This window comes from Narcine bancroftii, chromosome 6 (genome assembly GCF_036971445.1).
Source record: "Narcine bancroftii isolate sNarBan1 chromosome 6, sNarBan1.hap1, whole genome shotgun sequence".
Taxonomy (NCBI): Eukaryota; Metazoa; Chordata; class Chondrichthyes; order Torpediniformes; family Narcinidae; genus Narcine; species Narcine bancroftii.
Window position 1 is genome coordinate 172,537,286 of NC_091474.1, and position 496,310 is coordinate 173,033,595.

General features: G+C 41.3%; 3 protein-coding genes and 2 long non-coding RNA genes across 10 annotated transcripts; 2 read left to right on the forward strand and 3 right to left on the reverse strand.

Annotated features, from left to right (window-relative positions):
* Positions 1–18,180: 18,180 nt before the first annotated feature.
* Positions 18,181–78,530, reverse strand: opn5 (opsin 5). Of its 4 annotated transcripts, XM_069886756.1 has the most exons (9): positions 78,323–78,530; positions 65,902–66,027; positions 65,666–65,728; positions 63,084–63,231; positions 46,814–46,933; positions 40,938–41,108; positions 40,509–40,843; positions 32,554–32,801; positions 18,181–18,434 (listed from the first exon to the last, which is right to left on the reverse strand). In XM_069886756.1, exons 4-9 carry the CDS (start codon positions 63,211–63,213, stop codon positions 18,371–18,373), a joined length of 1,068 nt encoding a protein of 355 aa, XP_069742857.1. In that variant the 5' UTR covers positions 63,214–63,231; positions 65,666–65,728; positions 65,902–66,027; positions 78,323–78,530; the 3' UTR covers positions 18,181–18,370. The 4 variants fall into 4 exon arrangements, with proteins under 4 accessions (XP_069742857.1, XP_069742855.1, XP_069742859.1 ...); XM_069886754.1 differs by lacking the exon at positions 65,666–65,728; XM_069886758.1 differs by lacking the exons at positions 32,554–32,801; positions 65,666–65,728.
* Positions 78,531–112,884: 34,354 nt separating this feature from the next.
* cd2ap (CD2-associated protein) lies at positions 112,885–300,557 on the reverse strand. 3 transcript variants are annotated; one of them, XM_069886760.1, is made up of 18 exons: positions 300,293–300,557; positions 254,994–255,154; positions 200,624–200,771; positions 176,723–176,826; positions 168,318–168,441; positions 164,434–164,639; positions 162,418–162,478; positions 156,353–156,444; positions 153,292–153,390; positions 149,128–149,164; positions 142,017–142,115; positions 125,493–125,631; positions 121,986–122,122; positions 118,891–119,006; positions 116,863–116,958; positions 115,963–116,114; positions 114,791–114,854; positions 112,885–113,232 (listed from the first exon to the last, which is right to left on the reverse strand). In XM_069886760.1, the coding sequence occupies exons 1-18, from the start codon at positions 300,294–300,296 to the stop codon at positions 113,191–113,193; spliced, it is 1,881 nt and encodes a 626-aa protein (XP_069742861.1). In that variant the 5' UTR covers positions 300,297–300,557; the 3' UTR covers positions 112,885–113,190. The 3 variants fall into 3 exon arrangements, with proteins under 3 accessions (XP_069742861.1, XP_069742860.1, XP_069742862.1); XM_069886759.1 differs by having other exon boundaries at positions 156,353–156,447; positions 300,293–300,556; XM_069886761.1 differs by lacking the exons at positions 254,994–255,154; positions 300,293–300,557 and adding an exon at positions 218,888–218,974 and having other exon boundaries at positions 156,353–156,447.
* LOC138736754 (uncharacterized) lies at positions 292,395–300,284 on the reverse strand. Its single transcript, XR_011340556.1, has 2 exons — positions 300,172–300,284; positions 292,395–292,945 (listed from the first exon to the last, which is right to left on the reverse strand). It is a non-coding gene; the product is annotated as an uncharacterized lncRNA (long non-coding RNA).
* LOC138736753 (uncharacterized) lies at positions 299,951–352,594 on the forward strand. Its single transcript, XR_011340555.1, has 3 exons — positions 299,951–300,182; positions 317,460–317,636; positions 348,007–352,594. It is a non-coding gene; the product is annotated as an uncharacterized lncRNA (long non-coding RNA).
* A 36,700-nt stretch (positions 352,595–389,294) lies between these two features.
* Positions 389,295–454,223, forward strand: tnfrsf21 (tumor necrosis factor receptor superfamily, member 21). Its single transcript, XM_069886762.1, has 6 exons — positions 389,295–389,755; positions 403,359–404,004; positions 406,429–406,848; positions 420,454–420,719; positions 451,632–451,839; positions 453,257–454,223. Exons 1-6 carry the CDS (start codon positions 389,672–389,674, stop codon positions 453,484–453,486), a joined length of 1,854 nt encoding a protein of 617 aa, XP_069742863.1. The 5' UTR covers positions 389,295–389,671; the 3' UTR covers positions 453,487–454,223.
* The last annotated feature ends 42,087 nt before the right edge of the window (positions 454,224–496,310 follow it).

Sequence of the window (496,310 nt, forward strand, 5' to 3'; positions counted from 1 at the left end):
GCTTCAACAATTATTTTGCCTCCATTGATAAATGATCTTTATCTGAAATGTTAATTCAAGGATTATCTTTTTCTCCCAAGGAATCCATATCTCTGGTATTACATCATCAACCCTTACAATAATCAATTGAGGTATTACAAGTAATAATGACAGCATTATAAATATAATAGATTATATTTTACTGCAGCAGAAGTTTTCCCAAGATTATGTAATTATATTGTTTGGGATATTGATAAAACAAAATTGTTTGCTGTCCAATTTATTAAAACATTTTAAAATTATTATTCAAATGAAATGAAAACTCTGACTTTTCATGATTTGACCCATATGAAGCCTTTCATGGAAATCCAATGTGGTCACAATTTGAATGATCGCTATCTATTCTTTCGTTGCATTTGCCAAAGGTTTTGTTTTAAAGTACCTTTACTATGGTCATTCCATTGAATAAAATTGTCTCTGAACTAAAGGATTTCAAAACCATTATTCCATTCTTGATTTGGATACAAATTAGGTAATTGTTCTGAAAGCTCTTCAATGGATTCTTATTACATGAAATCTGTTGGTGGAATTTTATTCTGCAAAATTCTTGAGTATTTTTTTCCTTCCCAGGATCACCTCAAACCTCTTGAAACTTCTTATTTGAATCCTTCCAATCCTTGCAGAAATACTCCTGACCAAAGTCGCAAATAGCATTTTCCATGATCATTTTCTTTCATTTATTCAGTGTTTGATACCATAGTATTCTCCTCCATTGCTTCTCAGTAGCCCTGCTATCCATTCATAATTAACCAGGAAGTGAAAACAATTCTTTGAAATTTGCATCATCACCTTGAGAGCATCCTAAGGATGTGGGAATCTATATTTTGTTCTCATTACTAATAGACTCACCATTATGTTATCATCCACGAAACATGGAATCAGTTTCTACATGTGCACCAGTCATCTTCCACAACTTTTCCAGAGTCTCTATGACATAAGGCTGCATGGCTGGTAGTGGTTATGGAGATGACCTGCAACGTCCTCCTGGTAAATGTCAACATTGCCACAAATTCTATAACCTTGCTGACTCTAGATATTTTTTTTAACCTTATCCTGCATTGTTCAGGAGTGCAAGACAATCGATTTTGGTGATATTTGTAACTTGCAGGGGGTAGTGGTGAGGCTGGCAGAGCTCTAAGCGTATAAGGTGAGGTGGAGAATATGAATGCTGGGGATCAACCCTGATTGATAGATTTTTTTTTAAAAGAAGTGATGAGGGTAGTGAGGCTGTGAAATTTGTTGCCACAGGCAGTTGTGGAGGCAAAGTCACTGGGTGCATTTAAGGCAAAGATTGGTTAGCCAAGGCATCAAAGGTTATGGGGAGAAAGCCATGCAGTGGGGCTGAGTGGAAAAAATGGATCAATTCATGATTGAATGGTGGAATAGACTTGATGGCCTGAACAGCCTATTTCTGCTCCTATGACTTATGAAAGGTGGGAAGTATTGAGCATTATTGTGGACCTGTAGAATGTGGATGTCTCTTTGCAGGTTGTAGATACATTAATTGACCTGGAGGCTGATTGAGATCACTCAACATCTTGAGGGATTCCACATTGGTTTTTGACCTCCAAACTGCTCACACCCCCTATTGAATATGCACCAGTGGGCCTTTTAGTTCTCCAATGCTACTTAGATATTCTATACCTGGACCACCAATGCAGCATCCAAAATTACTCATAGACGTTTCAAGAATATTCAGCTCTCTCTTCTGTTGTACTACTTTTCAATATTTTCCAGAATACAGTCACATCCTACACAACTACTAGCACCTGACCCAGCCTTGATCATTTTGAAAAAATTTAGGATAAATTCATGTTAGTGCAATACAACTTTAACTGGAATTAACCCTTCAAAATAAGCAGTTCTCACACTCTGTGAACTTTCCCACCAACAAATAGTGTGGTGAGAATTGCTTGGGTCCTTTTATGTCAATTGCATAAGTTAATTGTGGACCAGGAATGGAATGAATCTTGCTGCGTTCATTTTATCATCTTAACTTTTGTCTGTTTTCATTGCAGTTAAAAATATGATATCCATCTTTATTTTTTATTGCATTGTTTTTAACAATATTGAAGTACATGAATAATTTATTCATTGAATGACTGAAGATTTTTTTAACTCCAACACACAATAGTGATTACATGCAGAGGGATTGTTTGCTTAATACATTGTTAAATGTACTTCTGCATACCAACAGTATAGTTACAAACTCTGATGCATCTCTGACAGATAACCATATATAACCATATAACAATTACAGCACAGAAACAGGCCAATTTGGCCCTTCTAGTCCGCACTGATCCAAGTACCCTCCTCTAATCCCATTTACCAGCATCCTGCCCATATCCCTCCACCCCCCTCCCATTCATGTACTTATCCAACTCTTTCTTAAATGACAAAATTGACCCTGCCTCCACCACCTTTCCCAGAAGCCCATTCCACACAGTAACCACTCTGAGTAAAGAAGTTCCCCTTCATGTTACTCCTAAACCTTTGCCCGTCAACTCTCAACCCATTACCTCTTGTATCCATCTCTCCTACTCTCAATGGCAAAATGTGCCTCTTACCCTCCTCTATTTAAAAGGATATTCATGGCAGTAAATGGAAAAACTAAATAGAGGCTATGCATTTTTATCATCTTGTGAGAACACATTTTACTCCTTTTTTAAATATTCCTTCTGGTAAATTCATTATAATGTAAGCAGTATTTTGCAAATACTTTGTAAAGTCTAGTGTAAAATATAATAGAAGCCAAATGATAATGATTTATTTTGATTAGCTTCATCATACACCATAATAATCCACTTTTATAGTGTATTGAGTAGCTTTATGCCATGCCACATATTAAATGAAAACTATACCAAAAATAATTGTTGAATGAACGAACACTCCAATCACAGTTAATGTAGATTGATATTTAAATGAACAATTGGTTCCATAGTTTAGTGCACTATTACATTTACCAGGCGGTGACAGTCTTAACTGGCTTAAATATACATCTTATTTTAAAATATCACGAGAATAATAATGAATGTGTACAATGTACATAATTTGTGTTATGTAACCATTTCCCAGCTTTTTTAATTTTTAATTTGCTGTTCACATTTTTAATGTGATTTAATGATATGTTATTAGTGATATTTCACAGTTCTTCACTAGGTGTTCTGACCGCTGGCATAATAATTATACACTGAAACTTTGTCAAGTGCAGCATAATTTTGTTGCACAACAAGAGAGAACATTTTATTTGCTGTGCTGATAAACCAGTATAAATTGATTTGAAGATAATTGTTAATTTCATTCATGGAACAGCATACCCATCCAGAGGATCAGGACTCATTACAAGCAGTACAGCGGCAAAACAATTGGTGCTGTGACCTCGCTGCTCTAGAAACCTGCGTTTGATCCTGTCCTTCGATTCTATCTAAACAGAATTTCCCCATTCTCTTTGTCACCACATGTGTTTCCTCTGCATGCTCTCATATCTTCCTACATCCCAAAGATTTGATGCTATTAAATGGCTCTGTAACTTACCACACTGTGATAGTTAATCACAAAAAAGAATCAAAGATAGTGGCCATGTGTGAAAGAGGATAAGTTGCAGGGACACAGGAAAATAATGAGCAAGAATAGAATTGATGGAATTGTTCCCTGGGAACTGGGATAGATCCAGTGAGTCAAATGGCCTTCACTGGTGGGCAGCGAATTTCCATGGGATTCCTTCTAGATGTACGACACTGAAATTCATTGGAATCCAGCAGTCTGGAAAGCAGGTAGTTAGGATGCTTGAGAGTTGAGGAACAGTTAGGGATAGTGGGGGAGGGGCTTGTCAACATGTGACAGTAACTGCAACCTTCATTATTCTTCTGAAGCAAAAACCTTTGATCAGAGTCTGAAAAGGAAAACTCTTAAGGGATACTTTATTTGGGTAAGGACCGGAGGTCTCTTTATAAGTGTTTTATGGCCTTTTCCTTCATTTAGCCAGCTGGAAAGGTATATGTGCCAGCCAGTTTTCCCTCAATTTCATATTGTTGGGCCTGATTTGCATATAACAATGAGCTTCTCATTTTATTCACCCCTGCACCTGGACTACCCAATGCAAGGACTAATTATGTCTCCCAACAGAATAGTCATTTCAACTCACGCACTGCTGCTGGGTCAGCCAAGTTAACTTCTGTACTTTAAATTGCTTCTAATTTACAAGATTTAATTTAATCTGTCTTTCACTAAAATGAGATAAAAGCAATATCAATTTTGTTGCCGTTACCACCTCAAGAGATTTTTCTAAAGGTTCCTGAGAAACAAATTTCTACAAAGGACAAGAATCACAACTGATCTACTGTGCAGTATATTCTTTAAAGAATAATTTGAACTGGTGTGATCTCTACAATATAGGAGTAAAACCTATCACAACACTTCACAAGAATGCAGTATAACACAATTTGACAGAGAAAGGGATATTAGACCATGTGTTCTAATCCTTGATCAAATAAATATTTTTTTAAAGAACCTTAAATGAGAGAGGATGGGAAAGGATGTTTGAGACCTTGGCAGCTGAAAGCACAGCCATCAATATTAAAGAAAGTAATGCTAAAAGCTGAAATCAACAAATAATTACCATCTGTGATAAACAGAGGAATAATGTTTATTATAATACTACTCTTTGCAAAATGATTCTCTCAATTCATGGAGGCAGCAGCTGCAGTACATTAATTAAATAAAGCAGCAATATGGTATTTCCTTGGTACCAATTTTTAAGCAAAATTTGAAGGATAGACTGTTGGAAGTAAACAGTGAATACTACATGATACCATATGCCATGCTTCAGATTGACATATTTATTTCCTCTTTTGTTCCTGGAACAATCCAATTTGATTCAGATCAAAGGTGACTAAATAAACACTAATTGATATGTATTACCTTTACCAAAACAAAATCCTCATTTTGTCACGCAAGTATCTTCTGGGTACAGTAGGATGTACAGGTATATCAAGAAATCTTTGCTTTCTTTCATAAGCTGTAATTTTTGTTTTAATTACACGCTGTCTGATTCTCTTTCTTTTTTTCCTATACTGTACTTGTGCTCTAACTGACAACAGTATTATCTTTCACATATGCATGTGGGTATATTTTTAATGTTCTGTCAATCAACTAAATAGTACTTTTCTAAACTTTTATGAAACTCTCTTTTCTTATGTGAAGGAGTGGTCTGTCAATGTAAGTATTATTACATAGCAATACCAACCTGCAATATAAATATTGTCAATTTTAGCATGATGGGAAAATATCTATTGAAATAAGTCTATTATTCTTAATTAATGGGTTCTATAATCTGAATACTAACACCAGCAATTTAATTATTTAGTAATTTGATTATACTGGATACAGATTTGGCTCTGACGACATTAGCTGTTTGAAGTGATCGCAATCAATGACACTAATTATCAGCGATAGCTTTCTAAATATATAAAAAAAATGAATCCTCCATGTGCCATATTTGATCTGATTAGTTGCTTAGAAGTGGGAAGTAGATCATATGTTTCTCTGGGTTAAAGTTGAATGAAAAGTTGGAATGCAAGTGTGAAATTCCATCCTTAACTGTAAACAGAGGGAATGCTAATTATAAGTAGCTCTGAGAAATATTTTATTCTTTAACTGCTTGCACATTCAGTACCTTTCCGGTGAGTAATCCGACCATGTGTAGTGAAAGAATATTCCACTACAATTCTGCCAAAATGCATAATTCCTGTATTATTGGTATTATGCAGAATGGTGCAATCCAACCCAGTTTCCACATCAGACCGGGAATACTCTCTCTTATTCTCATGACTGTTACTAAAATAAATGATAGAATTGTCAGAGTGGCTGCAATGTCCAATCTCAGCAGTAGAAAACCTATTATTTTCAAAGGCAGGATCACAGAAGTAGAGGAGGATTCCCCAATAAAACAATAAAGAATCAAATTGGATAGAAAGGAAGGAGAACTCTGTTATGTTCATTGGTTGGTTCCCATACAATCTAATCACACCCCAAATAATTAATTAACATCTGTGCTAAACAGAGGAGTAATGTTTCTAATACTAATCTTTCGAAAATAATCCTCTCAATACATTGGAGGCAGCAGTTACAGTACATTAATTAATTGTACTATGCATTCATAAATTGAAATAGTTGACACCGAAAACATTTGGATCTTTTGGTCAACTTATGTTGAAATTACAGGTAGATTTTTTTTTCAACTTGCTACACAGGTGAATTACAAATGGTTCTGATCCTGAATGAATAGCAGTATCACTGTCAGGTAGACATCACAGTAGGCACTTCCAGGTGGCCAAAATGCCCCCGATGTAAAGCCACATATTATGCCCATATGCGGCTGTTGGGAGGCCACTTGAAAGCACAGGAGGCGCATGCGAGGAGAACTTTGCAAACCTCCTCCGGAGGGATATTCGCCAGAGCACTGAGGTCCCCCCCGGCACATGAAGGCAGCCGCCTGAAAGCAGCTGCTAAGGGGATGACAATCAGCTGGCAGCTCCTCGGCATGAGACGTCAGGGTAGGGGTAGCCGGCGCGGGCTGTCAGCGTTGGGGCAGCCAGCATGGGCCGTCCCCATACTGAACACACTGCCCCGCTCTCTCACCACAGCCCTATCAGTCCCCATACTGTGGGGCGGCCGGTGCAGGTTGTCAGCGCTGTCAATATGTGGGCAGAGGGATAATCATCCCCCTTGTGTTCACTGGTTTCCCCTCTCTGGAGTTCTGTATCACTCTGATCTGCCACTTTGGGCTGGCCCATGTTTCTAGTTCCTGCTGGGCCTTGTTTCTTCTCTGGTGGGTTTCTGCATCATCCAGTGTCTGGCTGGGTCTGCTGTGGGGTTTTACAGTTTGTGTGGGATTCCTGCTTGGGTTTTTTTGGGGGGGGTTAGGGTAAGGTTGGGTCTGAGTTAGGGTGTCCCTGTGATCCCTCTTGTGTGTGCTGGCTTGGGGAGTTTGCATTGCTGATCCCACTGCCCCGCTCTCTCTCCCCACAGCCCTATATCCCCACCAGCAATGCAGGCAGCCTGTGCCGGCCACCCCACAGTGTGGGGACTGATATAGGGCTGTGGGGAGAGAGTGGGGCAGGCAGCGGGGATGTCCTCGTGCTGGCAGCCCGCACCGGCTGTCCCAACTCTGAAAGCCAGCCATCCTAACCCTGACAGACTGAAGGGACAGGAGCCAGAGTACGCTCTGAGGCACCACCCATGAATAGATGGCCAGCGCTGCGCTTTCAGCGCTGCCACTTGAACCACCATTCCACAGGTCTGAATCTGCTTCTGCAGCCGCATTCTTAGCGGAGAATACACCTGAAGAGGCCTAGTGACAAGACAAATTAGCACATTGTGGTTTTTCATTTCTTTACTTTTAGTTTGAAGCCTATAATTACAATGTTTACTAGTATCATTTTGCTTGCATCACTTCCAAAGTTATTAACTTTCTAGTGCTGAGTCTGAACAATTGAGCTTTCTGATATAAAAACTCTGCAATCAAGGGAAGGAAACAAAAAAGTAGCCAACATTTATGAATTGGTTGTATTTCAAACTGTTCCGCTGCATTTGAGGCCCTCATTACAAGGACAGTTAAAGATGGCAATCATGTTATAATATGTGTAAATGTCATGGAATGAGCACATGTTAGATCCAACAAGCCTTTAGGTCTGATGGTTTTTTGTAATTCACCGCTGGTAAGATTCACTTTCACCAGTGATTTCCCAAACATTAAAAGATTATGAAATTTCTGTTTTCAAATCCCAGATTTTAACTTCAATTTGTTGAGTAACTGATTGACAACTTGGATTGCATTACGTCTGTGTGGTGACCGCTGCTGATACACAGCACATGGTTTCAGAATGCCACAGATGTAAGATACATTCAGTAATGGGAACATCAATGTAATCAGATATTTTTGCCATCACATTTCAGTGTGAAAATTTTGTTTCTAAGAATTTTTTTGTTGAAGTGTGAACATGACAATGACATTTTATGGTTCCCTATTGTTTGTTCCATTTTACTGTTCAACTTATTCCCTATGATGTTTTCCTCTCTATTCACGCTTCCAACCAATAAAATTATCACCCAATTACTCTCTGTCATCTGGAGTCTTTTTTTTGTAAATATAATGCACATTTCAAAGTGGACATGAAAAAATAAAGAATCCACAGTATCAAGTTTGAAAGGGTTAAAAACCAAATAATTTCTGTAAAGCTGGAATTAGGTCAGGCAGTTTTCCTGAAGGTTGTAGTAGGAAGTATGTCTAAAATTATAATTAAAAGGGGCCTTAGATCAGAGTCTATGGCCCCCTTAAAACTCTGCTCAAAGTTTATGAGCCTCCTTTCCTGTGAAGCAGCCATTGAATTAGCTTCATCCATGCTGCTCTCTTACCGACTAAATAAAAAATATACATAATGGTTTTAGTCCATGGCTACCCTTAAATGTGTTGTGGCCTGCAAGAGGGCTGTAGGGACCCCAATGAGAATGGCTGCCTTAGATAATCAGAGCATCATGGATCATTTTCACAGAGAAGCTCAATGGAGTGAAGCAAACAATGTGGGCCAGAACCATGGCTGGAGTCACTGAGATCTAAGGATCAATGGGCCAGTGTAGTAGTAGGCTCGGGTGTCCGCAGGGCTTTTGGGGCAAAGTTTGGCTTTTGGTAATCCGTGATATGGTGTACCTAACAGTTTGGAGTAGGGAGCAGGAGTCAGGTCAGCAATCTTTGATTGGGATGTGTTTCTTAGAGATCACAGTGATTGTTGATGCAACAGCAGGCTATTGGTTCTCAGATATTTTAGGAACATTGATCAGGAGATTGATGGGAGTACATTTGTGGAGAGAGGAAGGTGATCCATGTCGAGGCAGTGTGAAAAGCTAAAGGGTATTTGAAGGGTTCTCATTATGGAGGAGTAAGATTTTGGAGCCCAATGGGCAAATTAATCAACATTAATCAGGGTCCAATGGCTTGTTTGGGATCTGCTCAGGGAAGCCCTCTCTAACATGAACAGAAGCAAACTGTACAGGCTTGACAATTGGAACACTATAGAAAGTTGCAGGCACATTATTGTGCCATTATTAATGTTTTTTGTCTGTCTATCATTTATCGGATGTGGGGAAGAAATCTAAAGGAATATTACTGATTTTGGATTCCAGAAGGTAAGCCTCAATATTTATTAACATTCTATTTTTCAGAAAGAAAATGTTTCATAATGCTGAAATCATGATGTTATGTGACCCAATTTCATTGCATTATGAGAATGATGGGTTTGATTTTGTCATCCATGTGAAAAATGACTGAACAGGCAGCCTTAATGCTGCCTGAAATCTATCCTACTCATTGGAGTGGTGAGATAGATACTGCTTGTACCTTATCCATTTCAGGCAACTAAAATAATAGACCCAATTCATCTCATTCCACTGAGTGCTTTAGGGGGAGAAAAATGAGCAAAATTAAATAGGATTTTTAATTAATTTATGCCAAGGATTTTCTCAGGTTATCAGTGTCTCTGCAGGTTCCAACAGAGTTCTCAGGTTATCAGTCTCTTTGGCAGAAGCATGTCAGAGTTCCCAGCTGTATGGGTAGCTGGGGTTTCTGTCAGGAGGAACTCCGGGGAAACTCTATCCACTGATCTCATTATTAAATGAATAATTAAAACCTAAAACTTATTAGAGGATTTTTTTGACAATCACTTTTGCAGTTCAAACACAATGAAGTAGGCTTGTGGCTGAGTTTGTCATATTACCTCTAACACTGCTATTTTCATGAAGGCAGACAAAGGTCAATATTGCCACAAATGGTGTTGGAAATTAACGTGTAACTTTAGCTTTTTGTATTGCTATGAAATGAAATACCAATATGCAGATTTATTTTGAGAGATTGGCTTTCAAGTTCAATGTCAAACTGTGGTACAAACATGGAATGGCAGCTTATTTTGACACTAAAGCTGTTTCATAGGCTTCAGTGGTTCTTAGCCTTTTACTTTCCACTCACATGCCACTTTAAGTATTCCCTATGCCATCGGTGCTCTATGATAGGGATTGCTTAAGGTGGGATGTAGTGGAAAGAAAAAGGTTAAAAACCACTGTTTTAATCATACCTAATTGACTCGTTATGTGCACATTTTCAGAACTCCAAAGGAACTGGGCCAAAGACAATTTTTCTCAAGCAAAATATTTCAACAATTGGGTCTAGAGCAGTGATTCTCAACCTTCCCTTCCCACTCACATACCATCTTAAGCAATCCCTTACTGATCACAGGACACTGATGGCATCGGGATTACTTAAAGTGGTATGTGAGTGGAAAGAAAAAAGTTGAGAAACACTGGGCTAAAATATAAATACCATAATTTCCTGTTTTTAATCACTTTTCATTAGAGAGCAATTTTTATTCAGATCACATAAGAAAATTGGAACAGTTTTTTAAAAATATATGAATAAAACAATATGCAAATTTACAGAAAGATACAACCAGAGATTCAATTTATATTTGGAATTAGAGTATGGAACTTTGGGATGATTAGTCCATAACAAATTAGAATGGATGAAAAAAATCAATGAACTTTTTTCCTTTTTTTCTTGACACTGCAAAATTTGAAACTCAAATACAAAATATATACTGAGTGTTAAGATACTTTTCAGCCAATGAATGTTAAACTAGTGATCATCATAAGACACAAGAGTAAGCCACAAAATGCTGGAGAAGCTCAGCTGGTCAAACAATGTCCTTTATGTTGCAAAGGTAAAAGATACAAAACCAACAATTTGGGCTTGAGCTCATCATCAAAGTGTGAGAATATGCCAGCAGGCATCCGAACAAAAGAGTGGTTTGGAGGGGTGGGGTGGGGGGGAGGGAGGGAGGGTGGGTGGCAAAGGCAGAAGAGAAGAATTACCCCACTCTCTCTCCACTCCATCCAATTTGTTGTAGCAATTCAAGAAATGGGGCCAGATGTTAGATCTGTACTTGAATGTTTAATGGAGTGAAACACAGAAGTTAGGAAGGGAAGAGAGAGGACCTTCCATCAGCTACCCATTTCAATTCCCCACCCCACATCCTTACTGACATGCCTGTCCATGGTCTCGTGCAATGCCAGACTGAGACCACCCTCAAATTGGAGAATAACTCCTCATATTCCATCTGGACACCATCCCACTGGATAGTATTAACATCAACTTCTCTGGTTCCTATTGGCCACCCCATCTTTCCCTTTGTCTTCTTTCCTCTCGCTCTGTCTCACTCTTTCTTCGCTTTCCACTTTGTCTCCTTTCACAGAGCCAAAACAAAGCCCTCTCCTCCAAAAAATTTCACCCTTCCTCTTAATATATCCAATTAACACCTTTTGTCTGTTGGTCTGTTACACCCCCCCCCCCCCTCATTCTTCCCTTTTCACCAGTCTTAATACAGATGCCATGAGGAAGGGCTCAGGTCCAAAACATCAGTAATATATCTTTACTTCCTATGGATGCTGTGCGACCTGCAGAGTTCCTCCAGCATTCTGTGTTTTTACTTGAATGTTCAATGCCCACAATATTTGACAATTGGGAGAGTCAGAGAAACAATAGTGCCCTCTACAGGACATCCGACGGCATTCATTTACGGCATTCTCAATAGTCCAAAGACTGAAAAGAGAGGAAATTAGTGCAGGTAAATTTGATGGCAAATCGGGGACAAAAAGAAATAGAAGTTTAGAATTTATTCAAACTACAGCATTGTTTATTTGAACTGCAGCAAATAAGAATTTCAGTGCATAAGTACGTTGTACAATGTGCACGAGTGATTAATTAGCTCAATCCTCTTGAGTCTGCTCACCCAGTCAATAGAAAAATAGTAGATCTGATACTAAACTCACCTCTGCATCCCACCAACCCAAGTAACCTTTCAACCCCTCCGTTATCATAAATCAATCCACTTTACCTTAAAAATATTCAAAGATTCTGCTTCCACTACCATTTAAAGAAGTGGGTTCCAAAGACTGGCAAGCCTCCCTGAAAAAAAATGGTCACCTTAACTCTTGTAAATGGGGAAACCTTTATCTTTGAAAGATAAGTGAGAGAGAACAGATGAAAATAAGAGGTTTTAACATTTTTTTTAAAAAGTCACCAACCATCAATATCTGACTTTGCATTTGTAACTTTATTTTTCAGTGCAAGAAAAATTCACTGGCTTTATTACCTCACCTTGCTAAATTAAACATTTTAACTTTGAGTTTACTTCATATCTAACCTGCAAATGCAGAAACTTAATGCTGCTCAATTCAAACAGCAAGAAGTCATCTTCATGAAACTTACAGCAGAGAGGAGCACATCAGTCAGCAATATTTGGGCTTCCATATTTGGGCATTTATCCAGCCTTATCTGCACTTGCTCTATCTTGTCTGCACTTGTTTACGTACTTGCTGTACTGTTAATCTGAGAGCAATTAATAATGTAACATCTTATGATACGAGATAATGTATTGGTTCCAAATATTACCAAAGATCAAAATGTAAATATGACAGTGAAACAGACGTGGTATTAACAGTTGCTGGGTTTGCTTGCCATTATACACTGTACAAACTTTGCTCAGTTTTGACCCATTTTCTTTAGAAATGATGAACAGCACCAATATTAGGAATAACTATTGAACACCAGTGAAGGAGATATTTTAATTGAAGAAATGAAGTTAAACATAGAAAATCAACTATTAAAAAGTGTTTTCATATTTAAATTTATTCAAAATTTATTTTTCTTATGACATAACATTGTGGAGATAAATGGTAACAAAATTCATAACCATATTAGCATATTACTCAAAAGCAGAAAATAAGAATCTTGGTTACAATGCACTGTTGTTTTAGAAGTTCTACCACATAGAAAACATTATCTGCACATTATTGGAGTTAAATGATTTTTCAGACAATCCCAGATATTACAAAAAAAAAAGCATCTTTCAAATATCTTTAATGAATGATTGTTAATAATGATAATTTGGGCTGTTAATTAATCACTATTAACAAGCATGATTAATCAAAGGGAAGTTAATGGATTAACACATTACATGCACATGTGAATATAAAGAAAAGCACTTTTTTGAAATAAACATTTGTAGAAGAAGGTTGTCTGAGGCTCTGGCAGCATACAGAGTGTTGGCGGATAGAATTTAATCCCAGCAAGTGTGTGGTGATGCAGTTTGTTAACTCAAATGGGATAAGAGATAATATAGCAAAAGTTAAGGTGCTAGGAATGTTGATGAACAGAGGGACCCCGGTACCTATTGAAGGGTGGGAGGAATCCAGAGCACTCAGAGGAAACCCACTCAGACATAGGGAGAACATACAAACTCCTTACAGACAGTGACCGATTCCATTCCTGGTTGTTGGCGCTGTAACAGCATTGGACTAACCACTACTCTAATGGTGCCATCCCTATTAACATGAGCCATTCAAAGGGATTAGGACAAAGCCAATATGATTTTTAATTGTTCACAATTGAAACAAACTGTCAGACTTTCATAATTGCACTTCACATTGAAGCTTGTTTAAAAACCAGGTTGCTGCAGGATGGCGATTTTTTTTAAAAAAGAGAGAAAGAAGAGGTGGAAAGGGGAGAAAGATTGTGAAGGAGCAAGACAAAGAAGTGAGGTGCAGAGAGAAAAAGGGGAGATCGGAGCAGAGGAAGGGAAGAAAGTGATTCAAGATTCAATTTACTGTTGTAGTAATAAAACAGTGTGGTATTACATGAAATTTCTTTTTGGCTGCTGCAAAGCAGAGAGATTTGCCACTGACAGGAATTGCCTAAGTACCTCTTACAGTTCTTACCATCAGACTGAGAGAGAGAAGCACCCCCCACCCCAAGTCACAAAGTCTCTATAGATTCACCTCCAGTGTTTCTGCAGCCCATGAAGTCCAAACCATTGGCAACCTGACTCCAGATCCGAACATCCGACACGATCAGGAACCCTTCAGCACATCCTCGCATCCCAGTTCCGATACCTAGTACCTATCCAACCAGTTTTAGCGAGCCTTCTGACAGCAGTCTCCAGCAGCCCACAGCTTCCATGGGTTCCTCACCTCGAGTCGCCAGAAGCCCGCCACACGCACTGGTCCCTCAGCTGCAGAGCCCCTCACTGGTCTGTTGCTGTGGTCATCATCCCTGCGGGATGGCTCCTCCGCTTCTCCCTCTCAGATGGTTCATGATCTTCCTGTCCTCTGGTGCCCTGCTCCTGCCCTCTGCTTCCCCAGAGTCTGCAGCCCCTCGTGGCTGCTGCCATCTTGGGCACAGACCCCAAGGTCACGGGATTTCAAATAAAAACCACCCTCGACTCCCTCAACAGCCATTCAGGGCCAACGGCAGTTGACTGAGTGGTAGGAAACCCCAGGAGTGCTGCATCTTTGCTCCATCACTCCCTGCAGGTCCACACCAGTGGCAGCACCACCACTAAACGGCTGCGTCAGTACTGCCATCTTGAAGTGTGAAGGAGAACAAGAAAAAAGAAAGGGGAAAGGAGAGGAAGGAGTAGGAAAGACAGCTTGCAGTGAGCAGAAGAGGGAATGAAACATTTTGTTGGTTATAAAATTGTTATTCTATTGTTAATTTATAGTGGGATTAAAATCACTTCTGATTGAGCTCTTGAAAATATTGCTGTTCAACTGAGGCAGGGGCAGCTGGAACTAACAAGAGGGTTAAACCTACTTGATCTTATCCTGCAGATCTAACTTGCGCAATCACATCTGTTCACAACAGTATTGGTCAGAGGGAACACTGCACTGTCCTTGTACAGACAACATTCTGCCTTTGCGGTGAAAATATACTTCATTGTATCATGTACCACTACCATCATGCTCAATGAGGTAGTCTGCAAACAGAACGAGCAGCTCAGGACTGGCATCAATGAGGCAGTGCGGGCAGCAGTGTTGTGCCAACCACAGTCTGCAACCTCACAGCTTAGCATATCCTGTGCTCTACCATCATCACCAACCAATATATCTCCAACCACCACAAGTACCTTCTAAACTGAAAAAGGTTTTTCCTCAGTTTCTTACTGACTCAAGGTTAGCTCACAACATTTTGAGGCTACACTCAATCGAATGCTGCATTAATATCGAGCAGATTCACTTCTCAAATTCAGTTCAATGGCGTTGTAGGTTCAGTGTAATGTGCAGGAGCTCATGGCATGAGCTGCACCAGCCATTCCTCAGAATGAGGGATCAATCTGGTGAAGCTACAAGGCAGGACCAGATCCATGCCAAACATAAACAGCATTAATGGACACGGCTAAGCAATCCCACAACCAATGGATCAGATCTATGTTTTGCAGTTCTGTCACATTCCAGTCAGAAATGGCAGTAGACAGCTCACTGAATGGGAAAGCCCAACACATGAGAGCAAAAGAGACATCTGATGTATGTCTAAGAATTTTCAATGAGGATTCATCTTCGCCTCCTCCAGTAATTCTCCAGCATGACAGATGTCAGTCTTCACTAATTTGATTCACTGCATGTGATATCAAGAAATGGCAAACTGCATTGAATACTGCAAAGGCTATTGCCCTGTTAACATTCTGGAATAGCACTGAAGATTTATGCTCTAGAACTTGTCATACCCTTAGCTAAGCTGATCTACTAAAACTACAACATCAGCATTTACCAAGCAATGTGGAAATTTGCCAAGGTATGTCCTATTCCAAAAGCAGGACAAATCCAACCCGCCAATAAATCTTCTCTTCATCATCTGCAATGTTATGAAGTGATAATCAGTGGTCCTATCAAACAGCACTTGCTTAACAACATCCATAGAAACATAGAAGATAGGAGCAGGAGTAGGTCATTCGACCCTTCGAGCCTGCTCCGCCATTCAACGAGATCATGGCTGATCTTAAAGTTCAGTACCTCGTCCCCGCCTTCTCTCCATAACCTTTAATACCCTTATACTGAAGAAATATATCTAATTCCCTCTTAAATATATTTAATGAACCTGCCTCTACTGCCCTCTGTGGCAATGAATTCCACAGATTCACCACCCTCTGGGTAAAGAAATTCCTCCCCATCTCGGTCCTAAATGGTTTGCCTATTATCCTCAAACCATGACCAAGTGTGGCTTCAAGCATTCCTGACTAAGCTGGAGTCAATGAGGCTCAAGGGGAAAATCTTCAACTAATTGGAACCATAGGAAGATGGTGGAGGTGGTTGGAGATTAATCATCTCAGCCACAGGAGTTCCTCAGGGAAGTGTCCTTGGCCCAATCATCTTCAGCTGTTTCACCAATGACCTTCCTTCAATTGTCAAGTCAGAAATATGGATGTTCGTCGATGATTGCACATTGTTCTGCACCATTGTTGACTCCTCAAATAATGAAGCAAATGAATGCAGCAGGACAGACAATATCCAGGCTGAGTTGGGAGGTGGGAAGTTGCATTTGTGATACACAAATGTGGCCCTGGGTTCTGGATTTTCCCATCATTGGAAACATCCCATCTGCATCCATTCTGTCCAGTCCTGCCAGAATTTTATATGTCTCTATGAGATCCCCTCTCAATCTTCTAAACTCCAGCGAGTACAATCCCAATTTGCGCAATCTTTCCTCATAAGTCATTCCTGCCATTCCAGGTATCAGCCTGGTGAATCACCTCTGCACTCCCTCCATTGCAAGAACATCCTTCCTTAGATAAGGTGACCAAAACTGCACACAATACTCCAGGTGTGGTCTCACCAAGGCCCTGTACAGCTGCAGTAAGGTATCCTTGTTCCTATACTTAAACCCTCTTGATATGAAGGCCAATATACCATTTGCCTTTTTAACTGCCTCCTGTACCTGCATGCTCGCCTTCAGAGACTGGTGTACAAGTACCCCTAGGTCTCTCTGCACTTCCCCATCTCTTAATCTATTGCCATTCAAATAGTAATCTGCCCTCCGGTTTGTATTACCAAAGTGGATAACCTCACATTTATCCACATTGTAGTGCATTTGCCATGTATCTGCCCAGTCCCTCAATTTATCCAGCTCATAGAAGTTCATTTTGGGTTCCACCAAAGCCACTCAGCTCCCGACCTCATCCCAGCCTTGGTCCAAACATGGACAGAATGAAGCGAGAGAAACTGCCCTTGACCTCAATGCAGCATTTGACCAAGTGTGGCTTCAAGCATTCCTGACTAAGCTGGAGTCAACGAGGCTCAAGGGGAAAATCTTCCACTAATTGGAACCATAGGAAGATGGTGGAGGTGGTTGGAGATTAATCATCTCAGCCTTAGGAGTTCCTCAGGGAAGTGTCCTTGGCCCAATCATCTTCAGCTGTTTCACCAATGACCTTCCTTCAATTGTCAAGTCAGAATATGGATGTTTGTCGATGATTGAACATTGTTCTGCACCATTGTTGACTCCTCAGATAATGAAGCAACTGAATGCAGCAGGACAGACAATATCCAGGCTGAGTTGGGAGGTGGGAAGTTGCATTTGTGATACACAAGTGCCAGGCAATGACAATATCCAGCAAGAGAAAATCCAGGTATCACCCCCTGACAATCAATGGCATTACCATCATTGAATCGCCCACTATCAATATCCTGAGGGCTTACCATTGACCGAAAACTGAAATGGAGTAGCCATATACACAAGTGGCTCCAAGAACAGGTCAGAGGCCAGGAACCCTGCAGTGGGTATCTCATCTCCTGATTCCCAAAATTCTGTCTACTATCTATAAGGCTCAAATTAGCAGTGTGACCGAATACACTCTATTAGTCTGAATGAGTGCAGCTTCAATAATATTCAAGAATCTCAACACCATGCACATCATGGGCACCCTTATATGTTACTGTAAGGTGAGATCCAGCAACTCACCAACACTTCTTAGATCGCACCTTCCAAGTCCACTTCCTTCACCAGCAAAAAAGGACAAGGGTGGCAAAAGCATGGGAACCCCACCACTGGAGGTTTAACTCCAAGCCACACACCATCTTGACTTGGAAATACATCCCTGTTCTTTCATCAACTCTCCCTCCCTTGCAGCATTGTGGGTTATACGCATACCTCAAGGAATGCAGTGGTTCAAGGATGCAGTTCACCACCACTTTTCCAAAGCCAATTAGGAATGGGAAATTAAATGGAAGCCCACAACCCTTGAACATAAAAAAGAGAAGCACAGAAACAGCCCATCACATATGTTGATCTATATAGGCAACTGCAAGTTGCAATGATACCTACAAAGGCATATATGCTCAAAATATACACTTTTGGTCTTCATGTGCTGGAATTTGCTCAGAACAGCTGAAAATTAACTGACAAAGTGATAATCAGAAAAAAACTCTTAAAGAATAAGTTGAGCACAGTTCAGTGTTAGTTCTCCAATTTTGTCTCAATCACTTCTAAGTGACTGGCACCTCTGGTCTCTGATATGGCCCTGAAATAAAAGAAATTTAACAATGAAAAGAATGTAATGTTTGGATAAACAAGTGTTCTTATAACCTTGAATTAGTTGCATTTCCAAAGGTACAACAGAATATGTATTGAAACTTTCAGTCTACCTTCAGCATTTATCAATTAAAATCAAGCGTTTTATTCTTTTAACCTTGCATTGCAATACTTTGTGTTAATGTATCCACCACTTTGTTGCAATTTAACATTTAAAGGTATCCAGATTATTTTCAATGTACAATTCTGAATGGACAGAGGTTTTTTTTGTTGCACAGATCAGTTTATTTTGCTTTGTTAAGAGGGATCCTGTTACAAAGAATCTGCAATGTTGTAACTCTATGGATGTTTCTAAGCTCAAATACAAGCAATATATTGTAATGAAAAAAAAACTCCTATAAACCGGCATATTCGGGTTGATGATGATACCAAATTGGCAGATTTTTACAGAATGTTATTTCCATTAATTTCTTTAAAAATCTTGAATTCATTTTTCAAATGTAGAAACAAGAAACTGAAGCAGAAGTAGGCCACTCAGCCCCTCACTCCAGCGCCCCTATTCAATAATATATCACTTTAGACACATTCTCACCATTATGACATATTCCTCAATTCCCTTATTATGAAAAAAAAATATTGATTAGCTCTTGACTTATTCAGTAACTAGAGCCCTCTTGGAAAGTGATTCAAAGTTACACTACCCTTGGGTTGAGGAAAATGCCTTATTTTTTCTGAAGTAATTTGTCTTAATTTGAAATGGAAACCTTTGACTTTTGACAAGTCAATAACAGTATTTCTCTCCTGCATCTACCCTATCAAACTTCAATGGAAATTTGGATGTTTCAATGAACCACCTCAACCCAGTCAACTTAAATCCCTCCTCATAGAATAATACGGCTCCTTCACATACCATCCCAGGACTATGGTGAACATTCTTTGCACTTCTTCTATTACAACTATAGTATATCCTTCCCTAAATAAGGAAGGAACTGAGGATCTGTACAAAATATTCCAGGGGCCTGTCTAGAAACATATCTTTACTCCTGTTCTCCAATCCACTTGAATAAAGGACAACATACCATTTGCCCTCCTAATTGTTTGCTCTAACTTCACATTTTGTGATTCATGTACAAGGGTGTTGGTCCCTCAAACACCAACATGTTTCAGTCTCTTCCTGGCATGATCACCTTAATCCAGACATGCTAGAAATTGTCACAATACCTGCTTTCCACATCAAAATAATACCAGACTCTGGGCTCTACATTTGATCCTTCTGCTACAACCAACTTCTGGCAATTTTCTATAATATCTGTGTGATCCATTAAGAGCAGCACAACTAACTTACTGTAATATTATCAGATAATCCCACAACTTCAGTCATCAAGACAGACAAGATCCAAGTGACACAATAAACTGGGCCAATAATACATCATAAAACATCACCCATTACTACTAGGTCAAAGTATTATCAAGTTGCTCCATCAGCAAAGGGAGAAAAGGAAAGGTTCACCATCATTCTGCCACATGGTCTAATTTCAGCTGTAATCATGTTTCTTTTAATTATCTTGATCATAAGTGCACAGAGTACTTGATTTCTATTTGGACAATTTAGTAAAAATTGTGAGCTGCCTGCTCTAAACTATATTCATTGCAACGGAATTTGAAGAAATCAGAACCTCTCTCAGGTTTACATTTCTCAAAAATCTCTATCTCAGATGGCTTCCTCAGTGAAACATAAAATGTTATTAAAATGAAAAGAATGAGATCATGAGCACAGTGAATTTCTTTCCTGTAATGTTGGAACATCATCCAAGCAAGCTGTTGTTAAATAAATGAGGAACAATTTCCCTTCTCCTTCCTTCATTACAAATGCTAGTGATTTTAGTTTGAGGTTTCTACATTGGTTATGTGGCTGTCACAATTTCTAACCCGTTTCCAAATTGCTTCATAAATTTACAATCAGAAAATTCAGACGATCAAAAACACTGGACAACAATTTTTTTTCAAAAAGGTTTACTTCCCCTCCCCCCATTAACTTTTATTGAATTTAGCATGCTTAATCCCATAATGATGCTAACGCTTTGTGCGAGTTCAACTGACATAAAAATGTTTTGTGCTAATTTCTGTTTGTACTCAGCATCTGATGCCTCACGTGTCAGTGTCCAACAATAGTCGGCCAGCATTGATGGATTCCAGTTGCCTTGATACTGATTTTCCATGGTTCCAATGTCCTGGTGAAACATTTCACCATGTTCCTCATTGACGGCACCATGATCAGCAGGGAAGACGTCCAAGTGCAAATGCAGAAAATGAATTTTCAATAACATGCAGCACTTCATGGTTTTGTAGACTAAAATTGTGACAAGAAATCACAAAAAAAACAGGTTATATCTAAAAAATGATATGTGAAAGGTAATTTTAAGGTGATTTTTGTAATCCATAAAATACCCAAAAGTGTTCAAGAAGCAAATTCATCATTGTCCAGTGTAATCTAAACTATAATACAGTGGAACCTCGATTTAATGTGAATTTGGATATAATTTGATAAGTCATTGGATATATACAAGATGTGCGCCGCCGCTTAACATCCACGTTCTATTCTTTGAGATAGTACATTAAGCAAGCCCATTTTAAAGATGCAGTACCAGGGATGGCCACCCTGTGGCATAGCAGATGTTTAGAAATGGCACATCTAAATGATTAAGGTAAGTACAGCAATGTTTATCTTGGTGGGGAATTCATCGCATGGATGAATAGGGGTGTGCTGCCGTGAATGGAGGAGTATCGGGAGGGTGTGCTACCATGAATGGGGGGGGGGGTGTGCTGCCACGACCGATTTATGTATATACTTTGCACAGTGAAACTCCGATTTAGCACGTCCCTGCTTTTTTCGCAATGTGTTTTTTTTTGGACCCAAATTATTGTGCTGCAATGGAGTTTCACTGCATTTGCCAGCACTATGAGTGTTACAGTTTGCTCATTTATATTTCAACAAAGATTTTGATAAAGTATCACAAATGAGTTTGGATCAGCAGGCTGGAAGGTTTGACGTGAAAATGGAGGAAACTCCATAGGAATGCAGATTATTTTGTTGTATCTAGTCACAGATTTCACATGGCCTCAAACTTAGAAAGGGGAAGGTATAAGATTTAATTACATTAGATAAGGAAAGCAGATAAATCTTTTGTATGAATCAATTCAAAGAAGAATTGGACAAACAAATAGTGGAAATTTACTTGAGAATTAAGAGAAATTTCATAATGTATTCCCCTGTCAGAAAATTATCTTTCCTGGTTTAATTTTGTTCCATCATAATCTCATTTTATTACAAGAACGCTTCAGCCTTTAAACACAAGCCACTACCTTCCAATCTGGGTGACTGAAGGGATGAAAGCTTAAACAGAACACGAGGGTGGTGGGGGGGGGGGGGGGGGGGGGAGAGAATTGCACTGCCAGCATTCATTGAGTTCATATTAGAATTAAAAATACTGCAGTATTATGCTGCAGTGCTCAGATGTGTGCTCACAAGAGAGCAGATCCAAAGTAATTGCTGTGGTGATTGATGATGAAGACAGAAAAGTGCTATGGAACTTAGGATGTAATAGGCGAGTGAGCAGAACTAATCCTATTATTGTTTTAAAGGTCATCTTCCGTTCTTAAAAAAAAATACTTTGGTTGAATATGCTTCCACATTCCAGCTCTGAAAAGAAACTTGAGCAGGAATCAAACATACTGGAGATTCTGTGTCACATTCTCATCAATTCTGTCAACGGGCCACTTCAAAATTGTAATGGCCACTCATGCCAGCCTCAATATACCTTCCTCCTGCAGGGATTTGTCAACAGTGATTTCTACAGCTCTAATAAACCAAAAAAATCTCTTCAAACAGAGGATTCACCATGGACTTTTCTCTAGAAAATAGGAATTGGCCTTCAATTGATTAAATGCTATGGTCCAAATGTAAAGTGATGGGATTGAAAGTCAAAGCTTTTGCAAGTATTTATAAATTAAGCATGATTAACAATGTGCAGTGATTTCCTGCATTCCTCCAAAAGCAGTCCAACGAAGGTGCATTCCATCTTGATGTAGTCATTGTCTATTAACTAACAAATTGCGAGGATAGTGAAATAATTGTCATATACTGTTAGCAGTATATGGCAATTATTTTATAATAAGTGCTTAAGGAAATGGAGTATTTAATTTATAAGCATCCAGTGGTAAGAAACTGAAACTGTACTTTCAGGCTACAGAACAATTGCACAATAGTTCCCTTTTGTGGCCGGAGAGATTTGGCTGCCGAAATAACAACCATGGTTTCATGTCAAGTACAGTACATTCATTTTACAATACGTATAAGCATTGATGATCTGTAAGTCTTCAAATTGATGAATCTGATAGTGGTCAAATCACCTTCATGTTGGTGGAAAGCCACCTAGAGGTTTTAATAGAATGAGGACAAAGCATTGTATTCTATGGATCACCTCTCAAAGCCCTTCAAAGATTCCCCATCATTAACAAGACTTGGGTCAGAATAGGAGAAAATGCTCACTGTTTGCTGATGAAGCAGCAAAAACACTCTAGAAGTATCAATGCACTCCAATTGTGCCTCAAATAAACCATATATAGGGCAAATTTTTAATCAAGGTTACTTCAACAGGGCTTACCTCTCCCATAAAATGTATTGCCTCCTGAAATCTCCACAGACACTCCCTGGTTTCTGAGTGAAACAAGAAAAACTGCAGATACTGTGATTGTGCTCAATACAGAAAAGTGATCGAGAAACCTAAAAGAGCCCGCAGTGTACATAGAAGACAAAGATATATCACCATACATTTTGGTCATCCCTTGATGAAGGGCTCCGGCCCAAAACTTTGGTAATGTACTGTATCTACGCTGTGGGACCTGGTGAGTTTCTCTAGCACTTTTGTGCATTAATTGGCTTTCGGAATGTTTCCAGAAATTTTCATGAATGAAATGTTATTTTAAAAGCTGGTCACTGATGAAGGGCACAACTGAATTGGCCTTGGAGCTCAGGGGATAGGAGAAGGGAACCCAGGAAGAAGCTTGGTGTTGAGCATAATGCCCAATGAGGGTTATAATCAGAAGGTGAGGAGGGTGGTGCAGAATGACAGAAATAGCCAGACAAAGGGTTTGTGAATACAGTCAGACGACTGATTTTAAAAAATTTAAATGTAGAACTTGTTTCAAATGACTGCAGTAAGGCAAGAGTGTGGGGGAAAGAAGACTACTCCATGGTGCCACCAGGTGGTGGAAATGTTTAAAAAGACACCAAACATGCTTTGCACTGAGACATGAAACATGGATAGAGGCGAGACATGGATTAATTTTTTTGAAATTACACATTGGTCAACTGCCAAATATTATTCTTTTCTTCAATGAAACCATAAAGCATGACAGTCAATAGGTCATCAGCATGCAAGGATATTTTCTCTGATAATTTAATTATGTAATCCATATACAATGAATTAAGAAAATATAACATTGTAGAAATTGATTTGGTCCTCCAGAGCATGCTGGACCTGTGAAGCTCAACGAACTGCAGGTTTTGTACACAAGGAGACTTCCACAATGTGAAGATGGAGGAGGTGATTAGCCTGCAGATGTTAGTCATAACGTGCAGGAAAGAGGCTGCGGTAAATGGTGAATGATAGGATTCAGGAACAGATTCCAAACAAAATGAAATTATTTGCTGAAAACTGATAGTGAGGATGGATGAGATGAAACATGAGCATGCAATTATGAATTAGAGCTGTAATAAAAGGAGAATGTCGAGGGAAATAGCTAAATGAAATGTTAAATGGCAGGCAGGTGAGACTCACATTAATGATCTGTGAGAGGTCAGGAAGAAAGTTGAAAATAGTAAATGCATAAATAGGAATGAAAGAGCAAAATGGCAGCAGAAAGCCAAAGAATAGCAAAATCAGCCACATAGGTAAAAAAGATCTAACAATTTTTCCTTCAAAGAAGACTCTCATTCTTTTCTGAAATCATCGCCTCACTGTTGTTTCTGGGTCAGAATATTATGCCTTAATGGGCTGACTGCCAGGGTCACTGTCTGGTTCCCCTGCCTGACCACCCCTGATTGGATCAGATGTGGAGGGATGCTTTTACTGGCTCTCCACATCCTGGGTCCAGTGGGACTGGGCTTCAGGTGACATAGTACTTTGTCTCCCAGAGTATCCTGACCATGTTACCTTGGAGTGGAACCTTTTCTCTCCTGTCAAAACTGTGGGCTTCATTAATGATTTCAAGTGTCTTTGATGTTCAGAACTATTAAAATTTATGTTATCAATAATGCAAATTATTGAATATCTTAGAATATAGAACATTACAGCACAGTTTGGCCATGATGTTGTGCTGACCTATATTTTTAAACCTACTTACCTCCCCGCTACCTCACACCCATAATCCTCTATTTTTCTTGCATCATATCCCTGCCTAAAATTCAATTTTAGTAAAAATACCAAAAATTATTAAAACGTTGCATTAAATAATAAAGAAATAATTTGCTTTTCTCCTTCCAAAGCTGAGAATCTCCACTGAAATGGATGGAGTCTCAATCCGACACAGTTTCTTTGCAGGTACAGGATCAGAGAGCCTGTAATTCTCAGGTATCCCTACAAAGTTAAACTCTGCTGTTGGGCTCCATATATTATTCAGAAATGGGAGCACAGTGAAAGAGGCAATGCATCCATCAATTCATCAGTCAGAAAAACCAGGACTTACAGTAGGTCTACCCACATTGAAGGACTTATTTCTATCCTGACTCAGAGGGAGAGGAGGAGAGCAATGATGGTGATTGGGGGACTCGTGAGTTAGATAAGTGGCTAGGAGGTTCTGTGAACAAGATCGAGGCTCCCGGATGGTATGTTGCCTCCCAGATGCCAGGGTCAAGGATGTCTCTGATCAAACTCATAGCATTCTGGAGGGGGAGGTGGAGCAGCCAGGTGTCGTGGTCCTCGTGGGGACCAATGAAAATAGATAGGAGTAGGGATGAGATACTGAAGAGGGTATAAAGGGAGTTAGGAAAGGTTAAAAAAGCAGGATCTCAAGGGTGGTCATCTCAGGACTGCTGCCTGTGCCGTGCGCCAGAGAGGGTAGGAACAGGAAGTTGTGGCGGATGAATTCGTGGCTAAAGAGTTGGTGCAAGGGCAGGGGTTCAGATGTGTGGATCATTGGAATCTCTTCTGGAGAAGATCAGACCTGTACAAAAATGAGGGGCTGCATCTGAATTGGAGGGAGACCAATATCCTGGCAGGCAGGTTTGCTAGAGCTGTTAGGGAGGGATTAAACTAGTTTGGCAGGGGGGTGGGAATGAGAATGTGAGTGCAGAGATTGGGGCAGAAGGACAAAAGCATGATGATATGTGCTCTGAGTTGGTGAGGAAGGACAAGCAGGGAACAAAATATAAAGGTAGCCAGTTAGAAGGATTGAAATAAGTTGGTTTCAAAGTTAGGAATATTAGGAATAAAGGGGATGAACTTAGAACATGAATCAGTACATGGAACTATAATGTTGTGGCCATTACTGAAACTTGGCTGCAGGAAGGGGAAGATTGGCTGATGCAGGTATCAAGGTTTAGATGTTTAAAAAAATATATAGGATGAGAGGTAGAAAAGGGGGAGGAGTAGCATTACTGGTCAGGATAGCATCACGGCTATAGAAGAGAGGGAGTGTCCACTGAGTTGGGTGGGTGGACGTCAGAAATAGGAATGGAATAGTCTAAAGGCCCCCAAATAGCCCTTGGAGCAGATAAGCAGGCAGATTTTGGAATGGTGCAGGAAATTCAGGGTTGTAGTTATGGGTGATTTCAACTTCCCTAATATTGACTGGCGCCTCCTGACTGCAAAAGGGATAGATGGGGCTAAATTTGTCAGGTGTGTACAAGAAGGATTCCTAACACACTATATGGACCAGCCATCTAGAGGAGAGGTCACTCTGGATCTTGTTCTGGGGAATGAACCTGGTCAGGTGGCGGACCTCTCAGTGGGGGAGCATTTTAGTGACAGTGATCACAGCTCCCTTAGCTTCCTCAAAGCTATGGAAAAAGATAAAAAGAGTCAAACTGGGAAAGTGCTTAACTGGGAAAGGGCTAATTATGATGGGATGAAGTAGGAACTATGGAGAATAAATTGGAAACAGATGTTTAAGGGAGAAAACACAGAAGTAATGTGGAGGAAGTTTAAGGACCACTTGTGCAGGGTTCAAGATAGGTTTGTCCCACTGGAACAAGGAAAATATGGAAGGAAAAGGGAACTGTGGCTGATCAGGCAACCAGTCAAGAGGAAGAAGGAAGCATACATTAAATATAGGAAGCAGGAAACAGGAAAGGCTCATGAGAAGTATATGGTAGCCAAGAAAGAGCTTAACAAAGAACAGTAAAGCCCGAAGGGGGCATGAGAAGGCCTTGGCATATAGAGTTAAGGAGAATCCCCAAGGCGTTCTATGCAAATGTGAAGAACAGAAGGATGATGAGAATGAAGGTGGGGCCACTAAAAGATAAAGGAGGCAACATGTGCCTAGAGGTGGAGGAGGTTGTGGAGGTCCTAAATGAATACTTTGCATCAATATTCACAAGAGAAAATGACCTTGAGGTCAAAATTGAACAGGCCTGTGTGCTAGACAATGTGAAAATTAAGGAGATGAAAGTATTGGATCTTCTTAAAAACATCAAGATTGATAAGTCCCTGCGGTCAGACATGATATATGATATACCCCAGGCTGCTTTGGGAAGTGAGAAGAGATAGCTGAAGCAGTAGCTATGATCTTTGAATCCTCTTCTGTCTCAGGTGAGGTGCCGGAGGATTGGAGAATGACAAATGTTGTCCCCTTGTTTAAAAAAGGTAATGGGGAGAATCCTAGGAATTGTCGACTGGTAAGTCTTATGTCAGTAGTGTACAAGCATATGGAGAGGATTCTTAAAGATAGAATCTATGAGCATTTGGAGAAGTACAGTCTACTCAATGATAGTCAGCATGGCTTTGTGAAGGGAAGGTCTTGCCTCACTAGCCTAATTGAGTTTTTTGAGGAGATAACAAAAGAAATTGATGAGGCTAGGGTAGTAGATGTGTCTACATAGAGTTTTAGCAAGACATTTGACAAGGCACCCCATGAAAGACTTAATCAGAAAGTCATGAGGCATGGGATTAATGAAACCTTGGATGTGTGGATAAAAAATTAACTTCTAGGAAGAAAGCAGAGAGTATTAGTGGAAGGAAAGTATTCTGCCTGGAGTTGGTGACTAGAGGAGTGCTGGAAGGACCTGGTCTGGGACCCCTGCTCTTTATGATTTTTATAAATGACCTGGATGAAGAGGCAGAAGTATGAGTCAGTAAGTTTGTAGATGACATGAAATTGGAGGAGTTGTAGATGGAGCTGAAGGTTGTCAAAGGTTACAAGAGGATACTGACAAGATGCAGAGTTATGGAAGGATGTAGAAGCTATGGAAAAGGTGCAGAGGAGATTTACCAGGATGTTGCCAGGATTGGAAAACAAATCTTATGAGGCAAGGTTAGTAGACCTGGGACTTTTTCCTTTGGAGCGCAGAAGGATGAGAGGAGGCTTGATAGAGGTCTACAAGATTAGGAGAATAATAGATAGGGTGGATAGCCAGCATCTGTTTTCCAGGGCAGCATAAAGCAAACACCAGAGGACATACGTACAAAGTTAAGGTAGAGAAGTTTAGGGAAATTGTGTTTTTTTATGCAGAAAGTTGTGGGTATTGGAATGCCTTGCTGGGGATGGCGGTAGAGTCTGAAACCTTAGATGTATTTAAGAGACTCTTAGACAGACACGTGGATGAAAGAGAAATAGAGGGTTATAGGGAAGGGAGAGTTTGGTACTTTTTTTTAGGAATATATAGGTCGGCACAACATTGAGGGCCAAAGGGCCTGTACTGTGATGTATTGCTCTAGGTTCTAAATGGTTCAACCACTGCTGATCCTTTCCAAATTGTCAATCACATTGCAGCCTGGTTCTTTACCTTTCCATTCCTGCTGTTTTTTTTACCTTTATGCATTCTTAAACCCATCACTTTTAGACCTTTTCTACTTTACTCCCCGATTCCTGAATTTTTAGACCCTGCCATGTTTTTGTTGTTCTCCTTTCCAAGTCATTTTTCCTGCCACAGGCATAAAGTCATTAAAAGTCACTCCCAGATCCACTCTATTCACTTGGCAGGTGTTAAAAGGTAGCCACCAGTGATGGACTGATAAAAATGAACAGGTTAAACGCTCGCACAGACTGCATCTTTGAATGGGGCAGAGCAACTATGGGTAACATGGAGCAACAAGGCATTTGAACACAAGGATGAATTCCATCGGGGATTCAGTTGCCTTGTCATGGACAGGCACTATGGGCAGCAGAGTTTTGTATAAACTGAGATTTGATGATTTAATTTATTGTTTATTTAATTTAGAGATGTAGCACAGAATTAGGCCTTTCCAGCCCACGAACCTGTGCCTCCCAAATACACCAATTAACTACAAACTCTGTACATTTTTGAAGGGTGGGAGTAAACTGGAGAACCTGGGGGAAACCCATGTAGACTCATGGAAAGTGTAGAAACTCTTTAAAGACAGTGTCAAATTCAAACCTAGGTTACTAGTACTGTAATAGCATCAAGCTAACCATTTCACTAACCATGCCACACAATGGAAACATGGGAATAGCTAAGACTGAAGCAAGTATGAAATGGTTTAGAGAATCAAATAAGTGTGAAAGCAGTATTTGTGACTTCAATTAGAACTCATTCATTTTTCTGAGCAGACTAAACACAATTACAGAGAAACAAACAGCCCAGAACTGCATGGTTTCAGAAATGGGTTAATGTCCTTGAAGAGGATATTAAATACAGCCTCTAAATGGAATCAAGCTAAAGGCAAGCAAATGAGATCTGTGTTAAATTTAAAAGACAGCAGAACTTAATTTCACACCTTTTTACTGGATGTCCCAAGTGTCTTATTGCTAATCTAGTATTTTTCAGTACTTATTCCACATATTCAGCATTTGCAGTTTTTTTTTTTAAAGTTATTTTAAAATCCAGCCTCTGCTGTAATCGAGGCAACAACATCTAATTTGTAGCCAGGAATCATCCAATTTATTCATGGGAATATCTGACAAATAGCAAATGTATTAATATGAGCAGAATGTCTAATTTTAGTGAAGCTGATGAGGGGCAGGAGTAACATTGGAGTCTGAAGTTGGCTTGAGAGGGTAAGATCTCATTCAAAGGATAACACCTCGAACAGTACTGCACTGAAAGTCAGCTTTGATTTTTCTACTCAAGTTTCTGGCCTTCAATCCACAAGCATTTTATTCAAAGACGAGATTGCTAATAGTGGAGCTGCAGGTGACACTAATTAAAACACAAATCAAAAACTCCATGAACAGAAATCAAATAATTATGACCACGCAATGCCATCTGAAGAAGTCCTGTCTATTTTGGCTCCAAGAAGCTCAGGCAACTAAGGATATCCAGAATCTGGTGCTTGGTACATTTTGAATTTCTCACAAATGCTATCAAGGCTTCACAAGGTACTTGAAACCAGAAAGGGGTATCTGTAGAGAAGAACTACAGTATGACAAATAAAGATAAGCATAAATTTCAGTGCTGAAAACATACATCAATTGAGAATTATGGAGTGATGAGCGTTAAAGGAAAGCAAGTTGGAGGAAGGATTGATGCACTGAATCATGGTTTTAACAAACAGGGAAAGGTGAGTGCTTTCAAGTGCACTTTGGAATAAAGATAAGTCCGTTGCTGCATCAATAACACTGGACAACATTTTTTTTAATAAAGGTTTGCTTCCAGAAAAAAAATGGAGTTTATGATAGACAATTTCAACCTCAGCACAAAGATAATTTCAGATTTGCTGTATCACTTAGAAAGTTGGAGAAGCATTAAATTAACTTTTATTGAAATTTAGCATGTTTGATCGCATAATGATGCTGGCATATCGTGTTGGTTCAACTGACCTAAAAAGGTTTTGCCGCTGATTTTTGATTGTACTCAGTATCTGATGCCTCTCATGTCAGTATCCAACAATAGTCAGTTCTGCAGTGCCATGACACAGCCTTTCTATAGTTGCAATGTCCTGGTGAAACCTTTCACCCTGTTCTTCATTAACTGCACCAAGATCAGTAGGAAAGAAGTCCAAGTGCGAATGCAGAAAATTAATTTTCAATGCATGTTGCACTTTATGGCTTTGTCTCCTTGAAGCATCATTGAAAATATTAACAGGAAATCACAAAAATAGATTATTTCTAAATAACGGTACATAAACATTTTTGAGATCAGCAGCCCAAAATCTCACTCAAAGTGTTCAAGAATCAAAATCTTCATTGTCCAGTGTAATTGATGTAGCCACTGTAATGCCATACTCTTACCATTGACCTCACTGGCAACGTACAATGGCACCTTGCTTTCTCTCTCATACGTTTCTTCAGCCCAGTATCTCCCTGAAGGCCCTTCTACCCCTCCATCACATCCAGGTATGCATAAATAATATCTGTACTATATTTCTTCAATTCCTTTGGTTATGCTTCCAAATCCAAAATCCATTTAATAAGAGCATTCCCTAATTCCTGTGCATTTTTAAAGTAACCACCAAGGTCAATTGGTCAAGGGATTTTTGGTTATGCTGCCAAATCCAAAATCCATTTAATAAGAGCATTCCCTAATTCCTGTGCATTTTCAAAGTAACCACCAAGGTCAATTGGTCAAGGGATTTTTGGTTATGCTGCCAAATCCAAAATCCATTTAATAAGAGCATTCCCTAATTCCTGTGCATTTTCAAAGTAACCACCAAGGTCAGTTGGTCAAGGGATTATGGAAGTAATCTAAAGACATATAATGAACTGAACACCCATACGCCCACACAAAAGTCAGTAACAAAATAACCCATAAATCTGAAACATTATATGTAAATTAGAGTTAGCATAACGATGTGCACCTACACTCTTAGTTTTTCTCAGCCGCTCATAGGACCGCCCCCCCCCCACCACTTTGTATATCAAAGAGAGCCTAATTTAATGTTCCCCTTTGAAAATGTATCTCAAATCAAGTTTTGAGATTTTCTTTTGAATTAGTTGTTTTGAAATTTGGATCATTAATTTCAATTCAGAATTATATCCATTTTTGCTTGTTTGGAAGAGAAGGGGAGATTGCAGAGCATCATATGAAAGATGTGCAGAGTTCCTTAATGAAACAGCCTAGAAAATTGGCATTTTTCATGCAAGTTAGGCACACAAAAAGAGGCTTTCTACAGCACAAAGAGGGCTTATTTTTAATTTTTTCCCATTGAAAATTGATTACTTCAGATCTATTTTTGAGCTACCAAATAATTAGCTGGACCTGATCAAAGGACTTCTGGTCTTCTTGAATCGCAAAGAGAAACTGAAAACCTATGCACCAGGTTTCTGCCAGACACCACCTATGATTAAAATGAGTTTGATGATTCGAAGGGGATGAGAGGGAAAGAATCATATTTGACAAGATACTAAATAAATACTTTAGATGTTATTATGGAGGCTGGTTACAATAACCAAGGAATCAGATGCTTTTGGTGATATGGGATAAAGTTTAGCTAAAGTTTAAAGACAAAAAAAATATTACCTTGGGGATGACATGATCAAGCATTGTTTCAATTGGGGGAGGGGGTTGATGCTAAGTTTAATTATAATTCCATAATGATATTATTCATGAAATACATCTACAAATTAGATTTTTATTTCATTTACAAGGACTGCATGAAAATAATTGCAAACATCATAATTAGAATCAGAATAAACTGAACAATTCCCAGTGACAGCAGTTAATATGGTTTAAAAAATACAGCATTTGAGATACTCAGCAGGACAGATGGCATTTCTGACCTCCTGACCATTCCCAACATTTTCTGATTTAATTTCCGAGCTTCAGCAACAATATTTTGCTTTGGAAGTAGCGAGGCCGCATTAAAAAGCCAGTAGAAACACTTCACTTCCTTTAAAAATCCCTCACCATCCCCTCATCACTGATCCATGGATCAGTGATAAAACGTTCAGCCCAATAAGTCCACAGCTCTTTCCTTCACCATGATATTTACCGTGACTTCCTGTGTGATGCTTTTGGGGGCGAAAACCTGAAGCAGCCACAGATTCTTGCATAGGCACATCTACAGTCAATGAGTTGATATATGATGGGATTATACATTGATGCTGATTTTGCAAACAAGGTTGGTACTAAAGATACTTTTATTGGCACTGAATCTGAAGTACCAAAGGCTGACCAGATTGAAACAACTGCATATGGAATCCAAGCAATCAAGAATCCAGCGCATATTAACATTGCCACCTAGTGTGAAAATAAGACAAACATGTTCATCAAGTCAAAATTACATAGTATACAAACTAAATAAGATTTCAATATTTAATGGCAATTACATCAGAACACAGTGAATTTGGAAGTCAGAAACAGACATTTGATGAAAAGTCTTCATCATGAAATGTTTCTCTCTCCACAAATGATGCCTGACCTGCTGAGTATCTGCAGAGTTTTCTGATTTTATTTCATATTTCCAGCATCTGCGTTCTATTTTTGCTTTTAGTGCATAGTTTAATGTTTAGTGTCACATGTTTTCTTAATCACATTCCCATTAGAATTTCAAAGTCCAATTCAACATTCGCATTCCTCGGCCAGGAACCTGTGTTAAACTTAAGTTGCAAACCTTAGACTTTGGAGTGTGGCTTTTCAAGTATGCTTTCTGTGTGCAAGGTTGGTGTTTGGGGTCCTTATACATCAACAGGGTAAAGACCTGCCCTAGGTTGGTGAAGTGGCTTGAAAAATGTTGATTTTGAAATTTAGGGACTAGCATTTGAAATCTAGTTTACTAAAACAAGGATATAAATCTGAAAACCTTCCGTCACTTAATTACAAATATTGGAATTGATTTGCACTTTTAATTGATACTGAGTGACGACTGAAAAAAATTAGATTGCCATGATTCAGAGAAAAGGTTAAAGGAATTCATGCTTTGTTTATTAGAAGTTAGATTTATAAACATAGAGAGGGACTGATTTGAAATAGTCAACATGGCTTTGTGCATAGTAGGTTGTGTTTAACACTCTTAAGAGTTTTTCAAGAAGGTTACCAAGAAAGTTGATGAAGGAAAGGCCATGGATGTTGTCTACATGGACTTTAGCGAGGCCTTTGACAAGGATCCACACGGGTGGTTGGTCAAGAAGGTTCAATTGCTTGGTATTCAGGATGAGGTAGCAAATTAGATGAGACATTGGCTTTGTGGGAGAAGCCTTAGAGTGGTAGTAGATGAGTGCCCATCTAATTGGAGGCATGTAACTTGCGGCATGCTTCAGGAATCTGTGTTGGGTCAATTGTTGTTTGCCATCTATAGCAATGACTGGATGATAATATGGTAAATTGGACCAACAAGACTGTAGATGACACAAAGATTGGCAGTGTCGTGGACAACGAAAAAGGCTTTCAAAACTTGCAGCTGAAAAAAAATGAGCCTCAAAATAGCAGATGGAATTTAATATGGACAAATATGGGGTGTTCTACTTTGTGAGGATTAACCAAGGTAGGACATACAAGGTAAACAGTGCAGTTCAATAAGTCAGACAGAACTGACATCACATCTTGGCAGACCAGCTTTCCACCGACAAACCCTCCAACTCCCACAACTACCTTGACTACACATCGTTACACCACGTCTGCTGCAAGGATTCCGCCCCTTCTCTCAATTTCTCTGTCTCTGCGATATCTATCTCCAAGATAAGGTCTTCCAGTCCAGATCTTCCAAAATGTCTGCCTTCTTCCACAAATGAAGCTTCCCCTCAACTTCCATCAACTCAACCCTCACCCACATCTCCTCCATTTCCCACTCATGTGCCCTGGCCCCCTATTCCCCCAGACACAACAAACATAGAATACCCCTCATCCTCATCTACCACCCCGCCAGCCTCCACATCCAACAAATTATCTGCTGAAATTTCCTGCACTTACTATAGGATCCAACCACCAGACACATTTTTCCTTCTCCTTCCCTCTTGATCTCCCACAGGGACTGCTCCACCCATGATTCCCTTGAGCACTCATCCTTCCTTCCCCACTCATTGCACCACCGGCACTTTCCCCTGTGTCCACAACAGGTGCAACATTTGCGCCCATACCTCCTCCTTCACCACAGTCCGTGGCCCCAAACAGGCCTTTCAAGTGAAGCAACACTTCACTTGTACATCCATAGAACTTATTTACTGCATCCAGTGTTCTCTTTGTGGCTTTCTCTACATCCGAAGAGCGGTCACAGATTGGGAGATCACTTCACTCTGCACCTCTTCTCCGTTCCCAACAACAGCTACTTCCCAGTAGCCAACCATTTCAAAACCGCATCACACTCCCAGACTCACATGTCTGTCCATAGCCTTATGCACTATCCAAACCAGACAACCCACAAATTGGAGGAACAACACCTTACTTTCTGTCTGGTCACTCTATAACCAGATGGCATTAACATTGACTTTACTGCTTTCTATAAAACCTGCTCACCCTTTCTTCCCTTCCCCTTTCCTGTCTTTACAGTTCTTCCACCCACCCAGCCATCACTCCTCCCCCTCATTGATGCTGTCTCCCCCACTCCTTTCTCCACCTATCATCTCCTGCCTTTTCCACCCCCCCTTTCCCCCCTCCAACTCTTTTGTTTGGACACCTGCCAGCATTTTCTCATACTTTGTTGAAGGCTCAAACCCGAAATGTCGGTTATGTAACTTTATCTTTGCTAGATAAACTATGTTGTTTGACTTGCTAAGCTTCTCCAGCATTTTGTGTTTTTACTTCAACCACTGTGTGTATAAATGTTTGTGATTTGCTTCTGACATCACAGGCAGATGGGCTCGTAAAGAGAGTTTTTGGTATTGGCCTTCATGAATCAACATATTGTGTATAGAAATTGGGACGTTATGGTCAAGTTATGAGGCAAAATTTGAAGTTTTGGTCACCTAACGACAGGAAAGTTATCAGTAAGTCTAAACAGTGTAGAGAGGATTTACTAGGACGTTGCCAGAACTTGAGGAACTAAATTACAGAGAAAGGTTAAGCAGGGTAGGATTTTATTCCCTGTAGTGTAAAAGAATAGGGGGATGTTTGTTACAGGTATATAAAATTATGTGGGGTATTGACAGGGCAAATACAAGCAGACTTTTTTTCACGGCGGTTAGATGAGACAAGAAATAGTGGACATGGGTTAAGAGTGAAAAAGGGAAATGTTTAAAGGGAACATTCAGGCAAAATTCTTCACGCAGAGAGGGGTGAGAGCATGGAATAAGCTGCCTGCTGAAGTGGTGAATGCAGGCTCAATTTTGACATTTATGAAAAATGTGGAAAGGTCCATCGATGGGAGGGCTTCAGTCCGGTGCAGGTCAATGGAACTAAGCTGAATAATAGTTTTATACAGACCAGATGGGCCAAAGGGCCTGTTTCTGTGCTATAATGTTCTATGGTTCTCTGGTTTTAAATAACTAATCCACTAATACAGTATACAATGCAGTTTTGTATCTAGTGCTGCAGGCAGCGGGTATCAATATGCTTGTACTTAATATAAATTGCTGTTCCATCTCATTCTTAAAGCAATGTATCAGTAAATAATCAGCCATATTAAATTCCATCTTTTTTCCAGCTTGTCCAGATCCCTCTGCAAGCTTTGAAGACCTTCCTTGCTGTCCACTACATTCATAACATTAGTGTCATCTGCAAACCTGCTGTTTCAATTTACCACATTATGATCCAGATCATTGATATAGAATGGCAAACAATGGACCCAGCACTGATCCCCAAGGCACTCTATAAGTCATAGGCTTCCAATCAAAGAGACAAACCTCTGCCACCACTTCCATCGCAATGTCTGATCCATGTTACTACCTCGTTAAAACATTAAAATTTGTGCATTTATCTGTGACCCATGATGCTCCTATGATACAAAATGAGCGGGTCAAGAAGAGAGAAATAAACAGTTCACCCAGCCTCAGGCCATGAAAGCAACCTATGATCACTGCACCCCAGGCTAGAGGCATTCAAGACAGGATATCTGGCCTTATACAAGAAATCTGGCAAGGCCATCAGGGAAGGAAAGAGGTGGTACCACACGAGGCACAAATCCCATAAGATTATCACAGACGCTCGGAACTATGGCAAGCCATATATGCCATCATGGAGCACAGAGCAATGCTGGGCAGCACAAGCTGGAACAGTGCAACACACTCTGATGAGCCTCCTACATTCTATGCTCACTTCAAACAGGGAGCCAGTGAGGCAGCCACATTCATCTTAACTATTTCATGCACTTCTGTACCTCCAATCACTGCTGCTGAAGTCAGCTCAGCCATCCAGCGAGTGAACCAATGAAAGATGACTGGCCCAGGAAGGGTATTGGGGTTTGTCCTGAGACCCTGCAGAGATCCAGTGAGGCGAGTAATCACAAATATATTTAGTTGCTCCATATTCAAGGCGGCCACCATTTCTACCAGTAAAGCACAATGACAAACCTAAATAACTATCTACTTTCATGAAATACTATGAGACTGGTCATGGCTCACATCAACTCTAGCCTCCAAGCTAGCCTTGACCCACTTCAGGTTGCTTACCATTGAAGTAGGTCCATGTCATCCACCATCTCCCTAACCCTTCACTTGGGCCTGGAACATCTGGGGACCAAGGACATATCTGACTACTGTTCAGTGAATATAGCTTGGCCTTCAATACCATGTTCCCCTGCATATGCAGTCCCAAACTTCACAATCTATGCCTTGGCTCCTCCCCCTCTGCAAATGGGTCTTTAACTTCCTGCATAATGTCCACAATCAGTGATAGTTAGCAGCATCTCCTCCCTGATTACACCCAACACAAATGCCTACAAGGTTGTTTTATTCAGCTTCCCTCCTCCCTCTACATTCAAAACTGTACAGTCAAATACTGCTCCAACTCTAACGTTAAGTTCACTGACACCACTACAGTGTAGGCCAAATATCAAATAATGATGAGACGGAATGCAGGAAGAAGATTGAGAGTCTAGTGATCTGGTGCCAAAGTTACAACCCCTTTCTGAACATCATTAAGGAGCTGATCATAGACCTCAGGGGAGTGGGAGATGGAGAATGGTGAACCCCTTCCCGTATCCACAGCAGAAGTGGAGACAGTGGATAGCTTCAAGTTCTTGGGATTAAACATTTCCAGTGACCTGACTTGGTCCAACCACATGACAAGATGATCAAGAAAGAACACTAAAAGCTTGGCCATATCCCCCATGTCCATTAACAATTCTAGAGAAGCAGAAGCATCATCAAAAGCATACTAGCTAGATGGTACGGGAGCTATTCCAGCCCAGATCAGAAGAGGCTGCTGCAGGTGGCAAATGCAGCTCAGAACATCACACAAACCTTCCTCCTCTCTACCTACATCTCCTACTGCCAAGGAAAGGCAGCCAACATGTTGAAGGGCCCATCATTCTCCAGACACACTCTATTCTCCCTCCTCCCATTGGGAGAAGGTTCAAGAGTGTGAAAATTGTACATCAACAGAGGTAAAGACAGTTTCTTCCCCACAGCCATCAGGATCCTGAATGAACCTCACAACAGACGTCTCATGCTACCTTTACTATGTATTAATTGATCTGTGTGCTGTATCACCATACTCTGTAATTGTGCTCTTGCTCTTTCTTTTACAGTTGCATGGATGTTACAATTGATTTGTTAGATGGCTAGCAAAAGAACACTTCTCACTGTACCTGATAATAATGAGGAAAAAGATGAACTTGAACTTGCACTATCTATGGACAGCTAGCCTAGAAGCAGAAAGTACACATCCAGGCCACATCAGATTCTTTGCTCAATGACACATAGTCACAAAGCAGGTAAGGCCACAGACGGAAGGGATCATCAATCCTTAAGGATATTTTAAGATGAAATAATAAGAGATTTTCTGATTCAAGGAGAAAGCATACATTATGGAGATCTCTAACTGAGGTCAGCAGAAGTTTGCAGATGGAGATTCATCAAGGAAGCAGTCTCAAATTTTGGGTGCTTCACAATTTTATTCCATTTTATTTAATGACAGAAATGGGCATGGTAGTAATAGATGACCAGCATGTGAGGAAGTTAAACAATGGGGACCATACTCCAGGGATTACATTTGCTGTCAGTCTCATTCTTGAAACCCTCATACTGAGTATAATTTAAATCTAACTGGATGACAGAAAAATTTTCAGGAGAAAATGTGGCCCCATAGTTGGGTCAAATGTTGGTTTCTGAAAGTGAAACCAATCAGCAAGTAACTAATTGGTCATGAGAAACAAACAACTTTGATTTTAAAACATGATAATAATTAAATTTGGCCAGACATCAGTTGAATATGAGCAAGATACAGTTTTGATATTTCTATAATCACAATACCTATTCAATTTCATAATTAGTATTTTAACAGAAAGATTAAGATTCCACAAATAGGGACTGTAAGGGTTAAAATGTATTTCATGCTTGGAAGCAGCCAGTAGCAACATATTTTATGCTGCCTCTCAGCAATAGGTTATAGTTAGCTTTTTTTCTGTTTACTAAAGAGATAACAGATTTAGTTTAGTTCTTTTTGTTCTGCAAAATTGAAAAATTAGAAGAGTTCCGACAATTTCTATTGACAGCGTAAGAAAGTTTTAGTGCCGTCGAACAATGTTCAAAGGCTTGTAACAATGTATAGCAGCTGGTAATTACGTTAACAATGTTTAATATCATTCAATAAACTTTGGAAAACTCAATTTAACTTTAGTATGGATTTTTTTTAATGAGTCAGAGACAACAACAACATTTTCTGATCCTCCAAGTGACTTTAAAGGAAAGTAGTTGCTACAGGTACATATTACAGGAATTTCAGCAAGTGGTCATCAAACCTGAAACTGGGATTGTCTTCATTGTAAGGTAAAACATCATGAGATGGGAATGTGTAGGGAGTTACCCTGTACAGGGCAGTAACAAGAAGGGGAGGTGTCCTTGTACTCCTGTTAGGTAAAACATCATGAGATGGGACCGGAGAAGGAGTCACCCAGTACTAAGGAGTAACAGAATGCATCCTTGTACTTACAAGATAAGAGAGACATTGATGGATTGAGAGGCAGGAAGCTAGCAGGGAAAGGATAGCAACAGTTTTAGTCATTGGACAAGTAATGATATGATGATGTTCTAAGCATGTATCCAAGGGTATAAAAAATCACCATTTTGCTGATAACGGCAGAATGCATTCTCCGACTAACTTTGTTGGTCGCAAGTGTTACAATCCGGTAATAAAGAACAAAGAACCCTGATTTCGACTCAGCCTGGTGTTTGTCTCACTCATTCATGAACAAAGCAGACCTAACACCGTATGTTTCTCCTGCTATCTTTCCACCTTTGGGTTCATTTAGAATACTGAGTGGATATTACATTGGAACATTACCAAGTTCCTAACATGGCTGCATGTAGATAAATTGGCAAGAGCCTGTTGATTAGACCATCAGATCGCTTCTTCATGTTTTCTCATAAAATGTGATCTGCTGAAACAAATCTCCATTCCTTTATCGGGATTCACATCATCCCTTCATCTCACTCATTGTCCTAATCAGTATTAAATTAACATCAAAATATACAAAAAAACATAAAATCACTCTCTGAAAAAATCATTTTAATGAAAAGAATTATAAGAAATGTCCTATTTCCTTGGCAAGGCTCAATTTCCAGGGGAGAAATTAAGCAGGTAAGCACTCAGAATCTTCCTGGAACTCCTACATTTTTCAAAGTAAACTAATGTTGGACATTGAAAGACTGCCCACTGACAGGCAAGTGTATTAACCTCAATTAATCTATGCAAAGTCAGAAGTGCCCAACAATATTATTCATTTCTTCGATCTGATTCGTAGAAACACATTTAAGAGGACATAAAATATTCCCACTAAAGTCGCACCACCAGATGGGGGCATTTCATTTTTGCTCTTAAACACAGATGATCGATAATTTGTCAAAAACTGGTTACCTTTGTCAGTTTTATTTCCAGTAAATTGTGTTCTTGAATTCTTGTATCAAAGTGTGCAACCTCTTTGCCAGATAATTTTACTTTTCCTATAATCTTTACATAGGAAAATACTATTATAGCTGTAGGAAGGACAAGGCAAAAGAATAGTATGCTCAGAATGAAGACCTGTCCATTCACAGAGGCCTGTGCGAGCCACCAGTTTAGAGTGCATGACGTCCCAAAAGGCTCAGGAACATATTTTCCCCATCCAGACAGGGGGATCGTGGCCCAAAATGCAGCATAAAGCCAGGCAAAACTCAAGCACATGAAGGCATGACGCCTTTGAACCCGAAAGCCTGAAAAACAAATTTTAAAGTTTAACAATGGTTATTATTGAAACTGCAGCAGTAGTATGTGGTTGCACAAAATCTAAATTTGTATGTCACTTACCATATTGCAAATGGCAAATTTTTAGGTACCTGTCCAAACTTATAAAAGTTATTGTAATTAAACTGCCACATCCAAAGAAAAACCCCGACCAACCGTGCCAATGACAGCCAATCCATCCAAACACCCATCGATGAGCAAAACAAGAGACGATCAAGAATGGCTTTCCTCCAGCTGTAAAAACATACATGCATGATTAATCAATATTAAATAAAGATAAGATACATACAAAACATTAGCTTTTGTATTTGGACAGAGAAATAAGTAAAGCCCCTGTATTTAAATGTTCGTAGTTATAAAATTCTCTCTCCAAGTCTCGAAAAGATAGAGCGTAAAATTTGACTTGAAGGTAAATTCTGTTAAATTTCTTTCCAAATAAACACTCCTGCTGCAAGCATTGATCAGTTTCCTTGTTTATACAGATGGATCTCCCTTTAGGATTATTAATAATTTCAGTTATTCAAATGGATTTTGTACAGGAACATTTTTGGGGATCAGTGAGAGAAGGGTCAGCCATATAGCCCTGAATGGTAATCAGTCTTTTCTCTTTTTAGATGCTTACTACCTACTGAGCATTTCCAGGAACTTTTACATGCCATACAATTTTTTTTAAATTATATGCCCAATCCAAAATTGAGATGAGTATAGCAAACGATAATAAAACAGTTAGGGGAAAATGTGTTAAATTGCATCACACCAACGTAGCATTAAAAAAGCCCAAGCTATTTTATCAATGAATGATTCTAAGAAACCTAACAGGCATGGGAGAGTGCTGTGAAATTTCAATGTGATACTTATCAGGTCATTACAGAAAAATTGTACAAAGTATAAAATTTATAATACTTTTAATTTTTGATTTTGGTCAATGAGGTTGTTAAGATTGATAACTGTGGTCCTGTATAATCAATAAACCAAAGACACTGCCTTACTTTTCATCCACTATTACTTTTAGTTTTTACATAGTAATATTGTAAGATGGTTATAATATGAACCTTTGCACTGTGACGCTGCCACAAAACCCCAAATTTCACGACAATAAATTCTGATTCTAATATTTTGAGATAAGGTCATTTCTTTTATAAACTATCTGGTATAAAAATAAAAGAGTAAGCTTAAAGAAAAAGACAAAAACTGGTAAATGGACATTGAAAAAAAATGAAATGTATTATTGATCAGTTCATAGTTTCCCATTTTGACTCAGTTCTACACTAAATACCATTTGTTCTGTGAAAACCTTTAAGATAGTTAAATACTGAAAGCGAGATTTATTTGAGAATAATATTCTAAACACTTGACAAAATGCTTCTTCAAGATAAATTGAAGAGAAGTACATAATGTTTATTATGATTGAAATGGCATCATCGTGAATAGTATGGTTTTATGGAATTAGCCAACTAGACTGGTAGTCCAGTGGCAGCTTTAAAATTAAAATTCAATTAAAAATCTTAAATTGCTTTTGTTTTATTTAGTCAGTTGTAACAAATTTCATAAAACTACAGGATTGTAAAGTATTAACCAATGTACTTCAGGGTGTAAATCTAATATTCTCTGCAAACCCCTTCCCGCAACCATCCCCCCCCCCCCCAGCCCATATGTAATATTTAATTGGGTTAATTAGTCATCAAAGAGCATTTAAAGATAGTCAATAAATGCCAGTTTTCTAAGAGATACCCAGATGCTGAAAAAAAATTAAAATCAAGGGTAACTTCCTGTTGCATACATGATTTTGCCCTTTATCACAGAGCACACATGAGTAAACAGGTTAAATTTTAATTTGGTTTAACATTAGTGTTACTCATTGATGTGCAAATACCCAAGATGCCCATCATGAAATATAATTTCAACTACAGAACCCTTGTTGCAAAGGAATTCCCGTGGTCATCAATTTTACTGCTTTTGCTCTCAAGACTTGGGCTGGAGAAAACATTTCAAGATACTTTTTGTATAACACACAAAACCTATAGCTCCAGATATCACAACAATATTCCTAACTGGCCATAAACCTTGTACTTTCTGAATTTCACCAATAGGTAGCAGTATTCAATTGTAAAATAATGACCTGCTGCCTCAAATCTCTTTGAACTGCAGCAGAAAGTAGATTTTTTTCTACACTTCTGAAATGAGGACTATTCTGGGCTGCTCTTCTGGGCATATTCCAAATCAAACCAATGGTTCGATATAGGATATGTACCTTGGTTATGAAACTCTTGGCTAACACACAGGTTGAAGATTGAACTGTGGGATTCAACTATTTTAGAATGTTGGAATCACAGAGTTTTATATTGAACAAGAAGCCAAAGTAGCTTCATGAAAAGACTCCTTACCTCAGAGTCAAAGTATTGCAAATTCAAGTTCCGACTCAGTCAGCGTTGTCCTTTTTTTAAACTAACTATCCTCTGCCTCTTTTGGTTGATTGAAAATTAATGATATTCAGTGCTGTTTAATACCTTAGCTTTTCAGCCATGGATTTGATCAGGTTATGTATGGGTGCATTGTAATCATATTCAACTGCAGTACCTGGCAATTTAAAACTAGGGATCACAAGTTTACTCACCTGGGTTATGATTGGTATAATTACAACTTAACAGACTGAGCTCATTAATGCCCATTTTATTTTTGTGTATCATTATGTGCTGTGTGAGACACGTATTACATGTGTGCACCATAGACCAGAGAAACACTGTTTCGTCAGGTTGTATTTGTACAGTCAGATGATAATGAACTTGAACTCCTCTAATGTCCTGAATTACAGCAACATTTTAGATGGGAGATAAATAAATAAATGGAGGCATTTTGCTCAACACACTATCTGGTTCCCAGAAAACAGATAAATCTCATTCTCCACACAGATTTGTTGTAATGATGCTAGGTAATGAGATTTATTTTTGAAGATACATGTTGTTATCAATTTGACGACAATAGTTAAGCTGTGTAGATGCTATGGTGACAGGAAGTGAGGGGATAGTGGGAAGAAATGCGAGGATTTTCAAGTCTGGATAATATTTCCTCTCTGTTCAGACGATTATCCCTTGAGATGGTCAATGGATCAGTCCACCTCTGAAAACACAAATGAAGGTTGGGTGGGCAGGATGGTGTCATTCACCAGAATTCTTCAGCTTTCAAATACCTAATTTTGAGTGCAAACAGACAACAGCAACATATCAGTGTTTATCTGAATGAAAAACCATAACCCAGACTCACAGGAGCAGTCCCGGTCAGTCATTGTTTGAAATTCCTTCCAAAGGTTCATTTTATGCCTTTGTACAATTCAGCTGATTAACTGAAGGTCTTGATTTAAAATGAGACGCAGTTCTAATCTGACCCAACAGGATGTGTCATCAAGTAGTTGTCAAGCACTGAATTTAATTGCTAATTTCTCATCTAAATCAAAGGACCTGTTGTATCATCACTAGAATCCTTCTGAGTCAGAGTTTAAACCACCCATTACATGCCAGTTGACAATGTCTTTCAAATATTCTTTTAAGTTGGTTTGGCTGATGTCATAATTGGTGCTGCCATTGTTTATCCAATTTCCTTCCCCCCACCCCCGCTACCACTTTCCTCCATTTTTCCCTCCTCTCACCAAACCTCCCTATGTCCTCCCACTCTCACTTTTCTTCCATCTCCTTTCTTCTATTTTCCTCTTGCCCTCCCCTCCTTTCTTTTTGTTTTTCATACTTTTGACAACAAACCTGGTACTAGTAATGGCTTAATGGATTTGAAGTTGTCAAGCTTGGGGCTTGCTGTGGATCGGGCCTATTCTGCCTCACCAGCAAGGATTCCTGCCAATGGTTTCGAGAAGTCTGTCCAGGAAGGGTTTCTGCAAGTTAAGTTTAATGTGATCATTTTTTTTAATGTTATATCTACACAAATCTCAGGATGATGACTCATTTGGGAGACTCCAATCAAATATTAAATCAATCATTCAGCTTGAGACTGGCAAAGGATTTAATTGTGAGAATTATGGAGAAAATAGACATCCTGAAATCATTATGACAACTGAGTCAGTGTATAAAAACAGACCACCTCATCCAGTTGAGAACTGTTAGTAGCCCTAATCACAACTGGTATGGTAGCCTGGTGCCAGTGCAGGTATATGAATGCAGATTATATTCCAAAACTCTGCTATACATTCTTAGAGCAGTGTAAGATGCACCTATCTTATAAATTCTAAAGCAACACTGATTAAAACCAACACAAACTGGACAAATTTGGGATCCAAAGAAGCAAGGGATCCAAGAGGACATCGCCTTATGGATCTGGAACTGGCTTGCCCACAGAAGGCAAAGAATGGTTGTAGATGGATGGAGGTCGGTTACCAGTGATGTGCCTCAGAGATAGGTTCTGGGACCCTTACTCTTCATGAATTTTATAAATGACTTGGATGAGGAAGTGGAGGGATGGGTTAGCAAGTTTGCTGATTACACAAAGGTTAGGGGTGCTGTGGGTAGCGTGGAGGGCTGTCAGAGCTTACAGCAGGACATTGATAGGATGCAAAACTGGGCTGAGAAGTGGCAGATGGAGATCAACTCAGATAAGTGTGAAGTGGTTCATTTTGGTAGGTCAAATATGATGGCAAAATATAGTATTAATGGTAAGACTAATGGCAGTGTGGAGGATCAGAAGGATCTTGGGGTCCATAGGATGCTCAAAGCAGCTGCGCAGGTTGATACTGTAGTTAAGAAGGCATGCAGTGTATTGGCCTTCATTAACCATGGAAGTGAATTTAGGAGCTGTGAGGTAACGTTGTAGCTATATAGGACCCTGGTCAGATCCCATTTGGGAGTACTGTGCAGTCGTCTCACTACCGGAAGGATGTGGAAACCATAGAAAGGGTGCAGAGGAGATTTACAAGGATGTTACCTGGATTAGGGAGCATGCCTTATGAAAACAGATTTCTCCTTGGAGCGGCAGAGGATGAGAGGTGACTTAATAGAGGTGTTTAAGATGATGAGAGGCATTGATTATGTAGATATTCAGAGGCTTTTTCCCAGGGTTGAAATGGTTGCCACAAGAGGACACAAGTTTAAAGTGCTGGGGAGTAGGTACAGAGGAAATGTCAGGGTTTTCTTTTTATGTAGAGTGGTGGGTGCGTGGAATGGGCTGCCTGCCATAGTAGTGGAGACGGATATTTTAGGGTCCTTTAAGAGAATTGTGGATAGGTACATGGAGGTTAGAAAAATATAGGGCTATGGGAAAACATAGTAAGTTCTAAGGTAGGGACATGTTCAGCACAAATTTGTGGGCTGAAGGGCCTGTATTGTGCTGTAAGCTTTCTATGTTTTTGTTTAGCACTGTCCAGAGTGTCAAAGATTAACAATACTTCAAGATCAATTACTCTTGGTGGATATTTGTTAGTCAAATGCCAATGGTCTTGTATAGGGGGTGACCAATATGCTAGATGGTGGATCTTGGTCTGACTCTTCACCATCCCCCCATTGCCCCGCACCCCCACCCCCCATCCCCACAAATCATTGTGCATTGTCTGGAAATGTGTGTTCAGTAAAATCCCTGTGGTTTTATGGCATCTATGGGGATTGGTAGATGTACGATAAATCCATTTTCTGATTGCTTGTTGTATGATTAGCAAACTAACAGTGAGGCAAGGCATGCCTATTTTAAACTTCCTTATTTTTTAACCACAATTTTTGCTGTTTGCCTGAAGCTGCTTGTTGCTTTAATTCCACATATCTGGGGTTTTAATGTGTGTTTATGTATAATATTTATCTTCTTAGGTGATTGAATTTAAATTTCAATGCACATCCCTGCAATCATCAATTTTATTCCATTCCTATCCAATGCCACCAGACCCATTACTTTTTGTTTTTCAGCCTGTAATTAATTTCAATCCTTAAAAATAATTAATCAAACAAAATTACCTGCCATCCCAAAATCAAAAATTGCCAGGTTTACTGTCATCAGTTCACCAGGTTTCAGCTTATTCTTCTGTTTGATCGACTTATAAATCACATAACCATTTCCAAAAGTTGATATGAACCCTTTAAAGAAGACGAGTATAATTATAACAAAATCAACACTTCTATTCAATGCTAGAAATAAGTGATTTTCTACTGCACGACACCACTTTATAATATCGGTCATAAAGAGTGCAGTCCATGGGAGAGGGCAATAAAGTCAGATGCTTGCTGCAATCTGAGCCACAGCTGAATTCCATTCCAATGCAAGAATTTTTCAGAGTAGAACAGGAATATTGTGCCGAGGGTAAGATTTAAAGGAAAACATGTTAGTGGCTTTAAAATGACCTCCCAGCTTGTTCAAATATATCATTTCAGAAGCAAGAATTTGAAAAAATGTCCAAGTAATTACACAAGGCACACAAGTCATAACCATGATAATGTACGATTTCTAATCTATTTAATAATGAACACTACAGTATTTAGTCCAGCTTCCATTACTGTATGTAGGATCCTAGTATGCACAAATGGTTTGAAAAATTTCCTTCATTACAATAGTGATTATGTTTCAGAAGTATTCCATTGGCTTTAAAATGCCCACAGCTTTTGTTTTGTTTCTTTCACAATGCAAAGTGAAAATGACTTTGTAGTGGAGCAAAATGAAGATCGTTCGCAATGAAGTTGGGATAAAATTATATAGGGCACTGGTAAGTCAAAATGCTCAGTTCAGAAAAAAAGGATTAACAGCCACCAGAGAAAATGGACAGGTGAAGTGCCAGTTGATGAAGTAGACAAAGACGATGTGGTCAAACAATAATCATGGCTTTTATTAGCAGAAACTCATGGTACAATAATGAAAGGCAATAGGTGCATATACAGTTATATCCAAGGGGAGTGTCCTTAACAGTAGAGATAATGCACAGCCAATGTTAGTACAGCAAGGCTCGCCAGAGGGGAGGCAGGCAGCTTGGCAGACATTCGCCACAGTAGGGCCATAGTTTAAAATCTTATTTAAAAGACTGCACTTGATAATAAAGAAATAAAGAATTCTTATCAATACCAAAATCTTCCCTCATCTGATTAAAAGATAAAAACTTACCCTCTTTAAAACAATCTCCAAAATTTTTCACACCTTTAAATCTCTTTGATTACGAATTGAAAAAGAAATAAGTTGATTATTATACAACGGAGTCAAAGCCAATAATTTACCCCTAGAACCTATCATTTTATTTTTCTTTATCCATAACTTCATTAAATGTTGTAGTATAGGCACATTATATTGTTGTAATAAATTCATATTCCACCTAAACAAAAAATTGAAGTATTTCAAATTCAGAAATATTTGCCATCTCAATTTAGCCCAACTGGGAGGCTGTACTAAATCCATCAATGAACTAATAAATTTAAGTTGGGCTGCCTCATAATAATTTTGAAAATGTGGTAAACGTAATCCCCCTAACTCATATTTCCAAGTTAATTTATTCAAAGTTACTCTCGAAAATCTACCACTCCATAAAAACTCACTAATCATTTTATTTAAATCTCAAAAAAAAAATTATCAAGTAATTCGATCTTTGGTAAAATGTATGTTTGGTAGAGAGATAATTTTACCTAAAATGACTAAATTTGAGACTTTTCTTATGAAGGTACCAGAGAAGGGTTATATTTCATTTATGTATCAAATATTACAGGATGGTATGGATAAAAAGGGTTGGGATAGATCTAAAATTAAATGGGAAGCAGATATTGGTTTTTTTTTCTGAAGATGATTGGTTAGATATCTGTTATGATAGTGTAACTAGATTGATAAATGCAGTTATGCAATGATTAATTACAATTTTTTACATCAATTATATTTGACACCTGAAAAATTAAAAAAATATGGTTTTAATGAATCAAATCTGTGTTTTAGATGTGGTGATACGGTTGGAACTTTTTTTCATGCTGTTTGGTCATGTATACATATACAATCTTTTTGGAAGAAAATTCAATCATTTTTAGAATATCTGTATAAGATTAAAATAGTTTTAGATCCAACAGTATTTTTATTGGGTAGTTTGTAACCTCTGAAAGGTTTGGGATTAGATAAATTCCAGCTTGCTTTTGTACATTTAGCTTTATCCGTAGCCAAAAAATGTATTGCTAGTACGTGGAAAGATACAAATATGATTGATATTAATAGATGGCATAATGAGATGAAATATTGTTTAATAACGGAAAAAATTATGAATGTTTTGCATGTCAATTATAATTTTTTAATTAATAAGTGGCTGTTATACTCAGAATATTTACATTTCAATTTATATTGATTAGATTTTAATATGTATATTTAACTTTTTTTAATATCCTTTCTTTTTTCTTTTTTATGGCTCTCCTTAGGAGAGTTGACTGAAGGGGGGGGGATTTTTTTTCTTTCGTTTTCTTTTTTTATATATATAAAAAATGTTCATGTTCATGTTTAATTGCTGTATATGTCATATATTATTTGTTTTTTGAACGAATAAATAAAGTTTAAAAAAAAAGACTGCACTTCTACTGATACCACACTCCACTAAATTGTAGGTTTTGTTTGAACACAAATCTCCAAGGCAAAATTTTAAGTCATGATCCACGAACTCAGACACAAATGTGTTGTCATCTGTTCAATGGACAACATTTTTAAATACAACCAACCTAATGGCATTTTGGTTCTAACTGTTTTAGCAGACATCAACTGTATTTTGTAGTACCAAATGTCTAAATATATTTTATGTATGTGAAGAGTTGTAACCTCAAATCACAAAATAAATACTGAAAGTGGAATAAAGAAATGTTTAGATTTTGTCTCTTATATATTTGAGAAATCCCAATTAATGAATTAGGCTTGAAGTCCAACTACCATTGTCAAATTTAGCTAAGTGAGCTCACAGAATGAGCAGAAACGGCAACATTAACCAATATTTGATTCTGTGTTTGAGGGACAAACCTTGGTTGGAACATATGAAAAACTATTATTATTCTTTGAATTACATAGAAATACCTGGAAAATAGTTGTTAGGCTACAGCAACCCATGCCAACATTTCCTTTCCCCATGAGCCCAAAGCCAACTTGTTGAGTCTGTTTCCAAATTCTTCCATTTCTCTCATCATGAACTGATCTAGCCTATTCTTCCTTTTCTTTCCTCCTGGACTCATAACCAACAGTGCAGATAGGTTTAAATCTCACCTGAATAACAGCCACTCAGATAGTCATTTATTGTCTAAATAATTTAGTAAGGGCTTAAAGAGCAGCATTTCGATTCAGACATCAGTGTTTTCCATCAAAAATCGTCTGCACTGTCGCAACCCTCATTGAGAACCATGGCCTAGCATTTAAAATGTCAACCCCTGGCTAAAACATGGTTTGACAGGAAGACAATGAGATAGGAAAGGGAATTAATCTAATTAGCGCTGCAGATCTTAGAATGCCACTGGGAATATCAAGACAATTCAAAGAGCAGATTGCTGATGAAGGTTTCTGAAAAATTAAATAACTAGACATATTGAAGCAAATAAAGGAAACTTCCCTTTTAATTTTTAACATAACAACTCCACAAGAGAGTAAAGTTACAAACTTCAAATACCCCATTAAACATGGTCACCAATCTTCATGCAAAATGAATAAAATTAAATGGTCCATTTACTTCATTTTAAATAATATGAATTACTTTCATTCAATTACTTCATTTAAATGCGTGGTTTAAGTGAATGAATGTTTTTTTTAAACTATTAAATGATATTACAGTGTGGAATGGCAGATATGGAAAAGGATATGCATTTCTTTGGGGGTCTTGATGAAAGACATCTTTTGTCCATATGGTATGCAACGTGGCTTTTTAGTCAAACATACTGTACAACTGCTGGGAACAAATACTAACAGATAATTCCATAGACGGTTGGTCCAAGAAAATTGATACAGTACAAGATTAATATTTTGACACCAGTTTTCTGGGAAGGCAAGTTTGATTTAAACTGCCCATTATTCTTACCATTTGTTCAAACCCAAGATTGTGTTATATGGCGAGCTCTCCATTGGCCATCGAGACAGAGGTGCACCAAAGAAGAGGAACAAGGACTGCCTAAAGAAATCTCTTGACCACCACCAGTGGGCTGATATCGCCTCAAACCATGCATCTTGGCGCCTCACAATTCGGCGGGCAGCAACCTCCTTTGAAGAGACTGCAGAGCCCACCTCACTGACAAAAGACAAAGGAGGAAAAACCCAACACTCAACCCCAACCAACCAATTTTCCCTTGCAACCGCTGCAACCTTGTCTGCCTGTCCCGCATCGGACTTGTCAGCCACAAACGAGCCTGCAGCTGACGTGGACATTACCCCTACATAAATCTTCGTCCGCGAAGCCAAGCCAAAGAAAGAAAAGAATCCATGAGCAACCTTCAAATGGCAATCCCATCATTAACCAATTTAACAAAGCTGCGTCACACCTACAATTCATATTTCACATACTATTTGCAACCATTAATCATTAATAGGCATATCATGCAAACTCACTGACAAACTTGCCTCTTACCTACAAGGTGGTGGGTAACAGGAGGTAAGCGAGGATATAGAGAATAAATACATCAGTACACTGTATTTACTATCCCCCCCTAGTGGAGCATGTAGCAAGCATTTAATTCAAAATAAACCATCATTAAAGGGGTTTGCATGTGTGACACTAAACAAGAAAGTCTGCAGATGCTGGGGTCAAGAATACAGTTAAACAAGAAAGTCTGAAGATGCTGGGGTCAAGAATACAGTTAAACAAGAAAGTCTGCAGATGCTGGGGTCAAGAATACAGTTAAACAAGAAAGTCTACAGATGCTGGGGTCAAGAATACAGTTAAACAAGAAAGTCTGCAGATGCTGCGGTCAAGAATACAGTTAAACAAGCAAGTCTGCAATGCAACATGGTGTGTTTCATTAATCATGTGTGAATGGTTAGTGGAACAAACCCACAAAACTTTAGAGAGGCCAGAGGAGGGGTGTGTACCTCGTTAGATTCAGAATGAACATTTAATACAATTGAAGGATTATGAAATTTCACCTGATTAAATTAAAAAGGTTGATTAAGGTCAAGTTGTCAAACATGCATGAACTTCCCGGTAACTAATACAAGAAAGGAATAATGCTGAAATTCTCTTACAAGTCCAGACCATCAGACCCTAATTAGAAAAAAAACCTCTCCTACCTCCTGTTATCCATGTATTAATTATTTTGTCAGATGTCAAATAGAATAATTTTCTTAAGATAACAAAAGATTAATTAATTAAATTATCCAATTTATGCATGTAAAAAGAGACAGGATTAAAAGGGGGTTGGGGGAATAGATTCAAAATGAGTGGTCACCCACTGAAGCCAGTGGGAAGGAGGCATTTCTTCCCTCGCAGAGGATTTTTGGAATAATCCACCCAGAAATTTCAGTGAGTCACTGAATACATTCAAGGCAAAGACTGACATACTGCTGAAGTCAAGATCAAATTAGTCATGATCTACTTGAATGGCAGAGCAGCCTGGAGACGGAACAATGGAGCTGATTTCTTTAAGTGCCACAACCAAGGTTCAATCCTGACCTAAAGAGCGGTCAATGTGGAATTTGTATGTTCAGATTGCAACTTTTTCAGCTTCAGTTTGTCTTTTCATCTCAACAGAGTTGAGTGTAGACTTTAGGAAGGGAAAACCAGAGGAGTATGATCCAACGACCATTGGGGGAATTCGAGGCAGAGAGAGAATGAGCAAATTTAAATTCATGGGAGTCATTATTACAGAATACCATTCCTGGACTCATCATACTAATTTCAACATGAAGAAAGCACATCAACACCTCCGCTTCCTCAAGAGTTTGTGGAGATTCAGTATAACATTGGAAACTTTGCAAACTTTTACAGATGTGTGCTGACCGGCTGCATCATGGCCTAATATGGGGGCTCTTATACCTCTCAGCGGAAAGCCCTACAAAAAGTACTAGACACAGCCCGGTCCATCACAGGCAAAACTCCCCATCTTGGTGGCACAGTCAGCGTAGTGGTTAGCACAACAGCTTTACAGCATCAGGGATTGAACCCCACGCTATTTGTAGAGCGTTTGTACATTCTCCCTGCATCTGCGTGTGTTTTCCCCAGGAGCTCTGGTTTCCTCCCACCATTCAAAACATACTGGGGCTGTAGGTTAATTGGGTATAATTGGGCAGCACAGCCTCGTGGGCCGAAATGTCCTGTTACCGTGCAGTATGTCTAAATTATTAAATTTTGAGAAAATTTACATGGAACGCTGCCATTGGAGAGCAGCAACAATCATAAGGATCCCCATTACCCAGGACATACTCTGTTCTCGTTGCCATCAAGAAAGAGGGTTTGGTGCCACAAGGCTTGTACCACCAGGTTCAGGAACATTGGTTACCCCTCCACCATCAGAACATTAAATAACATACTCAGGGAGTCTTACTTATTATTGAATTTTTTTGTGCATGTAATGCACAGTTTGTTTACATTTCTATCTTTCATCTATCTATCTATTTCTTGAGTACAGTTTATTGGTAGAAATTCTGCCTTGCCCGCAGGAGAAAGAATCTCAGGCTTGTATGTCACATATGCACTCGGACAATAAATTTGAACTTTGAAGACCTGGGTTAGAAGGTCAATTGGCCTTGGTGTGTAGGTGAGTGACAGAATCTTAGATTTAACTGGAATCTCAGGAGAAACTGGTTGCAGGGAGAATTAGTGGAGTGGGACTGTTCAGTTACTTGGCTGAAATGGCCCCCATTCATGTTGCAAGAAAACGGACCAGCTCCTGTTGAAATGACTTAATTTTAGGGACAAATGTTGGCAAATTGCAAGGGGACTACAAGCAGATTTGATCACTTGAACATGTGGGAATAGACTCTGTTGAGCAATTATTCAGGCTCAGAGTTTGAAATTAGAGAATTTTTAAAAAGAATTGTGTATGTGAAAGGTTAAAAGGGGCAGGACATTAAAGTGGAGAGCATATTAATGTTTGAACAGTATTCATAATACAATAAAAGATGAAAGAACATTGTGCTGTGGTGCTAGTGAGCCACCACCATCAAACTGCACCTGAACAGGAGCAGGTCAAAATGAGGAACAATGCTCTCCCATTTCCACCTGTATACAGTCCCCTTCAGTGTAACAGTGGGGCCCAATGCAAGTTTGATGAACAAGACTTGTCTTCCATCTGGCCATGCTGTAATGTTCAATTCTCCAGTTCACGCTGATCCTAACAGCCATGTTAGATCACCTAATCTCACCATATCACAATTATTCCCTTGACTCCAACCATCCTTCACTCTGTACTATCTGAACTAACTAGTTTCCAGTCTTTCCAATTTCTGATGAAAGGTCCTAGACGTGAAATGTTAGGTCTTTCTGCACCTTTCCACATATGCTGCCTGACCTGTTGAGTGTTTTCAGAAATTTCTGCAGGATTTCAGATTTTTAGGAGCTGCATGGTTTTTTTTAAAATTTCATTAATTTATTCCTCAGTTTAATCCACAGACCTCTTTCAATTTAGATCAGTGTATTCACAGTTCAAACTTTGGCTCTACTGTATTGGCAAGACCAAACCTGCTTTGGTTGATATCTTTGCAGAGCACATACTCAGTTGCAAATATGACTCTAAAATACCACGTGTCTTTAATTCTTCATCCTGCTCCCTCTCTGACTTCTCTGTCCTCAGTCTCCCAGACTGTATCAACACAAGACTTTATTATGCCTTGCATCAGATTCAAGGAATATTTAATATGCCCATCTTCCACCAAGGTGCATTAGAATTTCCAATGCACTTATTTTTAGATATTATGAGATGATATCTAAAAGAAGTCAGTGCTGAGGTAGAAAATCAATTTTAATTTAAAAATTGTATTTGGGGCCAAATGATTTCTGTCTTTTTCTGTTTATGCGATTTACTGAACACATCAAGTACATTACCGTCCAATTGGTCAAGTGGACCCCAACAAAACAGCGATCCTCAGTGCAAAATCTTGCAAACACACATCCAGACAAAAGATACTTATATAAAAATAAATAAATATTGTTTAATATATATTGTAATATCTTGGTGAGATTGTACAAGCAGTTCATTCAGTCTTTCAGCAATCTCACTGCCCCTTCTCCACCTGGTGGTCTGGCTCAGATACTCCTGTATCTCTTTCCCAACAGGAGTAGCTGAAAGATGCTGGTAGAGGTCCTCAACAATTTTGAGAGCCTTCTTCAAACAATAATCCCAGTGTGGTGAACTCCTGTATTCCTGATCCTGATTACCTGGCTCTACTCCGTCCTGTGGCTGTACCTGTGGCCCCTCCCTCTTTTGACCTTGTATAAAGCCTCAAATACCCTGAGCCTTCCCCAGAAAGCCAAGGTTGCAGCGCAGAATGAGGTTCTTGTCCATTGTGAATAAAAGCCCATAGATCAGTGACTCAGTCTCAGCCTCTTGAGTTATTTACTGTGCATCACCTGGTAAGTCACATCGATGGGGCAGAGGGAGATCCAAGTGACCTACTCTGCTACTCTAATGGTCCTGTTGTCTGACCTCCAATCCAATGCTCTACAGAAGTGGGTTTCAAACTGCCCCCTAAACTCACAGCCCACTTTAAGTATTCCCTATGCCATAAATGCTCTCTGATTAAAAAGGGACTGCTTAAGGTGGGAGGTGAGGGGAAGGAAAAGGTTTGAAAACCACTGTTTTAATCGTACCTCATTGACTCATTATGTGCACCATTTTATAACTCCCAAGGAAATGGGCCAATGACAATTTTTCTCAAGCAAAATATTTCAGTAACAATTGGATCTAGAGCTGTGATTCTCAACCTTCCCTTCACATTCACACAGCACAAAAGCAATCCCAGAGCACTTATGGCATAGGGATTACTTAAGGTGGAATGCGAGTTTAGGAGGCAGTTTGAAAACCACTGCTCTACACCAACCATACCACATTGTGATGCAGTTGGTCAGGATGCTCTGAATAGAGCTCCTGTAGAAAGTTGACAGGATGGTGCCGATAGTCTTGCCCGCCTTAGTCTTCTCAGGAAGTGCAGTCGCTATTGCACCTTCAAGACAAGTGAGAAGACGTTATATGACCAGGATAGGTCACTTAAGTTAACTCTAATGAACTGGTGAACTCTACTCTCTCCACTACTGAGCTATTAATGTGTAGTGGAGGGCAGTTGTCCCTGGTCCTCTTCAAGTCCACAATCATCTTTTTCTTGTCCACATTGAGACTAGTGTTGTTATTCTCGCACGATGTCACAAGATTTTCCAAATCTTTTCTGTAGTGTGACTCATCATTTCTGATGATGAGGCCGACTACTGCAGTCCAATCATTTACATCATCCATTCATTTATGTATTCTTTTGATGCCTACCATGGTTGGTTTAGATTTATATAGTTTAAAAATAATTGACTACATTATTAAATGCAACCTGTGTGGAAAATTAATGTTTTCCCTCTCTGTCATGGTTAAATCATGTGGGAACTACACGTGATAGAAATTATTAGAAATTAAAATGAGACCAAGAAAATTCATGTATAAATGTTAACCCTTCATGTTAATACTTACTCCCTGTCCAAGCTGAGTTTCTTAGCTCCATTTAATTCACTACATTATATTTTTATGGTTTTGTGGCGGCCTGCCACCGCGTCAATTCGGCTGGCTCTCCGGGCAGTGAGCGCAACCAAAAGCCAGCAGACCGCACAGCAGCACTGACACCAGTAAGCGAACTGGTAGGCAAACAGCAAGGGCAGCTCAAGGGCCAGCGATCCCAACATGGCGCTGGCCCTGCTGCATAGCCAACAGATAGGGATAGCATGTGGGGTAGAAGGGATTGTTATGCAAGAATGTATCCGTGCGCAGGAAACCCACTTTTGTTATGCAGGCCGTTACTTCAGCAAAAGGGGAGAACGGCAGGAATGTGAACAGAATAAATGTCGGGCTTGAGCCCCTACTAAATGAGAGCTATACCTGACAATACTCGTGAGTGTGTGTGTGTGTGTGTGTGTGTGTGTGTGTGTGTGTGTGTGTGTGTGTGTGTGTGTGTGTGTGTGTGTGTGTGTGTGTGTGTGTGTGTGTGTGTGTCTTCCTTTGCATAGTGTGCAGCTACAAATTCACCTTAACTACACCTGGTGTTAAACTGGCTTGAAGCAATTGCTGCTACATTGTTAAGGAGCCTCGACCAGACCTATATTTTAAACAAGGCATGATTGTGGCATGTTGCAGTATGAACAAACAAGCACAAACAATGAGAAGACTGTACTACAGGCTTTAAACAGCTTAAATTTGCACATCAGATCTCTGGAGCCCCTGGGTCCATGTGCACAACTACTTCCAAAGGGGCCTGCTCGACTCTTCAGATGGGCCAGTGATTGACAGCCGGCAGGTGGGGCCAACCTCCCAGGTTTCCTACCTGCAGGTACAGTGGTTGTCCCCTGCAGTAGGGTGGTAGGAGTGCGGCCAGTGTATCACCACATTCACCCACTTCTTAAAAGAGTCCCTGGGCAGGGAGGGGGATGGGAAAGGGGTTGTATTCTCAGCACCAGGTAGTCTGAAGGCATATTTACAAGTTCAGGTGGTCTGGCAGTCGTCTTTTTCTCTGGGACCTTCACAAATCAGGCTCCTATTCAATGGTTAATGGGGGCAAGATGCCTGAAGGTCAACTGGGTCCAGGGTTGCCGACAGCATGGTGTCTGGCAGAGTGAGGGTGTCTACCAGTGCAGGGGTGTAGGTGCAGGGCCTGTGGCGTGGCGAAGAGAGGGTGTCGGCCCCAGGGGAATCTTGGCTGGGCCAGATCCCTGATCGAGACGGTGTTCTCACATCTATTAGGCTACCTGACATAGGCGTAATTTGGGTTCGCATGGAGGAGGTGCACTTGCTCCACAAGGGGTTCAGATTTGTGGGTCTTCACGTGTTTACAGAGGAGTACTTGTCTCGGAGACATCAGCCATGGTGGCAGGGAGATGCCATTCACCGATTTACTAGGAAAGGAGAAAAGGTGTTCATGAGGGGTCTGATTGTTAACTGTGCACAAGAGCGAATGTATGGCGTGGAGTGTCTTGGGGAGGGCCACTTGCTAATAGTTGATGGACCATACTTTTGACCTCAGGGCCAGGAGGACTGCCTTCCAAATCACCTCATTTTCATGTTCGATCTGCCTGTTGCCCCTGGGGTTGTAGCTAGTCGTATGATAGATGCGATGCCTCACACTGGCAGGTACTGGTGAAGCTCTTCACTCATGAAGCTGGACCCCCGGTCACTGTGGATGTACGCCGGGTATCCGAACATGGTGAAGATCTGCACCAGTGCCTTGATAACGGAAACGGTGGCGGTGTCAGAGCAAGGGATGGAGAAGGGAAAACGGGAGTATTCGTCTATGACCAAGAGGAAATAGATGTTCTTATTTGTGAAAGACGGTGGTCCCTTGAAGTCAATGCTGAGTCACTTGAAGGGCCGGGTGACCTTTATCACATGGGTCTGTGGCGGATGGAAGGAGCAAGGTTTGCTCTCTGCACAGACCCTGAAGGACTCAGTCATGGTCCGGATTTCTTGGACAGTAAAAGGTGGTTCTGGGACTTTATAAAGTGATACAGACATGTGATGCCCAGCTGGCAAAGGGTGTTGTGCAGCAGTTGTTTGGACTGCGCACTGGCGCAGGTTCAGGACAGGGCATTGGGGGATTCATTGAGCTTCCATACTATACTAGATACTATAGCTGAAAGTTTCCAGCTTGACTCTCCAGTGCAAGATCTTGTCGTTTTTGATCTTGCCTCTGTGGGTGGTGCGGAACCTCCTGCCTGCTAGGTAGTGGCGCCAATGACAGACTGTTTCCACAATGGCTTGGCCCTCCTTTTCGATGGTGGATTGCCCGAGCTCCAAGCTGTGGAAGGTCCTGGAGAAAAACCCACAGGTCTGCCCTCCTTGGTTGAGGGTAGCAGCGAGGGCAATGTCAGAGGCATCGCACTCTACCTGGAATGGGGTGGTCTCATCCACGGCATGCATCGTGGCATTGGTGATGTCTTGTCCAATGTGGGCAAAGGCCGCTTGTGCCTCTGCGAGGAAGGGAAAGGTGGTGGCTTGGGCAAGTGGGTGGACTTTGTCTGAGAAGCAGGGGACCCACTGGGAGTAGTAAGAGAAGAGCCCTAGGCACCTGCGGAGGGCCTTGGGCATATGGGGGAGGGGTAGTGGGTGTACCAGTTGATGATCTGACTATAGTTGATGACCATTCTTGGTTTACTGTCCCCTTTTACAACAAGGACCTGGGCTTTCCAAGGGCTGGTGCTGGGCTCTAATACTCCTTCCGTTAGAAGCAGATGCACCTCGACCTTGATAAAGGCCCTGTCAGCTGCACAGTAGCGCCTGCTCTTGGTCGCAATGGGCTTGCAGTCTGGCGTCAGGTACTTGAAGAGGCATGGAGGGGGTAACAACGATACAGGTAACAAGTTTGCCACTTGTGTTGGGAAGGACTCTCAGAAGCAGGTTGCACAAATGATTGCTGCTTAAATGACTTTATGTTTGTTAAAGGAGCCTCTTGATATTTTGGCAGCTACTGGTTGACCCATTAGCAATGATTATACCAGTTTCAATGTTGATATCAAAGGAGACCAACCATTTCATATTAATTGCAACAAGAGGGCCCTGAAGCACTCTGAATACTTTCTGGATACACTGTAAAAACCTCAACAATTAATCAATATTTATTCTGGAAATTCTCAATTAATTTTAAAGTAGGTTATATGCTTCACTGCCCTACCAGACTGAAATCACCCCACAAAACAAAATCAAGTGCTTGCTCACAGGCATTTTGCTGGAATCCTTTTGCTTTGGAGGAATTGGAGAAGATATTTTCACTTTTGGACAAAATAGCTTCCCTGGATTTAACAGGATTTGCAACAAATTAAATCTAACTCTATTTTAATCTCAGAGTTTCTCACTCTACACATGCCAGTTGACCTGCTGAATATTTTAAATATTCAGCCATATGACAAGAATATTGTAAATTAAAGTTGAAGAATTCTTGAGACACTAGAAATTTTTAAAATATTTATGTATAAAATATTTGTTTCTAATGGTAGGGAAGCATAGGCCAAAAGGCCAAAACTTAGGATGAAAGGGCATCAATTTAAAACAGATGCAAATAAATTTATTTTGCCAGAAGGGCATGAGTCTATGCCACAATCGGCTGTGGAAGCAAGGTTATTGGGTGTAATTAAGGCAGAGATTGGCAGGTACTTTAGTCAGTGTGGTGAATGTCTGCCAAGCTGCCCGTTTCCCCTCTGGTGAGCCTTGCTGTACTAACATTGGCTGTGCATTATCTTTACTGTTAAGGACACTCCCTTTGGATACAACTATATACACCTATTGCCTTTCATTATTGTACCATGAGTTTCTGCCAATAAAAGCTATGATTATTGTTTGATCACTTCATCTTTGTCCACTTCATCAACTGGCACTTCAATTTTATTAGTAGAAAAGGATGCAGCGCTCAAGCCAGAGCGGCTTGTTTCTAATGGTAGGGAAGCCAGACCAGTAAAAAATGCAAGAAAAAATATAAAGAGGGAAATCTGGAGGACTAAAAGAAGACACGAGGTTACTTTGGCAGACAAGGTGAAGGAAAATCCTAAGGGCTTTTACAGGAATATTAAAAGCACAAGGATAGTAAGGGACAAAATTGGTCCCTTTGAAGATCAAAGTGGTTGGTTATGTATGGAACCAGAAAAGATGGAGGTGGAGGATCTTAAATTGGGTTTTTTTCCATCTGCATTTACTCAGAAACTGGAACAGAGTCTAGGGAAGTGAGTCTTAAAGTGAATAAAGGTGGATAAATACTGAGAGTCCAATGTTTTCCCTCGGACCTTGACGGCCTGCAGAAATTGCATGGCAGATGTCCTTAGCAACAGGTGCAGTGCCAGAGGATTTGAGGATAGCTCATGTAGTTCTGTTTGAAAAGCTTCAAAAATAACCCAGGATATTATAGGCCAGTGAGCCTGACATCAGTCGAAGGTAAGTTATTGGAATGTGTTCTTAGAAATCAGATATACAAGCAGGGACTGATTGGTGATAGTCAACATGACGTTGTGCATAGCATATCTTAAACAGCTTTTTAAGGAGATTACTAGGAAAGTTGATGAAGGAATGGCTGTCGATGTTGTCCACATGGACTTCTGTAAGGCCTGTGGCAAAGTCCTACATGAGAGGTTCCATTGCTCAGTATTCACTGTGAGGTTGTAAACTGGATTGAACATTGATTTCATGTAATGAAGAGCACAAACTCTAACCTAAAACCACAAGCTGACTTCACTGAATCTTAAACATTGTACGTTCTTGAAAGCAAAGTCCATTATTTATATAAAACATCCCCAGGCACGTCATTGAAAAAGTCAGTTGACTTGCAATCATTAATGCAAACTTTGTCAAACTTTGAAACTGGGCTGCCAGTGTACATCAGTTTTTTTATAAAAAAAGGAGTCTTTACCATCTTAATAAACCTACACGTTCAAGCCCAAGTTTATTTATCATCCAATTACAACCTGACAAAACAGCATGGTGCAAAAAGACATAATACACATTCAGACAAATGAAACAAGCACAGACCTATATATGTCTTCTAATATATTTATGGAAAATAAACATTATCAATAAATAGTAGACATGGGAATTATTTTAGCAGTCTCTATAAACAACACTTTCTAGGTTCTAGAATTTCATAATTTCAAAACGTGCCATCTTCAAGGAAACATGGGGAAAATATTCCAAATTACTATTTTATTGATCCAATAAACCAAACTTTATAAATGTCACTTTAATTTGTTGATAAAACAAATTGCAGTGTGTGATAGCAACAAAATGGAAGTCTGCGACTCCTGAAAACTCTCTGTCCAGTACAAGGAGGAACCTTGACCTATAGCTCAGAATTTTTTTAAAAAATGGACAGATCCTGTTTGGATGCCTTGAAAGTAGAGTCCAACTCACACAAATATCCTCATTCCAAAATATATTTTCCTGTCCTGACTCTTTGGCTCAGCCATCACATTGGAGTTCCCTCCAGAATGTTAATATCAGTTTCCTCAGCACAAGTAGTGCAATAAGCTGTGAAGAAAAGGTCTCCTCGCCCTCAATGACCAATACAGATGAGCCTCACAGCACCCTCATGAGTGACAGTAATTTCTCCATTGCTTCACAATTTCACATTGCAACTGATTATCTCAATGCGCCCCCCCAAAAAAAAATGAAACTAAGAACTAAATTAATGAATATGCCCAAGATACTTATGTTTCCGTTCCTAATTTAGTCGAAAACCATGAAAAACTTATGACTATGAAAATTACTATGAAAAACATGAAATTAGGGGCATCATGGTTGGCAGAGTGGTTAGTGCAACACCTTTACAATGCCAGCAATCGCGACTAGGGTTCAAGTCCCACGCTGTCAGTAAGGGGTTTGTACATTCTCCCGGTGTCTGTTTTCCCCAGGGGTCTGGTTTTCTCCCACCATTCAAAAAGGTATAGGTTAATTGGGTGCAAATCGGGTGGCACGTATTTGTGGGCAGCACAGACTTGTAGGCCAAAATGGCCTGTTACCATGTTGCATGTCTAAATTTAAATTTAAATGTAAATTATTCTTGGATTAGTGATTAGTGTTAGTAAATTTATTTTAAATTTACTAGCCTTAATCGTTAACTAATCCAAGAATAGTTGACAGCAATGGTACATAATGACATCTTATTTCTTTCAGAAATCTTAGTTATATCTTTCAAACATAAGATAAATTGGAGTGGGAGAAGGTCAGTTATCCTCTCGAGTCAGCTCTGACACTAAATGAGATCATGGCTAATCTTCTTAAAGGTAGAAGGATATTAGCCATGATCCTGCCTGATTACATTATCCCCTGAGTTCTCTAACATTCAATACTCTATCAGCCTTCTTTTCTCTCTAGGGGAGAGAATTCCTGAAAATATTAGATGGCCAATACACCTGGAAATTACAGGAGCCACATTTACAAAGTTTATCAGGATGAGTAGACTGTGTATCTTAATACATGAGCAAAATTCAACAGTTCAATTATGCCAACAACAATATATGGACACATAGAACTTTATAATATTCCTGCAATATTTCATACAATAAATTAGTTTAGACAGATATTTGTTTAGTTAAATATGCATGTGCATTTTTTTAACAAATATGCAAAGGGTAAATAAGCATGCATGTCTTACCTATGATAATCAAGTAAATTGCTGCCACCACATCAGCTTCCCAGGGCAGTTTTGAAATGAATGGATCCTCATGCAGATGTGGAGGCATGTTACCAGGCTGAGTAACAGAGTCATTTTCACTGTGTGTCATTCTAAAACTATGCTTTACCTTAAACAAGAACAAAGTTGTTAATTTGTTTGGAAAACTACATTGCCATGTAGTGATAATCCTTTTGACTGCACACAGTTTAAATTTTGACCGAACCTGAGAAGCAACCATCACCCCTGAGCTTACTGGAATAGAAGCCAAGGTCGAGCAGTAACAAGTTTGAAATGTTAATCTTTCCATTTAGATTCCTCCATCACCTTGCCTCTATGTAGCCCTCCAATCTCCCTTCCCCTCACAACCTTCTGAACCCTCCATACTCTCCAATTCTGGCTTCATGTGCATCCTTAGTTTATATTGTTCCACCACTGATCTTGCACCATTGACATTCAGGTCCATTGCTGTAGCAACCTTTTTGCTTCTCTCCCTTTCTTTCCAAGGTCATGTCTAAAAACCTACCTTTTTAACCAAGCATTTTGTCATGTCCTTTATTTTGGTGGAAAATCAACAAAAATTGGAGAAATGTGAAACAAAAACAGAGGATGTTAGAAACAGTCAACATCTGCAGAAAGACATGCTCTCTTCATCGACTACACCTCAACCTACAATGCCATTATCCCCTCGGTGCTGGTCAAGAAGTTACAAACTCTGGGCCTCTGTACCCTACCCTTTCCCCCCATCCCCCCAACCCCCTGCAACTGTATCCTTGGCTTCCTCATTGGAAGCCCATAGTCAGTACAAATTGGAAACAACATATCCTCCTCACAGACGCACCTCACGGATGCATGCTTAACCCACTGCTCTACTCATTATACACTCATGACTGTGTGGCCAGGCACAATTCCAGTGCTATCTACAAATTTTCTGATGGCATCACGGTTGTCAGCCAAATCACAAACGTCAATGAGGAAGCAGACAGGAGGGAGATAGATCATCTCATTGAGTGGTGTCACTGTAACAACCTTGTGCTTAACCTTAGCAAAACCAAGGAGACGATTATGGACATCAGGAGGGAGTCAGGGGAAAACGACCCAGTCCTCATCAAGGGCTCAGTAGTGGCGAGAGTAAAGAACTTCAAATTCCTGGGTGTCAACATCGCCGAGGATCTGTCCTGGAGCCTCCATATTGATGCATTCATGAAGAAGGCTCACCAGTGGCTATACTTTGTGAGGTGTGTGAGGAGATTCGGTATGTCACAGCAAACTCTCATAAACTTCTACATGTATACCATGGAGAGCATTCTGGCTGGTTGCATCACTCTCTGGTATGGAGGTACCAACACTCAGGACAAGAAACAACTCTAGAGGGTTGTTAACTCGGCCTGCGATATCACAGGCACCAGACTTCATTCCATCAAGGATATCCGTGAGGTAGTGCCTTAAAAAAGCAGCCTCTATCTTGAAGGTCCTCCACCACCCAAGCCATGACCTCTTCACTCTGCTACCATTAGAGTAAAGGTACAGTAAAAAACAAAATCTCGAAGAAGCTCAGCAGGTCAAACAGTATCCTTTATGTAGCAAAGGTAAAGATACATAGCCAATGTTTCAGGCTTGAGCCTTTCGTCAAGGTATGATAAAATGCCAGTAGGCGTCTGAAACAAAGAGTGATGGGGGGAAGGGGATAGCAAAATAGGTGGAGAAAGGAGGGAGGGGACAGCAGCAGAGGGAGAGGAGGGATGATTGGGTGGATGGGAGGGGGGAAAAAGAAGGGAGGGAGAACTGGAAAAACAGGAAAAGGGCTGGTAGGGAAAGAAAAGACGAACAGGTTTAGTTGAAAGCAGAAAAGTTCATGTTAAGGCCATCTGGCTGGAGAGTGCCCAGATGGAAAATAAGTCATTGTTCCTCCAATTTGCTGGTCGTCTGGGTGGGATAGTATACAAGGCCATGGACAGACATGTGAGTGTGGGAGTGTGACTCAGAATTGACTTCTGGGAGGTCACTGTTGTTGTGGACAGAGAGGAGGTGCTCAGCGAAGCAATCTCTCAATCTGTGACTGGTCTCTCCTCTCTAGAGAATGCCACAAAGCGAGTACCGGATGCAGTAAATCAGTCCTGCAGATGTACAAGTGGTGTGTTGCTTGACTTGAAAGGACTGTTTGGTGTCCCAGAACATGGTGAGGGAGGAGATGTGGGTGCAAGTGTTGCACCTTCTGGGGCACAGGGGAAGGTGGCGGGGGAAAAGGTACAGGAGCCTAAAGACGAGCACTCAGCAGCTCAAGGACAGCTTCTTCCCTGCTGCCATCAGATTCCTGAATAATCAATGAACCAAAGACACGGCCTTACTTTTCGTGCACTGTTTTCTATATTCATTATTGTAAGGTGGTTTTTATTAATGTTTGCTCTATAACGCTGCTGCAAAACAACACATTTATGATTCTGAAGAGAAGCCCAGTTGGAAACTCTTCAGAATGGGGAAAGAGAGAAAACAAGTTGGTTTGAAGTTGCAGAGAGGGGGGTGAAAGGCACAGGTCACTGCACCATGTCACAGATCTGACTCACGTGCTGAATGTTTCCAGCATCCTCTGCTTTTCTTCTTTATACCTGTTTATCACTTGCAATATTCTAAGAAAGGAAGTCAAAAAGTTAAAATACAAGTTTTTAAGTTATGTGGACACTGAGTTCAGTTAGATGCATTTATGCATGAAATGTGAACAGTTTAAAATTTGCCGCATGCACAAGTGGAGGTTCATTAACTTTCCATTTATCTGACATTGGAGGAATGTTCCTTAACTCACTTGGAATAAACTGCCCAATGTCAATCCTGAATCTTGAAGTTTCTCTGGATTGCTCGAAGCCAGCAGTTTAATTGTTGGATCTGCAGTGAGGTACTTAGTTTCATATGGCTTCTTTACTCCAATAATCTGAAACAGAAAGGTAATCATCTAATGCAGTCAATCCCAAAACCAGTTGCAGAATTTCAACCACTTTTCAACGCCACAGAGTTAAGTGTCAGATGAGGATTCTTGGCATCTGGTACATGATGGGATAATGTTCAAAAGGACAGGCAATCAAGGCGGTGGTATTGTGTTGTATTGTCAGGATAGGATCCTTATTGCTCATTTAAATCAAGATGCCAATGCTGCTGAGGACCCACGGGGAAGAGTGAAGTTGTGGTCTTTCAGTGCTCCTCCACTGCTCAACCGTGTAGCGGTTAATTTAAAAAAAAATCAGAGCCATCCATCGCAGAGTTCGAGCACCCAGTCCTACTAATGGCGGATCTGGTCAGCTTTAAATAGCTTGTGAAAGGAACCGAATATGTTTTATTTTATAATGCTTCAACCACAGGGTCTGGGCCTAAAATGGCTGCACCTGTATTAACAAAAGCCTTGAAGGGTTGCAGGCTTTGGAAAATGGGAGAACGCCCGCTGCCACATTTGAGAAGGAGAAACAGTGGAGACAATCCTATGGGACAGTGACCATGGCGGCAGACAAGGGAGGAGCTCTGTGGCTGAAGAACACACAGCCGGCGGGCTGTTGACAACTAGTGGTCAAAGAATCACACCAGGCTGTGAACTGCTGGTATCGGAACTGGGATGCAGGAGGGTGGCCTTGGGCTGGAGGGGTTCCTGAGGGGCTTCAGGCACTGAAGGCTTCTTGATTGGATCAGAGATTTGGAACTGGACATCAGATTGCTGATGGTTTGGACTGAGGTTTTTGTGCCTGCAGAGGCTACAGGAGAGCTGGAAGTGAAACCATGGGCACAGTGACTCTGATGGGCTTCTCTTTTGCTTCTTTCTTTCACTGCAAGGGGTGCTGCCCACTGGGCAATTTCTGCTGATGGTGTATCTGTCTTCCTTATGAAGACTAAATACACTTTTATGTAACATTACATCTGTTTTATTACATGGCAATAAAAGAATCCTGAATTGCCTGTTGAACAGGATCAGTGGCAGCTGTTACAATGAAGATCTGAATAGCTGAGTAGTCCAGACTTCAAGGGTTTCATGTTCCAAGGAAGCAGAGGATCAGTGCAGGGCCAGAGTGGGAGAACATTACCATCCTTTGAGAGACCTCACAGATTAGGAAGCCATTGCAAGTGATTTTTTACAATTGTTATGGTAAAGATTTGTCGGATTAAAGAGATCTAAATTTGGGATATCGCAGTTCATGCTTTGGAAGATGATATTTTGAAATTAGGATATATTAGAATAAGGAAAGTGTTATCTATATTTTGCACAAGGGTCGGCAGCTAAAGGCCTCAGCAGTTAAAGGCCTCACACCGGGCCACAAGCTGCTGGCAAATAGCTGCTGGGAACCAGGTATCAGGTCCATGATCCAGGTCTGTGCTGATGGTGAGCAGGGCTCCCAAAAGGCCTTGGGCATGGAGAGCTTCTGAATGTTTTGGTTGTCAGATCCAGAGGTCAAGAGGATGGAACTTGGATTCACCACTGGGCCACAAGCTATGTGGCTCTAGAGGTTATAAAGGTGCAAGTGGTGGTGGCATCGGTGGAGGCGGCAGGATCCATGGACGCTTTGTCTCTGAAGGGATTCTCTCTTGTTTCTCCTTTTCATCTTGATGCTGAGCGAGTAGCACCTCTTTGTGTTCCTTTAGAGGAGGGCCAGCAAGAAAAGATTTTTGCGTCCTTTGTGTACATGACAGAAAACCAAACTTAAAATGATTATCAACCATATCCACGTGTCAGCTGCGTTCCAAAATAACGCTGGAGTTAAAGTAGATATCTGAGGACTCACAGATCACTCTCATCACATAGTAGCAGATTTCTGAATGATGATGCCCAATGTCTAATTATGCATTTGGCGTCAAACTTTACCTCATGATATCCTTATTTAGCACAAACATTTTATTTTGTTCACAACTCTATACCTGTTGCTGAAATCCTGCTGTTGAGATCTGAAGTGAAATCCTCAGATTTCAAGTTAAATTTCTAGCATTAGTAAGAGCATGGATTTCTAATTAAAGGGTTAGACTTTATTTTTTCCCAACAATCCCAAGTTATAAAATGTGGCTTTAGCTGTAGAAAGATCCTTGATGTGAATACCCTGCAGATTTCAACTGCATATCAAAAGTTGCCAACTCCACTGAAAGGGCAACGATTACCTTGAAGGGTTGAAATTTGCTGTGTGATAGAAATGTAAGAACTGAAGCATTCAGCCCCTCAAGCACTATTCATAAGTTCATCATCAATCTACATTTTGACACTATCCACTTGCCTAGGACTCGCATCTTTTTATATGATTATTTAGCAAAAATCTATTAATTTTAAAGTAACTCTCCTCAAAAGTTTTGCTTTTTGTTAAATACACAATTACACATAATGAAAGTCTTACTTGTTGCAACTTCCCAGGTACATAAAGCAGGCAACACATGACAATACAAGAGAAAAAAGTTATAACACCCGAACAGGAAGTGGAAAAAAATAAGTCATAATGAATAAATATTCACAGTCAGATGCAGAGCAAAAAGATTTTCTGAGTCAGGGCTGCAGAAGTCTGGTGGTATTGAGGTGGTGCTATAGTGAGTGTTATGCAGGAAGATTCAGGAGCTTGATAGCTATTCTTGAACCTAGAGATGTTACACTTCAGGACTTTAATGTTATTCAATGAGTGAAGAACCACCATTTTTATTTTGGAAGAAGTCTACACTCCCACTACTATTTATGATACTCTGATTTTAAGATTAATTTCTCTACCATTGGAAAAAAAAATCTCCATAACTTTAAAATATTTTGAAAATCCAAAAAACTTCAGTCAAATCACCATCGTTGCAAATTAAAGGCAAACATATGTCAACTGTCTTCATCATGGGTCAAACTAAATGGACCAACAGTGGACAGACATATTCAGCTCAGTACAGCTCAATTTGGCTCAGTATCTGGTCACCCAAATGCAGAAGTCTAAGACAAGCTGGATGTGTGGTACCCTTCACATCTAGCCTTCCAGTTTTGGGCTACAGCTGGCTACTGTACCAAGTCACCAGCACTTACATTTCCTGTTATCCAAAGTGCTTCAGGCTTAGTTATCATTGAAATAAAATAAAATTTAAATTTAAATTCATAATTTAAATGATTTTTTTTTGTTTTTAAAATTCAGATATGTTTTTGGCAATGTCCACCTCACAGAATACTTTTCACTCTGCCCTCTATATCTGGACCAAAGTTTGCATATGTAGGTACTATGGACAGTGAGTCTAGACTGGGTACATAATCCAGCCCATTACAATGCTGGTAACCCGTTCAAATCCTGGGAACAAACTGATGTAAATGTTGCACAGTGGAGCACAATGCTGCAGCTATAACTACACTGCCTCATAGCTCAAGCTGTCAGGTTCAATCATGACCCATGATGTTGTCTGTTGGCACATTTTCCCTGCAACCAGGGGTTCCAATTTATACTACATCCCCAAAACATGAAAGATTAAGTTATTTAGTTACTGTAAATAGCCCCAATTGTGGATGGGTGGCATGAATGTGGGGAGAATGAGGAATTGTTCTGTGCACTAGTTTAGGCTCAATAAGCCAATTGGCCCCTTCTGTAGTAATGAATTATGAACCCATAATATCTTCACTATGGCATAGTTCCCTGTTCTATGCCACTCCAGGGCATAGTTCAGCTATAAGAAAACTGACTCCCCTTAATATGGGAGTCTTTTAGCTCTAATAACGAACATTACAGTAGCCTTCCTTACATTAGTGTTATTTAGACTATGATAGCATTTACAAAGCAATACTGTGGGTAAGAATTTCTCCACCCTTTGCTAGAGCAGTGTGCAGTTTGGCATAGCATAGCTTTCTTAATAATCTAAAGAATCCTTTGACATACCAGTTATAGCACTGGTTTGCTTTGATTGAATAAAACTTGACAGATCCAAATCATTTCAACGACGTTTTTAAAAAAACTCACTGTCAACAAAGTTCTGACTCTTCAGGGAATAGAAAATTCTTTGGTGAGAGGTCGAGCCCTAGAGTTTCCTCCCAACCTCGGCACCGGGGTCAGAAGACCGCGCTTGGTGATCCACGTGACGCCCTGGTGATGTCGGGGCCCCCCAGTGTGGTTGTCAGCCAGGACCAGGCTGGGAGTATAAGACCAGCCAGGCAGCCTGCAATAAATCAGTTTTGCTCACTGAACTCAACCTGACTGGTTGTGCAAACCTTCAATTAGCAGTGTAGCCGCCGCTAAAATTGGTGACCCTAACAGGTTCAAACGTCTTTGAACCTGACATGAACAACCCTTCAATCAACACTTTAGCCATCAAGCTTCCTGACTTCTGGGTTCAGGAGCCGGAGACCTGGTTCAGCCACGCAGAGGCTCAGTTTCACCTCTGCCAGATTTCATCGGATTCGACCAAGTTTTACCATGTGGTCGCCACCTTGGACCAGGCCACCGCCAAATGAGTGCTGCATCTTGTTCAGTACCCACCCGTGGAGATAAGTATGGGACCATCAAGCAGGTGCTCACCGGCTCCCTCGGCCTCTCAATACGCCAGCGTGCTGCTCGGATGCTGTGCCTTGATGCCTTGGGGGACAGAACCCCAATTAAGTTGGTAGACGAAATGCTCATGCTCATGGGCGATCACATCAACTGCCTACTCTTCGAACGCATCTTTCTCGACCATCTGCCTGAAGACATCCAGCCGTTACTGTCCCAGGAGAGCTTCATCGACCCTAGGAATGTCGCTCAAAAGGCTCAGGAGCTATGGCTTGAACGATTCCCAGAGGGCTCAGCAGTCCAGCAGGTTATGAGTCATGGGCATGACCACGCCAAGCCTTCCTCTAGCACTGCAGGGCCTTCCTCTAGTCACTTCAGGCCTCTGCTTCTTCCACCAGCGCTGGGGAGCCAAGGCTCGGAAGTGTCGTCAGCCCTGCTTGTTCCAGGGAAACGAGCAGGTCAGCTGCTGCTAATGGCTGCGGCGGCTGGCCAACAACACAACTCTCTCTACCTGCGGGATTCAGTCAGCGGCCGATGCTTCCCCATCGATACTGGGGCCCAGATCAGCGTCATCCTGGCCACATCCATCCTCCCCTCCGTGCAGCCAATTCAACGGAGATTCGAGCGTATGGAGACAAGACCGTCCACTTCCAGATTGGCTAGCGGAAGTTCTCATGGAAGTTCACTGTTTCATCCCTCCCAACCGCCATCTTGGGTGTTGACTTCCTCCTCGCCCACGGACTCCTGGTCGACATTTGAGGTAGGCAACTGGTAGATGCCCGTACCTTCCAATCCGCTTGCCTCAACGCCTCCTGCGTAGAGCAACCACAGATAGTCATGGTCAGCATGCCCAAGGACGAGTTTCAGCGTATCCTGGACCAGTTCCCGTCCCTCCTCAAGCCATTCTCTGCCGCCTCACCACGCCATGGGGCGTTTCATTACATCCCCACCCAAGGCACGCTGGTCCATGCCAAGGCACACCAGCTCCCGCCTGTTAAGCTCCAGATAGCGAAGGAAGAGTTCTCAAAATGCAGGAGCTGAGGATCATTCGACACTTCTACAGTCCTTGGGCCTCACCACTCCACCTGGTCCCGAAAGCCTCCAGTGGCTGGCACCCCTGCGGAGATTATCGATGGCTTAATGATGTGACAGTACCTGACCATTATCTGATCCCTCACATCCAGGACTTTACGGCTAACCTTCATGTAGCGAGGGTATCATCCAAGGTCGACCTGGTACGCGGATATCACAAAATCCCAGTGCACCCTGAGGACATACCCAAAACAGCTATCATCACCCCCTTCGGCTTGTTCGAGTTCCTATGCATGCTGTTCTGGCTCAAGAATGCCACCCAGACCTTCAAGCTCCTCATGGACACAGTGGGCAGGGATTTGAACTTCGTATTCATTTACCAGGATGACATCCTTGTCGCCAGCAGAGACTGGGCACAACACAAATCTCACCTGCACACCCTCTTCTCCCGACTGGCCGACTTTGGCCTAAAGATCAATCTGGCCAAATGCCAGTTCAGGAAAGAGTCCATGCAGTTCCTGAGCCATACCATCACGGCCGAAGGAGCTACACCAGCCGCCTCAAAGGTCACTGTAGTCAGGGAGTTCCCACACCCGGACAACCTCAAGGGGCTACAGGAGTTCACAGATATGTTCAATTTCTATAACCGCTTCATTCCAGGCGCTGCACACATCATGCAGCCGCTCTTTGCCCTCATCATGGCTAAAGACAAGACACTCACCTGGACTCCAGAGGCCAGCAAGGCTTTTGAAACCATAAAAGATACCCTTGCGAAGGCTACCCTGCTTGTCCACTCATGCACCAACCTGCATATGGCGTTCTCTGAAATGCCTCTGCCAGAGCCGTCGGTGCTGTCCTGGAGCAGCAAGTGAATGGACAGTGGAAACCACTGGCAGTCTTTAGCCGACTCCTTCATCCGCCAGAGCGCAAGTATAGCGCTTTTGATCGTGAGTAGCTGGGCATGTATTTGGCGGTGCATCATTTCCGCTATTTCTTGGAGGGGAGGTCTTTCACCATTTTTACTGACCACAAACCCCTCACTCAGGTGCTGACTATGGCAAGAGATCCCTGGTCGGCCCGCCAACAGCGTCACCTCTTTTCGTGTCGGAATTCACCACTGACATTCGTCACAAGGCGGGGAAAGATAACGTCATCGCCAACGCACTCTCACGACGGGCCATTTGCGCGCTCACACCTGGCCTCGACTTCGACCTGCTTGCCCGGGACCAGAAGTCCGTCGAGGAGATGCGGGTCTTCAGGACTGCCATCATGGGCCTGCGGTACCAGAACCTCCCGACTCCTCATGATGAGGGCACCGTCCTGTGTGATGTCTCCATGGTCACCCCATGTCCAGTGATTCCCCAGCAGTGGTGCAGGCAAGTCTTCCACCATATCCATGACCTTTCCCACCTTCCATCAGGTCCACGGTCCGTGTGGTGACAGAACATTTCATCTGGCACGGGTTTCAGAAGCAGATTGTGGACTGGGCCAGAACCTGCACCCATTGCCAGATTTCAAAGGTACACAGGCACACCAGAGTGCCCATACAAGATTTCGAACATGTCCGGGAACACTTCAGTCACATACATGTGGACATCGTCGGTCCCTTACCCGTTTCTTGAGGTAACCGTTACCTGTTCGCAGTAGTAGACCACACCACTCATTGGCCCGAGGCGATCCCGATGCCAGATGCCTCCACGGACTCCTGCTCCCGAGCGCTTTTGAACGGTTGGGTTCCCCGGTTCGGCATCCCGATCCACCTCACCAGTGATCGGGGCACCCAGTTCACCTCTGCGCTCTGGGCACAGCTCACCAATAGGCTGGGGATCGAGCTGCATCACATCACGGCCTATCACCCACAGGCCAATGGACTAGTCGAGAGATTGCACTGCCACCTTAAGTCAGCACTGATGGCCCGCCTCACCGGCCCCGACTGGGTGGACAAGCTGTCTGGGTGCTCCTGGGCATCCCCTCGACACCCAAAGAAGACCTACAGGCATCATCAGCCGAGCTGGTCTGCAGTTCACTGCTAGCCCTACCCGGTGAGTTCGTCAACACACCTCACAACCCCCAGCAGTCACTGCATGGTCTACTTCCCCACCTCCGGGCCCGTTGGACTCCTTCACACCCCCACTGCTGCCCAGACATGGCACACGGGCCTCTTATGTCCCCAGTGAGCTGTATTCCGCAGAGTACATTTTTATCAGGCGGGGCCCATCCACAGCCCCTCTACAAAGACCATACGAAGGGCCGTACAAAGTCATCCAGTGTTCAGGATCCACTTTCACACTGGACATTGGTGGTAAGAGGGAACTGTTTACGGTGGACAGGTTAAAGCTACCCTACCTCGACCCCACCGAGCCAGTAGTTGTGGCCCAACCTAAGAAACAAGGCTGCCCGGCAAAAAAGGAATTGGTGCTGGTTCTGGGGGGGGTGTGTGGCAGTACGCCATTAGGCACGCGAACCAGTCCCGCTTGTCACACACGCGGTGGGACAGTCAGCCAAAATGGCACCATCGGGGGTTTCCTCCCAACCTCAGCACCGGGCTCAGAAGACCGCACTTGGCGACCCACGTCAGTGCAGTTCTCAACCAGGTCCGGGCTGGGAGTATAAGACCAGCCAGGCAGCCTGCAATAAATCAATTTTGCTCGCTGAACTCAACCCATCTGGTTGTGCAATCCTTCAGTTAGTAGTGCAGCCGCCGCTACAATGGTTTGTTTAAATACTTGGTGTATAGAGACACCAGATTCTAATCCTGCTTCATGTGCTCCTCAAAAGACCAAATGAAGCCCAGGATCTGTGGAATCAGCATCCAAAGCCAGAAACTGACATCTACATGGTCTCTTGACTTCTCTAATATGCTGTACATTTTGTCACTATTGTTTCCATCTAGGTGGCAATCTCTAGACTTATGAGTGAGCAGAATGCTGAAATGATGGGATAGCAAAGAAGCTGGGATATGGTTCCAACAAAGCTAAAACAAAAAAAATGACAGAAGTAGGAGATGTATCTGACTCCATAAAAGTTAGAATTGTGAATATTCCTGTCAGATACAAATGAAATCAGTTCAAAGTTTAGATTTATTGTCAGAGTAACTACATGACATCACACACGACCCCGAGATTATTCTTCCCGCTGGCGAGACAGAATTTCAACTTGGTGGTAAATGTCAATTGTACTCAAGTACAAGATATATATCTTTGGCTTGGCTTCGCGGACGAAGATTTATGGAGGGGGTAAATGTCCACGTCAGCTGCAGGCTCGTTTGTGGCTGACAAGTCCGATGCGGGACAGGCAGACATGGTTGCAGTGGTTGCAGGGAAAAATTGGTTGGTTGGGGTTGGGTGTTGGGTTTTTCCTCCTTTGCCTTTTGTCAGTGAGGTGGGCTCTGCGGTCTTCTTCAAAGGAGGTTGCTGCCCGCCGAACTGTGAGGCGCCAAGATGCACGGTTTGAGGCGAGATCAGCCCACTGGCAGTGGTTAATGTGGCAGGCACCAAGAGATTTCTTTAGGCAGTCCTTGTACCTTTTCTTTGGTGCACCTCTGTCACGGTGGCCAGTGGAGAGCTCGCCATATAACACGATCTTGGGAAGGCGATGGTCCTCCATTCTGGAGACGTGACCCACCCAGCGCAGCTGGATCTTCAGCAGCGTGGACAAAAGAGAGAAATGTATACAAAGAAATGGAAAGAAACTGACTGCCATTTATTCAGTAATAAATAATGTGCAAAGAGAGTCCTTAAATGAGCTTCTGAGGGTTGTTGAGGAGTCTGATGGTGGAGGAGTAGCAACTGTTCCTGAGTTCTGACACTTATACTTCTTTCCTGATGGCAGCATTGAGAAGAGAGCATGTCCTGGGTGATGTGGATCCTTGTTGACTGCTGCTGCTCTTTGTCGGCAGTGTTCCATATAGATTATCTCATGGTGGAGAGAGTTTTGCCTGTCATTTACTGGGCTTTCCTCTCAGAGGTATTTATGCCTCCATACCAGGCCGTGATGCAGCTGGTTAGCACATTCTCCGCTATGTATTTGTAGAAGTTTGCTAAGGTTTCTGATGTCTGAGGAAGTAGAGATGCTGAGATGATTTCTTCACAATGATATTAACATGTTGGGAACAGGAAAGGTCTTCTAAGATACTGACTCCTAGGAATTTAAATTTGCTCACTCTCTCCACCTCTGATGCTCTATTGGTCACTGGATCACACATCTCTGGTTTTCCCAGAGAATCGCCATTCATTCCTAAATGTGTCTGCTCAGGTAATTATTCTTTCTCCTGTTCATTGTTGGATATTTGTTTAATGTAATCTGGACGGTGACAGAGTATTTAGAGATGGCTTGGGAGGAATTGCGAGAGTAGCTTGCACACAGAATTTTTGCAAGACATTTGCAGAGTGCTTTTTGCAAAAGAGCAACAAAGTATCAACATACAGCTTGCCTGGGAGAGCATGTGATTTTTGCAGGCAGGACAGAATAGATTTGCTCTCAGAGAGGGAGGGTGTGAAACAGAGAGAAAGGGGACAAAAATCAGTTCCTGATGGACAAAGCTGGCAAATGTTTGGTAGACTGCCTGGTCAAAGGAGAAGACTGGCTGTCTGAAAGGTGACCTGAAAGAAAGAGGATCATCTGGAGAACCCTGAAGGGGGAAAGTTTCATCAGCAAGATGATTAAACAGGAATCAGGTGCGGATGTCCTGGAACAAAATAAATTTCTCTCTGAAAACCAGCAAGAACCCTCCTGAGTGGTACCCATTTGCCTGTTAAGCACCAAAGACTGGTGAACTTTGTTAATGCTCACTTCTGTGCACAGTACAAGAATTGCCTGCAACCAATGAAATTGAACTGTGATCGAAATAACTTTTCTGAGCTTATATACACATTGTACACACCTGTGCTTAATATTAGAGGAGATATTAAGTAGGTTAGGTAGGTTAATAAGTTAAAGTTTAATTCTGTTTTCTTGTTCAAATATAATTAAAAACTACTTTTGTTGAAGTAACCCTGTGTTGTGGTGCATATCCATGGCTGCTGGTTTTTGGGGTCCTCTGGACTCTGTGATAGGACCATGACCATACCACTCCCTATTAAATAAATTGAAATCTTCTCATCTACAGCTGCGAACATTTCTCAACTTTTGGAAGGTTGATCATTTTACAACTGAAAATTAGATAACTAAAATATTCAGATGAAAATTACATTTTTGGGACATTACATTTCATGAAAGGGTAGGTTTCTCCAGAAAAAATCATACACAAATATACCAATATAAATTAATTATTGAATATATTCCTTGCACCTTTGAGAAGGTAAAATCCCATTTTTTTCCTAGCTAAGGAAGCTTTTTGTTAAAAAAAATGGCAATAGTTACTGCAAAAGTTAATTAGAGATGCTGTTGAAACAATCATGTAAACAGTCAGAATTGTTTCTCATCATCAATGTGCCATTTCCTCTTTGAGGGTGTTTTTGTATTATCTGCAGAACATGAAGATTTGCTAAATTGAGACAATAACATTTACCCCTTAGTTTTAATGAAATTTATCTCCATTCTCGTTTCGGTCATCCAAGAGTATCATTCAATTTTATCTGTCTTTTTCTTGCTTAAATTTTATTAATATTCTAAAATGTAGAACTTCAATTTAGATAAACAACCGATAATTAAGTCATATTTCATCATTTTCATTTATTTTTAAAAATATTTCTGATTTTTTTTTTCTTTGCTTGAAGAGTTCTTAATTTCCTAATCTCCATTTCTCTGTAACTTTGCTCGTCTCTCTTTACACTTATACTTTTCATTCTAGATTGCTTTCTGGCCAATTCTGGTACCTTCTCTGTTACTCCTGTGAATTCCAAAACATTATTTTCTCTAGTTAATAAAATCTGCAATCTCTCCCAAATCTGAGTTCTGGGGGGGGGGGGGGTGGGGGGATTGCATTTTAGAATGGATATGCTGGAGAAAGGCAAACTATGTTTGACAAGATCCTCGAAATTCAGTAGATAACCCCTTTTTTGTCTAGCTCTGACATCTTGGAAGATGCGATTATTTGCATTTCCCCTCATTGATGAGAAAAAAAAAACCCCACAAATGAGTTAAAAATCATATCACCTGAACAACTGCACTAATTAATTAAATGTATAGTACTTTGCAACACTTCAGCAAAGAGAAGGCTCGTTCAGTCCAGCCTGTGCTTTCACTCCACAAATGTCCTCTTGCTCAGTTATCGTTTCCCACACTTTCTTCCTTGCCTGCTCCAGTCGCCTAACACACACCTGAACACATCCCTCAGACCTGGCTCCAGGCCATCCACTCATCACATGCCGAGTTCCTTGCTGTCGCTCCACACGTCCCCACACTTATCTAGCTCTAACCACGGACCGTCTGCATCCTGGTCCCTGCCGAAGCCAACCCTTATTTATGTGTGAAAGCGTGAGAGCGGCACGTACACCATGTTCCCACCTATGACATACGAATGCAGCGCAAAAAAAAAGCAGGCCTTTCGGCCCATCATGTCCCTTACCGGGATTCATTTCAAACCTGGGAAACTCGGTGGAAAGTTATTGCCCGCGAACGGATTTGACCAGCGTCCTCCTCTACTCCGAGGGGCCAAGAACAGCTTGAACATGTTGATCACAATCCACGTTAGTGCAGTTAAACAGTTAAAAAAAACAATGCTGATAGTTTAGATCTTGGAAACTCACTCTCTCTCACTCTCTCGACCATAACAGTTTTAACAATTAAATGATAAACCTGCTCTGCGCGGAATCTCAAAGCCCAAGAGCGGAGTCTGTGGTTTCCCGATGCCGGTCTCCTCGGAGGAGTGTGGTTCCACGCTCCGCGCCGTGTAACGCTGGCAGCTGATCACATCGCTCTCCTCCGTGCTGCTGTTGCCCGGAGTTCAAACGTTCCCTCTCCATGGCATCCTCGATCACATTCTCAAGAATAAAAGGAGCCGAACTGCACCTTTCATCAACGCCAAGATGACCGTTTGAAGTGAGACCGCCCAAGGTAGCAGGATGAGCGCGACGCTGCGGCAGCGCCGGGGAGCCAGGTTCGAGTCTGGGGCGGTCTGTCAGGTGTCTGGACGTTCTCCCGTGTCTCTCGAGAGTTTCCTCCCACCCTCCACGGGTTCTGTGAAGTTGGGCTGTACGGGCTAGAATCAACTTCTACCATGTTGTAAATACATTTTTTACAAAATATGTAGGCAACAAGAGGGTCATGGGAGCAATGTGGGGAGGTTGTGGGGTCGCCTCTGATTATACAGGTCACATGCAGTTTACTTCCCCCAACCTCAATGGAAAAGGGGATCCATCCAGCTGGGTGACCCCAGCTGTTTCTTCTTCAACAGGATAGAGCCAAACTTCTTTACTTTTTCATGAGTTGAAGGACCATTATTGGGCAGACCAACTGATGGAGGTTCATCCAGAGATTTTCAACACCTCATTGCAGCAGTCCTTGGTCCCTTCAGGTTTGAAGGCAACCACTTACCATTATCTCTTACCAAACAGACCTCAGTGACTACCAATTCAAGTGCCTGGCAATGGAATGCATCAAACTGCACCTCTAAGGGACCATGGACCCATTTCAATTTGCCTACCGATGGAACTGTTCCACTGACAATGCTATAGTATTACTTTAGCCTTGTCCCTCCACTCCAACTTGATCCACCTGGAGAACGACGCCTCATATGTTCATTGACTTCAGTTTTGCACTTGATACAATCATACTCTAGAGCACACATGCCAAACTCAGGCCCGCAGGCCAAATTTGGCCCGTGATATAATTATATTTGGCCCGCAAGATCATATCAAATATGTATTAGAGCTGGCCCGCTGGCTGCCGTGCCAGTAGAGCGCATGCACAGCTAATACTACAAATCCCAGAATGCTTTGCAAATACGTTGGCGCCGGCCCGTCAGCCCGCTAATCGCCCCCACCTCCTCTGTTTACTTCCATTAGCATCTGCGACCTGTTGCCTAACTCACATGTAATAAACCCCTTACAAAAAATGGCCAAACCAAAGACAGAAAACAGGACCTTTCAAGACAGGTGGGAGGCAGACTATAATTCATCATTTTAAAAGACAAACCTGTTTGTCATTGAAGCAAGTTGTTATTTTTTTGACTTGTTGGCTTGTGAAAAAAAAATACATTTAAAAGGAGCTTAAAGGCTATAGAGAAATATTATTTATTGAATATTTTATTTCTCATTTGTTAATGCTTCTTCTGGAAAGAGTTTTACCAAAACTATTATTAAACATTTATTTTAATAAGAAAAAGTTTAACATTACATATGTTGAAAGAAGAGAAAACATGCAGATGTTGTTGAAAATTTTCAATAAATATTTACTTTGGCCCTCGACTTAGTCCAAGTTTTTAATTTTGGCCCTCTGTGAATTTGAGTTTGACACCCCTGCTCTAGAGATTGATGGAATCCATCAATGGCATCTTCATTCATGCTGTCCTTGCCAGGATCCCTCTCTGTAACTGGATTCTGGGCTTCCTAACTGAAAGACCACAGTCTGTCTGGATTGGCAGCAAAACGTCAAGCACCATCACTTTGAGCACTGGCATCCTTCAGGGCCGTGTGTTTAATCTGCTCGTGTTCATGGTACTGACCCACGACTGCAGTGTCAAAGAGGAGGAAAATCTCGTAAAATGATGTGAGAATAAACCTGAATCTCAACATGAACAAGGCAAAGGAGATGGTTGTGGACTTCAAGAGGACGTGCGATAACCGTGCTCCACTACACATCGATAGCTCAGTAGTGGAGAGAGTAGAGAGCACCAAGTTATTCAGAGTCCACTTCACAAATGACCTATCTTAGACATGCAACATCTCACTTGTCAGGAAGGTGCAGCAGCGACTGCACTTTGTAAGACCATGGAGGTGGGCAAGGCTACTGCCCACCATCCTCTCAGCTTTCTAAAGGAGCTCTATCAAGAGCTTCCTGGCCAGCTGGATCACAATGTAATATGGTTGCTGTAGTGCATTGGATCGGAGGTCAATTCACAGAACCATAAAAGCAGCAGAGAGGATTACTGGGATCTCTCTTCCCCCACCCATCGATGTTATTCACTGGAATCATTGTTTAGAGGACCCCGACCACCCTGCACACATTTTCTAGCTACACCTATCAGGAGAAAGATACAATATATTAGAGTCAGAACTATCAGGCTGAGGAACAGTTTCTTCCCACTGTGACTGCTGAATGATTGCTAAAACATCTCTGTGACTCTACTATTTATTAATAATATTTATTTTCATATATGTACATATGTATTGTGTATCATTTGTCTGTATGTGTGTTATATCTGCACATCTGTTTGTACTATTCTGCACTCTGGACCGAAGGGACAATCAGATGATAAATGAACTTGAGCACCCTTCGATCTTCCTTCAGTGGAGCCAAATGAACATGGTAGGTTAAACAGCAATGGCTAATCCCAGTATGTATGGTTGAATCTGGGGGAATGGGGAATGATGAGAATGTGGAGAGAATTGTAAAATAAGATTCATATGGGATTAATGTCAATGGGAATTTTGCGGTCATCTGCATTTGGTTGGCAGAAACGCTTATTTTGATGCCATGATTATGATCTTAATGTTTTAAACTGATCTGGGTCCTGGCAGTTCAACTAAGGGCCTTACCTTTGACAATTCAGCACCCCATTAGTATTAAATCAGAACTTGTATATTGAAGTCATTAGAAGTTAAAAGTCTTGTTTGATTTTTAATTTAAATCAACTACCATTGAAAACTCTGTGACTAAAACTGTCATTTTGCATGAACAGGATCGTTTGTATTTTTCCCCTGAGCGTTTAGCAGACATTAACAATTTTGCTTTTAAAATGTTTGACAGAAAAGTGTAAGGGAGAGAATGCAATTTGACATTTCATCTTTCATGTATACAGTGTAATTCAGAATTAAACTAGCACTTTATAATTTAAAAAAAAATCAGGAATAGCTAACTTTAACAACATAACATTAACCATAAATAATTAGGCAAAAAAACAGAAATCGCTGGAGCTAAAAGAAATTTTGCCAGCAGTTGGGTTGATGCGTGTGGATAAACAGTGCCCACAACTCTTGTTCAGACTGCATGTGATCTGATTTTAACTCGGCAAAAATAATGGAACAATCATGCTCTGCATCGCCTCTCTGTTGTTCTTCAAACATAGAACATCACAGAACAGTACAGGCCCTTTGGCCCACAATATTGTGATGACCTATATGAACTTACTCAACAATCTAAACCTTCCCTACTTTACATCCATAACCCTCCATAGAACAGAGAGCAAGTTGGCTGCTGAGCCGATTTAGTTCTCCTGAGGCCCCGGGGAGTTTCCAATCCAATGCCAATTTGCGTTACTGCCCAGTCAGATCTCCTGGTCTTTCCCATTCAAGTCCTGGTTGAGCACTTCAGGATGCCTTCACTCTGCTGTCGAGCACTGTCCAAGGCATTCCAGACTCCCAAGTGGAGATTCATTGCATTTCTCATGCATTTTTAATTGTGAGTTGGATGGGATCTATTCCATTTCTTTTGCACAGCATATTACCAAGTACTTTGGAAAAATATCATGGGTCAAGTGGAGTGAAACAAGAAAGTCTGCAGATGCTATGATGCAGTTAATGCACAAAATTGCTGGAGAAACTCTACAGTTCTCGCGCTGTCCACAGGAAGCAAAGGGATATATCCAACATTTCAGGCTTGAGCCTTTCATCAAGATATGGGCAAAAAGCAGGCAGGCACCTGAATAAAAAAGGTGGGGGAAGTATGGAAGAAGGGGTAGGAAGAGGAGCACAGGCCAACAGCCAAGAGGCTGTAGATGAACATGGATAAGAGGGCAGGAGAGAAAAACAGAATTATCAGGGGTCAGGCTAGCTCATAAATGCAGAGCTGGTGCAAAGGAAAGAGAGGGATAGGGAAGGAGAGAGATGGGAGGGATGGAAGCCTTATGGAAACTGGAAAAATCAATGTTAATGCTATTCAGTTGAATGGTCCCCAGACAGAATGTGAGTGTCATTCCTCCAATTTGTGGGTGGTCTCAGTGTTGCAGTTTATGAGATCATGGGAATGGATCAGGGAATTGAAATGGGTTGTCACGAGGAGATCCTTGATATTACAGCTGATAGCACAAAGATGCTCAACAAAGCCATCTCCCAGTCTGTGATCCGTCTCTCTGACATAGAGAAGACCACAATGGGAGCACCAAATGTAGTAGATGACCCCAGAAGATTCACATGAAGTGTTGCTTCACTTGGAAGGACTATTTGTGGCCCTGAATAGTGGAGAGGGAGGTGGTGTGGGCACAAATTAGGATTTCCTGCGATCACAGGGGTACGTACCAAGGCGGCTATTGCTGGGCAGGGATAAGTGGACAAGGGAGTCACAGAGGATGGGTTTCTGCCAAAGGCAGAGAGAGGAGGAGAGGGGAAGATGTGGCTGGTGGTGGGATCACATTGTAGGTGGTAGAAATAGCAGACCGGTTATGTTGGAAACTGCACCCTAAAATGGTGTTGCTTTGGAGTCCAGAATCAGTTTATCATACATACCACTGGGTTAAAACAATTTTTATTTTATTTTCCTCTAAGCACATAAAGGTTAAGACTAATTTCAGGAAACCTACAAGTAATTGGTACAACAGAGCTGCTTTAAAGGGACAGCATCTAAAATGATATCATTCTTTCAGTCTGGGGAGCTCTCTTCGGAGAATATGATAAAATAGATACAGTATCAGGAACCTTGCAGTTGCAGACCACAGGTTAGGAAATACTAATTCAGTAAGTTTTATGTCTTTAGTGCTGTCATCACAGACAGAGAGCATGTTAGCAAATCCATTCTACCTGCTCCATGCATCATTCCTCCCTTACTCACCTAAAAGCAATCTCCAACAATCACCACTCCTAACATACATATATTCCAGCACCTCCTCACAGATATAAGATTATTCCAAACCCATATCAATTGATACACACCCTGTCAGCTATTGAACTATAAAAGCAGATTATTCAGGTACATTACAATGTATGAGCATTCTTCAAGCTGAAGGCAGCAATCAATCAAACTGTGGTCCCTATTATGTCCACAAATTACAATGTCTTCTCAGCAAGATGTTGATTATAACTAGGCCAGCCAGTGGGATATCAAATTTTCATATTTAATTGTCCTTCTCTCATCCTATTTTCATGCGACAATTTCTTCTACAATATTGGCTGAGTTAAACCTACAGAACATCTCTACTATATGCCTTTGCTCCTTGCCATGACGATGTGCTTGTGCCTTTCCCCTATCAGATCCCCAAGTTATCTCAGGAGGCTTCACAGCAACTAGCACTCGTGTTCAGTAGCTCAAGTTTAGATCTTTAGGAGCACAGCATTCTTGCCCTTTGGGCTCCTCTGGCAAGGCCTCTACCCCCAGGTTGCTGTGATGTGGAGAACAAGTTCGAAAGGTACAAGGAGCCTGAATATAGTTTAACCACAAACAAGGATCTTTATTTACAAGTGGGAGATGTCACAACAGGGATCACACTTGCACACAGACATAGAAACTATACACAATTCATGTGCATCAGAGACAGATGAACAACATATACTCACTACTCCCAAAAGATCACCACCACTTTCATTTCCCTCAGTTAAACGCAATGAAACAAACAGTACTTGCCACCTCCTGGTAACTATCAGGCACTATATCCCACTTAACTACAGAATCTAATCACACTGATAACAGAATAAGACACAAAAATCCTTTCTAGGTATGCACCACAATAGCCCCCAACCCTGCACTGGCACGCACCTGATCTTTGAATCTCCAGCGTCAGACACTGCTCACAACCTGCAGTGGAGCTAGGGTTATTTCCCTGGGGAAAAAGAGAAAGAGCTGCTCTACGTGGTTGGCTTTATACTGCAGCCGGCTAGATGGGCTGGCTCAGTTATGCCCAAGTAAGGCAAAGTGTTTAAAGAGAGCTGATCATAAGGTGTGCCCTCACCTGTGAGTGGGCTAACCTTGATTGACATGGGCAAATGACTTTCAACCTGCTTGGTCAGATGTTTCTCCAGGAGCAAGCAGATGTTCTTCCTTTTATCAGAGCAGTTTCCTGTCCAACCTGTTGGATGATCCTTGGGATAACAGTTGCTGTTTGTGCAGTAGAAATCCAGCTCCATGACCCTTAGTTAACAAAACATATCATAAACTTCACTAAGTGGGAAACAAATCTGTAACCATAGCAGCAGTAAAATCCAGTGAGTTATTGATTTTATGCCACTTCACTCTTGAATATCCATTTTAAAATGTTTTAACAAACATTTTATCCCCTAAAAATATACTTTATTCATTATAAATTATTTACAAAACAAGAAAACCATTCAAGACTTTTACATTCATGTCAGTCACAGCGATGCATTATCATCAACGCACATTTTACATATATTGTTACCACCACTGTGTCACTTTGTCATTTCTAGACATTGTCATTAGACATAGCTTTTCTAGAAAAAAAATTATATAGAAACATCATTTCTATACATTCCTATCAATGTACATTGTCACATTTGTTCTCTCCATACCCTGTTATCACCACTGTGGCATCTTGTTGTTTCTTCCCGTCTGTTGGTTAAGGGACTTCCCTTCAGTCTCAGCCCTTCAGTATGGGAGGACTCTAGACTGTGGTCCCTCCCCAGATTGTCCACACATTGGCTGCACCAAATCTTAGTGCGTCCTTACCACGTGCTCCTGCATCCTGGATTGTGCCAGTTGGCTGCATTCGTGGACCAACATCTTAGTATGCTGCAAGACCAACAGTGTCTTTCACTGAGTTGATGGTCTTCCAGCAGTTCTGGATGTCAGACTCAAGAGTGTGTATCCAGGAGCAATTAATAGATCAGAGATCTTCTGTTACATAATACCTGGGGATGAGTTGTGACAAAGCCCCCTGCATCCTTCTCCACGTTCTCTTTGTGAATCTACATTCAGCAAAGAGGTGGGCAACAGTCTCCACTCTACTGCAGCTGTCCCAAGGACGACATGACTGGAGGATGATGTTCTGGTTGTACAAGAAGGATCACACTGGGAAGGGTCCTCTCACCATCAGCCAGGCCAAGTCCTGGTGCTTGTTTGTGAGTCCTGACGATGAGGCATTCCACCAGATGACCAGGACAATTTGTTCAGGGAACCATCCCACTGGATCGATCAAGTCCTCATCTCTCAGTTTCTGACCACTGCCTCATGGTCAAAGGTGTTGTTCTGGAAAAACTAACTGGGACAATGCTGGCACTGGAGGTCAGGATCATCCACCACCTGGACAGGTAGAACCTCAGAACATAGCAGCACTTAGTGTCCTTGAACTTTGGTTCCATGAACAGCCTGCTTTAGCCACACATGAAGGTTGTCATCAGGATGAGCGCCATGTTGGTGACTTTTATATGTTGCTACTCCAAACCCAATCCATTTTGGAGCCCAATATAAATCGGAAAACTGCTCTGCTAACAGCCAGGGCAGAGGTGCAGGGTATGTGCCACATATAGCAGTACCGAGAACACTTCGGACCTGATGACCAGGTTCTTATCCATTATCAAGAGGGAGCACCTCACCCACAGTCTCATTTGTGGACCTTTACAATTCACTCTGACCAATTCTTGTTGCATGCCTCAGCCCCTCCAAACCAGTCCCCAACCCCTTCAGGAGGTCAGATCTAACTAGTCGGGCCCGTTACCGAAGAGCATTGCCTGGCTCTTCTTCTGATTTACCCTGGAACCTGATGCAGACACAAAATGCCTGCATATGCTGGTCAGTCTCCAGAATGATGACGTATCCAAACAGAATATGGCAACATCATCCATGTACAGGGAAACCTTGATCTGAGTGGCTCCACTGCCTGGCAACGTCATTCTCTTATGCCCTTGTACTTCCTGGATTCAGCAAAGGGCTCTATTCAGCACACAAATAAGACTTTTTGCCTAACTCCAGACTTGATGGGGAAGGTATCTGTTTTCCACCCATTGATTTGGGCTGCACTACAGATGTCTATGCAGAGCAGTTTAATCCAATTCCATATTCTCTCCCCAAAGCCCATTTTGGAGAGCACATCCATCATGCACATGTGATATCCAGTCAAAAGCCTAAGATGACCAGGCAGGTTTCCAATCCCTGTCCTACACATAGGTGATGATATCCCTGTACAGCACGAGTGGCCAGTGTGTTGCAGCATTCCAGTTTCACTGATGTCAGATATTCTGCATTCTATACAGTACTTTGTACTCCACATTTCAAATGCTGAAGATTCAGTGTTGAGAACCAACTGGAATTGAAAGCAGAATTGTGTACAATTCACTAAGATTAGAAAGCTTGCTCACATAAGAAAGCTGCACTATGGATAAAACATTTGAAGTCTCTGACCAGAAGACATTGGAGCAGGAGGTCATTTTGCCTGTCAAAACTATTCTGCCACTTGATAAGATCATGGTTGACCTACCTGCCTTTTAAAAGTTTACCAGGATGCTGCCTAGATTAGAGGGTATGAGCTATGGAGAGAGTTTGGACAAACTTTGGCTATTTTATTTGGAGAGTCAGAGGCTGAGGGGAGACCTGATAAAAAAATTAATAAAATTATGAAGAGGTAGACAATTAGAATTTTTTTCCAGGATTAAAATATTGCATAATACAAGATATGCATTTATGGTGAGGGGGAGGAGAGTAAAGGGAGATGTGTGTGGTAAGCTTCTTAAAAAAGAATGTTTGGTGTCTTGAACAAACTTCTATATTAATGATGAAAGCAGACAACAGTGGGGTTAAAGAGGCTTCTAGATAAACACATGAATGTGCAAGGATTAGAAAGGTACATGTCATGTGAGTTTTAGTTTAATTTGGGTATTATGTTCAGAGCTGCACTGTTCTACTTTCTATAGTCTCCATTTATTGCGCATGTCCTGGCCTGGTTTGAAGGAAGGTAAAACCCATTTACCAATGATCCTCTTCCTACAAATGGAACTGAACAAAGGCAAAGCTGGAATTGCTAAATTTTTCTGAAAAAATCCTTGGCAAATTTTATTTCAGAGTTACAGCACAGTAACAGGTCCTTCCAGCCCACAAGTCCACATGGCCCAAATACCCCCATGTGACCAATTAACCGACTAAACCCATACATCTTTGCAATGCTCTTGGCTCCACTGCACCAACTGTCAGTTTTCTACCATTAAGCAGACAAAGAATTGATCTTATCCTGCGACACATCAGCAAATGGGTTGGTGTTGTGCTGTACCTATGGATAGAAGATGGTTCTGAAAAACTATAATTTGTATTAAGAATGCTGAAAATAGCAAATTTAAAAAATGCCTTTAGTCTGATAAAGAAGGTTTATTTAGAGAAGAGTCCTTTCATAAGTATATTTATGGACATTACTTTTCACAAAAAACACACATCCCTCGTTTTCCTGTGCCATGAAATGAACCCAGTACGTTAAATGGTTTTCCCAAGATCAAAGATGAGCCTTGACTTGAGAACATATGAATCAAAGCCAGGAATACAATAATATAGTACAAAAACTGACTTTTGCTGGAGGATTACTGTGCTAAATCAGGGAACTCCACTTGTGAGTACTTGCAGTGATGCTGTCGGCCTCTGCCATCTCCAGTACTTCGATGTTGGTGATGAAGTCAATCCAATGAATGTTGAGGATGGAGCGGAGACAACGCTGGTGGAAGCATTCTAGGAGCCGTAGGTGATGCCAGTAGAGGACCCATGATTCAGACCCGAACAGGAGTGTGGGTATGACAACGGCTCTGTATACGCTAATCTTTGTGAGGTTTTTCCACGCTGCTGAAGATCCAACTGCACTGGATAGGTCACGTCTCCAGAATGGAGGACCATCGCCTTCCCAAGATCGTGTTATATGGCCACCGAGACAGAGGTGCACCAAAGAAGAGGTACAAGGACTGCCTAAAGAAATCTCTTGGTGCCTGCCACATTGACCACGCCAGTGGGCTGATATCGCCTCAAACCGTGCATCTTGGCGCCTCACAGTTCGGCGGGCAGCAACCTCCTTTGAAGAAGACTGCAGAGCCCACCTCACTGACAAAAGACAAAGGAGGAAAAACCCAACACCCAACCCCAACCAACCAATTTTCCCTTGCAACCGCTGCAACCGTGTCTGCCTGTCCCGCAAACGAGCCTGCAGCTGACGTGGACATTACCCCTCCATAAATCTTCGTCCGCGAAGCCAAGCCAAAGAGAAAGAGAAGACTTGCAGTGAATAGTAAAGAACCTATACTGCGTCAAGTGGTTGTTAGGCACTCCACCAGAGAGGAAACCTCCAGTGTATTTGAAAGGTTTTATGTTGAATTTGTATCGAGGTCGAGCTGGTGGGAATGGAGTAATGTGTATAATTTATGCAGCAATAGATTAAAGATTGAAGATTCAATTTATTGTCATAGTAATAAAACAGTGTCCTATTACATGAAGTACCTTTTTGCCTGCTGCAAGGCAGACAGATTCACCACTGGCAGAAATTGCCTAAGCGCCTCTTATAGTTCTTACAGTCAGACCTACAGACAGAGAGAGAGAAGCAAAAAGAAATCCTCCCAGAGTCACCGAGTCTTATTCACCTCCAGCACTTCCGCAGCCACCAAGAGTCCAGTCCAAACCAATGACGATCTGAGCTCCAGATCTGAACCTCTGACATGGTCAGGGACCCTTCGATACCCTCGGCACCCTCTTGCATCCCAGTTCCGGTACTTGGTACTTCTCCAGCCAGTTCGAGCCAGTCCACAGCCCAGCACGTCTCCTGACAGCAGTCTCCAGTAGCCCGCAGCTTCAGTGGATTCCTTGCCTTGAGTCGTCAGCAACCCACTGATTGCACCAGTCCCTAGCCACAGAGCCTCCTCACTGGTCCACCTCCGTGGTCACAGTCCTGTGGGTCATCTCTTCTGCTTCTCCCTCTCAGACGGTGCGTGATCTTCCCATCCTCTGGTGCCCAGTCCAGTACTCCATTTTTCTGAAGTCTGCAGCCCCTCGTAGCTGCTGCCAATTAATAGGCACTGCCATCTTGGGCGCAGACCAATAAAAACACCATTGGTTCCCTCAAATGGCTGTTCAAAGCCTATGTGGAGCCGACAGCAGTTGATTGGGTGGCTGAAGCCTGCAGGAGTGCTGCATCTCCACTCCCTCACTCCCTGCAGGTCTGTACCAGTGGTAGCACTGCCACTACTGCAGCTCCACAGCACAGCCGTCTTTTGGGCATATATATAAATTGATTAAATATGAACAACAATTATTCACTTCTAAGATAGCTAGGATCATGGTGCTCATCATTTGTCACGTTTTCTATTTTTGGTAGAACCATTTTGGTTGACATCACTCGAAACTGAGGATATGTTCACTCAGCAGGCATAAATTAAATAAACTTACCGGGGAAATTATTGGGCCTCCAACATTTTTGTATGTTAAGCTTTAACATCCTCATCATGGTGGTATGAGTAGAACAGTTACTTCATTCAGAAACATGTAATTTAATTGATATAATGTTCATGAACATGAATGTACAAAATTAAGAACACTATAAGCTGACTTCATCCAATTATTTCTCTGCATTTTTCCCCTATACACCAAATCATGAAATTAAATTTTACTTAGCAGATTAATCACAGTTTAAAACCTTTGTACATTTTGGTTAACATTAAAACATATCAAAAAGTGCAACCTTTCTCTAATGAGCAAATACCCAAACCATTCAGCAGTACTGTACACTGGAAGACAGTGTGAGCTGCACTCTCTCAGCCTGAGCTTTTGAAACACGATGAACACACAATCAAGAATAAAGTTTGGCCCTTGATTGTGTTCCTTGCCCTAAGTTGCAATGACCACATGTTGCTCAACTATGACCATTTGCTGAGATACCTGCTTCACAGTTTAACTAAGGTTTATTCACTCGTGTTCATCATAGATCCACAACTAAGAAATGATGCAACACAAAGTAATTCTGTTATCCAAAAATAAATTTTCTCTAAAGTTATAGTTTAACATTCCCAAAGGACTCTCTTCCTGTCAGTCTTAAACCCAAACCATTCTGAGTTCACCTTCTATCAAAGCATGTTTCACATTTTTGACAATGGGTTGGTAGGAGAAGAGCTGCTAAACTGCATCCATCCAGCCTGACCTTTACTCTGAGTAAAGTTCATTAAAAAAAGTGTGCCCATTGAGCATTGGCCATTCATCATCATTCCTTTCTTAGGGAACTTTAGATGCCATCTTCAGACACAATCAATCCAAATGCCAATCAATTATTATTAAATTCATGAACTCAACTCAAAACCTTTGCATGTCCATATTCTTATACAGTCTACCAGGATAGTGGGGTATGTTTTCATGTTTTAAAAAAACATTCAGTTAGCATTCCATCACCAAATTAAATGACAGAAAATGAAATGGTTTCACAAAACTGTTGTCAACAGTGAACGCATTGGCAAAAAAGAAGATTCCTTTGAAGCATCAAAAGATGAGTCTGAAATCTTAAAGTAACAGAAATTGTCAAAAAAATCAGAAATTAAAAACAGGACTGAAGTACGGGGAAAGGAATGTATCTTCAAAAGGATGGGTGGTAAGAAAATGATGTGGAGGACATCACTCCAAGGCCTTGTTCACCATTTGGCATTCCAGAGCAGAAATGGAAGCTTAACTGAGATTCCCTGCTAGCATCTTCCTCTTAGGTGTTTCAGAATACACTTGTAGTAAAGATCTAAAGCAGAGGAAGATCCAACCCCATCAAGGATCAGAGGAACTGGCCCCAGTTGGAGGAAGAGTTAGATCCGATAGGTGGAGGAAGAGATGGTCACAGCAGTTAAACAGCTGGTTCCATCAGAGAGAGGAAGTACCAACCCCAGCTGCTTGAGCAAGACTCAATCCCTTCAGATCAAGGAAGGGCTAACCCCAGCAGCAAGCACTGATTCTAGTTGGGGTAGACGAGTCTGACAGGCGGAGCAAGAGTAAGCTCCAGCAGGTGAGCAGCCAGCCAGTAGGTGGAAGAAGAACCATTTCAGTGGGTGGAGAAAGGCACAGTGGAGGAAGTCATGCTGTCCCCACCAGACAGTGTATTCCCAGTGGAGTTAGGAGAGCAGAGCATTGGCAAATGTGGTAAGGGCTGTAAAAGCTTTAAAAAGCCTTCCCCCAAGGAGAATTCCAAATGTGTTTTTCCCTTTCTCTCTTCCCCCTTGCAACAGCACCACCCCCACACCCTCTCCCCATTCTCCCATACCTCTTCATCGCACAAAGTCATGACCTTACAAAGCAGTGAAAAAAGTTTGGGAGATGACAAATTCTGGCCATAAAATAATCCATGATGCATTCAATAAAATTAGATTGTAGCAAGGGCAAAGCTAAGGTTCAGTAACTGTCACAGGAATAAAGTGCTGTGGAACATTAGTAGCAGTATTGACAATACAAAGACAAACTCTAAAGGTTATGTTTCAGAGAAAGGTTGAAGGCGAGAAGGAAATCAAACATTAAGTGAAAAGCTTTTTCTTGTTTGCAGGCTAGACATGTGAATGTGCTGTGAGAAGGGCCACATCTAACATGCGAAAACTGAAGTTTCTTTATTAATAGTTAAGAGTAGATGAAAAGAGATGTGTTGCAAAAGAATAGAAAATTCCATCTCATACATCCAGTGCGGTACTGAAAGAGGTGTAGAGTATCATAGGCTGGTATGGGGGCACTAATACCTCTGAGCAGAAAGCCCTGCAAAAGTTCATGGACACAGGGAAAAGTCTCCCCACCAGCGACAAATTTGTGCGGAACAATGCCAGAGAGCAGAAGCAATCATCAAGGACCAAAACCTCCCAGGACAAGCTCTGTTCTTGCTGGCGTCATCAGGAAATAGATTCCACAAGACTTGTATCACCAGGTTGAGGAACAGTTATAACCCCTCCACCATCAGACTCTTAACAAACTCAATCAGAGACCTATTTAAGGATTCTTACTTTGCATGTTACTTATTATTGAATATTATTTTCAGTATTGCAGTCAGTTTATTTGCACTTTGTTTGCATTTCTCTCATTTGTATACAGTACGTACCTTTCCTTGAGTACAGTTTTTTGCACTACCGCTAAGTAGAAATTCTGCCTGGCCCGCAGAAAAAAGAATCAGGATTGTATGCATTGTCATGGATGTACTGAGAATAAATCTGAACTTTGAACTTATGGCTACTTGTATGTCTTAAGAAAATAGGATAAATGAGAAATCTGCTTGTGAATTAGGGTTAGGACATAAATGAAGGGGAAAAAGCACCATCCCCCCCCCCCCAATAGCACAAAGAAGGGCACGGCTGAAACATTTTAGGCACAGGATGATCAGTTCGATACAGGATCATTATTTAAAGACTTTCTCTTCTCGGCCTTACATTATTTTCATGATTTTAATCTCAACTTTCTTTTATTTTCTCTTTATTCTACATACCTCTACTTCTAGTCACCCACTACATTCCCTGATTTTGTTTTGCCATGTGTACATTGAAACAATGAAAATATTGCAGACATTGAGTACACTTCTGAACAACATGAAAATGGAGTAAATAGAAAGCATCATAACTAAAAGCAGAACCCAAGGCTCACACTTGGCACTGAGCCAGAGATAACCGTGACGAAGCTGAGAAAACCAAAACTGGCATGATTTGCAGCAGTCTTCCAACCGAGCCACAGCATTCAGGCTTAAGGGCTAACATCTAAATAGTGCAAATACTGAACCCGCATTTTATAAACAGACTAATGAGAAGCTTTATGTAATCATTAGACCTTCTATGTATGCGAATGATGCCTCATGTCCAATGAATACAAGCAGCTTCTGTTCAAATGTTAGAATGAATATGTGGCTTGAACGGTGGTGCAGGAAGGAGGGTTTCAGTTTTTCTTGGGGCATTGGAACCGTTTCTAGGGCAGATGGGACCAGTACAAACTTGACAGTCTACATCTGGGCAAGGCTGGGATCAACATCCTGAGGAGATTGTTTTCCAGAGCTGTTGGAGAAGGTTTAAACTAATGGGGCAGGGGGATGGGAACCTACAATGAATGAATGAGGAAAGTGGTACAGAGACCAAAGCGAGAGTTAGGAAAGAGAAAAAAATAAAAATATAGGGCAGAAAAGTCAAAAACAAAAGATGCAGAGGTCACTAGATTCTAAAAGGACACTTTATCAGAATGCCCTTAGTATTAGAAACAAGGTTAATGAACTTGAGGCATAAATCAGTACCCAGGCATATGATTTAGTGGCCATCACAGAAACATGGATGCAAGATGGGCAATATTGGGAATTAAAAATTCAAGGGTATCAGGTAGTACGAAAAGATAGACAGGAAGGTAAAGGAGGTGGGGTGGTGCTCTTAATTAAGGATGAGATCAGGGCAATAGTGAGAGACGATAAAATCTAAGGAGCAGAAAGTTGAGTCCATTGGGGTAAAGATTAAGAATAGTAAAGGAAAAAAAAAAATCACTGGTGGGAGTTGTCTATCGCCTACTAAATAACAATGGCACAGGCAATTAACCGAGAGATCGCTGAGGCATATAAAAACGGAATGGCAGTTGTAGTGGGGGGACTTAACTTCCACGTAGATTGGGAAAATCACAAAAAATAATATACCAAAAGATCCAAAAAAATTTTCTGCTAAATAATATAAGAGACAAAAATTAGGACTAAAATTAGACAAAACCCAAATAAGATTTATTATGATAGCGCGAGCAGTAGCAAAATAAAATGTTTTATGACAACTTGGAAAATGGAAACAAGCCTTAAAATACAACAGTGGTACAGAAATGTACAAGTGTATTCCATTAGAAAAAATTACATACAATCTGAAAGACAAGTGTACATTATTTGAACAAATTTGGGAACCGTTTATAAAATATGTTGGAGAATGCCGACCACAAACCTCCATCTCTTAAAACGACATAATTATGAGCATAATAAGATTTAAATATGTGAAAGTGGGCGATCCAACTTTTTTTTATTTCTTTTTTTGATGTGTTTTATTATTTATTGATTTTTGAAGGGGATGGGGAAGGGGAGATGGATGAAAGGGGGAAAGTGGGGTGGGGGGAAAGAAGAAATGTCGCTATGTATATATTGATGATCATTTGTGGATGTTGTTATTGATATGACTCATGTCAGTGCAAGAAATAAAAAATTAAAAACAAGAGATAGTGATGAGCAAACTAATGGGACTGAAAGTGGACAAATCCCCTGGTCCTGGTGGGATGCATCCCAAGGAGACTAAGGGAAATGGTGGGTGTTATGGTTGATGCGTAGGTAGTCATTTACCAAAATTCTCTGGACTCAGGGCAGGACCCGGGAGATTGGAAGACAGCAAATGTCATGCCACTCTTTAAGAAGGGATGCAGGCAGAAGACAGGTAACTATCAGCCAGTTAGCCTAATGTCTGTAGTCGTGAAAATGCTTGAAGCTGTCATTAAGGATGAAATAGCGAGACATTTAGAATGAAGGGGTTCCATCAGGCAGATGCAGCATGGATTCAGAAAGGGCAGGTCTCGTTTGACAAACTTGCTGGAGTTCTTTGAGGATATAATGGGTGCGGTAGATAGAAGGAAACAAGTTGATGTTGTATATTTGGATTTCCAGAAGACGTTTGATAAGGTGCTGCATAAGAAGTATATTGGCATGAATTGAGGATTGGTTAGGGTTAATGGGTGTTTTCTGATTGGAAGACAGTGGTAAGTGGGGGGCTGCAGGGGTTGGTGCTGGGCCTGCAGCTGTTCACCATTTACAATGATGATTTGGAAGAGGGGACAGAGTGTAGTGCAGCCAAGTTTGCGGATGATACTAAATTGAGTGGAAAAGCAAATTGTACAGAAGATGTGGAGAGGCTGCAGAAGGATATAGATAAGTTAGGTGAGTGCGCAAAGGTCTGGCAGATGGAGTACAATGTTAGTAAATGTGAGATTATCCACTTTTGTAGGAAAAATAGAAGAGCAGATTATTATTTAAATGGTGAAAAACTGCAGCATGCTGTAGTGCAGAAGGACCTGGGAGTTCTTATGCATGAATTGCAAAAAGTTGGGTTGTAGGTACAACAGAAGGTAAATGGAATGTTGGCCTTCATCGCTAGAGGAATTGAATTGAAGAGCAGGCAAGTAATGCTGCAACTGTACAAGGTACTGTTGAGGCCGCACCTGGAGTACTGTGTACAGTTCTGGTCTCCATACTCGAGGATACTGGCAATCCAGGTTGATTCTGGAGATGAGGGGTTGATCACCTGGGATTATACTCACTCGAATTCAGTAGAATGAGAGATTTTATAGAAACATAAAATTATGAAAGGGATAGATAAGATAGAGGCAGGAAAATTGTTTTCACTGGAAGGTGAGACCAGAACTAGGGGACACAGCCTCAAGATTCAGGGGAGTAGATTTAATACGGAGATGAGGACAAACTGTTTTTCCCAGAGAGTAGTGAATCTGTGGAATTCTCTACCCAGGAAAGTGATTGAGGCTATTTCATTAAATGTATTTTTAAGATTCAGTTAGATAGATTTTTACATAAAAAAGGAATTAAGGAATATGGGGAAAAGGCAGGTAGGTGGAGTTGAGTCAATGATCAGATCGGCCATAATCTTATTGAATGGCGGAGCAGGCTCGATGGGTTCGATGGCCAACTCCAGCTCCTAGTTCTTATTTACTTGCTGCTGTAAAACAAGTTTTGAGACTAGTTCACGACACTAAACTCTGATTCTGATGTGTTAGTGATTCTGTCAAACACTGAGGCGCTTGGGGGGACGTGGAGTGATGCCTTAGGAGGAAGACATGGAAAACGCCTCTCCTGGCAGTATTAATTAATACATGATTTAAAAAAAAACTTTTTAAAATTTAATTGCTTTGAAACAAACTTCTTAGAGGTCTCAGAAGATGGCTACAAAGAAATCTAAACCTCAAACTACAAAAGAAAATCGACAACTGAAGTAATTCTGTTGGAAGAACCAGGGCCTACCTTGAAAACTCAGCCTCCGATTCTAGTTTCTCTCCAGCTACAATCTACGAAGACTTCCCGGGTGAGAATCCAGACTCCAGCGCTGCCCTCTCAGGGACTTGGGGAGGGTGGCGCTGGAGCACGGAGAAAAACTACGGAGACTACTACGAAGCCTGTGCTCACGCACGGAACTTTACCGAAACTGAGCCTGTAGACCCGACTCCCGACAACTATTGCAGGTCACCCAAGGGCTAAACAGTAAGCCCATTTGCAGTTTCAGCTTTTAACTACACCAAGAGAAGAGGAGGAACCTGAAGGAGAGGAAGAGAGTTTTGTACAACAGTCACAAGGAGAAGAAACTGAAGAAGAAGCAGATCAATATATTCAAGGTAAAGTGGGGACATATTATGCTACCCCAACACCTCTTGACCCACAGGATTTTGATAAAACTTTTGAAAAAATGGATTTAGTCAGTGAGAAAATTGATGCTAATTTTGCTGAATTTAAAGCTGATTTTACAAATCAATTGTTAGCCATTAAAGAAAAACTATATTGAAATCAGATGTGATAAGATGTAATAAATCTGTTGATCAAATTAAAGTTCAGAAATTTGAAGGTTTCCAGGATTGTCATATGGAAGTGGAACAATGTAAAGACACAGTTGACAAGATAAAAGATTCCTTTACACTGTGGGAAGTTGAGAAGAAAGGTCCAAGTTGATATGATGGAGAATCGGAGTAAAAGAGGCAATGTGAAAATAGTTGGTTCGCCTGAAGATTTTGAAGGAAACAACCCAGTGAATTTTTTTAAAAATTGGCTGCCTGAAATATTGGGCCCAGAGAATTCTCTGAATGGTTTGGAGCTCAATAGAGCTCTAAGGAAAAAAAACGTATCCGGTGCATACGCCACACTTTGTCTTGATTAAGTGCCGACATTATCAAGGTAGGGAAATGATTTTAAGAATGGCAGCTTAAAAAGCAAGGGAACAACAAGGTCCTTTGGTAATCCAGAATAGTAGAGTATTTTTTTATGCTGATTTGAGAAACAAAATTGTTAAAAGAAGAATTTAATCCAGCTAAGTCAGTTTTGTGGAACAAGGGATATAAATTTGCTTTTCATTATCCAGCAGTACATGAAAGTATTTTATGGACAATATCAATCTCAATTTTTTGCTAATGAATTTGAAGCTCTGGAATTCACTAATTCATTGCCTAACATTAAGCAGAATGGAAGGTATTCTGTATCTCAACATGAGATTGAAAAATTGAAAGGAGAGATTTAATCTGGGGGGGCAGCCGACTGAAGTTCAAGTCAAAATTGATGTTGATCAAGTTAACAGAGACTGTGAAGAAGCTTATCATACTTGACTGATTAAAGTTTACTTTTTAAATTCTGTCTGGGGGAAGTGGATTCTTTTTTATTTCCCCACTTGCCTCTTCCGAGGCCTTGTGCCACCAGTGGCGAGGGAGTTAGCGCTGACCTAATTGGCACTTTTGTTTTTTTTTCCTCTTAAAAAAAAAACATTGAAGCACTTCTTTCACCATTTCTGAACGAAATTCCCATTCATAGAAAATATTCCATGCCCCCCCAAAGACTATCATGCATGAGAATGTGTTTGTTTCCATTAAAAAAAAGTTGTCTTTGATGACAGTCATGAGGCTGAGTAAATACATTTGAACAGAAGCTATTTGTATTCATTGAACAGGAGGTATCATTCACATCATAAAAGGTCGAATGTTTACATTAAGCTTTTCATTAGGGCTGCTTATAAAATGGCCTCCATGAATACTAGCGCGGGTTCAGTATCTGTGCTATTTAGAAGTTAACCTGAATGCTGCTGCAAGTCATGCCAGAGTCGTGTGTTGGAAAAGCCAAAGTTGCCTCAAATAAAACGAATGAAACCAAACTATTTACCCTAATTCTATATCCGTAAGAATCAGTCCATGCCAAAAACCCCGACATTTGAAATAAATGCAAGAAGTAAAACATGAAAGTCTGCAGACACTGTGGTTGAAGTAAAATCAAAATGCTGTAGAAACTCAGCTTCTTCTCCGTGTACTTTATATAGCAAAAATTAAGATACATAACCTAAGTTTCAGGGTTGAGCCTTGCATCAAGGCATGGAAAAATGTAGGCAGGTGCCTGAACAGTGGGAGGTAGGGGGTGAAGCACGGTTCGAAGGTCAGGAAGTGATTAGTGGATAAGGGAGGGAGGGCACACCAGCAAGCGGGGGAGGGCAGATGGCTCTATGAATGGAGAGGGAAGGGGGTGGAGAGCTGGAGAAAAGAAGACAAGGGGGAAGGGAGAGTGGAGAATAGACTAGCAGAAACCAGAAAAGTCAAAGTAATGCCATCTGGTTGGAGAGTGCCCAGGCAGGAAAATCAAGCGTTGTTCCTCCAATTTACGGGTGATCTCTGTAGGAAAGTACATGAGGTCATGGATAGACATGTGAGCAACTCAGTCTTTCTAATCTATTTCTCTGAAATGTATCCTAGTATCTTGAACTTCCTGTGACCGGAATAATTTGTATTCTTAGACTTTTTTTTAACTCATGTCATGTATTACATTAAAATGAACCACTGTAGCGGCTGCTACCACTGGCGAGGTTACGCTCAAAGAGACACACATTACGGGAGTGAATTCAACACTGCTTTATTGTGCTGGGACCTCTGCTTTTAAGGGCTCACAAGCCCATCTCTGATGTCATCACGTCCCCCCGACTGGTGGCATTACAATCCGTTCCCTGGGATTTGTTATTTAGTGCTCTCCGGGGAGCGGCTAATCTGTAAGCCTCTCTCATCCCTGGGTGTGACTGCTTCCCCAGCTCCACTTGTTTGGCTGCCACCGGCCAGCCTATCAGAGTGGGGCGCTGCAACCACGTGTTGCTGAGTCATGTGCCGACTTCGAAGTGCATAGCCCATCTTGGCTGGCAGCATAGGCTGCGGGCTCCCGGTCACGTCGCTGCTCCAGGCATGGTGCGGTCGGCAGCCGCCTCATGACCCCCCTCCCCAGAATCGGTGCTAGGCAAGACCTTGTGCTTGGGAGGCCTCCCCCTTTGGTGTGGGATTGAGTCAGGGATCAGGGTCAAGGAATGCCAGCTTGAGCCAGTCCACCAATACCCAAAAGACATGTTGACTCGTTGTGTTGTATAACTTTGTATGGGCCTTCATGAGGTCTCTGTAGTGGGGGGTCTGTGTGCCCTGCATCTGACAAAAATATATTTACAAGTCTTGAGTTCTTCAGGTACGAATGGCGTCCATGAGCCATGCTGTTTTGGCTGTGTCAGGGTGAGTGTGCCTAGGCAGTCCTGCAGGTGGGACAAAACAGCCACAGGGAAATCATCCCCAGTGTCTCTGGCGGCCAGGAATTCCCCCGGAATCACTAATGGTGCGTCTTATACCATTTTGGTTGCAGAAACCTCTAGGTCCTCTTTGGGAGCAACCTGGATACCCACGGGAGCTTATCTACCCAGTTCGGACCATTGAGTCTGATCAGGAGAGCTGCTTTAAGGTGTTGATGGAATCGCTCCACCAAACCATTGACCTGAGGGTGGTAAGCCGTGCTATGGTGGAGCTGAGTACCCAGGGCATTAGTGAGATTAGACCAGAGGCTGGAGGTAAACTGGGAGTCCCTGTCTGAGGTTGTGTGCTCTGGAACCCTGAACCAAGCCACCCAGTTGTTCAGGAGGCCCCTGGTATATATTTCCAGAGAGGTCTCTGTCATCTGGTGCCCACTAGAGTCAGTAAGTAGCGTGTGCCTCTGGATATTGGTAGGAAGCCCACCAGATCCACATGGATATGGCTCTAATGACATTGTGGTGGTTGAAATGACTGTGTGGGGGGGGGGGGGGAGGAGGGCGGGCTTTATTATCGAGGCCTGGCATCATGTACAATTCCCAGCCCACTGGCTGACCTCTTTGTGGAGCCCATGCCAGACAAATTGACTTACCACAATTTTGATGGTCGTTTTGATAGCGGGGTCTGCCAGGTTGTGTATCGCCTCAAAAATGTGCCTCCTCCAGGTAGTGGGAATGATCGGACAAGGCTTACCTGTGGACGTATCACACAGGACGTTCTGCTCCCCGGGACTAAGCTGGCATTTTGCTGGATTGTCAGGCCAAACTCACACAACCTGTGGCACAACTCTCTGATGTGAGTGGTGTGTTCTGCACGATCACGGCTTGCAATCAGAATGTCATTGGGATAGATGAACACCAACTTCAAATCCCAGCTCACAGCCTTTGAAAGGTCTGTGCAAAGTTTTTTTTTAGGCTGAAGAGCATTCTGAGGTATTTGAACAGCCCAAATGGTGTAATAATGACAGTCTTTGTGATATCCTCAGGGTGGATGGGGATATGGTGATGGCCACAGATTGTCAATTTTGGAAAATATCCATGCCCCCTGCAGGTTAGCAGAAAAGTCCTGAATATGTGGGAGAGGGTACCTATCCGGCGTGGTGGCTTCATTTAGCCAGCAGTAGTCCCCCCGTGGTCTCCAACCCCTTGATGCCTTAGGGACCAAATGGAGCAGAAGGCCCAAGGGCCGTTGGAGCGGTGGAAGATGCCGAATTTCTCCATTAAAAAAAAACTCCTCCTTGGCGAGGTTGAGTATATCTGGCAGGAGGCAGAGTGCTCTGGCGTGAAGTGGGGGGCCCTTAGTGAGGATGTGATGCCTTACCCTGTGTTCAGACTCAGTGGAGTTAAAGTGAAGCATCGCGATGGAGGGGAACTTGGCTAGAATCTTGGTGAACTCATTGCATGGACTTGCCAAGTGTAGGTGGAGAGTCATCAGTTTGATGCCTTCCAGTGCAAGGGTCTGAAAGGTCTTTGCGTGCACTAGCCGAATGCCCTTGATATCGACTAGTAAGGAATTGGCTCTCAGGAATTCACCCCCAGGAGAGGCTAGTGGATGTCTGCTAAAACAAATCGCCAATAAAGTGGTGGTTGCTGAAATGGAGGGGGATAGTACGGGTACCTTAAGTCTGTATTGAAGAGTTATTGGCAGCCCGTAATCTGCACCCTGCCTTTTGATGGCATATTATGGAGGTGGGGGTAGACGCTGACTTCGGTCCCAGTGTCGACCAGGAAGCATTGGCCTGACACTGGATCCCAGATGTGGGGAAGCATGTTGTGTAGGTCAGTCATCACAGCCACTAACGACAGCCAGCGTTGGTGTTTCCTGGGAACTTGCAGGGTGATTGGCATCAGCAGGCCTCAGCACCCCATCACTGATGGTAGAAGCAACATAGCTTACTGGGGTTTGCAGGCTTGGAGGCAGACTGGTTGGTCTGTTGAGCGGCCTCCTAGGAGGCTGATGTTGATGAGAAGAGGCCATGGAGTCTAACAAAACACAGTCGTCCCTTTTTGAAGGCCAGAGCAGGTTGGCTCTGATGGCTACCTTTCTGGGTCTGCGAAGTCTTCTTCGGCTATAAGTACCCTGATATCCTTGGGTAACCTCTCCAGGAAAATCTGCTCAAATAGAGCACAAGGAATATGGCTATCACTCAAGGTGAGCATGTTGCTCATGAGGGTGGATGGGGCCCTGTACCACAAACTGTCCATGCAGCAAACGGGCAGTGCGCTTGCGCCGTGAAAGCCCGAAAGCTCAGTTTAGTAGCTCCTTGATGTCCTGATACTTCCCTTGTTCCGGAAGAAATGTGTGCTGCCATGTCATGCTCGAGGGCGGGTGTTGTCTGTGGTGATCTATATATGGCGAACTGCGCCTCGGCTTGCTGGAACCTCACCTGTGGCAGTGATGTCCAGAAGCTGGGCAGCTTCAATGAGACCATGTTGGTTACAGGTTGGTTGCTCATTCTTCAGGTCCACCATGCTGGTTTCCCAGGAAACGCCAATGCCGGCTGTTGTTAGTGGCTGCGATGGCTGACCTACACAACATGCTTCCCCACGTCTGGGATCCAGTGTCAAGCCAACGCATCCTGGTCGACACTGGGACCTAAGTCAGCATCTACCCCCACCTCCATAATATGCCATCAGAAGGCAGGGTGCAGATTACGGGCTGCCAATAACTCTTCAATACAGACTTAAGGTACCCGTACTATCCCCCTCCATTTCAGGAACCACCGCTTTATTGGCGATTTGTTTTAGCAGACATCCACTAGCCTCTCCTGGGAGTGAATTCCTGAGAGCCAACTCCTTACTAGTCAATATCAAGGGTATCCAGCTAGTAACGCAAAGACCTTTCAGACCCTTGCATTGGAAGGCATCAAACTGACGACTCTCCACCTACACTTGGCAAGTCCAGGCAATGAGTTCACCAAGATTCTAGCTGAGTTCCCCTCCATCGCGATGCTTCATTTTAACTCCACTGAGTCTGAGCTCAAAGAAGTGACACACTACAGGAGTGAATTCAGCACTACTTTATCATGCAGGCAGCTCTGCTTATAAAAGGCTCACAAGCCCATCTCTGACATCATCAAGCCCCACGTCTGGTGTCATTACAATCCGCTTCCTGGGATTGATTGTTTAGCGCCATCCAGGCAGCAGCAAATCAGTAAGCCCCTCTCATCCCCAGGTGTGGCTGCTTCCCTAGCTCCACCCAATTGGTTGCCACTGGCCAGCCCATCGGAATGGGACACTGCAGTCATCTGCTGCTGAGTCGAACACTGACTTCGAAGTGAGTAGCCCGTCTCGGCCAGCGGTGTAGGCTGCGGGCTCCTGGAGTCGGGTTGCCACTTCGAGCATGGCGTGGTCAGCAGCAGGTTACACTATCTTACATTTCATATTCTGGCTCTCAAATGGAGCTTGTCTGCTGTACAAACGGGCTTCTCTTGGATTTTGGTTTTCCAGTCCTGTAAAAAGTGAGCAGACATTCTTGAATCCAGACCTGCATCAAGAATGCATTTAACTAACAACAGTACATGCAATTTGGGCATGTGAGAAAGTGGAAAAGTTTTGTGAAGATCTAAATCAGGTATTAAATAAAATCACAAAAAGCAACATACCAAAAAATCCAGAGATCTTTCTTCTTAAGTAATATAAGGAGTAAAGAGCTAGGCCTCAATTTGGATGAAGCACAAAAGATTTATTATGATAGCCTTAGCTGTAGCAAAAAAAATGTATAATGTCAACCTGGAAATCAGAAGAGAGCCTGAGAGTACAGCAATTGTACATAGAAATGAAGAAATGTATTCCATTGGAAAAAATAACATAATTTAAAAAATAAAGTCACATTATTCGAACAAATTTGGGATCCGTACATGGAACACAACAGAGAGGGCCTACCACGGACCTCCACCCCCTAAAATGACAGAATGTGAAGAAGACTAAATGAACTGACCCAGTGTATAAAAGTAGATGACACAATTTTCTTGTTTATTCTCATTGTGTGATGACATTGTTTAATGGGTTTATTGTATTGTATATGTTGAACGTTTAGTGGGGTGGGAAGGGAGGGGGGGAAAAGAGGAGAAAATGACACTGTGTATATTTCAAGAGGGAAATGTTTTGTGTGTATTTTGGTTAATATGGTTCATAGTGTGAAAAATAATTTAAAAAAAAAAGATAAAGAATGTATTTAACTAAAAATAAACCAACATTAAAATGGTCTGGCAATAAGGGCAGTTTAATGGTGTTTACATCTAAAAATACTCACAATTAAGGGAGTAGCAAGGGTTTCAAAGAGACCCTCATAAGGAGATGTGGAAGGACACTTTGTATATGGAACCTATTGCTGCAATTCTTCTGTTAAAAGTAGTATCTGCCTTTTAGTTTGAATAAGACAGTTGCAGTTACATTACTCCAAGCATGCCAACTTGGAATATTAAAGCAGCTTTGGAGATAAAGTGTGATGGTACAGAAAGAGTAAACCTTTTTAAGATCATGGTGAAAACTATTCAGCAGAAGGAAGAACACGCATAAGGGTTTTCAAACATACTGTGTGCTCTTTACAATGAAACACAAGGAGGATAAAATTGGAATCAATTGGCAGCAATCAGTCTTCAACGGTTGAGAATATTTATAGCTCACATCGAAGCTGTTACAAATACAGATCAGGCAAAATTTGTATTGGGACAGCTAGGCATGGCAAGAGCAGAAAGGGTTGAGCAAGTTGGTCATGCTGTGAAGAGACAAACAGGAGGAGCCCCTACCAATGGTGCCGATAGGGGATCAAAGACATGGACGAATAGTCTGGGAAAATTCAACATGCTTTTGAATGATTACCAAGAAGCAATACACACCTCATGTACAAAAAGAAAATAAGAAAGGTGCAAAGTAAAGGTTAGACTGTTTTAATTGAGCTCAGGCTCCATACTGCACATGGGATCTTAGAGGAAACAGATGTAATAATTTGAGATTGGTTGATGTGGTTGAATTCATCTGTTTATATTAACTTAATTTATTTGTCTTCCCATGAAGGATGTGCTATTGTTCTATCCTGCTTCATTTACTTAAGACCAAGAGAGATTGAATTGGCAAGTCTGTGCTAGGAGAAAATAAATAAAGTAATCCTGAATGCTGTCTAAACAAATGATGTATGAGGAAATGTGATTAAGGGGAAGATTCTCTGATATTTAATGTGAAAGAAAGAAAACAAGCCTGGTCATTGTATTTTTTTCCTTGTTAAGGCATGCAGTTATTTGATTTTTTTAATTATTTTTTTTACCTGTTTCTTTTTTTTATAATCTCTTGTGTTTTCATTAATAGAATTTTATGATTTTTATTGGAAGAATAAAGGTTTGAATATCACAATAGCCAAATGTAATTCCACTTATTAATGAGAATTATGCGAGTCTCTAATTCTGAACTCCCACATACTGTATTAAACACTGGTAATTTTTTGAGACACTCAGTGGTAAATGAAATCTAACTGACCAAGAAATTATCAATTTCTCCAAAAGTTTAGGCTTAATATCAACTACAAATAGCTCCAAATAGTACTTATGAGTAGAACTTCTTTAGAGAATTCAGGCAGGAAAACATCCTCTCCCAGGGATTTATTACTTTGTAATGAGCTCAATGCTTCTCCCCACTTCCCTTGATGTGAAAGGGGCTTCCAACTCCCTTTGCTCTTGTAAAGTTAACACGGGTAACCTTGTCTGTGATTTTAAAAAATCAATTTTATTATCATCTCTCTTTATACAACTGAGAATAAAATTGTTTGAAAGCCTCATTAATTTTATGTAGTCACATTCAACACTATTTTAACTGAATTAATAGTTCTTGAAACTTGTTCTTTTTTCAGTTGCCTAGCAAGGACCTTATGAGCCCTTTCACCAAACTCATAATATCTCTGCTTAATTCTCATTATGGCTTTCTCCCTTCTAAATGTTTGTAATGTACTTAATGAAGTTTCTTATTTATAAGTCTCTGATGTTTTTCTTCAAAGACCCATCTTTGTAAATCCTTTTCTAAACATGTTATCCCTTTCTCCAGTTGGTCCAATTCTTTCATATACCCCTACATTTTAAAAGTATAACATAATTTGTCCCCTTAAGTAAGCCTTCATTGCATCCCATAAAATAAACTCATCATTAACTGAATTAGAATTCGTCTGAAAGAAAATCTGAATTTGCCTTCTAACAAAATCACAAAAATCTAATCTTTTTAATATCATCAAGTTTCCATCTATAAGTAGATTGTTCTTTATCTACCATCATAAACACCAACAGTAACAGAGAATGATCAGATAGAAGCCTTGCTTTATAATCAAAATTTGGTGTTATGGGAATTAGATTTCCATAAGCTCCAATTTTATTTTTTTATTAAGTAATATTGAGGGGATAAGACCGAAACCAAAACTATCAGCACATCAAAAACAATTTTTAAAAGATTGCTTTAGCAGTAGCAAGAAAATGTATAGCAGTGACATGGAAATCAGATACCCACTTGGGCATGGAATGCAGAAATGTATAGTTGTGTTCCTTTGGAGATCACATAATTTGAGAAATAAATATGATGTATTTTTGAAAATCTGGAGGCTGTACTTAAGAATTGAGAGAATTAATATATAGACCTTTTCCTAAGCTTTGAACTTCGTTAACCTCCTTGATAATATTAAGTGGTGGGGGCACGGCCATGCTAATGAGTTGAGCAGAAGTATTCTGAAATAGTTCTCCACAAAAAGTATTAAAAAGACAATTTAAAAGCTCAAAAAACAGAATTTTAATCACCAAAAATGGATAAAACTAGTGCTGAACGACCGAGGAAACCAAAAACAAAAACTGAAGTAACAGCTCAGCCAGGAACATCAAGTGGAAGCCTGATGAGGAGTGACTCAGGAGGGGCCTCGGGACAGGCTGAAGTCAACAGAGCTGGGGAGTCGGCCCAAGATATAGCCACCATCCTGAACATAATGGAAACTTTATGCAGTCGTTTTGTGAGTATGGAATCAGTGATGGAAATGGAAATTAAAGAAGCTGTGGAAAACTTAAACTTCAGAGACTGAGCTGGACAAAACAAAGATAGGCTGAAGGCACTGGAAGAAAAAGCAAAAATATGGGACACAGAAAAGAAAGGACTGATGGACAAGGTCGACCATATGGAAAATTTTCGCAAGATGTAACAATATAAGAATCATTGGATTGAGAGAATGAATAGAAGGAAAAGACGCGGTGAGTTTCTTTGAAACACAGATCCCACAAATGTGTTAAATGCAAAGCTGCAAATTGAAAGGCCTTAACAGACAGGAGAACAGGTGAACAGCAACCACGACCAGTCCTGGTAAGAGAGATACGATCTTGGGAGCAGCATATGAGTATTTAAAAAATAATAATGGCTGATCAGTGGTGGACAATGCAAAAGTAATATTTTTCCAGGACTTCAGCCCTGCCTTGGTCAAACAAGAAAGGAATTTGACGAGACAACTGCGATCTAAAAACTTTAAATATTCAATGATTTATTCAGCAGCGCCGAGTGTGGATATCTCAGACAGTAATCGACGAATTTTAAAGAATAAAGAAGTGGAAGAATTTTCAAGAAAGTTAAGAAAAGATTAAAGTCGCCAGCTGAAAGGACTGAAAAGACCATTTCAAAATGGGCCTAACTGAAAGGCACATCTTTTTATTTATACTAATCGTACTGAGCCGTCATGTTTTCACTGTTAAAAGAAAAAAAAACATTGGTTTATATGGAGAGCTCTGAAAGGACAGAGAGGTGGTAAGGAAAGCAACAAGGTGGGAATTCTGACTTTGTGGGGGGTGGGGAGATGGTGCTGAGAGAGAAGTGATTTTAAAAGATGGCGCCAAAGGGAGGGTTTCTTCTCCTTCGGAAGAACCCACAGGCTTTTTTCACAAGCTTCAGGGTACCATTGTCAATGTTACCATTAGAACTATGTATGTGTTGGAAATGTCTTTTAATAGGGAAATGTCTTTTAATAGGCAAATGTGACAACAGTATTTAGAAAATTGGGAAGATATGGTTATCCAATATTTGTGTGAAAATATTATTGATAAAGCACTAAAGTTTATTGGTTTTAATATTAACAGGATAAACGGATCGGTGAAGAGGACGAGGGTCTTAGCATAATGAAATAAATTAAAAGTAGATATAATCTTTTTGCAGGAAACACATCTTACCAAATTGCAACATGATAAATTAAAAATAGGATGGGTAGGACAAATAATATCATCTTCCTTTGGTTCAAAGGCTAGTGGGTGGCTAGTCTAATAGAAATACACCACTGTTAATAAAAGATACCTTGATTGATCAAGCCAGAAGGTATGTAATGGCACACTGTAAAATTTATGGAGAAGCATGGACATTTATGAATATTTATGCCCTGAATTATGACGATGAAGCCTTAATGAAGGACATCTTCTTAAAATCAGCAGAGGGAAGACAAAATATATTAGTTGGAGGAGACTTGAATTAATGCTTGGACCCAATACTAGATAAATCAGCAAGAACAATAACGAGGGCGAAAGCAGCAAAAACCACAATTTCATCTATGAAAAATCATATCGATTAAATCCCACAGAGACTACTGTAGCAACACTATGACGGCACTACAACTCCCAGAAGGCATCAAACCGGCTATGTGATACCAGTGTGCGATGAGGTAAATGCGTGTTGGGCATGTGATTCGGGCTTTTAAAAGGTTGCACACATTCTGAACAGTAAATCAGTTTGAATCAGTGAAGAAACACCTTGTGTGGTTATTTTATTGTGTCCACAGATTTTAGCGGCCACAATTGGTGACCCCAACATGATCCAAAAATTTATTTTTGGACATACATGGACTCTGCATTCGTTGCTGTGAAGCTGCCACCTTTCTAGACAGCTGAGCCTGAACTGTGGTTCCAACAGACTGAAACACAATTTCACCTTCACAAAGTCAAATTGGACCCCACTTGTTATTACCATCTCGTCAGTGCTCTGGACCAGGCCATCGCTAAGAGGGACCCATCATGTTCTAGCAAGTATGACGCTTTAAAAGCACTTTTATTGTAGGTATATGGTATGTCCCGTAGGAAAAGGGCAGCCAAACTACTACACCTCAGTGGGTTGGGAGACCACACCCTTAAGAACTAATGGATGAAATGCTGTTCCTGGCATTTGGTAAAAGTTCCAAGCTGTTATTCGAGCATCTTTTTTAGAACAAATACCAGATGATATTAAGTTCTTGTTATCCAAGTGTTCATTTGAAGAATCAAGAGCTGTAGCAGCAGAGGCAGACATTCTCTGGCTGGCTAAAAAAAGGACAGCAAGGAAAATTGACCCCTATACCACCATCTTCGCATGGAGAACACCCTTCCTTTGTGCCTGAAGACGTCAAAAACTGCGAATATGGCTTCGTCCATAAGGGAACAGTTGGTCAACCTTTCCAGATGCCTTACGAAGGACCTTATAAGATACTCAGACAAACTGGGTTGACCTGTATTTTGAACATTGGTGGGAAGCCACAGCCTTTCACTACTGACAGGCTTAAACTAGCTCATGTGGACAAGTCTTCCCCACTGCAGCAGCCAACAGTCCGTTACAGAGGTCCACAACCTAAAAGACAGACAAACCTTTCTTCTGATTCCTGGTGGGGGGGGGGGTGCCATGTAGCGGCGCTATGATGGCACGACAACTCTTAGAAGGCGGACAACCAGCTATGTGCACGATGATATCAGCACGTGTTGGGTGCGTGATTCAGACTTTTAAAGGTTGCACACGTTCTGAACAGTAAATCAGTTTGATTCATTGAAGAAATGCCTTGTGTGGTTATTTAATTGTGTCCACTGCAATTCCAGTGGCCACACTATTTTTACTCAAAGGTGCACGACTCACAAGGAATGACTTATTTTTTAATGTCTGCCCAATTAAAAAGTAGAGTGATAAAAATAGAATATCGAGCGAGGCTTCTATCAGTCCATTTTTCATTAATATTAACTATAGCAATAATGGAAAAGCAAGAGAATGTCTACAGATGTTGTTTCAATACTAGATTGCTTAAAAGAATAGACCTCTGTGAATTTATAAAGAGACAGATAGAAATATTTTGTGAAACAAATCTGCTATAACAGCTTTCTCGTATGGGACACGCTTAAAGCATATTTAAGGGGACAAATTATATCTTTTACGAAGAATCTTAAGAGGTAACATATGGCAGAAGTGAAAAGTTTAGAGAAGGATATGAAAGAATTAAAAAACAAAATCAAAGAACAGGACAAGAATACAGATTACTGGAGAATAAAAACCAAAGATATACAGGTACACAATCCTTTATTCAGAACCCTTGGGGGACAGTGTGTCCCGAATTTCGGATTTTTCCAGATTTCGGAAAGCCAGATTTAAACCCACCCAAATTGTGCTGCCGTATCCACCCCCTTCCAGTTGCGCTACCATCTCCCCCACCTGACTCACGCTGCCGGTCTCCCCCCACCATCCCTCGCCCACTCAACTCGCGCTGCCAGTCTCCCCCCCCAATCCCTCACCCACCTGATTCACACTGCCGGTCTCCCACCTGCCCAAGTTGCACTGTCGGTCTCCCCCCCTCGCCTGCCTGTCTCGCACTGCCTTCTCCCCCCTCGCCCGCCCGACTTGCGCTGCAGGTCTTCCACCCCTAGCCCGCCCGACGGGCTGCAGGTCTCCCCCCCCTTGCCCGACTCGTGCTGCCGGTCTCTCCCCCTTGCCCGTCCGACTCGTGCTGCTGATTTCCCACCCGCCTGACCCACACTGCCAGTCTCTCCCCTCGTCCGCCTGACTCGCGCTGCTCTCTCTCTCCCCACTTGCCGGATTTTGGAGCTTTCCGGATTTTAGATATCTGGATAAAGGCTTGTGTACCTGTACAAACATACAGAATAGAAAAACCTATATTAAAAACTATACGTTGGGTGAGCGGTGCACAAACCTTTAGCTTGGCAGATTAAAACATACAATTCAGAATTACTAGGAGATGAGAATGGAATGAAATGGAAGAATATTTGCTGAATGTCGAACTTCCAAGGCGAGAAAGAGAGAGAGAGGATAGAGTTAGAATCCCTTCACAAGAGAAGAAATTAAATTTAGGAACATTGGTTAATTTACAGCAATATTTATAACCATTCTGAAGATTTTCAGTAGATAAAGCCCTTGACACTTAATCACTTTTCTAATGTCACATTAATTTTTGGAATTCAGTTAGGCTTCAAAGCATACTTGTACTGTTTACTGGCTATGTGGAATAGACTGTAAATCCATGTGCACTGCTAAATTATTGGAAATATTTAAGCTCCAAAGTCATCATATCGACTTGCATCACTCACATATTGATTGAATGGCTTCTTTTCCTATTCTTCAAAATGGAACTGAGTGCAACAAAAAAAAACATTAAAACATCGAAGTCAGTGTAGGAAAAATGACTGCGGTAGATTACTGGACACAAATTTAGAATCAATGACAATAATCCACCCTGTCTCTCTTTCTAATGTTTCAAGAATTGCAGAGTACCAGATTCTGCTCTGATTATAACTCTACGGTAAGATCTGATAGCATTCCTACCTTGATAACCAAAGTTGCTAAAAACAGGATTTCCAAGCATTAGCTGTCTCACAATTAATATTGCACGTTGAACTTAAAAGACTTTTTCTTAGAAGATGTGTTGAGCACCAAGTGTTGACCCTGTTACCTGTTGGTTACTTAGGAGAAAGTGATGAGTCAAATCCAAAATATCAGGGTGGGAAAATAATTGATGGGGAGAACAAAAGATTATACCAAGAAATTGGAAGCAGACAACAAGTAGGATTTACTCTTGATGACTGCTCGATAAATGCTAATAAAAGGGAAAGATTACTTATGTTTGTTAGTAAACAAACATACTAACATTAAATATAAGTAGAAATTTGTTATCAATTACATTTACAGAATTTAATATCATTCCAGGTCAATTTGTAAGGAACTTGGTTTTATTCCTGACAAATCAATATTTTCATTTTAACACAGTTATATAACAGAAATTTAGAATAAAAATACATTATATAGCATCTGTAAATGTATTATTTAAAAAAAAACCACAATTATAAGTATTATAATAATTCTTTAATAAAAGACAACTCCTGAAAATAAAGCCAAGAAAAAATATAAGTTGAATGGGTTTATAAAGAACAGAACACCATGAATGCCAAATATAACAGAGGAACTTACTGTTGCATAATGAATTGCATAGTCTTTGCATTGCTGTGTAACAGACGAGAAAAACATCACAATATTGATTTTTTTTAAAAAAATGATTGTCATTCTTGGTCATTTGTTTTGAGGTTTATGGCAGCCAGAACTGTTGACAAGCAGTCCCCAAGAGCACTTGGTTTTGAACCATAAGAGGAGCAAATGTCTCTGAAAACAAAAATGTGTAAATGCAAACATTTATATTCCTCCCCCCCCCCCCCCCCCCCCACCCCCGAAAGATTAGATTATCTTCAAATCTTGGAACATTAACTGTAAAGAACGCAATGAACATGGATGAAACAGGGCATGAAAAAATAATTTGGAATAATTCATCAAAAAGAACACAGTGAATATGAGTGGTGTGAATGTTCATTTTCTCAGATCCATTAATGTCAAATTCTCCCTTTATGGAAAGTAATGTGTAAATAGTCATTACATTTGTAATATAACCTTTTATATGAAAATACATATTCTACTCTGCATAGGTAATTGGTCTGTTGACCACAATCCTTTGCCCCTCGAACACCAACTTTATATATTCATTTAATACTTTCATCTGCAGGCTTCAATCAGGCACAATAGTGTTTAACCGGTGTAGGATTGCTAAAATAAATTGTATGCAGTAAAATTAAATTTCCTTTCCCGTGGAGAGGACAAAAATCATCTAATATCTATTAAGCCCCTCCCCTTGAGAAGAAAATATTTGTGTAAATCGTATCATTTTGCATAACTACAATAGCAGATTCATAAAAAAATTAAACTACATCTTAATTAAAAATTTAACATCTTACCCCTTTATACAGATTCAGTAGTACAGTAGCAAACAAACATTCACCTTGAATGTGTGGTCTGCGAGTCCAGTAACAATACCAGATAAGGCCTCATTAATTCTCATTGGCAAGAAATTTACATCATATAATTCTACCCATCTTTATAAAGATCATAATTTCTGATATTTCAAAAGGAACCATGATCATAAGAAAAGGCAAAATCCATTATTTAGTCCTGGTCTTCCTAGTTACTTGCACCAGCGTCTATAGCATGGCAAGTTGTACCAAATATAGAATAAAATGTAGTTCATGTTGGCTGAACTGCTTTCTTCAGTTTGTCTATTTCCAGCTATAAATAAAAAAATAATATTATTAACTTCAATGTTTCAAAGAGATGGAGAAAATAATTGTATTTCATTAAATTGTAGGACACAACATTATTAAATTGTATTAAACAACAAGTATTAAATTGCCTGCCACATTGACCACCGCCAGTGGGCTGATAACGCCTCAAACCGTGCATCTTGGCGCCTCACAGTTTGGCGGGCAGCAGCCTCCTTTGAAGAAGACCGCAGAGCCTACCTCACTGACAAAAGGCAAAGGAGGAAAAACCCAACACCCAACCCCAACCAACCAATTTTCCCTTGCAACCGCTGCAATCGTGTCTGCCTGTCCCGCATCGGACTGGTCAGCCACAAACGAGCCTGCAGCTGACGTGGACTTTTTACCCCCTCCATAAATCTTCGTCCGCGAAGCCAAGCCAAAGAAAAAGAAGAGGACACAACAAATGACATTCTTCATGTGTGCTTTCAATAAAGAACATTGGTAGGATATTTATTTCACAGTGCAAGATATAGTGCAGTTGGAATGTGTTCCGTTCTGCACACTTACTTTAGAAAATATATTATGAACATTGGACTTTAATCATGACCAGGGCCCATTTAAAATAAGACACTTGTCCTTCAAATGTAGGCCCAAAAATGTGACAGGTATTTAGAATTATGCATACCATACATGCCAGCCTACAAGTCGACTCTTGTATAAGATGACCCACAGAATTTCCACTTACGATGTAGGTTTTGAACTATACTCGCTGTAATAGAATATCTCAAGTCTGGCACTGACCAGTGAGGTGATGCTGTCACAATATTTTAAAAAGCAAATTACCCAGTAAAGGTAAAAATTTAATTAGCTAATTTTAAAATAAACCACAGTCGGCTCCTTTAACAGAGCGTTTAAAGATAGTACAAAGCTGAAAGCAGATAGACCCCATGGTGGAGCGCTAAGACTTCGCTGTCAAGGTGTACACTTGCTGTGAGGCAGCACTGAGACTTCGCTGTCAAGGTGTATACTTGCTGTGGGGCAGCGCTGAGACTTCGCTGTCAAGGTTAGCACTGTACACTTGCCGTGGGGCAGTGCTGAGAATTTGCTGTCAAGGTTTGCACTGTACACTTGCAGTGGGGCAGTGCTGAGACTTCGCTGTCAAGGATCATATTCAATACTTGGCGTATAAGACGACCCTGGTTTGGGCTGACATTTTTAATCGTCGAGTCTTGTCTTATGTGCTGGCATATACGGTACTTTACTGAACATGGAAAAAAATCCACTAACCAATGAAAGCAAATATTCCATATAAATAATATGACTAGGAATGCAGACTTCTCTTCTGGAGAAACTGCTACAACGTGAAAAGCCAACAGAAACAGATTCTACAACTTTTAATTGGAATTGGAGAAATACTCGTACAAAAATCTAAAATGTCAGTGAGACCCAAGCATGAATTATTTTATAAAGCTGCAAAAGGCACAATGATGTGAATATTCTCCTTCAGTACAAGAAATAATTCATCTGTAAAATGCAAAGCTTGTTCTCCAAAGTAAATGGAATAACTATAAACCAACATTTACCTGCAAGGAAATACGATGTTTCTTTTCTTCTTCTAATTCATGCCTTAGTTCAGTTAATTCTTTTCTGTAGATAATAGAATAATTGGTTGTTACTTTGGAGAGTGACGTTACAATCATACAGCATGAGTGGTTTTTAATCCAGCATCATAAATTTTTAAGCAGGCTTACCGGTCACATTAACCTCATTGGGTCAATAATTTGAACAAATAGTAACAGCCCTTATGAGGGGGGACCAACTGAATTAAGGAAAAAGCCCTTTAGTATGGGTTCATAGATAACCCTGCATCAGGAAAGAGTTTAAAAAAAATGCAATCTGAAGAAGGCAGCATCAAATGGAGAACTAAAAAAAAATGCAGTTATCAAGTTACTCCATTGGGTTTAATTTCAGATTTGTTCATCCAATTTCCTGCAATTTGCATTTGTACATGATTACAATGCATTGTTACAAAAGTTTGGTTGACTCAGATCACTGAGGTTTCTATTAAGTATTAAGCCTTTCCTACTTTTTTCGGAATAAACATGAAACTATGAAAGTTTCCACTTCATTTTCCACCAATTTCTCTAGGGATAGTTTCATTGAAGTCAGACCGAAGTAACAAATTAGAAATGAATTGCTGGGACAGTGAAAAGGGCATTTTTTTGAAGCCTTGAGGAACCTTTTATACAGTAAAAATGAAATTAAATGACATAATCACAAAGCCAACTGATTTACAGTCCTTCCATAATTATTTGTCTATTTTAATACATCCACTTCAGTGTTTTGCAATTTAATGTCTTGAAAGAGGTAGAAAATTCCAGTTTTGAAAAGGAAATTTTCATGAAATCTTATGCTTTCTAAGCATATATTCCAAATGTTTCAGATTTTAAACTGATGTTCATAGTCACATTAAGTATCTACAGTCCCAATACATTGAACTGTGCAAATGTATGGTATTATTGAAGTTTATGCCATTCAATCTGGCTCTGCTAAGCACAGCAGCAAACAAAAAGATATAAACTTGTTCATTTCTTAGGGTGCCAAGAATTATTCTTGGAGACATCCTTAAATCCCCAAGAGCCCAGAAATAAATAAGTAGACCAATAAATAATAATAATGGTAGTTAACATAGATCAAGGTGTGAAATTATATTTCCCCTTGTTAAAAATGACTTAATTGGATGCAAAGATATTACTTGTACTGGATCTTCAGTTTCTCAACCAAAGTCATCAAGTCAGCTACTTGTGCCTTAATATCTTCTACAGTCATCTTCTGCCCGTTATTTATCTCAGTTGAATCCTTCACCTCAGCAGCATTTATTATCCCAATGCTTTGTTTGAATGATGGCTGAAACAGTGGAAGAACAATAAAAATGGATAATTCACCTTAAACAAGTGTAAAGATTCTAAACTAGCATGAGGAATTTTTTCTTTTAAATTAATGATAACATAATCTGCTGTTTTGAACTTTGAAAAAGGACTTCAAACACTTTTTTAAATATGCTACACAAAAAAGGTAATTAAAAAAAAAATTAGCCATACAGAATGGTAACATGCCCTCTGGCCCTCGAGGCAACGCTACCCACATTTACCTACTATCCCCAAACATTTTGAATGGTGGGAGGAAACTGGAGCACTGTAATAGCGTTGCCCTAACCGCTACGCTAACAGCGCTACCCTCCAAAATCTATAAATTTTATGGTGCTCTGCAACAACAGGAGAACTAAAAAAAAAATGCAGTTATCAAGTTTACATTGGATATAATTTCAGATTTGGTCATCCTGGTCAAATGCATGGCCATCTAGATACCTTGAAGTGAAAAATAAATTGAGCTCGCAGTGCAAGACCAGTTTTTCAGGGTACATTGAATGGGAGAGTAGTTCGAAAGTAAAATTGCTGGGTATCCAACTACAGAGAGCATTGTGAAACCCAGGTATAAATTGAGGAGCAATCATGTGAGAAAATCAAACATTTTAAATTACAAGTTGTTTCTCTGCAGAGAAATCAGTTTTTCTGACCTAAACCAAAGTAATTTGCATTCATAACATGCGATTTATTTGCAATTAACTGAACAATTGTATTTGTCACCACCATACCTTTTTGATTATTTCAGAAGGCTTTGGCTTGGCAATTTCATCTTCTTTCTCTTTGATTATTTCAGAATTTTTATCCAAGTTACTGTCAACCGAATTCTGTGGGTTTTTTTTAAAAGTTAAAACAAACAACTTGAAAAATATAATTTACTATGTGACAATCTACACGTCTTTGCAAAAAAACTACCTCCAACTAAACTGTTAGCTTTCAAAATTGGTTACTGGTTCTAACAAATATCATTCCAGATTATAGATCTCAAAAAACTACCTCCAACTAAACTGTTACCTTTCAAAATTGGTTACTGGTTCTAACAAATATCATTCCAGATTATAGATCTCAAAAAACTACCTCCAACTAAACTGTTACCTTTCAAAATTGGTTACTGGTTCTAACAAATATCATTCCACATTATAGATCTCAAAAAATATGCTTATGGAATGGGGTGAACACTTGAAAATGCATATTAGTAATCTTCTTTTGGTGAAATTATTAAACAGATTTTCACATCTGATACCCATGCTGCACATTTTGGCTCTATCTGTTGCAGTTAATTTTGGACAGTTTTAGAATGACTTTCAAGATGAATAATTTGCATCAATGTTTCGCAAAATTTGGTAAGCAAAATCTGGAGTATCATGAAGCTATCTATCATTTAATCAAGAATTTGAGAACGAAAACTTGTTTTTCATACATTTTCATTTTCTCAGGAACAATTCATTATTTTCAATTGTTTTGCTCATGGCATTTTAATATCAAATTTTTCCTAAGGATTACTCCAGTGAACTTTAAGACTAAACATATCAATCAGCTGCCTGATGGTCACGTTCACTTTTTACAGATGTTGACTGACCTATTTAAATGGCCTAACAAAAGATTCAACTACAGATGAGCTGATAGTTGACAGAGAATTCCATGCGTCGTCTACAACTTAGATAGCATCAAAGTAAAGACTCCTAAGGCTTACAAATGATCTGGGCAACATAATGCTTACACCAACCGGACGGAATCCCTGCACCAGAGGCATTAATTTTGTATGTCTCGCTAGGAAACCTTACACATTATAATTTTTAGAAAAAAATACAGTGAAATGATTCCCACATTGGAATATGTTTTTTTAAAATGTAGGGGTTGCTAAAATAAAGAGTTTAGAAGAATGACATCATGGCTGAAACATATCTACATTTTAGCATCATTTTGGAAATCAAGTAATAAATATTTTAAATCTATCACTGGAATGCAATTCTGGTTTAACGGCTTATTATCCAAGATTTTTTTAAATAATTATTTGCAATGCAGAATCACAACCTTCCATTTTATTATTGGTTCAGATATAAAGGCAGTAAAAAAAGATATCCTCTTCTACTCATTGAGATCCCCCTCAGTCTTTGAAGACAATTATGTAACTTCTGGCAGTTCAGTCTTGATATGCATTTTTTTTTCCAGACCCCCGCTACTTGATGCAGCTTATTTTCAGTGCGGCTTCGCTTTCTATCCCAGCCCTAATTTTCCAATCAGGGACAACCAAATACATGCCTCAGCTCTCAAATTCTCCCCTTTCTTTTGACTTCTCCTTACCCATGATGCTTGCATTCACTGTGGGAAACAAAGGTATACTAATATTGTTCTCCAGATTTGTCCCATGTTTTTTCTGATCTTGCTGACGTTTCCTGTCATGTAGAAGTCTACAGCCGACCACTGCCTCCAACAAACTGGCAAATAGTTGGACACAAAATATTTGACAGGACGGACATATTTCATTATTCCATGGTCTAACTCTTTTCAATGACAGCTCGTGAGCAAGAATGGACAAAAACAGTCGACTCTTCCTTTGTAGTATGGACATGAGTCATGCTAATACCCCTAGTGCAGGCTAGGAAGCAAATTTGGGGTTGTACTATTTGCATGGCTTAATCCACAACAAGGCAGCATATTCAGCCCAAGATGACTGGTACTTGCGCTGGTTACTTTGTGCAGGTAAAATTCAGCAAAATAACATTGCTCTGTGACAGCGTTGATCAAAGGGAACTCACAGGTTGACTAGAAATAAAAGTGCTGGGTGGCCTTCTCCCTGGCAATCTTGGCCTGCTGGCTGTTGGGTGAGTGAGTTTCTCACTACAAGATTCTACTGTGTCAAAGCTGATGAGATCTGAAACAGAAACAACATGTTATTTTAACAATGTCTTGGTGGAAGTCAGCAGGTTGGGCAGCATCAGTGGGAGAAAAGGAAATGCCTACGTTTCTGGCCAGAACCCTTCATCATTTGTTGCATTATCTGGTCAAGTCAAGTTCAAGTTTATTGTCATCAGATTGTACATATTAATAGAGTAAATTCTTATCGTAGGACCTGCAAAGTCAATTTTATAATATTTGATAATATAACAACAATAAAATATTTAGCAACTAAGCTGTAAAATTTGAGCAATGTGTCATTCGTTCATGTTACAAAACTGAACTGAAGGTTGACTGGAAAAGTTTTATGACAATTAAGCTCCACGCTTGATCAGATGGGGAAATGGCCCAATGAATGGAATATGGAATTCAACTCTGAGAAGTGCTAAGTGATGCAGTTTGGTAAATTAAACAGGGCAGGACTTACACAGTAAATGGCAGGGCTCTATAGATTGTTGGAGAACAGATACCTTGGGTACAACTACACAATTCCCTCAATGTGGTGATACAGGTAGACAGCATTTGGCACCCTTGCCTTCTCAGTCAGGGTTTTGAGCACAAGTGTTGGTACATACGATGACACCTGGAATACTGAGTGTAGCTCTAATCACTGAGCTTATAGGAAGATGTCATTAAGCTGGTAAACATGCAGAAATGTAGTAAAAACACTGATGCTAGAGGAACTCAGCTGGACTTACAGCGTCCATGGGAGGTAAAGATACATCACTGACAATTTTGGCCTGAGCCTTTCCTCAAGGTACAAGTAAGAGAAAGGCATCTGTATTGGGGGGAAAAGGGTAGAATGGGAGGAGGAGGACAATGGATCAACATACAAAACAGGTTTATTAGAAATGATAAAAGGGCAGGAGAGAGGAAAGGTGAGAAATGAATTTGGCTCTGTGAAAGGAGACAGAGCACGCGAGAGTGCAACACTAGAGGAAAGGAGACTTCGGGAAAGATGATAGGTTGGGGGGAGGGGGGGGGAAGAGGTCTAAAGGAAGCCAGTGATGTTTATGCTAATGTCATATAGTTGGTTACCCAGATGGAATACAAAGTGATGTTTCTCCAATTTACAGGTGGCCTCAGTCTGACAGGGCAGGAGACTATGGACAGATTTTTAAACTGATGCACAGAAGTAATCACGAAGGAGGTGGGAGAGACTGAGTGACCAGACTGGCAAAAACACATGAATCCTTGTCAAGTTTCTTGCAGAGAAATACCCTTTTGCACGAATGGTTGTCACAACTCCCCTTTTTCTTGTGTTGGGGAAATGAAATGGGTGACTTCCACGATGTTTCCAAAACCCAGGCATGGGTCAATCGAAATGACCATTACTTTGGTCACAATCCGATGCAGCAATACTACTTTTCCTGACGGTGAGAATCAGCCAAATTGTCCATTATCGTACAGAGTCATTCCTGCTCTGTGTTCGATGAGATGGCTACTGGTCATTAAGTGCTATTCCTTCAGTGTTCCACCCACAGGACTCTCTCACCACCTTTGTCCCTGGAAAATGCACCCAATGTTCTTACTCCTCTATAAAGTAGCGAATTTGGGTACAACCTGGTACTAGCTGTTGCCACCAAGTCTCTCCACATCTTTGAATGATGATACACTAATTGAAACAGGAGCTGGTAATAGGAGAGATTGAATTGGATGGAACTTTTTTCTCTGGTTAGTCAGTGGCTTTGGGCAGACTTTTCAAAGATTTATAAAAGTACAAGGTAGGGTAAATGGTCACAGTCTTTTGTCCAAGGTTGGGAAAATAACATAAAAATCTTAATCTTTTTCACATATTATAAACGGCCTAACCAAATTTTATATAGCACTCAACTAAACAAGACTGGTTTAACTGCACTTGGAATACTGTATGCAATTCTGGGTCACATCATTACAAAGGTTGAGGAGGTTTTGGAAAGAGTACAGAAAAGATTTAACAGGATATTGCCTGGTTTATAGGTAAATTTTAAGGGAGAGATCAGAAAAACTTGGCCTGTTTTCTCTGGAGCATAGAAGGCTATAATTCCAATGCCACAGGTGCTCTGTGATTAGTAAGGAATTGCATAAGGTGGTAAGTGGGTGGAAAGAAAAAGGTTGAAAACCACTGTTTTAATCGTACCAAATTGACTCGTTATGTGCACGGTTTTATAACTCCAAAGGAAATGGGCCAATGACAATTTTTCTCAGCAAAATATTTCAGTAACAATTGGGTCTAGAGCCGTGATTCTCAACTTCCCCTTCCCACTCACATACCACCTTAAGCAATTCCTTACTAATCACAGAGCACTGATGGCATAGGGATTACTTAAAATGGTATGTGAGTGGAAAGAAAAAGGTTGAGAACCACTGGTCAGTGTCCTTGGAAGAGAATCTAAGGGACCAGAGAGGAAGCACAGCCAATTCTGAGGACAGGAAGTCAATGAAAGAATAGCAGACACCAGTCAGTGTTGAATATTAAATATTGGATGAAAAATTGATAACTCTTTAGAACTAAATTCAGCAAAGAGGTTATGGAAAATGATAAGGAACCTGAAAAATGTCTTCTTAGGGTGAAAAAGGGAAAGTACAACCTCACAATTCGTATTTCAGCAAGAGTATGAGTCAAGAAAATAGAAATAACACAAAAATATTAATGGAACAAACAACATTGCAATAGGGAGGCATGATTCAAAAAGGTCAAAGCAATGTCTTGAAGCAAAATTAGACTTTTGAAGCTAAGTTAACCAAATTAAATTACAGCCGTAATCATGTTTCTAAAGATGACCAATCTCTGAACTTCTATTGATGGACACAAATAAGGTGAAGTGGAACTTCATATGGAGCAAAGCAAAGAAGTAAAACTGGCACAAAGATTCATATAGAAACAATAAGAAAACATTTTCCAAACTGTCCACTGTGCTAAAGAATAATTAACTAAGAAAATCAAAACTACAATAAATTTTATTCAGAGGTTTACCAATGTCAGGAGCTTTGTCAGGCACAAGTTCTGTGGACTTTGGTCGAATAATCGATGACACCAGGTCAGATTTTGGTCTAAGCACTGCTGAGTCAAGGTCTAGCTTTGGTCTAATGTAAGGCACCTCTCCATTAGTTCTGCGAAAGAGACAGAAATTGTTACATGATTATTCATATATTTCAGGTCATAATCATCTTTGACTGTACAGTCTATAATTTCAATTATGGGTAAAACACAGGATTCTGTTGACACCGTGGTTAAGTGAAAAAACACACAAATGGTGGAGAAACTCAGCAGGTCAAATAGTGCCTTTATGTAGCAAAGGTAAAGATACATCACCAACGTTTCAAAACGTTGTGAGTGAAGTTTATGAAATTGTAATCAATTGCATGTGCCTTTTCTAAAAATAAAAATAAATGGAAAAAAAAATTATTGTCCCATTTGTTACACAAATGTGCTGGTGAAAGTCAGCAGGTTCTGCAGCATCCATAGGAGGCAAAGATATATAACCAACATTTTGGGCCTGAGCCTTTGTATTGGTTGTATTGCCTCCCATTGGATACTACGGGACCTACTGTGTTTCTACAGCACTTGTGTGTATCGTCAGAAAATGAAGCATCTGCAGACTTTATGTCATTAGAAAAAAGTTATTGCTGTTGCCGTAATTAATTATTAGAAAAAGCTGTCACTATACCAGTTTCCTAAATATTGAAAATAAAGAAAAATGTAGACATTTGAAATTTAAGATGAAATGAAACAGTGGAATACGTTCTATAGGTCAGGTGGCCTGTATGGAGAGTAATACCATTAACCTTTTTAAGTTAGTTTCCCAGTTCATCTGAAAGCTTAAGTTAGAAAATGTGTATTATGGTGTCTCGGCTTGTAAATAATTTAGTTTGACCTTTTCTAACATTTTAATGATATACTTTTTCATCGGATGCAAGGATCGACAACGAGATAGACAACAGACTCGCCAAGGCAAATAGCGCCTTTGGAAGACTACACAAGAGTCTGGAAAAACAACCAACTGAAAAACCTCACAAAGATTAGCGTATACAGAGCCATTGTCATACCCACACTCCTGTTCGGCTCCGAATCATGGGTCCTCTACCGGCATCACCTACGGCTCCTAGAACGCTTCCACCAGCGTTGTCTCCGCTCCATCCTCAACATTCATTGGAGTGACTTCATCCTTAACATCGAAGTACTCGAGATGGCAGAGGCCGACAGCATCGAATCCACACTGCTGAAGATCCAACTGCGCTGGGTAGGTCACGTCTCCAGAATGGAGGACCATCGCCTTCCCAAGATCGTGTTATATGGCGAGCTCTCCACTGGCCACCGTGTCAGAGGTGCACCAAAGAAGAGGTACAAGGACTGCCTAAAGAAATCTCTTGGTGCCTGCCACATTGACCACGCCAGTGGGCTGATATCGCCTCAAACCGTGCATCTTGGCGCCCCACAGTTCGGCGGGCAGCAACCTCCTTTGAAGAAGACCGCAGAGCCCACCTCACTGACAAAAGACAAAGGAGGAAAAACCCAATACCCAACCCCAACCAACCAATTTTCCCCTGCAACCACTGCAACCATGTCTGCCTGTCCCGCATCGGACTTGTCAGCCACAAACAAGCCTGCAGCTGACGTGGACATTTACCCCTCCATAAATCTTCATCTGCGAAGCCAAGCCAAAGAAAAAAGAAAGAAAATGATATACTTCACCACAGTTCCAATTGCCAAGGAAAGATGAGAAGGTTGCAGTGGGAAGCAAAACAAGTTGTAGATTGTGCAAGATTGCAGAATGATAAAGACCAGCTGATTGCTCAGATCACTGATTATCGTAATTTAGCACAGGAAAAGTGAACCAGCTAACTTTGCAAATTACAGGGAAAGAAAATATCTATAAAAATGACAAGACTTTAAAAAAAAGTAACCTTAGCGTGCAATTGCAGACTCAATGTAAATTATATTATGAGAGATCCAACAATTCAAAAAAGAGAAGCAGAATTCTTGGTGTTGAATTTGATGAAGACCCGTTAGAATACTTGGATCTCCATTGAATGAAGAATGCAAAAAGATGGCGACAAGATTTTTCTCAATCTAGCAGGAACAAAATGCTTAATTGATTGATACACACAGTAAAGGGCATAATAACTGAAGTGAAAAAAAATGAAGACAAATCAAGTAATATATTTTTGGATGGCTCCCAATGGTGGTGTGAATTATAATACGACAGCAGATATTTACGAAAATAAAATTTAAGATGATTCAGAAATAAAGGTCTTTCTATTGAAGAAGCATTGAAAAGCATAGAGAGATAGACTGCAGCAGAGCAGGAATTCTGCCTTCAAGCTTGTGCTGGTTTATTTAAAGAATTCAGGATTTTTTTTCAACTACTCTGCTCTTTATTATCGGATTGTTCATGATGTACAACTTGATGAAGCAGTGTCTCTCCAGACCATGGTGCACAAACAAAAAACACAACACACTGTACATAATCAAAACAAATATATTGTGGTGGTGAAAGCAGTGGAAGAAACACAGCCACCACGTTGAGGGTCGTTAATGACGGTTTTTATTCCAATTCAACACGCCCCTTTAAGGGCAGCATGAGCTCAGTCACCTGGTGCATTGTGACATTATAATCGCTGCCCAGGGTCCACGCTGGAAGGGATGGTGGAGTCAGAGAGAAACCTCTGATGACACCATTTCTCCATGGCTGCCCCACCACGTGGCGACACAAGTGGGGCCGGTTCACCATGAGGATGTGCCCTGCCACAATATATTTATATGGGTCTTCTCTAATTCTCTGGGCCATATTTAGACAATGCTAATTTATTTAGACAATAAATGTCTATGGAGGAAAGGGAGACCTTGGTGATCCTCTCAGCTATTTGAATAGTCCACTGCATAGACTTCCAGTCTGATGCTTTGCAGCTACCATCTCACACAATGAAGCAGTCAGACAGGACACTTAGTCATGCACTGCTCCTCTTCAGTATCTGTCACTACTGAATTTGCTTCCAAGACCCTTACAGATTTTATATTCTGGACGGTCAGCCAGATTTAATGCTATTTGAAGTCACCACCTGCAGTTCCCAGCTGGAGATACTTGTCAGCTCTGGAAATAGATGGTTGATCTCATGGGTTTTCTGCATTCTTGAATCAATGGGTGAGGTCTCAGAAGCAACTGTGCCACAGTGGCATGTGAATATTCAAACAGGCTGTGACTGCAATGAGGGAGGAGCTTTGGCTCCTCTTGAATAACATGGGTTTGGCTGCAAAATACTGGGATTCTGTGAGGAAGGATCAACCAGTAATTTGTTTCATTCCCCTCCTTAAAACACAATGCCAAAAGTCTGTCCCAAATTTATGGAATTCTATTTCTGGAAGCATCTCAGTCAAAAACAAACACAAAATTGCTTTAATCCAACTTTCAGTAAAAATTTATGCATTTTGTTCCAGCACATTAGAAAATTTGCACCAAGAACCTAAGGAAAATCATCTTACTTGGATAAAGGAAGTGGCATCATGGGTTTCTCTGGTCGTTTGGGAGGAACAGCAGACTTGAAGGGATGACTCTTCATCGGGAGGTTGGGTTTTTTGGGTGGTACCATTGGGGCAGCGGGTTTAGCTGACTTTTGATCATCTGCACGAACACAAAGAAACAAATGACCTCAATATGATCCTTTACCTCCTGTCAAACTTGTCATCTGATTCAATGAAGCATTAAAGTATATTAAGAAACAAACAGGTGATGCTGGAAATTCTCAGTGAGTGGGACAGGCAGTACCTGTGGAGCGAGGAACAGGTTAATGACTTTTCATCAGAACAGAGATAAAGTTAAAAATTACACATTAAGTAGGAGAAAAGCAAGGGAGGAGAAAACAAAAGAGAATGTTTATGAAAGGGTGAAGATCCACAGCAAACAAGTGGTGGTAGTGCTAATTTAAAATGTTTAAAAAAAAATTTAAATGTAGACTTTTGGCCCACAATCCTGTGCCGCCCTACAATTAATCTACAACTCCCATACACTTTGAAAGGAAAATGGAGCGCCTGGAATAAACCCATGCAGACACAGGGAAAATATACAAACTCCTTTCAGACAATGCTGGGTTCGAACCATCATCGATTGTGCTGCAAGTATTGCGCAAACTGCCCCGCCAAGTCAAATAGGTCAGCTGTGATCAAGAAGCCTTCATAACTGGTGTGTGCCACTCAGTCTAGCAATCCTACACCCCACCAGAGACATGTTTTCTCTCTACCCCTTTTCCAGAGCTTGCATTGACTTCTAACCTCAGTTCCGGTGAAAGCTCATTGACTAAGAATCACTTCTCTAAAAGGGGACCCTGAACTGCTATTTTCAGAGTCCCCTATTTTAATTTTAGATTTCAAGAACAAGGATTTTTTTTTGCTTTTTTGAAAAAAAGACAATGTCTCTCATTTGTTCTTCATTTCTCATTAAATGATTCAAATAGGATCCAGCTGAATAGTTCTTTATTTAAATTGGTGACAACTACAATTTAATGCAGAAACTAATTGAAAGCCATAAAACTTTTTAAAGCTTTAAAGTGCATTCGTGTTCAAAAAGGAATCAAGTGAATTTCCTTCATTGAGGTAGAACATAAATATCTTTAGCAATCTCAGAACTTGGATTGCTTCAAAGTCAATCATATATGACACAGAGAGAACACAGGCGTTAGCCTTTAGTGAATCTGTGCATATATCTCCTGAAATATGGCAGGAGGTCGAAGCAATGGAAAAGGAAGCTTCAATACACTTTGAAGTACACACTACTCATATCAGGTACTACAGAAGGAGGGCAAGGAAAGAAAGAGTACAGAGATTGACAAAACAGCCAGTCATTTACAAAATAAATTAGATGACATCCATGACTGGGCAAATGAGCCACATATTTCTATATCTATGCACAGACATAGAAATATGTTAAAAATGAAGCAGTGTGACTAGTGAAGGATATGAAGGACAACATTTCTTGAAAGAATGGATTTCCCTCCTTTGCACCGGATTACCTCCCAAAATTGTGAATAATTTACAACTTGAATTTAGAGTATTTATGTCAAAACTGACCCAACACCTCTGCCAGAAAACAAGTCAATGATGGACAGAATATGTCCTTATAACAAATGCAAAAGGGGAATAAATGCAATTAGTTTGACTTGACTGGCTACTTCAAAAGTTGTTGTTGCAAGAATTATTTCATTTTGGCTAATATAATCCAAGGTATCATGAGAATAAATGCAATGCAAACAACTCAGAAATCCATCACAAATTGACTTGTTAGTTCTTAATGAAAGATCTTTAGCCTGAGACATTAACACCATTTCCATTTGTGCAGATACAGTCTGATTGGACACAAGAGTTGACATATGCATTCTTGATTTATTTTTCCAATAGTTACAGTACTTTAAAATAAAAACAGAAAATGCTGTAAACACTCAACTGATTAGGTCACATCTGTGAGAATGGTTCAGGTTAAATACCCTTCATCTGCCATGAAACGTTCCTCTTCCAACAGAGGAAATCTGACCTGTTCAGCTCTTGCAGTAGTTTCTGGGTTTTTTTTAATTTTAGACCCAGCAGATAAAGTTTTTTTCTCTCCCAATTTTCACAGAACTTTAATTGTGATACATTTCTTGATAGTTGTTCTGATAGTAAACCTTTAGCAACTAGATGTATTTGAAAGGGAAGGTTCTCGAAGTTCTTTTGTGACACTGAACTATGCTATAACGTTAAAATTCAGGGGCTTAGTCAACTAAAAACCATAATTTATAAACAGAGCACTAGTATGTCTTGCAGCTTGCCTGGAAAGGAAATCTGATGGGATGGGGTGGGTGAGATCCCTCCAAGTTTTTACACCAACCTATCATTGCACTGTGGATTAGTTCTCATAACATACCCAGCTTATCAAGGACACCAGTCCATCATGGACTGATCACCAGTCATCTCATTAGATCCCACTCACAAGGAAGAATGAGTTGCTCGGTCATTACACCTACACTGACTGGCACCTATTGGACTTGCATCAGTGTCCCTGTGAGGTCACCAAGATATCTGTGCCATGACTGCTGCCAATGACTGTTAGATGGCCCAACCTGTTCATGAGCTTAGCACCAAACATCAAACATCATAACAAGAAAAAATTAATTTTAAAATTCTCTATTCCCAAACATCAAGGGCTAAATGATCCACCAGGGCTTGTTCTTCCCTCAAGTCCATCATAATTAGCACGAGTGAGGAAAATAGACATCAATATCTCCATGAAAAAAAAATGGCCAAACCAGTTTGTTGAGGTCAAACGGCTATGAAAAACACAAGCTATTTTTGAACTGTAAACTTCACAGCAACTCAAAGCAGAATCAGTTCCACAGGTATCTGAATAGCAAGGCCCAACAGAAAACGTGAAAAGATGAAAAAAAACTTGAAGTTCCAACAACTTGCCGATCACTGATTTTTCTGACGATACAAAGCCATTTACAGCTCGAATACCCAATGGCTCACCACACGGAGACCCAAGAATGGAGGGGAGCTCATGAAAGGCAGAGACAATCGGCACCTACTGGAGAAGTTGGGTAAAATTCAATAGTATCTTGGTTCATGATGTGAGCACCTTCTCCTCCATTCAACAGAAACTATCTACTCCAGTCAGGCCAACCATCAAAAAAGCAGTACCCACAGAGAACACAAGCCTCTAGAGTAGAAAGTATCTCTACTGAAGTTCTCAAGCCTGGTGGTTTCAAAACTCATCTCTTACAGATGGGAAGAACAAAATATATCATGGAACTCTGATGCCAAAATCAAGGAGAAAATAATTATGATTTCTGTAACAATAGCAGAATCTCCGCCCTGTGCCAGAACAGGGAAAGTCATTGCTCTGGTCCTCTTCAAAAACTTCCTTTCAGTGGCAGAACTGATGTTCTCCAAATATCATTAGCTCTATCTTTATTATTCAGATGACCAATGTTTAGATATCGGGATATCAAAGCACGGTTGGGGTCGGGGGTGGTACAACGTCTTTACAGCACCAGCAATTAGAACCAGGGTTCGAATCCTGTGCTGTCTGTAAGGAGTTTGTACGTTTTCCCCGTGCCTGCGTGGGTTTTCCCCCTGGGTTCCAGTTTCCTCCCACCATTTGAAACCTACCAAGGGTATAGGTTAACTGGGTGTAAGTTGGGTGGCACAGACTCGTGGGATGAAATGGCCTGTTATTATACTGTATGTCTTAAAAAAAAACCTGGAACAAAACTCAGTTTATAGGGTGTGATATGAATTACCCACAGATCACATCAAAGTACTGCAGATATTCCACCCCAACAAAAACAAGTGAAGAAACAAGGATCACCCAATAGTCACAGCATTGAAGTCAATGATTACAGATGGTTAGATCCAATGGGCAGGGCACATTGTTGGCACGCCTGACATCAGACACTTGAAATCACCACTACTCTGAGCTCTATCAATAGCAAGAGATTTCCCGGGGGAAGAGAAGAAACAATTCAAGGATGTCCTCAAAGTGCCTATGTCAGTCTCAAAAACAAAATACTTGGGAAAGCAGTCAGAACTAGAAATCAATTAATCATGAGCACATAGAAACTCATCAGAAACAACACAAGGAATGTACTATTGCCCTCATTATCCACCTGCCAAACACTAATTATTCATTAGCAGAGAGTTTTCAGGTCACACATTGGCTTCATCCGCCACCTAAGAATCTACTTAACTGAAGTGAAACCATTTTTCTTCAATCCTAAGGCACTGCCCAAGAGGAAGAAATAAATTCCTCAGCGACTTGCCTGTGTCTTATTGTGAAAGGCACCATGAGGAATTTATTTCTTCCTCTTGGGAATGAGTCTTTTTGCCAAATAGCGACTATAATTCAGTGTTGAACGAATGAACATGAAACCAGTGCACAAAAGGAAGCAAGTTTGTTTTCTTCGATTCTGACTCTCCGAGATCGGCATCTTCAAAACTCAAGGGAATGGTTCAGACGTACTGGTCTGCAATGTAGAGCTTTGATAAGAAATTCAATTCAGGATTCCGTGATTTAATTCCTGAAATGGTTCCACTAAGAAAGTGAATACAAAGACAGTCAGTAATTAAACTAGACATGAGAATGGATTAAGGCATACCCTGCGAAGAGAGAGGATCGTGTGCATTTTCTACATCACAGAACCACTAAAAAAATATTGAGTTTAGCTGTAATTCTATTCATAATTTATAAATTTATAATTGGTCCCATCAGTCAGAAGTTATTTTTGATGGAATTCATAATAAAGAAAAATAATCACTGTCTGAATTAACTAGCTTGCATAAAAAAACATCAACAGGCAATCCCAATATTACAGCTGTAAAAATTCACCCCCCCAACAGAATTCACAAATGTCTATCCTAAAAGTTGATAATCAGAACATATTCCCTCTCACTACAATTGTGAGGTACAAAGTAAATAAACAAACACAAAATGCTTGTTCAATTTGTTTCTTTACACCTGTGATGACGGAAAATCACGACACAGCCCATTTTTAGCATCCCCTTCCCCCATAAGGTGGGGATCACCTGTGGTTCACAGGTTCTCACATCTCAATATCCAACAAAGTCTAAAACCACTCTAAGTGCAGTTCTTGGGGGGAGGGGGGGGGGAGGGAATTAACAATATCCTTGGTTCAGGTACAAGGCCATCCTGACCGATAATGAGACTGATCACAAAATCCACGTTAGGATGAAAGTGAAAAAATAAAAATAAAATAAAATCAAACTGAATTGCAACCATTAGGGTCATTGGAGAAGCACAAAAGCTGCAGATGCTGGAATCTTGTGTAAACAACGAGCAGTTAGATGGACTCAGCAGGTCAAGTGACATCTATGCGCAGAAATGATTAGTTAGCATTTCAGGTCAGGAAGCTTTATTGCACCACGTTGCTTGGTTACTCAGCGGGCCCTCTTTTCCTGCTCTTATTCTGGATCCACAATTGACACAGATGCTCCTCAAACTACAATGGGGTTACGTTCCAATAAACCCATCGTAAGTGGAAAAATCACAAGTCAAAAAATACAGTACCGCACCCATCGAACCTCATAGCCTAGCCAACCTTAAACGTGCTCAGAGCACTTACTATAGCCTACAGTTGGCACCTGAATGAAGTTTCTGGCTGCCATCAGGAGTGTGTGCTACTCCTACATCCCCTTACGTCTACTTCATCTTGACTATCACCCCTTGTCCTCCCAATCAGATTCCCAGCACCCTCAGGTGATTGGACCAGATGGTGAAAAGAGGATCTATTGCACTTGGACCAATCCTTGTGGACTTCAAAAACAGAAACAGAATCTGAGTGGAGTTAAACAGGAAAGTCTGCAGGTGCTGTAATTGTAGCACAATACACAAAAGTGCTAGAGAAACTCAGCAGGTCACGCAGGCAGTCAAGAGTAAACATGGTATGAGCAAAAAAAGCAGCCAGGCGCCTGAATAAAAAGATGGGGAGAAGAGAGGAGGGTGGATGAAGCAGGGGGATGAGCACAGGCTAACAAGCAAGAGGTGGATATAGGTGGGAAGGAAGAGAAAACATCTGAGAAGTGATAGGGAGAGGTTGTAGCCCTCTGAATTGAGGGAAGAGGGTGGGATCTGAAGCAAATGAGACAGAGGGATAGGGAAGGAGACTCAAGGTGGGGTTTCGCAGAAACTGGAGAACTCAATGTTAATGCTCTTTTCTCTTCAATCCTCCCACCCACAACCATGTGCTTTTTGCTCCTAGCTTGACAAAGGCTTCAGGTCCAAAATGTTGGATGGATAAACTCGGCAACTGGACTTCTGAATCACAGGAACAATCCCTGCAACTAGTTAAACCTGGAATGAAAAGTAAAATAAATGGCAAATGCTGGAAATCAGAAACAAGAGGAAAAATGCTGGATATATTTAGAAGATCACGTTTGTAGAAAGAAAAACCAACTATTTCCCTCTCCTGCATGAGTTAATGAATTGCTGAGTGTTTCGAACATTTTCTGAGATACTAAAAAGCAAAAATGTGTAATATTATCACAGATTTAACAGGAGAAAACATAATATGATACCAAAATGAGAGAGGGTATAGACCACTCAGAAAAAAAACAATAAACACAAGATGAGAGCTGGGAGGTTCAAAAGGGAATTGAACAAATGCTTGAAGATACCAGGAACGAGGGATGGGAAAGTTGTGTTACGCCACAGACCAGCAGCAATAGAAATTCACCAAGACATTGCTATTTATAAAACAATATATTTATTAATAATTACTAATAATAAAACACCTTACTTAAATCTACCCCATCTATGTGTGTGTGCGTGCATGTGGTTCTTGTACCTTTTTCCCATTAGAAGAGAGCATGGCCTAGGTGGTGGGGATCTTTAGGATAGAGGCTGCTTTTTAGGACTCCGCCTCAAGTAGATGCCCTAAATGGAGTGAAGTCTGGTGCCTGTGATATCGGAGGCCGAGTTAACAACCTTCTGGAGTTGTTTCTTGTTCTGAGCGTTGGCACCTCCATACCAGACAGTGATGCAACCAGCCAGAATGCTCTCCATCGTACACACGTAGAATTTTATGAGAGTCTGCGGTGATATACCAAATCTCCTTACACACCTTACAAAGTAAAGCCACTGGCGAGCCTTCTTCATGAATGCCTCAACATGGAGGCTCCAGGACAGATCCTTTGAGATGTTGACACCCAGAAATTTGAAGTTCTTGACCCTCTCCACGACTGAGCCCTTGACAAGAACTGGGTCGTGTTCCCCTGACTTCCTTCTGAAGTCCACAATCATCTCCTTGGTTTTGCTGACGATGAGCATAGGATTGTTGTCATTACACCACTCAACGAACTGATCTGTCTCCCTCCTGTACACCTCCTCATTTCCGTTTGTGATTCTGCCAACAACTGTGGTATCATCAACAGACTTGTTGATGGCATTGGAATTGTGCTTGGCCATACAGTCATGGGTGTATAATGAGTAGAGCAGTGGGCTAAGCACACATCTAAAGCTAAGCTAAACTAAGCATAATCAATGAGGAGAAGTCGTTGTTTCCAATTTGCATTGACTGTGGTCTTCTGATGAACAAGTCAAGAATCCAGTTACTGGGGTGGGTGGGGGGGGGGTGTGGAGGTGATACAGAAGCCTAGAGTTTGTAGCTTCTTGAGCACTGAGGGAATAATGGTATTGAAGTCTGAGCTGTAGTCGAGGAAGAGTAGTTGTATGTATTGTTGGAATCTAGGGGTTAAAACATTATGAAAGAAATGATTAATTAATAAGTTTATATTTACTGCATGGTTCAGGGGAAAAGAGGAATGTGATTAAGTGTCAATCACAGCATGGAGCAAAGTTGGCTGAGCAAAATGCTCCCAAATACAGGGAGAGGAAATGCATAAAACGATTTAGGAGGAATGCTCAAACTGAAGGAGGTGGTAGTAGCACAGGAGACACAGGCCAGACCAGAACAAAGAATGGCCTGCAAGAAACAAAGGGAATGGAAAACCAGTCTAGGAGGAAGATTAAGGCAGGAGGAGGTGTTAAAGAGAACAGCAGAAATTGGCCAGACAGGAACAGAATGACAGATGGTGATTAGAAATATCTGGGGATGAATTAATTTCTGATCAAAACAGCAGGATAGTCTGGCCTGGAGGATTAAGATGGGAGCGCTACACCCCAGATATCTGCAAAACAGGAGATGACTTGTGATAACCCTTATGCAAAAAGATCTAGCAAAGGAAGACAACTTTTGTTCTGTATGATAATGAAATCTAGCAAAGGAAGCCAACTTTTGTTCTGTATGATAAGGTTGATCTATATAAACTGAGCCAACTGGACAATAGGGGTCAGTCTTGGGGAATAGCTCACTGTGCAGGTGACCTATGAACTAACGACTGACCCAGAGCTCTGTTAAGTTTTATTCTTGTGCTGTGTAATAAATTGACTGTTGAACCGAATACCTTCTCCTATCACTTCATTCAAAGAACACGCTGGACTCAGACCACACATAGACTAAATTAAGAGTAAGGTAAAGCCAGAGTCCAACAGTATGAATTGCTGTTGTCGAGGTGATCCAGAGCTGAGTGGAGAGCCCATGATATTGCATTTGCTGTGGAACAATTGTGATGATAGGCAAATTGCAGTGGGTCCAGATCTTTGTTTAGGTACATGTTAATTCTGGCCACTCAAAGCATTTTATTACAGTAGAAATGAGTGCTACTGGGTGCTAGTCATTGAGGCCACTCACACTATTATTCTTGGGGACTGGGATGTTTGATGACTTTTTGATGCAGGTGGGAACCTCTGACTTCAGCCAACTCACTAAATAAAACAGGAACTTGTAATATATGGGAATATGATCTCAGGTAGATCCTGAGATTTGAGAGCTTGAGTGGATGTTTGCATTTCTGAATATATCAATGTCACCCAATGTAACCACTGAAAGTATTAAAAACAATTTTAGCACAACTGGATTTCTCAAGAGGTGTAAAGCTAATCATTTTAAACTTGCTAAAGTAAATGTTGAATAATGTATGCGGTGTAAACCCAAGATTCTAAGATGAAACAATTAACAGCTTACAGCTTGTTATACAAAGTGGTATTGACTGCAAAGGGCTTCACTCAGCTGAAAATTATAAGAACACATTTTGGCTCTGAGCAAGCAGAAGAACATTTTGTTTTATTCACAGTTCACTTATTTCTCCTTGAAGAAACCATGGAGAACACCAGAGATGCAAGGAATAACTGGAAATATCAGCAAGCTGCAAATTATGCCCGATCAAACAGAAAACCAAAGCAGAATTTTAAAAAGCTCTGACGAGAAGGGCTACAGGCAGTCCCTGGGTTTAAAAAGAGTTCTGTTACCTAGGTCTGTCTTTAACTCGAATTTGTATTTAAGTCAGAACATGTACCGTATTTTCACTCCTATAATGCGCGCACATACATAACATGCAGAAAATCATAAAATGTGTAAAAAATTTTCATATAGCATATTCAATATAGCATTCTACATTCAATTTACAAGAGCAATTTGCACTTACTTGGGACATAACAAAGCACATTCATGGTCCCACCGTCTTTCACAGTTAATTTCCTGCAATTAACACCCAATCCATTTCCCCCAAAGGTGTCAATCATCCATTACATTGAGATTATATCCTCCTGCAACATATTAACAAGCCTTGGAGAGGAATCAATTAAAAAGAGTTAAGCAGGATTTTAATTCTGTCATGATTTAAAAAGCCTTTCATTAAAGCCTATCTTGTTAAAATAGTGTGCAATTGAGAATTTTATGGTTTGATTTGATGTAGTGAGGATGATTAAAGTGATACCATAGGACAGAATCATCCTAATGTCTCAGATCAAAGGCACTTGATTATGTTAATCTCCTCCCTCAGGGGACAGGTTTGGGCAATTAAGGTGCTGTGCCCTCGATCAAAATTTCCCATGCTTGCTATAAATTGTGCGCGCTCTTTCAATGCCGCGAGTACCTTCCCACACTCACTAATGCGACTTTCCCATGCCCGCTAGAGATTGTGCGCATTCTTTTAATGCTGCTATTACATTCCTGCACTCACGATAACATTCCCACACTCGCTATAAATTGCCGATGCAATTTTTCCACACCTACTATAAATTGTGCGCATTCTTTCAACATGTAAAAATATTTTCTCGTATAGTGTGCACATGCATATAACATGCGGGGGTGGGGTACCTGGTTTGTTAAAAAAAAAACGCATAAAAAGTGCGTGTTCTATGTGCACAAATATGGTACATTGTTAGGGTGTAGCGCTGCCGGAACCCACTGGAGCACTGCTCCGGCGTGCTCTTTCTCTCTCTCCCCCTCCCTCCCTCCCTCCAAATAGCCTCTCATTCTCCATCTGCCCATCAGACCTAATCACTCCATTTGGAGCTTTTGGGGTGAGTGCCATTCACACCTGCTGTGAAAAGTTGATATCTTGCGATAACACCAATACCAGTGTTTAAGGTAGTGGTTCTCAACCTTTTTCTTTCCACTCACATACCACTTTAAGTATTCCCTATGCCATAGGTGCTCTGTGATTAGTAAGGGATTGCTGAAGGTGGTGTGTGGGTGGAAAGAAAAAGTTTGAAAACCACTGCTTTAATCGTACCTCATTGACTCATTAGGTGCAGTTTCATTTACTCCACATGGGCCAATGACAATTTCTCTCAAGTAAAATATTTCAGTAACAATTGGGTCTAGAGCAGTGATTCTCAACCTTCTCTTCCCATTCACATAAGCAATCCCAAACTAATCACAGAGCACCGATGGCATAGGGATTACTTAAAGTGGTATGTGTGTGAAAAGAAAAAGATTGAGAACCACTGATTTAAAGTATCCAACTAATGCAATAATCTGTGTTTGCTTAAGTCAGTCATTGATTAACTGACAGCACTGATATCTATGTGTTTCTATCTGATCACGTACACAGCCTAAGGAGTTGGTCAGAAATCAGCATCTCCGATATTCCAAATCGACCTCTTGATGGACCTCCTCATGGCCCTAGAAGTGGGTCTGCTGTCTCATTAAGGAACACCATTTCACTCACATGTCCAGGTCAGAAGCATATACATGAATAGAACTCCCCAGATTCAACGTGGGTTTCAGATTCTGGTGTTTGAACAGGAAGGTTTCATGGACAGTGCATTTCGAGACAGGGAGGGAGAGGGTGAGTGGCTCAATAATCAGACGTCTTTAAAGTGCAGTTGGGTACATTTTTTGAAATTCCAGGGGAGTGACAACTTTCTAAAAAGAGGAGTTAAATCCACTGTTGGTCCTCTATGATCAAATTGAGTGCCAGAGCATGTTTGTGTGGCCAATAGACTTCTTCCCTCACCCACATGCTTATAGTTCGGTGTTCTTCACCACTAAACAACTAATTTATAAAATAAGCTTAGAATAGGATAGGCTGCACTGGGTTCCAATTGCTCAGTTCTCTTTTGACTTTAATTACAAAGATTGCTTTGTAAAGGATCGAAGAGATTGAAATGGCTTGTACAAGGGTTTTCAGCCACTTTTGCGCAGAGCACGGGTGATTGGCAAGGTGTTCGCTCAGTCTGTTTTTTTGTATCTCTGATATGGAACATGTCCGATCACATGCACTGAATACAGCAGATTAGATTGGACAAGGGGCCAGAACATTTTTGCATCACATGAAAGGTCTGTTTGTGCCCCTGACTGGAAGCGTGAGGGTCTATTCAGAGACAAGTATTGCACTACTCGAGTTGCAGTGGGAAGTGCCTTAGGTTGTGGTTAAGAGGGTAGAAAAGGAAAACCAAAGCAGAGATTCATGAGGAGATAAGACAGTAAGTGAAGTAAAGGAGACAGTGGTCTTTCTAGGGTAAAATGCGTCATCACTGTTCAATGGCCTGATCTGAACTGAGGTCATGGACTGAGTGGATTTAGGAAGAGATCAAAGGGAAAGGTGAAGTATGATTCGGACCAAAGTTCTATCTTCATTGCCGTACAGGTGTGGCGGGTTTAATAATGCAAGTTAGACGTTTAATTCCTTTTGCCGCCTCCCGCTTGAATCTGCGCTGAGTCATTGCGCTGTGACATGTTGGCAGAGGAGCTGATGCGAATGAGTTAGACGACCACCTCATTTGCCATGGATAAGGGGCTTCTGAGGTCCATGCCAAAGAAACTAACTGCGCCTTGTGGGCAGATGTAATACAGGGGACTTTACGAAAGTAGGTGTTGGGGTGAGAGATGGAGAGAAGGGGTGGTGGCTGGCAGGGGAAAAACACAACTAACAACATTAGTGTAATTATCTCTATATTTCCGTGGAGCTCTGGAATTTATATATTTCTTTCATCTTGGTTTAGTGCTTGACATTGTAAGAAGCTCTATTCAGATATATGTTACACCCAAATTGTGTACCATTTCATTTCATGTCCTGGGCAACTTCCTTGCCCCATTCATGTAATGAGCAGGTATATAAATTGGGTGTGACATATATAGAGAAAGGATATAGGAAATGACAGGCATTTTGTCAGCTCCAGCACCTAAAAAATTAGCACTGCACCCTTGCAAACAGTCCTTATTTAGCATCAGTTAATCAAATGTTTATCTTAGTATATAGCATACACAATATATATTTTACTTTTCTAACCATGTAAAATGCTTAAAAAAAACTTCCAAATGCACTACATCTTAAATAAGTCAAGCTACCGGCAGGAGCAGGGGTGCCAGGCCCCCGGCAGGCGATGCTGTCTCAACCACACTCAAACCAGAAGTTGACGGCATTGTTGGTTCATAAGTACGAGTTGTTAGTAAATCAGTCTTTTTTTAACCCCAGGGACTGCCTATATTTTAAATGTTATCTTAATGATTTGTATTTAAAAAAAACACATTAAGAGGTGGGAGAAAAAGTAGCAAATTAGACTAGATGGATTTTGTTTGGGCAAAATCCTGCATTTTCAACGAATCCTTGGCAAGTTTCTACAGATATGTGGTGGAAAGTGTACTGACTGGCTGCATCATGGTCTGGTAAGAAGACAGCAATACCCTTGAGTGAAAAGCCCTGGAAAAGATAGTGGACATAGCCCAGGACATAACAGGCAAAACCCTTCCTACCATCAAGAACATCTACAGGGAGCACTGCCGTCAAAGAGCAGCAGCATCATCAAGTATCCACACCATCCAGCACACAATCTGTTCTCACTGCTACCATCAAGAAAGAGGTATAGGTGCCACAAGACTCGCACCACCAGGTTCTAGAACAGTTGCTACCCCTCCACCATCAATCAAACAACAACAAACTCAATCAGGGACTCGCTTAAGGATTCTTGCACTTCATTGATTTTTAAAAATTCTCTTTGTATTGCAAAGTTTGTTTATATTCATTTTCTGTTTACAGTTCTTTATTTGTTTACATGTATACATTGGGTACAGTTTTTTTTTGCATTACCAATAAGTGACAATTCTGCTTCGCCCGCAGAAAAAGAATCTCAGGGTTGTGTGACAATAAATCTTAAATCTGAGAGAACACATTCCTCTCTATCTCAAATGTATGAATTTTACCTCTCATTCTAAATACCCCATCTGGTGGAAACTTCCTCTCAGTATTTATCCTGCCAATCACCTTCAAACTTTTACACATTTTAATTGGATTGCATTTCCTCCCACGAAACTTTGAATGGTAATAACCGAACATGCTCAACCTCTTTTCATACGTCAACCCTGATATTGCAGTCACAATCTGTTGGAAGAACTTAGTAGGTCAAGTAGCATCAATGAGAAAAAGAGAACGGTCGCTATTTTGGGTCAGAACCCTTCATCAAGACTGCTGCAGACTACACCCTCTACAATCACTCTAGGAGAAATCTCTTCAGCCAAATGATATAGTGAATCTTTGGAATTTGCCAAAACGTTGTGCAGACCAATCATTCAGATCAGAAGAACAAGGTGATGCATGAAAGTGCCACTGAGGTAAAGATCAGTTGTCATGACACTGAAAGGCAAGCAGGCTTGAGGAGCAGAACTGACCACTCCTGCTCTTATTTCTCAACACAGTACAAAAGGAAATGGAGGCACAGCATTCAAAATACAGATTAGTGGTGAATGAAAGGATTTGATAGACCTCCCATTTGTAATTTATTAAATACTGGCTGTTCTGAGTCGTGAACTATCAATTATAATTATTGTGAAACCACCATTTTAATTTGATGGGACTCATTTAAAAACAAAATGTATACCTTTTAAATACTTTACTACCATACTCAATTGCTGTTGTAAGCATATTTTTCCAAGTATACAATGATGATACAAAAACCCCAAGAAAAATTGTGCTGCACTGAAAATAACCACTTCCTGACCAGACTCAAAGCCGAGTGCATAATCTCGACAGCAACATTGCTTCCTTGCCATCTTGGAAATTACCGTAAGCATTTTGAAACTGCATCCTATTCAGTCTCACAATGATGATCTTCAATGGCCCATTGAAGATTGGCCCATTATAAAATATAGCATGCAGAAAACCTCATTCCTCTTGGTTGCCTACAGCACCCTAGCAGTTGGTTAAACCTACATTTTCCAGCACCTAACATTTTTCAGCCACGCCATCAGTGGAACAAGGTTCACTTTTGTATAATTCATACATTTCCGCACTGGAGAGGAGGAAGGGAATTCATTTATTTGTTTGAAGTATCAATGATCTCATGATCTTAGTGAACAAGTAAATAGAATTTAGTTCATTCAAATCTGCAGTAATCTTTACAACCATTAGAAACTGTTTGAAGCATTGGGAGAGAAGATCATTGGTAAATTAGTGCATGACACCATAATTGGTGGTGTAGTGGACAGTGAGGAAGGATACCCAAGTTTATAACAGAATGTGAAGAGTTGGGATGGTGCATCAAGGAGTGGCAAATAGTGTTTGACACAGACAAGTCAGACTAGACAGGACTTGCCATGGTGAATAAAATTATTCTTGAACCTCCAGGTGCTGGTTTTCAGGCTTTTGTACCTTCTGCCAAAAGTAAAAGGGAAAAGAAGCTGTGAATGTTTCTAGAGAGTGTTTTAGAACAAAGAAACCTAGGGATACTGAGGGATAGTTCCGCAAAAGTAATAACTCAGGTAGATAAGGTGGTGAAGGAAGTATTTGTCACACTTGGGTGGGACACTGAATACAAATTTTAGGACTTCAGGATCCAGCTGTACATGGTGTGCTTGAGACCAAATGGAGCACCTTGTGCAGCCCTGGTGCCCAGCTAGAAGGGCACAGAGGAGATTCATCAGTACAGACAGCACCGTATTCAAAACTGGGTCACTGGCGTTGTAATATTATTGTGCTAACCTCGCAATCCGCATTAATGGTGGTGAAGACTAGTACTAGAGAGTGGAAAAACAAAATTTAAAGAAAGACCTGCTGACATTATTTCACAAGAGATGATAAACTAGCACTCGATGCTGTTGAAAACCAGCTTTCAGACTGTCAATTGCAGTTCACTAGTTATCACATTCAAACTCCGACAGTGGGGTCACAACAAGTGTGGGATCAAATCCTGTTTCAAAGATACAAGTATAAATACCTGTGCTGAAGGCCCAGGATAGCAAGGGGGATAGGTGAGTGTTACATTGTGAAGGAGTCATAGTTTCAGTTGAAGTGCTAAATTTGGTCCCTCAGATGAATGCATATATTAAAAAAATTGGCGGTATTTTAAGAGAGAGCAACTCAATTAAACCCAAGTAAATATTTAACCATCAACTGATGTGGCAAAAATAAAAATCTTTTCATAATTTGTTGTTGTGCATGAACCACCTATCACGTTTCCTGCTTTATAACAGTGCCAGCTCACAAATTATTTCAATGTCTGTCTAGTACCTTGTAAAGCTGCACAGTAATTTGATGACTGGACAAGAAATTCAGAAGCCTGAACGAAAGATATGGAGAGAAGCTGGAATCTTCCAAGGGCAATTAATTAAATCAATTGGCAATAAAAAGATCTTGTATGAAACTAACAATTGTTGTAATGTGGCCATTGCACGACCTTTAAGTGCCACCTTAAATCTATACCTTCAACAGTGCCCTATGTGCGATTCTTGACAAACTGTAATATGGTTGGTTCTTAGTTTCTTTCTGAAAGCAATTCTGCCTGAAAGCATTCAGATTTGAATAGTAAATATAACACTCAATAGCAACAATCTAATTCTTGAATGAAATTAATGCAACAATCTACAGGGGGTTTACAAATATGATCCTTTTATCTACTGTAGTTTGGTTGAATGCAATTTACTCTCAAATTCTTTTTCCAGATTTATTTAATTCTGCATAACAGACAAAGACAAATATGGTAAACTAAAAGAAAAAAGGAGAGCTTTCTGTCAAAATGAGCTTTGACTTCGATGAAACAAAAGTAGATTAAGAAACATTCATACCAAGGTGAACTATGCATAAAAAATATAGAACATGGATCAGTTGCTACAGGCCTTTTTCTATTTGGCAGCACTGTATCAGATTTTATATGTGCACAAATATTTAACCAAGATCAGGGCTTACCTTTCTCCTCAGCCCTTGAAGTAACTGCATCAGTTTTGTCTGGATGAACCTTCTTAAGTTCAATCTTCTTTTCAGCTGGAGGTGGTTCTGGTTTTGAAACTGGAAGAGGCAACATTTCATCAACAATGTGTCTCTGTGCAAATTATTCTACTCTCATTTTAAATTGACTTTCAATAATAACCTGGCAGGAACATTATTAAAACGGTGTGGTCTCTGTGCAATTAGCACCAATTTCCTGTTTATACAATTGACCAATAAGAATACAGGAGCAGGAACTTTTAAAAAGTGTGTCTTGGCCATGAAATGTACATTCCATTCCACAATCTATTTAAACAACAAATGATATGTATTTTATATATGCACCAAATTAATTCTTACCTATTGCGACAAAAAAAAACCCCTCTTCACTACTTACAAATGCAATGCACAAAAGTGCGAGTCACGCAGTATCTACAGGAAGCAAAGGGTAACCAAGGAGTCAGGCCTGAGCCCTTCATCAGGGTATAAGCAAAATGCACACAGGCACTTGAATAAAAAGGTAAGAGGAGGGAAGAAGAGGCAGAGGCCAACTGGTGGGAGGGCAGAAGAGAAAAAAAGCTGAGGCGATAAGGGAGGGAACAGCTTTCTGAATGGAGAGGGAAGGGGGTGGTATGACAGAATATAGATCTGTTTTTGGGAGATAAATTGTTTTTAGTGCAGGTCACATACAAACACTTTTAAACAAATCTTAGTTAAAATACTGGCGCTCTGCTAATGCTAGACATAGTGGCCCCAGAACATTTGCAGAACCTTTGGAGAGTGCCCAAGAGATTTCACTAATGGATTGTTGTTTACAAAAAAGGAAACAGATAAGAGAACTTGTCGCAGCCACATTCTGCCTGGAGTGGTTTTGCAAACAGAGAGAGTCAAACAGGCCTTTTCTCTCACAGAGAGAGAGAGAGAGAGAGAGAGAGAGAGAGAGAGAGAGATTAGTTCTACAATCAGCAGCAGCAACTGGGACTAGAAAAGGACAAGCTGGCAAGTTTATGGAAAACCCCATTCAGTCTGGTCAAAGCCCTTGTGGTTCATGCAAGAAGAGAGGACTGACTGTCTAATGTTTCACTTGGAATAAGAAAAACAGAAAAGAATTCTGTGGTGTCCTGAAAGAAAGAGGTTATCATCTGGAGAACCCTGAAGGGGCAAGTTTCTTTGGCAAGACAATAAAGTGGCTGATTAAAAAAGCAATCAGTTGTGGGTGTACAGCTTACCACAAATCTCTCTCTGAAAACTGACAAGAAACTTCCTGAGCAGTAACCATTTACCTTTCAAACACCAAAGCCTGGTGAACTTTATAAATGTTAAATTCTGTTCACAGTAGAAGAACTGCCTGCAACCAGTGAACCGGAGAAGTGAAATTGGATTGTGAATCAAAGAACTTTTCTGACTTAAACACACATTACACACATGTGTGCTTAGAATAAGAAGGGGGTTAAGTTAGGTTAGTTAAGTCAATAGTGATAAGTTAAAGTTTGATTCTGTTTTCATTTTTAAAGATAATTAAAAACAACTTTTGTTTAAGTAGCCATTTGTCTTGGTGAATATCTATTGCTGCTGGGTTTTGGGTCCCTCTGGGCTCGTAACAGGTAGAGAACTGGAGAAAAAAAGACAAAGGGATGGGGAGACCTAATGGAAATTGACAACATCTGGTTGAAGAGTGCCCCGATGGAATACAAGATGTTTTATTCTCCAATCTGTGGGTAACTCGGTTTGGTAGTGTATGAGGCCATGGATAGAAATGCCAGCATGTGAATGAGGTGTGGAATTAAAATTGACTGGCAACTTGGAAGTCCATGTTACAGAGCAGTGCTCAACAAATTGATCTCCCAGTCTGCTCCATTCCCTCAGATGCAGAGGAAACCACAATGAGTACAACGGATGCAGTATTCAAAAGTGAAGTTAATTCCACACCCAATTCCCTCCCCAACATATGGTCTCATGCACTGCTAATCTGAAGCTTCTCACAGATTGGAGGACCACCTAATATTCCATCCGGGCACTCTCCAACCCAATGGCATTAACATTGACTTCCAGTTTCTGTTAAACCTCTCCCCTTCTATTTCCCTATCCCTCTGCCTCCTTTCCTCCAACTCCCCACCCTCTTTTCTCTCTATTCAGAGCTACCCCCTCCACTCAGACCTAATTCTCAGGTCTTTTCTCTTCCTTTCCACCCATATCCACCTGTGACCTCTTGCTTGTTGGCCTGTACTCCTCCCACCATTTTATTGAGGTGCTTGCCTTCTTTTTGCTCACACCTCGATGAAGGGCTCAGACCAGAAATATTGGCTACCCTTTAATTTCTATAGATGCTGCAAGACCAGTGGAGTTTCTCCAGCACTTTTGTGTATTGCACAATAATCACAGTGAATGCAGACTTTCCTGTTTACACTATCAACAATCCTTGTTGCAATACATTTGACTTTGATCTCAAAATTACTCAGCACATCAATTTTGTGATGAATTCATATGCCTTTCTCAAATCAATATTTTCAATTTTGCTATTTACACTTTTGGTGAGAAGAGACTGTTATCTTGAAACAGGAACCAAGGATGCCGAATAAAAAGTTAAATTAACTTTGATTCATATTACTAAATATCTTGATGAGCTTCATTAACAATTGAAAAATTCTCTAACTGATTTTGTTTCAAAAATACAACTTAAATTATGTGACCCAATCATTCATCACTCCACGAATATTTTCCACGTTGAGGGGGGGAAATAACCCTAATCTGACCGTAAGAAACAGAATGATCTTGTCAAATCTCAAATAACAGAAGCAAATTGATCCAATGCAGGGTGCACAATTTACGCTGATCAACATTTTCAGATTGGGAATGAGAAAATCAAATTGCGCAACTCTTTGGCCATAGGTCATCTTGAAATCTTGTAAGTCAGCATTAACAATATGTTTCCTTTGATACAGTATACCAAAGTGCTGTGGCAACTCTGCAAGTCACTCAAACATCCAAATGAAGTACCACATAGACAATGTTTCAGGTCCAAGCACTTTATCAAGATTGTGGAAAATCTGGCAGATGCCCAAATAAAAAAGGTGGGGTGGGGGAGGGGAGAGAAAGACGAAGGTGGAGAGGAGGGGAAGGACAAATAGCACAGGCAAACAAGGAAGAGGAAACAACTGGATACAGGTGGGAGGGTAAAAGAGAAAGAAACTGAGGTGACAGTGGAAAAGGAAGAGGGCAAAGCTCTTTGATAGGAGGAGGGAAAGGGTTTGGGAGCTGGATGGAGGGAGAGGGGGGTGAGGGACAGACATCAGGGGAGGGTGTTAACAGAAATTGGAGAAATTGATATTGATGCTATCTGGTTGGGGACAGGCAACATAAGTTTTGTTCCTCCAATGTGCAGGTGACTCAATTTAGCATTACATGCAGCCACGGACAGACATGACAGAGTGGTAATGGTGTGTGGAATTGAAGTGGTTGGCCACTGCGAGGTCCTTAATTTAGCAGCAAACACAGCAAAGGTGCTCAATGAAATGATCTTCAGTCTGTATCCAGTCTTCCTAGATTAGAGGCGGCCATATCAGGAGCACCAGATGAAGTAAATGACTCCTGCAGCTTCACAGGTAAAGTGAAGGACTGTTTGAGACTCTGAATAGTGTTGAGGGAGGAGGTGCAAGTATAACTTCTTGCAGTCACAGGAGTAGGTACCAAGGGGGCGATTGGTGAGAAGGGATGAACATATGCGGCAGTCGTGGAGGGAGAACCCCGAAGGAAATTGAGAAGGGAGGTAAGATGCGTCTGCTGATGGGATCCCACTGTGCTGGCAGAAATTGAAGAGTATATGTTGAATATGGAGAATGGTAGGGTGGTAGGTGAGAATGAGGGGAAGCAGGTCCTTGCTGCATCTGTGGTTGGGGGAGAGAGGGAGAGTAAATATGTGAGAAATATGAGATACTGATAATCCTCATTGCAGTGCCTCGTTATCGATTACAATCATTCCCTTTAAATGCCAGATACCAAACATCGGAACCTGCTTAATGAACACCCCCCCTCCCCCCCACTAAACAATTACTGAAAAGCAGAGAACTGGAAAAAATTTTAAAACTTACTGAGAGAGACAAAGAAAGTCATTAGGAAAGAAAAGATGAATTATGAAAGGAAATTGGCAAATAACATACAAAAGGATACTAAGAGTTTCTTTAAATATATAAGTAAAAGAGAGACAAGGGTAGATATAGGCTGATTGAAAATGAAGCTGGGGAAATTATAATGGGTAACAAAGAGATGGCAGAGGAACTAAATGGATATTTTTGTGTCAGTCTTCACTGTGGAGGACATTAGCAATATACCTGATATTCAAAGGTCTCGGGATTACAAGAAAGATAGTGCTTAGTAAGCTGAATGGTTTAAAAGTAGATAAGTCTCCAGGACCAGATAAGGTGCACCCACGGGTTCTGAAGGAGGTGGCCTTCGAGAATGTAGAGGCATTGGAATAGATTTTCCAGAAATCAAGACAAGGGTATGGTTCCCGAGGATTGGAAGGTTGCAAATGTAGTTCCACTGTTTTAAAAAAGGAGGAAGGCAGAAAAAAGGAAATGATAGACCTATTAGTCTGACTTCAGTAGATTATGAAATCGATCCTCAAGGACAAGATTATGAAATCGATCCTCAAGGACGAGATTATGAAATCGATCCTCAAGGAGGAGATTATGGAATCGATCCTCAAGGACGAGATTATGGAATCGATCCTCAAGGACGAGATTATGGAATAGGTCCAAGCCAGCATGGTTTCATGAAAGGAAGATCCTGCCTGACCTACCTCATGGAATTTTTTGAGGAAATCTCAAGGGAGAGGCTGTGGATGTAGTGTATTTGGATTTTCAAAAAGCCTTTGATAAGGTGCCGCATAAGAGGCTGCTTAATAAGATGAGAGCAGATGGAATTACCAGAAAAATAATAGATTGAGTAGAGCATTGGCTGATAGGCAGGAAGCAAAGGGTGGGAATAAAGGGATCCTATTCTGGTTGGTTGCCTGTTTCTAGTGGTGTTCCGCAAGGGTCGGTGTTGGAGCCGTTTCTTTTTACAATGTATATTGATGATTTAGATTGTGGATTGAATAGTTTCATGGCAAAATTTGCAGATGACACCAAGATAGGTGGTCGTACGTAGTATAGAAGAAATCAAAAGCTCACAGAGACTTGGACAGCTTAGGAGAATGGGCGAAGAAATAGCAGATGAGATATAATGTTGAGAAATGTACGGTTGTGCATTTTGGTAGAGGAAATAAACAGTCAGATTAATATTTGGATGGGGAGAAAATTCAAACCTCAGAAATACAAAGGACCTTGGGGGTCCTCATGCAAGATAACCTGAAAGTTGACTGCCAGGTTGGATCAGCGGTAAAGAAGACGAATGCTGTTGTCAATCATTTCAAAGGGGATTGTGTAAAAGAATAAAGAAGTGTGTTGATAAGACTCTATTTGGCACTGGTGAGACCTTATTTGGAGTATTATGTGCAGTTTTGGGCCCCATATCTTAGAAAGGATATAGTAAGGTTGGAGAGGGTACAGATGAGGCTTACCAGAATGATTCCAGGAATGAGAAAGCTAACATATGAGGAACGCTTAGCGGCTCTTGGACCTTATTCATTAGAATATAGAAGAATGAGAGGGGATCTCATAGAAGCATTTCGAATAATGAATGGATTGGACAGAGTAGATGTAAATAAGATGTTTCTCCTGTTGGTGATTCAAGGACAAGAGGACACAGTCTTAGAATTAAAAAGTACCAATTTACAACAGAGATGAGGAGAAATTTCTTTAGCCAGAGGGTAGCAGATTTGTGGATTTTGTTGCCACATTCAGCTGTGGAGGAAGGATCATTAGGGGAATTTAAAGGGGAAATTGATAGGTATCTAATTAGCCAGGGGATCATGGGACATGGGGACAAGGATGGAACTTGGAACTAGATGCAGTTTAGCTCAGGGAGGTTTCACAGAGCAGACTCGATGGGCTAAATGGCCTGCTGCTGTTCCTTTTTCTTGTGATCTTGTGAATTAAATTTGGAGCCAAACACACCCTGCTGGAGGAACTCAAAGAGCATCAAAGGGATAAAAAGAATTGTCGCTATGGAGCCGAAGCTCTTCATCAGGACTGAAGAGTTTCAGCTCGAAATGTCGACCAAATTTTTTGCTCCCACTGATGCTACTGGACCTGCCAAGTTTCTCTCGCAGATTGTGCTTGGCCTCTGATTCCAGCATCTGAAATCTTCAATTAAATTGTAATATTTGGGAAAAAAAGGTAGACTCAGAGTTGTACAGTGCAGAAAAAGGCCCTTCAGCTCACCTCATCTATGCAGACCAGTGGGCTTATCTACACTCAAAGACATACAGCTCAGCAACATGCCCTTCCAGACCACAATACATGCCCACCCAAAATATCGCAGTTAACCTACAATCTCCATAAGTTTTTGAGGAGCAGTAGAAAACCAGAACACCCAGAGGAAACCCATGCAGTCAGAGGAAGAACATACAAACTCCTTACAGACAGCACTGGATTCAAACCTGGGTCACTGGCACTGTAATAACGTGCTATGCTATCCATGCCATGCATGTCATTCTCAAGCAGCTTGCTTTTTACATCTGCAATATACCCAATGCTGCAAGGCACAAATCTCAGTTTTGTTCTTTTGGCAAAATGGATATCACATGCTTTCTTTCTCGTCCCCAATCTTCTACTCTCTTTCATTAAAGCAAATTAAAAATTCACTGTTATGCACAACTTTAATCGATGCATTCTCAGCTAAATTGCATGATACTTTAACTCAGAATCTTAAGGTTAAGGGTTTGCTCACAAGTTTTGCAGGATATCCCATTGAATTTTAAACCCCACAGCAATGCCACCAAAAGCAGATTAATGTGGTTGTGCATTCTGATTTCTGTGGACTTATTATGGCTGTTGTGATCCCCTACATTATAAAAGTAACCAATTCATTAGTGGGCCAAAAAAAATAAGAACAAATTTTATACTGATTGCTTTCTCTTCTGAATGATTCCTTGTATTTGCTCTTTATGGCATGAATCCATTGTACATTTCAACATTTCAATCATACATACCTTGTACTTTTGTTGGTGGCAATGGCTTTTTTGGTTTCTATAAAGACACATGAAATCAGAAATTAAACAGTGACTACAGGACTTAACTGCTCCAGTACAAGTGCCTAAAAAATTCTTTTGTAACTTAACCCTTTCAATTTTTTGTTTCATGTATACAGTAATTTTGCTTTCATGATTCTGTCAGAAAGTTGAATGGCAGAACTTAAAATACAAAAATAGCATCAATAATCAAGCAAATGGAGGGCAGACTGCAAAAGTTAAAAACAATGATGTGGAGTTATTTTTGCTGCAGAATGAGACAAATTGAAAGTGAAGTTCAAGATGACAAAATGGGGAATAACCAAAATGCTGGAAGAAATTAGCTATTTAATGGGGAATAACCAAAATGCTTGGAGGAATGAGCTATTTAATGGGGAATAACCAAAATGGGGAATAACCAAAATGCTTGGAGGAATGAGCTATTTAATGGGGAATAAACAAAATGGGGAATAACCAAAATGCTTGGAGGAATGAGCTATTTAATGGGGAATAACCAAAATGGAGAATAACCAAAATGCTTGGAGGAATGAGCTATTTAATGGGGAATAAACAAACTGCTTGGAGGAATGAGCTATTTAATGGGGAATAACCAAACTGCTTAGAGGAATGAGCTATTTAATGGGGAATAACCAAAATGGGGAATAACCAACATGGGGAATAACCAAAATGCTTGGAGGAATGAGCTATTTAATGGGGAATAACCAACATGGGGAATAACCAAAATGCTTGGAGGAATGAGCTGTTTAATGGGGAATAACCAAAATGGGAATAACCAAAATGCTTAGAGGAATGAACTATTTAATGGGGAATAACCAAAATGGGGAATAACCAAAATGCTTAGAGGAATGTGCTATTTAATGGGGAATAACCAAAATGGGGAATAACCAAAATGCTTAGAGGAATGTGCTATTTAATGGGGAATAACCAAAATGGGGAATAACCAAAATGCTTGGAGGAATGAGCTATTTAATGGGGAATAACCAAAATGCTTTGAGGAAATGAGCTATTTATTTCCTGAAAGACAAGCAGCAAAATAAACGAAAGGGACAAAGGAAATCTAGAAATATGGAAAAGTCTATCATAATTTTCCCCTTTTTATTTAAATTGTCCAGCACTTTATTTCATTTCAGAAAAAATAAGCTGCAAATCAAGGGAACTTTGCTAAATAGAGCGTTCATTATGAATCCCCTTTCATATTATAGACGTAAGGGGAATATGCCTGTCTCCAATTAATACATGTTTCATCAAGCCACAAGTTATTTTATTCCAAAGTTAATTTCTTTCCATTGGATGTTGGACTTCAAGGGACCTTTGAAGGCATTCTTCATTAATAAATTATATAAATCAGGTTTTAAACTTATCAATTAAATAAACTTATTTTATTTTCTTGTTATTTACTGCACATTCAATGATAAATGACTATTCCGTGCACATTTCATCAGGGATGTCAAAGCACAGAACCACAGATGTCCAATTGTGCAATCCACAACGGAGTATGGGTGGACAAATTAACACAATCCTAGTCTTCGAAACACCAATCTAATAATCTTTCTGTTGACAGTTTATCTGATCATTCAATTATTTAATTTTTGTCACTCCCCCAAAAAAATGGATGCTGCATCTGCCCACAAAATACCAGCCAACTACAAGGAGCTTAAGATGCCCCAAGTGAAACATGAAAGTCTGCACGTGCTGTGATTGTTGTGAAAACACAGAAACCCTGAAAGAGCTCAGCAGGTCTCGCTGAATCCATAGGATCTTTACCTCCCACAGATGTTGCGAAACTTGCTTACTTCCTCCTCAATATTTGTGTTTTTAAGTCAACTTGAGGATCATTCATATTTCTACAGGAAGCTACTTTTAAAAATTGAAATATATTGATTGGCAACAGCTTCATTTCCTGATTAGTCACTGCAACAACTATCTGCAAAAATAAGCACTCTTGCTGCTAAGGATGCAATTTTCTTGTTTGCTAATGAGAGCAACAAAACCACCTGCTCCTTTGCAAAAACACACAAGCGATTATGAGCGCAAGAAATCAATGCTAAAACAGAGCTTCTGCAAGTACGATGAGGAAAAGTCCAGACATGGCACACATTCGTCTCATGGAGACAGCAACTGGGGAATAAGACAGAAATAAATACTTTCTCAGTATGCTGAAAATCCAACTGGGAGCATCCTTATTAGAGTAGAAAGTCCAGAATACATCATGAGAGAAAAAGGAGCAGGCAAATTTAATAGGACTGAAGGGTGGAATTTTCCCTGAACTTGGTGACATCCATCCTCAGGTCACTAAAGAAGTCGCTGCAGTGGATACATCGGTTGTAAAATGCTGAACTTAATTTCTGGAAAGATCCTAAATCTCCATTAAAAAGGAGTGACGCAGAATGCAAGGGATTGTAGGCAAACTAAACAACTTTTACTCTTCATGAGTAAACTGCGGGAATTTATTGAAGGATGATCAACAGGATGTTTGGAAAATCATAATTCAATAAATTGTGTGCAATGCATTGGAAGGGTAGATGAGTGTTTAACAGAAAACAGGATCAAAGATGGGTCATTTTTAGGTTAGCAAGCTTAAGCTCTGGCGTGTCACAGGATTAGATGCAATGTGCCAATTTTGCTGACAAAAGGTGTGGGAAAGCAAATTGTGAAGATGAGATTGAATTTTCAAAAGAATCAAGAGAGAGTACAACTCTGATTATCCAAAATTTCAGATAATTTTTTTTGGGTCATTTTTTAAAAATGCCCAGTAGCACCAGCAAATCACTTGTAACAGTGTTTAAACAACAATAAGAAGGGAAGGCTTTTTAAGCATTAAAATAATGTTTAATTCTCACCAGAAAATTGCTGACCTCCAGCACTGGGAGTCTGAGGTTCCCACGCCTGCCGCCGGGAGCCCGAGGTCTCCACTGCCATCAGCAGTCCGACGTATCTGCTCCTGCCGGACGGAGCCTGGTGTCCCTGCTCTAGCCGGCAGCCTGATACCCCCAGTCAGTTCACTTCCAGAAAAACATTTGGATAAATGAGCATTTCTGATTTGTTTTGGATATCCTCATTTATCCAAACTTTAAAGTAAATTTTTGGTTAATTTAGGATTTTGGATCATCAGAGTTGTAAGTATTTAAGTTTTGGCAAAAATCGGCCAAGTGCATTGTTTAGAATTTTGAGGTTATCCACTTATATACAAATAGAAAATATGAATTTTGTTCAAACACTACAGAATGCTGCAATATAGAGCAAAACAGAGGTACAGCATTTAGGAAAGTAATTTTGAGCATTATTACAGAGGGGAATTTTTGTTACATCTGTACAGTGGATTGGTGAGGCCCCATCAGTGGATTGCACAGTCCTCCCTCCATTCTTGGAGCGATACACCCATAATGGACTTGGTATTTTACAGATGGTGTCTGAATTCAATTCACTAGGTGAAACAATCATCTTATGAGAACAGCTGAGCCAATCAGAAGAATAAGAGATGAGCCTGTTGAAACATAAGATTCCAAAGGGACCTCACAGGGTAGATACTGAGAGGACATTTCCCTTTAATGGAAAATCTAGAATTAGGTGGCATAGTTTCAAAATAAAGGCTGTTCATTTCAGGAGATGAAGAGGTATCGTCTGTTATGAACCTCTAAATTTCTCTGGCCTTGATGACAGCTAGTGCTAAATAAATCATTGAATATACCCAAGGTCAAGACTGAGAAATCTGTTCAGTGGGAGAGTTAAGGGCTAAAAGAGTGAAATCAAGACAAAATCATGTTCATATTGAATGGCAGAACTTCTGGTATGACTGACAACTAACTTTATGTTCCCTCTTATTCCCACAATGGGTTCCAAGAATTTCCACATTTAATTAGCATACTTCTGCTAGTTCCTGTTACTACCTACCAGAAAGTCGGAAAAGACTTTTTGAAGCTGTCTTTGTTCTAAAGTCAAGGCTCAGCATATTGTTAATGACAGAAGTTCAACAAGTACATGTAGTTTTAAAATATACATGTATTTGATGTACATGAAGAAATGCCTTCATGAGAATTACACAATCCTACAAATTAAAAGTAATTTGACAATTGAAAAGAGTAGACAATTTTGCCTGAAATTCTCTTGTTCTTAACACTAATGTACCTCTCTTCCACTTTCTGAAACCATGACGACAAAGTTGTCTGGGAAAACCCCTTGCTTGCCATTTAGTTCTCCTTTCCACCATCCCTTGTCCCCGGTTTCCTACAAAAAATGAATGAAAATTAGAAGTGATACAGATTGGGTTACAGAAATGAAATCCGAAAATAATTTAAGATCTTCATGTCTCTATTCAATGGCCTGAAACATAACTTTTGCCAAATGGTCCTTTGGAGAACCAATGGAAATTTCTTTATGTGTGAGCTTGCCATGGTTAGGACCTGACAGTGAGCCCGTGGGCAGCAAAACTCCATTACTATGTGCCAGCTATGCATGATATTTATGCAAGTAGTTTCCACGGTACTGATGAAGTTGAATGGAAAAACATGTACAGGGAAAGATAACTATTTAACTAATTTCTCCCTTAAATGTGTAAAGAAATTTTTTTTATTATTTAAATCCTTTTGGACAGATTTTAAAAGCCATTACAAAGACCTTCAAAAACCCAACATAGCAGCAAAGGGGAGGGTCTAATTAAGGACTTTTTGCTGCTTGCAGATCTTCCATATCATGGGATGACAGTAAGCAAGGCCACCAGCTGATTGAATTCAAAATGAACTTTCAGGAAATACGATGGTATTGAGTAGCAGGAGTAAGTCTAAACTCCAACGCAGCAGCACACCAGGTTTTATAGATAATAATCTCAAAACTGCCATCCCCTGCTGAAGATGGGTGGATTGGCATAGGAGTACACAAGAAAGGATTCTCGGCAGGAGACAACATCCACTGATCTGTGGATGGCTCACACTGTGCTATTCAACTCCAGTTCCAAATCGCAAAGTATCCCATTCTCATTATTGATGAGTGTCCATTTAATCAAAAAGCAAAAGACCAGCCAGCACAAACAGTCCAAATCAAGTTTACAAATTAAATCATACAATAATAGCCTAATCCAGTAAAAAGTTAAGCAAGCACCCTTTTATACTCACCTGCTACCTGGCTGGCATCGACGGTAAGTGGCCATCCTTTTCCAAAAGCTCCTAGGAACTACAACATGACTAATAGAATGATATTTTCTTTCACGTGCACAGAGATTGAACAGCCCTGTACTTCGAATACCCTGATGTAAACAGCGATTCCCTTTAAAAATAGCTTGCTACCAAGTAATGTTAAAGGCCCTGGAGTGGTCACATGCAGGATACAATCATCATATTCACCCCAGGCAGATCCATGCTTCACTGAAGCCAGTCTAACTGAAGGCCTCACAGTAATTGTAGTAATCTGACCAGAAGTCGGATGGCTGCAGCACATGGCAGAGTCTTTTGCAAAACACAATGACAACAGTCGAAGCTTAAATTTCCATTTGAACACTCAGACACTGGGATGTTACTGGTTGTGCTATAATGACTGTTCCATGGATAATCATCAGGTGTTGCATCATGGTTGGATCCAATTCCTAAAGAGCTGGTAATTACTTGTTATTTGGAAAGAAAATAGGGTTCCAGGTACCTTGCTGTTGAACATAGGCTTTTGATCAGGTTTGTTGAATTGCCAAGTCTTTCAGAGGCCTGTTGACTTGTCTAAAAAAAATATTGCAGGTAAGTACAGCTGCTTCCTTCTATCAAGGTCAGCTGGAATTTAGATATGCAAGGGTATATTGTAAGGGTAAATTTAAAGGGCACAATTCATATAATTCCATCTGGTAATTTAATCATTGGAATCCCAGTATCATTTTGGTAGATCTCTTCCTAAAGCCAATAAATCCTTCCTAGATTGTTATGACTGAAATGCTCGAAGTACTACAGATTTCAGGTTTTGTCCATTTCACCACCTAAGAGAGGAAATCTGCCATTTTTACCCAGTCAGGGCAATATTTGACTCTGGACCTACAGCAATATGGTCAACTCTCAAATATCTTCTGAAGTGGTCAGAAAGCCCTCATGTGCAGTAGCAATTAGGGATGCAACAAATGGTGATAATTAAAAGGCTGTCGGTTGCTTCCTCCCAATTTGTGTGCCCACCAATATCCAAGCTCTTCCGATGGTCAGGCAATTTCTCACCCCATCATTAGTTCACACTCAACTTTAGATTGATGATTGCCAAGGATATGCTAAATTGTGTGGTACAAACTTTCTGCAGTATTACACCCAGACTGCAGAGTCTCAGATTGGAGCACTGCCTTTCCTGGTTTATTTGCTTTCACTGTTTTCTGATCATCTGTCCAAAAGGTATCCTGACCTCTTGCAGCTATTTTTCATCTTCTCCCGCAAAGCCTCAATACCATATTTGAATACCCTGAAGTCAGCTCATTCCTACATCGTGATACTGCCATGATTTGACTGACTTCCTGCACAACTTCTTTACTCAGAGAGTGGTTACTGTGTGGAATGGGCTTCCGAGAAAGGTGGTGGAGGCAGGGTCAATTTTGTCATTTAAGAAAGAGTTGGATAAGTATATGGATGGGAGGGGGATGGAAGGATATGGGCAGAATGCTGGTAAGTGGGATTAGAGGAGGGTACTTGGATCAGTGCGGAGTAGAAGGGCCAAATCGGCCTGTTTCCGTGCTGTAATTGTTATATGGTTATATTATTAATCATTAATACAGACAAGAAACTGAAATTATGAAGATTAGCAGACAGCCAGAAGTAGCCAAGCTGTGCAATTTGCCATCAACAGGTGTTGAGAAATCGGCCCTGGGGTTCCTTACAATTTCCTGGCTATAGAATTTAGTCCTCTTGATCTGTCTGATAATATTACAGATGGATAGCACTATGGTCCCCAGGATTACTTACCTGACTGCACACTGTTTAGTGGTCATACTGTGTCAGAAACAAATCATCCCAAGCATTATGTCAGAAGCAGTTTAGTTTTAACAGCCCTGGGAATTTGATCACTGTGTATGGCAAAGGGAGTCAGATAAATCAGTGATCCAAATTAAAGCATTGTGTAATACTTGATCTTAAGACCATCAACAGATACACTATCAACTCTCATATTGAGAGATTTTCCAACAAAGTATTACAATTTGTCAACTTGATTTTTTTAAAAAATCCAAGACAAATCTTACCTTACTGATTAGCAGAATTTGATCGCCCTCCTTAATGCCAAGTTCATCAGAATTTGTTGCTTCATATGCAAAAACTGCTTTGCAATACTCACCTACTAAAGCAAGTGTACAAGATAGGAACGTTAATGGAACTAATTATGCAAGCTTAAAGTTAATGAATTAGTTAAAATTAGTATCTTAATTTCTCAGATTTTCAAATTTTAAATTAAAGAATAACAAGTAAAGCATATGCTTCTAACAGGGTAGACAACAAACTTGATTAATGCTTGCATTGGGGGCAGTGCAGGAAGAGCTGTGGAAAGCAGACTGCACCTTTGTTACTTAAAACTAATGATTGCTCCATTGACACGTAAAATTCTGAAAGGTGAGTGGAAAAAATGCAGAGATGACGTTTCAGCTGGTGTGTAGAGATTTGGGATCACAGTGGAAACTGATCACGAGAAGAAAAGTTTCTTCACTCAGAGGACTGTGAATATTCAGAACTGTCTGCTCGAGAGGCTTGGGATTCTCAGTTCTGAGTACATACAAAAACCAACATTTCAAAATATTACACGCATCAAAAAGTGCCCTGCAAATTTTTTTTAAACTGGCACGAATGATGGAACAGGCTTCTATTATTTAAACATATTTGGTTCCACAATTACAAAGGGTTCAAATTATAAATTTATCTTTGGGAAAGAAAATTGCATCTCTTCAATCTATGGTCCAGAAAACATTTGCTATTGGACAAATTTTGCATAATTATAGGACAAATTAAACTTGTCATACTGCGATGCTGCTGACACCAAACTGAATCGATTTCATCATTCCTTTGGACCTATCATTAGCATGGAAAGGTGGGGGGGGTGTGGGGGGGTCCCAGTGCATAGACAACATAGACTTCCATTATCAATTCTGTCCTGGCTTGAGCCCTGGAGAGGCCACTCCAGCTTCGCTTTATAGTGGCGGACAAACATGAGTCAAACCAGTGGCTACCAGAGGCGCAGTACCCAAGGTCAACAACACCAATGGCGGCCACACACACACAAAATCCCTCTACATTATACAGATACCACACCAACTGTGTTGATTGATGGACCTCCTGTTGAGATAAACTAAACTACTTTGCCAATATGATCCAAAAGTCATTATTTGTTTTAATATTAGCATTTAAGTGATTGACCAGACCCACATCTACCTGCCTTTATCATAAGGCCACCAATCAAAAGGTGTAAATTATTCTTAACCATTTAACCTCCTTTAACATTATTTGTAATTCATTTGAAATGTAGGAAAATTACACAACACAAAAAGATTTAGGATGTAGATTTATCTTTCACTAGAATAATTAGGACATTTGTTGGAATGAATCCAAGCTGCACTTAAAAGTCATGGTATGATTACAATTTGTTGATAAAACACTAAAAAAAGCAAACTCCTAACAAAAGTTGCATAAAATATAACTTTTGCTATCTACACTATCACAAACAGGTGGCAAAACACTTACACGTGCTCAAAATCCTTTGTTCACAGAAATCAAAACTTCACCAAATAATAAACAAGATGGAAAATACAATCTTATAGAAGAAAGTTTAATTTAAAGAAAACAATTTTATTATAAAAAGAAACCGGAAGACCACACCAAACACTAATAATTCAATTTTATAAACCTAACAAGCGATTCTCTCAAAGGCTGCAAAGCTGCTAAACAACAAATTCAAAGAAACTCAGCAGCAAAAGATCAATTCACCAGTGCAAACACACAAGATTAAAATGGAAAAATTCACTTTCTATTTCAGGATTCTCCTTCCACAATAACACATTTGCTGTAATGCATCCAAACACACTCTGACAAAGGGCTCAGGCCCAAAATGTTGGTTATATCCATTGGCTTCAATAGATGCTGTGTGACCCTGGCGCGGTTCTGCAGCACGTTTATGTCTTACCCTCCCACTTTCAACAGGTAAGATTTCAATTTTTTCTCTTGACTAACATTGCTTCTAACTTTTCATCTGGATAGAACAACAGGGGCAGGTGATCAGAAAAACTGAAACACTCGAGCAGCATATTTTATTTTACCCACAACAGAGTGCATTCATAGAACACGACTGCACAGTACAAGCACTTCAGCCCTCAATATTGTGCTGACCTATATACAGGTACATAAACATTTATCCGAAATTCTGAAAACCGAAACCTCCGAAAACCAAACGTTTTTTCCATGGACGTTGTCTGCACACCAAAGCTCGCGTTTGGCACCAAACATGACCCAACGCAACTTACCCCCGTCTCAGTGCAGAAGAGAGCAGGCAGTGGTACCAATGCAGGGACCGAATGTGGGCCACAAGGAGAGAGCAGGCTGTGGTACTAGTATAGGGACTGACAGCAGGCCCCCGGGAGAGAGTGGGACAGCAGGACCAGCTCGGGGACCGACAGTAGGCCACTAGGAGAGAGCAGGCAGTGGTACTTGTATAGGGACTGACAGCGGGCTGCTGGGAGAGTGCGGGACAGCAAGACTAGTGCGGGGACCAACAATGGGCTGCCAAGAGAGTGCAAGCAGTTGTACTAGTATAGAGAGCAGGCGATGGTACTAATATAGGGACTGACAGCAGGCCCCCGGGAGAGAGCGGGACAGCAGGACCAGCTCGGGGACTGACAGTGGGCTGCCGAGAGAGTGCAAGCAGTTGTAATAGTAAAGGGAAAGACAGTGGGTAGCCGAGAGAGAGCAGGCAGTGGTACTAGTATAGGGACCGACAGCGGGCCTCTGGGAGAGAGCGGGACAGATGACCACCGGGAGGAAGTGGGACAGGAGGACCAGTGCGGGGACCAACAGTGGCAGTTTATTTTTATAAAATGTTTTTTGCTATAGCTAAGCTGCTTTTGTTTGTAAATTACAGCAGTATATCACCTTCCCCGCCCCCCCCCCCCCAATCCAGAGATCATTCTAGTTGAAGCGTGTCTCTGTTTTGCATGAATCGGAAATCAGTGCAATTACTTGATCAGAAAAATTCTAAATTCATAAAAGTATCTAGTCCCAAGGGTTTCGGATAAAAGATTATGTACCTATATTCCTACCAAAAAAAAATCTCTTTTTATTTCATTCATGTGCCTGTCTAAGAGTTTCTTAAATGGCCCTAATATTTCAGCCTCCACCACCATCCCTGGCAAGGAATTCCAGGTAGCCACAACTCTCTGCGTGAAGAAACCTATCTCTCCTGTCTCCCCAAAATTTTCCTCCCTTCACTACGTGCACATGTCCTCTGGTGTTTGCTGGGAACAAGGCACTGGTTGCCCAGCCTGTCTTTGCCTCTCAGAATCTTGCAGACCTCTAGAACCATAGAACCACAGGACAATAGGCCCCTCAGAAACAGGCCCCCCCCCAGCCCTTCAACTCCACGGTGAACTATTATTTCCCCAGTCCCTCTGACCTGCACCCCAACCATAGCCCTCCATACCTCTCAAATCCATGTACAGGTGCTCCACAACACATGTCGGGGCTATGTTGCGGCAAACACAACATGTCGAAAAAATGTAAGTCAAAAAAGTACTTTTTTGATACGTTGTTTACAGTGGACTCGCTCGCGTGGCCATTGCAGAGACTGCGAGCGTAGCTGAGTCAACATCACGAGAGTATGCTGTATGAAACTGCCATCGTCCAACATTGTGAGAGAGCAGTGTACCATATATTGCAAGCGCGGGAACAGATCCGAATTCAAAATTGAAAGTACAGATTCAAACAATCATAACTGAAAAATTGTAAGTCGGACCATCATAAGTAGGAGAGCACTTGTACCTGTCCAAATTCTTCTTAAAAATTAAAATTGAACCTACACGTCCACTTCAGCTGGCAGGTCATTCCATACTACTCTCTGTATGAAGTAGTTCCCTCTAATGTTCCCTCTAAACATTTTCCCTTTCACCTTTAACCCATGTCCTCTGGTTTGTATCTCACCTACCCTCAGAAAAAGCCTATCGACATTTACTGTATATACCTCATAATTTAAAAAACCTCTATCAAATCTCCCCTCATTCTTCTACACTCCAGGAAATAAAGTCGTAACCTGTTTAACCTTTCCCTGTAACTAAGTTCTTGAAGTCCAGACAAATCCTAGTAAATCTTCTCTGCACTCTTTCTATATATTGGAATCTTTCCTGTTGTAGGGTAACCAAAACTACATACAATGCTCCAAACCTGGCTTCACTAATATCTTATACAAATTTACCACAACATCCCAACACCTATACTTGATACTTCAATCTATAGAGGCCAAGATGCCAAAAGCTCCCTTCACAACTCTATCTATCCATGATACCACTTTCAGGGAATTATGTATCTGTATTCCCAGATCCCTCTGTTCTTTCATACTCCTCAGTGCCCTACCACTTTTCTGTGCATGTCCTTTCTTGGTTTTTCCTTCGAAAAAGCAATCCTTCACACTTTTAAATTTAATTTTTTAAAATTTATACATACATCTCAGGCCATTTTGGCCCATGAGTCTGTGCCCCCCTATTTACACCCAATTAACCTACATCCCTGGTACATTTCGAATAATGGGAGGAAACTGGAGCACCCAGAGAACGTACCAACTCTACAGACAGCATGGAATTCAAACCCCCGTCTTGATTGCTGTAAAGTTGTTGCATTAACTGCTACGCCAGCCATGCCACCACATTATCTGCATTAAATTCCAGCTGCCATTTATCAGCCCATTTGTCCAGCTGGTGCCAATCCCTTAGCAATCTTTGAAAACCTTCCTCGCTGTCCACAACACCTCCGATCTTTACATCATCTGCAAATTTGCTGATCCAATTTATCACATTATCATCTATAATCAATGATCTGGATGATAAACAATCCATCACCGATCCCTAGTGACAGGCCTCCAGTCTGAGAAGTAGTTATTCACCACCACTCTTTGGCTTTTCCTATGTAATCATTGTTAAATCCAGTTGAGCACTTCCTCATGAATACCTAACATCTGAACTTTCCTGACTAAACTTCTAAGTGGAACCTCGTCAAAGGCCTTACTAAAATCCATGTAAATAACCTCCTTGGAAAAACTCTACAAAATTGGTTTAACACCAGCTACCATACAGAAAGCTATATTGACTATCCCTATTCAGTCCCTGTTCCCTAAGAACATCTTCAATAACTGACATCAAGCTCACTGATCTATAATTTCAAAGCTTACTTTTGGAGACCTTTTAAACAACGGACTAACTTGAGCTATCCTCCAATCCTCGGGAACCACACCAGTGGCCAAAGACATTTTAAAAGTCTCTGCCGGAGGTCCTCTTGTGGATGTGGATTGTTAGGGAAGGCAACAGCATCCAATCCCTGACTGCTTCATCTGCAAGAGGTGCATCCAAATGCAGATCCTTACATAACCATTAGGGACCTGCAGCTGGATGAACTCCAGATCATTTGAGGGGGTGGGGGGCAGAGGAGATGAAAAGACGTCACATTATCTCACCTCGGAGGCAGGAGGAAGGTGGGTGAGTGACAGTCAGGAGAGGGAAAGGGAACTGACAGTCAGTGCAGGGCAGTCTTGTGGCCTTCCTACTTCTGACTTCCACCCACACTGACTCAGTAGACACTCCTCCCACAGTTCAAGATTACAATTCTGTTTTTTTTTTCAAAAAACGAGTTTGGAGAGATTTAACTATTTGGATCCAGTTAGCTGCATTTCATTTGGTGGTTGATATTACTTTTCCTTTCTACACTTAGATTTACCAGAGCTTTTATTCAACCACTGGATTTTATCTGGACAGGTGCTGCTAAACTGCTTATTTCCTCCAGAGGGCGGTAGAACCATGTTATTGTGTACAGCAGAACTAAATGTTTTAGCTAGCATCCAAAAAACTTTTAGTTAGCCAATGACAGGTCACTTGCACAACAATAATATCTGATTACAAATCATGCATTTTAGAATTATTTCCTTCCTTTCAGACATTGCAATTTTTCATTAGTGAATGACACTTTCAGTGAATTGTCAAATTGTTGCGTTCTGTACCATGCACACTGCCAAATTTAGAACACTGTGATCAAAATTGTTAGCAGCTCATATCGAAACTGTTCCTAATACCTTTGTGTCTGGTTTCTGGTTCATTTTTCACAGTCTCTGTATTGCTTGCTGGGCTGCATTGCTGCAAATAAAATTGTATGTAATTGATGAATAGGGATAGATCAAAGCAGTTAGAACGGCACTAAAGATAAAACAATCAAGAGTAGTCAACATTCAATACACTAGATTGTTCTTCAACAAAATTTGCTCACTGGGTACTTACTCCTAGAATAATTCAATTATATTGGTTTATTTGCTCAATCGCTTTGCCTGTTACAACTCAAAAATTAAAATACACCTATGTGCCACTTAACATCCACAATATTTTCCATGAAATTGGGCGTTATGCAATGTGGACTTTATGCGAACACCATATTATATACTTAGCAAAGCTATATGGGATACTGTAGTGTATCTGTAAACTTTTTATTTGCAATAGAAATTGGTGTGGGGACCAATACAGGGCTTTGGGGAGAGAGTGGGGCAGTGGGATCAGTGTGGGGACTGACACAAGTCTGTGGGGAGAGACCCAGGCAGTGGGATCAGTTTGGAGACTGACATGGGGCTGTGGGGAGAGAGCTGAGCATTGGTATCAGTGTGAAGACTGATACGGGGCTGTGAGGAGAGTGCGGTGCAGTGGGATTAGTGGGACTGATACAGAGCTGTGGGAGAGAGTGAGATCAGTGTGGGGACTGATACAGGGCTGTAGGGAGAGCAGGAAAGTGGGATCAGTGTGGGGACTGATACAGGGCTGTAGGGAGAGCAGGAAAGTGGGATTAGTGTGGGAACTGATACAGAGCTGAGGGGGGAGAGAGAGAGAGAGAGAGAGAGTGGAATTAATTGGGATTAATACAAGGCTGTGGGGAGAGAGTGGGGCAGTCGGATCAGTTTGGATATTCAGTGTATAATTTCCTACAGCTAGCTATCACTTTTTCTAAATTCCTGCGGACTTGCTTGGATTAACTGAATTATGGGATCACGGATGTATATGCAGTTGGACATTGCTCAAACGGACGTTAAGCGGTATATACCTATATACCAAATGATTTATGGACTGAGTACTTCCCAGCAATGGATTCAGCCTATTTAGAGTAGCAGAGAATCTCTACTCAAGATGAAGCCTATCAAACAGACTATAGGTGTTTAGCATACTGTAACAACATAGGTGCCAGTTGTTCTTAAGTACATCTTTACACATGTGTCAGAGATATAACAGACTGCACATGCTGGAATCTCAAGCAAAATTAAACTGCTGGAGCAACTCATTAAGTCAGCCATCATCTATGAGGAAAAATTGATAGTCAATGTTTTTGGATCAAACCCTGATTCAAGACATAGTCAGGGCTTCAAACTGGTATGCCGACGGTTGATCTTCACCTCAAGGATGTGGCCTGATCTGCTGACTTCTTCCAGGAGTTGGTTATAGAACATAGAACAATACAGCACAGTACAGGCCCTTCGGTCCTCAATGTTGTGCCAAACCCTCCCTACCCCATAACCTAATTTTCTTTCATCCATATGTCTAAGAGTCTCTTAACTACCCCCAATGTTTCAGCTTCCACCACCAATCCCCGCCAAGACATTCCAAGCACCCTCAACTCTCTGTAAAAAAAATATACCCCCGATGTCTTCCTCAAACCTCCCTCCCTTAACTTTTTACACGTTCTCTGGTGTTTGCTGATCCTGCCCTTGGGAAAAAGGGGCTGGCTGGTTATTTTGTTTTAGATGAGGGTCTCTTCGAGGGTTTACTGATAGCATCCAATGAAGCCTTTATGCTAAATTTTCATTACATAAATTTTCATTACACATCCCCCAACAACTTTGCATCCCTTGGCCAATATAAGAAACTTCAAAAAATTTAAACAATGGTAAATGAGTTAAAATAAATTGCCAAATGTACCAGAGATTTTTTGTTTTTAAAAACTCACCATTTCCCACAAAGTTCAATGATAGCATAGTTGAATGATTCATTCTAAACAAATAATATTTCATGTTGTGCAAATTGTTCCTGGCAAAGAACAGCAGAAATAAGCATACCTTTTCTGATTTTTTATCCTCCAATTCAGAATTAGATAATCGTGATTTTAATTTCACAGAGCCTTCCTTAAATATGTCTCCAAAACCCAAACCACGAATTTTCTTTGGTTGGGATGTTGTTCCTGATGGGCTCTCGTTTCCAGAAATATCTAAAGGTGATGTTGGTGATAAAGGTCCCACTCCAGTCACATCCTTGGTGGTCATGTCTGTTGTAATCAGAAAACAAAATACATTTCATGTGGCCACTATTAATGTAACAAATTGATCTTCAAATAAAGAATACATGCAAAATGATCCTTCTGCAAATCAATTCACAAGTTAACACGACATGATGCTTTTAATTCTAGGTCTTGAATTCTTAAAGTTGAAATGCTCTTTGTAAAGAGCATTAGACAAATTGCCCGCAATGCTGAAAAAAGCAAATATCCCTTTCAGCTCATGCTGTCTCTGTGATTTTTTTTCCCCCCCCTTCTCCCACAAAAAAATTGCACAGCAAGGTATTACAATTGTACTGCTCTCACTAGAACTATGATGCAAAGCTTTGCTGGGGATGGGTGTGGGGAAAAGCGTATGGGTTGATGGAATGGTGGTGATGTATTAGTATCTTGAGGAATACTCAGTTTAAAGAACAAAGACCATAAGACATAGGAGCAGAAATAGGCCATTCAGCCCATTGAGTCTGCCTTGCCATTCAATCATGAGTTGATCCATTTTCCCCACTCACTCCCACTGCCCATCCTTCTCCCCATAACGTTAGATGCCCTGGCTAATTAAGAACCCATCAATCTCTGCCTTAAATACACCCACTGACCTGGCCTCCACAACCACCTATGGCAACAAATTCCTCCTAATCTCTGATCTAAGCAGGCGTCCTTCAATCCTGAAGTTGTGCCCTCTAGTCCTCAATTCTCCCACCATGGGAAACAACTTTTCTACATACTCTACCATGTCTTTCAATATTTGAAATATTTCAATGAAATCCCCCTTTATTCTCCTAAATTACAATGAGTACAGGCCAAGAGCTGTAAATATGCCTCATATGATGAACCTTTCATACCTGGAATCATCCTGGAAAGCCTCTTCTGAACCCTCTCCAACTTCAGCATATTCTTTCTTAAACGAGGACCCCAAAACTGCGCATAAGACTTCAAGTGAGATCTCACAGCATCACGCCCCTGCTCTTGTATTCTATTCATCTTGAAATGAATGCCAGCATTGGATTCGTCTTCTTCACCACTGACTCATCCTGGAAGTTGACCTTCAGGCTAACTATCTTGCATGAGGACTCCAAGATCACTTTGCATCAGGGTATTTTCAATTTTCTGCCCTTTTAGAAAATAGTCTGCCCTTTTAAAGACAATTCTGTCAATTGGAAAACCTTCAGTGTTGAAAACTTCCTTAAAGGAGAATGACCACAGACTATACAAAATGAAAATTTTTATATATAATTGAAGGCTAATTGCATGACAACTATTAAGTCAACCTAATATCAGTGTTTTAATATGTTAGGATCACACCATGCTTCTCCCTCAAATATAATACTCCCAACAGACTTTACATATCAAGTCAAGTTTATTCTCATGTGATTGTACAAGTACAACCCAGCTAAATAGCTTTTTCTGGTCCTCGGTGCAAAACATTTGGACACACAATCAATAAATATGCAGCATAAATATTTCATCTATATAATTAAATAAATATTGTTTCATGAACATGAGAGTTTCAGATGGTTAGTGTAAGCAGTTTCTTTCGTCGTTCAGCATTCTCACTGCCCATTTGAAGACATTGTTCCTCAGCCTGTTGGTGCTGGCTCTGATACTCCTGTATCTCTTCCCCGATGGGAGCAGCTGAAAGATGCTGTGTGCAGGGTGGAAAGGGACCTCAATGATATTGTGCACCCTCTTTCAACGACAATCCTGGTACATCATGTTGATTGGGGGGGGGAGGGAGATTCCAGTGATCATCTCTGCCACTCTTATGGTCCTGTGGATTGGCCTTCGATCCATTTCTCTGCACCAACTGTACCACAATGATGGAGCCGGCCAAGATGCTCTCGATAGAAGTCCTATAGAAGGTTGACATAATGGTGGCCGGTAGCCTTGCCCACTTCAGTCTTCTCAGTAAGTGCAGTAACTATTGCACCTTCCTGACAAGTGAGGAGATGTTGAGCGTCCACGCTAGATCACTAGTTAAGTGAAGTCCAAGGATCTTGGTGTTCTCCATTCTCTCTACTACAGAGTTGTTGATGTGCAGTGGAGGGTGGTCGTTCCTGGTTCTCCTAAAGACCACAATCACCTTTTGTATGTTGAGACACAGGTTGTTACTCTCGCACCATTTCACGATTTTCCATCTCTTTGCTATAGGGCAACTCATTGTTGTTGCTGATGAGGCCAATTTCTGTTAGAACTGGACCTGGCGATGCAGTCATGGGTCAGTAGTATGAACCGGAGTGAGCTGAGCATACACTCTTGAGGTGCATTATGGGGCTCGACGTTCTGCTACCAACCCAGACAGACTGGTCCTCAAGTAAATAAGTTCTTATCTATATGGGAATATGTAGGAAGAAAACTTAAAAAAAATTACATTTTATGATTCAATATTTTAAACCCTCATTACTGTACAACAAGTACCAACTATACTGCCACTAAAAACATCCTTTGGTTTGCTCAGTTCTTTCTCGCTTCTGACCAATTGATTTGTTATCAGTTCAATATGTTTAGAGGTTGGCTACATGCGGTCCTGAAGTTGGCAGAATCATGGCATCATGACAGTTCTGAGGAAACAAATTTGCTGAACAAATTAAACTCCCGATTTTACAATTCCAACTACGGACCAAGGCTGACATAAACTTGACCTCTTGCCATTGAAATGACATCAGAAGGAATATATAAACATGCCTCAAATTTCCACCTCAGGTTAAAAGATCATAACATCAAGGATTCTTCAATTAACTCCTCAGAGCTGGCTAGTATCATGGCCAAAAATTCTCCATTCAGATAGCCAGTTTATAAGTTGTCATGAGAGAAAAAAAACCGACAGACACGTGGTAGGCAGCTGGGAAAAAATCCTTGGAAACATACCTATGCAGGTCTCTCAACCTTAAATTTATTTTGTTGCCTTATTCAACTAAATTTATTAAAATAATTAAGGATTCATTACAACTCTCAATGCAAGTTTTTTTTAGTCCTGGTATATCTAATTGTTGCTATTTGGCTAAACATAGGAGAGGGTTGAATACCTGGAACTGAACCAATACTTCTTCTTTCCTTTGAAATTAACAGGAGGAAAATCGATCATGTTCTGTGACCAAATGAAATGCTACACTTGTGCCCACTCCTTCCTCTTCATCACCATTCGGGACCCCAGAGTCCTTCCAAGTGAAACAACATTTCTCTTGTGAATCTGCAGGGGCCATCTACTGCATCCGTTGCACCCATTATGGCCTCCTCTGCATCAGAGGACTGGACACAGACTGGGAGAATCATACCTTGATGAATGGGGTCAGGCCCAAAATGTTGATTACCCTTTACTTCCAAAAGGTGCTGAATGACCCGCTGAATTTCTCCAGTATTTATTTGTATTGCACTACAGTCACATCAACTACTGGTTTTCCTGTTTAACGTCATGTTCTATAAGAAGTGTGCGATTTCATTGGAATGCCAAATTTTAAGATTTTTCTCTGGACATAAAAACACTTCAATGCCTTGGCATTTAAACAAACCTGAAATTATAACAGGAAATGCTAGTGATATTCAGGTCAGACAGCATCTATCGAGTGTGATATGACAATTGTTAAGAAACCATCCTAGGGACTCTTGCCACAGTAATTCTGCTCCATTTTTATTTTTGATTTCCAACACTTGTACTTTTTCAGAAACCTTTACCTGGGTCACTTAACACTTCATTTGTTTCTCTGTCTTCATTCGGATCAATCAATTCCTTAACAAAATTACATGGGAACAATCCAGTTTTCTCATTCAGGAGTCCTTTCCACCAGCCTTCTTCCACCTACAAGATGAAAGTTTGAGAACAACAATTAGCAGGTGACCTCCCAGGAACACAGATTTATGTGATTTATCTGGTGCTGTACATCAACAAAACTAACTGGCATTTCTAAAATTAATTAGCAAGACTATTTGTGCAACTGCAAGTATTATAGATTACAGGAAGTCAAAAAGTTGCAATTGGTCACATTCAGCTGAGCAGACAAGCCTCATTGAATAGTTCAGGCAACTTCCCTTACAGCTAAAGATTACAAATCAGTGATTACATAACCCAACTTCTCTTAAGCAACGACACTTCTCAGCCAATCGTTGCAGCAAATTTGCTCAAGTTCTTGCTAGAACATGTGGCCAATAGCAGAAAAGCGCCAATAAAAAACTTCTGTTCAAATTCAAGTTGCCTTCAGCAAGAAAAAAAGTCTCAACTCCAAAACAAATATTGTTAAACACAAATATGGAATCATGCCTACCAAAAAAGGTTATCATCATTTTTTAATCCTGTTTTTTGGTCTCATTTCACCTTCACCCCCAATTTCACACACTTTCAAAACTAAATGGAACATGATACAGTATTTCAGCTCAGTACATCCTAACAGTGAAGAATTTTTTTTTTCCCCAGCCACCACCTTACAGATTGGACCAAAATTGTGACTATTTTACATTGCAAACAACCTGACAAAGACGCCTAATTTTACTAAATAAAACTCAGAGAGGAATCCAAAGACAAACTAGTGTTTAACAGCACTGCAATTTCCACATACAAGCCAGTATCAAAGAGTGCTCCGAATTCCATTAGCCACAACTGAGGCCCAGGAGGGAGCCCTCATATTTGGTTACTTGAGGATCTCAATAGACTCTACTCAGACCTACAGCCTGATGAGAATACTACAATCTCACTGTAGAGCATAAACAGCATGGGAGAAAATACCTGCAAATAGGAGGCCAAAGTTACTGGCATTAAGAATGGAATCGAAACCAAAAGTTGCCCCCAAATGTGTGGTGGACTTGGATGGGGGAACCAGTGCACCATGGAAGAAAAACACAAAACTCTTTTTTTTCCCATATCTTGATGAAGGGCTCAAGCCAAAATGTTGGTGATGTATCTTTACCTTGGCTACATAAAGGACACTGCTCGACCTGCTGAGTTTCTTCAGCATTGTTTTTACTTCAACCACTGCACCCTCCAGTCTACAAAAGTCACCTTAAACCAGGCAGTTCCCAACAAGCAAGAGGCTAACCCCACACAGATCACCAGCTTCAATGATTCTTGGTACTTGGAGTTTCTGCTCAACAAGTGAAGAGAAATCATTTCACCATGCAAATAAGTACTGTATATTGCAAGGAGACACCATTCTCCTGAGAGGATCACTTTGGACCTAAATTTCCTGTAGAGGCAAGAGTTTAAAAGAGGCACATGATCAAAATGCTTGCTTCACTGACGAACTTGCTGCACTCAGGGAAAGAACCGATAAATATTTTTCAATCCAAAAGGGACCCAACTCCGGAACATGAATATTCCCCATACTGCTCTGGCAGAGATGAAGAATTAGTACCTCGTCAGCAAAATTCCCAAAATAAGAAATCTAATTACCAAGAGACATCAATTAAGTCAAACATCAGACTTCAAGGCAAACTAAAAGACAAAGACCACCCATCTAAGTGCATCATGAGTAGGAAAACAAATGAAACCAGAAACAATTGTTGATAGAGTAAAACCCCCGTTATCCAGAATTCAAACAACCAGCATCCTCAAGCAATTGGCAAAAAGAGGAAAATAAATAGGTCAAAATCATGTAAGTTTAAAATTGGCATACCATGACATTAGTTTGTCAATCCATGCTACTTCAAACAACTGGAAAATTTACTTAAGCAGCATCTGAAAATTCTTTTCGCTGCTGGAATCTAGGGGTTTTACTCTACATCTCTGCATAAACTCTAACCATGAAGCTCAGAACGAACTACTCTGTCTATAAGGACATCAGGACACTGGGTCCAGTAGAATCTGCCAGCATTTCCAACATGAAATTGGCAGAGATTCATTACAACCAGATCATTATTGAGATGTAATCAGGAAAACACCTCTGCTTTCAGCAGAAAGACCATTATTGAATCAACATCAGCCACATCATCTCCCTGGGTAAGGCTTCATGAGTTCCAATGAACACCACACTCTAGCTCGCCTACTATCTCCACGTCATCAAATTGGCATTAGTGGAACCAAACAAGATTATATTCAAAGTGATGCAGCTTTCCTTTGCAATTGTACTCCCAGAGCTCTAATCATTTCAGTTCACTCAACCCATGCCCTATGAGGATATGTGGAGTGAATTTGGACTTTTCTCCTTGGAGTGATGGAAGATGAGGGGTGACCTGGTAGAAGTATACAAGATGATGAGAGGAATTGATCATGTGGATGACCAGAGGCTTTTCCCCCCCCCCTCCCCCCCCACCCCCAGGGCTGAAGTGGCTAACATAAGAGGGCATAGTTTTAAAATGCTTGGGAACACAGGGGGACTTAAGAGTTACGTTTTTCTATAGAGAGTGGTGGGTGTATAGAATGTGCTGCCACTAATGGTGGTGGAGGCAGGTACAAAAGGATCTATTAAGTACATGAAACTGAAAAAATGGAGGATTATGGAGTAGGGAAATTCTAGGCAGTGGTTAAAATAGGTTATTTGGTCAGCTCCACACGGAGCATTTCTATGTTATTACAATTCAGTTAAGAACAGGGTATGCAAATTTAGGCATTAACAACATATAGCTATGGTGTTGCATTATTGTAGAAAAGTAATGCAAATGTTTTCCAAGTGGTGTTCATAATTGAGGATTCACCCTCTGAGGAAGAGCAGTCAATGCGATGAAGTTCACAGATTTTGTTTGATGTGATGCCTTGAGACTTATAGGAGAACACACTACTCATGGGTCAGCCTTGTCAGTGGCACATTTAGAGGGAAAGCAACAATACTAAGCTAGCCCAAGGATAATGGAGGAAAAAAAACATAATACAAGTTCCAATGCTAGTCACAAGAAATCATTATTGAAAAGCAGATGAAAGCCAAAAGTCCAAACAGCTACTTGATATGCCTTGTAAGAAAAAGTTTCCTGTTACAGTTTCAGGTGTGTGAAGAATTCTAACTGCATGAATAAGGAAGGTTTATATATTGGCTTTATGTGCTCTTGTTCTGGAGTGATTAGGCCAGAACAGTGAGGGGGTGGGGTGGGGGGAGGTGGCCCAGTTGGCATGGGCCTACAGCTTTGAGGGGGCCTATTCGGCCTTGGTAAAGAATATTATTGATATTGTAAAAAGTCAAGGGGGAATCCTTTAGCACAAAATATTAATCTTTTTAAAGAAGATTCATAAAAGATGAATGCAGATAAAATATAGATAAATAAATGCAGATTAGTGAAACCAACTTCTGTTCCCAATTTATTACATGCATCTCGTGGTGGCCACACACAAATAAAAATACATCTTTTCCCACTCTTCTCACGACTGCCACAACACTCGCCACGCACGCCTGATTGTTCTCACAAAGAACAGGTATCATTCATCATCAGACATGTGAAGAGGGAAGATGGCAGTTTTTCCAATAAGACGGGTGAAGAAATTACAGAGAAAATCTTAGACTTCTACTAAGTATCAATCTGAACTTTGGTCAAGCACATGTCAATGACTCTAATATGGCACAAAAGTACAGTGGTGTACAGGCTATCTCCAAGGAGAAGAAGGAGAACTGTATTTTCTCCAGATGTGCAAATCAAACTCTGAATCTCGTTGGTATGAATTGTGCTGAAGCCTGCAGTGAAGCTCTAACATTCTTTGGAATCAAACAGAAAATGTTCAGTTCGAGTCCCTAGCCATGGGAGATACTGAAAGAACACCTTCCTGTCTCACTGCAGAAAATCTCAAAGACAAGATGGTCAGCAAGAATTGGCATTTGGATAGTTTTAGAAATGCAGTGGCAGAGCCAAGTGGATTTACTCATTTGACAGCAGAGTGCAAGTCTGATCTTCAGGGAGTGATCATGAACCTAAAAAGCCTTTGATTCAGAAGAGAAAGGTAAGGCAACAAGATCTAGAAGTTCCTTTTCATCAGCATAACAAAATCTCAAAGATTTTTCTCCCAACTTTGCTCTTGTCCAATTATTACCAGATCTACATCATTAATGCAAAGAGATGGCCATTTTGAACCAGTGCCAGTCTTGAGTGCCCTCTTGGAGAAGAAACTGATGCTTTCCTCCAAAGCACGTTCAATTAATTTATAATGTTCAAAGGCTCAGTACAATGACCTTAATTGCAATTGCTTTGAAAACTGAAGGCAAACCAACATTTTTCGTGCAATCACATTTCAATTCACTCACAAAATAAAGCCAAGCTTTGATTCGGGGAAAAAGTGATTTGCTGGAGGAAGTGAAAAAAAAAAAATGATTTGATTTGAGCTACACTGATAAGCTAAATCTCCAACCATACCAGTAAGGCTGGACCTTCCATCAGAACCAACGAACTTTGAACTCAATAAGTTAGATGCAAATTTTTTACTCAAGAAGCCATTTTATATTGTTGCATCATTGTCCTAGCTAGACACAAACACAAACAAAATCTTTCCAATCTTTCATTTACTTAAGAGAACAACACTAAATGACTTTGCCAAATGAATTTGCAAATTCTGAAATGGAGATACAATGCTGGAAGCTCGAGCAAAAAACAAACTGGAGGAACTCAGTGGGTCAGGAGCATCTCTGTGCGTAAATGGACAGTCGTTGTTTTGGGCTGAGACCCTTTGTCCAGACTCAGAATTTATTGTCATGAATGTGTTACAAAGTTTGTTGTTTTGTGGCAGCGTTATTGTGCATTACAGGGGCAAAATTACATTTCCGTAAATTCTCAATTAAAAAAAATATATTAGTGAAAAAGTGAGATAGTGTCTTTGGTTCATTGTCCATTCAGAAATACAATGGTGGAGGGGAAGAAACTGTTTTTGTAGCGTTGGGTGTTCGACTTAAGGCTCCTGCACCTCCTTCCTGATGGCAGCAGTGAGAAGAGGGCATGGTCTGAGTGATGAGGGTCCTTGATGATAGAAGCTGCTTTCTTGAGACACTGCCTCTTATAGATGTCCTTAATGGAGTGAAGATTAATGCCCATGATGGTGCTGGCCAAGGTCACAACCTCTGTAGCCTTTTCCTGTCCTGTGCATTGGCACCTCCATACCAGACAGTGATGCAACAAGCCAGAATCCTCTCCACAGCACTCCTGTAGAAATTTGCAAGTCTTTGATAACATATCAAGTCTTCTCAAATTGCTAACGAAGTATAGTCGCTGATGAGCCTTCTTCATGATTACATCGACATGAAGGCCACAGGATAGATCTTCAGAGATGCTGACTTCCAGGAATTTGAATTTCTTTTCCTTTTCCATACTGACCCATCAATGAGGACTGTTTTTTGATCTCTGGGATTCCTCTTCCTGAAATCCACAATCAATTCCTTAGTTTGCTAACGTTGAATGCAAGGTTATTGTTGTGGCACCACTCAACTAGCTGATCTATCTCCCTTTCATATTCTTCCTCACTTTGTGATTCTGCCAATGGCAGTGGTGTCTTTGGCAAACATGACATTGGAATAGCGCCCAGCCACAAGGTCATGGGTGCAGGGAGACTAGAGGGGTGGGCGAAGCACATATCCCTGACATGCACCTGTGTTCATTGCCAGTAAGGAGGCGATTTTGTAACCAATTTGCACGGGCTGGGGTCTTCTGATGAGGAGGTCAAGGATCCAGTAGCAGAGGTCCAGATTTTTAAGCTTGTTGATGGGATGGATGGTGCTGAAACAGAGCGGTAAGCAATGAAAAGCAGGCTGATGTACGTGTTACTCTTGTCTAGCTGAACCAGAGAGCGGGCCAATGAGATTACAGCTGCTGTGACAGAAAGTGAATCGCAGTGGTCTCAGTCTTTACTTAGGCATGAGTTAATTCTGGCCTTGACCAACCCCTCAAAGCATTTCATCACAGTAGATGTTCATGCTACTGGCCAATAGTAATTGAAGCAGTTTGCTCGGCTGTTCTTGGGGACCAGTAAGATTGATACCCTTTTGAAGCAGGAGAATGATGTAATGAGAGATTGTGAACACTCCAGCGAGTTGGTTGGCACAGATTTTCAGTACTCTGCTATGTACGTCATTAGGGCCTGATACCTTGCGTGGGTTCACCCTCTTGAAAGATGTTCTGATGTTGGCCTCAGTGACACATCACAGGGTGCCAGCTTCCGTCGGGATTCTCATTGATACTGTTGAATTCTCCTTTTCATAATGAGCCTAAAAGATGTTCAGCTCACTGGTGAGTGAAGCCTCAAGAGCCATTTTTCAAGTTAGGCTTCGCCTTATAGGATGTAATAGCCAACAATCCCTGCTATAGCTGACAAGTATCTGATTCACTTTTTCAGAGTAGCAGGGAGATAGCAAGCAAAAAGAGGAGAGGGGGAGGGGTGAGGCAAGAGCTGACAAATGATAGATCTGATTGGCGATGAATAGGTGATTGAATCTGAGAAAAAATGAGAGCTGATGGGCAGAGAGAAATTATGGATGGGGGATAATGGGTTAAATGGGATTGTGCAAAGGGATCTAGCGAGATTAGGAGCGAGCTCATCAAGATCCGCACCCAGCACATCATTCTTCTACATTTCTTTCAGCTACAAGGTAAACCTTGTCCAATGTTCCTCGCCACTCCATTTTGCATTCACAAGACAAAGGAACAGAAGCAGGCCACTGGACCCATCGAGTCTGTTCTGTAAAACTACACTAAGCTACTCTACATTAGTTCCAATTTCCAGCCTTTTCCCCATATCCCTTGATGCCCTCACTAATGAGATACTTGTCTATTTCTTGTTTAAATACTCCCAGTGATCTGGCTTCCACTGCTCCTCAGTGACTTCTCGATCACTCATCCCTCCCCAGTCTCTTTCCGCTGCCACAAACCTTATCAATGCCTCTTCCTGTTGCCACACTGGCCTGCCTGCCTTCCAGGGTGAGGCCCATTACAGACTAAAACTACTGCCCTGCTATTTTGCCTGGGTCGTCTACAATCCAACAACATGAACATTGATTTTTCCTCCCCCTTCTGTTCCTTTCTTACTCCACATTCTGCTGCACACTCCTTTCTTTCCAAAATTCCCCTGCCCCACTTCCTCTCAAGCTCAACTATCCAATTTCTTTTCCCTCCCCAACCTCATCCATTTGCCCATCACCCATACACTCCACCTACTGGGTTTCCTATCATCTACCCCCCCCCCCCCCTACACCTCCCACCTGCCCCTTCCTTGCTTCCACTCTACACCTTCCTTTCTTTGTAGATTCCATAATCTGCCTGACCAACAATTTGTTTTGTGCTCCAGACAACCATGGATCTAAACAAGTTACCTTATCCTATAACTACGCAACTATAAAAGTCCTGAGTATTGTAATTATTATTTTAATGCCTAAAACTACCTTGGTCTCCTTTCTATTAAATCCAGATTTGGAAAATACCACTGTTCATCCCACAAGTTAAGATCATCAAAAAATAGTATTAGTAGAAATTCTGGAACTGGTTTGTCAGCATTCATCTTGCCCAATACCCAAAAATAATTCCAAACACACTTTAGAATTAAATCGAATAAATAAAATCCGTGCGTTTTTCTTTAGATCTCTATACGTGGGTGGTAGCCAGATAGAAATATACACTGCTGTTAAATCTTCATTCTCTTTTCACTCTACGTAGAGCTTAGATAATTTTAAATATTACAGGGAATGATGACCGTAAATATTTGTGTATAATGCAAAAAATTTTGTACTGAAATTTGAGTTCAAAGAGGGGGGGGTCACATTATACACAAGGTTATTATTTTAACAATTTTTTCTGCCAGGTTTAATGATAAGTAAGGTTATCAGCAGCTGCCTACATTGACTAGGTTGGGCGGGCGGGGGGGGTGGGGAGAGAGATGGCAGCGCAAATCGTGGGGTGGGAGAGGGGAGAGACTCCAGCACGACTCGGGGGGGGGGGGGGAAGATTCGCCAGCGCGTTTTGGGGGCGCGGGGAGAGACGCCAGCGCAAATCAGGTAGGCGAGGGGGGAGAGACGGCTGCATGAAGCAGGTGGGTGAGGAGGGAGATGGCAGCACGATTCAGGCAGGTGAGGGGGAGAGGTGGCATGTAGGTAAAACATTTTCTCCCTTTTTCCCCTCAAAAATGGGGGGGGGGGGGTAAATATACACAAATATTTACAGTAATTGACTTTCAATTAGCAAAAACAAAATCTTACCTCTTCAATTATTTCAATGACATCTCCAGTTTTTATTTCCAGTTCATCCTCATTTTGAGGTATGTAATCAAAAGTTGCTTCACAAAGCCGCTTTTTGGATATTCCTGTTAGGATTGACACATCAGAAATTTTTCAGCAAAACTTATAATGCCAGCAACCTGAAGCTAAAATTCATCTCAGAAAGCTGAAACTGAACAAGAACAATTTAGAATTTAAAACAGCAATGTATAACTAAATTACCATATAAAGCTGAAATATAAATGTGTCAACATATTTTTAAATTATATGATCTGCACATGCAAGATCAATTCAGATAACAGCTAAATTCTGCCACTGTTTAATATAAAAATTCAGCACTTTAAATACCAATATCTAGTGAATTTTGTAAATATTTAAACTCATTTTGAAAAAAGTTCTGAAATTGTTTATGTTGAAAAATGTTTCAAAGGGCAGCTTCACATCTTCATGAATTAATTTTACCTCAACTTGACAACCTCTCAAGCTGAAGAGGTATTTGTATCAACACAACTACTCAGGAACCAAGGGAAATTTGATGGAATCTTAACACCAGTAAAATGGTGATCTCCCTCACAATTAGAAGATCATTTTTATCCACACTGCTTGCCTGATGACTTTATTCCAAATTATTTTCAAGAAAACAGTGGAAGACACCCTGCCACAGAAGGAGCTAAACAATGCTCAATTTCAAGGGATATACGGAAGAATGAAGATGCTGGAACCTGCAGCAAAACTCATTTTGTTGGAGGAATCAGCTGGTTCTTCTTTCCCATTTAAGTTCCTTCCCACCTGTTCAGCTGGCTGAAATCACCATATGGAACAATTTATTCAGCTCCACTTACTTTCCTCATTTCAAATGTGCAGCAATGAGTACTCACATAGATCCAAGTATGCCAATCTTTTGGAGATACATGTGAAACAGACTACTTCAATTCCAATTGACCCATCCTCTTTATTCTATATCTAGTACATCAGTGACTGCTTTGGTGCTGCATTTGACACTCTGAGCTCAAAATGTTTTGTTTGCTGATCTCATCGCCATATGGTCAATTGCTGACTGCTTTCCAGATTTCTGAATCTGCATCTCAGTGGGTAGGCAAACCACAGTCATAAGCTAGAAGCCCTCAAACTCTTACAGCTGTTTTGATTAACTTCATCCAATCTGGTCTCCTGTCAGGACTCTGTTCCATTCTCCCAGTTCCTCCATCTCTGTTGTATTTACTCCAACTTTGCACACAGGTGCTCCTGCCTTCTATCCAAATCATGGATTTCAATCTCCTGAGAGCAAACCCTTGATGGCATCTCAACTATTTTCTACGCCTCTGCTGCAACCCCTTCTCCTGAACAGACCAAGTACAGAGCTCCTTTACTCCGCAGAAATAACATAAATTAAATTCTAATATGTTGGATATATGTTTGAGACACGATGAAGAAACAGGAGCCTTTTTACATTTCAACTGGCCATGCTCTAAAATGAAAACTTTTTGGGCAAATTTAAGAATTTTACTAGACCAGATTAAGGGAAACAATTGCCACAAAGTCCAGAATTGTTTCTCCTAGGAAATAGTGTGGACACGAGACCTAAAATGAGGCTGCCCAAGTACCAATCAGAATTTCTTAAAATTGCATTGGCAGTGGGCAGGAAACGCATTGTGGTTACTTGGAAGTATGATTCCCCTCAGGATAAAGCCCAATGGAATGTGGAAATCCAAGTTGTGTTCCCCTGGAGAAAATTACTTACAATCTAAGGAAGAAGTATAACATGATTTTGCAGGAATGCCACTATACTTGCTGAATCCAACATTGATTATTTAAGATACTTACTCTGTTCCTGAGTTCTACATCTTTGTCTTTCCCTTATTTGAGATCTTGGTAAGAAAAGAAATTAGATCCTCTGAAGTGGATCCCGGATCCTAACAGTTCCCTTTTCTGTTTCTTTCTCTCTTATCTATTTCTCTTTCTTTCAGTTCTTTTTTATCTTGGGGTTTTGTTTGGGGGGAGGGGGATGGGGCTGCTTGGAAATATGGACAACCTGTATCAATGATTCTTTTCATTTCAAATTATGTATTTAGGTAATGGTTAATTTTTGTTACGTTTGACCACAAAATTAAAATTAGGTATTCTAAAAAAAAGTACAGAGCTCCTCTGGCCTTTACAGTGCTGCCTGTAACAAGCTTGTATATTCTTCCCGTGTCTGTATGGGTATTCCCCAGATATTCCAGTTTCCTCCCAGCCTCTAAAACATACAGGGTTGCAGGATAATTTGGGTGTAATTATAGGCAGCACGAGTTCTATCATGTTGCAAATAAAAATTACAATTAAAAAACTTGCAGTCCACGCTTGCCCACATTCACAGATCATCTTTGCATTTTCTCCCAGTTTCAACAGCGCTCCACAGCTAGATACGTACCCCACCTCCCTTTAAACATTTCTAATGCACTGTTCCTTTTGACTCACAGGTTTACTCTTCTTTCCACATTGAACATTTTGCATCTATGGCACTTTCCTATGCAACACTCATCTTTTTACCTATTCCCCTACATAGGGGCCTCATCCTTCCAGGTGAAGCAGTAATTCACTTGCATTTATTCAACTCTAGTCCATTGGTTTCAATGTTCACAATGTGGTGTCATTCATATTGGAGGAACCAAACAGTTTGGTTGATCACTTTGCAGAACACGTATTCAGTCTGCTGGAGTGACCATGAGCTTCCTGCCCTTCTATCTGTCACTGCCCTTCTCTAACCCACGCCAACTCAGATCTACCTGTCGCCTCCTGCATTGATATACTGGCACAATGCATGTTTCAGGCACAATCCCTGATCTTTCATCTGGGCTAATTGAAGCATTCCAGACTCGATATGGAATTCTCCAACTTTAGATAATTTGGTGGCTCTGTCCACATTAGAAATTACTATTTTGGCTACAAGTTATCCATCTTTGATTTTAGCTGAGTTTTTTGTTCTCCACAAAGTATAGCCTGACCTGCCGGCTGCTTCCCATCGCCCACTGTGAAAGACCCATATATCACACAAAGCAGCTAACTGCCTATTTGTCCTTGTCCTACCCCCATTAGACATTTTCTCTGTCCCATAAATCCCAAATGACAACTTTGTTGTCTTAATTTCTCCCTCACCTCTTTTCCAATACTCATGAAAGGTCTCCAATGAAAATTGTGGACTCTTGGTTTGGTGCTGCATGTTGCTAGCAGTTTGTGATATTATTTAAGATTTCCAGCAGCTTTCTTATTCCCCCCCCCCCCCCACCACGTAAAAGTAAGCCCCATATTTCTGGATGCTACCTTCAAAAAACACTGTAAAAAGTGAGGCCATGGGCAAAACCTTGAGGTTCAAATTGTAGCCAAACATTTAGAGCAGGTTGGTGGAATTGGAAGCATTGGCCAGGATATTCAAATGTGAGTGGAGTGAATACCAGAAGAATTGAGAAATAGACAAATTAGAATTCAAGTTAGAACAAAAATGATGGTAGGATTTCATGTGTTCTTGATAACTAGAAAGTTTGATTCTCAGACTTCAACCATACTGCTTTGTGAATAATCCACCAGGAGTTAAGAGTGGAAGGATGATCGAAGACTTGAGAATGTACTTTGCATTCAATAATCCACATAGCCATTGCAAAATTTCACTGCAATCAAAGGAACCTGTCCAGACACTTCCTAATTGTATAAACATTATATAAAGCAGTCTTCACATGATCTATTTTTGTACAAGCACCAGTGATGCCTTTGCACACATTTGTTGGAAAATAGTCCAACAAAATATCTTGCAGCACCTTGAGAGAGAAACTGTGAAAGGACCAAATATCTAATAATTTACTGACAAGAGTAAGCAAGGAAAATGTCAGCAAGTGACAGATAATGAATTAATGCAACTCAAGTGAAATAAATAATTTTTTCTGAACTGTTAACTGTATTTACCTCTACCCAAAACATTAAATGACTGCAATACTAGTTCTGTATTTGGGGAAGGGGAATCTTAGAAATTTGAATGGCCTTTTTCCCAAGTTTTATTTTGGCCCTCGTGCAAATGATCAGGCTATTATTCAAACCAAGGGAAGTTGTTATGCTGGTAAAGGAACTTGGTTGGCCAGTGTGAGGGTTCTTGATCAGTGTTAGGAAATTTTTTCTGAATGCACGCGTTTGTACACAATTAGGCAAGAACAAGGACCAAGTCCATCGAGCAAATAGTCAAAAATTTGATTCTAAACAGTGGTTCTCAACCTTTTTCTTTCCACTCACATACCACTTTAAGTAATCCCTATGCCATCGATGCTTAAGGTGGTATGTGAGCGGGACGGGAAAATTGAGAATCACTGCTCTAGACCCAATTGCTACTGAAATATTTTGCTTGAAAAAAATTGTCAATGGCCTACTTCCTTTGGAGTTATGATACCATGCACACAATGATTATAATTGGTTTTCAAATTTTTCTTTCCATACACATACCACCTTACACAATACCTTACTAATCACAGAGCACCTATGGCATAGGGAATACTTAAAGTAGTATGTGAGCAGAAAGAAAAAGGCTGAGAACCATTGCTCTAAACTTTTAGTTATTCTTCCTTTTGGAAAAACAAGAGTATATGATCCCTATAAGTTGATTTACTGACTAAGCAAAGCACCCGTAAATCCAAGCTCTGAAAACCTGTTCCCAATGCACTAGTTCAGAAACATAATTGTAAAAGATCTCAATAAGGAACATACAAACTTTCAAAGAAAATATTGAAATCAGATTAGTCTAAAATATCAACATTTCCAATCTCTAAATTATTAGATTCAAATTATGGAAAAGATCACTGTTGCTTCTGAATACTAGCCAACATCAACAAAATATCCAGTTAAACCCTTGAGGTGTTGTTGATCTGAGACCTAACACTGTTAACCTGCTTTTAACCTCTTATTTTAATAATTTTGTTGACATTTAATGACTAACCTTAGATTTAGAAATAAAAAATTTGCCCATCAAATTTCGACTGCAACCAACGTGCAAAAACAAGTCCACCATGTTTTGCACAAGGAAATAAGTTTCCTAGCAATTTTCCTATTTAATAAAACATTTGACTCCAGCCTTGGATTTACCCACACCTACTGTATTTATTTATTCCACCAACTGAAATCTTGATCAAATAACCAACATTCTGCAAAATGCAACTGTGGTTCATGCAATTTCACTTTAATCTTCTGATTAAGGAACATTACAGATTCGAAAGGATTTGTATCTATTCTACAAGCATGAAATGGTTATCTACTCAATTGCTTAAAGCAGGTAGCTGCACAGAACTGAAGAGCCAATCGATCATTAAAATTTTATTCACAGGTACAGAAAGTGCACAGAAGAGTAACTGAATGTTTCCAATCATGTCGAGATTATGAGAATACAAGCAAATAGAAAGGGTACTAAATTTAAAGCATTGGAGCACCATGAGCATCACTGGGAACAAGAATGTGGTGTGTTCAAATCCACCCATCACTCCCACTAATCTCCATTTGTGACACCTACTCCGACCACCCTCAAAAGGGCCAACACTCTGGCCTTGCTGAAGTGTGGATTTCACCAGCTCAGATAACTTGCACCATGTTAATACTAGGCACTTTCAAGCAGGGAAAACACCCGTCTATAAAGGCAGAGGTTCTTTTCCCTTATGCTTAAAGACGTACCTCTCTGAATGTGCCATGGCTGGCTCTGAGGCAATGATTCCAACCCTTCTCGGGAAAGGATAATCGGCAGAGCACTGTGCTCCGCTGCCTGACCTGAATGTTCAGCCACTGCAAGAGGCTGTTTAGAAGCAGGCTGATGACGCTGTCAGCCTGCGATCCATCTCCCCACTCACCTTCCATGACCCCCTCAAGGCAGCGGGGGCCAGCGGGAGCCATCCCGCTGGCGGGAGCCTCGCCAGGCGCTTCGGCCTTCAGGGCCGCTCAAAATGCGGCAGAGTAATGGCTGTCTTCCCTACCCATAATCCTCCACGCAGCTGGAACTGTTCTGGCAAACAGAGTAGTTCCAGTTGCGAGGGGGATATGGGTAGGGAAGACACCCATTGCTCTCTGCATATTTATGACAGGTGGCGCTACGGAACCAGTCACCCTGCCTCCATCAGATCCAGAGGGGCGCCTCTTGATATGAATGCGACACAGGAGCAGCCTTTTAGGGCTGCTGTCTGAAAGGTAAGTTTTAATTTTTTGATCCACTCTTGGAGACCTGACATGAAATGGCCTACTCTTAATGAATGAGACACTGCCAACATAGTATTTAATTCTAGTGCCCCTTTCTCTCTTGAAAGTAAATATTTAAATGCAGAGGTTGGTTGGTTGACTTGCTAATCAGGATATGTTCAAAAGTATGAATGATTTAACTCTGGTGAAAGGCGTCAAAACACGTTTCTTGTCTCATCATTCCACTTCATTCCCGGTCCAGCTGCTATAGGAAGTCCAAATTAGATTCAGGCTCTGAATTATGTTTTTTTTAAAAGATAGAATTTGCGCGATTTTACCATTCTGAAGAATGTCCGACATCTCGGCATTGGTCGTTCACACACAACTAACCAAAACTTGAAATCTCCGTTTCCTTACGTGAGTTTAAACAGCATACCAGAAGTGCGGTAATTAAAGAGGCGGGACTTGCAACATCAATATGTGCTATTCATTAGTCCGTTGTTCACTGAATGTCTGTAGTTCAGTTTAGACTGCAGACATTCCATTAAATTTACTAGGGGTCTTGGTGGTAAAATATCGGAACAGGAATGGAACCCTCATTCCCATTCCGACCTTTTCACACAGGAAAAAGGCAATAATTTCCTGGGCCGTGCAAAATAACATAAAGCTTAATATCAATGAGCAATGTATGCTAACTCACCTAAGTAGCAAATCAGTAATAAATCCTACAGATTCAAATTGAAGAGAGATTTGGATTAGAATGTGCCAACAATTGGTCTGAAAGAAAAGGTCATTATCCAAAGACAAATTAAATAGCTCCTGCCCAAGTAAGATACCCACAGACCAGATTAACCCTCTGGCTTCAAATACTATGCAAATGCATATAAATAGAAACAACTGAGGAGCCAGAGTTTGTCTGGCACTTCCAAAGAGGACAATCTTCTGAGAGATGAAAGTAGTAATTCACCAGAGGGAACAAGAGCACCAAACAAGAATTTACAAAGAAATTTAACTTTCCCTTCAGCATACTTCGAATAGGGAGAACATCAGGTATGAAATAACATGTACAAATTCCGATGCCAACAAGTTTAGATGGGTGGCTTCAAGTTTCTGTCAGATAGCATCAATTCCAATAACATTCTAACAGACAATAATTTTAACTGTAAGGAAAAGTACATATCTGCCACTCTCTCAAATCTTCCTGTCTTAACACTGAATATTCCTTAGGATAGGACAGCAAGTTTATTGTCACAGATACAGGAAGAAGTGTACTTTTGCAGGCAGTCTCACAAGTCAACTCTAACAATGCATAGAGCTGTACAAAGTAGAAGAGAGTACAGTTAGAGTATAGAGTTACAGTGCAAGAATCAATTAGAACAGTGGTGGACAACATAGAAGCACCTGTTTGAAGGTTCACCCAGGAGCCTGATGATTGCAGAAAATAAACTATTCAGAAGCCTGCTGGTACACTATTACCCCCTCTTGAACCTTCTTAATGGGAGAAGAAATGCATTCAGGATGAGATGCATTCTTCAGTATGGTTGCTTCCTTTCTAAGGCAGCTGGTGTAGGTGGAGTCCACATTGGAGAGGGAGGCAGTGGCGGATTAATTACCACCCAGACTGAGGCTGAGCTTTAGTAAGCCCTCCTCCTCCTCCTGACCTTGCCATCTGCTAACCCTGAGTAATTTGAAAAGTCTGTTAGTTACAAAAAAATAAATAAAATAAATTCTAAAAAGTCTTGATACAAAATAGCAGAGGAGAAGGGAGAGTATTTTTTTTTAAAATGTAAACTTCAGCTCCACAGAAATAGAGTGATAGTTAAGACTCGTTACCTCCTGTGGACGCTGCAAGACCTGCTGAGTTTCTTCAGCGTTTCCATGTTTTTACTTTGCATAAGAAGGGCAGTCCCCCTCAGGGAGGCCAGCGTGCAGGTGCGAGGGAGCATGATTGACCATTTTCATTGCCGAATCCACTGGGGAGAATGGGACACGTGGTGGCAATTGGCTTGGGAGGCTGGTCCAAAAGAATGACAGGTTTCCGAATTCGAACATTGGTGGAAGATGGGGAGCGGGGATGAGTGGGCGGGTATTGTGTGTGATGATGTAATTACGGGAGATCACATGGTTTAGTTGCAGTTCGTGTATTTTTTTGGCGAGATGGAACAGTTTCTGCATTGTGGGTAAAAATGCTGACATCTCTCTTGCTGTGCCTCATGTTAAGAATTCTGCTCCAGCAGCACTGCACCAGCCTGTGACGATTGTGACAGGTCACCTTACCTTCAGGCCCCTAGGCTTCAGCCTACTCAGCCTAATGGTTAATCCGCCACTAGAGGGAGCTTTTTGTGAGGTTCTGAGCTACAAATATTTAAATATCACACACACTCCTGCACTTCGAAGGGGGCACAGATGTGAAACGTGGACTTGCATGAACCATGATGACAAGCCTGAATCACTATGTCTCTGCATAATGAGGGAGTCCCACTATTTTCTAATCAAAATGTTGTAGGTCTTGCAGCATCCATAGATGGAGGGAGAATCAAAAAAGGGAATGTGGATTATGAAAAAAAATTAGAATAAAATATATAATTATAAAAACTTTTCTGTCCATTTTCACAAAGTGGAAATGAGGAGGATGAGAATGGGAAATTGATAATGGGTAATGAGGCTTTGATTCATCATTTTCTGTCAGTCTTCATGGTGGATGATATGTCTACCTCGCCAAAGACAGATATTATGGATGTGATAAAAGGTGAGTCCTGAAGCATTAGCTATCACCAGAGGTAATACTGAGTAAATGTGACAGTCTAAAGGTAGACAAGTCCCCTGGTCCTTATGGAAAGCATCCAAGGATACTGAAAGAGATGGCAGAATTTATGGCAGAGGCTTTGATGATATTTTATCAAAAATTTCTGGGCTCTGCACAGGTCCTGGCAGACTGGAAGACAGCAAATTTCATGACAATATTTAAAAAAGGTAGTCAGCAAAAGGCAGGGCCATTGGTTTGACATCTGTAGTTGGGAAAATGCTTGAAGCTATTATTAAAGAAGAAATCGTGAAGCATTGGGAGCAAAATGGATCAATCAGGCAGATGCAGCAAAGGCAGGTCCTGTTTGACAACTAGAGTGCTGTAGAGGGGAGCAGATGGACCTTGTTTACTTAGATTTCCAGAAAACGTTTGACAAGGTGCTGCATAAAAGACGTACACAGCATAAAGAAGCATTGAGTTGGGGGGTGGTGATGTATTAGCATGGATAGAGGATTGGTTAACCAATTGAAAGCAGAGAGTTGTAGTACTGGGGTTTATCAGGTTGGCAATTAGTGATAAGCGAGGTGCCCCAGAGGCCAGTGCTGGGCCCGCAACAGTTCACGATAATCAACGATGATGTGAAAGAGGGGACAGTGTAGCGTATCCGAATTGGCTGATGACGCAAAATTGAGTGAAGAAGAAAACTGTGCAGAGGATATAGTGAGTCTGCAGAGAGAAAGAGATAGATTAAGTGAGTGGGAAAGGTTCTGGTAGATGGAGTATAACACTGGTATATGTGACATAATCCACTTTGGAAGAAAAAATAGATCATATTATTATTTAAATGGTAAGCAATTGCAGCATGCTGTCACGCAAAATGACTTTGGAGTGCTTGCGTGTGAATCGTAAAAGGTTGGTTGGCAGGTGCAGCAGGCTATCAAGAAGGTAATTGGAATGTTGGCCTTCATTGTTAGAGGGAATGAATTTGGGAGCAAGGAGGCTTTACTGCAAGGTACTGGTGAAGCTGCATCTGGAGTACTGCGTGCAGTTCTGGTCTCCTTACTTGAGGAAGGAGGTACTGGCTTTGGAGGTGGCGCAGAGGAGATTCCAGAGATGAGGGGTTTAGCCTATGAGGAGAGATTGACTCATCCGGGACTGTACTCGCTGGAATTTAGAAGATTATAAGGGATTTTATAGAGACATATACAATTATGAAAGGCAGATACAATTAAGATAAAAGTAGGTAAGTTGTTTCCATTGTTGGGGGAGACTAGAACAAGATTCAGAGTGGTAGATTTAGGACAGAGATGAGGAGGAACTGGTTTTACCGGATGGCAGTAGGCTACACTGCAACATGCAAACAACTAGTTACCCACATAAAAGATGTCAGATTACAGTTTGCCAAGAGGTATTTTAAAAAGCATGCAGAATTCTGAAAAAATGTCTTGGGCACAGATGAGACCAAGATTAACCTGAATCAGAGTGATGGCAAGAGCAAAGTGTGGAGATGTAAAGGAACTGCCCAAGATCCAAACTATACCACCTTTGCTATGGTTTACATCTTGCAGTGTAGCCTCTGTATTTATGTTCATGAAATATTCTGCAGACAGCAGTCATTAACACATCCACACCTGCTTCCTAAAGAGTGTTCCTGATCTGTCAAGCATACGTTTGGGGATTTTTCTTCATTGTGATGAGAATTTTCTGTCATCAGCAGTGGAGATCTTCCTTGGAATACCCGTCTGAGCTCACTCGTACGCCCTTTCTTCTTAATGATATCCAAACCGTTCATTTTGATAATTTTAAGGTTTCGGCAATGTCTATTATTGTTTTCTTATTGTTTTTCAGCTTCATAATTGCTTATTTGACTTTCAGTGGCACAACTCTGGTCCTCACAATGAAAAATGACAACTCCAGACTCCAAACTGATCGAAAGCTTAGAAGTAAACCTAGCTCTCTTATACCTGCACCAATGAAGCAATTAAACATACTGGAGTCCAGTGAAGCTAAATGTTCCAAACATTATGGTGCCCTGAAATGATGGGATTATGTATAAAAAGTGCTGTAATTTCTTCATGGTCAAACCAAAATGTATACAAATAATCTCAAATAAAATCTGCATTGTGCACTTTAATTACCTGTAAATTGCTTGATTACAAATTTAAAACCATGGAGCACAGGGCAAAAAAAGGAAAAAAAAAGTGTCTTTGGCCTAAACATTATGGAGGGCACAGTATGTTCTTATAAATGACATTTCAGGACTGACCCCTTCTTCAGATTATGAGCAAAAAGGCAGGCGTCTGATTAAAAAGGGAGGAAAGGGCCGAGGTGGAGAGCAGCACATGCCAAAAGACAAAAAAAGGCCATTATTGGATGCAGATAGGACAGGAGAGGAAAGGTCAGAATTGATTGTGAGTGGGGGTAGGCTCTTTAAATGAAGAGCTGGAAGAAAGGAGAATGAGAAAGGGAAAGAGATCTAGAAGAAAGGAGAAGTAAAGATAGGAGGAGGGCTGACAGAAATAGGAAGATGATGTTAATGCCTCCTGGTTGGAGATTCCTGACTGAAAACTAGGAGTTTTTCCTCCAATTTGCCAGTGGTCTCAGTCCGGCAGTTCATGAGACCAGGGACAGACATGTTGGTATTGAAATGGATTGCCACTGGGAGATCCCTGCTATTGAAGGTGCTAAACAAAGTGATCTCAAAGTCTGCATCCAGTCTCTCCGACATAGAAGAGACGACTGCAGGAGCACCAGATGCATTAGATGACCCCTGCAGATTTTCAAGTGAAGTGAGGCTCTGTCTGTTGCAATAGTGATATCTCCCAATGGAAACCCATTTCAATTTCCTGCCCTTTTCCCAGGCCAACATGCATGCCCATGGTCTCGTGCACTGCCAGAATGAGACCACCTGCAAATTGGAGAAACAACCTTGCATTCCATCTGAGCACCCTCCATCCTGATGGCATTAACGTCAACGTCTCCAGTTTCCATTGACCTCTCCAGCCCCCCACCACCCACAAATTGGAGAAACAACCTCGCATTCCATCTGAGCACCCTCCATCCTGATGGCATTAACGTCAACGTCTCCAGTTTCCATTGACCTCTCCAGCCCCCCACCACCCCTGCCTCTCCCCTTCCCCATCTCCATTTCCTCTAGTTCTGTCTCTCTCTTTCCATTTCACCTCTTCTCCGACTCTGCATTCACAGAGCCACACACGTCCCCCTCGCCCACCCCCCATCAATTCTCACCTGTCCTATCCATATCCAATTATCTTTCGCTGGCCTTTGCCTCCTCCCCCCACCCCCCCCTGTCCTTTCCTCCCTTCTTCCCCAGCTGTTTTGTTCAGGTGTTGTTTGTTTCTACTTTGAAGAAGGGCTCAGGCCCAAAACGACAGTTGTAAATTTTTACCTCCTATGGACCCTGATGAGTTCCTCCAGCATTTCTGTGTTTCTACTACAATCACACTGTCTGCAGACTTTCAATGTTTCAATCCACTGTTTTCTAGCTGACATTTGATTGAAAATGGAAACTTTTCATGGATGCATATCTGAATGGAAGCTCCGGCCAGATGGGAGGCATAACAGAATAGAACACTCACCTGCTTATTCCAAAATTACATAATTTAGCATCTCTATTAAGTAAAACATATGAACACTAATACTGAAAGGTGGCTGGATATTGATCGAAGCTTCTCAACAAAATTGTGGAATTCATGACGGAACATTTTATCTTTAACTTTTTGAGCAATGTTGACATTTCTCCTGGAAGTCCCTTGATGTTATCTGGAGAATGATGATGGGATTGTACCTACTCCTCTTGAACCCTACCTAAAACAAATGAGCCAGCTATCTGGTGCGTCCTATCTTTCTCAATAAGAAATGCTGCCTGGTACCCACTGAGGCTTGTTACAGCGGAGATGTTTCCTAGCCCATTCCAAAGAATTGGAGGAAAAACACCCAGTTTTCAGTCTGGAATCTCCAACCAGGAGGAGGACTTCAGCGATGATCTCAATGCAGCAGAAAAAAGGATGAGCAAGCACCACATATAGCTTTTCAATGCAGGTTCATTCATGTGACTTCCTCGGACCAATTGCATGTCAGCCTCACCAGTGGGCAGATCTGACAGCCCTCCTCCTATTTTTACTTCTCCTAGATCTCTTTCCCTTTCTCATTCTCCTTTCTTCCAGCTCTTCATTTAAAGAGCCTACCCCCACTCACAATCAATTCTTACCTTTCCTCTCCTGTCCTATCTGCATCCAATAATGGCCTTTTGTCTTTTGGCATGTGCTGCTCTCCACCTCGGTCAGCCCTTTCCCCCCTTTTTAAGCATCAACCACATTGTTGTGGGTTTTTTTAAAATCAAACATACACCCAGACTGACTGCAGATTTCCCTTTGCTAAAGAACATTTGTGAACTTGGTGGGATTTTACAAACCTTCAGTATTTTACGTCACCTTAATCCATTTTAGGTTTTTATTCCATGTTTATTTTACAATTTTAATTCCCCAGCAGCTTTGATGGCACTTGAATTTGCTGATGTAATGGATACCTGCTCACAATTATGTGACCACTGGCAACCATCTAGTCCTTGTGCATTTCTCTGCCTTGCTTTTCACTAATAGGCACTTGCTAATTCTTCATGCTCCAGACTACATTAGGAAGTGAACTATAAATGCTCAATATTCTGAATGGTATAAGACAGACATCATTTGTTCCACAGACTCTGACATTTTTTTGTTCATCTGGGTCATCAAGTTTAATACATTCCAAATGTCTAGATGAACTCTGTCCCCAGTTCTAACACCAAAAAAAAACTACTCTGGATACATTCTGCAATGAATGGATTCAAAATGCAATTAATTTCTTTTTGGTCTCCAAATTCATCATAGGAATTAACACGTTTCTTCAATCAAATTCTTTGCACACCCCCAGCAGAACTTTAACGTCACACTGAGGCTGTGCTGGGCTGCCTGAGGTGCCATTGGAGGCCATCTGTCATCTCAGTGAGACATACAAAATTCCATTGCTCAATGCAAAACAGAAAAAAAATGCCCAGTTTACATTCCTTTCTCAATCAAAACCACAAAAACATGATGTGGTCATTGATCCATTCTTCAATGAGACCTTGCTTGCTTAGACATGAATCAATGACTGCTCCATTTCCTTTACTGCAGAAATAACTAAGCATTAGTTGCTTGCTGAGTACCTCAAAACACATAATCCCTGGCCTATGAACTACTCACAATGAAGAAGACACATTCATTGTAGCACCAAGAATCTCATTCATTCAACTGAAGCATAAAGAAACCATAGTGAAAAGCATGAGGGCGCCATTAACTAAACCCTCTTGTGCAAGTGGTGTGGATTGTGACCTCTGGAACCTCGTTGGAATGTGGATTGGGATCATGTGACATCTCCAACAAGCCTGAGATCAGAAGTGACCTCACCTTCCCACCTGTGAGGCTAAAGTGTGATTGGCCCTTGCCTCTGACAACATGATTGGTCCTCTGGTGTCAAAAATCATTGTCAGATCTGCCCACTGGTGAGGCTGACACGCAATTGGTTTGAGGAAGTCACATGAATGAACCTGCATTGAAAAGCTATATGAGGTGCTTGCTCATCCTTTTTTCTGCTGCATCGAGATCATCGCTGAAGTCCAGGCTGCATGCCAAGGGCTGCACCATAGGGCCCACTGCGATTGGCACAGCCTAAATCCTGAGCCATGGCTGATGCTGGAAACCAGGTTCATTTGATATACTTGTTAGTTGGAATTAATTTACTGCTCATTAGTGCGCTGTGCCTATGGGTGGATTTGTGTTTAACCTTTGCATTCAGAATCGAGAAATGAGAATGTTTAGCAGTGATTTATTTGTACCCAATGTGTAGTTATTTGTGAAAAAAATCCTGGAGAACTCAGCAGGTCAAAAAGTGCCTTTATGTAGCAAAGGTCAAGATACATCACCAACATTTCAGGCTTGAGCCCTTCATTAAGGTGTTTTTTCACTTAACCACAGAGTCAACAGAATCTTATGCTTTACCTGTAGTTATTTTTGTATTGTTGCTGTGTATGTAAGTTTGTGAATGTGTTCCCTTTTGGTGAATTCCCTGTGTGTAAATAAAGACCACTGTTAGTTCATAACACATATCCAGCCTTAACTCTCTTTGAACCCTTTGAACTTATTCTTTAAAACAATACTCCATTATCATCTTGTCTATTTCACAATCTGTAGGTGTCACCTAAGCATCACCTCAGAACTCATAGAACTAAGTGAGAGCAAATCATTCTTGATCCCAAAGGTGCTGCCAAGAGTATCCACTGTTTAATGGAACACTAAGGTTGTGAAATGTGCTTTAATTGAGGCACAGAAATAAATTTTCTAGTTCTCATTGTTATAAGCCCAGAGGACCCCAAAACCCAGCAGCAATAAATATTCACCAAGACAAATGGTAACTTAAAAATGTTGCTTTTAATTATCTTTAAACATGAAAATAGAATTAAACTTTAACTCATCTCTATTAACTTATCTAACTTTACTTAATGCCCTTCTAATTCTAAGCACACGTGTGTGTAATATGTGTATAAGTTCAGAAAAGTTATTTGGTTCACAGTCCAATCTCACTTCTCATTCCTTCAAGTTCACTGATTGCAAGCAATTCTTATTCTGTGCACAGAATTTAACATTTATGAACTTAACCAGACTTTGGTGCTTGAAAGGTAAATGGTTACTGCTCAGGAAGGTTCTTGTCAGTTTTCAGAGAGAGATTTGTTGTTCGCTGTACACCCACAACTGATTCCTTCTGATCAGCCACTCCAGTGCCTTGCTGACAAAACTTTCCCCTTCAGCGTTCTCCAGATCATAACCTCTTTCTTTCAGGTCACCATAGGGTTCCTTTTTGTTTCTCTTATTCCAAGTGAAACATTAGACAGCCAGTCCTCTTCTCTTCCATGAACCACAAGGACTTTGACTAGGCCGTCTTACAAACGGGCTGTCCACAAGCTTGCCAGCTTATCTTGTTCCACTCCCAGATACTTCTGCTGGCTGTATCACTAGAAGTGATCTCTGTGTATGTCTCTCTCTGAGAAAGCCTGTTTGACTCTCTCTGCTTGCAAAACCACCTGACCCTCTAATAACAGCAAGCTCTTTTCCAGACTGCAGTGGCACCGACAAGCTCTTTCATCTGTTGCCTTTTGTAAACAACAATCCATTAGTGAAGTCTATTGAGCACTCTTCAGAGCTCTTGCAAAAACTTTGAGGTCCCGATATGTCTAGCATTTGCAGAGCTCCAGTATTTCAAATAAGATCTGTTTTAAAGTGTTTGTATGTGACCTACTCTAACAAATCTTTCCCAATTTATCTCCCAAAAACATATCTATATACTCTTGTCACACTATTCCTTGACCAAAACCTATTGATACACCTGAGGAGAACTAAGCCAGCACCCGAGTCATCCAATCAACACAAAAATAGTCATTTCATTAAGTATGATCATCAAGATGAACATACTCTCAAGTGGAATAATGAAATTAAAAGGTAAACTTGTTATGCGAACGTGCATGTCTGTATTACCTCATGTTATGTTTTATATCGCGTTTTGGTGGGTGCCATTTTGGAATAAACTAAGTGACTGCAATCCGTGTATGTTAAAGCTTTGTGACAGATTATATTTTATATTGTATATAGATATGTTTTAAATAAGATAAATTGTGGCAGTTTTTTGTTAGGTCACACACAAGCCGCTTTCAGGTGCATCCTTTGCCTTGAGGGTGGCTGCAGGACCAGATCCCAACCTGAAGACACACCTTTCAGGTGGCAGCCCTAAAAGGCTGCTACAGCGTTGCCCGGTCCACCTGAAAGGGGCTATTGATACCAAGAGGCGCCTTGTAGAGTCATCAGCCCGCCCAAAGCCAGCCGCTTACAGCAGCTGCACATTTAAAAGTCTGGCAATCCGTCAATTATCTCTTCTGGAGGAGGGTTGGTGTCGGCATCTCGGAGGTGCATTCGGCACATTCAGGTGGGTACCTCATCAGCCGCAAAGGGGTAGAATATGCGGATTTACATTGGGGTATTCTGGCCACCTGAAAGATCCTACAGATACTAACACTTCAAAACAGATCTCATTTAAAATGCTGGAGCTCTGCTCATGCCAGACAGTTCAGGCTCCAAGTGTCTTTGCAAAAAAATTGAAGAGTACCTTAAAGGACTTCACAAGTAGGTGTTAATTGGACATGCTGTGGAGTTATGGATTATTGTTTTGGAAAGCAACAGGTACTCTCGGAAGATTAGGTCCGCAGCAGCAGCCTGTCTGAGAGCAGTTGGCTGTTCTAAGAGAATCATGTGGTTTTCTCTGAAAAAGAGAGAGAGCAAGAGAGAGAGAAAATTCATTTCTACAGTACAGCAGCAGCAGCTGGGACTGGAATAGGACAAGTTGGCAAGCTTGTGGAAAAACCCCATTTTGAAGACGGGTTGTGAGTTCTTAGTTCACCTTGGTCAAAGTCCTTGAAGGCCATACAAGAGGAGAGGACTGGCTGTCTAATGTTTCACTTGAAATAAGGGAAACAAAAAGGAACTCAGTGGTGACCTGAAAGAAAGGGGTTATCATCTGGAAAACCCCGATGGGGCAAGTTTTTTCGGCAAGACACTGACATGGCTGATTACAAGGAATCAGTTGTGGGTGTCCTGGAACAACAAATCTTCTGAAAACCAACAAAAACCTTCCTGAGTCATAACCATTTACCTTTCAAGCACCAAAGTCTGGTGAAATTCCTAAATGTTAAATCTGTGCACAGTATAAGAACTGCCTGATACCTGCTTGGATGAGTGAGAAGTGAGATTGGATTGTGAATCAAATAATTTTTCTGAACTTATATACACATTACATACACATGCGCTTAGAATTAGAAGGGGGTGAAGTTAGGTTAAGTAAGTTAACAGTAATAAGTTAAAGTTTTATCCTGTTTTGATGTTTAAAGATAATTAAAAGCAACTTTTGTTTAGGTAACAATTTGCCTTGGTGAGGGGAGAAAACGACACTGTATATATTTAAGAAGGAAAATGTATGTATCTTGATCAATATGGTTTATAGTGTGAAAAATAAAAAAATTTTTAAAAAGAACTGAGATGAGGATTAAAATGGTCAAAACTACATTCTAGACAGAATCCACAGGGTTTCACATAGGGGATGTCGGAGGTAGGAATTTCTTTGTGAAAATGGTGGCTGGGACGTGGTGGAGCATGTGTTCGTCAGCATTGAAAATTCATGACAAAGACAATGAACAAGTAAAAGTGAATGTTCTTGGATATGGATTTACCTTGTGAAGGAAGATTAAGTAGTGAAAATGGCAGAAATAGGTTTAGGTGACTATAAAGAGACTGAGGATTGGTCTGATAATGTTGATAGGTTTGACACAGGCATTGCATTGCCCATGATACAAGAGATACTGACACTTGCAACAAGAAACAGGCACTCTTTTTGAGCGAGCTGGGGAGCACAACATGCGGTCTTATCAAGACTCTAATGGCAGCTGCAAAACCATATACCAAGACTTATAAAGAGTTATGTGACCTGATTGGAGACCGTCTGTTCCCGAAACCCCTTAGTAATAGTGGAAAGGTACAACTTCTATACTAGAAAGTAAAAGACTGGAGAAACCGTGAGCCAATATTTAATTAAATTGTGTTAAATTGTCAAAGACGTGTTTTTGGTAGTTTGTTGATGTTGCTTGTTGAACACAAAAAATGTGGACATTCCACCCACAAACAAGACAGCATTAGGCTTTGACGTCATACATAGTGAAGAAAATAGACCAACGAGAATGTTTCCGCTGTTGGAGAAGTAACCCCAGCCCTGGTGACTGTTATTACAGGAAGACTAAGTGTTATTCATGTGACAATGTGGAGCACATCAATCCCAAGTGTCCAAGACAGAACACAAGACAGAAGGGAAAAAGAACACAGGAGGAAGAAATGTCAGAAATTCAAGTATAAAAAAGCAATCTTCTAAAGTTAAAAACATTATCAAAAATTATGAAAGTTCTGGCAGCGAGTCAGACTAAGAAGGTGACTCCAAGAATGACAGTGCATCAGCATTAACGTACATCCATAGTGTTATGGATTGCAGGTTGGAAATTCTTGTTTGGATAAAAGTGTGTGTTTATGGTACCCTTAGTGACGCATTTGGGATTTAGGAGCCAGGGGATGCAGCTGGCATTGAAGCTGTTCACAGTGCACCCTGTCCATCAAATTGAGCTAAGTTGCAATCGTTATTAGGCTTGGTTAACCTTTACCACAAGCACATCCCCAACATGTTAACTCTATGCAACCCGCTCAACGAACTGTTGAGACAAGACCAGAAATGGTGTTGGAATATTGAGACTGACAAAGCTTTCCTCTAGTGACAATTTCTTGTTCACTATGACCCAGTCAAGGAAGTGACCCGGGCTGGTGATGCTTCACCTGTTGATTTAGATGCATTATTGTCACAAATCACAGAAAAGGGAGAACAACCAGTTGCATTTGCTTCCTGATCTTTGATGGCCTGTGAACAAAACTATGCACAACTGGGGAAGGAAGGACTGGCCATTATCTTTGGTCTAAAGCAATTTAATCAATACCTACATGATAGGAACTTCACCTTAATGACTGATAATAAATCATCGCGTTTGATCTTAGGTCCTAAGAAAGGGATTCCTGTGCTAGCGGTTGCAAGAATTCAATGATGGGCAATGGAGCTTGCCGCATAAGGAATTCCTGTGCTAGCGGTTGCAAGAATTCAATGATGGGCAATGGAGCTTGCCGCATATGGTTATGACTTAAAGCATCGTCCTTCAGACAAAAGCAGCCACACTGATGCATTATCACGCTTACCTCTGTCTTCAACAGAATAGTCAGGACAGCAGAAGCAACAGCTATCAACCAGGAACAAATTCACCGCTTGCCCATTACAGCAAAGGCGATCAACAAAGTAAGAAAAGAGGCCATACTATCAAAGATTTCAAACTTTATCTTGAATACTTGGCCCAAGGCAGCGATTTGAAAACTTTCTACACAGTGCACTTATTAGAATGAAATCTCGATTGAAGAAGGTTGTCTACATTGGGGGGCAAGAACTATAAGCCCCAAGAAATGGCATGAGGCCATTTTAAAGGACCTCCACACTAATCACCCAGGAATGGTCTGGATGAAGGCTTTGGCATGCATCCATGTCCGGGGGCCATCGATCAAGAGACATTTAACAGATGGTTCCGAGATGTCACATCTGTCAAGAAATGGAACCAAAAGCACTACAAGCTGTAGTCATGGAAATGGCCATCTCGACCATGGCACCAAATTTATATTGATTTTTCTGGTCCATTTATGGGTGAAAACTTTCTGATTATTGTCAATGCATGCTCCAAATGGCCTATTGTGTGGTCAATGCGATTACAATGGCCAATAAGACAATTGAGGGATTACGACGTGTGTTCACAGATCATGGATTATCCATGGAATTGGTTTCTGACAATGGACCTCAATTTGCATCAGACGCCTTTAAGCAACAATGTGCCACACATATTATCTGCACCCTACCGTCTGAGTACAAATGGGGAAGTGGAGCACTTCATTCAGACCTTTAAATGTATGATGAAAGCAAAAATTTCATCAAAAGCATCATGAAATCACAAAATTACAGAATTTTTGTTTTACAGAACACCACCACCCTCAACTACAAAACACACGCCTGCAGAACTGATGTTAGTGTGTAACCAGAGAACCCGACTCATTGCGGTGCAGCCAAACATCGGACTTTGTATTCAACTATCGACATCCCTGAGTAAGTAAACAAGATCTCTGGAGATCAGAGAACAAGTATTAGTGCGAGATTGCAGGGAGAGTAAAGAAACATGGTTAAGAAGCGTGCTTCTCAAGAAACTAAGTCCATGTTCATATTCTGTGTTAGTTGGTGACATGATATGGACATGACACATCAACCAGCTAAGAGCAATCGAGGACCCCATTTCAGTGCCAGTTTCTCCTTTGGCACAAACTGACCCTTTTTCCTCAGGGATAATCCCATTATATGTTGATGACACACCATCGTCGGTGTCCGCCCAGAGACAAGATTCTAGCTGAGCGCCAGATACACAGCCAGTAGGGTCAACAAGTGATAAGATGTTATCTGCTCAAGAAAAGTCACAAGTTTGTGCTCCTGTTCCATGTCCTTCATCCCCACGAAGATCCAAAAAAGAAAAACACCTCCAGCGTATCTCAAAGATTATGTGCAGTGATGTAAAGACTGTGTGTTTTTCCAGTTTTCAAGTTAGATTGAAGTGTGTCATATAAAGCCCTTTGTCAAAGTCATCAGGAAGTTCGAGGGCATAAGAGGAGTGGCGATGCCAGGCAGTGGAGGCACCCAGGTCAAGGCCTCCCTGTACATGGATAACATTGTGGTCTTCTGTTTGGTCTAGAGACTGATCAGCACATGCAGGCAATTTGAGTCCGTATCAGGCACCAGGGTCAACCAAAAGAGCAAGGCAATGCTCTTCAGTAACTAGCCCAACCAGTCCACCATCCCCTTCATAGTCACAACTGACTATTTGAATGTACTGGGGATCTGGTTTGGAGGGGTTGAAGTGTGCACTAAGAATTGGGTGGAGCGTATCGCTAAGGTCCACCAAAAATCGGGACTCTGGCACTCCCTCTTGATAACAGAGAAAAACTTGGTCATCAGGTGTGAGGTGATCTCAGTGCTGCTATACATGGCGCAGGGTTGGCCTATCCCCCACACCTACACCCTGGCAGTCACTAGAGCAGTGTTCCGATTTATTTGGGGATCCAAAATGGACAGTCAGAAGGAGAGCCATGTACAAGTCATCAGAAAATGGGGGCAAGGGTGTACCCAACATGGCACTCATCCTGATGACCAACTTCACATGTGGCTGTATCAAGTGCCACTACGTACCGAGGTTCTACCAGTCTTAGTTGTTGCGAAGGTTAGGCCTGGGCTCTCTGCCACGCAACATCCCAGCTAGCTGGACAGTGCAGCGCTACCTATCCTTCATGGAAAAGTTCTTCCAGGCAACACCTTCGACCACAAGGCCATAAGGCAGTGGTCAGCACGGAATGTCCTGCAGAAACTGAGAGAAGAGGACTCGATGGATCCAGTGGGACGGTTCCCGAATGCTTCCAACGAGGGTTCACTAACAAGCACCAGGACTTGGCCTGGCTGGTGGAGAGAGAGGCCCTTCCAGTGAGATCCTTCCTGTACAACTGGAGCATTACCCTCAACACATACTATCCATGGGACAGTGGAGTGGAGACCGTTGCCCTCCTCTTTGCGAAATGCAGATTCGCAAGGAGAACGTGGAGAGGGATGCAAGGGGCTCTGTCACGGTTCATCCCCAGCGACAGTGTGACAAACGACTCCCTGATTTACAGACTGTTCCCGGGGACCCACTCAGAGTCTGACACCCAGAACTACTAGAAGACCAGCAACTCAGTAAAAGATGCCCTTTGGTTGGCCCGAAACTGGGTGGATTTTCAGCATACTGACATGTTGGTCTGGGAATGCAGTCACCTGGCACATAACAGGCTGCAGGACAGCATGCTGAGGGATGGACTGAGGCTTGGTGCAGCCAATGCAAGGGCACTGTAGGGAAGGAGCACTGTTTAGAGCCCCCTGCACCACCCCCCCCCCCTTACCTGGCTATGAGGGGCTGACACTGAGGGAAAGCTCCTTAAAGCAAGGGAGAGGGGGGGGGAAGTAACAAGAAGGTGCCACAGTGTGGTTACTGAGTATTAAGGCTGACACAAAGTAAAGAGTTTCTGAACAGCTTTTCCTATACTGTAAATGAGAGGACTGACACTATGTAAAAGTTTGTAAATATCGTACCCAATTGGTTTGAAACTATGAATGTAAAGCCTGGAACAGTGTTTGGTCTTGTATTGTACATAATTTATTACAAATAAAGTTTATTTTTGGAAAACAAAACTGGTCTATGATTTTACAGATTCCTGCCTTCTATCATCCTTTTTTGAACAAGGGAGCCACAAAGGCTACTTTCTAATTCTGAACCACATTCGTGAAACTTAAGAGTTTCAAAAATGTTTAATCAATGGGTCCACTACTTCAGCCACTTCCTTTTAAAACACTCGTCTTCAGGTCATTGGGTCCTAGCCATTTATTTACCAATAAATTTCTCTAGTACTTTATCCTTTGTGATTGGGATTTTTACAAGTTCCTTCCTGTTATTTGAAACCAGCAATAAATGCAGTGTCCTCATTAGTGAAGACCGATGCAAATCACTGATTTACCCAATCTGACATTTCTTTGTTTCATGTTATTATTTCACCTGTAGGTAAAAAAAATGGACGTTTAAAATTAGCGCACCTCACCATTAGTTCGCCAATAACGTAACCTCAAGTAACCAAAAAATCCACTTATCACGCATCTACCAATTCCCAAAGGTGACAGATACCAGGGGTTTTGCTGTAAGTTTAAACTGAACTAATTCAATGATACTGTTTTGCGATAAGTTAAATCTTTTATTTCCACACCCTCCCCTTGAGTTGAGAATGAATTGCCTCTAACAGGGTTTTGGATTTTTTGAATTAACTAGACAGCTATGGAAATGAAGTCAACACTTTTGCCAGCTGGGTATCAATCTGAGATCAGCAAATCCAGAATAATTAATTCCATGGGTGCCACTCAAGCCAAGGCAAGCCCAATGTACTCACTGCTGTCAACAATTCTTGCTTATAATTGTTTGTGAATAGAATGCTGATAGTTTTATAAAGGATCCAAAACTACTGTCGGGACAATAACCAAATGAGATACATTTCTAGATTTCAGAAGCAATGAATTGCATACCAGCATGTAGATTTAATTAATTAACATAATATTGTGTGCCATATCTACTCTGAATAGCTCTGGTATAACTGAATCAGAATACAAAATCCAATCCATTCTATAAATTCCATACATACTTCTTCTGAGAGATCTGGGTTGAGCTGGGAATCCACCAATTGGAAATCCAAAGGTACTCATGCGCTGCACCAGATTTGCAACATTTCCTGATTTTTCTCTTTTGTTCACTGGGCTTTCTTCTTTTGCATCTCCATCTCTTTTTATTTCCTGTAATGAAAATGTCAGCAATAATACTGCAATTAAGACTTTGCAATGCAATAAAGTTGAAGACACCATTGTACAGTTATAACAAACATGAATTCAGTTAAATGTCATTCTTTCTACATTAATGCTGAAGGATTCAGAACCCTGCTATGTATAGTTATGAACCTCAGTGAAGTAACATTTATCTTACACCTGCAGAAGGTCTGAAGCACAAGATCAGTTTCTTGTCACTTGTAATGAAACAAGAAAGTTAGAGGATGCTATGATTGCAATTAATATACAGAAATGGTGGAAAAACTCAACAGGTCCTGCAGCATCTACAGGAATCAAAGATTATATTAGCAACATTTCAGGCCTGAGCCATTTGTCAAGGTAGTCATTAACCTTGATGAGGGGCTCAGTCCCAAAATGTTGGTTATAGATCTGTTTCCTGTCACTTATGCAATCTTAGAAAAATATTCAAATTACAAACATCCCGATTGCTTCATTTTCCAAAAATACATCTCAAACTTCAGTTTAGTATATAAAATGGAGCATTGTAGATAATGACAAGTGAAAGAACATGGCACTCTTAAAGATCACACCGGATCAAGGGCAAGAAAGATAAAGTTTTGAACTACAGAGGAGTCGGGGGTGAAAACAACAAGCAAAAAAGTGAAGCAAAATCCAAAACTGAATCTATCATGACCTTGCCAAATAGTGCAACAAATTATTTATGTTCTTATAATGGTTGTTGAAACCATTGTCCATACCTTTTACAGTTGCATACTCCACTCACCATTGATTGAAACCAGAGAAACACCCATTTATCCTAACTCTCTGCCATCCACACTGGTTAACCATTCTCTATTATTCCTAATATATTACCCCAACTCCATGCATTCTTATCTTAAGTAATCTATGCATCGCCTTATTGAACACATTTGGGAAATCCAAATACAGTATAACACCTGGTATCCAGTACCTACAGGGATTGGTAGATGTCGGATAAGTAAGTTATCTGGTTGCTTGAGACTCACTCTCACAATGGCTTACAATACACGTGCATTAAGGATAAACAGTTTAAAAGACAAAAGTACTATATTGAGCTGCCCGAAAGACTAACAATAACATTGCAGTTAGTTAACCCTTCTTCCCCCAAGTTTACAGATAAAGCCTTAAAAACAGGTAATTATAGGCTGGTGAGCCTGATGTCAGCAGTAGGAAAATTATTGGAATGAGTTCTGAGAGATAGGATATATAGGTATTCGGTCAGACACAGGCTGATTAACAACAGTCAGCAAGATTTTGGCATGGTAGGCCATGTTAACAAATCTTGTAGAGTTTTTCAAGGAAGTTACCAAAAAGGTAGATAAAGGAAAGGCTGTGGATGTTGTCTACATAGACTTTAGTAAGGCCTTCAACAAAGTCCCACATGGGTGGTTAGTTCAGGAGGTTAAGAAACTAGGTATACATAATTAGCTGTGTTGGAGAAAACAGAGAGTGGTGGTGGATGGTTGCTTCTCAGACTGGGGCCTGTGACTAGTGGTGTGCCTCAGGGATCTGTGTTGGGACCATTGTTGTTTGTTGTCTATATCAATGATCTGGGTGATAATGTGGTAAATTGAATCAGCAAGTTTGCTGATGACACAAAGATAGGAGGCGTTGTGGACCGTAAAGAAAATTTTCAAAGCTTGCAGAGGGATCTGAACCAACTGGGAGAATGGGCCAGTAAATGGATGATGATGCAAACAAGTGTGAGGTATTGAATTTTGGAAGAGCAAATGAAGGAAGGTCATACACTGTAAATGGTAGGACACTGAGGAGTGCGGAGAAGCAAAGTGACCTGGGGAAACATGTACATTGTTCCCTGAAGGTGTTGTCGCAGGTGGACAGGGGTGTAAAGAAAGCTTTTGGCATCTTGGCTTTTATAAATCAAAGTTGGGATGATATGTTGAAGTTATATAAGACATTGGTGAGGCCAAATATGGAATACTGTGCGCAGTTCTGGTTGCCTAGCTACAGGAAGGATATCAATAAGATTGAAAAAGTACAAAAAAGATTTACTAGGATGTTGCTGGGTCTTCAGGAGTTGAGTTTAAGGGAAAGCTTAAACAGGTTAAGACTTTAATCCTTAAAACGAAGAATGAGGGGAGATTTGACAGAGGTTTACAAAATTATGAGGGGTATAGACAGAGTAAATGCAAGTAGGCTCTTTCCACTGAGATTAGGAGATAAATACAAGAGGACATGGCTTTAGGGTGAAAGGGGAAAGTTTAGGGGGAACATTAGGTGGAACTTCTTCACTCAGAGAGTGGTGCAAGTGTGGAATGAGCTGCCATCTGATATGGTGGGTGCAGACCCTATCTTGAGTTTTAAGAATAAATTGGATAGATACATGGATGAGAGAGGTCTGGAGCATTATGCACTGCACTCACTATGCACTGAACTCATAACATCCTCAAAGAACTCCAGCCTGCAAGTTTGTCAAAAAAGACCTGTCCTTCCCAAATCCATGCTGCATCTGCTTGATGGAACAATATCTACCCAGATATCTCGCTATGTATTCCTTAATCATAGCTTCAAGCATTTTCCCAACACCAGACAACAACGGGTCAAAAAGTCATCTGCCTTTTCCATTTTTTTTTTGAAAAACAATGGTGCAACATTTGTTTTCTTCCAATCTGCCAGGACCAGACCAGAGAATTTTGGTAAATTATCACAAACACACCCACTACAATTTCTATAGCTTCTTTCGACACCTAGTGACGCATTTCATCAGGACCAGGATATTGTCCTCATTTAGCCCCATTAGTTTAATCAGCGCTACTTCTTTCATGATAGCAAATGTATCAAGGTCCTCACCTCTCATCACATCCAATAGCATCTGGCTTTGGCACATTAAAAGTGACCTCAACTGTGAAAACCCACACAAAACACTCAAGACACAGGAGCAGATGTTGGCCATTCAGCCCAATGAATCCACTCTGCCATTCCATCATGAGATGATCCATTCTCCTACCTAGTCAAATCTGAATACACCAAAAGCCTGGCCCCCACAGCTGCCCATAATAGCAAATTCCAGAGGGTTACCATTCTCTGTCAAAAGAAATTCTTCCAGATCTGTTTTAAATGGGTGCCCTTTGATCCAGATGTTGCGCCCTCTTGTCCTAGGCTCCCCTACCATGGGGAACAACTTTGCCACATCGACTCTGCCCAGGCCTTTCAACATTCCAAATGCTACTACGAGGTTCCCCTCATTCTTCTGAACTCCAAAGAGCTGTCAAACATTATTGTAAATCTCCTCTGAATCCTCTCCAATCCCATTACATCCTGTCTTAAATATGGAGCCCAAAATCGTACTCCAGGTGAGGCCTCACCAGTGCCTTATAAAGCCTCAACATCATATCCCTGTTCTTGTACATATTGCTCGAGAGATGAATACCAATGCTGCATTCACCTTCTTTAACTCCAACTCAACCTGAAGGTTAACCTTTAGGGCAGGGGCCCCAAACTTTTATAGACCATCGACCCCTTCATGGAATTGTCAACCCTGGGGGAGGAGTGGGGGGGGAGTGGGGGGGAAGGAAAGAGGGGTGGGTGATGGCCAGAAAGGGGGCCAGCACTGCCACCTCCAATATACAAAGAACACACACCTCTTTCTCTCTGCTCCATCCACTCTTTCTCATCCTCCTGTTTGCTCTCAACTTATTACAAGGCCAAAGCCAAATACAACATGGCAACCACCAAGCCCAGCTCTCACAAGATCTCCTTGTCACCATTTATGTAAAAGTATAGGTGCTGTTTTCAGTAAATTCAACCCTGATTATTATAACTATACCTGTATTATCATTGTTTCAATAAACAGAATACCAATAGACAATAAAAACTAATTGTATATAAAATCAGAAATGTGCATCAACAAGTTGTATTTTATTCATTTTTATTTCTGATACATATGTTTCGACCCCAAAAGTTCAATCGACCCCCCACCTGTTGACCCCAGGCATTTAATTATCCCTTGGATAGCCCCATTGACCCCCAGGATTCAAATTACCACTTTAGAGGCCCAAGTTCTCCCAAGTTCCTTTGCACCTCTGAATTTTGATTTATCCCCTCATCCAAATAATAATCTGCCCTTTTATTTCTTCCACCAAAGTGCATGACTGGACTCTTCCCAACTTAGTATTTAATTTCCCACTTCTTTGCCCATTCTCCTAATCTGTCTCTCTATAACTTCTCCAATTCCTCTTCCGCCACCTATTTTTGTACCTTCTGCAAAATTAGCCACAAAGCCATCAATTCTGCAACCAAAATCATTTACATACAATCCAAAAAGAAGTTGCCCCAACACTGACCCCAGTGGAACACCACTGGTAACTGGTAGGCAACCAGGATAGGATACCTTTATTCCCACTCTGTTTCCTCCCAATCAGACAATGCTCTACCCATCTTTCCAGTTGATCAACAACATGACCATCTTCACATTCCAATATCAACTCTCTCTTTTCATCTTTCAAGGGACCCATGTTCACTCTAGTCATGGTTTTTCTCTTTATACAATTGTAAAAATGTTAACTGTTTTATATTTAGGTACTAGTTTCCTTTCATAATCTAACTTCCCTTTCTTTCAGTACACAAAAGTAGAGGAGAAACTCAGCAGTCATGTGGCAGCCATAGGAAGCAGAAGCCAGTGGATATGTTGGTCTAGAGTTCTTCTTCAGGAGTATCAAAAATCAGGCGGCCACCCAAATATAAAGTTGTGGATAAAGGTGGGAGCATAGAAGAGAAAGAAGCTGAGAACTGATTGGAGAAAGAGGGCATTGGGCCATGAAAGGTAGCACTCATGCTAGAGGAAAGGGAAGGGGGTGGAATGTTTAAGGGAGGTGGAAGGATGAAGGAATAGGGAACACCAGGGGAGGGGGTTAACTAATGTCTTCGTTTTTAACTGGCTTGGAAGCATAGTAGTTACAAAACAAGTTAGACAGAGATCTTTATTAATGATCAGTGTCCCAGCTGCCTCACAGCTCCAGAAACTGGGTCCGATTCCAACTTTAAATGGTGTATGTGAAGTTTGCATTTCGCCTCCACTCACACATTCCATAATCTTCTATACCTTTATTAAGCCATCTCTTAGCCTCCACCAAATGTGGCAAAAGAATTAAAAAGAGAAGTTGCTAAGCACCTCCAGAGAGAACAGGCATAGGCTACGGGGAATGCTGTTCCCTTACCTTATGCACAAGATTGATCTACTGTGATCTGGCATAGAGATAATAAGCATGTCATCCAAAGCTTATAAAAGGGTTCAAGGATTGTTCGCCTCTCTGCAACTTTCTTGACTTCCTCATCTTCAGGCCACAATCAGCGTAGATTGCCATCACCTCCTCTTTGCTGACCATCAACATGGAAACGTCAGGGTTAGTCGATTAGACCCCTGCTCTTTTCCCTATATATTCATGATTGCATCATAGATTCAGTGCCAACGCCAGTCAGAAATTCACTGACAACACCACCATTGTGGACTGGGAAAGGAACACAGTGGATGACAGCAATCCAAAAATCGGGGGGGGGGGGGGGGGGGGGGTAAAATCACTATTTATGCATTGGGTTATAAACTAACCAATTGTTTGACATTAGTCTCTCACCATGGCAGTAGGAAAATAAGAACACAGATAGTGTGGAAAATACTGACCAAACAACTTCCAGCCCAATCTCAAAACAGACATTGCAGGTGTCTGCAGATACTCTGCAAAACAGCCATGTGGTCTGCAATTGGTCTCAGCAATGGGAGGAGGCCACATCACAAGCACTGAATGCAATAGATCAGATTGGAGGAGGTGGGCATGAGCTCTTGATGCAGTTAAGAAAGTGTTAGTTGCTTTTACTCATTTAAATGCATTGAAATAGATGAAAAAAATTCCCATCATTAAATAATGATTTTCAACAATGCAGACCCTCGCTGATTTATTTGATCTGGCCAATGTCCGACAACTTCGACTCAGTTGAAGTTAATATCCAAAGAATTACTGTATATGACAATATCTAAGAGGTGGTTAATTATTAATGAGTTTGGATAAGCTTGTGCTAGCCTGTGCTAGGCTAAAGTAGCTAGCTGTAGAATGTTTTAAAAGAAAATGATGTAACGAAATAGCTATCTGAAAATGGGAAAGATAACTCCTTTTAAGGGAAGTAACTAGAATCTGCCTTGTACACTTGATAAGGGCTGAATTCCCTAAATTCCTTATTAAGACATCTGCTGATAACACTACTTGAATAGAGTTCCATACCTGATGAAGAATGCTGACTCAGCAAATGAAATACAATTCCAAATATTGAACACTTTGATTCATCTGAATTGTATACAAGTCCATTTTGTATTACTCACAGGGAGTGAGCACTCAGAGCAAAGCAGTATCAGGAGAATACTGCTGAGATCTGCCACTCCTGTCCTGGATGAAAGTATTAAATGCTGTTCTGTTTAACTAACTTGTTAATTGTATTTTGTTATAAGGGAACGAACTTTAACACAGTTACAGGTTACTTTTTTTTATTAGTTCAACTCGCAGTACACATCATTTCAAGAAAATCACAGCAACTGCAATGAGAGAACAGTATAACCAGATGGTGAGTTAATCTGGTGAAAGAGGATGGAGATGGGGAAGGGGGAGAAAGAGACAAGTCCCATGAAAAGTCTCACCACAGTATCCTCAATCTTCCAGCAAGAGGACAGCAGATCTTGGTGTTCACCCATTCAATTTGACAGAAGCTCTGGACTTCCCAAGCATAGGCAAAGGTTCCATCTTTCTATTCTGGCCAACGATTACTCTCCAGGTACCTTTGACATGCTGTTGAATTTTTTCATGTGGGTTAACATAGGCCTACAATTCTGATGCTGGATTTGTCCCAGTTTAATCTGGTGGATTTCAAACATTCTCACTGATTGTATGGGAAGAGAGCAGCTTCTTTTTATTTAATTAAAATGATTTGATTTATTTTATTATTTTTAAGTATATTGTTTGAAATCCATGATTTTGATTTCCTGAAATAGTGTTTTAATAGGTGCTGACCTATTTTTGAACACCTGATTAGTGAATCTTTCAAAGGGAGAAGAAACTCTATACCAACTGGAGATCAGCACTGAACCCAGATTTACCTTTTGTGGGAAATCAAATGTCAATCACATACAAAACAATTTCATTAAAACTCTCACTTGTACTTGTTCCTGAAGGCTTTTAAACTGCTCATATCAAGTGACGTCCTTCAAATTGGACTTCTTTCTAGTCCTTTTTAAAATCTTATTGCCATCTCATCTTGCTGCATTCAGTTTATATCCCTCCAAACCTTTCCTCTCCATGTAACCATCTAAATGACCTTTAAACATTATATTTGTTCCTGCCACCTCCTCTGGCAGCTCATTCCATACACCCACCAAACTCTGAAAAAGGTGCCCCTCCAATCCCTTTTAAATCTTTCTCCTCTCCACATTGTTATTTTTTTGTGTTCCTGGGATATGCAGATCAGCAGGTCATGCCAGCACTCCTAATTTTTCCAAATTACCCCTGTACTGGAGAAGGGAATTGGTAAGCAACTTACATTGGTGGGTCAAGAATCACGTGTAAGCTAAATAAGGCAAGGATCACAGATTTCCTTCCCTGAAAAGCCAGAGTCAACCAGGATTGTCACAACTCCCAGAATGGAACTCCCAAGCTTTTGTGAAAACTCACCTTATCAAAGGCCAACGCTGTGAACAATATACAGGAAGCATGAATGAAGGGCACTGCATGAAGATGTCACTCCAACAAATTTGGAGGCAACACATCATGTGGTACAACTGATTATTTCAGCGAGCCACGCTCAATGCTGACTTGCACTACTCTGTGCGGGGTTTGCTCTTTCTTCCTGCAAGTGCATGAGTTTCCTCTCGCAGCAAAAGGACATGCAGGTTGGAGGGTTCTTTGGCAATTGTAAATTACCTCAAGATAGATGGAAGGGGAAGTCAGGAGAGTTAATAGGCATGAGTGAAAGAACAGATAATTGGGAAAATAATTGGGAATGCATTGAGAGTTGATGCAAGTTCAAAGCATCAAATAGTCTTCTGTTACATACCAACAACCCTTTTAATTATGTTTGGGACTGAAGGGCTTTTGTTACCACTAACACAGGAACAACAATGGAAGATTCACCAGACAATGGCAAATTCAAAATAATAGTTTTTATTAAACTACTAATAACATTTCTTACTTAACTCTAAATAACCCCACTATGCGCAAATGTAAGAGAGAGAGTGTGTGTGTGTGTGTGTGTGTGTGTGTGTGTGTGTGTGTGTGTGTGTGTGTGTGTGTGTGTGTGTGTGTGAATTCAATCTTAAAAAGGTCAGCATCACTTTAGTCTTGCTTGAAGGGCTTAAGTTCTCAGTTCAGAAATAATTATAAAGCACTTTTAAAACATACATCTTCAGGCCTCTTTTACTCACAAATGTTTTCCACAAGAAGAATCTCCCCTCTTCTTAAAGGCAGCGAACGTGACTATTTTCTTCCACAATGACGTCACAAATCCGGAGGAGGGTTAAGCAAATGTGGTCATCTTCCATGATGAAGTCACAAAATAATCAAAGGTAAAATGAAGTGGCCAAACACAAAATAGACCCAATAGAATTCGGTCCTCTTTTCCAAAGAGACAGCAAAGTGGTCTTCATTAATTCAATAGCCACTGATTCTGCGTTCCTCTTCTTCTAGGCATAACACATAACAAACAGCACCAATTCTGGTTACTGTAACTCAACCCTGTCTTTCACAGGGTTTAAACCCCAGTATGTCACAGGGTTTTGACTTCTGTGAACTCCAAGCTGAACTGTTCCAAAACTGAAAACAAAATGTCTGAATTCAGTAATATATTTCTCCAAATCATATGATCGTTACATCATCACCGAGGTGAGTCCCAATCCTTGGAAACCACATAACCATCAGTTTTATTTCTACCAAATTTCTGTTCCTTTTTCAAAACCACATCCATAACAACCTCTGACCTAATCTCTGTTCAAGAGGCTTCATTCATTGTGGCTTTGATTAAAAATATGTAGCTTCCTTAGCAGTTCTTGAATAATTAAGACCCACTTGAAATTCATTAGCTTTATCTGTCCAAGACAGGTAGACTCCAAGAATGAACACTCTTCTCAGAAAACAATGGTTCTCTATAAATGTGCTGTGACCTGTATGTGACCCTGTACCAATCCACAGCTAACTTACTAAGAATACTGATACAATATTTTAACTCTATAATTTACTTTATTAAGATTTTTATAAAACAAATATAGTTTAACATTAAAGATCAACATAAATCTGTTACACTTCTATATCACAAGGATATTCAATTGAGAAAAAGCTACAAATAGGTAGTTCATCAGTTTAGCAAGATGGTGAGCTAGCTCTGGAACTCTCTTGGAAAGATTTCAGTCTCCAACCTCTGCTTCACACATTCCCTGAAAAATGTCTTTTGTGTCAGAACAAGTGACACCTCTTGCTATAGTATCCACCTGCTGTAGTACAGTAATTAGTCTCTGATAATGTTTATACATTGCTACTTTTTAACCTGTGATGCAATACACAGATATCTGGTTCAGCAGGTAGATGCAAAGAATAAAGACATTGACTAAGAGTCAGAAGTAATTATACTTGCATTGTATATTCAATCCTTTGGTTCAATAGAAGGATTGAATCCAATCCTTCAATTTGATTCTGAAACCTACTCACATGAAGATATTCAGAATGAATCCAGAAGTGCATCTTTTTCAAAAATTTAACCAAGTATCTCAAAATCTAGATTGCCACTTCCAAAGGATTTTCTACATGTGTTATCATATCTCAAAATATTTTCAAAAAATCTAAGATTTGCAAGTATTTTTAGTCAAAGATGTGGTTATAAAGATTAGAAATCAAATTCACATAATAATAATAATAAATGTATTTTTATTTCTGTGTGGAAGATGAGGAAGAGTATCTTCCAAGGGTCCTAAACTTCAGAAGATACTTGGTTAAGTTTTGAAAAAGATGAATTTATGGATTCATTCTGAATAACTTGATGTGACTAGGTTTCAGAATCAAATTGCAGGATTGTGTTCAATCTCTAGAGAACTTTAGAGGTGGAATTATTTAATGGGTTCAAGGTAGAGATTGACAGACATTAGGCCCTCTCATGCAGTGAAAATGCCCGACTGTAAAGGCAGAGATTCTCCAACCTTACATCAGGAGACTTACCTCTATGAATGCGCCGTGGCCAGCTCCAAAGCACTGAAAGCAATATCTTGCTGCCTGGCATGAATTTACAGCCACTGCAAGTGGCTGGCTAGGGGCGGCCTGATGACGTCACGATGGCACCATCAGCCAGCGACCCATTTCCCCTCTCTCTCCCACCCATTCACTCCTCTCCCTCTATGATCGCCTCAGGGCACAGGCGGCTGGCAGGAGCTGTCAGGCTGGGGCGGCCGACAGGAGTCATCAGGTCAGGAGTGGTTGGCGGGAGCCATCAGGGCAGGGGCCAATGTGGGCTGTAACAGCCCCACCAGCTGCTCCAGCATCTCACGGGCCGCTCATCAGCAGCTCAAAAGATGGCAGAGCAATGGCAGTCTTCCTGACCCATAATCCCCCATGCAGCTGGAACTTTTGTGAAACACAGAGCTGTTCCAGTTGCGTGGGGGATTATAGGTTGGGAAGGTGGCCATTGCTCTGTCGCGTATTTATGACAGATGGCACTACGGCACCAGTTGCCCCACCTCCAGCTCAGCAGGAGGCAGTTCCATGAAAGTTTGTTTTCCATCCGCACTTAGAGCCGGCCTCCACAAAAAGACCGATGGAAACATGAGGCACATGGGGGAAAGGGCAGGAGTGGATCAATTGAAGAATGTCTGGAGAGTCACAGGGAAAATGTGCAGATTCCACATATACAACTTGCAAGGTCACAACACAACCAGGATTCCTGGACCTGCGAGGAGTAAGCATTAACAGTTGTGCCACAATGTCGCCTCACCACCCCCCTCCCCACCCCACCTCATTCAATTCCAATCACTCTGTCTGATCCAAGACCCAAGTTGCGCCCATTACTTTAGTGAAAATGTGGAACAAGTCCTGTTTCAGTCTTATTCATGTCTTTTTTTAAATATTTTTTATTAATTTTGATTTTAAAGCAGAAAAAAAAACCATAAAAGTACAAAACAAAATTCTGGAATGTTAAGTTTAAATAACAGATTCAATCATTTAAAAAGAAGATATAGAAATTCAGGTCTTCTAACTTGACTCTTTCTGCCACTTTGCCAAATGTACTGGAGATCCTCCTGAACACACAAAATTCAAAAATAATGTTGCCTTTGCTATGAATTTCCTTCCTGCTCTCATTTTCACATGATCTTTATCTGACACATTTCTTCCCTAACATTACTTTCTCAGATAAGAGACCAACATTTATTGTGCTCTTCCTGGAAGGACTCCATTTTATTCTACCCAATTATTTGTCTCCATTCTCTGATGACTTGATTTTCCAAATCAGTGTCCTTAAGCTGCCTTGCGTTTTCCATAACAATGTCTTCCCCACCGTCACAGTGGACAGGGTTCTCAATCACAGCCTCTTTCCTGAAATGGATGCTGTTGAGAACCCTATCAATTGTGATGAGCTCTGCTCTCGTTCTCTCTCCTCCCAACAGAACAAAGCTCCATTGTCATTTTTTTTCAATTTACTAGCTTCCACATTCAGTAGATGAGCCTTCAGAATTTTTGCCATCCTCAACAGGTTTCCACCATTAGACATATTTACCCCTCAATCCCCTTCTAGCATTCTGATGAGTGCTCTCTCATCACTAACCATTCCCCTGAACATGGTACTTACACATGCAACTGTGGGAGATGCAAAAACTTGCACTTTTACTTTGTGTTCTATCATCCAGGGACACAAATAACCCTTCTAGGTAAAGCAAAAATTAACTTGCACTTTTTTTTAACGTTTTAAAATATTTTTATTGATTTGGTAGCCATCAGGTCAGGAGTGGTCAGCAGGATTGATTTAGTATATTGTCTACATATTAATTACATAACTTTTATATAATGCAATACTGAATATGAATGATGAGTGATTTATACATTGTCTTGTGCACAATGCTCAAATAAAGTAGAAATTCCCTTATGAAAACTTCACCTCATATTACAACATATTCATTGTTGGTTATCTAATTGGACTAATCTCTTCTACTACCTATAAAGGAAAATAGAAAAAAAACATTCTAATCCTATCCCTCGCACTAAACATGCTCATCAATGAATAATATGTAAAGAAGAGTCTCGGCTCCTGGATATCCCACAGGAAACCCCCAGAGCATCCCCTCCTATGTATTCAAATTATGATAATAGTAAATAAATGCCCACCATATCTTGTCAAATTCAATCATAATCTAATGTTTAATCTATTTTTTTCCCAAACTCAAGCATGACATCATGTCCTGTATCCACTGTGTGAAATATAAAGTGTTCACAATCACTACTCTGGAGACAAAGTCTTGGAGAACAGGTTCAGCTTTATTTCGAGTCTGCAGAGTCAGGTGCCCCTGGTCTGGAGACACACCAGAGGTTCAGAATCATCACTCTTTTGTACGTCCCGCAACCAACATCACCCCACCTTCATTTACCTTCTTCCAATCAGAATCCCAATACATTACAACATTCTCCTTCTCCCTTCCATCAATCCAGGTATCACTCAGTTCCTCCCTCTTCATGCATTGCATGTTATGTTAATTAGTTCATTCCCTCCTTTGGGGTGTCTAAGTTAATATTCATGTCTCTATTAAGCAAGCGCAGTACTAGCTATAAACTACATTAGGTCACTGTACCAGCCTGAACCAGATCCTGATAAGAAGGGGCCCACTAGCCAGTACTGTCTACACTCAAGCTTTTATCTACATACTTTGCATTCCATTACTTTTCACAGAATGGTGCGAGTTTTATCACTTTCACCATTTTTCACAATTGCATAAGAGTTGGTGCTAATCTAGCTTTCCATTTCATCAAAATTACTTGTCTGGCTATCAATGAAGGAAAAGTTATTATTCTTTTTTGAATCATGTTCATGGAAATATTCTCCTCTTGAGAATAACCAAGCAAAGCAATAAAAGGGCACATTTCCAATTTAATCCTAAGTATCTTGGATAAAGTTTGGAAGTATTATTCCCAAAACATATGAATGAGAGAGGCCTCAAAGATTTTACATTTATCACATAGTGGATCAACATCAGAATAAAAACAAGATAGAATACATACGTCCAATGTTAAATTAGGTACCACTTTAAATTGTAATAAACAATGTCGTGCACAGAATGAAGCATTATTAATCAGATCAAGTATGGTATCCTAATCTTCATCTGGAATTTATATTGCTTGCTCTTCTTCCAACTTAATATACTTCATCCATGGCTCACAATGTGTTCTCCTCTGTGTTGGAAAATCTAAAGGCAAATTGGATAACAACTGCAGAACTCATCTGTTTCAACTGCAAAGGACAACCTAGAGCTTCCAGTCCCTGTTTAAATCTTTCTCCTCTCACCATGAACTGAGCATTGCTCTTATTTGTTCCTGGGATGTGTGGGCCCCTCCCATTCCCATGCCTCATCAGTAATGATAGTTTATAGAGAATGCCACTGAGGTAGATGACCTGACTCAAAGTACCTGCATCAGCAACAAATTTGAAAGCATCAGCAGGGAAGGTAGTGAAAACTCATCTACAACAAAGTCCCAAGTACAATAAATACATGCATATTTTCATGTGCAGAATGATACCACTGGCTTTGAATCTAAACAACATTGTTCAATTTTATAGTACCCTGCATGCCAAACCCTGTGGAGAGATACTTTGATTTGACATTAACCCAGCCCAATGATTGAATAATGGGGATAGACAAAGAGAGGTGGAAAAATGCAACAGAATTAATGGAAATAACATGAATTTACTCAAGTTAGGTAAAGAATGGATAAAAATCACTCATCAGAACCATAGAATTGTAGATGTGCCACCTTTCACAAGATGAAGCAACAATTAAAAAAAAACTTCCCTCAAAACTATTTTCTAAATTACAGAAACTGGGAACAGGCAATAGAATGGAAATTACAACCCATCAACCAGTCATCCAAAAATCCAAACTATTTCTAAAAAGCAGGAACCTGATTCATTAAAAATGAAGGAACAAAAATGAAACAGGATTGGAAAGAGTTTGTATTGATTCCTCACTAAAGCCATTTAAATTGGCCTTGAAACCTAATTATTGAAAATATATTTGAAATTGATCATTAAAAAATTGTATTTCCTGTGAAAAAAACAGCCCAGAAATTTATTTTGTACTCTTTAGAGACCTTGAAAGAATGCAGCATGCTGCGTTAATGCCATTTTCAAAAATGGTTTTCGAATTTTGATCTGTCAGTTTAATAGGTTAAAAACCAATAACTGCAAATGGTTGGAATCTGCAATTAAAATAGAAATGCTAAAAATATTTAGCAGGAAACAACACATTGCAATCTTTCAAATATATAATTCTCTAGCTTCACTTGACATTAAAACTTAAAAAACAATATGGCAGAACTATTGTAAATGCAGCGCTGCCATGGATCCAGGGAGAATGGTGAGCAGCTACACAGGATTCTAATGCCCAGCCCTACTGCCAATGGTTCCGTACAGGCTTTAAATGGCCTGTTAAAGGAGCTGACAGTGTTTTATTTTAAAATCCAGCAACAGCGGGGTCTTGGCCCAAGGTGGCAGCACCTGTACTGGCAGTGGCCTCAAGGGGTTGCAGACTCTGAGGACCCAGAGGTCTGGTGCAGGACCCAGAAAATGGGGAGAATACCCTTCATTTGAGAGGAGAAGCAGAGGAAGATATTTATTACTTTTAGTAGAATTAAGGAAAAGTTTAAGGTATTGAAAAATACTCCATTTTGTTATTATCAAATTAAGAGATTTTTGATGTGAAGGTTTTGGTCAAGATTTTGGGCAGAAACAGAGGTAGCGCTATGTTATGTATAGGAAATATGAAGACATTTATTTCAAGAATGTATAAATTATTACAAAAAAAACCTCAGAGTGAAATCAAACATAGATGGGAAGTAGATTTAAATAACAGATAGATGAATACAAATGGACTGAGATATGCAGAGAAAGTATGAAAAGTATAATAAATGCGAGATATAGGCTCGTTCAGCATAATTTTATTCATCAGTTATATATGATGAACCATACTTATTTGGATTTATGTTTTAGCTGTGGACGAGAAGTTGGTACATTTCTGCATTCAACTTTGCATTGTTTCATAGTTAAACCTTTTTAGCTTGAAATAGGTAATTTATTAGAACAAATAAAGGGGGTAAAATTCCCACAGGATCCAATGCTATTTTTACTGGGAGATATTAGAGGGGTTAAACCCAAATTAAAATTGAATATGTATCAAGTGAAATTTGGTCATATTGCTTTGGCAATAGCTATAACTTGGAAGTTAGATATTGATTTGGGAATGGATAGATGGCATATAGAAGTTAGGAGGTGTATTCCACTTGAGAAATTTACTTTTACCATACACTTTGTAAAATAAGGTGCCCATATATACAAAATGTTGGTATTAATATTTAAATGAATTTCAAAAATTCCCTTTTTCTTATAGTCTCCATAAAATATTGAAAAGTGCAATATTCCTGTTGTGGTTCTCTTGTCCTGTTCTTTTTTCTTTAATCTTTTCTTGCGTTTGTAAGAGCTAGAGGGAGCAGGATGGGAGGCGGGGGGAGGGGTAATAGGGGAGCTTCTATTTTTATTTTCTTTCTTATTATATATATATAAATAATGTAAAAAATATACAATACATATAATAAAAAATACATTATATATAATAAATAAATATAATATATAGATAATAATATATAATATATATATATGTATGAATACACACACACACACACACACACACACACACACGTATTGGGATTGAATTTGAAATATTGTGAATGTTTATTTTGTGGTTTTAAATTTAAATAAAGTATTTTTTTTTAATTAGAGAAGCAGAGGAAGCGATTATTAAGTGACAGTGACCTCAGCAGCGAACCAGTGAGGGGTCTGGAGGCTGAAGAGCACACGACTTGTGGCAAGGAACTCATGCAGGCTACAGGTGACTTACATCAGGCTGTGGACTGCTGGAGACTAGCTGAAGGGGTACCATGTACCCGAACTAGAATTTGAGAGGGTAAAGAGGGTTGGAAGTGCTCCCGAATGGCCTTAGGTGCTAAAGGCCTCCTGATCGTGTCAGAGGTTTGGATCTGGAGTTCAGGTTGCCAATCACTTGGGCTGAAGTCTGTGTGATTGCAGAGGTGACAGGAGTGCTGGAGGAGAATCTACAGACAGTGACTGTGAAGGTACTCTCTCTGACTTATGGCAGACAAAATGCAATTTCATGCAACATTACATCTGTTTTATTGCACGACAATAAAAGAATCTTGAAAAAAAATTGCTAATTTCTGTCTGTAACCATTTTGACTTGATTATTTCTTTCCTTACTCTAATTAACAGACTATGGCCTGTTGAACATGTCCTATAGTCTCACCTTTAATAATACATTACATAGAAGCAGTGTGTGCTAACAATTGCCCCCATTAACCCACTTGGATTCACATTATCACAGGTATTCCCTTCATTCTATCAATCCGACTCCCACCTTCTTTCTCATTTTTTCTCTTGAGCCACTCATGTTTCTCCCTTTCCCCAATTCAGATAAAACATCCTCGTCCTGAAATATTAACTATTTTTCATTCTACAAATCCTTGTTACAGCATTTTCTGTTTTGGTTTTTTAAAAAAAAAGGACATGTAAAACCAGTGAAATATAGGTCAGTACTCCTGTTTAAATGAAAATGCTGGAAATGCCTAGCAGATAAAGCAATGCCTGTTGACAAAGAGAAAGGGTGATTTAATGTTACAAAGAGGAAATCTTCCATGCCAAAGGATCAGCGAGATAAGTCTTGGTATATTGTCAGATGCCCTGTTAGGAAGCTGCCTGCCAAGGACACTTCTGCAGGGTGCATTTCTTTTTCCAGGAATGTTAAATCTACTTCCCATCTATGTCCTGATTTATAAACCCCATTCATTCCAAGCTTTCTTTTGTAATAATTTATATATTCTTGAAACAAATTTCTTTATATTTCCTATACATTACAATAACTCTACCTCTGTTTCTACCCAAATTCTTAACCAAAACTTTCACATAAAAAAACTCTTAATTTGATAATAACAAAATTGAGCATTTTCCAAAATAAAACAGCAAACAATGGAGTTTGAATGCAATTGTAAATAACACATTTCAGCAGAAGCTCTTGGGAAAAGAATCACTCTGAGCAAGCAACAACTCTCATTTTTCAGACTCAAGGGATTAATGATCATGCTGGAAGGGTAAAAATTAAGCTCACATTAGTAGATAGGTTTCAAGTTGGAACAGTGGTTCCAGAGCCACAAAAATCCCAATGGCAAGTCACAGGTCACATTTCTCACAAGGAAGTGCGTAACCTACATTTGCCCTCCAGCACTTTAGCGTAAACCCTTTTCCACTATATGACATTTCTTACCCACCATTTGCTAAGGAAAAATAGACAGGATAAATTAAGGAAACTCTTAGCAAATGACAGTTTATAATTTAGAGTAAGTATTTTCTCACCCTATTACCTTTTGTAACAATTACATTCAAAGTAAAAATGAGCAGACAACTGAAGTCGTGACATTCTTAACTTCTGTAAAATTCGTAATGAATATTGTCAGAGAGGTGAACAAGGAAATGGTCACAAATGCAAGACCCCATATGCAGAATATTTCCAGAGATTGCAAACAAGAAATAGGAAAATTTTTAAAAGATTTTTTTAAAATTATATTGCTTATATCACAATACAGATCCGTAAATTACCATGGAAAATAAAGCTATGACTACAGCCTTACAAGAAATACAACATATCACCAGCACTGCTTCATGTTATTGCACGAAGTATTGACGTCGCACTATCACAGAAATTCAGTACATGGATACATATTAAATTCATATTTATAAATGGATCAAAATTTAGTTTAAAAAGTTGAAAAGCTGCTTAAACCTACCAACGGTGAAGACATTTGCCACGAGCACACCCTGGCAATTATCAGAATGAAACACCATTACCGAACAAAGTTCAATAGGCGTCTTTAAAACAATTCCTGTGTTTTTTTTCAGCACGGGCTAGCAGCTGTGCAATTACATTCTTGTACAAGCTGAGGCAAAGTTGACTTCATTCTTTGCTTGCCTTGACAACTCACCTGTGGCACATCCAACAAGCCACATAGAAATGAGATCTGAGTGCAATCACTTTTAGAGAACACACAGTCGATGATCGCACAGAATACAAAGAATTTCTGTAGACAGAAGGCGATAAATACTGGCTCCCATTCCCAAGGTGTCATATCTAGTATATTAACTCGGTTTTTTTTCAACCCATAAATACCTGAATTCATAGCATGTTACCAGACAGTCACAGGCACACAGAACCACAAGTTGTAATTGTTTCCTTTGAAGTGAAACAATAATTTATCAAATGCAAAACTTGAATAATCGAACTGAAAGGGAACTGGCACAGATTTTTTTTTAAATGGAAGATCTTGTCCTATTTATTATTTGAAGAACAGTTCAGATTAACTGTGGAATGTCCTATTTTGTGGTTTCTCATTCCCTTTACTCTCAAGAGTTGTGTTAAAGTTCTGCACAAAAAGATGTGTAAATTTCAGAACAGTGGCGGTAGTTCTTGTGTGTATTAATATTATCGGATATGGGGGATTTAAAAATCACCAAGGTTTAAAATTGTATTAAAAATTATTCAGAAAGTGAAAGTTCAACAAACTTACAACTGTCATCAACCGGAATTGACTCGAAAGCAAAAAGCTTAAAAAAATGAATTAGACAAAATACATTAGAGCAAAACACAACAAATATTGCAAAGGATGGAAGGGGTAAAAAAAGGATTCCAAATATCATATTATAATCAAGAAAGAATATGAAAAGGACCATACAACCAAAATTAAAGCTTGATTTACCTGACAGTAAAGAAAGGAGCAGCTATTGCATTAGTTGTGTGTGCTGCAGTGAAGTGCGGAAATCTCACAGCCCCTGAAGTAGTTACTGAGTGGAGCAACGTTCTGCTCAGGAGTTAAACATATCAAACTGCATAAGGTGACAGTAAAAGAAAATTGCAAATGACTGTACAGTAGAGAAACTGGAAATATGGTCCAAGTACAAATTAAATGAAAAACTAAAATCAGCATTAAATTTAAGGGAAAAGTTTCTGACGTTATCAGAAAGAGCAAAGAGCGGCTGAGCGTCATTCCCAAGTTCTCTTGGGACTCAAAAGATGACAAAATAATTGATAAAAGAAGGAAAAATTGAATATAATGGGATCGTGCCAAGATAACCTCTCCCTCACCACAACATTGGAGATATCAGAGACTTCAGGAGAGAGGGGAGAGATTATACCCCTGTCAACATCAATCGCACTGAAGTGTAGAGATTCAAATGCAGCAAATTCTTGGGAGTAAATATTTCCAATGACCTGCTCAAACCACATTCATGCAACAGTCAAGAAAGTACACCAACAACTTTGCTCTCTTGAAAATTTGAAGAAGTTCAGAATGTCCCTCCTTATACAATGCCCCCTCCCACCTTTTCCCCTTACCATCCATCAGCAACTTCTACTGATTCACCATCTAAAACACACATGTCAAACTCAGGCCCGCGGGCCAAATTTGGCCCGTGATATAATTATATTTGGCCCGCAAGATCATATCAAATATGTATTAGAGCTGGCCCGCTGGCTGCCACGCCAGTATAGCACATGCACAGCTAATACTACAAATCCCAGAATGCTTTGCAAGTGTGTTGGCGCCGGCCCGTCAGCCCGCTAATCGCCCCTGCCTCCTCTCTTTACTTTCGTTAGCATCTGCGACCTGTCGCCCAACTCACATGTAATAAACCCCTTACGATAAATGGCCAAACGAAAGACAGAAAACAGGGCCTTTCAAGACAGGTGGGAGGCAAACTCTGACCCCAGAGTTTGATGAACTTGCATCTAAGAAGAGATGCCAAGTATCTGGTTTCGACCCAGGTGCATCAGAGTAAATCACAGTGTAGCAAGCTAAGCTTGGATTCATATTTTCTTTGGTTAACTTTGGACTGTTCATAGTTGAAAGATTGGATTTTCATTGAAGCAAGTTGTTATTTTTTTGACTTGTTGGCTTGTGAAAAAAACACATTTAAAAGGAGCTTAAAGGCTATAGAGAAATATTATTTATTGAATATTTTATTTCTCATTTGTTAATGCTTCTTCTGGAAAGAGTTTCACCAAAACTATTATTAAACATTTATTTTAATAAGAAAAAGTTTAACATTACATAAGTTGAAAGAAGAGAAAACATGCAGATGTTGTTGAAAATTTTCAATAAATATTTACTTTGGCCCACGACTTAGTCCAAGTTTTTAATTTTGGCCCTCTGTGAATTTGAGTTTGACACCCCTGATCTAAAACATACTTTCTGAATGCATCAGACTGTGGTATGGGAGTTGCTCTGCTCAACACTGGAAGAAGCTACAAAAGGTGATGAATATAGCTCAGAACATCACTCAACCTTTCCTTCTGCCCCTCGAACTCATTTCCTAAGAAAGCAGCAAGCACAATGAAGGACCGATCACACCCTAGACACACAATTCTCTCTCCTCCCATTGGGAAAAAGGCTCAAGTGTGGTATTATATACCAACAGGCTCCTAGACAGGTTTCTCTCCACAGACATGAAGTCCTGAATGCACCCCAGAATAATGTTCTCATGCAGTTATTGCTTTCATTTGCAGTCATTTTCTCTATTAAAACTTGGTAATTGTGCTCTTACCCTTCTTCTTTATATAGCTGTATGCATGTTGGGAATTGACTTGTGTGTAGACTGCTCATGGGAGAACCATTGTCACTCTACCACTAATAATGTGACAAATTAACTTGAAGCTTAAACTGAACTGGCAATATCAAAGAAGAACTTCCACAGCTGTAAAATGGGAAACATTAGTGAGGGCAAATGTTTATTCATCATGGATGGAAATAGAATTTATAGGGAATAACAGAGAAGCCAACACAAAACTTCTGAGATGCTGATTTGGAAGAGTAGGAGCCAAATGACATCAGTCATATGCAAAAGTGGTGGGGGGGGGGGGGGCGTGGGGAAGAAAGAGAGAGAGAAAGAAAGAAATTAGGGCACAGTTAGAAAAAATGTTAATGTACTAGAACTTCCAAAAGTTAATCATCCCATGCTAAAATGCAGAGAATCGTCCATGAGGTTATTACTAATGACTGCCCATGACCTACAAGTGTACAATGCTGCACAGGCTTGTGCAGCTTTACAAAGGTGATTGAATACATTATTAATTGAAGATTGAAGTATTAGCAATTTCTTCAAAACCTGCAGATTCCTAATTCAATGTAAATCCTAATGATTTGTCGCATTCATCCAATATTTAAGTGATGTTACCGTCTCCAAATTTACAAAATGACATTCCATTTTTCTCTCTCTGTACTATAACAGGTTCACATCATAAATAAGCCCACTATCAATTTTTAAATTGTCTATTCTTTGTTTGTTCTGTTAATTCTGGGAATCAAAGCAATTAATTGTCTGAAAGTTGGCTGCAAATGTTTTACTCAAGTTCCACAAAAGAGTAATTGCGAGACAGACCAATTTCAGCTATTTTTCCAATTAAAAAAGATTATGATTCCCAACCAGACATAATATACCAAATATACATTTCCATAAGAAAACTCAAAGTAAAATTACAAGGATTGAACATTTATAACCAAAACCTCTCTTTGTACATGTCCATGTCTTTATACATGTTCAAAATAACATGTCAAAGCAGAGAATTTAAACCATCAGTTATCACTGATAATAGGGTGGCTGAGAAGATCCAATTATTTAGTGAGTCTTCTTTGGCTTGGCTTCGCGGACGAAGATTTATGGAGGGGGTACCTCAAGCTTATTAACCAGTCAGACCAATAATCACCTATTTACTTAAACTGCCAAGAAATAGCTCAGTTTTGCAATAAATTATCTATACCTTTTGATTTCAGCTGGAGTATTTTGAAGCCCTCATTACGTTTAGGTATTTGGTTACGTGCATCAACAGATGTAGCCTGCAGGGCTACAGGCAACAGGCTGCGCAGTGGTTAGTTCTTTTCCAACCAAGCACAGACATGATGGGATAAACATCTTCCATTTCGGTTGTAAACTTTCTATCATTCCATGACAATTTGTTGGATTTAACATCGAGTCAACAAATATGCTGAATTCCTTTAAATTTCTTGTTATTTTGTATCAATTGAATAAGGGTCATAAATGACAATTATTTTACATTAGGATATAGGAAAAACGAATGAAGTGATTCTGTAATGCTCAACAACTCTATCGTTATAATATAATTATCACCTCAGTACACTACTCTATGCATGCAAAACAAACTACTGGTGGTAGGAGACTCAAGATTAGTAAAAGGTGGGCTTCCTCAAAAAAAAGGAACATCTTAACTTGTCTCTGCTTCAAATTCTCACTTTGTCATGGAATCTTAGACTACCCTCCACGTCCCTTGTAACCAAGTCGTAAGCCGTTAAAACATTTCAGTTTAAAGTGGCCAATTTAAGAATGCATCCAAAAAGAATTCTGATTTCATAAAGTAATCAATGACAAGAAACCATAATAACCCACAACAGTAAATCACAAAATTGTGTAGACACCGTGGTCGAAGCAAAAACACAAAATCTTGGATAAGCTCAGCGGTCAAACAATGTCCTATATGTAGCAAAGGTAAAGATATATAATTGACATTTCAGGCTAGATTTGAAGAAGGGCTCTAGCCCAAAACACCTGCAACTTGACCTTTGCTACATAAAGGTCATTTTTTGACCCACTGAGCTTCTCCAGCATTTTGTGTATTGCCCACAGCATGCAAACTATCCTCTTCAATCCAATAAACCTACTTTCTCAACAATAAAGATCTACCAAAGCCTCTTCTTAAAATTGCTGTCATGCTCCCATCAAATAGTAGCCACCATTTGACTACATGATAAATTTGTAGAACATGCCTTGGAACATCTTCCAAGATTCATGCACCTTGTATTTTACAGGCTTGATTCCTCATTGATCATGAATATTTTACATCCACATCATCTAATACTATGAAGAGCGTGCACAAATCATTCGTCAGAATTTCTCCTTGAAGTCACTAAACACGAGTCCTCGACAGGCTACTTTCTGGTAGAGGCTACTTTCTCCCTTCATTAGAGAATCTATTAAAATATAAAATCACCATTGAGTGCCAGAAAATGTTCTTCCCATTGATCCTTTGGTGCTGTTGAACAGAGATTGAACAGCATTAAATTCTGTCATGTGCAGAAACAAGGGATTTAATTGCATATATAGCCTTCATCAACATAAAAGACAACTACTCAACATCGAGTACTTCTGAAATCTAATCATTAGCAGGTTATTTTAGACAAGCTGCAAACATCAAACTTGTGGCAGATGATGTTTATGCTCATACACCATCATGTTGAAATATTAGGAATACTGAGACCACATCTGACGTTGTCAGCCAAAGAGTAGAAGCTTTTATTGATGCGCTGACAGGCTCTACTCTTCTCTGGCTGGTCTTGTTATTCCCAACACTTCAACATGTTAAAAAAATTGTCACGCAATCACATTGAGATGTTGGCTGAAGGGTTAAACATTGTCAAGGGCACAAGGAAGAAGCACAGTCAAAATAAAGTCAGAGATTATGGAGGAAACCCTGTCTCAGACATTGAGGGACAATTGCTTTTAGGATATATGACCCCATGACCCTCCATATACCGGGTCTGATGGGCAGTCAAGTGGCTGGTTCTTTTGATTGTCTCAGCCTTTGTTTGCAAATGAAGGTTTAAACTTGAAGAATTCTCCACATTGCCAGGCTGTTCTTAGACCACATAAACCATGACAGAAAGTCAGGCTGACTCAAGTTTAAGGTCTCATTTGAAAACCTACACTTTTGACAACAGGGTAAAGGAAGCGCCAGTGCACACCAGTGGAATAATACTTTTGCAGGAAAAGTCTAGAATGACAACCCAATATTCTCCTGTTGGTCACCATGAGAAACTTATCAGTATTTTACCACCCTTAACTAGATACTTGATATTTTCAGTCAGGCTTGTGTGACAAGTCCAAAGGATCCCAAAACCCAGCAGCAATAGACATTCACCAGGACAAGTGGCTTTCAAAACAAAAGTTAATTTTAATCAACTTCAAACATGAAAATAGAATCAAACGTTAACTTAACTCTATTCTTATACTATACTCTATACGAACCCAAATTACCCCCTTCTAATTCTAAGTGCACGTGTATGTAATGTGTGTGTAAATTCAAGAAAAGTTCTTTGGTTCACAGTTCAATCTCACTTCTCCTTCTTCAAAGTTCTCTGGTTGCAGGCAATCACCATACTGTGCACAGAATTTAACATATATAAAGTTCACCAGGCTTTGTGCTTGAAAGGTAAATGGTTACTGCTCAGGAAGGTTCTTGTAGGGTTTGCAGAGAGAGAGAGATTTGTTGTTCCAGGATTTCCACAACTGAGGTACCACCACTCGTCACTTCAAGGTCTCGTTGATGAAACTTGCCCCATCAGGGTCTTCTAGATGGTAACCTCTTTCTTCAAGCTACCAGAGTTCCATTCCTTTCTCTATTTCAAGAGAAACATCAGGCAGATAGCACTTCCAGCCATCTACTGCTCTGGAACTTGCTTTCATCAGTTTCAAACAGTTTTCCCTGGATTGCACTTTTCAGTAACTTGTCAGTCTCCCACACACTGACTGACTGAGAGAGCTTGTCCTCTATCTCTCTCTCCAACTGAAACTCCAAAGAGAGCATGTGACTCATGACTTGCAAAACCCCCACCTTCTCCAGCAAACAACAGGAGTTCTTTCTTCCACTCTATCTGTTGTTAACTTAGGTAAACAATCCAGAATTGACCTTTCTGTAAGCACTTTGCAGAAAGGGTACTGATAGACAACATGACTCCAGCAAGACAATGGTCAAGCATTATGACGTCAATTCAATTAACACCTACTTGTGAAAGATGCTTACAGTCTCCAGAGATCTTGCAATGTGAATTCTTCAGTTTTTCAAATAAGATGTTTTAAAATGTGTGTATGTATGTGACCTATTCTAAATCTTATAAATTCTCCCCAAATAATAATATTGGTACATTTGAAAAATACAAATGCCACACGTGAGAAGTTAGATTTTATTAAAAAATTAACAGCTTTACAAAAATCAAAATGTACTTATTAATATATCAATCTGCCATTATTCACCCCTTTATTTTGTTCCATTTGTCCTTCCTCACTTGCTAACTTCAATATCCTATGCTCATTTTAAGATATATTTGTGTACAAGTAGTCCTCAACTTACGACCTATGTGAGTTACGTCCACCCGCACATTCGACCAAAATACATATGCCGAGATTCTTCAAGAAAGGTTCATTTGTTAATATATTTTTTAAATTTCTATAATACCTCGTTAAGTCATGCCTGTATTCCTCTGGTTAGATCAATGGTTCTCAACCTTTTTCTTTCCACTCACATACCACTTTAAGTAATCCCTTTGCCATCGGTGTTGGTGGTTAGTAACATCTTTGATCACAAGTTCTCTAAAGCAGCACTATTTGCCACCTATTCCAGTTGTAAATAGTTATATGGTTATGTTCCATTTGCAACTCTTCTCACAATAGAGTAACCAAAAACTACTCACTGACCTGACAGCATCAAGAATTGGCTGAGGAGAGACAGATTCTAGCACAGTGGTTCTCAACATTTTTTTTTCCCTCCCACATACCACCCGAAGCAATCCCTTATTAATCACAGAGCACCTATGGCACAGGGAATACTTAAAGTAGTATCTGAGTGGAAAAAATAAGGTTGAAAACCACTGGGTTGGATGAATGACCTAATCATAAACTTGGTCTGCTCCTTGGATTCTGAAGTCTTGAGGCAGGCCATGTGCTGTGCACCACAAGTTCATGAGTTGGAGCCTCCTCCTAACTGGGTTATTCACAAGAAAACCCCATTTCCCCAAGTAATCAATATGGGAACATTAGCCCAACAAATTGTATGATCCTGCAGAGCAGCCTGTGTGGATGGGCCAAACAGCTGCAAACAGATGTAACTGATGTGGACAAGGTTGACTGACTCACTCCAAAGACGGAAGGTTGTGTTCCACATGCCTCGACTACGTGCTCTAAACTTAAAAGATGGCAAGGCAACTCGAGAGTAAGCACGAGTGCCTCGAAGCTCCAGGATTCATCTGTCCTTGGGTGCTGTCTCTGTGAAATTCATTCATGTAGATGGTGGCAATGAGAGGAAAAGGATGCAGCAGGTGAAGAGCCTGTTTCTGCACTGTACAACTCCATGAACATACACCCATATCTTTGACAATGGTGTGTTCTATTTCAGACCAAGAACATTTTGAAAGCTTGGGGGGGGAGAAAGAGGGAGAGCAGATAATCACAAAGCCAGAGTGGTGAAAACCAAAATTACTTACTTTCCCTCTCGATTATTGCCAAGCTTTCAACCAATCCCACAATTTATGGTTGGAAGTTGAAACATTTCAATGGCTGGAACACTTCAAAGAGTCACTAAATATTTGCAAACTCCACCACCACCCCTGGCAGAGCACCCTGCAATCTAACATTTTGATGCATTAAAAAAAGTCAGATCAATCTTGGTTCTTTTGCAAATCACCTTTATTCTATGCCCCTCAATTTTTGACCCCTCTGCCAATGGGAACAGCACCACCATCTCTTCTGTCACTTCATCATTTTAAATCTCCCTCAAACTCTTCTATTAAAGGAGAACAATCTCAGTTTCTTCAATCTGTCCATGTGACTAAAACTCTATCCCACCTGTGCTTTCCATGAAGCCTTCAAAGAATTGCTACAGTGTGGCTTCCAGAACTGGACACAATACACACTTTGTGGCCAAATGGTGTTTGGCATCATGCCTTACTTTATCCTATGTACAAAGCCCAAGACCAGATTTGTATTTTTTTTCTCATTTTCTCCACAAGTCCACTACATACAACATCACCCAACTACCATTAAAAATGATCTTGAAGTGGCTACTTTGGTAGAGCTACTAAAGCAATAAACACACACACACACCAAGTTAGTCAACATAATATGGTTTTATTTAGACTTTACGGGATTATTTTATATACCTCATGTCCCGGGCTCCACGAGATGGGGTGGGACATCATTATGAGTTTGCTGCCGATCCATGGGACTGGCAGGTTTAAATTAAGCCCTGTGAGCATCCTGCCCCTTTACTTGGCATGCAGCACCGCGCACGTGGTCCATTAAATGGATGAGTACCCAGCTGTCTTATGGCTCTGCACGACCGCCGAAGAACCGCACAGGCGACAGTTCACAATAGCGTATTGTGTGCCCGCTCGGCCCAGTACACGGTCGCTACAATCTTTCAATTTATGGACAGTTGATCTCAGCTCTCCCCACACATGGAAAAGACCCCTTACCTTGCTCAGATTCCCCAAGCTTCTGCATAATATTTTACTTCCCCTCTACCTCTCATTATAACCACCATGTAAGTGAATGGCTCTGACCCACGATAGAAAAAACAAAAGGCCAGGCTTTCCAGATTCAATGTGATTATTGTCACATGCAAGTACAATATACAAAATTCTTACTTGCTGCAGACAGATATGCAAGATGCACTATCTATAATAATAGTAGCTATATTTACTGAAAGTAACAGAAAATTATTATTATAAATATTGCATTTTTTTTTTTAAATTGTTTGAATGACATCAATTGCCCTGAGAAGAATTAGGACCAACTATGATGTTACCAGAATGCAGTGAAATGGAGATTCTAATTTGAAGGGGGACCACAAAGAAATTCACATCCTTTATGTATTCTTTACTTCAATCAGGTACTCCTAAACAGGAGTTATATAAATCAAAACAAAGATGGGAATCAGACTTGAATATTAGTATTGATGATAAGACCTGGTCAAATTTATGTATTGGTCAAACAATCATGATAATTAATGTAAGATATAGTGTAACAGATTGTTACATTTTATATTGTATTTAGGTAGGTTTTAAAATGAGATAAATTATGGCAGTTTTTTTTAGTGTAGGTCACATACAAACACTTCAAAACAGACCTCATTTAAAATGCCAGAGCTCTGCTCAAGCCAGACAGTCCAGGCTCCGGTCGTTGCCTTTGCAAAAACTTAGAAGGATGCCTATAAGGACTTCACAAGTAGGTGTTAATTAGACATGCTGTGGAGTAATGGGTTACTGTTTTGGAAAACATCGGATGAACAAATTCAGAAGATTGAATCTGGTGCCACAGTCTAAGTGCAGTTGGCTGTTCTAAAAGGGTCATGTGGTTTTCTCTGACACAGAGAGAAAGCGAGAGCAAATAAGAGTGAGAGAATGAGAGCGAGAGAGAATGAGAGAATTCAGTTCTACAGTTCAACAGCAGCAGCTGGGACTGGAAAGATGTTATCATCTGGAAAACCCTGATGGGGCAAGTTTCTTCTGCAAGACACTGACGTGGCTGATTGGAAGGAATCAGTGTGTGTCCAGCAAACAACAGATCTCTCTCTAAAAGCCAACAAGAACCTTCCTGAGCAGTAACCATTTACCTTTCTAACACCAAAGCCTGGTGAACTTCATAAATGTTAAATTCTGTGCACGGTATAAGAATTGCCTGCAACCAGTAAACTTGGAGGAATGAGAAATGAGATTGGACTGTCAATCAAAAAACTTTTCTGAACTTTCATACACAAAATACATGTGCACTAAGAATTAGAAGGGGGGGTTAAGTTAGGTTAGTTAAGTTAATAGTAATAAGTTAAAGTTTGATCCCGTTTTTATGTTTAAAGAAAATTTAAAATGTAACTTTTGTTTAAGTAACCATTGGTCTTGGTGAATTTCTATTGCTGCTGGGTTTTGGGGGTCCTCTGGGCTCATAACAATAGGCTGGTGAAATATAATTTTTTTGCATCAGCTATATCTTACCCTGCAAAAATTACATAAATCAAACTAATTTTTCTGATATATGTTTTAGATGTAGGAAAGAAACAGGTACTTTCTTGAATTCTACCTGGTCATGTTGCAAATTGAAATCCTTTGGGGAAAATTTAAGAGTTTTACTACATCAAATTATTGGGAGATAACTGTCTCCAAGTACAGAATTGTTTCTCTTAGAAAATATTGTGGACGTAAGATCTGAAATGAGGCTGTCTAACTACCAATTAGAGTTTCTTAAAATTGCAGTGGCAATGTATTGCAGTTACCAGGAAGTCTGATTCTCTTTTGGAAATAGCCCTTTGGAATACTGAAATGCACAGTTGTATTCCCCTGGAGAAAATCACTTATAATTTAAGGAATAAGTAAAATATGTTTTTGCTGGTAAGGGAGCCTTACCTATAAAGTGTAGGGTTGAATATTTAGTAATAAATAAGATATATATTCTATTTATTTTTCTTCCTTTTATTGAGATGTAGACAAAAATAACTGGGCCCTATTTTTGTTGAATTGGATTCCAGATCCCAACAGCTACTTTCTTTTTTCCTTTACTTTCTCTTTTTTTCTGTCCTTTTTTTCTTTCTTCTTAGAGTGGGGGTGGGGGATAGGGGCTATATTTGGGCATGTATTACTGATCAACTCACATTTAATTATTTATCTGTGATGGTAATTTTGGTACTCTTTGTTGATAAAATCAAAAATGTTTTAAAAAATGGTCATTAAAATTACTAAATTGCACCATGGGATAGAAAAAGAAACAATAGAATAGAGGATAGATAATAATCAACTGCAGGTAGTGTAAGAACAAAATGTGATGCTAGAGTTACAGTACTACAGGGAGATTCAAGAGCCTGATAGATTTAAAAACTGGTCTTGAACCCAGAGGCTGGGTTTCAAACATCCCTACACCTTCTGCTTGAACGGAGCTGTGAGAAGAGATCATGAATCTGAGTTATCAGAACTTCAAAATCAAGCACTGAACAGCTTTCATTTTCTCCCCTACCTTTATTAAATGTTCAGTATTAATTTCTATTAAGTACAGTAAAACCTAGTTGGGGTCCAAGATTTCATACCGCATTACAGCCGAGTCGTGGAACAGATGCATACATGTCATGATTCAGGAAGCAGGAAAACAGAATACCGTGACTCAAATCCTATAATAAGACCTTTAAACTCCACATAATAACATAGACATCTTGTAAATGAGTCATGAGTCCATTTTTGCATTTGTTGCTGTTAGCCACTGTTAGTCTGGCATCCTAAAATCAATGTTTGGGGTCCACAGACACCCGCGCTATAAGCGATTCCATGGATTAACAAATTGTGTTCTAATGAGGTTTCACTGTATTAACCTCGAAACCCAATGCGTGCAGAGAAATTGACTCCCAGCACTACCTGGCACTGAACAAAGGTCATGTTTTCACAGTAAAAAGGATAAGCAGAGTTTTTTTTTTCCCTTTGCTACCTAAACCACAAGTGAGAAGCTCCCACTTGACCCAGCATTCCAGCAGTCAGTCAGGCCAGCCAACAAGCGAAGCAGAGCGTAACTTGTGGTGGACAGCAGCACAAGAGAAATGAAAATCAGCAGTGTATGATGTTGATATTATGTTGATAATTGAACATATACAAGCTTGAGTTCTTTTGATCAACACCCTGAGAGACTTTAAAAGATTACAATCGAGTTGAAAATAGAAAAAGATTTTCCATAAACTTGTATGCTGGAAGTAGAATCACCATTGTAATGCAAGGAAAGTGGAAGCCATCTTACACAGAGGAAGTTCCCAATGCAAGCAAAATTCTAATCACCAGGTTTCCAGTCTTTGTACCTCTCTCAACCAGGGATAATACACTGCTATCTTACCAACTACAAGAACATATTGAATGATGAAGCATCAGCATTGCGTCAGTGTAGTCTATCTGAATTACTGCCAGCATTGACTCATTCAGTCTTCCAACAGTAAATTTGGTATATGTATTATTGAAGATCCTTTCAATAAGTCTCCCATTTGTTTAAATGTGGCTTATCTTGTATAACTCTATTTTGCACAGCACATGTTTTGATAGAACGTGGGTTATAATTTTAATATAGTAACAACCAAAAATTCTTAAATTTTATTAATATTGCATTCATTACCTACAGTGGCTCAATAATTTAACATGCCTTCTTCCCCGCCCCCCCCCCCCCACCCCCACCAACCCTTCATTCACCTCTGGTGGTGTTGGTGTAGGTGAAGATGCTGCCCGGCGTATGCACTCCTCTTCCCCATACTTCCGCCTCATAGCGAGCCCTGGCGCACTCCACAGCTCGGACACCTTCCCGCCATTCCCCCCTCACACCTTTCTCTCCCCGTCTCTGAGCCAGTGGACTGACTACGCAGCCGAGGCCAGAGGTGACAGTCTATACAGCGCTGTGCGATTTATCTCTCCCCACCCCACTCCAAATCCTGTCCAGAGAGCTGATCCCTTAATTGAGATGGAGGACCCCAGTCCCCTCTGCTCTTCCTCCCCATGCCTCTTTGGCATCAGTGGCCAGGATAAAACTATCTTTCAATGATGTTGAAAAAAGCAGGATGAAAGAAGACTAAAGTATAAACTACATGAGACAAATATTTTCTTAAACAATGCTCACTTATTGCCAATAAAGATCTTTGTCATTTTTCAGTTTTATATATCCCTTTTAAATATTTTATGCACATTTGCATAAGAGTTCTAGGTACTAGAATAAATAATTATTGGATTGGAACACATTACATTAAAGTACATTGTTATAATGCTTTGAACAGTGCTGTTTTCCACAACACTGAACTTGTTTGGAACATATTAATCATGTTATATAAGGTATCCCTGTGGTGAACTTGAGGTTGTGTCCTTCTTTTAAAAAAATGTTCATTTGTTGAAAGAATTCCAGCCAAAATATACAGGTGCTTAATCTTTTATCTGAAATTTCGAAAAACCAAAGATTTTTTTTCGATGGATGTCATTTGCTCACCAATGCTCAAGTTTGGTGCCAAACACAACTCAACATGACCCACACTCAAATTACGCTTGAATATCCCGTGTCGATCCAAGTCAGTAATTAGTGGAACACTAGGGAATCCTGACTTTATAAGTGCCAGCAGAAAAAAAAGTACACCTCCGATTTGCTGAAAATTGACGCCCGATTCATCAAGACGACTCGACATTATACAGCTCTGCAGCTCACAGACTTTGGAGGTAGTGAGAGGGTCCAAAAGTGCGAAGCAGAAAAGGAACCATCTGTCATTTTAGAAAGAACGGTAGAGTTATTGCAGAAGCTTGATCGTGGTGCATCTGTGCAGGGTCTATCTGAAGATTACCACCATATATGACTTAAAGAAGCATAAAGTTGTTGATGTTTTACAGTGACAGTGATGACCAGAGACCAATGAAAAATAGGAAAACATTGCTTAGCCCCAATTATACCCTATTCCAAATTACTATCTTATTACTCCAATAAACCAAACTTCATATTTTCAGTTGTAAATGGCTTTAATTTGTTGATGAACATTTTGCATAACTTCACATTGAGATTTTCATTACAATGGACAAACAAAGCATTGGGATGTATTTAAAGACATAACGGTATAAAATAATAAACAAATATTAAAAAAATAAACAAAATAAGATGATGAGGGAAATTTAATGAAAAATATTTTGATGCTTATGCCTCCTCCGTGGTTCGTTGAAGAATGAAAGCAAGTTCCCTCTACACCCAGATATTACGATATATGACACCATAGTAACAATGGTAACACTATAAATATCAATTTTTCATAAAGGGATAGCCACAAAATTAACAAAAATCAAAAACACAAGGTTTTAGCCTTTACATTCTGGGCCCTAATTATTATAATAGACATTAATGACTAATATGTAATAATTACTGTTACAGATACAAAAATAAATATGGTAAATATAACATTAGAAATCAAAACTTTCTGCTTCTTGTAAAAAAAAATTAGTAATAGGTTAATTTAAGTAACCAATCTTGGTTTTAATCCACACTTGCCGAACAAAACCTTTCACCGGAACTGTTTCCACGATTTGTCCCAGCAAACAAGAATTTCTTAGGGCAGAATCATCCTTGATAATTACAATGTCTTTGCACACAAAATTGCGTTAAGGTTTAGACCATTTTTGTCTTTCTTGTAATAATCAAAGATATTCTCTAACCTATCTTTTCCAAAATAAATCCACAATCAACCGCACATGTTTCCAATCTGCATCGTGCATAGATATCTTCTTTCTAAAATTATCCCAGAGCCATTAGGTTTAGATTTAAGATGATAGATATGATTTGGTGCAAGTGTCATTTGAATCGATAGAAGTTTTTGTTCTTGGATGACTCTTTAAAATAAATTCAATCTCACACAATACTGTCTGAAGATTAATCAAATACTCAATGATGGCATTCAAAATTGAATTAAGAATTTTCGTAATTGATCTAATCATTCTTTCCCACACACAGTGATATGATCCTGTGGGTGGGTTAAATATCCAATTAATTTCCTTTGAATTAATGCATCATGAATTTGATGTTGATTTCAATTCTGAATTGCTTTCTGTAACTTTAATTGAGCTCCTGTAAAGTTACATTCATTATCAGAATGTAATTCTTTTATTTGACCACATCTGGTGACAAACGTTGAAGACATTGTTAAACGAGTCTGTATCAAGCAATAACACTACTTCAATATGAATTACTCTTGTAATCAAATGACTAAAAATAGCTCCGTATTGTTTTTCAACATTTTTTCTGTGTTTTACTTGCAAAGGACCAAAATAATCAACTCCCACTTATGTAAATGGGGGTTCATCAGGTCAAACTCTGTTGGTGACAAACCTGCCATTTGTTGTTGTCCAGGTTTAGCATTTCCACATCGACAATTAACACATTTTGATCTAATTCTTTTGATCAATGTTGAAGCACTGAGTATCCAATATTTCTGATGCAATTCTGATAACGTGCTTACAACCACCATCACCAGTTTTCTCATGTATATGTCGAACAATCAATTCAGAAATATGAAATTCGTTAGCTAATATAACTGGAAGTTTCATTTCTTCTGACATTATTGCTTTTTCCAATCTTCCTCTTACTCTCAATACATCATTTACAAGAATAGGATTCAGCTTGTTAACACCACTTGCGTTTGTATCATTCAGATTCTTCTTAAATTTTGATATCTCATTATCAAACACCTTTCTCTGACAGAAATGAATTATCTCCAATTCAGCATTTGCCAACTCATCAATTGTTAGGTAACAGCTCTTTTGAGACTGGAGATCTTCTTTATTGATATGATGTAAAAAGTTTTTAATCTAAGAATCCATGCCATTGCCTTTTTAAAATGAAACCATGAAGAAAGATAACAAAATAATTGAATAATCAGATCATTCTCATTTGATATTTGAATAGTATTCACATTAGTGCTTTGGATTTCTTGATCTTCCATTGAAACTTCTTTCCTTGATTTTGAGGCCAATCTCCTTGAAATCGCGAAAAAAAAAATTGAGGACCGAACACCCAGGTGTTGGCTTATTTCAGAAACTATTCAACTTTTGATCCTCCTGAAGTCATGTCAGCTGGATTATCCACTGTTTTAACATATCTCCATTGATTAGCATGTGAAATTTTCTCGATCTCATTACTTCTGTTAGCCATAAAGGTATGAATCCACATGGTTTTGTTATTGATGTATTTAAGCACTGATGTACTATCAGGAAAAAAAAAAACAGAATCTGCTAACTCCATCTGTAATTCTTTTCTTAATACAGTGTCCATTTTGCTCGCCATTGTAGTGCAGTCAATTCCATTCGAGGTATGGTGACTGGCTTTAATGGAGCTACTCTGGTTTTTCCCATTATAAATCCACAATGTATTTGCTCTTGGTTATTTCGCAGTACTAAATAACTGACAGTACCATAACCACCTTTGTTTGCATCAGCAAAATGGTGTAACTGAGTAAATGTGGCAATTCCAAAGTCTGTAGGTTTAAAACATTTGTCGACTTCATAACTTTCTAACATTTTAAGACTCTCAATCCGATTCTGTGCAATGGAATATGGTATAGCTTCATTCCAACCAAATTTTCTTATGCACAATTCTTGCAGAACTTTCTTGGCTATTAATACTATTGGTGCCAATATTCCCAAAGGATCATATATTGAGCTTACGATTGAAAGAATACCTCTTCATGTCAAAGGTCATTCTTTCAAAAACAATTTTGAATTTGAACATATCAGATTGAACACAGCTTTGCAATTCTCGAATTCTTTCAATAGGTAGAACGTCACAATCCAAGTCAAGTTGTTTTCTCTCCTTTGATCTTTGTCTCAGGAATAACAGGCAACACATCTCAACTGTTGCTAATCCATTTCAGAAGGAAAAAACCTCTTTTATTGCAGATCTCTTAATGCATGATAAAGATCTGTTGCTTCTTTTTCTGAAACCACTGAAGTAAGACAATCGTCAACATAGAAATTATTTCTGATGATGTTTATAGTTTGAGAACTAAATTGCTCTTCATTATCTTCAGCACATTTCCTGAGAGCAAAATTTGCACAACTCGGTGATGGAAGTTGTTGCTTCAAATAAATGAACTGCCATTCTGTATTCAATCATAACTTTACTGTAATTGCCATTAGGCCACCATAATAACTGTAGAACATCATGATCTTCTGATGGTACTTTCACTTGAAACATTGCTTCAATATCGATAGCAATTACAATAGCCCCTTTACAAAATCTTGTCAGAACATCTATTATAAAGTACTGGTTAAGTCTCGATCTTGTAAAAGTTGAGAATTCAATGAAACTCCTTGAAATGATGCTCCACAATCAAATACTACACGTAGCTTCTCCTTTTGTGGATGTATAATTTCATGATGAGGTAAATACCATTTCTACCATCTTTATGTTCTAAGATAACTTCTGATACCTTTTCTAAATAACCCTTCCTTAGTTATCATATCCGACATGACATTGGTATATTCCAAATGTAAGGAAAAATTTATCTTGAATTTTCTTTTCAAATTCAGCATATGCTGTTCCGAAATTATTTTATTATCTGACAGACAAATTTCTCTTTACTTCCAAGGTAATGCTATACAGTAATGACCATCAACATGTTTCACAGAATTTGAAATCTAGAAACTATTTATCCTCCTTCGAAGGTTCTTGAATATCTTTGCGACATTCATGAAAATCAATTTTAAAATGTTGTTCCCACAGATCATTAAGTTTGACAACTGAAATTCTGTTAACTTTTAAATTCGATGATTCCTGATCATTATTCATCTTTTCTCCTAATGGTCCATTAATTGTCCATCCAAGCAACGTTCTCACGGCATAAGGTCCATCATTTTGACTTCTTATTACTTCTCGATGTTCAAGAGCCTTTGGTACATCTAATCCAATTAGCATCTCGATCTTAGCATCAGTTTTTTAAGATGATACCACTGTTCGATATCATACTGATATGGAAATATTCTCTATTCACAGGAATAGTTTTCTGAATATTTTCACTTGGAAGCTCGCAAAATTCATTGCTATTCAATCCAGCAATCTGGAAATTGAAACTATATTAGTTTCAATGTTCTTTTCATCATTCACTGTACACAAGATCTGTGATCTTTTAGCATGAAGATTAAATTTATTCATTAACTCAACAGTACAAAATGATGCGGTACTTCCTGGATCAAGAAATGCGCATAACTTCAGTATGAAGCTTCCTTTTTTTAGCTTTAACCTGAACAGGAACTATCAAGAAAGCTTTGTCACCAGCCCCAGTAAGACCGTTTGTCTGAACTGAAGTTGAAGCCTACTCTTTCACTGTGTCTTTAATCTTGAATTCAGATTGTTTGAATTCCTTCTCAACTTTACTTCGTTGAGTATACAAGAACTTGGGATATTTTAAACTGCATATATCACAACTGAATCGCTTATTACATGTTGTGTTGATGTGTCCTTTACACAATCAAAACATATTCCATTGTTCTTTAAGAAAGGTTTATTTCTCATCATACGACTTTTTCTTCAATCATGAACATTTTTCTAAAGCATGCTTATCTTTGCAATACAGCTTTCCTAAACAGTCTGATCTTTTTCCATTGTTTTCTTGTCCTTGTGCTTGTATCTGACACAGTTACAAAGGTACTTCCCTTTGGTTTCTGTTGAGATGGTGATTTAGACCTCTTCACATCCTTAGGAACTATTAAAGTATCCTTAATATTTCCAAATACTGGTATGGTGTTAACATGCACATGCCATTCCAAAAAATGTACCACATCTCAAAGGTAGCATCCCTTCAAGGAATCATTTTAAGCTCTGCAGCTTTGGTTCTCCATATGTCCTTCAACTTATAAGGAAACTTATTGACTATAATTGATAAATTGGCAAGCAAATTCAGTTCTTGCAAATGTACACCACTTCCCATTGCATTACTACATCCTCTCAGAAAGAGTGCATATGCTTGTAAAGCCTTTGGTCCTCTGATTTTATTGCTGGCCAAGAAATAATCCTGTCCACGTGGGGCCTTGCGATTTTATGTTCATCGCCATAATGGTGATGCAATAATATTTTTGCCCTTTTAAATCCTTGTTTTGGCAACTTTTGATTAGTTCCTTCACCTGTCCTTCAATATACTGGTCCAGGAAATACAGACGATCTTTAGCGTTTTTAGTATTGCTTTCAATGTGATGTTAAAAGGAATTTATGAACGTCAGTTATTGTCATGGATCTCCATTAAAAATTGGAATTTCCTTCTTAGTTAAACCATATGAACTTTATTGCTGCGCTATAGCAGAAATTTCATTTTGCTTTGGTATGCGACTGGTTGTCTTGTGGTGAGTGGAGCTGGCTGAACTTGAATTGGTGCCATAGGTTTTGGACCTTGAGTTGTAAGTGATGGCATTAATGGGGTTCCTTGTAAGTGATGGCAATGGTGGGGATCCTCGACTTGTCACTGGTTCTTCAGCAACACAAAGAGTCATTAATTGTTGAGTATGATTAACTCGCATGGTTGAACCTGGTTGAAATGCTCTTCCTTTGGGAAAATTCATAAATTGTGCACTCGGAAGGGATTAAATTTCACTCATACTTTCCACAGGTTTGGTCACTGACATTCGAGAACTAGCAGTGCCACTCGTGGCTCCTTGCAAGAATATAGTCTATTCTTGTGGATGCAGTATCCATTGACCTACTGGAATGTCAGGTGATACCCCCTTGGGTGTTTCACTTTGTCTATTCAATAATCTTTTTTGTTCTTCTTGATGGAGTTGTTTCTTGATTTCAGCTTCTTGCCTTATTTGCTGATTTTTTTCTTTTCAGCTTCTTTATCTCACAGAACGTCTTTTCTCCAACCACGCACCTTGTGCTTCGATAGTAGCCAAGTCTACTTGCACCTTACCATCCATAGCTAATATGCTTGAAGTACGTGAAGCTGTACTTGCTCTTGATGCCTTTGAAGATCTTCCTATGCTCATAACCTTGGAAACACTATCATCAGGATTCACATCTGAACTTTCAGATACCACTGATTGAGTCCTTAACTTCTGCATTTCACTCGATACAGCACCACTGGGGTTTTGCAACATACATTCATCTGTTCTAGTTCCACTAACCTTTAAGTCAGCACATGAGGTCTGCAGTGCCTTACCAGAGTCGTCTTTTTGCTTGGTAGTTGAAGCCGCTTCTTCTAGGGTGGTTGGCTCCAATCTCCTGCCAAGCATTCTCGGTCCGTTTTGCTGGCTCAACTCATAATCAAACCGTTCTTTGAGACGATCTGCTTGCTCTAGGTCTTTAGCCTGACAAGATGAATTCTTCTCCATCTTGGATTCTTCACACTGCAGCCTACCTTATTGCTGCTTCTTCTGTTTCCTAGGAACTAGAAACAAATTTGTATCTTGCGTGGTCCCTTTAAGAGGATTTCTCTCCCTGAAGTCTGTTCTGTTTAGAATCTTTTCTTTATCAGTTGTTTTCAAAACATTCCTGGGCTTCCTGCCAACCTCTGGCTTGTAGCTCTCTATGTGATCTCTCAAGGTCACAGGTATCTTTCAGTCAAACATTCTTGGTTTCAAACTGTGCAATCCAAACAGATATATCTGGTGGACATTTTATCTGCTTTTCAATTTTAAATCTGGTTGTAAATTCTCACATACAAATTTCTATAATTCTTTCTTCCAAAGTTCACAATTTTATCACTTTTCTTTGAATAATAATGTAGATGACACTTTCCAATCTCTCATATTTCTCAATTTCAAAACATGTCATCTTCACAGAAATGTGACAATATTTTGAATAACTATCTTATCTCTCCAATAAACCAAACTTGATATTTTTAGCTGTAAGTAGCTTTAATTCATTGATATAAACATTTTGCAGAACTTCACACTGAGATTTTCATTTCAATGGATAAACAAAGTATTCGGCTGATTTAAAGACAATGATATAAAATGATAAACAAACAAAATAAATAACAAAATAAGATGAAATTACGATGAAATATGATGATGAGATAAGACAAGTTTAAAGAAAAGTATTTTGATGCTTAAGCCTCCTCCATGGTTCTTCAAAGAATGAAAGCAAGCTCCCTGTAAGCCCGGATATTATGACATATGATGTCATAGGAATTATGATAATACTACACATAAACTTTCTGAAAGGGATAGTCACAAAATTAACAAAAATCAAAAACACAAGGTTTTAACTTTATATCCCCCCCCCCTTCCATCCAGAGACCCTTCGAGTTAGAGTGTTTTGCACAAATCGGACAGCTCAATTACTTAATCCACCACCATTACTATTCTATTGAAAGGGTGGTGAAGAATCTGTCAAAAAATCATGCAAGTGAAGACAGCAACACAAGAGAAAAACTACCAATGCTGATAGCGAGATGCATCGCCGGATATCCCTGAATGCACTCACCAACAAAGCTCTCTTGGGTAGTGTAAAAGATTTATGTTAACCTTTAATGTTATACTATATTTCTCATATATAAAAATGTCTTAGTAAAGTCAATTATAGAGTAAAATATTGTATCTGTATTCTTAGTAAGTTAGCTGTGGGTTTCAAATGGGTCTTTATTATTCAAGAACTGCTGAAGGAAGCCATCTGTTTTTAATCAAAGCCACTTAAGCCTCTTGAACAGAGAGGAGGTAAGAGGTTGTTATGGATATGGAATGGTTTCGAAAAAGGAACAGAATTTTGGTATTGATGACCATGTGGTTTCCAAGAATTGGGACTCACCTCAGTGATAACGGTCACATGATTTGGAGAACTATATTACCGAATTCAGACATTTTGATTTCAGTTTTGGAAGGGTTCACTTTGGAGTTGACAGAAGTCAAGTGACACAGGGGTTGAAGCCTTGTGAAAGTCAGGGTTGAGTTACAGTAACCAGAATTCGGGCTGTTGTGTGTTACTCCTAGGAAAAGGGAATCAGTGGCTTTTGAAAACAGGAAGACCGTTTAGCTGTCTCTTTGGAAAAGAGGACAGATTTCTACTGGGTCTATTGTCTGGGTTTGTAAATTCATCATGGAAGAAAATAGTCACATTGTGAGTAAGGAGACCTGAAGACATGATGTTTAAAAGCACTTTATAATTATTTCTCAACTGAGAATTTAAGACCTTCAAGCAAGACTAAAATGATGCTGAACTTTTAAAGATGGACTTTTCAGAGTGAGACTTTAATTACACACACACACACTTGCATTTGCGCATAGTGGGTTTAAGTTTGGAGCTAAGCAAGAAATGTTTAATTAAAAAAAAACATTTTGCATTTGTCATTATCTGGTGAATTTTCCATTCCCAAAAATAATTAAAGGGTTATTAGTTCCTAACAGTAGAGAATTACAAACTTTCACTACTGTCTGGATCAGGGGTCGATGAGACTATCCAAAGGGTCGTTAAATGTCAGGGGTCAATTGAACTTTTGCGGTGGAAAGCAGGGGTGGATCAACGGAAAATAGCACCCATGTCAATAGTGGCCAAACACTCGTGAGAGCGGGCCTTGGTGGCCGCCATGTTGTATTTGACTTCAGCCTTTGAATAGGTTGAGAGCAAATGGGAGGAGGACTGAGTAGAAGAAAAATGTACGTGTTCTTTGTACCTTTGTTAGCACCACTCCCCCGTCCAGCACCAGCACCTTCCAGTGCCCAGGGGTCAATGAAGGATCAAGTATTGCATAAAGGGTTCAATGGTCTACAAGGTTTGGGGACCCTTTGTCTGGATGGAAGAATATCTTAACTCTGCCTGTATTTTTTTTTAATTTAGAAACTGTACCCCCAGTTTTGGACACTTGGTGAGGAAAGAAACCTCATACAGGCTTCCAGTCAGTCAAGACCAACAAGAATTTTAGATACTTAAATGTGATCACATTTTACTCTTTTAAGTATGGGCTCATTCTTAACGTGTCCTACAAATAATGCTACCAATTTGGTGAACTTCCACTATACTGCCTCAATTCTAATACATCTTCCCAAAGATTCAGAGACCAGTACTATGCACAATATTTTATCTGTGGTCTCACCAAGGCTCCATATAATTAGAGGAAGACACTCATTCTTGTCCTCAAATCTTCTTGCATTAAAAAAAACCATACCATTTGTGTCCCTAATCTCTTGATGATGTGTTTCTTAAGGATTCCAGCATATGGACAGCTAGATCACTTGGAGCAGCAAAACACCTTTCTAACATTTAAATTATTCCATATTTCTACCTTTTCAACAATGGAAGACAACCTCACACTTTTCTTAATTATATGACAGCTGCCACATCCTTATTCCTTCACTCAGCTAGATAGACGTCCCTGCATTCTTATTGTAGCCTCTTCTGTTATCTAGTTTGGGAAGTTCATGATACTACACATGACTACCTTATGATGGTGAATGAAGCAGAGCAGCTGCCACTCCAGTATTGACTCTAATGCCACCCTGTCTCCCTACCATGAAATGACCCATATATTCCATCTCCCAAAGGCACCAACATGCCCTTCAACAAAATGTCATCGTGAAGCAAAAGAACAAAATATACTGTCCACACTCTCCTTGCCTTTCGGAGTCTTGATGGCACCTTACTAAAGGCTTTCTGATTGCTTGCCATTGTCTAGTTCGTTAACTAAATCCTTTAAAACAAAGGTTTGTCAAACAGGTCCACGTCCACTCTTTCAATCTTACTGCAATTTTGCATGTAAAATTGTCCTAATGCCAAACTCATCCAAATTAGATTTCAGCATTTTATCTTTTGCTAAATTCAAGCCACTGGTCAATAGCTCCTAGTTTTCACTCCTTCATTTCTTTCTGGTCCCCAAAAAAAGAGAAAAGCTTATTTTGTACGATCTCAAAGTCACCAAAATATTAAATATTTGAAATGGATAAAATTCAAAGACAGTTAGGAAAGTTCAGCATGTTCTCAGAAATAATTTGTATGGATCCAATGAAGCATCATCAATTTCTGTGGAGCAGATTCAACTAAAATAATACAAAATTAAATTTCAATGTTACTTATGACAACTTGGTGGTTTAGTCACTGGCACAAGTTATCCTTTCATTCACGAGTGGTGAATCACAATCAAGCTCATGCTGCTGCTTGCATTTCCAAATCAGTCCGAAAGGACCACATTTATCAGTACACAATGATCTCTGCCAAATTTTGAAATTTAAACACTTGCTACTTATTTGCATTATTTTCAGCTTCACAAGCAAAAGCCAACAGAACAGCTGCGCAGAATATTCACATAACATGGCCTACTGCATTTTCACCCACTTTCACAATTCAGTGGACATGGCAGCTATTTCTCTGCACAATTCTAACAATGACTGAATAAGACTGGATATCACCCAACTCTGGCCTTGTGCATTTCCCCAACTGTCAGCTCCCCTAAAACAAAAGCTAAATAACAATGGTGCAGGCCATTGTTAGAGAATTTTTTTTTACCTGAGTGCTTTGCCAACAGGATTATAAATATGAAACAAGAGAATGAAGTTTCAGGTGGAATAAAACACATTAACAGCAAATCCATAATTCAACCCATGAAAAATGTTGGAGTTTGCACTGCTATTGAGAATATATATATATATATATATATATATATATATATAAAAAAGACAGATATCTTTGATCTGAACAACAGGACAAAAAAGATTTTGATGAAAATAGACCAATGTTTGAAACTAAGCCAATGTTCTTCATTATGTTGTTCAACATGAATCAGAATTTATTGTCATGAACAAGTCACGAAATTCATTGTGCACAAGGATCAAATTCAATAACAATTAACTTTTTATTCAAGTTGTATTCTCATCAAACAAATCAATGGAATGTGTTGAACCCAGTGAAGTATTATTTTTTTTTAACTATTAACTCAAGCTTTCACTTATTGACTTATTGAACAGTGGTGATAAACGGCTTTCATTCTTAATCTCCCCCCCTCCAATACGCAGCATTCTGACAACTCTCTTTTTGAAAAAGGACGAATAAAACTTGTAAAGATCTGAAATTGATTTACGTTACAATCAGTCTTACAAAGATTCTTCACAAAGGCTCAAACAAATTAGAAATATGTCTTCAATCCCACTCTTCAGGTATTAACTGAAAATATTCCACCTAGCACCCATGTCATCGGACACACCTCAGAGCCTGGTAAAATCTGCAGCTCATTTAAGTCACAAGATTCAGACTCCCAAAAGAGATACCAAATCACATGGCCTTGCAACAAAATATTCAGAACTGATCTGTTAAGATTTTCCAACTGCTTTTCTTGCCAACATGTAAATCCAAAGAACAGCAAAGATAGTTTCCTTCAAGAATATTTACCCAATTCCAGATTTATGATCACATAAATCCATTAACATCCATTAAGTGCAAAACTCAAAATTAGAACTTGGAATGAAAACACTCCCACAAAACAGCAAATTGCAAAGCCTAACAGGGGAAAAAAATCAAGTCAACCAAATGTATACTGATGAAACAATCCAATTCTATTAAAAAGTAAAAACAGTTGAGAATTGGAAAAAAAACAATGAACCATTAAAGCTACATTTTGATTGGAAGCAAGAGAGCTTGCTGGCAAAGCATGGCAAAGACAGCTGTAAATTATCTAATATTCCGTCTGGGCACTCCCCAACCCGACAGTATTAACAAAGACTTGTTAAGTTTCTGCTAGACCACTCTCTATTCCTGTTTCCTTTCCTCCAGCTCTCCACCCCCTTCTCTCTCCATTCAGAGCTAACCCCCCTCCTCCCCCCCCTCCCTCGAAGTAACGTCACTACCACAGACTCTAAACAAATATCAGCCACACAATCCTGACAGAGAACTTCAGTCAGACCACTGGAGAGGGAACTAAACAGACTCAACAGAATTACACCAGGGCTTTAAGATTACATGATTTTCTGCAAACTTTGATCAGACAGTTGCAATATTTTGTAAATTCATTTGTTTAATACTATAAATAGATTCAATTCAGTACATTGAACCATTATCCACTGGAGGAATTCAGGGGCAGAAAAAGCACAAGCTTAAAATTAGAACAAGATCAATCAGGTATATAAAAAAAACAATGAAACAAGTTCCAATCCTGAATGAATGTCCTCAACATGCAAAATATTAAAACTGCAAAATCATAATATTGGGGAAAAAAATAACCTCCCATGAAGTAAGGATCTGGCCTAATATATCTGTGCCAGCCTTAGGGAAAAAAAACCATTCAGCCTATATTCTACTTCCCAGTACTTGACAAGGCCTGCAAATTCCAAACTAACATGTTCTTGTTCTCATTTTCCTCATTCTAACCTTGCCTTTCCTATACCACACAGTACCCAATCCTCTACTAGGTTTTCAGTCTCAATTAATGAGATGTATATTTGATCCTGCCCACTGACCAAGTTCTCAAAAGATCCATGTTATCAACTCTCTCCCATCAACCCTCACTCCCTTCCTTCCATCCACATTTTATGACAAAATTTCTTTTCTTCTTTGGCTTGGCTTCGCGGACGAAGATTTATGGAGGGGGTAAAAAGTCCACGTCAGCTGCAGGCTCGTTTGTGGCTGACCAGTCCGATGCGGGACAGGCAGACACGATTGCAGCGGTTGCAAGGGAAAATTGGTTGGTTGGGGTTGGGTGTTGGGTTTTTCCTCCTTTGCCTTTTGTCAGTGAGGTGGGCTCTGCGGTCTTCTTCAAAGGAGGCTGCTGCCCGCCAAACTGTGAGGCGCCAAGATGCACGGTTTGAGGCGTTATCAGCCCACTGGCGGTGGTCAATGTGGCAGGCACCAAGAGATTTCTTTAGGCAGTCCTTGTACCTTTTCTTTGGTGCACCTCTGTCACGGTGGCCAGTGGAGAGCTCGCCATATAATACGATCTTGGGAAGGCGATGGTCCTCCATTCTGGAGACGTGACCCATCCAGCGCAGCTGGATCTTCAGCAGCGTGGACTCGATGCTGTCGACCTCTGCCATCTCGAGTACCTCGACATTAGGGGTGTGAGCGCTCCAATGGATGTTGAGGATGGAGCGGAGACAACGCTGGTGGAAGCGTTCTAGGAGCCGTAGGTGGTGCCGGTAGAGGACCCATGATTCGGAGCCGAACAGGAGTGTGAGTATGACAACGGCTCTGTATACGCTTATCTTTGTGAGGTTTTTCAGTTGGTTGTTTTTCCAGACTCTTTTGTGTAGTCTTCCAAAGGCGCTATTTGCCTTGGCGAGTCTGTTGTCTATCTCATTGTCGATCCTTGCATCTGATGAAATGGTGCAGCCGAGATAGGTAAACTGGTTGACCGTTTTGAGTTTTGTGTGCCCGATGGAGATGTGGGGGGGCTGGTAGTCATGGTGGGGAGCTGGCTGATGGAGGACCTCAGTTTTCTTCAGGCTGACTTCCAGGCCAAACATTTTGGCAGTTTCCGCAAAGCAGGACGTCAAGCGCTGAAGAGCTGGCTCTGAATGGGCAACTAAAGCGGCATCATCTGCAAAGAGTAGTTCACGGACAAGTTTCTCTTGTGTCTTGGTGTGAGCTTGCAGGCGCCTCAGATTGAAGAGACTGCCATCCGTGCGGTACCGGATGTAAACAGCGTCTTCATTGTTGGTAAATACTGTATGGTAAATTAAGGAAACAGAACAATGAATTTCACAAAGAAATAACTGAATCACTGGGTGCAATATTACAAATTTTTTAAATTGTTAATAACCTTGCATTTTATATTTAGTTGATCCTGGGTGCCACCACTCCTCAGGTTACAATCTGACTCCAATCAGCTTCGATCTGCTGCCTCGCACCTTTCTTTCAAATTCTAACTGCTGCCATTTTAAAACTGTAACTGTACAATTAAGTGGAGTAAAGTTTGGAAAGCAGACACCAAGTTTTTAATTCTCACAATTTACTCTGCTTAATTAACAAGCATAGAGAAGGCGTGGAGACCCAAATACTTAAATATTGACGCCAGACAAGATACCGAACAAGTACACTATAAGGGTGTGTGGGTTGCAACAATTTTGAAGACACAGAAGGATGTGAAAATTTTGACTCAGCTATCTCATTCGACATTTTATACGCAAAGACTCCCTATTAGGTATTTGCCAGACATTTACTGGTGACCAGGCAGCAGAAGCCAGGAGAATCATTAGATAATTTCTTCGGGGAGTTAAGAAAAGTTAAAGAGAAACTGTAATTCGAGATCATAGTGCGGAGCAGCGAGGAAGCGAGGCAATGTGTGATGCGTTCAACACTGGCATTGCCTCACCTGCAGTACACCAGCAAACACTGGACTTAACAGACTGCTTATTTTCGATCATTCTCTGAGATGTATATATTTTAATGCAAGAAGCATAGTGAACAAGGTAGATGAGCTGAGAGCATGGATAGATACTTGGGGTCACGATATTGTGGCAATTAGTGAGATCTGGCTACAGGAGGGGCAGGACTGGCAACTTAATGTTCCGGGATACATTTGTTTTAGATGTGATAGATCAGGGGGTAAAAAAGGAGGAGTTGCTCTGCTTGTTAGGGAGGACATTACTGCCGTGAGGTGGCAGGATGGTGTGGAGGGATCGACCAGTGAGGCTGTTTGGGTGGAATTGAGGGGTGGAGGAGGCAAGAGGGTGTTAATAGGGGTGTATTACAGACCACCAAATGGGCCAAGGGAATTAGAGGAACAAATTTGTAGGGAGATAACGTATATGTGTGAAAATCATAGGGTAGTGATCGTGGGAGATTTTAACTTCCCACACATTGATTGGGATACCCAGACGGTGAGAGGGCTGGATGGGCTGGAGTTCGTTAAATATGTTCAGGATTGTTTTCTAAATCAGTTAGTAGAAGAACCGACTCGGGACAGTGTAATACTGGATCTCCTGTTAGGGAACGAGCTAGGTCAGGTAGCGGACATTAATGTTGGAGAACCAATTGGGTCTAGTGACCATAATTCTGTTAGTTTTAGGGTAGTTTTAAGGAAGAGCAAGGAGAGGCCTAAAGTTGAGGTTCTGGATTGGAAAAGAGCAAATTTCGTAGGAATAAGAAGGGATTTGGGGAGTATTGAGTGGCACAGGATATTTTCAGGTAAGGATGTTAATGAAAAATGGAGGATATTCAAAAAAGAAATTTTGAGGGTACAGAGTACTTATGTCCCAGTCTGGATCAAAGGAAAGGCTGGAAGTCATAGGGAGGCTTGGTTTTCGAGGAATATTGGAAATTTGGTTAGGAGAAAAAGGGAGGTGTACAAGAGGTATAAAGAGCAGGGAGCTGAGAAGTTGAAGGAGGACTACAAGGAGTGTAGAAGGAATCTTAAGAAAGAAATTAGAAAGGCCAAAAAAAGGCATGAAGAGGCTTTGGCTGACAGAGTAGAAATAAATCCAAAGGGTTTCTATATTAAAAGTAAAAGTTTAGCGAGAGATAAAATTGGACCCCTTGTAGATAGCGAGGGTAGGCTGAGTGAGAAGTCTGAGGAAATGGGGGAAATTTTGAATGATTTCTTTGCCTCAGTATTGACTAGGGAAAAAAAATGTTGAACCAGTTGAAGTAAAGAAAAATAGTGGGGAGGTCATGAAGCATATAAGGATAACCGAGGAGGTAGTGATGGCTGTGTTAGAAAAGATAAAGGTGGATAAATCTCCCGGACCGGACAAAATATTCCCTAGGACACTCAGGGAGGCTAGTGGACAGTTAGTGGGGCCATTAACAGAGATATTTAGGATGTCACTGGCCATGGGGGTGGTACCAAAGGATTGGAGGGTGGCGCATGTGGTTCCTCTGTTTAAGAAAGGGTCCAAATGCAAACCTGGGAATTATAGGCCTGTAAGTCTGACGTCTGTGGTGGGCAAGTTGATGGAAAGTGTTCTGAGGGATGCTATTTACAAATTTTTGGAGGTACAAGGATTGATAGGGAGTAATCAGCATGGTTTTGTCAGGGGTAGATCATGCTTGACAAACCTGATTGAGTTCTTCGAGGGGGTTACAAAAAAGGTTGATGAAGGGAAATCTGTGGATGTTGTCTATTTGGACTTTAGTAAAGCTTTTGACAAAGTTCCCCACAGGAGGTTAGGAAAAAAGGTGGAGGCATTAGGTATAAATAAGGAGGTAGTGAAATGGATTCAGCAGTGGTTGAATGGAAGGTGTCAGAGAGTAGTGGTAGAAAATTGTTTGTCCAATTGGAGGCCGGTGACTAGTGGAGTTCCTCAGGGTTCGGTCCTGGGTCCACTATTATTTGTTATATATATTAACGATCTGGATGTAGGGGTAGAGAATTGGATAAGCAAGTTTGCGGATGACACAAAGATTGGTGGTGTTGTGGCCAGTGAGGTAGATTACCGTAGATTAAAAGGTGATTTAGGAATGCTGGAGGTGTGGGCTGAGAAATGGCTGATGGAATTTAATACAGATAAATGTGCGGTGCTGCATTTTGGAAAGGCAAATTTAAATAGGTCATTTACATTGAATGGTAGACAATTGAGGAGTGCAGAGCAACAAAGGGATTTAGGAGTGATGGTAAATAGTACCCTCAAGGCTGATACTCAGGAAGATGGTGTGGGGAAGAAGGCATTTGGAATGTTGGCCTTCATAAATCGGAGTATTGAATTCAAGAGTAGGGAGGTTATGATGAAATTGTACAAGGCATTGGTGAGGCCAAATTTGGAGTACTGTGTACAGTTTTGGTCACCAAATTATAGGAAAGATATAAACAAAATAGAGAGAGTGCAGAGAAGGTTCACGAGAATGTTGACAGGATTTCAGGGTCTGAGTTACAGAGAAAGGTTGTGCAGACTGGGGCTTTTTTCTCTGGAGCGTAGAAGATTGAGAGGGGACTTGATAGAGGTGTTTAAGATTTTAAAAGGGACAGACAGAGTAAATGTGGATAGGCTTTTTCAATTAAGAAAGGGGGAGATTCAAACTAGAGGACATGGTTTAAGATTGAAGGGGGAAAATTATAAAGGGAACATGAGGGGAAATTTCTTTACGCAGAGGGTGGCGGGGATGTGGAAATGAGCTTCCGGCAGACGTGATCGAGGCGGGATCATTGGTTACATTTAAGGAAATTCTGGATCGTTACATGGATAGGAGGGGACTAGAGGGGTATGGACCGGGTGCTGGTCAGTGGGACTAGGAGGGTGGGGATTTGCTACGGCATGGACTAGTAGGGCCGAACTGGCCTGTTCTGTGCTGTAAGTGGTTATATGGTTATAATGATGCATATGCCCCATGCAGCTGCAGTAGAGAACCCTGAGTCATCGTAGGGACCACAGGCACGCGAGAAGGATTCTTTAGCAGGGCTAAAGTTGCTCTTGAGAAAATAGCTGTGGCTGCCATTTATAACACCAAACGAAAATGTTTCTTCTGTGGGTTCTCTTACCATTCATGGGATAACTCTCCAGCATGTGAGGTAACTTGTAATAAGTATGCCAAGAAGGGACATTATGCCCGGGTGTGCATATCCAAAGCATCACCAAACTCAGTGTCAATTGTGGCCAATTTTCAGGTACTGGCTACACTTACTAATGTGTCACATGGACTGGCTCAAGCCCCAACTTTTTTGACTGTGAATGGTTAAAAAGTTGGATTCATGCAGCACTGACTGTTACATTAGCGAGAAAGTCACACGGGAACTAAAACGAAAGGTTCACCCATCTAGTAAAGACATTACTACGGCTCAAAAAATTTTAAACACTAGTTCCCATGGATATGCTGCTGTTGATCTAAATCTTAGTCTTAATAGCCGGTCATATGCTGCCATACCATTTGGTGAATTGAAGGACCTATGTTCTGATTTAATACTTGGCCAGGATTTCCAGCGTCAGCATCTAAGTGTGGTATTTGAATAGAGAGGACCCTTCCAAACTGGGAATGGTGCTGATCATTACTGTGCACTGACCGCAGCAAAAATAGAAGAGCCACCCCTTTTTCCAAACTTATTGCCAAGCTGTAAACCAATTGCTGCCAAATCAAGACACTTTAGCAAAGATGATCAGTACTTCATTGCAAAGGAAATTCACCAAATAGTTTCAGAAGGCAAATCACCATGGTGAGCCCAAGTGGTAGTGGTGAAGGGTCCTACCCACTGGCGCAAGAAGCAAATGTGTGTGGATTATTCACAGACAATTAATCAATACACAGAATTGGATGCTTACCCCTTGCCAAAAATTTACAAAATGGCAAACTTGCAAAATATAGTGTGTTCTCTACCTTTGACCAGAAAAGTATCTCCCACCAAATGTCACTGAAAGAGTCAGATACGCTTATGGCTTTTGAAGCCAATTTTATACTAATTTTGTCAGATTCCATTTGGAGTCATAAATGGGGTGGCCGCCTTCCAGTGAGCTATGGAGAAAATAGTTAGAGAAGGAAAACTGCAAGGTGCCTTCCCTTGCCTGGATAATATCACTATTGCTGGATATACACAAGAGCGACATGATCAAAATGTAAAGAATTCCTAAAGACCACCAGTCAGAGCATTTAACACTTAACGATTCAAAGACTCTGGAGTCTGTGAATTCCATAATGTCCTTGGGTACTACGTGGGGAATGGCCTCATTAAGGCAGATCCTGAGAGACTTCACCCACTAAAGAGCTTTCTCCACCAGAAAATTTGAGATCCTTAGAAAGGGATCTTGGGTTCTTTGCTTATTAAGCCAAATGGATTCATGAGTTTTCTAACATGATTCAACCAATGGTAAATACAGAGAAGTTTCCATCGGAGGAAAAGACCCTGATCACATTTAACTGAGAGAGAGTTGGAGGAAACCACACTGCACTCGGCAGACGAAAACTTACCCTTTGAGGGAGAGTGTGACGCATCTGAGGTGGCTATTTCTGTTGTCCTTAACCAAGCAGGATGACCTGTTGCATTCATGTCAAAGTTGCTACAAGGAAGTGAATTGCACTACCACATTGCAGAGAAAGAAGTGACCACCATCACTGAGGCAGTGGTCAAATGGAGCCACTACCTGGCACGGCACCACTTTAGCTTGGTTACTGATCAGAGGTCAGTGGTCTTTATGCTTGACAGAAAGAAGTATACAAAGATAAACAATGCAAAGATTCAAGAATAGAGGCTGGAACTTGTAGCATTTAGTTACACAATAAAGTACTGCCCTGGGAAAGAGTGTGGTCCCTGACACATTTAGTCAGGTGTACACTTGTTCAGCTTTACTACCTCCACCCTCACTGACATTCACAAGGGACTTTGTCATCCAAGAATAAATCAGCTGCTGCATTTTGTTAGAGCAATAAATCTTCCCTTTTCCAAAGACCCGAGCTTCACACAGGGACTGTTTTGAACTAAAACCTCAGTTCTACCACCAACCCAAGAGGGACTCTTATCAAAGCAACAAAACCTATGGAATGGCTTAGTATTGGTTTCAAGGGACCTTTGCCTACAGCTACACATAACCCATATCTTCTTACAGTAGTTAATGAATACTCACATTTCTTCTTTGCCTTTCCATGTCCCAATATGCATATTACAGCAGTGATTAGATGCCTGGATCTGCTATTTAGCCCAAGTGGAATGTCAAATTATACACACTTTGATCGAGGTACTACCTTTGTGTCCAAGGATCTGAAAGATCATCTCTCCCAGAAGGTATTGCCACAAGTCATACTACCCCATACCACCCAACTGGGAATGGACAGGCAGAGAGGTTCAACAGCATCAAATGGAAAGCAGTCTGTTTGGCCCTTAGATCACCTAATCTGCCCGAGAAACATTGGGAACTGGTGCTTTTTGAGTTACTAAACACCCAAAGATCACTGTTGTCTACAGCAACAAATACTACACCTTATTAATGTTTTTTTGCATTCCAACGCTTTTCATCTCATGGAAATTCACTGCCCTTCTGACTAATGATCCCTGGACTCATACTACTAAGAAGGTTTGACAGGAGTAACAAGAACTTATTGTAGATCAATCACTTGTAGATCAAGTTGAACTCCTTGACAATAATCCAACATATGCAAATAACAGGTAGCCAGATGGACGAGAGCCTACTGTATCTGTTCATGACTTGGCACCTTGTCCATAAACCCAAGCAATCCCCACATCTCCTATTGTGGAACAAGATAAAATAAATCTGCTGGTACCAATAATGGAGGAGGAGGAAGATATGACATGTGGAGGATGATGAAACAGTAGCTCCACAAGAAGTAAGGAGATCTGATCATGTACCCAAGCCTCCCAATCAATATGGATGGGAGTAGTCCCGTAAAGTGCTGCTCGATACTGCTAATGTTTCTTTAAAGGAGGGAAGGATATAATATTACAAAGTTATATGAATTTTTAATGAGCTTGCATTTTATATTTAGTTGATTCTGGCTGCCACTGCTCTTCAGGTCACCTGACTTCTCTTGCTCCAATCAGCTTCTTCCTCCAATCAGGTTTGAGCTGCTGTCTCGTGCCTTTCTTTTAAAATCAAGCTGCTGCCATTTTCAGACTGTAAATGTACAATTGACTGAAGCTTGGAAAGCAGCCAGCAAGTTTTTAATCCTCACAACAATAGGTAAAAGCTTTCCACGAGATTTTTAAAAAGGCAATTGAAATTTTTAATTAAGTATTTGTTCACCACAAAACCAATGTTAGAAAATGTGTTTGAAACATCAAACAGATTAAATTAGCACAAATTAACTTAACTGCAGATATTCTTTTTACAACACGAAAACCTATCTTTCGAGGCTTATCCCAAATATTTTGTGGTACACAGGTGCTGTATTTCAGTCAGCTGACATATAGCCCACAGAATTAGGGACAATTTTTGATTTTATTGAGAACCTTAATGACAAAGACAAATGGGGAAGAAAGAAAAGCTATACAAGTATGGTCACTGATCATCTATGTAAGGTTTGCTGTGAACCAGGGATAAAATGCTGGAAGTTATTAAAATATTTGACTACTAGTCAGCGCATCACAAAGATTCACTGACATTTTCAGCATTTGTGCAGTTCTGTGCATCTTATCAAATGATGCTGTCTTATAGCAAAGCAATAAATCAGAGTACTTTAACATCTTTGGATGATAAATATTTGGATACTAAGAGGTCAAGTCTTTCGGTCACATTCCCCCTGTCCACGGTCAGCCTGCACTCAAACTTACCTATAATGAATGTAAAAGATCCATTCAATAGGCCTGAAGTATCTTATACCAGCAGTGGGGTTTCAGTGGGGTTACGATCATGACAGGTGACCCCCAAAATGTTCTGAACAGTATTCTCAAATATCGCCTGAAATTTCCCTGATCGGATATTTAAATTACATAAAGAAAGTTATAATAATATTCAACTCATTGAAATACCCCGACCCTCTAAAACTACCAAAAAATGACAAGATAATCCAAATGGACAATTATAATTAACCCAATTGTCATCTACCCTTCAATGCATAAGAATGAACATTTACATTGGATGCCAGTCTCTTGCAAGAAAGCAAGGGCAGGGTAGCAATGAGGAGAGGAGGGTGGAACAAGGAATAGAGGAACAACAGTTTTTTAGCAGTGGTTTGATTGAGACATATGGATTTCAACACACCAGCAGAGAAAAACCCAGTGATTTATAACAAAATTTTATCTTTACTCACTTTGACAAAATTGTCAGGAAACAAACCCTTCTTTCCATTTAACTCTCCTTCACACCATCCTTCTTCTTCAAGTTTTCTTACATTCTTAATGAGATCACCAACCCTCAGGTTAAGTTCATCTTCTTGTGCAGCTTCATAATCATATTCCACAATAACCTCCACTGCAAGAAAAAAGAATAGTCAAACTAAAACCAGTTATTCTTATTTAAAATGAGGTTGTTTAAAAAAAAATTAAATAGTTAATTAACAGAGAAACAAAGCACAATTCTGACCACTGGTGAACCAAGTTCTCAGATGGATCATGGCATTCTAAGTTTTGGTAAGGATACTCATGATAGGCTATATTGCTCTTCCCAAGATGATGTCATACCTGTGGTAAATTTCTCCAATCAATCTCCAGCTAAACCAACCGGCAGTCTCATGCACAAACCGCTGGCCGCATATTATTCATATAAAAAAGAGGAAGGGATTGAATAATTAAATCTCAACCAAGCAAATTATGAAACCACAAATGTCCTTTCTCTTCCTTGCCTTGAAACACCTTAGATAAAGAGCAGCCCAAAGTTTCCAGTTGAAGTATTAACCAGCAACTGAAGATTTATCCCCAATTCGCATTGCGAAATGGTGCAGGGAGATCAGAGCTGGGGAGGTGGGGGGGTTGCAGGTGGTCTCTAGAGAGAAGCATAGGAGATGAGAGGATCTGAGGGTTAGGGGTTGGGAAGAATGGGGGAGATGGTAGGGGAACAGGGAAGGGAAAGGGGTGTGGGGGAGGAATGAACAGCAAGGTCAGGGCCATGGTAGGCATCTATGTCGGGAACCACATAGTAAGAGTTCGAGGGTGGTAGGGGCCAAGGTGAGAGTCGCCTGTCAAAGTATCGGGTCCTCTTGTAGGTTGGCGGCCAGGGCCCACGCTGGAGTTGGCGGCAGAGGCATCGGGAGCTCTAGTAAGTGAGCGGTCAGGGCCAGAGTTGGCAGGTAATGCTTCGGGACCTATGGAAAGAAGGCGGCCAGGTCCCAGGCTGGGGTTGGTGACCGAAGTTGTGGCAGATCCAAAAGGAAGGTGGCTGGGGCACCAGCTGGTGTTGGCAGCGGAGGGAGCACAGGGATAGGGATCCACGTTGAGGATCACTGAAGCTGCAGTATCTAGGGAGGCAGGCGAGCCCTTCATCAATGTTGGTTATGTATCTTTATCTTTTCTATACAAAGTGCCTTGTCTGACTTGCTGAGTTTCTCCAGCTTTGTGTTTTTACTACAAAAATCAAATCAATTCTGCAATGAATTGCGTATAATTCTTAATGAGGATTAAATGTTGATTTCTATGTATAACCTTTTATTTCTGTTTCACTGAATGTTTATGGTATCTTCAGAAAAATTGACACAGTTGCACATAGATATTTGGAACTTGAACTTTGCTATGAAACTAGTTTCTTTCTCAGTTTAGCTCTTCAAATGAAATTATGATCGATCGGTTCCAGCTGCAAGGCAGGCTGTGATAAAACTGCTCGATGATTTCCCATCCTGAATCATTTCTAAAGTAATCCAGGGTGTTGCACATCAATGTATTCAACATGGAATTTCACATAGTTGGGGCAGATATGTTCTTTTGGTTACTCCAAATAACTAATTTGGAACATTTTATCACTGAACAATATCATGACGAAGATCAAGATTTTAAATGTAACCAAACATTTGAGGCTTCGTCCCCATTGCGACTAAAATAATTTGTCATAGACTCCAGTTTTCGAGATACTGTGTCATTTGATAATTATGATTATTCTGTTAAAATTAACCACAACATCTAGACTATTCAGTTCAATTCCCGGGGGGAAAAAAAATCTATATTACGTAGAAAAAGAACTGAATGCTGCAACATTAACACTGGGATCTGCCTGTTGAAAGGAATTAGATCAGACCTAAATGCAAAGTTCCAGGTATCAACGTGCAACCTTGACAATTTTTCTGAAGACACCATAAACATTCAGTGAAACAGAAATAAAAGGTTATACATAGAAATCAGCATTTAATCCTCATTACAAATTATAAGCAATGAAAAGTGGACAATATTTGCTGTGGTTCATTTAAATTTCAGTATTAGATTCCTAAATAAGATAACACCGCTATCAGAGCTAATAAGATTGATTGCATTAACGCTCATCACCCCAAAAGCAAATGTTTTCTCCCAATATGTTGTAGATTGGATGGGAACATGTTGGAGGGGATTCACAACTTGGTTTCATGAGAGCAATTCACCCAAAGTTGCCATGAACATATTTCTAATGCTTTATATTCCTGGTTTATTTTCATATTCAGTTTACCGCACTGCTGCTGTTAGAGACAAGTATAAAGGCTATGTTAGCAATGGGGCAAAAGGAGCTCTATGCTCACTCCCCCATCCTTCTACTAACCGGATACAAATCCATGGGTCCAATCATCACAGGTTTCCTGGCCTTCAACCCAAAGGCCAGATCCAACAAAAGGCTGCAATCACATCATTGATTTACTACCGAGCCTATTCCTGAAATTAACTTGGTCATTGCCAATATGTCTTTAATGGAGGATTTAGACCATACTTTTGCTTATCCAAGGCTGAGTATCAGTAACCTACATTGAGCATAATGTAGGAATCAGCAGGCATAAGCTAAATTCCACGATGGGGTCCAGAGATGCAGTTATCTGACAAAAAGACATCTGGTACCAAGAACGTTTAATCTTCCTGCTTGTTAGCCAGTTGCTGTTCGAGATTGATGGGATTGTTAGTCACAGACTGTCAGTCGAGACCTTGAAGCTAAGTAAATCATTGTATTCAAAGTGATAAGCTAGAAAGTTGTGGTATTTGATAGAAGCCTAGGCGTGCTCAGTTATTTGTTTTTTTTTGCTCAGGGAATAGGTGCTTGAGTAAGCAATTTTTGGGTAATATAAGCCATGGTTCCGTTGCTGAAGTTTCTGACTCTCTGAGGGGTGGAAACGTCTCTCAGCAAAAAGAACTTCTAGAGTCCAATCAACGTCCCAATCGGGGGAGGTGGAGAAGCTGCTTCCGGCGCCCCAACAACCTACGACAAGTGTGTGGTCGTTGCCTCGCCTCGGCAGTTGGGACCAGTCCAGGCGTTGATAAGTATAATTGGGAAGGGCTTGCATATTGTAGTTTGAAATCAGCTTTAGATTTAGTAATAAAGATTTGTATAAATTTAAGTGCTCTCGGCGTGTGTCTCTGTTTTCTTTCGGTAGCTCAAACACTGTGACCAATCTAAACCAAACAAAATGAGAGGTACAAGTTTACCCAGGACAATGTCAAAGACTTACCTCCTGATGAAGCTGCTGAGACTCACTAGAGTGTTTAAAGGCCTGTTTCTTTCTTTGGCTTGGCTTCGCGGATGAAGATTTATGGAGGGGTAATGTCCACGTCAGCTGCAGGCTCGTTTGTGGCTGACAAGTCCGATGCGGGACAGGCAGACACGGTTGCAGCGGTTGGAAGGGAAAATTGGTTGGTTGGGGTTGGGTTTTTCCTCCTTTGTCTTTTGTCAGTGAGGTGGGCTCTGCGGTCTTCTTCAAAGGAGGTTGCTGCCCGCCGAACTGTGAGGCGCCAAGATGCACGGTTTGAGGCGATATCAGCCCACTGGCGGTGGTCAATGTGGCAGGCACCAAGAGATTTCTTTAGGCAGTCCTTGTACCTCTTATTTGGTGCACCTCTGTCACGGTGGCCAGTGGAGAGCTCGCCATATAACACGATCTTGGGAAGGCGATGGTCCTCCATTCTGGAGACGTGACCTACCCAGCGCAGCTGGATCTTCAGCAGCGTGGATTCAATGCTGTCGGCCTCTACCATCTCGAGTACTTCGATGTTGGAGATGAAGTCGCTCCAATGAATGTTGAAGATGGAGTGGAGACAACGCTGGTGGAAGCGTTCTAGGATGCCGGTAGAGGACCCATGATTCGGAGCCGAACAGGAGTGTGGGTATGACAACGGCTCTGTATACGCTAATCTTTATGAGATTTTTCAGTTGGTTGTTTTTCCAGACTCTCTTGTGTAGTCTTCCAAAGGCGCTATTTGCCTTGGCGAGTCTGTTGTCTATCTCGTTGTCGATCCTTGCATCCGATGAAATGGTCTTGCTTTATTTTTTTTTAAAAGTTCATTTTCATTTAATAAAAAATAAACAGCTTTGTGTTCATATCTAGGTCATTAATCCCCAATTAGGTGTAATCTTATGCAAAATGCAGACCAACATCATGCTGAGGAATCATTGTACAAACCATTGGTGACTGCCTGAAGAATGGTCCGTAAAAATAAAGCAGAATTTTCTAACAAAAACAGCAGCATAATTTAACAAGCACAAATTGTTTAATGATTGAAATTATCAATTTAATTCAGGCATACAACATGGTAACAGCCCCTTCCAGCCCACAATGCCCAATTACACCCATGTGACTAACTCACCCATATATCTTTAGAACATAAGAAGAAAGTGAAGAACCCGGAGGAAACCTACACAGAAACAGGGAGATGGTACAAATTCTTTACAGACGGCAGCACATTCAAACTCGGGCCACTTGCACTGAAATAGCAGACCGCTGTTCAACCATGCTTCCCTAATGCAATTGAGGTAAAGAGGAAGAATGATAAAATAATGCTGTATTGTAATCGACTCATGACCTGCACTGAAATGCATTAGAGTAAATTCTTGGTCTTCCAGCATCCATAAGAATTGGGGTGTTGAACCCACGAGTGTGCTGGTTGCACGAGTAGTGGCCCCACCCCCCCAACAATTATTGTATATTGCACACAAATTTTCTCTATAAAAACTTCAATTGTCAAATTTTATACCAATGTTTTATACTACAATTACATTACAATACTTTAAAGCTAATCTACGTTAAATAGAGCAAAATTCAAATAAATACCTGCACTTGCCATCATGTGGTACAAAACCATCAAAGGATGTTGCTCCTAATGCATGAACACAAACTAAAAATCTTTCCATACTTATTTTGTAAAACAATGAAATTGCATAATATTCTTCTATGTGCTGCTTAACATCCATATGGACAACAGCAACTGGATGCATCTATCGTTCGGGGTCCCAAAAGGTTACAATTGAGTTCAGAAATTCCGATCGCAGACTGGATGTAGTAGACATAACCAGATGTACAGTACTTTCTATCTATCATGGCTCCCAAATGCAGCAAAACCAGTGCTAGTGATAGCAGCAGCAAGAGGCAAAAGAGAAGCATCGATTTAGATGTGTAACAAAAGGTTATTAAACAACACAAAGATCGAAAAACTGTGACTTGTTGCTCACGATTTAGGCATATCGTACTTGACAATCACGACGATCCTCAAAAACAAAGAGAAAATTCTCCAAGCTGTTAAATGTTCGGCTTCACTGAAAGCTACAAGGCCAATGTAAATACGAGAGGGACCTATATCAGAAATGGAGAAATTGCTAATGACGTGAATTGAGGAGCAAACACAAAAAAACAAGTTCCTCTCAGCACTTTGACGATCACTCCTAAGGCACGGTTTGTTCCAGATGCTTAAAGAAAAAGCAGGATATCGAGTTTAGAGCTAGCTCTGGGCGGTTCAGGTGCTTCAAACAACGTTTCGCTTGCACAACGTGAAAGTGAGTGGTGAGTCTGCAAGTGCTGATGTGAAGACAGCAGAAGAATTTGTTGAAACCTTAGATAAACTAATTGTAGAGGGAGGTTATTTGCCCCAGCAAATTTTTAATGTGGAGAAAACCTCCTTATTCTGGAAGTGAAAGCCTGAAAGGACTTTCATCCATAAGGAAGCCAAATCAATGCCAGGCTTTAAGGCTTTTAAAGTCAGAGTGGCAGTGTTGTTAGGAGGCAATGTTGCTGGCTACAAGTTAAAGCCATTTCTTATTTGGCATAGTGAAAACCCCAGGGCTTTCAAGAATATTAAGAAACACACCTTACTGGTTTATTAAAGGAGCAAGTGACAAAATCTGTTTCAGGATGGCCTTCGATTATGGACAACACTTTCCTTATTCTAATATATCCTAATTTCAAAGTATCAACTTCCAAAGCACGAGCTACAATATTCCAAATTTCGATCTCCTTAATCGAATAAATCCAACTCTGTGGCTGTTACTTTACATTGCTTTAATTTGTTGATAAAATGGATAAACATTTTCCATCGCTTTGCATTAAGACTTTCATAATGATGAATAACTAAGTATTTACTATATAATAGAGATAAGTATTTATAGATATAAAAAAGATTTTAAAGAAATACACAAACTTTAAAGAGATACATAACAATTCAAAGAAATTTTTTTGTGCTTATGTCTTTTTCACATCCTGTAGAATCATGAGTAAGCTGTTAGTCTGGGCAGATATTAGGACAGATTACATCATAGTCACTTATATTAACAATATTTCTCTTAAAGAGTCAGGCACAAAATTAACTAAGAATAAAATAACAACAAGTTTAACCTTTACATCGATTGCTAAGCCAGTGAAATGAAGAAGTATTGCTTAGAAGAAGGTATACCTTTTAAGATTTTGCTAATTATACAAAATGCTCCAGGATATCCCCCTTTCATTGGTGACCTCTACCCCAACATCAAAGTGGTGTTCCTCCCACCAAACACCTCTTTAATCCATCCAATGGACCAAGGGGTTATTGCAGCATTCAAGGCCAACTACCAGAGGAGGATCTTGGCTCAGGCTGATGCTGCAAGACACTGATGCAGTTCTGGAAGGAGTACCACATTTTCCACTGCTTAAGAACCTTGCTTGGGCCTGGGATGACATGATCAAAGAGTGCATGGGCAGCATCAGGGAAAAAAATACTGAAGTAGTATGTGCATGACTTTAAGGGATTTGAAAATGATGATGAGATTGGAAGGATTAATAGACCTGTGTCAACATGACAAATAGCCACCTGAACCTAGACAGAGATGATGAGGACATTGAAGAACTGCTAGAGGTAGTTCCTGAGGAACTAACAAATGAAGAGTTGCTGGAGCTAGATTAAGAGCAAATAGCTGAAGAAGAGGCAAGGAAAAAGGAAACCGTAGAAGGAGAAGAATAGGTGCAGGTGAGGTTCACTGTTAAGGGGTAAAGCAAATTCTTTGAAGACCTTAACAGCTTGCTGAAGAGATGGACCCAAACACTGAACACTTTTCACTGATAGAGAGGAATACTCCTGCAGTGTTTACTGCACATGAAGAAAAAGGAAACGAGGCAAACCACACTGAACATATTCCTGAAGAAGCCAACACCTCCCCAAGAAGTGCCTCAGCCAGATCCTTCAGGCATTGCAGAATAACAGTTCATCAGTGGAGGTTATTCGACCTGAAACTCTCCAGTGGAACACAGTGAGGAAGTTGAGAACAGTGACGTGGATGATCCTGATCCTCTTCGTTAAATCACAGAACACCCAATTTCACAGAACATATTGTAGACGTTAAGTGTGTGTACTTGACTCAAATGCCCAATTTCACAGAACGTATCGGAGACGTTAAGTGTGTGTACCTGAATCATTATACATTCATCTTTTTTCCTCCATGTTCATTATGTTAACACACACTTATTTCTTGGTATACTCCAACATACCCTTGTAGCTATGGCAATAATTTCAGTGTATCTATACATTGTACTTTTGTAGATGACAAATTCTCATTTCACCACCTAATCTAATATTCTTGGAATTTTTGCTGGTTGCAGAGAATTCTGGATGCATAAACAAGTTTGCAGTATGTTTTTGTAAACTGTTTTGTTACTGTAATGAATAAATGGAAACACTTTAAAAATCTTCATTAATGATGTGCACAAAATATTTCTTGAATATGGTGCATTCTTCCTTTTACTAATATATGACTTAAAGTTTAATTCTTCATAAAATGTCTCTGTTGCTCACAGGGATCGGTTGGTAGATAATTGAGATTATTTTTCAACAATTTATTCAAATCAAACCACAAAGCCTCAAATCCATATGCTCTGAAACTCTTAAGACAAAAGTTAAGTAGTTCAATCTAAAACATGGATCTAATCTTAAAACTACAAAGGTAGGAGGAGCAAATTGGTGTTTATAAAATGGGCAACATTGTTGAAAGTCATGACAATGGGTAGGAAATGGGCAACATTTAGAGAACAAAAGCAAAAAAAAACTACAGTAGTAGTGTAGCAGCTACACTACTACTGAAAGAACACACACAATCAGACGGGTTGAGCTCAGTGAACAGACTAGTTTATTGCAGGCTGCTGGGCTGCACTTATACTCCCAGCCCGGACCTGGCTGAGAACCACACTGGAGGGCGCTGACGTCTCCTGGGCGTCACGTGGTTCCCCCAGCCCCATGATGGAAGGAAAGGAAACCCCCGACAGTGCAATTTTGGCCGGCTGCCCTGCTGAGTGGCTCACGAGTGGGGCCGGTTCGCCTGCCTCGTGGTGACCTGCCACATAGCCCCCCACTCCCCCAGAACTGACGCCAATGTCCATTATTGGCGGGTGGCCTCTCTTCTTGGGTTGGGCAATGACCATGGGTTTGGTGGGATCGAAGTGCGCTGGCTTCAGCCAGTGTCCATGGTAAACAGATCCCGCCTGCTGTCAATGTCCAGCGTGAACGTAGAGCCGGAATAGTGGCTACAGAGGTACCGCGGTTGGGCCCTGCCAAACGAAAACGTACTCCACGGAAAGCAGTTCGCCGGGAACGTGAGACGGGCGGGTGCCATGCCTGTGCAGTGGTGGGGGTTCGAACGAGTCCAAGCATGACCTGAGATGAGGAAACAGTTCTTGCGGTGACCGCTGGGGACCGCGAGGTGTGTTGACGAACTCACCAGGTAGTACCAGTGGTCCACCGTAGACCAGCTCAGCTGATGATGCCTGCAGATCTTCCTTGGGAGTGGAGCGGATGCCCAGGAGCACCCAAGGCAGTTCGTCCACCTAGTCAGGACCGGTGAGGTGGGCCATGAGTACCGACTTAAGGAGGCAGTGCAGATGTTCGACCAGTCCATTTTCCTGTGGGTGGTAGGCCATGGTGTGGTGCAGCTGGATGCCCAACCTGTTGGCAAACTGTGCCCAGAGCGCAGATGTGAACTGATGCCCGATCGGATGCCTGATCATTGGCGAGGTGACCCAGAATGTCAAACCGGGTGACCCAACCATGCAAGAGTGCTCAGGAGCAGGAGTCAGTGGAGGCATCAGGCATCACCTTGGACCACCGAGTGGTGCGGTCCACCACCATAAACAGGTAACGGTTGCCCCGGGAAACAGGCAAGGACCCGATAATGTCCACGTGAATGTGGCTGAACCATTCCCGGATGTGCTCGAACTCCTGTACGGGCGCCCTGGTGTGCCTGTGCACCTTACATGTCTGGCAATGGGTGCATGTTCTGGCCAGCCTGCGATTTGCTTCCGCAGCCCATGCCATATGAACCATTCTGCCACCATCTGGACCGAGGACCTGATGGACAGATGTGAAAGGTCGTGGATGTGATGAAAGACCTGCCTGCGCCACTGCTGGGGAACCACTGGCCATGAGGTGCCCAAGGAGATATCGCACAGGATGGTGCGGAGTCGGGAGGTCTCGGAACCGCGGGCCTATGATGGCGGTCTTGAAGGCCCTAGTCTCCTCATCAGACTTCTGGTCCCGGGTGAGATGGTCGAAGTCGAGGTCAGGTGTCAGCGCGCAGATGGCTGGTCGCGAGAGTGCATCGGCAACCACTTTGTCCTTCACCACGTTGTGCCAAATGTCAGTGGTAAATTCCAACACGAAGGAGAGGTGACGCTGCTGGCGGACTAACCAGGGATCCTTTGCCATCGCAAGTGCCTGGGTGAGGTGTTTGTGATCGGTGAAAATGGTAAAAGTTCTCCCCTCCAAAAAATAGCAGAAATGCCGCACCGTCAGATACATGCCCAGTAACTCGAGGTCGAAGGCACTATACTTGTGTTCTGGCGGGCGGAGCAGGTGGCTGAAGAATGCCAGCGGCTTCCAATGCCTATTCACCTGCTGCTCCAGGACGGCACCTATGGCTGTGGCAGAGGCATTGACAGAGAGTGCCATATGCAGGTCGGTGTGTGGGTGAGCGAGCATGGTGGCCTCGAATGCGGTGCAGGCAAGCGTTTTGTGCTTGGCTGCAATGAGGGCAAATAGCGGCTGGATAATGGGCGCAGCTTCCGGGATGAAGCGGTTGTAAAAGTTGACCATACCCGCAAACTCCTGCAGTCCCTTGAGGCTGTCCGGGCGTGGGAACTCCCTGATAGTGGCGACCTTCGTAGTGGCAGGCGTGGCTCCTTCGGTTGTGATGGTATGGCCCAGGAACTGCATGGACTCTTTCCCGAACTGGCACTTGGCCGGGTTGATGGTAAGGCCGAAGTCGGCCAGCCGGGAAAAAAGGGCATGTAGGTGGGCCTTGTGTTGCACCCGGTCTTTGCTGGTGACGAGAATGCCGTCCAAATAAATAAAGACGAAATCCAAGTCCATGCCCACAGAGCCCATAAAGCGCTGGAAGGTCTGAGTGGCATTCTTGAACCCAAACTGCATGTGCAGGAATTCGAACAAACAAAAGGGTGTGATGATGGCCATCTTGGGTACGTCTTCAGGGTGCACCAGGATCTGATGATATCTGTGCACCAGGTGAACCTTGGAGAAAACCCTTGCACCGTGCAGGTTGGCCGTAAAGTCTTGGATGTGAGGGATGGGATAACGGTCAGGAACTGTTGCCATGTTGAGCCGTCGATAGTCTCCGCAGGGACTCCAGCCGCCAGAGGCTTTCGGGACCGGGTGGAGTGGCAAAGCCCACGGGCTGTCAGACTACCGAATGATCCTGAGCTCCAACAGGTGCGAAAACTCCTCCTTCACCACCTGGAGCTTGTCAGGCGGGAGCCGGCATGCCTTGGCGTGAACTGGTGGGCCCAGGGAGGGGATGTGGTGGAACACCCCGTGGCACGGCGAGGCAGTGGAGAACTGTGGCTTGAGGGGTGTCAGGAACTCATCCAGGATTCACTAGAACTCGTCTCTGGGCGTGCTGATCGTGGCCATCTGCGGTTGCTCCGAGCGGGAGGTGTCAAGGCGAACAGCCTGGAAGGTACGGGCATCCACCAGGCACCTACCTCGAATGTCCACCAGAACCTTGTGTGCGAGGAGGAAGTTTGCACACAGGATGGCAGTCGGGAGGGACGAGACAGTGAAACTCAACGTGAAATTCCGTTGGCCGATCTAGAAGGGGACCGTCCGGATTGCCGTTGCGTTGGCTGCACGGAGGGGAGGTCCACAAGGTCGGTTCCTGGACTCGACAGCCATGGCTGGGATGACACTGATCTGGGCTCCAGTGTCAACGAGGAACTGCCGGCCACTGACCGAGTCCGGCAGTAGAAGAGGCTGTGTCCTTGGCCAGCCAGCCTGCTCATTTCCCTGGAACGAGCAGGGCTGATGATACTTCCGAGCCTTGGCTCTCCAATGCTGGTGGTAGAAGCAGAGGCCTGGAGCAGATGCTGTGGCCTTGGTTATGCTCTTGGGGGCTCCTGCAGGGGCCAGATGCTCCACCGCAGCACTAAGGGCGGGTTTGGCGTGGTCGTGCCCGTGCCTCATGACTGGACCACTGAGCCCTCCGGGAACCGTGCAAGCCATAGCTCTTGGGCCTTCTGGGTGTCCTTCCTCAAGTCGGTGAAGCTCTCCTGGACCAGCAGCGGCTGGATGTCCCCGGGCATATGGTCGACGAAAATGTGCTCGAAGAGTGGGCAGTTGGTGTGCTCACCCATGAGCGCAAGCATCTCGTCCATCAGCTCCATCGGGGACCTGTCCCCCAGGGCATCGAGGTGCAACATCTGAGCAGCACGCTGGTGTTTGGATAGTCCGAGGGACCCGGTAAGCACTCACTTGATGGTCTCGTATTTGTCCTCGGTGGGTGGGTGCTGAACAAGGTGCAGCACGCGTCTGGTGGGTGGCCTGGCCCAGGGCAGCCACCACATGGTAGAATTTGGTCGTGTCAGACGAAATCTGGCGGAGATTAAACTGAGCCTCCGCGTGGCCGAACCAGGTCTCCGGCTCCTGAACCCAGAATTCAGGCAGTTTCACGGCTATAGCGCTGATCCCAGGCTCGCTCATGATGGGTTCAAAGACATTTGAACCAGTCGATGTCACCAAATGTAGCAGCAGCTCCACTGCTCCTGCAATAACACACACAACCAGATGGGTTGAGCTCAGTGAGCAGACTAGTTTATTGCAGGCTGCTGGGCTGCACTTATACTCCCAGCCTGGACCTGGTTGAGAACTGCGCTGGAGGGTGATGACGTCACCCGGGCGTCACGTGGTCCCCCACCGCAGGCTTCTGAGTCTCATGCTGGAAGGAATGGAAACCCCCGACGGTGCCATTTTGGCCGGCTGCCCCGCCGTGTGACTTACAAGTGGGGCCGGGTGAGCCGCCACAACGTATTCCTTTCTGGCAACCCCATTAGTTATCAATAGGAAAGCAACATCAATGAGGTCCAGAGAACAATCTGATTACATTGCCCACAAAGCAAAAGCCCAGGGTTGCCAGCAGTTCAGACTTCAGCACAAGATGCATCAAGAGATTAAAGCTTCTACCTGCACACAAACAGAAAAAGCTTTGTAAAGGTAAATGGAGATCCCTAAATCTCAGAAATAGGAGATAGATATTTAAACCAAGAAACTGAAGTCCAATTAATAAAATAACATAGTTCTGTTTACACTAAAAACAAATAACTTTCCAAAAATGTTCGAGAACAAAGAGTTTAATGAGGAGGAATTAAAAGAAATTATAGCAGTTGAAAAAGTACTGTAAAAATATAATGGAACAAAAACCAACGTCTCCAAAGCCTGATAACTTGCATCCCAATGTATTCAAGTTAAAACCCATAGAAATAGTGGTTGTATTACTGTCATCTACTGAATATGCAACAGTTCCTGTAATCCAATTATTTGAAAAAGGAGAATAGAGTGCACAATTGCTCTCTCAAGCCAACATTACTTGTACACAAAGTACCATAAAGGACGTGACATACAAAATAACAATAGGATTACTAGAAAACTTTTGATAAAGACCATCAAAGAGAGTGGTGTGGGAAATTAAAGCACATAGGATTGGCGCTAACATAAAATTGGGGTAACGTTGAAAATTGCTTGCCAGATAGTGAAAGAGAAAGCAAGAATATATGAGGCGTGTTGATGATCAGGAAAGTTTACCATCAGTTGTAGTGAATACCCTGATGAAGGGTTCAGGCCTGAAACATTGGTTAACCTTTACTTCCTATAGATGCTACATGACCTGCTGAGTTTCTGCATCACTTTTTTGTACTGTGGTAAATGAAACATTCTCAGAGTGGCAATAAGGATGTGTGAAGTGACACAGGGATCAGTTCTTAATAATCAGATATTCTCAAACTATTGCAGTGATCTGGATTCAGGAACCAAAGTAACTTTTCCCATTTTGTCCATGATAAAAAACAGGATTTGAAGTTGTGGTTGGAAGGTGTAAACAGGTTTCAGGGCAACACAAGATTCAAGTGAATGGAGAAATACATGAGAGGAAGGCAAAAAGGTAGAGTAATATTGATAAATTGGAAAACATTGATATTTAAAGGGATCTAGGAGTCTTTGTGCACCAGTCGCTGAAATATGAATGGGCCAGAAATTCAGCAAATGCTATGCTGGCCTTTATTTTAAGTGATTTTGAGAGCTTAAGAAAATGTCTTACCACAATGTAACTTAAATGGTGAGGTCATACATAGTGTCTCCTGAGCCAAAGATATATTTGAAAAAAATTCAAAGATAATTTATGGTTACCTTTGAATCATAGGAGATGTGCAGAACAGTTGCACAGGAGAGATCTAATCAACTAACTTGCCCTGCAAGTTGCTCACCCCTGATCTAGAGGGAGCCATTAGCAGAGCAAAGTAAACATGTGAAGCAAGAGAAAAAAAATTAAAGGATCAAGGATTCAGGAGACTCCATCCATACCAGCCCACCTCTATCCCTACACCTAATATTAATTTCCAATTTCATTACAGCCACGAGGTCATATGAGCAACAAAAACACCAAAGGCAACTAGAAGATACAATCAAAATTTTTCCAATGCATTACTAGATTTACATTCAAATGATGGAAAAGTTAACATGTAATGATTACAGTCGTCATGTGTCGCTTAACGTCCATGACATGTTCTGTGAAAAAGGATGTTGAGCAAACACCATATTATCTGGCTACATCCCGTTCTCCGATTGGAGAATGGGACATAGCGGACGTAACCAGATAATTGCTTCGATTCGATTAAGTCATTAACTCATACTGATATCAATTTGTAACATAAAAATATGCATGCCATAAATAGAGCATGGATAATCTATTACAGATATACCATGCTTTACAAATACTCACTTTTACGAAGAAATCCATGTTCGCTTTTACGAAAATAGCCTTCAATAGTAGTGAATGAGTCTTTGTTTTATGCCATTTTAGTTTATGAAAGCGAGGTATACCTGTACAACTATGGAACCATGGATGTACATGCAATTGGATGTTGCCCAAACAAACATTATGTGGCACATGACTGTAATTTATACAAGTCCTTACATCAGGCACAATACTAAGACACTCAACTATACAACAAGACTCCAACCGACATGAAGGTGTCAGTGCAGACGTGCTACAGAGCTGGGATGGTGTTTGGAAACAACACGTTAAATTAATTGAGCAAAGAAATGCTAGAGGAACTCAGCAGATCAGATAACATCCATAAGAGACATCAATCGATGTTTTGGGTGTGAACCCTTTATCAAAACTAAGTTGAAATAGATAAAATTACATTTGTAGTATAAAGGCAAATCAAGCTGGGTGAAGGGCTCAAAAATGATAAGAGTGTGGGACAAAGTTGTGGGAAGTAGAAATACAAGTAAAGGAAGAAACCGTGAGGGGGGTGGGGGTATAGAAAGAAAAGCTAGAGACAAATACAAACTATAAATAGGTAAAGAAAAGATGAGGAGAGTGGAATCAGAGGTGGAGGTTACTCAAAATTAGAAAAATCAATGTTTATGCCATTAGGTTTAAGGTTGCCCTGGAGGAATACGTGTTGTTCATCAGATTTACTTTGAGCCCCAATGGATGAGGCCAAAGGTGGGCATGTCACTGCAGGAATGGTTAGGGGAGTTGTATGGTTGGAATCTAAAATTTAGATCCACCCACATAATTTACATGTTCAGTGAAGCGATCATTCAAGCTACATTTGATCTTATCCATGTGGAGGGCCACACTGGATCCAGCACATCAGATTGGATGATAATGATGAGAAATTTATTTAGCCAGAGGGTTGTGGATTTATGGAAATCATTGCCCAATCATTGGTAGAGTTTAAGGAAGAGATTGATAGATATCTGATTAGTCAGAAACTAGATGTGAGAACAGTTTAGCTCAGGGTCGAGTTGAAGAGCAGTCTCAATGGGCCGAATGGCCTACTTCTGTTCCTTTAACTTGTGATGGTGTGCATGTAAAACTCTGCCACATCTGAAAAGTCTTTTTGTGGCCCTGGGTGCAGGGGAAGGATAAGATGTAGAGAGACAATATTGCACTCTCAGGTTACAGCATGAAGGGCCTAAGGAGTTGGATCGTTGGGTGGGGAGGGAAGAGTTTCAAAGACAAATTCACTGGGGCAGGAGCAGGCAGAAATAATGGGTCTACCAGGACAGTTGTGTTTGTGAATTCTAGGTCACTGCAGGTGATACAAGTGGGTAGTATGGGGTTGGAGAATTACCAGGTTGGAGTTAGTGCAGGGGAGATCCCCTGAAGCTGATGATGGTTGGTGAGGTCTTGGTCCAAGGGAAGATATGAAGAGGTATCTGAAAACTGGCATTTGGCCTCAGCAATGTAGAGGGCACCGCTTGTTTCCATATCCGCTGCAAAATTAACAAACAAAATGTCCCTAATATTTAAATTAATCTTCTGTTCAAGTTGCAGGTGATAACGAACATCTGTTCTGATTTTAGATTTATTCATTGATGTTGCAGCACCATCTTGGTTCACAAATTTCAAAAAGAACAATCCAACAACAAAAAAACAAGTCATGAAACATACTCCATTTCTAAACTCTCCTCATCTCAAACTTTACTCATTTCTTCTTGCTGAACTACTTTTGGTTTGATCACGGGGAAAGCTTTGTGTGACTTTCTCCAATGCAGAAACAATGCATACACAAGTCATTTTAACAGTTCATTAATTTCAGCTTTAGCTGCATGGTAATTAAACATTTTGTATCAATTGTTTCTGAACGTTGCTACAATATCCAATGTTCTCAGGGATGTGAACTCTAAGGGCTTTTGAAAACTAGTGCAAATAAAACTTGCCCTTCAGGTTCTTTTTAAATCTTTTCCCACTCACCTTAAACCTTTGGCCTCTAGTTTTATGCTCCTCTACCATGGGAAGAAGTTGGTGACTATCTACCTTATCTTTGCCTTATATATGCTACAAAATTACTCATCATCCTTTGCTCCAGACAAAAGAAACTCTTCTTTAAATCAAATCCCCCCCGGTCCCATCAATGATCTGAGAACCTTTTCTGATTCCTTTCTAGCTCAAAGAGAACCAAACACCTATCTCTGCAGCACACCAGCAGTCAACGTTAAAAACAACCTTCTACTATCACCCCCTCGCCCTTTTCACACTGGATAACCAGTAAATTGGCCATTCAGTGAACCAATTAAAGAAGCCATTTTTGCCTTTCACACTGGACCACTGTTAACCCATTCTATGTCCTTCCACATTCATCACAAGGCATCCTCAGGGATAAAGGATTCTATCCTCCACCAATGACATTAAGAGTGACACATCAACCGATGGTGGACCTGCCCTAAATCCTGATCAATGTATTATGATCTTGTATTTAAACAAAATTTAAGACAGTATGAGCCATTCAGCAACTGTTGTTGTGCCGACCTATATAAACCATTATAATTTTTTAAAAGACCATGGGAGAGTATAGCCACAATTTATAAAGACTGTGGGAAAGAGCGATAGCGTGCCTGCCCTCTCAGGATTCTGTGCGACAGGTAAAGGGCTATATCCATGGAAAACTCATGGAGGGGTTTCTTTGCCACATCGAATTCTGGGATGGCAGATCCACTATCGATCACTCCCCCCCTCTGTGACATTCCTATGGTCCTTTAGAAATTTATAAAGGTTTATATAGGTCGGGAAGCTTCACACATTTTTTTTTAATCCAGATCAGCGTACCAGGTTGAACCTTGCCCAAGTCCATGCCAAAATCCATGTAGAGGGAGAACTTTTTCATTTAGAGTATAATGAGAGTGTGGAAGGAGCTGCCAGCTGACATGGCGAATGCAGGCTTAATTTTGACATTTAAGAATAATTTGGATAGGTACATGGGTGAAAGGGGATGGAGGGATATAGTACAGGTGCAGATCAGTGAGACAAGGTGGAATAATAGTGTGGCAGATACCAGACGTGATGAAGTGCCGTTTTCTGTGCCGTGATGTTCTATGGCTCGAGACAACAACTACAACTCTGCTTTCCAATCCTCTTGGTCACCTCTTCAAAAAAATACTCAAATCAAATTTGTGAGACATAATTTCTCATGCACAAACCCATGTTGACTTTTCTTATCAGTCCTTAACTTTCCAAATGCAGATACATTTTATCTCTCGGAAGCCCCTCCAGTATCCTTGCTTCCATTTACATTAGGCTCACTGGTCCAAAGTTAATGCAGTTTGTCCTTGCAGCACTTCTTAAATAAAGGCTCAACATTAGCAAACCTCCTGTCTCCTCACCAATGGCCAAAGAAGGTACAAATATTTCTGCCACACACACACACACACACACACACACACACACACACACACACACACACACACACACACACACACACACACACACACACACACACACACACACACACACACACACACACACACACACACACACACAAGAATTCTAGATATACCCAATCAAGCCAGGAGGATGTATCCACCTTCATGCACCTCAAAACTAGTTACATCTTTTTCATAACATTGCTTCTTTCATTATTGTTCTCTTCCCCCAATTCTACAGCTTCCATGACCTTATTCACAGTACAAGCAGATGATAAATCTTAATTTAAGACCCAAAATTTCTCACATATTCAATATATATGGTAGATATCCACACTATTTCACAAGGGGGTATCTTTTCTCCCAGTTACCCTTCTGTGTTAACATGTCGAGTCTTTTGGCTTATCCTTCACCTCATCTGCCAAAGATATCTTGTCTCTTTTCATCCTTCTGATTCCTTAAGCGTTCTCCACATCCTTCATACTCTTCAAGGGATTTGTTAGATCCCAGCTGTACCTGGCATACATCTTTTCCCCCCGACCAGAATATCCTTTCTGAGTCAGGATTCCCTCATTCTGCCAGCCTTGCCCTTCACTTGACCAAGAACACATTTGTCCCAAGCACTCCCTATTTCTTTTTTAAAAGCCTCCCTGAGACAGTGCTGCAATATGGGAAGGCTACATTTGACCTCTCAGGTAAAAGAGAGTCTGTGGCACAATCCAAAGAAAAAAATCGTTCCCCTTTCCTGGGTTCTGAAATGCGCAGACTGATATCCAACGCAATACCAACAACTAACTTGATAAGGATATTCTGAGAGCAATACAGTTGCAATTGACAATTGCTGGGCCAGTTATATTGCTCTTCTATTGTCTTGGTGAACAAAAAATGTAATAGTTCCAACTAATTACAATCTCATTAAGACCCATGTCCAAGGACAATCAACAACAACAAAAAAAATGACATGATGATCCAGTGGTATTTGTAAAGAGCGCTGGACTAGAACGAGATCCTACCTGACTGCTTTGAGCCTCTAGACTGGTGGAGGGCTCAGAATCTAAACTAAACAAATACACCACCATCTCCGACTTCATCAGCAAGTGTGCGTAGGACCGCAGGCATAAAGTACCACAACTATGACTCCGAGGACAACTCTTTACTGAAGGCCAGGACTGAGACATTCAAGACTGACAACCCAGCCCCATACAAGAAGATGCCAAGAGGCAATACCAGAGCAAACTCCAGTCTCAGACAAATCTCACAGACACCAGGCACTTTAGGTTGGGCATGCATGCCCATCACTGGCGACATTTGTTGTATTTTTTCCTTACAATATTACCTGCTGAGCTGCTTGTGTACATAGTAAAATGTGTTCAGTAAAATGTGTTCAGTAAGCTCATTATCTCTTGTCTCATCGACCTCAAGAAAGGGTACCAGCACTTTTACTTCCTCAGAGGCCTGAGGGAATGTGTCATGTAATCTGCATCCCTCAACAACTTAAAGAGATGCACCCCATCAGAAATATCCTATCACGGTGCATGGCTGCAAGGTACCGGAACTGCCCTGTCCAAAATCACAAGAATTGTGAGCATAGCTGAGACCAACACACAAAGCCCTCTCCCTTCCTTGAATAGCATCTATACATCCCGCTCAAAAATGAGGGTGACATACGAAAACACTCATTCCACCCCAGCGTCACTGTTCACTACCTTTCCTCGAGAACAAGATTCATGGGTGTGTCACACCCATAGCTAAAAGATCTCTGAATGAATCTCACTAATAAAATTCTGTTGCACTTGCTCTGTACTAAATTATCTTTCTTTGTAACTCTGCCCTTCAGCAGTGTCAATTGCTATACATTGTATGGGAGGTCTCTCTTGACTGCTAACAGACATTCCCACTACACCTTGGTGCTTATGACAATAAACAAACTTAACACATCTACTTTTTCAGGTCATAGAGAAGATTTTAGGACACGTATTACGAGCTCAGGGTACCCCAAAACCCAGCAGCAACAGATATTCACCAAGACCAATGGTTACTTAAACAAAAGCTTCTTTTAATTATCTTTAAACATGAAAACAGAATCACACTTTAACTTATCACTATTGACTTAACTAACCTAACCCCCTTCTAATTCTAAACATGTGTGTGTAATGTGTGTGAGTTCAGAAAAGTTCTTTGATTCACAGTCCAATTTCACTTCCCATTCCTCCAAGTTCACTGGTTGCAGGCAATTCTTACACTCTGCACAGAGTTTAACATTAATGAAGTTCACCAGGCTTTGGTGCTTGAAAGGTAAATGGTTACTGCTCAGGAAGGCTCTTGTCAGTTTTCAGAGAGAGATCTGTTGTTCCTGGACACAAACTGATCCCTTTTAATCAACCACATCAATGTCTTGCTGAAGAAACTTGCTCCATCAGGGTTTTCCAGATAAGCTCGTTCTTTCAGGTCACCACAGAGTTCTTTTTTGTTTCTCTTATTTCAAGTGAAAAATTAGGTAGCCAGTCCTCTCCTCTTGTATGAACCACAAGGGCTTTGAACAAGCTGAACTAAGCACTCACAACCAGTCTTCAAAATGGGGTTTTCCCACAAGATTTCCAGCTTGCCCTGTTCCAGTACCAGCTGCTGCTGCTGAACTGTAAAACTGCAGAAGCACACACACACACACACACACACAGAGAGAAAAGCCTGTTTGACTGCTTGCATCACCACATGACCCTCTTAGAACAGCAAGCTGCACTCCCAGACAGCCTGCAGCTCAGAACTACCTCTCCAATCTCTTTCATCTGTTGCTTTTCAAAACAGCAATCTATTAGTTAAGTCTCTTGGGAACTTTCCAAAGTTTTTACAAAGGCCCCCAGGAGCCAGGAGCCACCCTGTCTGGCTTGAGCAGAGCTTCAGTCTTTTAAATGAGATGTGTTTTGAAATGTTTGTATGTGACATACACAATAAAACCTGCACCAATTTATCTCCAAAAAACATATCTATATACAATATAAACACAACATAATGTCACACTTTCCCCTCAAAGTAATTTTAACTCGAGTTAAAATTCAGTTATAATTAAACTGACTTTAAAAATCACTAAAGAGATATTACACAATATATAACACAATGCAACCCAATGTTGAGAGTATATATTTCTATACATGATCAATTTTAACATCTTGACAAACAATCTGCTTTTACATTATTTGTACCTCTGATATGATTAATTTGCAGATTACATTCTTGCAATATTAAATTCTAGTTTAACAATCTTCTGTTTTTATACTTCAATTCATTCAAAAAAAACACCAGAGGATTGTGGTCAGTAAATAGCACAATTGGTTCATGAGAGGTACCGAGATACACATCAAAATTCTGCAGAGCAAATATTATAGACAACAGTTCCTTCTCAATAGTGGAATAGTTCCTTTGATGAGCATCAATTTTTTTTGCCAAGGAGGCAACTGGATGGTCACTTTCATTATGTATTTGCAATAAAACTGCACCTGCTGCCCCTTCACTGGCACCCACTGCTAAAGAAAATGGTTTGTCAAAATCAGGAATTTTAAAACAGGGTAATGGAATAGCATCTCCCTTAAATTTTCCAAAATTATCTGACAAACTTTAGTCCACACAAATTTCTCCCTTTTCTTCAAAAAATTGGTTAAAGAATGAGCAACCTCAGCAAAATTTCCTATAACATTTTACTATTCCTAAAAACCTTCTCACTGCTTTCTTGCCATTGGGAATAGGAAACACAGAAATTGCATTCACCTTAGCTTGAATAGGTGCAACTTTGCCATAGCCAACTACATGACCCAAGTATGTTACAGTGGCATTTGCAAATTGACTTTTTGCTAAATTAGCAATTAAGTTTGCTTTGGATAATCCTGCAAACAATTTGTCTATTTCCCTTAGATGTTCTTCGCATGACTCATCTTTTGTGACCAAGTCATCAATATAAGCATCTGTATGTGTTAACCCTTGGATTACCAAGTTACTCATCCTTTGGAATGTTGCAGGGACATTTTTTATGCCAAAAAGTAACACATTATACTTATATAAACCAGATGGAGTTACAAAAGTCAAAATATTCTTTCCTCTCTCAGTTAGAGGCACACACCAGTAACCCTCCAACACATCCAACTGAGTAAGAAATTTAGCTTTCCCAATTTTATCAATACAGTCATCTATTCTCAGAATAGGATAAGCATCTATTTTAGTTACTGAATTAACCTTTCTGTAATCTGTACAGAACCAAACAGTTCCATCTGGTTGGGGCACCAAAGTACAAGGAGAACTTCAATCAAAGTTTGAAGGTCTAATAATATAATTTTTCAATATATATTCCACCTCCTGATCCACGATTTTACTCTTCTGAATGTTTATTCCATATGAGCATTGTTTTATGGGACTTGCCTCTCCCAGGTCCACATCATGATAATCAGTGATGTCCCTTTTGGCACATCAGGAAACAAATTAGTATGTTTCAAAATTCTTTCAACTGCATCTGTTCTTGTGACTTAAAATGGCCTAACTTTTCCTCAAAATTTTCCAAAATTGCTGAGTCAGACAGGCACACAGGAACCATGGTTTATTTAAGGTTACCCTCACAAGATTCTGTTTCCATAATCTTATGATCCATAACTTCCTCCACCCTGTCAACAACTAACACCACAGATACAGATTGTTCTCCACTACCCTTATCATTATACGGTTGCATTAACAATTCACTCTTCAAGTCACATCCACAAGCCATTTCTTTAATCTCCTGTTCTCTTACTGCTTTGTCCCTTAAGTCTATAAGATCTGTATCTGCCCACTGTTGCTGAATTAACTCTTTCCTTGACAAAGAGAAATCCTTACTCTCACAATTAATCTGCTCTTTCAAGACTATTTCAGAAGCACTGGGCAAGTCTCTATCAACTGGATCTTCCTCAGCTCTCATCATTTTCTTAGTCAAAGACCTTGTTACAGCACATGCAGGATACAACTCATAATCCTCCTTAACATCATCCTTACTAGGCTGATTTGTTCATCTCAAAACTGACCCAACTTTATCCTCTGCCAAATCATTCCCTAATAAAAATGAGACTCCCTGCATGGGTAAATTTGAAATTACTCCTACTGCAACAGGTTATTTAACTAATTCTGAATTCAGCACTATGTTGTGACGAGATATTGACTCTACCTCACCTCCAACACCTTTAATGAAAGTCATCTCCCTTGTGTCAGTCTTTTGATCAAGAGATAAAACATTTTCCAACAACAGTGACTGAGCACCCCCAGCATCTCTAAGAATTTTAACTGGAACCTATGATTCTCCCTCCTTTACTGAAACCAAGCCCTCTGACACAAAAGGTTTGAAAACATCCATGACACCCTTACCAGGTTTGGAACATCTGCTCTCCTTAAATTCAACTGTCTGAAACCCTCTTTTCTCATCTCTTTTTCTATACTAGACAATTCGCAATCACACGACCAGGTTTCTTACAAACATACAAATCCAGAAGTTCTGCCCTTTCCCACCTTACCTTCATCTTTTCTCTTAACATTCTCACCAGACTTAATTTCTGCTCCACATTAAGCCTCTGAACAGGCTTATTAATCTGTTCCACAGTAACTCTCTGAAAATGCTCACTATTCTGAAATTTATTTTTGTGAATCAAAGAAAATTCATCCACTAATCTTGCCGTTTGCTGCAATGTCCCCACGTCTCTCTCATCCAGGTAAAATTTAATCTGATTTGGAACACACCTTTTAATTTCTTCAATTCATATCAATTCTCTCAATCTGTCAAAATAATTATTTATTCCTTTTGAGGTGCACCAACGGACAAAACATACAGATTTTTCCAGAGCAAAATCCATATAAAGATTGGTTCCATGTTTTCACCAAACTCCTAAATTTTTGTCTATATGCTTCTGGAATCAACTCATACTGCTGGTTTAACAATACCATAATTTGCCACTTGCTCTGAGTCAAACTAGATGATGCAATTTGTGCATTTCCCTTCAATACACTTTGGAGCATTAGAGGCCATTTTTCTGTTGGCCATTTTAAGCTCTCAGCAACCTTTTCAAAAAGCTGAAAATATAAATCTATCTCTCCCTCATCAAAAGGAGGAACTAGATTTACCTCTCTACTAGCCAAAAACCTCTTCCCTGGAGTTACAACCTCAATTCTCTTACGTCCCTCAATTTTTAACTTCGCTAATTGAAATAGTCTGTCCCCTTCAATTTACTCCATTTTTCAGCTACCACTAACTCCTATTTCCTGTTTTTCAGTTTATTCTGCCTCATATATCCTGTTTTTCAGCCTCCAACACCCTCCGTTTCTTTCTTTCTTCTTCTACCCTCAGTTTCTCCAACTCCGAATGCAATTCAAAAGATCTATCCTCCAGAAAATTATCTAAGTCTTTCTCAACAAATTTTCCCTCACCTATATATTTCATTATAATCCTCTGTATTTGTATTTTCCTCATCTAATGCTTGACTTCAGTCAGCTTTATCGCTCTGCAAGTGATGGTTGTGACAAAAAATGTATCAACATCCATTGTTGTTGTTTTCCACACACAAGCTTTAAATTAACTTGGAAAAACCAATTAACTAATAAATGACAATAACTCCAAAAGTTTAAGATCCAAAAACTCTCATTTTCAATCTGAAAGGACGATGCCCCAAAAATGTTACAAGCCCAGAGGACCCCAAAACCCAGCATCGATAGACAAATGGTTACTTAAATGTTTGTATGTGACCTACACTAAAAAAACCTGCCCCAATTTATCTCTCAAAAACATATCTATATACAATATAAAACAACAATCTATTGCACATGAATGCTTGAAAATTTTTCAAAGTTGTCAGCTCTGTACCAGAATCACCTGTTTTTCTCAAACATTCTCCATTTGTCAGATGCAATTTTTTTATTAGCCATGAGGCACTAGATACCCTCAAGATTTGCAAATATCCCTACAAATTCAAGGAGTATGTAAGTGCTAGTTATTTTCTACTGAATAAGAACAAAAATGTCAAATTGAGGACAACTTTGACTACTTCTTCAGACTCCCTGTAAAGCCTCACCTCCTGAACTACAATGATGCCAACATTATTTTCTTGAAAATGTGTTGCACAACATAAGGACTCAATGCTTAAAATTCGTAATTCAATTCATGGGTTGATTAGAAACCCAGTGATTTAACGTCTGGTACACTCGTGTCTTCAAGTTCATGGAGGCTAGAGGAACCAAACCAACTCAGCAATCTACCATCATCTTGCCAATGAGCAAATTAATTTAGAAAATAATTTGACAACGATTTATCTGTTAAAGATCAGCTTATCCTATTGGGAAGCAGCCAACACTCCCACAGCAAGAGTACATCAGTACTATTTATTTTCAAGAAATAAAACAGAAAAGTAATATTACACAAAACTGCCTTTAGTCTGCCACTTAGGTAATTGCTGAAGGCTGACAAATTTCCTGAAGTTTTCTCTCACAATAAACCTCAGTTCCAAAAGAAAAATGCAACTTGCTACAGGGTATATTATATATAAATAGGTCTCTAAAAGCAATAGATTGTGGGGGTTTACAAACAGATACTTACAAAACACATCTCATTTAAAATGCCAAAGTTTTGCTCAAGCCAGATATCCAAAGGCAATTAAACTGCTTCAGAAGGAATTTTTAAAAAGCAGGTGGAAATGGACAGTCTGGGTTCAAGTGCTGATAAAGATCTTGGAAAGATTGAGTTTGGAGTCTTGGGAATGATTGTTTGGTTTTCACAAGCAGAGAGAGAAAAAACCAAACAGGATTCTAGAGACAGACAGACACAATGCATGATAAGCTGGCAGCTTGTTAAAACCCCATTTTGAGGACAGGCTGTGAGTTCGGAGTTCAGCCTGTTCAAAACCCTTGTAGTGCTTACAAGAGGAAATGGCTGGCTCGAGTGTTTCTCCTGAAATAAGTGAAACAAATGGAACTCTGTGGTGACCTGGAAGAGGTTATTATTTGGAAAAACCAACAATGAAGCAAGTTTCTTTGACAAGACGCTGAAGTGTCTTATTGTAGGAAATCAATTTGTGTGTGTTCAACGAGCAACAAATTTCTCTCTCTGAAACCAACAAGAATCATCCTGAGTAGTAATCATTTAAGTAAGCACCAGAACCTGGTGAAAATTCATAAAAGTTAAATTCTGTGCCTAGTACAAGAATTGACTGATACCAGTGAACTTGGGAGTGAGAAGTGAGATTGGACTGTGAATCATGGAACTTTCCTGAACATATATACAATACATACACATGCGCTTAAATTAGAAGGGGGTTGAGTTAGGTTAAGTTTAGTTAATAGTAACAAAGTTTGATTTTGTTTTTATGTTTAAAGAAAATTAAAAGCAACTTTTGTTCAAGTAACCAATTGTCTTGGTGAATTTATTTTGCTGCTGGATTTTGGAGTCCTCTGGGCTCGTAACAAATTGAAATTGAACTTCTGGAGAAAAGGTACCATCAAGAGAAATGTACCTTTCTTGTGAACAACAAAACTGAACCAACTGATAATCTCTCCAACGTTTAATTAATTCTTATTCTGCCAAAAAAATTCCTGGACAAATTCATGCAATAGGGCAAAGTTGTACCTACTAAACCAAAGCACTAAACCATATAGAAAGGCTGGTTCAATAACTGACAACTCTGGGGCTTGTGGATATATTAAAATATCAACACCGAAAAGCAAAATTCACTGGCATCTGCTTTCAACTTTGCAACTTCTATCCACCTGCAGAAGAAACAGCTGCAACCGACACAGTATAGAAAACACCAACATCAATCATTTAATCTGTGAAAGTTATCTGCTGTGGCTACCAACAATTTTATTTTAATCTTCACTTATATTGGTAGAAAACCCACATTTTTTTGTCCTCAGGAGATGACATGGAAATTGTTGATTCTATAAGGAAGGATGAAGTGGATGAAGATCACTGTACTCATTCCCATCTCAAAGGGTCTCGAACGACCGAGGTAAAGAAACCAACTTACAACAGCCATGATGATCAACACTGTAATTAACTAACCAAATATGTACATTAAAAACAAATATCCAGTCACAATTTCACTTTATTGCATCACAGAGCAAACCGTTATTAAGATATTCTGCAAAATAAAGGAACTCTGAATTTCATAGCTTAACAATTTCAATTATATTCCTCTTTTTACCTTGTGTTATGATATTCAGCTTTATGTTGAGCTGTTTCATTAAAATGCTTTTAAACCACAAGACCAATGCAACTCAAGTTAATATTCTATCAACAGGAATAGAGTGCAAACTTAAGTTGTCACGGTTGTGTGCTTACCTTCGTCGGGAGGAGGAGAGTATGAGGATCACCCATGAGCCAATGAGGTTTAGCTGGGTGGGGTTTAGAGAGTTAAAGAATGCAATGTTGTGTCTCGTGAATAATGAAGAAGAATGTTGACTTCATGGTGTGCTGAAAGAAACGAGTGAGCGAATTCCTTGTTTGTAAGCTGTGTTAAATTAGTGCTGCTACAAGTGGTGACCCCATGAGTTCACAGTACCTTCTAATTTAAAATGGATAGTGATAAGGACAAACCCTTTACAGGAGAGGTTGAGGAGGCCAAACTAAACATTTCCCCTGATTTCATTAATAATGCACCAGCGGTTTGTGAACCGCAAAGCGTGTTTTTCTGCCCTCAGTGTGACAAGTCAGGTCTAAGTACATTTACTCCTGTGAAGTGGAGAAGGTCTTAGTGGATCCAGAAGGTAATCACCCATACAACATGCTTAAGGAGGCTATTCTGTGGCATACTCTGCCATCTAGGGCAGTGGTTCTCAAACTTTTTCTTTCGACTCGCATACCACTTTAAGTAATCCTAATGCCATCAGTGCTCTATGATTAATAAGGGATTGCTTAAGATGGTAGGTGAGTGGGAAGGGAAGGTTGAGAATCACTGCTCTGCACCCAATTGTTGCTGAAATATTTTGCTTGAGAAAAATGGTCAATGGTCCATTTCCTTTGAAGTTATGAAACTGTGCACATAACAAGTCAATGAGGCACCAATGAGTGGTTTTCAAACATTCTTTTCATCTACATACCACCTTAAGCAATCCCTTACTAATCACAGAACACCTATGCCATAGTGAGTGGAAAGAACCACTGATCTTGGGAGACTTGTATTGCCCAATTACTAGCTGATGACAGCCAAGGCGATAGGCCACTGTCATAGATGTTGAGGAGGTGGCGCAGGCTAGCTGAAACAGACGCTGTTGAAGGGGATTTTTGAAAAAAGAGGTTCCTTAGATATTTACTGCGTCACTTTCAAGAGCATTTGGTGAGTGTCTTTCCAATGTCCACCCTTGATCAGTCAGCGGATCATGCCAAACTCGTTATGTCCATGATCTCTGCATTGAAGATAGGACGAGCTTCTTCCCCGAGTCAACAGGAGCAAATGGAACAGGACAACTGCTTATTGTACCTTGTGAAGCACAAGGACCTTATCAAAGGTAGCACCAGCACCACAGCAATAATTGAGTTCGAGCAGCAAATTGCAACACTGACTACAAAGATCGAGGATTTGGGCACACAATGGAATTCCATCCATTGACCAGGTTAGAATCGTGGTGATCGAGGATGCAGTAGAGGAAAAGGACGGGATATTAGTTAGAAGCCACTTTTTGACTTGTACAAATGGCAGCAGAGAAACGATCAGGGTTAGCAGTAGAGGCAAGTGCTGCCCATGGGCATGTTGTCCGCCATCTCTTCCTCAAAGACCGTTTCTAGGGTGTTCAATTTCTTGTCGATTCCGATAAAGAGATTTCTATGGTTCCTCCATAGAACACAGATACCCCAATGTCATGTGTTATTTTCAACCACAAATGATTTTCATATTCAAACATATGGCCAGAGGTCACTCACGTTGGATTTTGGACTCAAGAAACCTTTTTGGTGGGTTTTCACGGTTGCAAACATGGCAAATTCTATTTTGGGAGCAGGTTTTATGTCACAATTTTCTTCGTTGGTGGGAAAAAAAATCATTGTGTCATGGACCACAGCTCTTGCATGCAATTGAGTTGCCTCTGTCATCCCTCCAATGTAGTCAGCTGCCTGACGAGCCTTCATCCTGGCTCCTGCTCTTTCCGAAACTTGCTCAAGTGTTTCCCTCACCTAGTGACCCCATCATATTGCCACACAAACAAACAAACCCACCATATAGAGATTTGGGTTCCTCCAGTGGTAGCGCAGGCTTGTAGATTACTCCCAGACCATCTTAAAATTGTAATTTGCCCACATGCAAGAGTTGGGCATAATCTGTAGATCTGACAGGTGCTGGACTTCACTATTGCATATGGTTCCAAAAAAGTCTCCTGGGGATTGGTGACATTGTGGTATTATCGTGCCCTTGTAGCTAGCTGCTCTATGGAGCCTATAGCGCAGGAGAGGTTATAGCTGTATGCAGGTTAGCTTAGAAAGAATACGCTGTTCCCAGAAAGAATGACACAAACCCAGTTGGGTGGAGTTAACACTGAGCTTTATTGGGCTCACAGCCCTGCTTTTATTCTCAAGCTGAGGGGCGTGATCAAAACCCTCTCAGCAATGATTGGTGCGTTTGTGATCTGCTTTCCCTGAGAGATCAATTAAGCTCTTTTGGTTGTGGCCAATTGGAGGGCAGCGCTGCTGGCCTCGTGCAGCTTGCTGGATCGTCGCATTCGTCCTTCATTTTGTGAGGCCCCGTGGGGGAGCTGCGAAAGGCTGCCACATCCTGAACAATTCCAACATTCCTGACCGATACAACATCCCCAATTTATGTCTTTTCAGCAAACCTCTACGGCAAATATGCATTTGCAAAAAATGAATATATTACATGCTTTCTATCAGATTCTAGATGAGCCTCCTGATATCGCAAAGACAGCAGTAATTTGAGTTTCTGCAAATTCTATTCGGTCAAGAGAATGCAGCTTAGACATTCCAGCAATTTAGGGACCACATACTCACCAGCCTCAAATTTTGAGTTTATATCGACGATATTCTGGTCACAAATGTGGATGAAGAGGAGCACAAGTGCCACCTTATTTCATTGTTTCAGAGGCTTGATGAGTTTGGTATTGTGATTAATCCCAGTAAATGTGCTTCTGGCACTGCTGCTCTTAGATTTTTTGGATACGTTATACAACATGGCATCGTGCCCAATTTATCGAAAGTGCGAGATTTGCGAATTTCCTACAGCAGTTACATTTTTCCAATTGCAACTTTTTTTTTTAAATGACATGATGTATTTTTAAAATCGCCAATTCCTGCCAACTATTGCTGCAGCATCTCTATAACCACTCACTGAACTACTCCGTGCCCAAAAGACCATTAACTTTGGGAGACGATGCCATTTCAATGACGTGAAGACTGTGCTTGTGAATCCCATAATCCTTGTACATCAAAAGCCCAACACCTTGCTCTCTCTTACCATAGATACATCTGTCAGTGCTGTGGGAGCAGTGTTAGAACAATGAGTCCGTGGACATTTGAAACCTCTGGCTTTTTTTTCCCAACCTCTTTTTTAAAAAAATCACTGGCTCAGGCAAAGTATAGATCTTTTGGACGAGAACTCTTGGACATTCATCTAGCAATGAAACATTTCTGCTTTTTATTGGAAGGTCATCCTTTCACCAATTATAGAGACCACCAGCTTCTTACGCATACTGCGAATACAAGCACACATCTTTACTAGCTCAGAGAGATTCAGCACTTGGACTTCATCCTACAATTTTCATCAGACATACAGCACATCCGAGGAAAAGTGAATGTCGTGGCTGACGCCCTGCCCAGGTGCAACATTGACACCTTACATACAAGGCCATCGATTTCAACGCCATGGCTCGTTCACACCACACCAACCCTGATCTCATCAGATATCACCAGATCAACTGGTCTTTTGGTGATGAAGCAGGAAATTTTTGAGTCCCTTCACAATCTATCGCATCCTGGTAAAAGAGTCAAACAAGGTATGGAAATGTTTTATCTGGCCTCATGATAAACAGGATGGGCAAGGACCTGGCTGCCATGTTAATGCTCTAAAATCTCCAGATACATGAAATCCAAGCTGGGGAATTTTGTTGTTCCGGATTCCCCATTTCCAGCACATGCACCTAGACTTGGGTAGGCCTGCTCCCACCATCTCGGGGATATACTCATTTGCTCATGTGTGAATACTGGACTACCAGGTGGCAGAAGGTTATTCCTATCACTGACATCACTGCAAAGACAGTCACTAGGGCTTTCGTAGATCGTTGGATTCCATCTTTCGGTGCTCCGGTTACTATTACAACAGATCAAGGGCCTCAGTTCAAATCAGCGTTGTTCCAAGCTCTCAGTGATCTTCTGGGCACTACCCACATTTGCACTTCAGCTTTTCAACTGGAGGTCAATAGCCTCATTGAGTGTTCCATTGACAATTAAAGGCAGCATGAATGTGGAGTGATTGTTTGCCCATGTCTCTACTTGGAGTACAAACTGCCGTTAAGGTAGATCTTGGGATATTCAGCAGCAGAGCTAGTTTATAGACGTCAGGCAAGTTTGTAGACCCTTGTCCAAGCATAATGCTCTGTGATCTGGCCAGTTATGTTGATAGTCTTTGGGTAAATGTTAGATTACTCCAATCTACTCCTCCAAGGAAGGTGTCACCTGCAGTGTATGCGCCGAATGATTAACAATGCTGTACTCATGTATTCCTCTGGCACGATGCTGTTCGCAAACCACTTCATCCCATTTACAATGGCCCATTTCAAGTTTTATGACAGGGATGCAAAAAGCTGATATGGTTTCCATCGACAGGTTGAAGCCAGTGTATATCGATCATCCATGTACTGCGTCAAAACCAGAGTTAAGGACCAATCGCACCCTGGCCAGTTGGACCTTGCATTGTTTTGCACTATCGCACAATGTCCGGTTGAACTGTCAGCCCTCCGGACCATTACGTACCTTGGGTGGTGGTCTGTTGTGGTTGCGTACTGTTAGGTCTGCTTTGTTCATGAATGAGTGAGACAAACACCAGGCTGAGTCGAAATCAGGGTTCTTTGTTCTTTATTACCGGATTGTAACACTTGCGACTAACGATGTTAGCCGGAGAATGCATTCTGCCGTTATCAGCAAAATGGTGATTTTTTATACCCTTGGATACATGCTTAGAACATCATCATATCATTACTTGTCCAATGACTAAAACTGTTGCTATCCTTTCCCTGCTAGCTTCCTGCCTCTCAATCCATCAATGTCTCTCTTATCTTGTAAGTACAAGGATGCATTCTGTTACTCCTTAGTACTGGGTGACTCCTTCTCCGGTCCCATCTCATGATGTTTTACCTAACAGGAGTACAAGGACACCTCCCCTTCTTGTTACTGCCCTGTACAGGGTAACTCCCTACACATTCCCATCTCATGATGTTTTACCTTACAGTACTTACATTCGTTGGGAGGAGGAGAGTGAGCGTCAGGATCATCCCTGTGATAGTGAGAAGGTCAGAAGGGTTTGGCTGGATGATGAATGGGGAGTTGGAGAATGCAATGTTGTGTCTAGTAAATAATAAAAAGAAAGTCGACTTCATGGTGTGCTGAAAGAAACGAGTGAGTGTATTCTCTATTTGTTTGTAAGCTGTGGTAAATCAGTGCTGTGACAAACTATCATCAAATATTTAAGACATTTTAAAACTCACTTAAATAACTCACAAGACACCCAGATCAATTGTACTAAAAAATTAAAATGCCCTTGTAACGGTAGCTACACTGCTAACTGAAGGATCGCACAACCAGACGGGTTGAGTTGGGGGGCCCCAACATCACCTGGGTGTCACGTGAGTCGCCAACCGCGACCAGCCACTCCCCCCCCCCCCCCCCCCCAGAACCGATGCCAATGTTCTTTTTTTGCCGGGTGGCCTCCTTCTTGGGTTGGGCCACAACTACTGGCTCGGTGGGGTCAAGGTGGGCTAGCTTTAACCTGTCCACCATAAACAGTTCCCTCTTACCACCGATGTCCAGTGTGTAAGTGGACGATTTTGTACGACCCTTGTATGGTCTTTGCTGTGGACAGGCCCCATCTGACAAAAGCGTATTCTGCGGAATAGAGCTCGCTGGGGATGCAAGAGGCCCGTGTGTCGTGTCAGGGCGGCGGTAGGAGTGTGAAGGAGTCCAAATGGGCCCGGAGGTGGGGAAGTAGACAGTGCAGTGACGTAGACCGTGCGGTGACTGCTGGGGGTTGTGAGGTGCATTGACTAACTCACTGGGTAGGGCTAGCGGTACAACGTAGACCAGCGCGACCGATGACGCCTGTAGGTCTTCTTTGGGTGTCGAGCGGATGCCCAGGAGAACCTGGCAGCTCGTCCATCCAGTCGGGGCCAGTGAGGCGGGCCATCAGTGCCAACTTAAGGTGGTGGTGCAATCGCTCGACTAGCCCATTGGACTGTGGGTGAAAGGCCGTTGTGTGATGTAGCTCGATCCCCAGCCTGTTGGCGAGCTATGCCCAGAGCGCAGAGGTGAACTTGGTGCCCCGATCACTGGTGAGGTGGTTCAGGACGCCGAATCGGGCAACCCAATCATTCAAAAGCGCTTGGGAACAGGAGTCCGTGGAGGCATTTGGCATTGGGATCACCTCGGGCCAACGAGTGGTGCGGTCGACCACGGTGAAAAGGTAATGGTTACCTCGGGAAACGGGTAAGGGTCCGACGATGTCCACATGCATGTGACTGAAGTGTTCCCGGACATGTTCGAAATCTTGTATGGGCACTCTGGTGTGCCTGTGTACCTTTGAAATCTGGCAATGGGTGCAGGTTCTGGCCCAGTCCACAATCTACTTCTGAAACCCGTGCCAGATGAAATGTTCTGTCACCACACAGACCGTGGACCTGATGGAAGGTGGGAAAGGTCATGGACATGGTGGAAGACTTGCCGGCGCCATTGCTGGAGAACCACTGGATGTGGGGTGGCCATGGAGACATCACACAAAACGGTGCCCTCACCGTGACGAGTCAGGAGGTCCTGGAACCACAGGTCCGTGATGGCAGTCCTGAAGGCCCGCGTCTCCTCATCGGACTTCTGGTCCCAGGCAAGCTGGTCGAAGTCGAGGCCGGGTATCAGCACGCAAATGGCCGGTCGTGAGAGTGCGTTGGCGACCACGTTGTCTTACCCCGCCTTGTGCCAAATGTCGGTGGTGAACTCTGACACGAAGGAGAGGTGATGCTGTTGGAGGGCCGACCAGGGATCTCTTGCCATAACGAGCACCTGAGTGAGGGGTTTGTAGTCAGTAAAAATGGTGAAAGGCCTCACCTCCAAGAAATAGCGGAAATGACGCACCGCCAGATACTGCCCAGCAATTCACGATCGAAAGCGCTATACTTGTGCTCTGGCGGGCGAAGAAGTCGGCTAAAGAATGAGAGTGGTTTCCACTGTCCGTTCACCTGCTACTCCAGGATGGCGCCAACAGCTGTAGCAGAGGCATCAACGGAGAGCGCCATATGCAGGTCGGTGCATGTGTAGACGAGCAGGGTAGCAAGGGCATCTTTCGTGGCTTCGAATGCCCTGGCGGTCTCTGGAGTCCAGGCGAGTGTCTTGTCTTTGGCCGCGATGAGGGCAAAGAGCGGCTGCAAGATGCACGCTGCGCCTGGAATGAAGCGGTTATAGAAATTGACCATACCTGCGAACTCCTGTAGCCCCTTGAGGTTGTCCAGACGTGGGAACTCCCTGACTGCAGCGACGTTCGTAGCGGCAGGTGTAGCTCCTTCAACCGTGATGGTATAGCCCAGAAACTGCATGGACTCTTTCCCGAACTAGCATTTGGCCAAATTGATCATTAGGCGGAAGTCAGCCAATAGGGAGAAGAGGGTGCGCAGGTGAGCCTTGTGTTGTGGCTGGTCTCTGCAAGCGACAAGGATGTCATCCAGGTAAATGAATACGAAATTCAAATCCCTACCCACTGTGTCCATGAGGTGCTGGAAGGTCTGGGCGGCGTTCTTGAGCCCGAACAGCATGCATAGGAAATCGAACAAGCCGAAGGGGGTGATAATGGCCATTTTGGTGATACCCATGCACCAGGTTGACCTTGGAGAATACCCTCACGCCATGCAGGTTGGCCGTAAAATCCTGGATGTGAGGGATCGGGTAATGGTCAGGTACTGTCGCGTCGTTAAGCTGTCGATAATCTCCGCAGGGGTGCCTGCCGCTGGAGGTTTTCGGGACCAGGTGGAGTGGTGAGGACCAAGGACTGTCGGAGCGTCGAATGACCCCCAGCTCCTGCAAATGCGTGAACTCTTCCTTCGCAATTTGGAGCTTATTCATTAGGAGCCGGCGTGCCTTGGCATGGACCGGCGGGTCTTGGGTGGGGATGTAATGAAACATCCCGTGATCGTCCATGAGTGCAAGCATCTTGTCCATCAACTCGATTGGAGTTCTGTCCCCCCCAAGGTGTCGAGGTACAGCATCCGAGTGGCACGCTGGCACCTGGAGAGGCCGAGGGAGCCGGTGAGCACCCGCTTGATGGTCCCGTACTTATCTTCCACGGGTGGGTGCTGAACGAGGTGCAGTCCTCCTCTCCTTTGACCAGCGGTGGCCTGGTCCAGGGTGGCAACCACATGGTAAAACTTGATCGGATCCGATGAAATCTGGTGGAGGTGAAACTGAGCCTCTGCATGGCTGAACCAGGTCTCTGACTCCTGAACCCAGAAGTCAGAAAGCTTGATGGCTATAGCATTGATCGAAGGGTTGTTCAGGTCAGATTCAAAGACATTTGAACCTGTGGGGGTCACCAATTGTAGCGGCATCTACACTGCTAACTGAAGGATTGCACAACCAGACGGGCAAAACTGATTTATTGCAGGCTGCCTGGCTGATCTTATACTCCCAGCCCGGACCTGGCTGAGAACCGTGCTGGGGGGCCCCCGACGTCACCGGGAAGTCACGTGGGTCGCCAAGCGTGGGCTTCTGAGCCCAGTGTCGAGGTCAGGAGGAAACCTCCGACAGCACCATTTCGTCCGGCTGCCCCCCCGCGTGCATGACAAGCAGGGCCGGTTCATCTGCCTAATGGCGTACCGCCACACCCTGTCAAATACTTGATACATTACATGTTGCATCCAATGATTTGAAGTTCCAAAATAACTTGTAAACCATTTTTTTTTAAGACAAGGACAAAAACACAACTGTCTGGACAGGTAGAGGGAGAAATCATTAATTAGGAAGTAGGTGGGAAAGTAGTGAGAGAAAAAGTTAAAGACATAGAAACAGAAAAATCAGGTGGGGGGGGGGTTACCTAAAATTAGAAAAAAAAAATCAATATTCATGCTGTTAGGTTTAAGTATGTCAGAAGAAATATGATAAGATCCTCGTTTACATTTGGCCTCACCCCAAAAATGGATGACATCTCCACTATCTTCTGTCCCACACTCAATCACCCCCTCTGGTCCTCTCCCCTAGCTTTTTTTCCCCCCTTTGTTACAAGTCCAGAGGACCCCAAAACCCAGCAGCAATATGACAAAGGGTTACTTTGCTTTTAATTATCTTTGAACATGAAAATAGAATCAAACTTTAACTTATCTCGATTGACTCACTTAACCCCTTCCAATTCTAAGCGCATGTGTGTATAAGTTCAGCGAAGTTCTTTGATTCACAGTCCAATCTCACTGGTTGCAGGCAATGCTTATACTGTGCACAGAAGTTAACATTAATAAAGTTCACCAGGCTTTGGTGCTTAACAGGTAAATGGTCAGAAGGATTCTTGTTGGTTTTCAGAGAAAGTTTTCCTCATTCCAGGACATCCACAACTTATTCCTTTTTAATCAGCCATTCCAGTGTCTTTCTGATGAAACTTGCTCCCTTCTGATGAAACTTGCCCCCTTCAGGGTTCTCCAGATGATACCCTCTTTCTTTCAGGTCACCACAGAGTTCCTTTCTGCTTCTCCTATTCTAAGGGAAACACCAAACAGCCAGTCCTCCTCTCCTTTGCCCAGGCAACCTTTCTTAAGCTTGCCAGCTTGTCCCTCTGGGATCTCCCTTACAAAAGCTCCTGTAAAAGTTCTGTGTATTAAAGTGTTTGTGTGTGACCTGCTCTAACAAACCTTTCCCAATTTATCTCCCAAACCCCTCTATTTACTCTGTCACGCCTGAAGATATCCAATTTCAACTATTCTATTTTGGTCTTGATTAAAGCTCAAAACATTGACTGACTTTTTCTACTCATGGATACTGTCTGGCCAAATAAATTCCTCTAACAATTCATTGTCCACTCAAGATTCCAGCATCTGCAGTATGTGTGTTTCTCAACACACCTTCGTATTTTGGTTTAGGATTTACTCAACAATGAAGTAAAGGCACACTGCAAAGCCTTGATGAAACAAAGTTAGTTTAAAAATCAAACGGTGCAACATTCAGAGCAACTGTACTTTGCAACTCCAATGGCAGTAGTCAAAATAACAAATAAACCTGAGTGAGCATTAGGAGTCCTTTAAACAAAAGAGATTGAACAAAAGACCTCCTCAGTGGATGCAAAACATCCCATGCCGCTATTCTGAAGTGGGAGTAGGGGTGTGGAGATCATCAGAAATTCTCTGGCCAATTTTCTTCCCTGTTAAACATCTTAAAAACATTTTCAAGATTTAAGATTTTTTTTTAATCAAGTAATAAAACAGAAAACGTAATATTACACAAAATTTCCTTTGGTCCACCATCAGGCAGACAAAGATTTCCCATCAGCAGAAATCTCCCAGCACCCATTACATTCAGTCACACAGCCTTCAGTCCAAACCATCAGCAACCCGAGCTCCAGACCCAATCCTCTGACACGATCAGGAATCCTTCAGTATCCTTGGCCTCTCTTGCAGCTCGGATCCAATAACTGGTACCCCTTCAGCCAGTCTCCAGCAGTCCACAGCCTGGTGCGAATCCCTTGATCATAGTCGCTATCAGCCCACAGTCCACATTGGCTTCTCAAGTCATCAACAGCCTTCTACTTGCGAGTTCTCCAGCCTCAGAGCCTCTTTCTGGTTTGTCCCATGGGTTGTTTCATCTGCTTCTCCTTCTCAAACAGGGGGTGGTCTCCCTCTTTTCTAGTGCTCTGAACTAGTCCTCTGCTTCTCTGGAGTCACAACTCCTTGAGACCGCTGCCAAACATCAGCGCTGCGATCTTGGGCCCAGACCCTGTGGTGGCAATATTTTAAAATCATAAAATATAATCTTTTTGGGGAATGCTCATACAAAATGGAAGCCATATCTCAGCATTATAACATAAGGGTTTGGAAGGTCCCACTCAAGCCTATGAGTAACATGGAAAGATGCAAGCTTTCTTTTTATTAGGACTCTAATTTATTCCTTGTTGAAAGATTAAGTTGAATGTCTGTCAAATTTGTTTTTTTTAAATATTCACAGCCGTTGCATTCCAGGAAATTATTGCCTTTTCCCTGGAATGCACACGGTGTAAAAAAAAAGTCAAAACAGGAATGAGGGTGCCACTCCCATTCTACATTTTACCTCCTAGACCCCAAGTAAATTTCCCAGAATGCCTGCAGTCAAAAGTTAATTGCAGCCATTCTGTAAACAACTGGCTAATGAATGGCACGTATCAATGACGTGCATTTCAAGTTCTGCCTCTGTATTACCGCACTTACGGCATGCTGTCAAAGTCGTGCAAGAAAACGGAATTTTGAGTTTTGGTCGCTCGTATGTAATGACCAATGCCAAGATGTCGGACATTCTTCATTCCAGTAAAATCATGCAAATTCTATCTAAAAAAAAACATTAATAAAAGGTGTTGATGTCATCTAGACTGCTTTTCTTGTGCAAAATGATGTCGTGGGCAAACAGGGAACCAATGATTGAATGGATTACTAAGGACAAAATGTGAAATAGGCCAATACAAAGGAGCATCTGAAAAGCAAAAGTTATTAATTGTCTCGGTTCGACAATGCAGAGCAACACATCAGAGAAAGCCATAAGTTGCCAGACGGAGAAGTATTGGTGGAGGTTAAAAATAAAAGAAACAAAACTGGGAATCAACCATTTAGCACAGCATGCCAGTTTTGCTATTCAGATTATGACAAGACTTTTTTTTAAAATATCCACATCAGCGCCACATTATTGCCCAACCCTCATTTTTCTTGATTCCCTTCCCATACAACATGAAACATACAGCAAAGGAACAGGGCCTTCAGCCCATGTGTAGCATGGGACATCATACCCAAGCCAAACTAAATTTTACTGCTTGCACATGATAGACCACTACTCCTGGCATCCTGTTCCAGGCATCCACCACTGTGTAAAGAGTGCATCTTTAAACTTCCCCAGCTCATCTCCAATGCACATCCTCTTATATGTGACACCTTTTTTTTTAAAATCCTGGAGGAAAAGATTCTGACCTTATCATTTTAGAAACTAAAATTAGGTCTTCCCTCAGCCTTTGACATTCCAGAGAAAACAACCTAACTTTGCCCAATTTCTCTTGCATACTGTCTATCTCCTTTCATTTGTCCTCCCAAACTGCATCACCTCACACTTGCCCAGAATCAAATCCATCTGTTATTTCTCTACCCATACCTGTAACTGATCTGTATTGTAGTGCAGACTTTGACATCCCTCTACGTCGTCCACAAATCTACTAATCTTAGTGTCATCCACAAAGTAATCAACCCATCCACCTACTTTTTCATCCAAGTCATTTATCTATAACAACAGGGGTTCCAACACCAATCCTTGCAGACCACCACAAGTCACATGCCTCCAGCCTGAACAAATACCTTTCATCAGTACCCTTTGACTTTTTTGTGCAAGACAATTCAATATCCAAACTATCACTTCACTGTGGATCCTGTGCATTTGTTCCTTCTGGATCAGCCCACCATGGAGGACCTTGTCAAATGCCCAACAAAAGTTTCTGTAAACAACATCAACTCCCCTACCCTTATCAACCACCTCTGACTCCTCCACACAAAAAAACTCCATCAAATTTGTAAGTTCTAAACACCCCCCATACAAAGCCATGCTGACTAATCTGACCATGCATTAACAAATGTGTGCAAACCTTATCCTTAAATATCCCTCTCCAATAGTTTATCTATCTCTGATATGACATTTACTGGCCTACAATTTCCTGGATTATCCCCATTTCTTTTCTTGTACACAGGTACACCATTGACTACTCTCCAACACCTCATCCACGGCTAGTGAGAATACAATGACTGCCGTTAAAGCCTCAACTCTCTTGTCCCTTTCAATCACCTGTCAGGCTCTGGAGACAATGTTCTTCAAACCCCCAGCACCATTTCTTTCTTGATCTCAAGGTGTGCAACACATGAGCAATCCTACATTGTGCCTCTTATTATTGCCCTCCTCTTGGGATTCTCTTGAATTCTGCTCACTGAAGACACTTCATGACCCCTTTTGACAGAGCTGGAGCCCTTTCCTGAAATCCTTGTATTCCTCCAGGGCCCTGACTGATTCTAGCTTCCTAAATCGGACATAGGCCTTCTTTTTCTTTTTGATTAGATTCATGACATCTCTCATCATCCAAGTGCAGTACCTAAATGTGCTGACCAAAAGGCAGTCAATATTTCAGACCCAAGCTCTTCTTCATGCTCGTCAAAATTTGGCCAGCTGCCTGAATAAGGTCATCTAAGTTTGTCTTACCCTGTCCTTCCTCTTTACTGGAACATGCCAGTCCGGAACTCCCTTTAGCTAAAGGGATATCAGCTACTTCCAATAAACTCACTCCAACTCCTGACTAATGAGGTCATAATATTCCCTCACCCATTTAATATTTTCCCATGAGGTCCAGGCTTAATTTTATTCATAACTACCTTGAAAATTTATAGAATTGTGATCGCTCTTCCAATAAAACTGATCACCTGGTCAGGCTCATTTCTCAGCACAGGTTCCAGTGTAGCCCTTTCCCAGGTTGGTCTATCTACATGCTGCTTCAAGAAACCCTCCTGAATACACTGAATTTTACCCCATCTAATTTTTTGGCACTGAGGATGTCACAGTCAATACTTGGGAAATTAAAGTCTCCTACAACAAAGCTGCAATTATATCCTACTCCATTACAAAGCCTCCACATCCTTCTTGGGTAAAAAATTATTAAGTTTTACTATCATCTAAATGAAACAATTTATTTTCACCTCTCCTGAATTTCTTTTAGACTTGCTCCTGGTTTTTAGGCATTCCTGTCAGAAGATACATTATCCCTGCATCTATACTGTCAGACAACAGGAATTTAAGGAGTTTTCCTTTCATTTTTTTTTGAAAGTCTGATAAACTGCTTAAAGGACAAACCCACCAATCACTCCAGGAATCAGCCTGGTGAACCATCATTTCACTTCAAACAGATCCTTCCTGGGGATCGGACTATCACATTCCAGGGCTCTATATGTGCAAACAGGTAGGGCAAATGCATCTTTTAATTATGCAAAAGATTGAGAGTTAACACTTGACTAACCAAGTCACCCAGCACTTTGAAGTCTGAATGAAGAAATGCAATATCAATATGCAGCAGGTTAGAGATAAAAGCAGGTAGAGGCAAGTATGAACCTTTCTTGAGTACAATATGCTATATGAAGTAGAAGAATAAATCTGATTTGCACAGCAAATCAACCAAGGAGAAAATGGGTAAGGAAATGGGAGGAAATTGTTGAATCAAAAAACACAAATTAGTTTCAATTATGTCTGAACCATAAAAAGTGAAGAAAATCTAATCCTGAGTGAACTGTTTTGGTCTGATGACTGAGTAGAAGAATCAACGTCATAAGAATTATTTCACTGCAAGTCTTAGTTCAAATGTAAAAGAATTACTAAGCGTGAGAGTAGCATCTACTTGTGAGAACAGATGTGCAAAAATAAACTGATCAGCAAGAATAATAGTATCATGTACAATACATCTCTGGAGAGATGTACAGTATAAAGAATAAAGTTTATAAACAAATTTGAAATTGCAATCAAAAATCAGACCAATTTAAATTTCATTTGTCAAATATTTACATTTGATCTCATAAGCATAAAAGCTACATAAAAATAACATTTATCTGTAAAGTTCTACGAACAGAATGCAAAAACGATTGCCAGTAGGCTTCTCAGTATCCAATGGACAGAAGGACCTTGAATTATTGATTCTTCTGAAAGAATGCACCTACTCGTACTGTTCTCTGGTGAAGAATCTAACAATCACTATTACTCAAATCATCTAGAGCAAAGTTTGAAGCCACAACATAATAAATCAGAAGCATACATCCAATGTCCAACCTGGCCACACAAGTCAAAGCATCACACTATCATACACTTGAAAATCAAAATATATAATTAAAGCCAGTGGTGTTTCAATTAGGGCCTTAAAATTTCAGTATTCCATATTTCTACATACAACCATGTACTTCACAGTGCATTTCCTCACATTTATTGAAAAATACATGAAATGAAGTCATCTAGTAAGTGCTGTTCCAACAAGAGGGGAGGACTGAGACAATCAGACCAAGCCTAATACGGTTTCCACTCAACTTCCACAGAAAACATATTCTGCTTCTAATTTTGTTTATGAAAGGCAACTTTAAAACATCTATCCATTAATTTTGTATTTTTACTGTCAAAGTTGCAAAATACCAAAGGAACTACTGCACAAATTAAATCATCCACTTTTATTTTGCGTACCAGACTAACTTTTATTTTTAAATATATATAAAAATCTTGGTTAACTGTGTCAGGATACAGCACAAGTATAATACTTCTACAAAACAATCAGAAAGGAAAATTTAAAATATCAGTAAATTTCTTGAAAAAAGTTTCATCATAAACATTCCCATCCAAAATGCAATTTACAAGACACCATTTTATGAGTACACCAAATCCATCTATCATGTACACCAAGTCCATCTGCAATCTGCATGTGAAAAAGGAAGATAGCATACAAATCAATGTGTACTGTCAATCAACTTATTAATACTCTCAAGTAGATGGGATTCTACTGTCTGCTCACATACAAAACCAAGGACTGCACCACCACAGCAATCATTCAATTATTTGCATTGTAGGGTAAATAGGGATTGAGAGGAAAGGTCAGGTAACCAGAGTTGAATCCATGGCCAGATCAACAAGATCTTGTTGAATGGCAGATCAGGCTCAATGGGCCTGTTAGCCCAATTCTGTTCCCATTTCTTATTGGACCCAAGAACAGAAACCCAAAACAAAAATTACATTCCATCACACCTGTCAGAGCTCGTTTGGATTTATTACTTTTTTTCCCCAACGTTTGCGTTGACTTTAATTCCATCTTGTTCCAGCTTCCTGCAGAGAAATCCCAGCTATTGAGCTGCTCAGCAAAGGAAGTTATATGCCTGAAATTCTATTCTTCCAAATATTTTTTTTGTGGTTATCAGGAAACCAGTCATCCATGTCCTCAAGTCTCAGGATTCAGGTACTCTTTTTCCCCAAATTCCCATCATGCTGAGGCTGTCTCACCTGAGTGATCATCAGCTCATGTATATTCTGCATTCCTCAATCCTCATATCTCCTTTCTTCCTTCTATTTGGTTCCCATTCTCTACTCAAAGTCATGGGCTGCCCTTTGAACATCTGTCCACATACAAGGAAGAACCAAGCAGAAAACATCCAGTGACCAGAGTGGAACTAGAAATTAAGGACAAACCATCGTCATCATTTATCTTTGATTGATATTAGTTAGATATTCCTGAGAAATTTATGTCAGCAGAAACTCTCATAACTTTTAAGCAGAATTTAGGCAAGCACTTGAAACATCCTGGCTCCAGACTAAATGCTGGAAAATTGATTTAATGGAGTCAGAATGACATGGAGACAATCTGCTAAAGGACCTGCTTCCCTACAGTACAACTTGGATATTAAAAACATGTCAATCCAAATTTTACATATCCAACCACAACCACTTATTCTTTTGCTTGGGGCTTTTTGTTCACTGAAAATTAAAAGTTCCACAGATAAGAATTAAATTATTTGACTGGGACAGGAAATTATTTGGCACCCGTGCTCTTTGTAATTTTTATAAATGACCTGGATGAAGAGGCGATGGATGGGGCAGCAATTCTGCGGATGAGATTTCAATCCAGCTAAGTGGGAGGTGATGTATTTTGGAAGGACTAACCAGAAGGCTGAGTACAGGGTTAATGGTCAGTTACTCAAAAGTAAGGTTGAACAGAGGGGCCTTGAGGTGCAAATCCAAACATCCCTCAAGGATGTCGCAAAGGGATGCTAAGATTCATTGATAGGGAGGCATTTAATTCAGTAGGGAGGTCATGTTTCAACTCTACAAATTTCTGCTAAGATCGCACTTAATGTATTGTGTTCAGTTCTGTTCACCTCATTAGAGGAAGGATGTGGAAACTATGAAGAGAGTGCAGAGGAGATTTACCAGGATGTTGCCTGGATTGGGAAACAAGTCTTTTGAGGCAAGGTTAGCAGATCTGGGACTTTTCCCTTTGGAGCATAGAAGAATGAGAGAAGACGATAGAGGTCCTCAAGACTGTAATAGGGTGGACAGACAGCACCTGTTCCGAAAGCAGGATCAGCAAACACCAGAGGACATATGGAACTAGAGCACCCAGAGGAAACCAACGTAGTTGTGCGGAGAACAAGCAAACTCCACACGGACAACACTGGATTTGTGAGGGAGGAGTTCTACCAACTGCCTCACTATGCCAAAGGAGTGGTGTAAAGACTAACCATTTCGATTCCATGGATGGAGTACAAAGCTAAGGGAGGGAAGTTTAGGGGAGACATCAGGGGCAAGGTTTTTTTTTCAACAGAGAAAGTTGTGGATGCCTGGAATGCCACGGATGGTAGTGGGGGCAGTTAAGAGACTCTTAGACACATGGATTAAAGAAAAACAGACGGTTATGGTGTAGGGAGGTTTTATAAAAAAAAGGGGATTGACGGGTCGGCACAACCTCGAGGACCGAAGGGCCTGTATTGTCGATGTATTCTCTTCTACAATGACTCAACAGTGGGGCGCAGTCTACCACTGTAGATCATTAACAGGGAACTCCATTCTAACTCCAGCATTAAAAACATGAACTGAAGGTCAAATAAAAGTTAGATTCGATGCAGTTAATAAGTAAACTAAGTCAATTGCACCGGAAATCCGTCCACTTTACTCCCTGATTTGCCAAAGTCTTTTCCCTTCCCCCCCCCCAGCGAAACTCCGCCGCCCCGTTTTACTGTTTATCGAAATGTTGCCTCCTCCTCCAGCGCCACGAATTAAAAGAAAATGGTCCCGGTACAGAGTGGGGGGGGGGGGGAAGCATCAGGGAGCAAGCGAGGACAGGGGTTGATCCCGTTGGCTCCAGCTGCTGGGAGAGCGGAGGGCGCCTGTGAATAATTCAGTGGCGAACTGTGAGCTGGGACCGTTGCCATTACCTGGAGAGCAGGTCAGTCATCACCTTGCGGCTCCGCAGCCAGCGCGGTTCCACTTCTCCCTCCCCTCCGCAGTGACCCCACCCGGCCCAAGACCTCCTATCCCTGGGTGCCGTGTCCTCACCCATGGCTGCTGGCTCTCGTTCTCCTTCCTGGCTTGCTATCCGCAGGCGGCACCGTCCATTCGGTGGAGTGGGAGACCGATCCAGCTGCAAACCCTGGTCGCTGCGGGGTTCGGCCGATCAACGGAGCGTGTGGGGCCACGGCATCGAGCCCGCGCCGCCTGCGATTTGCTCCCCGGAGTCGGGGCTGGGAGGAGGGAAGGGACGAGCGCGGAGTTGGCAAAGGGAGTCGGAGCAGTTTTCTCGCTCCGCCTCTTTCTACCTCTCCGCCCGCCTGCTGACTGGCAATTGAGTGATTGACAGGAGCAGGCGCCAGCCACAGGCTGCAGTTTTCCGGCTTGTTTTGCAAAGGATTTGAGAAGTGGTGGTGAGGACAACAGGAAGGGAAGTTTGCCCAAGTTCGTCTCCAGTTGTTTCCCTGAGGCTCAAGTGAAGGGGGGGGTTGTGTCTGCAAGGACTTGCAGGCATCCAATGATCTGAGACAATAAGCTGCATTTAACTCGGCAAACGCACAATTCTGGATTTTAACGCGTCGATGTTTAAAGGGCAATATTTGAAAACTTTTCTGGGTGCCAACGACTCCCTCGGAATTTGCATAATTGTAATGAGCTTGCAGCGCCTGGGAGCAATTTAGTGACGCGAATTGAGACTTAAATGATGCCATCATGCGGTTTTGTTTGCAAATACAGAATAAAGATTTGCGAAACAATTTTCTGTAAACACAGTGGCGCTTTTAAAGACACCCGTGGACTTTTTAAAGAGCAGTCAGAAAAGCGTGAATAAAATAAATTGCAACGTACGAATCGCAGAGAACCAATGCTAAAAGTCATCATTCCTTTCTCCAAAAAAAATGTAGCTGGGCACCGATTGAGGGGTTTTTTTTACGCAATGAGCTGGCAACAGGTAGAAGACGCCACTAAATAATGAGCCTATATGACTCTCAAAACAAAATCAGAAGATGAACCAGGGGACCAAAATGTCAAGTAATTGGGAGGGAAGCCTCTTTCCGCGAGGAATTCGAAGTTTGGTGAATGCAGTTGCGTTTCAGATTTTCTACAGTGAAAAAGATTTCACTGGCTGAGGAAAGAGAAGAAGAATGGGACATCGGAGTTAAAATAGGCTCAATGCAAGGTCAGGAAACCAAAAATTCATCATATAATCAGCCAATTAAAGAAGAAAACTCAGGCACAGACACCACAAAGCAGAAGGCGCGACCAACCTGCCCCCGACTGTACTCCTCAACGATAAATTCCACGACTAGAAAATATTCATCTCTCTTCATACCTGCGGAAAGCACCTCTCAGGAAGAATGAAATCCACTCTGACCTTTAATGCAACAGCACACGACTTTTTGAAGATCAAGACTTCAGATTCATCACCAAACTCGTGATGTACAGCCACCACAGTTTTCTGCCATCCTATATACTTCTTCGATATAGTCAGTGGGTTGTAGGTATCTTAAATTACTGGAGGTGCACCATAATGTTATGTCCACAAAATCCTCCAAATCCACTATCAGGATTTTACTTCCCTGGAAGCCTGAGGAAATTTTGCATGTCATCATTAAAAGTGTCCTGTGTTAAGAACCCCAGCAGCAACAGAAATTCACCAAGACAAATGATTACTTAAACAAAAGTTACTTTTAATTATCTTTAAACATGAAAACAGGATCAAACTCTAACTTATTACTATTAACTGACTTAACCTAACTTAACCCCCTTCTAATTCTAAGCGCACGTGCATGTAAGTTCAGAAAAGTTCTTTGTTTTGCAGTCCAATCTCACTTCTCATTCCTCAAAGTTCACTGGATGGAGGCAATTCTTACACTGTGCACAGAATTGAACATTTATAAAGTTCACTTAGGCTTTGGTGCTTGAAAGGTAAATGGTTACCATTCAGGAAGGTTCTTGTTGGTTTTCAGAGAGAGATTTGTTGTTTGCTGGACACAAACTGATTTTTTCTAATCAGCCACGTCAGTATCTTGCCAAAGAAACTTGCCCCATCAGGGTTTTCCAGATGATAACCTCTTTCTTTCTTATTTCAAGTGAAACATTAGAAGCCAGTCCTCTCTTCTTGTTTGGACCAGAAGAGATTTGACCAGGCTGAACTAAGCACTCACAACCTGTCTTCAAAATGGGGTTTTTCCACAAGCTTTCCAGCTTGTCCTGTTCCAGTCTCAGCTGCTGCTGCTGAACTGAATTCTCTCTCTCTGTCTCACTCAGAGAAAAGCCTGTTTGAGCAAAACCACATGATCCCCTTAGAACCGCAAGCAGCACTCAGACAGCCTGCGGTTCCAAACCTAATCCTCCGAGTTCTTTCGTCTGTTGCTTTTCAAAAGAACAATCCATTAGTGAAGTCCCTTGGGCACTCTTCAAAGTTTTTGCAAAGGCTCTCAAAGCTGGCCTGTCTGGCTTGAGCAGAGCTCCAGTATTTTAAATGAGATCTGTTTCGAAATGTTTGTATGTGACCTACAGTAAACTATCCTGCCTCATTTTATCTCCTAAAAACATATCTATGCATAGAAAATGGAATTAATTGATTCTGATATAACGGAGTTTTAAATGAAAACACATCCTTCGATCCTATACCATACCCTCATCAAATGATCCAATATCGATGTAAAAGCAAAGGATTCCATTTATATATAAAATGATGCATTGATCTTTCCTGTATCTAGTCCATTTCCACTTTAGCCCACATTGGAGGTTGATCAATATCAAATAATCTATTAATAAACTTCAACTGTGCTGCTTGATAATAATTTTGAAAATGTGGCAGTTGGAGGCCTCCCAAATCATACTGCCACATCAGTTTTTGCATAGATAGTTGAGATAGCTTACCTTTCCACATAAACAAACAGACTACTTTATTTAATTCCTTTAAAAACTTCCCTGGTATAGCACTAGGAATAGATTGAAACAAATATTGAATACAAGGATATATATTCATTTTTATACAACTTACCCATCCAATCAATGTTAATGTTTAAATCAGACTTAATCTTATGTACAGTTCTATTTGAAGGACTGGGACTCAAAGGGATTGATATCAGTGGAAGACTGTTTTGAAGTAGGTTAATTTCTCTCGTTTAATAGACTTAGAGAGAAGTTTGGTATATTACAGAATATTTCATTTGCTTATTATCGAGTATGTGATTTGCTAATAAAATGTTTTGGCCTAGAATTAATATTACCAAGTCAATCGAAGTTTGAGAAATTAGTCATTGATAAGGGAAAGAAAGGGTTTGTCTCAGAAATGTATTTGTTGTTACAACAAAACATGAAGGAAGTAGATATATTTAGAATAAGAGATAAATGGGAGAAGGATTTATCTATTCCTATTTCTGTGGAAGAATGGTCTGATATGTGTTTGGATAGCATTACAAAATTAATTAATGTAGGTTATAGTTTAGTTAATTATAATTTTCTGCATCAGTTATTTTTAACTCCTGAAAAATTAAAAATATATGGTTTTAGTGAGTCAGATTTGTGTTTTCGGTGTGGGAATCAGGTAGGTACTTTTTTACATTCAATAAGGGAATGTATACAAGTTAAGCCTTTTTGGGAGAAAGTAATTACATTTTTGCAAGATTTGTTCCAAATAGAATTATATGTTGATCCATGGGTGTGTTTATTGGGATGTATGAATACAATTACAGCAGGTTTATGATTGGAAAAACCTCAAATTGCATTTATCCGATTGGGTTTGGCGGTGGCTAGAAAATGTATAGCTGTAACCTGGAAAAACTATGTTGAATTAAGTATACAAAAATGGCATAAAGAAATTCAATTATGTTTGTACTTAGAGAAGATAACATATAATTTACAAAATAATTATCCTTTTTTTATTAAAATGTGGACTTTGTATTTGGAATGTATGGATTTAGATGTTAAGTAAAAATTTTATTTGTGTTTAAAGATGTAAATGGTTGACATACTGAGCATACTGAACCTATTGTGACTTCATGTAATTTTTTTTTGTAAGCTCCAAGGGGGGGAAGGTTGTAAGGGGTGAGATAGTTGGTAGGAGGAGGGAGGCAGGTTACAGGGGGTAGATTTCATTTTATTTTGTGTTTTATTTTCTGTATTCTGTAAAACTTTAAATAAATTTTTCAAAAAAACACATATCAAATACAATATAAAACACAACATATTCTGTCACACCTACCTGATTGTAATTAACGCATCATTTCAAGGGATGCTCGCTGGGAGAAGCTGCTGAACTTACTTTACTTGCGCTGGTTTTGGAAGATTTTTGCAGATGGGGTTGCTGGTCGGTCCAATGTTTTGCACTGCCTATTTTGTATATCTGAACAAATGAATTGGGAGCTTGATTAGCAGATCATGACTCTGGTCCATATTCAAAAAGTTAATACAATTAGAAAAGTTAAAAGGAGTCTGAACAAGTACTTGGATAAGAAAGACATAGAGGGATTCTGAATTAGTATGGGGAACTGGGATTAGCATAGATAGGCATCATGGTCGGTTTGGACAAGATTGGCTGAAAGGGCTCATTTTTGTGTTGTACAGTTCTATGGCTCTATTCTTCATTGTTTTCCCATCAACAATTTTATATCAACCCATTTTTTGCTAGGCCTGCTGCAGAAATTTCTTCCTCATTCAACTTGTTTTACTACTTACATCTGGATTGCTGTTAGTTCATGATCTGATTGCCATGATTGTTTTCATGGCATGCAATACTCTGACCACTTCATAAATCGCATCCAGAATGGTGACCTTCTTCCAAAGACATTTCAAGTGGTCTCACTATGGCTAACCAGGTAACTAACCAAGTTGACAATTCCTGTGAACAGATGCATTTACTATCTGTTCTGATGGCTGGTTTGTAAAAGTCATACTAGGTAATAAAAATTTTGATCAAATATTTCTATCCTCTGACATGAGAACATTTTTGTGAGAATGAGAAGGGATGTTATCCACTAGCCCTGCAGTGTTTTCTTGCATGTGCAGTGATTGGAAATGTATTTTAAAAAATCACTGTTTAAAAATGGATAGGTCCTGATGAAGAGGTAGGTAAGAGGAGGTGTCCAAGAGCTGTCATCTGGCTTCAGCAGTGGTTAGTGTCTTTGGCTTGGCTTCGCGGACGAAGATTTATGGAGGGGTAATGTCCACGTCAGCTGCAGGCTCGTTTGTGGCTGACAAGTCCGATGCGGGACAGGCAGACACGGTTGCAGCGGTTGCAAGGGAAAAATGATTGGTTGGGGTACAGACAAACTGAAGGTTTCAGTTCCTTTAAATTCATGTTTTGCTAATCAAGATTTTGACTTTAAGTGAGCTAGTTTCATTTCTTCTCTTAACTACACTTTTAGACTGCGGTATATTTTATAGTCTTGAATGCTAAATTATTTGGCATCAAACATTTTAATGAAGTCTTGAACACAGGGCAATGGCAGAGCCTGTGCAGGCAGGAGACATAATGATGATGATTTCAGCGTTTCTGAGTGTTCAGAATGATACGGGAGATGCTTGGTAAGGCTATTTGTGCTGTTGAAGCTCTTCAATCGTCCTTGAGATCTGAAAATCGCATAGGTGCAATCAGGAGAAGGTTCCTGCAAAGGTTAAAGGCAAGAAGACAGCAGTTAGCAGTCGAAAGGCGCGTGGAGCGTAAGCGCTGAAGATGAAGGTGAATGCTGCTGGTCAGTCAATTAGCTATGGTGACACATCGAACTCTCTGATAGTTGAACCGACTGCAGGGTGCTGAGTTCTGGAGTAATGTCCTCACCAAATTTGATGATGCTGAGTGGAGGAGACACTTTTGTATGTCGTGTGGCACCTTTCACTTCATGCTGGAACTCATAGAACCTCACCTGAAGGCGCATTGACCGGACTTGCAGCAATCATTGGAGCCTGGACTTTGTGCCACCCCTTGTGAGTATTGATCCATCAGTACCATCTTTGGAACAGGCGTCAGCACTGTGTGCATGGTGGTGCAGGAGGTGACTGCCGCCTTGAGGAAGTTCCTCGGTAAATGTTTAATCTCCCTGCCAAGTGGAACATGTCTCCAGGAGACCATTGATGGCTTCGCCCAAAGGGGATACCCAATGTGTGCTGGTGCCATTGATGGGTCACACAGTTCCATTATTACACCCAGCGTGGATGCTGCAGTCTATTACAATCGCAAAGGATGGCATTCGGTGGTTCTGCAAGTGGTGGTTGACCAGATTCTGGTGAGTTAAGCCTCTATTGGTGTACATCACATCACATTTCCAATGACTATAACTTCACTGTGTGATTTCCACTGTGATTTCCATTCATGTTATAGCTTCTCAGATGTGTTTGTGGGGTGGCTGGGCTGCACGCATGATGCCCAAGTGCTTGCCAACTCTCCTCTGTATGGAAAAGCTGAGGACCAGGGCAGATATTCTTCCCATGTGACGTGAGTGTTCACCCTTCAAAGCTCCGTGTTTCAATATGTTATGCCTGCTTGCTGTGTCAATGTTCAGGTGCATGAATTAACTACATGTCTGCATCGTTGTGCCTGCAGGTGTCCAAGGATGTTGAGGGAGTGGAGGTTCCAGTACATCTTGTGGGTGATGCGGCTTACCCCCTACGAAGCTGGCTGAGGAAGGGGTTCACACAGCACCGAGTACTGGATCAGGATCAGTGAAGATTTAACAAGGCCCTTAATTCAGCAAAGATAGTGGTGGAACATGCATTTGGCCGTCTAAAAGGCCACTGGCAATGCCTGTTCAAGTGTCTAGATATCTCTACCACCTTAGTCCCAGATGTTGTGTTTGCCTGCTGAGTACTGCACAATATATGTGAGATTAACAAAGAAGACTTCCCTTCAGAGAGGACATTGGTTGAAGCAGATGGTCCTGCTCCCAATAGCGCAGATTATGCTGTTCAGCGGGGCCAAGGGCACCAGGCCATCAGGTCCATCCTGTAAGGGTATGTCCCTGCTACCCAGCTCCCCATTTTCCACGACTTGTACCCCCCTCCACCCTCCCCACCCAATGTGGTGACGTGAGCCTGCTGCCTGGCACGTTATGAATGGGTGCAAATAAGTGAAACTTGTGTGCTTGTCAAAAATTTAATAAAATTTTATAAAAGACGTTCTTTGAGAAATCAATATGCTTCATAAATATCTGAGGTAGATATCTCAACGTTAACATTTCACATCATTCTTAAACTTGAAGAAAACCATGGAATGGACAAATAACAGTGGAAATCCACTCCACACTTGAACACAGCAGATCAAAGATTAAAACAGTAAACACAACAAACACAACCACCCGGCACCACCGTAGCATCTCACTGCTGAATGTTTCCATCCTTAAAGTGTCGCACAGAACATTGCACTTATGAGGGGCTTCCTGAACAACAAAAGTGAACAGCGAGTTAGCAGCATTAAGGATGTTTAGTCCGACACAAACCTCATTCCAGCATTGAGAGGAACGAGTTGGAGGTGGGGGGGAATGATGAGGCACCGGTACCGGACCCCAGCATCTCAGTCATGCCAAAGCGTCCACAACTGTGATGACCTGGTGTGGAATGAAATGGCATACTGGATGGAGGGTCCAGGTACATGGGATGAGGCTGACCATATGCCTGTGGGAATGGGGATGGGGAGGCCTCCAATCGCGTGACAAATCTGTTGAAGATGACTGACTGCCTGTCCATTGCGGCACTCAGTCCCCGCAGGGAAGCCGCAAACTCAGACATCGACTGGGCAAGCTTCTCCACTTTGGAGTGGAGCGTTGCTTCCTCGTCCTCCCTCTGGTCGGCGAGCATGTCTCTCTCGTGATCCAGCACCTTCTCTGCACGCTGGTGGTCTCTCTCACTGTCCTCCCTGTCAAATGCCAACATCATTGCCTGCAGCTCCTTCATGAGAATCTACCCCTTCGTCAGTCGTTGGCACTTGCGTCTGGGACCAGGGGCTGTGGGTGGAAACAGGAAAAGTGCATCAGCATTGGACTTAAGTGCTTCTCCATAAACACAACCTCAATGCTACTGTACCTGTGTTCTCTGTTGAGAGTGCCGCCTCATCACTTCCAGGGACAGTGACCTCTGCGTTTCCTCTCTCGGAGGCATCCAAATCCGTGGCTGCTGGGTCCTCGGCGGTGGCCTCCTCCTCCTGGACTGGCATGTCTCCTCTATTGCTGCTGTGTGAACCCTGAAATCCCTCAGGGATGAGCTTTGGGGATTCAAGGGTCTCCAGAGCGCTGGCTACATTCAAGGAAGTAGCTGAGCAGCTAGCCCCCAGAGAGTGTGGCACTGGTCGAAGTACTGCCACTCCTTGCGCCCATTGCCACTCCTGTTGTTGTCCAGGACTGCATGGAATTTCATCCTCATGCTCTTGACCACCTGATTTTTACTGTGCTTGTGCCCTTGTGCTGCAAGCATGCCATACAGCCGCTCAAAAGTGGGACCATCCCTAACTGTCCCAGTGAGCTCCTTTTCCTGGGATTCCTGAGTCAGATGGTCTAGAAGCAGTCTTGCCTCTTCTTCAGATCAATGGCCTTTCTTGGAGCCATTGTTCAAATGCACTGTTTCCCTGCACTGCTAAACAAAACGACTGAATCTGCACTAGCCTGCCTGCACAATGTGCTTCAAGATTTGCGCCAGGCGTCTCAGGCTGATGACATCACTGCCACGTCAGCAGCCTGACCTTTTAACATTCGCTTTCAGCCAGCTGCATTCAGGTGGCTGGGGGAGCCACTGAACTGACTATCCCTCTCAGAGGAGGGTTACGTAGCTCACCTCAAAAGCACCTCCTGCACATTCAGGTGGCCTCAAAACAGCCGCATATTGCCTAAACATGCGGCTTTACATGCGGGGCAATTGGCCACCTGAAAGTGCCTTTAGAGAAACACAAAGGACTGCAGATGCTGAAATCTTCAGCAATCAATGAGATGCTGCAGGGACTAAGCAGGTCAGGTTGTATCCATGGAGAGAAATAGACAGTTGTTTTGGGTCAGGACTCTTTTTTGAAACTGAGATAGGAAGGAGAGATATAAGGCATAAAGGAAAATGTCTTCAAATATTTATTGATTAAACCTTTCCAGCATTGCTTCATTCAGATCTTCTTCATTAATTTTGTATTAGACTTGACACTAAAGAGTTTGATACGTAAGAAATAAGCTCCATTTTTTTTAAAAAAGTCACAAATGATTTGTCACAAATAGCATATTCGTTTTAGAGTTGATTTATATTGCTATAGTTTAAGATTTCTTAAGCACTCAATAAAAACATTATTTTCAATGGCAGTAACCTAATTTGCAAGATTCCATTTGCCGTGGTTCACAAATATATTTACAGTACAGAAGGATCCTCTAGGAAAAAAAGTGCTATTGGGTAATGAATGAGCTTCAATAAACTTGAAAGAGTCATTAACTTGCTGGACTCTTAACTGTAGTTACCACATTTTTTCCATGTTCCCTGGAGACGAATTAGGTTATTTTTAAACCTGGTGGTGGTAGGCACAACAAAAGAGAGAATCTGATTAACCAAAAAGTTGGAGAAGGCTTTTAGACTGAGGTTTACAAGATTAATTTGATGATAATGTCCCAAGGATTGAAGGCTATGCTATTCAAGGAATTTAAAGAGAAATGGAATTACTGGTGTCGAGTGCATAAAAAGATTGTAGAAATAATGAAGGCCCTGGCCATACTGAATTTTCTTAATCATGTACATCAAATGAGACTCATATTTATGGCAAAATGCTGAAAATATGCTATCAAAATTGCATTGGACGTCAATGAATCAGGTTATTTCTTGATGAACTGATAACCATACTGAAAGTGTGACAGTTAAGTGGTGGGTTGAAAAGCCATATAATTTATTTGCATCACAGAGTTTTCTGTGATAGAATGGTCCAGATTCCTGAGAAAAGTTACCAGTCATAAATCATGTAATGAAACTCAGTGCAAATTTCAAATACCAACATTATTTTCCCATTTTGTTTCCTATCATCACCTAATGACTGAGAGGCTTGATAATCTAAGCCAATTCTGCAGCATAATTAGATGCTAGGAAATTACATGAGAATAGCCCAATGTGACCTATAATTTCCTTTAGCTTCCTGTGGTGAAATATTTGGCTCTGGCTCAATGGAACAGCTGAAACCTGTAGATAACTGTTTGATCGTTGTAGGTATAAATATGCTCCAAGGGGAAAGTTTAAATTTTTGCTTAATATTTAATACTAAATAACATATTTTCATTTAGCAAAAACTAAATCTATAAGAAAAAATGTATTGGTGCAGAAGTTGAAATTTGTCTGAGGATGCCATTCTTTTTATAGACAATAAGATTTGGCTTGTTGTTTTTTTGGCACATGTATTACAACAGGTTGTCCAGGACATAGAACCATAGAGCATTGCAACGTAGAAACAGGCTCCTTTGGCCCTTCTATTTTTTTTGCACTCAGTCCATAGTCCTCCATACATCTACCATCCACGTCCCTGACCAAATCCTTCTTAATATGTAAAATTGAGCCCACATTCACTGCTTCAGCTGACAGCACATTCCACACTCCCACCACTCTCTGTGTGAAGTAGTTCTGCCTCATGTTCCCACTAAACTTTCCCCCTTTCACCCTTAACTGGTGTCCTCTGGTTTATATCTCATCTACCCTCAGTGGAAAAAGCCTCTCTACATTAACTCTGTCTATCCCCCTCATAATTTTAAATACCTTTATCAAACCTCCCTTCATTCTTCTACACTCCAAGGAAGAAAGTTCTAGCCTGTTTCAACTTCCCTGTAACTCCATTCCTGAAGTCTGGGAAACATCCTAGTAAATCTTCTCTGCACTCTTTCTATTTTATTGATATGTTTCCCCTAGTTAGGTGACCAAAACTGCACACAATACTCCAAACGTGGCCTCACCAATGTCTTATAGAACTTTACCATAACATCCCAACTCCTGTACTCAATACTTTGATTTATGAAGTCCAAAATGCCAAAAGCTCTTTTTACAACCCTGTGACACAACTTTCAGGGAATTATGTATTTGTATTCCCAGATCCCTTTGTTCCTCCACCCTCCTCAGTGCCTTATTATTTACAGTGTATGTCCTTTCTTGGTTTGTCCTTCCAAAATGCAACACTTCACACTTGTCTGCATTAAATTCCATCTGCCATTTTTCAGCCCATTTTTCCAGCTGGTCCAGATCCCTCTGTAAGCTTTGAAAACATTCTTCACTGTCCACAATACCTTCAATTTTAGTGTCATCTGTAAACTTGCTGATCCAATTTACCACATTATCATCCATCCCAGCACCAATCTCTGAAGCACACCATTTCTCAAGGGCCTCCAGTCTGAGAAGCAATCATCCACCACTACTACTCAATGGGTTCTTCCAACCAGCCATTGTTGAATCCACTTCACAATGAATATCTTGTGTCTGAGCCTTCACAGCACCCAGTACATCACAGGCAAAACTCTACCTAATATCAAGAAAAGCTATATGGAACACTGCTGTTGGAGAGCAGTAGCAATCATCAAGGATTCACACCACCCAGGATGTGCTCTTTTCTCACTGCTGCCAGCAGGAAAGGGGTATAGGTGCCTCAAGAATCATACCACCAGGTTCAAGAACAGCAGACACCCCTTCACCTTCGGACTCCTCAACAACAAACTCAGTGAGAGATTCATTTGCACATTATTTATTACTATTTTTTTCTGTATTGCACAGTTTGTTTGCATTTCTTTTTGTTTACTCTTTTCTTGAGGACAGTTTACAGCTACCAATAAGAAATTCTGCCTGGTCCACAGGAAAACTGTCTGGGTTGTATGTGATGTCATGTATGTACTCTGGCAATGAATTTGAACTTTGAAATAGTACAATTCTCTGTTTGTACATTTTATGCCATTCTCCCAATCAATAATTGAAGATTTGATGTTACAGGATATATTTGGAAACTCTGGAAGCAATTTATTGTGAATGTATTTTTTTTAATAACTCCATTTTGAAAGGGAGAGACTGAGAGTAAATCACTCTGAACTGCACTCACGTTTAATCCAATGTTACCAAAATGTCTCCTTTTTGAGTTAAATGTATTTGTTACATTGAAAGTGGGAGTAGCAGCACAGCAAATTAAAACAAACATAAAAGAAGTAGGTAATGAACCACTATTAAAAAAGTACAAACAAATGTCTTCATTGAGCTTGGATGTGGCAATCCTGTCCCACGGATGCTCCTGTCATCTGGAACATCAGTTGTTGAAGTGCTGACTCTTCTAGGAAATTTACCTCCTTCAGTCTACATCCATCCACAAGCAGATATTAGCACTAGAGGATCTACACCAGTGGTTCTCAACCTATCTCTTTCCACTCACATACCACTTTAAGTATACCCTATGCCATAGGTGCTCTGTGATTTGTAAGGGATTGCTTAAGGTTGTATATTGGTGGAAAGAAAAAGTTTGAAAACCACTGTACCTTATTGACTCGTTATGTGCACAGTTTCATAACTCCAAAGGAAATGGGCCAATGACAATTTTTCTCAAGCAAAATATTTCAGTAACAATTGGGTGCAGAGCAGTGATTCTCAACCTTCCCTTCCGACTCACATATCATCTTAAGCAATCCTTTACTAATCACAGAGCACCGATGGGATAGGGAATACTTAAAGTGGTATGTGAGTGGAAAGAAAAAGGTTGAGAACCACTGATCTACATGTCATGATCAATAAACATATATCACTAGTGATGCTAGGCTGCAGCTGGGCGGTTGGGGAAGGGGGAAAAGGCTGCAAGCAGGTGGGGGGGGATCATAATAACTCATTGGTGGGGGGGGGGGGGTTAATGTCTGCGATCGCCCCTACCTTGGCACTGACCCTGGTAAAGCTGATCGATTTTCCTCCTTAATGAGTTTTTATGATAATAAAACAGCTTCATGTAATTACAGATTTATTTAATTACCTGTATTTAGATTCCCGAGCTTCCATGATGGAATTTTAGCTCTTGCATCTGCCTCAGTGATCCTGGCTGTTGGTCCAAAAAGGCTCTGCACCTGGAGTATTTTTCCAGTTGATGACTGCAAAGCTATTCAATTGCAGAAATAAATGAGCTAGGACAGTGGCTTTTGGGACTGGGTGAGTAGAGTGGCAAGAAGGCTGAAGACAACTCTGCCTCTCAAAGTCAAGATAGCATCTGCTTGGAGTATTCAAGATGTAGGACACCACTAAGCTATGGATGGAACCCATCACTTGGTGCATGATTGAGAAAATGATCTCCATGAGATCCATAACAGGATCTATAAGGCATCCCCTTATGCTCATCCATACACTCTGCAACAGATTTAGTATATACTGTCCCCTGATGACTATGCACCTATGGTAAACTATCTCAGTGGTTTAGACCTGAAGAAACAACATGGGGACATACATCCTTGAGTCTAGCTTCCAAACTGAACATGCTGCCATTCTCTAAGCCTGTCTGCTAACTTTCCCTCGCCACAAAGATTGATTTTCTCCTTCTGAATTGATGTAGATATCCTCTCATCTTCAGCATTAAATTAAAAAAAAGTCAAGAATTAGTCTAGATGTGAAAGGAGAAATGAGAGAGAGAGTGCTGTACACAGATAAGTTGAAAGACGTTACAGAAAGAAGTAGTGTTGCAGAGAGAGGGAGGTGGATTATCACAGACACAGGTCTCTCACAGAAGAGTCTCACACAGAGGAGAAGGCTCTCACAGGCAGCGGAATAATGTCACTGTGAGAGAGGGGAGAACGTTACCGTGGGAGGGGGAGATCAACACCATGAGAGGGGGAGAATGACATGGTGAAAGGGGGAGAATGTTACAGAGGGCTGGGGAGCCTCATGCAGAAGACTAGCGGGAGTCTCGCACAGAGGGTGGGGGGGGGGGTTTATTCCTCAACAGAGGGGTCTGCATTGCACAGAGAATGTGAGGATCCAACACAGAAAGTGGGGGAGCTGCTCACAGTGAAGGAGCCATACATTGAGATGGAGCTCACACCGAGGTGGGGGAGGGGGTAGCTACACATCGAAGGTGGGAAACGCACATGGGGGGAGGAGCCATGCACAGGGTGGGGAGAGGGGGCAGCCATGCACTGGGCTTGATAAATTTGGATCACAGGCTGGATCTGGCTCGCAGGCCATAGGTTGCCCACCCCTGCTTTAAAACAGTTTTATCAAATGATCTCTTGGCATACTTCAGTAGATCCCCAGTATATTGATCAATATTTATCTTGATCAACAGTTCCATAACAGATTTCTTATTACTGTATTATTGTGTGAAAAATTTCCTCCATACAAATAGGTAGTCACATAATAAGAGAGATCACATTTATAAACTATGTAACTGGCCTTAAAGCACCAGATATAAATGCTCAATAATGCTTTGATTATAACATGCCCTAACCCTTGCACACCCTTCTTTACATGATTAAATCTGACCGATACCAGCAAGGGCGGGATATTGAGCTTAATTCATTGATTTTTGGCAATTAAATATACCAAAAACAGGCTTAAATAGGGAAGGCACTTTTCAATGTTGAGATAAACAAACCTCAATTCAATTGAATATTCCATGATTTCAAATCTTGACCACTTTGAGGGAAGTGATCTTTTGAATTATGAAACTGATTACAAGTATTTACACACTGCAAGTTTGGTTTTCTAGCTGCAAGCTTTACTCCCATGATCTGGCTCACATTCAGATGTCTGTGGCTTTCCCAAGTTTTCCCTATAGCCCTCATCAGAAAAGTTTTAAAGCCCTCTACTTCCATCTGCAACAAAGATCGAACTGGTTCCTCTCCACCAACATTCTTGTCTGCCCTTTCAGATCTCATTGTAATCTTGAATAACTTTGCTTTTGACTCTTCTCACTTCAGAAAAATCAAAGCTGAAGCCATGAGTACTTACATAGGTCCTAGCTCTCATTTCATGTGATACTCATTTTAGAAGCAAATTATATTTTGGATGGAAGATTGGTGACAGTATTAACCTTCAGAACCCATGGGTTTTTGTGCTGTCATAAATTTAAGATCTTGATAACAAATGTCAAAGCTTCTACTTCATTGAAATTTATTTGAATTAAACAATAAACAAGTTGCCAATGCACAGGGCAGGAAAAGACCACAAAACACGGCCAACGCCATCATGGCCATCAGTTTTCACTTCATTAAGGATATCTACAAGAAGACAGTTTCTCAAGAAAACAGCCTCTATCATCAAGAACTCTCATCACCCAGGCCACGCCCTCTTCTCACTGCTCCCATCTGGAGCCTGAAGACAAACACCCAACAGTATAAAAACAGCTTCTTCCCCTCTGCCACCAGACACTACCACATTTTTCTTCTGTACTTACTTTTCAAATGTAATTTATAGCAATTTTGCACCTGTAATTCAGCCACAAAACAAAAAAAATTTCATGACACATGTTCATGATAATAAATTCTGATTCTGATAACCATAAAAAAAATACAGAGGATCTCAGGGTATAATTGTAGTGATAGCTCTTTCACGATTAAACTCTTAGCTCACCGCTCATAGTATTGGCAAAATAAGATATCGGTTTTCTTTCAAAGAAGCAAAATCTGATGTGCCTCTGAGTGAGAATGTACTTATTTCACATCATTACTCCAATATTATAGGTATCTTGCAGAATATAAAAGAGCCTGCTTACTCAGCTACATTTTTCAGGGAACCAGGCCATGAATGGGCACTTCACTTAACTGATCAGAAGGCTGAAATCCCTGGTTTGATGGATGATACCATTGGAATTAATTGTCTTACTGGTGTTTTATCCTGTCAGGTATTAGCTGCTGGGAATTCCTTCATGACAAACAATATCAGACCATATTGAAGATTCTGAATTTTGCTCTGCCCAATTCAAAGTTGTGAATTGGGGGTCAGTCTTGAATTTGATATTTCTGCTCCCGTGGGCTGAGCAGTAAATACCCCTGAGGCAACTTCACTGGTTAGCTGCAGATTTATCATTTTGTCAGGCACTGCAATAAGAATTTGGAGTTTTGTCTTAAAAATTAGACTATTGTTAAAAGGAAGCATTTTGTGTTTTTAATCATTAATAAATGCTTTGTCAAAGTTTAGCAGTTTTAGAGTTCAGCATCAAAGCAGTGACAAGCTTCCAACTTGATTGGTTTTTCTCTGATTCCATTTCTGTTTGCCCCTTCTGCTACTCTGAGATCTTTAACAAGAGTTCTCCTGAATACGGACAGATATTCAGCTATGAGTTATACCTAAATTGGCATCATAATGTAATTTTTTTTTTAAACTGGAGACGATGAAAATCTAAAATAAAATAAAAAGGGACAAGGCTGGAAATACTCCCCAGGTTAGGCTGGACCTGTTGGAAGAAAAGCAGTTAAAGTTTCAGATTGCAAACCCTTCATGCCCACAGATGTGGTTCACCTGCTGAGTATTTCTAGCATTTTATGTTTTTACTTTGCTGCCAGTTTATTGATATCAATAGGCACTAGCTGTGTTAAATCCACTAAGTACATTCATAAGAATTTAAGAAACAGGAAAAAAAAAATACCCCAAGTCATTAAATAATGTTTAAGTTTATTGTCATCTGATTACACAAGTACAACCCAACAAAACAGCATTCTCTAGTCCTCAGTGCAAAACATGCTAACACACAACCACACAGACAAAAAATGCATTTGCAGAACAAATATTTCATTTATACAAATAAATAAATAATGTTTTGTACATATGAGAGTCTCAGATGGTTAGTGTGAGCAGTTCCTTTGGTCATTCAGCATCCTCACTGCCTGTGGGAAGAAGATATTCCTCAGCCTGGTGGTGCTGGCTCTGATACTCCTGTATAGGTGTAGCTGAAAGATGCTGTGAGCGGGGTGGAAGAGGTCCTCAATAGGCCTTTTTATAGTGGAAAAAAAGTGATTATAAAGGCAGATATTTTCCACCTTTACATCGCTTCACTTACTTTGTTGAAAGCTCTGAGGGCTGATTCAGGGATAGATTCAAAGGCGGAGCAACTCCCTGCATATTCTCCATGAAGGCAACGCCACTGAAAGTGGCTGCGAAGGAGCGGGCAGATGACATTGATAGTAAGTGCTTTGTTTTAAGCACTTATCGAAGTTTAGCAATTTTAGGGTTTTAAAGCCTTCAGTATGGTCAGATACTTAATTTAATGTATATTTTTGTAGATTTATTTTTACAAATTACCTGTTTGACTACAGTATTTTGTTCTTTTCAGTGGGAGAGAATGTCTATATTAATTTTTCACTTGTCGGCATGTATGGATGATGTCACGGTGACAGATGGCACTACTGCACCACTCGCCCCACCTCCCTCAGCTCCAGAAGAAGGCTTTTAACACTTCTCAGTAAGAAAGCAACACTGGATCAGCCTTATAGGCCTGGTCCACAAAAAGGTAAATTCAACTTTTTTTTTTGTTGAGTCGGCGGCATTGAACCATAAAAAGGCATAATGATTTTATGTGCCCTCTTCAGACAACGATCCCGGTAGATCACGTTGATGGGGGAGGGGGGGGAGGGAGTCTCCAGTGATCCTCTCTGCCACTCTTACGATCCTGTGGATTGATTTCTGATCCATTTCTCTGCAGCAACCGTACTGCATTCTGATGCAGCCGGCCAGGACGGTCTCAATAGAGTTCCAAAATAGTTTGACATTATGGTGGCTGATAGCCTTGCACGCTTCAGTCTTCTAAGGAAGGGCAGTCACTGTTATGCCTTCCTCACAACTGAGGAAATGTTGAGTGTCCACTGGTTAAGTGAACTCCAAGGAACTTGGTGCTCTCTCTACTACAGAGTTGTTGATGTGTAGTGAGGGTCATCATCCCTGGTCCTCCTGAAGTCCACGATCATCTCCTTTGACTTGTCCACATTGAGTCACAGGTTGTTACTCTCGCACCATTTCGTGAGATTTTCTACAGGGGTACAGTGCTGCTGGAGCTCATCGGATCACCGCTCTGCACATCTGTAAAAAATGACAAAATAAACAAGGAGGGAATGTTAACTAGTGGGGAACTTAACAGTGGCCGCATATTAAATACAGAGGATTTTACGGAAGTGCATGTTGGGGTGGGGAATAAAGAGAGGGGTGATGGCAGGGGAAAAATACCACTAATAACTAATCGGCACAAATGAATTCTACTTTGCTTTCCTGATAAATTTGTCCCAAAACCCTTCCTCGCTGGGCTTGGGCTCGGAAGTGAAACCCTTGATAGCTGAAGGCTTCGTCACATCAAGAGCTAAAGCCACCACAACAATCGGCATCACCATGATGAGTCATCCCCGCTGGGAGGAGGTGGTGGCTGAGGGGATAACTGGCTGCAGATTGGGTGCCCGTCAATCATATCAAGGCAGGGTTCACCTTATTCATGCTACTACAAGGTAACAGAGAGAGAGAAAAAAAACAAATTAGGAAGATTGTGTATTTTGTATAATAATATGAGTGGTATAAATCAGATTTGTGCTGGAATTATTCCCTGGTATCCTGGTAGGATCCACCCACGTTGGTCAGAGGTCAGATTTGAAATGGGAGTAGTGAGGGCCGTGGAAGGAGTGAGGCTGGCAGCATCCCTGTTTTTGGCTGTAAGATGTCTAGAGCAAAAGGTAAAACCAGGAGGAAGAAGTTCGACTACATGGCTGATTGGAAAAAGTTGAAGAAGAAGATGGTGAAGAAAGAGGCTCCCCGGATCCAGTGGTGAGTGCTGTGGGCTGAGCTGACACGTGAATCTCTTACACTGCTGGTAACTTATAAAACGTATTTCAAGGAGAAAATAATTCAAACGGCAAATAAAACACCTTGCTTTTAGTTTATGGAATTTGATTTGCAAATGAGGTGGGGCAGGTGGGACATAGATAATTCCTCTGATCATCATACCACTGGTATCCCCACCTCTGGGTTTGTCCTGCCTGAGTAATGGAACATACTCGAACATTACAAGACCCTACTACGTTTGACCGTCAGCCTTGGTTCTGTGAATGTGACTGTCAGTGTTTTGCTTGAGTAGGATTGTTCTGATTTGAACACCAATTTGCCCACGAGGAAGACTTTGTAAGGTTAATTTGGCTGGGAGGGGATTAGAATCTCTGAAATTTAGTTCGGTGGGAGCCAATGGGTACTTATCCTGCTTCTTCTAGTTAATTGAACCTATAATTAATTTTGAAAGGGGAGGTAGGGTTGTGCTTCAGAAGAGTCCCAAAGTAAATAAGTCCAACATTTTTTCAGGACCACTGTTATTATTAGAAGACCAGACAACATTGCATTATGGATTTTTTTTAAAAACATTCTTCATGTTTCCTTTGCCCTATCCATGCTTTGTTCTCTTTCTATCAGAGGTTGAGTGACTCCCAGAGCCTTCGTTGCCTCTTTGGAATGAATGCCCTTGTTATTTGGCATGAGCACCCTTCTAAACAAATTTAAGTGATACTAGCTGTGCCATCTGGAAAACATGTCAAAATTACCAAGATTAAACACAAGGAGTTGCAAGGAGGAGAATTGTGTGACCACCCCTATAGATAAAACTCAAAAGCTCTGTTGTCCAGACTTTACATCACTTCCCTAAGCATAACATCTACCATGACTTCAGAGATGCATAGAATCCACTGTGAATTGATAGTTTGTATTTGGAATTGTCTTGCTCAAAGAAGACAAAGGGTAGTGGTGGAAAGATGTTATTCTGATTGGAGGTCCATGACCAGAGATTAGTGTTGGGACACCTGATCTTTGTGATGGATTTATCAATGACTTGGATGAAAAGGTAAGTGAGTGGGTTAGTAAGTTTGCAGATGACACCAAAATTGATGGAGCTGTTGTACAGTGTAGAAGGTTATCCAAAAATATAACAAGATGTAGATCAGTTACAGATGGAGCAGCGCAATGACAGAGTACTCCTGTAGACATTTGAAAGAGTAGTCAACAACGTGCCACATCTCCTCAGACTTCTTAGAAAGTTGAGGCTTTGGTATGCCTGGATTGTTTGCAATTCTGATCACCCTCTTACAGGAAGAATGTGTAGGGTTTGGAAAGGGCACAGAAGAGATTAACCAACGTGCTGCATAGATAAAAGGATATGATCTATGTGAAGAGATCAGACAAATTTGAATTGCTTTCTCTGGAGCATCAGAAGCTGAGAGGAGACCTGACTGAGGCAAAGACAGAATAAACAGATATGAATTTAAAGTGAGGAAGTGAAAGTTTAAAGATATATAGGGAAAGGATTTTACAAAGAGATTGAAAGATGTCTGGACATGCTGACAAGGCTCATGGTGGAAACAGATACTACTAGCATTTAAGAGGTTTCTAGATAGCTGAATACGCAGGAAGTCAAAAGATATGAATCATGGGCAAGCAGCAGTGTTGGTTTAATTTGGCATCATATTTGGCACAGACATCTTCAGTCAAAGGGCCTGTTTTTGTGCTGCACTCTTCCACATTTTATGTTTAACATCACAATTTCTGGCACCTTGCTGTTTCCCATCAATCTTCTCCAGGGATTGGATGTTGCCAAATATTGATCCACCAATGGTGAGCAAAAGCCACATTCAATTGGAGTTAATCATGTCCTGACTGATAATGTTTAGATTATCCTGACGGATGAAATGCCCAGTTCCTCCACTGGAATGTTTTGTCGACTCATTATCTGTGAGATACACAGAATGTCAAACTGCCAAAATGTTTGGCCTGGAAGTCAGCCTGAAGAAAACTGAGGTCCTCCATCAGCCAGCTCCCCACCATGACTACCAGCCCCCCCACATCTCCATCGGGCACACATAACTCAAAACAGTCAACCAGTTTACCTATCTCGGCTGCACCATTTCATCGGATGCAAGGATAGACAACAGACTCGCCAAGGCAAATAGCGCCTTTGGAAGACTACACAAAAGAGTCTGGAAAAACAACCAACTGAAAAACCTCACAAAGATTAGCGTATACAGAGCTGTTGTCATACCCACACTCCTGTTCGCTCCGAATCATGGGTCCTCTACCGGCATCACCTACGGCTCCTAGAACGCTTCCACCAGCGTTGTTTCTGCTCCATCCTCAACATTCATTGGAGCGACTTCATCACCAACGTTGAAGTACTCGAGATGGCAGAGGCCGACAGCATCAAATCCACGCTGCTGAAGATCCAACTGCGCTGGGTAGGTCACGTCTCCAGAATGGAGGACCATCGCCTTCCCAAGATCGTGTTATATGGCGAGCTCTCCACTGGCCACCGAGACAGAGGTGCACCAAAGAAGAGGTACAAGGACTGCCTAAAGAAATCTCTTGGTGCCTGCCACATTGACCACCGCCAGTGGGCTGATATCGCCTCAAACCGTGTATCTTGGCGCCTCACAGTTCGGCGGGCAGCAACCTCCTTTGAAGAAGACCGCAGAGCCCACCTCACTGACAAAAGACAAAGGAGGAAAAGCCCAACACCCAACCCCAACCCACCAATTTTCCCTTGCAACCGCTGCAATCGTGTCTGCCTGTCTCGCATCGGACTTGTCAGCCACAAACGAGCCTGCAGCTGACGTGGACATTACCCCTCCATAAATCTTCGTCTGCGAAGCCAAGCCAAAGAAGAAAGAAACACAGACTGTGTGTTCATATCTTCTATTTAACTTTCATTTGCTCCTTATTTTAATTTTTACTGATACAATTTTCATCCAACCAAACAAATAACTAATCCAGAGCCTCAAAAGCATTAGGCTGAGAAAGAACATGCATTGCTTGGCTTCCAATTACAAATAGGATAACTTAATGACCACAATCACTAAGCTTTCAATTGATTCCACACAAGGTGCTCAGATGAAATCCTGTAAAGATAAAAAGGAGGCACAAGTGTTTGCCATGTTTATTGTTTGTGTGGGTGTGTGTATATGTGGGGGGGGGGGTGTATGTGTGGGGTGTGTATGTGTGGGGAGGTGGAGTGTGGGTGTGGGGGTGTATGTGTGGGGGGGTGTATGTGTGGGGTGTGTATGTGTGGGGAGGTGGAGTGTGGGTGTGAGTATGTGTGTGTATGTGTGGGGGGGTGTATGTGTGGGGTGTGTATGTGTGGGGAGGTGGAGTGTGGGAGTGTGGGTGTGGGGGTGTGTGTATGTGTGGGGAGGTGGAGTGTGGGTGTGGGGGTGTGAGTATGTGTGTGTATGTGTGGGGGGGTGTATGTGTGTGTATGTGTGGGGGGGTGTATGTGTGGGGTGTGTATGTGTGGGGAGGTGGAGTGTGGGAGTGTGTGATGAGAGAGAGAGAGAGAGAGAGAGGCATTAAACAAAGCTGCCACTGCTCTCTCCCTTGAAGCTTGATTATAAACTGGCAAGTGAGTATATTCAAAGAAAGTTATCAAAGCTGTTTTTCCCTTTTAAGAGATGGATTCTCCAGATAAATACATTTTCCATTTTAGGTGCAGCTTTTCATCCTTTCAAGATGGATTCTCCAGATAAATACATTTTCCATTTTAGGTCCAGCTTTTCATCCTTTCAAGATTTGATTAAAGATCCTGAATCAAAATCAGCTGCATGACAAACATAAGTTTGAACTGGTTTCACCATTGCCACTCACTTTGATTACACAATTAGGCCAAAGTAATATATAATAATATTTCTTATTTTTATGACTATTGTTGTTCTGAGCTGGATCAGAAATGCAACTAAGGTACTAGGTTCAGAAATAAAAATAGAAAAGGAAACAGTTGACATTTCAGTCTCAGAATCCTTCCTAAGAGAGAAACAAGTTTTTCTGGTTTGCAGAGAAGCTGGGGCAGGACAATGAGGAGAAAAAAAGGGAGTTTCTCTGATAGACTGAGCCAGATTACCTAAGGTGGCAATCAAAAGGAAGTTAGCCAAGAGATAGATCTGGACATGTTAACAAGGCTCAAGGTTCATTTATTGTTATGTAAATATGTAAAACAATTGTTTTGTCCATTGTTTGGCCTGTAAAGGCACACAAGATGCCACCAATAGTCCAGTACCATGAACAAGAAAAGAAAGAGAAACAGAGAATCCCTTCAGAGATGTTGAGTGTCCACGGATCCTGCCCCCTCTGCTGGGCCCTGTGCTCCTATAGCCTCTGTAATTCCTGCTTGGTCTCTAGTCCATACCAGCAGTAAACCCAAATCTAAGGTTTCCAAGTCACTCACCTCGGCAACTGGCTCCAAACCTCTGATGTGATTAAGAAGCTCTAAGAGCCCATGCTCTCTTGGAGCCCTGTTCTCCATCAGCATCCTCAAAAATCTCAGTCCCAGTACCTGGTTCTCCAAAGCCAGTCACCAGCTGTCTGTGGGCTCATGCAAAGCTCAGGAATGTGTTATTGAGCCCCTTGAATCTGTTCTGTTGGGGGTGTGCCATATGATGACGTGGGGTTAGACTGCAAATCCCTACTCTCTTCGAAAAAGTTGAAAAAAAAGTTGAAAAAGTGAAAGAAAAATAGAAGAAGTGTCGGAAGACTTGGAGAATAATTTAAAATGGCACCAAAGAAAGAAAAAAAAACCCAGCTGTAATAATACAAGACATTGTGCAAGAAAAAGAACAAGATAAAGAAGAAAGGCCTACCTTGAAGAAGGATCCAGGAGCTGTCCGGAAAGTACTGCCCAAGGGAGTCAGGCCAGGGGCTGGGAGACCTTGGACACTGCTGTGCAGGGTCTCCCCCGACAATGCCTGCCTGCTATGGGTGAAGAAGTGACTCTGCTCATGTGCAAAAGCAAAACTGAGGCAATTTAAAAAAAAAGACTTTAGAGGCTTCCAGTTCCAGTGGTCAAGAAGAAGAACAAGAAGAAAATTTTGAACAAGGAACTATGGCTAAAAAGGTGGGAAAGTGAAAGAGTCCTTTATATTTACAGCTGGGATGAAAAATTATATGGAGAATTTCCAGAAATCACTGATGTTATTAACAGAATAAGTAAAAAAGGTGGAGATAATATAGTTGAAAATTTTTAAAAATTACAAAAAGGGTGGAAAAAAATGATGCAGCAAATGGACAAAAAATTTGAAGTTGAGGAAGAAAAAAATTAAAGGGAACGAATTTGAGATTCAAGGCATTAAGGAACAGATGAAGAAAATGTAAGATGAAGTAGCTGCAAGAAAAGATCAATCAATGCATAAAACTGACATTTTAGAAAATTTTAGTAGAAGGAAATAACATAAAGATTGTTGGATTTAAAGAAGGCGATGAAGGTCAAGAAATAAAGAAGTTTTTACAGTGTTGGATTCCACAATCTGAACTTCAAGGAGATATCGAGATTGAGGGAGCCCATTGAGCGTTATGACCGAAGCCACAACCAGATCAGAGACCACGTCCAATATTGGTCAAATTTCTTCGTCACGAAGTAAGAGAGATCATGGGACTGGTGGCTAAACAAACAAAAGAACGACAGTCACCATTGATTTATATTGGAAATAGGATTTTCTTTTACCCGGATATAAGTTTTGATTTGTTGAAAAAGAGAAAAGAATTCAATGCATTTAAAAATATATTATGATATAAAGGTTATGCCTTTGTCTTAATATTTCTGACAGTTTTTTTTAATTCCACATGGGAAAAAACAAGCTTTTTATAGACCCTAATGAGACAAAGGTGTTTGTGGATTCATTGCCTGAAAGAGAGGGACAAGCAGTGGGTGACACTTGAATGAAATATATCACTGACTGGTTTCAGTTGTTGCTACAGTAAAAAAAAATTCAAGGGAGTTTAATAGGGAGGAGGGTTTTAACCTATAAATGATCTATTTACACATATATATATACATTATGTTAATACATAATGACTAATTGATGGATCTTTTAAGTATATATATATATATATATACTTAAAAGATCCATCAATTAGTCATTATGTATTAACATAATGCAACAGGAGACTGAACTGCATTTTGAGTGAGTTAGTCGGGAATGTGGAGCTAACTGTTGCAGAATCATGAGTGCTAGTGTGGTTTTGACCACAACTCGAATAGATCAGGGCTTTAAAGATGTTATACCAACATTGTGTGCATTTGTGAGGAGAGGGTCCTATCTTTATTCTGTTTTCTTTCTTTTCCTTTTTCTTTAAACACCTAGATTAATCAAGATCATTATGAAGTATGTTGTTAATATTATGAAAGTGGGAGGAGTGGGAGAAGAAGGATGGATGGTCAAAAGATTTAATAAAAGTAATTGATGGTGGGAATATTGAATTTCATTAGCATTAATATTAATGGAATACAGAAACCAATAAAATGGAAAAAATATCAATGTAAACGAAAAAAGCAAAAGTGGATATTGATATTTTACAAGAAACACATTTGACAAAAAGAGCATGAAACATTAATTGAATGATACTGGCATCTTCATTTAATTCAAAAGCTAGGGATGCAGCAATATTAATACATAAAAAAATTACCAGTAAAAATATTAGACACAACTATAGATGCAGTAGGAAATGCAGTAGGTATGTAATGGTCAGTTTTCAAATTTATTCAGAATATTTGACTCTAATGAATGTGTATGTGCCTAATGTAGATGATGGAAAATTTATATAAGATATATTTATGCAATTATCAAATGCTAAAGGGAAAATTTTATTCGGAGGAATAATTTCATCTTTGATTCAAACTTAGATATATCAGGTGATAAAATTATTTTAAAAAACTAAAATTTTCATGAATAGATATGTTCAAAGTCTCTGCTCAGCTTTAATCCAGAGTTCAAAAGACTGCATATCAAGCGTGAGTTCATTCTCATCATTCACCTCTAATTCTCTCAATTTCATTGAAGTAAGAACAAAATATAGGTTACAGATGGCAATTCAATACAATATTATTAAAGAGGAAAGACTTTTGAGATGTTATGAGACAGCAGATAAAACCTTTTTAGAAACTAATGGTAATTCAATAACAAATAAGTTTATAATATGGGACACGATTAAATCATATTTAAGAAGTCAAATAATAAGTTATACTTCTAAAATAAAGAAAAAAAATGAAAAAGTACACCAGTTGGAAAAATATTGAAATTAGAGAAAGAATTACATATGCAAGAAAAGATGAGAAAAAAAAAGATTATTGGAAGCAACGCAATTGAGATTAACATAATACAAACCTGCAGGGTAGAAAGGGATATAATGCGAACACGGCAGAAGTACTATGAATTCAGTGAAAGAGTTCATAAAATATTAGCATGGCAATTAAAAACTGAACAAGTTTCCAGAAAAATAATTGCAACAAAGAAAGAAACTGGTCAAGTCACTTACAAGATACAGTGAATAAATAATAATTTTAAGGATTTTTATGAAAAAAGAATCTCTGAAAGATGAAAAAAGAGGAATATTTACAACAAGTGAAATTTCCTATGTTAAATACAGATGAAAAATTAGAGTTATTGTGGCGGCACACCACTAGGCAGGAGAACCAGCCCCGCTTTAATCTACGTGGCGGGGCAGCCAGCCAAAATGGCACCATCGGGGGTTTTCCTTCTTCTCTGCACTAGGCTCAGAAGCCCACACTGGGGGACCACGTGACGCCTGGGTGACGTCAGTGCCCCCCAGCGCAGTTCTCAGCCAGGTCTGGGCTGGGAGTATAAGTGCAGCCCAGCAGCCTGCAATAAATCAGTTCTGCTCACTGAGCTCAACCCGTCTGGTTGTGTGTGTTCTTTCAGGAGTAGTGTAGCTGCTGCTACAATTGGTGACCCCAACTGGTTCAAATGTCTTTGAACCCACATGAGCGAACCTGGGATCAGTGCTATAGCCGTCAAGCTGCCTGAATTCTGGGTTCAGAAGCCGGAGACCTGGTTCGGCCATGCGGAGGCTCAATTTCACCTCTGCCAGATTTCATCTGACATGACCAAATTCTACCATGTGGTCGCCGCCCTGGACCAGGCCACCGCCAGACGCATGCTGAACCTCATTCCCGCCGAAGACAAATACGAGACCATCAAGCGAGTGTTCACTGGATCCCTCGGACAATACAGGTCCCAGCATGCCACTCGGATGCTGCACCTCGACGCCCTGGAGGACAGTTCCCCAATGGAGCTGATTGACGAGATGCTCACACTCATGGGTGATCACACCAACTACCCACTCTTCGAGCGCATTTTCCTCGAACATTTGCCTGAGGACATCTGGCCATTACTGGTCCAAGAGAGCTTTATCGACCCGAGGAAGATCGCTCAGAAGGCCCAAGAGCTAAGGCTCGAGCGATTCCCAGGGGGCTCAGTGGTCCAGCAGGTCACGAGGCACGGGCACGACCACGCCAAGCAGAGCATCCGGCCCCTGCAGGGGCCACCAAGAGCATAACCAGGAGCATGGCATCCGCTCCAGGCATCTGCTTCTTCCACCAGCACTGAGGAGCCAAGGTTCGAAAGTGTCATCAGCCCTGCTCGTTCCAGGGAAACGAGCAGGCCATCCGCTATTAATGTCTGTGGCGGCTGGCAAAAAACACAGCCTCCTCTACCTGCGGGACTCAGTCAGTGACCGGCGGTTCCTCATCGACACTGGGGCCCAGATCAGCGTCATCCTATCCATGGCCATCGAGTCCAGGAACCGACTTCGAGGACCTCCCCTCCTTGCGGCCAACGCAACAGATATCCAGACGTATGGAGACAAGACAGTCCACTTCCAGATTGGCCGACAAAAGTTCTCATGGAGGTTCACAGTCTCGTCCCGCCGACCACCATCCTGGGTGCCGACTTCCTCCTCGCCCATGGGCTTCTGGTGGACATTTGGGGAAAGCGCCTAGTGGACACCCGTACTTTCCAGGCAATTCACCTCGAAGCCTCCTCCACAGAGCAGCCACAGATGGCCACGATCCACATGCCAAGAGATGAGTTCCAGCGAATCCTGGACGAGTTTCCGACCCTCCTCAAGCCACAGTTCTCTGCTGCCTTGCTGCGCCACAGAGTGTTCCACCACATCCCCACCCAGGGCCCAACGGTTCATGCCAAGGCACGCCGGCTCCCACCTGACAAGCTCCAAATGGTGAAAGAGGAGTTTTCGCATCTGTTGGAGCTGGGGATCATTTGGCGGTCCAACAGCCTGTGGGCCTCTCCGCTCCACCTTGTCCCAAAAGCCTCCGGCGGCTGGCGTCCCTGTGGAGTCTATCTACAAGGCGACAGTTCCTGACCATTACTACATCCCTCACATACAGGACTTTAAGGCCAACCTGCATGTTGCAAGGGTTTTCTCCAAGGTTGACCTGGTGCGTGGGTATCACCAAATCCTGGTGCATCCTTAGGACATACCCAAGATGGCCATCATCACCCCCTTCGGCTTGTTCAAATTCCTTCGCATGCCATTCGGGCTCAAGAACGTCGCTCAGACCTTCCAGTGCCTCATGGACTCAATGGGCAGGGACCTGGATTTCGTCTTCATTTACTTAGATGACATCCTCGTTGCCAGCAGAGATCATCGGGCGCCACACAAAGCCCACCTGCGCACCCTCTTCTCCTGGCTGGCCGACTTCGGGCTCACCATCAACCCAGCCAAGTGCTAGTTTGTGAAAGAGTCCATGCAGTTCCTGGGCCATACCATCATGGCCGCTATGAAGGTCACCACTATCAAGGAGTTCCCACGTCCGGACAGTCTCAAGGGGCTGCAGGAGTTCGTGGGAATGGTTAACTTCTATAACCATTCATCCTGGGAGCTGCGCATATCATGCAGCCGCTATTCGCCCTCATCGCAGCCAAGCACAAATCGCTCACCTGGACACCAGAGGCCTGCAGTGCATTCGAGGCCACCAAGGACATCCTTGCAAAAGCTACCATGCTCACCCACCCACACATATGGTGCTCTCTGTCAATGCCTCTGCCACAGCCGTTGGTGCCATCCTGGAGCAGCAGATGAACGGACAATGGAAGCTGCTGGCATGCTTCAGCTGGCTTCACCACCCACCAGAGCGCAAGTATAGTGCTTTTGACTGTGAGTTACTGGACATGTACCTGGCAGTGCGGCATTTCCGCTATTTCTTGGAGGGGAGGACTTTTATCATCTTCACTGACCACAAACCCCTCACCCAGGCACTTGCGATGACAAAGGACCCCTGGTCAGCCTGCCAGCACTGTAACCTCTCCTTCATGTCGGAGTTTACTACCGACATTCGGCACAAGGCGGGGAAGGACAACATGGTTGTCGATGCACTCTTGCGACCGCCCATCTGCGCGCTGACGCCCGGCCTCAACTTCAACCAGCTCGCCTGGGACTAGAAGTCTGATGAGGAGATGCGAGCCTTCAGGACTGCCATCACGAACCTGTGGTTCCATGACCTCCCGACTTCGAGTGGCGGAAGCACCGTCCTGTGTGATGTCTCCATGGGCACCCCGAGGCCAGTGGTTCCCCAACAGTGGCGCAGGCAAGTCTTCCTTCACATCCATGACCTTTCGCACCCGTCCATCAGGTCCACGGTCCGGATGGTGGCAGAGTGGTTGGTCTGGCACGGGCTGCGGAAGCAGATCGTGGGCTGGGCCAGAACATGCACCCATTGCCAAATGTCCAAGGTACACAGGCACACCAGGGCGCTCATGCAAGAGTTCGAGCACGTCCGGGAACAGTTTAACCACATTCATGTGGATATAGTCGGGCCCTAACCCGTTTCCCGGGGTGACCGTTACCTGTTCACGGTGGTGGACCACACCACTCTGTGGCCTGAGGCGATCCCAATGCCAGATGCCTCCATGATCTCCTGCTCCCAAGCGCTGTTGCACGATTAGGTTGCCCGGTTCGGCGTTCCGAATCACCTCACCAGCGATCAGAGAGACCAGTTCACCTCTGCACTCTGTGCACAGCTCACCAACAGGTTGGGGATCGAGCTACACCGCACCATGGCCTATCACCTGCAAGCCAATGGACTGGTCAGCGTCTGACCACCACCTTAAGTCAGTACTTATGGCCCACCTCACCGGTCCCGACTGGGTGGACGAACTGCCTTGGGTGTTCCTGGGCATCTGCTCCACGCCCAAGCAGGATCTGCAGGCGTCATCAGCTGAACTGGTCTACTGCGCACCGCTGGTACTTCCTGGTGAGTTCATCAATGCACCTCACGAACCCCAGCGGTCGCCAGACGAGCTGCTTCCCCACCTCTGGGCCCGCTTGGACTCCTTCACACCCCCACCACCACTCAGACATGGCACACGGCCATCTCACGTCCCCAGCAAGCTGCTTTCCGCAGAATACGTTTTTATTCGGTGGGGCCCGCCCGCGGAACCACTGCAGAGATCTTAAGAGGGTCCAGCATTCAGGGTCTACGTTCAAGTTGGACATTGGCGGCAGGCGGAAACTGTTTACTGTGGACAGGCTGAAGCCAGCGCTCCTCGACCCCACCGAACCAGTGAATGTGGCCCAGCCCAAGAAGTGAGGCGCCCAGCTAAAAAGGACATTGGCGCCGGTTCTGGGGGTGGTGGGGCTGTGTGGCAGCACACCACTAGGCAGGCGAACCGACCCTGCTTTAATCCACGCGGTGGGGCAGCCTGCCAAAATGGTGCCATCGGGGGTTTCCCATTCTTCTCAACACAGAAGCCCACACTGGGGGACCATGTGATGCCTGGGTGATGTCAGTGCCCCCCAGTGTGGTTCTCAGCCAGGTCCACGCTGGGAGTATAAGTCCAGCCGAGCAGCATGCAATAAATCAGTTCTGCTCACTGAGCTCAACCTGTCTGATTGTGTGTTCTTTCAGTAGCAGTGTAGCTGCCGCTACATTATCTAATTTTTTTTCTGAGATAGAAGTTTATGAGATTTTGATGTCATTACAAAACAATAAAGCTCCAGGAGAAGATGGTTTCACCCCTAGAGTTTTATAAAGAATTTAAGGAATTAATTCCTGTATTAATGAGTGTATTAGATCAAATGAAAGATGTACATGACTTGCCAGAATCTTTTAAAACAGCATTAATATCAGCATTAAAAAAGGAAAAGATCTTTAACAACCTTCTTCTTATATCATTATTGAATATAGATAATAAAATTATATTTAAATTATTAGCTAATTGATTAAGTAAATATTTACCAAAATTAATAAATATGGAACAGACTTTTTATTAAAAATAGACAATCTGTAGACAATATAGTAAAATTTTTGAGTTTAATATGTGTAGCACAGAAAGAAAGAAGCAAGCAGTACCGATTGCATTAGATGCAGAAAAAGCATTTGATAGATTAGAAAGGGACTTTTTATTTAGAGCAGGGGGTCACAAATACAGTACCCACGAGCACCAGGTTACCCGCAGGGACCACGAGTCGCCCACGGGCCTGTTCTAAAAATAGCATTAGTCACCAATGAGCTCCATCTAAAATTTTATTTAATTGTGTTGCTATTCTTTTTGAATCACACTTGCATTGATGTAGATTTGAAAATGAAAATACAGGTACACAATCCTTTATCCGGACATCTAAAATCCAGAAAGCTCCAAAATCCAGCAAGTGGGGAGAGAGACGGCAGCGCGAGTCATGCCATCGAAGGGGAGAGACTGGCAGTGCGAGTTGGGCCATGAGAGGGGGGAGACCGGCAGCACGTCGGGCTGGTAAGGGGGTGGTGGGGGGAGCTGGCAGCACGACTGGAAGTGGGTGTGGTTGGATAGAGGATTGTGTACCTGTATTAAAAAAAACATTTTTAGAAATAAAAATATTTAATATACATGAACTCTGATCTAGTCTGGTTCAAGGATCAGTATTGTGCGCATGACAACCCTTAGTGTTTGCTGAATAAGCTAGCGGGAGCTGTGAAGATGACGAGCTATATGCTGTTTCTACTCTCAAAAACATGGCAGAAAAAAGAAAGAAAACTTATCATTTTCACAGTGAATGGGAGGAAGAGTTCTTTTTTACTACTGTGAAAGAAAACTGTGTGTGTCTCATTTGCGGGGTGACTGTGGCGATGGCAAAGCAGCACAATGTGGAGAGACTTCAGTATGTGTCACAAAAGCTACCATGCTAACTACCCACTGGGCAGCGCACTATGGGCAGAAAAAGCCCACAACTTAAAGGCAGCTTTGGGCAAATTGCAGTCTTTTTTCACAAGGCCGGTGAAAAACTCCCAAAAAAACAACTGAAGCCTCATTCAGAGCTCCATATTTTTTGATAAAGAAGAAGAAGGGATTTTCAGACGGGAAGGTTTTCAATGATGATAATTGCAAACACTGTGTTTAAAGATGAGAAGAATGGAGCTGATGTCATATCCACTCTCTCCGATGTTCAACTGGGGACAAGGATGATGATTGGAAGAGTTTCGGCTATGTCTGGAAACTTGGTATATGCACAGCAGCTATGAAGGTTGCCGGCCTGTTTCGTTCAACCTTTCTCCATGAACCAGCCTTTTTTAACATAAACTTCATCAAGAACAAACACAGAACACACCTCAGTGATGCACATCTGCAAGACTCACTCAAAGTTGCAATGTCAAGTTACACCCCAGATTACAGTACACTGATGAGCAGCATGCAATGCCAGGCTTCCCACTGACAAAAAAAAACATAACAGATGTTGTCAGTGGCAACATGGCAGTGCCATAGTAAAGTTAAATACTGTTGAAGTTGATAAGTTTTTATATGAAATTACCCATCTTTTAATGTTTATTTTTACTGACTCCAACAAATTCAAATATTGAAAAATTATGACAAATGTGTTCGTAAAGTGTGACAGATATGATGATTTTGTTAAAAATGCTGCAGATTTGGTGATTAGTACAAAATGTGATAAGATTTATTTAGAAATCTGAAAGAGTTGATTTTTGTTAAATCTTACATAATTGATAACTTGTACAAACATGGTACATAGTTTTTTAAAAAACTTTATTTATTCATTCAAAAAAACAAATAGTACATGACATATACAACAATTAACCATAAACATGAACATTATATTTTATATATAGAAAAAAAAGAAAAAAAGAAAAGAAAAGAACCCCCACCCCTTCAGCCAACTCTCCTAAGGAGAGCCATAAAAAAAGAAAAAAGAAAAAATATTAAAGAAAAATTAAATATACATATTAAGATCTATTCAATGTAAATTGAAATGTAAATATTCTGAATATAACAACCACTTATTAATTAAAAAACTATAATTATCATGCGAAACATGTAATTTTTTCCATTATTAAACAATATCTCATCTCATAAATATGGTACATAGTTCATGATTTGTTAAAAATTGTTAGAGTTAGTGGCTATTAAAAATGGGACATGGCGATTTCCTATGAAATGTTGCAAAAGTGATCATTTGAAAATGAAACAGTTGCAGAGATTAATAGAAATAAAGTGTTGCATGTTGAAACGTATCTGTTTCCTACCTTGTTAAATCATTAATAATTATTGTGAGGAATCATTAACATAATTAGTGTCTTCACATAGATAATATCATTAATAATAATATATAATTAAAGGTAAACCATGCAACTTTGTTATTTCAGAAGTGTGTACTAAACTGGTAGCCCTTTGTATTACTCAGTACCCTTAAATTAGCTCACAGTTTCAAAAAGGTTGGTGACCCCTGATTTAGAGTATTAAATACATTTGGAATTCTGAATACTTTTATACATTGGATAAGAGCATTATATAATCAACCTAAGCTGAAATAGTTACAAATAGACAAATATCAAAACCTTTTCTATTAGATATATTATCTAGACAAGGATAACAAGGTCCGTTAACACCATTTTTATTTGCATTAGCTATAGAACCTTTGGCAGAAACAATTAGAAGAGATAAAGAAATTAAAGGTTTTGAGATAGATAATAAAGAACATTAAATCTTTTTTTTTTGCAGATGATATTATAGTTTATTTAACAAAACCAGAAATATTGAATAAATTAAGTGTAAGATCAGCTGAATTTGGCTTAGTTATCTGGTTATACAGTTAACGTTGATAGAAGTGAAGTGATGCCTATGGTTGATATGGACTATACACAAAGTGATGAAGTTCAAATGGCAAAAAGAAACAATTAAATATTTTGGAATAAAAACTGATTTATTTTAATTACATTATTTACCACTTCCTAAAAAGGTATAGGATGATTTAAAAAGATGGAAAGATTTACCGCTAACTTAAATAGGGAATGTAAATTGTATTAAGATGAACATTTTTCCAAGAATACAATATTTGTTTCAATCATTACCCCTTTCAAAACCAGAAAAGTTTTTTTTCTGAAATTTAAATAAAAATATACAGGAATTTATTTGGAAAGGTAAAATGACAAGAATTGTTTTGGAAAAACTAACTTGGAAATTTGAAGGGAGGAGGATTACCAAATTTTAAAAATTACAATAAATCAGCTCAATTAAGATCCTTGTCCTCCTGTTATCAAATTGTTGAGAAAATAGCTTGGGTTCAGATTGGGATGAGTAAAATTGGAGAACCGATTCCTGAGCAATTTTTGTATGAGTGGAACAGTGAATTAATAAAAGGGAAAATAGAAGAGCCAATTTAAAAAAAAGATATTGAAGCTATGGAATGGGATACCCAAAATAATGTTAAGAAATAATCAACTTATTCCTTTTACTTTGAATAATTCTTTATTTGATAGTTGGTAGAGGAAAGGTTTAGAGGAGAAAAGATTGTTTTATCGGATCTTTTTTTCTGACTTTTGAACAATTGAAAGATAAATACGATATACAATATAACACAACTTTGGCATATTTTATCAACTTAAATCATACTTAAAAAGGAAATTAAGTACGAATCTAAGACTTCCGGAGCAAAGTCACTTTGAATATTTAATTACAGATACATTTATTGAGAAATTTATTATTAATATGTATATAAAATTGCAAGATACTATGGGGAAGAAGGATTTATATAAATCTAAACAAAGGTGGTAAAAACATTTAAATATACGAGGGGGAGGTGTGGCATTGCTTGTCAGGGAAGATATTACAGCAGAGCTGAGCCAAGATAGACTGGAGAACTCATCGCGGGTGGCTCTGTGGGTTGAACTAAAAAATAAGAAAGGTGAGGCTACAAATATAAGGGTATATTATAGGCTGCCAAAAGAGGATAGGGAACTGGAAGAGCAAATGTGCAGGGAAATAGCTGAGATGTGTAGTAGAAATAGGGATGTGATAGTTGGGGACTTCAATTTTCCTAACATTGATTGGGAAACACAATCAGTGAGAGGGCAGGATGGCTTAAACTTTGTACAATGTGTTCAGGATTGCTTTTTACAGCAGTAGGTTGAGGTGCCTACGAGAGGGGAGGCAGTGTTAGATCTATTGTTAGGGAACGGAATAGGGCAGGTGACAGAAGTGTGCGTTGGTGAGAACTTTGGATCCAGTGATCATGGTCCATTAGCTTCAACTTAAATATGGAAAGGGAAAGGTCAGGTCCGAGGTTGAAGGTCTTCGAGTAGGGGAAGGCCAGATTTGAAGAAATGAGAAGGGATTTGCAGAAAATTATATGGGCTGATCTTTTTTTCTGGAAAGGGTGTAGAGGAGATTTGGAGGGTATTTAAAGAAGAGATATTGAGAGTACAGGATCTTTACATGCCAGTCAGATCGAAAGGCAAGGTCAAATGTTCAATGAACCATGGTTTTCTGGAAAAATAAGGAAGTTGGTTCAGGATAAAAGTAAATTTAAGAAGCAAAAAATGGATAAGATATATGATTATTACATAGATTGCAGAAAAAAGAAGGAAATTAGAAAGGCAAAAAGAAGGTATGAGGTGTCAATAGCTGATAAGGTAAAAGTGAATCCTAAGGGTTTTTAGAGATATGCAAATAGTAAAAGGAGGGTTAAGGATAGAGTAGAACTGCTGGAAAATGGGAGCGATGAACTGTGCGAGGAGCCTTATCAGATGCGAGAGATATTAAACAATTTTTTTCTCATCTGTTTTCACGAAGGAAAAGGACATTTGACTATGTGAGATAAGAGAGGCAAATGGATTAGTTATGAAAAAGATAGGGATTAATAAAGAGAGGGTTTTGGAGCTTCTAGGGTCAGTAAAAGTGGATAAGTCTCCTGGACTTAATGGGATTTTCCCCAGGACATTAAGGGAGGTCAAGGAGCAAATAGCAGAAGCACTGTCAGTGATTTTTCAACGATCACTGGAGGAGGGTGTGATGCCGCTGGATTGGAGGGTTGCTAATCTAGTTCCGTTGTTTAAAAAAGGCACGAGGTGTCGGCCAAGTAATTATAGGCCTGTAGGTTTGACTTTGGTGTTATGGAGGGAATTCTTAGAGATGGTGTGTATAAATATCTGGATAGGTAGGGATTGATCGGGAGCACCCAGGATGGGTTTGTGAAGTGGAAGTCATGTTTGACAAACCTTGTTGAGTTTTTTGAAGTAACAAGAAAGGTGGATGAAGGTAGGACAGAAGATGTAGTCTATCTGGATTTTAGCAAAGCTTTTGATAAGGTTCCACATGAAAGGTTAGTGAGGAAGGTTCAGTATCTAGGGATTAATAGAGAAACAGTAAGATGGGTTCAGAGGTGGCTGGAGGAGAAACAGCAGAGGGTCATGGTGGACAACACTGTCAGGATGGAAACCTATGACGAGAGGCGTGCCTCAAGGATCGGTGCTAGGTCCCCTGTTGTTCATAATTTATATTAATGATTTGGATGATAGGGTGGTTAACTGGGTAAGTAAATACACAGATGATACGAAAATAGGGGGAGTGGTGAATAGCAAGGAAGGTTTTCAGGGATTACAGAAGGATTTGGTGTGTCTGGAAAATTGGGCTGAAAGATGGCAGATGGAATTTAATGTAGAGAAGTGTGAGCTGCTTCATTTCGGGAAAAAAAGAATCAAAATAGAACATATGTAATAAAGGGGAGGACATTGGGGAATGCTCAAGAACAAAGAGATCTTGGAGTTATGGTGCAGCATTCCTTGATGGTGGATTCCCATGATGTCAGGATGATTAAGAAGGCATTTATATGTTAGCCTTCATAAATCATAGCATAGTGTATAGGAGCTGGGAAGTGATGCTGTTTAAGGCGTTGGAGGCCAGCTTGTGAGTATTGTGTTTTGTTCTGGTCTCCAAATTATAGGAAGGATATAGATAAGGTGGAAAGGGTGCAGAGAAGATTTACAAGGATGTTGCCTGGCTTAAAAAACCTAGAGTACAGAGAAAGATTGAAGAGGTTAGGACTTTATTCATTGGAACATAGACAGTTGAGAGGGGATTTGATAGAGGTGTTTAAAATCATGAAGGGAATAGACAGACTAGATGCAAGTAGATTCTTCCCCCTGAGAGCAGGGGAGGTTGAAACAAGAGGATACAAGTTAAGGGTAAGGGGGCAAAATTTTAGAAGAAACATTAGATGATGCTTCTTCACTCAGAGAGTGGTGGCTGAAAGGAATAATCTTTCGGAGGAAATAACTGAGGCAGAGTCAATTCTTTCATTTAAGATGAGGGGCTGGATATATACGTGGATAGGGAGAGGGGGGTTGGAGGGTTATGAGCGGAGAATAGGCAGGGGGATCTAGCGGAATTGTTTGAGTGAACCGGCGTGGACTTGAAGGGGCGAGATGGCCTGTTTCCATGCCTTAAATTGTTATATGGTTATATGGTTAAATTCAAGAAAAATATGGTCAAGATTGTGTCAAGAGAGTGTTACAAGTACAATTAATGCTAGATATCAAATGGTTGAATACAATTTTCTACATCTATACTATACTCCATATAAATTAAATGGACTTAATTCCAATTTTTCTGATAAATGTTTTCGATGTAATAAGATAATAGGGATTTTTTTTACATTCGGACTTGTCCTGTGTAAAAATTGAAGAATTTTGGAAGGATTTGAGTATATTATTAGCACAAATTATGCAGATACAAATACAAAAAGATCCAAGAATATTTGTGCTTGATATATGAAGCAGATACAAAATTGAAGTTGGATAAATATTTTTTAAAAAAATTTATGTATAACAACAGCGACTGTGAAGAAATGTGTAGTAATAAGGTGGAAAATGGAGAATTTTGTAATAATAGATAGATGGAACATTGCAATGCAAAACTATATACCATTAGAAAAAAATCACTTATTGTTTAAGGATCTATAAGATCTGGGAACCGTATATAGATTTTGTGAATAAAAGTCCATCCACATCTTCCAAATCACCCTCTTCTCTCAGTCAACAGTTAATAATTAATGGCTAGAAAATAAAATAACTATGGTAATAATAGCAAATATATAGATTTAGGTGTTTTTCTCTTTTTCTCTCGTTTCTTTGGGATAGGATGGAAGGGTTGGGGAGAAAATAGATTTTAAAAAATTGTATCATTTTGTATTATGTTGTTATAAGATATTATCTTTATTGAGTTTATATTGATGCAAATGATAAATAAAATTTTCAAAAAGAAACCTGTCATTTAACAAGACTGAGGTATACCCAATATTTCTATCCTTTAAAATCTTGTTGATCAAAAATCTATTAACCTCAGATACAAAATTAACATTTCGACCTGAATCAATTGCTATTTGTGGAAAGTTCCAAATTTTGACCTTTACTCTATTTAAAACGTCTAAGATTTTTTTTGCCGAAAAGCCCTAAAGTCTGATTTGAAACTTTAGGCAGAGCATTCAGGTGCTGGACTCTCAACTAGCAGTAATCAGCCAAGAAAATGAAGACCAAAAATCCATTAGCAATAACCTTTTTGGGATAGATCACAAATATGGCACAGTTTGCAGTATATGATCTCACTTCCATCTGAATTTTATGTAAAACATTGATTTACAAAGAGTCCATTCAAAAGGATATAAGTAAACATACCACGAGCTTCACTTTAGCAACTAACACATAACACTACCCACCAAACCAAAACTGACCAGCTGTTAAATCAAGTATGTACCAAAAATAAAATTGGCTCTATTTCTAAAGAAACTATCACCACTTTGGCTTCTATTTAATTTAGGGCATTTTGCATTACTTCCTTTTGAACAGGGTGTACAAATTTAGATTCCCTTCCATAAACATTCTCAGAGTATAAACAGAGTATTTTTAGAACACATGAAACTGGAGCTATGTACAGTACTTGGAAAAAAATGATTTCAGTCAGAATTTTTTAAACTAAACTTAAAATTCCCAAAAAGAATTTGAGAGAAGGGTGAAAAGGGGCATGCGTGGGGGAGGGATGGGGGAGCAGGGGTAGAGGGAAATGTTCACTGCTAATTAAATCCACCAGGGGGAACTCTTTACATAATGAATCAAATTCATGGCTAATTATACCAATTATCACATTGTTCACTAATCTTTGAATCTGTGGTAGAAATACTAAGTCAATGCTGACAGGGTAAAAAAAAAAGGAAATTCAATAAATAAAGGTCCTGCCTGTACATGTAGTGCGATAATCTTTCTTTCCCCAATGAATATAAGTACCACACAATATTTTTTCACTGTGTGGAAAACTAATCTTCATCTTTAAGTATATTACAGGCAAATTTAAATTATGTGGCTTGACAATTAATCAATTGTGAGTTTCTGGGTCTATCTTGTGTACATCAGAGTAAAATAAATGTTGCACAAGGTACACCATGGATTTGTCCAGCTTATCTCCAATGCCATTGGTTGAAGCTAAATATTTCACCATGCAGCAAAGCCATAGAAATCCCCCTTTTGAGAATGGGCTGCAGTTTATTTTGAGATTTTTAATGCTGTTATTTCTTCCTGTTAATGGACTTCTGTATCTGATGCTGAACTCACAGTGCAGTACTAAATATTAGAATCATGGCTCTGATGCACTGGTGAGATGATAATTGATGAGTGCCAAAATAGGAACTCATATTCTCGTAAAAGCCTCGAAACTACAACTTCTGTAGCGCTATGTATAGAGGACGATATGAGTCAGCAAAAAATTATACAAGTGATCAATTTCTTGATTCACTTGTAATACTAGCAGGTCAACCTATTTAAGGAGCTTCCCACAATTCAGAATATTAGCTATTCTCTAGTCTTCTGGAACCTCAACTTTGTGACTAATTAAGATGCAAAAATATCATGTCAGGGCTCCAGCTATCCTACCTTGCTTCCCACTGCAAAACTTGATAAATCTCATCCCGTCCTGGGGATTTATCCTCCCTTTTACATCTGACAACATGTAACATTTCCTCCTCTTTTATACTGACCTACTCCAGGTTCCAGAACTAACCACTTCCAATCCTTCTCCTTGGTGAAAACTAATGAGGAGTTGTAGCGGTGCGCTTGGAGGGAGTGGGCAGAACTAGCGCTAACAGCTCCCGTCTTGTGACAGCAAGACACAACAGCCTCCTACCTACTGGCAACTAACCACTACAGCCATGAAGCATAATGACGCAGCAGCACCCATAGGTCTACTGAGAAGCCCAGGTCTACTCAACGTAGCTACGTCATGAGGACGTTAGCACTTCAGCTGTCATGACGCCAGGTCACATATTGTGTGTCTATATCAAGCCTGATAACACTGTGCAGTGCACTGGAATTCACTGGTAGTGTGTTGTGCTGATGGCTGGCTCCACCCCCATCTGCTCACATATAACCCTGGTTTCCTGCCTAAACACAGAACCCTTCTGAAGACCACTGTGGGACTCTATCCCCAGTTATAAGCTAATAAAAGCATTTGTTTTTCCCTCCAGTCATGAGAGCTTTTATTCACGCTACAATTTTATTAGCTTATTCCCTAAATGATACAAGCGCTACACAAGCCAGACATGCTGATGATGAACCCTCTGTCCCCCAACGTGACTAAGGAGTTCACGTACTAGCTAGACTGCTTCCAGGCCTACCAGATGGCAACCAGAGACATTTTCCACACCGATGAACTCAGGAGATCCGCACTTGTTTTGAGGGTAGGAACGAAAGGGTATGAAGTCATCAGGGACTGCACTACATATGATGCTGCCATTGAGCTGTTGAAGGCACATTACCTAAAGGCGCTAAATGACGTACTAGCAAGGAACTGACTTGCTCTACATCACCAACGACCAGGAGAGACCATCGATGATTACCTTCTGGATCTGTGGACGCTATTAAAAGCCACTAATTTCCCCCTCTCGGCTGAAGCCCAAACAGCTTTTAACTATCTCTGGAATCCAATTGCAAAAACTGCCATGCATGCGGTGGTCGAGAATGTACCTTCCCAAGTGGAAAGCGACACTTCAGACGTAGCCCTGGCCACTACCCTCAACTAGACAGGCAGGCTGTTTGCATTTTTTTCGCAGACATTACAAGGCCACGAGCTCTGGAACCCATTGGTGGAAAAGGAGGCTCAAGCCATTGTAGAAGCCTTGAGGCACTGGAGACACTACCTGGGTAGTAGGAAATTTACACTCCTCACTGACCAGTGCTCTGTCGCATTCATGTTTAATAATGTCAAGATAGGAAAAATCAAAAATGAAAAAATGACAAGGTGGAGGATCGAGTTCTCCATCTACAATTATGACATTGCCTATCAGCCAGGAGCCCTTAATGACCATCCAGATGCCTTATCCAGAGGAAGCTGTGCCTCTGCACACACTGGCCCACTGTGGTCTCTGCATAATGAGCTCTGCCATCCAGGGGTTACCCACATGGCTCATTTTGTCAAGGCGCGTAATCTGCCCTACTCCATGGAAGACGTCAGGGAAATGACCAGGTCTTGCCAGGTCTGTGCGAACTGCAAGCTGCACTTCTACCGCCCCACAAAGATGCATCTGATCAAGTCATCCAGGACTTCTCCCCTCCATGAACAAGAACACCTTCTTCCTCTCTATCATTGATGAGTACTCCCGCTTCCTGTTCGCCATTCCATGTCCAGACACATCCACTTCATCAGTCATAAAGGCCCTAGATTCCATTTACACCCTGTTCGGGTATCCCAGCTATATTCATAGCGACCAGAGCTATGTCAGTTCCTCATCCAGCATGACTACTAAGGAACAGGCAGTTTGAAAAGGAGAATGCCACAGTCTGGATGGCTGACAAACTGGCCCTGATGTCAAAAGGTCTTTCAGACTCATGCTGGCAGAAAGTCCTCCCTATGGCAGTCTATTCCATCTGGTCGCGGCTATGTACCGCGACCAATGCTACTCCTCACGAGCTTCTATTCAATTTTGAAAGAAGGCCGGTATCAGGAACTACACTCCCAACCTGGCTCACCACCCCTGGTCCAGTCCTCCTCAGGAAACACACGAGGAGAAGCAAGACCAACCCCCGGTGGAAATGGTGAAAATGATACATGCTAATCCCACATACGCCTATGTGGAGTACCCGGGTGGCAGGGAGGACACCGTCTCAATCACGGACCTGGCACCTGCCTCAAGTGCCTTGCGAAATATGGAGCTCATTCTTGCCACCCCCAGTCAGGACCTCAGGGGATCCGGTTCACGAGGAAAGTGCATCCCCTTCCACTTGAGCTGGAGACCCAGCCCACCTCTCCTACCTCACAAGGGGACCAGGAGTCCCAAGGAATCCAAGGTTTCTCGGTGCTAAGGTGCTCCACCAAGATCTCCAGACCCCTGGACCACTTAAATTTGTAAATTTGTAAATAAGTGTATATTTTTCAACCATTTTTTTCTGGACCCATGTTCTCTGTCTTCATTCACAGTCCCTAAATTCTACAGGAAGGGATGAATGCAGTGAACTGGGATTCACTGGTAGGGTGTTGTGCTGATGGCTGGCTCCGTCCCCATCTGCTTACATATAACCCTGGTTTCCCACCTAAACCCTGAGCCCTTCTGAAGACTACACTGAGACCCTACCCTCAGCTATAAGCTAATAAAAGCATTTGTTCTCCCTCCAGTTGTGAGAGTTTTTATTCACACTACACACTGTAATAAATGCTGCTCTCTTCGCTGGCTGGCAACTTCAAGTGTGGTCTCGTTATTTCAACATAATAGCATATGAGCACAATCATTATCTGCCACATTGGTGACCCCGACGGGTCTAGCCGGTAGCTAGACCCTACAACGAACAAGCTCAATGGCATCGTGCCAATGAGCCAGCCATAAATAATGGACACGCTCCATGGCCAAACTCAAATTAATTTGCTACAGCAACGCACCAATGAGCCACAACAAGCACCTTGCTTGCAGTAACGCTCCAATGAGCCAGGAACAAATGACGGACAGCCTGACCCAACTGAACCTACTTTGGGACTGCTCCAATTGACCGTAGCTACGAATGACTCCAAATCAATCAGTGTCACATCTCAGGACAGCAAATAAATTACCAGGAGGCTAGTTGCTCTTCCCTTCACGCTCAACTGAACGAACAGCAAGGGGCATCGTAGAAGGTTTGGAAGTTCAAAAGACTGTTTTACAACCTACTCACTCACTTTGGTGACTTGAGTAGGCCAAGCTCTTGTCTGGTGTGCCTCATGAACTGCACAACAAGTCTGGCCAACCAGTTGCAAGGTCAGGGGAAGGCTTATCAGCAACATTTTAAACTGTCTGCAGACATCAAAAGGCTGGGTGATTTTGCTCAACACAGCATAGCAGTAGCGCCTCAGTTTCTCCAGAATGTTACCACATCCAGCGCTCCATTGAGCTGAAGTGGTTGTTTATCAGCAAGTTGTCTGTAGCTGGAAGCACAGACATTTAAAATTTGCCTGTTTGAACTTTGGGAGGTTTGCATCTCAGCAGCTGTGACCGGAGGGAGCACCCGCCACCCCCCACCTCCCCACCATGTTTCACCATCCTCCCTCAGGAAGACCACTCAACCTGGGAACAACTAGCAACCCCTCCTTGAGAGAAGAAGCCTGCAATCCGGGAGACAACTACTTACTCCCCTGAGGCAAGATCACGTGACCCAGGGGGTAGCCAGCCACACCCCCCTCCCATGATGGAAGATTCTGTGACCCAGGTAGTAACCTGTGAACTAAAGCTGAAAAAAGCCACCTGTCGATGATGCCACTGAGACCTTTTCCTGCCAACAAGGCAGATTGTAATAGGTTTTCAGTCCCTCGCTCAGCACAACATTGCCTGTCGTTGATGCTGCTGTGACCTTTCCTGCAGACTAGGCAGATAGTACAGGTTTTTCAGTCCCAGCACACTACTGATCAGCATAGCACAGCTTACCGACCTGACGGCTAGCCAGTGGACTTCCAGCAGTAATGGACAGTCGCTCTACAGACCACCACCTACCAGCTCCTGTGTGTCATTGCAGACTTCGGCTGCTACCTGACTTTCTACAGTTAACTTTTTCCTACCAGACTTTGAGATTAGCACTATGGACTCTCATATTTACCAACAACCTCCTAACAGTATGGACTTTCACTTTTGGTAATGCATCTCAAATGTTTGATAATGTTTTGGATTTCTCATGTGTCTTAACTGTAATTATCTGTAATCAGATTTTTTGCAACTGCCTGTGGTTACCTTTTGCATACGTTAAGTGTCTCACATGATTCCTACTGTAATTTATTTGTGTTGTCAATAATTGGTTGTGGCTTTCTACTTGATTGAGCCCTGTTAGGATGTACAGTACATATCACTTCCTCCCCCAGCAACCTTCATACACGATGCTTCGGCACCGCACCACAAATGGCAAGTCTGCTCGGTTCTATGGTGGAATGTCCGCACTAATTCGGAACCGCTGAGTCAGTCGGTCGCTTACCGCTGGTTCTGTAGGGAGCTGTGTTGCGGTACACTTGGAGGGAGTGGGCAAAACCAGAGCTAACAGCTCCTGTCTTGTGACAGCTAGATATAACAGCCTCCTATCTAATGGAATCTAGCCACTACAGCCACGAGGAATAGTGACTCAGCAGCACCTGTACGTCTACTGAGAAGCCCTGGCCTACTCAACGTAGTTATGTCATGGGGTCGTTAGCACTTCAGATGTCATGACATGTTGTGTGTCTATATCAAGCCTGATAACACTGTAATAAATGCTTCTCCCTTCGTTAGCTGACAACTTCAGGTGTGATCTCATTATTTCAACATGATGGTGTACGACCTCAAACATCATCCACCACAAAGTATTAATTTAGGGCACATTTCCTGTCTCTGCATGTAGATTACCCCTTTGATCCCTGGTGTCTCTTGTTCCTAATTGTGGAACAGCCTGGGATTCCCTTTAAGCTTAATTCATGGACTCTTTTATGCTCCCTAACTTCACTGTTAACATCTAACCTGCACAAACTATATTCTTCAGGGGACTTGTGACTACATAAATTAAGTCGCTGGAGATATTGAAAGCTGATCGCTGCGAAGAGCCTTTATTCATCATAACAATCAGATAATCTCTTGGGAGATCTCAGTCGAATCTCTTTTAATTCAAACTTTAATATTTTGAGTATAGGCAGGCAACTTCAAACAATGAGATAAACAACAGACTCGCCAAGGCAAATAGCGCCTTTGGAAGACTACACAAAAGAGTCTGGAAAAACAACCAACTGAAAAACCTCACAAAGATAAGCGTATATAGAGCCGTTGTCATACCCACACTCCTGTTCGGCTCCGAATCATGGGTCCTCTACCGGCACCACCTACGGCTCCTAGAACGCTTCCACCAGCGTTGTCTCCGCTCCATCCTCAACATCCATTGGAGCGCTTACATCCCTAACGTCGAAGTACTCGAGATGGCAGAGGTCGACAGCATCGAGTCCACGCTGCTGAAGATCCAGCTGCGCTGGATGGGTCACGTCTCCAGAATGGAGGACCATCGCCTTCCCAAGATCGTGTTATATGGCGAGCTCTCCACTGGCCACCGTGACAGAGGTGCACCAAAGAAAAGGTACAAGGACTGCCTAAAGAAATCTCTTGGTGCCTGCCACATTGACCACCGCCAGTGGGCTGATATCGCCTCAAACCGTGCATCTTGGCGCCTCACAGTTTGGCGGGCAGCAACCTCCTTTGAAGAAGACCGCAGAGCCTACCTCACTGACAAAAGGCAAAGGAGGAAATACCCAACACCCAACCCCAACCAACCAATTTTCCCCTGCAACCGCTGCAATCGTGTCTGCCTGTCCCGCATCGGACTTGTCAGCCACAAACGAGCCTGCAGCTGACGTGGACTTTTTACCCCCTCCATAAATCTTCGTCCGCGAAGCCAAGCCAAAGAAGAAGAACTAGATGAACCACTTTTAATATTCAAATACCAATGGCTAATCCAAGAGTTCTGAGCACAAATCCTCAGACACCCAAAATATCTTATTTTTATTGCAGTGTTAAGGGATAGTTTTCTAGATATACAAAAAGTTTGAAATGATAAGTGACAAGACAGACGTCCTGAACTTTACATTAAGAAAGAGGCATTTGTGCTTGACAATGTTAATGCAAAGTCCCATATCCAATTATAAGATTTTTTATAGCCTTAAAATTCAGGAGATGAACATTTTATGGCTTTTCTGATCGTATCATGAGAAATTCATTAAGGGATGATTAACATTCAGTTATTCTTTCCATGCATTGTTCCAATGATACAGTCCCAGAATATCCCACATCCAGTCCCTCGTTTCTATGTTCTTGCAGTGGAACTTTATTCCCTCTGAAAATAGGTTCTCATTTGAATTAATGCCTGCTATATTCACCAGGTTCTATTACCAATAACTCCTGAAGAATCCCTGCAAGTCTTGGTCAATTACAAATGCCAATTCAGTACATTTCTGATGATCTGAAACGCTTGGGACCGGGCGTGCATTGGTTAACTGCATTTTCCGGATAAATGAGAAATGGCTTTAAGTAGCCCAGTAGAATACTTGTATTAGCTGTTGCCAATCCCCAACACTTCTCCACTGCTATCACCAATCCTGCCCGGGAGCCTGGGGTCCCCGCTTTGATCCCCGAAATCTCCTCACCACTGTTGCCGAACCTGCCTGGGAGCCCGTGGTCCTCACTCCAATCCCAGACACCTCCCCACCACCGCCTCCGAACCTGCCCGCGAGCCCAAGGTCCCAATTCGGATCCCAAGTTTAATTCTTACCTTGAGTATATAAGAGCTCTGTTGGATTCAAAATGGCGCTATCAGCTAGTCAAAGACCCACTTGAGCATGGCGGGTTAAAAAAAATGCAATTTCCGACATCATGCTGCCACCAAAGGTTTTTTCAGATAACTGAGAATTTCGGTAAAGTGGTTTTCAGATTATCATAAATGTACTGTACTTGCCATCTTTCCTTTTTATTCCATGATCAAACCTTCCTCATTCAACATTCCCTAATTTTGCCATCTTTGTCTTTCTTCTTTATGGGGACATGCTGGCCTTAAACTCTTATCAACTTTCTTTTAAAGAACTCTAACTTGTTTTCTTTCATTTTACTTGCAAGCATCTGCTCCCAATCTATTTTCACCAGATTCTCTCTTATACTATTGAAATTCACCTTTTCCCAATTCAAGAGCTTAACTTCAGGACTCACCTTATCCCTTTTTTCCTTGAAACTTACAGAATTATGGTAACTGTTCCCCCACTGAAATTACTGCCACTTGTCTAGTTTAATTTCCTAAGATAAGGTTGGGTATTGCCCTGTCTCTAATTGGATTCTGTATTGTCTCAAGAATTTTACTCCATCCAAGCCCCTTGCACAAAGGTAATCAAATCAATAGTGGGAAGTTAAAATTTCCCACAACTATAACCCCTTGCTTTTATATAATTTTTCCCTATTTACTTACAATCCACTCCTCTAATTCTGGGAGACCTATCATATAAAACAAGCCAAGTGATTGTCCCTTTCTTGTTAACTACCCCACTTGGTCTTGTAGGAAGAGACCAGATACTTACAGTGTCTGATTGCTCCATTCCTACTCCAACCTGGGTCAATAGGAGAAACTCAGCAGATCATGCAGTGTCCTATATATAGCAAAGGTAAACATACATAACTGACATTTTGGGCTTGAGCCCTTCATCAAGGTATGGAAAAATGTCGCCAGGCATCTGAACAAATTTTCTTTGTTACTGTGGGCATCAGATCCTTATTCCCTTTTACCTCTCTTAATAATTTGTAATTTTCAGATAACACTGCTGGACATCCTTGAGGAGACACGGGTGAAGAAGAAGAATTTTAAAATGTGAAGGACAATTTCTTTATTTACAGAGAATGGTAGATGCAGAAAGCAGATAAATAGTTTCATTTAAGAACTTCAAGACTGACAAATGAACATGCAGGTAATGAGTAATGAAATGAGTTTATTGTCATGCACATTATACAATGTACAGGTAAACAGGTATTTCAGAAAAAATGCCAACAGTGTACATTAGATTAAAATGAAGAGAGATAATAAATACAAAAGAAAGATAAATAAATATTCACAGATCACCATGTGCAACCCGTGAAGTTTTAGTTTAAATTGGATGTCATGTTCAGTAGAGACATGAGCCAAAGGGCCTGTTTCTGTGTTTTACTGTTCTATATTCTATCTATCTAACATGGAGGGGCACATCAGAGCCAAGTGTGCAAGAAAGAAAGAAAGTGTCAACAAGGGGAAAAAAAGAGAAAAAGGGATGATCCAGATACAGAAAACAGCCCTCTGGAGTAAAAACCGTGGCGGAAAAGGATGAAAGCCCTAGCAGTGAAACTAACGACTCAAAGGAAGACAAGGCACTGGAAGTAATGTATATTCATGGATTAAAGGTTAAGAAATTGGAAATCTATGTCCATGTGAAAATCAACAATGAACCTCTCCAAATGGAGTTGGACACGGGGATGGGGGCAGGCAGAGGTGCCGTTAATGCAAATAAAGTTAAAACCATGACTGTTACCTCACCTCACCATTAAACACCATGGTGTGAAAACTATCATGGGGAGAAAGTCAAGGTGTTAGGAAAATTCAAAGTAAACATGGAATATAAAGGACAGACACCAAAAAGATTACCCCTCTACATCGTTGACACCAAGGAATTGGCATTGTTTGGAAGAAACTGGTTATCACACATTCAACTAGATTGGATGGAAATTGGATCCATAATGAATGTATGACTGGAGGATGTGGCCAAGCCAAAAGTGGAGCAAGTGCTTAAGAAGTATAAGACGGTTTTTGAAAATGGCCTGGAGAAAATCCAAGGAATCCAGGTGAAGTTACACTTGTAATAAGGTGTTGAACCCAAGTTCTATATGCCCAAATTATTCCAGGCCCTGAATGGGGGAAAGAAATTCACGAAGCTGGAGTTATGCCAAGCACATCAGCAAATAGAATTGGATAAGGCCTCCAAGAAATACGTGGAAATAAATACTCATTGGGGTCATTCACCTATACCTGAATGCCAAGTGCCCCAGTAATATTTCAAGGGTTTATGCATGGCATAAATATAGGATGCTATCTTGGTGACATCATAATTACAATTAGAGACTATTCAGAGCACTGATCTAACCTAGAAAGGGTCCTAACACAATTGCAACAAGTGAACGTCCAGCTGCACCAGGACAAGCGTGTATTTATGGTGTCTTCCGTAACATATTTGGGCTTCACAATTAACAGTGAAGGAGTCCGTATGGATACCGCTGGTACTAAAGCTGTCTGCACAATATCCTACCCAACAAATTGAGCCAAATTGCAGTTGTTCCTGGGCTTGGTTAACCATTATTGGAAGCACATTCCAAATATGTCACTGCTGTGCAGCCCACTGAACCAATAGTTAAGAAAAGAACAGAAATAGTGCTGGAATGAAGAGATTAGTAATGCGGTCAATCATTTTAAAGAACTAATGTCAAGCAACAATATTCTTGTCCACTATGACCCAGAAAAGGAAGTGACCCTTGCAGTGGATGTTTTGCCAGAGGGCTGAGGAGTCGTGTTGTCACAGGTGATGGAAAAGGGGAACAACCAGTAGCTTCTGTTTTCAGGTCTTTGACGGCTTGTGAACAAATTTATGTACATCTGGAAAAATAAGGGCTATCCATAATATTGGTGTCAAACTATTTCACCAATACTTATATGGTAGAAAGTTTACTTTAGTAACAAACAACAAATCACTGAGTTGGATTCTAGGCCCTAAACAGGGATACCAGTGCTAGCTGCAACAAGAATTCAAAGGTCGGCTATGCAGCTCACCACATATGATTATGATTCGAAACATAAACCAGCAACACAAAACGCCCATGCTGATGCCCTATCTCACTTAGCTCTACCTGAAATGAACAGAAAGATGAGATAATTAAATGGACACTGGAGGCTACAGCTATTAATCAAGAACATTTTCATTCCTTACCAATTACAGCACAGAATGTCAGCAAAGAAGTACAGAAAGAAGCTACACTGTCAAAGGCCCTATATTTCACATTAAATGGGTGGCCCAAGGCCGAAGCCATTTCTCCTCAACTGAAACCTTATTATACATAACCAATGAAATATCAATTGAAGAAGGTTGTTTATTATGGGGGACCAGGACAATCATTCCTATGAAATGGCAAGCTGCCATGTTATTAGAGCTCCACAACAACCATCCAGGGGTGGTTTGGATGAAAGCTTTGGCACATTTGCTTGTCTGGTAGTCATCAATGGAGATCGATATTGAACAAACAGTGAGAAGATGTTGCATTGTCAGGAGATGCAACTCAAGCCGAAGCTAACTAATGGAAATAGCCATCGTGACAATGGCACAGGATTCACATAGATGTCGCTGGTCCTTTTATGGGAGAAAACATCTTATTATTGTCAATGCATACTCTAAATGGCCAGTAGTGTCAAACATGAAAACAACACCAAACTAGACTCTGAAGTATGTTCGCATCATATGGATTACCTATAGAACTAGTCTCTGAAATCAGCCTCAGTTTGTATCTGATGCTTTTAAGGTGTTCCTATGTAATAACAATATACAAGAAATTTTATCAGAGCCCTACCACCCAAGCATGAATGGGGAAGTGGAACATTTTGTGCAAACTTTTAAAAAGGCCATGAAAACTAACAAATCCCTAAACATATCATGGAATCACAAACTTGCAGATTTTCTAACAGAATATAGAAACACACTGCACTCTATTACCAAACAAACACCAGCAGAATTGATGTTTGGGTGGGACTTAAGGACAAGACTTTCCACGGTGCACATGGAACAATCTACATCTCCATGTAAACCTACCAGATCTCTTGAAGTAGGAGAACAAGAATATGGGACTATCAGGACAATAGGGAGTGTGGATTGAGGCGTGATTCTTAAAAAACTGAGTCCTTGTTCTTATTCCGTTCTGGTGGGAACTAAAATATGGAAATGCCACATCGACCAGTTAAGAGTGGGTGGATGATCCAGTGCCCAAACCCACTGCTCATGGCCCTGACGAATTTCCAGTGAGGGTTCCTAACGACAATGTTCCAGAAATATGTTTAGAAGATGATGCCCCCTTGACGTTGACTGCTCAGTACAGCTGTCCTACACTATGTCCTGCTCAGCAGTGCAGTCCAACACTACGTCTGGCTCAGCAGAGCAGTCCTACACAACATCCGAATGGGGCTAGCCAAGAAGATCAAAAAGGCAAAAACATCCTCATGAACACCTGAGGGACTATGTAGAGTGATTTGGCTGCTTAACATGTCATACTTATGTTGTAGTGTAATTGTAATTCACACAATTAGTCCATAGGCACCATGTAGTTATCGTATTTCAGTATAAATGGTGCCTATAAGTTATTTCACGAAGCATTTATTTTTGTGGGAGGGAGGAGGGGAGTGTGTCATGTATGCACCTGCATGCGTATGATGTCATCATGTATAAATATTGTGTGCTGCAGGGAACCATGTTTAGTTTAGTAATAAAAAATGAATGAAGCACCACGTCTCCATGTGCTAGTGTATTTCTATATCTAGAATACACAACTTTATCAATCTTTCCTATTGGCTCAAAGACAAATTATACCAGGAAGACACAACTCTACCACCAGAATCTTCAGCTGACATGACCATTCAAACATTCACTAGTTCACTGTACCATAAAGTCCACCAAGTGCATTAGCTCTCCCTTTGCTCTTCGGTCCTGAGATGAACCATGCTCCACTCCAAATCGTGAACTGTGGACAATGTTGGAGGAGTTAGGCCCTTCAGGTAGCATTGCAGCCACGCCCTCATTAGAAAAGGAACGGTGGGTAGCATTTTGAAATCCTTGGTTGTTGTAAGTCTGTACACAGTTGCTAATATCGGTAGTGTTAAATCCAATGTGACTGAGTTGTACTGTGTTTGTATGAGTGTAAGCAGTTGCTAGTATCAGTGTGACTAATTATACTGTGTTTTGAAATTGAGAGTATTTACGTGTGTTATCCCCAATGCAATCCCCATCTGTATTTTAATAAAGTTTCTTCCTTTGTTAGCCTATGTCCAGACTCATTGCTCTTTGGACCCACCAAACTTTTCCCTTCCAACAGAACAAGGTGCCACAGATATGAACCAGTACAGTTGCTACCCCTCCATCATAAGATTCGCAAACAACAATCTCAATCAAAGACTCATTTAAGGACTCTTATTTTAGACATTATTTATTTATTGAATATTTATTTTCTGTATTTACATTTCCCCCTTTTGTTTACATTTCTTTTCTTGAGTACAGTTTTTTGCATTACTAATAAGTAAAAATTCTGCCTGGCCTGCAGGAAAAAAAGAATCTCAGGGTTGTATGTGATGTCATGTATGATGATAATAAATCTGAACTTTGAATAGAGAATATCGTGTGTGTGGTGAACTGCTGTACACTTTATTCTGGTTTTGCCCCATCCTGTGGCTGGACCCATAGCTCCTCCCTCTTGACCCTGTATAAAGGCTCCAACACCGTAACCCCTCCCCAGAAACCCTGCATCACAGCACATGATGACCTTCCAAGTTTATTGTAAATTCTTTTGAGTTATTGATAGTGCATCGATTTTATTTACAATATTTTTTTTCAATGATGGAACAATTCTTGAAGCCTGATGAGCTGGAGATCGAACCACAATCGGCAGAAACCTGACTGGTTTAAACTCTGGCTATGCTGCTTTGTGGTCTTCCTACAAAACTTCACCAGAGTCGTGGCTATAGAGGCAAACAAACTGAACCTACCCATCTCCCGGGTCGGACATTGAGTGTTCCCGATGATCAGGGACACCTCAGCGCACATGGAGGAAATGAACATACTCAAGGACCAGTACAGGAAGGAAGTTAATGAGGTATAAACCAGGCACATGCTGGCTACCCACAGACAGCGACCATAAATCGAGCAACAAGTTCCTTTGTGCCCTGCATGGACTTGCATGAGTGTGCAACTTCTAGTCAGTGCTGGCTGCCCAGAACAAGGAGGACATGATCCAGGATGCCTATGCTGCAGGTGTCAGGTCAGACTAAGCGCGCCAGAGGCTACTCGAGCAGAGAAGTTAGACTTAAGAGGGGTGATCAACCTCATGAAATCGCTGGAGATCACACTCTGTAACATTGATGCATACTCGGCAAATGGCGTGTGGGCCACCATCTTGGGACTCAGGTCCACAGCCAGCAGCCCGCTACCACATTCAATAAAGCAAACATACCACAGCTGCAGTATCCCACAAGCACCTGAAGTGCTACTTCTGTGGCCAACCAAAGCATCCCAAAAGCACTGCTTGGTGAAAGATGCTATGTGTGCAGTGCAAGATAAAAGGGCACTACACGAAGGTATGTCAATTGCAGCTGCCTTCCAGCTCCAGCGCTGCCGCATGTGCAGCACGGGAGCTGTCATCTTAGCTGCCACCAACTTCATCTTGGATGCAACCAACTCTGGGGACAACTACACCACCGCATGGGCACCACCATTATCCTCCCAGACCATGAGTCAACACAGGCCAGACTGTGAACTGACACTAGCCTCTGATGTGCTGGAACAAAACAGTCCACATCAACCCTTCTGGTCTATGATGGACATCTCAATCTCAATCAACAATCAGGTGACAAGATGCCTTTTTGATAGCGGGAACACTGAGAATTTTATCCACCCCAACACGGTGCAGCATCAATCCCTTAAAGAAAAGCCAGTAAGCTATAAAGTTGCCTTGGCCTCAAAGTCCCACTCAGCCAAGATCCGCAGCTACATTACCATGACACTGACCATGCAGGGCATGACTTACAGGAACTCTAAACTCTTTATCATACCACAGCTCTGCGCACCAGTGCTGCTGGGGTTGGACTTTCAGTGCCATCTCAAGAGTGTCACAATGCAATACGATGGTCCCCTGACCCCCCAATAGTCAGCAACCTGTGGTTTATCAGCATGCCACCCCTTCCTCCGCTATCCCAACCGACACGCGGTTTATCTACTCTCTGTATCGACCTCCCCACCACTGTTCGCGAACCTCACCTCCAACTGTAAACCAGTCACTACAAAAAGCAGACGATACAGTGAAGGGGACAGGGCATTTATTAAAGCAAAAATCCGGTGACTACAGAATGAGGGGATCATCGAGCCCAGTACCAGCCTGTGGAGAGCCCAAATAGTGGTGGTCAAGGGTGGACACAGGATGCCGATTGATTATAGCCAGACTATTAACTGCTATATACAGCTGGATGCGTATACCCTCCCTCACATTGCGAACATGGTCAATTAAATTGCCCACTATCATGTCTTTTCCACGATGACCTGAAATCAGTCTACCACCAGCTTCCCACCCATCTGAGGAGAGCCCGTACACCACCTTTGAGGCAGATGGCCACCTCTACCATTTCCTAAAGGTCTCTGTTTTCCAGCGGAGGGTGGACCAAAATGACCTGCGTGCTGCCTTCCCCTACTTGGATAACGTCAAGATCTGTGGCCATCAAGCAATCCAATACCTAGGTATTAGACTACGAATCACCATTTAAATGGCAAACACAAGCAATCCGATACCTAGGTATTAGACTAGATAATAATCTAGGCCATCTATACAGATTAGATTATCAGCCATTAATAAAAAAAATTCCAAGATGACTTAGAACAATGGAAAGATTTACCACTAACACTGATAGGAAGGGTTAATTGCATTAAAATGAATATCTTCCCAAGGATACAATACCGATTTCAAGCGTTACCAATTCCCTTAACAGAGAAATTCTTCAATGAGCTAAAGAAAATAATAAGGAAATTCTTATGGAAAGGGTGGAAACCGAGGATAGCGCTAGATAAATTAACAGAATGGTACAAACAAGGGGGCTTACAGCTACCAAACTTAAATAATTATTATAAAGCAGCACAATTAAGATATCTATCAGATTTTTATCAAACAAGGGATAAACCAGATTGGACCAGGTTAGAGCTAGATAAAATAGGGGAGAAGGTACCTGAACATATGCTATATAAGTGGGATGAAAAACTGGTGCAACAGGGGAATTCACCAGTACTGCACCATCTGCTCAACATTTGGAAGAAGATTCACGTAGAAAGGAAAAAAAACAAATTACCAACTTCCAAAATTATTATTGATGCAAAATCAACTAATCCCTTTCACAATAGATAACCTTTCCTTTAGAGAATGGGAGAGAAAAGGGATCAAAAGAATAGAAAATTGTTTTTTGGGAAATAATTTATTATCTTTTGAACAAATAAAGTACAAATATGGAATAACTCACGGTACAATGTTTGCATACCACCAACTGAAAACCTACTTAAAGGACAAATTGGGAAGCGGGCTGAGGTTACCAGAAGGAAGCAGCTTTGAATATGTGATTACAGACACAATGATAATTAAAAGATTTATAACAAGCATGTACATCAAGTTGCAAGAGAAAGAGAATGATGAAATAAGCTGTAAACCCAAAGAAAAGTGGGAACAGATCTAAACATAAAGATAAAAAATGAAAAATGGGAAAAGCTATGCTCTGGAACTATAAGAAATACAATAAACATGAGGTTATGCATGATACAATATAATTGGTTACACAGGCTATATATCACGCCCCAAAAGTTAAATAAATGGGACACAACAGTATCAGATAGATGTTTTTGCTGTAAGAAGGAAACGGGAACAACAATACATGCAATTTGGGCATGTGAGAAAGTGGAAAAGTTTTGGGAAGAACTAAATCAGGTATTAAATAAAATTACAAAAAGCCACATACCAAAATATCCAGAGATCTTTCTTCTAAGTAATATTAGAAGTAAAGAATTAGGCCTCAAACTGGATGAAGCACAAAAAAGATTTATTATGATAACCTTAGCTGTAGAAAAAAAATGTATAATGTCAACCTGGAAATCAGAAGAGAGCCTGAGAGTACAGCAATGGTACATAGAAATGAATAAATGTATTCCATTGGAAAAAATAACATATAATTTAAAAAATAAACTCACATTATTCAAACAAATTTGGGAACCGTACATGGAACACAACAGAGAGGGCCTACCATGGACCTCCACCCCCTAAAATGACAGAATGAGAAGAAGACGAAATGAACTGACCCAGTGTGTAAAAGTAGATGACACAATTTTCTTGTTTATTTTCATTGTGTGATGACATTGTTTAATGTATCGTATATGTTGAACGTTTAGTGGGTAGGGAGGGGGTTGGGAAGGAGGGAGGGAAGGGAGGGGGGAAAAGGGGAGAAAATGACACTGTATATTCAAGAAGGAAATGTTTGTATTTTGGTTAATATGGTTCATAGTGTGAAAAATAAAAACATTTTTTAAAAATGGCCATGACCTGCAAGATCATGATGCCAACCTCCAGAAATTCCTCACAGCAGCTAAAGACCTAAACCTCACCTACAACATCGATAAATATGTTTTCCACACTACCCACCTGTCAATCCTTGGCTGTGTTGTGGAGAATGGGGTTATTGGCCCCGATCCCAACCCCATGTGCCCTCTGTTGGAGTTCCCCCTTCCCTACAGCCTCAAGGTACTGAAAAGTGCCAGGGGTTCTTTTCTATTATGCCCGGTGGGTGCCCAATTATGTGGACAAAGCCCACCCCCTTATCCAGTCCACATCCTTCCCCCTGACAAGAGAGGCCCAGGGAACCATTTGATGAATAAAAGAGGACTTTGCTAAATCTGCAATGTATGTGGTAGATGAATCTGCCCATTTCAGGTCAAGAGCAACGCAGTCAATTTCACCCTGGCCACCACCCTGAACCAGGTAAGTCGGCCAGTGGCCTTTTTCTCCTGTAACCTCCAAGGCCCTGAAATCCAACTCTCCTCCATCGAGAAGGAGGCTCAGGCAATAGTTGAGGCAGTATGGCACTGGAGGCATTACCTGGCCTGTAGATACTGTACCCTGTTCATGGACCAAAGGACCATGGCATTCATGTTTAACAATAAACAGCGGGGTAACTATAACTATGATATTCAGTATCGGCCAGGGAAGCTTAACAAGCCCCCAGACTCCCTATCCTGAGGATCATGTGCCAATGTCCAGATAGACTACCTCAAGATCTTCCACAATGACCTCTGCCACCCAGCTGACACGAGACTTTTCCACTCCATAAAATCTCGTAACCTGCCATACTCCATCAGGGAGGTCAGAGACATGTTGAGGGACTGCTGAGTCTGCGCGGAGTGCAAACTGCACTTCTATCAACCAGATAGGGCACACCTGGTAAAAGCCATATTGTCATTTGAATGCCTGAGTATAGATTTCAAAGGCCTCCCTCCCCTCAACCAACCACAAAATATATTTCCTCATGGTCATCGATGAGTATTCATGTTTCCCTTTTGCCATCCCTTGCCCAAACATGACCTCCACCACAGTCATCAACTTGTATACTCTATTTGGGTACCCATCATACATCCACAAGACTGGGGGTTCTTGTTCATGAGCTGCAAGCTGCACCAATACCAGCAGGGCCACTAGTTATAACCCCCGTGGGAATGGCCAGGTGGTGAGGGAGAATGCCCACCATATGGAAGGTCATCCTCCTTGTCAAGTTCAGGGGGCTGCCAGTCTCTCACTGGCAAGAGGTCCTTCCCAAGGTACTCCACGCAATCAGGTCACTGCTATGTACTGCCACCAATGCTACCCCGCACAAATGAATTTTCTCCTTCCCCAGGAAGTCACCATACCCCCAGCAAGTCGACACAGCGCGGGAGGTCCAGAAAGAATCAACGACTGCAGCTTACAGCAGAGCACCCGACTCTCTGTCGGTCTTAATGAAAGACCAGATCGTTGGACAGACTTAACCTCTAAGACTTTGTGCCCCACATCACTTCTCCCAGACAAAAAAAATGGTGAATATAGTGAACTACTGTACATTCTTTAATCTGGCTCCACCCCATCCTGTGGCTAGACCCGTGGCTCCTCTCTCTTGACCTGTATAAAAGCTCCAACACCACAACCCCTCCCCAGAAAGCCTGGTCACAGCATAGGACGACCTTAAAGTTTATTGTAAATAAAAGCCTATAGTTCTGTAACTCTAGTCTTTTGAGTTATTGATAGTGCATCAATGTGCAAGCAGCAAAGATTTAATTTAACTTGGGCATCATGTTTGGTACAATCCCATGGGGAAAATGGCCTGTTCCAGTACTGTACTGTTTTATGTTCTATGTAACATTCAGATCCACATCCACACCAACTGAATACGGCTTCAGTACCAGCTGTTATGTTAAATGTCAGTTGTGTAACTCAAGTCAACTTATCAAATTCTGATTAAGCACTCCTCCTGGTTTATGGATGAGATTACTTGCAGCTCACTATATTCAGCTTAGGTTACTTTTATTGTTGCCAGTTCTGCTTGTAGTTTGGTGTGCTCCAGCTTCACACAGCACTTCACTGTTAACTTCCTTTCCACCACTCTGCTTTGTTTCTTGTACTGAATTAATTTCAGGTCACGTGCCTGAACATAGCATAGTCATCTTTTTCTCTGCCTACTACAGCCATGACAGCAGTTGGCTCCTGTGATGTGGAGAAAAGTCTGAATGCAGTTTAACCACAAACAAGTATCTTTAAGCATGGGGGGAAGTCGCAACAGGGATAGGACTCACATATGCAAACGAGATCACACACAGTTTATATGATCAGAAGCAGCTGATTAATACTATTACAAGCCACAATTCCCACAGTTAATACGAAAAGATGGCATAAACAGTTCCCATTATCCCTTGCTAACTGACAGCCATGACATCCCTATTGGTGATAGAAATATTACAATGAATAAGTCACAATAGTCCTCTTAAACGTGTACCACTGTAGCCCGGGACACACCTTACAATGGTCTCTCCAGCATCACCCACGTCTCATCACCTGGAAAGGAACTAGGGCTCGTCTCCAGGGGAAAAGAGGAAGAGCTGTTACATGTGGTGGGCTTTATACCTCAGCTGGCTGGAGAGGCTGGCTCAGGTATGCTCAAAATAGGCAAGATGATTAAGAGAGCCAATCACAAAGTGTGTGCTCACCTATGGGTGAGTTTGGCCTTGATTGGCAGATGAGGTGATATCCGACTAAGCTCCTGCCGAAGGGCTCATGTGACCCTCCTTGTTACATCTTCTCATCAGATTCTATTTCTTCCTTCCTATCTCTCTTACCTGCCCAACCTCCTATGGCAGGTTTGGAGTTTCCTACTGGAATGAGTGTTGGTGAGACATCAGGAAAAATGCATTATTCCCATTAGGGATTAGGGAGCCTTGAAAATTCCTCAAATGCCCTGCATTTCTCTGCCATATTCTCAATCATACTTCTCCTATTTTCCGGGCAATTTTTCCAATTACTTTACCCTCTTTCACACTGGGCTACACTGTTTTCAGAAATGTTTGCCCACTGGCCCATTCCCACAACGTTCCGGCTATTTGCTGGGCATCTCAATGTATATCGATTTTTACCAATATTGTGAATCAATAACATGGATTTATAATTTCCTTCAAATTATTCCAAAATTTTGCATTTCTATATTCTCCCTATAATTTTGTTTAAAATCAATTGTGGGGTAGATGGTTTACAGACAGAGGTTGTCAGTAGCATCCAGAGTCCCTGCCGATCTCATCCTTCCCTTATCGTAAATGAGCACTTCCACCCATTCTGCAGCATCGACCTTTCTCAGCTATGCTGGTTCTGGGGCCCCTAAGTTTCCCTGATTTCCAGAGGTGTTTTCACTCTGATCTTCAGAATGATACCGGGTTAGTTGTCAACCTGTTTTTGTTGCTGCCACGTGCCATTTTTGAGCCCGAGCCCAGAAACCACTTTCGCACTTTGCCCTCTGGCTCCCCACCAATCTTTTTGCTGTTGTGGGAGAACTCACAGAAATGGCCTTCCAGCACTTACAATCGTTTTCACTGTTCTGGGGTCTTGACCCTGCGCACAACTCCCTTCACCTCAGAACAATCTTGTCATGCTTTCCTCGCTTTTCTCTTGACCATCTTCCAGAGTGAAATGATAGTGTCCAAGTCCTAGTGGCTGATCATATTTAATTACATGCAAAAGTAGTGAAATAAAAAAGTGGTGCCCTCAGTTACTATTGCTGACTATGCCAAGTGATTGTGCAACAGATTCAAGAGTGTGCTGGAAATAGGAAATTTATATCTAAAGCAAACAGAGGTACCATTTATGATCTAAAATCTATTAAAAAATTGCTTGAGGCTGATGACACACTGTCCATTTCCAGTCAATGTTGTATTTTACTAACATTCTTTTTCACACATATTAATGAGCACCCTGGGGATTCATGACAAAGATAAACTTAATTAATCTCTAAGGATGACAAACAATTTTAACAGAATGAACTTAAGTAACCTTTGTAACCATAGATTAAAGGAGTTATAAATCACAGAAATAGGCGCTTCACCCTAACTCGTCCATGCCATCAACTTGCCACCCTGAACTAATCTAATTTCCCTGCATTTAGATAAGATTTCTTTAAAACTATCCAATCTGTGTACTTTGTCTTTTGAACATTGTGATTGTATCCCCCATCTACCACTGCCTCTGTCAGGTGTTCCACATATCTTCCACCCTTTTTTTGAAAAAGTTGCCTCTCAGATCTGTTTTAAATTTTTCCTCTCTCACCTTAAATCTATGAATACTATATTTTCAGATACAGATTTCAGATTTATTGTCAGAATACATACATGACATCACGTACAACCCTGAGATTCTTCTTCCTGTGGGCGCAGCAGAATTACCACTAATTGGTAGTGCAAAAGAAACTGTACACAGCATATACACGTAAACAAATAAAGAACTGTAAACAGATAATGAATGTAAACAAAATGACTGCTCAATGCAGAGAGAATAAAAATAACAATGAAGTGCACAAGTATGAGTCCTTAAATGTGTTTCTGATTGAATTTGTCTTTGATGGTGGAGGGGTAGCAGCTGTTCCTGGTACGAGTATTGTGGCACCTATACCTCTTTCCTGATGGCAACAGTGAGAACAGAGCAAGAGCTAGATGGTGTGGGTCTTTGATGATTGCTGCTGCCCTCTGACGGCAGCATTCCCTGCAGATGTATCCAATAGTGGGGGGGGTTTTGCCTGTGATGTCCTGGGGTGTGTCCACTACCTTTTGGAGGGCTTTTCGCTCAGAGGTATACCAGACCACGATGCAGCTGGTCAGAACACATTCCGCCACTCCTCTCTAGAAACTCGCCAGGGTTTTTGGTGTTATACGAAACCTCTGCTAACTCCTGAGGGGGTAGAGGCACTGACGTGCTTTATTCATGATGCCATTGGTGTGTTGGGCACAGGAAAGAACCTCTGAGAAAATGACTCCCATGAACTTAAATTTGCTCACCCTCTCTACCTCTTATCCCCCAATGATCACTGGATTGTATAACTCTGGCTTTCCTTTCTTGAAGTCAACAATCAGCTCCTAAGTTGAGGTGACACTGAGTGCAAAGTTGTTGTTGGTGCACCATTCAGCCACGTTTCCCTCCTGTATGCAGACTCATCCCCTTCCTTTATACTAGCTTTTAGACTCCACGATTCTTGGATTAAACTAGGTCCTTTCACCTTATCTACACCCCTTGTTAATTCATCACTGGACTTAGGTTGTCAGTGGCATCCAGAGACCCTGCCGATCTCATCCTTCCCTTATTGTAAATGAGCACTTCCACCCATCCTGCAGCTTATTATCAAGCTATTGTTTAAGGCATAGATCAATGCAATAATGATGCATACGCCACCCCGGCGGCCCATACAGCTGCAGTAGAGAACCCTGAGCCATCACAGAGACCGCAGGTATATGAGAAGGATTCTTTAGCAGGGCTGCCTGATAACCTTCCAGTTGCTCGTGAGAAATGAGCTGTGGCTGGCACTTAGAACACAAAATGGAAATGTTTCTTCTGTGGATTCTCTTACCATTCATGGGAGAACTGTCCAGCATGCGAGGCTATTGTAATAAATGTGCCAAGAAGGGACATTGTACCTGGGTGCACAAACCCAAGTTCTAGTTGCTGCCTCGCACCTTTGTTTAAAATTCTAACGTCTACCGTTTTAAAACTGTAACTTTTTAACCATCTTCACTATCCACAGATGGAGCTAAACAATCAATTCGCACCACATATCCGATGGATAATATGAAAAGAAGGCATAATCAGTATCCACCACCCCTCGCTAATGGACAGGCACAGCACCCCGATTGGTTACAGATATGTTACAATAATTACAATGAATAAGTCACGATAGTTCTTCTTAATGTGCACCACCTTAGCCCAGCACACACCTTACACTGCTCTTTCCAGCATTGCCCACGATTCACCACCAAGGGTGGAGCTAGGGGTCGTTTTCAGGGGAAAAGAAGAAGAGCTATTCTATAGGTGGGCTTGAAACTGCAGCTGGCTGGGTCTTTGGTGTCATGGACAATTTTTCTAAGCATGTCAACTTCATTTTCTTTCAAATTGCTGATTTAGATGATGTACAGCAGCGATCCTGCATCAATCTCTATGACACCTACAGGTCACAGGCCGCCAATTTGAAAAACAAACCGCAACTATCATTCTTACTCCCACATTAAATTAATTTTGCATCCAAATGGATAGTTTTCGCTGGCTCCCATGTAATTCAGCCTTCTGGACTAGCCTACCTTATGGGATCTTGTCAAAGACCTTGCTAAAGGACTGACCTTATCAATTCTCTTAGTTACCTCTTCCAAAATTCATGAGACACAATTTCCCATACATAAAGCCATCCTGCCTATTCCTAATCAATCCTTGCCTTTCCAACAACTTTATCCTGACAAACAACTTTAACATAAATTTTAATGGCCGCCTAATTTCCCATATCTTTAAGTAACTATTAATATAGTATCAAGAAACTATGACATAGAGAATTATCTGCTCATTACCTGTAATATTTTATCAATGGCAGTTATTCATAGGATTACAATTTTATAACAGGACATGATAGTTAGTAATATTTTTAGACTTGAATCCTGTGGTTGTGTATATTTTAGTAAATATTTGTACAAATTACATCATCCAGTTTAAGTCAATTTTAAATGGAATGGAAATTCTGCTGCAAAAGTTAAAACAAGTTGGCTTCTGTTCTCTGCTCTGAACTCGGGTATAATTACTCATAACAGTTCAAGTGGACTAAAGAGTCCAAAGTAGAAGGAAATTGTCTACATCAAATTTATGAAAAAAACTATTTCACTATGACTCAATAGGATAAAAATGGCAACTGTTTCCGGATGCCTTGAAAATACTTCAACACATAGCCTGATCACAGGTAAAGTACAGCAAAACCAGCAGCCACACACAACTGGCAACAAAGAGGAAAATAAATAACAAAAATTAAAATAAATAAGAATAAAATAATAGGTAAAAATACATAAGTTTAACATTGTGAAAGTAAATGTTCTCTGAAGTAATACAAAAGCCTTTGGTGAAGATGGGAGGAAATATTCAGCCGGCCGAGTGCCTTGGTCATGCTTTGCTCATAGCAGCTGTTTAAATAAAGTTGTGTGAAACAGCAATTCCGCTCTAAGTTGTGTGATTCTCTTAAAGTGCATCCTTATTCCTGCTTAGTAAGAGTTGCCTCGGACAGAGGCTTTATCTGTAAACCTGGGGTGGGGGTGGGGTTAATCATCTATAATGTTATTGTTTGCCTTTCGGATGGCTCCATGAAGGGGGTGGAACCTGCAGATGCAGTGATGGTTAAATGTTTTCAAAGAATGTGACTGAAAATAAAGTAAAATGCTTTACGGTTTATATATTCTTGCAAGTAAAATTTGTTCACTGTAAGTACTGCATAATATTTTTGTCTTTTGTCTTTTAAACTGTTTATTCTTAATGCAGGTGAATTAGTTAGGCCTTGTAAGAGAACATCTAAAGCAACAGGAAAGTGCACTTTTCAGGCATCAACCAATCCCTGTAGGTGCCAGGTACCAGGAGTTTTATTGTAAAAGGCAATTCAGAAAATTGGAAGCCAAAATGCATGGAAAAGGAGGTGGAGTAGCCTTGTTGGTTAGGGAAGAGATGAATGCCATAGAAAGGAAGGACATCAGTGTTGAGGTTGTAGAATCCATGTGGGTAGAGCTGTGAAGCATGAAGGACATCAGTGTAGAGGATGTGGAATCCATATGGGTAGAGCTGCGAAGCACGAAGGGGCAGAAGATGCTAGTGGGAGTAGTGTACAGGCCGCCTAACAGTAGCAGTGAGGTTAAAATTGGTAATGCGTGCAACAAAGGGACGGCAGTTGTAATGGGTGACTTTAATCTACATGGAGATTGGGTGAATCAAATTGGTAAGGGTAAGGTTGAAGAGGATTTCTTAGAATGTATGTGGGATTGTATTCTAAATCAGCATGTTGAGGAACCGACGAGGGAACAAGCCATTCTTGACTGGGTATTGAGTAATGGAGAAAGGTTAATTAGCAATCTTGTTGTGAGGAACCCCTTGGGCAAGAGTGACCACTATATGGTGGAATTCTTCATTAGGATGGAATGTGACAGAGTTGATACGGATATAAAGGTTTTGAACTTGAAGAGGGGTAACTTTGATGGTATGAGATGTGAATTGGCTAAAATAGATTGGCAAATGGTACTTAAAGGACTAATGGTAGAAATGCAATGGCAATCGTTTAAGGATAGCTTGGAGCAAGTGCAGAAAATGTACATCCCAGTTTGTACGAAGAATAAATCGAGGAGGGTAGCGCATCTGTGGCTAACAAGGGAGATCACAATTTAGCCAAAAAGAATAATATCCCTGTTGAATGGGAGAAATTCAGAGTTCTGCAGAGGAGGACAAAAGGATTAATTAGGAAAGGTAAAAGGGATTATGAGAGGAAGCTGGCAGGGAACATAAAAAATGACTGTAAAAGCTTTTATAGATATGTTAAGAGAAAGAGGTTAGTTAAGACAAATGTGGGTCTGTTGTGGACAGAAACGGGTGAGTTGATCATGGGGAACAAGGGTATGGCAAACTGTTTGAATGACTATTTTAGTTCTCTCTTCACCAAGGAAGACATAACTAATCTACAGGAAATTATTGAGGATTGAGGATCTATTTTGTTGGAGGGACTAAAGGAAATAACTGTAAGTCGAGAAGTTGTATTAGTTAAATTTAGTTAAATTGCAGGGATTAAAGGCAGATAAATTCCCGGGGTCGGATTGTCTGCATCCAAGAGTGCTGAAGGAAATAGCCAGGGAAATAGTGGATGCTTTGGTGATAATGTTTCAAACCTCTTTGGATACTGGATTAGTTCCTGAGGATTGGAGGGTGGCCAACATAACCCCACTCTTTAAGAAGGGAGGGAGAGAGAAATCGGGAAACTACAGACCAGTTAGCCTGACATCAGTAGTAGGGAAGGTGCTAGAATCAGTTATTAAAGATGCAATTGCAGTACATTTGGAAAGTAGTGGTATCATCGCACAGAGTCAGCATGGTTTTTTGAAGGGGAAATCATGTCTGATAAATCTAATAGAGTTTTTTGAGGATGTAACCAGTAGAGTGGATAGGGGAGAACCAGTGGATGTGTTATATATGGACTTTAGTAAGGCATTTGATAAGGTTCCTCACAGAAGACTAGCGTATAAACTTAAAGAGTACGGGATAGGAGGTATGCTATTAAGGTGGATAGAGAATTGGCTGAGGGACAGGAAGCAAAGAATAGGAATAAATGGGTTCTTTTCAGAATGACAGCCAGTGACTAGTGGGGTAACGCAGGGCTCAGTGCTGGGGCCGCAGTTGTTTACGATATATATCAACGACTTAGATGTGAGGATATCAGTATCTCGAAATTGGCAGATGATACGAAGTTGGGTGGCAGGGTTAGCTGGGTGGAGGATGCTAGGAGAGTGCAGGGCGATTTGGACAAGTTAGGCGAATGGGCCAGGACATGGCAGATGCAGTATAATGTGGATAAATGCGAGGTTATCCACTTTGGAGGTAAGAACAGGAAAGAGGATTATTATTTAAATGGTATCTGTTTAGGAAAAGGGGAGATGCAGCGAGACTTGGGTGTTGCTGTGCATTAGTCATTGAAAGTGGGCGTGCAGGTGCAGCAGGCGGTGAGGAGGGCAAATGGTACGTTGGTGTTCATAGCAAGAGGATTTGAGTACAGGAGTAGGGAGATCCTGCTGCAGCTGTACAGGGCCTTGGTGAGACCACATCTGGAGTACTGCGTGCAGTTTTGGTCGTCTTATCTGAGGAATGACATCTTCGCCATGGAGGGGGTCCAGAGAAAGTTCACTAGGCTGACACCGGGGATGGAGGGGCTCGCATATGAAGAAAAGTTGGATAGACTAGGCTTGTATTCTCTGTAATTTAGAAGATTGAGGGGGGAATCTTATAAAATTCTTAAGGGTTTAGACAGACTAGACACAGGAAAGTTGTTTCCAATGCTGGGAAAAACCAGAACCAGGGGCCGTAGTTTAAGGATAAGGTGGAAGTTTTTTAGGACTGAGATGAGGAAAAATTTCTTCTCTCAAAGAGTGGTGAATGTGTGGAATTCTTTGCCACAGGAAGTAGTTGAGGCTGGTTCCCTGTCAATATTTAAGTGTAGGTTAGTTTGGCCCTTGTGGCCAAGGGGATTAGAGGGTATGGGGAGAAGGCAGGAACCGGGTACTGATCAGCCATGATCATAATGAATGGTGGTGTAGGCTTGAAGGGCCAAATGGCCTACTCCTACACCTATTTTCTATGTTTCTATGAAATAAAACATGTGTGGGATAATGTTTGTATGGATAGTAAAACAATGACCTTCTATATAATTACATTAAAATCACTAAAATAAAAAATTTTAAAAATGCAAATGCTGGAAATCTAAAATAAAAAAAACCAATCAGGTCAAGCAGATCTGAGGAATAAGGAACAGAGTTAACTTCACAAGGCAAAGACCATCAAGCCTCAAACATTTTCAGCCTAAAACATTATGCCCCTCTTTTAACATTTGCAATCTGACCTGCTGAATGTTTCTAGTATTTTCTGTCTTCTTTACTATTAAAGTCATGTTTATAGCAATGTCCCTACCTTCTGTGCCATTCCAATATATCAATATTATTAATTGCAAGGCCTGCAAGCTAGTGACAGCCATCTTCAACCCAATATGATTTGTGTGGAGGAACCAAGAGCCACACTATGATTAGAAGAACGGAAGGTGTGTGGTTGAAATGTGGCTAAGGGTGAGACGAAACACCACAGGGAACAGGTCCACATGCTCAAAATACAGTGGAGAACAGGGTGAGATATGCATCCAGAAGCAGAGCTGTGGTGGGTACAAAGGCAATTGTGCTCAGAGAGAGGGGGTGTAAGACTTATGGGACTGGGTTAGGGACAGGCAAGGAGTAGAAGCTCCAAGTTAAATTGATCAATGACACCACAGTCTGCTGATATATGTAAGAATTAGGTGGAGGGGGATGTCACGTAGGGCCAGGACGAGAAATCTGGCTTCTCCAAGAAAAAGTTTTAAAAAGTGAAAAAAAAAGTGGAGAAAAGCTTGAAATTCATCTGAATAAATTATAAACAACCAAGGAAAAAAACACAATGCTGCCAAAGGAAGACAAAGAAGCAGAAGAAATTATAGAGAAGATGGAAGAAAAACAACCAGTGGAAAAAGAAAGGCTACCTTAGAGAAGTTGGACCTGTAGTGAAGCCTGCTCACCCGTCGAAGAGGGCCTCCTGGCTCGCCTCCTAGCAAACTGCAGTGCCCCTGTAACAACAGGGATGCCCACACGAATCAGGGAGGGGAGTGACTTGACTGTACATGTGCGAGGAGTTGTGCATGAGCAGTCGACAGCAATGGGAGGCCTTGCCAGAATGGCTCACTAAGTCCTCTAGACATGCTCCTGTCTATTTCCTATTAAAGCTGAAAGAAAAGGGAGAGGAAGAAGAGAAGGAGGGAGAAGAAGAGGAAGAAGAAGAACAAAGCTCAGAGGAAATGTTGGAAGAAGAAGAAGAAGGGGTAAGAAAGAAAGTTAAAGCCATCCCGAAAGTTCAACATACACTGATTACGATTATGGAAGAGTTGAAGTTAATAAGATGAGATAATAAGATATCAGAGGCTAAAGTTAATAAAGTATGTGGAATTGTTAAAAAGATGCAGAAAAACATCAGAAAGTGGGAGTAAAAATTTGGAAAATCAATTTCTTCAAGAAAAAAATAGATAAAGCAAATGAAGGATTAGAGCAAGTGTTGGCGATGAATAAACAATTGTCTGAAAAAGTGGATTCATTAGAAAATTTTAGTTGAAGAAATAATATTAAGATTGTTGGTCTGAAAGGAGAGGAAGGAGAAGATGTTTTTCAATTTTTACAATGTTGGATCCCTCGGAATTTTGGACAAGAGCATTTTAAAGGAGATATTGAGATTGAGCGAGCCCTTACAGCCCTTAGACCTAAACCTCAGCTGGATCAAAAGTCGAGGCCTATTTTGGTCAAATTTCTTCATTATCAAGTGAGAGAGAAAAATCTTGGAATTATCAGCCAAACAGGCTGAAGAAAGAAAAGCACCATTCGAATTTGGAGGGAACAAAATCTTCTTTTATCCTGATAGGCAGTTCAGTATGTCATCAACAACCCTCATAAACTTCTACAGGTATACCGTGGAGAGCATTCTGGTTGGTTGCATCACGGCACCAACTCTCAGGACAAGAATAAACTTCAGAAGGTTGTTAACTCGGCCTGCGACTTCACTCCATCGAGAAAAGCTACATGAGGCGGTGTCTTAAAAAAAACAGCCTCTATCTTCACAGACTTCCCCACCACCCAGGACCCAGGACCCTAAAGATGAGCACTCAGCGGCACAAGGACAGCTTCCTCCCCACTGCCATCAGATTCCTGAATGATCAATGAACCAAGACTTTTCGTGCACTAGTATTATTATTATTATTTTATTTTATTTTTTATAGTTCTGTCATAAGAAGGTTACAATATGTATGTCTGCACTACGACGCTGCCACAAAACACAGAATTTCGTGACTTGTTCATGACAATAAATCCTGATCCTGATTCAATCTGGTGCCTATCTCACTGAACTCTCCTTGCAGGACCACCATACTCTTCCTACCTATGTTAATGGTCCCTACATGGACCACAACACCCTCCCTCCTGAGAATGGCATGAACTCAATCTGAGATATCTCAGACCTTGGCACCAGGGAAGCAACATACCATCCGGAATACTCAATCTGTTCCATAGAACCTCTTATCTGTCCCACTAACAATGGAATCCCGTATCACTACAGGGACAAGCCACGGTGATCAGGTCTCTGGCATGGAGTCTCACCCTTCTCTTCCCTTCCCTTCTTAGCCACAGGGCCAGAGACCCCCCCCCCCAAAGTGTATCCAAAATGGTGTACTTGTTATTGAGGGGAATGGCCACAGGGGTGCCCTGCACTAACTGTCTGTTTCCTTTCCCTCTTGTGACTGTCACCCATCAACCCTCCTCCTGTCTTCTAGGTGTGATAGTGTCCCTGTAATTTCTGTCATCAGCCCCTCTGCCTCCCGAATGATCCAGAGTTCATCCAACTCCAGCTCCATTTCCTTAACGGTGTTAAGTGCTGCAATGAAAACAAACGGGCACAAACAATGAAAGGTTGTACAACTTAAAGATTAAAACTTTTAGCTTAAAACTTGCACACCAGGTTCAGAATCCTTTCTAGCAATGTGCGCTCTGATCCAGCCCAGGGGGCAGCGTGAGGGTTTATGTGGGTTCAGTGATTGGCAGGGAGTAGGTAGAGCCAGTCTCCCACGTTACCTCCCTGCAGGTACAATAGGTTGCCCCCTGCAGTAGGCAGTGCAGGAGTATGGATAGGCGCAGCCAGTCAACAACAGTCCAGTGGTTGTATCACCACAAGAGGCCCATCAGGAGCTTCAGCTGGATGCACTTCTCGCAGATAAAGTCATCAGGGATACTGCTGGCTTCCCTGATGACCCACATTTTACAGGAGGAGAATTCCCCTGCCTTGGCTACCATTCCCACTGTATATGACTAGAGGAACAAAATATTTGATAATTAAACCTTCCTGCACTGATTCCTTTTTGTGCCTTGAAAAGGGTGTCCCTTTCTTACTTCAACTCCTACTATCCCTGTTCTTGCCGAAGCCTGTTGAGCCAATGCCTTACCACTTTGACTCAATCTGCTCCTTCAACGACCGCTCCAATACTCAGCTTCTTCCTCCAATCAGCTTCTAGTTGATGCCTTGGCCCTTTTTAAATTCTGTCACCGTTCCTCAGGTTACTTGACCTCTCTTGCCCCAATCAGCTTCTTCCTCCATGATGAAGTGACTCTGTTTCTCATTCCATATACATGGATTGATCTTCTGATTATTTCTAGCTTTTTGTGTTTTTAATTTAAATTTCTTTCTTTTCAAACTCATAGCAGCCAAACTGAGGCTACCCATAAGTTGGACGGCTAATATTCCGTCTGGGCATTCTTGAACTCAACAGCAGTAAGATCAACTCTCTGTACCTGCAGGAAGACCACCTAAGGGGCTGACTCCACCTGGCCTGCTGTCAATCAGCTGACCTGAATATCAACCTGAGCTGGCCCCTCCTGAGCCAGTCAAATGGGGAGCCACCAAGCCTTGGACTAGTGTTCAGAGTTTTACTGGAATAAAGCCTGTTGTACAGTCTTTAAGTTTTGTGCTTGCTTGCTGCTACCTCAGCACACCAGAATTTATTCCAGTAAAAATTTTTAAAGAGGGACCATGGAGACGATCTGGAGCCTGGAGATCGACCCCCAACACCCAGATGCCCAGGCATACTTTAAGATCTGGAAGCACGCGATCGAGGTGATCATCCTAACACAAGCTGAGGCGATCAACACCAACCAGAAACGGCACATGATGCTCCACAATAAGCTGGGCCCACGAGTTTTCCAGGCCATCAAGAACTGCTCGGACTACAGACCTGCGATGGCTGTACTAGAGAGCATGTACAAGCATCCAACAAATGTGATCTGTGCCCCGTACCTGCTCAGCACCCAGGTGAGACGGCAGATGCCTATTTGGGGGACCTGCGTGAGCTAGTCTGCCCGTGCCGAACCAAGACTGGAGTGACCCAAGGGGAAGTGGAGCAACTGATCTGGGATGCCTGCATGTGAGGGCTGCGCTTGAGGAGCGCCCGACAGCAGCTGCTGGAGGAAAGTATGGCCTCACTTACAAGGACAATGGAGGTAGTACGCTCCCTGGAGGCTGCAGCTGATCATCATGCCGAGGTCTTTAATGCCCAACTCCCCCAACCCCAGGCCTGGCAGATGGAAATGACCGCCGTCGCCAAAGGGTTCTACATGGAAGAGACGATCACAGCTGTCGGTGCAGCTTGCCCCTGCAAGTACTGTGGGTCCTGGAATGTGTCCAACAGGCGATCCCACAAATGCTGTCCAGCAAGGAACTTGCCTTGTTCCCAATGGAGGAAGAAAGGCCACATCACAAAGGTGTGCCTTTCCAGGCCCGTTGGAAGTGCAGCGACCCTCTGCAACCAACTGGGAGCTCTCCCAAACATTGCCACGTGTGAGGACTGGGTAACGCCATTATTCACCCCTCCACTTCCACCCTCACCACTGATGTCACTTCCAGCCCAGCCACTGACCCACACAGCTGAAGTGTGCTCACCCCAGGCACCACCATTTTCCTCCCGACAACTTCCACTGCATCGAAGACGTCACTTCCACTCGCTCGGATGACATCATCTCTAGCTTCATTGCTGGTCGGTCACCCAACTGCACCAATGCCATGTGCATCCACTGGGCACCGCCATCTTGAGCCAGCTAGCTCCTGACAGCCACAACACGCTCACATCGCCTATCCAACTCACCCCACACCCTGAAAGGAAGCCGCTGGACGCTACTCGCCACACATCCATCGGGCAGCAGTGACTCAGTCCCTGAGATGGTCCTAGCGTCCCCTTAAAAGGGGACATTCCCCATGGACTTGGGTGCTCAATGATGGGCATTGCTGTTAATGGGAAGGTAACAAAATGGCTGTTCAATAGCGGTAGTACTGAGAGCTTAATGAACTAGAATGTTGCCTGGACATTAAAAATCTATCCCACAAACTTTTCCATTGCTTTCGCAGCCCATGACCACTCCATCATGGCCCTCAGGCGCTGCTCAGTGGAATTGACAGTGGGGGGGAGGTCATACCAAGGGTTCATACTCTTGGTCATGCCCCAGCTCTGTGCCCCAGTCCTCTTAGGGCTGGACTTCCAGTGCAACCTCCAAAGTCACATCCTCACCTTTGGCTGCCTCCTTCCCCTACTCGCACTCCACAGCACACAGCCCTGTGACTGCCCCCAGTTCACCTGCGGCCTCTCCATACTACGGGTAACCCCTTCAGCCCTCTTCAACTGCCTTACATCGTACTACAAGCCCATAGCTGCCAAGAGCAAGCGCTAATGCGCGGCCAACATGGCCTTCATTAAGAAGAAGTGAGGCAGCTTCTGGCGGAAGGTATCATACAGCCCAGCACCAGTCCCTGGAGAGCCCAAGTCCTAGTGGTAAAAGGGAGTAGCAAACCAAGGATGGTCATCGATTATAGCCAGACCATAAACTGGTAACAGCCAACTGGACGCCTACCCCTACAGCTGACATGGTCTTCTCGACAATTGACTTAAAGCCGACCTGCAGGCCTATCCACGCCCAGGATAAACTTTGAGGCATATGGGTGCCTCTACCAGTTCTGCCAGGTCATGTTTGGGGTCACTAACGGGGTCTCTGTTTTCCAGCGGGAGATGGACTGCATGGCAGGCCAGCAAAACCTAATAGCAACCCTCCCTTACTTGGGCAATTCCACCATCTGCAGCCATGACCAGCAGGTCCACGATGACAACCTGGATTGATTTCTCTGGACGGCCAAGGAGCTGAACCTCACTTACAACAAAGAGAAGTGCATGTTCAGCACCACCCGCCTCTCCATTCTAGGGTACCTCGTGGAACATGGTATCATCGGTCCTGATCCAGAACGCATGCAGCCATTAATGAAACTGCCCCCCCCCCCTATATGATCAATGTCCTCTGCAGGTGCCTTGCGCTTTTCTCCTATTACTCCCAGTGGGTCCCCCGTTTTTTGGACAAGGTCCGCTCACTGGCCCAAGCCACCACCTTTCCCCTCCCCCCTGAGGTGCAAGCAGCTTTCATTCATATCACCGATGCCACAAAGCATGCAGTGGATGAGGACACACCATTCCAGGTGGAGTGCGATGCCTGTGATGTTGCTCTCATGGCCATCCTCAACCAAGGGGGCCGACCCATGGCCTTCTTCTCCAGGTCCCTCCACGGTTCTGAGCTCAGGCACTCCACCATTGAAAAGAAGGCCCAGGCGATCAGGAAAGCAGTCCACCACTGGCACCACTATCTGGCAGACAGGAGGTTCACCCTCCTCACCGACCAGCTCATCTTGGCATTCATGCACTGGAGAGACAAGCTGGCCACGTTCAGCTACGACATCCAATATAGAATGGGTAAGTTCAATGACTCCTCCGATGCCCTGGCCTGGACCTGTGCCACTGTGCAGTCCAACCAACTGCAGGCGCTGCATGACACTTTTTTAATCACCCGGGTGTCATGCGTCTCTACCATTTTATCAAGTCCCAGAACCTCCCCTTCACCGTCCAAAAGTCTGGACCATGACTGAGGGATGCAGGGTCTGTGCGGAGTGCAAGCTTTGCTTCTTCTGCCCGCCACAGGCCCATGTCGCCAAGGCCACTCGGCCCTTTGAATGGCTTAGGATTGACTTCAAGGGGCTCCTGCCTACCATGAGCAAGAACATCTACTTCCTCATGGTCGTAGACGAATACTCCCTTTTTCCCTTCACCATCCCTTGCCCTGACACCTCCACAGCCACCGTTATCAGGGTATTAACACAGATCTTTACCATGTTCGGATAACCGGCATTCATCCATAGTGATTGGGGGTCCGTTTTCATGAGTGAGGAGCTGCGCCAGTACCTGGCAGTGCGAGGAATTGCAGCTAGTCGCACGAGGGGCAACGGGCACAAAAACAGGGTGATCTGGAAGGCAGTCCTCCTGGTCCTGAGATCCAGAGTCTGGTCCGTTGACTACTGGCAAGAGGCCCTCCCTGAGGTTCTCCATGCCATTAAGTCACTCTTGTGCACAGCTACTAATCAAACCCCTCACGAGAGCCTTTTCTCGTTCCCAAGGAAATCGGTGACTGGGGTCTCCCTCCCAGCTTGGTTCACATCTCCAGGACAGGTACTCCTCCGCAAACACGTGCGAGCCCACAAGTACGACCCGCTGGACAAGCAGGTGCTCCTCCTCCACACCAATCAGAACTACACCTACGGCAGTTATCCCAGTGACCGTGAAAACACCATCTTGACCATGGATCTGGCACCAGAAGGGGCCCCACCCCCTCCCCCCCAGCATCACAACTATCTGGCCAAATCTCCACACCATGGGTACCCTTGGCCCATCCAGGATTTGAGGGCTGACCTCGTCCCTCCGCCCCTCCAGAGGGCCCCACTCCTAGTGGACCAGACCCACCTGGCCACCCCACCGCGGACAGACATATGGATAGACACTATGCTGCCCACACCAATGCCCGGGCTATGCTGGATCCAGTCAACCCTCAGGCAACCATGCCCTCGCCGACCATTGACCAGGAGCCAACCCTGTGACGGTCCCAGAGACTCCGACAGCTGCCAGGCCGCCTGAATCTATAAATACCACCCAGCACTGTTTTACACATTCCCCTCCCCCCCTACCCTGGACTTAATTTTAAGAAGGGGGTGAATGTGGTGATATGACCACCAGCCTACTGCAGGGGGCAATCTCTGTATCTGCAGGAAGACCACCTAAGGGGTTGACTCCACCTGGCCAGCTGTCAATCAGCTGACCTGAATATACACCTGAGCCGGCCCCTCCTGAGCCAGTCAAACGGGAAGCCACCAAGGCATGAACTGGTGTTTAGACCTTTACTGAAATATAGCCTGTTGAAAAGTCTTTTGAGTTTGTGCTTGCTTACTGCTGCCTCAGCGCACCACACCCTTTACTTGCTATAGATACTACATGACTTGCCTAGTTTCTCTTGCACTTTTACATATTGAATTCAGCCCAGCATCTCCTGACTTTCTTGTTTAAGTGGAAAACCCCAAACCCTGATACTGTTAACCAGCAGTTAATTTAATTCAGAAAGCCCTCAAGGTTTCACACACAAAAAAAATTGACACATAAAATGCATATATTTCATTAAAAAACGTTTGAAAAATGACTTTATTTCTTGTGCAGGGTAATAAAAATATATTTCAAGGAATTGCCAAAATTTTAACTCTGAATTATTTGTGTGCTTATTTTATCATTTAGTAGCTTCATGATGAGTGGAGTGTACAAGCACTGTGAGTTGGTCTAGACAGAGATAAAGAACAAGTTCCTCATTTAGATTAGCCTATTTCTGAATGATTATCAAAACAGGAAAAAGATGGTGTAGAATGAGAAACCTCATAAGGCTGCACCTCCTACAGAGTGACCCCAACCTATGACTGATGGAAAACTAAAGTTCAGGCTCATTGTGAAATATGCAATCTTAGAGTTGATTCCATACAACTTCAGGGTGCAGATTGACTCATGCCATAATTTTTTCATTCAAGTTGGCGTAATAGGCGAGAATACCACTGGAAGCCATGTTAACAAATTCAAAATTCATTTATTGTGATGTTGTAGCGGCTGCTACCACTGGAGAGGTTATGCACACTGCAGGAGTGAATTCAACACTGCTTTATTGCGCTGGCAGCTCTGGTTATAAAGGGCTCAGAAGCCCATCACTGACTTCATCACCACTCCAAACTGGTAGCATTACGATTCACTTCCTGGGATCGGTCCTTTAGTGCTACCCAGGGAGCGGCCAATCAGTGAGTCCCTCACATCCCCGGGTATGACTCTTTCTCTAGCTCCACCTGATTGGCTGCCACTGGCTAGCCCATCGGAGTGGGGTGCTGCAGCCCGTGTGCTGCTCAGTTGAGTGTCAACTTTGAAGACTGTAGCCCGTCTTGGCCAGCTGTGCAGGCTGCGGGATCCTGGTGTTGCCTCTTCGGGCATGGCACCTTCAGCGGCCCGCTGAATGACCCCCCCCCCCAAGAATCGGTGCTAGGTGAGGCCTTGTGCTTGGGAGGTCTACCCCTTCGGCATGGGATTGGGTCAGGGATCAGGTGGTCAGAGTCAAAGAATGCTGGCTTGAGCCAGTCCAGGGTGAAAATCCCATTTCTCCCCCCCAATATCCAAAAGACATGTTGACCTGTTGTGTCATATTACCTTGTATTGACCTAGGCCTCTGTAGTGGGGGTCTGGGTGTCCCGCATCTGACAAAAACATATTTACAAGTCATAAGTTCTTTATGTACAAATGTCGTCCATGACCCGTGCTGCTTTGGCTGTGTCAGGGTGAGTGTTCTCAGGCAGTTCTGCAGGCGGATCAAGGCAGCCTCAGGGAAATCATCCCCAGTGTCTCTGGTGGCCAGAACTCCCGCAGAATTACTAATGGTGCGTCGTACACCATTTTGGCTGCAGAAACCTCTAGGTCCTCTTTAGGAGTGGCCCGGATCCCCAGGAGTACCCATGGGAGCTCATCCACCTAGTTAGGGCCATTGGGTCTGGCCATGAGAGCTGCTTTAAAGTGTCAATGGAATCGCTCTATCAAATTATTGGTCTGAGGGTGGTAAGCCATGGTATGGTGGAGCTGAGTACCCAGAGCATTAGTGAGATTAGACCAGAGGCCAGAGGTAAATTGGGAGCCCCTGTCCGAGGTTATGTGCTCTGGAACCCCGAACCTAACCACCCAGTTGTGCACATTTCCATAGAGGTCTCTGGCAATGGGATGGCTTCCGGCCATCTGGTCGACCTGTCTACTAGGGTCAGTAAGTAGCGTGCGCTTCTGGATATTGGTAGGGAGTCAACCAGATCCACGTGGATGTGGCTGAAACAGTGTTGTGGTGGTTGAAATGACTGTGGGGGGCTTTAGTGGGGGTATGGATTTTCAAGGCCTGGCTGACCTCTTTGCGGAAGCCATGCCAGACAAATTGACTAGCAACCATTTTAACAGTCATTTTGATAGCGGTGTGTGCCAAGTTGTGTATAGCCTCAAAAATGCGCCTCCTCCAGGTAGTGGGAATGATTAGACGAGGCTTACCCGAAGACGTGTCGCACAGGACAGTCTGCTTCCCAGGACCAATCTGTACGTCCTCCAACTGGTGGCTGGTAATTGCAGTGTGATATGCGTCAATGTCCTTGTCCACTGCCTGTACTTCAGCCAGAGCCTTATAGTCAATGCTAGATGTAGAGATGTATACCGCCTGTATCATAGGACGTGACAGGGCATCGGCCACCACGTTGGATTTTCCTGCAATGTGCTGAATGTCAGTAGAAAGTTCTGAAATATATGAAATGTGCCTCTGTTCCCTGGCTGACCATGGGTCGGAAGCCTTAGTGAAGGCGAAGGTGATGGGCTTGTGGTCTGTAAACATTTGGATCTTCCTGCCCTCAAAGAAGTATTTAAGATGTCTGATTGCCAGGTACAATGCCAGGAGTTCTCTACCAAAAACATTATATTTCAGGTGCCCGCAAATGTCTACTGAAAAAGGCAAGAGGTCGCCAGTGTCCACTCACCCACTGTTCTAAGACTCCCCTATTGCTGTATCAGAAGCGTCCACTATGAGAGAGGTGGGGGCATCAGCTTTAGGATGTATCAGGAGGGCGGCGTTATCCAGGGTGTCTTTTGTTGCCTGGAACACATCGGATGCCTCTTGGTTCCTCAAAATCGTCTTCTTCGTACCAGTCATGAGGCAGAATAAAGGTTTCATGGTACGAGCCACCCCTGGCAAGAATCTGTGGTAAAAATTCACCATGCCAATGAATTCTTGTAGTCCACTTACTGTTGTAGGCTTGGGAAATGCCCGAATGGCCTCTGCCTTGTTGAATAGTGGTTTAGACCCATGGCAGTTGATCCTGTGACCTAAAAAGTCAATCGAGTCTTTGCCAAACTGGCATTTTGCTGGATTAATTGTCAGGCCAAACTCACTCAACCTGTGGCACACTGTCTTATGTGAGTGGCGTGTTCGACACGATCACGGCTTGCAATCAGAATGTCTTTTTTTTTGATTTTTTATTTTTCACACCATAAACCACATTGACCAAGATACATACATTTTCCTTTTCAAATATATACAGTGTCATTTTCTCCCCCCCCGTCCCTCCTCCCATCCCACCCTCCCAACCAACCCCCCCATTCATTTAAAGTACAAAATCTAAGACACATTAAACCAGTCAAACAATGTTGTCATTCAATAAAAATAAACAAGAAATTCCACTAAGTCAATTCTTTTCATTTCCTTCTCCTTTTGTTCATTTAGGTGGTAAATGTCCCCGGTAGGTTTTCTCTATTGTGTTTCATGTATGGCTCCCATATTTGTTCAAATATTTCAATATTATTTCTTAAATTATATGTTATTTTTTCTAATGTAATGTATAGCCTGTGTATCCAGTTATATTGTATCATACGTAACCTCTTATTTATTGTATTTCTCATCGTTCCAGAGCATAACTTCTCCCATGTTTCCTTCTTTATCTTTATATTTAAATCTTGTTCCCATTTTTGTTTAGTTTTACCATTTGTTTCCTCATTCTCCTTTTCTTGCAGTTTAATATACATATTTGTTATAAATCTTTTGATTGTCATTGTATCTGTAATCACATATTCAAAGTTACTTCCCTCTGGTAACCTCAGACTACTTCCTAATTTGTCCTTCAAGTTGGATCTCAATTGGTAATATGCCAACACTGTATCTTGAGTTATATTATATTTATCCTTCATTTGTTCAAAGGATAATAATCTATTTCCTGAAAAACAATTTTCTATTCTTTTGATCCCTTTTTCTCCCATTCTCTAAAGGAAAGGTTATCCATTATAAAAGGGAGTAACTGATTTTGCGTCATTATTAGTTTTGGTAATTGGTAATTTGTTTTATTCCTTTCTACATGAATCTTCTTCCAAATATTGAGCAGATGATGTAGTACTGGAGAACTCCTACGTTGTACCAATTTTTCATCCCATTTATATAATATGTGTTCAGGTATCTTTTCCCCTATTTTATCTAGTTCTAATCTAGTCCAATCTGGCTTTTCCCTTGTTTGATAAAAATCTGATAGGTATCTTAATCGTGCGGCTCTATAATAATTTTTAAAGTTTGGGAATTGTAAGCCTCCTTGTTTATACCATTCTGTTAATTTATCTAGTGCTATCCTCGGTTTCCCCCCTTTCCATAAAAATTTCCTTATTATTTTCTTTAACTCCTTGAAGAATTTCTCTGTCAAGTGTATTGGCAATGCCTGAAATAGCTATAGTATCCTTGGGAAAATGTTAATTTTAATACAGTTTATCCTTCCTATTAGTGTTAGTGGTAAATCTTTCCAATGCTCTAAATCGCCCTGTAATTTTTTCATTAGTGGATAATAATTGAGTTTATATAGATGGCCGAGATTTTTATTTATTTGTATACCTAGGTATCTTATTGCTTGCATTTACCATCTGAATGGTGATTCTTTCTTAAATTTTGAGAAATCCGCATTATTCATTGGCATTGCTTCACTTTTATTTACGTTAATCTTGTAACCCGACACTTCTCCATATTCCTTCAATTTCTTATATAATTCTTTTATTGATATTTCTGGTTCTGTTAAGTATACTATAACATCATCCGCAAATAAACTGATTTTATATTCCTTGTCTTTTATTTTTATCTCTTTTATATTATTTTCTGTTCTTATCAATTCTGCTAGTGGTTCTATAGCTAACGCGAATAATAAGGGTGATAGTGGGCATCCCTGCCTTGTTGATCTGCTTAAATTAAATTGCTTTGATATATATCCATTTACTGTCACTTTCACCAATGGCCCCTTAATCCAATTAATATACTTCTCTGGTAAACTGAATTTTTGCAATACTTTGAGTAAATAATTCCATTCTACTCTGTCAAAGGCCTTCTCTGTGTCTAAAGCAACTGCTACTGTTGGCGCTTTACTCCCTTCTACTGTATGAATTAAGTTAATAAATTTACAAATATTGTCTGTTGTCCGTCTTTTTTTAATAAATCCAGTTTGGTCTAGACTTACCATTTTAGGTACATAATCTGCTAATCTGTTTGCTAATAGTTTAGCTATCATCTTATAATCTGTGTTAAGTAATGATATTGGTCTGTATGACGCTGGTGCGAGTGGATCTTTCCCTTGCTTTGGTATTACTGTAATTATTGCTGTTTTACATGAATCTGGTAAGCTTTGTGTTTTGTCAATCTGGTTGATTACTTCCAGGAGGGGAGGAATTAATAAATCTTTAAATGTTTCATAGAATTCTATTGGGAATCCATCCTCTCCTGGTGTTTTATTATTTGGTAGTTTTTTTATTATCTCTTGTATTTCTACTATTTCAAATGGTTCTGTTAATTTATTTTGTTCCTCTATTTGTAATTTTGATAGTTCAATTTTAGTTAAAAATTCATCTATTTTGCCTTCTTTCCCTTCGTTTTCAGTTTGGTATAATTGTTCATAGAATTCTCTAAAGTTTTCATTAATCTCCGTTGGATTATATGTGATTTGTTTGTCTTTTTTCCTTGATGCCAATAACATTTTCTTAGCTTGTTCTGTCTTAAGCTGCCATGCTAGAATTTTATGCGTTTTTTCCCTAGTTCATAATATTTCTGTTTTGTCTTCATTATGTTCTTCTCCACCTTATATGTTTGTAGTGTTTCATATTTTATTTTTTTATCTGCCAATTCTCTTCTTTCAGTTGTATCTTCCTTCATTGCTAATTCTTTTTCTATATTTACTATTTCCCTTTCCAACTGCTCTGTTTCCTGATTGTAGTCCTTCTTCATCTTGGTTACATAACTTATTATTTGCCCTCTAATGAACGCTTTCATTGCATCCCATAGTATAAACTTATCTTTCACTGATTCTGTATTTATTTCAAAGTACATTTTAATTTGTCTTTCAATGAATTCTCTAAAATCCTGCCTTTTAAGTAGCATGGAGTTTAATCTCCATCTATACATTCTTGGAGGGATGTCCTCTAACTCTATTGTCAATATAAAGGGTGAATGGTCTGATAATATTCTAGCTTTATATTCTGTTTTTCTTACTCTATCTTGCATACGAGCTGATAACAGAAATAGGTCTATTCTTGAGTATGTTTTATGTCTACCCGAATAATATGAATATTCCTTTTCCTTTGGGTGTTGTTTCCTCCATATATCCAAAAGTTGCATTTCTTGCATCGATTTAATTATAAATTTGGTTACTTTGTTCTTTCTGTTAATTTTTTTCCCAGTTTTATCCATATTTGAATCCAAATTAAGGTTGAAATCCCCTCCTATTAATATGTTCCCTTGCGTATCTGCTATTTTCAAAAAAATATCTTGCATAAACTTTTGATCTTCTTCGTTAGGTGAATATACATTGAGTAGATTCCAAAACTCCGAATATATCTTACATTTTATCATTACATATCTCCCTGCTGGATCTATTATTTCCTCTTCTATTTTAATTGGTATATTTTTACTGATTAATATAGCTACTCCTCTTGCTTTTGAATTATACGACGCTGCTGTTACATGTCCTACCCAATCTCTCTTTAATTTCTTGTGCTCCAATTCAGTTAAATGTGTTTCTTGCACAAATACTATATCATTTTTTTATTTTTTCAGTAAATTTAGCAGTTTCTTCCTTTTGATTTGGTTATGTATTCCGTTAATATTTAAAGTCATATAGTTCAACGTAGCCATTTCATACTTTGTTTATCTTCCCTTTCCGTTTCTCCATCATCACCTTTCCTTCTTATCCATTTCTGCTTTCTTGTTTTGAACACTTTATAAGACAACATTTCTAAAACATCAAACATTTTCCTTATTCTCCTATTTAAAACTTCTTTAACCCCATTCTCCCCTCCCCCTCCTGAGTTGCCCTTTATCCCTTGCCGGGCAACCACATCCATTTGGATTTGCGAATTCACTCGCAAGCGTCAACTGATTTTGCAGTGACCGTAACTCCTCCCCACCCAGCACCCCCCTGAAAAGATTTCAATTTTCATATATAACAAAGGTCATTCTTTTAATTCCCTCCTTATTCCCTCTATTCCCTTTCATTCCCTTATTAATTCTTATCTATACTCTATATATTTTCCTCTAAATACGGATACACTCATGTATACACATATATACATACACATCTATATATATACACACATACATATCGTTCGTGGTCATTTTTACTCTCATTACATGTCTTCATCTCTCTGCTTGTTTTGTAGTTGTTCTGCAAATTTTCGTGCTTCCTCTGGATCCGAGAATAGTCTGTTTTGTTGCCCTGGAATAACTATTTTAAGTACCGCTGGGTACTTTAACATAAATTTATATCCTTTTTTCCATAAGATCGTTTTTGCTGTATTGAACTCCTTCCTCTTCTTCAGGAGTTCAAAACTTATGTCTGGATAGAAAAAAATTTTTTGACCTTTGTATTCCAGTGGCTTTTTGTCTTCTCTTATTTTCTTCATTGCTTTCTCCAATATATTTTCTCTTGTTGTATATCTTAAAAATTTTACTAAAATGGATCTTGGTTTTTGCTGCGGTTGTGGTTTCGGGGCTAAAGTTCTATATGTCCTCTCTATTTCCATTTCTTCCTGTAATTCTGGTCTTCCTAGGACCCTGGGGATCCAATCTTTTATAAATTCTCTCATATTCTTGCCTTCTTCATCTTCCTTAATGCCCACTATCTTTATATTATTTCTTCTATTATAGTTTTCCATTATATCTATCTTCTGAGCTAACAGCTCATGTGCCTCTTTAACTTTTTTATTAGATTCTTCTAATTTCTCTTTTAAGTCCCCTACTTCCATTTCTACGATTATTTCTCGTTCTTCCACATTATTCACTCTTTTTCCTATCTCTGATATGACCATTTCTATTTTATTCATTTTTTCTTCTGCACTCTTAATTCTTCTTTTTATCTCATTAAATTCTTGTAATTGCCATTCTTTCACTGATTCCATATATTCTTTAAAAAAAGATATATCCATTGTCTTGCCTTTCTCTTCTTCTTCCATTTCTTTCTGTTCTTCTTCTTCTTCCTCTGGGTTGACCATCTGTTGTTTCCTTGTTTTCTTTTTGCCCTCTTCTTTCTTGTTGTCGTTATTTTCTATGTTCTGCACCTGTTGCTGTGTTGTAGCTGCTTCTCTCAGCTGTGGAGATCGACTCTGCAGCTGTTCCCCCCTCCCGTCAGTGTTTTTTTTCATGCGCATCGCTTTTTGTAGTCCCGAGCCCGGGACTTCCACTGACCTGAGGGAGCGGGCTTCTCTCTCCGCGGCGGGCCTCCTTGAACAGGTAAGGCCTTCACCTTCTTCTTCTGACGTTCTTTCATCTTCTCTTCTTCCGTTGTTTTCGACTTTTCTCTCTTCGCTGCCATTTTCTTCTCACCTTTAATTTTACTTTGTTTTAATTTTTACTCTTGTACCTTTGTGTTTTGTGCGTTTTTTTTCAACTTTTCCGGAGAGGGCTGGAATTCCCTGACCGGCCACTACTCCATCATGTGACTCCTTCAATCAGAATGTCATTGAGGTAGATGAACACAAACTTTAAATCCCTGCCTGAGGTGGCAGTGGAAACGCTCGACTAGTCCATTGTCTTGAGGGTGGTAAGCTGTGGTATGGTGCCCAGGAGTCTGGAGAGTTGTGTCCACAGGGTGGAGATGAATTGTGCTCCCTGGTCAGTCGTAACCTCTGCCGGGACTCCAAAGCGGGAGATCAGGTAGAGAGGAAAGCCTGGCACATGTTTGTGTGTAGGTGTCCGGGATGGGTATGGCTTCTGAGCACAATCACTTCTAGTAAGGGGCATAATCTAACTTTTGTCCCATATCCAGATACTAGTCCATATTCTTTTAACCTTACATATAATTTAAAAAATGAATTTTACAGTTCCATCAAATAAGTTATCACTTCATATGCAAACAAATTAATCTTATATTCCTCTCTACCAACCCTAAAACCTTTAATTTCAAAATCAGACTGAATCAATTCTGCTAATGGTTCTATTGCTAGAATAAATAAAGCTGGAGATAATGGACATTCTTGTCAGATTTTTTTTAAAACAAATGTTGAATGTTTGACATTATTCTTGGCATTGCTCATCACTGTTTAAATATATAGAATTTTACTTTCTTTAATTAAAAAAAAAGTTATTTATCTATTTTACAGGCTGTACCTGAGATACAAACAGCTTACCTAAGGTACAAACTCCCATAATATTTTAATAAATTTAGAAGTCCAATGTGCTTACTGCAAAGATTTGTTTCTCTCTCCACTTCTAATAGTTATTCTTTTTTTTCAAGCTGTAAAAATTGAATAATTCATTATCTGGCCTTGATTGATAATAATTGATTTTAATGTACATGCCATGAAAATGAAATGACAACTCAACACAAGTATGCTTTCATGTTTGAATCATGAAATTATATAAGTTTACAGCACGGAAGGTGGACTTCATCTCCACTGCATACTGAAAGTCCCATAACAGAGCTAATGAACGTCATTCCTGTCCCCACAGAGATGGGGCAATAGTAATTTCAAAACTTTAGTGCTGGGGTTAACAAATGGCAAACCATGCAGCTTCCTAGAAGAGAACAAAAGGGAGCTGGACCATCTTAAAAGCTCCTACCTGGTTCAACACAGCAGAGTAGGAATTTTTGACCAGTTCCAAGCTTGTCTTCTGATACTCCAAAGACTCTTAATAATCTACAAGTCAAGGCAATAGCCTGATGGAATATCCTCTGCTTAATTGGATGAGTGCATGTCCAAGATGGTCAACATCTTCCAGTACAAAGCTTGATTGGCATCATTTCCTCTGTAGACATATGATAGCACAGCCAGGTTAGCATAGTGGTTAGTGCCACCAACCCAGGTTCGAATCCCCACTATCTGTAAGGAGTTTGTACCTTCTCCTGTGAATGTGTGTGTTTTCTCCTGGTGCTCTGGTTTCCTCCCACGTTCTAAAGACATACGGGTCTAAGGGCTAATTGGTCACATGGGTTGTGCATGCCTGTTTTCATGCTTAGTCTCTAAATTAAAATTAGAGCCCCTATATGCATCCGGAAAATGCACAAGATATAGGTACTTCCTTAAGTTACTCCAACAGCATCTTCAAGCTGAGGACTTGTATCACCAAGGAGGACAGCAGGTGCATAGAAATCTCATCACTTATTGGTTACCTCGCCTAGAGCTCCCACACCAATAGGATTGTGGAGTACCTTTATTAGAAGAATAAATTGTATTTTTGCCCCCATATCTTCTATGGCCATATGCATGTTAGAGCTGAATTGCTTGACTGCTCATGGAAGAACCTTCCTGACAGTATTAGATATAATGTGATATCAAACATCAGCTTGAACCTGAACTTCTGGAGGAGCTCAATGAGTGAGGCAGCCTTTGTGGAGAGGAAGAAATAATTGACATTTCCAATCAAGATCCTGAATCAGGACCCCTCTGTATTAAACGTGGAAAACTGAAGATGTTGTGATTGTTGTCCTTGAAACAGGATATTGTGAAGGGGGTTTGAGAGAGATATTTAGGATCATTAACAGATTAGATGCAGTTGTTGGAGAAAAACTTCCCATTGGCAGATTTGGGGAATATAAAATGGTGAAAACTGGCAAATTGCTTCAAAGATAGTGGCGAATATGTTGGCTCGAAGCTCAAGAAGGCAGATGCAATTCCAGTGTTTAAAAGGTAGCTGGATAAGTATATGGAAGGAAAAATTTGAAGGACTCTGTGAAAAATCAGAGTGGTGGGACTAGCTGGATTGTCTTTACACAGAGCAGTTTCTAGTTAACGTTCCTCCAAAAATAATGAAAAACCTGTGGAAGCTGGAAATCTAAAATAAAAGCAGAAAATGTTGAAGCCATTCTGCAGGCCAAGCAGCCAGAATGTAAAAAAAAATCAGAGTTAACATTTCAGGTTAAAGACTCTACCAGAATGGGAAAGGAGGTGAAAAACGTCAGCTTTAAATCGCAAAGAAGATATGGAATAGAGGGAACAAATGGAACAAAGGGTGGCACGGTTAGTGTAGAAGTTAGTGCAACACTGTTACATTGTCAGTGATTTGGTTTGAATCTGGCTCTGTCTGAAAGGAGTTTGTACGTTCTCCCCATGTCTGCATGCATTTCCTCTGGGGGCTCCAGTTTCCCCCCCACCGTTCCAAACACTGGGGTGGGGGGGGGGGTGATAAGTTATATGGGTATAATTGGACAGCACAAGCTCATGGGCTGAAAGGGCCTGTTAGCATGTTGTATGTCTAAATTAAATTATTGTTGATAAGGTGGGGCAGGGTGGTTGCAGTGGTGAAGCAATCTACTTGGGCAATTAGAAAAGATAAACAAAGGAGCGCATGAACTGTAGTTAAGAGAATTGGGAAATGCAAAGCAGATCTGGTCAAAGACCTGAGTAAACATTAGATAGCCTACAGCAGATATGGTCAATTCTGAAACAAATATAAAAAATAATTCCAATTGTTGAATTCAGGAAAAAAAAGAATTATAAAATAAATACTGCAGTACAGAGATTAATGATCTTGAAAAAGGATACATTTCAAGAATCCAGATGGGAAGAGTTGGCCCGAAGGATTTGTTTCCCTGCTGTGCAACTCTCTGACTCTATGATCTGTACGAAAGCAAACACAAAAAGAAACAATCTTCTGTAAGTATTCAATCATCAGGCAGCATCTGTGGAGCCAGAGGGATGATTAATAATGAAGGTGAGAAGTGGGGAAGGGGATTGACATGACTGGGTCAATAGAACCAGGCGAGGTGGGAATGGAATGGGCCATGAGCAATGGGGAGAAGTTTAGGGAAAAAAAGGAAGACGTGAGAGAAACTAGGTAGATAAGGAGAGAGCAAAAAAGCCTAAGGGATGCAGGCTCCTTAAAACTGAAACATTCAATGTTTGTACCATTGGACTGCAGATTACCCAGGTGGAATACTCTTCCTCTAGTTTATGTTCAGTCTCACTGTGGCAGTGGAGAAAGCTGAGGACAGAGTGTGAGAATGAGAAGCAGCATTGAAATGGTACAGATCAGTGTGGGAATGGCAAGGGGAGTTAAAATGGATGAAATCTCAAGGATTCAAGAGCCACAAGGTAATGCTGCAGCTCTATAAAACTCTGGTTGCATCACAGAGCATTATGTTCAGTCATGAACACCTAATTATTGGAAGGATGTGGAAGATTTATAGATGGCGTAAAGGATATTTACCAGGATGCTGCCTAGACCAGCGAATGTGTTTTATGAGAAAAAGCTGTGTGAGGTAGGCTTTTCTCTTTGGAGCGATGATGAGATGTATAAAAATTTGAAAGGCATAGACAGAGTGAACAGCCAGGATCTCCTTTGGAGGGCAGCAATATCCACCAGCAGAGGACATCAGTTTAACGTGAGTGGCAGAAGGTTTAAGGGAGATGGTTTTTTTTTACATAGATAGGAGCATGGAACACACTGCTGGGGATGGTGGTTGAGGCTCGTGTAACAGGGCTATTTAAAAATCTATTAGATAGACACAAGGATGCTTGGAAAATGGGTTATCAGATCAGGAAAGGTTAAATCGATTGTGGAGTAGATTACAAGGCCAGCACAATATGGTTCTATGTTTTACTTTCAAAACTGTCTGCCCAAGCTAGCCCCATTTGTCTGTGATCAGCCCATATCCCTCTAAACTTTTCCTATCCATGTACCTGTCTAAATGTCCTTTAAATATTACTATTGTACCTGCCTCGACAACTCTCACTGGCAGCTTGTTCCATGTACTCACCATACTTTGTGCACAAAAGATGTCCTTTTTAAATCTTTTCTCTGTCACCTTAAACATATGCCCTCTAGTTTTAGATTCGCATACCCTGGTGAAAAGACTGTGACAATTTACCTTTTCAATAACCATCATGATTGTTTTTACACCTCCATAAGATTCCACTGCCCTTCTTAGCCTTCCATGCTCCAAGAAGAAAAGTCACAGCTTATCCAACTTCTTCTTTCATTCCAGCCCACAGGTCTGGTAACATTCTCCTGAACCTCTTCTGTATTTGTATGCAATTGGGTCATGTTTTCAAATATTCAATCGACTTGCACCATTCAGAATCTCATTTTATTCCAGAAGTTAAAGCACTGTTCCCATTAAAAAAAAACAATCTGCAGATAAAAAGGATAAGAAACTTTTCAGATCGGATCCCTTCTCAAATATCGACAATTCTCTGATGGCCTCATGTACTATCTCATCAAGACCAACCATAAATTGGAGGAAGAACACCCGATTTTCTCTCTGGACACTGTCCAGCCAGATGGCATTATCATTTAATTTTCCGGTTTCTGCTAGCCTGCTCCCCTTTCCCCCTCCCTTCCTGCAGTAGCTCTCCACCCACCTCCCTCTCTATTCACCGAGCCATCACCCCTCCCCATGTTTTCTGCTGTGGTCTCCTTCCCTCTGCACCTATTACCTGCTGCCTTTGCGAGCACGCCTCTCCCTGACCCTTTTATTCGGACACCTGCTGACATTTTTCGGTACCTTGATGAAGAGCTCAAGCCTGAAACATCAGCTGTGTAATTTTTTTTTTCTTTGCTCTATGTTTGACCGCCTGAGTTTCTCCAACATTGTATTTTTAAAGACACAGGTACATAACTAACGTTTCGGGTTTGAGTCCTTCATCTTTAATCACGGTGTCCGCAGACTTTCATGTTTTACTCTCCGTTCGTTTTAAAAAAAAATTACAGCAGCTTCACAATCAGTAGCTGAAACTCACGCTCTCTTAATGAAAGCAAAACCGCAGGACATCGCCCGCAAAGGCGAAATAATCTGCAACCTCCCAGATTCTCTCTGCAACCGGTCAAAATTGTATCTGATACTCGGCGCTGGCGTCACCTTGTGCTCTGATTGGACGCCGAATGTTGCCCGGAGGGTTCCAAGGATGACGTAAGGCGCGCTCGCTCCGCCCCTCCACTGCGACAACGAAGTGCTTGTTGACTCTTCTTTCAGTTGCATCCGGACCTCGTCGTGTAAGGAACAAAGCGAGAACGCTGGAGCTATGGGAATTAATGCAGCCAACATTGAAGACCAGTCGCTTCTCCCCTATTATTTGAAGCCTGTCGACTTGGTGAAAGAGGCCGCGAGGTTCCTGCAGTGGTGGAGCTGCTGGTGCCAGTAAAGAAGCGAGTCGGCGGCGGTCCATATGGGGGGGTCGTAGCGCAGTAAGGAGTCCATCGAGTGGGGCAGGAGCACAATGCGGAGTGAGGCGGCTCGCCACAAAAAGCACGGTGAAATGAACCAGTGTGCGAGCAATGGACGCCTGGCAGCTCCAGCAGTGGCCACTAGCAAACTCTTGATCGCTTAGCCCTGCTGATTATGGGAGCTTTTAGCTTGTTGTGGTGCTTTCTTCCCTCGCTCGTAACCTGGTCCGCAGCGACGATGATTTGGAGCATCCTGATGGTAAGAGCCGACCGATGGTGGCTTATGCAAGGGAGGCAACCCGGTTTTTTTTAGTCCTATTAGGTAGGCAGTGGTGAGTTTGTTGAATTATTTGAGGTTTTTTTTCCCCCCAAGTAGTTGCAGATACTGATTTTCCCCATTGAACCCTGTTATAGCGCGTCCCGCAGGGCGTTAGATGCATATTAATTTTTAAAGCATGGCACACTAGTTCCACCTAGGTATCAAAAATGTTACACGTGCAGGACTCGTCGCACAGGAAGTATATTTTACATAAAGTCATGTATTTAACGTTAAAACTCGATGGCCACTTAAACTAGTTTATGCTCGTTTGGGGACAGACGAGTTGAAGAAAGCATCACAAGTTAATTACCCAAAAAAACCCTTTAATAATTAAAATTGCAGTCCAATGAGTCAATAATTCCAATTGAGGACAATGACGACATGGTTCAAAGAAATTCATCAAATTTCGACGAGCCAATAGATAACTTTGGGGTAGATGACGAATTATGGTCAAATATTGCTGATTTTTAAGCCTTCAAAGAGGGAAGGAGGATTGGGGAAGTGAATCATTTAAATGCTGATAGCAAAGCTAACAATAGAGTGGATTTCTCCATATAGATACCTGTTAACATTAACAGGTAGTTAATGAGTATTCTTAACTAGCCCATGATGCAAATTACTGCAACAAAGTGTTAATGTTCTGAGTAACGATATACCAGGGGTCCCCAAACTTTATCGACACCTTCATGTAACCCTTGATCCCTCATCGACAAAAACAAATAAATAAGTAGATGTGCTGTTTCCATATGCATTACTGAGGGAAAACTACACATCATGTGCATGGTGTTCAGGGCTCCCAGCAACCACCCAAATCGCCAAGTAACAGATCTGTAATTCAAGCAAATGATTACAATAACAGTTTTAATAAAAAAAATCTTTGCTACTGGCCGGGAAGATGCCAAACGGAGCTGGCTCCAAGTGTTCAGCATCGGCGACAGCGATTCCATTCTCAACATGAGGGGTGGTGCTGTTTGCTCCCGGGTCGGAGCGGGGACCTCGGGCTCTACAATTCTTTCAACCCAAAAAGTTCAATCGACCTACTGGCATTTATTGACACCCACCCCCCTGGCCTTTTGAGCCCCTGACCCCTTGGACAGTCCCATTGACCACTGGAGACCCATATTATATACACTTGTAAATCGCAAGTAGTTTCACTTATATTACTTTTAACAATTTTAATTTTTAAAAATAGATTTTCAGATTAATTGCACAGATGGGCAGATTTTTCTGTTTGTGCTGAGTTAAAAGTATGATGTCATTTTTTTTTGTTTCACACTGAAGTGCTCAGCAGGTCACTCATCTTCCATAGGAAGCAAAGATGTTGGGTTGGAGCACTTTGACAAGGTATGAGCAAAAAGCAGACAGATGCCTTATTAAAAATCTGGGTGAATGAGGGAAGAAAAGGGAGGAAGTCAAAAGGTCATTGGCTGTGGGTGGGAGGACAGAAGAGGAAAAAAAAAGCTGAGAAGTGGTAGAGCTGCGGGCTAGCTGAATGAGAGTGGAACGGGGCCGGTGCTACCACTTGGTCAACTTGGCAGCCATCGAGGGTGCAGATCTCAGAGGGGTGCTGTTGAAGAGGGATTCCAACAGCTCCGGCCCTTCTGTCATGTATGACATGGTTCTCACTAACGTGCTATAAGCACGTGCGTCAGTCTGTTAAGGCAGAGGGAGGAAGTGGTACGGCACATGTCGAACGTCAGGTCAAGTATTGCAACCCCAGTTCAGCCCAGTCGGCCTGGCCCTGGGGGGCAAAGAAGGCAGGGAAAGGGGAGAAGGAGATAACAGAAACCCAAAAAGTCTATGTTAATACCATCTGGTTGGAGAATACCCAGATGAAATAGTAAGTGAGGTTAAGTTTGCAGGTGGCATTTGTTTGGCAGTACATGAGACCATGGACAATGAACTCAGAATTAAAATGTTTATCCACTGGGAAGAAATTATCTCCATGTCTATATCCCATCTCCAATGTAGAGGAGGCCACAACAGGAGTACTGATGCAGTAGATGATTTCTGCAGATTCAAAGGGCAGTGTTGTTTCACTTGAAAGGACTCTTTGGGGCCCTGGATGCTGGTGAAGAAGGTGGTGTGGGCACAAGTGTACCATTTCCTGTGGTGATGAGGGAGTCACGGAGGATGCGGTCTCTGTGGAAAGTGGAGTCCATTAAATTAGTTTCCTCCCAGGAGGTGAGGTCGATTCCCAAACAGATAAAATGTCATCATTTCTGCAAATTGCTGTGCTGGATTTTGTATGGAAATAAATTTCAACCAATAAGAAAGTGAATATCTGCATGTACTGGATTCCTCCTTTGAAATCTCCAATTAAGCTACACCATCAACATTGGTGTCCTGCACCCATGATGAGTTCCATCAATTTTATCCACTTTGCTGCTAACTTGTGTCCTAATGTCAAATTCACTCGATCCATCTCTACAACGCTCTCCCCTTTCTTGGGAGATGTACAAACATTTCCTACAAACCCACTAACTCCCACAGTTACTTTGGCTATATCTTGTCACACACTGTCTCCTGCAAAGATTCTATTCCTTTCTTTCTATTCCTCTGTCTCTGTTGTATCTGCTCCTAGGATGAGGTCTTTCATTCTAGATCATCTGATCATGGTTGGCCACTGGGCAATGGACAGAGCAAATTGCTCAAATTATCTCCCAGTCGACATCAGATGTTGAGGAATCCACTACGGGAGCACAGCAAGCAACAGATGGTCCATTGATTCATGTGAAGAATTGCTTAAAATGAAAGGATTTTTTGGGGCCCTGAATGGTGGTGAGGGAGGATGTATGAGCAAAAAATGGGATTTGCCATTAACTCAACCCTTTGCTACATCTCCTATTTTCTCCATATCTGCCTGGTACCCTCTTCCTTGACCAAGGGCAGGATTCCCCTTGTCCTCATCCCACTAGCCTCTGCATCCATCATAATATCCTCTGCAATTGCTGCTGCCTACTATGTGATCCCATCACCAGACATATCTTTCCCTCTCTGCCTTCCACAGGGATTATGCCCTCTGGGACTCCCTTGTCCACTCATCCCTTCCCACCAAAATCCCCCTTGGTGCATACCTTTGTGCTACACTTTTGCTCATACATCCTCCCTCACCACCATTCAGGGCCCCAAAAAATCCTTTCATTTTAAGCAACTTTTCACATGAATCAATGGACTATCTGTTGCATCCTGTGCTCCCGTAGTGGCTTCCTCAACATCTGATGTCGACTGGGAGATAATTTGAGCAATTTGCTCTGTCCATTGCAATATCATGGACCTCCCAGTGGCCAACCATTTCAATTTTGTACCCCATTCCCACACCAACATGTCTATCCAATGCCTCGTGCACTGCCAAGCCAAGGCCACCTGCATATTGGAGGAAACTAATATTCAGTCAGGGCACTCTCCAACCAGATAGCATTAACGTTGACCTCTCTGATTTCTGTCAGATCTCTCCTTCTGTCTCCTTTCCTCCAGCCCCCACCCACTTCCACTCCATTCAGAGAGCTAACTCTCCTCCTATTGCTTCTCAGCATTTTTCTCCTTCACTCTCACCCATATCCATCTATGACCTCTTGCTTGTTGACCTGTGTTCCTCCCCCTGCCTCTTCTTCCCACCTTTTAATTCAAGCTCCTGCTTGCCTTTTGCTCATACTGTGACGAAAGGGTCAAGTCTGAAATGTTGGTTATAATATCATTGCTTCCTATGGATGTCTCATGAGCTGCTGAGTTTCTCCAGTATCTGCAAACACTCTTGTTTAACACAATTGTTTTGTGTTGATTTACTGCTTCATTTGAGTTCTTCAAGCTGGATAAGTGGTAGAATTGTGCTTCTTTAACTACCAACATAAATATTTTGTTTGGTAGTATGAATTTCATGCTTTTCATGTATTGAATTGTCAGGATTTGAAAATACTACATGGCTTGATTTGGAGAATCATCTCAATTTTAACTACAATTCTTATTTTTGTGTGATTAATTCAATGTTATTTGCTCATTTCTCCATTTGTAAAGAAATATTGTACAGCAGAACATTTGGCCCAGTCACTGAAGCATTTTATCATCCACATATTCCTGATCTGTTCCCATTGTTCTGATTTCTTCAAGTAATTATTTGATCTATTATATTTCCCCACAGTTCTGTTTCATGCTATTCGATAAAAGTTTCAGTGATTGTTCACTGCATGGTTAGTTATAATGCCAGCGATCCAGGTTTGAATCTGACACTGACTATAGGAGTTTGTACATTCTCCCTGTGTCTGCATGGGTTTCCTCTGGGTGCTCGGGCTTCTTTCCACCCTTCAAAATGTACGTGGATTGTAGGTCAATTGGGTGTAATTGAATGGTATGACTTGTGGGACTGTGCTGTATGTTTGTCTAAATTTTAAAAAAAACTAATTTAGAAAGCCAAATTGTTTGAATCTGCTGTTTTGTCTTTTTAATTTAACCACCCTTATCTAATCTGCAAAGTTCTAGGTAAAACAAACTAAGTGTTTCAAGACTTGTATTGGAATGTTTTCATGTTTGTCTTTTAATGATTCAAAGGACATTGTATCCTCATTATTTTAATCATTTTACTTGCTAATGTGGTTGGTACGGCAGCATCGCCAGATCCAGCTCCCAACAGTGTCATCACATGCAAATGACAACAGTAGTTGGCCTCATCAGCTTCAACGGTGAGTCGTACTAAAGAGAAGGGGTGGAAAATCTTGTGATGTGTTGAGAGTAACAACCTGAGTCTCAATGTAGACAAGAGAAAGGAGATGAATGGACTCCAGGAATAGCCACCCTCCACTGCACTTCCTGAGAAGACCAAAGTGGGCAAGGCATAATGTCAACCTTCTACAGGAGATCTATCGAGAGTGTCCTGGCCAGCTAGATCATCGTGTGGTACGGTTGCTGCAGAGAAATGGATGGAAGGTCAATCCACAGGACCATAAGAGTAGCAGAGAGGATCACTGAAGTCTCCCTCCCCCATCTTCGTGATCTACCAGGATCATTGTCTGAAGAGGGTGCTTAAAATCATTGAGGATCCCTTCCACCCTGCACACAGGATCTTTCAGCTGCTCCCATCGGGAAAAAGATACAGGTTTATCAAAGCCAGCACCACCAGGCTGAGAAACAGCTTCTCCACACAGGCAGTGAGAATGATGAATGATCAAAGGAACTGCTCAAACTGAGACTCTCATAGTATTAAATATTATTTATTTATTGGTGTGTGTGTATATATGAGTACTTGTCCTACATATTGTCTGTATGTGTGTTAAGCCTGGTTGTGTGTCTGCGTGTTTTGCACCATGGACCAGAGAATGCAGTTTCGTCGAGTTGTAATTGTGCAATCAGATGACAATAAACTTGTTGACATAACACCATCTGAAATCCAAGTTGAATTTTGAGGTTATCCATTGTTTTAAATTTAATGTATTTAACATAGCTCCATTTTAATTTTTGTTGTTTGCCTTAAAATTCATTGTTATACTTATTTTTGGTGATGCTTTTAATAGTTGGGTTTGTTTGGCATCATAATGACATTACAGGAAAACTGGAAGCTTGGATTGTTTTCAATGATGTCTGAACTCTTGGCTTTTCCTGGTGACACTTATTTGGATGATCTAAAATGAATAAAACGTTTTATTTGACACGTATTTCTTGATATTGATGAAGTGAATGAATTTGTGCACTGGTTCTTGTTTGAAGGACGCCTATTGGAAGAGGATCTGAATACAGCGCAAGTTTTGTTCTTAATGAATTCAAACAAATTGTTGGAAATCTGGGAGCATTTGTAGGAAGTGAAACAGAACTTGGTCAGTTATGAAAAAATTTAAACATGCAGTCAATTTTATGTGCTGCTTATATATTTTGAAAAACACAAATAATTTTGCTTCAACTTTAAAAAAAAAACACCCAAAATGCCGGAGGAACTTAGCTGGTCTTTTGAGTGTACATAAAGAGTAGGCCTGAGCCCTTCTTCAAGGAATAAGCAGAATAAGCCAGAAGCAGGAAATCTCGACCAAGATGACAGTGCTGTTATAGAACTAGTTCTTATCTGGCACTGTCTGTAAGGAGTTTGTACATTCTCCCTGAATCTCCCTTGTTGTTACTATTCTTGTCTGGAATCTCCACTTTGCTGGGTGAGTCATCGCTGTTCCTTGTCGTGTTCTGGATCTCCAAGCCATTTGGTTCTAAGTGTGTTCTGGATTCCATTGTCCATCCAGTGTTGGGGAGGCGGTGGGAACTTTGAACTATTGGTAGGGACACACTCGTCTACAGCTGTTTTGAAGTCTGTAAAGTCCCTGGTGTAATAATTTAGATCTTCAGCTGATTTCTTGAGCATTGCCCAATTCACTGACTCGAGACAGTTTTGTAACCATTCTTTGGCCTCCTTGCTGTTCAGATCTCTGGAACCTTTTTTAAAAATTCTGTATGCAGGTAGAAGAAACAGAGAGCAGCTTGCTGTTGAGAAGAAGCATAGGTGATGACCCTTGGGACTATGGCAAGAGACCAGCGAAGGGCTCAGCTGCTGAAGGACTCATGCAGGCTACTATTGACTGGCTTATGGGAAGCAGCATCAGATCCACTGATTGGGAGGGTGCTGATGGCAAGAAGGGCTCCTGAAAGGCATTGGGTGATGATAGCTTCCTGATCATGTGAGGTTTGGGTCTGGAGCTTGGGTTGCCAATGGATTGAACAGGAGTCTGTGAAGCGGGAGGTGCATCCCCAGATACTCAATGATTCTGAAGTGACTCATTTGCTTCTCATTCTTTTATTGTTAGGAGCGCAGGGCAATTCTCATGGAAACTCTTTCTTTGCCTTGCAGCAGACAAAGGTTCAAGTCTAAACACGTCTATAAACACACTGGTTGAAGTAAAATTAATGCTGGACAAATTTTGCAGGACACAGTGTACTTTATATAGCATTGATAACCAGTGTTTTGGGCTTGAGCCCTTCATCAAGGCTTGAGCAAAATGTAAGCAGGCTCCTGATTAAAATGGTGTTGGGGGGGAGGGGAGAGGAAGGGGCACAGCCCCACAGGCAAGTGGTGATGGGTGGATAAGTAAGGGAGGGCACAACAGTAAATGGGGGCAAGGGATGGCTCTGAATGGAGAGGGAAGAGCTGGAGGAAAGGAGACAGAGGGGCAACAAAGAGGGAGAATGGGGAGTGGTCTAGCAAAAACCAAAAAGGTAGATCTTAATGCCATCTGGTTAGAGAGTGCCCAGATGAAATTTTAGGTGTTGCTTTTCTCGCCTCAGCCCTTATCACATTGGCAAACCACTAAATTGGCAGGTAATGCTGTTCACATTGGACCAAGGAAAAACAGCTCTGTGTGCCTTTTCACACTGCCTACCCGATAGCTCAGAGCTATCAGAGCAAAGGGTCACCTGTCCTCCAGCAGTGTCATACCAAGTAAAGCATTGAGTGATGGCAGACCTACCCTCCTAGATTTCTGTGTGGCAGAGAAACCCCTCCACAAGTGCTCCATGCATTCAGCACTTTCATTGGGCCAAGGTACTCTGGGGCTTTAAAGGAAAAGGTGGATGTAGTCTGTCTCTCTCACACAGACATATCCTTGCTTGCTGTATGTACCCACTTTATTGTGCAAGTATTTCATCCCCGCTGCAACTTTCCCACGCTCGCTATTGTGCACATATGTGTTTTATTGCTGCTTCCACTTTTCCCATGGTCCTTCATAAATTCTGCGCATATCTTCCCATGCTCTTACTTGTGTGTTTTATTCATGCAATAATTTTCTGATACTGGAGTAGGTTTATATAGGTCAGCACAATGTCATGGCTGAAGGGCTCATACTGTGCTGTACATAATACTTAATTGTGTTTTAATTGTGAATAATTTTGTTTAAATACAAGATCATTAGACAATGATCAGGATTGTGAGTTGAGTAAATTGAACACTAAGTTTGTACTGTGGTGAGAACTGACTCCCAAAACGGTGGACGCACTATGACAAACCCGGGAAAAAGCTTGCGCACAGGACTAGTTTTTGCCCTATCCGATGATGTCACTTTTGGCCTGAATGACAGGAACAGCAATGTATAAAAGCACAGGTTAAAGGCTTGAATAAATCAGTTTTGAACTCTGCTCTACAGCGTGTACATCACTTTCTTTCATAGCTCAATGAGTAGAACTTCACTACATTGGTGACCCCGAAGTTCCTGAAGATATTTCAACCCGAATATGGAGAACTTTCCTTCACTACATGCATTTTTACTAAAACTGCCAACATTTTGGTTTGATCAGGTGGAAACCCAATTTCAGTTGCGGCAAATAACATTGGATGCCACAAGATACTACTATGTGGTGAGTGCCCTGGATCAGGAGTCAGAATGTTGGGTCTTTAATTTCCTCTATCAGCCCCTAGAGGAGGGGAAGTATGGGGCACTCAAGGAATTGTTGATCCACACTTTTGGACTCTCATGGCGCGAGTGAGCAGTCCGCTTGCTCCACTTGGACGGCTTAGGAAACAGGATCCCTTCCATGCTAATGAACGACATGCTGGCACCAGTGGAAGGACATAGATCCTTCCTGATGTTCGAGCAGGCCTTTCTGGAGCAACTACCAGAGGACATCCACATGTTTCTGGCCAACGAGGATTTCAGTTACCCATGGAGGGTTGTGGCCTGCACGGACTAACTGGCAGGCTAAGCAGAAAAGTGGGGCATCAGTGGGATAAATCACTACCTTTTCAAATCAATGTTATTATGTTCCTTCACACAAGAATGTAATCAACGTGTCACTCGCTGGACCCAGGATACCGGATTCCTCATTCACATTGGTTGACCTGGTATGCCAATTAAAAATGGATCAACAATTATACACCCTCCCTTGGCGGTTCATCCTCTGGGCGATTTTGCCCCTCCTGCTGGTTCTGGAGCGTTCACACTGGCAGGTGAACTGGTGAATTGGTGGTTAAATACTGGGTTCAAGTTCCTGACTCTTGAGCCCTTTTCACATTGACTAACCAGTAAATTGGCTGTTTAATGAACCAGTTCAAGAAGCAGCTTTTTGCTGTTCGCATTGGACCAATGTTAATCGGTTCTCTGCACCCTTCCACACTCACTGCCTGGCATCCCAAAGCAGAGGTATGCCTATCCTCTACTAATTAGACCCAGCACACACCTGTCCCTTTCACAGTGGGCTAACCGGCATGCAGGTGTCAGATCACTCCTGACAATGATAGACCCTCACTAGGCAGTTTATCCCTGGGGCAATCTGCTGCCTGTGTGCCAATTTATGAGCACTCACACTGGCATGTTAACTAGTAGATTGGAAGTTAATTACTGGGTTAACATGCCAGTGTGAATGGGGCTTCTATCTGACTTTCTTCGCCCACCTCCACAAATCCCAAGCTCTCTGACCAGTGTGGTGCTTTTGTGGTTTGGTCCAAAGCCCGCTGCGCAGCTCAGACGGCAAAGTCCTCCTCAGCGACAAGATCTCCATCCTCAACCGATGGTCAGAACACTTCCAATCTCTTTTCAGTGCCAACCGCTCAGTCCAAGATTCCGCCCTGCTCCAGCTCCCTCGACAGCCCCTAAGGCTAGAGCTGGATGAGCTCCTCACACAGGAAGAGACATATAAGGCAATTGAACAACTGAAAAGTGGCAAATCAGCAGGTATGGATGGAATCCCCTCCCCCCCAGAGGTCTGGAAGGCTGGCGGCAAAACTCTGCATGCCAAACTGCATGAGTTTTTCAAGCTTTACTGGGACCAAGGAAAACTGCCTCAGGACCTTTGTGATGCCATCATCATCACCTTGTACAAAATCAAAGGCGAGAAATCAGACTGCTCAAACTACAGGGGAAATCATGCTGCTCTCCATTGCAGGCAAAATCTTCGCTAGGATTCTCCTAAATAGAATAATACCTAGTGTCGCCGAGAATGTTCTCCCAGAATCACAGTGCGGCTTTCGTGCAAACAGAGGAACTACTGACATGGTCTTTGCCCTCAGACAGCTCCAAGAAAAGTGCAGACAACAAAACAAAGGACTCTACATCACCTTTGTTGACTTCACCAAAGCCTTCGACACCGTGAGCAGGAAAGGGCTTTGGCAAATACTAGAGCGCCTCGGATGCCCCCCAAAGTTCCTCAACATGGTTATCTAACTGCACGAAAACCAACAAGGTCGGGTCAGACCTTCTCCATTAACAATGGTGTGAAGCAAGGCTGCGTTCTCGCACCAACCCTCTTTTCAATCTTCTTCAGCATGATGCTGAAACAAGCCATGAAAGACCTCAACAATGAAGACGCTGTTTACATCCGGTACCGCACAGATGGCAGTCTCTTCAATCTGAGGCGCCTGCAAGCTCACACCAAGACACAAGAGCAACTTGTCCGTGAACTACTCTTTGCAGACGATGCCGCTTTAGTTGCCCATTCAGAGCCAGCTCTTCAGTGCTTGACGTCCTGTTTTGCGGAAACTGCCAAAATGTTTGGCCTGGAAGTCAGCCTGAAGAAGACTGAGGTCCTCCATTACCATGACTACCAGCCCCCCCCCCCCCCCACATCTCCATCGGGCACTCAAAACGGTCAACCAGTTTACCTATCTCGGCTGCACCATTTCATCAGATGCAAGGATCGACAATGAGATAGACAACAGACTCGCCAAGGCAAATAGCGCCTTTGGAAGACTACACAAAAGAGTCTGGAAAAACAACCAACTGAAAAACCTCACAAAGATAAGCGTATACAGAGCCGTTGTCATACCCACACTCCTGTTCGGCTCCGAATCATGGGTCCTCTACCGGCATCACCTACGGCTCCTAGAACGCTTCCACCAGCGTTGTCTCCGCTCCATCCTCAACATTCATTGGAGCGACTTCATCCCTAACATCGAAGTACTTGAGATGGCAGAGGCCGACAGCATCAAATACACGCTGTTGAAGATCCAACTGCGCTGGGTATGTCACGTCTCCAGAATGGAGGACCATCGCCTTCCCAAGATCATGTTATATGGCGAGCTCTCCACTGGCCATTGTGTCAGAGGTGCACCAAAGAAGAGGTACAAGGACTGCCTAAAGAAATCTCTTGGTGCCTGCCACATTGATCACCGCCAGTGGGCTGATATTGCCTCAAACCATGCATCTTGGCGCCTCACAGTTCGGCGGGCAGCACCCTCCTTTGAAGAAGACCACAGAGCCCACCTCACTGATAAAAGACAAAGGAGGAAAACCCAACACCCAACCCCAACCAACAAATTTTCCGCTGCAACCGTGTCTGCCTGTCCTGCATCAGACTTGTCAGCCACAAACGAGCCTGCAGCTGACATGGACATTTACCCCCCCCCCCCCCCCCATAAATCTTCGTCACCGAAGCCAATCAAAGACACTAACCACTGCTGAAGCCAGATGACAGCTCTTGGACACCTCCTCTTACCTACCTCTTCATCAGGACCCTACCAAAGAACATTAGCCATGCTCTCGCATACCATCCCTAACCTCATCATTTTGGTCATCTCCCTCACACAGCCTCCAACCTCATTGTCTCACGGTTCTACCTCCAGCTTAAGATGCACAAATCTAATTATCCCACATGCCTGCCATCTTCCTTGAGCTTGACCACCTCATTTTCACCATAGACATCTGATCTCTTTACATCTCCATCTCTCATACAGAAAGTCTCATAAAGTCCTTTGTTTCTTTTTTAATTATGGACCAAACCAGTCGCCCTCCTTCAACACTCTCCTGTGTCAGGCAGAACTTGCTCTCGCCCACAATAACTTTTTTGACTCGACCCACTTTCTCCAAATCAAATGAGTATCTGAATCATGGGTGCCCGCATGGGTCCCAGCTATGCTTGCCTTGTTGGCTTTGTGGAGCAGTCCATGCTCCACACGGGCAAAGCTTCTCAACTCTTCCTCCGTGATATTGTAAATAACTGACTTCTTGATTGGTAACTCCTAGAATATTGATGATAGGATGCTATGATGATACTGCCATTAAAAATTAATGTTACGTGGTTAAGCCTTCTGGGATGGCTGATGTCTGGCACTTTGTAAGGCAAATAATATCTATATCATTCAGCAGGAACTTGTTAATGTGTTGAGGAATTGTGAATAGAAATGAACCTGATGTGAATATATTGAGTGGTTGGTTTTTTGAGGGAACGAAAGTTACTCATGAGGTAATGCATGGTTGGGTCGAGTTACTACAGGTACACAATTCTTTACCTGGACGTCTAAAATTTGGAAAGCTCAAAAAACCGGCATTTTTTCCTGGTGCTGGTACAGGGGAGGGAGAGAGATACCAACGCGACTAGGTTGGGCGAGGGGGGGGAGAGAGACGACAACGCGACTCAGGCGAGCGAGGGGGAGAGAGATGGCAGCGTGACTCGGGTGGGCGAGGGGGTAGAGAGACAGCAGCGCGACTCGGGTGGGCTTAAATCTGGGGCAGCTGGCTTTTGTCTGAAATTCGGAACACATTGTCCCACATTTGTGTACCTGTACAATGTTAAATGGTTTTGAGTTGCATTTAATTGACGTGATAATATTTCCAAATACAGTAAAACTGATTGCAAAATGGTCGGGGCCAAGCCGATATTGGATAAATGTTTTTTCTGAGAACCGGTCAGTTTTTAATAATGGCCCAGTTGCAACATTGTATCAATGTTTACACAAGGGAAGACTTTTTTATGCATTAAAATAATGTTTAATTCTCACCAAAAAATGCTGGCCACAATGCTGCTGCTACCAATAGCCACTGCCAATTCTTGACATGTCCCCACTGCTGATCCCCGGGAAGGCTCCCCAGGCCGGTGGAAAACTCACTGGCTAATCTGCAGGCTCCTGTCTCCCCAGTTACCCGAGATCCCAATGCCCGAGTCCCAACTCCAAATCCTCTGGGGAGTTGATACGCGAATGTGGTAGTAGGCCGAGGGGAAGGTTTGGAGTTGGCGTTGGGAGCTCTGGTGTGCCGAGGAGGGAAGGGGAGGGAACGCCACTGAGCCTGAGGTTCTGCTCCTTCCCGGGAGGCTGCTCTCCTTGATGACGACTGGTCAAGGGATTTTTGCAATTACTTGCGGCTGGGAGACAGTGGCACACAGTTTGAGAGGGATGGTTGGAGAGAAAAGTCAATAGATGAAGGTAAAGAAGAAATGGAAAGAGAGGAGGGAGTTACCTGAAATGAGTATGATCATTGTTCTAATTTCAAGTCAAGTACATTTTTTTTAATCAACCTGTGAAGTCATTTTGGCTCTGGAAAATATCTCGGATAAATAAGGATTTCCAATTTGTTTCGGGATATCCTCATTTATCTGAAATTTATTTAGGAGAATCAGATTTTGGATAATTTAAGTTTAACTGTAATTGAAATGAGATTCTTGTGTAATAATTCTAGTTGTGTCCAACAATTCTTAATGGAAGGATTTAGCTGTTGAGTTTTGTATGTCTATTGGAATATACTGCATACCAGTCATTTCATTTGTTCTGTGGACTAATATTGGTAACATGCTTGGAAGATTGACTTAGTTTGTCTCAAAGTAGATTAGTAAGTGTTACAGAATTTGTCTAACTGATTTGTTTGTTTTATTTCAGCTGCTCTTTGTGTTACTTGGTGACATTGCAGCTCAAGTAGAACCAACTCCAAAAGCTGCATTAGCCCCTCCTGGTAAATATTTCCACAATGATCGTGCAACAGGAAAACAAATTTACTGTAACAAGTGCCCTGCCGGAACCCACGTGTCTCAACATTGCACGTCAACATCACTGCGAGAATGCAGGCCTTGTAAAAACGGCACATTCACCAAACATGAGAATGGCATTGAACATTGTCACTCCTGCAGGCCCTGTGTGACCCCCATGATTGAGAAATTCCCCTGCACTGCCTTTTCTGACCGTGAATGCACTTGCCCACGTGGTACTTTTCTGTCTGACAAATCATGTGTGTCCTATACAGTTTGTGCCATTGGTTGGTATACTAGGAAGAAGGGAAGTGAGACAGAAGATGTCAAGTGCAAACCATGCCCTCATGGCACTTTTTCCAAAGTGCCTTCTAGTTCAAGGTGCAGAGCTTTCACCAATTGTTCAGAACATGCTCGGGTGATAATAAAACCAGGAAACCAAAAAAGGGACAACATCTGTGGCTTACCAAGCACAATTCGGAGTACAGCTAACAACTCACCAAGCACACAGTCAACTCCTGACAACCATGCAGCTCTACCTGATGCCTCCAATTTTTCAGGTAACTCTCAGCTTTTAAATCAAGATAGCCTACTGCTTTCTAATAGATGTAGAGTGGGCAAGTTGTGCTGGAGTGACTCACGTAATTTTGTGATAAGATCTGGATTCTGCTCACTTCTCCCCCACTTTCTTCAATTTAAATTGTCAACAGCATCTTTGCCCATTTGTCAACTTTGAAACGTACAAAATTATATCTTAATTCTACACAGCTCAATTCAGTCATCAGCTTGTGCTCTGTAATCTACTCTGGCTCTCTTAACAACATGAGCTTAAACTTGAAATATTTAGGAACCTATTATAAGTTTTCCATGGATGGACCAAGCTCCACAGTAATTTCCTGCAACCTTGCAATTTCTCGTAACTGTTTCTCTTCCTGTGTTTCCTGTCAGCTGTTGTACATTTTTCTGCCTGAGCTCTGGGGGTCCAGAACTCACTTCCATCTGCCACTCTCTCCCTTTTCAAAGAATTCCTCATTGCTTAACGTTTTAGTTGTCTTGCCTCTGTCTCCTTGAGCACCAGATTTTGTTCTCACTGAAATGAGATGCTTTTGAAGTATATTTTGCCATGTGAAAGTATTGTCTAAATGCAACTTGTCATTTGTACTATTTAAATTTTATTGTGCAGTTTTAACCTGGGTGGTCTAAGTATTGGGGTTTTCTATTCATTTTATTTGCAGTCAATTTTTTTGGGCTGTTAAGCTTTTGGGGGAGTTTAAAACTAGCTTCTACATGTGATGGTGATTAAAGCAGCAAATGCTCTCGCAGATTTAGTCCAAAGGCAGGGTTCTGATGTTGTGACCTCATCTTGTTGATGCATCTTGGGACATTTGTGCCAGATTTTTGGAAATCCGTGTGCCAATTAGTCCTCACTAACTTTTTTTTGGCATTGTTCCTTTTTTGCCAAAGGAAACAATGGCAAGAAAGGAGCTGCTCTGCAAGGTAATAGTGAATTGATTTGATTTGTCAGATAAAGTTGAAAAACTGTTTTGCCTGCTATCCAGTTAAATCAACATCCTTGAGGACAACGGGTAGGACAAGATTAAAACCCAAGTAAGATCATGCATGGGCAGCAGCATTTTACTCATGAGGGATCCATTCAATCATTTGATAAAATCTGAGGAAGAAATCATCCTTGAATTTAGTGGAGTCTTTCAAACTTGCCCATCTTCTATTTGATTTGGGGGGTGTGGGTGGTGGAAAGAGTGTGGGAGTGAGGTGGAATGCATCATTTAACATGCTGGCTGCTTACCGGACGGAGTTGGTGAGTATTGTAGATCTAGCCAATACGAGGCAGATTAGTTTGTGATGGCCTGTGCTGTTTTCACAACTCTGCAATTTATTGTGATCAGGGGAGAGCAATTCCCATATCAAGCTGTTATGTATCCAGACAGGGTACTTTCTCTGCATCTGTATATTTAAAAAAAACTTTTCAGGAAGTACCTGGTTTGTCTTGATTCTTGGCAATATTTACACTTGAAAGCTCTCTACCATCCCCACCTCAGCAACATTGATGCGTGTGCTCCACCAAGTTCCTGAGTGGATAGTCAGCTGCTTCATTTGGTTAATGTTGAGGGAGGGACTCGTGTCCTGACACAAAGCCATTTGCCTGCCATCACTTTTGTATATGCCATCTTGCCAATTTAGAGATCCAATCTAAATGGTCGTGTCATCTGGAGACTTGGAGATGGAGTTAGGGCAGTATTTATGCACATAGTCATGAGTGTCTAAGGAGTATCGGTAGGAAGGCTGAGTACTCTGCCTTGCAGGGCACAAATTTGAAGGATTATTGTGGAGGAGGTATTGTCATCAATGCTCATTGATTGCACTCTGCAGGCCAGGAGGTCTATTTCCAATTGCGGAAGGGTTGCTGAGCTCCAGTTGGAGTTTGGAGATGAGTTTATTTGGGATAACAGTGTGGAAGATAGCTTTTGTTGATAGATAGTAGTCTGACCTGGCCCTGGAACATCTTGTCAGCAAGGATGTGGGAGCGTAGAGACAGAGAAATGGTGTCTGCTGCTGTCCTTTAGCAGGAAAATTAGCTTTGGTAAATTGCCTCTGGTTTGCTTGGGTGGCAGATAAGCAGGGTAGGGTAGTTCAAGGGGATGAGAGGAAAATTGGGATGAGTGTAGATGATGTTTCAATGTGTGGCACAAACAGTGGGCTGAAGGGCCACCCTCCATGCTGGATGATGTTTTATCAGATTCATGGTCTTGAGCATTAAGTTTTCTTACGATGCTCAATGCACTTCTTTGTTCTCTGTGCACAAGAGATCCATTAATCCCAGTCCAGTTGTTGAGATGCTGCCTGTGTGCTGGAATAAAATAAGAGCCTTTATATGGAATATTGCAATTTTCTTTTGGGGGTGTGGGTGGTAAGGCATTCTTTTCCTGGGAGGGGAAAGAAACATTTTCTTCCATATTTTTCAGGTATTCCTGACCAATCAAGCACCACTTCTGCAACAACGCATTCAATCAGTGGAGCCACCAAAGAAGCACATCTTTGGCATTCTTCCCACTTGCGTCCAAATCCTGCTCTTTCAGCTTCAATGAATTTTCAGCCAGAAACCTCAAGAACAGGTGCTGATTTCAGACCTCGCAGGAAAGGCCCACCAAGACCAAGCGAGCACAAGCACTTTGACATCAATGAACATTTACCGTGGATGATTGTCCTTCTTCTCCTGTTGGTGCTGGTGGTGACAGTGGTCTGCAGCATCAAGAAAAGCTCCCATGTGCTGAAGAAAGGTCCAAAACAAGACCCCAGCAGCATAGTTGAAAAAGCTGGTCTCAAGAAGCCGATTTCCCCTCCCCCCAATAAAGAAAAGTGGATCTACTGTTCGAATGGCCAAGGTAAGCAAGCAACTTCAGATCTATCCTGCAAGTCGGTTATACAGTGTTTAAACCTTATCACAGCAGCAATTAGTGTTTGGGTGCAGCAGATGTGATGTGATTCAATTATTCAATTTTATTATCAGCACCTATTGATGTTGACGTCACTGGTGGTAAGGAATTGCTCAAGAGGTCAAAGGACCAGATTAGGCTAAATTGACCTTGCTATCCAGAAATATCGCCCACGGATTCCCTGAAATGTTTTAATCCAGACTGATATGAAGCTTTCTAGTCATGAGCCTCAGTTTTGTTAGCTTGCCTTTCTTGGAAGCTTTTTGTTAAATCCAGATGGAAAAAGTTGCCTTCCCTTCTAGTGTTCATTTTGATTAGCCAAACACTCTTTGGTTTTGTTGAGATCCATGTTGTTATTGATTAATTCAACTCTGTCCTTGACTACTGTTACAATGCACAGTTGTAGTTTTAGTCCTTTCAAGAACAAGGGTATCATTTTCTTTGTACTCTGATGACAGCTCCCCACAGAGAGGGAAGGTTGGCCCAATCCTAACAATCCATTGGGCCAGCTGACTAAGGCAAACTAAGCATAGACAACCATTCAATACATTAATTTCACCTCATTCATTGCATGCTATCTTCTTCAAATATTCAGCAACAACCTCTTCAACAATTTAAAAAAAAACTAGTACTAAGCATCTAAAGAGATTTTTTACACAGAAATCCCACGATATTTCTCTGAGGAAGACTTGGCATTCAGCTGATTCATTTATACAGAACCAAACAAAGCCAGCATAATGCCGGGTCAATTTTCACACATCCGGGTGAAAAGAGGCGGGATGTAAAGCAGAACAGTATCTACATCGGCGTCTAGTGTCATGTATAACATCCTGAATTTGACAGCATATTACACCTGTGACAGATTATAGATATGTTTTGGGGCAGGCTTTTAGTGTAGGTCACATACAAACACTTTAAAACAGATCATATTTAAAATACTGGAGCTCTGCTCATGCTAGATAGGCTGGCACCAAGAGCCTTTGGAAAAGTTAGGTTACTTAAGTTAATAGTGATAAGAGCGCAGATGTGAACTGGGTGCCCCCATCGCTGGTGAGGTGACCCAGGACGCCGAACCGGGCGACCCAACCATGCAACAGTGCTCGGGGGCAGGAGTTGGTGGTGGCGTCTGGCATCGGGATCGCCTTGGGCCAGCGAGTGGTGTGGTCCATCATCGTAAACGGGTAATGGTTGCCCCGGGAAACTGGTAAGGGCCCAATGATGTCCAGGTGAATGTGGCTGAACCGTTCCCGGACGTGCTTGAACACCTGTACGGGTGCCCTGTTGTGCCTGTGCACCTTGGATGTCTGGCAACGGGTGCATGTTCTGGCCCACCCCACCATCTGCTTCCGCAGCCCATGCCATACGAACTGTTCAGCCACCATCTGGACCGTGGACCTGATGGACGGATGTGAAAGGTCGTGGATGTGATGGAAGACCTGCCTGCGCCACTGCTGGGGAACCACTGGTCGCGGGGTGCCCATGGAGAAATCGCACAGGATGATGCCTTCGCCGCTCAGACTCCTGCAGCCCCTTGAAGCTGTCCGGGCGTGGAAACTTCCTGATAGCGGCGACCTTCGCAGCGGCGGGCTTTGCTCCTTCGGTTGTGATGGTGTGGCCCAGGAACTGCATGGACTCTTTCCCGAACTGGCACTTGGCCGGGTTGATGGTAAGGCTGAAGCCGGCCAGCCGGGAGAAAAGGGCGTGTAGGTGGGCCTTGTGTTGCGCCCCGTCCTTGCTGGTGACGAGGATGTTGTCCAAATAAATAAAGACGAAATCCAAGTCCCTGCCCACAGAGTCCATGAAGTGCTGGAAGGTCTGAGCACCGTTCTTGAGCCCGAACGGCATGCGCAGGAATTCAAGCAAGCCAAAGGAGGTGATGATGGCCGTCTTGGTATGTCCTCAGGGTGCACCAGGATCTGGTGATATCCACACACCAGGTAAACCTTAGAGAAAACCCTAGCACCGTGCAGGTTGACCGTAAGGTCTTGGATGTGAGGGATGGGGTAACGGTCAGGAACTGTTGCCTCGTTGAGCTGTCGATAGTCTCCGCAGATAGAGGCGACTGTGTCCTTGGCCAGCCACTAACAGCGGCCGGCCTGGTCATTTCCCTGGAACACTTTCGAGCCTTGGCTCCCCAGCGCTGGTGGTAGAAGCAGAGTCCTGGAGCGGATGCTGTGACCTTGGTTATGGTCTTGGGGGCCCCTGCAGGTGTTGGTTGCTCTACTGGAGTGCTATGGGCGGGCTTGGCGTGGTCATGCCCGTGCCTCTTGACCTGCTGGATTGCTGAGCCCTCCGGGAATCATGCCAGCCATAGGTCTCGGTCCTTCTGGGCGACCTTCCTCAGGTCGGTGAAGCTCTCCTCGACCAGCAGAGGCCGGATGTCCCCAGGCATATAGTCGAAGAAAATGCGCTTGAAGAGTGGGCAGTTGGTGTGCTCACCCATGAGCGCGAGCATCTTGTCCATCAGCTCAATCAGGGACTTGTCCCCCAGGGCATCGAGGTGCAGCATCCGAGTGGCATGCTGGAGTCTGGATAGTCCGAGGGATCTGTTAAGCACTCACTTGATGGTCTTGTATTTGTCTTCAGCAGGTGGGTGCTGAAGGAGGTGCAGCATGCGTCTGGTGGTGGCCTGGTCCAGGGCAGCGACCACATGGTAGAAATGGTCAGAAGAAATTAAATATTTAGGAATTAAACTTGATAAGATTTGGATCATGTATATAAGCTAAATTATTTGCCATTATTTTATAAAATAAGAGGATTTAAATAGATGGAAAGACTTGCCTATAACATTAATAGGTAGAGTTAATTGTATTAAGATGAGTGCTTTTCTGAGAATCTAATATCTTTTCAATCTATTCCTTGTAAAGTTCCTAAAAAATTCTTTAAAGATTTGAATTCTATAATTAGAAACCTTTTATGGAAAGATACAATGGTTATGATTTCTTTACAAAAATTAACTTGGAAATATGAATTGGGAGGTCTGCAACTTCTGAATTTTCAAAAGTATTATAAAGCAGCACAATTGAGGTTTATTAATAGAATGTTTGATTTTGATAGTTCGTTAGTATGGGCCAATATTAATTGGTGAGAAGAATGACAATTTATTTAAAAATGGAACAATAAGTTGTTAATAATCAACCTGTCTTGAGGCATTTAATTGAATTATGGAACAAGATAAATTATAAAATGGGTATGCAGGGGAAAATTTCAGTTTAAAAAAAACCTTTATATCAGTATAAACTCTTCTCTTTACTCTTAACAATAAGTTTTTGAAAATATAGAATCAGAAAGGAATTAAAACTGTTATGAAGGTGAATGTTTTATTTCTTTTCAAAGAATGAAAGAAAACTATGGAATTCCAAATAATTTTTTTTTGTTATTATCAAGTTAAGGCTTTATTGGATAATTTTGGACCTTTTTAAGATTACCAAGAGAAACTAAATTTGAATTTTTGATTATTGAAGGTGGTACAAAAATGTTTATTTCTGAAATGTATAAATTATTATGAAAGATGTTTAAATTAAATATTCATAAATTGAGATTAAAATGGGAGAATGATTTGGGAATATTGATCAAGATTATTAGAGATCTATATGTAAGGATAGTATGATTAAGATTATTAATTCTATAGATTAGTACATTATAATTTCATTAATTGTATTTAACCCCTCAGAAATTAAAAAAAATGTATATAATAAAAGAAGTGGTTCTTTTTTATATTCGACTTGGCTATGTGATAAGGTTAAGTATTTGGTGCAGGTCACAGGACTGTAATGTGTTTTACATAGACTTTGTGGGATTTTATTGTTCTGAAGAGTGTCTGACATCCTAGCAAAACTGCAAATCTCCATTTTCTGTCCACTAGTTTAGATAGAATACTGGAAGTGCGGTATGTGATGTAGCGATGTGTATCATTGCTTTGTCATAATGATTAGCCTATTGGTCGAGAAATATCTGCACTTCAGTTTAGACTGCAGGTGTTCTGCAAAAAGGGGTCAAGCAGGTAAAAAGTCGGAACTGGAATTGCACCTTCATTTCCATTTCAAGCTTTTTATTCAGCATGCATTTAAAAAAAAACATAATTGATTAGTCATGGAAATCTTCCTGACTTAATCAGGATGTTTCTTTACTACTTTGAGTGAGTTACTGACCCAAGAATGTGATGGCACTGCATTTTTATTTATGTTTAACTTAGTTCCTGTGTCCAGTCACTGGACCTACCATTATTGGACCTGCTTAGATTTATATTTGTGACACTTTGTTTTCCCAAGGTTTTAGATATCTGTATTGCAATGAGATTGTAAAGCCGTGTGATAATTCCTTGAGGAATTGTCACTGAGCTGCTTCATGCTTGTATTTGTGAACTGTTTTCTGCTGCAGAGACCCATGTATGTTCTTCACAGGGCTATTCAATGGAATTCTGTAAATTGTACCAAAGCATGGATTCTGCTTAAATTGCAATAAATTGGTGAAATTGTGCCTCTTTAGGGTCAAACAAAAGTAATAAATTTTCTCTATTTATATACATCAGAATTTGTCACGAACATGTCATGAAATTCATTGCTTTATGGCAGCATTGCAAGTGCAAAATGACTACAAACTACATTTTAAAATAATAAATTACGGGTAGTGAAAAAAGAGACGAGTGAGGTAGTGTCTGTGGTTCAATGTCCATTCAAAAGTCTGATGATGGCAGTCAAGCTGTTTTTCTACTGTTGTGTTTATCTTCAGGGTCCTGTACCTCCTTCCTGATAGCAGCGAGAATAGGGCATGGCCTGGGTGGTGAGGGTCCTTGATGATAGAAGCTGCTTTCTTGAGACATCGCCTCTTGTAGTTGTCCTTAATGAAGTGAAGACTGATGCCCATGTTATCGCTGGCTGAGTTCACAAGTCTGTAGCCTTTGCCTGTCCTGTGCATCGGCACTGCCTTACCATACAGTGATGCAACTAGTCGGAATGTTCTCCACTGAACACCTGTAGAGATTTGCAAGTCTTTGGTGACATACCAAGTCTTCTCAAACTCTTCACGAAGTATCGCCTCTGGGCAAGCTTTCTTCATAATTGCATCGACGTGGAGGCCCTATCTTCAGAGATGATGGTACCCAGGAATTTGAAGTTCTTTGAGGACTGGTTTGTGTTCTCCTGACTTCTCCCTTCTGAAGTTCAGTCATTTCCTTAGTTTTGCTAATGTTGAGTGCAAGGTGGTTGTTGTGATACCACTCAACCAGCTGATCTACCTCACTGTACGTTTCCTCCTTGCTGTTTGATTCAGTCGACGACTGGTGTTATCAGCACATTTGTAAATGCTATCTGAATTGTGCTTAGCCCCACAGTCATGGGTGTAGAGAGTCGAGCAACGGCCAAATCACCCACCTGATTGTCAGTGGGGAGGCAACGGTTTCCGATTTGGTCTGACAAGGAAGTTAAGGTTTCAGTTGCAAAAAAGAGGTGCAGAGGCCCAGGTTTTGAAGCCTGCTGTCCAGTACTGGCAGGATGATGGTGTTAAAAGCAGACTGATGTACATGTTGCTGCTGTTTCCGGGATCCAGGGCTGAGTGGAGAGTCAACCAGATTGTATCTGCAATTGTGGCAGTTGGCGAATTGCAGTGGGTCCAGGAATTAATTCTTGCCGTGACTAACCTCTCAAAACATTTCATCACAGTCGAGGTGAGAGCCTCTGGGCAAAAGTCATGGAGGCAGCTCACTGCTTTTGGATAATTGATAAAGAAATCTTGAACCATCACATTTGATTAAAGTGCACCTTTGTGTCCTGCTATTTTGTGATGAAGCACATTTAAATTTGTCGATCAGAGTTAGGATTAGATCATGTTTAATTTAACCAGATTTAATTTGCCTTGATTTAATCACAAGATGTGTTGTTTGCAAACATCTTCTGTCAATTAACACTTTGTCTGTTGGTGGAACTGCTGAACAATCAACTGCCTTTCTTCTTGAAATTACCAGTCCATTCTGCAAACCAATGCCTTTTCACTGCCATGCTTCCCTTGCAGTTGATTTTTTAAAAACTAAGCAAATGGGTAAATCCCATAAAAGAAGCAAAACAGAAGTGTCCTTTGCAGTAACTTTTTGAAGCTGTGTGATAAATGTATTCAAGATACAAAATGTAAACAGTATAAATTTTTTAAAAAGTTCTTTGGCAGATGTGATTTAAAAAAAAAAATTAATGTTCAACTTGAATGTACATTTTAATTGTGTGATTGTTTATTCTGAATTTTTCATATTTTCCATTTCTGCCAGACTTTCTCTCCATGCTGTTTGTTCAATGGTCTTCAGCAAGAAGAGAAGGTATTTTGAGCAATAGCTGAAGCACATCCCCTTACTGCAGATGATGATAAAAACTGATTTACTTTGGATTTAAATACAGTTCACACCTGTTTGAGGGCCCCTTAATCTGTTAATGCCAAGCAATCCTTCTGGAGAATATTGTGTTGGGGTGGGGGGAGGAGTTGGGAGGGAATCAAATGGCCATGGTAGCCCCTTTATAAAGCAATCGTTGGGGTCCTTAAAATCTTATGTGGAAAAAAAAGCAAGGTGGTGCTAAATCGAGGTTTCGATTAAACCCCTGGTGGGAGCCAGGGGGCCTCCCCACTCCACCAGACCCCCCCCCCCCCCCCCCACTCTGGCCTGAGAACCTGATGCCTGAGTCCAATGACTCATTACATAAAATCAGGGTTTCACTGTAAATAACAGCAGCTGTGATATATCCCTTTAGACACATTTGTTGCTTCATCCAATACCATAGAGTGCAGCCATAGTTGCATTCATTTGCAACAAGTGTGCAGTTAATTCAGTTGTACAAGAACAATTAACTGTGGGGCCACCGACCCCAATGATCACTTACATGATTCTGAAAATTGCTTTCAAATTCATAATATGAGAATTTGCTTTGGATTTTTCATTTTTTTTGAATGTTATTTTTAGCAAATGTTTTCAAAGTAATCATTAGTCCATTAGGATGTAAAATATTTTTCACAGAATTAGAAATTTGTTACCACAGCTTTGTCAGGGACCTTAATTTGTTCTATGCCATGGATTTTCAATTAAGATTGATCTCCACTTGCCTTCCACTTCTTTGGTTTGCTTCCCACAGCCTGCATCCCAATCAATTTGATTCTATTTTGCAAGAGAGACATTATGAAACCAAAAGTAAATCACGAAAATATGTAGTTACTGTGATTGAAATAAAAACACAATTCTGAAGCCAAGGTTTATTTTACTCAGTATTTAGAATTTGATTGCTAATTTGGGCATAGATGGAGTGCTGCAACAGATAAATCTCTGAAAAGGCAAGGAGCTGTGTTCTAAACTTCTTTGGCTTGGCTTCGCGGACGAAGATTTATGGAGGGTTAATGTCCACGTCAGCTGCAGGCTCACTTGTGGCTGACAAGTCCGATGCGGGACAGGCAGACACGGTTGCAGCGGTTGCAAGGGAAAATTGGTGGGTTGGGGTTGGGTGTTCGGTTTTTCCTCCTTTGTCTTTTGTCAGTGAGGTGGGCTCTGCGGTCTTCTTCAAAGGAGGTTGCTGCCCGCCAAACTGAGGCGCCAAGATGCACGGTTTGAGGCGATATCAGCCCACTGGCGGTGGTCAATATGGCAGGCACCAAGAGATTTCTTTAGACAGTCCTTGTACCTCTTCTTTGGTGCACCTCTGTCTCGGTGGCCAGTGGAGAGCTCGCCATATAACACGATCTTGGGAAGGCGATGGTCCTCCATTTTGGAGACGTGACATACCCAGCGCAGTTGGATCTTCAGCAGCGTTGATTCAATGCTGTCGGCCTCTACCATCTCGAGTACTTCGATGTTGGAGATGAAGTCGCTCCAATGAAAGTTCTAAACTATGAAAGGGTTTTTTACGGTCACTGTCTTCACAGAATAAATTTGATTTATTTTTACCAGAAAAAAAAGGAAATGATTAATGTTAAAAGTAAATTTCACTGTTGCAGAAGCAGTAGTCCTGTAAACATTTTCTCTGCCCCCCCCCCCAAAAAAACCTAGCAACGAGAATTATGCAATCACATTAGTTTGAAACTAAAAAACAAATGCCTTCTTTCGGAGTTCAGTGTTGTCAGGCTTTCCATTTGTCATCTCGGAAAATTTTGAAGTCCTCAGATGATTGGATGGCTTGAAAATGAAGTAACTAATTGAATTGGACTATGTAGAATACCTTAATTGTAGCCAGGCAAATCTATTTGCTGCTTAATAGTTCATGCAAATAAGAGATACTATGGGATTAACGAGATGGAATGCATCCTTTTCATTTTATAAAATGCCTACTGTTCTTTAATGAGAATTTTAATCAAAAGAATTAGGTCAGTTAATTGAAAGTTCAGTAGAATAGTAAAATAAGTTTTTAAAAGAAGGGAAAATAAGTAGTAGAGATCATTGGATAAGAAAGTACAGATCATGGAGTGATAAAATGAGTTAATATGCAAGATGCCAGAATTGGAGAGAAGCTGATATTGCATGAAGCTGGAGGGAGGGTTTTGAAATCAAGTGCACGCATATAATGTGATGGGTTGACAGAACAGGTTGTAGGTTAAACTTGCAGTTAAACGTGCAGGTGTCAGACAAAGGGGAGAGAGGCAAGAAGGGAAAAGAATCAGATGGAATTGACTTGTAGAGTGAGAAGCAAGTAGATACAACGGCAGTCAGTGCTGGAATCTGATAGGAAGGAGTGGTAAAATGAGAGCTGTTGAGGAACAGCTCTCATCATGCTGTGACCATCCCTCTATTAGTTCCCATGCTGCTCTGATTTCAGCTCTTCCTAAAATCAGCCTGTGGCCAACCATTTGATTATTTGTCCTTTCCTTTCTCTGATTCAGTACCAACTTTTGTTTCATAATCCAATAAAGTTCTTGGTGCTGAACTACTGTACGTTAGTACATTTTATAAATAAATATGCAAGTAACAGTAATATTTGGTTATGTGGAATAATCATTTTTTGATGTATGGGAAAACCTACTATCCCTGGGTTACAAACACCTGACTTACAGACACCCCTGAGTATGAACAAGCTGACGTGATCTTATTACATTCAGGTCTGATGTATCCATTGTTTCTTCCTGTGAAGAGAAGAGCTATTTTCTTCTGTCACTCCACTTTTAGTTATAAGGTCCTTTCTGATAGGGCAAAAGTCCAAATGTAAAGATGGAAAATCTCTGCCAAAATGCATAACCATGTATCTCTGAATGTATGGAGGCTGTCTCTGAGACACACAATCCAAGCCCCCTCTAAGAGGGATAATCGGCAGAATGCAGCAGTCCACTGATCAATCTGAATGTACAGCCACGCTAAACAATTATTTAGAGACGGGCTGATGATGCCGACAGCCTGTGACCCATTTCCCCACTCGTCCCTCTCCCCTATCAGGGGCAGTGGGAGCCCTCAGGGTAGTGAAGGTTGTCAGCGGGGGATGGCAGCGAGAGCTGTCAGTGGGGATTGTCAGGGGGATGGCAGGTACAGGCTGGGACATCCACACTGGGCTGCTTTGGCCTTTGGGGCAGCTCTCTGGGGCTCAAAATGTGGCAGAGCAATGGTTGTCTTCCCTACCCATAATCCTCCACTCAGCTGGAACTGTTCTGGGAACCACAGAGCGGTTCCAACTGCCTGGGGAATTATGGGTAGGAAAGACGATCATTGCTCTGCTGCATTTTTATGATGGGTGGCACTACGGCACCAGTCGCTCCACCATCGCATCTGGAGGGCGCTACGAGGTGCCTCTGGATATGAATGGGATGCTGGAGCAGCCTTTCAGGGCTGCTGCCTGAAAGGGAAGTTCTTAGTCTTCCATCCGCTCCTGTAGCCGGCCGCAGGCAGAGGCCCGACATGAAATGACCTATAGCTTGTTCTTATTGGCCTTGTTTGCATTTGATACTATTCATTGCAATACTGTAAAGATAATTATTTTTGCATATTTTCCAAATTGTGGAAAAAAGATGAAGTATAGATGTTTGTAAAGACGACAGATTCATTCTCCAGGGATGGTCTGTAAAGTGTTTTGCAATGTCAAGTCGATGGAAACTGATGTGAAGGAAGGGAATTTTTGGAGAAAGTTTGATTATTAAAGAGATAAGGTGAAAGGGAAGCTTGGAATTTACTGTATATTTTGGCATACAAGTTGACTGGCATACAAGTCGACCACCCCACCCCCGGCTTCGTTTTAAGGGTTTTATGGAAGATCCAATGTATAAGTTGACCCCAATTTTCTGGCTGCCTGAGATGCCTTATTGATCGGCGTATAAGTAACCCCGAAGCTCGTGATGCCTGAGATGGGCCATTGACTGGTGTATATGTCGACCCCATAGATCGCATGGATTGATTTGATCTAGGCATTGGCTGGAGGTGATTGCTATCATGCAGGATCCATTTACACAACATAGCACACGATGAAAATATGAAACGAGCTTTAAGTTGAGAAAATTTGATGTGTATCAGAAGTTAGTAAGAGATTGGAGGAGGAAAGAAGAGATTTTAAGAAAAACACCAAAAAGGCAATGTTCTTTGAGAAAAGGAATCACTCATTGGCTAGAGTTGGAAGACCATGTTGCAGAATGGGTACGTGAACAGAGGCACGATTGCTACATAGTCACCTGAAATAAAATAAGAACATTTGCACTGCAGTAGGCCAAGTCACACCCAGACCTTAGTGATAACTTTGAGGCTACAGTAGGCTGGTGCAATTGTTTAATAAACAGGAAAAATCTGATATTATGGCAAAAAAAAAACCCCAAAATTGCACAGAAACTACGAAAAGATCTTGATCATAAAGTTGTAAGTTTTCACCAGTTTATTCTACGTAACCAGCAGAAACACCAGTTTGTAATGGCAAATATCAGAAACCTGGAAAAAAAACCCATGAATTTCAACATGATAGGCAATAGAACAGTGGAATGGAAAGGTGTTAAAGCTGTGCAAACCAGAGTCATGAAAGGACCAGGTTTACTGTGGTGGTATCGTGCATGGCAGATGGGACAAAGACCCATGGTGATCTTTAAATATAAAATTAAACCAAAAATGAAATTCCCTGCAGGTATTTTTGTACATTTTCATGAAAAAGGATGGATGGATGAAAATGGTATAAAACTATGGATTGACAATGCGTGGAACAGACGACCAGGTGGTTTTTTCAAAGAATGGAGTTTGCTGGTCTGGGATATGTTTTTTAGCCACATAACTGAGAAGACTAAAAGTAGATTAGCACTACATAATACTTGCATGACCGTTATCCTGGGTGGTTTTATGTCTATATTGCAACCTCTGATGTCTGCTTGAATAAGCGATTTAATGATCATATGCGTGAGGAATGAAATTCAAGGATGTTGAGTGCAGAAAAATCATTTACGAAAGGTGGAGCATTGTGTGCTTCATCGCTTGATGTGCCGTGTGACTTCATGCTCAAGGCATTGGGCAAAGTTAAAGTAGAGACTGATAAGATCATTTAAAAAGTGTGGTGTCTCTTGTACAATTAATGGCACGGAAGATGATTTATTTTAGGACACTGACAACGAAGCTGAAACCATCTCATCAGACATAGCCTGGACCCATGTGATAGTTTAAACAGTGAGAGTATGGATGTGCTGGGTGCCATCTTTGTTTCAACGATTATAGCAAGAGTGATTTCTAAATGTTGCTTCCAAGTGATTTTGAAGGGTGCTAATTGTGTTGTTTTCAATAAATGTCTCAATGAAAATCTGTCCCAGTTGGGTTTTTTGGGTTTATCAAGGGTTGACATAAGACGAATCTGTTTTTTAAGGGTCGGCTTGTACGCCAGATCAGCACGGATTGAACTTTGAGTTGAATTTAAGGTCTCAAAAGTTTATCTGACGTACAAGTCGACCCCATTTTTTGTTTCACGACTCGACTTGTACGCCAAATATATGGTAAATAATGCTAGAGTGTGTGATTGATGACTTGCAATGATATTAAATAACCTTTTACATACAGTATAATACATGCTGTTGTTGAATTCCTTGATTTCAAAGCATTGTCATTTGGATAAAAGCCTCTATTGGGAATGCAGATTTGCCATTTGATAAGCTTGCTGCACAATATCATCAGTGTTGAGTGTGGTTTGGAATCTGCATGTGGCTAAATTTGCAAAAAATATTTTCCTCTTGCAATACCCTTTCAACCAATTGTTGGCAAATTTCCATCCGGGACCATTGCTTGAAGAGGGCGCACAAAATCAGTGAACTGGTGCGGACTCGAAAGGCCAACATGGCCTATTTCCGCTCTGTAAATGGTTATATGTAGCTTGAGTCTTGATGTAGCTCTAGATGTAATGTGCTTCCACACCAAATTGCAATTGTGAAGCTGCATTTCAAATGGAGGTTGAATTTGAACATAACCATTCTATTCACTGTAATTTCCCGGTTTGTTTGTTGCTCAGAGTTGAACTTTATTTCTGTTTACCGGTGGTAATTTTTCCAGTGAACATGGAGGGTGATAACAAGTAACATTCTTCCCTTTTTATTGAAATAATCCAAGTGGCGTTGGAAAAATGATATGGAGTAGAATGAAAAGTTGACCATTTGTGACTGATTAAATAATGGAATAACCAGGATTGCTTGCAGTGATTCCATTGCATTGATGCTTTAATCATGAGCATGGTTCACACATAGAATTAGAAATGTCAGACATTTTTAATTGTCACGATTGATTTCATTTTGATCAAATATATATGATTGTGTAATTGTTTCTTCTTTGCTAGTGACTTGCATGCTTTTTCTTTCCTTTAAAAATATTTTTTATGGATTTAATAAAGAATTTGTAGGAATAATACATTTTTAAAAATCAAATGAAATTTTAGAGAGACAGCATGGTAACGGAAGCTTCTGGCCCATCAGCCTGTGCTGTCCAAATGCAGTATAAACCCTGTATATTTTTGGAAGGGTGGAGGAAACTGGAGCATTGGGAGGAAACCCATGCAGACACTGTAAGAACGGACAAACCTCTTGCAGGTAGAGCCAGATTCAAACCTGCGTCGCTGGTGCTGTAATAGCATTGTGCTGACTGCTATACTAAACAAGTTGTTATTTAATTTTGATTTAATTAAATGGGGTGGCATGGTTAGTGCAATGCTGTTGCAGCGCCAGCGACCAAGGTTTGAATCGGGCATTGCTCGTAAGGAGTTTGTTCGTTCTCCCCGTGTCTACATGGGTTTCCTCCCACTCTTCAAAACGTGAGGTGGTGAGACGGCATGCACTCAGGGACGGAAGGGCCTGTTCCTGTGCTATATGCCTAAATTTTTTAAAATTAATTTAAAGTTGAAACATGTAAATTTAAATTTTACTTGGACTTGAACTTTTGATTTTTAAATGCCTTTTGTTCTCCAAAAGGTTTAAAATTTGTATTCAGCAAACATTGCCCACGTGCATATCTCAACTTTGAGAACTCAAAAAGCAGTTAAGTTTTAAATGTCAATAACGTGACCTTATGTCTTGGGATGTAAGCTTAGCTGTACATTTTGAAATATTTGTCAGATACATTCATTGTTAAAACTTGAAGTTCTAACTAGTTTGTTTTCTTTTAATTAGGCGTTGACATTCTGAAACTTGTTGCAGCTCAGATTGGTAGTCAGTGGAAGGACATATACCAGTTTCTTGCCAATGCAGCTGAACGGGAAGTAGCAGCTTTTTCCAATGGGTACTCAGCAGATCATCAGCGAGCTTACGCAGCCTTGCAACACTGGACCATTCGAGATCCTGAAGCCAATCTGGCAAAACTCATTAGTGCCCTTCGTCGCTCTAAACGAAACGATGTGGTGGAAAATATCAGAGGACTAATGGAGGATACCTCTCAGGTATGTGCCCACTCAGCCACTTGATGTAGATATGAACATCTGAAACTCCTATAGATTTAGTCCACAACTTTCCAAAAGCAGGAGAGCAAGAGGAATAGCAGGATGAATTTCTTGTGCAAATAGCTATAATTATAGACAAGACGATGGCTGCAAAGAATATGAAGTGTTATGATACATGTGGCCATTCAGTCATTGAATTAATGTTGCCATGAGATAGACTAATCTTATAAATTTCACTTCCACATGCCCCTGTAAGATTTAAAGCATGAATAGGTTCAAGTATCTCGATGCTTTGCTATGAAAGGCCCTTTTAAGGGGTTTTTAATGCTCTAAAACAATTATCAAAAAGACAAATTTGCCTTTTATGCAGAGGACAGAGAAGGCAGATGGCGCGGTTCTTTTACACAGGGAGTTTCTCCTGCCGATTTCCGAAGGTGAAAGAGGCAGGATGTGTAGTGCAGTAGCACTGCCCGCCATGGTGACATGGAACATACACGCCGGGGAGTGAAAGTGTCCATACACAATAATGGCGATTGAGGAGCAAGTAAGAGTGATAGCGGAGATCTGTTCGAGCAGGCCTTAGAACAAAGGCACATTGCAATCTCCTTTTTCCCGAACTGGCACTTAAAATTCACACTCTTGGGTTGTGGGCTGACGACGTCATCGTGAAGCCAATAGCCCTCCCCCTTTGGGGCCGCTTTCAATAGCAATCCTTTTGCACAGGAGATGGAGCGACTAAGTTTCATCTCTGAAACTACTCCCCTCGGTGGAGGGAATCGCGTTGGATCCGCCAATCCATCTTTGGACTTTTTATGCAGGTAAGTGGAGCATCTGAAAGACAGAGGAAACCTGTATAATTTGCCAAATTTCACTATAAAGGCCCTTTTATAGTGCAATTTAACGAATTGTAAAGACTAATTTCCTCTACCTTTTAAGATGCTTCACCTAATTGCATAAATGTTGCTCCACCTCCAGCATAAAATGATTACTGGTGAAAGTGACTCCAAAGGGGAGGGCTGATGATGTTCTCAGCCTGTGACCCAAGAGCGTGAATTTTAAAGCACCCATCTGTGAAAGAGTTCTGAATTTGAAGACTGTTCAAACAGATCTCCGCTGGTGCTCTTATCTGCTCCTCATTCACCATTGTTGTTTATAGGGTGCTTTCACTCCCCTGCATGCATGTTCTACATCATGGTGGCAGACGACGCTAATGCACCTCACGCCCTGCCTCCACCTTCAAAAGCAGGCTCGGGAATCTCCCTGCGTAAAAGGACTGCGTGATCAGCCTTTTCAATCCTCTGAATGAGTTTGCCTTTTTTTCTGGAAATGTGAGCAGGCGATAACACAGCTTTTGTGCATAAAATCCCCTAAAGGTTTTCAAGGGAGGTCAGAAACACGATAGTGGAATAATGGAGAACAGAGTGGTGGGCTCTTTGAACTATAATTTAAATAGCTAAAAGGAGGGTGAAATCATTGCATATGTTGTGCATTTACTCATACAGTTTGGGGACATTGGAGGAGGAGTTCATTATGCCATTAAAAACTGTGATTGACTAAATGTAGAACAATCTATTCGGTTCTGTTCCTTTGTACTGCAAATTATTTTCCCTAGGGTGCCTATTTGATTCAAAGCCCTGTATTGTTTTGGTTCCTACCATGCAGTCAGTAAAAGATTATAACCATACTAATCTGTCTTTTCCTTGCCAGCACTAACTGTATCTTTTGTTCCTCACTTTCATTTTATGATCCCTAATCCTTGAACAATATCTGATAATAATTGTTAATATCCTTTGATTTTGAAGGCTATCAAATCTCAGCCTCACAGGTTCAAGGAGAATGCAACAGTTTTTTTCAGCCCATCTTGTACATGAAGTTTTTTTCTAATCATTCCATTAATGTATTCTGGTTTGGAATGATGTCAGTGTTTACTGGAAACTCTTATTTTTTTTCATATTATTGATATATTATTAAGTCCTTGGTTGTTCTTCTAAGTGAGGCCATTTGATTTAATAATACAAAATGAAATTTATCATGTTTGGAGAAGCTTTGCATTGCCTCTCCACCAACGTGTAATGTTTGGAGTAACGTGTTCTCTGTTACTATTTTAATTTGGTGATGACAACCCACTCCTCTTCCCCATTTAATTTGTTTTTAAACTTGCTTTGAAAAGTTTTTTTTTGCTGCAGAGCAGCTTTGTTTAAAATACTTATTTTTTCATTTTTATACAAATGATCAAAATAATTTGAGCATTTGCTACCTTTTTAAGATGTAAAGATAATTAACATAACATAAATAACATAACAATTACAGCACGGAAACAGGCCATTAGGCCCTTCTAGTCCGCACCGAACCAAACACCCCTTTCTAATCCCACCTCCCTGCACAATGCCCATAACCCTCCATCTTCTTCTCATCCATATACCTGTCCAACCTTTTCTTAAATAATACAATTGACTCCGCCGCCACTATTTCTCCCGGAAGATCATTCCACACAGCTACCACTCTCTGAGTAAAGAAGTTCCCCCTCATGTTACCTCTAAACCTCTGCCCCTTAATTCTTAACTCATGTCCTCTTGTTTTAAACTTTCCTCCTCTTAACAGAAATAGTCTATCCACATCCATTCTGTCTATCCCTTTCATAATCTTAAATACTTCTATCAAATCCCCTCTCAACCTTCTACGCTCCAAAGAATAAAGACCCAATCTGTCCAATCTCTCCCCATACTCCAGATGCTTAAACCCAGGCAACATTCTGGTAAACCTTCACTGCACTCTCTCCACTCTGTTTATATCCTTCCTATAATTAGGCGACCAGAACTGCACACAGAACTCCAAATTAGGCCGCACCAACGTCTTATACAATCTCAACATCACCTCCCAACTCCTATATTCCATGCAATGATTGATAAAGGCCAGCATACTAAAAGCCTTCTTCACCACCCTATTCACGTGAGTTTCTACCTTCAGGGAACGATGTACCGTCGCTCCTAAATCTTTCCTCTCTTCTGTATTCCTCAATGCTCTCCCATTTACCACATATGTCCTATTCTGATTCTTCTTACCAAAATGAAGCACCTCACACTTATCAGCATTAAATTCCATCTGCCATTTTTCAGCCCACTTTTCTAAGCAGCCCAAATCCCTCTGCAATCCTTGAAAACCTTCTTCATTATCCACTATTCCACCTATCTTAGTATCGTCTGCATATTTACTAATCCAATTCACCACCCCATCATCTAGATCATTAATGTATATAACGAACAACAATGGGCCCAATACAGATCCTTGAGGCACACCACTGGTCACCGGTCTCCAACCTGACAGACAATTATCCACTACCACTCTCTGGCCTCTCCCTTTCAGCCAATGTTCAATCCATTTGACTATCTCAAAATTTATACCTAAAGACTGCACCTTCCTAACTAACCTTCCATGTGGTACCTTATCGAAGGCCTTACTGAAGTCCATATAGACAACATCCACTGCGCTACCCTCATCCACATTCCTAGTCACCTCTTCAAAAAATTCAATCAGATTGGTCAAACATGACCTTCCTCCCACAAATCCATGTTGAGTGCTCCTGATCAGACCCTGTCTATCCAGATGTTTATAAGTACTATCTCTAAGAATTTTCTCCATTAATTTACCTACCACAGACGTCAAACTTACAGGCCGATAGTTGCCAGGCTTCCTCCTTGAATCCTTTTTAAATAACGGAACCACATGCGCAATGCGCCAATCCTCCGGCACTATCCCCATATCTAATGACATTTGAAAAATTACCGCCAGAGCCTCTGCTATTTCCTCCTTCACTTCTCTCAATGTCCTGGGGAAGATCCCGTCTGGTCCCGGAGACTTATCCACCTTTATATTCTTCAAAAGCCTTAAAACTACACCTTTTGTAATCTCTATATTCCCCATATTTACCCAATTTGCTTTTTTTATCCCACATCTCCCTTTCAAATCAGTATTGGAGCTGTTTTTGATATGATCCCACTGTTCTATATTGATAAAGGGTGGGGGGGGGGGTGGTGAAGACAGTGGCAATGAACCTTTTTAATGTGGCTGCTTTTCCAAATACACTCCGTAGAAGGGAGATGTGTGTGATGTCCTGAACCATGTTCACAGCCCATTGTTATCTTTCCTTTTTCTGAGAGTTAAGGTTATGCCCAGCCTGATTTCCTGGTCTTGCTTTCCTCCTTTGCATTTTGCAATCCCCATTTTCTTTTAACTGTTCTCTTGTCTGTGTTCTTGCTTTGTAACTCCCATTCACTCATTGACCAAATAACTTGATTTGGAGGCATTCTCTCACCCTTGGCCTCCCTGCAAATTTTAAAAAACGTTGTTTGTATCATTTTCAATAAACTGGTCTCTTCCTACAGATTTGGTGACCTGGGTATTTGTAGCACTTTTTTGTCAAACATGAATCAAACAAACAAATTGTGACATTCAATGGCATCATTGACTAAAAATTGACTAAAAGCCCCAAGTGGCACACTATCTTGTTTTGGAAATGTATCTCTCCTCCTTTGTCTCCACTGTGTATAAATCATGGTCGTCCTGATACAACAGTGCATGTGATTCAGCTCCATCTCAAACAATAAGTGATAAACATAAATGCTGGCCTTGGCCAGATCCTGAAAATGAATTTTGAAAACTAGCTTGCTCGATTTCATTTTGGGCTGCATCCATTTTGTGTCATGGATGCAGTTAGATTTTCGGCAGGATGGTTAGTGTAGTAGTTAGCACAGCACTTTTATCATGCCAACAGGCTAGGTTTGATCCAGGGCTTGAAAGGGTTTCTGTTCTCCATCATGCCAGTGTGGGTTTCCTCCATGTGCTGTAGTTTCTTTCCACATTTCAAAGATGTATAGGGTTTATTTGAGCGGCACAGGCTTGTGGCCTGGAAGGGCCAGTTATAGTGCTTTACATCTAAATTTGAAACAAAATCTATTCCATTTCCAAACAATGTAAGTTGCAATAGGTCTACATTATCTTTTAGAACATTGAGTCACTTGTTTACAGGTCACTGAATAAAACTGTTGAGGAAACTGCCAGCATAGCTTTTGCAACTCGATAGCTTGGAAAACACTAGCAGTAAGCAGGAACTTAATTCATGTTGACATAACTGTAAAACTAGTAAAAGTCTTCATACTTTGAATTCTTAAGAGTATTTTAAATTAGAATTCATAAAGTAGTGCAGATCTTTATTTTGCTTCGTTTGAAGCTTAACTGTTTGATTTTTATTTTACTTGCCCTGCTTGCTAATATGTGCATGGGTCTATTTTACCTCCTGTACATGGCATCAAAGGTTTCTTTAATGTCACATAATAATACATTAAAACTGTCACATGATGTGCTTCAACCTTTGTCTGCTATAAAGCAAAATGTCAACAAAAGCATTGCCTGGTTATCCCTCACAATAGGAAAAGAGTGTCCACTCGTTCATCTCCTGTGCTCCGCAGCCTCTGCAGCTGTACACTCCAGTTTAATCCATCGGTAACCCTAGCTACAGACCTAAATTTCTGATACGATCAGGAAGCCTTTCAGTGTCTGAGGCCCATTTGGGATCCCTTTTTGCCCAGAGCGCCCTTTTGAATCCAGGTCTCTAGCAGCCCACAGCCTGTGTCAATCTTTCGAATGCGTTGCCAACAGCCCACAGCTTGTCGGAGTCATTCAGCCACTGAGCCCTTTGCTGGACCACTGTCGTGGTCGTAATCTTTGATCATCTTATCTGTATCAGAATAAGCATTTATTAGCTAGCCCTAATTTCTTTTTGAGAAGTTACTGCTTTTAATATTGATGATTTGTAGATGCAATGAACTGGAGGAACATGTGGCTAGTTGTTAAGGTAGTCATAATATTAGATTGAGGATAGGGTGCCAATCAAGTGGTTAACTCCATACTCTGAGCCTCTTCAGCATTGTTGGAGATGCACTGATCAAAACTGTTCTGCCACACTCCTGAATTTGTTTCAAGTCAGCACTCACAACAGGTTACCCAGCCTCTGATCTGTTCTTGTACCTACGTAATTTGTGTGTCTAATCCTAATTCGCTTCTGGTCATTGATGACACCCAGGATTTTCATTGAAAGATTCAGCTGTTTAGTTGGTGTAACTTGCTAGGCACACTCATTGTGAGATGGCTGTATGGCATCTCATCCAGATTAGGTTGTCTTTCTGCTTTCAGTTCAGGGAAAATTTTGTTGCTATGGTATATAATTGTGTAATATTTAATACTTTTTATCAGCAATGATTGAAGCAAGGTTACTCATGAAGCACCTGACAATACTTGGATTCAAGTTCTGCCTTGTGAAACTAATGCTTTTGAACTGCGATTATTGACTTTCTTGTCACTTCCCTTTATGAAATGTATCGATTTAGTCTTTAGAGAAGCTTTTCTTTGATAGGTGTATATTTGTTTTGCCCAAGTGGGCCACTACCTAGACATTTCTGATATTGTAAAATATATCCCCTTGCTCTTCTCTCCTGCCCAGTTGAACTGTCTTTATTTGCTCTTCTGCACCTGTTGATTTCTTCTTGTTCCTTGGCCTCTTGTTTCCTTGTGTTTGAGATTTAGATTGAATGGCCTTCAGCTCGGTTGGTTTGTTGTTTTTCTAAATGTGACTTAATTTATTATTTGGGATGGATGCCAGTAATGTTGGTCTATGGAACATCTTGATGAGAGGTGCAAGTATTTCTGGTGCATTCATTATGACCCCAAGCCAGGATCTTGTTAAACTCAATCGACTTTGCAGCATCCAGTGCATTCATTAGTTTCTTGATGTGTTGAGTGAATCTATTGACTGGGTTCTGTCCAATGTCCAAGTTTACTTTTGGTTGAAGGTGGTAATAAATATTGCAAGCTTGTCTTTGGCTCTTGTGTACTGAGCAAATACATGATTGCTTCAACAAATTTGAGCAATTTCCATTACATTTGGGAATTGCACTGCTCCGGAACCAGCCAGCCCAAGTCATCTTGTTCTTGTTGGATGTCCTTCAGTGCAAGAGTGAGGATTGTACATGGAGCATCTCAAATGTTTTTAAGATGCTGGAACATTATCTCTTTTCACATGTTTAAAATTCACAACATGAATGTGTGAACATTATTTTTGTCAAATTATTTGGGTTTGCAAGCTGTGACATACTGACTTGTACGAGTTTTATTCTACGATTCAATTTTGAAGCATTCCATTGTGATTTATTTATGATAAGAACCTATTGCACCTCTCATTTACGATCAAATTTGATGTTCATAACTGAGGAAGAAAAACCTGTTGCACATTGCACCAATTAAATTAATTCACTTTTTTTAAGCATTTCTTTAAAATGAGAAATATTTTCAGATACTTTTTTTGGCAATTGTTTAGATGATAATGGCTGGGTAAAATTTTAGTACAGGCATCAAAGACCTTGATCTGTACTCTTTCTAGGCAAATTTTCATTTGGGCTTTTGTCACCAGTCAGTATTCATTGTTGTTTGATTTGCTCAAACTTAAAGCAGTGTTTTATAAAGTGAAACTGGGAAATTTATGACAATAGTGTCATTTGCAGTCAAGAGAATTACTACCTTGCTTGATGTCATTTCAAGGCATGTACTTAGGAACTTGAAAAATGGGAGCAAGAGTAGGCCATTGGGCTCTTCTTCTCAGCTCTGTCATACAATATAATCATGGCTGATCATCAAAATTCAATCTCTTGTTCCAGCTTTGTCCCACTCCTGCCACCCCTTTTTAAAAATAAAATTCAAAACTATTTTGGTGCTATAACAGTGGTTCTCAACTTTTTTCTTTCCACTCACATACCACTTGAAGTAATCCCTATGCCTTAGGTGCTCTGTGATTAGTAAGGGATTGCTTAAGGTAGTATGTGGGTGGAAAGAGAAAGTTTGAAAATCACTGTTTTAATCGTACCTCATTGACTCGTTATGTGCATAACTCCAAAGGAAATGGGCCAATGACAATTTTTCCTCAAACAAAATATTTCTATAACCGTGGGGTCTAGAGCAGTGATACTCAACCTTCCCACTTACATGCCACCTCAAACAATCCCTTACTAATCACAGATGGCATAGGGATTACTTAAAATGGCATGTGAGTGGAAAGAAGAAGGATGAGAACCCACTCGAATCTGCCTCTCCTCAACAAACCCTTGATGCTGTCAGGTCAGTGAGTTGCAAATGGAACCTAACTGGAATAGGTGGCAAATAGTGCTGCTTTACAGAACTTGTGATCAAAGGTGTTACTGAACCACCAACACCTGACTAGGAACTCTAGCCATTCTGGAAAAAAAATGTAATGATACTTATAAAAGTCCATTTATATATTTGGACCTTTGACATCAAAATTATTTTTCCCCTGCCCCCGCCAGGGTTGATTACTGTTATGTGTGCTTGAGTGTAATCTCCCCTAATTCATGCCCGCAAAATTAATTTATCATGTTTTGAATCATCTTTGGATGCCAGGGTAAAAAAGAGGGAGGCTATTTCTACCAATTGAAAGCTCAGGAGGGGTTTCTAAAGGCCTCCACTTTTCATGCACAACAGATTAGATAACTGGTCAAAAAAAGATTGGGATAGCTACCGTAATATGATCAGAACTATTTGGTACAGTAGATAAACAATGCAATCAAAAAAATTGAGATGGATATCCAGTTTCTACTATACCTTTTTTGTTTTTCTTAACTGGCATACAGGAAAATATTTATGTAATCTCTGAGGTGATAAATCTTGAAAGCTGAGATTCATCAGCTTTGGTTGTTTCTCTTGTATTTTCCAGCAAAAGTTCTTGAATTGCATCTTTTTTGGCTGTGACTATCTGACCTGATTGATTTGTAATGGTTAACCTGCTTAAAAGGAGAGTAGAAATACTGGGCGGTGCTGCTGCTTCTTTGTGGACCTGCAGTATCCCTGATGACTTCATCTGCCAGAAGTATATCCAGCTGCAGCTCTTTCCAAGCAGAATTGAGGTCTTGATACTGGAATTGGATGAACTCCAGATGATTCAGGAGGTAGACGGGGTGATAGGAGTTACAGGGATGTCATCACACCTCGGAGTCAGGAAGAGGGCAAATGGATAACAAAGAGGAGAGGGAAGGGGAACAGACAGACAGGCAGTGCAGAGCACCCCTGTAGCCATTTCCCCTCAATAACAAGTATACCATTTTGGATACTAATTTGGAGGGGGGGCGCGGAGGAGGAACCTACCAGGGACAAGCCAGAGTGATTAAGTCTCTGGCATTGTCTGGTCCTGTGGCTAAGAAGGGGAAAAGAGGAGAAGAAGCGAGCTATTGTGTTTGGGATTCCATAGTTAGGGAAACAGATTTTGTGGAATAGTTTGAGAATCTCAGATGGTCTGAGATATCTTGGAGCCTCATACCAGAGAAGCCAAGTACCGAGTTCACGGCATTTTCTGGAGGGAGGGTGAACAGCCAGATGTTGTCCTTGTGGGGACCAATGACATAGGTCAGAAGGGTGAGGAGGTCTTGTAAGGAGAGTTCAGTGAGTTGGGCACTAAATTGAAGGATGGGACAGCTAGCATTGTGATCTCAGGATTGCCACCCATGCCTCATGCCAGTGAGGTTAGAAATAGGAAGATAATGCACCTTAACGCATGGCTCAAGACATTGTGGAGGAGGGAGGTATTCAGGTTTCTGAATCATTGAACTCTCTTCCAGGGAAGGAGGGAACTGTTCCAATGGGATGGTTTGCATCTGAACTGGAAGGGGACTAATATTCTTAAGGAAAGGTTTTCCAGTGCTGCTTCTGTGGGTTTAAACTAGATTTGCAAGGGGATGGGAACGAGTGAAAGGGGGACCATCTTCAAACAGAGTGGTGGTGGGAGTGTGGAATGAGCTGCCAGCTGAAGTGGTGAATCTGGGCAGGGACATGTATGGGACTATAGAGGGCGATAGACTAGGTGCAGGTCAGTGGGATGAGGCACAAATAAAAATGATTTGGCACAGACTAGAAGGGGGAGCCTATTTCTGTGCTGTAATGTTCTATGATGGGCAACAACCATTGGCAACATCCTGAGAAGCTACATGGAGCCTCACTTGTAATCTCAATTACAAGCTAATAGGTATACCTGGACTGCATTTCTGCTGGACATCAATTTGCATTCCTTTTGCTTATCTGTGTCAATTGTTGTGATTAGTGTTGTGTCTTGGGGATCAACCAGGTTTCAAACATGGAGAGAAGGGGCATTCGTGTAGTATCCTTTTAGAGTCCACCAAAATCTGTTAGCAAGCAGTATGTGGTCAGGTGCCTCTTGCATTCAGATCATGTCTTCTGTGTATATGTTGCCCCTTTTCAAAGCTCTCATTCCTTTCTGCCATTAAAACATCAGTTTCGCTGTTACTGTAAGAGTATTGCTTGCAATTTGTGTGTGTCTTCAGGGCTGGCTGTTGAGATTAGAAATGTAAGATCTTGCAGCAAAGTGATACATGTTGGTACTGACTCAGCATAGCATTACAAAACAAAAACATTGTCAGGGAACCTGTCCATAGGGATGACCATTGAACTTTTTAGGGTTTCATAATTTTTAAAAAAACTTTTTTTTTAAAGCTCTTCCAAAAAGAGGGGTTTCTAGGCTAGTTTATTCTATATGTCATTTGCAAGTTTGATTTTTGAAATGGCCACTTTTTAGTTCAAGATAATCCCTAGTTATTCCTGCAGTAATAAAGAAATGGAATTAAAATTGTTATAAACATTTTGATCTAAAATGCTTATTTGTACCTGTACATGGGATTTGTTAGAAATAAAAGCTGGAAATTGAGATTGCAAGATCAATTCACGTCACAATCACAGGACTTGATCTTTCACATGAGCCAAGTCTTGCAATAGAATTCAAGCTTACCCTTTTCATACCCTGGCATCTGTTCTGAGGAGTTTCTCTTTAGCTTAGCTTCTTTTAAATTGACAGCTTCTTGTCATGAATGTTTTTCTTTTTCCAGTCCATATCCTTGGTTTATTTTTCATCGAACCATCCAATTAGCCCATCAATTGTTTTAGTGGGTGTCTATTCAAAACACCAAGATGCTGATCAAGATCTTTTTTTCTGTAGGAAGATCTATTAATAAAGATTGCAGTAGAATGATCTCACATCAGCAATATGATTTTTCAATGGCACCGATTTGATAAAGTTTTCATAACAAGAAGACTTTTATCCATAAAGTTTAGAATTGAAGATGATTTTTCCAAAGCTTCTAGTATCAAAAATCAATGCAGGTGGTGCAGTTGGAGTAGCGGGTGCAGTACAGTTGGCATAATGGTTAGCGCAATGTTGTTACAGTGCCAGCGATCAGGGCTAGGGTTCGAATCCTGCACTGTCTGGTGGGAGTTTGTACATTGTGTGGGTTTTCCCTGGAGGCTCTGGTTTCCTCCCATCTTTTTTAAAAACAAAATACTGGGGATTGTAGGTCAATTGGGTGGCATAGACTCATGGGCCGAAACGGCCTGTTACTGTGCTGTTTGTCAAATTTTTTTTTAATAGAAAGCAGATAAGTAGCTGTGCAAACACATTGCTTTCAATTTCCTGTTGATGCCTGAACTATGCAGTATAATTTTTACTGAAAAACAAACCATTTTGTGTATTGGGCAATTTGAATTGGGCTTTCTGGCTTTTCAAAGGGAGAAAGGGGAAAATTATAAGAATTGATCTTGTCCAATCACAATTTCTAGCTCTTATTTCTACCAAAGGTTTATCCCATATACAGGTAAAATAACCATTTTAAGATCAAATTGTTTAAAATATAACTTTAATGCCATGTCTTTATTATTGCTGGAATAACTAGGGATGAACAATGAAATCCAGAACCTGCTGAGAGGCAGATCACAGGCATTTAAGTTCGTAGATCCAGATCATTATAGTAGGAGCAGGTATGATCTGCGGAAAGCTATCTCCCAGGCAAAGTGGAGATTCTGGATGAAACTGGGAACAGCAAGGGACACCCGACAGCTGTGGCAGGGCCTAAATGCCACAACCTGTTACAAAACCAAATCCAGAGAAATAGCAGATGGCAAATCTTCACTCCCAGAGGAACTCGATGCCTTCTACGCTTGATTTAACAACAACAGTGAAGAATCACCCCTCCGCACCTTCACGTCCCCCGATGAGCTCATCCTGTCGTACCTGAGGATGGTGTGTGTACTGTGTTTAGGAGAGTGAATCCGAGGAAAGCATCTGGCCCAGATGGAGTAACTGGCTGAGTATTAAAAAATCTGTGCTGACTAACTTACCAAGGTATTCACGGATATCTTCAGTATTTCACTCCAGTAGGCTGTGGTACCCACCTGTTTCAAACAGGAATCAATCCTACTGGTGCCCAAGAAGAGTGTGGTAACCTGTCTTAATGACAATTAACCAGGAGCACTGATATCAGTAGTGAAGTGATTTGAAAGGTGGTGATAAAGCTCCTGTCTGAGCAGTGACATGGATACATTCCAGTTTGCCTATTGCAGTGACGGGTCTATGGTGGATGCCAACTCACTGGCTCCACACAAAGCCCTGGAACAACTGGACAGCGAAGATGCATATATCAGAATGTTCTTTATCAACTGCAGTTTGGCATTTAATTCCATCATCCCCTCAAAACTGATCAGCAAAATTCAAGACTTGGGAGTTAACACCCCTCCAGATGACAATCAGTGAAGATTGGTAAGAACATTTCCTCCACAATCTCCATCAGTACCAGAGCACCACAGAGCTGTGTTCATAACCCCCTGCTTTATTCACTTTATATCGACGACTATGTGGCTTGGTATGACAATAATACCATCTACAAATTAGTTGATGATAGAACAGTAGTGGGTTTTATAAAGCAAGGGGTTGATTCAGCATACAGGATAGAAATTGAAAACTTGGCTGAATGGAGCACCAACAACAACCTTGCACTCAATGTCACTAAAACTAAGGAGCTGATTGTTGACTTCAGGAAGGGAAAGCCAGAGGTATACAATCCAGTGATCATTGGGTGATCAGAGGTGGAGAGGGTGAGTAAATTTAAGTTCTTGGGAGTCACTACCATGCAGGATCTTTCCTGGACCTAATACACCAATGCCATTGTGAAAGAAAGCACATCAGCGCCTCTCCTTCCTCAAGAGTTTGCAGATGTTTGGTATGGCATCCAAAACCCTGGCAAGTTTCTGCAGAGGGGTGGTGGCAAGTTTCTGCAGAGGGGAGGTGGCAAGTTTCTGCAGAGGGGAGGTGGCAAGTTTCTGCAGAGGGGTGGTGGCAAGTTTCTGCAGAGGGGTGGTGGCAAGTTTCTGCAGAGGGGTGGTGGCAAGTTTCTGCAGAGGGGTGGTGGCAAGTTTCTGCAGAGGGGTGGTGGCAAGTTTCTGCAGAGGGGTGGTGGCAAGTTTCTGCAGAGGGGTGGTGGCAAGTTTCTGCAGAGGGGTGGTGGCAAGTTTCTGCAGAGGGGTGGTGGCAAGTTTCTGCAGAGGGGTGGTGGCAAGTTTCTGCAGAGGGGTGGTGGCAAGTTTCTGCAGAGGGGTGGTGGCAAGTTTCTGCAGAGGGGTGGTGGCAAGTTTCTGCAGAGGGGTGGTGGCAAGTTTCTGCAGAGGGGTGGTGGCAAGTTTCTGCAGAGGGGTGGTGGCAAGTTTCTGCAGAGGGGTGGTGGCAAGTTTCTGCAGAGGGGTGGTGGCAAGTTTCTGCAGAGGGGTGGTGGCAAGTTTCTGCAGAGGGGTGGTGGCAAGTTTCTGCAGAGGGGTGGTGGCAAGTTTCTGCAGAGGGGTGGTGGCAAGTTTCTGCAGAGGGGTGGTGGCAAGTTTCTGCAGAGGGGTGGTGGCAAGTTTCTGCAGAGGGGTGGTGGCAAGTTTCTGCAGAGGGGTGGTGGCAAGTTTCTGCAGAGGGGTGGTGGCAAGTTTCTGCAGAGGGGTGGTGGCAAGTTTCTGCAGAGGGGTGGTGGCAAGTTTCTGCAGAGGGGTGGTGGCAAGTTTCTGCAGAGGGGTGGTGGCAAGTTTCTGCAGAGGGGTGGTGGCAAGTTTCTGCAGAGGGGTGGTGGCAAGTTTCTGCAGAGGGGTGGTGGCAAGTTTCTGCAGAGGGGTGGTGGCAAGTTTCTGCAGAGGGGTGGTGGCAAGTTTCTGCAGAGGGGTGGTGGCAAGTTTCTGCAGAGGGGTGGTGGCAAGTTTCTGCAGAGGGGTGGTGGCAAGTTTCTGCAGAGGGGTGGTGGCAAGTTTCTGCAGAGGGGTGGTGGCAAGTTTCTGCAGAGGGGTGGTGGCAAGTTTCTGCAGAGGGGTGGTGGCAAGTTTCTGCAGAGGGGTGGTGGCAAGTTTCTGCAGAGGGGTGGTGGCAAGTTTCTGCAGAGGGGTGGTGGCAAGTTTCTGCAGAGGGGTGGTGGCAAGTTTCTGCAGAGGGGTGGTGGCAAGTTTCTGCAGAGGGGTGGTGGCAAGTTTCTGCAGAGGGGTGGTGGCAAGTTTCTGCAGAGGGGTGGTGGCAAGTTTCTGCAGAGGGGTGGTGGCAAGTTTCTGCAGAGGGGTGGTGGCAAGTTTCTGCAGAGGGGTGGTGGCAAGTTTCTGCAGAGGGGTGGTGGCAAGTTTCTGCAGAGGGGTGGTGGCAAGTTTCTGCAGAGGGGTGGTGGCAAGTTTCTGCAGAGGGGTGGTGGCAAGTTTCTGCAGAGGGGTGGTGGCAAGTTTCTGCAGAGGGGTGGTGGCAAGTTTCTGCAGAGGGGTGGTGGCAAGTTTCTGCAGAGGGGTGGTGGCAAGTTTCTGCAGAGGGGTGGTGGCAAGTTTCTGCAGAGGGGTGGTGGCAAGTTTCTGCAGAGGGGTGGTGGCAAGTTTCTGCAGAGGGGTGGTGGCAAGTTTCTGCAGAGGGGTGGTGGCAAGTGTGCTGATTGGCTGCATCGCTGTCTAGTATGGGGACACCAATTCCTCTGACTGCAAAGCCCTCCCAAAAGTAGAGGACACAGCCCAGGCAAAACCCTTCCCACTATTGAGAACGTCGACAGGGACTGCTGCTCCCATCAGGAAAGAGGTCTAGGTGCCACAAGACTTGCACCACCAGGTTCAGGAACAGCTGCTACCCCTCCACCATCAGACTCAACAACAAATTCAATCAGAGATGTGTTTAAGGACTTAGTTGTCAACTTTTTAAAAATTTTCTGTGTATTGAACAATCAATTTGTCTACAATTATTATCTGTTTACAGTCTATTCATTTATACTGTGTAGTTTTTTTTACATTACCAATTAGTGATAATTTTTCACGCCTGCAGGAAAAAGAATCTCAGAATTGTATGTGATGTCGTGTATGTATGAAAAAATCTGATTTCTGTTGCTCCTGAGAACCACTGGGTTGACATGTTGGTAGGAAAGTAAATTTGCAATCCAAATTTTAAACGTTAGACTTGACTACCATCTAGGATAGTGGTTTCCAAACATTTTGGGTCTGGCGCCCCCACTGACCTCCAGGTCTCATCCTGAGTGCCCCACCACGTGGGTGTGGCTAGTGTCGATGCTGAGCATGGGGTGGGGGGGGCGGTTGGTGGCGGCACAGAGTGGGGTGTTGGTTGCACTGAGTGGCAGGGGTAGTGACATCAGGACAACATGGCAGCCACCAAGACCAGCTTTCACAAGAACATCTTGTCGCTGTTTATTTTGCTCACTACTGCTACCTCAAATCTGGCCAGAAAATTACTGCACTGACTTCTTCATTAAACTTTGCAGCAAACTGAGTAATGAAAATACGGAAGTTTGGAATGGCCCTTATTTTCTCACTGCCCCCTTGAATCTTTTCACTGGCCACAGGGGGGCAGCAGTGCCAATTTGGGAATCACTAATGTAGGACAGCTCCACTACAAGGCAGCAATGTAGGAAAAAGCGAGGTGCTGGAATTTATTTTGGCTTCTCTTAATCTTTCACTGGGGCATGTACTGTTGCAGAATCTTCGTATATGCACATCTGCACTGCAAATAAATTTAAACTCAAAAGAAACAGGAATAGGGTTTTTGAGCCTGCTTCAGCAATCACTAAGTTCATGGCTGATCTACTGCCTTCACTCTATTTTGTGCAGTATCGGCACTGCCATATCCCTTAATATCCAGAAATCTATCACTCTCTCTTGAATGATTTCAGTGTCCGAGTCCATAGAGCCCTTGGGGGTGGAGATTGACCAACCCTGCAAGAACACTTTCTCACCATTAGTCTTTTATGCAATCTGTAATAAATGTGGTAATTGTATCCCTGGGTGGATTCTGACAGTATTATCTTTGTCTTCTTTCTTTCTTCTTTGGCTTGGCTTCGCGGACGAAGATTTATGGAGGGGTAATGTCCATGTCAGCTGCAGGCTCATTTGTGGCTGACAAGTCCGATGCGGGACAGGCAGACGCGGTTGCAGGGGAAAATTGGTTGGTTGGGGTTTTTCCTCCTTTGTCTTTTGTCAGTGAGGTGGGCTCTGCGGTCTTCTTCAAAGGAGGTTGCTGCCCGCCGAACTGAGGCGCCAAGATGCACGGTTTGAGGCGATATCAGCCCACTGGCGGTGGTCAATGTGGCAGGGACCAAGAGATTTCTTTAGGCAGTCCTTGTACCTCTTCTTTGGTGCACCTCTGTCACGGTGGTCAGTGGAGAGCTCGCCATATGACACAATCTTGGGAAGGCGATGGTCCTCCATTCTGGAGATGTGACATACCCAGTGCAGTTGGATCTTCAGCAGCGTGGATTCGATGCTGTCGGCCTCTGCCATCTCGAGTACTTCGATGTTAGGGATGAAGTCGCTCCAATGAATGTTGAGGATGGAGCGGAGACAACGCTGGTGGAAGCGTTCTAGGAGCCGTAGGTGATGCCGGTAGAGGACCCATGATTCGGAGCCGAACAGGAGTGTGGGTATGATAACGGCTCTGTATACGCTAATCTTTGTGAGGTTTTTCAGTTGGTTGTTTTTCCAGACTCTTTTTGTGTAGTCTTCCAAAGGCGCTATTTGCCTTGGCGAGTCTGTTGTCTATCTCGTTGTCGATCCTTGTATCTGATGAAATGGTGCAGCCGAGATAGGTAAACTGGTTGACCGTTTTGAGTTTTGTGTGCCCGATGGAGATGTGGGGGTCTGGTAGTCATGGTGGGGAGCTGGCTGATGGAGGACCTCAGTTTTCTTCAGGCTGACTTCCAGGCCAAACATTTTGCCAGTTTCTGCAAAACAGGACGTCAAGCGCTGAAGAGCTGGCTCTGAATGGGCAACTAAAGCGGCATCATCTGCAAAGAGTAGTTCACGGACAAGTTGCTCTTGTGTCTTGGTGTGAGCTTGCAGGCGCCTCAGATTGAAGAGACTGCCATCCGTGCGGTACCGGATGTAAACAGCGTCTTCATTGTTGAGGTCTTTCATGGCTTGTTTCAGCATCATGCTGAAGAAGATTGAAAAGAGGGTTGGTGCGAGAATGGAGCCTTGCTTCACGCCATTGTTAATGGAAAAGGGTTCAGAGAGCTCATTGCTGTATCTGACCCGACCTTGTTGGTTTTGGTGTTGGTTTTTTAAGGTCGGACAGTATTATATCATCACATTAAATAGCATCATTGTCCAATGTGAGCGACTGTTGTCAAGAGCACGTTGATAAATTTGTATTATAAATTGTATGGGTTTCCATTACTTGATTCAGGATGATTATATAAAATAACATCCTCTTCGTGTGCTTTAAGAAGGCAAAGTTTAAGCATTAATTTGCTCAAAATCGAACTGACTGCTGCTCTTTAATCTAGGAGGGGTGAATTATTTTCTGAGCGAAGATTGGATAGGCTTGACTTGGAATCACTCAAGTTTTGATGATATGTCACTAATGCACAATCCTTGGCAATCTTAACAGGGTGAATATGGAGAGGCTACTTCATTTGTGCAAGAATCATGAACTGGTAGTTTTTTTTTAAATAAGGGGCCTCCAATTTTGAGGAGGTATTTTTTCTCCTAGAAGGCCATGCCTTTGGAACTTTTTTTCTCAAAGGTTGATTGAAGTTGAATAGCAAGGTGAAATGTTACCATGGATAAATGAGAATATAGAATTGAGATTGTGATCAAGTGATCAAGTCTGCCAAGATGGCAGAGCAATCTTGATGGCCCAAGTGGTCTCCTTTTCCTGATTTTACTCTATAACTTCATTGAGCTTATCACTTTATCCATTTGATCATTGAATCTATTACTTTCTTGATTGTGCCTTAGTTAAAAGTTGTGACCCTTGATATGATTAGTGATTACATCTAGTAGTTATTTCCTTTTTCATACAAATACCTTGAAAAGAGGATATGGGAGTTCTGTTGGGAAATTTTGCTCATGAATTGAAATGTTATGATTTTTAGCAAATTAAAAGATTTATTTTTTCTGGTATCCCAGTATTGTTTTATCACCAACTTCTGAGGTGATTGCGCACCTAATTTTAAATTATGGTTTTCCTACTCAGTTGGAATCTAATAAATTAATGATTTTAGATCTGTTTTTCTATATTGCTGTTTGTTGACTTGATTGCTGGGTTTTTTTTAATCGTCTGACTCCTTATGGAAATAAGATTCACAGATTATTTTAAAGAACTTTTTGATTAATTTGTGAGAAACATTGTAGATTTTTTTTAGGTGCAAGATCTTCAGCATTGAAAATAATCGTAAGCTGTTCTTTGTTTCAAAACTGTAAAATGTGCAGACTTTAATGACACTTGAAGGAAATGATGCCCATCTGCTGTGTTCTCAAATAATGAGCTTAATTACAAATCGTGCATATATTACAGGCAAAATGAATTTGTGCACTTCTGAATAAGTGGATTTAATGTAATCTTGTGATATTTTTCTTGTGAAATGCAGCTAGTTATGCAACACTGTGATAAATGACTTGTATTGTCTGCCGAACACAATTGGGTCCTTGGCATTGAGGCTACTTAAAATGATTTGGAATGAACAACCAGCAGTCATTTATCAGGCTTTATGACAGTCAAGTGGTACTTGATGCATTACATTTCCTTCTACGGTGCTTTTAACGTAATGCTACATAAAAGGTTGAGCCGATGAAATTAAAATTAATTTGAATCACGAGTGCTGTTCAAAGCCTTGCTTAAATCTTTTCTGTTTGTTGTACACTGATGCTTTCTCACCCTTTTTTCCTGATATGAATAAACAAGTTAAATAATTCAGATAATCCAATCCCTTCCAGAAAAATGACATTTGTAAGAAACTATCACATGATAGGTTTAAATTCGTAATGGGATTTTGAAAATCCTCTTGTACTGTAATGCTTTTTCCATAATCGCTCATCTTTAAAACAGAACTGATTTTGAATTTTGTTTATAGAATAAGGAGAACTTCTCTGAAATGAAGTGGGGCGGGGGAAGAATGGGGAGAAGAGATGGTATGCTGTAGCTGTACTATTATCCCAATGCAACAAATTTGAATCTAAAGGCCCTTTCACACTTGCATCCCACTAAATTAGCTATTCAGTGTCCTAGGATTGGAATGGTGGTTTGGTTTTTCGCACTTGACAACTCCTAACTGGAACACTGATTGTTTTTCACACTTGCAAGGTGCCATCCCCAGGGTTAGGACTGTTCTACCTTCTGGTGACATTGAGGCATCGAGTGATGGCGGACATCCCTAAATCCTGACAAAGTATTATGATCTTGTATTTGAACAAAATTAATCATGCCTAATTATAACATAATTAAGCTTTATGTACAGCACAGTATGAGCCCTTCAGCTGACCTAAGGGACAATGGGAATGTGCGAGCAATAAATAGCAATAGTGGACAAATTTTAAACAGGATGGGAAAGTTGGTAGCACTATTGCATCCAATTTATAAATACCGTGGGGGGGGGGGGGGGGGCGGGGAGGCAGTGGCGGACTTGCCCTCCTAGAATTCCATGCGGTAGAGAAAGTGCTATATGCCTGGCTACATGCACGGAGCATTCATGGAGGGGTTTTTCTGCTGCATGGCATTCTGGGAAGTCAGGTCCACCATTGCTTTTTCTCATGGTCTTTATAAATTGTGCATATAGCGCTACCAATTTTCCCATGCTATTTAAAAGTTGTCAGCTATTGTTAATTATTCTATCACTTTCTCTCATTCTTACTGTGACTTTCCCACAGCAAAGTTTATACCTTTATTTTAATCTTTTTCCTTTCATGTTCCTGCACATGTAAAAACTTGGCTCATTTCAATCCCACAGTGCATTTACCAGTTTCACACTTGCCTGATTGCATTGCTGGCATCTGCAAATATTGGGGATTGTACTCAATCAAGGACATCAATCCCCGGCATAAGATGATATCATCTGATGCTGGCATTGAGCTGATTTTGCTTTCACACTAGACACCTTAAAGGCCGTTTAGTGGTTAATTCCTGGGATCACTTGCAAGTCTGAAAAAGGGGCTACACTTTCACTCGAGTTCTGAAGCATGCAATATTCCTTTGCATCACTGTGACAATTGGTGTAAAGTTAGTGTAGTCAAAACAAATAAATTTTGAAAGGGGTTGTGAAACATGTTTTGAGTGTAATTTTTTGAAAACCAGCTCCAGCTTTTTGGGAATAATTTATAGGTATGAAATGTATTTTTAATTATTTCATTTTGATAGAATTATACATCCTAGAAACAGGCTCTGTCCAACATATCCATGCCACCCATTGCAGTTACCTACACTGGTCTGATTTAGAAGTTGGTATGTAGCCTTCTGTCCCTTGGCAATTCAAGTACTTATCCAGATATTTAAACATTGAGTCTCTGTTCTCATTGCTCATTCAGGCAGTACATTCCAGATAGTAACTAAACACTGAATTTAAGACTTCTACACATCTCTTCCAACTTTCTTACTCCTTTGTCCTCCAGTTCTGGACACTTCTGCCATCCACCCTATTTAGCCCCTCACAACTTAGCATGCCTTTGTCCGTATCCCCCCCCCACACACTCCTCCACTCCAGCTTCTCTGTGAGATTTGACTTTGGCCGAGGGAAGGAAAATAACTTTGTAGTTTTAGAACCTGTTTAATTCAATTGTTAGTGAGCTTTGGAAATAAAACAATGAGTGAATAATATGGAGAAGCTCAGCAGGTCAAGCAGTGTCCTTTATGTTAGCAAAGACAAAAGCACCTAACTGACATTCCAGGCTTGAATCTTTCTTCAAGGTATGGGGAAATGTTAGCAGGTGTCCAAACATGAGTGGGGAGGAGAGGTGGTCACTAAGGCAAGAGAAGGGAGGGAGGGTCTTCCTCCAAATCATAGAGGTAGCCATGGGTACCTGCATGAGTCCCAGCTATGCCTGCTTGTTTGTGGGCTTTGTGGAGCAATCCATGCTGCAAGCCTACACAGGCCAGACCGTTCAAGAGCTCCTCTGGTATATCAATGACTACACCAGGGCTGCCTCATATACCCACGATGAACTTGTCAACTTCATTCACTTCGCAGCCAACTTCCACCCCAATCTCAAACTCGACTGGTTCATCTCTGACAATGCTCTCCCCTTTCTGGATCTCTGTCTCCATATTGAGAGACCAGCTTTCCACTGACATATATTACAAACCCACCAACTCCCACAACTACCTTGACTACACTTCCTCATGTGCTGTCCGCTGCAAGGATTCTATTTCTTTCGCTCAATTTTATATCTGTTCTCAAGATAAGGTCTTCCGGTCCAGATCATCCAAAATGTCTGCCTTCTTCCACAAACGTGGCTTTCCCTCCACCACCAACAGCCCTCATGTGCATCTCCTCCATTTCCCTCTCCTCCTTACTGACCACCCCTCCAGCGCCTGCATCTAACATATTATCCTCTGGGATTTCCAGCACTTACAACAGGATCTCACCACTAGATGCATCTTCCCCTCTCGTACCTTCTGCCTTCTGTAGGGACTGCATCCTCCATGACTCCCTTGTGCACTCATCCCTCCCCACCGATTGTCTCCTGGCACCTTCCCCTGTGGCCGCAGGAGGTGCCACACTTCCTCCCTCACCTTGGTCAGGGGCCCAAACACCCATTTCAAGTGAGGCAATGCTTGTACATCCTCAGGATTGATTTACTGCATCTGGTACTCCCTTTGTGACTTTCTCTACATCAGAGAGACTGGGCACAAACTGGGAGATCACTTCGCTGAGCACCTTTGTTCTCTCCACACCATTGACAGAGACATCTCAGTTGCCAACCATTTCAGTTTTGTGTCACACTCCCACACTCACATGTCTTATCATGGGCTTATGTACTGTCCCACCTAGATCAGCCGCAAATTGGAGGAACAACAACTGATATGTTCCATCTGGACTCTCTTCAGCCAGATGGCATTTTATGGTTTCTGCTAACCTGCTCTCCCCTACCCCTTCCCTTTTCTTCCCTTCACCCAGCCATCAGTCCTCCCGTTGATCTCTACTGTCCCCTCCCTCCCTTCTCCACCTATCACCTCCTGCTTTTGTGACCACCCCTTGCCCTTTTATTTGAATGTCAAGCCCGAAATGTCGGTGATGTACTTTTACCTTTGCTACATAAAGGGTACTGTTTGACCTGCTGAGTTTCTCCAGTTTTGTATTTCTATTTCAACCACGGCATCTGGAGGTTTTTGTGTTTTATTGGTGAATAACATGGAATAGGCTAGTTTTGTTTATCCTGAAATAGAGTGGATCCTGACACAGGAATACAATGCCCATAAGGGTTGTCACTAGGATAAACAGTAGGAATATTTTTTACATGAGTGTGTCCAAAACAAAAGGACATGGGTCCAACCACATTAAGGACTGGACTTCCTCTGAAGTTTGAGGAAATTCAGTATGTGCCCACTGTCTCTTGCCAAGTTTTACCAATGCATTGTAGAAAGTATTTTTTCCAGCACAGGAGCTTGGTCTAGCAGCTGCTCTGCCCAAAAATCCCAAACTGAAGAGCATTGGGAGCACAGCTCAGGCCATCGTGCAAACCAACCAGAAGGCTGGGGTGGGGATAAAGGATGAGGGAAGATAAAATTGTGATGGACATGTATGCTGAAAGTTGCGGTGATTGTTTCTTCATGGAGAAACAATCGGTAAGGCACAGGTTTAGGATGGTTTGGAGGGGAACTGAGTAATACCTTTATTTTTCCAAAATGTACTTATTGAGTATCAAAAACCATTTGGTACCCCTTATACAGATGTATATTGTGCTCCTATTTTCTTTTAGAACAGAAAAACCAACACCTATATGAACAAGAGTTCACATAGACCCTTAGATACATGCCTGCCCCCTGCCCTCAAACTCTGACCATCTTGGCACCTTTGACAATATCATTGCTATATTACCAATTGTACTGGTAGAACTCTGTTAGTCACTTACTCCTAATTCAGAGCAAAGGGTTGCCATTTATATACAAATTTTCTGGTGGACCTTCTTAATGTGTATTTAATTTACTGATATCCTTAATCCATTGTGTAAAAGAAGAACCTCAACCAGACTTGCAGTTTAACAAGAATAGACGAATGGCTGATAAGGGATGTAAATTCTATCACATCTTTCTGCAGAAAATTGAAGAAATTGTCGGTGATTCCAAAATTGTAGACAATGGGCAGGATTGCAAATTGACTTTAAATATTTCAGTGCACTGAAGACTCTGCTCCAGAATCCTTGTACTTTTTGGTACTGATAAAATGTGTGACTTGGGTGTCCGAGAACTTTTTCTACTTTAAGGATGCTTAGAATCTTGAAAGCTTGGCCTGCATGGGTGGTGGAGGCAGGTATTCTGACTATATAACCATATAACAGTTTATGGCATGGAAACAGGCCATCTCCGCCCTTCAAGTCCACGCCAGTTCACTCAAACAACTCCGCTAGATCCTCCCTCCTATTCTCCACCCATAACCCTCCAACCCCCTCCTATCCATGTATATATCCAGCCTCCTCTTAAATGAAAGAATTGACTCTGCCTCAACTATTTCCTCCGAAAGATTATTCCATTCAGCCACCACTCACTGAGTGAAGAAGCATCCTCTAATGTTTCTCCTAAAATTTTGCCCCTTTAACCTTAACTGGTGTCCTTGTTTCAACCTCCATGCTCTCAGGGGGAAGAGTCTACTTGAATCAAATCTCCTTTCAACCATCTACATTCCAATGAATAAAGTCCTAACCTTCAATCTTTCTCTGTACTCTAGGTATTGAAAGCCAGGCAACATCCTTGTAAATCTTCTCTGCACCCTCTCCACTTTATCTATATCCTTCCTGTAATTTGGAGACCAGAACTGAACACAATACTCCAAACCTGGCCTCACCAATGCCTTGAACAGTCATAGCATCACTTCCCAGCTCCTATACTCTATGCTATGAAGGATAACATACCAAATACCTTCTTAACCATCCTGTCAACATGGGAATCCATCTTCAAGGAACTCCAAGATCTTTGTTCTTATGCATTTCCTAATGCTCCCCCCCTTTACTATATATGTCCTATTTTGATTATTTTTTTCTGAAATGAAGCACCTCACTTCTCTACACTAAATTCCATCTGCCATCTTTCAGCCAATTTTCCAGACAAACAAAATCCCTCTGTAATCCCTGAAAACCTTCCTCGCTATCCACCACTCCCCCTATTTTCATATCGTCTGCGTATTTACTTACCCAGTTAACTATCCCATCATCCAAATCATTAATAAATTATGAACAACAGGGGACCTACCACTGATCCTTGAGGCATGCTGCTCATCATAGGCTTCCATCCTGACAGACAGTTGTTCACCATGACCCTCTGCTGTCTCTCCTCCAGCCACCTCTGGACCCATCTTACTATTTCTCTATTAATCCCTAGTGACTGAACCTTACTAGCCTTTCATGTGGAACCTTATCAAAAACTTTGCTAAAATCCAGATAGACTACATCAACTGCCCTACCTTCATCCACCTTTCTTGTCACTTCTTCGAAAAACTCAACAAGATTCATCAAACGTGACTTCCCCTTCACAAACCCTTGCTGTGTGCTCCTGATGAATGCCTGCCTGTCCAGATATTTATACACACCATATCTAAGAATACCCTCCATAACTTTCCCTACCACTGATACCACCAAAGTCAAACTTTCAGGCCTATAATTACTTGGCTGACACCTTGTGCCTTTTTTAAATAACGGAACTACATTAGCAACCTTCCAATCCTGTGGCATTGAAAAATCACTGAGAGTGCCTCCGTTATTTGCCCCCTGACCTCCCTTAACGCCCTGGGGGAAATTTCATCAAGACCAGGAGACTTATCCACTTTTACTGACCCTAGAAGCTCCAAAACCCTCTCTTTACTAATCCCTATCTTTTCTATAACTAATTTATTTGCCTCTCTTATCTCACATAGTCTAATGTCCTTTTCCTTCGTGAAGACAGATGAGAAAAAATTGTTTAATATCTCTCGCATCTGATGCAGTTCTTCGCACAGTTCATCGCTCCCATTTTCCAGCAGTTCTATTCTATCCTTAACCCTCCTTTTACTATTCACATAATCTGTAAAAACCTTTAGGATTCACTTTTACCTTATCAGCTATTGACACCTCATACCTTTTTGCCTTTCTAATCTCCTTAAAGTTTTTTCTGCAACCTATCCATTTTTTGCTTCTTAAATTTAGTATATGCCCTCCTCTTATCCCGAACCAACTTCCTAATTTTTCCAGTAAACCACGGTTCCCTTGAACATTTGGCCTTGCCTTTCTATCTGACTGGCACGTAAAGATCCTATACTCTCAATATCTCTTCTTTAAATACCCTCCAAATCTTCTCTACACCCTTTCCAGGAAAAAACATCAGCCCATACAATTTTTTCAAATCCTTCTCATTTCTTCAAATCTGGCCTTTCCCCACTCAAAGACCTTCAACCTCGGACCTTTCCATATTTAAGTTGAAGTTAATGGACCATGATCACTGGATCCAAAGTTCTCACCAACGCATACTTCCGTCACCTGCCCTATTCTGTTCCCTAACAATAGATCTAACACTGCCTCCCCTCTCGTAGGTACCTCAACATACTGCTGTAAAAAGCAATCCTGAACACATTGTACAAGGTTTAAGCCATCCTGTCCTCTCACTGATTGTGCTTCCTAATCAATGTTAGGAAAATTGAAATCCCCAACTATCACAACCCTGTTTCCACTGCTTATCTCAGCTATTTCCCTACAATTTTGCTCTTCCAGTTACCTATCCTCTTTTGGCAGCCTATAGTATACCCCTATATTTGTAGCCTCACCTTTCTTATTTTTTAGTTCAACCCACGATGAGTTCTCTGGTCTATCTTGCCTCAGCACTGCTGTAATATTTTCCCTGACAAGCAACGCTACACCTCCCCCTTGTACCCTGCCAATTCTGTCACATCTAAAGCAGCAAAATCCCGGAATATTTAACTGCCAGTCACAACCTTCCTTCAACCATGTCTCACAAATTGCTATCGCCTCATAACGTCACGTGTCAATCTACACCATTAGTTCAACTACCTTGTTTACCACACTCTTTGCATTGAAATATATGCATCTCCGGCAACTTCCACATTTAACTTTCTGCCTCTCACCCTCTCTACAATTGTTACTATGGCCACTATTTATTACCTGCTGCTGTTCCACCTCCAGATTGTGTGGAAAAAGCCTTTTTTCTTTGCCTAAAGACTCTGTTCTTGCTTTCCTCCCTGACATGAACCCTTGTTCCCAACCTTACTAGTTTAAAGCCCTAGCAAATGCCCCTGCCAGGAGACTGGTACCTCTTGGATTTAGATGTAACCCATCTTTACAGTATAGGTCCCATGTCCCCAAGAAACTGTCCCAGTGGTCCAAGAACTTAAAACTCTATCTTTTACTCCACCCATTCAGCCACACATTCAGTCTCCAACTATCTCTATTTTTTCCCTCACTATTGCACGGCACAAGAAGTAATCCAGAGATTACACCCTTCGTGGTCCTCCTTCTGAGCTCCCTGCCTAACTACTTATATTCATTTTGCAGGACCATTTCTTCCTTCCTCCAATGTCATTGGTACCAACATGAACCACAACCTCAGGCTCTTTCCCTTCCCCCTTTAGGATGTTCTGGACATGTGTAGCCACATCCCTGGCACCAGGGAGGCAAACCACCATCCGGTTTTCTTTATCTTGTCCATAAAAACCAATGTCCGTCCACCTCCCCATCAAGTCCCCTATAACTATCACCCTATTCTTCCTACTACTTCCTTTCTGGACAACAGAGGCTGACCCTACACCTCTGCCTACCTTAGCCTGACTATCCCCTTCCTCAGTACTCAAGGAGGAGTACCAATTTCAGGCTCAGATGCTCTCTCTGGAGCCCAACCTTTTTCTTCCTCCTAACAGTAACCCACTGGCCCTCCTCCCATGGGCCAGATGTGACCACTTGACTATAACTCCTATCTATGACACCTTTGCTCTCCTTGACCAAAGCGAGGTCATCAAGCTGCAGCTCAAGGTCCCTGACTCGGTTCCTTAGACACTGCAGCTCAGCACACTTAGTGCACACGTGAACATCCAGGAGGTTAGAAGACTTCATGACTTCCCACATGTGTCAAAGGGAGCAGAAAACTGCCCTCACACTCATCTCCTTCTCCTTGTACCTTTCCAGAATAAATATAAAAAGATGTATATTCTATTAAATGTGACCATCTTGCCTCAATTCAGATCTGCTCATCCTCAGCCTCTGCTTGCTGAAGCCTCTCAAGCCAAAGCCTTCACAGGGCTACTCCTTGCTGGCCACTCCCTAATACCTTCCCTCCATTTATTGGCCCTTGACCAATTAATCCCTCTTCCTTTCCAAGCTCCTCCTCCTCTCAACAGTCACCCGACCTCCAAATCGTCGCCTCCTCTGACTCCTCGCTCGAAACACATTAGGTATATGTAAACCAAACACACCTTTGAATAGCCATGTCATAGAAAGCTATTTTCAAATGGCTTGGTGAGAATGGATATTTGATTACAGGCATGGATGTTGAGGGCTGAATGACTGGCTATTGCCTGGTCCTCCACAGAGTGGGCTGCCTCAACAACTGTTGTCCAGTAGCACTAACAACTACTGTGATCAAATGCTTTGCTTGGGTAGGTATTATTTCTGGCCATGACCAACCTCTCAAAGGACTGGACCCACTGCAATTTGCTTATTGTCACAGTCACTCCAATGCACACACAATATCATTCGTTCTCCCTCTGATCACCTGGAAAACAGCAACTCCTTCATATGGCAGCTGTGCATCAACTACAGATCAGCTTCCAGCACCATTATTCTCTCAGTTCTGGTCAAGAAGCTCCAAAGCCTGGGCCTCTGCACCCCCATCTGCAACTGGATCCTTGAATTAGAAATGTCTCTTCCTCACTGACAGTCAACAAGGGCCCACTGCTTGACTCCATATACACCTATGATTCCAGTGCTATCTACAAATTTGGTGATGATACCACTGTTGTGGGCAAAATCACAATCAACAATGTGGAAGCATACCGGAAGGAGATAAATCAACCATTTGAGTGGTGTAACACCAATATCCTTGCACTCGACGTTGGCAAAATCAAGGAGGTGATTGTGGACTTCAGGAGGAAGTCTGGAGAAAAACTAACCAGTCCCCATTTGAGGGCTCAGCAGTGGAGAAGGCCAAGATCTTTAAATTTACTGGGTATCAACATATGAGGATCTGTCCTGGAGCCCCATGCTAATACATTCACGAAGAAGGCTTGCCAGCGGATGAAAAGTTTGAGGAGATTCAGTATGTCACCAAACACTCTCAAAACCTACAGGTGTTCTGTGGAGAGCATCTTGGCTGGTTGCATCACTGTCTGGTACAGAGCTGCCAACACTTAGGACAAGAAACAGAGGGTTGTTAACTCAGCCTATGACATCATGAGATGGTGTCTTAAGAAAGCATCCTCTATCCTCAAGAACCCCACCACCCAGGCCATGCCCTCTTCACTCTGCTGCGATCAGGGAAAAATGTCCAAGAGCCTAAAGACAACCACTCAGTGGCACAAGGACAGCTTCCACCCCCCCCCCTCCCCCCACCATCAGATTTCTCAATGAACAATGAAGCACAGACTTTGACCATAGACTCTGCCATACTTTGGATTTTTTCTTGCATTATTTTATTTGTTTTTGAAAGGTGATTTATATAAATGTTTGCACTGTGATTGCGTTACAAAACAACTAATTTTGTGATGTGTTCCTGACAATAAATTCTGACAAATGTTTTAATGGTGTCACAGGTTGTTTCTATTTGAGGATTATGGGTCTCCTCAGGACTGCTGATGGGCTGAAAATATTTTGGTTGTGATTTTTCTTAACTGAATTGTCCCTATTGCAATGACTCACTGGATTCTCTGTTTATTTTCTTTGCCATTATCTGCCATGGGGTTTGTGAACCTGAGAATTAGAGTCATCATTACTTGAGCTGCCTTTTCAGTTTACTGAAGAGTATTATCTGATCAAGCACTACGAGTAACTAAAAACAAGATTATCTGTACTGTACTGTCTTTTTTTTTCCCTGAAGATGAGTCTGAGAACAACATTTAAAGAAGAGTGATAGAAAACAATAGCCAAATACTATTTTGTGACATGTTATATAACCATATAACCATTTACGGAGTGGAAACAGGCCATGTTGGCCTTACGAGTCCGCACCGGTTCACTGATTTTGTGCGCCCTCTTCAGGCAATGATCCCGGTAGATCACGTCAATGGGGGAGGGGGCGAAGGGAGACTCCATTGATCCTCTCTGCCACTCTTTTTGCAAACAAAGTCTGAAACTAATACCATCAGTCCATGTCAATAAATTCTGCTTCTGTTACTTAACTCAGTTCATCAATAAGAAATCTTGGTGTATCAAGAACTTTAGTATTTTACAGTTCAGCTGACCCATATATATTCAGACAGCCTCTTTACAACAAACTTCTCACAGTGATTTAATTTCAGTATGTTTTGAACACCCATTTTCAAAGTAGACCTGGTGTGGGGGGTGGGGTGGAGGAATGCATCATGTTAGACTAATATTGGTCATTTCTACCTGTTATTGACCAGTGCAGCTTCAAATAAAAGAACCCATTCTTTCATGTGAAAGTAAACATTAAACTAATTGGCTATTAAATGCTGATTTATAGTTTCCGAGGTGTGCCATTTTCTATACAAATGAAACTGATTTGTGTTCTAAATTTCTTGTCACAGCTACATTTGGTTCATTTCTGGAATGGCTTTAAACTCATCAGATGCCACATACAACACCATTTCCCCAAAGACGTGGTAATCTTGGAACATCTAGCATTGCTGAAAAAATAAATATTACTTTCTCCTTAATGAAACAATCAATTGGGATTTTCAATTTTTAACTTCAGTTGACTGAAAGCATAGATTTTTAAAAAATAATTTGAGTTTATTTTGAAGAATGTTTCAATTTTATTGCAGATGCTGAGATTTTTGAGGGAAACAACATTTAAAACCAAATTGTTATAGTTTAGCTGATTCTGTGTAGTATTAAAAAAAATCAAATTGTCAGATTTGAGCCATTAAAGAAAGGAAGAGTGAATTTTTGGAAATTTTGTGTGTAGCTTCATTACAGCCTGGGATTGTCTGATCTTGGAAGCTAAGCAGGCTCAGGCCTGGTCCATACTCAGAGGGGAGTCAGCCTAGGAACACCAGGTGTTGTAGGTTTCTGTGAAGGGCGCTGGATAAAGTGGTGACTCTCTGTCTACCTTGAGGTAGACAAAAATTAAAGAATTTTATGTATGTTACATTCTAAATGTACTATCACACGACAATAATGGAACCTTTACATTTAAAGTGGAATTGGCAGAATGTAGCACAATGTCATGCAAGAGGGAAAAATCCATGAACATACAAGTTCTGACAAGCAGAAACTTGATTGACTATTGTGAAATTGTAACTTGTGTCTTTAGTGCAATAGTTTAGCATGTGTGATGCAAGTGCAGTACTTTGGGTTTGCAGTGTGCACGAGCTCAGAATTTATTTTTTGCTTGAACAACTTCATTCATTAAACACCTATGCTTTTCTTCCCCAGCTGGATGTTGAGAAAGTTGTTCTATCGCCCAACTGCAAAAATGGTATGACTCCTAATCAAACTATTGCCAATACAACTGTTGAGCCACCTTCAGCTGACAAGACAAAAGTCTTTTTTGTTGATGAATCAGAACCTCTCCTTCGCTGTGACTCGACTTCAAGTACTTCATCTTCAGTTCTGAGTAGAACTGGATCCTTCATTTCCAAAGGTAAACAATGGAATTTGATTCCTTTGAAAAATTTAGTCCTATACTTAGTTTACATTGGTTTTAAAATGGAAAATGGGTTTCCTACTTTTTCATGTGCATTATTTTTTTGAATTGTTTGGAATATGTACTGGGATACTCTGAAAAGCTTAGGTTTGTATGCCACGCAACTCCCAAAACCTTCCCACGATCCAGTGCAATTTAAATTATGCTGATCAGATTGGTTTCTCACCCTGGCACCAAAACCTAAGCCGTTGTGGAGACTGATCTGAGCCTATAACTGAGCCTGTGCCACGCCCCCTCACTGAACCAACAAGCACCACACCAATGTGCAGTCGGAGCCTAGCTCTGTACCCTGCTCCTTCAGCCTGTTGCACTTATTTTCTTCTAGTGGCTCTGGAAATACTGTATTCTGTTTCATTTAAACTTGCAATTAAAAATTGCATGCAATTTATCATAAATATTTGTCCTGAAAAGAAACTTAACAGCCCCAGTTTGTTACTTCAAATGCTTTATTGTTGAGATATTTTCCAAAATTACTGAATGTTGAGGCTGTTTCTGTTGGTATAGCTTTGTCTTTGTGGACATGTATTTCTACTAGTTTGGATAAGAGTCAAAGTGACCACAGCTTGTTATTCCTCTGTTTTGTCACTTGATTTTATTTTAAAGTAGAAATATTTATCGCTTTGGACTCTGTTCCAGTTTTATGGGACATTTTATACCCAACTGCCAGCTGGTTCATACTGTAAAGGTTCCATGGACACAGTCTGGAATATATATTATAAAAGGTTGAAAGTGGCTGGAGTCCAGAGGGATAAGAATGAATCCCTAATAGTCAAAATTCTAAATAAAACTATTAACTGAACCTTGGCCTCTGTTGGTAAAGAAACTACTTAAGGACCGAGAGTCAAAGTGATTTCTAAACTTTGAAAATACCCCATTTAAACGCAGAATAACTACAGTTCCTTTGGGTTCTGGTGAAATAACCTCTATCTGAGATGTTCATTATCTCTCTCTCCATAGATGTGAACAGAATAAGCACAACCCTTTTTGTTTCAATTCATCTTAACAATATCGAAGAACCAATTTACTACATATCCAGTACTAGGGATGAGACAAAGGCAAGCTCTATCTGGTGGCTACACCTAGAAAGTCAGGCCACACAAAATTTGGACAGCCAAATATTACGTCTCCAACCTTTTGCCTGTACTCAAACACATTGTAGAATACTATTTGTTGGTGAAATATTGAACACAAGTCTATAGATTACCAATGACACTAGAATAGATCCTTTTGGGGTAACAGGAAATGTGGGGAGTGGTTCAAACCCTGTATATCATATTTCTGCTTGTATCCTTTTTGCATGGCTGTATTAAAATATTCAAATAGTCCTAAAATATCTTTTCCTTCATAACTGCAGAGAAGAAAGACACCATCTTACGACAGGTACGATTAGATCCTTGTGACCTGCAGCCTATTTTTGACGACCTGCTTCATATTCTTAACCAAGAGGAGCTCAGAGTGATAGAAGAAATACCCCATGCAGAGGACAAACTGGACAAGCTCTTTGAGATTGCAGGAGGCAAGAGTCAGGATGCCAGCCAAAAACTCCTGGACTCTGTTTATAGCCATCTACCTGACCTCCTCTGATCTCGTGTAGCATTGCACATGATTAGTTATATTTGTGGATGGTGGTAAAGGCCATTGAATGCCGGTCATCTAAAATAAAACTTGAACTTACTCAAGTTGTTTGGGGCAAATAGTTCAAAGCGGTGATGTTCTTTGGTCATTCACTTTGATCTCTGGAATTGGAAGTTGCTTCCATTGAATCGAGCATGGCATCCACCTGGCATGCAGAACCCAGAAACTTAGTGAACCTTTCATTGCTTTGTTTTTCATTAATTGAAACAGCATTCCTAAGCAGATAGTGTGCACTTTTTAATATTCCATTGTATTTAACTAAAATGGGATATTATTCTATACTCGTGCACTAACTTTTAAACAATTCCTCAAGTAAAATAGTGATGTCTTCTATGGAGCTTGCTTTGATTTCATTATACTGTATTTCTTTAAATGTGCTTAGGTCTGGATGTTGAATGTTCTGCTTTTAATGCTTAAAATTATTTTTAATTTTCTCAGTTTAATTGATGTTTGGATTTTTGCTGTTGAAATGGCTGCAGACGTAGCTCTGTTTCCTAAAATCATACATTTGGAGCTTTAATAATGATTGTAGTACTTGAACCAGGCTGTTGTACTTGTTACCTTTCACACTTAATTTCAACAGCTTTCTAAAATGGGAATGAAATGAACATGGATGAAAACTGCTTAGTAGGATGCCACAAGATGATTTTGGGATATTAAATTGTTATAGCTGGTAGGGTACTGTTGGGGGGGGGGGGGTGGGGAGGGGGGGTGGGGGGAAAAGAAACTAATTTGTGGTTCTTTCCAAAAGAGAGAATCTTGACATTGCTTCACCAGTTGGGATGATATAGCTGGTTATATATCGATGTGGACTGGTGCTACACTGCAGATCTTTTAGCAACTTTAGTGGTACTAATATTGTCACAAGCTGCTTGCTACATACAAAAGAAAACTTTTTTAGCAAGCTGGTCAGCAAAGATGGGAAGGATCTGCTTTTTTTGATTTTTTTTAAAGTACTTGGACCAAGTCTGTTATTGGTCCAGGGTGATACTAAATTATTCAGGGTACAAATAATGTGTGTTGATTACTATCTTGTTAAGAATGTGCAACATTTAACTTTACTCACTATATCACTGATGTAATATGGTACATACTAATAAAAGTTCAAACTGCTTTTTTTTTTCAGTGTGTGTTTGGAGTTTTTAAACTAAAGTTCAAAGTTCTGGCTTTCATCCACTTTGTTATTTGAGCTGGCAACTATATTCTTTATGTACACAACAGGATTTGTTTTCATATGAAAGAAAATTAGGCGTGTTTTTTTCCTTTATTTCATTCCAGGCATGGGAAATTGTGGTTCATTCAGTCTCCATTTCTCCTGTACTTTCAATCCCTGATGTGCTTACTGTGTGGTCAGTAATGCAAAGATGTTCTCTTGAGATAGGCTAATTGCAAGGTTTTATTTACCACATTATTCCTGGGGTGGGAGGAGGGCTCTTCTGCAAACAGTCTAACATTATAGTAGAGGGGCAAGAGCATAATTAGTTATGATGGGGTGTGAAATTAATTGGAAAGTCTGCAGATACTGGGGATGTTGTGCAATACACAAAAGTACTTGGTTTTTCAGCATGAGAGCAACATTGTAGGATTAATTCAGATGCCTGATGGTTGTGGGGAAGACTCTTTTGGGCTGTGGTGTGCCATTTTGTACTCTTGAGCCTTTTCCCAACAGGAGGAGGGAGAAGAGCGTATCTGGGATGAGTTGGGTCCTTCAGTACGTTGGCTGCCTTTCCGAGACATCCAGAGATGTGGGGACAGTCCTGGCAAGGGAGGGAAATTTGTGCGATGTTCTGACTAGATGCACTACCATCTGCTGCTTCCGATCTTGAGCAGAGCAGTTCTCGTCCACACTGTGGTGCCTCCAGTGAGTATGCTTTCAATGGATATACCTGTGAGAAGTTGCTGACATATAAGAGGCTCATTACCATCCTTCCTTTTGCTGCCGTATATTTAAAGTATTGGCGTGCTTTCTTGGCTGTTGTGTGTTGCATCAACATGGTTGGTCCAGGTCAGGTCATTGGAAATGTTTGCTGCCATTTGATATGAAGCTGTCTAATCTCTCCATTTCAGTGCCATTGACAAGAGTGTGACCTCTACCCCTTCTGAAATTCATGATCGTTTCCTTTGTCTTGGCATTGAGAGGGAGGTTGTTATCTTGGCACCGACCTATGTGTTCTGCATTCAGTCATATCATTATTTGATCTATGACTGTGGTTTGAAGGTATTTTGCTAGGCAGTTTGGTGTTGGGAAAGACTAGTGGAGGACTGGGTGCGCACCTTTCAGGGGCACAGGTATTGAGTGTGATTATAGAAGTTGCTGCCCATCAACACTGATTTTAGTCTGTTGGACAGGAAGGCAAGGATTCAGCTGTGGGGAAGGGGGGGTTGCTGAGCCAGAGTTTGAGGATGAGTTTGTGAGTCATGGTCTTTTTGAAATGCTTTCTAACTGAAGTGCAAGACTTCAGACTTTCCTACATTTAACTCCATTTGCCTCATTTTTGTCCACCCATTTAATGCAAAATCCAAATACTTTGTTTTTTGTAGTAGCCTTTTCCATCTATTTTCCTGTAATCAACAGACTTGCCCTGGCCCCCACCCCTCATATCTTTAATGCCAGTAGTAAATAATTGTGAGCCTCAAATTCATCCAGCTTGACAAAGTACTGCTCCATCCAATTTGCTTTGATGTGATGGTTAGTTTTCATCCACGTTACAGACTTTTCCTTGGCACTTTGTCATTTTGAGTATTGTGGAATTTCTTTTGAAGGGTCCAAATTTAACTTGGAAGATACCATTTAACTCAGAACTTTTACATGCTTTCAAATCTTCCATCTTGAGGTTAGTGAAGGAGTAGCAACAAGATTGCACGAACCATTGGCAGGTGACCAACTGCATTAGAAACCTTTCTCTGTGGTTTTTTTATTCAACAGAGATGGGGTGATTTCCTAGAAAGCCACTTGAACAGAATGTTACTGTATCATTATCTGACTTTCCCATAGTCCTCCAACAGCATGCTGGCCTCTGATCTTTCCTGAGATATATGAGAAAGACTCCCCACTGATCTATTGTTTCAGTCAGTTCTTGTCTGATTGAACTTATTTTGTCCTTTTTTTGCCCATATCTGTTTGTTCCTACCTGCATTCACTTCAATGGCCTCCACTGCTTTAAAAGTTTCCAGTTCCCTGACCCTATTAGTTCTCCCTACATGGCAAACCCTCTTTCCCTCTCCTGTTTCATTCAAGAGATACTCATTTGGCAGCCCTTCTTTCCATCTCTTGATCATTTGCAGTGAACAGGGCCTCGCCACCTTTTCACAAGTGGCAACATCTTTAGTCCCAACTCTGCTCCCTCTCCTTCCCCTCTGCAATTGACTTTGTGTTCCATTTCTCACATAGTTTTAGTGAATGAAAGGTCATCTTATCATAATTCAAACATTAATTATGTTTCTTTTACTCCATTGGCACTGCCTGACTTGCTGAGTATTCCCAGCAGTTTTGCTTTTCAACCCTCTGTTCCTTCATTGACTGGAGGATAAACCAGACCCTGTCATCCACTGCCCTCCATTATCAAGCTAAGCATGTTCTCACATTATATAAATTCTCTTGATTCCACTCATTTTCTTCAAATAAAAGCTGCTGCTACGGGAACTGTTTGGATCTTCACTAAACTGTTCTTGGGATTTGTGGAACACTTTTTGTTCTGCTCATACTTGGGATTCTTCCTGCACCTTTTCCTCTAGCTTGCCATGGAGTTTTTTTTAAATTGGGTGACATGGTAACAGGCCCTTCGGGTCCATGAGCCCCTACTGCTCAAATACCCTAATTAGCTTACAACCCCCACTTTTTATCTTGAAGGGCAGGAGGAAACTCACGCAGACACGGGAAGAGTGTATGAACTCCTTGCAGACAGCCCTGGATTTGAACCCAGGTCCGTGGTGCTGTAATAGCATTATTTAGAATGGAAGCATGCTTATTGATTGTAGTTTCTCCTTCTCACCCTGACCTGAAAATTCCATTTATATTTTCCCACCTTTCCTCTTGGTTTCTATTTCTGGAAACAGGCTGGTGATCAATATATACATGGCATCACATCACTGTACAACCCTGAGATTCTTTTTCCTGCACGCAGGGCAGAATTACCATTTATTGGTAGTACCAAATAACTGAACACAATGTAAACAAATGAAGAACATAAACAAATAAAGAAACTCACTTCAATAGAGAGCAATTAAAAAAAAATCAATAAAGTGCAAAAGTAAGAGTCCTTAAATGAACCCCTGATTGAGTGTTGTTGAGGAGTCTGATGGTGGAGGGGTAGCAGCCGTTCCTGAACCTGGTGGTACGAGTCTTGTGGTACCTAGACCTCTTTCCTGATGACAGCAGAGAACAGAGTGATGTGGATTCTTGATGATTGCGGATGCTCTGTCAGCAGTGTTCCCTGTGGATGTTCTTGATGGCGGGGAGGGTTTTGCCTGTGATGTCCTGGGCTGTGTCCACTGCCTTTTGCAGGGCTTTATGCACAGGGGTATTGGTGTCCTCGTACCAGACTATTATGCAGCCGGTCAGCACACTTTCCACCACACATCTGCAGAAATTTGCCAGAGTTTCTGATATAATTACAAAACCTCAGCAAACTCCTGTCAGTTCTGAAGTTCCACAAATCCCATGTTAATGTGTGAAGCGATTTGATTTTGGTATCTGATTGTACTTCCTTTTATGCTGTTCATTTTAAGGGCATTCTGTTTTCTCACATTCCTGGCACACCCGTTTATACTTTCAATGCTATTTTCCATAATGAGAGTACTAAATATTATGGGAAAAGTCTATTGTCATAGCACAATGCCCTTCTAAGAATATTATTATAGTATAACTGATTATCCAAAAGAGTCGCGACTGGGCTTGTGTTGGATAAATGGTTTTCTCAGAGAACTGATCATTATTTTAAAAACAGCCCAGTAGCAACAGCAAATCACTTGTATCAATGTTTAAACCAACAACAAACAAGGGAAGGCTATTTAAGTGTTAAAATAATGTTTAATTCCCACCAAAAATTGCTGGCTACCGCTGATCACTTTCATCTCCCCACTGAGGCCTGTACCCTGCCTGGAGCCAGAGGTCCATGCTTGCCGCTGGCAGCCTGACATCCTTGGTCAGGTCAGCTCTGAAAAAATTTAGGATAAATGAGTATTTCGGATAACTGGAGTTGTACTGTACCAATTTTGTTATTTGGAACCAATTTCCACATGTTTAGAAAGCATATATAATCGGGTCAGTGATCAACCTTACCTGCATGTGCTGTATCTATCCAATTTCATTTCTTAAATGTTCTGACAGTATCTGCGCCAACTACTTCTTCTGGCTGGCCATTCCATATGCTCAGCTCCCTCTATATTTGAACAAAAAGTTACCATAACTTTGATCTTGTGACCTCTGGTTATTGATTCCCCTACTCTGGGCAAAAATTGTGTTTACCTGATCTATTCCTCTCATTATTTTGTGTACTTCTATGAGATCACTCCTCATCCTTATGCATTCCAAGGAACAAAGCCTGAGCCTGCTCACCCTCTCCCAAAAGCTCAGGCCACTGAGTCTTGGAAAAATAAAAATTTTCTCCACCCTCTGAAGCTTGATAACCAGGCACAAGGGAACACTCATAAACTCCCTCACTGGGGCAGTGGGGGGGGTGGGGGAAAGAAGTGGGGCTGTTGGGTGCTGGGACCTACCAGCAGCTGGTGTGCTGTTGGATACTGGGACCTATCAGTGGGAGTGGTGTGGTGGGGTAGAAGTGGCACTGTTGAACACTGGGATCTATCAGTGGGCTGGGGGGGAGGGGGGAAGTGAGGGAAATTGTTAATATCATCTGCTCCTCCAACATAGGAGACAGGGTGCTGCTTTTATTGCATCAAGCGTCACTAGTCGCTACTGACGCTTTAAGCACACTAGTGACACAGCCAGGGGCGAGTGGAGAGTCGATAGCGGGCATCAAGCTAGTGACGTAGGAGGGGTTGGGGGCATATCTGGGTCTGATGGCGAGCGATGATCGCGACCATATGGGGGCAGAGCATCTCGCTGGGGGAAGCAATGCCCACGGATGCCCCTCTTGGTGCTGACCTGCTGATAACATCTCGCAGCACGGTAACAAAAACTGAACACAATTCTCCAGATGGGGCCTTTCTGACATATTGGACAATTGCAACATAATCATTCAACTATACTCAATATTTCACTGATGAAGACCATTGTTATTAAAAGCTTTTTTACTGTAATACTACTTTTGTGATACTACATAGTTGTACTCTTGGATCCCTCTGCTCTACAGCACTTCCCAGATTCTTACTGTTTGTTGTGAAGGTTCTATTCGTGCTGGACCTCCCAAAATGGAATACTTCATATTTCTCTGTATTAAATTCCATTAACCATTCCTCTGCTTGCTAAGATTTTGTTCAAATTGCAAAACAACAATCTTTGAACTAGGAGTTTGCCAAGTGCTGGAAACTTGTACTGAATTTATTCGATGGAAGAAATTGGATAAGAAGGGAGTATCAAAATAATAATTCTGAAACCTGACTGAGGTCTCAGACTTGAAATATTCAAGTTTATTTATCATACAACTGCACGAAACAGTGTTCTCTGGTCCAGAGTACAAACACACATTTGTTTAATTAAATTGTCAGTATGTTTATTTAATTAATTAAATGGCTTAATAATTCATTAAAATGTCAGTTATTCTCCTCCTACACCTGCTGGACCTTCAGCATTTTTCCATATAGTAGAAATACCTTGCAAAGTTTTTTTTTTGACATTTATTATAATTTGGCAAACTATTTGAATACCTTTTATAGTTGCAGCAATAGAAGCTACTCAACCCAATCTAGAAGTTGTATAATGGTTTCAATGGAAAGCTCAAAAACATTTCATTGAAAAACATTGCCTCATAGAATTGTGAGAACAAATATTCTTGTGTGTTCAGGAATTTTCTACATGTTTCCCAAAAACAATCTTTCAAAGCAATGTTGAAACCAAGAGAGGTACTATCTTTGTTAGAATGGCCCTACATTCAACACTTTTTGGATCATGCCCAAACCTTGTCAAAGAAATAGATTATGTTGCTCTTCAACACAGATGGGATCCTTTCTACGTCGGTTGTGTACAAATCTGGTAACTGTACTTCTTAAAAATTATTAGCAATAGTAAATAGCTAAGAAAACAACCAATTCTATGCTGTTTAGCCTAAGTCGCAATTATACTCACAGCAACATCTTGATACAATACTTTGAAGGGAAAAGGAATTACTGGATAATAGAATTGTTCCAGTGTGGTTAGGTTGATCTAAACTAATTATGTGCTTAATTGTATACATCAGTAGGGTATATGTGAGTTGATCTTGGCCAACTTGATGGTATGGGTGAAGTGCCTTGGGAGCAATTTTATGTTTGGGATCACTGGAAGATTTAATCAGACATGGCAAGATTGATATAAAGACAATCAGGTGATTCACTCAGTGATGTTTCCCTTGGCAGTAATCTTTCAATCAACAATATGTCAATTGTGATTATAAAGTGAAAAAGTGGCCAGCATAATTGTTAAATCTGTACATTTATGCAGTCCATAATGCAGTTAGCTTTGAAATAGTAATGGGGAAAAAAAAGGTCTGGTCCACGAGGTAGTCTTCAAATTGGTGAAAGACCAATTTCACAATCACAATCAATCTTTGTAAGTTCCTATTTAATGAAAAGCTGTTTGTGGGTAAATGAATGTCTGGCAAGTGGGAGGATTTAAAAGAGAGATGGGATAAAATGTAAAAGGAAAGGCTGGCAAGATAAAGGAACTTCAAGTCATCAGAGATATCAAGGCTCTGGTGAAGAAATGAAGATGTATTTTGAATTTAGACAGCAGACAATCACTTGAGAAGTATAGGGAATATAGGCATACACTCAAGAGGGCAATGAGGAGACATGAGGTAGCTCTGGCAGATGTTAAAGGAGAATCCCAACAGAGTCTACAAGTATCTTAAGAGCAAAAGAGTGATAATGAAGAGACTAGAACCCTTTACAAACCAATGAGTTCTTCTGCATGTGGAGTAACAGGAGATGGGCAAACTCCTAAATGAGTATTTCCTGTTTGTATTTCAATGGAAAAAGATATGAATGCTAGGGAACTTGCACAAGTTAACAGTGATGCCTTGAAGAGAGCCCACATTACAGAACAGGAGGTGCTGGATGATTAATCCCCAGAGCCTGATTTGGTGCATATGAGGATGTTGTGGAAGCAAGGGAAGAAATTGAGGGTACCCCTACAGAAATATTTGTATAATTGTTAGCCATGGGTTTGGTGCCAAAAATTTGGGGGGCAGCTAATGTTGAGCAAATCATGAAAAGCTGGAGGAACTCAATGGACCAGGAGGAGAAATTGACATTTCAAGTCAGTAATCCTTTTTATGCTTGCCTGTTTTTGCCCTTCCCAGATTTCCTCTTGCGTCTAGAGGGAATTGGAAACTGGACCAATGAAGATGGAGAAGGGAGAAAGGTACAGGAGGGGACTGTTGATGAAAAGGGGGAGGGTGTAAAGTAAGAGATGGAAATTGCTAGAAAAATGGACAGATGGAGATAGTGGAACCAGAAGGAAATGGAATGGGGAGATGACCTGAACATGGAAAATTCAATGTTCATGTCATTGAGTGTTAGGCTACCCAGATGGAATATGATATTTAATTGTTCAAGTTTACATTAAGCCTCACCCTGGCAATGAGTGAGGCCGAGGAAGGTTGTTCACATCTGGAACAAGATAACATAGACGCCATCAAAGTGAGTAGAGTTGCTACACTCAAAGGCTCTTGGACAGTTGTATGGATAGGAAGAGTTTAGGATATGGATCAGATGCAGGCAAGTAGGGTCAGAAAGCCAACTTGATCAGCATGGATGTATCAGACTGAAGGGCTTGTTCTGTGTTGTATGATTCCACGAGGACTGATATGTCAGCGTGGGAATGGATTGAGGAATTAAAATAGTTGGCACCTGTGGACAACGAACAGGTGTTGGGGAAAGAGGTTGCTCAATCTGCATTGTTCTATGGCCTGGAACATAACAGAGGACCTGGACTGTCTACAAGCCCACCTACTTTCCTCTTGGCACTCCTGTTGCTCTGACTACTCCACAGTGCCTCTGGATACCATTTATTGCTTGATTCTCTGTAATGAAAGATTCTAACCTATTTTGTTAACCTGTTTTTTCTTAATTTCCAGCTCTTGGTTCTGCAGAGCTGAGAACCTCTTTTTTTAAACTTGCAGCTTTGGGTTCTGCAAGGCTGAGAACCTGCTTGTGTTTTAGAATCAGCAGACATAAGCTAAATTCCACCAAGGGGTCAGAGATGCTGTTATCTGACGAAAGGACATCTGTGTACCAAGAACATTTAATCTTCCTGCTTGTTTTGGTCACAGACTGTCAGAGGCCTAGCCTTGGTGCAAAATAAACCATTGTATTCAAAGTGATAAGCTGAAAATTATGTTATTCGTTTGAAGCCTAGCATGCTAGCTTGTTCGCTTATCTTTCTTGCTGTGCTGGGAATAGGTGCTTGGGTAAGCAGTTTTTGGGTTATATAAGCCATGGTCCCGCTGCTGAAAAGGGAGACTCCCCGAGAGGTGGCAACATCTCTCAGCAAGAAGAACTTCTGGAGTCCAGCCAACGTCCCAGTCAGGGGAGGTGGAGAAGCTGCTACCGGCGCCCTGACAACTAGTAGGTTGTTGCCTTGCTTCGGCAGTTGGGACCAGTCCAAGCGTTGATAAGTATAGTTGGGAAGGGCTTGCATATTGTAGTGTGAAGTCAGCTTTTGAATTTGTAATAAACATTTGTATAAACTGAACTGCTCTCGATGTGTGTGTCTATTTTCTTTCGGTAGCTCAAACACTGTGACCAATCTAAAATGAACAAAATGTTTACTCAAGACACTCTCCCTCACATCTATCACCATGTCTAGTCTCCAAAGGTTCCGCATGAATCTCTCAATTCCTCCTCTGCCAACTACCTCCCTCACCCTCTACACCTCCCCAATCCTTCATCCTCTCCTATCATTCCCCACTTCTTTTCCACCCTCAACCAACTCTCTCCTCCCCTCATCTTCTGACCCCAGGTCAAACCCCTGCCATGTCTTTACCTGCTTCTCATTGTTGGCTCAAGATTCCAGCATCAGCAGTTTCTTGTCCAGTTTGCTAGTCTATTGTTGTCTTGATAAACAAAGGCTAATATTGGGCCTTTATTTCTGAAGAGTGACAAGAAAAACATGGGAACTGCAGACCAGGGAGTCAAATATCAGTTGCGTTAGTTATTGGAGGGCATTTTGAGAGACCGCATCTGTCTGAATTTGAAAAGGCAAAGACTGATTAGGGACTGTCAGTATGATTTTGTACATGTGAAGTCTCACAAATTTGAGTCTTTTTGATGAGGTGAACAAGATTATTGAGGGCAGGGCAGTAGACATCGTCTGCATGAAATTTAGCAAGGACTTTAATTGGGTAGGCCAGTCTGTAAATTCTGAACACATGCAATCCAGAGCAAGCTAGCCAATTGGGTACAACATTGGCTTGGGGACAGGAGATGAGGTGGTGTTGGAGGGTTTTTTCATACAGGAGACTTGTGGCATGTGGTGTGTCACAGGGATCGATCCATGGTTCACTGTTGCTTGTCACTTGTATTAACAATCTGGATGTGAATAGGTTTGCAGATGACATTAAAATTGTTATGGGTTATATTATAATATATAAATGTCTTTAAAAGAGATAGATTGTGAGAGTTTAGATTAGGTCACTTCACAAACAACCACTTAACAAAAGATATCTCATTTAAAATGCAAGAGTTTTGCTGAAACTAGGCTTCCAGGCTCTGAGCAAGTGCAAATGGAAAACTCCAAGCTGATGAGATCTTTCAAAGATTGGATTTAGAGCCTTGGGAGAGGTTTTGGTTTTTATAAGCAGAGAGAGGAAAAAACAAACAGGATTTTTCTGAGGGGAGAGAGAGAGAGAAAGATCAGTTCTACAGTTGCAGTTGAGGCTGCAAAATGGCAAACTGGCAGGCTGGTTGAAAACCACCATTTTGAAGAAAGGTTGTGAGTTCTGAGTTCAGCCTGTTCAAAACCCTTGTGGTCCTGACAAGAGAAAATGGCTAGCTACAGTATTTCTCTTGAAAAAAGGGAAACAAGAACAACTCTGTGATGACCTGGAAAAAGAGGTAATCATTTGGAAAACCCATGATAGGGCAAGTTTCTTCTGCAAGACATTAAAGTGACTGATTGGAGGAAATCAGTTTGTGTGTGTCCAGTGAGCAACAAATTTTTCTCTGAAACCAACAAGAACTTTCCTGATTGGTAACCATTTAACTTTAAGTACCAGAGCCTGGTGAAAATACATAAATGTTCAATTCTGTGCACAGTTTAAGAATTGCCTGATACCGATGAACTTGGAGGAGTGAGAAGTGAGATTGGACTGTGAATCAAAGAACTTTTCTGAACGTATACACATTACCTACATGTGCGCTTAGAATTAGAAGGGGATAAGTTAATAGTAATAAGTTAAAGATTGATCCTGTTATTATGTTAAAAGAAAATTAAAAACAACTTTTGTTTAAGTAACCACACTCTTGGCGAATTTCTATTGCTGCTGGGTTTTGGGGTCCTCTGAGCTCGTAACAAAAGTGAACATTGAGAACACTTAAGATAACAGCAGGATCACAATCAAAAGGGAAAAACTGAGTTTAAATGGGATGTGTGTGAGGTGTTACATTGTGTCAATCAGGACATTTTTATTTATCTTATTTCAATTTTTTTATTTACTTATTTGTGCTGTATTTTAGACATGCAGCATGGTAACAGGCTATTTCAGCTCACAATCCCGTGCCACCCCATTACACCTGTAGATCAGTCACTGTGTTCATATTGTAGCGTACACGCTACAACGAGTGTGGAAGGAAGACACACACGAGGAGTCAAAATCAAAGACTGCTTTATTGCACTGGCATCTGCTTATATGGGCCCCTGGCACTGATGTCAGGAGCCCGCGTCATCGGAGCGCCGACCACGGGTTGGCCCGCATTCCCGCCAGAGTTTATCGTCTTCCAGCCATGTGGAGGTCGCCTGAGACAATGGTCAGTGTCACCTCAGGTCCAGTTCACATCTCCAAGCACAGGCCACTACTCAACCCACTTCCCCCTCAGAAATGGTGACTGGGCAATTGTCCATAGTCTTCAGTGGCCTGTCCCTGCATCATGGGGCGGAGTGCAGACCGACAAATTATGGTCCAGTTATGCCGGTTTCAGGTGATCGACAGTTGGCCAGGGCATTTCCTGAAAACCCACAGGGTGGGTGGCATTGACATTGCTGGCGGTAGTAGCATAGCTGTCCTGGGGTGTTCACTTACCTCTCCACTGGCCTTGATCTCGCCAGTGGTCTATGATGGCACTGGTGTCCTTCTTCGCCCTCCAGAGCATGTCTGCCGTGGTGGCAATCCTCCGAAGGTCGTTGAAGTCCTCATCTGTGAGCAAGAGCCATATGTCCTTGGGTGGTTTCTCCAGGAAGATCTACTCAAAGAGCAGGCAAGGCTTGTGGCCCTTGATTAACACAAAAACCTCGCTCATTAGGCCCTGTCCCCCAATCTGTCCATCTGCAGCAATTGGGTGGTGCGCTCATACTGGGAAACCTCAAAAGTGCGGGTTAGTAACTCTTTGAGAGCCAAGTATTTGCCTTGCTCTGGAAGCTGCCATAGGAAATCTACAACCCTTGCCGCTGCGACCTGATCGAGGGTGCTCACAACGTAGAGGTAATGGGTGACGTGGGTGGTGATGTGGTAAAGATGGAACCGAGCCTCAGCCTGCTCGAACCACGCATGCGGTTGAGACACCCAGAATGTCGGAGGCCTGAGAGAGACCATGTGGATGGGGCCAACTACCAGTTGGACCAGTCGGGGTCACCAATGTAGTGTACACATTATTATGAGTATGGAACAAAGACACACACATGAGGAGTGTGTAGCGTGAATAAAAGCTCTCACGACTGGAGGGAGAACAAACACATTTATTAGCTTATAACTAAGGTTAGGGTCTCACAGTAGTCTTCAGAAGGACTCAGGATTTATGTGAACAGATGGGGGTGGAGCTGGGAGGCGGGGCCAGCTATCAGCATAACATATTCCCAGTTCACTGCATTCACCCTTGGTGAATGAAGATCGAAAACATGGGTTCAGAGATGAAATTTACAAATTTACAGATTTAAGCGGTCTGGGAGTCTGGAGATCCTTGTGGAGTGCCTTAGCACTTGGACTCCTTGGGTCTCCTGGTCCCCCTTGTGAGGGAGGAGAGGCGGGCTGGGTCTCCGGCTCAAAGGTGGAGGGGGAATCCACTTTCCTCCTGAACCGGATCCCTGAGGCCTTGACTGGGGGTAGCGAGAATGAGCTTTGTCCCTCACAGGGCACCAAAGGCAACTGACCCTCTGTTCTGGCAGGAGCCAGGTCCCTGTTGGAGACGGTATCCTCCATATAGGCATACATGGGATTGGTGTGCAGCAGTTTCACCCTTTCCACCAGGGGTTTGGTCTCTCGTGCTTCCTGAGAAGGACTGGACCAGGAGTGGTGATCCTGACTGGGAATGTGTTCCAGATGCCGACTTCTTTTGAAAATGAATAGGAGTTCATGAGGAGTAGCACTGGTCACGGTACATAGTAGCGACCAGATGGAATGGAGCGCCATGGGGAGGACTTCCTGCCAGTGTGAGTCTGGAAGGCCTTTTGACTTCAGGGCCAGTTTGACAGCCTTTCAGACCATGGTGTTCTCCTTTTCAACCTGTCCATTCCCCTGAAGGTTGGACATGATGCCTCTCGCCAGCAGGTACTGACATAGCTCGTCACTCATAAAGGATGAGCCCTGTTCACTATAAATATAGCTGGGATACTTGAACAGAGCGAAAATGGAGTCTAGGGCATTCATGACTGATGAAATGGACGTGTCTGGGCATGGAATGGCGAACGGGAAGCAGGAGTACTCGTCAATGATAGAGAGGAAAAAGGAGTTCCTGTTCATAGAGAGGAGAGGCCCCTTAAAATTGATGCTGAGCTGTTTGAAGGGCCTTGATGACTTGATCAGGTGCATCTTTGTGGGGCGGTAGAAGTGCGACTCCACGCAGACCTGGTCATATCCCTGACGTCTTCCATGGATTAGGGCAGATTGCGCATCTTGACAAAATGAGCCGTGTGGGTACCCCCTGGATGGCAGAGCTCATTATGTGGAGACCACAGTTGGCCGGTGTGTGCAGAGGCACAGCTTCCTCTGGATAAAGCATCTGGAGGGTCATTAAGGGCTCCTGGCTGATAGGCAATGTTTTAATTGTAGGTGGAGAGCTCAATCCTCCACCTAGCAATTTTTTCATTTTTGATTTTTCCCCTCTTGACATTATTAAATATGAATGCGACCGAGTGCTGGTCAGTGAGGAGTGTAAATCTCAAAGGCTTGAGCCTTCTTTTCCACCAATGGGTTCCGGAGCTCATGGCCTTGTAAAGTTCACAGAAAAAATGCAAACGGCCTGCCTGCCTGGTTGAGGGTAGAGGCCAGGGCTACATCCAAAGTTTGCTTTCCACTTGGAGAGGCACATTCTTGTCCACCACATGCATGGCGGCTTTCACAATGTGGTTCCAGAAGTAGTTAAAAGCCGATTGAGCTTCAGACGAGAGGAGGAAATTAGTGGCTTTTAAGAGTGTGAGAACCTTAACATATTGAGGGATCCACTGGGCATTATATGAGAAAAACCCCAGGCATCTTCTCAAAGCCTTTGTGGTCCTGGGTTTGAGGAGCTCTAAGAGGGGCACATCCTATTGGGATCGGCGCCAATGATGCCATTGTCCACCACATAAGCAAGGATAGCCAGAAGTTTAGTCCTGAATACACATTTGTTAGAGTTATAAGTGAGGTTTAGGGCTTTTGCCGCGTGAAGAAAAGACTGGAGACCAGCGTCATGGTCTTCCAAGGCGTGGCCACAGATGGTGACATTATTGAGGCAGGGGACAGTTGCCTTCAACCCATATTCATCCACCATTTTGTCCATCTGCCTTTGGAAGAAAGAAACTTTGTTAGTAATACCAAAAGGGACCATCCTGAATTGATAGAGACGACTGTTAGCCTCAAATGCTGTATTTGGAGAGTCCTTTGAAAAGATTGACAGCTGGTGATAAGCAGCTTTCAGGTTGATGGTTGAATAGACCTGATACTGCGCAATATCATTCAACATGTTCAAAATTTGAGGGAGGGGGTATAAGTTCAGGAGTGTGCACCGATTAATTTGGCAATAGTCAATTACTAGCTTGGACTTGTTTTCCCCTTTTACCACCACTCTCCACCGGCTGGTGCTAGGCTCGATACCTTCGTCAAGCAGACGTTGTGTCTCAGACTTTATAAAATCTCGGTCTGCTGTACTGTACCTCCTGCTCTTGGTAGCAATGGGTTTGCAATCCGAGGTCAGATTTAGTGTGGAGAGGCTGCATGTGGGTTCTGATTTTAGTGGGCCTCCATTCTGAATTGTTATGGAGGATGGGACCAGAATATTCCAAAGACATGCTTTTAAGGTGACACAGTAAGTCCAGACCCAACAACACTGGAGCACACAATTCATCAAGTATATACAAGCGAAAGTTTACAGAAATCCCCCCCTTCAAACGACAGATGTACTCTATAATGTTGTTGAGCACGTGTAGAACGCAAATGAAATGTGAGAAATCTGTGGTAATTAGAAGGATATATCTTCAGGTTGTATTTTTGCACAGTCTGTGAGTCTACGAAGCTTTCAGTAGAGCCCATGTCGATTAGGCTTTTAGTGGAATGTCCCTTTACCTTCATAGTCACCATGGAGTTGCTGAGCTGGTGAGGTCTGTCCTGATCTAGGACCATCGAGGCTAGGTCCCAGAGACTCCATGCTCTGGGTTGCCCTGCGTGGGTGAGATGGTGTTGACCTTGTGACGTGGCAAGATGGCTGCCCTCCGTCTTCCTTCCACGATGATGGCTGACGAGCCTTTTTGCGCTGTTACGTCACCATCACTCTCTGTCAGCGTGTCATGTAGAAAGTGGTTTTGGGTGAATTTGGAGCAGACCTCTTGGAGCTGGAATCAGATCCAGGAGTGGTGCAGGCTGCAGACTTCCCCTCGCGTGACAAACCCTCACCCAGTGCCCTTTCTTGCCACAGTTGGAACACACTGAGTCCTTTGCCGGGCAACAAAATTGTGGATGCTGGCTCTTGCCACAGAAAAAAACACCCCTAGCATGGGAATCAGCAGCCACTGGGCAGACCTAGCAGGAGCAGCCGGCCCTCTGGAAGGGGTCTCCTGGGTGTGCGAACTCACTGGCTTCGAGGTCGTCGTACTCAACCTTGGCTTGTTCCAGCAATTTGGCCAGCTCAATGTGGCTAGCCAGGTCCTTCTTTCCCGACTCGAGCAGTCGCTGCCTCATGTACCTCGAGCGGACCCCCCGCGACTAGAGTGTCCCAGATCTGTTCTTCAGAATGCGGCCCGTAGCCGCTTCATACCTGTACTTCATGGCAAGCGTCCACAGATCCAGTAGGTAGTCATCAATGGTCTCTCCTGGCCACTGGCAACATAGAACAAATTGTTACCTCACTAGGACCTCATTCTGCTACTTTAGGTACCTAGTCTTCAACGCCTTGATGGCAGTGTCATATGTAGTGCAGACCCTTATGACTGCATACTCTTTCATTCCTACCTTCGAAACAATTGTGAATCTCCTGAGTTCATCGATGTGGAAGACATCTCTGGTCGTGTTCAGGTAGGCCTGGAAGCAGTCTAGCCAGTATGTTTACTCCTCAGCCGTGTCAGTGGACAGTAGTATACCTGGCTTGAGTAGCGCTTCCATCATTAGGGAATAAGCTGATAAAACTGTAGCGTAAATAAAATCTCTCATGACTGGAGGGAGAACAAACGCTTTTATTAGCTTATAAACAAGGGTAGGGTTTCACAGTAGTCTTCAGAAGGGTTCTGGGTTTAGGCAGGAAGGTGAGGCTAGCCATTAGCACATCACACTACCAATGAGTCCTAGTTCACAGCAGAGTCGAAACCAAAGACTGCTTTTTCGCTCTGGCAGCTCTCTTATATGGGCCCCGGCGCTGATATCAGGGCTCCGCCTCATCAGAGTGCCGATCACGGGTTGGCTGGCTTTTCCACCAGAGTTCCTTGTCTTCCCGCCATGCAAAGTTCACCTCGGACGACAGCAAGTGTCACCCCCAGGTCCGTGCGGTCGCCGCATTTGTCGGCCATTTTGCGGGCCAGTTTGCTTCTTCAAGCATGGGCCACTACAATATCCTGTATATCCGTGTAACTAGGGTTCCGGAGGATTCTTTATGCTGGTGCACTCCTGTGGCTATGTTCTGTTATTTTGCATCCTTGATGTTTATAGTTAATAAACTAGGTTTGACGTCAATCCACTTGCTTTCATTTATCTAAACTTGTAACGTGGTGTCAGAAGTGGGATGTCCCTGACTTTTCAAGGTTAATATTTTTCATCTGGGATTTGTTTTTTTTTTGACTGGGGACAGCTAAGCCAGCAATGACAGCACAGCTAAACAGTGAATATGGCGGATGGATTCTGGAGGCCTGACCCACTTGTCTTTGACGGTAATATCATCTGGCGGATCTCTGAATAGGAATATGATATTTTCATTGTGGTGGCACACTCTGTCAAGCCAGCCCATACTCGAGCATACATCTCAATCTAGGGGAGATGGAGGCCATTGAATGTGAATGGTCTTTCACATACTCAGGAGAAGTGAGAGATCTTGGTGAGAGAGGACCAATCCTTGTTCCTGCGGAATCCAAAGAGGATCCTGAATGCCTCAAGAGAAAATTTAGAGAGATGTGCAAACCTCAAATCAACATTACTATGGAAAAAGACAATTACAACACACAAAATCAGAAAGCTGGTGAGACGATTGACTCGTATGTCAGTGATTTAAGAATCAAAGTGAAAAGCTACAGTTTTGGAGTTCTCTGTGAAGAGCTTTTTAGAGATAGACTCGTCTGTGGTATTAATAATGACAACATGAGAAAGGTGGTACTGCAAGATAGTGATTTGACATTAACTAAGGTTATCTCCATCTGTCCAATTCATGAGATGACCAAAGCAAAACAAAACACTGGCTTCTCCACAGCACTCAGTCACAAATAATGATGCAGTCCAGGCAACTCATGGAGAAATCTCACAGAAATCTCACGGAGATAGAACTGATGTTTTCCTCAACCTCCTAAATCTCAGAAATGTGCCAGGAGACACAGCGCTAGGGTCTCTTGCACAAAGACTAATGTCAAGGCAAATACCTCCCTGTTTCAAGGAAGCTACTTGAACCTCAAATGCGTAAGCCACAAGAGGTAAAAATCCCAGCTTCTCAATAAGAGACTGTCACAAAAGTCATGCTGTGACAGATCGAGCCAACCACTTCAGCCTTTAATGGAAGGTCAGGTTGTTAGGTTGCAGACCCCACAAGGTTACAACCAGACAGGCATGGTAAAGGAGAGTTACAAGGAGCCCAGATCTTGTTCATTCAGAAGGAAATTTATACAGGAGGAATCACTGACACATTCTACCTGTGCCAGCCCAGCCCAAGTGACACTGACTAGCAGGATACTGGATCTGAGTCAAAAGACTACAACATTCCCATGAGAGTAGGATCGGAAAGGATGGACACTGAGCAGTTTCAGGTTGAGTTGCTTCCAACCCAGCCACCCTGAAACACAACTGAAAATCTGTATAGAACATGTTCAGGCCATGTTAGGAAGTCAAATCCCAAATACAAAGGCTGAGTCATGTTTTACAGCATATACATTTGTTTGGCTATACTAATTGATATTCATTACTGTTTACATGTAGCAGAGTATTTTCTTATGTTTCTCACCTAATGGCTGTCATTTCAGTTACCAATTGTGTCTGCTGAATATTGGTCATTCTGTGACACTCTGTAAGGTAGATTTTGTCATGGTATGGAGCATGAGTTAAGAAAAGGGGATGTAGATTGATCACTGTGTTCATATCCTGTATATCCGGGATACTGGGGTTCTGTGGGATTCTTTATGCTGGAGGACTCCAGTGGCCATGTTCTGTTATTTTGCATCCTCAATGTATATAGTTAATTAACTAAGTTTGAAGTTAATTCACTTGCTTTCATTTATCTAAACTTGCAACAAGACCAAAATAACCTACAATCCCTGGTACATTTCAAAGAGCGAGAGGAAAGCAGAGCCCCCTGGGAAAACCCATGCAGATACAGGGAGAACATACAAACTCCTTACAGACAGTGCGGGATTCAAACCCAGGCCCAGATCGCTATTGATTTGCTAGTTTGTGATCAAAAGAATCCAAGATAATGTACAAACAGACAAGATATTCCCTAGAGCTCGTTGCCTGGAGGGGTAGAAACAATGTCAAGCAAGAATTTTTAAAAAAACAATAGGTACTTGATAGTGAATAATTTTCAGATTTGTTTGAAAATGCAGGAGAATGGAACTAATGGGCCATTCTACAAAGAATTGACTAGCCAAAAATGGCTGTTTTCCATACTCAGAATCTCTGATAATAGGGCTTCAATTGAGCATTTCATTCATAAGGCAATGCTAGTAATGTAAAGCATGACAGTATGCTGGTATGTCTTGTTCATGTTTTTGAGTGAATTAAAATGTGTCTGCTCTATCTCAAGGGAAGAATATACCAAACAAAATTTCAGTGAATGTGCACAGTAAATAATATGGGCTTGAGCTTGTGCTGAACTGAAAGACATGAGATACAGGTGGATTGTTTCTTGAAAGTGGAGATGTATGCAGACAGGAGGTGAAGAAATATTTGGCACACTGGCCTTCATTGGTATTGAGTACAGGAGTTGAGACAGCACGTTACAATTGCAAAATATGCTGATAAGGCCATATTTGAGTTCTGGTTTCCTTTCTCGTAAAAGGATGGCCAACTGGAAATGGTGCAAAAAAGATTCATGGGCTGTGACCAGGTCTGGAGGACTGGAGAGGCTGGACTTTTTTCTCACGGGTGTTGGAGGCTGAAGGGTGGGCTTATAGAGGTTTATAAAATTGTCAGGGATACAGATAAAGTGAAAAGCCTCAGTCTTTCCCCAGGGAAGGAGTCTAAAACTAGAGGGCATTGTCTTAAGGAAAGGGTGAAAAGACAGCACAATCGGCGTACCAGTTAGCCCAATGCCTTTCTGGTGCCAGCGATCAGGACTGGGTTTCGAATCCCGCACTGTCTGTAATAAGTTCGTACTTGTCTCCCCGTGACTGCATGGGTTTTCCTGGGGTGGTGGTGGGGGGCTTCGATTTCCTTTCACCATAAGAAACATACCAGGGATGTAGGTTAATTGGGCAGCACGGACTCATGGGCCAAAATGGCCTGTTACTGTGCTATATGTGTAAATTTAATTTAAAAATATTCCCTGAGGGTCAACTTTTCCCACAGACAGGGTGGTGAATATATAGAATGAGCAACAAGAGAAAGGTGGGTACAATTATGACATTTGAAGGGCATTTGGTCAGGTACATGATAGGGAAGAGTTAGAGAGACATGGACCCAGAAGAGGCAAATAGGATGTACCTGGCAGGACCTTGGTCAGCAAGGACAAGAGGAACAGAAATGTGACTATGCCTCAAGGCTACTACCATTATGTTGTATCCTCTTTAAAGGAGCATCATCTTGCCCAAGGTGGAGAAGCTTGCATTTGTCAGCAATCCCAAGATTAATGCCAGATGGAGTCTACTATCGTGTAGGTAAGGTTGAGGAAGAGGTTCCTGACAAGGATGATCCAAACTGTCTTCAATGGCAGAAGAGTCAAAGAAAAGCCTCAGCCCCAATTGCTACAAAACTGGAAGAAAGTTTAAAAAAATACACCACCATCAAAAAAATGAGCAGGATCCAGCTTGTTCTGCCATTCATCAAGATCATTACCTGACCTTTGACATCAGCACCACTTTCCTGCACTAACCCTTGTATCTCTTTTGTCTCTCATTATTCAAGATTCCATCAATCACTTCCTTAAATAAATTCAAGGACTGTGACTTCACACCCCTTTGCTGCAGAGAACCCCAACTATTCACCTTCTCAATCCTCCTCTTTGTCCTTAATGTTCTGTCTCTTATTAACTAAAATGCAGATGTCCTCAGGAGAGCTCAGGGAGGGCAGAAGGACAATGTTAAGCCATGTTTATCGTCATCTGATTGTACTAGTACAATCTGACGAAACAACATTCTCTTGTCCTCGATACAAAAACACACAGACATACAACCAGACATAACATGCATAATGACAAGCAATACATATGCAAGATAAGTATTTCATCTATATAAATACTGTTTGCTTATGAATATGAGAGTCTCCAGTGGTTAGTATGAGCAGTCCCCTTGGTTGTTCAGCATTCTCACTGCCCGTGGGAAGAAGCTGATCCTCAGCCTGGTGGTGCTGGCTCTGATCCTCCTGTATCTCTTCCCTGATGGGAGCAGCTGAAAGATGCTGTGTGCAGGGTGGATTGCTCAATCCTGACATTGTGGGCTGAAGGGCATATATTGGTTCTGTACTGTTCTATATAGTCCTAATCTATATCCCTGATCCTGGATTCCTGAGTCATAGGAATTATTCACTCTTCGAGCACCCCGTCAAATCCTCGAATAATTTTGTAAGCTTCAATGAGAGCTCCTCTTATTCTTCTAAATTCTGAGAATATAATCTCAGTCTATTTAACCTATAATGTAAAAAAACCTACTGTCCTCAAAATTTGTCTAGTGAGTATACTCACCTTTTGGAAAAGAGATCACACCTGTCCACAATGGTCCAGTTGTAGTTTCACCAAGGCTCTATACAATTGTAATAAGACTTCACTCATCCAACAGCGTTTCATTGATTTTCTCATGTCCTGTTTTAGTTCAGAAAAAAATGGATATCATGTATTTGATTCATTGGCGAAATTTAAAGATACATTATGACATTTTATGTTTTTTTTCATATAATGTAAAATTTTTAATGTTATTAGATGTACTCACTCTTCCAGATGGGATATAGTCTTACCTTTGTTTTTGGTATGAATCAAAAGCCACAAAATATATGTAACCCTCAGGATAAATTGCTCAGATTTTTTTTTTGGTTAGTTTTCTTTTTTTAAATAGAGTAGATTAAGTGGGCGTCTTTTAAATATATCCAATATTTTTGATGTCTTTTCAGTCTTTACTCAGTGCATTGGAAGGGGGACCGAGCTTATACTGTTTGATGTTTTATCTTCATATATATATATATATATATATATACACATAAGTGATATTGTATTTTCAGTTTTGTACTCTTTTCTTCATTGTGCTGTATTGATTATAAAAATCAATAAAAAAGATTTAAAAAAAAGACTTCACTCCTGTAAACAAATACTTTCAATGTAAGGACTGTTTGCCTTGCTAACTGCCCCCACACCTAATTGTTGGCCTTCAGTGAATTCTTAAGATCACAAGATATAGGAACAGAAATAGGCCCATTGGTCCATCGAGTCTGCTCCTCCATTCTAATCATGAGCTGATCCATCCACCCACTCAGCCCCATTCTCCAGCTTTCCCCCCATAACCCTTGATGCCCTGACTAATCAAATACCTGTCAATCTCTGCCTTAGAGACACAGCCTCCTGTGGTAACAAATTCCACAGACACACAACGCTCTAACTAAATAATTTTTCCACATCTCTGTTTGAAATTGACACCCTTTTATCTCGAAGTTATGCCCTCTTGTCCTAGAATCCGCTACCATGGGAAACATCCTTGCCACATCTATTCTGTCCAGGCCTTTCAGTATTTGAAATGCCTCTATGAGGTCCCCTCTCATCCTTATATACTCCAATGAGTACAATCCAAGAGCCAACAATCATTCAATCCTTTCATTCCTGGTATCATTCTAGCAAATCTTCTCTGAATCCTTTCCAACGCCCTCACATCCTTTCTCAAATGAGGTCCCCAAAATTGAATAACAGTACTCCAAGTTAGGTCTCACTAGTGCCCAACGTTACATCCCTGCTCTTGTATGCTCTCCCTCTAGAAATGAATGCCAGCATTACATTTGCCTTCTCACCACCTTCTTCTTCACTGGAGGTCAACATTTAGGGTATCCTGTACGAGGATTCCCAAATCCCTTTGCATCTCAGAATTTTGAATTTTCTCCCCATCTAAATAATAGTCTGCCATCTATTTCTTCTACCAACATTGTGTTTCATCTGCCTTCTCTTTGCCCATTCTCCTAATCTTTTGGAATCATCAGCACCACCTCCCCTACCACCTATTTTAGTTTCATCTGCAAACTTAGACACAAAACCATCTATTCCATAATCCAAATCATTTATATACAATGTAAAAACAAGTGACCCAAACACCAACCCCTGCAGAACACCACTGGTAACCTGTAGCCAACTGAAGAGAATCCCTTTATTCCTACTCTCTGTTAGGAAACAGAGAATGTTAGCCAATGCTCTAGCTATGCTAGTATCATAATTCCATGAGCTCTCATCCTGTTTAGCAGGCTTATATCTTGCACTTTGTCAAAGACCTTTTGAAAATCCACATACACAACATCCACTGCATCTCTCCTGTCTATCCTACCTGTGATCTCTTCAAAAAAATTGCCATGTTTGTCAGGCATGATTTTCCTTTAAGGAAACCAGGCTAACTTGGCCTATCTTTTCATGCACCTCCAGATATTCCATAATCTCATACTTGACAATCGACTCCAACAGCTTTCCAACCACTGATGTCAGGCTAATAGGTCTATAATTTTCTTTCTGCTGCTTCATTCCCTTATTAAACAGCAGGGTGACATTTGCGATCTGCCAGTCCACTGGACCCATGCCAGATTTCATTGATTCCTGACAGATCATTACCAATGCCTCCAGAATTTCCACCACTACCTCCTTCAGAGCCCAAGGGTGCATTTCATACTGTCTGGGAGATTTGTTTACTCTTAGCTTCCCAAGCACCTTCTCTCTTGTGATATTGACCTTCCTCATTGAGAAAGCCATGAGAGTCAGATATGCTACTAATATCTTCCACAGTGAAGACTGATCCAAAAGATTCATTCAGTTCCTTTGCCATCTCCTTGTCTCCCATCAGAATTTCTCCAGCGTCATTTTCTATTAGTCCTATGTCTACTTTGGTCACTCTTTTACTCTTCATATTTTTTTAAAAAGCTTTTAGTATTCTCTTTAGTTACTTGGTAACCTTTTATAATTCATCTTTTCCTTCCTAATCACATTCTTAGTTGTCTTCTCCAAGTTGTTATAAGTTTCCCAGTATCTTCCCACTTAATTTTGTTTCCTTGAATACCCTCTCTTTTGCTTTTATTGTTGGTCGAAATAGCCCGTTACTGTACCTTTAAATTTTATGCTGAGGAAATGGCAGGAGAAAGGGACCAATCTAGGGCTACAAATCCATTCTTGCCAAGAAATATGTCTTCGTTGTTAAAGAACAAGAGCACCCAGAATTAGGCTTCTCAGTCATAATTGAGACCATGTTGACCAACAAGTACCCAGTTACACTAATCCTACACTAATCCCATTTTATTCTCCTCATGTTGCCATCACAAATACTGCAGCAAATTTACCAACCAGCATGCCTGGGGCACCATGAAGGAGCCCATGTGCCACAAGGAGAATATGCAAAACTGCAGATGGACAACACCAGAGGTCAGGACCCAAGACACAGATGCTGTGAGGCAACACTGTACTCACTGTGCCACCTGGTCATCGAATGAATGTTGACAGACATCACCCTCAATTTCAAGGGACTGTAGCTGCTTGACACTGAGAAAACAAATTCAGCAACCAAGGTCTGTCTGTTACCTCTTCCTGGGTATGTATTGCCTCGTGTATACTATTACTTCAAGCTGCTTCATTTCATTTCTGAAATTCATTGGAGGATTTCCATTTTGAACTCACTGATTTGCAGAAATGAAACAATAGCTGAGAGGAGGAAAATAAAAGCAATGTAATTTAGGGACGGTGGCCAGAAGTGATCAAAATAGAGCAAGCAAATACTTTGCTTTAAATGTATTTATTGGAATATTGAATTCTGCATTGGCTATTGAGATCTGTTTCAAAGTGAGACACATAAAATATGCAGGACACCTCAGCACAGCTCTCATCTGGAATTTATCCCACCCTTTCTAGCCTGGTACATGTATTTTGAAAAGAATGATAACAAGTGACAACCCCTTCAGAACTCAAACTGGATACTGAAAAAAAAAGAAGTATTTTGGTGTGGAAAGGAGAACATTTAATAAATAAAATATAATCCTGGGAATATGGAGTTTGAAAGCTCATTTCAAGTATAGTTTTGTTGCATTTAAATCTGCCTCTTTGAAACATAAAACCTTCATTTATTTTCTTCCATTTAGCTGATTTTGTAACTATTATCTTCAAGTAAGGTCTCGGATACAATTTATACTCATATTTCACTTAGCTTCAATTTAAATTGATTTAAAATTGCACTTCATCTTTATTAACACAATTGATGATTAATATTCTGTCGTGTTGACTTTGTTTTTATTGCATCTACTCAAGTAAGGTTCACTTCAGCCTCCCCATCGAATTCAACTGGCCCTTTGTTTCCTTAGTCAATTGCTCCTTTATGGAGCATGTGATGGCAATTTAAAAATAAAGCCTCAGTAAGCATATCCATTTAGAATGTGAAAATGATCCATTTCTAAATTCATATGCACAATATCAAATAGGAGATTGTTTTATGAATGAAATTTGCCAGTGTTTCAGTTTACAAAAATGCACCATCTCTTCTAATCATCCGTATTTGAAAAAAAGTCACCTAAATGCTGAGATCATTTTTATTAGTCTACTTTATTTATTTTCTCCTGCGCCCCTGACAAAACAGCTATGTACATCATGCTACGGCCCTCATAGGAAGTTCCGAAACACGTAGAAATCTGGCTGGCCTGTAACTTGGAGAGGAATTTAGAGCTGACAGTGTTCTCATTCATCTTCTATTCTTATCTTTGAATGGACAGGTCATGATTTTAGGAGCTAAAATGCATGCTGTTGAGGGTAAGTATTTCAGACAATGTGTGATGATGACTGAGGCAAGCCAGAATCAGAATTTATGGCCACGAGCATGTGCCATGAAATTCATGGTTTTTCGGCAGCATTCATTACCAGGTGCAAAGATTGCTATAAATTACATTTTAAAAAAATTAATAAATTAGTGCAAAAGAAGAGAAAAAAACTGTATGTCCGTGGTTCATTCAGAAATCTGAAGGCAGAGGGGACCAAGATATTTTTATCCTGTCGGGTGTTTGTCTTCAGGCTCCTGCACTTCCTTCCTGATGGTAGCAGTGAGAAGAGGGTATGGCCTGAGTGGTGAGGGTCCTTGATGATAGAGACCGGTTTCATGCGACACTGCCTCTTACAGATGCCCTTGATGGGGTGAAAACTAATGCCTGTGATAGAGCTGGCCATGCTCAGAACTTTCTGTAGCCTTTTCCTGCCCTGCCCTGTCCATACCAGACAATGATGTGGCCAGTCAGAATGCTCTCCTATAGAAATTTACAAGAGTCTTTGGTGACATACTAAATCTCCTCAAACTTCTCTATAAGAATAGCCACTGGCAAGCATTTTCATTATTTCATCAACGTGAAGGCCCCAGGATAGGTTCTCAGAGATGCTGACACCCAGGAATTTGAAGTTCTTTACCCTTTCCACTACTGACCCTTCGATGAGGACTTATTTGTGTTCTTGTTTCCCTTCCTGAAGCCCACAATCAGTTCTTTAGCTTTGCTCATGTTTAGTGCATGTTTTTTGCTGTGACACCACTCACCTAGATGATCTATCTCGTTCCTGTGCGCTTCCTCATAGCCATCTGTAATTCTGCCAAAGGCTGTGATGTCGTAGGCAAATTTGTAGAAGGCATTTGAATTGTACCTCACCACACAATGGGTGTAGAGAGGGTAGAGCATGGGGCTAAGCAGGCATCCTTGAGGTGGGCCTATGTTTAATGTTAGTGAGGAAGAGATGTTGTTACTGATTTGCACTGACTGATGAGGAAGTCGAGGAACCAGTTGCAGTCGGAGGTGCAGTAGCCAAGCTTGCTGACCAGTACTGAGGGTATGATGGTTTTGAAAGTGGAGTTGTAATCGATGAAAAGCAGCCTGATGTATGCATTAGGTGATCCAGGGATGAGCAGAGAGCCAGTGAGGTTGCATCTTCTGTGAAGCAATTGTAGGAGTAGGCGAATGGCGGTGGATCCAGATCTTTATGTAGGGATGAGTTAATTCTGGCCATGACCAACCTCTCAATGCATATCATCACAGGAGATGTGAGGGCTACTGGATCAGTGGAAGGGGGTCAATCCATACAATCTCTTATGTTATGGACAATTTTAGTCACTTGTCTCAACCCAACAATCTTGTTCCCTTTTGAAGTCTGAGATAAAATCAGAAAAAAACTCCAACGCTCAAAGGCCAATTCATCAAATCAAAAGCAATATTCTCAATAATGTGGTAGCTCACCTGAAAACGATAGCATGGCACAAAAAAAAAGGTTTGCAGGCCTCCTGCTAGCTCTTTGTATAGTTATTCAACAAATCTTGAGTCATGCTGCAAAGAAATGCACGCATTTATGTTGATTAACACATTTTATAATATTCAGTGATTGCAGAGCAACAGAAATACTGCTTCCAAACCAGAAACTTCTTCCATTGAATCAGTCCAGCTTTAGATAGGGCACAACATTGTGCCTAAAGTAGTTCATTGTTGAATTTACTCTCATACGGCATCAAAAAGCACTTGTTAACTTGTTTTGAAAAAAATACAGCACTGATATTTCATAAATGGTACAATTGAAAATTTTTGAATTAAATAGCTTATGTGGAGGTTGTTGGCTGGTGATTAATTAACTTCTTGGAAAACAACACAGTTGGCTAATTTACAATTCATTTGCGACAATCACAATATTTATTATACTTTAAAAACAAGGCTATGATAGAATGGATAACCACAGTTAATCCACTATGTGGGTTATGAATAGGAGCTGTGGGTCAACAAAGTGAACCTGGAAAGATAGGTGGACAGGATGGGGAGTAGTGTCTGGGCAGGACTGAATGTGGATCTTCAAAACCTATCAGGTCTGGGATTAAGGCGAGCAGTCAGGTGAATGACAGGCAATGATACAGAAGGCATTTGAATTGTACCTCACCACACAGTCATGGGTGTGGAGAAGGTAGAGCATGGGGCTAAGCAGGCATCCTTGAGGTAAGCCTATGTTTAATGTTAGTGAGGAAGAGATGTTGTTACTGATTTGCACTGACTGATGAGGAAGTCGAGGAACCAGTTGCAGTCGGAGGTGCAGTGGCCAAGCTTGCTGACCAGTACTGAGGGTATGATGGTTTTGAAAGTGGAGTTGTAATCGATGAAAAGCAGCCTGATGTATGCATTGGGTGATCCAGGGATGAGTAGAGAGTCAGTGAGATTGCATCTTCATGGGGAACATCAGGCAACCTTTGACCAATCTTATTGCTGGGGGGAGGGAACCTCAGCAGAATCAGAACCACTAGGGATCCTGGAAATTCAGGGTATCTGAGATGGGCAAGCATCAAAAGTTCAGAAAATCAAGGTGAGATTTGGATGATCATTGGCATGGGAGTAGTTCATAGAACACTACAGCACAGTACAGGTGCTTCAGCCCGCGATGTTGTGCCGACCCATATGTTCATACCAAAAATAACTAAATCTTTTCTACCTCATTACGCTCTATTTTTCTTCCATCCAAGTGTCTGTCGAAGAGTATTTTTATATCTCCCCTAACGTTTCAGCCTCCACCACCACCCCGAGCAAGTCATTCCGGGCACCCACAACACTGTGTAAAAACAATATACCCATTTCATTGAGGGAGCTCCGAAGGAGCAAGGAGAGGCGCTTTCTTTTCTGGTGTCCCAATCCAGCTTGTGGTTGGAAATAATGCTCAACGCTGGTCACTCTTAGGACCTCCTGGTCTAATTTCCCTCATGATGGGGGAAATCGTGTGAGCAAAGGATGTGCAAAAGCGCCTCCCCTGGGAGAATCAATTAATAACTCAACAAAAAAAAGTTTCATTAAAATTTTTGTTAGTCAAAAGTCATGGTGAATCTTGCCTACACAGTTTTAACTATGGCTGTGAGAAAGGGAAAGCCTCCAACAACTAGAAAACTGGTTCTAAAATAAGTCAGAAGATTTGAAAGAATTGGGCCTACCTTGACATCAGAGCCTTGGGCTGGATTTTCTCGTCCTCCATGGATGATGAGAGCGACGGCAACAAGAACTCAAGTGACCTGGCACCATTTCTCCGGGGAACTGAAGATGATAGCGCTGGCATGCAGAAGAAGATTGTGGAACTGAAAAATTTACGAGCAAGCACATGCACAGAATTGATCAACCAGAATTACAGTGGGAGACTGATAAATCAGTTCTCACTAGAGTTGAATTACAAGACCTGCCCCCTTTGTATTTAGAGGCAGAGCAAGAAGTACTTTTTTCATCTATCAGCAGTCTGGAGCCGGAAGAAGAAAACCAAAGAAAGCAAATGGAGGAGGAGGCAGAAGAACAATATCAAGAGGCTCAATTGGAGGAAGACTGTGCAGGTAAAGTTACCTGAAGTTAAAGGGAAAGGTGTGGGCAGGCAATTGATGAATGAGTTGAAAGCAATGAGTCAGAAAATGGATTTACAGTATAGATTTACAGGTGTGATGTGAATACTCAATTTGAATATTTTAAAGGAGAAATGAAGATAATTAAGGAGGAGATGAAGAGATATGTCAAAGTGGTTGATAAAGTTAAAATGCAAGAATATCATGAAGAAGTGGATCAGTATAAAGATGTGGTTAATCAGATGGAAAATTTAGTTATGGCGTGGAGTGTAGAGAATTGATACATTGGAGAATCATAGTCGAAGAAATAATGTGAAGTTTGTTGGATTGCCAGAAGGTTTTGAAGGTCCTAACCCAGTGCAATTATTTTTTTCAAAAATGGATCCCAGAGATTTTGGCACGGTTTCATAACTTCAAAGGAAATGGGCCAATAGGAAATTTTCTCAAGCAAAATATTACAGTAATAATTAGGTCTAGAGCAGTGATTCTCAACCTTCCCTTCCCATGCACATACCACCTTAAGTAATCCCTTACTAATCACAGAGCACCTATGGTATCTTCTCTTTGGCTTGGCTTCGCGGACGAAGATTTATGGAGGGGGTAAAAAGTCCACGTCAGCTGCAGGCTCGTTTGTGGCTGACAAGTCCGATGCGGGACAGGCAGACACGATTGCAGCGGTTGCAGGGGAAAATTGGTTGGTTGGGGTTGGGTGTTGGGTTTTTCCTCCTTTGCCTTTTGTCAGTGAGGTGGGCTCTGCGGTCTTCTTCAAAGGAGGTTGCTGCCCGCCAAACTGTGAGGCGCCAAGATGCACGGTTTGAGGCGTTATCAGCCCACTGGCGGTGGTCAATGTGGCAGGCACCAAGAGATTTCTTTAGGCAGTCCTTGTACCTTTTCTTTGGTGCACCTCTGTCACGGTGGCCAGTGGAGAGCTCACCATATAACACGATCTTGGGAAGGCGATGGTCCTCCATTCTGGAGACGTGACCCATCCAGCGCAGCTGGATCTTCAGCAGCGTGGACTCGATGCTGTCGACCTCTGCCATCTCGAGTACTTCGACGTTAGGGATGTAAGCGCTCCAATGGATGTTGAGGATGGAGCGGAGACAACGCTGGTGGAAGCGTTCTAGGAGCCGTAGGTGGTGCCGGTAGAGGACCCATGATTCGGAGCCGAACAGGAGTGTGGGTATGACAACGGCTCTGTATACGCTTATCTTTGTGAGGTTTTTCAGTTGGTTGTTTTTCCAGACTCTTTTGTGTAGTCTTCCAAAGGCGCTATTTGCCTTGGCGAGTCTGTTGTCTATCTCATTGTCGATCCTTGCATCTGATGAAATGGTGCAGCCGAGATAGGTAAACTGGTTGACCGTTTTGAGTTTTGTGTGCCCTATGGTATAGGGAATACTTAAAGTGGTATTTGGGTTAGGGTTTGCAGGCAAAATCTTCGCTAGGATTCTACTAAATAGAATAATACCTAGTGTCGCCGAGAATATTCTCCCAGAATCACAGTGCGGCTTTCGCGCAAACAGAGGAACCACTGACATGGTCTTTGCCCTCAGACAGCTCCAAGAAAAGTGCAGAGAACAAAACAAAGGACTCTACATCACCTTTGTTGACCTCACCAAAGCCTTCGACACCGTGAGCAGGAAAGGGCTTTGGCAAATACTAGAGCGCATCGGATGTATCCCAAAGTTCCTCAACATGATTATCCAACTGCACGAAAACCAACAAGGTCGGGTCAGATACAGCAATGAGCTCTCTGAACCCTTCTCCATTAACAATGGCGTGAAGCAAGGCTGTGTTCTCGCACCAACCCTCTTTTCAATCTTCTTCAGCATGATGCTGAACCAAGCCATGAAAGACCCCAACAATGAAGACGCTGTTTACATCCGGTACCGCACGGATGGCAGTCTCTTCAATCTGAGGCGCCTGCAAGCTCACACCAAGACACAAGAGAAACTTGTCCGTGAACTACTCTTTGCAGATGATGCCGCTTTAGTTGCCCATTCAGAGCCAGCTCTTCAGCGCTTGACGTCCTGCTTTGCGGAAACTGCCAAAATGTTTGGCCTGGAAGTCAGCCTGAAGAAAACTGAGGTCCTCCATCAGCCAGCTCCCCACCATGACTACCAGCCCCCCCACATCTTCATCGGGCACACAAAACTCAAAACGGTCAACCAGTTTACCTATCTCGGCTGCACCATTTCATCAGATGCAAGGATCGACAATGAGATAGACAACAGACTCGCCAAGGCAAATAGCGCCTTTGGAAGACTACACAAAAGAGTCTGGAAAAACAACCAACTGAAAAACCTCACAAAGATAAGCGTATACAGAGCCGTTGTCATACCCACACTCCTGTTCGGCTCCGAATCATGGGTCCTCTACCGGCACCACCTACGGCTCCTAGAACGCTTCCACCAGCGTTGTCTCCGCTCCATCCTCAACATCCATTGGAGCGCTTACACCCCTAACGTCGAAGTACTCGAGTTGGCAGAGGTCGACAGCATCGAGTCCACGCTGCTGAAGATCCAGCTGCGCTGGATGGGTCACGTCTCCAGAATGGAGGACCATCGCCTTCCCAAGATCGTGTTATATGGCGAGCTCTCCACTGGCCACCGTGATAGAGGTGCACCAAAGAAAAGGTACAAGGACTGCCTAAAGAAATCTCTTGGTGCCTGCCACATTGACCACCACCAGTGGGCTGATAACGCCTCAAACCGTGCATCTTGGCGCCTCACAGTTTGGCGGGCAGCAACCTCCTTTGAAGAAGACCGCAGAGCCCACCTCACTGACAAAAGGAAAAGGAGGAAAAACCCAACACCCAACCCCAACCAACCAATTTTCCCTTGCAACCGCTGCAATCGTGTCTGCTTGTCCCGCATCGGACTTGTCAGCCACAAACGAGCCTGCAGCTGACGTGGACTTTTTACCCCCTCCATAAATCTTCGTCCGCGAAGCCAAGCCAAAGAAGAAGAAGATTTGAGTGAAAAGAAAAAGGTTGAGAACCATTATGTTAAAATTATTGTTTTTCCTAGAATTCAATATCTTTTTTCAGTCAATCCCTTTTCCAATTCCTTTGAATCTTTTAAAGAATTTAAATTCAGCGATTAGGAAAATTTTTGGAAAGATAAAATGCCAAGGGTTTCTTTGGAAAAATTGACTTGGAAGTATGAATTAGAGGTTTACGACTTCCTCATTTTAAGAATTATTATAAAGCAGCTCAATTGAGATTTCTAAATGCATTGTTTAGTTTAGATAATATTCCATCTTGGGTTGTTATAGAATTTAATGCGATAGGAGATATGAATCCCCAGAATTTTATTTATCAATGGAATTCTAATTTGTTACTTGGAGGTAGGGAATCACCTATTTTGAAACATTTGATTGGACTGTGGAATAATTTTGATAATGAAATTGGTATGAAAGGTTTACTATCTAGGAAAATGCTTCTATGTTAAAATAGGCTTATTCCATTTTCAATGGACAACCAATTTTTGAGGATTTGGAGACAAATGGGTATTAAGAAGATTGAAGATTGCTTTAAGAATGAGAAATTTATAAATTTGAATGAATGAAGCAAAAATTTAATGTACCTAAAAATATTTTATTCTACTATTATTGTTAAAGCCTTTTTATCTAGCAAAATAGGTCCTAATGTGATGCTACTTCATCAAAGTGAATTGGAACTACTGATTTGTAATATTACTGTAAACAAATTTATTTCAGTAATGTATAATTTACTTCAGATGAAAGCCCGCAAAATTGGGGTGCATAAATCAAGACTACAACGGGAAGTAGGTTTACAGACACATATAAATGAAAAGGATTGGATGGAGTAATGTAAGAGTAATATGACTAAAATTATAAATGTAAGATATAGGTTGTCCAATATCATTTTATTGACATCAATTATATTTGATATCACAAAAATTAAATAGATTAAATGTTTTAGGTGTATATCTGAGATTGGAACTTTATTGCATTCAACCTGGCAATGCCCTAAAATTAGACAATTTTGGTTAGGGATAGGTAATTTTCTGGAATGAATTATGGGGGTCAAATTCCCACAGGATCTGATGTTATTTTTATCGAGTAATATTAAGGGTATAAGACCAAAATTAAAATTAAATATACATCAAACTGAATTTGTGTTAATTGCTTTAGCAGTTTCTAGGAAATGTATAGCAATATCATGGAAGTCAGAAATAGATTTAGGTATGGAAAGGTGGCCTGCAGAACTTCACAGTTGTATACCATTAGAGAAGATTACTTATAATCTGCAAGATAAATTTCACATCTTTTGGAAAATGCATGTATATGTACAAAATTTGGGTTTGCATGTTTAATAGGACTCTCTGAAGACTTCACTTCTTGGTAATCTCCAATATAGATTTTATGGTATAAATGTTTTATTTTCTTGGCATCCTCCGGTTTTTCTTTTTTTCTTGGGGAGGGGGAAATAATTTCTGGAATTGAATATAATGTAACTATTACAAGGGTTTAAAATTTATAAATAAAATAATTTAAAACAATAATCTCCCTCATGATGTTCCCAAAGAGTGTTGCTTGACATCATTCCTCTGTGACTGATGTAAAACTGTCAGGTGCAGAAAGGTGAATCATTTAGGAGGATCCCTGTCAAAGTTAATTTCCAGGAGCATAATACCGAAAAAAACACCTGTCTAATGTGATTGTTGCTTTATTCCACACCCTGTTCTTTGAAATGAAGATAAATGTTTTGTCCTTATTACTTAGTTGTTATGAGCCATGCCTATAATTGACATTCAATTGCCATGTATGTACAAGTCCTGTTCTACCCATTTTTACTGGAAAGAGAGGCCTTGTTTCAACATTTCAAAATCAAAATATTGCAGATGCTAGAAACCTGAAAGAAAGCAGAAAAATATTTTTGTCGGCAGCATCTGAAATTAATGTTTCAAGGCAATGATATGTCATGAGTTCTGGAAAAATATCAAAATGCAGCAACTTTTAAGTTGTAGAGGAAGCAGGGAGGGTGTGGAGAGAACAGAATGGAATGTGTTGTAGGGTGGGGTCCAGGAAAAATTGAAAATGTGGCTGAAAGAGGGTGGTAAAATAGGAGTGAACGAATACAAACAAATACAAGAAATGCAAAGCAGCAATGGCTGATTGTTTGAAATTGTTGAATTTGTTGTTACATCATGAAGATCATACTATGGCAAAAAAAAAACCCCACAGAAACTGTTCCTTAAGCTTATGAGTAAAGTTGTTGGAACAATGTAGAAGCTAAAGACAGAGAGGGAAGATTGGGAGTGAGCTGGACAATTAAAGTGACAGGTAACTGAAAGGTCAGGCTCATTCTTGTGGACTAAATGGAAATGTGTCCAAATTCCATTTGGTTTTCATGATGTACAGGAGATCACATTGTGAGCAGCAAATGGGATACACTAAACTGGGAGACATGGAAGAAAATTTGAGCTCAAACTGCTAGAACTATTTAGATCCTGAGACAGTAGAAAGGAAGAGATAAAAGGACAGGTATTGCAACTCCTATCTTAAATGAGAAGATATATGGGAGTTAAGATGGAAAATGAAGCAGGGAGTTAGGTAATTCATGGTTCTTTTATTATCATGAACATAAATGTTTGTTTGTAAAGGCAAAGAAAGAGGTATCAGTAGTTCAGTGCCCCTAACATCAAGAGAAAGGAAAATAAAAGGGGGGGGGGGGAGAATTTTGCGATCTCCTCCTGAACTACAGCCTCCAGCGCTCTGTAACCATAACTTCTGTAACCACATGGTCTCCTATGTGTTCCAGCAATGAAGATGAGCTCCAGGTATCGTCCCCCTTCTCAGACCCTGGTTCCAAACTCATCATATGATTAAGAAGCTGTAAACATCTGAGGCCCTTTGAGAACCCTAATCACCATTGATACCCTCACCAGGCAGTATTAGTCCCTTTGGAATGCTAAAATTGAAGAGGGAAAGTTGAATCTGATGGGGACCTGGAGATGTCAGAAATTAGGATCAATGATCTGTGGCAGTTGGTGGCTGGTGGGAAGGACAAGGGGAACATAATTCTTCCTTCAAAGGGATTGGATGGGGATAAGGAAAGGACAAAAGTGTGGGACCCTTAAGTGTGGTGGAGGGAAAACCACAGTTGAGGGAAAGGGAAGATCTCAGAAGAACAGGTGTCGATGGTGACACAGGGAATGAGAGCTTATTGTCATTTGTACAGATGGAATGAAAGTCTTAGTTGCTGCAGCTTCCCAGTTACTAGCAACAATCTGGAGAACATGGAATGATGACCATACAGGAGGCATTGTGGGAGCTAACAGTGGAAAGCTTAGGGGTTCTGGTAGATAGTAGACACCAACAAACCCATGCAATGGAAATACAGAGACAAAGAAGGGATAAGTCAGAAACGGAACTGGAGAACGCAAGTTGAATTTGACAATAAAGATGATGAGGTTTCCAGTCAGTACAAGAAACAGTGCTGGTATATTATCTGGAAAATAGGTCTGGAAATGTAGGCATGGGCATATCTAAATGGTGAAGACAAAATTAAAAGGTGTTTTTTTTAAATCTGAATGCATGTACCACTCATAAAAGGTTAGACAAAGTAATGATGGACACATCCAAAGTGATTAAGGGTAGGAATTAACTATTTCAGCCTTCAATTACAGAATACTTAGGATTTAGAAAAAAATAGCCTTTATTAGGACTGAAATAATGGATGGTTAAGGGCAGTAGAGAGAAAGGTTCTTAGTCTAGAAAATAAAGAAGTGAAATCTGTCTGAATGGATTTAAGAAACAACTAAGGACAAAAAAAAAATATCAGTGGCAATTGTTCACAGCTCCTCCAAAAGTAGTGGTACATATAACAAGAATCAAGGATAACTACAATTTATACATAGACTGGCATACCAAGTTAGCAGTAATTGTGGAGAGAGAAATTAGCATTAGTATAAATAAAGTGTTGAAGGTGTAAATAGTTGTCATCTTCCAAAATTCCATACATTCTAGTATTGCACCCTTAGATAGGAAAGGAGCAATAGTAATGGGTTAGTAGTTATTAGTAACTATTAGTTACTCTTTAGTAATTGTTTAAGAAAGAAGTGAGGGAGATAACAGAACATTACAGACCATGGCTGGTACAAAATTTGGTGGACACAGAAGTCAAGGACAAGGGAATTCTTGGAACAGTATTATGAAAGCAAAATCACATTTGACAAATGTGTTGGTTTATTATGTGACTAGATAAAAAGATGATAAGAAGAAGCAACATAATCAGAAGTTATGGGTGGGAGCACCAAAACAAATAAGAACCAGTCATGACATTTGCTTCAAATGTAATAAGCAATATTTAGCCTTAAAATTACAGATGGCTGTGTTCATAAACACTGTGTTGATGAAGAGAGCTCGTGATTTAGTTATGGTGGGAGACCATTCAATGTGTATACTTTGGAAACTGCCAGGACAATCTCGAAACATACACTTATGCGTTGATACTTCATTACATAACGTAGCATCACTCAATACCATGAGTTTCTAAAACCAGCAGTGAGCCGAAGGACATCCTGAGTTTTATATCATTGTTTTGCACACACATGCAAACAAAACCTACATATGCACACAAACACACACATACAAAACACGTGCACCTGTTATGCATAGAAGCACACACAATATAAACATATGGACACACGCACACAAACACATGCACACATGGACACAAACACCACTTCTCCACACTCACAAATACACACAGAGGAAAACAATAAATATCTACATTAATCAAACTGCATCAGTCAAAAAAAGTTCAAGGTTCAGATTTATTGTCACTGTATGACACATCTGTAGAAGTTTGCCTGTAGCTGACTGCTACAAAGAAACACACACACAGTGTGGCAGGTTAAGCTCACTCCTTTATTAGGACTGGAAAGGCTGCTTTTATACTGTTCAAGTTCCCGCCGTTTTTGCTGATTGACTGAGTCATCCATATGAATAACAATAGAGGGTGGGAACATCCATTCATATGAATGCCCTTCTTCCCCAGCCTGTTATTTCTGAGTTAGCTGGGCAGCTTGATCAATGCCATTTTAGGGCTGTTGGTCTGATGCTCCTCCAGCTTCTTCCCCCGCCAGTTCGTTGTCCTGGGAGTCACATTAGCGATCTCTGTCCACGACTGCTGCCGTGCAATGTGCCGGCCTGATCTCCACAATTGCGGGCTGCCACGTGCCGAGATTTTCCATGTCATACCAAACCTCTGCAAACACCTGAGGAAGAAGAGTCACTAACGTGCTTTCTTCATTATGACATTCGTGTGGTGGGTCCAAGAAAGATCTTTTGAGATAGTGACTCCCAGGAATTTAATTTTGCTCACCCTCTCCACCTCTGATCTTCCAATGATCACTGGATGGTATTCTTCTGGTTTTCCCCTCCTAAAGTCCACAATAGGCACTTTGTTTTTGGTGATAATGAGTGCAAGGTTGACGCTAGTACACTGTTCAGGCAAGTTTTCCATCACTCCTTTATGTACAATCCATTTAGGGGTTCTGGTAGATAGTAGACACCAACAAACCCCTGCAATGGAAATACAGAGACAAAGAAGGGATAAGTCAGAAACGGAAATGGAGAACGCAAGTTGAATTTGACAATAGAGATGATGAGGTTTCCAGTCAGTACAAGAGCAAGAAACAGTACTGGTATATTATCTGGAAAGTAGGTCTGGGAATGTAGGCATGGGCCTACATATCTAAATGGTGAAAAGACAAAATTAAAAAGTGTTTTTTTAAAATCTGAATGCATGTACCACTCATAAAAGGTTAGACATACAATCCAGTATCATCAATAGAATCCAGTATCAGCAAAGTTGTAGATGGTGTTGTCACCATAGTTTTAGGTGTACAGTAAGTAGAGCAGGGGGCAAAGAACACACTCCTGTGGTGCTCAGGCACAGATGGAGATTGTGGAGGAGATATTCTTACCAATCCTCACTTATTGTGGACCGGAGATGAGGAAATCCAGGATCCAATGACACAATGGGGTATTGAAGCTCAGGTCTTGGAGATTGCTGATCAGTTTTGTGGGAATGATGGTGTTGAATGCTGAACTATAGCCGATAAAGAGCATACTGATGCATGTGTCTTTGATGTCCAGGTGTTCCAGGGATTTGTGCAGGGCCAGTAATATGATATGTACCATACACCTGTTGTTGCGGAAGGCAAATTGGAACAGATCCATGTTGCTGCTTGGACAGGAGCAGATATGCTTCAACACCAGCATCTCAAAAGATTTCATCACTGTGGATAAGAGTGCCACTGGTCAGTAGTCATTCAGACAGGTTACCACACTTTTCTTGGCACAGATACATTTGGGGCATGTTTGAAACAGGTGTGTACCATGCCCTGTCAGAGTGAGATGTTGAAGATATCGTTAACAACATTGGCAAGTTTGTCAGCACAGGTTTTCAGTACTTGGCAGGGTTCTCCATCCTGACCAGATGCTTTCCTTGGATTCATGCTCCTGAAGGCAGCCCACACGTCATCCTTGGATATGGACAGGAGACAATCATCGGGGACATGGGGGTTCACAGTGGTTCTTCCCTGTTCTGATGGTCAAATTGAATATAGATGGCATTGAGTTTATCTCGGAATGAAGCTTTGCTGTCTCCTAATGCACTGGATTTGATTTTGTAGCAGGTTATGCCATTTAGGCCCTGCCACAGCTGTAAGGTTTCTTTATTGCCATTCTTGTCCAGAATCTCATCTTTGTATGGGAGATAGCTTTTCGTAGTTTGTACCTTCTCTTTGTGTAATGTTCTAAATCTCTGGACTTAAATGCCTATGACCTGACTCACAGCAGGTTCAGTATTTCATTGTTCATCTCAGGCTTTTGTCTGGGGAAAACCCTAAACGAAAGTCTGCAGACACTGGAGTTGGAGTAAAAACACAATACTGGAGAAACTTAGCTGGGCTCAAGCCCTAAATGTTGGTTATGTATCTTTATCTTTGCTTCATAAAGTACACTGTTTTGATAAAGTCTGCAATGGCCTTGGTGTGGTAATTTAGATTCTCTAATGCTACTATGAGCATTCAGTGAACTACCTCTCCGAATATGAAAGAAAACATTTGGATTCCCAAAAAGGTGACCAGATATTCAGAGAGGCCCTATTAAAAAAGTAAAGAACTATTTGTATTCAACCAATATATTAAAGTGAACTATACAATTGAAACTGTTGAAATTGTTGATGCACTCTTTAAAGAGAAATTTAAAGCTACATCAGTGGGAGAAAGGTAAAACACTTTTAAGACAAGATGCAAGAGCAGAATTTGGCCATTCAGCTCATTGACTCAGATTTTATATTTATTGTCAGAGTACATACATGACATCACATACAACCCTGAGATTCCTTTTCCCTGTGGGCACGACAGAATTACCACTAACTGATAGTGCAAAAAATAAACTGCACACACCGTGAACATGTAAACAATCAAAAGAACTGTAAACAGATAAGGAATGTAAATAAATTGACTATGCAAATGAGAGCAAAGAAAATCAATAAAGTACACAAGTAAGAGTCCTTAAATTAGTTCCTAATTGAGTTTACTGTTGAGGAATCTAATGGTAAAGGGGTAGAGCTGTTCTTGAACTTGGTGGTGTGAGTCTTGAGGCACCTATACCTCTTTCCTGATGGCAGTGATGAGAACAGAGCGTGTGCTGGGTTGCGTGGGTCTTTGATGGTTGCTGCTACCTTCCGACGGCAGCATTCCCAGTAAATTTACTCATTAGTGGAGAGGGTTTTGCTTGTCATGTCCTGGCTGTGTCCACTACATTTTATGATAAGGGGTATTGGTGTTCCCATATCAGACCGTGATACAGCCGGGCTCAAAATTAATACTAATGTTAAATTTGTCTTCCTTACTACTGATTCAACCAGCAAGTTAAACTTTATGTAATCCTGCACAAGGTCTATCGAGTCCTTTTGGACCTTAACTTTCTGAATTCTCTCCCCATTTGGAAAACAATCTACTTCTTTATCAAAGAGCATGACCATACACTTCCCGACACTGTATTCCATCTTTCACTTCTTTGCCCATTCTCCCAAACTGTCCAAATCCCTTTGCAGACTCCCTGCTTCCTCAGCATGAGCTGCCCCTCCACTTACCTTCATATCATTCTGACACTCGGCCATACCACCATTAATCCCATTATGCAAAATGTTAATATATAATGTGAAAAGTTGTGGACCAAACTACAACTCCTTGGACCACCACCTCATAGCCTTAAGTGGTCTTTAATGTGAAGGTGAGTCTCCTGCAAAAATACTATATCAGGTTTTAACCGGTTCAGATGGAAGAAAACTTTTGATCTTTTGAGAGGGCTTCCTATTCCTTTGATATCCAACTGAGAAATCTGACAGATATTCCCCCTCACTCTAACAACAACTCCCCCCCCAACCAGGAGTGCCCGGATTCATTGGATTACACATTTAGATTTTGTGGGCTGGCAGTCACCCATGAAGGGTCCTCTTTATTCTCAGTCTTAGCCTTCTGCCAATCAGCCAATCCTAAATTTAAATTTAAATTTTCAAAAAATTAAATTTTGACATACAGCCTATGAGTTCTTGGCACCCAATTTACACCCAATTACCTACATACCCAGTATGTTTTGAACTGTGGGACAAAACTGGAGCCCCTGTGAAAATCCCACACAGACACAGGGAGAATGTACAAACTCTTTACAGACAGCGTGGGATTCAAATTCCGGTCCCGATCACTGGCTCTGTAACAGTGTTGCACTAACTGCTAGGCCACCCATGTTCTATCCATGCTAGTAGCTTTCCCAATATATTACACACTCCTTCCTTGTTTAGCAGCTTCATTTGCAGTATCTTAAGTAAAGCGTTATGAAAATCCAAGTTAACAACATCTACTGGCTCCCCTTTGTCTATCCTGCTTGTTACTTTCCTCAAAGAATTTCAACAGATTGATCAGATAACATCTTCCCTGAAAGAAACCACTCTGACTTCAGCTGATTTTATCATGTGTTTTCAAGTATCCTGAAACCTTGTTTTTAATAATGGACTCTCAAGTCAAGATAACCGGCCTATAGTTTTTTTTTTGCCTCTCTCCTTTTTTTAGAAACAGATGCTCCTGGTCAATGTTTATGCACCAAAATTCAATGAAGTTTCTTTTGCTAACGCACTATTAAGTCGGCTTCCCTCGTTAGATACCCACAGCACTTTCCGATCCGCCATGGCCAGGTTGTTTTCTGATTTTATGCTACAGATGGGCTGATTGACCCTAGAAGATTTTGCAATCAGTCAACAACAAAAAAGAAATCTTTTTTTTCCAGTCGTCACAATTCATATTCTAGGATAGACTACTTCTTTTTGGATGGCTCTCTCAATCCATGTGCAGTTTTCTCAGATTATTCCAGGATCCTGATTTCTCATCATGCACCATCATTATTGGACCTTCAACTACCCAATCACCCCATTAACCCACTGCATTGGAGATTTAATTCTCTTCTTCTGGCAGACAAAAAAAAAAATTATGAACATATATCAGACTCTATCAGTGGTTTCCTCTCATAATCAAAAAGAATCAATCTCCTATTCCCTGCTCTGGAAGTCACTGAAGTGTTATTTAAGGGATCAAATAATTTCATACTTAGCTTTATTAAATAAGAAACACACTGTCAGGATCAATGAACTAACATTTGCTGGTAGTGAAATGGATCGACACTATACAGTTTGTCCATCCCCAGAATTATCGAAGCCATCTCTCGATTGACAAGCAGAATTTGATCTTACATCAACGACACAGGCGGAGCGGTTATTAATGCAAACTCGTAGTTCATATTACGAACATGGGCAAAAGACAAGCCGTCTATTTCCCCTCCATCTGAAACATCAGGCTGATACCCCAAATTAGAGACCCCTCCAATAACATCTGATCCCACAGTAATCAACGCTGCCTTTTAATCTTTCTGGTCGTCACTCTCCAAAATCCGAATATGTTTCTGATGACACAAAAATAAATCAGTTTCTTAACAATATTACAACTCCGGTCATTGACCCTAACCAGGTGAAGGAACTGGGAGCTTCACTCACTTTGGATGAGATGGCACTGTTGAT

Coding starts and splice junctions, on each gene's coding strand:
- opn5 (XM_069886754.1), bottom strand. CDS start 63,213: ATGACACACAGTGAAAATGACTCTGTTACTCAGCCTGGTAACATGCCT. Junction 41,109..46,813: donor TTTTGATTTTGGGATGGCAG/GTAATTTTGTTT, acceptor ATGTTTTTACAG/CTGGAGGAAAGCCATTCTTG. Junction 18,435..32,553: donor GCATCACACAGGAAGTCACG/GTAAATATCATG, acceptor CTTTTATTTCAG/GGCCATATCAGAGACCAGAG.
- cd2ap (XM_069886759.1), bottom strand. Junction 116,959..118,890: donor CTTTTATTTCTAGTCAACCT/GTGAGTTCCCTT, acceptor AAAAACCCACAG/AATTCGGTTGACAGTAACTT. Junction 113,233..114,790: donor AACATCGTATTTCCTTGCAG/GTAAATGTTGGT, acceptor TTTTATTTATAG/CTGGAAATAGACAAACTGAA.
- tnfrsf21 (XM_069886762.1), top strand. CDS start 389,672: ATGGGAGCTTTTAGCTTGTTGTGGTGCTTTCTTCCCTCGCTCGTAACC. Junction 404,005..406,428: donor TGATGCCTCCAATTTTTCAG/GTAACTCTCAGC, acceptor CATATTTTTCAG/GTATTCCTGACCAATCAAGC. Junction 451,840..453,256: donor TGGATCCTTCATTTCCAAAG/GTAAACAATGGA, acceptor TCATAACTGCAG/AGAAGAAAGACACCATCTTA.